At 39.2% G+C, this 576,716-nt stretch overlaps 6 protein-coding genes, 1 long non-coding RNA gene and 2 other non-coding genes across 20 annotated transcripts; 5 read left to right on the top strand and 4 right to left on the bottom strand.

Moving 5' to 3' along the window:
• Nucleotides 1–810: 810 nt before the first annotated feature.
• On the bottom strand, nt 811–132,094 carry KCNK10 (potassium two pore domain channel subfamily K member 10). 6 transcript variants are annotated; one of them, XM_006190879.3, is made up of 7 exons: nt 131,963–132,094; nt 71,589–71,923; nt 49,640–49,757; nt 39,565–39,725; nt 12,445–12,631; nt 8,656–8,798; nt 811–6,815 (listed from the first exon to the last, which is right to left on the bottom strand). In XM_006190879.3, exons 1-7 carry the CDS (start codon nt 132,003–132,005, stop codon nt 6,195–6,197), a joined length of 1,608 nt encoding a protein of 535 aa, XP_006190941.1. In that variant the 5' UTR covers nt 132,006–132,094; the 3' UTR covers nt 811–6,194. The 6 variants fall into 6 exon arrangements, with proteins under 6 accessions (XP_006190941.1, XP_032338365.1, XP_032338364.1 ...); XM_032482474.1 differs by lacking the exon at nt 131,963–132,094 and adding an exon at nt 130,903–131,028; XM_032482473.1 differs by lacking the exon at nt 131,963–132,094 and adding an exon at nt 129,273–130,863.
• An 11,381-nt stretch (nt 132,095–143,475) lies between these two features.
• Nucleotides 143,476–153,106, top strand: LOC116664375. The gene is made up of 4 exons (XR_004320888.1): nt 143,476–143,787; nt 148,475–148,555; nt 151,145–151,227; nt 152,357–153,106. It is a non-coding gene; the product is annotated as an uncharacterized LOC116664375 (long non-coding RNA).
• Nucleotides 153,107–161,796: 8,690 nt separating this feature from the next.
• On the top strand, nt 161,797–194,420 carry SPATA7 (spermatogenesis associated 7). Of its 2 annotated transcripts, XM_006192855.3 has the most exons (12): nt 161,797–161,992; nt 165,909–165,983; nt 167,897–167,992; nt 171,405–171,452; nt 176,939–177,072; nt 183,694–184,169; nt 185,287–185,353; nt 187,013–187,128; nt 189,315–189,368; nt 190,667–190,744; nt 193,494–193,551; nt 193,807–194,420. In XM_006192855.3, exons 1-12 carry the CDS (start codon nt 161,974–161,976, stop codon nt 194,365–194,367), a joined length of 1,782 nt encoding a protein of 593 aa, XP_006192917.2. In that variant the 5' UTR covers nt 161,797–161,973; the 3' UTR covers nt 194,368–194,420. The 2 variants fall into 2 exon arrangements, with proteins under 2 accessions (XP_006192917.2, XP_032338363.1); XM_032482472.1 differs by lacking the exon at nt 167,897–167,992.
• LOC116664590 lies at nt 187,308–187,441 on the top strand. The gene has a single exon (XR_004321111.1). It is a non-coding gene; the product is annotated as a small nucleolar RNA SNORA43 (small nucleolar RNA).
• A 10,787-nt stretch (nt 194,421–205,207) lies between the features above and the next one.
• Nucleotides 205,208–269,045, bottom strand: PTPN21 (protein tyrosine phosphatase non-receptor type 21). The gene is made up of 19 exons (XM_032482477.1): nt 268,458–269,045; nt 264,147–264,524; nt 243,023–243,192; nt 239,275–239,372; nt 237,954–238,021; nt 237,081–237,151; nt 235,037–235,124; nt 234,546–234,634; nt 231,963–232,050; nt 231,217–231,296; nt 222,873–222,933; nt 222,155–222,239; nt 216,623–218,064; nt 212,465–212,602; nt 211,343–211,564; nt 208,934–209,062; nt 208,520–208,754; nt 207,944–208,104; nt 205,208–207,711 (listed from the first exon to the last, which is right to left on the bottom strand). Exons 2-19 carry the CDS (start codon nt 264,324–264,326, stop codon nt 207,583–207,585), a joined length of 3,534 nt encoding a protein of 1,177 aa, XP_032338368.1. The 5' UTR covers nt 264,327–264,524; nt 268,458–269,045; the 3' UTR covers nt 205,208–207,582.
• Nucleotides 269,046–275,719: 6,674 nt separating this feature from the next.
• On the top strand, nt 275,720–312,818 carry ZC3H14 (zinc finger CCCH-type containing 14). 5 transcript variants are annotated; one of them, XM_032482481.1, is made up of 17 exons: nt 275,720–275,913; nt 276,349–276,391; nt 281,341–281,455; nt 283,597–283,637; nt 284,114–284,309; nt 284,659–285,088; nt 285,789–285,949; nt 286,339–286,439; nt 288,131–288,286; nt 300,516–300,590; nt 305,179–305,338; nt 306,082–306,314; nt 309,575–309,695; nt 310,571–310,707; nt 311,007–311,098; nt 311,898–312,004; nt 312,530–312,805. In XM_032482481.1, exons 1-17 carry the CDS (start codon nt 275,878–275,880, stop codon nt 312,534–312,536), a joined length of 2,211 nt encoding a protein of 736 aa, XP_032338372.1. In that variant the 5' UTR covers nt 275,720–275,877; the 3' UTR covers nt 312,537–312,805. The 5 variants fall into 5 exon arrangements, with proteins under 5 accessions (XP_032338372.1, XP_032338376.1, XP_032338373.1 ...); XM_032482482.1 differs by having other exon boundaries at nt 275,840–275,913; nt 311,010–311,098; nt 312,530–312,818; XM_032482485.1 differs by lacking the exon at nt 281,341–281,455 and having other exon boundaries at nt 275,724–275,913.
• A 3,216-nt stretch (nt 312,819–316,034) lies between these two features.
• On the bottom strand, nt 316,035–446,676 carry EML5 (EMAP like 5). 2 transcript variants are annotated; one of them, XM_032482478.1, is made up of 44 exons: nt 446,345–446,676; nt 424,286–424,445; nt 417,494–417,592; nt 415,652–415,720; nt 414,149–414,334; nt 412,003–412,138; nt 410,438–410,639; nt 399,169–399,306; nt 392,599–392,855; nt 391,271–391,483; nt 384,919–385,086; nt 384,139–384,245; nt 383,438–383,556; nt 382,004–382,190; nt 377,783–377,888; nt 376,303–376,396; nt 375,228–375,328; nt 370,331–370,533; nt 369,589–369,700; nt 368,416–368,543; nt 363,046–363,187; nt 352,553–352,705; nt 351,718–351,849; nt 350,534–350,622; nt 349,478–349,654; nt 347,104–347,305; nt 346,277–346,403; nt 343,788–343,802; nt 342,056–342,064; nt 340,572–340,650; nt 339,298–339,427; nt 337,043–337,141; nt 336,055–336,075; nt 327,480–327,653; nt 326,545–326,753; nt 324,646–324,803; nt 323,177–323,291; nt 320,852–321,040; nt 320,513–320,685; nt 319,188–319,350; nt 318,733–318,836; nt 317,804–317,957; nt 316,860–316,960; nt 316,035–316,577 (listed from the first exon to the last, which is right to left on the bottom strand). In XM_032482478.1, exons 1-44 carry the CDS (start codon nt 446,539–446,541, stop codon nt 316,541–316,543), a joined length of 5,934 nt encoding a protein of 1,977 aa, XP_032338369.1. In that variant the 5' UTR covers nt 446,542–446,676; the 3' UTR covers nt 316,035–316,540. The 2 variants fall into 2 exon arrangements, with proteins under 2 accessions (XP_032338369.1, XP_032338370.1); XM_032482479.1 differs by lacking the exons at nt 342,056–342,064; nt 343,788–343,802.
• A 12,955-nt stretch (nt 446,677–459,631) lies between these two features.
• LOC116664625 lies at nt 459,632–459,734 on the bottom strand. The gene has a single exon (XR_004321143.1). It is a non-coding gene; the product is annotated as a U6 spliceosomal RNA (small nuclear RNA).
• Nucleotides 459,735–476,338: 16,604 nt separating this feature from the next.
• TTC8 (tetratricopeptide repeat domain 8) lies at nt 476,339–522,584 on the top strand. Its single transcript, XM_032482486.1, has 14 exons — nt 476,339–476,534; nt 489,735–489,855; nt 490,995–491,058; nt 491,175–491,334; nt 491,549–491,638; nt 493,753–493,797; nt 499,945–500,030; nt 505,188–505,275; nt 507,274–507,384; nt 515,078–515,217; nt 516,745–516,919; nt 517,230–517,352; nt 519,986–520,069; nt 521,966–522,584. The coding sequence occupies exons 1-14, from the start codon at nt 476,421–476,423 to the stop codon at nt 522,080–522,082; spliced, it is 1,518 nt and encodes a 505-aa protein (XP_032338377.1). The 5' UTR covers nt 476,339–476,420; the 3' UTR covers nt 522,083–522,584.
• Nucleotides 522,585–576,716: the final 54,132 nt, after the last annotated feature.

The raw sequence follows: 576,716 nt of genomic DNA on the forward strand, positions 1-576,716 counted from the left end.
AGGGTTAGCCTGGGTGAAGTTCTTGGCTTTGGCTACTGTGTAGGCCATTTGGCCTTGCTCAGTCTGGCAGCCAGGGACTCACCTTTCTGAACTTATGGCACGCCTCTCTCACAAGTAGGGTGGGAGACACAGGGCAGATAAGTCAGAAAGGACCACATCACCTTTACTGGGAAAGTGCTCAAAGCACATGTCCCAGGCAGCTGTGTGATCTGCTGAAAGAAACTCAGGTTTGGAGCTGACTCACTTGGGTTGGAAGTTTCTTATTCTCTCTGAGCCTCAATGCCTTCATCTACAAAATGAAGAAACCCAACTTGTTCCACTGTTTGTAAACAGCCTGGCAGATCACCTGCTACTCGGTAAGTGCTCAAAAATGGTCGGCATTTTGTCTCTGCCCTTATGACAAGCTGGTGGATGTGTAGTAAGGGCAAAACCAAATACAGTTTGAAATGTTGGCACCCGAGGAGTTGCCTATTTCATATTAGCGGACTTGTCACAATGTCCAAATTCAGTGTTTCTCCTAGAAACTATGACCTGCTCTCCAACCTCTAGCAGCATGTGATCAGGATCAGATAAAAATAGGGAGGTGAAAGTAAATGTGCAGTAATTATACTGGGTTAAGATGCCTCTTCTTGGGTTGCTGTGGGCTCCTCCACGTGCAAGACAGTGAGTTTCCATCAGCTCTGCCCTGACGAATGCTTGCGAGTGACGCCTGTCCCCAGAAGACCTGTGGTCCTGAGCGTAGCTCCCAACCCAGCCACTGTGAACCATGTTGGGCCCCACAGAAGAAAAGAAAACAGGAGAGACATTGGACTGGATCTTCCAGAAGGTCTTTGTTGCAATTTTCTCCAACATTGAAAAAAAATTACATCATCAAATAAAGACAATAGCAGCACAGCTACTGAAATGTTACAAGCAAAGTTGCTTTTGTACTTTTCCTAAGAACATTACGAAGTTCCCTCCTCCCCCACCCCGCATTATTTTCTGTAAAATGCCTTTTTTTTTTTTTTAAAGCACCATGAAATCCTACAGAGAGAAAAATAGGTAAAACACCTCCACACATGGGTTTATCGTCGTCACGGGGCCCCCTGCCTGGGATTCTGGGACAGGGAAGGGGCCGGAGGCTGGCACGTGGGTCGGTTTGCATATCGCTTCTAGGCACCCCTGCACTGTCTCCCTTCAAACTCAGCGACCTGATGGCAAAGGGGAGGCTTCCCAGTTATCCTCGGCAGCACAGGACTGCTGTAGAGATGGAGTGGGAATGCTCTCAAGGATTTTTTTTTTTTTTAATGCACAGGGAACTATTTGAGATTTTTTGCTTAAGACCAAGAACAGAAAGATTCCAAATCTCTTAGGCACCTGTGAACACGATCACTTTCGGTCAAATCAGAGACACCTCTTATTTCTCTTCATTGCCACGGTGCTGATGTCACATGACCCAGGGACCGCCAGGGGAGGGCAGAGGTTTCCATGGACTGTGGGCGGGCTGGTGAAGCACAATGCAGCTGGTTCCTCGAGCAAGGACAGAGGGCGGGACTTTATTCACAGCCATGGAATCAGCCTGCTGTTCCAAAGTCTCCACACGCAGAAGTCACAGCCATCCACAACGTCAAATCAAAGTCACCTTTGTTTCAGAAAGTTGCCATTTTTATTTTTTAAGGCCATGACTAACTAGCTCTCACACTGCACCACCGAGAGCTCGCCCTGCTCACACAGCCACTGTCTTTGCACACAACTGCATCATAACCGTGAGAAAGAATAACCCCCACTTGAAACATTAAAGGGATGCGGGAAGCAGAGACATGAAATGTAATACTGGCTTTTTTAAATCTTTCAAATCTTTTTTTTTTTCATTTCGGAGTCTCTGCATGTTGGTTTTCCTATGCTTCTCTTATGGTTCAGAAACCATAGTACATATTGAAGGGTCTACATTCTTACCCAATATAGTGAGTTAAAACCTGCCCTAACCAAATTCTGGCCACATTCTCACTAAGCCCCCAAAACCAAGCATACCGATATATGGGCAGTGTCGACTCAGCCAGGAAGTGATATCATCTCGGAGGGAGGCAGGGGTGCTCTGTTAACGTCTAACTCAACTAAGACGTTCAACACGGAATGGTCCCCAGAGGACTCAGAGCAGCCACTTCTGTGTGTGTGTGTGTGTGTCTGTCTGTCTGTCTGAGCAATATCTATATTATATGAATCCATAAAGTAATCAAATGGAATCTTTACTACAAATGACTCCAAATAGCAACAACTTAAAATTCTTTAAATAGTCTTGACACCATGCAAGAATTGCCCGCATAGCCTGATTTCCAGGTGACAGTGCGCTGTAAAGGAGAACAGCGTGAGTTTACACAGGGCATGGTCCTAATTTGGACACCAGGCTCCCAAATACATCTGGTCTCCATCAGTCACCCAGAACAAAAAATCCCCAAGGGCAGGAGACAACGCTCTCATCTTCACCTAAAAGAAGTGGGTCCCATTAGTCAGTATTTGAAAATCCAGCTATCAATAGTCTTAGTAAATTTAATTAACTCATGGACCAGGGAATGTTTGGTCAGAAAACTGCAGAACTAAAAGGGACCTTGACGACTGTGTGTTCAACTGCCTTGATGTGCCGATGAGGTAACAGAGAGATACAGGCAAGGGGTCTGAGGTACCCAAGACCACAGGCTGGGACTGCAGAGCACAGACAAATAGTCCCAGTCCCCTTAGCTGTAGGTCAGGGACACCTCTACCTACGCACACATTAAGGCCCTTTCCCAAAAGTGATAACGTCCTAGAGTCGCTACAGGGTTAAAACTGGGCATCGAGCTGAATTCTCTCCCAATTGTCTCTTGGCTCTCACCATATCTGCTGTGGAGGAAAAATTCAATCCCCAGCCACCAGGAGGAATGATGGACACCACCCACTGACAAGCCACACCTGTGCCCTTCCCGTGTGCAAAACCAAAACATTTTCTGCAGGTGTATGGGGGGCAGGTGGAGAATGGAGCTTGGAAGGGTGGGGCTGTGCGTGTCCTGACTCTAATGCAGCTCTGCCTTAGCCATGTGAATTCTACGTGTTATTTGGCCCCCTTTTACAAAGGGGGCTTTCAAGCAGCTCCAAAACAACTAGCCTCCCCTCAAATCTTAGCTCGTCCGCAGGAAGTGGGGTCCAGACTCTCAGGCCCCCTCAGCTGCTCCTCTGGAGAGAACATCATAGTTTGTCAAACACTTTGCCCACATATTCAGTGGATCAGTCTCCATGAAGGGAGGGCTCTTCTTTGATCTTATATATCAGGGCCTTAGCCCCATCAGTACTCGGGAACTCCCAGCTGATCCTTCCTCCACATTACCGTGGCTTGGCTTGTTGGGGCCAGTGCCTTGCACACACCAACACCTGTTCTGTTTGGTAGAGCGTGCAGCTTAGTGCTTTGAGCTGTTTGATTCCAGCTGTACGCCGAGTTCCCGCAAGGTAAGCAAGTAAAGTGCAAAAGCGTGCTTTCAAAGGGCATTTTTAACAATACAGAAGGGGCCCCCCCATACAGCGTTCCCAACACTGAGACCAAAAGAATGTACCGTAAGCGTCTGCAAGCGCAACCCATTAGGCCCTGTTTACACAAAGCCCTTAGACCCTCTTGATAGTAAAGACCTTCTCCCATATCTGTATGCTGTGTCCATGAAACTAGAAAGACACACACGCATGCACAGACACACACACTCACACTCACAAAGGTGCACAGCATGGACACCATAGAAAGGGGAAAGCAGACTTTGGTCAGACAGACTTCGAATACCAGCTCTAGTCCCTTCTTGCTGTGTGCTCTTCCCTGAGCCTCCGTGTCATCATCTGCATAATGGGTTTGCAAACCCTTCCTGCGGAGTCTCGCTGTGAGGCTTCAGTGAGCCCACGGCCGTAAAGTGCCTCATCTAGTGCCTGGTCCACAGAAGCCACTGGATGTACGATAGGGAAGCCTTTCCGCCAGACTTGGCTCTAGGGTCTAGAACTTCAGCCCACTACTATAAAAGTTCCAAGTAACAGTGGGTGGAAACTCAAATGAATGAGATCCTTGGGGAGTTTAATCACGAAGCTTTTAACTTGTCAGAAGAAGAAAGTCCCACTTACCTACCAATTTCTTAAAACACATTTTGACAGGCTGGAACAATGGCAGTGAGAACCAACGCCCACCCTGCACATGCACTGTTCCCAGGTGCCTGTGTATCACTGTGTGGACACAGGGTGTCGCCAGTGAGCCACGGCTCCAGCCCCATGGAGGCCTTCCCCCAAACCTGCCTTGGACAGGAAGGACCTCAGCAAACTTGATTCTTACTTGGCTCCTTCCCCAAAGTAATGCCAGAACTTTAACTAGAGCCTAAAATTTGGCGGGGGGCGGGGGGGACAAATGGGGGATGGAGAGGGGCTGTGTGCGCTCCATACAAGGGAGAGCTGTGCATTTTTGAAAACTGGACAGGAAGAGAGGTCTGCCGTGCTATCAGTAGTCAGGGATGTGGTGGGTATAATTTTCCCTGGAAGTCGGAAAGCACTATGGATTTCTGGAAGTCTTTGCTGGTCCTGCGACCTGATAAGTCCACTCTGTGGTATTAGTTATGTGACATCTCCAAACCAGCAACTTCCTGGTGTTACCAGGTCCAACTGCTTGAAGTGTGTGGCCCAAATAGCTAAGTTGGAACCAGCACAATGGCCAGCCAACTCTGGAAAAGACGGCGGCACACACAGGATGGTTGGTCTAGGACACATTTTTCCCTTTCTGATAAAAATCCACTTAGAATCTCCCTCTTCAAACCTATGACTTGCCACTCCCCCCACCCCCCGACTCTCCTTCACTGGATGTTCTATCGCGTGCTGGTACCTGTTTGCCTAGAAACAATCACAGTGGTTCAAATTTTAGTGGCTAGCAGGGGTGAGATTAAAAAACGAGCAAGGAAAAGAAGTGATGCTTTCAGAATAAAGGAACACCCGAACATGAAAGTGAAATCTTTCAAATACTTCTTTTTTTTTTTTTTTTTTTCAAAAACGGCAATAATGGCACTTAAGCGGCAAGCAATGAAAACAATTCAATCTTCCTGTACAAGGGTTGGTTGAGGGGTTAAGTTTCCTTTTGTTTGCAGACAGTAAGACTGGACCTCGGGTCACTATGTCTACCCTAAGACACCCAAAGGGACAAGAAGCCCTGAGATGGAATGATGCCATGGTCCTCCTTGGTATGTCTCAGACATGCAAGATGCCTATTTTTCATAAAAATTTAGGATCAGCTAGACAGAACAGCAAGCCACCAGCATCATGCAAGGCAATGATAGTTTTGGTATTTTTCCCCCTCTTACCAAAACAAATTGTAACATAAGTTCCACTAGAAAAGTGAACGTGAACATTTCAAAACCGGTTTATTTTCACCATTGCACCCACTGAGGAAAATGCATGATTTTTGCCTGTAACCATGCAGCGGCTGAGGGTGAGTTCTCACCAATGCTTGCAAGTTTGTTTGGACTACCCGCCCCCGTGAGAAAGACAAAATTCGGTAGGCTTCAGTCATTGGTTAAGGTAATATCCACAGTGTGATGTGTTTGTGACTTTTTTTATTTTTTTCTTCTGTAATGAGGAAAGCAATTGCACCTTTTAATACGTGTTCTCTGATCTGCTGCCAACACATTCCAGGTGCTCTCTCGGGTCCCAAGGACATTGATTTGGAGCTTAGAAAGACTAGGTACGCACTGAACGGTTTGTATCAAAATTGGAGCTCAGAACATGTCCGAAGTGCCCGCTCTAACCCTAGTTACAGGTGCCACTTCACCCCCTGAATCCTGTCCCCTTCTGTGTGTGCACATATCGCTAAGGGTAGGTCCATTTAAACGACACACGTGTTCCTTTCAGACGGCTGGTCTACAGAATAGCTGCCCTTTTGCTACCCGCCGTAGCGGGACGGCACTGCCCGGGGGCACAGCGTCGCCTCGGACGCGCTCGTGACCTCCTACGCGTGCGAAGGCTCCGTGGGTGTCCTGCGGCCCTGGCGGCAAGTCCTCGTCCTTCGATTCCTTTTGGCAGAGCAAGCTTTCTCAGTGGTTTATGGCACAGTGAGACAGAGTCTTCGATGCTATGTAACTTCGGACTAAGGAGAAGTCTTGTTTAAGGCACGTGTCTCAGGGTGAATATAAAAAAAACCCACAACGCTGGGTGCAGTCCAACGTCCTTACCTCTTAGTTTCTGTCTTCAAGTAACGCTTTGTTCTCTGGCTCCCTGTCTTTGGTGTCCGTGGGGACCACCCCGTCCTCCGCCCCGGCCTGCGGCTGGATGCAGTCAGTCAACAGGGCCGTGCTGGAGTGGTCCGAGTTGCACACCTTCTCCCCCTCCTCCTCCTTCCTCTCCTCGTCCAGGGAGTAATTCCGGAAGCTCTTGTAGATCTTCTGCACGTCCTCGGGCAAGGCCTTCTTGGTGTCCTTGTTTTTCCTCTTGGTGAGCCTGGAGGTGGACCCGAACTTGTTGACGATGTTGTCCTCGGACGCCCCCTGCCCGTGTTTGTTCAGCTGCTCCGAGCCCTGCAGGCGCAGGTTGTTGGGCCGGTTGTTGATGCTCTCCTGGGACGAGGCCTTGAAGCGGCCGGTGTCCAGCGCGGCGAGGACGGAGCGCTTCTCGGGCGAGAGCACGTCGAGCGAGTGGGCCCTCTGGTCCAGGCCCAGGCGCCGGCGCTCCATGCTGCGGAGGGTGGCCGCGCGCTGCAGCTTGTCGTGGATCTCCACGCTGAGCCGCCGCCGCGTCTCCCGGAACTCGGCCGTCACGTTGGCCTTCCACTCCGCCGCGTGGGCCTTGATTTCACCCACCTGGCGGGGACACGGGACAACAATTTCACGCGCGCTGAGAAATCCACCTCCGCCTCGGGGCCCTCCTCCCACCCAGCGCCCGCAGCCCTCGGGCGTCCCCCAGGGGAAGGAGGCCGGGTGCTGCTGGTGGCGCAAGCACCCAGCGGGAGGAGCGGGGTGCTACCCCAGTCCTTCCTGCTGCCTGGATAACTCATCTCAAATGGCTCAGGGGGGCGCACATGCTGGGGAACCCAACGGAAGCCTGAGATCTGGAGACGGGAACTGTCTCCAGATGGCATTCTAAGGGAGAGGTCAGTATTTGGAGATGGAAGGCGGGGGGGCCGGCTGTTTCTATCCTTTTTAAAAATTATCTGGCCTGTTCCTCCAGCATAACTCTGGGCTCACAGAGTTTTTCATGTTTCATGAGATAACGATGCACCGAGCTGGGTCCTGGGCACAAAGCAGATGCTCTCAGCAGGTCCTATGCCCTTCCTTGTCCCTCCAAGTAGCTCACTCTGGGTAGCGTGACCAACTTCGCCCAGTTAGCCTGGGAAAGTCCTGAGTCCTAGGTACCACGTCAGTCCTGGGCAAACTGGTAGAGGTGGTCGCCCCGTTCCTGGGCCACGCTATGGCCTTGTGCTACCCAGCTTTCCTGCTATACAAAGATCCCCCGGGGCACCTGGTAACCGAATTTCCCCAGTCTGGGTGCAGGAAGGGGGCATGCTCTGCCAAAGCCTGCAGAACACACTGCCTTAGAGTGAAGCTTCACAGGAGGATCAGTACCAAGACTCTGGGCTCTGACTCAGCAAGGGTAACAGTACAAGTCTCATGCTTTCCTGTACAGATGAGTGACTCAGATTTCTGAATTAAGGAATGTCAATATTTATGTTGTTGCTTTCTCTTTCATTATAGCTGATTTCCGGCAGGTCAGCTGTCTGGGGAATCAGACCGGAGACTGCACTGATACTGTTTGTGCAAGCCAGAAAAATTAAGCCATTGGGCCCAAGTATGATAAGGGAGATGTCTCCGTTCCACAACGCTCTCCCAGGGGCTTCCACACAGAATGACCATATTCTGGGATGGGAACAGTCACCCTTAAAGAGGCTGTCCCTCTTTCTGTTTCTTTGGGTTTTATCTCCTCTCCTTTCTTTAGCACTTTCTTTCCCTTTACCTTGCCCTCCTCCTTTCTTACCTCTTTTCATCTGTTACCAGAAGAACAACTTGGGCATTTTTTTTTTTTTCATTTAAAAGAAAAAAAAAAAACTCTACCTTTCCTCCTTATGAGTTCCTTCTCTTGCCTCTGGGTAGGTTTCCATGCACATTTATATGAGGGAGTAGGGTCTGTGTGCCCCTGGCCACAGAGCTGTATTTGTTTCTACGAATCTGACAACCCTCAGGGGACGTAAGTGTAAGGGACCCCTTGAGTTCACTTCCCCATGGCTGGCCATGGCTCAGTGACTTCAGTATCATACAGAACTGAGAAAAAGTTGACATACTTGCTGATCAGGGGCAACTGCACACCTCCCTCAACTGTAATCCACCTCTGCTGACTATGTCTGGTGTTTTGTTTTGTTTTTTTCTTTTTTTTTCATTTTTAAAGATAAGTTGTTGTTTACTAGTCCTTCCAGGATCTGTGGGCTGGTGAGTCACCAGATTTTCTCACCTGCCAAAAAAGGGATCCAGAAATAACTGCTATTCCATTTACCTTGGAGTTTAAACTGATTCAAGAATTCAAAACAAGGAAACCTACGAGCCCTCCGTGTAGTAGAAAACAGTCCAGCCCATAGAATAGAGACACATAATTCTTGACACGAGCTAATCTGATCTCAGGAACATTCATAGAATCTGGAAGGAAGCCTACCTCTTCTTTTGTCTTTTTGGACAGAACCCGTAGCCAATCTCCGATCATACTGAGGACAGCTGCAAAGTAGGCAAGGCCAACAAGGATCCAAAACCACACTAGGGGCTTATACCACTCCCGGTAATTGATGCCAGCGTTTCCCCCTGAAAACAACCAAACGTTACTTTAACCAGGATCTAGCATGCGGTCTTTCCAGAGCAAACATGTCCCAGTCCGTGCAGCAGAGATGTCGCCCCATCACCAGAACACACAGCTACTAGGCCCTGCTGTATACAAGATGTGACATGGCTGAAAGGGCAAGGAAAAGACGTGTCCCTTCTTCCCTAAAGGAGCCTGACCTGTGGCTTAACTTCCTTTGAATCTTGACCACTAAACCGTTAACACTTGGAACAAAAGGATGTCAGAGGCCAACTTGATCCACCTACTTTAAACTTGAGCTGGACAGTGAATGACTTGAATTAGAGGGACAACAAATCGGGAGCAGTTGTCAATTTTTTCTTAAACTGCCTTAAATTTAATAAACATAAAATATCATTAAGTAATCCCAAATGGTTTGGAACTCTTGGAACCATTTCCTCCTTAAGCACACATGCATTTACCAAGAGATGGCGAGATGTGTGGGAGTAAAATTAGACTTAATGGTATTTCTGTGACTTTGACCCAAGCAATGGTGATTTAACGTTAACTGAGGGATGGTGTTTACATGATGCTACTCCAAGGGGTCAATTAGACTGAGTAATTAGAATCACTGTGCTAGAACAAAAAGGGGCCTTCAAGGCCAGCTAGCCCAAGCCTTTTATTTTATGAATTGAGATTACAGTAAAAATCCATCAGGCCAATTGGCTAGTTGCCTGATTGCATTGACTAGCTGTTCCACTGAATGGATCAGTCATTTATTCCAAGTAATTAGCCTTCTTATTCTAGCCCTCCTATAGGCACTGCCAAAGGGAGCCATGCAAAACAGATTCCAAGCCCAGCCCCCCGTCCTAAAGAAGTGAGGAAGCGCCATGAAAAAGCTAATGTCAGCCTTGTTCTCATTCTGTGAGGTGTCACCCAGGGAAGCAGGCCAGTGGCCATCTCTAAGACAAGCGACATTGGCCAGGGATGAGTAATTATGGTGCTTCATGGTGAGTGAGCATGGAGTTTTCCCGCTAGGTCATGGTTGTAACCTCATCTGAATCCAGACTGAGCTCTGATGGCATCTGTAATACCTCCCAAAGGCAGCTGGCCAGGCACTGTGGCTTGTGGCTCTTCTCAAAGTGACCGAACTAACTTTGCAGTGCAGCCCACAAGGTCTCCCTTGCTACCACCACTTCTTAGAATTAGAGTTTCAAACTTTGCTAAAGGGCTCTGTGGCACACACCCCCTCGGTTTGGTTTAGCTGCCTGGTTTTCCCCTTTCGGGCAGCCCTCCCCCTCCGCCTGCTCTAGGATACTGTCGGAGTTCCTGCAAAGTTATGCAGTTTTTGAGGTGAATTTCCTCTCTGCACTAGGCCAGAGAACTCTGCAGCTTTCTCCTTGGAGCTCGCTAAAAGTTTTTACCTTAATGAGTCAGCATTGCCCAAAAAAGGTTGTCACTAGCGGGCGCTAGCGAGCAAGCCAGTAACCACCCTTCTGCCTGTTCCCTTCTCAGCTGCTGGCCTGGAATTCAGAACTCTGTGCGCTCTCAGTCAGGGTAGCAAAACGCTACCGGCTCAAAGTGAGTCAGCTACAAAAGAAACCAGCACTGTATCCTGCATGGTGATCGATGTTCTGATCATATTTCTGAGCCAATGCCTAGTCAAACCACGGCAACCATCAGCTCTGGTTAATGGATCTTTTTAAATGATGGGCATCCGTCCCTGTCGCCCATAGAGTATTGCCAAAAGGTTGCAACACACTTACAGCGTTCTAAGGCACGCATTCTTCAGATTGGCCCGTGTAAGCTCTGGAAACTGGCACTTAGCAGGGCCTGGTCCAATGGCGGTCAGCACTGTGGATTGTAAAAGACCCAGGGCTGTGCAGACGTCAGGACAAAGGAAATCACGGCTCTGCAGTCAGCGGTAAGTAAGGGAGTTAAAGCAGTGCCCTGCCTGTGACTGTGGAGGTCGCACCGTGACCAGTTAAGGAAGCATAAGATGGAGTGCTGGTGTGAGCTACATGTATGGTGGCTCACAGTCCCTGATGGCCAATAAGAATAAATAATAAATTTAAATCTTACATGATTTTTTAACTCCCACATTCCGAAGGTTGTGCTATTTGTGTCCCAGATTAACAGATTAACAGATTGAACTGAGTGACTGGTGAGAGAGCGGGACTCCTGCAAGTGCCCTCCAGCAGACAGTCCTGTAGACAGCCCAGTGTTAGCACAGAGGGCTCCACCGCACAACAGAGTGCAAATTACACTCTGGGGGAACTTAACGATGGCGGTGGAACAGCTCTGAAGTCCAGCTGCCGTTACCTGTATATACCTAGGATTGGAACCTCAGCTGAGTGTTCCCACAGGGCAGCTACGGATGATGCAAAGGAATTAACCGGACAGTCTTTCCCCTTACTCCCCTCATTTCTCCATGTGGCTTCTTTCCAGAGCTTCAGGCCTCTAATCAAATGGCACCCAGGGACCACTTGCCCAAGCTGAGATGCAGCGCAGTGGATGAGCACTGTGCACAAGGAGAGACGGGTGGGGTCCCACGCCTTCCTCAGGCTCTTTGTAAACAATTTTTAATCACTTTGACTTTGCAATTGTTGATCCTTAGCCAATGAAAAGGAAGGAAAAATTAAAACTGCTACTTCTGCAAACTAGACTTCAGTCTTCATCTTCCCAGTTGGAATAGCTACAAAATCACCCTGCCAGTTCTCTGGATCACAGAATTAACGTGGCGACGCCCACTCGCCTGTTGGCCAGCCTTCAACCTCCTCTCCAGAATTTGCTGTTTTCCACATTCGAGGAGAGGAGATCCCTGCCCTCCATAAATGTGTAAGTTACGATAGAGCTGCTTCATCAGAGCGTTCACTTCTTGGAGTAGAAAACGATCAACTGTCTGACCACCTAGAATTACTCCATTAGGAAAGGGAAGGATGGCCTCCTCCTTCTAGTCCTGCCTTCCTACCACACCCTGGGAAAGCACTGCATCTAAGAAGCCAGATCTCATTTCAATTTTCAAGCTTCCTGTTCCTAGATGAATTTGATGGTGGTTTTCTTTTCTTCCTTAAGCACAGCGCATTGGCATTTATTTTTACAATGAAGGCCATTGCTTCTGTGCACATTCACACAGAACCCACTGTGGTATCACATTCCCTTGGGGCAGTTCTCAGCTCCTAGTAGTCACCTGAGCCTTAAGTCTTGCCCTGGGACATGCTCAGGACAACGTCTGCGGGGACAGTGGCGCTCACCTTAGCATAAGGTAGCTCAGTCTGCAGGTCACTGCAGGCTACACTCTGTGCCAATCCCTCCAGAGTTTCCTATTTGCCACTTGCTGATATAGCTTTTATCAATTGATTCAAGGAGTCTTAATACAACTCAGAAGTCCAAACTCCAATGAGAAATTCATTTCACTCATGCATAATTCATATGATGATAAGCAATCTGCATCCTGGGGAGGGAGAGGCCGGCTTCCGCTCGAGGCATCAGTCTGATGCTGTTTACATCGCCTAGGACCACAGGTTTGGAACAAGCCTGCGCACAGCAGCCGAGACGCTGAGCCGTTTTCAGTTGCCTCTCCCACATCTTCCCTCGTGGTTTCAAAAAGCACTGCCAACAGAATATTTTCCCCACCAGGGCCCCAGCGACTGGGGTGCCCAGGGTGCTTACCTGCCACAAAGTCACCAAAGCCAACCGTGGTGAGAGTGACCACCACAAAGTAAATGGACTCCAGAGCCGTCCACCCTTCGATGTATTTGAAAATGACGGCGGGGATCGTCACAAACACAACACAGCCGGCCAAGATGAACAGGATGGTTGAGATGACCCGGATCTTGGTCTGACTCACTTGCTTTTTCTGAAGAACAGCAAAGGGGAAAGACAGGCAAGTTAGCTCCGTCACCCTGGATTCGGAAGACAGCGGTAGGGAAAGCAGGGCAGTGGCTTTCCACCTTGCTTTTGGTCATGGGCAGCTTTGTGAAAATCTGATGAAAGCTGTGGACCCTCTCCTAGAAAAATGCACATACGGAGTGGTCGAGGTGGTCCTCAGGTCCTAGGAAGCCTGGGGGTGCATGGATCCCAGGTCAAGAAACCCCACTTAGCTCATGTCTTGAATATCCTTTGCGTGGTTCCCTGACCACAGCCCATATGCCGATTGTAACTTCCTAGCTCGTGCAAACATAACTATTTCCCAAGAAGGGCTTGCTGCCGTTTCTTGTGGGGCGCCACTGACCCTCCACTGGGAGGGCAAAGGTTTGGGGTTCTTTCCACAGTGGTGGTGATGGATTTGCACCCAGTTTCCCTTGTGTCAAAGGGAATGTGCTGGAAAAATAAGGCTCCCGAGGCAAGCCAGAAGCTTTGGGTGAAAAGAAAGATGCAGCCACCCCATCCTCCTTTTTGACAGACTCCAGCCAAGTATCTCTGTGATTCTTCACCCTCCTGCCCGCTGCTGAGGTTGCGCATTTATAACACACTTTTCTCTTAAAAACACACGTGTTTGAGCCGGTACCATGGTCATCATGTTTGTTAGCCGTATTTCCAATAAGGGACGGGACAGGAGTCCAAGTTGAGTGACAAGGTCACTGTCTAAAATGGGTAGTAAGGACTTCATCTCATGTCAGCTTCTGAAGGAGTCAAGTAGTTAAGTAGTAAAGAGATGAAAATGCATTTAGAATGGGAATCACAGTGATACTGGGGCAAGAGAATCATGTCCACAGAGTCCAGAGGTAGCCTGGAGGCACACTGGGTGTCCCCTTGAATGCACCCAAGACAACACTGGCATTGCCTCTAAACTGAGTAATCCTTTAAGGTCTTCTCAACACTCCTAGATTTGCCATTGGAGACTGTCATCAGGGGACCCTAGCACCATAAGCCCACGAAAACCATATACTATCATAAATACATGTTTAACACCTGAGTGCCTGGACCTCTGTACATTGCCCAGAGTTTCTGCAAAAGTGCACATTTAGGGCAATAGACATGAGAAATCCTTCCCACATGATCTATTTTCTAGTCATTGCCTTCTGGTGAATTAGAGGGTAGAGAACCTCCCAAAACAGAGAGAACTCTGCATTCATGCACTCATTTTACAGATGCAAAAACAAGCCAAAAGGGGTGAGGAATTTGCATAAAATGCTGCTAATTAGGAGCAGAGCCAAGATGAGAATTCTGATGTGATTAACTGTCGGTCCAGCGCGCAAGGATGGGAACCAGTTTTCAAGTTAACAATTCACCAGTTGAAAGCTGCCAGAGTTCTCCCCTAATGAAGGAAACCAGACTAACCTCCTCTGGGAAAGGAGACTGCGAATAAAAACTTTTCACTGGGAGATCTTGTCACTGTGCAGGAATTCCTAAGCTTTTACCATAGCAGGGACATCTCAGCCAGGTGTCCCAGGAAAAAAAAATGGTCAAGAGAGATGCTTCAAAGATCAGCCACTTGGCTTAACCAGGAAACGCTAGCCAAGGAAAGGACTAGGTCTCTGAGATAGAAAGGTTGATTATGGTTCTGTTTCCTTTCCTCCCATCTTCCTCTTCCTCCCCAACTTGTGGAGACAAACATCAGTGCCGCCTCTTCCCTGGAAAATGCCAAGGGGCAAGAGAGCTGGGGAATGGGGAGAAAGGCTGCTCCCCTCTGTAGTCATGCCTCAAAACCATCAATCCCACCTAACTGGGGTCCTGAGTCCGTATGTTCAATACGGCAGCTGGGAGTGGGCAGTTAATGACGAAGAATAGCCGTAGTGGAGAACACTTGTTTGCACAAATCTAAATCAGCACTATTTACACTCGAGTTCCTGGATCAATACATTCCCTAAATATTCATGGGAAAAGCTAAAGAAATACAATCATTTATAAAAAGGAGTCAAGTACCCTGTAACTCCTAAGAGGGGTATGTAGAGTGGAAACAGGAAAAAATTAATTGATCCATGCTTTTATACAGTCCCCTCCCCATCTCCTCAGAAAAGCCACCTAATAAAAGATAATTTATTGATATTTTTGAAACTGAATGTGGAAATACCATTTTTTCCACAAACGAAAGTACTGTGACAAGATATATTACCTGAGAACCGTAAGGAAGGTTTTACCCATTTCATGGATTTCTACATTGGCTAGTATAAGACTTCGAGGGGGCAGTCGAAGTCCCCCTGAGAATCCAGGAACTTAGTTATTACTAGCCTAGTTTTGTTTGTAGACATGAGCAAAAACCCAAAGCGCAAAAGGAGATTTTACCACAGATTATTAACCTAATCTAATTGCTGGCAATGGGCAGATTATCTCCCCCCTCTATAAATCATCCTTCTCAAAGGCATAATGAAATTAAAGTGAATTAAATGTTTGTGAGACACTTGTTAAGTCATAAATTAGGATGCGAATGCAGTTGTAATCCAAATGAGGTTGAGGTTGGCAAAGGAGAGCAGCAAGTAGGTAGGAAGCTGGAGAGATTCCCGGGCTCCAGGAGGTGGGCAGAAGGGAAGATGGCCCCGGACGGCATTTGTTTGGTAGCGGAGAGCGAGGTGTGTAACAAAGGCTAGATTGTGGAGTCTTAATTGCATTATCTGCTAGAGAGTTTATCCGCAAGGTAGACATTTCACCACTGTTCACTGCCCAAATCAACCAGCGTGTCCCTGGGCTGCTCCCTCCAGACATTCTAGGGTGATGCTCAAAAAACGCATGGAGAATTTAATCATGGGGGTATTTTAGGGACTTAAGAAATCAAGGGTCTTGCATGTGTGTATGTCTGTGTGTCTGTGTGTGTGTGGGGGGGGTGAAATTGTGTATACCCATACATCACTATAAAAGGAAGAGGTATGGGCATAAAGTTTTGGCAATGTCTGTTATTCCAGAGACCCATGTTTTTTCTGCCCTCTGGATGCTTTAAAAAAAATGAACATTTTAAACTGTAGCTTTCAAGATGGAACCACGAACTATCATACACATCATCCAGTGATCTTTGGGCTTTTCATCCCCATCAGATCTGCAACCATTCACCACTACTGTAAACTGGTGTTTAAGGACTTGGAGTCTAGGGGCAGGCTGCCTGAGTCACATCCCTTCCCCGCTGCTAAATGGCTGAGTAACCTCAGGCAAGTTTCTCAATTTCTCTGTGCATTGGTTCCTTCCTCTAAAAATGAAGAATAAAAGAACGCACCTCATAAGATTGTTTGGAAGATTAAATAAGTGTGTACAAACTTAGCACAGTGCCTGCTAAGTGCTCAAGGATTGTTACTGATGTAAAAGTTCGAATCTTTCCTTAGATGTGGACAGTCCCAGATTCAATGCTGCCTTTTGCTATTGGGGAATGTTCCCTCACATTTGGCTTAAGATAACCTTTGTTTAGCTTCAGGTGGTCACTGCTGGTTGTCCCTTCCTGGATACATTACCTCATATAATTACCTCCTTTTTAATAAAAAAAAAAAATCTTCATTCTCCCTTGGTTCTTTGGTGCTGATTCTGGATTGAGCTCTCAGACAGTCTCAGCTCACAATCTTGGAACCTTTCTTATCTGCCTTTCAATTAATTTCCCCCTAGTTTTTCATCATTCTTCTGAAACTGCCAAGAATTGCAGATAATGTTTGCAGTATCAGGAACCAGCTGCAGAGGGACCCTGAGAGGCACGGACCTTGTGTTTCTTACCACCCCCAGCCCCCCCACCCCCTCCCTTCCCGCCAACTATCACCACCACCTCCCCCACCACTTACAGAGTCAAGCTGTGTTTCCATGGTGGGGTTGCTAGGCAAAATCCCATTGCTTATTTACCAGTAAGCAGAGCAGCTAGCAAAAAGCTTTGTGAGCGCCCAGATCTGACAGAGCTAATGTGTTCTTAGGCTAACAAAATTGCTATCTGGGAAGAGATAGTTTGATACAATATTTGGGCAGAAGTGAGAGAATAGTTGTGTATATCTGTCCAAATCTTGTTTTCACACTTTGTTGATTAGATGATGTGTTCCTTCTCCTTATGCAAATGGCATTATGCAAAACTATTTCCCACGTCCGATTGGCACTATCTGCAGGAATTTTTGAGGAACTCAAAACCCACCTCCTGTAGAGTTCATTTAGTTGTCAAAATTATATGTGCAATTCTTCCAAAGAGCAAAATAAGCTTCCTAAACAGGAGGTGGGGGGCGGGGGGGGGCAGCTCTAAGAGCTCTCCTTCCAGAGGGGGACGTATGTGCTGACAATTCTGGAAGTGTTTATTTCTTTCCGACCTCAGAGAGCTAAGCCACACATCCAGTTCTCATTAAGCATAATGCCCAGCCCGTTTTTGGTTACTTCCACAATCTTATTTTTAGAGAGCAAATACATTCCTATTCATTTATGGGCTATTTCTTTTTTGATATTTACCCCTCTCTAGTAACTGTTCTTCTTTTTACTTTTGTGTGATTTCTTAGAATTCTGAGGTTAGCAATCCAGATTGTTGTGTCTGGCTGAGAAACTGTTTATTTGTTGTGGTTTTCAGCCAGGATGTTGGAGATTTTATTCAATAACAAAGATACTGCAATAAAAATCCTAGGATGGGAGCTCGACAGGCAGGGCTCTAGTTTATGGTTCGGTTTTGTTTTGTTGAAATGCGAACTCATCACCATGGTAATACAATTGAACTGAGAGTGATTTCTCAAAATGGAAAGATAATAGGAACTGCCTCACAAAAGAACTGACTTTATTTTCTGATATTATTATGTTTTCTGCAAAGATTTCTTTTGAAAAAGTCCCGTTCTAACTAATGGTCTCAATATCACAACAAAGAGCCATGTAGTACCAACAATTCTGTAAACTATGAAGAGAGTTTTTAAACACCATTTGCCTTTAATCTCCATGGCAGAGATACTGTAAACACAGATTAGTGAGAATCGTGCAGTAAAATCTCCACGGAGCCTACTGAAAATGTCATACTCAAAAGCTGAATACACAAATGGATAGTCTCTAGACCAAAAAAAAAAAAAAAAAAAAAAAGAGTTATATCTAGCATCTGAGTCTGAGCCATCCAACTGCATCCAACAGATTATTGGCTGGGTCAGTACTTTGCTGGTATCACCATGCAAAGTTTTTGAAAAAGCTCTTGGTATGTACAATTAAATTGTTTTTTATCGCTGAAATGGCAATATAGGTGCACCTGGGATGGAGAAAAATTAAAATCTAGAAAGAATAAAAATTCTCAGCTGTTTCACTCTGGGAACACCCTAATTAAAATCTTTGAAAGTTTTCTGTTCTAAAATTCAGTGGCTTTTAACATTTGAAGATAGTGCTCTATTAGAATGCAAAGCACTCAAAATTCAACCAGTTAATTCATTCAACACATAATTATTAAGAACCTGTTACATATCAGGAGATGTTCTAGTTGCAAAGGACCCAGCAGTTAAAAGGAGAGACGGGAAAAGTTCCTTCTTCACATACATACACAAAAGTCTATAGTTGGCTGGGGCAGGGTGGGAAATCTGAGCCTTTGGCTGAAAACAGTCTTTGTGGCGCTGTCCATGGTGCCCAGCCCTGGTCTGACTATTGAAGGCAAAGTTGTTACTTAATGGCATCCCAGTGATAAAAAAAAAAAATCACTTGGTAGAGAAGAAAGGAATATTCTTGCAGCTATCATATGTGGAATACAAAAGTGTGCCACCTGTGATCTTTGGATCTTTGTTAGCTAAGCATTCAGAAACCATGTTCCAGATCACACCAATAAAGGAAATACCCAACTGTAACCCTGGCTGAAGAAAGGTCCCTCTCTTTAGTTGAGGTATGAAAGGCAGGCCCATGGAAAGGAGAGGAGGATGGGGACACCTCCTGATGAGCGGCATCACAGAATAACTCCTGGCAAACCTTACAGATGCCACACCCAGCTGCCCACCTATCCAAATACCTAAACTTATTTCCCCAGATTTCAGCAGCACAGTGAACAATGTTTCTACCCTAAAATGCCCTCTCCACCATCAAACACACAAGCATGCAGTAATTATACTACAGTAACAGTGCTACAGACAGCTGAAAGGTAGATTCAGTCTTCTCCTTCCCTTGGCTAACAAGGGTTCAAGGTCCTGATTCATTGGCCAAGCAGTCCACAATAGTCAAGACACAAGATCTCCTGCACAGAAGAAATGTTCCTTCCCACCTCTGATGCTTTTTCCCTTGTGCATGGAGCTCCACACACTGTAACACACATGGCCTCTCTCCAGCCTCTCACTCTGATGGAGGAACCAAGAACTCAGCCTCTTCCTCTCCTCTTCCTTTTGGGAACAAGCTGCCCTCAAGAAATACCCATTGTGATCTCCTGTCTAATTCTCAGGTTGTATTAGGAAACCCATTTTTCCACAGATATAAGCCACATTCTCCAGTGTTGAGGGTACATACTAATATTAGGTTTCAAAGTGTCATCTCTTTTATTTCTCAGTTGGTTCCTACCTTGGGTGGGAAAGATAGGATGCTATTTATTTGGTTCCTTCAAAGACCCCAACCATCTCAACTCTCCTCCCCCAGTCCTCCTGGTACTATGATTTAAAATATATATACATATATTTAGCAATAGCCCAATAATTATCCCATTATGGAAGAGAGAAAGAAGTCAAACCATGTACTGTGGGGCAAGTTCTCCTCAATGGAATTGAGGTGAATTCCCTTCTTTAGATTGTGGCCCCTCACCAGGAAGGAACACATGTAACAAAAACAGAAAAGAAAGAGTGAGATTACACTGGGCCTCCTGCTGAGAGTGCTCTCCTAAAAGAACATGAGTAATTGAGCAGGTCGCTAAGGAAGACCAGTTCGGGCTGGAGCTGTCTAGAAGAGGCAAGAACCTTGCACAGGGGCTAGTGGGAAGGTTTGGTGGGGGTGGAATTGGGGAGCAATGGTCACAATGCAGCCACCTAACACACTACATAAGCAAAATGCTCACTTGCCCGACTTGTGGTTTAACAAGAAGCTCTTTCCTCTTTCTCCTCCTTCCTGGCATCTCTTAACCATGTCACTGTTGACTGGAACTAGCATCCAAGAGCACCCAAGAAGTATGGGAGAGAAGAAAGCCTTCAGATGCCCCCACCTTGCATACAAGTAGCCCAGAGAGAAGGCATTTGTGAGCTTTTTCTCTACTAAGTGATATTTTTTTATCACTGGGATGCGATTAAGTAACAACTTTGCCTTCAATAGTCAGACCAGGGCCGGGCACCATGGACAGCGACACAAAGACTGTTTTCAGCCAAAGGCTCAGATTTCCGACCCTGCCCCAGCCAACTAGACTTTTGTGTATGCATGTGAAAAAGGAACTTTTCCTGTCTCTCCTTGTAACTGCTGGGTCCTTTGCAACTAGAACATCTCCTGATATGTAACAGGTTCTTAATAATTATGTGTTGGATGAATTAACTGGTTGAATTTTGAGTGCTTTGCATTCTAATAGAGCACTATCTTCAAATGTTAAAAGCCACTGAATTTTAGAACACAGCCTCACAGAAAGTCACCCAGAAATAAATCTTAAACTGGGAAGCCCTGCATTGAGGGAACTTGACAGAAACATTCAGAACGAAGAAATTTTCTTTAGTAGAATATTTGCCAAGCTGTGAATGAAGTCGAATCCTATAACTTTTCTATTCTTTCATTCAATAAATATTTATCAAGAATTATTCTCCATCAGTTACAGAACTAAATTCATTTGTAAGCAAAACAGAATGGTCCCCAGCCTCACAGAGCTAGAGGGGGCAAGACAAACATGAAACAATCACCCAAGCAAATACATCATCCCAGCCTGAAAGAAGTGCTATGATGGGGAAAGAACCCACCGAGTGAGAGAGTAACAGGGAGACCTGATGACACTGTTTGCTCATCCTGTTCTCCCATATATGTTGCCCATACCTCACAATTCACCCATTATAGTCAAGGGAGCTATTGCAAATGATTCAAGACAGGAGACTGGTGCTAGAGAGAAACAACCCAAGGAGGTGCTAATGAATTCAGGCTTTATGTATATTGGTTGGTTTCTGCTACTGACAAAGTTTTCATTGACAGCCTCATGGCAGAGTCATCCGAGGTGGGCATCTTGACATCCTGATAGATTTGTTCTCTTTGTATCTTACTCAAGTTTTACACAAATGCCTCAAAGATGTTCCAGGTTCCAAATGTGTGTACATTATGGGCAAATATAATAATTCCATAATTCAGCTATGCTTATTCACCTATCATTCTTCCATGATTATTAAAGAGTAGCATTGTTCTTTAATTTGATTAAAATGGATTTCATTAGAATGTGGATTTGATTAGAAGGACCAGACATAAGCCTATTTGGATTACCAAGTGAATACACATAATAAACGTCCCCATTGTTACTTAATTGGCACATTTTTTTTTTCCTTTTAAGAGAACTAAGTTATATACAAACCCTTTAATGGAGCTTACTGTAATAACTAAAGTATACCTTCATCTTTCATGAAATGACTCTGCTGTTTAGCTATGCAAATGACAGATGTGGACATCAAGTGCTCCATAAGATAAAGTAGTAAACGCTTAGGTAGGGGTTGTGTCACTGCAGATAATATTTTCTTTAGAAAAGCATTCTCTTTACAGTTTTAGGTGACTTCGATCCCGCAAAGTGTTTAGCAGAAAGGTGCACGCTCTTATTTAAACAGTTCTCCACAGAGGATCAAAAATGGAGACCCCGAAGACAGTCAAATAAAAAGACATCCAGGCCTCCTGATGTTCTCCTTATGTTCAAAAATGCCTAGAAAATGGAACTGGACTGACCCTGGTGACACTCAGCCTGGAGTGTGCTGTTCATGACCATCATGATGTTGTTGAAGGCCAACGGACCACCCTATTCTCATGTTGTGATGGAATCGAGCAAATGAGATCTCCATACATGGCCCCTTAGAGGACACTGGTCACTCCTTTTGGTCTGCCCATCATCCAGACCCCCTTCTTTGGTTTGGTGAAAGATAGAGGCCTCCTCCCATCCAGAAGTTAAAGAACGCCAGCTACTCACTTTCTCAGTCTCCCCACTGCAAAAGCAGAAGCATGCCACCCAGGCTCCCCCAACCAGAGAGACAGACGTAAGTCAGACTTTGAACCAGGCACTAGTGAGTAGATGTGGTGGAGCCGATCATGAAGTGTTCATCTGAAGGTTTTCTGTGTTTTCCTCCCCCGTTTTTCTCTCTCTGGTATTCCAAAGGGCATTCCTAAGTGAGAGGTGAAGATTCTCAGGGGCATCTTACAGACCTCTTCTTCCTCTCCCAGAAACTAGGTAAGACTTGGCTAGGGATGGAGAGAGAGGGCAGAAGCACTGCTCGGCCTGGGGAGGAAGGAATTGTGGAAGGGACTGAGCCTTCCTAGGTCTTCCAAGCAGAACCCCCAGTGTGCAGAACCAGGGTCAGAGAGGAAGCAATTCCATACAGAGCTCTCCTCGGGGGTGGGCGCTAACTGCTTCACCACCTGTGCACAGCCCACCTCCCATGAGTCCTGGATCCTCTTAAGTCTCTTCAACAAAGACTGAGCGACTTGGACACTAAGTTGGGTAGAGATGTGATGGGAGAATCTTGGCCCTGATCAAGGTGGAGTTGACTAGCACCAGATGGGAGCTTCCATGGGAGTGGGGTCAGGGGGAGGGGGCAGGCAGCAGTGGACACACTACTGGTGTTACATAAAGAGGTGTGGACTGTGTGAATCCACTCTGGGACTCATGGCCCCAGTGGTGGTATTACATCCTGTTTTCAGGGGCAGTTACCAGGGTGGATCCAGTGGCAGCAGGGCCCAGAATCAATGGGATCAGCAGGGCAGCTGTTGTCTGGCAGGCAGACACAACAGTGGCTTCTTCCAGGACCAGTTCTGTGACGTGCTTTGGGTCACTGCTCTTGGCTGGGTGCCTTCCAAGTCTAGGTCTCCAACCATCTCAGGGATTTGGTAACTATACAATAGCCTTTAAATTGTTTTTTTTTTTTTTCTTTTTTGTTAAATTAGCCATAGTTGATTTCTCTTGATTCAGCTAAACTGCCACTCTTCGGGGTCAGGGTTAGCTGGCTTCAGCCACCTGAAAGCAGGGACATAGCTCCATGGGGTGCCCCGCCCTGGAATTCTGGACCCCAAGATCAGCCAGAAGACGAAGATCAAGATCAGCCAAGATAACTCATTGTGATTTAACCACTTTGGGTAATATCTCTGACATTCTTAAATCTTCAGAAAGGTCTTGTTAAAAATTACACCTAGTTTCAGCTGTGGTGTGGAAGGGGCTACAGCCATTCCTGGGATGAAGAGTTATAAGGACAGTGGTGCCAACCTCCTCCCCCAGGGCAAGAGCAACTACCAACCAAGGCAGAGGGGTCTGCCACTGGCAGGAGGGGACCAGGAGCATTACCAAGAGAGATCCATGGCTGGAGGAAAGATTGGGAATCCAGAGGAGCTGATGGGGAAGACACAGGCTGTGGTCAGGACAAACGTGGGCACACGTGTGTGTGTGAGACAACCCGTGCAAGTACCAGAAGGAAGGAGAGATGGGGCGGAGCCCACTGGGGTGCAGCGGGGCAGCAGGCATTTAGGCTACATATAGATGTGAAGAGAAAAGACTCCCAAGTGTAATTACTGAAGTGTTAATGGTGGCTCTCTTTGAATAACGAATTTTTTCCTCCTTTGTACTCTTCTGTGTTTCCAAAGTGTCCACAATGACCATGTATTCCTTTTGTAACCTTTTCAATGAAAAGAAAGAAGGAGAGGTGGAGAGAAGAGAGGGATAGGAGGGGGAAAGGGAAGGAGAAAGCGGCGAACAGCTCCCCAAAACTGCAGGGGTGCCCTAGAGAAACAACACAAAGCCCTTGAAAATCGGGCAGTTTCTCTTCCTTTCTTTTGGGAAGGCGGTGACAACCATGCCCTTGGGAGAAAACCAGAAAGAGAAGGAGGAGCTACTCGGCACGGCAAAGTAAGAACGATGGGCCTTGTCTGAGGCTTTAGAATCCCAGGGACAGTTGCCAGAGGTGGCAGTGAAAGCTGGGAGGACATGGCCTGGTTCCAAATCAGTAATTGCATCCTGCCTACTTCCCGGGCCACCGCCTCCTCCTCCTACAGAACGTGGCAACCCCCTTCCTGAGCAAAGCTGCCGGGGAGCCCCGCTGCTGGCAAGCACCTGCCACCTCTCTGCATCGTCTCTAACTTCAGTGATGTTTGCAGCTTACTCTCTAAAGGAACCAGATCATTTACTGGCACCTAAATACTGCACCATTCCAGGCTTCTGTGTCTTTTTAAAGATTGTTCCATCTGCTAGGATGTTCTTCCCCTTTTTATGCTCAAACCCCTCTTCGTTCCTCAAAACGCAATTTGACTTACCTCCTGCAGGGAGCCCTCTGCCTTCTGGTTAGTTACCGTGTCCACTTCCTGGCCATCTTTGTTCCTTGCACAGTCCCCATCTCCACCCCATCCCTGCACTGCTGTCTTCCTGCATGTGTGTCTCCTTAACCCTGCATCCCAGCTGCCCTGCGCTGGGAGTGTGTTTTTCTACACTTTCCTTCTCGTTCTTAGCACCTGGAGGAAACACGAGAGTAACTGCTTAGGGTAAACTATTCTATGAAGGAAACAAAATAAAACTACTCACCCGGCAAGAGATAAACAGTCAGGAGTTTGTACATAGGTCGCTAGTAAGAGTGTATATGCTACAGGCACAGGCAATGGGCATACACACACGTGCACACGGTGCATAGCTGCTGAACTGAATTATTAATAGCATGGGAACCGCATCAAGGTGGGGTCGACCATTTGAATGTGGCCATTTACACGAGACTGTAAATTATATATGCATATTCCTGAAAGTTATACAGGAGCTTTCTGAAGTTTTTTTTATAACCCCGTTTGGTTTATAGCACCCTAAAGGTGACTGGTGAGGGTGTTTGTGGTCGTTACTCCTGGCACACGGTGGGTGGGGGCAATAGCATTTAGACATCCTATAACACAAGAGTTAGAGTGTCACAAATCAGAGAATTACCCCAAATTAGTGTGAGTTTTGAACATCGCATGAGAAAAAATCATGTGTATAATTACCTGGGCTGAGAACTTAAGTCCCTTTTAGGTATAAACACCCACACACACACTTTTTTTTCCACAGTTTCAATATAGGGTGAATTTTATAAGAATATGACTCCAATGTAAACTGCTAGAAGGCTGAATTTTGAATAGTTGGAACCTTGCCAAGACCTGTTCTCCATCTTGGAAAACCTCATGATGGGCAGGAAAGTCCCCTGTGGCAGCTTGGTCACTGATTCCACACACCTGGACCACCTCTGTATTCTACATGTGGAAGTGAGAGTCCCGTCATTTCAGTACGTCTCCTAGAGTTTCATGACCAAGCACCCTGTTATGAAAATACTATTTTACTATAAATTACCTTCCTTTTTATTTCCCCTTCATAGTGTAGCTAGAAAATAGTATTGAATATTTCAAAAGTAGGGTGTAGGTAGGTTGCACTACCTATGAAATTTGTTTCAAGGGGCAGTAATATGTAGTTGCTCTAAAGTGGAGCGTTGGGTGTTACCGAGTTGAGAACCACTGAGAAGCTTAACTGTACGCTGTATCTGAGGTCGACTTGAGAAGTCTGGAAAGTCACACTTACAGGTATCTCCCGATGAGATAAAAGTACATGGGCAAAAAGTACTGTCAGGGGACAGCTCCCCCACTGGATGTCCCTTCCACGAAAATAATTGCATCCCCAAGGTTAAAACTGTTTGTTTGTGTTTTTTTTCCATTGACATTTACTTGCATGCGATACTACTTTTGATTTCAAGTCATTTTCTCTATTGAAATGGACGCGGTCATGCCTAGCAATGCTCACCATGCATCCCTTCACCGGGCGCGGGTGCCCACCCTGCGCTGCACACTGCGCTAAGGCGCAGACACACCTGTCCTCGTAGGGCTGATGGGGGCAGCAAGAATCCAGCACAAAACTCAGATTCAAGGAGATGAATGTTAGGTGCTAATGAACTCCTGTAGGAGTCAGAAAACCCTCCCTGAAGAGCTGACCTTTATGCTGAGAGCAGGAGGAAGATGGGACAGCGTCTGAAGTGCCACAAACACCACATGCGAAAATCTGGAGATGAAAGAGGCTGGCACTTGGGTGCAAACACACAGGCCCTGTGAATTGCCCCTGTGGACACAGATTTCTCCCCAAACATGATCATCAAAATCTTCCTCCAAGAAAGAATGTTAACTCTGAAAAGCTTAAAAAAAATTTTTAAGTAATTTTTTGAAGTATATAGTTGACTTACAACACTAGATTGGTTCCAGGTACACAACATAGCAATTCATCATCTCTATACACCACAAAATGATCACCACGGTAATTCTGGTTACCATCTGTCACCACACAAAGATGTTACAATATTATCGACCATATTCCCCGTGCTGGACATTTCAACCCTGTGATTCATTTATTTTGTAACTAGAAGTTTGAACCTCTTAATCTCCCTCACTTATTTCACTCATCTTTTAAAAATTTGACCAGTATGAACTTTTCTTAAGAATCTGGTTGGAGTTCATGTTTTGTTGTTTCCCTAATAATAGGAGAGAATTTGGATTCAAGACATTTCTAGAAATATTATTAAAACTAAAGGTATTAGGTGATCATTTTCTTAAAAGGCAAGGCGATCATTTTGGAAAGAGATGGAAATCCACGTGCCCGTTTTCAGGCAGGGGGCAACCTCATCAGCCCTCAAACTACGCCAGCAGAGGCTCCCAGAAGCAGGTGGCACATGTTTATCCGGCCATCTGGACGGGTCTTCTTCCTCCTCTTCCCCGGAGAAAAGGTTGACAAGCCTCCAAAGGGGAGGTAGGGGAGAGAGAGGCATTTACCAGAAATACAGACTCAAAGGGCTAAAAACAATTGAGTTTTTTTTAAAGAGCAGCAGAGGCAAGAAGCAAACAGCGATGTCAGAAAATGGATGAAAACCAAAAAGAAAGTGGTACTAACACTTCCAGGAGCACCATATGGCACTTGGATGCTATGCATTTCATCGTAAATGTTGATGTTTGCTTTCTTGTTAGTTTTGGTGCCAACTCTGTTATCGTCCCTGATAAAATTCATTTTTTAAAAAATCACACAGAAGCTTTCTGTGCTCTATCCTTAAAACCATACATACATGCCCTTGCATTTTTTTTCACTGCATGCTCTAGGTCCCCGTTTCTAATTGTTCGAATCAGAAGAGAAAGTCCTGGGAACTGACAGGAGATGCCATCCCCTTTGTTTGTGCCTATTCAGCAGTAAGAGGGAGGCAGCGGGTGTGGTGTGGGTGGGGAGACAGCCAAATATTAAGAATAATCATCTAACAGGAGCCTTTTCAACCGTTGCCCAGGCTCAGGTAGAAATGTTGATGTTGTTTACAGTAAAATTCATTTCTGCCAAGGAATGGAAAAAATGAACCCAAGGGACACTGCTCAGTCTAAGTGGAGCCAAGGTGGCAAGACGGCGGTATCTAAACACCAGCACAGCAAAACGCATCTTCCCAGGGCCCCTTACTGATATTGGAGGAGCCAGGTATCTTGGGGAAGAAGAGTCTTAGAACTCTTTAATACTTTATAAAAATATGAACTGGCCCCTGTGTTCAAGGTCTAGTAAGAGCACAGGCAAGCTGAGAGACATCTAGCATGGAGCACAAATAAATTCTTTTTCATTCTTTGATTTTTCATTCACCAGCATCAGTCTGTGGCGGAATATCACAGACATATCCGCGTATGCAGTGGTCGCCCGCGAGGTGCCGCCGAGGATACAGAGCACAACCTCTCCCCTCGCTCAGACGGAACAGCAGGGGCACACTCAGACCTTCCGGATCCTTCCTTTGCTGAGTCATGGCCAGGGCCTCTTTTCCTCCCAGCGCAATGACTGATGACTGGAGCTCTGTCCCAGGCACAAGCCTTCCTGCCCATCTAATTCCCTGGGTCTGTTACTGCCCTTTATGCTGATCCTCCACTCCTCCGGCTGCACGCACCTCCACATCCATTCCGGGAAGGGCATCTCTTCTTCGGTCGGGTTTGTTGGGGACGCTGCTTAGCCTACACACCCTGGGTGTGTGGAAAGGAACCTGGCTCATTTCTCTTTCCTCGCCAATCAATTTACAGTCAATACGTGTTTACTGAATGCCTCTAAAGCACTTAGCACTGAGCAGGTGCCGCGGGGGCACAGGAAAAGAAAGGCGGGGTACCCCTTAGCGCCAAGGTCCTTATGTTTTACTTAAAGAGAACAACCCATTAGCTACAGAAGACAGGTGTATCCCTGAAGATGTGTGTGGCGTCAGGTAGACAAGCTAGAATTCACAAGTCCCTGCTCTGCGATCCGGAAGCTAACAAGGTGCTTATATCATGACAGTGAATAACATGTCTTGAGCGCTAAGTGGACACCAGGCACTGCTCTCCTGCATCAACAAAGTGCCAAAAGAGGTAGCTGCTATTTTAGAACCACTTTTCAAATAAGGAAACTGAGACACAGCCTGGGGTCACATGGCTGGTAAGCAGTAGATCAGAGCTTACGCACTGAGGCCATGTGACTTCAGAGGCCATCTGCCCCAGCCCTGGTCTCATTATGGACACTAGTCTTCATACCTGTCTGTTTTCTCCTTAAGAGGGGACTGTCTCTTGTTTATTGCCCCGTAACCCACAGGGCTGAGATCACAGAAGGCGTTACTGGATAATTGCTTATGAAACAGACCTGGGGAGAGGTATGAAGGAGCAGCCACCATGGGGAGCTGGAGACTGAATCATCATGAGGTGAAGAAAAAGATTTCAGAGCAGCACAAAGGCCAGGTGGAACCCGGACGTCACCAGCATGCAGAGGCCCAAGTTGGCCTGGCGGTGAGCCACCCTCCCAGCGGCTCTGTTGCAGGGTCAGAGCTGAGGAAGCAGGATGGGAATTCTTTAAGCCCAAGGACACAGCTGGAGGGGAGGGTGGAAGGGAGGCAGGGGCAAGAAGGAGGCGAGACCCAGGGCACAGCCTCTCTACTTTGCCCCCCATGTAACAGAATGACAGCCTTGGAGCAGCCCAGATTTAAGAGGCAATCAGATAGCAAATTACCAAATGCTGTCATTGTGATCTATAAAAGTTAAAAACAAAAAACAAAAAACAAAATAACAAGTGCTGGTGAGGATGTGGAGAAATTGGAACCCTCGTGCACTGCTGATGGGAATGTAAACTAGTGCAGCCGATGTAGAAAACAATATGGCAGGTCCTCCAAAAACAGAGCATAGAATTACCATACGACCCAGCCATCCCATTCCTGGGTATGTACCCAAAGGACTTAAAAGCAGGGACTCCAACAGATACTTGTGCATCCATATCCGTGCGGCATTATTCACAGCTGCCAAAAATTAAAGCAATGCAAGGGCCCATCGACAGATGAATGGATAATCAAAATGAGCTCTATATATACAGTGGGATAGATTCAGCCTTCAAAAGGAGGGAAATTCTGACACATGCCACAACATGCCTGAATCCTTAAAGACTTTATGTTAAGTGAAATAAACCAGTCAGGAAAGGATGAATGCTGGCTAATTCCATTTATACAAGGTACCTAGAGCTGTCAAATCCATGGAGGCAGAAACTAGAATAGAGAGGTTGCCCTGAGTTAGTTGTTGTTCTTGTTTTTTGTTTTTTTAATCTATTTTTATTGAAGTAGAGTCAGTTTACAATGTTGTGTCAATTTCTGGTGTACAGCACAATGCTTCAGTCATGTAGGAACATACATATATTTGTTTTCATATTCTTTCTAACCATATGTTACTACAAGATATTGAATACAGTTCCCTGTGCTGTACAGTATGAACTTGGTGTTTATCTATTTTATAAATAGTAGTTAGTATCTGCAAATCTCAAATTCTCAATTTATCCCTTCCCACCTCCTTCCCCCTTCCCCGTAACCATGTTTGTTTTCTATGTCTGTGAGTGTGTTTCTGTTTTATAAATAAGTTTGTTTGTCTTTTTTCTTAAGATTTCACATATAAGTGATATCATATGGTATTTTTCTTTCTCTTTCTGGCTTACTTCACTTAGAATGATGTGGTTTATTACTTGCTTGAAAAAAGTAGCATGAGGCCAAATGTAAAAGAAAAAAGTGTGTTTTTTTTAATGTTGATAAATGTAATATAAAATAAAGGCAAAGGGTTCTATAAAAGGGTAAAGGATTATTATTCTCTTATATCAGAGCCCTGCAGAGGACACAAACTAGCCTGTGAAATCAGTGATAAAGGGTGAACATGGGAAATCATCCACCTATTAAGTTGGTTTTATGACCCTAATAAAAATGTGAGAACTAATAAAATTCTTGTGTTAAATTCATAACTCAAAAGTACCTGGAAGTTTCAAAAACAGGTTACCATACATACAAAGCATCACTGGATGCTCAGTGGTTCCAAAACGCAAAGATATGAAATGGTTTAATTAATAAACTCCCTGGATTCTAGGAAGTGACCATCTCCTCCGTGGGCAGGTGAGGAGCACCCATAGAAATGTTCCGGAGACCTCTCTTGATTGCACGGTGGTTTAGGAGGCACTTCTTCCACAACTTTCCTTGAGTTTAGGGCTGAATTAAATCCCCAGTGAGAGCTAAAATCTTGATGTTGAAGCCCCCAAACTCCAGGTTCTCAAGACCATCGAGGCAATCTGATGAATCCGGAGAAAGGAGAATGCTTTTGGAAGGCGAGACCGACTGCCTCAGCTCACCAAGAAGCTTAGCTTTGGGCCACGTGGCCCTCTTATTGTCAACATCGAGTGAGTTGCACAAAGTGGAGAAATGAACAGAAGGGTGGAGAACACGGTCTGCCTGGCAACGCCCCTGGTGGAGGTAAGCACAAACCAGTCACCCGTCAGGACCATACAAGCTCCTCTTTTACAAGCCCACCTTCACACTTGTCACACAGAAGGCACAATTAAGGCTGGCATTTAAGGCCTCAGTTACTCTCCAAGAAGAGGACACCAAGAAAGAGATGTTTGCCAATAAGGAGCCAGATTAAGGAAATAGAGCAGAAGCGAAGAGAAGAATCCTGAGGCAATGGTCCAATTCAAAGTATCAATAGATGAGATTGAGCTGGAAGATTAAAACCATTTGAGAGCAGATGAAGACAGGGCCAATATAGCATTTTCTCAACTGGTCAACTTTATCTGTGCCCAGTCTTATCAAACCTTTCCTCAAGACTCTTCTGAACCATTGTAAGCTATCCCTAGCTTACAAGAGAAAGAAGGAAGGAAGGATAGTGGGAAAACGAAGTCCACAGCGTGCACCCTGGGGCAGGGAGATCTGGTTTGGAATCTTTGCTGTCACTTATGGGCTAGATGACCTTGGACAGTCCACAGAACCAGTCCAAGCATTCCAATCTCATAAAATTAAGAAGGTTCTTTGAGAGGGTTGTTGTACAACTTACTCTTAGTAAAACCCACAACCCGGTGTCTGGCAAATAACTAATTCTTAAAACAGATAAACAATTTATCTCTAGACTTCTGTAGTATTCACTCTGCCTCAACCAAATCCCATTGGACAGGTGACAAACCCAAGTCTTCCTACAGAGGTGCCCTATATACAGAGGTTTACAAGTGACCGCCCACCCTAAAGTAACAGTCAGAGTCCCAGAAGTTACCTGCGATCAAAGTTTGCCAGACAGAAAAAGAGAGACTCTGTTAAAAGTACTTTTAAAATATTTAAACATTAAACACTATGCAGGCAGTATTTTAAGCAGTTATACTTCAGGCTGAAATGATCACTTTGCTGTTTATAGGAAGTAATGAGGATGCATTTTAAAGGCCATTAGATCCTCCTATAGTGATCTCAGATGGCAACAGGAAACACCAAAGGGACACTGGCCAGTTATCAAAGATAAGCCAAGAAAGAGGGAACATCGTCCACTAAATTAGTTCCTGGTGGATCAGCCAAGGGTTGTGCTGAGATGGTCTGCTTGCTAAAGAATAACAGAACAAACCTGCGTATATCATCAGAATCAGGTCCCCAGGCAATGAGAAATGATCTTATTCCCCAAATATAAAATGTCCAAAGTCCTCTCTAGGGACGCATCTGAGAGAAGAGAATTCTGAGTGGGAATGGCACTGACACTGAAGAACTAGACAAGACACCAGAGCTCATGTGGAAGGAAGATTCAGCCAAGGGACCAGGACATGCCCCTTGGGACCTGTGAGGCAGTTGATCCCTTACATCCCAGCAGAGTCAGAGTTCTCAACTGGGACAATTTCGCCCTCGAGGGGACATTTAATAACCTCTGGAGACTTTTTTTGGCTGTCATACCTGGGGGCACTGATGGTAACTGGCAGCTAGTGAATAGAGGCCAGGGATGCTGCTAAACACCCTACAAGGCACAGAGCAGGTCCCAGGACAATTATCCAGCCCAGAACTTCCCTAGTGCTGAGGCTGAGCAAGCCTGCATCTGAGGGAGGGAAAAAAGAAGGGACCATCATGGACAAACTGTGTCTCGGCCATCATTAAGTGATGCCGTGCAGTCTGTTCTGTGGATGTCACTTACATAGTTTGTCCCCAGTGCACATCTGGGACAATATCCTTAAATTAATTAATCCAGGACAGACCTGGTTGAGAAAGTTTTAAAAATATCTGCCTTTTTTGCATTTTAAAACAATTACTTCCCACCCTCTTCTAGCCCCTTAGGGAAAGTTAGAAAGCAGTTGTTCACATTAAAACCAGGTCTTTTCTCCAATCCAAATAAACTCACATTATCCATGTGATATTAGTCCTATGGTTTATTTCTCAGGAATGTTTCATACGATATGTGCTAGTGTGGGCATGTCATAGAGACAGACAGACACACACACACACACACTCACACACACAAGCCCTTGGGCACTCTCAGCCCACCACCTAGCCCTCCCCCACCCCCGGGTATTTAAGCAAGATGCTGGTGTGCGTGAGTGGTCCCCCAGTGAACTTCTCCACTAATAACGGGAATTAGAAATTATAGTTGAACCCACAGAGATGAAAATAACACCCAGTTTCCAAAAGAGGGGCTTTTATCCCCTTGAAATAATAATTTTGTTAACCCTACTGCTGCTGGGAGCTAGCTCACAGACACCCTATGAGAAACAGAAGACTCCTGCCAAGGGTGTTCTTCCCGACCTTTCCTTGACTCAGGCCAGGCGCGTGGCAGAGGCCTCCAGGAGTCCGTGGCTTCCACCACCAGCCCCTTCCTGCATCCATAGTGACTGATAAGCCCACTAACTGAACATCATTACCAGACCGAGATTGTCATCACCCTGTCTTAAGCATTTGGCCGATTCTGAAGTCCCCGAGCTATCACAGCACCGAGAAGCCTAGGGTTACGTGTTATTTGTCAGCTACACCCAGGCTCCTTGCGCTCCAGACGCAAATCAGCATTTCTGCTGTATCCTTGAGGGGGAAAGGCCAAAGAGGAAAAAAGAGTGCCACTTGGTTTTAGAGGTAATTTCAGAAAGCCTGCTAATCAGCCAGATAAAAAGAGGCAGCTGCTTCCTACCAGGGTCCAAAGTCCAGGTCAGGGCAAGAAAATGAGACCCAGTCCCAAATCTGACCAGTTTTCCTACAGTATCCTATCAAGGGACAGGGGGCCTGGCCCAGCAAAGGCGCCAGCCCACAGCAGGGGAAGGAGAGGCTGCCCACTTCCAAAATCTGCCTAGAACCCGAGATCAGCCCTGCTTAATCCCAAGTAATCACCCTTTCTTGCTAACTGCACAGATTTCCCGCTGGAAACCTGGGAAGAATTATTTTTATTTTATGTTACATAAATACTTATAAATCATCCCAAGTCCAGGCTAGGCCCTCCACTCAGCGTTAAGTCCCTTAACAAATCACGGGCTCCATTTTTGCTGGATGCGAGATGAGTTTCACTAGAGTAGCGGTCCCCAGAGTGACCCGTGGGCCAGCGGTGTCTGAATCCCAGGGATGCTTGTCATCCGAGAGTGGGGCCAACGGGAGGCCCAGGGAACACACACATGACTTTACAGGTGCCCACCAACTTCCCCTCCCCTCCCTTTCCTGGAGGTCAAACACTGCATTCCAGGCCCTCTTTGCAGGTGGCTGAGGCAGTATGACAAGTTCAGGCCAGCGGGCTGTGACCGGAGGCCAAAGTTCTGAAGAGCCATACCTGGCTCTCCTCCGCTAAAACACCCTGAAGTCTGGCGAGTTGCCCAGGCAGCAGCAGACCTGGCGGGGGTGGGAGTAAGCTGGTGTCGTTTGTAACCACCACGCAAGTTAGCCTCCTCTGACTGAGTCAAGGAGCCCAAAGGCCACCAGATTTACACAAGTGGGAGGGAGGGCAGCGTCACTGAGTGGTCTGTGTGGTGGCAGTTGGCTGACAGCTGTGGCAGATGCTGTCATTTGTGACCCCAACTTCCTCTTTGCTACCAGAATTCTAAGTTGTTTGTTCATCACAGCAATGTGGGCAGCCCCCAGGGGATGAAACATGATTCGTTCGTGCCTGGGGGGTTCTGAAACTTTAGCAGGCATCAGAATCACCTGGAAAGCTTGGTAGACACGAATTGCTGGGCCCCAACTTCTCCAAGAATTTCCATTTCTAGCAAATTCCCAGAGGACGCTGATGCGGCTGGTCCAGGGACTACACGTTGAGAACCACTGGGCTAGGTCGAGCCACCCCACTCTCCTTTGTCACATATTCACTTTCCTAACCTCCCTCGCAGGTCATAAGAGCCAGTTCTGGTCAATGAGACAGAAGAGGAAGTCTGCAGGGTAACTCCTAGGGAAAACTTTTCTCCCATGAAAGGAGACCTTTTTGTCTTGCTTTAAATGAGGTTGAGTGATCAGAGAAAGACAAGTACAGTATGATATCACTTATCTGTGGAATCTAAAAAATACAACCAACTAGTGAAATAACAAAAACGAAACAGACTCACAGATATAGAGAACAAACTAGTGGGTACCAGTGGGGAGAGGGAGGAGGGGAGGGGCAAGATAGGAGTAGAGGATTAAGAGGTACCAACTGCCATGTGTAAAGTAAGCTCCAAGGACATATTGCACAACACAGGGAAGAGAGCCCATGTTTTGTAACAACTCTAAGTGGAGTAGAACCTTTAAAAATTGTGAATCACTATACTGTGCACCTGCAACTTATATAGCATTATACATCAACTATACCTCAATAAAAATAAATAAATAAATAAATAAATAAATAAATAAATACAATTTTTCAAAATGTGGTTGAGTGAAAACAAGCCATTTGGTCCTGAGGCAGTCATCTTTCAAACCACATGATGACAAGCCTGAGCATGAAAAGCTAACGTGTCAAGGAGAGCAGAGCAGAAAAAGAACAAACCTGGGTCTATGTGTATGACACTGTGATCGAGAATAAGAAATATGTATTTGGTACTGGTCCATTCCTGGCACAGGGCTCCCAAAGCCTTTGGAATTTCCTGTGATGAGAGCCATGAAGGTGTCTTTTGTTATGTCAATGAGGTAAATTTGGGCTCACCTAAGGATGGGGGCTGGTTGCCAGGGAAACCAGCCAGGAATAGAGGGTTGGAATTTTCAGTTCCACCCCCACCCCACCCCATCCCACCCTCAAACCCCAGTTTCCAGGTAGGGGAGAGGGGTTAGGAGTTGACTCAATCACCAATGGCCAATGATTGAATCAGCCATGCCCATGTAATGAAGCCCCCATAAAAACCCAACAGGGAGGGGACTCAGAGAGCTTCCAGGTTGGTGAACACTCCACATGTCACCACGCTAGGCCCCATCTTCCATGAGGACAGAAGCTCCACTCTTTTGGACCTCGCCCTACATATTTCTTCATCTCACTTTTGGTTCATATCCTTAAATAGCCTTTGTGATAAACCAGTAATCTTGTGAGAAAACTGGTTTCCTTAGTTCTGTGAACTGCTCTAAGAAACTAACTGAGCCCAAGGAAGGTGTTGTGGGAACCTCTGATTTATCCTCATTCATTAGAAACGCAGGTAGCCACCTGGACTTGTAACTGGCATCTAAGGTGGACAGCAGGCTCGTGGGACTGAGCCCTTAGCTGTGGGATCTGATGCTGTCTCCAGGGTGATGGTGTCAGAATTGAACTGAACTGTAGGACACCCAGCTGGCGTCAGAGAATTACTTGGTGGTGTGGGAAGGAATCTGCACGTTGAAAATGGTGCCAGAATCCTCAACTTGTCATTGGGAAACTGATGCACCAAACTTGAAACAACCTTCCTTGGGGCTTCTTGCTTTGCGAGAAACGTATCCAATTCTTAACCCACTGTAAATTGGCCCTGGGGGCAATGTCTGTTTTCCTGGCCTCCTGTTCCCTGTGGAAGGACTCCAGCTAGCGTAACAACACTCCAAGCCTCTCACCCCCACTGCTCAGCCACACAGTGACTTACTGGTGGACTCGGCAGGAGGGACTGAGCTCCCTCGGCTCAGCCCCTTTCTTCTCTTGTTTGAAACCAGTCTGTTGCAGAGAGGTGCACTCTGTTTTGCTCTCTATGATGTAGCAAGGTCGGGGAGTTGACCCTGCCCTGCCTGAGAGGAGGCCTGTGCTACCAATGACCAAGATGGTGTGGGAGGCAGATTTTCTAAAATGACCCAAGAAGATGCTCAACTCTCATCCCCAGGACCTGTGATATGATGTCTGATCATTCCCGTGACTCTCTTCTGTTCTGTTCACAGTTGACCTGAAAACAGGGAGATTATCCACGTGGGCCTGAGCTAATCACACGAGTCTTTAAAAGCTTGATACTGTCTTCAGCTGATGGCAGAGGGGAAGTCAGAGAGATACAGGAAGGATTCCATGCTGGCTTTGAAGATGAAGATGCCCTGTGCCAAGGAAAGCAGGCAACCTCTCGAAGGTGAGAATGGCCCCCACCTGGCAGCCAGCGAGGAAACAGGACTCTCAGTCCTACAACCACAGGGGACTATTCTTTGCCAAGATCTGAATGGCTGTAGAAATAGGTTCTTCCCCAGATCCAGAGCCCAGCCTGGCCGACACCTTGATTTTAGCCTTGTGTTATCCTGATCATGAAACCCTCGCCAAGCCTGCCCAGACTTCTTACCTACACAACTGAGACATAATACACCAGTGTGGTTTTAAGCGTCTACATTTGAATTAATTTGTTACACCAGATAGAAAGCTAATACAGCAGGGAAATCCTTCTAATTCAGGGTGAAGTCGTCGGCAAGTCCTTCCTGTGTCAGAGCTAAAGCGACATGCTCTGACGAGCTTCTCAGCAATAAAGCTGACCGATTGCTGATCTGACTCTGGTGTCTACTTCTCAATTATTTCCAAACTTCAGAGGGAAAAAAAAAAGAGTTTTCATTTATTATACCTCACAAAAACCTCAACAGTCAAGTATTTAAGAATGCCAAAAGCACTCTTAAATAATACACTGATTCCCAGCAATTCTTTAAAATGAGGCTCAAAAAAATGAAAAATAAAAAAAAAATAAATAAAACGAGGCTCAGATCTGGAATTCAAAAGAAGAACCCAAATCATGTCACCTCATGTGTGTAATAGAGAAGCTTATTAAAATGTATATTTTATCTTTACCCCGCTAAAAATCCCCTCTTCCCGAGAGTTGAGAGAAAACACACCAGATGAAGGAAAAGGCTTACTCACTGAGCAAGCAGGTGAAAAAAAAAAAGAACCTTCTCACGGGAGCTAAAAGTTCACACCCCCAGGCTTTGTTGGTTTATACAATTTTCAGTTCTCAAATAATCACCTAAGAGTAACTGGCCTTTTAGATATAGTTCATGTGAATAGCAAAGAGCTTTCAGATTTTCTACCAAAATGACACACAGCAAGCAAACTAATGCAGAATCCATTGTCCATGTATTCAGGAAGTGTGCTCAGAATTGTCCTGGAGCTCAGACATCCCTTCCAACAGCACCCTCCAACATTCTGCACACACAAGCATCCTGAGCTGCCAATTTGATAATATCCTGCTGGCTCCTTCCTGAAGGACTCCCAGTATTGGACGGCACTGCAAGGAAGTGAGGGGACCTTCAGCAGAAAAATGAAACGTGAGATGTTGAAGGCTTTGTCTCAGAGTCCTGTGAATCGTCCATTGGAGAGGACAGAACAGTCCTTTCTACCTGCAGTCAGAAATTCATTAGGGGAACGAAGACCCCAAATTTGGTAGCAGATACAAAATGATTGCAACCTCTTCCCTCAGCTAAACTATCATAACTGAAATTTTATTTTTGCTGAAGGGAGATTTCAAAAGCTTTTAGTCTAATCCTTTCTTTCTACAAATAAACTCAGATCTAGAGAAGCTATAGAAAAATAAAAATGCCAGATCAGTCATTTCTCCACTTGAATCCTAGTCTTCTGAGTGTTCAATCCACCAGATTCATTTTTCTCTAAGTTGGAAGCCATGAGGCCATGGCTAAAAGGGGACCTCTGAGAAGTTCAAAACAGCTCTTGGAGACAGAGTTGCCATGTCTAGTTTAGGGAGACCTGAGCATCTGAGAAGCAGACACTCTGAGCACTGACGGTTTCCATGGTGACCACGGAGCCCAGGTGCATCGGGGTAAAGGTTGTGGGACATTCCAGGAAAACCAGCATGCCACCAAGCAACTCACGAAATTCGAGTGGGTAGCTAGCCTGCCATCAAGTGCTTCTTTCAGAAGACAGACGTGCAGCAGCACTGAACTCTGCGTCTGGCCCTGTGCCCAGCTCTTTTCTGTACATTATTTCATTTAATCATTACCAAGACCTTTTAAAGTCAATTTGAATTCCATCCCCTTTTGCCAATGAGTAAACTGAGGCAGCTCAGCCAAGAGGACTGAGCTTATAGAAGGTGATTCTCAGCCAGATCTGGTGCTTTATTCCTTCACTTCACTCTAACAGAATTTCTGAAACTGCTCGACAGGCAAGCTCCCTTGCATTCTTCTAAAGAGAGCTTTATGTCATGATTTCTTGTCTCACAGGGGGAAACAAGCACAGCCTTAGAACTTACCACTGATCGCTAGATTCTGAAAAAGATCTCAAATTGTCATTTTTAAATATGAGGCCATCATAAGAAATAATTCCCTGAAGAAGGTTTGAAAGACATGAGAATTAGGTCAACAAAGAGAAAGAGAACAGAAACGACCTTACACCTAAGCAAGACTAGTGTTCTGTTAAATGGGCGTGAGCTAACGGGTAATGGGAACTCCAGACCAGTCACACAGACTCCACGTGCCTGTCACTGATGCCAGGAACACCATCTTGAGTAAATAAATTCCTTGAGTTGAGACTTTTGTCCCTTGTTTAAAGGCAAGCATTCTCAAGAGAAAAGACTCACTAAGACAATAGCAATCATCAACACCATAGTATGAATGAGTATATTAGTGTACTACTGCTGAGGGAGAACTCAGCAGTGGAAAGAGAGAGAGGGTGAGGCCATGAGGAGACAGACATGAAGCACAAAGCAATGCGTGGAAAACCTAGGCTTCTGGAAGAGGTTTTAGAAGCCGGGATCAGCCTGAAGACACTGCTTGGAAATAAAATGGAGTGAAGCAGTTCCAGGAACAAAATGGGTGGATTTATAATTCTCTACTTTATTGCAAACACACTAAGGAGTCGATCTTCTATCTTTAATAAGAAACTGCGTATGCCTCACCTCTTCAGAAAATCTGTGTTGGCAAATCCATACTTAACCCCCTCGTGGTATGAGTCCACGAAAACCAACCATCCTAAAGGAGGAAATTACTCACGAGAAGAGAGTTTAGGCACACTACTATGACTACCATTGGCCAAGATAAAAAGTACAACCGTAACACTTAAACTATTCCGTTAGAAGTGACAATGACGTAATAATACCCTGGTAATTCCTTCTGGATCCTATCAGGCTAAAGCCAAGTGGATCACAAAGGTTAGAGCTTAAACAGATGCAGTACTCACTCGAAAGACCTTCTCCACTCTTGCAATGCTTTTCCCAAAGATGGTTCCAAGTTGGTCTCCAATTCCAGCCAATAAGAAACCAAAGAGTGGAATTCCAAAGATGGCATATAAAATACAAAAGATTTTGCCTCCTTCAGTGCTTGGAGCAATATTCCCATACCCTGGTGAGAAATGTTAAAAAGAGAGAGGGAGAGTGGTGAGGCAGCAGAGAAATGAGAAGACTGAACCAAAGAATCCACAAACCTCTTAAAGGGTCTCTCCATCCCCCCCACCTCATGAGTTTCAGGGAGAACTTCATTTCAAAGGCCGTATAAAATTCAGAACATTGTTCCACTGCTTCTCATCCTTCTCTCCCTAAAATAGTTTCAAAGGCATCCACATTTCCAGGATCTTAATGTTTTTAGTTAGATGACATTTTAGGAAATTTATGTCACCCAGAATTGCATTTCTAATGGAAAATGATGCCATCCATTTCAGAAACAGCACAAATCTTGGACATGTCTGGTTAAGGGACCCCAAACACCCTGAGAAGGGGTCACTGTTGTCTTTTTTAGATTTGAAAAGAGCTTCTCCTTTACAGCCTCATCCCATGGGCATCCCCTCCACCTGACAGACTGTGGTTGTCTTCAGCATTTGCCTTCTTGGGGTGATGAGTGCCCCGCATTAAGGAGGATGTGTGGTCAAGTACAAACTGAGATCGGATCCATGCATCAAACAGCCCTGCCCTGGAGCACCTGAAAACAGTAAAGAGCGGGGGAGAGAAGCATTTGTGCCTCTTTTCACACTGATAGTGATGATCAGCTCTGCGTGGTTTTCTTTTATTCTTTACTAGGAAACGCCACATCATCTGAGTCCCATCCCTCCTCCCACCCACTTCTTGCACCAAGGGTCACCAGGTGCTAAATAAATGTTTGTTGGTGGAATGGATGTTTAACTACAAAAGAATCCTTTTATAGCCAGACCTATTAATATGTTATTTCAAATAGTGCTTTGAAAACACCCACATCTGCATTCTCAAGAGTTCTGCAATCACGTAAGTAACTTACGTCTAGTGAGGACTTGGCTCACTCTGTGTGATGGGACTAAAGAAAGTAGCACTGGGAGAAAAAGGCTTATAGCATTAGCACAAATTACAGAGATGAGACTCTAAATTACTCGTTACGAACTTTCACACCAGTCAGTGCTGCAGTGCTGCACTAAGTCCAGCTATCACCTAACTATTCTCCCGTACATGGCAACTCGAGTGGAGCCCATTTCTAAATCCACGCAGCTGGTAAGTTATTGGGCTTGTGGCCGTTGGCGTGTTGGGGATGCAACACAGTAAAGATAATGTTGATGGTTGTCCATCATTCATCTTCCTATGGGCCTGGAGAACTCACTGTTCTCTGCCTTTGGGCAATGAGTCACCTGATTATTTTCCTTTTCAATTTTCCAGTCAGAATCATTCAAATCTCTTATCACAAATTATCTAAATTATAGCTTCCATTTCTTAAATGACTGTTCAGGCAAGCCTTCCTAATCTTGCATTTCTTTTACTCACCATGATTTTTATTTACTTGTGAAAAGGAAAAAAAAAAAAAAAAAAGAAAGGCTCTCAGAATTTTTTCAGGTGTTTTCAGGAACTTGGACAAAATCATTTTTTAAGCATTTCCCTCTAGAATAATCCGATTTACATTAACATAGTCCTATTGGAAAAGGAATAAATGTGCCTATGCTCAGGATTATGGGGACTCTTGGAAATATGCTGATAACTTGTGGAAACATTTACGACTCTTGCTTGACTGTCTCCTAACTGCCTAATTACTGTCAAAGGATATAGGTTTTCTTTTAGTCTGAATATCTCAGAAACACACTGCAGACACAGGCAAGCGAAGTGAGGCTCCGAACCTCCTGAATAGGCATCATTATTAGCCCGAACGAGGGCCGCACCCTCTCCTCCAGCTTCTAGAGAGGATCTGCCCTGCCGCCTGGGGAAGGACTGTGCTCAGGGAACGTTCCAGCGTCATGCAAGGAGCATGAGAAGGAAGTGAGAGGCTGCGGCTCCAATCCAGCCCTACCTCCTTTGACCCTGTTGTCCTTGGACTCACAAACCCTCTCCAAATCCTAGTGCGGAGGGGTTCAGGGGAGACGTGGGGAAAATCATGAACGGTAAAGCACTGTACCAGTGCAAGTGATATTACCGTTGGCTCCTTATTGCGTCAGTGTTTCACAGGCTAGAACACTATCGTAAAATGAGAGCAGAGTTCTTGGGTAAGGGCGTTAGCGAAGTGACATTCAAAGATGTCTTTAAATACATTTAAGGTCATCACATCATATCAGACATAAAGGAACTGCCATTCTGGAGTAATGCTACGTTTTGTGCATGGGTGTGTGTGTGTGTGTGTTGTGTTTCCTGCCTCTGATGAACTACATGGAGAGACTGTTTTCCAGTTTGACCCTCAACTCTCACTCTGAGAAAATTCCAGAAGTTACATTTTGGAGCTTTGCTCTGAGGCACCAGGAAAACCACACTCCTGGATTCTTGCCTCCAGTGGTACCGGGGCTGTTAGACTTCCCCGCCCATCCTTGCAGAAAGGCTTGGTACAACTTTGAAGTGAGTTGTAACAGTTGTATGTGGCTCTAGAAGCAGAGATGCGGGGACCTCTGCTCTGCTCCTTCCACTTACTAACCCTCAGGTCCTGGGACATTTGCCCTTCTGCCTCGCTTTCCTTGTCTGGATGGCGGGGCTGTGAGTAGCAGCCACCTGAGAGCTTAAAGAGCTACGGTGAAGCCTGAGTAACCCGTGGAGATTAAACACATACGAAGCATGACACAGAGTAAGCACTCGGTCAGTGTCAGCAATTACCACCCTGCCCTCGGCTTTTCTGTGGGAAGGAATCACTCCAGAGCAATATGTCTCCAGGAAAGCTGAGCCCCGAGAGAAAACAGATGGCTGGTTCCTATTTTCCTTCTAGAAAACAGTGGAGTTTCCTCCACTGTTCTCTCACAACACCAGGACCAGGCTGGGCTGGCTCAGTGGCGCGGGTGGGCCCCCAGCTGGAGTTGGGGTGTGGGTATCCCAGGGGCAGCAGAGGCCCCGGAGGGAGACGGGGTCGGTCAGGCAGAACTAGCCCGGAACATGAGAACTGCGTTTCTCAAAGCGGAGGTCCCGAGAGCTCCTCCACCAGCGGGCTTCTGGTGACTTTTGGCAGGAGATGACCAGCCCGGCAAGAACATTCTGTTGTGAAAGAGAAGGGACTAACTGCAGCGCTTAGCTCATGTCACCCCTGGCTAGAAAACAGCCCTGCCCTTTCAGAAGAGAAAGCTGGTGTTTAAAGAGGACTCAGCCCTGAGCAGCGCACGTGGAACACTTCCATTTGCTATCTTCATGCCAAGGTCAAATCCTGGCCAAACCATGTGCTGTTCAGCTCTGGTATCTGGTTTAGAGTCTCTGTCCTCAAACCAGACTGTCAGTGCATTTATGGGTGTGCAGTGGGCCCCATGCTTGGTCAGATGCTCTGCTGGTGCCATTTTGATGTTCTTAATCTTTTTTTTAGAAAGAGACTGCATTTCCATTTTGCACTGAGCCTCATGCCTTATGTGGCTGGTCCTGGTGAATAAAACTAGGCTCTGTGGCTTACTAACCTTGAGATATTAAACAAGTTACTTAACATCTCTGGGCCTCAGTCTTCTCATTGGTAAAATGAGACACATAGGAGTCCCTCCCTCATGTGGTCAGTGTGAAACTAAGTGAGATAATGTATGTGGAGCAGAGTTCCTGGCACCGAGCAAGCATTCAGTCAGTGTTAGCCGCAATGACCGCTAATTTCCAAACCATAGGCTAAGCAACCAATCCACTCGCTGGTTAAGTAGAAATAGTTGCCTCAGTACCATGGCAGGTACAATTCTTCACGGAGGCCACCAGGCAAGTGACACGGTCACTGGCTACCACCTGGGACCTGACCGGGGGCCCCGTCTGATGTGGGTAGAGTCAGGTGACTGAATCCAAACCTGCCTCAAAGACAAAATCTAACTGTGCTCCATAGCAGCTGGTAGGAACGCAATCATTTGCGGTCCTTCCACAAGGGATGTTTGTGGGCAAGAATCTGCACACAGAGTATCACTCGTCCAGCTTAGAAAAGCCAGTTGTTATCAGCAGAGTCAGCAATTGAGGTGGTGGGACTTCCCCCCATCAGAATTCGTTACTGAGGGAAGGAACAGGGTGCAGAGTGACCTCGACAAAGACAGCAGTCTAGCCTTCCTCCTGCCATGGCCCCTGGTTTGGAGAAGAGCCTGAATGTAGTCCCTTCAGCCACACTCTGGTAGATCTTTCTGTCTATCTGAGCACAGGAAAAACCCTTGTTAAAAACAAGAAGTGTTTTGATATCTCCAGACAAAAGGGACCTCTGATACTGACCAGTATCACTGCTCTTCAGAAAAGACTATTATTCCTAAGCTCTCTCAATCCACATTCTAAATAATGAACACATCTTTCGTGTCTCAATAGTACATAACCTCACGCGGCTCAGGAGAGTCTTTCTAGAAAGCAATCTGGCAAGCCTTTAAAAGGTCCAGACCCTTAGACACAGCAGTCCCTGGGGGGCCTTTCCAAGGAAACAACCAGAGGCAAAGATCATGGGTGCGTGCACAAAGGTCTTTATCACGATGTCACACTACCGCAAAAGCAAAACCCTCTTAAGCTTCCAACAACATGTGGTTACAGCGTTGATAGTAGATCCAACAAGACTCCATCAAAGACTGTGTTTTTCAAAGAACCTCAGTAATATGGGGAAATGTTTGCAGAGTCGTGTCGCACATTATAGGAACTCAAGCAAGCAGGCTAACGTTGGCGTATTCCACCAATAATGCAAAAGCTCCTCCGCTGCAGCTGCTCTACTGCGTGAGTCCTAAATAACAGGAAATTTCTCAGGAAGACGGGAAGAATTAGCAGGCTCTAAGCTCTCTTATAAACCTCACTAAGACTTGTGATGAATGAATTTACCACTAAATAATTGAGGGGGGAAAAAACATTATTTCCTCACTCATTATTCTAGTAACTAACATTGTACTAATGTTTTTCTTCAGAAATCTCTAATTGTATGACTTTCTAAAGACCCTCCACCCTGGAGTTAAAATTTAGCCAGCTAAATGGTGTTCAACTCATGACACGTTATTTTTCAATTAAGACAGAGCGTGAGAGAGAAAACTGCACTTTTTTGTTGAATAGAAGAGGACCCCATCTCTAACACTAACACTGAGCCACGATGCTGAAGTGGACTTGGGGTTTGGGTTGGGTTTTGTTTTTGTTTGTTTTTGCTTTGTGTTTGTTTTGTAGTAGTTTCCTGTTCAGCTTCCACCTGCCTTCAGATTTTGGGAAAGGTCCCCATTCTGTGCCTCGATATGACACAGTGTCCTGCCTCCCACTACAGAGGCAACAGCATCCCAGGTTGCCAGGACACCAGCACACGATCCCTGAGGCTCATCGAATAGGAAGCTATGTCTAAGACTTTAAACCAAGAAGCAAGTAGCCCAAAGGAGATGGGAAGCAGCAGCAGCAGCCAGCAGGGTCAGGCACTGGCTAGGGAGGTCAGAGGATGCTTACTGGTTCTCTGTGATCTCTGACCCGTAAGTGTGTATCGGTTAGGATTTTTCAGTCTTAGGCGAGAGAAAACCCAATGCAGACTCGTGTCGGTGAAAAAGGAAATGTATAGACCCCAGAAATAGCAGGAGATATAATATTTCTTTCTTAACTATCCACGGGTAGCTTCATCCCAAGCTCAAAGGATGTAAGCTGAACCCCAATTATCACCCCTCTTTTCATACTCTGCTTCTTTACTGTTAGCTGAATTCCCGGCAAATCAACCTACTGAGGGAAGAAAATGAATGGCAGGGTCCTGGGGGGCCTGGGCTTATGTTTTTCCAGATTTACCTCCAGTAAGAAAGAGAACTCACTTCCTCCAAATCTCAAGCAAAAGCCCAGGAAATGACTTGCTCATTGGCCTAGTCCAGATCTCACGTCCGTCTCTGAACTCAGGACTGTGGCCACGCACACACAAGATACTGGATTTCTTAGTTTAGACAAGGTGATTCTTCCCCTGAGGCCTGGGGGCCAAATACGGGAAAGGATACCATTGGGAAATGGTTATTAGGACAAGAGTGAGTAAGTGAAAGGATGTCATTTGTACAAACTCAAAGATTCCAATGTAAGCATGCTTAAAAGGGCAGAAAATGTTATATATCGAATATATATATATATATACATCCCTCCTTAGGCAGATGGAACCACCATTTCTCAGTTGCATAATGTCATGTGGGTCAATGAACACAGTAGTTCAATACCCCAAGCCCTTGGGATCCTAACAAGTTAACACAATGAATCAGCAAACATCGCAATGTAGCTCTAGTGTTTTTCCATGCATCATACAGACCATTGATATAGCCATTTTATAAAAATAAGAATATTAGAATTTTCTTTTTTCTGTCTTCTTTAATATACACTACTGTCTCATGGATCCAATACTGGGTACTGGAGTACATTTTCCAAAGTGTACTTCTTGAAGTCACCTAGACTCTCTCAATTTTAATTATTTTACTGTAAATCCCCCTAAAGCACATGACACATTTCCCCATCTCAGTAACCAGACCGTTGAACACCATTTAACCTGACACTGGTTGTCTCTGATCTACTGCAGTGATGCTCTCAGGTGATGTTGAGGTGCATAGCACTTTTTGCCCTTTCATCAAATGGTGGCACATCACCCTGCTTCCTTTGTTGGGTGCTGTGGGATTGAGGACTAATATGACCTAATCCTGTCTGGAGTGTAAGCCCCAGACTCACCAGTGTAATGCAGACCTCTAATACTTGTAATAATTGATCTTAACATTTTCGCAGATTTGCAAGTATGAACCTAGTACGTTATATAATTAGATTAAGAGGCTTTCTAAAAAAAGAATGACAACCCCCTTTCATTCCAAATGTTCTTATAACTTTTTATAGGTTAATTTAAACTTTCTCATAACTTTCTTGATTGTATCAATATAGAAAGAACACAGGTCCTAAAGATTAGGTCTATAACCAAAAACAAAAACCTGTGCCTCTAAAACAACCCTTAGCCTCTGAAACATGCACCAATAGGAAGTCAATCATCAAAGATGTGCATCTCCCCCTAAAAAAAGGCATACTCTCTAAAACCCACTTAATGTGTGGTTATGAAAAGTAGGGAGAGGAAAAGGCCTCCCATAGCTGGGCCTCAGAGAACAAAAGATGAGGGATTTCCTCCCAAAGAGAATAAATAATTGTTAACAAAGGAATCCTCCTACTTAGAGTGCATAAAGGCTTCCCACTGTCTGTCCATCTTTACTATGAACTGGTGACTGCTGTGTGTCTCCATTCTTCTGAATGAGAATTTTTATTGTAGTGTGACTTCAATACTGTATGGAGCAGATAATTCTCAAACTCATTTTCAGCAGAGCTGGGAGAGGTATTTAATCTATGGATTCCAACATAAATGTCAGGATTACCAAAAGAAGCTGAGATTAGACAGAAGCAACATGGGAAAAAATAAAAAGAAGAAGCACAGAGAATGATGAAAGGGTCCATCAGTGGCAAATCTCCAAAAGTTGTAGCAAAAATCCAATTAATGAAAGTGAAGGTTTCACCTTGAACACCAAAAGAGATACTCCTGTTTGCACCAAGGGTAGAATATAGGGTGAAGAGATAGCAGAAGAAGACTCCCTGAGCTTGATCTGGTCCAGAAAAACAGAAGCAGAACTATGCAGAGAATAACACAGATGGGCCATATTTTCAGGAAGCACTCTGTTTCTTTGGCAGCAGGAAAGAGGAGACTCTTGGGATGTGCCTGAAAGATTACCTGTTCTTCCTGCTCTCCTCTCCCCAGCCCTACGGAAACATTCAGCAGATAGCTGATCTAGAAATATCCAGTTTGTTTGGCATCACGTATTTTAAAAAGAAACTGACCCAGCATAAGTATAAAGCTTCCATTTTTAAAAAGTGTGAAAGAGCAGCAAAACTTACCAGTGAATGAAAGACACTCAGCAGAAAAACACTGCCCCAACCAGACAAAAGTTGTAAACAACTATGAAGTAATCACTGCTAAGAATCATCACAGAGAAACCACAAAGATACAAGAAATCAAGGAGGAAATGGTGAGATAACAAGTGTAGATGAAATGTGAGCTGAGCTAATGGAATTCAGGAAAAAAAATAGGAAAGAAAAAAGTCCCCTAATGATCACAAAAATGAAAATAAAATTGGAAGAAGCACATGGCTGAGTAGGCACTGTGAAAAAAACACATACAAAACAAAAGGAGAAGAAAAGATAAAATCAACAAATTAAAAACCAAATTTTAAGGGTTAGAAAGGAGTAAAAGAAAAACACTAGACACAGAAGATGGGCAAAAAAGTGATGATAGATGTATAATCGGAATGCCCAAAGAGCACAATCAAAACTATACAGCAGAGAAAATGTTTAAAGATAACAATCAGGAAAGTTTTCCTGAAATAAAAGGGACAAAACCTGGTAGTAGTATCAGATGAAAGATAAAGACATAATCTTTTGAGTAGCTGAGCAAAAAGATCAAAGCACTTACAAATGGGGAAAAAATTGGGCTGGCATCAGGTTTCCCCATAGCAACAGCAACATAACACTGAGAGAAAGTCGGAGTAACACCAACAAGATCCTTAAAAAAGAACATGTTGGTCAAGGATTTCATTTCCATCCAACTGCCCTTCAAGTATAAGGCTACCATTTTGAACAACATGAGAACCCAGGGAATATGGCTCCCATGAGCCACTCTTAAGGCAACTACTTGAAGATGGTTTCAGTCAAGCAAGTGATGATGACAAAAACCATGATGAAAACCATGACTTAGAGATGAACACTGATGATATTTAATATAGAACTATGACTAAAATAGTTTCGAGTATCCAGGTAATAGAATAAAATGTAAAATATATACCCTGATGTTACAGAATGATACAGTAAGTAATCATTGATAGCGGAAGAGGAAAAGAAGTTGAGATGCTGAGTAAGTTCCCTGATTGCATCATATGAAATAGCTGAGAGCCAAGATTCTTTATTTGAAGCGGGCAAATCATCTAATAGAAACATAAGCATATTTAACAATGTAAAAGCAAACATTAAAAGGATGGTGTCAACAAAAATTGTGTGGTGGAGGGAAAGAAGAGATGTCATCACCCATAACAGGGAACTAATAGATACTGCTTAAAGAATAGAACACTAAGAGTATTAAGTATGATTATAATTATAAAGTTAACCCTATGACAACAATGCAAAACTCCTCAAATATCAGAAAAAAAGACACACACAAATACAAGACAAACATTGGTGCAGGGAAAAGTAATCATAGATCATCTTATGATCAATTGTGAAGAGCATTTACCTAGCAAAATAATGCAAACATTCACTTTTGATCTAATTGAACTATCTTGGGAAGATGAGAGGACAGGAAGAGAGCCCTTCTACAGTGCGGCAAGGAAGAAGAAAGAGAATTAATTCCTCATCTTCCACAATGGGAAGTCAAGAAATCATCTCTAAAACAAAACTCAGAAAGTGCAATACAAATGTGATATTGGAAGACATGAAGTTGAGTATCAAAATAATCAAGGAGAAGAGATGAAAGCAGTTGCCCCAGGGGAGGTGAAAAAGTAGGGAGAAGGACACAGACCATTGTTCTTCATAACACGACTTTGTAGAACAGTTTGGTCCTTTTATGTATAACTTTAATAAAAAGTAGTTTTTTAAGAAGGAATCTGAGCTTAACTGAGCATCTGAGTTCAACTGATCAATTCAGAGGTTGATCTTTTACTCTAACCTTTCCATGAGGTTCTTTCAAACTAAAGGTTCCCTGGTCTTTCATTCTGAAAAATGAAATCCTTCATTCTGCTTTGCCTTTTATTGAAAGCCACCACACAACTACTGCATTAATGTGACAGTGTTTCATAAGCCTCGTTTGAACCTCCAGCCGCCATGTACTCTATGAGGACAAAGTATTGATTTTAGTGCCATTACTCAGGAGGGCCTCCAGAGGAAAATATTCTAGCAAATGGGGGATACCTATGGTGGTGATGACAGTTCCAGCAAAGAAAAAGGCACTTCCAAGGTCCCAGTGACTGCTGTTGTTGGAAGAGTTTCCTATTGGACTTACTCCTGCATTGTCAGCATCAAGGGCATGCTGCAAAGAAAGTGAGAAAACAGAAGACTCAGTTAAAAAGTTCTTTAAAGAAAAGATTTCCTTACAAATACCACTCTTACAAATTCCACTTAGATGTGGAATCTAAAATATGACACAAATGAACTTATTTACACAACAGAAACAGACTCACAGACGTAGAAAACAAACTCGTGGTTACCAGAGGGGAAGTGGGGAAGGGATACATTAAGACTTTGGGTTAGCAGATACAAACTACTGCATATAAAACAGATAAACAACAAAGCCCTACTGTATAGCATAGGGAAATATATTCAATATCCTGTAATAAACCATAATGGAAAAGAATATATATATACATATATATGTATATGTATAACTGAATCATTATGCTGTACATCAGCTAATACAGCATTGTAAATCATATATACTTCAATTTTAAAATTTTTTTAATTTAAAAAGATAAATTAAAAAGAAAAAGATTTTCTTGCTCAAGAACCAGCAATGATCTATAGAAGACTGGTTATGTGGATGAGCGTACAGTCATAAAGTAAAATACTGTTGTTAAAGAGAAAAGCACAGGCCTAAATGGCACCATTTGTGCTAAAGCCCATGGTGAAAAAAAAAAAAAAAAAAAAAAAAAATCTGGACTTAATACCTGACTTTACTACAGTTTTGAAATGTAATCTTTTAAAAAAATATTTAGTCTTTTTTAAATTGAAGTATAGTCAATTTACTATGTGTTAAGTTCTGGTGTACAGCACAGTGATTCAGTTTTATATATATATATATACTCTTTTTCATATTCTTTTTCATTAGAGGCTATTACAAGATACTGAATACAGTTCCCTGTGCTATATAGTAAAAACTTGTTGTTTATCTATTTTATGTGTAACAGTTAGTATCTGCAAATCCCAGACCCCAAATTTATCCCTTCCTCAGGAGTGGGATTGCTGGATCATATGGTAAATCTATTTTTATTTTTATAAGGAATCTTCGTACTGTTTTCCATAATGGCTGCACCAAACTACATTCCCATCAACAGCACAGAAGTGTTCCCTTTTCTCCGCACCCTCTCCAGCATTAAATATTTATTCTTTTCTTTCAGTAAACTATAGTTGATTTACCATACTGTGTCGGTTTCAGTTGTACTGCAAAGTGATTCACTTATTTCTTTCAGATTATATTCCATTATAGGTTATTACAAGATACTGAATGCAATCTCCTGTACTATACAGTAAATCCTTGTGCTTATCTATTTTATGCATAGTAGTTTGTATGTGTTAATCCCATACTCCTGACTTGTTCCTTCTGCTCTTCCTCCTTCTCCTCTTTGGTAATCATAAGTTTGTTTTCTGTGTCTGTGAGTCTGTTTCTGTTTTGTATATAGATTCATTTGTACAATTTTTAGATTCCACATATAAGTGATATTATGTAGTATTTGTCTTTCTCTGTCTGAGTTACTTTGCTAAATATAGTATCTTCTAGGTGCATCCAGAAATGTAATCTTAATCCAGCAGTCCAGCATTTTCTGGTCAGCACCAATGAGGTAATCTGTCTCATGGGCCCTGCTCCATCCCGCAGAGGAAGAAGAGGCAATCTGTGTGATAAAACCCCTGCTATTCCTTCCCCTACAAAAGTAGGCATCCTGACCTAAAAATAATCCTTTCTTCCCTTTTGCTGAAAACCTTCCATTTTGCACAACCCCTCGGAGCACCCCTCCAGCAGCTGGTTGAGATGCTGCCCGAGTCATAAACCATTGAATAAAGCCAATGAGATCTTTAAATCCACTCAGTTGAATTTTGTTTTTTAACACTATGTTTACTTAATAAAATCAGAAGATTAGTTTTAAATGGGAAAAAACTAGATATATAGTATGTTGTCATTTATGTAAAATTTGCAGGCACAGAATTTATTGCAATCCTGCCACAGGTTACACAAAACGCATCCATCTTGTTGTGCACATACATAGAAAGATGCCTAAGAGGACTGGCACCCACAGTGGTCACTCTTGGAAGGCAGGACGTCCGTTCCTTCTCACTCTTCTCCTTTCTGTTTTGTTAGAATGTTTTACACTGAGCTTGTTTCAGGAGTTAGGAGCTTGGGCTCCTGGTCACTGTCATGGCTCTGCCCATCATTCACCTCACAACCTTGGGCTAGTTATTATAACCTCTCTGAGCCCAGGCTCCCTCATTTGCAAACTGAGGATAATAATACCTTCCCCCACAGAGTTGTTGTGAGGACTGAATGAGATGACCTACGTGATGCATTTAGCCCAACGCCAGCCCCGGGCCAGGGCTGAGCAAATAGTAGCCAAATTCGTGACTGGCATTTCAGCACATGAACACACACACACACACACACACACACACACACACACACACACACACACACTGCTCCTTTTTAAAACAAGTGACAGTGACTCCTCACTGGCTACTGGATTTGAAATTCCATACACCTTAAAATTCCCAATAATCTGGCCACATTGGTGATCCAGCCTCGTCCCACACTACTGAAAAAGCCTCCAGCCCCGGGCAGGACGCTCTACATTCTGTAAGACATCCCCTCACACTTCCGGACCTTGGCTTTGCCCTCCCACCAGTGTGCTCCTCCTTCAGGGTCTAATCTGGGTCCCGCTTCTTCCAGGAGGTTCAATGTGTGCATCGCAGCCCCTACAGAGGCCCCCACCCCAAGGCCTGGACTTCTGCACCACGTATATTTAACTGGCTTCTGATCACACACTCCCCTGCTGAAAATCCTTCCCCGGTCTCAGCGTGCACAGAATGAGGTGGAAAATTCCTCAGCGGCCCTTCCTGAGCTAGCCCCTGCCAACCTCTTTCAGGCCAGGGAAGACGGCAGGAAGAGATTTCCACCAGGTGACCTATGGAGAAGTGACAGGTGGGGGCTTCAGAGGGAGGTGACAGAAATACGAACTACCTCTAAAACAACAAACAGAGACTCCATTCTGTGGACAAAACTGTAATAACCTCATGTGGATATCACCAGACACAATTAAATATTGAAATGAGATTATGTTTATCCGAAATAATGCCCATTAAGCTTTGTTAAGACAGGCAGGCAGTGGTTGCCACAAATGAGATTATAACTTAAAAAATCAATCAGTGTTAGTTACATTTTGCCTTCATTAATCTGAGAGACTTCAAATTCTTTAGACCAAGGATCGGGAACCATTTCCATAAAAGGCTGGATAGTAAATATTTTAGGCTTTGTGGGTCACATATGGTTTCTGTTGTGTATTTTTCCTTTCTTTCCTTTTCACAACCCTTTAAATATGCAAAACCATTCTTAGCACGAGGGCTGTACAAAACCAAGCTATTGGCTAGATTTGGCAAAACCCTGAGACAACTGACTGGACAACAGAAAAAAAAATCTCTTTTAAGTCTTTTGTTTATTCTTTCCTGCCTCTAAGATCATGAAACATTACACTGGCCAGTTTCTAACATAAGCCCTGGCACCCCAGGATTTAAAATCCAGCCACATGGGATGTGTCTTGCCGCCCTAATTGACAACAATCACTTATCCAGTGGGGGACAATGCTCTCCTGCTTTACAGAGAAGACAGATGGCAGGTCCTTTCTGCTGGTAAAATATCCATTTTCACTATGCTCTGAGTGCCCTCAGACCAAACCACAGGACTTGACTGGTGTTCTTACCCTCATTATCTATTCAGCTCTGATGGGCCCACCTGGAAATGATCCCTCAGGGACAGCTCTAGTCCCAGTCTCTTAGGTGGCCTCAAATCACAACACCAATATCTAATATTTACAACTTCCGTGAAGCTGCCAAAAGATTTTGGTTTCAATCAACCCCCGCTGTGCTGAGAATTACACATAAACATCCTTAGGAGACCCAGGGTTGCATATAAACATACAGATTTGCAACAAAGACAAGCAGGGATAATTATTTGCTTCATCAAAAAAATCCAAAGTGAGGTTCCTTTTCAAGTTTTTTTTAATTACGCAATTTTTAAATATTTAATGTTTACATATGTAACTCTCAAGGAAAGTGCCTATCATTTGAAGGGATAGGAAAGTAACGTTTGTTGAGAGTCTGCATTAAGGCAGGTGCTTTAGAAGTGTTATTCCACTTTATCCCACCCACAATTTGTGTGTCATTCAATCTTATCCTTTCTACAGCTTGCAAGAAAGTAATAATATCATCCCCACTTTACAGAAAAGGAAACAGGCTCAGGAAAGTTTAGTAACTTGCCCAAGGTCACACAGCCAGGAAGTGGTGAAGCCAAAATTCAAGCCCTGATTGGCCTAAAGCCACATTTACGACCTTTCCTCTGCACAGGGTACCCAGAATGCACCCATCCTCCCCCACCTCCATGCTTACCTCCAGACAGAGATGAAGGAGGAAGACTGTCAGTATCCAAGAATCTAACCTCACAGGGAGTTACTTCTAACTAGACTATTTCCTTGAAAATGTAAATGGAAGCAGCAAACTTTATTTGGCTGCTGGATCTGGTGAGAACTTGACAGTTTGGCATTAAAACTTTAATTAAAAAATAAATAAATAATTGGGGAAAGGTTGATTTTACACCCTGAGAGAGAAATACCAGAGAAAAGAGAGAGAAATCCCTGAAAAAAGAAGAGACGGAAGCAAATGAGAAAAGGAAGTCTCAGTTGAACTTACTTGCAACAAAAGCCCAGGACTTTTGAAAAGTAGGTCCGTCCAGTATCTAACCTTAACTTGCTTCATGTCCGTGATGTAAATCTTTCTCTCATTCCCCTAAACCTTCAGGGAAGTGGGCTATATCAGCAAATGCCTTGGGGAAGTGGTTTTAAATGTGAGACTTGTTATGGGCACAAAGGGCCAGAACGTGATTTAGAACCAGAAGTAAGAAAGGAGAAAAATAAGGCGTCTGGCGCCTAAGTCTCCAAGCTCTTGGCAAGGCTTTGAAGGATCAACAGTCCTAGGAGTGAGGTCTGAGTCTATCTAGATCTTATAGGTCAGAAAGACTCCAGCAAACAACCAGAATTAAAATGAATTAGCAAACTCGGGTTACATACCCACCGGGGAAGCCCAGTATAAAAGGACTGTTGTCACTTGAATCAATGGCATCATTTTTAACTCAATAAGAATATTTGACTGAGTTCATACTTCTAACTTTATTAATTTGCTAAAGTATTTTCTAATGATCTTAATTGTTTGAACTCGAGTAAGGCCTTTTAAAATTAAATGCATTTGCTTTTTAAGTGGTTTTTTTTTTTTTCCTCTGCATTCAGGTTGCAAAAGTGAAGGTAAGCCAGCCCATTAGAAAGGTCTGCACACGCAGATAATGAAATGACGAACCTGAGCCGTGTACCGTCTGGCTTAAATGATCAGTTATAGATTCAGCCAGCATCAGCATCATTTTCGGCCACAATTGCAGACTTAATGAGCATCGTGCATTTGCTTAATGAGAAGTTCAACCACTGCCAAGGTCAGAGAGGCCTTATGAGGCTCAAGAAGAAAAAATTATTCTAGATGTGATGTGAAAGTTTCAATCTTCAGGGACAGCATACTATAGATAAGACGGTATCGCTTTACAATTTAACTCCACCCCTTTTTAAATTTCCTTTTTAGCCTGTAAGTTAGAATTTCCAGTACCCACCCAGTAAACGATTCATAAATGAATGTTTCAATCAATAAATGAATGGACAAACTAAAGTAATAAATTTAGGCACAAGATCTTCCCAGAGGTGTGAGAGGAAAGCAATTCATTTCTTCGTAACACAGAAAAACATAAGAAAATAACTCAACATGCAAAAAATATATAATGATCAAAAAAAAAAAAAAAAAAAGAAGGAGGAGGAGGTGGTGGCGGTGGTGGTGTGCTGACTTGAAGGAGCCAAGATCTAAAAGAATCTGTTTCTCGTAGAGTAGAATGGTGGTTGCCAGGGGCTGGGGATAGGGGAATGGGATGATGTCAGTCAAGGGTACAAACTTCCAGTTGTAAGCTGAAGACACTCTCAGGATCTAACGTACAGCATGGTGATTATAGTTAACAACACTGTGTTATATACTTGAAGGTTATGAGAGAATAAATCTTAAATGTTCTCACTGCAAAAAAAGAAATGAGAGTTATATGACATGGTGGAGGTGTTGGCTAATGCCACAGGGGTCATCATTTTGTAATATGTGCGTATCAAATCAATACGTTGTGCACCTTAAACTTCCACAGTGTCTTATGTCAATGATATCTCAATAAAACTGGAAAATAAGTAAATAAAAGAATCTCTTTCCCTCCTGCCTCCTCCATCTTCCCACCCCCCAGGCATTAGGACCACCAGGAAGGCATAGCAGAGAAACCACAGCCGCTCACAAAGTGAGGCAGGTCTGGTGTGGATGTGGAGAAGTGGGGAGGTAAAGCGCACTCGGAGGTCCCCCCACCAGGATCCCCCGGTGCTGTCACCCCACGAAGCAATGCGAGGCTGCACAAATCACTGCTCCTGATGGCAGGAAAGACCATCGTGAGTGTGAGCGCTCCACTGGGATGAGTGATGGCCCACAGGGGACCACTAACTGTCTGTGGCTTTTCTCCTATGATCTGTGTACTCAGTGAGATAATCTGTTTTTCCTGTTTCCTTATGTGGCACCAAAAAGCCCGACAAACAAGGATGGAGCAGCAATCACTGAGGTTTGTCTGAGATTAAAGAAGGCAACCAATTGTTGCCACATGCATGGACACTAATAACCATGGTGATGGTTCGATTTACTGTCCAAACCAGGACACTTGCGGAGTGAAAGGGGGCTTTGTTCATCATTACACTTGGACTGCAGGACGGCGTAACCCAGGATGCATGGGCATTTCACTGACAGCTTATACCACTGGGACAAAAGGAAAGGACCTCGTCTAAGGGCACAGAAGTAGTTCTAGGTCTACAACGTTCTTAATCTCAAGAGGGCACAGTCGGCAAAGGGGTTTAGGAAAGAGGTTGAGGCAGGGAGAGAGGGGTCGGGGTGGAAAGTGGCTTCCTAAATGTATTCCAAATGGGCATGCTTTCAGCCGTTCATGGACAGAAGGAAAGCCACAACCCTGGGGAGACAGAGGAAGGCAACTGGCAGACTGTGTCCATTACAGCTCAAAAGTGCCCCTAACGACTCCAAACCCCAACAGCAGCGTGGCAGCATCCTTCCACCTCCTCACACACCTGCGGCAGAAGGGCCTCAGGTGAGAAGTGGAAGTGTGATATTAATGTGTCCGCCACAGTTGCTTTTTATTTTTCCTGCTTCAGAAGCATTTCACATATAAATATTTCATGGCCGCAGAAGTGAACACGCTGGGGCTGGGAGACAGGCTATTTCACGTCCAAGAGCAAAGCCACCTCATAAGACATGCTTCAAACAATAGTGGGAGGGTACCCAAGAGGAAACCTGGAGCCACCCCCAGCAAGGCGCTTCTTGTCTCCAAGAAGTCTTCACTTCAGGACAGAAAGAGAGGGTATAAGCACCTCACCTTTCCCTCTTGCAAAGGAGAAAGGTCATGGATAAAGTGTGCATGCCTAGCCTGGGGAGGGTACTCAGCTTCTCTGAGCCTCAGTTTTCTCATCGATGAAATGAGACACCCTTCCTTGCAGGGTTGTTGCCCCAATTTTTTTAATGTCAATATGACCTCAGGCAGTGTGCCTTGTTACTTCATATGTGATGACATTAATAGTAACAGGTACTTACCAGGACATAGATTAACTCAGCTGACCTCATGGTGACCTGGGAGATGGGCATCCCCATGGGACACATGAGACTTAGATCAGTGAGCACCTTGCCCGTGGCCACACATCTAGTGCCCAGCAAAGCTAGCAAGTGGATACTCAGGATTGTCAACAAGAAGATCATTGTCCTAAATGCTGGAAAGGCAGCTCCTCTCCACCCTTCGTGTTCTTCTTTCTCCCCATCTCAGACCCTCTCACCCCAGCTCCCTGCCTCTGGAAAGAAGGCTGGCTCCCACCCAGACACTCGTAGTGTCTATGCGAGGTCAGGGGAGAGGGGGACTGATGTGCACCTGTCTTCACCTCCCACCCCGGCAGATGCCGGTGTGGCAGTCAGGCCTGTGCTGGCCTGAGTGGACCAGCCATCCTAACGGACTTAACCATCTCACAGTCTCCCACAAATAACCGCTCACAAAAACCAGCCCAGGCCATAAAAAGGCAAAGAGAGAAGCACTTTCAGAGCCACGATGGATATGGTGATAGTGTTTATTTTCCTGCTGTCCTAAGTATCCAGTTATGTGCAAATATTAGCCTTTCCTCGGGCCCCCAGGGGATCCAGGAAGCAGGCTCTCATCGGAGCTTTACAGCCTGGTTATAAATGCAAAGTGAAAGCCACCTGCCAACTGGACGCACGAGTAGGGAATTCATTTGTAGAATAAGAGAGAGAAACCCAAGATGAGCAGGACGGCACATCCAGAGTCTACGGTCTGAGCCAGCCAGCCTTCCTTGTTACCACTAGTTAATTCTTTGGGAGAAAATGGTCTAAAATTTAATTCCCTAGGTCCTAGGGATACCCTAATGACTGGCCTATCCAAACATTGCCACATGGGATCAAGCCGTATTGGGAGGAGCCCTTTTACCTTCCAAATTGTGCCTTACAATGTAGACTTAATTTTCTCTCGATCTTTGACTACATGGAAGGATGAAATAAGAGAAATTTTAAAGCATCTAGTCCACTAAGGAAGCAGAGATATATGTGCATGCTTGGATAAGATCAATAAGCTTTCAGACTAACTAACTGTCAGCCTTTCATCTCAGTTTGGACTCAGCCTCTACAGGCTGAATAACAAATTTGCCAAGTGATGTTGAAAAATCACCCTGGTCCTGAGGAGAATATTTGATGTAGGCTCCGCTCTCTCTGCACTTGAGATGATTCCTATCAAAGATGAGTCTATCCAATTTCTGGGAATTTTTTTTTTAACTGGGCTGCAGAAGCAGCTGCCGGAATTCTGATTCATTGCAGTGTGAGATAAATCCAAGATGATGATTCCTTCCATTGCCACTGCATTGGAGAGAGCTTGAAATTTACCAAATGATTAATAACATCATGTAAGATGCTTCTGCTACCTTGTTTTCCTTGCAGCTGTTTACTTGGATTCTTTCTTACTCTTGAGTGCTCAATATTAATCCCAAATTAATATTTCATTTCCTGTGCCCCCTTAGAAAGTGTGTCAACACCTACTACCAGCACTTCCCTCTGATGAGCACAGGCTGATGTGGAGGCAGACAAGGAAGTAAAGATGATCCCAGAGCCTTCAAGGAAAGCTCTAGACACTGATAAAAAGATTCTTAGGAGCCAGCATTTGAAGCATGCCTTCCTTTCTCACTTAACTCTCACAAAAGCCCTGTAATAATAAACCCTATTATTATTCCCATTTTATAAGCAAAACAACAGAAAAAAAAAAAAAACTAAAAGTTAGTAAGTGACAGAGATGGGACGGGTTAAAAGTCCAGCCCTTAACTCTGGCCTTCTCCAAGCTCCTACAAACAACTCTCTATCCAGCTTGCAAGCCTTTTTCCACAGCTTATCTGTTAACACCACCTCCTTCCACCTGAAAACGGACAACAGAGAAGTAGGAGTTTATCCTTTTGATCCTCATTTTTCAAAGAACGGGAGGTTAAGCCCTTCCTGACTCAGTAAGGCTAACCTCATCAAGCTTTCCATCTCTTCTGCCCATTTCTACCAAGAACGAAGGCGAAATACATGTTCTCAATAGAGACAGGCAAGTGACTCCTACCTGCAGACTGAATGACAAATCATATACTTCGGTTTTAAATAGAATATACTGGCGCAACTCAACACCTTATGTGAAGATGTAAAGCTGTGTCCCTCAGGAGCACAACCAACAGATAATCATTACTCGCTGTGGTCCTCTCGCAGGTGGATGGAGGTCCTTCTGGGGATCCCACAGGTTGAGTCAGAGACTCCTGGCTCTGTGAATAGGGGCCTGAGTGTTTCCTTATCTTCTGGCACCAATCATTCCGGACTCCAGCTAACTACCCAAGCCACATCGGTCTCCCCCAGCTGGACCAGAGCATTGTGGTGAAAAAGCACACGTCTGGAGCCAGACTGCCTGTGTCCGAATCCCAGTGCTGCCTGTCAATTAAGCTTGGGCATATTATCTACCTTCTCTGTTCCTCCATTGCTTACCCCTACCTCAAAGGATCACTGTAAAGATTAAATGCCTTAATAAACATAAAGCATTTAGAGCAGTGCGTGGCCACAGTAAACACCGTGTGAATGAACTAGTGAAACAATGAATATTGGAGTGGAAGCTTCTGGAGGACAGGAAGTAGGCATCACACATCCTTTTTTTATGTGATTTTTCTAATCATCGGAGCCTAACGCAGCACCTGCTTCATGACAGCCCTCCAGTAAATATTAGTTATTTAAACGAATACCTTTGATTATGAGTAATGAAAAGAGCTGTACGAGCTGCACACCATCCAAACCGCATTAAATGAGATTCTTGCTTCACTTTAAACAAGGAGCAAACACATGCACACTTGTATATAAATGTGGACACCAAAGCATTCATTTCTGGGTTTTTGCTTTATTCTCATGGAAATTTTTTTGGAATACTGACTTCTCATTTGCAAATTCATTTTCCTAGTGGCCTGCCAATTGCCATTAGCTCTTTAATTTCTGGCTTAAAAGCTTTAGATCTTCTTCACTGAACAGTGACGGAATCAACAACCCCCCAGGGATAAAAACAATAGTAATAATGAAGTGGGAGCCTGTGGAGACAGGCCGGGGGCTGCAGGCCCAATCTTGCACACACTGAGCAATCTTCTGCGTGACCGCCTCACTGCAGAAAGGGCAGTGCCTCTGGCTTCAGGGCAACAGCCCAGAGAGAGTCGCTTCAACTCGCCAGGTCTGTGTCTTTGGGCACAAAGAACCCAACCCTGCCCTCCCCAGAGGTCATCTGCTGCCTCGGCTGTGACCCAAGTCCCCTGCACAGAAGTATGCTGGAAGAAGCGACAGTCCAGGGCAGGGAAGGAGAAGGCTCATCTGGCTCAGCATTCCTCCCCCAGCGAGGATTTCCACAGGCTGCTGAATGCACGTCTCAGGTGTCCTCCTTTCCTTAACATCATTACGTTCCTAAATACGTAAAGCTTTGGGGCTGCAGACACCAAGGGAATCTGCTCATGCGTGAAGAAGACAGAAGCAGTGCTCTTGAAAACCAGACCAAAAAGAAAGGTCTTCCAATGCACAGAAATAAAATCACTCTCTGCTGTGCTTCTGAGAAGGTTCTAAGTGAAGGTCTCCTGGTCTCCAAAACAGATATACAAGCACCATTCATTCGTTGCTTAATCTGCAAGATCTTCTACGGGTCGGCCCCTGGGCTGGGCAGGAGGGATGTACGGATAAAAGAAACAGATCCAACCTCAAAAAGCTCAGTCCTGGGTGAGATGCAGGTGAGTAGATGGTGATTAGCCAATACAGCCCAATAAGCATAGAGGCAAATGTGAGTCGTGATCCTGGACCAAGTAGGCACCACTCCCCCGGGAGGGTCCACGAAGGCTTCTTCCAGGACCTGAGTTCTGGCACCTCCGAGGATAAGTCAGTTCAGGAATCCAGAGCAGAACACTTAGCAAGGTGCCATGGTTGGCACAGCATAAAGGTTTAGCTGATGAATGAATGCACGACGTCAACCCAGCTCATAACTACCACTGCTGCGATTTGGGTTTTATCGGAGGGACTGAAATGGCAGCGTACTGACTGATCAGCTCATGTCACCCCGCTGCTTGGAACAGCCGCCGCTTCACAGTGCTCTTAGGGTAAAATCCAACATCGGGCCCTGCAGGGCTTCACCCTTGCCTGCCTCCAGCCTAAATGCCTACAGATTTCCCTTTGCTAACAAACCTCCAGCCACTGAGGCTCCCGTCTCTCAAGTCCTCAGGCATCCCGGCTTCCTTCCAACACGGGAGCTTGACCCCTAGCTCCTTCTGCCCTGAGTTCCCGTCCTACTCGTCCTGGTCAGTTCTGCTCACGTGCCTCACAGCTCCATCTCCCTCGCCTTTGTAGCTTTCATCTGATTTTATTTACACTTATTTGTGTGATTATATGCATAAGGTTTGCCTCTCCCACTATCTGCCAGTAGAGTGACCATCTAATTTATCTTTCAAACCAGGACACTTTTGAGAGGAAAAGGGGTGCTGGTAACAGCTACCCCAGAACCACAAAAGCTGGCATGTTTGGCCATCCTAACTATAAGCTCCAAGAGGCTGGGGACCAGGTCTGACTTTTATTCATCATTATGTCCCCGGTACTTAGCACTGAGTCTGGCACACAGCAGGTAATCCATAAATTTGTCGAATGAATAATTAAGTGAGTGAGTGAGTGATTTGGGGCTTGTCAGGTGAAGAGACTGGCCAAATGCCACAGCCTGGGACATGTTCATGGATTATGCAAATTAACCAACATCTCTTGCTTGGGGGAAGCAGGTTTGGCAACTCACCACGTCTGGCCTTCCCCTTATCTGCAGAACAGCAGCATTGGTCACCATGACAACATCAAAGATCCCTGCCCAGGACTGTACCCAGGCCTCCCCTGCAGCTGCCTGTATCTCAAATCAACTCCTCCTTGACCAGCGAAATGAGTCACTATGCCAGAGACTCACAGTCCAGCACCAGGCCTAGACGTGGATGCTCGCTGTCCACTGGGAGGGTTATAAGTCTAGGGGAGAAGGAGGCGGGGGCTCTGTGTTAGAAAGCAAGCACTGACACTCACGAAGGAGCTTCCCCATCATGTGGTTTGGGTGGATTTTCCCTTAGGCGGGAGGAATTTATCCTGCTACAATTGCACGCTCTCCAGCCCCACTGTGTCAAGCCAGGATAGAGCCGGAGGATGAGAGTGCAGGCTCTGGAGTCACGGAATTCAAATTCCAGGCCCACTTTTGCCACCAGCTGGCTGCAAGGACATAGCCAGGGCACCTGGCCCCTGTCAACGGGGGTGGTCACAGCAGCAGGGCCTTGGGGTAATGGGGAGAGAAACGAGGCTCAGAAATATGAGTAAACTGCCTGGACTCGAGCCTGCACATAGTGCTCAAAGTGTTAAATAGTACTCATCAAATACAGTTTGAGGCCCCAGTACTGAGCAAAGGATCTAAGACTCGAATCATTTATCAGTAAAGATAAAAATCCCTAAGAGATTGTCAAGTGAAAACCGGTGGGAAAGATCCTCCTCACCAAAGTAAAATGTCACTGAACCAGTCGAGGAGGGGGGGACACAGCAGGATGAGAAGGGACCCCACCCCAAAGGTTCCCACTTCCAGGAAATTCCAGACCCAGCCCATGCCAGGCAGAGGAAAGCTTCAGGCTTTCTTAAGACAGAGACGCCAACATGAACAGAAGGTGCCCGTTTGGAGGTCACGAGGGCTCTGAGAAGTGAAGTAACTTGCCGAGATGAGGAGTGAAGTGTGCCCGGGGCAAAAGTCAACCTTCCAGACAGCGAGGTAACCTGCTCACCCCGGGTGGGGGCAGATTACACAAGCTGCCCCCCAGGACACTCTCCAGTGAGAAAGGAGTCCTGGTTATTTGTGCTACAACTGGAAAAAACCCATGTCCTTCCTCGCGGGCACCTCATCCAACACTAAACCCACTCCCGTGAAACATCCCTGCCCTCAGCGTGTCAGTTACCAGGAGAAAACACAGCCATGTGACCAGTGAGCTGCAGTGAAGATATTTAAAGGCTTTAAACGTCTATGAATCCACAACCTGAACAGTAACCACTACGGATCCTCATCCTCGCAGGCAGAAGCATTCTTCCCTCCCCTGTCAGTCAGGGAAGCCGCCTCGTGATTTTGTTTCTTGAGGATTACAGAGGATGAAGAGTTTATTGCTTTCTCCAAGACTAGTCACAACCCAGGTTTCTAAAACAATCGTACTGGGGACAAGGGAATAAGCCATAGTGGCTCGTGGGAGCATCGAGAATAAAGAAACAAGTTCCTACTGCACAGCACAGGGAGCTATATTCATACCTTGCAATGGCCCCCAATGAAAAAGAATAGGGAAAGGAGTATGTGTGTGTATATATATGTAACTGAATCACTATGCTGTACACCAGATATTAACACAACATTGTAAATCAATCATACTTCAATTTTTAAAAATAACTTTAAAATGAAATAAATTTTTAAAAAGACGTTCTTGGGACGGAGTCTAATCAAGTTTGTGGGAACTGCAACTTCAAAAAGCTATTCAGTTTAGCGTATTCCACTGCCAAAGCAATGCCAGCACTCCAGATGCGCCTATCAAAGTCTGTTCAGGTCCGTTCCCTGCACTAGCTTTGGAGAAGAAAGCTGGAACAGGGGAAGGAAATAGTGCCTCCCAAATGCCCACTCTCAGCTGGGCACTGTGGTAGGCACTTTATGTGGGTTCTCTCAGTCACTCTTCTCAATATTCCGAATGAAGAGGGACGGCTCCATCCCCACAATGGTAAAAGTAGCCTTTGGTTTAATGGGGTTGGGAGCCAAGTCCACCTGACCCCAATGCCCATGTCCCTTCCCCTCCCTGACACCCCCTTCTTTGAACACACAACAGTCCACCTTCGGAGTGCAATAGTACTGTGTCAGACCGCCCATGTTTCCCTAAAAATTTCCTCTTCTCCCTCCAGTCTTTTCCTTGGTGTAAAAGGTTTGAGAAAAGGTTCAGATGTAGTATAGGGGATACTGACCATTGACCTGAGTGAGCAGTCTAGCCCAGCGTACACATGTCTGGACTCTGGAGTCCAGCATCCCAAGGCTCAAATCCCAATTTAACCACCTATGGGCTTTGTGGCCTTGGGCAAGTTACTTAACTTCTTAGAATGTATTTGCTCTTCCATAAAACTGAATGATGATGACAGGTCCAACCTATAGGTTTGTTGCAAGGGTTAAATGAGTTAAAGGACTGAAGCACTTAGAACGTGCCTAGAGGAAAGTAAACAGCCAGTAACTGCTGGCTATTTTTTACTATTACAATAGCTCAGTGGGAAATCTCCCTCTTACTGTCATCTGCAGGCGCTCTGACGGAGTCTCAAGGGTAAGATTCTAGAGATAGATGGGTCTTCCGTGTCCTGTGTGGGCTGAACTTCTGAGACCCAGCTCAGGGTAAGCACTTGCCCCAGGGCACCAAACTAGAAGATGGATGTGCCTCACTGGGGGATAGGCAGCAACGAGCCCCAGAGGACACAGGCCCTCCCACTCAGTCACACTCTGGAGTCAGTGGTCATTCCATTGCTCAGGTGACCTGCCTGAGCTTTCTGGGTCCCTCAGGTCCTCTGACAAGTGTCTCAAACCACACAGAGGAACAGTCAGGAGGAACAGAGACCACGGAACCAGCCCCAGTGTCTCCTTAATCAATCTGAGGCCAAGTGTCCCCACCAACACTTGGTGAAAGATGATTATCCAGGTGGCGGGGTAAGCCCTCTAAATGAAATAGAAAGAGGCTAGGTTGCTTCCCTGAACTCAAGCCGCAATGAATGGCACTGGGAGTAACTTCCGTGAAGGGGGCTTTACACCTGAACACTCGAAGCAAATTAAGAACATTTATCCATCAGAAAATGTAGGCTTTGAAGCCCCAAAGGGTATTTCAGGAGCTTTTCCCTTAGCAGCACCCCAGGACGTATATAATTTACAGGATTTCTGGTTTGGTTTGGTTTTGTTTTTTCTGCCTTCCCTAACAAATAAATAGTAGTAATCACAGCAGCTAAAAGAAATCAAGCTTTTTGTTTAATCCTCAGCCCTCCCTAACAGGTGCACACTATTATCACAGTCTCCGTGTTGCAAAAGGGAAGCTGAGGCCTGGCGTAACACACCCCCTTGCTCGCCCAAGTCATGGCCCGTGAGCAGGAAAAAGATTTAACATGGGAAGCTTAACTCGAGTCTGGGTGCTGATCACCAGGCTCCACTACCCACGTGGCCTCTACTGGAACAGACAGGGATGTGGAGCCAAGGGCAGGCACTCCAGAAATCTTTGCTGAATGGGGAATGAGTCATGTTCAAGCCTTCTTTGTCAGACTCTCATCAATGTAGCCCCTTCACCATGTCTCAGCATCGCTCCCCTGTGATGCCCCAATGTCCTTCCAAACTGGTCTTCTTCCTCCAGTTTCTCCTTTCTCCAGCCCTCCTTCCTCCTTCCTAAAAGTTACCTTTCTAACAGAAAATTCTCCTCTTGTCACTGCCTCCTTACATCTCTCCATGACTCCCGATTTCCCACAGCATAAAGCCCAAACCCTTCAGCAAGGCTCCCTGGGCACCTGTCAAATCCAGCCCCCGCCCCCATCCTAATCTCACCTCCCACCAGCTCCCCCACACTCTCATCTCAAGACACACTGACCCCCTGCAGCTCCCTCAACGGGCCCAATCGCTGGTGAGATGCCCTTCCCTTCACTGTGGGTACTGAGAACGCCTCCCATATTCCACATTTTTGTTCCAATGTGTGGTGTTTAAGAAGAGAATGGGATATGTTGTCAGACTGCCCAGGAGTAAATCCAAGATCCTCCACTCACTAACCAGGTGTCCCTGAGCAGGTAACTTCACCTCCTGCTGCCTCAGTTTCCTCCTCTGTAGGAGGCACAAAAGACTATCCTCATAGAATAGTTGTAAGGATTAAAGGAGATAAATAAACACTTTAAAATCTTCCCTGACCTCTGTCTGCCTCACTGGGGCTCCCATTTTTCACAGACTTCAAATAGCTCCATTCCAGGAATCATCAAAAAGACAAGAAATAGCAAACGCTGGCAAGAATGTGGAGAAAAGGGAACCCTTGCAGACTATTGGTGGGATTGTCAACTGGTACAGCCGCTACAGAAAACAGTATGAAGTTTCCTCAAAACATTAAAAATAGAACTACCATATGATCCAGCAACTCCACTTCTGGGAACATAGCCAAAAAAATTGAAATCAGGATCTCAAAGAGATATCTGCACTCCCATGTTCACTGCAGCCTCGTTCACAACAGCCAAGACACAGAAGCAACTTACATGTCCACTGATGGATGAATGGATAAAGAAGTTGTGATTATATATATATAATATGTATATATATGTATGTATTTATATATATATATTTATATTTTATATATATATATTATTTTTATATATTTTTATATATATATCACAATGGAATATTATTCAGCCATAAAAATGAGGAAACCTTGCCTTTTGCAAAAACATGGGTGGACCTGAGAAAAATATGCTAAGCAAAATAAGACAGACAAAGACAAATGCTGTATGCTCTCACTTACATGTGGAATCTTTTTTTTAATTGAAGTACCATCAGTTATAATGTGTTCACTTTTTGTGTACAGCACAATGTCCCAGTCATGCATATACATATATATACATTCATTTTCATATTTTTTTCTTTAAAGGTTATTACAAAATATTGAATATAGTTCCCTGTGTTATACAGCAGAAACTTTTTAAAAATCTATTTTTATATATAGTTGCTAACATTTGTAAATCTCAAACTCCCAAATTTATCCCTTCCCACCCACTTTCTCTAGTAACCATAAGATTCTTTACTGTATATGTGATTCTGTCTCTGTTTTTTAAGATGAGTTCATAGTGTCCCTTTTTTTTCTTTTTCTTTTTAGATTCCACATATAAGTGATATCATGTGGTAATTTTCTTTCTCTTTCTGGCTTACTTCACTTAGAATGACAATCTCTAGGCCCACCCCTGTTGCTGCAAATGGCATTATTTTATTCTTTTTATGGCTGAATAGTATTCCACTGTATAAATACACCACAACTTCTTTATCCGGTCATCTGTCGAAGGACATTTAGGTTGCTTCCATGTGTTGGCTATTGTATATAGTGCTGCTTTGAACATTGGGGTGCATGTATCTTTTTGAATTAGAGTTCCCTATATGTGGAATCTTAAGAAAAAACACTCATAGATAAAAAGGTCAGAGATGGGAGGTGGGGGGAGGGGAGTTGGAGGAAGGTGATGGAAAGGTACAAACTTCCAGTTGTGAGATAAGTAAGTAGTAGGGCTGTAAGGTACATTATGACTATAGTTAACACTGCCATATGGTATGTATGAAAGTTGGTAAGAGAGCAAATCTAAGAGTTCTCACCACAAGAAGAAAAAAAAAAAAGGTTTTTCTCTTTATGGTATCTATATGAGACGATGGATGCTAACTCAACTTATTGCAGTAACCATGTCCCAACACATGTTCAAACTGTTATGCTGTACACTTTAAACTTATACAGTCATGTATGTCAATTGTACCTCAATAAAACTGGGAAAAAATAGCTCCACTCCAATGAATTCTAATTATTGGTCTACATGCCTCTTCCTCCAGGGTTTCTCAACCTATTGTGTGTTCGACTGGATAACTCTCTGTGATGAGTGACTATGCTGTGCCTTGGTGGGTATTTACCAGCACCCTTACTCTCTAGATGTCTGTAGCATCTCTCCAGTTCTGACAATCGAAAATGTCTCCAGACATCACCAGATGCCCTCTGGAAACAAACTCCATCCCCATTAAGAAAGCCTACTTGAAATTCTGGGCTCCTTGAATAATACTTTAAACAGCAGTGGCAACCACAGTTATCTTTTTTGTATGTGCTCACCATGGGCCAAGCACAGTTCAAAGCCCTTCTCATGAATTATAGAATTTAATCCTCTCCAGGCCCTAAGGGTGAGGGATTTTAGGCAGGTTTTATTGATAACGAAATGGAATCACAGAGAGGTTAGCAACCTGCTTAAGGTACATTTTATTCTCATCCTTTCTGTCCCTAACACCTAGCATGTTACTTGATGTAACAGAAGCTCAATAGCAAGTTAAAGAATGCATAGGTGAATTAATTAATGAGATCGTCTCCTCCAGAACAGCAGCTGGGTCAGGGGTGGTGACCCCTCTGTCTCCTCCAGAGTCCCATGGTACCCCCTAAAAGTGCTTCAAGTCTTTGGAAAACCCCTCCCCAGCTTTGGCTTTTTAAAGCTATCCAGGCATTTCATGGGGGATTATGCTGTTCCAGGTACTCAGTTTTTGTTATTAATAAGATGAATTACACCTTTCAGATTAGTTTTATGAGAAGTTCACTCAACCCAGCCAAGAGACTTGACATTATTAGATAAACACCATCAATCTAATTTTTTACCTATTAGTCAGGTACAATAATAATAATAATATCAGTGAGATACAATATACTGTTTTTCCAGCTTAGAACACATCACACTGAAAACTCTCCCAAATACTCTGTTTCTTGTGAACACTACACACATTGCTGCTCAGATGTGTAGAGTGAGAGGGTGCTCCATGGTCCAAAAGTGTGGACACTTTCATTCTGTAAAGGAATTAGTGGACCGAAGGGTAAACCATAATGATTCGATTTTTGATTGACACAGGTTCAGCGTTTTAACTTAATCGACAAAACCTCTAGACAAACACAAGCATAAATCCTTACATCATAGTAGAGGGAGCTCTTAAGGCACCCTAAGCCCCAGGAGTGGTAGTCAGTAGGTATAGGAGGAAGAAATAGAGAAAGGCTTTATGTTAAAGAGCAAGGAACACCCGTGTTTTTTGATTCTGCTAAGATCCTAGAAAGTGTCAAACAACTGTTAAAGAGAGAGTTGAGCTTATGATAAAGCAAGAACTATTTAAAGAGTTGTAGATTCATTGGGCGAGGCAGGATAGAGTCAGGCAGACATCACTGAATCCAGCTCTGTCAGTTTGGTGGTTGGAAAGTTACTCAACCTGTTTTAGCATCGGTTTCCTTACCTATAAAATGAGTATAATAATACCAATTTAGAAGAGATTGTTGTCGGAGAGATTAAATGAGATGATGGGTGGAAGGAGCCTAGCTCATGACAGGTGCACAATAAAGGGTAGATTTTTTAATTGTTATAAAAATGATCTCAAGGGCACACATGCGTACACACACACACACACACACACCTAATTTCACAGAGAAACCTTTGAAGTCAAAGGATAGGTCTCAATGGCAGCACCAGAATTAGAATCTCTACCCTCCGCCATCCTGTCCTTCATTCTGGCCTCTGAACTCTATCACAAGGAGAAGGCCAAAGAAAGGGCAATACAGAAATACTGACTCAATAAACAAACGCACGAATAAGATCAGATATCTCCTGCATCACCAACATTATAGATTTAGTTTGATATCTCATTCCAAAAGTGTTTCTCTATTGGGCAATAATTAGATGCAAAGCCATGCAGAGGCTACACATGGATGCTAAGATAATAAGAAGCGATCCCTTTCCTCAGGCTCTCACTAAGGAAGGAAAATTCAGGCATGACTGTGGATTCAATTCAGACCACCCTTTAGGTTATCATAGGTATTGCAACTAAATAAAAAGGATCTCACCACAAATCACCACAACATGTATAATTCCTTACTTAAAATTACTCCAGAATTGTTTCCTCCATTCTCTGTGGCATTCTGAGCCTTAATCTAGCACAGACTAGCACAACACATTCATCACCACAAGATTGAAAGGAGAAAAAAAAAAAAGGCCATGTAAGAAAGAGTAATAGGAAACACTGGCCTTAGCTTTTACCATTTTAAAGTTTTATTTTTTAATAAAAATTATAGGACATCGGTATGAAATCATATTTACACCCCGGGGGGGGTGGGGGGAATGTGTATTTCTATTTACCAAAGAGCCAAGTCAGATTATCGAAAATAATTGAAAAGAATACAACTATCATGAAGGGGCCACATCCTTAGTAGCCTCTGAATCCCCCTACCCCTTCAGCGCGGCCGGAAATAGTTAAATAAATAAGCCAGCCCAGACTCGCGAATCCTACAGAATCCTGGATTGTGGCAGCCGTTAGAATTTGATGCTGACATCCCAGAGCCAGAAGAAATTGTGAAAGCCATCTTTTCCACCATCTGCCTTCCAAACTTTAGAATCCCCAGAAAGATGGGACTCTTCCTTGCCTCCACAAATGTCACCACCTTCCACCACTACTCTTTGTGCTTCAGGAGGGTGTGCAGGAGTGGAACTCAAACATCAGCCTTGGAGGCAGCCAACTCCCCTCGCCTCCAAGGTGAAGCCCTCCAACTGGGCTCCCAACCATTTCCCTTTCCTAGGACTCGGTCCTCTCCGCCTTCCACGCACTGCTTAAGCCTCCTGTTTCACTTCCTCCCATCGTACCACCTTAGATGACTCCCTGTCTCCCACATCCCTTCCTAGCCACACTTCACCCCTGCCAAGGCCACTCCCCACCCCGGTTCCTCTGTCTTTCTTCTGTAGGTGGCAGCCCTAAGTTCTTGGCCCTTATGGATGATTTTTCCTTAATATCTAAGGTAGGAAAAGGTCCTAGCACAGTGCCTGACACACAGTAAGTATTCGAAAACAGCACCCTTGATTATTACTATTACTCCTATCCTTATTATTTCATCCCCACAAATTCACCAGAGCCTCTTTCAAGTCACTAGCGGCCTCCCCGTCCCACATCAGTGGCCTTTTCTCTGCTTCATTTTCATTGACCTTAGACAGGTTAATACATCCCTGCCTATTTAAAATTCTTTCTTTCTTTCTTTGGCCACCCGAGGCACCCTTATACCCCAGGATCTTACACTGACTAAAAAGGTAATCAGCATACATACGTGGACCTGAATTTGAAAATCCAAAGCCCTCTGCCTGCTGCTGCCTCTGGACACCACATCCAAAAGCAGGTGATGCAGAACACAGCCTGCTCCCACATCGGTGCCATTGCAGGTGTGGTCCCTCTTCCTCCACATTGTCACAGGTCTCCACTCAAATGTCACCTCCTGGAGAGGACCTCCATGACTATCAGGAGCTTCTCAACCAAAGGGAAAGCTCAGTGAGCCAGAAAGACACAATCGATGCTGCCCTCTCCCCCACAGGTTGTTCTGTGCTTGGCTCACTCCCTGCTCACCTGGATCAATGTCTCCAGCTCCTGTGGGCTCACACAGATATGATCCCGCAGGAATTCTGCCTTCTCCAAGGCAATGGTGTTCTTTTGGCTGCTCTCAAAGGGCTGCTCCAATGCCCGGAAGACGAGACCGCCAGTGACGAGGTAGACCACCACGACTACGAAGATAGCAACCACTGTTTTCCACTTCATGACGGTCTGCAGGCCCCCCTGGGAGGCACCTTCCATTCTGGCTACCACTGTGGCTCGGGAGGAGATGGAGAGGCGTGGGGCCGCGTAGTGCCCGTTAGTGGCGCCCTTGGGCTGGCACACCGGGGGTGCTGCTGCAGGAACGGCCACTGAGAAACAGGGTGGGAGGAAGGGGAAAAGAGAGTTTGTTTACAAATACAAAACCCAAAACTTGTCAGAAACAAAGCACAGATAGCTTTCTCAAGTCAGTTTTTAAAGGTGAGATTAAAAATTGGTTCACCAAGCCCGCAGCGAGGGAATTCAATCAGTTGCTAGATGTCTGTTTGAGTTCTAAAGTAACGAGCACAGGAGTTCTAGTTTAAAAGTAAAAATTAATAATAATAATAATAATAATAATAATAATAATAATAATAATTGAGTCCACCTCTCCCACCAAAGTCACTGTCAAATGCAGACTGTATAATGATGCTTTGACATAAGGAGTAACAGGTAACTGTTTCACCTAATTTCATAAAGACAGAGAAAGACAAGAAAAATGAGAAGACAGAGAAATTTGTCTCCATTGAAAGAGCAAGAGAAAACTCCTGGAAAAACAACTAATGAAACCAAATAAACAATTTACCAAATAAAGAATTCAAAGCATTAGCAATAAGAATGCTAACTGAATTAGGGGAAAGAATAGATGAACACAGTGAGAATTTTAACTAGGAACTAGAAAATGCGAAAAATAACCAGTCAGAACCAAAGAATACATTAACTGAAACGAAAAACACACCAGAAGGAATTCATAGCAGACTAGGTGATACAGAAGAATACATAAGGGACCCGGAAGATAGAATAACAGAAGTCACCCAATCAGAACAGCAAAAAGGAAAATAAATTTTAAAATGAGAAGAGTTTAAGAGATCTCCAGGATAACATTAAGCATACCAACATTTGCATTATAGGGGTCCCAGAAAGAGAAGAGAGAGACAGAGGAGGTTGAAAAATATTTTATGAAATTATGGCTGAAAATTTCCCAAGCCTGAAGAAGGAAACAGATATCCAGGTACAGGAAGAACAGAGGGTCCCAAACAAGATGACCCCAAACAGACCCACATCAAGATATGTCACAATTTAAATGACAAAACTTAAAGAGAGAATTCTAAAGGCAGCAAGAGAAAAACAAAGAGTCATTTACATTCTTCTGCAGGCCAGAGAAGAGTGTCATGCTATATTTAAAGTGCTAAAAAGGGGAAAACCTGCAACCTAAGATACTCTACCCAGCAAGATTATCATTTAGAATAGATGGAGAGATAAAGAACTTCTCAGACAAGAAAAAACTCAAAGAATTCATCAATACTAAACCAATCTTATAAGAAATCTTGAAAGGTCTTCTCTAAATGGGAAAATAAAAGGCTACAATAAGAAGTAAGTATCTATAGAAAAGGAGGAATCCCCCATAGTAAAGGCAAATATATAGTAACAGCTGAGGTTCAGCCACTTAAATAAGCTAGTACAAAGATTAAAACAAAAAAAAATTGTAAAATCAAGTAAAACTACAATAATCAGTACAGGGGATAAATATGAAGATGTAAAATATTACATCAAAAACAAAAAAAAATTGGAGAAAGAAGAAAAAAATGTCACTCTTTTAGAATATGTTTGAACTTGAAGGACTACCTATTTAAAACAAATAGATACAGTTATAGGTCAACATATATGAACCCCATGGTAACACAAGACAAAGCATACAATAGATAAACAAACAAGAGAGGAAAAAACACAAGCATACCACCAAAGGAAATCATGAAACCACAAGTAAAGAAACCTAAAGAAGAAAATAACAGGGAAGAACTATAAAAAATTAAGAAGAAAACAGATAATGAAATGGCACTAAGGACATATCAATCAATAATTACTTTAAATGTCAATGGACTAAATGCTTCAATCAAAAGACATTGGGTGGCTAACTGGATAAAAAAAAAAAGACTCATCTATATGCTGCTTACAAGAGACTTGCTTCAGAACTAAAGACACACACAGACTCAAAGAGAGGGCATGGAAAAAGATATCTCATGCGAATGGCAATGACAAGAAAGAGGAGGTAGCAATATATGTATCAGAAATACACTTTAAAACAAAGTCTATAAGAAAAGACAAAGAATGGTGCTGTATAATGATAAAGGAATAATACAAGAAGGAGATATTATACTTATTAACATATATGCACCCAATTCAGGAGCATAAATATATAAAACAAATATTAACAGACATACAGGGAGAAATTGACAACAATACAATAATAGTAGGGGACTTTAACACCCTACTTACATCAATATACAGATCATCCAGATAAGGATGGCAAAATCAATAAGGCAATAGTGGTTTTAAATAACACCATAAGCCAGTTAGATTTAATAGATACATACAGAATATTCCATCCAAAAACAGCAGAATATATATTCTTTTCAAAAGCATGGCATTCTCCAGGATAGGTCACATCCTAGGCCACAAAACAAGTCTCAACAAATTTAAGAGGATAGAAATTATATCAAGCATTTTTTCCAACCACAAACGTATGAAACTAAAAATCAATTATAGGAAGAAAAATGGGGAGAGTACATGGAGACTAAACAACATGCTATTAAAAAAAAAACAATAGGTCAATAAGGAAAACAGAAAAATACCTTAAAACAAATGAAAATGGTATGTTCATATATGACTAAAGCATTATGCTGTCCACCAGAAATTGACACAAATTGTAATCTGACTGTACTTCAATAAATATATATACATACTTTAAAAAAGGAAAATGGAAGCACGACTTTTCAAAAAAATTTATGGGATGCAGCAAAAGCAGTTCTAGGATGGAAGTTTATAGCAATACAGACCTCAAGAAACAAGAAAAATCTCAAATAAACAACCTAATCTTCCAAATAAAGAAATTAGAAAAAGAAGACCAAAGTGCAAAATCAGCAGAAGGAAGGAAATAATAAAGATCAGAGAGGAAATAAATTAAATAGAGACCAAAAAAAATAATAATAATAATAAAGATAAGTGAAACCAAGAGTTGGTGTTCTGAAAAAATAAACAAAATTGATAAGCCTTTAGCTACACTCATTAGGAAGAAAAGAGAGAAGACTCAAACAAACAAAATAAGAAATGAAAGAGGAGAACTAACAACCAATACCACAGAGACATACACACAAAATACTATGAACAGTTACATGCTAAAAAATTGGACAACCTAGAAGCAATGGACAAATTTCTAGGCACATATAGCCTACTATTTAATATAACATTGGAAGTTCTAGTCACAGATATCAGACAAGAAAAAGAAATAAAAGGTACTCAAATTGGAAGGGAAGAGGTAAAACTGTCACTATTTGCAGATAACAAGATACTCTACATAGAGAATCCTAAAGTCTCCAATGAAAGACTACTAAAACTAATAAATGAATTCAGCAAGGTTGCGGGATACAAGATTAATATACAGAAGTCTGTTGAGTTTCTATACACTAATATTGAAATATCAGAAAGAGAAAGTTTAAAAAAAGTCTCATTTAAAATTGCATTTAATCCAGAGAGAACTCTATTTCATAAAGATACATGCACCCCAATGTTGATAGCAGCACTACATCCAATAGGCAACACAAGGAAACAACCTAAATATCCATCAACAGATGACTGGATAAAGAAGTTATAGTATATATACACAATGGAATACTACTCAGACATAAAAAGAATAAAACAATGCCATTTACAGCAATATGGATGGACCTAGAGATTGTCATTCTAAGTGAAGTAAGCCAGAAAGAGAAAGAAAAATATCATAGGATATTGGTTTTATGTGGAATATAAAAAAAAAAAAAAAAGACATACATGAACTCACTTATAAAACAGAAATAGACTCACAGACATAGAAAACAAACTTACGGTTACCAGGGGAAAAGGGTGTGGAAATGGATAAACTGGGAGTTCAAGATTTTAAGATATTAGCTACTATATATAAAATAAACAAGTTTATACTATATAGCACGGGGAGCTATATTTAATATCTTATCACCCATAATGAAAAAGAATGTGAAAAGGAATATATGTATGTATATGTATGACTAAAACATGTTGTACACGAGAAATTGATGCAACATTGTAAACTGACTATACTTCAATTTTTAAAAGTATATGTTTACAACAATAAATTAATTAATTAAAGTGTATTTTTAAAAATACCTAGGAATAAACTTAACTGAGGAGGTGAAAGATCTATACCCTGAAAACTATAAAACAGTAATGAAGGAAACTGAAGATGATTCAAAGAAATAGAAAGATATCTCATGCTCTTGGACTGGAAGAATTAATATCATTAAAATTTTCATATTACCCAAAGCAATCTACAGATTTAATGCAATCCCTATCAAAATACCCATGATATTTTTCACAGAAATAGAACAAATAATCCTAAAATGTATACAGAATTACAAAAGACCTCAAGTTGACAAAGCACTCTTGAGGGGAAAAAAAAAAAGCTGAACATGTCATGCTCCCTGGCTTCAGACTATACTACAAAACTACAGTCATCAAAACAGCATGGTACTGGCACAAAAACAGACACATAGATCACTGGAATAGATAGAGAGCCTAGAAACAAACCCATGCACTTATGGTTAATTAATCTATGACAAAGGAGGTAAGAATATACAATGGAGAAAAGATAGTCTCTTCAATAAGTGGGCAGCTACATGTAAAAGATTGAGACTAGAACATTTCCTCACATTATATACAAAAATAAACTCAAAATGGATTTAAGACCAAAACGTAAGATTTAAAACCATAAAACTCCTAGAAGAGAACATAGGCAGAACACTCTTTGACTTAAACTGCAGCAATATTTTTTGGCTGTCTCCTAAGGTAAAGGAATAAAAGCAAAACTTATTTAAATGGGACCTAATTAAACTTAAAAGCTTTTGCACAGCAAAGGAAACTATTGACAAAACAAAAAGGCTACCTACTGAATGGGAAAAAATATTTGCAAATGATATGACCAATAGGGGGGTAATGTCCCCTAAAAATATATAAACAGCTCATACAATTCAATATCAAAAACAACCAACCCAATTTAAAAATAGACAGAAGACCTAAATAGACATTCTTCCAATGAAGATATGCAGATGGCCATTGGGCACATTAAAAAAATGCTCAGTATCGCTAATCATCAGAGAAATGCAAATCAAGACCACAATGAGATATTACCTCACACCTGTCAAAATGGCTATCATCAAAAAGTCTTCAAGTAACAAACACTGGCAAGGATGTGGAGAAAAGGGAACCCTAGTGCACTGTTGGTCCACAGTGCCACTATGGAAAACAGTATGGAAGCTCCTTAAAAAACTAAAAATAGAACTACCATATGATCCAGTAATCCCACTGCTGGGTATATATCTGAAGAAAATTAAAACACTATTTTGAAAAGACACATGCACCACAATGTTCATAGCAGCATTATTTACAATAGACAAGATATGGAAGCAACCTAAGTGTCCGTCAACAGATAGATAAAGATGTGGTATATATACACTGGAATACTATTCAGCCATAAAGAAGAAAGAAATCTACCATTTACAGCAACATGGATAGACTTGGAGGGTATTATGCTAAGTGAAATAAGTCAAAGAAAGACAAATACAAATATGATGTCACTTATATGTGGAACCTAAAAAGTACAACAAACTAGTGAATATAACAAAACAGAAACAGACTCACAGATACAGAGAACAAACTAGTGGTTACCAATGAGGAGAGGGAAAGGGGGAGGGGAAAAACAAGAGTAGGGGATTAAGAGGTACAAACTACTATGTATAAAATAAATAAGCTACAATAATATACTGTACAGCACAGGGAACATAGCTGATATTCTATAATAACTATAAATGGAGTATAAACTTTAAAAATTGTGAATCATTATGTTGTACACCTAAAACCTATATAATACTGTAAATCAACTATACCTTAATTTTTAAAAATTTCATTGGCTTAATATAATAAACAAACAAATAAATAAATAAGCAAGCAACAAGGATATATTGTACAGCCCAGGGAAATATACCCATTATTCTGTAACAACCTTAAGTAGAGTATAACTCATTAAAATATTGAATCAGTATGTTTGACACCTGAAACTAATATGATATTGTAAATCAATTATACTTCAGTTGAAAAATCAGAGTAGAGAAAGTTTGGGTTTCTGACGACAATTAACAGGGCAGAAAAAATACGGTGGCCATAATGAGGGAAGGAATCAAAGAGCGATGCTTTATGCCAATTAAATCGGTTTCCTGAAAAAAAAAAAAAGAACAACAAAACAGACTCTAAATGTATTTCTCAAAGGAAAATGTGATGACCTAGATGCAATCATTCCTGATCTATTAGTGATAAAATTTTTCTTCTATTTTCCTCAAATAAATCATTGGAAAAGAAATGTCCCCTGGTCTTCAGAACACATCGAATTCTCAAAGGTCCCTGTTCTCTGTAAGGGCAAGGTCATGACCTTGGAGATAAATGTTAAGCTGGGGGCTTTTCTAGAGTGGCAGGAATTTCAGGGTAGCGTCGCACACAAAATGTATCATGTATTTCAGAACCCTGCCTCGTGCACCATGAACAGCCATTTCCCTTCGATTTTGTTCTCCCTTTATTATATTAATGCTTATTATGGCTTCTGTCTTGGTGCAGCTTGGCTGTTGTGTAAATAAAGTATTAGGAGATGACAAACCTAATTACCTAAGGGAGACAAACAGTCCCGTTCATGAGCGCTAAACTGCTCAGGCTCTGCCTTGGGGAACCCAAGGTAAATAAAAGTGCAGGAATGTCACTCCTTGCTCAAAATACCAAGGACCCTGACAACACCTGGCCAGCAGGTGGCCACCCAGAAGAATCTAGGTTTGTAAAATCTGCCTTTCCTCCTAGAACCTCAAAATCAGCTTTTCTCTTTGGAAACTAAGCTGAATATCAGCTTTTTAGTGTGCATTTTTCTATCAAACAAATCAGTAAATGTTACATTTCCTTCTGCCCCACATGAACACAAAACTCTTGGGAATCTCTGACTGAAAGACTTAAGAATTAGAATCAGCACCCTGGGTATTACGTTCTTGCTAACCTTCCCTAAAGACATCATTTCCAGGTTCCTGCTTGCCCTTGTTGATACAGAGAAGTCGAACCTTGTCCAGGGCTGCTTTCTGTCAACCTTGCTCTCATTTCCCATTCATTCGATCTCCTCACTGTATCTCAATTCCTTGTGTCTCTCACCATCGCCATGGCTACCAGCCTCATGCAGGCCACCAGCACATCTTGCCTGGACCAGTCCAACAGCCTCGTATGTGATCTCCTTGCTTCCACTTTTCACCCCCCTTCTGACCCACAAGTCTGGGGTTAAACACCACTCCTGGAAGCACCTCTTCCCCTTGTCCCCTGCTGTCTCTGTGGTCAGCAGAATAATAGCCCCCAAAGATGTCCATATCCTCATCCCTGGGACTTATGAATGTGTTACTTTATGTGGCAAAAGGCACTTTGCAGATATGATTAAGTTCTTGAGATGAGAGGTTACCCCGGATTATCCAGGTGAGCCCAGTGTAATCACAAATGCCCTTATAAGAGGGAGGCAGGAGGAAAGAAACAGATGTAAGGACAGAAGTAGGGGTCACAGTGATACAGCCACAAGACAAGGGATGCAGTCAGCCCCTAGAAGCCAAAAAAGACAAGGAACAGAATCTCCCCTAGAGCCCCCAGAAGGATCCACCTCTGCCTACACCTTAATTTCAGCCCACTGAGACAGATTTTGAACTTCTGACCTTCAGAACCATAAAAGAATGCATTGTGTTGTTTTAAGCTGCTACATTTGTGGCAACTTGTTACAGCAGCCACAGGAACCTAATACACTCCCACTAAGTTAGGTGTCCCTTGGCCCGCACTCACTCCACTACGCTGCTAACAGGGCCTGTGTGCGCATCATTCGACTTAGAGCTCCAGGAGGACAGGCACCATGTCCACCCTGTCACCTCTGTACCCCCGGGTCCTGCACAGTGCCTGGCACACGGTGGAAGGCCTATCAACGATAGCTGATTAAAAGAACCTTCTAATGAAAAATGGAAGTCAGGAAGAAATATCCAGACCCACACACACAATGTGGATGGGCAGCATCATATGGAAAACAACTTGACATTCCAGCACCACTGAGCAGCAGGTCCTCCAACATAGCTGTGCTCTGTTCGCACCTCTACACCTTCACGAATGTCCCCTCTGCAGTAGCTCCCTCCCCATCCTCATCTGCCTGGGAAACTGTCTTTCTCAGTCTCAGCTCAAAGCTGCCTCCTCCGTGAAGCCTCCCTGGACTCTCCAGGCAGACTCAGCGTGCCTGTCTCCCACAAGCCTACAAACTCCCTAGAGTCAGAAAGCTTGTCTTTTCATCAGTGGATCACCGTTCTTGGCACAGTGCCTGGCATAGAGCAAATGTTTGTTTTCTGTTGTTATTTTTGATGGTGGTGATAATGATGACTCCTTCAGACTATAAACAAAAGCCCCATCAAAATCGCTACCACCCTCAAGAGGAAGCATTTATTTAGCACCAAATGGGGCTGTGCTGTGCTGGGGATAAGGCACGGTCCCTCCCAGCTTGAGGGGTTGACAGCCTACTCAGGGAACACACTCCACAGCATCAGGTAACAAACATCAGGATGAAGCCTCACTGGGTGACAAAGGATGGTCTTGCTTGAGCGCGGAGACCAGTTCCCTTCACTGACCTGCACCGTGGTTGAGTCCAGAGCTTCTAGCATCTTAGAGGCTGGACAGAATTGGGCTTAAGGAAGGTCTTTCCAGGCCAGTTCCTGGTGCCAGTTTGCTAAGAGACTGTCCTTGGGAGCAGAGTTTGAACAGAACCCACCAATCCCTGAGTTTCTAAAGCACCAGGAGCAAAAACCAGAGTTTCAATGCCAGACTCACCAGGGTCTGGGTGACCTTGAACCCTCCACTTAGTCTCTCTGTTTCCTTATCTACGAAATGTGAATAATTATGGCCACTTTTTTTTAACCCCTACAAGTTTCTTGGGAACAGCAAATGAGACACCCAGATTTATTTATTGGAGTATATTTGCAGCTATCAGGAGTACTGGCAGGAACCTCAGAACATAACAAAACCTTCTGCGCATTTGAGGAAACAGGGACTTGGTGGCTATCGCAAAGATGACTGCACATTTCGATGGCTGGGAAAGGATTTGGTTTGTGTCTTTTCCTTAACTTGGATAAGTTTACAAAGGGTAGTTTAACTAATTCATTTCTTCTCCTCAGAAACCATAGTTGCTCTCACTCTAATACAAAGTTGCCTTGTGACCTGCGATGTGCCACTGGAGCTCTCTGTGCCCGGAACCACCAAAGAGGGGAAACTGGCCAGATGTTGATGTCAGTGGTGTTGGCAGTGGTGGTACACGTAATAGGAGATCCTACCACTTACTGAGCACTTACTTTGTGCCCGTCACTCTGACAAACACTGCTCACATGGTTGCTTTTGGTCCTCACCACCAGATATTATCACTCTGTGTGAGTCCAGGTCTTCCCAGAAGCAGATGCCAAGCGGGGATTAAACACGCATGGATTTTATTAAGGGAAATTCATGTGTGAGAAAAAATGGGACTCAGTCAGGAGGAGGTGAGGACAGCGAGCAGACACATTAAGAGTCTGACCCGGACTGAAGAAGAGAGGGAAGGAAGGATGGGCGTGAGAGTCCCAGACCACCTGCAGCCCAGGGGAGGGTCAGCACGGCCGCCAAGGGGTTCTTGAGCCAGAGTCAGCCGTCTGAGGAGTCCTGTGTCTCCGAGGAGATCTGCTGTAGGCTCCTGCTGTCCCCGGCTCCTGGCTGGCCACAGCCCACCGGGAAATGGGACCACAGCGATTTCAGAGCAGCAGCCAGGGCTCTTGTTCGTTACACTCCCTCCCGTGGGAGGCCTGCATGGTGCAGGCCTGCACGTGGACACCACACGTGCCCACTTCACAGACAAAGGAACTGAGACCCAGACAGCTTAAATGACTAAGGCCAGGTCAGGTGGCCAGAAAGTGGTGGAGCCAGGAATCAAACTAGAATAACCTGCCCTCAAAGTCAGTTCTCCTCTGATGCACAGGAACAGAAAACTAGGGGAAAAAAAGAAATTCCAGGTGGAAAGAGCCCTTGCCTCTAAAATGTGCCAGTCAACAACATTGTAAACTGACTATACTTCAGTTTTTTTAAAAAATGGTTATTAAATAAATAAATAAATAAATAAATAAATAAATAAATAAAATGTATCAATTAAAGGGGGAGGGTGTAGCTCAGTGTTGGAGCACATGCTTAGCATGCACAAGGTCCCAGGTTCAATCCCTGGTACCCTCATTAAAAAATAAACTAAAGTGTTTCAATAATAGATGAGTCATATAAAGTAATGGCGCCTCACACATCACAGCTCCAACAGAAGAGGATTTGGCAGCAAAAGTGTTGCCAAGACTTGACGAGAAAGAAAACGTTGGAAGACAATATCCCTTCAGTTCATTTTCATTTAAAAATGCTTCCTCGCAAACGTTAGCCCATTTCATTTTTTTACCTAAATGTGTGGATATGGGGGCATGTGTGGAAATCTTTATTTTTCTTGTGGGAACAAGTTCCTTGGTCATTTCATATTATTCAGCCTTTCCCAAGCCCCGTACATTTTACATATTCAGGCATTCAATCAACAAACATGTGAGTTTGCTAGGCACCACGCTTGGCACTCGGGATGTGTAAATGAATAAGACACATCCCTGCCTTTAGAGGTAGTGAGAGAGTTAACAAAGATCTGATGCATGCGTGAACCTAGTTTATCTTCACAGAAACTTCTGTGGCAGGCAGTGGTCATTATCTATCCCCCCTGGACAGGTGAGAAGCTGAGGCCATGAGGGTGACATGACTAGCCTGTCACAAGCTAGTAAGAAGTGGTGTCCTTGGATCCATCTTCAGACCTCTAACCCCACGTGCCTCCACTCCTCCTCAGCACCTGAGCAGATGGCACCCAGGGATTCAGGGTCTCTCGGGGACATGAAAGGAAACCACCTCAGAGGTGCCACTGTCACTTAGCAACATGACTCTGCCTATCGACCCAGGCAAAGTACGACCCTGATTGCAACACGCAGGCAAGAGGCAGAGAACACCCGCCTCCCCTCCCCAACACCCACCTCCTCCAGGTCTGGAATTGTTCCAGGGCCATCTGCACAGGCAGCTCAACGCTTCCAAAGAGCCCCAGGTGAAAGCTGAGCCTGGAACCCCCAAAAGGCTTCCCCAGCAGGAGCAGAGTGTGGGTGGGTGTTGAGAAGAGGGAAGGAGAGACGGGAGCAGACCATTCCAGCCCCATCAGCCCGCGGTTGTCACAGCAGCTGGTTTCAGCCGTCATCTGCCTCTACCAGGAGCCAAGAGAATGCGTGTGCTCCCTCTGATGCCAGATACCCGACAGCCAAACTTGCTCTTCCTCTTTCTGTGAGACAGATTCACCTCCAAAGTGACCAAGCTGGTCCTGGTAAGAATGCAGTGACACTCCGTCTGCACACACTCAATGCCCAAGCCATGTCCCCAGAACACTACCACAGACAAGGCTCTCCCTTTAGGTTTAATCATCGCCCTCTCCTGCCAGCCCTCTTTAAAAACTTCAGGCTTTGTTTCCAGATGGAAGAGACCAAGGTATCATGAAATTTCTGGACCTTTAGAGACAGACAGCCAAGATAAGAGGAAACAGGTCTGAAAGGGGAGGAAGAAGGAGGTAAGAATGTGCTGGAACTTTGCCCCAGCTCTGTCCTCACCTCTCTCCTTGGTCCAGATCCCCGCCTTCTCACTTGAATCGCTGGGACAGCCTCCAGTCCTGCCCCTGTTAAATTTATCCTCCACGTCACAGCCAGGTGGCGCTCTCTGGGGTGTGGGTCTGATCACATCCACCACATACTTAAGCTCCTCTCAGGGCACCACGAGGGAGCTTCAGAAGAACATGCAGCTCCATAGTTTGCAGCAAGTCTCCCTTCCAGGACCTGGCACCTGCCTGTCTCCCCAGCCTCACCAGCTGCCACACCCCCACACACGACCTTTGCCCAAGCCAAATCCGGCAGCACCCAGGCCCCTGCTTGCCAAGCCCAGAGGACTGGGTCTTGTTTCCTGGATTCCATTCTCTTCCCCACTCTTTATCTGGCCAACTGCTCCTCATACTTCAAAACTCACTTCATGCATCACCACCTCCAAGAAGTCCTCCCTGACTGCCCATCCCCAGTAAGATCAGATGCCCTTGCTCTTGAGACTTTCTCTATCTCAATGTGGAGCTGAGCACAGAGCCTACAACAGGAAGGCTCCTAGTTACAATTTGCTCATTCCTGAATTCACTCGTCCATCCATCCATAAATTTGCCTTTTGCCAGCATTTATGATATCAAGTTCCCACACATGCCCAAAAGAAAGTTTGACTGCAGAGTTCATTGAATCTGGTACTACTGGTTGTTGTTTTCCCACAGACAGATATCCTGAGTTAAGGTGTAAATTCTCAGGAATCCAACAGTCCTAGGAGAGCTCTTCGTGGCTTGTTCAACTGCTAGGGAGGACTAGAACGGAAACAGAGAAGTAATTCACCTCATTGTGCTCCAAATGCTCAGTTCTGAGCTTTCTTATTCTCTTCACAAAGGGCTAGAAGCTTCTCTTTTACTCATGGGTGCAAAATATTTGTTGGGTTAAAAAAAAAAAACTATTGAATGGCAGGAATCACCCCTGTGGAGTCACCTCTCTGGTACCAGGCAGGCAGAATTTCCCTCCATTCTGCCTTCCTGCTGTTCCTCTGAGCAGGATCAAACAGCAGAAATTTGGATCTGAGGACCCAAAGGCTGAAGCCCTGCTCCATTGTGTACTCCCAGCCTGAGGAGAGTACAAAGGTGGCTGGATTCATCTGGGGCTCAAAGGACCTTCTCAGGACTAGTAAGCAAATGCTTCCTCCTGATCTTCCCCAAATCTCTTGTTGCGTGTCTAAGCCAAGGCCTGGCACAAAGCCAGTGGCTGTCACCAGCAGACCGGGCTTAGAGCATGAGGCTGTTAGCACTGAGGCCTCAACTCAGGCAGTAGCAGAAGGGATGGAGAGGAGGGGGGCAGAGACAAGAGGTGTTAAGGAAGTAAAATCTATGAGCCCTGGTGATTGACAGGGAGTGAGAAGCGTGGAGAGGGTGGGGCCCAGAGATGACACCCAAGTATCTGGTTGTAAGAGCAGGGTGTCCTCCAGGACAGAAGAGGGAGGAGGCCTCCGTTGGCAGCTCCTGGAGCATATCTACTACTGGACGTGTCCAGTAAACATCAGGCCTAAAGGACTGGAACTCACGGGCAAAATCTAGCTGGAACCCTAGGTTTGAGAGTGATGAGAATGTTCAGTGGTACTGAAGCCAAAGGACTGGATGAAATGGTCCAGAGAAAGATGTAGAATGAGAAGAGAGTAAAAGGTAGTGCTCAAGGGAGCAACATTTAAGAGACTGCAGAGGAGGGAAATGTACAAAGGAGAACTAGAGAGAATGAGGGAGGAAAGGGGGAGCGCCAAGGCGTGGCTTCTCGGGCATCAGAGATGGTAAATCTCACTCCACGCTCTTCCCAGCATCATTTCCCAAGGCCTGGCCTGCGAGACGTCTCGGTGTGTGTTTGATGAACAGACTACTGCCACGTAGGATTATTCTGCTGCTCACTAATGGCCTTCTCATAGACCACTGCCTCTCCCTGGCGTCCAGGAAACTCTCTTCAACAGAACAGCTGTTCCAGAATCCCTGGGCGTTACAGGTGGCTCCGGGCAGCAGGCGGGATGCCTTTCCTGCTGCAGTGAGAAGTCTCGCTCCCCCACACCAGCACAGAGCCCAGGGACAGAGTTACTTCTTGTACGTGCTGAGCTGATCAAAACAGCCCTGGTGTCTCCCACAGGACTGCTCATCTTTCAGGATCCAGAGCTGCTACCTTGTGCTTCTCCCAACAGACCCCAGACTCTGCCATGCTGGCGAGGTGCACTCATCCGTCTTGGCTCCAAGGTCCAGAAAGGCACATAGCCACAGCTGGGGTTCTTTTGTTCCAAAATCCTTCATGAATAACATACTTTGTCTCCTGCCCTAAGTTTTCCCTCCACAATTAAATTAGCTAGAGCACTTTTAGAAGGAAAGATATTTTTCCCTCCCTTTGAGGTTAAAAATAATATAAGCAGCTGCAGTTCCCAAAATATCTCCATCACCCCAGGGCCAAGTGTTTTAAATCCTATCGTCAGGGCCCATTCCTTCGAGGTTTGCCTTTCCCAGGTGTCATGTCAGAAGCAGTTACCTCTCCTGCAGCTCTACACAGGGGACCCCTCCCAACCAGGCTGGAGCCAGGTAAACCTTCTAAAATTCCAATCTAGCTCCTGCTTACAACCCTGCAGTCACAATCCCATGACTCCATACGTGACCTCCAATGTCCCATGTTACTTCGCCAGCCCTACCTCACCGTCCACACGCTGTCCTCCAACCCCTACAAACTCCCCAGTATCAGCGGTCACAACACATAGATCATTAAGTAGTTGTATCCCCTAACCAATTCTTTTTACAGATCCACAGTAGAAAGCAAACCATTAGGGAGAAGGGTCCTCTGACTTAAGCCCATGACCCATGTCACTACCTAATTCTCTAAACTGAGGAAACCTGTGCACCTCATTCCACCCAAAGTTGGGGACAGAGGTAGCTAGAGATACTTCAATAAATTTCATAATTATCAGAGCATAAAAGACATCGAAGTGATAAGTGCACCCGAGTTTTACAATGATGAAGAAGGAAGGGGCATGTAGAATGTGCCGCTCATTCACTTACTCAGCCAACACATGCCAGCGGTGTGTTGGGTACAGTACCAAGCTCCACACTCAGTGTCCAGGCTGCCAAGCCACGATCCATGGGGAGGCTGAAGGGATCAATTCTTTTGAGAAGCCTCCCTGTAGCTTTCATCTTCTTCCATGTAGCTTTGATCTCTCTTCTACTCTCTGCTTCTTCTGCTCCGATCCAACCTTCCCTTCCTCTCCCATTCCAAATCTTTCCAAAGATACCTCAGGAACCCCTGCTGAAGATCTCCCCTAATTCCTCAGCCTCTTCAGGGAGCTTTCCTCCACGTTCTTCCCCAACACTTAGGCCTCCCCTGAAGACACCACTCTCTGAGGGTGGCATTCAGGTAAAGGCTGCTCAATCTCCCTCACCTACAACATCAGGGCCAGGCTGTCCCAGAAAACCAATACACCATACTCCTGTCAAAGCCCCTGTTCCTTTGCGACCCAAGCCCTCTGGCTCGCCCACTTCCTATTCCTCTTCATGGGTGTCAGTAGTAGACTTGACTTCTCCCCCTGATTTCCTGAAGCCTTCCCTCATCCAGGTCCTCTTTGCTCCTGAGTGATTTCAGTGTCCCACAGAGAACCCACCCCACACTTACGCTCCGTTTCCTGGATGTCAGCACCATTACCATCTCCATTCCACTTCAACCACTGACTTAGGTCAGGTTCTCCAGAAGCAGATCCCAAGATGAAGATGGGTTTGCAAGCAGTTTATATAAGCAGTGCTTCCAGGAGAGCCCATAAGCGAGTGAGGGAGCCGGGAAGTGCCGGGCAAGACCAAGCAAGGGAGGATTCCAGGTGAAGCCCACTGCTTACCCAGCCCTGCCCCAGCGTCTCTCCTGGAGCCCCTGAGCTCCACAGCATAAATTCCATCCCTGTGCTTATCCAGCCTTGAGGCAAGGGAGCTAGGTTTTTCATTCCTGTGCCCAGTCAGTCACTGGCTAGAGAAAACCCCTGGGGGGAGATAAACACCCATGAGTCTCTTGAAAAGAGGCCCCAGTAAATTAAGGAAAGTCCTCTGAGAAAGGCTGTGGGCACACACTGCAAGGGCGAAGCACACAGACTCTGAAGGACCAGTGCGCAGGGCCCGGACCAGCGCACAGGGCCGGAAAAACGCTCTGGGAGAGCCGGCGAAGCACCAGCAGCTCCCACTGCTACCGCCGCCTCCTGTGGCCACATCCTGAACCTCGTAGTTGTGAGAAACATCCCTGTGTCAGAAATACTCAATCAAGGAAACCCATTGCTGACTCGAGCATCCCATCCTTCGGGCTCTCTCCCTTAATTACTCCCCGATCACATCCTGCCTCTACACTCCCGCCCTCTCGTGCCCTCCCCACATTCCCCTTCTTCCTTCCCCACTCAGCTTAGACTCCAGGTTTTAATACTACTCTCCCCAGCTAACAGACTCCACTCCCTCTCCTTCTGTCCCTTCCTGAAGCTACCTGGAAATACCCACTTCTGCATTATTCCTTTTCTCTGCACAGGGTTCACACCTAGGCTTCTGGATGCTGCTAGGGAAATCAAACAGCTTTGGGGACTGCTGCCCTTCTAAATCCAGAAATTCCTTCTTCACCTGGCCTCAATGCCACATGGCAACTGCCTGGTTTCCCTGCTCAGAGACGGCAGTCAGGATACCCGTTATGAAGATATTAACATGCATTTTACTATAAACAAACCTGAAATGGCATATGAAAATCCCTCTGCAAGACAGAGATTTACTTTCCAAAAGGATTTTCTGCGGAAAGCATTTAAAACATAAGTTCTGTGTGCCTCTAAAATGGGCATTGATTTACGGTTGTATATTTTAAGAACAGACGGTTTATGTAGAATGAGATATGCAGTCACTTTGCCCTTCTCCCAGAGTCCCTGAGATGGAGTCTCACTGCCCCAGTACATTCTGCTTTGCAAGCAGCCTCAGCCATCTTCACTCGCCAATGTAGCTGCTCAGTGCTCCTGGCTTGTTTCACAATCACTAAAACCTCCTACGAAAAAAATTTACATGAAAAAAAATTTTTCTTCAGATGGTTCTTCTTTCGCTGTACCTACTAAGTCGCAAAAATGAATGAGATCTGTCAAAGGGAGAAAACGGTTTCTACAGAACACCCTACAAGATGGCTCTGCATTTCAGCATCAGACCCTGGATCATTTCCTCTAAAGCAGCTCCTCTAATGTGGTGTCAGTGCTGCTGACATCAGCAACACTGCGGTGATTTACTGCAAATGCAGCTCTCAGAGCAAGGGCGAGAGGAAGAGAGAAACCCGAAAGGGAGAAGAACTAGTCCTCAAGAGGCTGGGGAGACAGCAACCCAAAAAAACATACCAATCCAGTTCTCTGAAAAAGTGTTTTGAGTGGAGCGGACATAGTTCAGCAGTAGAGCACATGCTTAGCATGCGTGAGGTCCTGGGTTCAATCCCTAGTACTTCCGTTAAAAAAGACAGAGGGAGTAAAGCAACTATTTTAAAAAGACTTCATTTAAAAAAAGAAGTGTTTTGAAATATTATAACTAACTCTAATTAGTGAAGTCTTCAAGGAACCAGCAGACTTACTGAAAAACCGGGGGAGGAGATCTTAAAAAGTAGGGGAGGGAATCTTCAATGAACCTAGCAACACCTAGGTTTGGGGGGACAAAACGGGGTCTGATGAAGCCAAGAGTCAGTGCTGCCAGGGAAATCCTAGGGCTAAACCAGCCTCCGGGGGAATTTTGCACATGAGAGAGCTGCTAAACATAGGCTGGACCTTCCAGCAGGACCAACACCTCACTGCACCCCCAAAATATCTGGAGGGTAAATTCCTCCAGACGCCCCTTGAACATGGACCCTTCTGTCTCTGAATCATCCATGGTCCTGAGCCCAGTGCACTGCATACAGTAAGGGCCCAATTCATGTTCATGGAACGGACTCAACAAATGTCCGTCAAAGCCTGCTGTGCTGCAGACTCCGGAGAGCACCAGGTGATGGAGCAGAACTCTGCTGTCTAGGAGCTACCAGAGATGAACGGAAGGATGAACAGGGGGAGGAGGGGTCACCCTCACCTCCACCCCCGCATCGTTCAGAGAAGGCCCAGCACTCAAGGTTCTAGAGAAGGCATCCAAAATCTCAGAGAGCAAACATCCTCATACAAATCACACAGAAATCTACCCAACTTATCTGTAAGCTGCCCCACAAGAAGCAGGTCATAAAGCAAGGACGTACAGAGTTTGCCTCGGCATCATTTTCAAAGGTTAAATCCCTCTTCCATACAAGCACCTTCTTATAGACACTCAGACCCAAATCTGCCACCCAGGCAAACTCTCTACATGATGAGTTAGTCACAATTAAGCAGCCCCTATAAACATATTTCCTTTCAAGGAAATGTCCAGTCATAAGAACCATAGGACATTATTCAAAATCCTCTGGCCACAGACATGGAAGCAACCTAAATGTCCATCGACAGATGACTGGATAAAGAAGCTGTGGTATATTTATACAATGGAATACTACTCAGCCACAAAAAAAGAATAGAATAATGCCATTTGCAGCAACATGGATGAAACTGGAGATCATCATACTAAGTGAACTATGCCAGAAGGAGAAAGAAAAATACCATAGGATATCACTTTTAGGAGGAATCTAAAAAATGACTCAAATGAAGTTTGTTACAAAACAGAAACAGACTCACAGACATAGAAAACAAACTTATGGTAACCGGGGAGAAAGGGGGTGGGGAGGGATAAATTGGGAATTCAGGATTTGCATATACTAACTACCATATATAAAATAGATAAACAACAAGGCCCTACTGTGTAGGACAGGGAATTATATTCAATGGCTTGTAATAACCTATAATGAAAAAGAATATGAAAAGGTATATATATGTATAACTGAATCACTATGCTGCACACCAGAAATAAACACAACACTGCAAACTGACTACACTTCAAAAAAAAATTGTATGATATTAGGAAAAAAATCCTGTGGCCAAACACAAATTAGATATTGAATACTGGCACACAGCAGGCCCTCAATAACTTAGTGTAGAATGAAAGAACTGCATTCAGTTTGCCATGTAAACAAATGTTAACTGTAGATGCAAGGTCCTCATAAATGGTAAGGCTTGAGGGAAACCACAAGAGGGAAAAAACATTTTCATACCTGGTTACATCTAACCTTTGGGTTCTCAGGTTTTAACCAAGGAATAGAATCTTCATAGAAAATCCTAGCTGATGCTTAATTCGTCATACACTTTAGGTTCAATCTGTACTTAATTGCTTTGAAATTGCCTCTGAAGAGGTCATTCAAAATACAGGCTTGTGGTTATATCTCCTCCACCTCACTGAAGGAGAAATCAAGGCATAGAAATTGGTCTGACTGATTAAAAGAGCAAATGGCTCAGCCCGGCTGTCTTGGAATTTGTGGGCATTTCCAAGAGTTCCCTGCCATTTAAAGATTTGTAATGGCCCCTCAGAAGCCAGATGCATTTCAGCTGCTCTAACTGCGAGGGACTGACCTCAGCAAAGCCACATGCTCCACAGCCACAGGGCTAAAAATGACTTGTTGTGAAGTACTCGGTTCCTCATGCACAGCCAAGTTCATTGAGAATTTCCACGTGAAGACCATTCCACAGCATTCTCTAAGTAGTACCACAAGTACAGGGGTAGATTCTTTCCATTCAAATATCATTTCCCAAACAGCACATCATGCAGTTTTCTCTCAAGCCCCCAGCATTTGATGAGTGCCTACTAGGTGCAGTACACAACCTGCACAGCTGTATGTGGCAGCCCCGCCTCCCAAGGTCTGCTTCAGCTGTCAAGCTTGAGATTTCCTTACAATTTGGACAGCGGCTAGGAATGTTCTTGTGCCAGAAATTTCACATTCCTTTCATCGCAAGTGAAATGATTGCTGGATGCATCTACCAGACTCTGCAATCTGCTGAAGGAGAGAGTGATCATCACACTTTAAGGTTATTTCTTCAATCACTTTCCATCAGGAAAACCCAATATGAAAAAGTACACTGGAAACAAAGATCACAATATGACCACTCTTTCTGGGACATATTTACACACTAAATCAGTCAAGATAACCTAACAGTCATAGGATCTTAATCAAACTGAACTTTTAAAAAATGAAATGAACTCTTTCTCCCTTTTCTGACTTTCAGTTTTATGGACTTATGCTTCCATGGACACTTTAAAGGTTATTTTCTACAGCAGATGGTAATGCAGATTTTGCCGGCAGAAGAGACTTCAGCTAGTGACTGAGTTTTGAGCCTGAAGTTGGAATAATGACAGGGACTACGCTTACAGACCAAATCTTTAAACCAAAAATATCCAAGAGCGGTATGGACTAGATCAGATGTGTTCAAACTTTTAGAACAAAACTTCCTGCAAAGGATTTTGTTCTAAAAGTTTGAATTTTAAGTGGAAATTCAGTTGCCTTGTATGGAATTTAAGCTTTAAGTGGAAATTACAGATACAGTTATAAAATTCCATTTGAAGGAAGGAGACAGTCAGAGAAACCTAACAGACATGAGATGCAAACCAAACTGAACTTTCCTGTAAACGGAAAGGTTTTCTTCTGAAAGTTTGAACTTTAAGCAGAAACTCAATTGAATTGAATAAAATTCTAACTTTAAGTGTAAATAGATACTCATATAGATGCAAAATTCCATTTAAAAAAAGAATCTTATTCTGAAGGTCTGAACACCTCTGATGTATTTCACAGTGATCTTGGATACCGTATAGTGTGTTACATGCTGCAAACATAATGCACTGAATGTTAAATATGCAAATATATCATTACATATTGCTCTATGTAATAAAATATAATACAATATAATATTATATAATTATCTCAAAGCAGGCTGCACAGTTGGATTTTAGGGACCAACAGTCATACAAGCTTTACTTCCCCCTCAATCCCTGCACTGGGTCCCCGGGCCTCCTTGGGACCCGGAAGATTCATGGAATACTGTTGGATATCACGAATCTGGAGGAAAGAAGCTGGGGAAATGGGACCAAAGAGAATGTCCAGAACTTGGGTTCCAGTCCCAGCTTTGCACCTATCAGTCCTGTCACCGTCAGTATGTACTATGGGAGCAGAAGACCTGGTTATAAATGCCAGCCTGCGTCACTTAAACTTTCTCTCCCTTATCTATAAAGGGATATAGTACAGTAGTCTGAGTCATTGGGTTACCGCAGCAAATTAAATGATATTATATGCATAGGGTGCTTAGTATATTGAATGGCTATAGTAAGTATTTGATAATTGCTGGTTGTGATAATAATTAATTAACAGATAAGGTCTACAGAAGAGGAAATGTGTTCCTGAACCCTGAATGCACTGAGAACTGAATACATTGGCATTAAACTCAGTTTGTGTCTTGCTTTGACTAGTTTTATTGTGACTATCTTTAGGGATTATCACTTCTTCCTCTCCAGGGGCCAGTTAATTGAAAGCCAGCGGTATTTGTCTTCACCTTTTAGCTAGCTGGCCTCCTGTGGTGCCTCGAGCTGCCCCCACAGCGGTTAGCACAGGGTCTCACACAAAGTCAGCAGTGCATCAGCGTTTCTTAAATGAAGCAGGGTTTACCAGCCCTAACAAGTCAATCTTTGAATTCCCACACAACTTAGGTCAAGAGCAGTCAAATCCTTTAGTAAATAAAAGAGACTCTGACTTCAGGGCATGTCCAAAATTTAGAAGTGTATTGGATCCTTTAAGCCAATCTGTCTCATAATTGGCCTCTTGGTTAAGCCTCAAGGCAGAGTGTATTTTTTCAAAACTGGCCACATTTCCCATCCTGCATGCCCATCTCACTATGTGACTTGGCTATTCCCTCCTTGTGAAGGTGGAATCTCTGCTCCCTCTCCTGGAATCTGGACAGGCTTGTGACTAAGGCAGAAGTGACACTGTGACCTCCAAAGCTGTCATAAACGACCGCACCACTTCCTCCTGCTTCTCATGGGACACTCACTCTTGGAACCCAGTTGCCATGCTGTGAGGAAGCCCAAACTAGGCCAAGTGGAGAGACCACATGGAGTGGTCCTCTGTAGGCATTCCAGCTAACAGCCAAGCTGAAATCCCAGCTGAGAGTCAGCATCAGCTGCCACTCACATGAGGAAGATGCCTCCGGTTGATTCCAGCCCCCGCCACCAACCCCTGGCCGTCAACACTCACAGCCTTCGAGTCTTCCCAGGTGAGGCCCCAGACATCAAGGACAAGCCATCCCCACTAAGTCCTGCCTGATTTCCCAAACCACAGAGTCTATGAACACAATAAAATGCTTGTTTTGTGCCAGTAAGTTAGGGTGGTTTGCTATGCGGAAACAGTAACAGAAACTGGCTGTAATCTGTATTGTAGCAGAAGAATTCCCCATAAAAGTGAACCATGGCAAAAGCCACGAACATAATCCAAGCATCCCATACAATGACTAATAAGCAAGTTGAAACAAGATTCTAAAACAATATTCTTATTATACAAAACACACCTTATTCTTCCTCTGTTGACGTGTACCGTACAGAGCAAATAGTAACATTAAAACTGTAATCAGTAACAATAAAATTCACTGAGTGGGTATTATGCACCAAGCACTACTCCAGATACATCACACATATTAACCCATTTAAATATCAAAATAACTCTATGAAGTAAGTACTAGTATGACCCCATTTTACAAATGAGCAAACAAAGCACAGTAAGAGGCAGGGCCGGGATTTGAATCTAGCAATCTGGTTCCAGAGTGGGTAATTTTATGCAGAGCACTTAGGGGTGCTTCTCAAGCCTGATGCCCTGTGACAAATAATACATGGGAAGCAGCCAGCACCATGTCTGGCACGGAGTCAACACTCAGTGAACACTGCCTCCTTCCTTCCTCAGCAATGACATAATCTAGGTCACCACGCTTTCTAAAGCAAAGATGATACCCCTCTTAAGTCAAATGGAAACCTCTCACATTTTGTCTCACTCCTTGTTTATCTGACTGATGATTTTGACATCTTCATCCCCGGCCCTGACCTTTACCCAGAACTTGTGGATTTGACTGTCTATTGAATCCAGCCAATTCTTCCTTCCAAGTGTATCCTGATTTCCACCACTTCTCCCCACCCCGACCCCACCACTCAAACCAGGCTGCACAACAGCACCCTAACCAGCCAGCCTCTTCCACTGCTGACCCTGCTCCCGCCCACTCACCGTGCAGCAGCCAGGGAGAATCCTTTCTAAAATGCAAATTCAACCCCGCCAAGCCTTTGCTTAGAACCCTCTGGAGGATCCGCATTAGACTTCAAAGAGCACCCGCCTCCCTCCCTGCCTCTCTCTCCAGCCTCCTCTCCTGTATCAACATCCTCCAGCCTCGCTGGTCTTCCAGTTCTTTCCAACTTATCTCTCACCTCTGGGACTGACTTCCCAGTTGCCGGGCCCTCAGGCTGAAACATGCTTGCCCCGATCCTTGCAGGGTAGCTCCTTCTCAATGCTCCGGGCCCTGCTCCATGCTACCTCCTCAGGGAAGCCTTCCCATCTCACCTACCCTGCCCCCACCGCCATTGCAGACAGGCCGCTCTCCCCTCTCTGGATCAGTCCCTCTCTAGCCCACTGCCTGACCCTCTCTTCTTCATAGCTGAAGTTGTATCCTGAAGCTGGAATTGTATTCTGTACCTATTTGCTTGGTTATTCTGTGCCTCCCCCATTGCAGTGTGAACTTCCCACCCAGAGTGCTAGACCGGGTCCAGTGGGATCCCAGCACTTAGGTTAGTGCCCGCTACACCACAGGTGTTCAGTAAATATCTGTTGGAGAAAATGAACAAATCCCTTTACTGGACTACAAACCCCTCGCAGTCAGGAAATAGTCATTGTTCATCTTTGTATCCCAAGCTCTGAATCCAATGTCTATCCCCTAGTGCAAAGCGAAAGAAGGAAAGACAGGGTGTGCGAAGACACGGAGAGAAAGTGGAAGAGACAGAGCGAGAGAAGAAGGAAAGACAGCCACAATATGCCACTGAGTTTTTCTGATTTGTGATTTCATACACATAATGTCTTACAAATATCCAAAACTTGAGTCCCACGGAGTGTGCATTTAATTATCATTATTGAAAAATAATTACTCGAAATCGAAACTGTCTTAAAAAGCCAGAATATATGGATGCCCTCACTATCTGCCATAATTTAACAAGCATTTTTTTTCCTATTAGCCAATCTGGGAACGTGTCTAGAATGTAACACCCCCTAAGCTCCAGGGTGTAGCCAAAGGGGTAGAGAAAGAGAAGGTGTCTCAGGAGGGAAACAAGAAAGCGGAAATCCAAATCCCACCCCGCGGAGCCTGCCCACCTGCTGGAAGGAATCCAGCGCCGCTCACATGTGGCGCCGCCCCGGTCAGAGCAGGGGAGGCGGCAACACTTTCTGCTTTCACTTCATCCGCTCATCCCAGACTCTGGGTACGGCCCTCGGCCCTCCTAACCTTCTCTTTTGTCTCCCTGCCTGGTCAGCGTCTCACATTCCCCGAGTGAGCTGACACCGGTCAAGCCAGCAGCTGGGCTGGTGTTCTGGCCCCACTCAATCTAGAGGCCAGACTTCCCCTGTGCCCTTCATGTAGAATTTCTATTTCCACTGAAGGAAGCTCTGGCAAAGATCAAGAATAGAATGGCCTTTCGTATTGAAGTATTTCCCTCCAGATCCTTCTTTTCGCCCTTTGAAATCACCAGGTGGTTCCTATTAATCACGAAAGAGGAATTTCACTGGGCTCTTCTTTTTCTATTCAGACACTTCCTCGGGTGGAAGCAGGACCCCATGAGCGCGATGTTAAATGACCTTGGGGAGGGACCAGTTCAGTGATTAACACGGGCTATTAGAGTCTTCTGAAGACAAGGCAAGATTTGCCCAAAGGTCAGGGCCATGAACTTTCAGCTTTCGATCACAGTGGGGATGGGAGAGATACAGCACTGGCCTCCCCTGGGAGCTCGGCCTGCTGGCCACGAACCACAGCCACTTGTGCGATCCGCTCTCGTGCAGCTGGTCAACCTTGATTTACATGCGCTGCTAAGAAGAGAGCCCGAGGTACACCCATCCATCCTTCCAGGGGTGCACGTAGTGCAGTAATTAATTGTACGTGCTTAGAATCAGACAGAACAGGGCTTATGTTATTAGCTCTTGGACAATTTGCTAATCGCTATTCGCTGTTAGTGGCTTTTAGAAAAAGTACTTAAACTCTCTACACCTTCTTATCCTTAAAATGGGAATAGTTCCTTTAATGCTATGATGAGACTTCAGCAAGATAATTCACTTAAAGTGCCTAGCATAATACCTAGCATACAGTAAATACTCAATAAATGTCAACTAGTATGATCATCACTAATGTCACCATCACCACCATCTATCTATCCTGGCATAAACGTTGTATCTTACTCATATTTTATGCCCAGCGCTAAGCAGAGCATCTGGCAGACTGTAGATACTTAGAAGATAAATGTTTAAATAATCTATGGGGGAGGCAGAAAATAACCCCCTAAAGATGTCCTGGAACCTGTGAATATTTACCTTAACGTGACAAGGAGATTTGGCAGGTGTGATTAAGTTAAGGATAGTGATATGAGGAGATTATCCTGCTTATCTGCATGCGCCCAGTGTGACCACAAGCTCGTTATAAGAAGGGGATGGAGGAGAGGCACAGAGACTATGTGAGAATAAAAGCAAAGGTCAGAGTGATGCAGCCACGAGCCAAGGGATGTGGGCAGCCTCGGGAGGCTGGGAAAGGCGAGCAAAGGATTCTCCCCTAGAGCCTCCAGAAGGAGCACAGGCCTGCTGGCAACTTGATTTCAGCCCCATATATGCCATCTTGGAAGTCTGACATGCAGAATGATATGGTAATAAATGTATGTAGTTTCAAACCATCCAGCTTGTGGTCATCTGTTACAGCAGGAACGAGTGCCTTCGGTGACGTGTACTGGTGACGTGTACTGGCTGCTTGCTCTGGGCCAGGGGCTGTGTGTGCCTCTTGGAAGCGCTCATCAAGCCTCGCACCAGTCCGGGATGGAGGAGCCACTCTGCTACGAGCAAAGGGCAAAGCCCCCACACAGAATGCCTTCACCGAACACGAGTGCTGACTCGCCTACAGGGCACGAAGCCCTAAGCTGCCCGGGCACAAGAAAAACACAAAATCAGTGCTGCAGGTCATGCAGTTGCTACTTTCAGGGGCAGCACCAGGATGATTCCCACACAATGGGCACATGTGGTTGTTTTCACCGAAAAGTCATGAGCGGGTCAAACACTGCGGAACCGTGACGAGTAGGAAACCCTGTGTGGTGGACACCAAGCCTGGCTCTCCAGGCACAATGGTTTTCACTGCACACAGGAGCCAGCCTTGAGTGCCCCACCCTCTTCCCTACGGCTCCCCACGTGCACCACATCTGTCTGCGCTATGTACTGGACGTCCCTGCAAGGCTTTATTTGAATAAAAGGTTTCTCTGCCACAAAGTAATGTTAGGTGAGGCCTTTCCTGTTGACTCAGGGTTTATACCAAGGCCCCAAGCATTTCTCTATGCAGAAATTGCTAAGATGAAGTCAAGCTAGTTTAGAAACCACGTGCCACCTGCAACCCATTTAAAAGAGTTCTTTGAAGAAAAGGCATTTCTTAGAAATAAAAACACAGTGTTGGGGAGCACTGGGGCAAAGGGGCAGCAAAGGAACTGCTCAGAGAGATCCAGGTGGTTGGCAGAGGAGGATCCTGGCATCTTGGCCCCCAGCTGGGTGCCTGATGAGCTGCAAACATCATAAGTCTGCCTGGCACTGTTCCAGTAAGAGTATAAGACATTTGTGAGAATCCGGTGCTGTTATATGAATTGCACAACCCCCGAATACACATGATGGCACCCCTGGGGGTGTGCGATGAGATAGCCCTGAGAAAATCAGACCCGAGTTCCCAAAGTCAAGTCTATAAAGGCTGGTTGAGGGGAGAGGGCAGCAGTGGAATGGCTTGTTCCTCCCAAGTTTGGAGCACACATATGCACATGGCTTCTCAGGGGCCAAGTGGGATGGGGTGGGAGGGTGGCTAGCTTAGGGCCTTCATGAAAGCCTTCCCCAAGAAGTCTATCCACCTGAGGGAAAAAAAATCCAGAGTGTACTCAGGGGGTGGGAATGGCGGGGAGGCCATGGTGGGAAGGAGTCTGGACAAGGAGAGAAAGAGAACAAACAGGGCCATTCTTTTCTACAGCCGGTTTGTGGCATCTCAAGTCGGGCCTGACCTGTAAGAAAAAGAGGGCTTTGAAATGAACGAGAGATTGATGTTTGGGTTTATATTAAACTGAACTTTTGAAGACCTGAAAATAATTATTCTTATTTCTATTTTTATTCTATTTTATTTTAAAAGTGCCTGGAAAATCTGTGGCATATTTCTAGGATATCATCCAGGACTGGCCTAACAGGACAGATGAATAAAGCCATTTCCTCTTTGTCCTCCCGACAAGTCCAGCCCACTTAATAAAAAAATTACACAACTTAAAAAACACAGTTAAAACTCCTGTAGCCATTCCTTTCCTTTTACAGATTCATATGTCCATTAATTTCCATTTCCAGCCCTACCGTCTAAATTCCAGATTCCTATCTCCAACTGCCTAGTTGAAATTTCCACTCAAATATCAGACAGGCTTTTCAAATCCCACAGAGCCAAAATAGCACAGTTGATTAAAAATTAATAACAACAAAATAAAAGAAAAGCCCCCAAGTCTTCCTAGTTCAAGAAAATGGTACCACTGATCTCCCAGGTCGCTCTGTCCACAAACCTGGGAGTCATGTTTAAGTTGTCTGTTTCTTACCACATTCAACACATACTCCATCAGCAAATTCTATGGATTTCCTCTCCAAAGTATAACTCAAATCTGTTCTATCCCTCTCCATCTCAAGCTACCGTGATTCCTTGCCTGGACTTCCTCCCCACCTCTTCCCTTCTCTCAGCATCCATGACCACCCATGTCCTGGCAAAAGCATCCTGATTTTTTTTTTTTTTAAGGCAGCCACTCCAGCCCAACTCTCAGCCCTTGTGGTGGGCTTTGCTGAGCTTCACTCTGAGCCACCGAGATTGAAGCACATGACCTAAGCTAAGCCAATCAGCACATTTGGTCCCTGACCACCCCCCCACCATGATTGGTTAAAAGATAACTATCTGACCCTACACAGGCCAATCAGGACCAAGAAAATTCAATGGCAAGCCTTTTGATTGAGCCTTAGAGAATTTAGCTTTCTGTTTCCTGAAGGATATGAATCTGGAAAGATAAAGCCCGGGAGCCAGTGGCAGCCATCTTAGAACCACCAGGAATGAACTTGCCCAAGAACAGAGCAATGCAAAGAAGACAAGTCAAGAAATGAAGGAGGAAGAGGGTACAGCTCAGTGGTAAACTGCATGCTTAGCATGCACGGGATCCTGGGTTCAAGCCTCAGGACCTCCATTAAAAAAATGCTTTTAATAAATAAATATATAAACAAACAAACCAATTACCTTCCCTTCCTCCAAAAAAACAAACAACAAACAAAAAAGAAAGGAAGAAATACTCAGTCATGGATGCATTCAGTCCTGAGCCCTAGACTGAGTTCTGCCCGGGCTATTCAGTTGTAAGCCTCAGTAATCCCCTTTTGGGCTGGATCCCATTTGCGCCACCTTCTCTGTTGTCTGTAGTACAAATTATCTAACTGATACACTGGTTTTCCCAGCGGCTGTGTTAATATCTATGAAACTCAGGTCTCAGTCTTAACAAACATATGACCTCCTACCCGCCAGATGGGCAAAGCCCACCAGAGATTCTGACTGGTCTTCGGAGTACCAATTCCAGCAACAGCATTGCCACTCGCATCAAATGCTTCCCTGAAAAATGACTGGCCTTTTCTTTCTCCACCTGAACTTAATAAAACAACTTCAAGGATACTGTCCCAACTTTCCCCTCTTAGTGTATTAATAAAGCTGCCTTCTCCCCTTGGAAAACATTTAAATACAGTCACCTATGACCCTGTACAGTTATAAATTTCTCCTTCTGCATTCATTAATATTCAAATTCAGAATATACTAATTCTCTTTGATGTATTTTTATATGTGTTTGCTCTTATATTGGAAACTCTAAAAGACAAGAGGCAAGCCTCTTGGTGGGACACCTTGCACAAGGCAAAGAGTAGTTAGGCATTTAATAAATGCTTACAGATGACAAAGACGGTGGTGACAACAGTGACATTGGCTGTGTTACCTGCAATATTAGAAAGTTGATTGTTCTGACCACTCAGTGGAGATAGTTCCTCTATATTAATAACTATCTATTTTGTTCTGTCACACTTGTGAGAATATATCAGAAACAGGCTTAGAGAACAACTTAGAATTCTTCCCAGTTCCCAGATTTGAATAGTTACTCTTGGCATCTGAAAGATCAGACTCCTTCTTATAATACGTAAAATTCTTCTTGACTATTCAATAGCTCTCAGCAAAATAACATAATGATTTTAAATAATGAACCAAAACATTTTAAATATCCTTGAGATCAACATGAGATCAAAATCTAAAAAGAACCCAATGATAGCAAGACTGCGCCACAAATATTAGAAACATAATTAAAATTGTTAATCAGCCCCCAGCTATGGACTGTGAGCTCATCCCAAGCAAGCCTCTCTTGGGATCACAGGCTTTATTAAAATACCCATCACTGAGTTCTGGAATCTTAGCTACAATAGCACTTTTGTTCTTTGCGAGTTTGTTTAGAGTAAAGTAACAAATTCTTGAACCTCAGCGCTGAACTCATCAAGCTACCAGGTACTTCTCTGGGCCTGCTGGGCTTCTGTCCCCTCCCAGTCTGGTCCAGTCCGTGCACCTGGGCTACAGGGTGCACACAGGGAAGTTACTCGAGACATCGGTAGAATTCTGCTCAGTGGCCCTAATTTTGAATTCTGACGCTACTAAATGTCACTGTCCATGTGCTGCTCTGACCCTGGTCGGCCTCTGGGACATAAATTCACTGGATCTTCTGAGACTTTGGATGCCACACAGCATGATAAAGTGGAGTAGACTTGAATGCTCCACAGATCAAAGCCTGACTCTCGGTTCTACCACTTACTAACTGTATGATGCTGGGCATGTGACTCGCCCTCCCTAAGCCTCAGGTTCACACAGGAAACAAGCATAACAATGATGCACGATGAACACCTATCTTACAGGACTGTTATTTTTTAAATAGTGTATTTGATTCAAAGTCACAATGCAATATCACCTCACGCTGTTAGGATGTCTATCATCAAGAAGACAAGAGATAACAAATACTGCCAAGGATATGGAGAAAGGGGAACCCTTCTGCACTGTTGGCGGGAATGTAAATTGGTGCAGCCACTATGGAAACCAGCATGGAAGTTCCATGAAAAATTAAAACTAGAACTATCATATGAGCCAGCAATCCCACTTTTGGTATACAATCCAAAGGAAATGGAATCACCCTCCTGAAGAGGTATCTGTATTCCCATGTTCACTGCAGCCTTGTTCACCGTAGCCAAGGTACAGAAACAAGTGCCTGTCAATGGATAAATGGATAAATGAAAATGTGATATACAGATACACTATTCAGCCTTTAAAAAGAGAAATATCCTGCCATTTGCAACAACATATATGAACCTAGAGGACATTAAGCTAAGTGAAATAAGTCAGACAGGGAAAGGTACTGCATGGTATCACTTATAGAGGGAATTAAAAAAAAAAAAAAACCTCCCAACAGCATAGAATGGACGTTGCCAGCAGGTGGGGGAAATACTAAGAGGCTATCAAAAGAGCATAAGAATATAAGATAAATAAGGTTTGATCTAATCTACAACATGGTGATAATATTTGATAATACTGTATTATGTAATTGAAATTTGCTAAGAAATATGAAAACGAATATATGTATGTATATGCATGACTGTGACATTGTGCTGTACACCAAGAATTGATGCATTGTAATTGATTGTACTTCATTTTTTTAAAAAAAGAAATTTGCTAAGAAAGTAGTACTTTAATGTTCTCACATAAAAAAAAGGTAAGTATGTGAGCTAAAGGATGTCTTCATTAACTCAATGGTGGGAATCCCTTCCCAATGTATATGTGCATCAAACCATCACTTTGTACACTTTAAATATATTACAATTTTATTTGTCAATTATATCTCAGTAAAACTGAAAAACAGTGCCTTTGAAATGGGCAATAACAGGACACTCGGTAAATGGATGTTGCTGTTACACTTGTAACTCCCTTGTTCACTTGACTACCATCAGGTACACACACTGACCCCAGCCTCTCCCGGTGCAAGTTCCCATCTCCCACATTAGAGCTCTAAGTGCCGTTCCTCCTACCGTGTTCTGTCTGGCAGAGTCATGCGGCACTGGATTCAGGCAGCAGACCAGAAGAGGGGAGAAGATGCAAAGAGACGAGGCACTGGAGAATTTCTCTCCATCCTGCTGTTACTGCCTCTGCAGTTTGAACCCCTAGCTCTCCATAAACCTTCTGACTCCTCCCTCTTGGACATCTGGGCATCTGAGTTCTGGCACCCAGGAACCAACGTCAATGCTGAAAACTAAGGCTTAGCATTAGTAGTGAACTCCAAATGGGGCCATAATATTGGTCAAAGCACGGTATCAACAATAGTATTGTGTAAATATCTCCTATCACATCTAATATGCCATCAATTACAAAATGCATCATTATTTCGTGCACTTCTGAAAAATTAATATCGCCAGTAAACGAATACATACCTTTCGTAGTTAAGACACATTCTGATTTCAGGTATGTTATACAATGAAAATAATGCATCTTAGAATTAATGTAATACGACAGAGCATTTCTCTTGGAGAAACATTAAAAAGTACAAAACATGGGTCTTGTCCTTATTTTCAAGAGTCCTGCACAGAGCGTGGCAGGCAGTAAATAAATATTTGTTAAATGAATAAATATATGCATAAGTGAATGCATTTCCTAAAGCTTCATTATAATGAGGTTCTATCATTTAGAAAGAAAATTTGATGCAATAGGAAAATCGTGCTAAAAATTAAATACATCATTTCACCAAACCTTCCACTTACATTCATTGAAAAAAATAAACAAACTTCACTCTGAACAGTTTGTTGCCCCTTCAGTGAAATGGAGACCTAGATCCAGTAATAGATTCCAAAAGTTTAGTGTCTAGTTAATAGCTAATTTTAAGGTAGACACTATTTTTAAGTGTGCAGTATCTGGGACCATAAAACATACAGCCTATTCAGAAACATCTGGCACCATCCTCAGGGCACACTTTGGGTTCCTATTAGTCAGGAGACAGTGTTGGCATCTTTGATAACTGGGAATACAGATCCACTTAATAGCGCCTTTCCTTTCCTTTGTACCACTAAATTGGCTATAGACTTCCTGGCACTCAACCAGTCCCTGCCTGGTGATGGGGATGAGGGCAAGTAAGTCAGGGTCCCTAAGCAGTTTCCATTAGAAGAATTCAGCCTCCACTTCCTGTCCAGAGAGGCTCACAAGGTTGCTTTGTCCTATTCATTGCCATTAAAATTGGTGCATTTTATCCCGGATGCTGCAGGGATAGGCATTATATGAAACAGATAAAAGAACAGGAACAATAAAAGCAGAGATTCAATGAAAGTAGATGGCTTTTGGAGATTCATAAACTTAGAAGGTTCTCTGGGAAATTTTCTGGTGGCAGGTGCCACCAGCATCAGGGATCTACCCTTCTCTTGCTCTGCAGTGGAATATCAAATTCCAGACCCTGCTCTTGTGAAGCCTTGATCTGCTGCTTGCTTATGCATATTCACATTAAATTCCTCTCTGTGTAGAGGCAGAATGGCAACCACTGCCACTGGACATCAGGTCCTTTTCAGGTGGAAAACAAGGAACTGGAAGAGAAGAATCCTGTCATGTAAATTTCCCTAAATATAGGGAGATTGCAGGGGAAATTACTGTATAGATAAATGCAAGTCACTCAAGCAACTTATCACAGAAGATGGTGGGCAGGCTTCCCAGATTGCGTTACCCATGTACAAGCCAAGAGCAATAATATCAGTGTTGACCTAAATGCCTCTAGAATCCACTCCGAAATTATACAGCTATTTATTCTTCTGTATATTTAAAGACGAAATGAAAGGAATGAACAGAGCCTGGATTGCTTCTGTTCTTTCACAGCAAAGTGTTATCTGGAGGACGCAGCCGTCCCCTCACCCATTCGTACTAGACGTGCAATCATTCCTTCTTTCCCCTACATACAATCAACGCTCCCCAATATCCCATACTTTGTGGATGATACCACTCACCTTGTAATTTAAGAGAAATGATTGACTCTGCAATACCAATGGTCAGTCGATCCCCGGACCTCTGTACTGACCCTCTACTTAGACCTTTTAATTCCCCACTAATCCCTCTAGTCCAGACCCCTGTCACAGTGACCATTCAGGACCTCATCATTTCTCACCCAGATTACTGTAGTTTCCTCCTAATAGTCTCCGCCTTGCCGTTACTCCTCCCTCCAGTTCAGATTTACTTTTTTCATAAGGTGCAACTTGTCATGTGTCATAGCCACATGTCATAGGCTCCTGATCACCCACAGAGACGAATCATGCTCAGCCCAGCATCTAAGGGGCCCTAACCTGCTCTTCCACCATCATCTCTCTATGTTCCCACAAAACAGCTGGAGACTTGCCCTTCTCCCAAACCAATGTCTCAGTTTTCCTCTCTGGTGCCTTGTTGAGGCCCCTCCTTCTCCCAGACCCCCTCCATCACTGCCTTTTACATCATCTGATCCTCCAAAGTCCATCTGAAATGCCATGCCTTCTAAAAAGTTTCTCCTGTTCTGCAAAGCTGTGCTAAACTCTTCCTCTCATAAGCCCTGACTCTCATTGTATCTTTCTTATGGTCCTCACTCCACTCTGCCTCCCACTTCATCCTTTGGTTGCTGGTCTATCCCTCCCTAAAACACTGTTCTCGCTTCCATATTTGCAAAAGCATCATGTAGTCTGGAAAATACTTGCTGGAGTGAAATGGATTTGAGGAGCGCTTACCCAGTCCTGGTTCCCTGGTATTGCCCAGTCGACAGAGCTGATATCAGATATCAGCTTAATTAAAAGCTTTTCCACGCAGAGATTGGGTTCATCAAGCCTACACCTCACCTTCTTATTGGTATGCCATTGTCTCCCCACTTCCCTCCAAATCCATAAGAGCAGAGACTGCAGGTAATTTATATTTTCATCTCCTCCAGCCAGCAGTTTGTACACAGTAAGTATTTAATAAATGTAGGCTAAACTCCATTTATTCAATCCCATCATGTCACCACTGGAGGCTGTAACACCCTGAGTGTTCCCAAAAGCACAGCACACGAACCATTGGTGGTGCACAAGATGACTTTTAGTGACACACAGAAGAAACCCTTTTAATGGCTATGGGTTTACTTTAATGTGCACTAGTAAAAATACAACTAGCACAGAATATCTATGATTTCATAGGTAATACTGCTTGGGGTAAGGCTAAAGGTATTTAATTTTTAAATGGAGTTGTCAATTTTAAGAAAAATATTAAGGGGAGAGGGTATAGCTCAATGGTAGAGTGTGTGCTTAGCATGCACGAGGTCCTGGGTTCACTCCCCAGTACTCCATTTAAATCAATCAATCAATCAATCCTAATTACCTTCCACCCACCAGTTAAAAAAAGAAAGAAAAATATTAACTAAACAGTGGTAGATACTACTGCTTAAGGCAAAGCTAAATTTATTTAAGTTTTAAAAGTAAAATCTACTTATATAAAAATATTAAGTAAATAGTGGTACAGATATTTAAATGTGGGGGAAGAATTAAAAAGTAAAGGTGGCAAAGAAAGGCTAAAGTTAAGAAATCTAGCCCAAACTCGTATTTCCAGTTTGAATCTGGTTTGTTCCCAAATGTTCCACACCCACTGCAAGATTAATCCCTTACAAATATTCCTTCATGTCACATCAGGTCTCAGGAACCCCAAGTAGCTCCCCATGACCAGCCACATCCCACCTCCTCTGTTGACAGTTCTCATTTCTCTAACCCTCTCTTCCAAATCCCCCTCTGATCCCTCTGCAGGGAGACTCCGCCCACTCTGCCCCTTGGGCAAATGTTGCAAATATGCACCATTTTGCCTGTGCTTAGAACATTCTCCCTCCTCTTTCCTCTCCACCAATCCACGTGCATCCCTTCTCCCTAAATAATGGAAGTTCAAAATCATCTGCTTCTTCCATTTCTTATTCCAATCCATCTTGTACCGCACATTCTTCTCCCATTACAGTAACGGTTTTCACCTGTGACTCTGCATTCATCCACATGTATGTTTCATCACCCCGATTAGACTGTTAACTCAGCCATGGCCAAGACTATGTCCTTAATGTTGTGTGAAATTTCAGTTAGTCTACAACAGTGCTCAGCAAACCACAAGTACTCAGTACAGGTATCATAATAGAATAAAACAAAAACCAACACATCCAGAAAGTGTGTAACACTTGGTACTCTACTACCTTGTCAAGCATGAACTTGGTTTAGAATGTTCTTACCTATAGCATCATCCAAGTGGGGTTCTTACAGCTCTCATCCCAAAGTCTGAATTTTAAAAGTTCCCTGCACAATAAATTTATCATTAGAATATATCTTCAGGGTGTTTTAATAAGTAAATCACTCTGTGGAGCAAAGGGAACCCTCATACACTGTTGGTAGGAATGTATGGAGGTTTCTCAAAAAAACTAAAAATAGAACTACCATATTACCCAGTAATTCCACTTCTGGGTATATATCCAAAAAAATAAAAACACTAATTCAAAAAGATACATGCACCCCAATGTTAATAGCAGCATTATTTGTTTGCCAAGATATAGAAACAACCTAAGTGTCCATCAATGGATGAATAGATAAAGAAGATGTCGTATACATATATACACAATGGAATACTACTCAGCCATAAAAAGAGATATTTTGCCATTTGCAGCAATACGGATGGACTTGGAGGTTACTATGCTACGTGAAATAAATCAGACAGAGAAAAACAAATACTGTATGATATCACTTGTATATGGAGTCTGAAAACTTCAACAAATTAGTGAATATAATTTAAAAAAAGAAGCAGACTCACAGGTAATAGAGAACAAACCAGTGGTTACCAGTGGGGAGAAGGAAGACGGTAGGGGCAAGACAGGAGTAGGGGATTAAGAGGTACAAACTATTATGTATAAAATAAGCTATAAGGACATAGTGTACAACACAGGGAATAGAGTCAATGTTTTATAGTAACTATAAATGGAGTATAACTTTCAAAAATTGTGAATCACTATAGGATACACCTATAACATACATAATATTGTACGTCAACTACACTTCAATAAAAATACAGAAATCACCCAATCTAGGTTTATCGCTAACATTTTTTCAAAACTCAATTATTGCTTCAAAAGAATTGGATGAAATAATAATTAAATAAACAAACCTAATTTCCTCCCTTGTCTAAAAAATAAAATAAAATAAAATAGAGCAGGGCTCAGCAAATGTTAAAAAAAAATAATTTTTTTAAAACATTATAAAAAAGAATTGGATGGAGTTCAAAATTCAGAAGGCTTTTGACCTGAAAATTAATTTTACTTATCATGTTTTTAAAATAAATAAGAAATCATCTATCCTGTATTATACCTCTCTTTCTCAATCTGTTAAGGGGTATTTCAGTATTTCAGTCAGGGTCTGAGGAAATACAGTCCAGTGATTATAAACGGGGACTCTTTCACTCAGATCTAGGTTAGACTGTCACCTTGACCATTTGGAGCTCAAGGACCTTGGATAAATTCACTTACTCACACAGCAAATATTAATTAAAAACTACTGTGTGCCAAGCACTGTGACTGACCTCCTTAGCCTCCATGCTCTCCTCTGTAAAATGGGAGTGATAGCTTTGCCTGAAATAGAAACATTGTCAGGATTAAATAAGATAATATATGCAAAATGCCTGGCACTCTGCCAGGTAACAGTAGTAACAATAAATGTTAGTTGTTACTGTCATTAGCATTATCATCATCATCACCACCTAATATCTTCAGTCTTTGTAGAGCATTTAACACCGTTCGTTAAGTTTCCCTTCTTAACATTCTTTCTCCCTTGATTTTATGGAGATATAATTTTAGTGTTTTTAGTTTATTAATGTTTAGTTTTCACTTATTAAATTAATAAATGGAAAGGAAAACTTTCAGTGAGCGAGAGGCATAATGCAGAGAATGATAAGTGTGCTGTGACACAGGGCAACCTGCCCAAGTTAGAAAAGCACCTCTGAGGAGAGGAGGTGGCCTGTGGGCTGATTTCAGAAGAGGAGCCAGTCCCATGAAGATCCAGTGGGAGAGAATTCAGGAGGAGAAAATGGGTCCTACAGAAGCCCTCTGATAGGGAGGCACTTGGTTTATTCAAGGAACAGAAGTAAGTCCACAGAGAACTAGGCTTCAGATGAGCTTTGGAGCGGAAGTCAGCAACAACCATCACACGGGGCTTTACAGGCCAGCTTCAGAAGCTCGGACTTAAGGCCAAGTAGAAAGAGACACTATTCAAGAATTTTAAGCTGTGGGCATGAGAAGATCTGATTGACATTTTTAAGAGATCACGTTGGCTGCTCTGTGGGGAATGGATTCTAGAGAGCAGGAGTGGACGTAGAGAAACCAATGAAAAGCCTGCGTCAGCCATCCCACTGCAGGTGCTTCGAAGCAGCGAGGTGGGAGCAGAAAGAGACAGAGACAAACAGATCCTGGATATATTTTAGAGGTCCCCGTTGACCTGACTTGCTGATAAATGGAGTGCAAAATGAGAGGCGGGAAAGAAAGAACTCATTCATCATGCCTAGATTTCTGTTCAAGCAACTGTACAGATGGCCGTGACATTTATCAGGATGAGGACATATCACGGAGGTACAGGCTTGGGGCGGGAAGCCCATAGTCCTGTTCCAGTCTTCGGAGTTGAAGGCATGTGAGTGGGAACATCAGGAAGCAGGTGGATGTGCAAATCTGGCGGTGCTCCCTTGGGGGGCACTAAGGGCTGCTGACATCACCTGGGGAGAACCAGGGACGGAGACGAGAAGGCCCTCAAGTCCGAGTGCTTGGGCGTTCAGTCATTTAGAGGGACAGCACCAGAAAAGGGGACAACGGGAAGCCAAGGAGTGGCCACCACTGTGAAAATGGTGTCCCAAAGCAAGCGACAGAAGCAAAGTGCTTCCAGAAGAGCGGAAAGAGTCGAATGTCCGAATGGCCTTGAGGTGTCAAGGAAGACGTGGCAGATGCGGCTGGGTGCTTCCACATTAGCCCCTCCCCCTCCCCTGCTAACAGACCCAGTTTTACTGAAATGTTGGTTAAATGGCAACATGTTCAAAAAAGGTGGGCCCCAGTCACAGTGTTACTACATCACATCTTATTTATTTTAGCAAATCAGTATATTTTCTGTATTTGATTATAAAATGTTAACTTAGTTTTTGAAATTTCTTTGCAAATACACTTTTTCCATTTGGCACCTATGGTTTGTTGCCTGCTTAGCTGAATATTTAATGTCAGCTTATCCTAAGGCTGTCCATGTACTTTACTGAATTATTCATTTTAAGTAAAGCGCTCACTGTGTATAGGAATTTGTATTTTGGAGGTACCTGATCTATCTACAAAGAAAAATTAGGAATCACTTTATTATAAAATGCTCCTAGAAGTCTTAATTATGTTTATTTAAAAAAAAAACTTGTAATGTTAGACTTGTGTGCATGGAAGTAATTAAGGTACATCATTATTGTAGTTTAAAAGTTGTACCTGATAAGACATATTTTGGTTTTACTTTATGTTTTTATTGAATGATCTATTCCCCACCCCAAGGCAAGCATGAATAAAATTAGGTTAAATGCAGCATGTGGCATCGCAGTCTCTTAGAATTTGTTTCATCTATTTTATTTTATTGAGTACCGTCTGTATCTTTGGTTATCCTGTTTGAAGAAAAAAAAGTTACAGGGTCATTATTGGTCCAAGCCAATAATGATAAAGGATTGGTTTAGGGGTTGATGTAAGGAGGAGGCTGTGGGGTACCTAGGGGGAAAATCTTCCATGTTAAAAAGAGCAATACAAGGAAAAAGCCACTCTGCTTCCCACCCTGTGTTTGGACAACCCCTCTCACCACCATCAAGGAGCCTTTGCCAACGTGATGAGGGAGGCAGGGCAAGAAAGTGGACAAGCCCGGTTTCTGAGCAGTTTTATAGAGAAGCTGAGCCAACCCCCTGTAAAGGGAGGGGTTGGCCTTAGATAGAAGTGGACAAACTTCAACCAGAGAGGGATAAAGGCAGGATGGAGGTAGAGATGCCGGTAGTCTGGCAGACTTGGAGGGAGAAAATGAGGTGACCAATTGCTTCCTTTTTTTTTTTTCCAATGATGTAGAAAATGCTCAAAATGTGAAATGTCTCTTCAGATCTATCTAAAACTCTCCCTCCACCGTGCCACCCATCCTGACCTGTGTTCTCAAATCCCTCCTCTGCACTCCCATGGAACTGTTTGTCTCTCTTCTGGAGTGTGTACCCTGTCTTACATCATAGTTTTAATTCCCTGAGCCACCAGAATGGAGACTCCTGAAGGGCCGGGAGCATCTCTTAACATCTCAGGGTCTATCACAGAGCCTGGCCCACACGTTTAAGAGAAATATACTGAATATAAATGGAGTCTTAATGCACTGGGGTAAAAAAGAAAGTCACCCATATTATTCACAGATTCTGCATTTGCAAATTCTCCTACTTACTCAAATTTATTTGTAAGCCCCAAATCAATACTCAGGGCACTTCTGTAGTCGTTCATGGACATGGGCAGTGTAGCAAAAACTTGAGTCGTGCAACACGCATGATCCCAGCTGAGGCTGAAAACGCAATGCCTTCTTTATGGTCAGTTCTCCTACTGTAAGCAGGCGTCCTTTTTGTGGTCTATTTAGTCCCACGTTTTTCACCTTCTTGTGCTTTTTGTTGGTCATTTCATTGTTTAAAATTGCACTCAAGCATAGTGCTAAGTGCTGGCCAGTGTTCCTAAGTGCAAGGCTGGGATTGCCCTCACACAGAAAATATGTGTGTCGGATAAGCTTCCATCAGGCATGAGTTAACAGTGCCGCTGGCCACGAGTTCAGTGTTAATGAGTCAATGATGTATGTTCACTAAGGTGTCTTTAAACAGGAAGACACATAAAATAAGGTTACATATTGACTAGTCGATGAAAGTGTGGGCACCAGAGGCTTGCAGGAACCTAACCCTAGATTTCCCCTAGAAGCAATGGTTCAGTAGTCACTAATTCAGTACTCCCAGCGACTTTATAGAACATAGTTACTGAAAACAACGAGAATCAACTGTATTTCATTTTGCCATCTTCCGAGAAGGGAAATTGTGGAAACAGAATGGTTTGATGAGGCTGAGATGAGCCATCAAGCCTTAGCTCTCTCTTCACGCTTCCTGGATTACTCACCAGCACCAGGATTTGTGCGGAGAGAAAGCTGCTGATTAGCAGTGAACAGCATCCCCTGAGAGCCACTAGCCTTCCTGAGAAGCATCTTGGGGGCCTGTACCCTAGGCTCTCACTCCAAGCCAGCTGGCTGGGGGATGAGGCAGAAAAGCAAGAGAGGGTAAAACGCTACCATATGTCTTAACGTTGGGTTCCCGCAGAAGCTGATCCTCAGACAAAGACCTGAGTGCAGTAGCTGTTTGGGAGGTGAAGAAAGCCCCATAGGGAAGTGGAGAAGAGAGACAGGGATGGAAGGCAGCTAAGAAAACCAACAGAAAGTGCAGTGTCAGCTAGCTGTCCCTGTGGAAGAATGGAATTCTTCCCACTGTAAAACATATTCCTGGTTTCTCCCACCCAGGCCTGAAGGAACTGGGGTATTTGGAAACCAGGTCCCATCAGTCACAGGTTGAGGGCTGCTCTTGGGCTGCTCTTATGCCCCTGCACGTTCTGCCTCCCACAGGAGCAGCAAAGGAGGCTCAGTTAAGGAAAAAGGCAAATAAAAACCTGCAACAATTGCCTGTCAAAGTGAGCCAGCTTGCACTGAAGTGGTGAGAGGGAAGGGGTAGGGATGGGCACAGGCATGTCTGCGACCTCACACGAGGCTCGCAGTCTCACGCACACTGAGACCAGGAACGGGGCCACTTCCTTGAGAAATCTACAGAACAAGCACGCAACCACTACCCGAGTCCTGGGGTCTTCGTGTGCTTCCCCCAAATTAGCTAATTTGGAGAACAAGTCCCACTAGTTTTAAGTCAAAATAAGGTTTCATGGTGTTTCTTTTTTCTTTTTTTAGAGAACAGTTTGATTCTCAAAGATTCTTTTTTTTTTTTATTGAAGTATGGTTACTTTACAATGTTGTGTTAGTTTCTGGTGTACAGGATAGTGATGTAGTGGTACGTGTGTGTGTGTATATAGATATATACACATTCTTTTTCATTATAGGTTACTACAAGCTATTGAATATAGTTCCCTGTGCTGTACAGTAGGACCTTGTTGTTTATCTATTCTGTATACAGGAATTTGTATCTGCTAATCCCAAACTCCTAATTTACCTTTCCCTGTCCTTTCCCCTTTGGTAACCATAGGTTTGTTTTCTATGTCTGTGAGTCTGTTTCTGTCTTATAAGTAAGTCCATTTGTCTCAATTTTTTAGATTCCACACATAAGTGATATCATATGGTATTTTTCTTTCTCTTTCTGGCTTACTTCACTTAATTATGATAATCTCTAGATCCATCCATGATACTGCAAATGGCATTTTTCATTCTTTTTTATGGCTGAGTGGTATTCATACATATATATATATACACACACCACAGTTTCTTTATCCAGTCACCTGTTGATGGACATTTAGGTTGCTTCCATGTCTTGGCTATTGTAAATAGTGCTGCTACGAACATTGGGGTGCATGTATCTGATGCTGAATTGTACCTTAGATGGGTAATTTTTATATTATGTAAATTATATTTTAATAAAACTAGTATTTAAAAAAAAAACAATCTGGAGTCCTCACTATGCGCAAGTTCTTTGGAAGACCTGAGCATCCAGTTGACTGGCTAAATATTAGGATATTAACTGAAAGAACAAGCAAAGTAACTCTGGCTGCTGTGAAGAGTACATTACATCTTGTGTGTTACACCCTGAGCACTGCACCTGACACAGACCCTCAGTAGAGGGGTGCTACCAGTAACAACATGATTATCATTTATTAGGTGCCTCCTGTGTGCCTGGCACTGTGTGTCATCCTTATGCACATCATCTCATTTAAGTCTTACAACCCTGGGGGCTGGGTGCTGTGATCACTTTTGGTTCTCAGGTGGGGAAACAGGCACAGACAGGTAAGGGGGCACCAAAGACCAGCAGCCTGGGAGTGGCAGAGCTGGGGGTGCAAATCTGAGCTCCTGCACACCTTCTCATCACACACTTCTCACCTCCTGCAGCAGCATGACCATTGTTACCATAACTGGGCATCACCAGGCTGAGTTCCCACAGTCGCAAGAGTTGGTTTAAAATAGAGCAGAGCAGAAACCTCCATTAGGTGCCGGCAGGATGGCTCCCACGGGTCTCTCCCAGCAACTCAGCTGAGGATCCCGGCAGTTAGAGTGCAGCTTCACTCCAGCCCAACCCTAAACTCTAGGTAAGGCTCCCACAGCCCCCTGGGTGTAGGGTGGACACCTCAGCCAGTCCAACCAGATGCTGCCTCCTTGAGCCCTCATGACTCAGGTTGGCATCCTTGACTGCTGGTCTCAGTCTGCCCCAGCATCCCAGATGTAGCCAAGAGACTACCAGACTCATAACAAATCAACCCGAGCCCCAATTTCCCCCTATTCAGAAGACATGTAAATTTAGACACTTTGGAAATCACGTGTAGCAAAAAGCTCCCATCTGGCAGAGAGAAAAAGAGAGAGTATTTAAGTACCTAACATTTCAGCCTCTTGCAATTCCTCTGAGATTAATGTACATGTCATCTTGTGGGAGACTCAAACTCCCATCAGGTCCCAGTGATACACGCACAAGCCAACGAGTCCTAATTAACAAAGGATCTTAATAAAATTTCAATACAAACTCGGCAGTTCTGAGGCCTTCTTTGAAACCACTGCTTTTTCTAACAGAATGTTGCTGCCTTCAGCGGGATCAACACTCATTCCCCCATTAAATAAACAAACTAAACATTTTTTCAAAGAGCAATGTAACATCAGAAGGGCCTCGTTTTCACCCTTAGTATAAAATTTTTCAAGCCCCTTTGCTTGTCCAATGTGTGCCTGAGAGAAATTTCCGAAATTCAGAGGAGGTTGACCTGAGAGTCTGTAAGAGGCTGAGAGCTCCAGCCAAGTGGTAAATTTCAGGAGGTCGGGGAACCTGTGTTGTTCATCTCCAACTTCCAAGCCTGGGATAGTGCCAAGCACAAGGAAGGCACTCGGTAAACAGTCACTGAATAAACGGATGGACGTCTTCTCCAAGAGGCTGAATGTACACCCACATCCGTATTGTTATAGACGTACAGAGAACTCAGTTTGGAATCTTAGGACCAATATGCTCCAGGCTCCAGCAGAGCTATGGCTCTTCATTAATTCTTCTCCCCGAAGGAAGATGAAGAAGAGCAAAGCCCCTCCCCTACTGGCATTACCACGAGAGGCAGTGTTGCCCAGCGGAGGTCAGATAAGGATGCCGATACATGCTTGGTCCCCTCTTTGCTGTCTGCGCAGGTCACTTGACCTCTCTAGACTTCAGTGTCTTCCTTTGAGAAGCCAAGGAGGGTTTAGATGTCTCAAAAGTCCCTTCCAATTTCTGAAGTGAGTTTAATGTGAACTGGACATTGACACCATCCCATGCCCTCATCTCTCCTCACCGCACCTTCTGCCCTCTGCTTGGACCTGTGGCATCTCTATCCCCCCCGACCCATCGCACCACCCTGTCAGTGACCAGTCTGTCCCCTACAAGGCTCAGCCCCAAAGCCTGTCTTCCACACTCCTGACTTTTCCCTTCCTCACTTTACCCCAACCCAGCAATATGTTTCCTTTTATGTTCCACTCCCTTTGGGCCCAGGTCTGTCATAGAAGCTTGACTAACTTGGCTGTACCATTGCATAATTGAGAGTTCCCGGTGTTATCCAGAGGAAATATATTTGCATTTTAGCAAGATGTGCTCTGGAGATGAGGTTTTAATCCATATCTCTATAAAAATGCATTGATCATAGGATATCATAAAACATGATTATGCACCTGTCTCTATGGCTAGACTGTGACTCTTCTGGGTATAAAACCTCAGGTCTTTTTCATCTGTCTCTGTCTAGTACCTAGCCCCATTTCTGCAGTCACTCACACACCAAATGTTTATGGAATAACCCCAAGGATGGATGAAAGGCTGCGGATGAACAGAGTAACTGATGGATTTTAGGCAATCTGATAGTCACAGCAAGGAGTGTTGTGGGTCAGCTGCAGACAGGGACGTATAAGGCTCCTCAAGTCCCACCCCCTATGGCTGTCGGCTCCCCTTCTCTTGAGAACTGAGTCTGAAGGCAGAGATTACTGCCTGACGAGCAGGCATTCATGCTCCTACAGAAGCTGTGTTCTCACCCCGCCAGAGAAAGGGACCAGCACATCACAGCCTCTCATTAATTCAGGCTCTGGGAAGGCCTCCCGAGCTGAGGCCACAAGAACTCGGCAAGCAGGGGGTCCCATTATAGTCAAAGGAGAAATATCCCAATGTCACAGCACCTCCCGACACTCCAGGAACAAAGTGACAGCGGGCACGGAGGAGGCTCTGGCATTATTTATGAGGCCCATTGTGCTACACGGAGAGCTGAATGCTTCCAAAAGGTGTCTGGGGTACAAAACATTGGAGGCACCGTAGTTTTTGGTTTATTGATTCACTGACTCCAGATATGTAAACTGTCACCGAATCAAGGGCCATATGACAAAGCTAGAGAAAAGACTGAAGAGATTACATTAATGAACAGAGAGTGAAAGATACACCTCCGAGTGCAGCCAGAAGTTTGGAATTGGTTACTGAAAACCAAAGACATCAAGAAGAGGCTTTTTTTTCCCACCTACATATTTTTCAAAAATTCCTGGGATTCCTATAAGAAGACACAGAGCTCCCCAGGTGAGTCCCACACCCAGAACCATGCCTGGCACACAGTAAGTATCCTCCATAAACATTTGCTGAACCAGTCCTTCCATTTATAAGTGGTTTAGATAATCTTTAAAATACAAATCTTATAGTGTCATCCCTCCTGCCTCAAACAGTTCTGTACTTTCCCATTATTTTCAGGAAAGAAAAAAATACTACTTCATATGACCTACTATGCTCTGGATCAACTGGCCACCACCCACCTTCCCACCCTTGTGCCACCATGAGGCCACATGTCACGTTCTAGACAAGACCACAGTCCCAGTTTCCTGGCCAGAGACCAGTGGTCTCTTTATTGTGCCTCCTGGCTTTCTCTGTTCTTTTATAACACATCCCCCCAAAATCTAAGATCTAAGCCAGACGGTAAGTGCACAAAGCTTATTCAAAACAATGAGTGCTGGGAGCCACCACCATTATGCACAAGTACAATTTAATCTAGAGGACGTACACTCCGTGACTAGGGCCAATTTCTCATAATAAAAATGGAAACATGAGGACATGATGTGTATGTGGCTTAGCCTGGGTCATAATGAGTTCGTTGTAGGTCCAGGAATTGAAGATGGGGCCTGAGGAAGTGAAGAAATCAGTCAGAAGTTAAAATGACCAGTATAGAATCACCCTGAGAGTCAGTCACTGTTTGGGGTGAGGATGGGGGGTCGAGGCAGAGGGTGGAGGTAGTTCCTGGAGGAAGGACTAGAGGGGAAAACAGAACCGGAGGGTGGGTACAATGGCATATCTGCATCTTGGAATTTTTCAGCCCAGTGGTTGCTATGGTTACAGATGCCATGAGAGTTGGCTCTGGAATGTGACAGGCCCTCAGGCAGCCTCATTCAACCCATTCAACCCACTCTCACCCTGTCCTAGGGCCTCTATTTGCCATTTTGTGGGGGAAGCGACATAATCCACAAAGCCCATGGTGGCACTCAAAAGACACTGTGTTCACTCTCCTCTGCCCAGGACACAGAAGCTCCAGAACCGTCCTCACACTATACAATCACCTCAGGAATAGTCCAGGCATGCAGTGTTTGGAAATGTGGGAACCTCCCAGAATTCAAATGCATCTTGCTTCCTGGAAATCATTTTCTCTTCAAGAATGTTCAGGAAAAGTAACAAAGTGGTAATATATATATGTTGACTCCAATTTTGACAGAGAGAAGCTTCTTCCTGTGAGCCGGGCCATCACCTCAGGCACATGTCCCTGCCATCTTGGCTACATTCTGTCTTGTGCGTCCCTCACACCATACAGACACCCATTCCCTGACACTCCCACTGCCCAGCCTACTGGATGACCTGCTCTTCTGGCTTTATCTAAGGAGGCTGGCTTTCAGTCCCGGAACCTGTAAAGGAAGTGGGTTGTCAAAGAAGGGCCATCTGTAAAAAAAAAAAGTGGGTCCTGGAGTTGTCAACCTCTGGTTTCACAGTGAGAAGAAATAGGGTATACGGTGCAGTCCTTTTTTTTTTTTTTTTTTTTTTTTTTTGGTTAAAGGTGGTAGTTAAGTTTATTTATTCTTAGAGGAGGTACTGGGGATTGAACCCAGAACCTTATGCATGCTAAGTTTGCCCTCTACCACTTAAGTTATAGCCACCCCGCCTCGTGCAGTCATTTTTTTTGGTGAATTCTTTATAGATCTACACATAGCTTAGTGCCCACCCAAGACAGGTTCAATAGATGCTTTTTGTATTTGAACAACTGTGTAGACTGGTTGGTTTACTAGGATGTAGTATAAGACTATATATTCATATTGTATATAAATCATCATCATACACACTGTCTTTCTAAAACACCAGTTCAAGCAGTGGATGGTAAGAGGGGTAAGTGGAGTTCAATGGCTCACGTTCTGTGGGTAAGTGGGAAACAAAAATCAACCTGGTTTCTGCACTGCAGGATTATCAGGGGAGGTATACAACGTAGAGGTGAGAGCTCCAGCATTAACGGCCCCCGGCGTCAAGTCACAGAGCTCCGAGGTAACTTTGGGCAAGTTGCTCAAGCTCTGTGGTCCTCAGCCTCCTCACTAAATCATTTCACCTGTCTCTTTGAACTATTAAGAGGACTATATAAGATTACGACTCTAAAGCACTTTGCACTGTGCCTACCACTTAGTACACAGTCAAAAAGCGATAGGGGGAAATGCTTATGGTGATTTTAAATATGTCCTCAAATTCTTTGACATCCCCCCTTCCAAAGTAAGCTTAATTACCTCTCCTCCCCAAATGTGGACTAAATTTAGTGACTCCCATCTAATGAAAAGAATGAGGTAACAAGTCCATTTGCAACAACATGGATGGAACTTGAGGACATTGTGCTAAGTGAAATAAGTCAGAGAAAGACAAATACTGGGTGATCTCACATATATATGGGATCTAAAAAAACCAAACTCATAGAAACAGAGAACAGATTGGGGATTACCACAGGCAGGGGCTGGGGAGTGGGCAAAATGAGTAAAGGTGACCAAAAGATACAAACTTCCAGCCATAAGACAAGTAAGTCCCAGGGGTGAAATGTACAGCCTGGTGACTGTAGTTAACAACACTGTATTGTGTATTTGAAAGTTACTAAGAGAGTAGATCTTAAAAGTTCTCATCATTTAAAAAAATTGTAACTATGTGAAGTGATGGATGTTGACTAAACTTATTACAGTAATCATTTGACAATAGATAAAGTTATCAAATCATTATGTTGTACATCCAAAATTAATACAGTGTTTTATGCCAATTATAACTCAACAAAACTGGAAGGAAAAAAAAACAAATAATGTGGTGGTAGTAACAATATATGATTTCTGAGGTTAGGTCATAAAAGGCTTTCAATTCCACCTTGCTCTCTCTTGAAGGGCTTACTCTGGAGGGAGCCAGCCATGTTATGAGAACACTCAAGCAGCCCGCACAGAGGTTCACACTGGCAGGAAATGAGGTCTCTCCCCAACAAACAGCAACAATTTGCAAGTCACAGGAGCAAGCCATCTCAGAAGCAGATCCCCGCAGTCCCAATCAAGCTCTCCAATGACAGCAGCCCCAGTCAACATATGACCACAACCTCTGAGTGACTCTTAGTCAGACCACCAAGATAATCTGTTCCTGAATTCCTAGTCCATAGAAACTGTGAGATAATAAACATTTAGCATTGGTTCAAGTCACCAAATGTTGGGGATATTTGTTACACAGCAATACTGACTCTCCAGGAAGGAAAGCACACATCATTCTGTAATCTGACATGACCATGAAACCATTTTTTTTTCACAGAGCATCTGATGAGACTAGTTTGTATCTCATGAAACACATTTTGGGAAATGCTGGTCTAGAACCTAAGTTTATAAAGCTTGTTCACATTTTCTATCTCATTTGATCATCTCAGCAAATGTGAAGTAGGTGTGACTGCGCTCTTTATTTCACCCAGGAGAAAACTAAGGCTCCAAAAGGTTAAGTGACTTGCCCCAGTTCACACAGCTAATAAAATTGGTAGAACAATAACTCAGACTCAAGTATTATGATTCCAAACTATGTTTTTCCTCTGTTCTTTTCTCTGGTTTGACCAGAACAGCCCAGGTTTTTTAAACCTGGCATAAGAATATGGGGAGCCTAAAAGAGCCCCAGGAAGGAGGGGGCTCGGGAATAGGCCACCCTCCCAAATGATGCGGACAGCAGACCAGTTGCTTCTGAAGAGGCTGGGAGCTGGAGCCTTCCCTGACTTCTGCAGAACAGGGCCCCTGCACCCGTGATAACATGACACAGGTACCACTCAGGGGGCCCTTATGACGCGACAGCACTCTTCTGAGAGCTTTGTATATGTCACTTCATTTAATCTACAAGACAAACCAAGGATGTAGAGGCTGTCATCATCTCTGCCTTACAGATGAGGAGACCAGTTCTCAAAGAAACGAAGCAACTTGCCCAAATCAGCCACTAGGCAGTGATGTAGCTCAAACTGGGACCCAGGTGATCTAAGACTATCAGGCATGAAGGGACCTTAGCGATGAACATCCCAGCTCTCTCCTTTTCCATAAGAGTGGCAGAGCTGGCACTGGAACCTACATCCCCCTACCCTAGGCCCCTATGATGTACAGAGGGTGGCAGCCAGCCCAGAGGCTAGGTTAAATGAACATAACATGCATATATGCCTGTCAAGCTCTTTTAAGGAGGTATATGCTGAAGCAGATCTACTATAACTACTTCCCATGTGGCCTCAGATTCCACCATGAGAAATGAATGCCTTTGGCCTTAGAGCAACATTCTCAACTGGTGGCGTGAAGGTTCAATTGCCCAATAGCACATGGTACTGAGAATCTCTGTTCAGCCTGTCAGGCTCACGTCACGTTAAATTTGGTAAGGTACACTATTTGTCTTTATCCTGCTAACATATTTGATGTGTTATTTTGACAACCCACAGGACTGCTTACATATTAGAATCTCATTTCCTGGTAGTAAAACTGTTGCTAGTTCATATGTCAGAATTACCAATATTGGCATCTTAGCCCATTCTGCAGAGGTCACCGTGATTTTCAGATTCTCCTCCATCACTTGAGCAAATCTTGCAATGAGTATCCGTTTTTAAACTGTAGACAGAACCACCACCCCAACATTGGGCAGTTGAATGAAAACAGGATCCTTTGCATAAGAGACAGCAATTGAAATCAGAGCTCTGTAGAAATCAGGGAGGAACAGCGGTGGAGTGGGGAGAATGAAGGGAGGAAGGAAAAAAGGAAGGGAGGGAGGCATAAGGAAGTTTCCTGTGATCACGTGATTTGTGTGTGGCAGTGGTTGACTCTACAAATCCTATGCTTCGTCAGATTCTACTCTGCTTCAAAGTTCCCTCCATGGAAAAAGAAAGTACAGTTATTGGTGGAACAGAAACTGGAATCCCCTGAAATCCTGCCCACCTACCCCTCCATACAACATCTTATACCCACCACTCCCTGTTTCCCGGCTCTGGGAATCGTGTAAAAAGAGAAAGCATTTCCCCTCATGACCACGCCCTCTCCTGTCGATGGTTCTGGCCCTCAGTACACCCCACCCCAACCCTAAATAGAGGATTGGAACATCAGATTTCATTTTCAATTCATAGTACCCAACCCAGACACTTATGAGGGAAAAAAAAATCTCAAACTGTGTCTGCAAACCACAAATAAATGTTCTAGGAAGTAAATATGAGGTTCTTGTTTCTCCATCCTCAGTAACAGTAATGAGCCTGACACAGTAAAGTCTCCTCTGAGAGTACCACGAGGACCAGAGCCCGGAAGTGGACAGTCCGTCTGACCTCTGTAAGAAACCTGCCAGGTGGGTGTAACCAACGTGGTGCTGGTGCCACGCTGAGGGAGATTCCATAACCAAGTCATGCAGAGTGGAGCCCCTCACCAACTCTAACCTGACAGGATCGGATCGTCCAGTAAGTGCCCTTTATAACAGATTCTGAGGACAGCAGAGATGGTCACTTGCCACTTCAGCCAAGTTTCGTCCAAACTGAAACTTCTTAATCAGCTTTCAGCAAAATGGCTTCATTCTACTTCTTCATTAAACTCTCTAACTCCTCGTGGACTAAAAGTAAAATGAATCCACTACCTCGAAAACCTTTTCTCTTGCCAACAGTGGGCCCCTAGCACGATGCCTGTATTAAATACCATATCTCAGTTGTGGGTAAAATTTCCCAATTTGGGGCAAGATGGGAATTGGTTTTTAAATGCATCTGATTTAAGAAGATGCTCTTTTAGAGCCTGCTATGGATTCAATTATGTCCCGTCCCCCTTCCCCCCCCCCAAAATTCATACATTGAAACCTTAAATTGGAGATAGGGGCTTTCGGAGGTAATTAAGGTTAATTGAGGTCATAAGGGTGGAGCTCCAATTCAAGAGGGCTGGCGCCCTTTAAGAAGAAGAGACAACAGTGCACTCTCACCACCATGGGAAGGTATGGCAAGAAGGCAGCCATTTGCAACCCAAGAAGAGAACTCTCACCAGACACCAACGCTGCTAGCATCTTGGTTTTGGACTTCCAGTCTTCAAAACTGTGAGAAAATGAACTTCTGTTGTTCAAGCCGCTTGTTCTATAGTATTTTGTTATGACAGCCTGAGCAGACTCACCCAGAGCCAAAGTACAGGTGTTTTAGAACAGCAAAGTCAACCTGCCCAGTGTTCATTCTACTCAATGATCACGGGGATTGGCAAAAGGGTGATGCAGTTCCCCCAGGCACTGCTGGAAAAGAACCCTGAACCAAGTCTTGGCCCAGACAGTCTTTGGAACATCTTTCCTCTTTACTTTCTAGGATAATTGTGGTGACTTTGGCACATTATTAATCCCTTTTGGAAAGCTGATCTCCTGAAAGTTGGATATTAAATCAAAATAGATGATTTTCTTTCCAGAAGAGCTAAGCTATACAATTGTGTGTTTGAAAACACATTAATAAAGATAGCACGCAAGTGACCTTACAAATTGAGCGTGGCTCATATTCATAAGAGACAAGAAATCTCTTTTCAGCCAGAGGAGCAAAAGCGGGATCCCAGGGTCTTCAGCTGAACTCATGGGGTAAAGTGTAAGGACGACCTGCGGAAAACAGCATCGACGAAGGACTCACTGATCAACCGAGAGCCTTTTTCCTCTAAATCTCTCAGAGAAACCTCTGAATACCCTTTTGGATAGGAAGGAATGGGAGAGTCTGGAATGAACGAAAATCCTGGAAAGGAGGAAAACTGCCCTGGATGTAAGCATCAGAAGGCCTGGGTTGGTTCCAGCTCTGCCTGTTAGTGGCCTTGGGCCCCCAGATAAGTCATTTACTTGTTCTGTTCCCATTTGTAAATCTACGACTCCAATACTGACAAAAATACGGTTGTTTAAAGAACAAATGAGGTAATTTGTAAAAAGCGTCCTGTAAACTGAAGGGTGATATACACATACAATACAGGCCTCTCTGGAATTTTGCATTAAAATGTGCTTTGAAAATGCAGCTTTAAAAAAAAAAAAAAATCCAGCTCCAGCTCTAAGGCTTTGCTTCTTTCTTAAGTGGAATACCTAAAAAGAGCTACACACCATTGACCAATGAGAGCCAAATGATTAATTGGACACCAACATGTCTTTGTCAGGCTCCACCTGCCCACCCACTTGCCCCCACCTCCCCGGCTCCTGGTGAAGGGAGAGCAGAAGGAAAACAGTCTATTGGAGGCTCTGGAGAGCTGGGACCTTGCAAGGATATCCCATTATTTAGGGGTATTCTTATCCTATTCTTATGTGTACTTTGCCATTTCTAGCTTCAAAGAGTGCTGGAATTTCCATCATGCCCAAAGCCTTAGAGATCCTGTCTGATCCATCCCTACATCCCTACAAACATTTAGAAAAAAAGTTATTGAGCCTCCGCTAGGTGCCAGGCACCACCCAGGGCATTGCAAATAGGACAGTGAACAAGGCAGGGAAACTCCTTGTTAGTCTGTCCTAGCAGCGAGGGAGGCTGGCATCAAATGTGACCCATGAGCAAGTAAGATGGTTTCAGATCATGACAAGTACCAGAAAGACAACTGAGCAGGTGACATAATAGAAAGTGACAGAGCTGGGGAATGAGGCAAGGTCTTCAGATGGGACAAGGAAGCCCTTGCTAACAAGGTGATATTTGAACTGAGATGGAAAGGATGGAAAGGAGCCATCCATGCCAACATACATTTATAAGTAATGGAAAATTTAAGTGCAAAGGCCCTGAGACAGGAACACATCTGATCTATTTGAGGAACAACAGGAAGCCAAGTGGTCCAAAGGTCAGATCAAGGGGGATGTTGAAAAGACAGGGTCAAAGATGCCATGTCAATGGCCTCCTTGAACATGGGAGGAAAGTGAAGCTCAGAGAGGCTAAGTGAGCAGCCCAAAGTCACACAGCTCATTACTGCTACAGCTCATTTTAGAAACTAATTCTTTTGCCCCCAAATTCAGAGTGTTTTATGCCCTATTGATCTGCTTGCCTCAATCTGTGGAGGTACTGTTTGCTGATCTGATTAATTTTTAAAGCCCTTAACATACATAAAAGCAGCTAGCCAATCCCAATTTTCAGCAGGAAATCATCAACAAGTGATCACAGTGATTTAAAATGCACATAAGTTCTGCTCTGAAAGCCAAGACTACTTTTGTGTGGTCCTCCACAAACAGCCACTGTGTTTAAAGGCTTAGCTTTACAAATATGAAAGAAGGCCATCGCTCACCAGAGAATAATCAATTTACCCTTAGGTCTTATTTTTGCACCTAAACCTCTTAACAGCACTTTGCCTAATTCACCCAAGTGCAATCAAAAACAATCTGTTCTCCAACCACCTTCATTTTGTGCTATTAAATGGCAGGTAGTGGGGCTGCAAGCAAAACATCGTAATTACAACTTCCTTCCAAAATCTGTGAGCACAGCCGCCTGAAGGTACAAGTCTGTTAACAAACCCAAATCCTAAGAAACTGTCCCTCCTCTTTTCTGTTATAACGCTAAGGTTCCCCTTCATCTTTCCCTTACCAAACATATTTGATCTATGTAAACTCAAACTTCCAAAGAACAGACCCAGTGTCTGTCCGGTGGCCAGTAACTGGCACCCTCCACCTTTAGCCCACCCAGAGGTTGGAGAGCCGCTGTTTGGCTAGATGGGTTCATGGAGAAAGAAATGAGTGAGAAAGACTGATTCACTGCCTCACTCTTCTCCACCCCTCCCCCTTCTCCTCCTCCTCCTCTCTCTTACTCTCTTCCTCCTAGAAACAACCTTCTCCAGTCCCTGAGCTCTGAGAGCCTCACCAGGCAGCAGCCAGAGGCCCCAGGAGACAGACTGGAAGAGTGTCAAAGGGCCCATATTCTAGTCTAACCCCACCACCTACTAGCTGTGTGACCTTGGATAATTTACTCAACTTCTCTGTTTCCCAATTCCCTCACCTATAAAATTAGGATCATATCTTCCTTCTAAGATTAAATCAAGATTAAATAAATTAATCTTTTGGTTAAATAATAATGAATAATTAAATGAATAATTTAATCAATTCATTAATATATGTGAGGCACTAGACACTGCCTGGCACAGAATTCTATACCAGTGTGAGATCTGGCACCCTGACGTCCCATTCTCCTCCTGCCTCCAGCCCCTGTCTATGAAAGACTGTTGTCACCCCTCCAACTCCAGGAACAACTGTGCCTGAAGTCAGAGCACATTACTGGAAGGCAGCTCAGTGGCGTCCTTATGGCAGTCAAGTGTCAAATGGGGACAATGACAGATAACTATTGTGAAAATAACTGTATGAAATTATATACATAAAACACCTGGCAGGCAATGATTGCTCATTGAATGCTGGGGGTTTTATTGGGGTTTTTTTTTTTTTTTCATTTTTAGCACCATTGGTTGTGACTCAAGATACTGCTTGTATGCTTCTTCACTGTTTCAGGCTGTAAAATATGGGATTTATCTGTATTTATCACTGTGACATAAATAGATAGAATGATGATTATATAGAAATGTATTTGAAAAGCCAAGGCAAGCTTCACAAAATCAGATCCACAGCCCTCCCTAGCAGAGCTCCTTGGAGATACTAAGCTGACTCTAGACAACTGCCCACTTGACCATCCTCTTCAATGTCTCAGGGACGTCTCCCACTCGACAAGTCCTGGGATGAACTCCTGAGTTTTCCCTTAACACCAGTCCTGCCCTGGCTGCCTTCCCAGTCATTCCAAATACTCCACCTCCAGCCTTTATTCACACAAAGCCTATAGATTTTGTACTCTCCCTAGCTCCCTTCTCCATCCATTTCTCCATCCCTGCAGCCACCACCCTGGTCCACACCACTATTGTATCTGGTCCCTCACATCTACAAGAGGGCCACATAGCACTTGTTTTGAAACTTAGTTGAGATCATGTCACTCCTCAGCTTGAAACACTTCAATGGCTTAAGATAAAGACTACTCTGCAATCCCCCAATCCACAACCCCACCTTACCAGCAGCAACACAAAGCTCTGGGATCTGACCCCGTGGATTCACCAGCCACATCTCAAAACCTCTTGCTCTTTGCTCCAGATATGGAAACTTCCTTTCCGTTTCAAATACACATGTTCCCTCTGCCTCAGGGCCTTTGCACTTGCTGTTTCCTCTTCTGCCAGTCCCCTCTTCATTACCCAGTTAGTCCCTACATCTCCTCCAGTTCTCAGGACAAAAGACTATCTTCCCTGACTGCCCATCTCCCCTGGTTTTCATCAATCTCTTCTATCAGACACTTTCTTGAAACCTTGATGCTCTTTTTTGGAACATATATAAACTTGTAATTATAAACTTCTCTGGGCAATGATTGATTTAGGTCTGTCTCTCTGACTATAAACTCCAAGAAGGCAGTTTTTGTCTGTACTATTCTGACTGTATTTCCTGTGCCTGAGGCAGCATTTGATTTGTAGTAGATGTTCGATAAATATGTATTGCAGGGATTCCTCCCCCCCCCCAAAAAAAGCAAACAAACAGAAAAAAAAAAAAGGCACGCTTCCATATTTCCAGAGATTTAGAGGCAAAATAGAAGGTCTAGGTTCTATTTAAGGTAGAACAGCTTCAGTGTTGAGAATAGGCAACATCTCTTCACTGTCTTCAGTACCCAATTTCCAAGACATTTACTCAACGAATGACTGGTTTCCCCTTTTCCAGTTTGGAGAAAAGAAGAAATACACTCATAGAGAACACTAAACACACACATCAAATAAAGAAGTTCAACCCCAAGTCGCTCAGAAGCTTTGCCTTGCCCAACTCAGCCTTCAGATGAGCTAAGAGAAATGCTTGTCAAAAGCATAACAAAAGCAAAAGCATTCTTGTCAAAACTGGACACGAGGTTTCAACTTGTTCTTCTCCCACACTGATCACTCAAGAGGAGTAACATCTGTATGCTAATTACAGGCAGTGGCCAATGCCAGGCACACAAACCTGTCTAAATCGCTCCCTTTTGCGCTGAGTGAACACTGTCCAACAGTCCTAAGAGCTTGTAAACGACACTGTTAACTCCGGCGGGCACACTCCCGCCTCCCCAGCCCTTACCAGCCCCACCCTTCTCGAAAACCACTCCCCCCTCCCGCTTCTACTCCGATCTGAGCCAAACTAGCTGCCTGGTTTGGTAATAAGATTGCACGAAGATTCAGAAGGCCCCGTGGGCTTCATTATTCCGCATGCCCTAGAGAAGGGCCACCTCCAGGGACTGTTGCTGCAGAGCTGAGTCCCACTTGCTGCCAGGAAACCTTTCCCACTGAGGACACCCTGGGCAGGAGGTGCATCTCCAGGTCCAAGGGGAGGCACCCCACCCATTTGCCAGAGACAAAGATCACCAGAAACAAAGGACACACACACAAACATACACACACACACATACACACACACTCGAACACACAAAGTCAGAAGCAAATACCGACACTTGGTGCAATTTCAAGCCAAACACCAAGCTTGGTGTATCTTTAAATAGGTTTTAAAACAAAACCAGGAGGGACAATGATTATGTGATAATGACAGGCACTATCCAGGTTTGGAACCCACGCTGCCTCCGCCCTCCTCCCACCGGCACCGCAGTTCCCAGGCGCATTTTCCAGCCTCAGGACACACGCTGCCAGGAGCTTCCACTCATGGAGGCGCGCACACGCGGGAGATGGAGGCAGGGTGAGGGCGGTCAAAAGTAGGAAATACCAACCTTTAGGATCCCAGTTCACCTGTTTTCTTGGAGTCTCGATTGGAAATTTCATTGCTCCGTTGCCCAGAAGGGGAGGAAATGAAAAGAATCACAATAATAATAAAGTCCTCAAGCTTTACACGCCTCGGTACAGCAGTCCAACAAAACAATTTCCAAGGATGGGGGAGCCTTGGACTGGCTCGTGGAAGAACCCCAGAGAAAGACAGTGGAAAATATTTGGCTTAGGAGAGCACTGGAGACTGTTTGGGTGTTTGCACCGGTTGAGGGGTGAGGGCAGCAGCCCGCTGGGTAAAAGGAAAAGTAAGACCGGCGAGGGCTGGATGCAGAGGGAGGCTCGGGAAGATGAAAGACCCAGGCAGCTTCCCAAACGCGGTGCTGGCAGGTTGGGGACTGAGGAGCAGGAGGGACGGCGCGAGGGAGAAGCCCACTGCAGTGTCACTCCAGCCCCCGAAGGCGTGTGCTCACACACTCCGGCACACACACACTCGCACACACTCGCCCGGGCGCGCGCTTGGGCGGGCACTTCGGCTTCGCTCGGCCGCGCTGAGCGCACAAGCCCCACCCCGGCCGCGGCTCCTCGCCCCCGGGCGACGCCCCCCGCTCCCCACCCCCCGAAAGCCATTGGACGTAGGGGTGGCGCGGCACCCGGGGAGCGCGCGGCGAGGGCGACCCTCCCCGCCGCGCGCCGCTGAAGCCGCGCCGCGCGGGAGGGCGCGCAGTGGGTGGAGGCGCCTGACGGGAGAGGCGCGCTCGGCCCCCTGCGCCCAGCCTGGGGCAGCGGCCGCCTGCAGACTTGCCCGCGCAGCGGCGGGAGGTGTTGTGGGTGCGGCGGCCCGGAAGCCGCGGTGAGGCGGGGACCGGGAGGCAGGCGCGCCGCTACTTACTGGCTCTGCCGGCCGGCGGGCGGGCGCGGAGGCGGCCGCGGCGCGCTCCGTGGGGTTGCAGCCGGAGACACGCTTGGCTGGCCTGGAAGGCGCTGCAGGAGGCGGAGGAAGGGCCGCGGCGGCCCCTCTGCAGACCTCTGCCCCTGGGATGACCTCCTGGCACCGCTCCCACCCTGGGTGCACCCCCACCTTCTTTTCTCACTTCATGGTTTCACTCCAGTTCCCTCCCGCGCTTGGTCTCCCGCCTGCGCCCCGAACCCACGTCCCCAGCGCGCTCGGAGGAGGCCGGTGCCAGCCATGAGCCTTTTGTTCTGGGACCGCTCCGCGTCGGCCGCGCTCTCCTCGCCCGGGCAAGCTCGCTCCCCAGGCGCCGCCCGGTCCCTTCTCCAGCTACCGACAGCCCGGCTGGGGCCGCAGCCCGGAGGCCCGGGAGGGGGCTGGAGCCAGGCGTCGCGGTCCCTGTGGAAAGGGGAGTTGCCAAGACCTGGCGGCCCCGGGAGCCCGAGGGCCCGGCAGGGGCAGGTGCAAAGGAACCCCAGACATGTTCTCGGAAAGAAGCTAAACCTGGCTCGTTCCCGGTTCCCTGACTCTCTCTGCCCTCCGCCCCCGCCCCGAAGCAGCACAGGGGCTCCCTGCGGTGGGACCTCAGTCTCCCGAAGAACCTGGTGGTGTCGAGATGCTCTTCAATAGGTTACTCGAAGTACCAGTATAAATAATGTTTACAAATTACTTCGGATGCCTAGCAACGGAGACTTGCGCATAGTAGATGCTCAAGAAATACTTGCTAAATGAAGGCATGAACGGCAGGAAGCAGTGTTGGACAGGAAGTAGTTTATGTTACTGTCCACTCACTGTCCATTTTACATATATCTTGAACCCTATCTATGTGCAATCACTGTGCTAGGTGCTGGAGATCTGGCAGAGAACAAGACTGAGATGGACCTTGCCTTCATGAGGCTTACTAACCCCATGAGGTGGGGTTAGATCATCGTTGCCTTTACTTAAGAAAGTGACCGTCAACCTTATTCCCAAGACTGCCTGCTCTGCTATGGCCCTAATTGCCTACACGAGCAGTTGCTCTCAGAATGCATGCCGCTCTAGGGCACCTTGAGGCTTCTGGGGGACCCTGTGTCAGCAGCATCCCCCACTATCACATCCATGTCTCTGAGATCCAGGGCAAGATCCATGGAGATCCACTGTGATCTACGAAAAGAGTTGGCAAGTGCTTTGTCACTGACCCTACAGGCTGACCGGGAGTTATCTGCAGACTCTGTTTAGGCAAAACTGGTACCAATCTAATGGTGCTATTCTGACCTCTCAAAGCTTTAGGCAGGTGCAAGTTTCCCAGGTGCTTCAGAGCCACCTTCTCTGGAACTCCATTTCCACACATTGTTTCCCCTTACTAAAAGGCTGAGAAGATGTATGAGACATGGAAATAAGACAAAGAATTACTGCTTTTCCAGCCATGCCCCCAGAGACACCAGTGGGTATGTAAATTCTGCTCCAGAACCCAAAGGGAGCTGCTTCTAAGTTCCTGCGAGAGCCTTCAGAGCCTCACTCTGTCCTCTCCTCCTCCACTGCTCAGCGGCGGAAGGGTGCCAGCCCAGCAACTGCAATGCAATGTTATTACCTGCATCAGAGTCGGAGAGACGTCTCCACAACGAAAAATACCCTCTCTCCTGAATCCTCTGAGGATGGGAAGGCAAGACTGATGTTTATCAACTGCCCCTTCACTTTCTCGTATTTCTCTCCATTCATCTTCCTGACATCATGTGGAAGAAGCTCTAGCCTCGTGTTGCAGATGAGAAGATCAAGGCTCAGAGAGGTAAAGGAACACACCCAAGGTCACAACACGGAGATTCACACCCAAGTCTGGTCCCTGGACCCATGAGTCTGACCCTGAAGCTGTCATATGGATCCTTTTGGGTAATGAAGATCTGAGTACTGTATTTCTAAGACTCTAGCCCCACCTCCCTTGCAAAGTGAATTGGACTAAACTGGTTCACTGGGGTCTACATCAGGGAATTAGTTCACTGTCCAAGGCAAATTCCCATGGCACAAAATGCAGCCTTAGGGTACATCATTCAGCCAATCAACAAACATTTATTGAGCATCTCTTGTGTACAAGACAGTTTGCAGGGTTTTTGTCAGAAGTTATTTTGGCCCCTGGAGAACCTCCCCCAGAAAAGCATCAATTTTGGGGGGAGCTGGGCGGTTTGGGATGGACCTATTGGGATGAGGGAGTAGGATCAGGGGTCTGGAGTTCCTGATGCGAGTTAAAGACTTGCACTAATCATTGGCCCTTAGGATCATCTCTCTGCTAAATCACTCCCCCTCCCCCCTCCCCAACCTTTGGGGCTTCTCTCACTTCCAATTTCGTTTTTCCTTCCAAGAATGTGGACAAAGACAAGTTTGTGGAGGGGGAATCCCCCAAAATTAATTAATCAGTTAATTAGTCAATCCCAGCACCCCCTCCCCTAACATGCCTAAAATCAAGCTCTACTCCTAAACTGCGTATTTGGATAGACTGTGGGGCGGCGGGAGGTGGGGGTTCGGAAAGGAAGACGGCAGGGAGGGGAGCCCCCTCCCAAGTAAAACAACTTAGCACATTAACCCTTTGTGCTACTGCAGTCCCCTTCCATCAGCCTTAAATTCTGTTCCTTCATTATTACAGACTAGATTCCACTTACCCCAGGAAGGAGGAAAGAAGCGGTCTGTGGAGAGAAGAAACATCCAGTAACGATGCCGCGCCAAGTGGTTCCCTCTCCTGTGTCGCCGCAACTTCCATGGCTATTGCTGCGGGCCGGTTAAGTCTAGAGGAAAGAGACCGTCTCGGGTTCCTGCGGCAGGAAAACAAAGCATCGTGGCGCTCAGTCTCTGCACCCGCCGAGCCCCCCAGCAGCCCCGGGCTGGCGGCCGCGGCGTCCTGGGCGCATGCAGCGGTAAAGGGCACCGTTCCTTGCCGGGGATGTGTTGCTGCGGGCGGCCCGAGTCTCTGCAGTTCAGACCCTGCGATAGTTGCGGCACCACTTTACTGAATGCCGTGTGGCCCCGCGCGAAAGGGCTGGGGAAGCCCGAAAACCCCAGGCATCCTCCCTCGAGGAAGTTTCCCGCGAGTTGGTGGCTCCTTTACCCTCCTGCCAACGCCGCAGCCCGGGATGGGTGTGAGGGCAGAGGGGTGCTGCCTGCCGCGTGGGGAGCCAGCCTCTCCGAGTGGCTGGCAAAGAACAGCTTCTCCAGAGAAGAGTTGAACACGGATTCCGGGGTGAGGCAGGAGAAAGTCCGGGACAGCGAATCGCAGGGAGTGATGGAGCAGCCTGGGGAATCCTGCTTAGAGCTGGTTCGGCGAACAGAAGGGGGAGGACAGAGCTGATTCGAATCTACTTTGAATCATGAATATCAGAATGAGTCCATTAATCTGCCTTGGATTTTCTTCCGTTTGGTTTCATCATTCCTCCCTGAGGTCCTGAAGAAATCACAGTCTTCCGTGATCTTCCTCACTCCCAAGATACCTCCAAGTCCGCTTCTCAAAAGAACTGCAGAGAAACTTCCAGGTCATTTTGTGAGGGTATCTCTACACACATAGACACACACACACACACACACACACACACACAGACAGACAGACACACACACACACACACACACACACACACACACACAATGTATACCTACTCAGTGGTAAAACTGAGTTTTATGCATCAGTGTTGACTTAAACTTCTCCAACCAGAAATGTTTTCTTTCCCCAGCGAAGTTTCCACTTCGTTCGCAGCATTTAATCATTCCTACATTTGTCTTCATGTCCCAACCAGCATCTGCAAAACACACCCTTAAATATATGTTGCTCTAATCTTAGGCTCTGCTTTTGGCTTGGAAAAGCTGGAGACACATCAGCAACTACAGGGCAAGTGGGTGTCACATGTCATACTGCTCAGTCACAAACGCTCTGTGGGTAAATCCTACAGATTTATTTAGGTGACTGCAGCCCCTGATTGGGGATAAATGAAGACAACACACTAAGAACTCCAAAGAAGTTGTAATTAAGGCACCAGGCTGATGAACATGTTTCATAACCAGGAACTGCATCTACTTCCCTTGTAAGTTTCTCTGCTTTTAAACATTTTTATTGAGCTATAATTGACATGTAACATTATATTAGTCAAGTGTACAACATAATGATTCTATATTGATATATATTGTGAAATGATTAGTACAATAAGCCTAGTTAACATCCATCACCACATATAGTTACAGGTTTTTTTCTTGTGATGAGAACTTTTAAGATCACCTCTCTTAGCAGCTTTTAAATATACAGTACAGTACCATTGACTATAGTCACCATGCTTTATATTACATCCCCAGGACTATTTTAAATTTTAAGAAAACATTATTTGAGGTCCCATAAGGCATTGTGCCAAACATTTTACCAAAGATGTACAGACCTGTAATCTTGCTTGTTATAAAACAAGTTTGAAGGTGATTCCCTCTCTCTGAGTTACCACCAAAACATAATCCCAGATGACTTTTTAAAGAGATGGAGCTGGACATTTTTTGGTTTTTCCTTCAACTTTTTTATTTTGAAAATTTTCAAACATGCAGAAAAGTTATAGTTGTCTGATAAAAACCAGAATATAATCAAAGATTTCTTGGGTTGTTATTTCTACTTAGTGTATTTTATTCTAGAAAAATCCTTCCATCTTTTTTTTATGACATTGATTTTTTTTTTCAGTCCAAATTCATTTGCTTTCTGGTAATGTTTAATGGATGATGTAGCTAAAGATAAGTTGAGTCAAAGGGGAAAACAAATGATTTCCTGACCACAGGAGGTCATTAAAATAACTCAACACTTTCTAGTTGAATTCAGTATCTCTGCCAAAGTCATGGAATAGAAGGTAATTGTATCCCCACTCACTCAAGTTTCTCCCCTAGACTTAGCCCTAGCCTCAGTTGAAGAAGTTATATTTGCTTTTTATGTCCCAATAGGCTGTGTTTCAGGGATGAATGAGCATTTTCACACATCCACACCAAGTTGACAGGCACATATTGTATTTTACTAGATTTAAAAACAAGACCTCAGCAAGGTTACACACGATAATGAATGATTTTCATGTCATTCTAGGAAGGTTTTAATGTGAATCAAAATTTGAAGGCATGTGGAAGGCATGCATGCTTTCAAATAACTTACTTATTTATGGGCAATTCTTATTCCTAGAGCCTTTAAGTTTGGCAAAGGATTGAAAATTCTTTAGAAGGATGTACTGTCTCCGAACATTGACAGATGCTTCTCCCCAGCAGCCAATGAAAGGCTTGGGATAGTCTGACCAAAAGAATGAGTTTTGCTCAGTAGGAGGTGAGACATAGTTTCAGTGTCCAATGGGAATGTTTGAAATATATTTACTTCATTTTTGCTGCTTCTTTAAGCAAATATTTGTTTGGTTGAAAAAGGTTGGAACAAATGTAGTGTTAGAAATTTCCTCTACTACCACTAAGGCATCTAAATGTTTGCTGACTCATAGAGACAGATTTGAAAGAGGTCATTTCAAGACACTTTTGGTTCACTTTTCCACCTCTGAATATGATTCCAGTTTACATGACCATCCAAGATTTCTAATATAGCTAGTGAAGGCGAGTCCAAATTCTATATTGATAGGCTTCCTCCAAATTTAAGAAAACTTTGGTGAGGTCAAATCGTTTCTACTTCCAGAATAAATCTCTTCCTTCCTCAAGTCTTCTAATACTTCAGATGAAGAGCAAAAAGACCCTTACAATAACCTTTATCTATTAGAGATTAAACTGTGCAACAACCTCTTCTTCATGTCAAGTAATTCTTTTTACCCCTTTACAAGAAGTACAAGCATTTGGCCAATTCATACTTTTCTTTCACTATGAGTTTCAGAAAAGAAAATCAAAATCCCTCTACACCTTACTGAGTTTCTCCATCTATAAAATAAGGACAAATAATGAGAACAAAGTATCGTGCCAACTCTCACCCATCCTCTTCAGTAGGAAGTACGACCAAGCAAGTGAATTGAGCCAAGCTTCCTTCAGTTTCTTCATCTGTAAAATGGGACACTGAATATCTGGCTAGTTTCACCCACAGGGTCACTTAAGGGAAAAATAGACGTGAAAGTGCTTTGTAAGAGATGCAGGGATTTACAGATCTAGGGGATCATTGCTATGATCTACTTGCTCCATAATTTCTTTCTTACTATGTGCTAGGCACATAGCAAGCACTTTTTAAGATTACACTATTTATTTCTCACAACAATCATAGAAGATGGGTACTATTAACATCATGATTTCATTTAAAACAATACCTGACATGTATTAAGCACTTAAACATTTGTTGAGGAGGAAACCGGAGCTTGGAGAGGCTAGTGGCTTGTCCAAGTAAACATGGCTAGCTAGAGATGGAAGTAGAAATCAAACCAAGACCCCACTCATCTCTAAGTCAAAGCACCACTCCTTATGCAGAGCTGATTACATAAAATTATTTGCATCTCTGGAGTAGAGTCAGTTCTACCTGAAATTGCAGCTGAGATGGTCTTTATCTTTTTCCATCTCCTTGGGTCTTTTTCCATCTCTTTCTTTTTCCATCCCTCTCTGTCTTTTTCCATCTCCCTCCTGTCTTTTTCCATCTCCTCATCTTCTGGGCCCCTTACATTCTTCCCTCCCCATCAAAGTGTGCTCTTTTTTCTCTCTAAATGAACTAATGAATGTTTTCCCCATCCCCAGAAGTATTTGCATTTTAACCGCAAGTGAACCTTTAAGCCAGAGTAGTGAATATGGCCATCAGACATCATCAAACAAATAAATGAAGTGTTGGGGAAGCAGCGAGCAGGGAGGGAGGAGCGAAAGCCTTTGTTATGTCCCTGAAACCACACCAAATTACACCAAATATGTGGCCACCTTGAAGTGTGTAGTCAGATAAGCAGCCTATCTTACCCAGTTCTCCACGACCACATGATGTTACCAGGCATACTTGACTGTTTCAGTGGTCAAGTAATAATGCTGACTATAGGAAACAGAACTCTTTCCAGTTTATGCAATACTCCTATATTTAAATTCTGATAGTATGTTGTTTAAAATAGCCCTCTAACTGTTACTGACACACTTTGAAAATATTGACCCACTCGGACCTGTGAAATAATTAATGATCTGCACCACTCTTTCCGTCAAGAATCAAAGTTAAGCTGACAACTAATTTCTTATTGTATCTCTTATGGGAAATAATTCTTTTTCATTTATTTCCAAATATGGGACATTATTTTTCAAGTAGAGGTTCCAAAGAACTGTATCCTCTGGTTCCAAAAAGTTGTAAGTGACCATAACCTTTTGTTTTTAGAAAACCAGCGTTTTTAGAAAAACGTCATCAACTGTTGCTCCACTATCCATCATATGATAGGAAAATCTTGGCTCATCAGAGCTTACCAAGTTAAATCTGCCACCAGTAACATCCTGGAAGAGTCAAATATTACATTTTCTAGTATATAAACAAGGTCACTGCAAGTCTAGATGGGCACGCTATCCTATATGATGAATTAGCCTATATAAACTGGGCGCTTCTATCTGTATGATAATTATCCTATATAAACTAAGTCCTTACCAGGCAGCTAGAGAGAGGCACTCCCTCCAGTGGAAAAAGCACTGTGGCACTGGCTTGATTTGCAGACAGTGCTTTTGTTCAAAGCAGAAGACATTCCTTAGGGGTATAGGGTGGGGACTGGGGAGAACATACTGATAGCAGGAAGCCCAGTAGTATGTCCAGAACTTGGAATTGGACACATTGGATATAGAGTTTTTTCTGGCAAATAGGAATTTACAAACTGACATCAGAGAGCTCGTCTATTAAATTTTATATTCAAAAGGGGATAAGCTGGGGTCAGTGCACTCATCTATTCTTCTGCTCTTTCCCCATAGAAAGCTATAGAAGTTCACAGTGTATATGGTATTCACAGTGAGCCCAGTCCCTCAGACAGAGATGCAGTTGCTTTAGGAATGTTGAGCTTGTTCCAGTGAGAAAGCAAAATCATGGAATGTAATCATTAGTGGAAGGGACGTTAGAGATCACAGTAGTGAGAGCTTTCCAGCTTTCCAGGTGACACGAAGCAGATTCCATATTCCAACGGCTTCTTCTGGAGATCACGTTTCAGTGGGTCTAAGACCTGGGGATTTATTTCTTTACTAAGAGCCCCCTTGTGACTCTTTCATGCAAAATCTGGGAATCTCTGATGTCCTTTTTACAGATATGATGGTGAAGTCCTAAGAGGTAAGGTGACTGTCCTGAGGCCAAACAGCTGGTCCATGACAGAGTCAGGACAGGAACAGAAATACCCTGAGGGGCCTCAGGTCTTCATAAATGGACTAACAGTATTTCAAAAAGACTTCAACCATGGTGGGAGTTGGTGGTTGTGGAAAAAAAACAAAGTGACACAATCAGAAATTTTATTTATTCAAAACTCCTCATTTCAGAAGCACTCAAGTCAATCAAGCACTTATGACACCCTTGTCCTTTATTTGCTGAACACATTTCACCCACTGTTTCTTTGATTGGCTCCAAATCCTTTCATATGATTTATGGGACTCCCTTCATTTGGGCAACTTTGGACATATCATCGTTTCTGTCTTTATGCCTATTAGCCAATACTCTCCTCCTTAAAGCTTTTATTAAACCAGGCATATCTCCCTTCCCATTCCATTCACTTTATCATCCTTTTCTTTTATTGCCCAGTTTCTCTGGTTTTCTGTGTCTAACCCTAGGGCATACTTTATTTAAATGCTAAGTATTTTACATGAGACAGCTGTCACAGAGTAGAAAGGCCACCACGATAGAGATCAGAACCACTAACTCCTAGTTCAAGCTCTTTCATTATTAAGCTGTGTGCCCTTGAGCAAGTTACTTAGACTTTCTGAGCTTCTGTTCAATGAAAGGGTTAAATCTGAGCTTCTGAGTCCTTTCTTTCTAATTGTCTGCTTCATCTCTTTAAGAAAGGAAGGACTCAACTTTTCTCAATTTATTTTTTTCTCTGCACTGAGCCTATTTCATAAAGCTACCTAAAGTGCTCAGTCACTCAATAAACGCTGCTACTTCCTTCCTTGGTCTAGTATGACTTTCCTTCTCCATGCATGAGCCATGTATCTGACCATAGCTGACCAGTGTTTTTGGTAAAGACTAGATTTTTTTAATAGTACAAACTATGTGTCTTTCCAGTTTCACCATTCCTTCCCATGAAATGACACATTCTGTTCCTTGGCCCGCCACATTTTCCGTTAAAACGAAACATTATTTCCACATGTCCCTTGAATCTTAACATGTTTTTTTAAAAGTCACCTGGAGTTCAAAATAATACACAAGATTGTAGAACAAAAATATGTGAGCTTTCAGGACCTTGGACAGTTTAAAAGTACTCTTGCTGTAATGCTTGGCATCACCACATCAGCAAATTTGTGGTATACTGGGAAATTTACAGGATCCTATCAGACATGGTACCTTGAAATAATCTGATCATATTTTTTCCAGAGATGCAACATAAAAGAGCCTGTCCAAAAGTAATATAGAGAGTGGGTGCCTGTATCACATCATCTTTCCTTGTGCTTTTCCCTGACCTTCTTTCTAAAATTGATATAACAGGAAAAAGTATTATCGAATATTCTGATGCATAAAGTTACTTGAACTCCAAGCTGAAACCTAAAGATGATCAAAGCCTCAGACAGTGTCCAAATTGTTAGGCCTCATTCTGAAACTTAAATTCTAAATCTGTAATTTCCTCTTTATTTCCTCATACGTATTTTCAGAAAACACAAGCAGCAAGCTTTTAAAACTGATCATGGATCATCTTTTATGACTCACATCTCACAAGAAGAAAATAAAGTCTTCCCTGATTAGGGCTACACGAGAGTGAACAGCTTCAAGGCACTGATAGAACTCTACACCTGGGAGTTGCTGTATGCAGTGGTAATCGTAAGTTTGTATTCTGTGTCTGTGAGTCTGTTTCTGTTTTGTAGATAAATTCATTTATATCTGTTTTTTAAGATTCCACATATAAGTGATATCATATGGTTTTTTTCTTTCTCTTTCTGGCTTACTTCACTTAGAATGACAAGCTCTGGGTCCATCCATGTTGCTGCAAATGGCATTATTTTATTCTTTTTTATAGCTGAGTAATATTCCATTGTGTATATATACCACTTCTTTATCTAGTCATCTGTTGATGGACATTTAGGTTATTTCCATGTCTTGGCTACTGTAAACAGTGCTGCTATGAACATTGGGGTGCATGTATCTTTTCAAATTAGAGTTTTGGATATATGCCCGGGAGTGGGATTGCTGGATCATATGGTAAGTATTTTTAGATTTTTTTTAAAGAATCTCCATAATGTTTAGAAAAATCTGATTCTTTAAAAATAATATTACTATAAAGTCTCTCTTCTCTCCCCCATCTCTGCCTCAGCAATCTTCAATCTTTTAGCAGTTATGTTTCTCTAACGGCCAGTCTGCATCTCTCTCTCTCTCCTTTCTCTAAGTTTTCTCTTCTGCCCAGTTTCTTCCCTTGCTGGTTCAGAATTTCAGGAAGAATATACAAAGGAGGCAGTGCCAGTATCAGTGAGAAAGTCCTGTAATAAAGCACTGGTTCCCCAGTCTTGACACTTGTTTAAAAATATAGATTCTAGGCACCATCCTATGTTTAGTGATGCAGATCTCCAGGGGTTGAGTCCCAAAATGTGTATTTGTAACAAACCCCCCAAGGAATTCTGATAGAACAGGTCTAAGGACAGGTGTCTGGGAAGCATTCTCATGAAGCACAATGATTTTTCATGACCATAGAAAGGGGCACAAATTTCTCTTTTCCCATCTCCCCCCACCAAATGAACCCCAACCAAACATTATCACTATAATAAGATTTATAACTCCACACACAAGCCCTATAAGAAATTTAAAATCCTGGTACCTGAATTTTAAAATGATTATTTAAAACAGTACTTCCATAGAGAAGGCTTTGCTTAAAACCATATTATTAACTTACTTTGTATATCACATGTAAAGTTGAAAACCCTCTTTGAGCCAGATATTTGCATCAGCTAAGGTTCTATAGGTTTCAAATGTAAGACGAACCAATTCATCTTAAGCAGACAAGGAATTTACCAGATCATATTACTGAAAAGCCTAGGTGTTATTGGCTTCAGTTTTGGCTTGATCCAAAAGGCTCAAAATGTCATTGCAATTCCATTTCTCTGTCTATCGCTCAGCTTCACTTCTTCTGCGCTGGCTCTGTTTTCAGCAGAATCTCCTTTCAAGATTGCAAGGTGGTCACAGAGGTTCCACCTCACATCCTCCTAAAGTCCAGTCCCAGTGTGGAAGAGGATTCTTTCCCTCTAAAGTTCCAGCACCAGTCTTGTTACCTGTCATTGGTTCTGATAGGTCACATGGCCATCCCTGAACCAATGACTGTCCCAAGGAATGTGGTGCTTATTGGCTAGGTCAGAGTCAGTGGCACCTGACCTCTGCTGAAGCTGATGGTGGAGTCAACACATGTGGACCAACTGTGATCAGAGTGGCTCTCTGAAAAAATACAGGGTACTATTACCAAAAGGAGGATACTGGACAGCCAAAAATGACAAATGTCCTCCTCAATATATGATGATCTCAATCAAGGCTGTTTTGAAGAGTGTACGTTGTAAAACTAAATGCCAAAGCAGGACTTTTTAATCTTTTTATGAACTTTCACCATTAATATTTCCCCAAATAAGAAACTTATGATCAATTTTAACAAGCTCAAAGCAAGATTATTATCCCCTCATGTTTTGGGGTGGATTTTTTTTGTTCTTCTTATCTTCATATTCAATTTTAAGCAATGAGTCAAACACTATGAAAAAACTGAAAAGGCAAAACAAAACAAAACAAAATAGATCACAAGTGTAAGATGTCATTAGATAATAATGATGGATTCTATGGCAGCTGACTGTATATAGATCTTTCAATTCTGTTATAAGGTTACTTTTTCTACCTAACTGTAGAAGCTTTCCAAACCTGAATATACAGTGATCTAGGATTGACAGTAAACAGAATACCTGAAAACATTAAAAAAAAAAAATACCAAGCATAAATCTGAATTACATCGTACATAAGAAAATCAAGAAACTATCCAATATATATTAAGAACTCCTACAAATCAATAAGAAAAAGACATCCAACAGAATATTGGACTAAAAATCCTGAACAGACATTTCACAAAAGGAGCTATCTAAATGACCAATACACATGTGAAAGAGTGCTCAACTTTTTAGTCATCAAGGAAATGCAAATTCTCATCCACTACTGCTGAGAGTATAAATTGGTGCAAACATCTGGAAAACTGTTTGGAAGTACCTATCAATGTGGACACGTGCTTATCCTATGACATAGCAATTTCACCCTTAAACATATACTCAAAATACATGATCAAGAATGTTCATTAGAAATGAATATATGTATGTATATGCATGACTGGGATAGTGTGCTGTATACCAGAAATTGACATATTATAACTGACTGTACTTCAATTTAAAAAAAAAACCTATATAAGCAGCTCATACAACTCAATAAGAAAAAAACAAACAACCCCATCCAAAAATGGGCAAAAGACCTAAATAAGCAATTCTCCAAGGAAGAAATACAAATGATCAATAGGCACATGAAAAAATGCTCAATATCACTAATTATCAGAGAAATGTAAATCAAAACTACAATGAGGTATCACCTCACACCAGTCAGAATGGCCATCATTCAAAAGTCCACAAATGACAAATGCTGGAGAGGCTGTGGAGAAAAGGGAACCCTCCTACACTGCTGGTGGGAATGCAGTTTGGTGCAAGCCACTGTGGAAAACAGTATGGAGATTCCTCAAAAGACTAGAAACAGACTTACCATATGATCCAGGAATCCCGCTCCTGGGCATATATCCAGAAGGAACCCTACTTCAAAATGACACCTGCACCCCAATGTTCATAGCAGCACTATTTACAGTAGCCAAGGCATGGAAACAGCCTAAATGTCCATCAACAGATGACTAGATGAAGAAGAAGTGGTATATTTATACAATGGAGTACTATTTAGCCACAAAAACCAACAACATAACGCCATTTGCAGCAATACGGATGTTCCTGGAGAATGTCATTCTAAGTGAAGCCAGAAAGAGAAAGAAAAATACCATATGAGATCACTTATATGTGGATCTAAAAAAAACAAACAAAGCATAAATACAAAACAGAAATAGACTCACAGACATAGAATATAAACTTGTGGTTGCCAAGGGGGCAGAGGGTGGGAAGAGATAGACTGAGATTTCAAAATTGTAGAATAGATCAACAAGATTATACTGTATAGCATAGGGAACTATATACAAGATCTTATGGTAGCTCACAGTGAAAAAAAAATGTGACAATGAATATATATATGTCATGTATAACTGAAAAATTGTGTTCTACACTGGAATTTGACACATTATAAAATGACTATAGCTCAATAAAAAAAAATGTTAAAATAAATAAATAAATAAAAATTTTAAAGGGAATTAATTTTCAAAAAAAAGACCCAACTTAGATTGATAAAACCTGGGTTTTAGGGTACTTGCTGTCATATACTTGTATCCCATTGAGAAAAATCATTTAATTTCTGTTATCCACAGTTTTCTTCACAATAAAGTTGTAATGAGTCTTAAAAAAAAAAAAAACTAGTGTTCATTAGAAGCACAATTTTTAGCAATTAAAAACCAAAAACTACCAAAATGCCCAGCAACAATGGAATGGATCAGTAAACTGTCATATTGTTGCACAATTTAACACTCTGAAGCAGAATGAACAAATAACATGGATAAGTCTTACAGTGAAGTTAAATGAAAGAAACCAGCCACAAAAAAGTACATATTGTATCATTCCATTTGTATACAAGTTAAGACCATACTAAACTACTCTCTGCAATTAGAAGACAAGATACCAGGGACCAGAAGACAGTGACGGGAAGATTTAGGGGGTTTTGGTAATATTCTGTCTCTTGATGTGAGTGCTAGTTACACAAGTGTGTTAAGTTTGTGAAAATTCAGCTAGCTGACATTTATGTGCATTTCTCTGAATACATATTATACTTTAATGGTTAAAAATTTTTTAAAGAGGGAAAATCATTTAAGTCTCCAGCCTGTCATTTCTAGCCTATCATTTCCTTCCATTATCAAATCCTTTTATAAGTTGCCTCCCAGTGTTAAAATACTTGCTCTGTTTTAACAAGTGGTGGGTGGTTGATGTGATTTCCCTATGAATAGTTTGTGGAGTGGTTTTGGAAGTAGGTATAAATGTTAGTTTTAAGCATCTGGGGGTGTGCGCAGTATTTTTTCCTTGTAGAGGTCACATTATTAAGTCATAGTACTTTTACTCAGCTTTGTTTTATCTGTGCAGCACAGCACCCAGAAGCATTCATGATTTCCAGCTGCAGATTATACCACAATTGATTCCTATGCAGATCACAGCTATTAGAGACACCAAGGTGAGAATCAGATAAAGTCTTCATTATTGATCCTGAAACCTTTTTTGAAATAATGAATTCTGAGCAGATTTGCTGTCCTTCTTCATACAATTGCTATTTCCCAGTAGCAGTCTGTATCTAGTAGATATAGAGGAACAAATGGTCAGGTTTTAATAAAAATCATTTTGGAGCCCAAACTCCAGCTTCCTCTACAGGAGCCCACAAGTCTTTGCTCCAACCAGAGTTCTCAGTGTTGCAACTTCCTCTGTAAATAAAAGCAGAAGAGTTCTCCGTACATACAGACAGAGGCTGGATTAACATTGAGAATAGACAAATTATCCCTACGAGCAGCATTCTATTATTCAGAATAATGGAGTTCTGGGACTATGCAAAGCCAGGAAAAATCCAAAAGAATATAGAAACTTTTAAATTATGAAACGATGCGTTAATGTGTAGACATTTATCCAGCAAAACAAACAGACAAAACAGCAAGGGGGATGCATCAACAGTTAATCAGTTTCTTGTAAGTTATAACGAATAAGCAACGGAGAGGGGACTCACATCAGTGTTCCTTAAGGACAGATATCAGGAAAATCAAGGTAGAAGTGTTTCTAACCCATAATGTTAAAAATAATAATTCCAATCTTTTGGAAATTGCCATGCTTTGTTTTCATTGGTGTAATATGGAGAATCCAGTCTTCTAAAAACTTCTAACAGCACTATTGTTTTTAAACAGTGATTTACGTATCTTTTTTTTGAGGAGGAGGAAGTAATTAGGTTTTTTATTTCTTTATTTTTAGAGGAGACACTGGGGACTGAACCCAGGACCTCTTGTATGCTAAGCATGCTCTCTATCACTTGAGCTACACCCCAAATGGTATTGTCTTTTGAGGTTTCTCAGAACCATAGATTAACTTTTAAAATTGAATATAACATTAAAGTTTATCTTTTATGTATCTTTGATATGAGGATCAATGGTTCTCAAATTGTGCTCTAAGGAGCCCTGAGGGCTCCTACTTAATATGTCAACAGTGGCCAAGGATCGATTGGAGAAGGACCAGTAGACAAACACTCAAGACACTCCCAACCCTGGGCCAGCATTAACAAGTGGAACTCCACTTTTCTGGTTTTCACAATGGGCTACCATACGGATTTTATTTAAAGAAAGCATTCAACGATTTTAAAATAAGAAATAATAAAGATTTCCAATTAGACAACTCATCTGGTCCAAGCATCAACAAAACTGAAGAGTTTACACTTCAAGGAAATTGGGGCTCAAGCTGATGAAGTGATTTTCCCCAAATATCAGAGCCAACTAGGGGCAGGACTGGAACTGGAACTTTTGTTTACTGGTTCTGGTTTGGTTGGGCTTTCCAAACTACCAGGTGTCCATCAGAGAGCCTCTGCAGTTTCCAAAAAGAGGGGTTGGAAATCTTGAGGTGAAAATAGTATATGCTCATTTTTCCAGTCTTTATACATTCCTTTATTTTCAGTATTAAAGCTCTTGCTATAGAGACCATCTACATTTTTTTAAAATAATGCATATCATGCTACATGAAATAATATGGATAACAGAACCAAGAATAAACTATTAAGAGTTCACTGTTTGCTCCAAAGTGCTGTTTGCAAATGGAAAAAGAAATTAGCTGCTAAAAATGTTTAATTGGTTACAATCTAGAATCCGTCCAGAGTAAAGCTGCCATGGGAACTGACTAGCTGATTCTAAAGCTTAAAACAGGCCTTTTAAGTATATATCAGGGTTTTTTTTTTTTTTAATATCAAAGTGTTAGTTCAAAAATGCTACATAATTAGACACCAGCTTTCTCTCTGTCATGTCATTTTCTAAAGAGATTCTACCCAATTAATTTCTTTTTCCCTAGTTTGGTAGCCAAAGGGTTAATTAAAGATAGGGCCCTCTTTTTTTAGCTGTTACTATAGTCAGGCTCTCATTCAATCTAAAAATAGCCATGCCTTTACACCATTTTTAACCCTACAAAGCTGAGACTTATGTCTATCCAAATTAAGGATGGGCTTAAATAGCCCATCCTCAGTCAAAACCATGGCAACCAGTACACAGTACACATCCTGCATCTTGCCCGGTAGTCCTTAAAATTCTTTAATCACAAGACAGGAAATCTGTTTTGTTTGGTTGTTATTTAAGGACAGACTTACACTATACAGATTTACACTTACACTATGGTCAACCATCTGCTTTTATTTAGGGAAAAATGGATTTATGACAGTATGAGCTTTAAAATTAGGAAGAGACAGTCTTATTTATTTGTTCACTGCCTTATCTCAAAAAAAGGATCTATGGTAAGACTCAGAACTTCCAAAACAGGAGATGGAGAAAATGAGAAGAATGATTGGAGTGTGGACTTCCTACAGTCATAACCATGTAAACAACTGGTTGACAGTCAGGCTAAATAATAAAAATAAAACTGGACTCCCCTCGGTAACACTACCAAGTAGCACTGTTAAATTGTGAAACACAAAGGAATATTTATTTTTCTGACTTTTGTTTCAAATTGAAAATAGCTTTATGATTTTTTTCTGATAATAAAATCAATACGAGCTCAAGTAGACAATCCATGCATTTTAGAAAGGTATAAAGAAAACGATAAAAATCAGCCCAAGTCATCCAGAGGTAATTGTTTAAAATTGTGGTGACCCCCTCCAGCATCCCTCTATGCATAAATACATGCATACCTTAATAATTGCATATAAATGAAGTGGTATTCTACATGTTTTGTGACCTGCTCTCCTACTCTACTCACTGTGAAGATCTTTCCATTCTAATTAATATAGATTTGTTATATATTCTTCCACACAGATGTACCAAAATTAATTTAACTATCCCCTAGTTAAGAATATTAGAAGTGTGTCCAGCATTTTTCTATTATGAATAACACTACAATCAAGACTTTTTACATACAGATCTTTGTGCAATTGGTCAATTATGTCAACAGGATAAATTTCCAGATGTGAATTTGCTAAGTCAAAATGTATGTATACATATGTATATTTAAATTTGGTCCATGTCATCAGGACTGCACCTTGGAAAAGTTGAGCCAATGTATACATAAACAAGGCATGAGTGTAAAGTTTCTCTACACCCTCACCAATATTAAATATCTCATTCTTTTCTTTTCCTACCTAATAGTCAAGATGTCATTATGTTTTAATGGTAGCAGCTCTTCTCCCATCAATTCATAACTCTAAGAAAAGGAGAACTATAATTAAATTCAATGAGATAATTGAACTAAATGATTTTAAAAGGCTCTTCCAGTTTTAACATTCTGCAGTTCTACAAAATGTCCTCAATTCATTTCTCTACCATGCATCCATTATAAGCAAGATCCCAGGGGGAGAGAAGCTAACCTTGGGCGTCTAATGCGTGTATGAAAACAACTTTTTGAGATCATCGTTTTAATGCTCATTTTATGGAGGAAAAATATGGGGGTTCCATAAGGGGTTAAATAAGAACAGAATCAGAGAAAGTTATCTGACTAGAAAGTTGAGGGGTTTTTTTCTGATATCATCTGTATCTCATTGGGTTTCCTGTTCTTCAGGAATATACAGTCTACTCTGAGGCAGGGGTGGGAGTTGCAGGAGAGACCATACTCACATAAATACAATCTAAGTCACACTTTCTAATTCCTAAGTCAAGCCCTTGTCCTCCTCCACCCACCCTTATCACCACTTTGTGTCATCCCCTTAGCATTCAAAGTGGAGCTTTATGTAGAGTAGATGCTCAATAAATATTGTCCATGCTCTTCCCTATCCACCTGACTACTTGTCTAAGAGGATTCAAATTTTCTCATTGTGGATGGGGTGGTCCTGCTCACTGTACCATATGATAGTGGCTTGGCAGCTAGAAAGCTCTTAGTCTCAGATTGTTTGTAGCATTTAACTGGTAGCCCCAGTTCCCTACCCAGCCTGACCAGGCTTGGAGCTGTGAGCCCAGAGAAACAGACTGAGATCCAGAGACAGAACAGCATTCAGCTCCAGGGCACAAGCGAGGCATGTTGTCCTCTCTCAAAGTCCTGCCTTTACCTTTCTATATAATCTGATTAAATTAGTATATCTTATACTTCTGACATTTCCTCCCTAGTCCTTTGACATTTTTAGAGTGTCTTTAGGCTTTATCAAGATTATTATAATTATCATTATTGCTATCAATCGCTAGCCATGGGTAACTCAAATTTTCTATGGTTCAGTGTTTAAATGGCTCATCTCAACTCCCACTATCCTAGCTTCCCAGTTACTTGTTCTGAGAGCTGATATACAGTACCAGCAATGGCTCAGGACCAAAAAGTTACTGAATTCTGATTGGTTACCTTTTCCTGTGGTCAACAGGTCCAGATGTGGCTGGTGTGCATTCACAAAGGTCTAGGAGCCAGACTCTTCACTACCATTCTTGCAAAGAAATCACATAATGCATGTTTCGTATTTCACATAGTACAAAACAGCTTTTTGGTTTGTTTTGTGTAAATATGTGACAAGCTGCAATTCAATGGTTTTTGCGGATTAAATATCCTCCAAAAACAGCAGGAAAAAGACATGCACATTTCCAATGTAAAGTTCGCCTAACCCTCACCTAGTGTATAAAGCTGGGCCATATTTCCAAGCAATGACTAAGTATTCCATGTGCTTTGGTTAAGCTGAGGAAATGCTGATTTTGGTCAATGCCTATATTTTTCTCCAGGCTCTTGGATGTGACAAGCCTTCAGTGGTGGCCTACCTCACTGTGAGATTAGCCTCTTGATAGCAGAGCGAGCTGCTGAGGGTAAGGACACTTGGGCTGCAATGACACCTACTCCCAGGGAAAAAAAATGTGCCCATTGCATTTGCTGCAATAGACTCATCATGCTCTCCTTTCTAATTTGCCATCTTTTCCCCCCAAACAAATGTGTTATTATTCAACAATAAAGGGTCTAGCAAAACACCACAGAGCTCCTACTACAGAGCTACATAAAAGCAGGACATGGTGGTGAATGTTAAGTGCATTCTGGCTTGATTTGGTTTAAAGAGATCACTCCCAAGAAACACTTGGGATCAGCACTTGCAGTATTAGAGATGTGTCCTGACAGCTGGGGTTCGTTGGAACAAGGGTGGCTTTGTCCTCTTTTATGTCCGTTTATGCCCAGGCGATTGTTGTCATCACTGCTCATGGGGAGGGCAAAGCAGAAGATGACCCAGCAGAGCAACAGCTAGGAGGTGAGAGATTCTCTGACTAATGCTGAGGAGGAGTGATGGGCTGTCATGCGTTCTGTTTTTAGTCGTTGCTGTTATGATAATTTCTGGAAGTTCAACCTGTCCCTACAAATGACTTCCTGTTTAGACATCAATATGCATGTGTAGAACCAAACCCATAATCTCTCCTTCCTGTGCACATACTTAGACACTCTGCTGCCCAGCCTCCCTTGAGAACAGAGCTAATGGAATATGAGCAGAAGTGACGTGGGCCACTTATGGACCTGGCCCATAAAAATTTCCAGGGGTAATTCTCCTCTCTCTTCTCTCATCTGCCAGTTGGAGAGCCATGCCCAAGTAGCCATGAAGTCATGTTGAAAGAAAGACGGAGCCTCTGTAAGCCAGATCCTTGAATGATTGTTTGAAGATCAGCTGACTAAGACCAATACCCCTGTCAACTGGCACTTACAAAAAAAGAAAATATCAGGCCCCTGAAACGTGGGTGGGAAGGGGAGGCTTTTGTCACAGAAGTTATCCTGTTTGACTAATGCAGCACGCAAGAGCCCAGGGAGAAGTAGACAGTGCTCACTCTGAATGTGCCTGCTTTGACCTCTTTTCTGGTCACCTTTTCTTTGACTTCCCCCTCTGCTTGCTCTCTAATAACAGACCCTGAGCTGGGGAATGTTGGGGAGAAACATGCTGGGTTGTTACACACTAGCATGTTAATACGACTTTGGAAAGATGCTATGAAGAACATGCGTTCCTGAGGAGAGAAATGTTATCCTAACCAACAAATGTGTGTCAGACACGTTCCCTACAGGAGTCATTCTGCTAGGTGCTGGGAATACGAAGGCATCAAACCTCATCTCTACCTTGGAATTAAAACAGAAACAAAAAAAGATACAGTCTTATCTCTTAACGAGCTTACAAACTATTTGGGAAAATGTGACTTCAAAGATAGTTGGCTAATGAAAGAAGACAGGCTTTAGAGTTGGACAGAAATGATTTGCTATTCCAGATATACAACTTATTAGATTTATGGAAAATGAATCAATCTGTGCCTCAGTATACTCATCTTTAAACTAGGATAATACCTGATAAACATGGTTAAGTTTTTAAAAACTTTTTACTTTGAAATAATTTTGAACTTAAAAGTTGCCAAGAGTTCCCATCTACCCTCCATCCAACTTCCCTTAATGTCAACATTCATATAATTGCCAAAACTAGGAAATTAACACTGGGACAGCACAAATAGCTAAACAACAGACTTTATTAGGATTTCTCCAATTTTTCCATGACGGTAGTTATTGTAGTGTAAAGAATTTAGAGCAGCATATTCCCCACTGCTTTCAACCCTAAGCACGTGAGAATCGAATCACCAGAGGAGATGTGAAAAAAAAAAACCAATGCCCAAGCCCAACCCAAATTGAATTAAATCAGAATAACTCTGGGGGAGGTCCAGGCATCATTATTTTTCCAAAGCTCCCCAGGAGATTGTTAATAAGTAGCCAGGTTTGGCCACCAGCTCTTAAAGATCATGGGTTACCTATTGGTGCTCATGTGTGATGTGCAGCCTGGGGATGTGTTTGATTATGTTTGCTGTTGAAAAGGGAAAATACCTGGTCTGTGGTTACACCTGGCAGCCGTATCATTGACCAAGCACCTATTGTCCTCATATATTTATGACAACTGCCCACTTCCTGGAGGCTTTTGTGATCTCTGGTTTAGATTGTAACCACTAACTACTAATGGACACTGAATTATAAGAAATGTGTAAAAACATATTTAACATAAGCATGTAAAAGAAAGCAATTTCGTCTAGGTTCAACATAAGATGCCTCTCTCCAATCAGCTAAGAAGACACCAGGCAGAATGATTTACTTCCTCACTCTGAAACTCCTCAATTTTTATAAAATGGTAGTGTCAACAATCTGGGTTTTGAACGTGATTTAAGACCATGAATAATTTTCTAAGAACAAAATATCAGTGAAATCACTGACACTAAATCTGCCATCTTCCATAAGCCTCTTGATAGCATGGGTCCTAAAATAAATCCAAAGTTTGAGAGATTTGGTCTTTGTCAGAACACTAGGAAAAGGGTACCTTTAAAAAAATACCCACTTTTTCATAGAATAGGGACTGGAAGCAACATTCATTGCATTTTAACTCTTTTATTTTAAAGATCAAGAAATTGAAGCTCGGAGAGGTGTCTTGTTCAAGTTCACACAACTAGTTAAGACCATGCAGCACAAGGATTCCGATCTCGTAAGTCTTCACTCTGTAATGTTTCCACGCTATCATAAGCCAAATCTTTAGAGTTGTTAAAACAATTATTCTGGTTAATGCCAAGAACAGAGAATATAGTGGGGAAAAGGCAATCTTTTATATAAAATTTTGTTATGGGTTTGGTTTCTTTCAAGTCAGTTCTCAAATTTTTCCTATTAGAATAATGAAAATATCCACATATAACAGTAAAAATATTGTTATAATTTCAGTCTAATCCATATAGGCATTTTGAATTGATTGACGATTCCAAGTGGTCAATAAATTTACTTTCTAGGAGATTCCATTTCCATAGTGTAGTTTGAAGTCTACAAAAATTCTAATTATGTTTGGCTAGGATTATGTATAATAGTGAGCAATAGAAAACCCAGAAGTTTTTCTTTTATGAGAGTCTGCCTCCAGGACTGGAGTCTACTGGATCTATTCCAGGATTGGTATGAAACTCCATGGTGTCAGGGACTCATGCTCCTTCTAGCTTGTTACCATGCTGAGCATTGCCTTAGCTCCCAGGACCATTTCATAGTCTGAGATGGCTGCTCTAGGTCCTGCCATCACATCTACATTCTAGCCAGTAAAAAAGAAAAAGAAAGGCACATTGTCTGCTTTAAGAACACTTCTCTAATGTTGCATACACCTCTCTTATTTTACACATTAACCAGAATTTTGTCATGTGTAAATCCTCCTCACAGAGGAGGATGATAAATGTAGTTTGATTCCATAAGGCCTAACTAAAAATTGGAAGTGCTGTTATTAGAAAAGAGAAAATAGATATTGGATCGTCTTCTCTTATACTATCTGTGTGGTCTCTCTCTGCCTCCCTCCTATAAGGACACTTGTGATTGTATTTAGGGACCACTTTGATAATCCAAAATAATCTCCTCATCTCAAGATCTTTAATTTAACCCTCTCTGCAAAGACCCTTTTTCCTTACAAAATAACACTTATAGAATCCAGGGATTAGGACCTGATATCTTTGAGTGATCAGCATTCAGCATACTATACCCACCGACAGGAAAATATGAGGCTGATTGGAGAAAAAAGAAGTCGCCTTTAGGTGAAGGGCATTTCTCTGATGGAGAAGTTATTTCCTGCCTCTCTTCTTTGTCATCAGGAAAAGGAAAGCTGTCTCCCCCCTGCCCCGCACTCCTGGAAACTGAGGGAAGCAAATGCCAAGAGAATCACTGATTGGTGGATTCATGGGTGCCTATGGAAAGGGGTATTCTGATTCCACTCTCTGAATAAATGTCTCTGCTAGCCAGTGGATCTGCTCACCTGCTGCCATGATCCAGGCAGAGGGGAATGAATTAAGGAGACAAGGCAGGATGGAGGATAGTCAGACAGAGAGGGGCATGCACCCCTCCCATAGTTCTAGTTCCCTCAAAATACAAAAGAGGATCCCACACATACCTGCAAATCCATGAGTCTGAGGTCTACAGTCTGGCTGGGATTGCTAAAGCAGGGGCCGAACAGGCAGGTGCCTTGAAGCAGGGGGCAGTGATGTTTGGAGTCAGATATTGCAACATATTACCAACATCTGAGGAAGTTGCTTGGGACTGAGATGCCATCAGAAGGACATGTTGGAGCAGCTACTCCTTCGTGTTGAGCTCCTAGACAAAGAGCTAGAAGGACAGGGTCAACCATGCAGGCAGAGATAAAGACAGACTTCAAGTCAAATAAGAAGTTAGGTCTGTCTTCTTTTTCCCTCTCCCCTCAGCATCAAAGGAGCCAGTGCAAGGACGGAGGGAGAGGGGAGTGTAAAGAAGCTGAAATGCCACCTCCATTACCAACCCCTGGAGCCCCCTAGTCTCGCCCGTGCTGTGGGAGAGAAAGAGAAGAGCCTTAGATCCAACAAAAGGTTACAATTTTTTAAAAAACAGAACTGAGTCTTAAAAAATGAAGGTGCTTTTAATTATGAAAAAAGACAAAAAGCTAAAGAATCAGGTTGAAGTACCTTTAAGAGCCCCTGCAACCCAGTGGAGAAAGGACTTCATTTAAGCACAGGTAGAAAGAATGGGAAAAATAAGTCTTCTGTGTTTTTACCCCCAAATGAACTGAAACTCCCCAGTAATCCAATTGTGTCCTTTAATCCAAATCACATCAGAGAATCAGCCTAGGCAAATCTGAATGAATCCTTGTTTATCTAGTTTTTCTTTTTTCCCTGTGGAAGAGGGGATGTACTATAATAAGCAAATGATTCCCCAACTTCTGTCTTCTAAATGCCACTTACATGACTTTTGCCATATTGTTACACCATTGTACTATTGTTTACTTTACAGTTTTCCTGTGAGTTTACTCACTTTTTAAATTAAACATTTTTAAAGAAAACTACACCTCAATGGTAATTGGAGGAATTAGTAAGTGCCATAAATAAGCAGAACAAAGACAAAAACAGATACCCTCAAATGCTATGGCCTGAGCTTGGGCTTCAATCTTTGTTAGAAAGGGAGATTAGCGAAGGTGACAGGTGCTAAAAGCACACTAGTCTCAGCTGACACCTTTTCCCTGATGGCCTTAGGAATGAAATAACTTTCTCACGGGCCAACTCAAAGTTATTTAATGCTGTGACTGAGCAATAACACATGAAATGCCAAAACCTCAAATGAGAGAAAGATATTCTGGAATATAAAGATACAGTCAGTACACACCTGCCTCCAACATCTGACTAAGCAGCTTTCACAACTACTTGAGAATTTACACTTGAAGGTGATGTATTAAAAGATAAGTCCTGCTAAACAAGCAATTCTCCAAGGAAGAAATACAAATGATCAATAGGCACATGAAAAAATGCTCAATATCACTAGTTATCAGAAAAATGCAAATCAAAACTACAATGAGGTATCACCTCACACCAGTCAGAATGGCCGTCATTCAAAAGTCCACAAATGACAAACGCTGAAGAGGCTGTGGAGAAAAGGGAACCCTCCTACACTGCTGGTGGGAATGCAGTTTGGTGCAGCCACTGTGGAAAACAGTATGGAGATTCCTCAAAAGACTAGGAATAGACTTACCATATGACCCAGGAATCCTGCTCCTGGGCATATATCCAGAAGGAACCCTACTTCAGGATGACACCTGCACCCCAATGTTCATAGCAGCACTATTTACAATAGCCAAGACATGGAAACAGCCTAAATGTCCATCAACAGATGACTGGATGAAGAAGAAGTGGTATATTTATACAATGGAATACTATTCAGCCATAAAAACCGACAATATAACGCCATTTGCAGCAACATGGATGTCCCTGGAGAATGTCATTCTAAGTGAAGTAAGCCAGAAAGAGAAAGAAAAATACCATATGAGATCGCTCATATGTGGAATCTAAAAAAAAAAAACCAAACAAAGCATAAATACAAAACAGGAATAGACTCACAGACATAGAATATAATACTTGCGGTTGCCAAGGGGGCGGAGGGTGGGAAGAGATAGACTGGAATTTCAAAAGTGTAGAATAGATCAACAAGATTATACTGTATAGCACAGGGAAATATATAAAAGATCTTATTGTAGCTCGCAGAGAAAAAAATGTGACAATGAATATATCCATATTCATGTATAACTGAAAAATTGTGCTCTACACTGGAATTTGACACAACATTGTAAAATGATTATAAATCAATAAAAAAATGTTAAAAAAAAAGATAAGTCCTGGTATTTTAGAGCATGAAATTCTACAAATATGTATTAAATGCTCCATTAGGACTCACGCATTGCAAGTGAAAGCAAGTAATTTATTGGCTCATATAACTGGGAGACCCAGTTCAAATACTTCAACCAGAGTTGTATTTGGGCGCTCAAATAATGTCTTCACACTTTCCCCACCCCCCCCACCCCCTCCTCTCCTTCTCTGTTGGACATACATTTTCCAAAGGAAACAACATGGCTGTCAGCAACCCAGAACTCCATCTCCCAGCTTCACAGACCCAGCAGAAAGAATCAATACCAAAAGCTGTAGCAGCTAAGTCCCAGCCCAGACACTGACAGGATACTGACCAGGGCTCTGCACCCACCTTTGAATCAATCCCTGAAGCTAGCTGGCTGGACATATTCCGGCCAGGCCAGGGTCACGTCCCCCCTTCCTGTGATAACGAGGGGCAGGAGAGAAGATCAAGACCGTATTACCCAAAGGATAATGGATGTATCTCCCACAGGAAGAAAAGGGAAATGATGCTGTGCAGACAAAAATAATAGGTGTTCTTAACAAATGCCTTCTTTGTGCTGTGCATATTTAATCTGAAAAGAACATAATAAGTCAATAATAATAACATTTAAAAATACAAAGAGTGTGCGTTGAATGGCTACTGGCAGTATCCAGCTCCTGCCACTTTCTGGCCCTAACTGCAACAGTCAGCACCTGCACCCTAATGCCTAGAGCTCTCTCTGAACACTGAAACCCCACTTTACCTGGCCATGGGGAATTAACCAGCTACCCCCAGTAGCCCTTAGACAAAGACTGACAGTAGGTGGTCGATAAATACCCCAGCTCCCCCACTTTTGGGGAGGATAACTCTGAGGTGTTCTGTACTGTTTCCCAGAGTTCCCTGGAGGGATTGAGCTCCAGTTGTCCACTTGCTTGATAGCATCTTTTTATGGCTTCCTTCCCTTCTCAGTCATGTACCCACTCCCCTACCCCCACCACTGGTCTTTACTGGATGACCTCCTAAATAAACCACTTGTACTTGAATACCTGCCTCAGGGTCTGCTTCTGGGGAAACCTAGATTACGGCAGCCAGGCACTGTGGGAAGCTATTCCATTACCTCTCACAACAATCACATGAAGCAGACACTATTATTGTTAATATTTTTCAGATGAAAAATGCAGTCCTTGACCAAGGTCACAGAGATAAGGAAGAACAGAGCCACGATTCAAAGGTAAGTAGATTCCGACACACACTGAATGACTTTACAACATTCCTGTAGACGTCCAGCTTTCAGGGATTCTATTCAAAGCAGGTAAAACCCAGAGGATCATTGAAGGGGTTGTGAAAGAACTAGAGAAGTTCAGGCTGTGTCCTGCAGGCTCTGAGGAAGAAATGTGAGCTCAACAGTTTGGGCCTTGCGTATTTTAGGTGCTCATTAATATTAGTTGAAATAACACGTGGCAGTTTTTAGTTTACAAGGAGTCATGAATGTTGTTCTTTTCTGCCATCCTTGAAAAAGAGATGCCCTTTCTAAGCGGTAATTCTCCAGTGAAAAATGTCCCCAAACTCAATGTGGAAGATTACTTGGATTATGGTAAAGTAATCATCTCTAGGGTAGGAAAAACACTGGACTCAACTGGTGTCACTTTCATTTTGGAAGAAGAATATATGTTGGTCTTTTAGAAAAATTTATGACTTTAAAATATACACATTTGTTTTTATCTCAGACAGCTTAAATACAGGTTTGCCTAAGACAAAGGACTTAAGCAAATTCTCATTTACCTTTTCCATTGTATGTGTTCATGATTGCACATTCAAATAATTTTTTCATTATTTCAGGTAGTATATGCATAAGAGAGCAAACATACATAATGAAATGTCACTGAGATAATTGTCTCACTGCCTGTTTCCTGACTTAGTGGAATGAGCACTAAATCAAGAATCAGAAAGCTAAACTGTATGGACTAATTACGCGCTCCAGGCTCCAGTAGTCTTTTCTGCAAGGTGAGGGTTTTGGTTTAGTGATCACCGGCATTCTTCTAGACCCCAAATTCTCTGATGTACAAGGGAAAATATTTGCTTACTGCCAGCCTTGTTAAAAAGTAAATTAAGGAGGCTCAGAGCATAATTTATTCTACCTTTTTTGTCTGTTTATCTTACATAAGCATCTACTCCGCATGTTATAAAGGACACAGAGGAAGTCTTTCTGTGCCCAGCCCACGACCAGAGCTTCTAGACTGTGCCTTCACTGTGGGAGAGGTCACCTGTATTCACCTCTTGACTCGCACTATTCTTCTTTAGTCCAAAGTTGCCTATGGGTATAAACTTCAGTGGACACTTAATGTTACATAATGAGAAGCTGTTTTCATTATACATTTTCATACTGTTGGACAATTTGGATTTTGTTTAAAAACATGAAAAACAATGAACACTGAACAATTGTTTGCAGGCAAGAAAATGGAAAGGCTCCAAGAAGGGAAGAGAAAATATATTTCAGCCAAGTCAAGTCAGAAACTGAGCATGTCTGAGGGGTCAGCAACCCGTCCCCACCTCCATTGTCTAAGCTTATTTGCTCAAATATTATAAATAATTAATGCAGTCTAAAAGTAATATTCCCTAGTGTCCTTCATTTTTGTCCTTCGTTTTGTCTGGAGTGGAGATTGAGTCCCTTAGAAAAACTAGGTAGGGCATTAGCAAAAGACGGTTTTCATTGGTGGCTTATAAACTCAGTTGTTGTTTTTTTCATTGATTTTATGTGGTCATTTGTGATTCATAGATGCACATATAGGCGAAGCGCTTTATTGCAACTTCCCGGAAATCCACAATTGTTAAAACTCCAGATTCTATTTTTTTAAGTGAAAAGAATATTACCAGAATAAACTAATAGCTTGGTTATGTTTTTTGCTTTGCTGTCTTTTGAATGGTGAAGCCATTTGTAAACAGAGGATGCATTAGGTGGAGATTATCAAACCTTTAGGCCGAGCATCATCCCTGATGCATTGTGGCAACTGACTGGCAGGGGAAAAAAAGACAAAACGCTTTTCTTAAACTATAGGGAAAGGTTATCTAGTAACCACAGAATGATTAAGTTCTGTTCACAGAGACTTGTTCTTTTAATTGGGCGAAAAGATTTAAGGAACACAGCTAGGGGGGAAACTGGAGAGAAAGAGGCCTAGGACAGTTACTGCAATTCAGGCAGCCTTTCTAAAGGGTCACTGTATGAGTGATTCTTTTCTTAGTAACAGAAAAACAACTAAGCTACCTCCAGGAGCATAATTTTGTGCTCTTTTAAACTGTGGGAAAAATGAAAATGAAGTGTGGAATGGAGCATATTAAAAAGTATAGTGAACTCTGTGTGGTGTTACAACCCTGAGGATGATATTTGCATTCAGATATCAGAGTTCTTTTTCTTACAAGAATTCAAAATGGTCATTTGGGATCAGTTTATCCTATTATCATGCTCTTTGTCTGTCTGTATTCTTTTTCCATCTGCTAGGCAGGCACTTGTTGCTTTATAGAGAATTATGGTCATTACTGTTCTCTCCAGTCTTAATAATAAAATTAGGAAAAGTCAGGGGAGGGTATAGCTCAGTGGTGGAGTATGTGCTTAGCATGCACGAAGTCCTGGATTCACTCCCTGGTACCTCAACTAAAAATAACAAATAAATAAACCTAAGTACCTCTCCTCCCAAAAATAAATTAATAAAACAATAATACATTTAAAAAAAATCAAATTATAGGCTGACAATGATGAAGGTTTTTATTCATGAAGGGCCTCTAGCTAATACAATAATTTCTTCCTGTGTTCGAGAAAGAACTCAGGTGTATACATCACCAACTATAATTGGAGAAGCTCTACCTTGGATTCACTTTTCAAAATGCTTTTCACTCCTTACACTCCTCGAGTAAGATTTATAAGTTAATATTACCTCAGCGGGGCAGTCTTGTTCACAGAGATGCAGCTTAAAACTTTCCTAAAGCCCCCTCTAGTGACAAACAGCAAATTAATCCATTATTTCATAACATGCTCATACCATCAAGCTCTAAAGTTCCATTTTCTCATTTACTTATCAGATGCACAAATAGCTACAGTATTTTGACTGGAGAAGGACTAAGAAATAGTCAATAGCTCAAATTTCCAAGCATTTTTCAATCATCAAAACCTACGGGATTTGGGAGAGGGTATAGTTCAGTGGTAGAGTACATGCTTAGCATGCACGAGGTCCTGGGTTCAATCCCCAGTACTTTTGTTAAAAATAAATAAACAAACAAACAAATATATCAATCAATCTATCTATCTATCTATCTAATTACTCCCCCAAAAAATTAAAATTAAAAAAAATAAAATACAACATTAAAAACAAAAACCTAAGGAATTTTGTTTGAGACTGGGGACAACACATAGGGCAAATGAATCATTTAATTCAGTTTCTTTCATTCTTCTGTGCCAGGTATACCTTAAAAATATTTCCTAATTGTCCTTCAGAGGCTTTAAAGATGAAAATATGTTCATAATCAGCCATTGAATCGGAAAAGATTATCTTGGCCTTTACCTCCTGGTGCTTTTACTGCATTTACTAGATAATTTTCTTTGATGGTGTGAGCATGTCCAAGCAGACAAATATAAATTCCAGGAATCACCTGAATTATGAAACTAAGGGTAACCTATAAAGATATAGGTTAAGTGTATATGTAATAATATAATGTTTTAAAATAATATATGATCAAGTACAATAAATAAACTACATATTGTATTATCAAGCTATATATTATGATATGTATAATATATAGTTTATTTGTATCTCCATTTCCAAAGGGCTTCGAGCTCATCTAATAAAAAATAGGTTCAATTAAACCATTCAATAAGAGCAGAAGAATAAAAGCCACCTGCCTAATAAAGGGAATTAAAGAGATAAATAGAAAAATAGACTATGAATAGTTACTGCAACTCAGCACAAATCTTAGTTTTGATCTGACAAGCTAAGACAAAAAGAGAAGCCCAATAAGAAAAGTAAACATACCAATTCATTAAAGGAGAAATTTTTTTCTTTCTAAAATCCAGATATACAAGTTTCTAGTTATCAATAACAAAAATATACCACTGGAATAATTTCTTAACAATGAAAAATTTATGTTTAAAAATTCAACAAAAGGTCTTCAGGAATGTCTACTCCCCAAGGTCACTGCAGTTGGTGGGTGTTCCTGGTGCTAATTCTACAATCAGCCCATACTAGCTGCATCCACCTGCCTGTGATCATGGTTTATCTCCTGGGAAGAGCAATGAGAAACCATCTGTCTCTTGTTTATACACGTGGAGTGAAGGTCAAAGACAAATTAAATTGCACTATGATAATATTTATTGCTAAAACCAGAGGAAAAAATAACCCTATTGGGCACTTCCTGAAAGAATTGGAACAAAATATTCAGGAGAGAAATAATGAAATGAGGATGGCCTCTGTTGAAGTTGGATACCAAGCAGTGTTGTCCTCTCCCGATCATGGTGCCCCTTTCCTATTTCAAAGTAAAATTCCCCAAATCTACCTTCATAAGAGGAGCTGGTATCACCTTTGTGTGAATCAAGTCACTGCATTGCCTTTCCCAAGGGTGTCTGCCCTTTATGCTTTAGTTCTAATTCAGTTTAACAAATGTTTACTGGAGGTCTATTATATGCAAGGTATTTTCCAGGTGCTAGTAGTGGAATAAAAGGTTTCATGTTCTTAGGGATTTCAAGCATTAGTGAGTAGGTAGGCAAGAGAGTTTTTGTTCTCCGGGTAACATCTGATTCTGCCGCTGTATCCTTCTAAATGACCTTTGTTGGGGGGAGGGGGTCACAGAGTCATCACATACAGTCCCACATTCCTTAAATTTTTAATCTAACTTCCTCCTTTCCCTAGAGTCTTAGAGAATCAGAAGTTCAAGTGTTACAATAGCCAGATTTCTGGCTTATTCCCCTTTCCTCTTCATAGGGGTCCTGGCTTATTCCCTTATACCTGAATTCCCTGATACCCCAGTTCTTCTGAGAACTAAGTCTTAGAAGAGAGAAAACTACTATTTGCTGAATATCTTGTTTTGCCAGGCACTGTACATGTTAAGCCCTGCAACTACAAAGTTAGTAGCATCTTTTACATCTTAGAAAAGAGGGACCTGAGTCTCAAAGTTTTAGAAACTAATTCAAGAAGTTTAGGTAACAATTGTCGCAGAAAACTCACGATTAAGTTCCACATATCTGACTCCAAAGCCAGTACTTCTTCCATTACAGCTAGGGGGTGGAGGTTGATTTTGCCTCTCAGGGGACATTTAGCAACATCTGGAGACATTTTTGTCACAACCAGAGGTGGAATGGGTGAGTTGTTACTGGCATCTAGTAGGCAGAGGCCAGGGATGATGCTAAACATCCTACAATGCACACGACAGCCTCCTCACAACAAAGAATTATGAATCCAGCCCAAAATGTTAATGGAGCGTCTGATTTATTCTGATCTCATCTCCAAGAATTCACAGGCAACTGATTATTGGCACTAAGAATTAAGATATAAATATGTACACGTTCTCCATCCCCAGAATGTTCACTAATCCAAATGTTCACAGACTGCTTTGAAATTTAATTATTTTTCTGAAACTGGTTAAATATTACGCTGACCTCAACCAACATTTGCGTTTGACTTTTTTCCGGGAGCCAGGTGACATGGATGCCAGATGAGACCGCCATCTCTCCCCGCTCTTCCTTAGCGACAAATCCTGCCAGTTGCCGGTGACTAGACTCCTGACAAGACTCTGGAAGACTGGTCCCAGATGCACAAGGGCCTTCCCCGCCGCCTTCCTCCACACTCCCATCCTCAACTGCCCTCCTCCCATCTCCGGGTACCCACGGGGGCGGGGCCGCGGAAGCACACGTCCCTGCGTCATGACGTCATAATCCAGGCGCCGTGGAACCCGCCCTTAGCAACCGGCCCTGCTACAGCATCCAGCCGCTGCCGCCCCCCGCCGGCTCCTCTTCGCCAAACCTCTGCTGCGGGGGCTGGCCCGGCCCGGGAAGGACCGAAGGGGACCTAGCGTGCCCTCACGGCGGCTGCAAGAAGATCTAAGCATGGATGGCAGACGGAGAGGTAAAGGGCAGCTGTCGCGAGCGACCGCCATCGCGCGCTGGTCTGGCGTCCGGGTCCGGGCAGCGCGAGTCCAGGCCGCGCGCTGGGCACTCCCGGTCCCCTGCTTAGTCGCCGGTGTTGGCACGAGTGTTGCCCCGAGCTGCGCAGGTCTCTCGCACAGGAGGAAGCCCTGCTTGCGGATTTCACTGAATTCTGCCTCCTGCTCAGAATTTGTTGCCCTGACTCCAGGAGGCCCTGTCCCCTGAATTTGGGGTCAGTGACAGAGGAACCGAGATTTTTCTTTGGAGTCAGACTTCCCTGGGTTTCAAATCAAGCCGCGCCAAACTCCTCAAATGTGACCCTCAGTTTCCTCATCTCTTGAACGTGGTGGTTAAAACACCCATGTCCTGGCGTTCTTGAGGATTAAATGCAGATAATACATACAAAGTCCCTGGCACATTATAAGTACTCAGTAAATACAAAATCCTCCATACTGTAACTCCGTCCTCTCCTCCAAAACTAGTGAGTAACCCAGGGATTCTCTTAACTTTAATGTCAATAGGAATCCCCTAGGAATCGGGTTAAAATGCAGGCTGTGATTCAGTAGGTGTGAGGGGGGGCTGAGATTTTGCATTTCTAATAAGCTTCCAAACGATGAAGCGTTGCTGGCTACAGTTTTAGTAGCAAAGGATTAATCCATAATAACTATGTATACCTGCTCTTGACTGAATACTCTGGGTTAAAGTGGACATCACTTTGGAACATTTAGAGCCGTAGAACTGTAAATCTCTCAGAGTCAGCCCAATCCAAATAAGTTGCACCTTTATACTTTCTGAGCAAGGCAGACATGGCGATCTCCAGACCTCTTCTCCCAGTTCAGTGTATTTTTTTAAATGTATTTTAACCTGTACCTTTAAACCAAGCTGCTAGATGTTTCCTTGCGATAAGTCTTGCTTTGAATACGAGTGTGCCTTTACTGTTTAATCACTGGTCAAAATAAATGCTATTCTCAGTGTAGGAGATAACTGTTTGTTGATCAGCAAACTGTATATTCTGACACTTTACCAACCTAAGTTCGAGAAAAAGCAAACCAACATGCTTTTATGGTTCTAAGAAATTTTACCACATAAACTAACATTATTACTCTTGCTGTGTACCAGAAACTAGTCCCAGGTTATCTTGTGATTTAATCCACAAAACATCTTGTAGATAGGTACTATTCTTACTTCACAGTGGATAAACTAAAAGATCATGAGTAACTTGCCAAGGTCGCAGTAATTGGCACAGCAGGCTTTAAATCTAGGTGGTGAATGTGAAACCCTAGCACCATTGTTTTTGCTTACTATCCCATGGTGAAAGGATATGTGTAAAATTTAGAGCATGACAGACTTACTAAGACTTAGTCTCAGCATCTGTCAAATTATTTTTAAAAATTAAGTTCACATCAGAATGTCAAAAGATTTATATTTTCATAACTTACCCAATTTAATTAGCTTCACCTTTTGGACATTATGTAATATATAGTATCAAACATTGTTTTGATTTTCAGTTTTTAAGAAAAATGTAATATTCAGCAAATATCTGGGGTAGTCACTTCTCCTATACCATGATTATTAATAGGAAACCATAAGTAATTATAGCTAAAATTCTTAAGCTAAAATACTTAATTTTAATTGAAAACATTGTACTTTCTAAATTTCTTAGATTTCATTAAGAGGTTACCTTGGATGATTTCAAGAGCACAAAATCTGAAGGCATCTAAAGTTAAAATTCATCCTCTCTTTTGTCATTTACTCTGACTTTGTGTTCTCTAACTTCTCTAGATACACCTGCTTTCCCTTTTTCTGTGAACTGTAGGGAAACACATAAATTAGAAAGGACTTTGAAGGGAATAAACTATATACTTTGCAGCCTGTTTCATATAATAGCTTCGAGCATGGTTTAAGTACTAAGCAATTTATATTGATCAAGATAGTGTAATGGCTAAGACTCAGGAGCCAGACTACCTGAGCTCAGATCTGAAATCTGTCAGACAGTAGTTATGTGATCCTGGGCAAATTACATGCTTTACCTCTTTGTGCTTCATGTATAAAGTGGGGATAATGATAGTACCTATCTCATACGATTGTTGTAAGGATTAAGTGAATTTATAGCTACAAAGTGCTTAGAATAGTACCTGGCACAGTTAGCAATAATCAGTAAGTTAGCGTTTGACTGCAAGTGAAGAAACCCAACTCAAACTTGCTTAAGCTAAAATGGGAATTTTTCAACTCGTGTAGAGAACAGTCTAGGGAAGTAGGGCTTCAAACATGGTTAGATCCCGGGATGTTACCAGGGATCTCTTTCTGTCTTGCTTCTGCTTTCCTCTGTATAGACTTTATTCTCAGACAGGTTCCCATTGTGTGGTACAAGATGGCCACCTAGGTAGTGGCAGGCTTATTGATGTTCTAGGAATTTCCTAATAGTTCCAGTAAATGTCCCAGGATTGTGTCTCATTGGCCAGACTTGAGTCACATAGTCATTCCGATTTAGTTGACCAGTTTGGGGCAATAATGCCCACTTCTGAGCAGTGCGACCCGCTTAACCCAACTGGGCTAAGAGAGGGGAGGAGTGGTTTCCCAAGCAAGATGAAGTCCTATTTCCAGATAAAGGGGCACTGGATTCTGGGCAGGCAAAAAGTCAACACCTTTTTTCCTCTGGAGAAATAAAGTTTGCTTGAGAGTTTGTTGGTTAGTTTGCTTTTTTTTTTTTTTTTTTTATGTTTACTCTGTCTTTCCTGGTGGGAACTATGCTAATTTCATGACTGTCTTCATTACCAACTCAAATGGAATCACCTTGACTTCTCTTGTCCTAAATAAGTTGATTTTTTCCTTCTTGCTCTCTGGCTTGTGATGTAGAAGAAGCTTCTTATGTATTCTGATCTCAAAATTGTTTTATTTTAGTCTATTCTAGTAGGATTTGTTCTCTGATCCTGTATTTTAGTTCTGTCTATTTTCAAATATCCATTTTTCTTCCAGACTTTGTCTGTGTCCTCCCCACACCTTTATAGCTTGTAAAAGCCTACCTGATAGCAGACTGGCCATTTTACCCACTTAAAACGTGTCTTGGGATACACTATTTATATTTTGCGTGTTAAATTCTATTAAACTCTGTAACTCAGCCTTCCTATCTTGGAGGTTATCCCTAAAAACACAATCACTTTTGGGGGAGAGAAGTATATATCTAGTATTTTGTGATGAAATATATATCTAGTTTTCTGGTAGCCCATTTAATCTAAAAGATAAGACACTGACTTTAGGGGAGATAGTGAGTTTTCCATTACTAGAAGTGCTTTTAAATTTAAGATGTGTAGATAGGATCCAAGCAAGAGGGTAAGTGGGTTGAACTAGATGAATCTTAAGACATCTTTTAATCATTAAGTTCTGATTCTGACACTTTTATATACTTGTACATAATAACATGATATGACTTATAATTTATTAAATTTCTTTGTGAGAGGATTATTTTCTTTAAATCATTTTTAGGAACAGACTAGTCAATGGTTCAGTGAAATAATACATTTGTATTAACTCAAAATATTAGTTGTATTCTATCTCAAAATCATTTAAAAACCCAGTAGGTAAGTTTACAGAATAAAGTCAGTATATATCAAATAACAATTGATGTATTTATCATTTTATTCAGTGAAACTTAAATCTTAAGGCAAAACTATTTTGAAAATAACTTATTTTCTTAAAAAAGAACGCCCTTTATCTTTGGCAGCAGAATTTTCATCTGATATATCATTGCTGGTTAGTAATATGATCGAACACAATTTTAAACAATTCTGGTAGTGAAAGGTAGCTTGTAATAAATTCTATTATTTTTTCATATGTTCAATTTGGTCTTTGTGAAAGTTGGGTTTCATTTATCCTAATTCATGTTTTTTTGTTAAAAGTCAGAGCAACTTCTGTCCTTCCCAGATATGGTCCACCATGCCTATTTAAAGGACAGTTGAGCACCAAAAGTAATGGTAAGTAAGGTACTTAAAATGATAAAAGATTGTTAAAAGATTGACTGTGTTTCCTTTATTTGTAAATTATATAATGTAATGAAAAAATACTTAATTTAATCAATATTTGAACTTCATATTATTAATTATAATTAAGTAATATAGGAATTCTTGAGATTAGAGAATTTAGGAGCCTGTCATGCCCTGGGTTGGACCTGGCCACCTCCTACTCTCTGCTGCAGCTCCAGCCCAGCCCTACTCTTTGCTGGCCGACTTCCCTGGCTGAAGGCATGCCTTTCTTGTTAAAACGGTGATTAGCAGCTTGTTAAAGACACAGCACTGAAAAGGAAAAGATATGTAGAGAAAAAGAGCACTTGAAAAACACATTTGGGTATCGGGAGTAAATGCTTAATCCAATTGGGACTCTAATTGGATTTTTAGATCCTATGAAAGATGAATCAGTATTTTTCTAGATGTTTTCAAATTTTAAAGCCTTCAGAGTGAATTTTAATGTACTTTTAAAGTATTTTTATAATTATAACTTAAAAATTTTAAGCCTAGGGTTTTAGGCAAAATGATTGAAGGTCTTATTTTCCTTATTTACATGAAAAATCTTTGCTACTAATCCTCTGAATGTGAAAGAAGAATCATACTTTCAGTTACCTCTCATATTTCTTTGTAATAAAGTATATATACACATAGAGCCAGAATCATGAACTTTGAAAAATAATTTTTAACTAAAAATTTTGAACTAGTTTTAAAAGATACATAGAAGAGCAGAATGAAGAACAATATGTAGTTTGCTAGTATTTCTTTTTTAAGAATATACTTGCAGGGCTGGTATAGGTATGGTGGTTAAGTATGAGGCTGCCTTGGTTCGCATCTAAAGTGCATCCTTTTATCACCTGTGTGACCCTGAAGACCTTATATCTCTGTGCCTCAGTTTCCACATCTGTGTAATAGTGGTAATGATGACTAAATGAGTTTTTACATGTAAAGAACTTAGAACAATGCATACATGGTACCTATTCAATAAATGTTTTTAGTGTACTTATGATAGTCATATTAAGTGTATCATTATTGTATATGCTGTTGTTACGCATAGAATTTCCGTGGAAGAATATATTAAAAAAGTAGCAGAGTGCAATTCTGGGAGAAGAGCAAGGGGTCAGGGCAGGAAATTCACTCATTTTTCAATCTCTATTGCCATTTTAACTGTTATTTTAAACTCATGCATGTATTACTTCTCAAAAACCTTTTAATATTTTAAAAAGTTATGCCTAGGATTTACATTTACATTTTATATGTTTATACTTGTATATGCACGCTTAATTACTTCTCAGATTTCTTTTAAACAGTTTAGGTGAGGTCAAGAAGTTTAATGTCATTAAATTTCTTTGTGATTGTACTTGTCTTAAGATAGTCCTAATACTTCAAAAAGAATGCAGTAAACTGATTTGTTGGTCTTGTTTTCAGGTGTAAAATTAGAAGTTTGCATCTCAGAATAGAATCTCTGCCTGGAGTTTTGGAGTTTGTGATTTGTTTGATTCCCCAAATTCCTGTTTTCAAGTATTAACAATGGTAACATTATTTTATCATCAGGTGAATAGCTAAACATTTTTAGTTACAAGGTTAAAAGATATTAATAAGAAATAGTTTTGTAAATATAATAGTAGATTATATTTCAGAATCTCTTTCCAAAACTCTCAGGCTTCTAAAATTTATTCCTAGAAAGGTTTGAACCCAAAGTAGTCGGTAGCTAACGAGATTAGGGCTGGGACATATTCAGCATCACAAATATGATGTCAGTATCTCTCTGGTTAAATTTCAGAACATTATAAAAATTAGCTTAAATGATCAGTAACTTGCTTATCTCATGGTGATTTTTATGTTAATTTTAAATATATAATGATTAAATATGTTTTAATTTTTAGCTTTTTGCACTGACTCTTCCTCTCTCAGACTAAGTACTCTCCACCTGGTCAAGAATCACATGGCTGTTCACTATAATAAAATCCTTTCAGCCAAAGGTAAAAATGTGCAAATGTGAACTTTTTGTACCCAACTTAAACCCTCCTCAACTTCACTTCTAATTAGTGTATATCTGTAGCAAAAATGAATACATCATATATAAGTGGATTTGTGTTTGGTGTAGTAATGTATCAACTACTGACTTTATATGACTGAATATAAAGTTAAAATGCCACTTTTATTAACTAGCTTTGAAATCTGTATAATGCCTATGTTACTTCATTTTACCTGTGTTATTCCTAATATACTTTTGTGGTTAGATACTGATCTTAATATAGCAAAAGTTTATAATCTGCTCTTTTGTTTTCATATCTGAAAAAGTGCAAAGAAGATGGTAGCTACAATTTTTTTCTTTTTGTCAGCTTTATGGAGATGTAACTCACATACAATAAAATGCACTAATTTCAAGTGTACAGTTGAGTATTTTGAAAAATATGTACATTTTTATGATCACCACTACAATCACACTATAAAAGAGACGTCAGCTAACTACAGCTTGCAGACCAAATCCTACTGCCACTTATTTTTATACAGCTTGTGAACTAAGAATGGTATTTATATTTTTAAATGGTTAGAAAAACTCAAAAGAACAATATTTTGTAACATGAACATCACATAAAATTCGAATTTCATTGTCTGTAAATAAACACAACCACATTCTTTTTTTACATATTGTCTATGGTGGCTTTTGCACTAAAAGGCAGAGTTGACTCGTTGTGACAAAGGCCATATCACCCTGCAAAGCCTGAAGAATTTACTCTCTGTTCCTTTACAGGAAAAGTTCACTGACTCCTGACATAGAACATTTTCATCATCCCAAAAAGTTCTCCCTAGTCCTTTGCAATCACTTCTCCCAAGTAACTGGCAACCACTGAGCTCCTTTCCATCACTATAGTTTTGCCTTTTCTAGAATATCATATAAGTAGAATTATACCATATGTATTATTTTGGGTCTGGCTCCTTTCAATTAGTTAACACTTTTGTAACTAATCCATATTCAGTATTTCTTTATTGCTGAGTAGTATTCTATTTAATGAATATACCATAGTTTCGTTTATCAGTTCAACAGTTGGTGGACATTTGGATTGTACTGACTCACTTTGACTATTAGGAATAAAGCTGCTATAAACATTCACGTAGAATCTTTGAACATATGTTTCCATTTCACTTGGATAAATTCATTTACTAGGAGTGGAATTGTGGGGTAATATGGTAAGTGTATGTCTAACTTTATAGAAAACTGCCAAACTGTTTTCCAGAGTGACTGTCATTTTCCATTTCCATCACTTCCACACCCTCACCAATACTTCCTATCGGCAGTCCTTTTTTAGCCATTCTAGTGGATAGGTAATAGTATCTCATGGGGTTTTAATTTATATTTCCCTAAGGCCTGATGATGTTGAGCAACTTTTTTTCCCTTTTTTTTTTTAACTGAGATATAGTTGACATATAATACTATGTTAGTTTCAGGTGTACTACATAGTAATTTATCATTTGCATGCATTATGAAATGACCATCTATCACCATAAAATGTTATTACAGTATTATCAGTTATACTCCTTATGCGATATTTTGCTTATCTGTGACTTACATATTTTATAACTGAGGTTTGTACCTCTTACTCCCCTCACCTACTTTGCCCCATACCCCTAGCCCCCTAGCCCTCTCTTTCCTGGTAACCACTCATTTGTTCTCTGTATCAGTCTGTTTTCATTTTGTTTGTTTTTTCAGATTCCACATATAAGTGAGATCATACAGTATTTGTCTTTTTTTGTTTGACTTATTTCACTTTGCATAATACCCTCTAGAACTACTCATGCTGTAGCAAGTGGCAATATTTCATTTTTTATGGTTGAGTAATATTATATATGTGTGTGTGTGTGTGTGTGTGTATACCCCACATCATCTTTATTCATTCATTTTATCTATAGACACTTAGGTTGCTTCCATATCTTGGCTATTGTAAATAATGCTGCAGTGAATTTGGGGGTACATATAGCTTTTTGAATTAATGTTTTTATTTCCTTCGGGTAAATTCCAGAAGTAAGTTTCCGAAGAACCTCCATACTGTTTTCCATAGTGGTTGCACCAATTTACACCAACAGTGCACAAGTTTCCCTATTCAGTGAGCAACTTTTCTTAAGCTCATTCTCCATCTATATATCTTCTTTGGTGAAATATCTCTTTAAATTTTTGCCCATTTTTAAAAATGGATTGTTTATCTTCTTAGCGTTAAGTTGTGAGAGTTCTTTTTATATAAGTATGTGTCCTGTGTCGGATACATATTTTCAGATATTTTCTCCTAATGTACGACTTGTCTTTTCGTTTTCTTTTTTTTAATTTTTATTATGAAATAATATTAGATTTATAGAAAAGTTGCAAAAATAGTACAGAATGTCACAGAAACCCTTCACCCAGCTTTCCCTCATGTTAAAATCTTATGTAACTATAGTACAATTATTAAAATTAGAAATTAATATTGATACAATACTGTTAACTACAGGCCTTAGTTGAATTTCTCCAGTTTTTGTCTTTAAAAATTTTTTATTTTCTCATTTGAAGAGTAAAAGTTTTTAAATTTTAGTTGATGTTTTATGAAGTTTATATTTTAAATGATTAAAAATTGAAACAAAAATAATATTTGGTTACATGTGAAATCAAGTTCTTGTAATAGTTTATGCTTTTCATATCCTGTGTAAGAAACCCTTGTCTAATTTTAGGTCACTAAGATTTTCTTATGTGTTTTCTTCTAGAAGTATAAGTTTTAGCTCCTACATTTAAGTTTGTGATCTATTTTGAGGTAGTTTTTATATATGGTATGATACAAGGATCAGTTTTTGCCTACGGATATCTAAATATTCCCAGTACCATTCATTGAAGAGACTGTCCTTTCCTTATGGAACTGCCTTGGCACTTTTTGAAAAACAGCTGACCATTTGTAAGGGTCTGTTTCTGGACTCACTCTTCGGTTTTGTTGATCTGTATGTCTACTACAATACCACACTCTCTAATCACTATAGCATTATAGTAAGTCTTAAAATCAGATAATGTGGGAGCTCCATTTTGCCCTTTCATTTTCTCGAGCTTCTTTTGGGACTCCAGTACAAGGTAGGTTAGGTCAGTGATGCTCTGTGCATTTATTTTTCAGTCTTTCTTTACTCTGTTTCATCTTGGATAGTTTATATTGCTATATTTTCAAATTCACCGATATTTCCTTCTGTAGTATCCACTGAGCTGTTAATCCCGACCAGTGTATTTCTTATCAAGGATATTTTTCACCTCTAGAAGTAGCATAAAAATCAAAACAAGAAACAGCGAGTTCTGGAACTTTTTGTGCCTTTTACATTTGATATTTGTTGTCATTTATAAATATTAAAAATATTATTGAACAACTGATTTTTCTCTTTCAGCTGCAGTTGACTGCTCAGTTCCACTAAGCATGAGTACCAGCATCAAGTGTAAGTAATTTCTGATATATTGCCTTTTTTTAAAAAAATATGGTAAACTGTATATAAACAAATTTACCATCTCAAATTTATCATTTTTAAGACTACAGTTCAGTGATGTTAAGTACATTCATACTGTAGTACAACCATCACCACTATCCATTTCCAGAATTCTTTTTATTTTGCAAAACTGGATCTGTATCCATTAAACAGTAACTTCCCCATTCACACCCTTCAACCATCATTATGTTTTCTGTCTCTTTGTTTTTGACTTCCCTAGGTACCTCATGTAAGTGGAATTATCCAGTGTTTTTCCTTTTGTGATTGACTTACTTAGAATAAAGTTCATCCATGTTATAACATGTGTCAGACATCTAATGAACATCTCCTTGCTTTTTAAGGTTAAATAATACTCCATTGTATGTATATACCATATTTTGTTTATACATTCATAAGTCAATGGATAGTTGGGTTTGTTCCACCTTTTGGCAATGGTGAATAATTCTTCTGTAGACATGGATGTACAAATATCTCTTTGAGACTCTGCTTTCTGTTTTTCTGGGTAGGTACCCAGAAGTAGAATTGTTGCCTCGAATGATAATTCTGTTTTTAATTTTACATTTCCAATTTGAGGGTTCTGTTTTTCCACATCACACCCCAACTCTTGTTATTTTCTATTTTTTGGATAGTAGCCATCCTAATGAGTATTGGCATTGCCTTTTGAGGAAGCATTTTCTAACTTTTAAAAATTATCCATTAAAGAAACTTGTGTTGTATTTCTAAGTTCAGAAACTTCCTTACTTGAGCCCAGGCTTTGCCACTAAATTGCTGTGTAACTCTGGATAAATTATTTAACTTCTCTGGGTTTTATTTTTCCTACATATAAAAATTTGAGTAGTACTAAAGTGGCTTGCCAAGGTTTAAGTTCTAGAATTCCGTGATTCTCACTGCCTTTGGCTTGTTAAGATTACTGAATTACTCATTAAAAATACCATAACTGGCACTTGTCTCCAGGTAAATATTATTTACTATTTGTATTCTAATTGCTTGATAAATATTATATGTTCAGTGTTGAGTATATATTTTTAAAGATCAGTTTCACCATAGTATACAAGTTAAATGAGCAAGTCATTTTATGTCTTGCCCTCCTCTTCTGTAAAATGAAAGATAATTAGATAATCCCTAAGGTCCCTTCTAGATTTTTAATTTCAATGCTTTATGTTTCTTCTGTCATATTAGTAACTTTTTTAGAGACAAAAAACTGTTTCAGTAGGCTTTAGAAATCAATCATTTGAATGAAGGTGGTTTTACCCAATTGACATTAGATTGGATAATCCTCTTTAACTAGAATCTAAGTGGAAAAGTTTTGCTAAACTTCCATGAACAATTTCCTGAACAGAAGATATATAAAATAAGGTTATCTCTCTTTTTTTAGGTTGTGTAGTTAAAAAGCCTGAATGTCTGTATTAATCCTCTTTCTGAACCAAACTGTTGGATTTAAATTCCAAATTTACCAATTAAAAGTTATCAAGCATTTTGCATACATTTTGTTTAGTTCAGTAGAGTTTATTTAGTGATTAATTCAGCAAATATTTATTGAGCACCTATTATGATAGGTTAGATACAATTCTAAGGGCTGGAGTTAAAAAGGTGAACAGAACAAAGTACCTGCTTTTATAGCGCTTATAAACTAGTTAAAGGAAACAATAAGCAGATACAAAGAAATAAGTAAATACAGACCAAATCAGATGGTGATAAGTACAATGAAAAAGAATGAAGCAGGATAAGGGAGATTGGGACTTTGGAGGAGAAGGCTTCACTGATAAGGTGAGTGGAGACCTGAAACTTTTCAGGAAGAAACAAGTGGGTAAGTGGAAGAATAATCAAGACAGAGGAAACAGTAGGTACAAAAGCCTTTACATGGCATTGTGATCAGTGTATTCGAGGGAACAGCAAGAAGAGCTGAATGGCTGGTGTGAAATAAGCCAGCTGAAGAGTGACAGGAGATGAGCTCGTTGAGATGGGGCAAAGGGATGAAGACCACGTAGGGCTGTGGCCATTTGCAAGCACTTTGGCTTTCATTCTAAATGAAATCAGAAGCCATGGGAGGGTCTTGAGTAGAAGACAGGAATAGAGCTAGTTTAACTTTAAAAGCATCTCTCCAGCTGGTGAGTTGAGAGCAGTCTTTAAGGGGCAATGGTATAAGCAGAATGACTAGTTAGGAGACAGTAATTCAGATGAGAAATAATGGTGACTTGTTATGAAAAGGAATTTATATGTAGATAACTGAATCACTATGCTGTATACCAGAAATAAACATTGTAAACCAACTATACTTCAATTAAAAAAATACAATAATAAAGAATGGTGACTTGGACCAAAGTGCTTGCAGTAAAGAGAGTGTGAAGTGGGTGGATTCTGGAAACATTTCAAATGTGTGTCAACAGTATTTACTGATGGATTGGATGTAGATAGAATAAAAAGAGGAGTGGGTCAAAGATGACTCTCAACACTTAGAATCTGTCAACTAAAATGACAGAGTTATAATTTACTGAAGTTAGGAATATGTTTAGAGGAGGGAGTGAATAAAGTGAATCAAGATTTCGGTCTCGATCATTATAATAGAAATCCAAGTGGAGATTCTGAGGAGGCAGTTGGAATACAAAGTCTGGAGTTCAAGAGAGTTCCAGGATGGAGGTAAAAATACAGAAAATGACGGCATATAGGTTGTATTTAAATAATTGCTCCTATTTTTTGTTTTTAGAATTTAGATTTAGCTAGTGCTTATTTATCCCATGATATTTTCTGTTTTCAGTAAGTTGAGACGGAAGTTTTTCTTTTTTAAGCATGTGAATGAAGAAAATTGTGATGGCTAGAAGGATTGCAAAGACTGTATAATCACCAAACAAATTAATTAATAATCATTATTACTTTGTGTGTTACAGAGCTGATGCTCATTATAATCAGTATGAACTAAGAAACATGTTTTATAGACATTTAAAAAAAGAAATCTCTGGTTTTGAGTCATCTCTGTTTTTATCAAATATACTTTTTCATAGCAGACAACTCATCAGATGATTTCAATCTTTATCTAAACTAGGATATCTAAACTAGAATATCTCTTTGTTGAATTGTTTAAATAATGCCATATTCTAATTCATTAGAAAGGCTTTACTTTTTATAGTAGTTTTTTTTGGCAAATAATTTTCATACCATAAAATTCACTGATTTTTATTGTATACACAGTTGTGCAATCATCACTACAAGTCAATTTTAGAATATTTTCATCACCTTAAGATTCCCCACAAAATAGTAGCTTTGCAGCTGCTCCCTCATCCCACTCCCAGCCTTGGAAGCTACTAATCTGCTTTCTTTCTTTATATATTTGCCTTTTCTGGACATTTCATATAAATGGAATCATTTATGTGTTTTATTACATTATACTTTTCACTTACAATGTTTTGAAGTTCATCTGTTGTAACCTATGTAAGTCCTTCATTTCTTTTTAGTTATTAAATAGTATTTCATTGATGGGTAATACCACATTTTGTCTGTTCCTCCGTTGATTGATATTTGCACCGTTCCTGTTTTTCTTTTAACTATTATGAATAGTGCTGCTATGAACATTCATGTACAAGTCTTTTGTGGGGATATATGTTTTCATTGCTCTTGGGTATATACCTGAGAGTGGAATTGCTAGGGCATATAGTAAAATTAGAAAGAAAACGGCCAAACTGTTTTCTAAAGTGGCTGTCCCATTTTACATCCTCACTTCCAACATATTAGGACTTTAGTTGCACCATATCCTGCTAACACTTATTGTTGACTCCCTTTTTGATTATAGCCATTCTAGTGGGTACGAAGTGGTATCTCATTGTGATTTTAAAATTTGCATTTCCCTCATGATTAATGATGAGAGCATTTTTTCATATGCTTATTGGCCATTTGTATATGTTAGTAAATGCCTATTCAAATCTTTTGCCCATTTTCTAATTGGGTTATTTGTCTCCTTATTATTGAGTTAAATGTTATTTATATATTTTGGATACAAGTCTGTTATTAGATGTATGAATTTACAAGTATTTTCCCCCATCTGTAGCTTCCCTATTTATTTTCTTAAAATTTTCCCATTTTATTTTCTTCCTCTTTTATTTATTTTATTTCTTATGTTATTTATTTTCTTAAGTGTGTCTTTTGAAAAAGCATAAAAGTTTTTCATTTTAATTGTCTAATTTACATATATACATATGGGTACTTTTTAGCTTATGCTTTTGATATTGTATGTAAGAAATTTGGAGGTTTACTCCTATGTTTCTTCTAAGAGTTTTATAGTTTAAGCTCTTACATTTATGCCTGTGATCCTTTTAGAGTTGATTTTTGGTACAATGCGAGGAAGCTTTACGTAAATGAATAGGTTGGACAGATATGGTAATATGGAATTTAATTTTATATTTAATGATAGTATCTGAGGATTCTGACTTTATCATATTTTTTTACTTGCTTATTTTACCTGTAAGTAGGATGATAGATCTAACTGAAAAAGTTTAGTTTACTTTGCAAACATCATCTGCCATAATTTAGTTAATACATTCATTAAGTAAGTATTTGAGGATAGAATAAGCTTTTAAGTAATATTTCAGTATATGTTTTAACTGATAGATATATTTACTTTAATATGCTTATAATTTTCTTAATCATTTTAGTTGAAATTTTAAATATACATATAGTTTTACAAGCTTGTAGAAATTTTTATAAATTCTAATTCAAATCAGGATGATTTGAAACTTGAAATTATCTTGTCCATTAAGTTGAGTTAGATTCCAATAAAAAAAGTATATGTTAAATTTTAAATTTTATATAAAAATACAAGTCCTTTTATGTATTGTTAACCTTTTTAACTCTGAAATTTGACTAGCTTTCATTTTGCCATTTTCCGTCTTTGATAATGCTCAGTAACTGACTTAAAAGCATACTAAAATGTGAAACCACTTTTCGTTTGCATTTTCAAATGAATAGCAGTTAAGAAAAATGGTAATTAATTATCCTGATTGAAAATAATGTTTTAATATTTGGTGTGATTTTTTGAGTCATATAAAACTTAAATTTTTATAGTTTATGATGATATTGACAATAATATTTCATTTGGGGGAGAGTGTATGAACTAATTCAAGCTCTGCATTTGGTGATTACAGTCACAGACTACGCGGTCAGGCATTTCTAACCTTCATATCTCTGTATCTGCTAGGAGTTGCTCCCTTGGGCCCTTAGGCTAACCAGTTTGTCACATCTTTAAATAGTTAATCCATTTGAAGTTTCTATAAATTAAATATTTGTTATCTTAGCTGCTCTTTATACAGAAAAGAATGTGGATTTTTATTTACATGTCAGTAGTGTAAACATCTTTAGCAAGAAACAATGTGCCCTTTATTAGTTTTCTAGGACCAAAAAATTAATTTTTCTATTTTATTCTGTATTTCAAAAGATTTTTTCCCCCTCAGATGCAGACCAGCAACGAAGAGAGAAACTCAAAAAGGAATTAGCACGACGTGAAAGAGAGTTGAAATTAGCTAAAACTACAGTGCAAGCCAATTCTAAAAGTAATTCCAAATCATTATTTAACACTCTACAAAAGGTAAGATAGTATTTTTACCTTTTAAAAGTGATTATTTCTAAGGTACTTCATTGGTGGTATATCCTGACTTTTAGATAACGTTTACAATAGGTCAGAGTTGGTAAACTTACCTGTAAACAGCCAAGTAGTAAATATTTTAGGCTTTTTAGGTCATACAGTCTCTGTCATAGCTATTGAGCCACTGAAAAGCAGCCATAGACAGTATATAAATGAGTATGTGTAGCTTTGTTCCAGTAAAACTATGTTAACAAAAAGGACAGTGGGAACACATGAAAAAATGCTCAATATCGCTAACTATCAGAGAAATGCAAATCAAAACTACAATGAGATAACACCTCACACCAGTCAGAATGCCCATCATTATACAGTCCACAAACAATAAATGCTAGAGAGGGAACCCTCCTATACTGTTGTTGGGAATGTAGCTTGGTGCAGCCACCATGGAAAACAGTATGGAGATTCCTAAAAAACTAAAAATAAGACTTACCATATGATCCAGCAATCCCACTCCTGGGCATATATCTGGAGGAAACTAATTCAAAAACATACATGCATCCCAGTGTTCATAGCATCACTATTTACAACTGCCAAGACATGGAAGCAACCTAAATATCCATCAACAGATGACTGGATAAAGAAGTTGTGGTATATATATATGTGTGTGTACACATATACACACACACACATATACACAAAATGAAATACTACTCAGCCATAAAAAAGAATTAAAATAATGCTATTTGCAACAACATGGTTGGACCTGGAGATTGTCATACTAGGTGAAGTAAACCAGAAAGAGAAAAATACCATCTGCTATCACTTATATGTGTAATCTAAAAAGATGACACAAATGAACTTATTTACAAAACAGAAACAGATTCACAGACGTAGAAAACAAACTTATGGTTACCAGAGGAAAGAGGGGAGGGTGGAGGGACAAATTGAGAGTTCAGGATTTGCAGATACCCACTACTATATATAAATAGATAAACAATAGGGTCTTACTGGATAGCACAGGGAACTATACTCAGTATCTTATAATAGCCTATAATGAAAAGGAATATATACATATGTATATATAACTGAATCACTTACTGTGCTGTACACCAGAAATTAACACAACATTGTAAACTGACTATGCTTCAATTAAAAAAAATGAAAAAGATGACAACAGTGGGCCAGACTGGACCTGTAGTCTCTAGTTTGGTGACCCCTGCCATAGGTTTTTTGTGATACGCTTTATCATCTGAGTAAGGAAGTTCTCTTCTGTTCCTAGTTTGCTAAGAGGATTTTTTTCCTTTCTTATGAGCACATGTTAATTTTATCAAATTAGTTAGGTCCTAAAGTTTTAGGTGGATCAGATTATTCCCTCTGATAATCTTTGCCCTTTAAGTTGAACATTTAGTGTGTTTTTATTTCTACCTTCTTATCTTGTACTTTCTATTTAACCCACAGTGGTAGGCAGAATTCTAAGCCCCACAATGACCCACACCCTTAAATAATCCCCCCGAGTGCAGACAGGACCTGCACCTTGCTTCTAACCAACAGAATGTGGCAAAGGTGATGAGGTATCACTTTTGCAGTTATGTTATACGCAAAGTAAAGGGAATTTCCCCCGTGCGTGGAGAAAGAGAGGGAAAATAGGCCTGGGAAGAATTTCTGCAGTGTTTGCTTCCCCTAGCCACACCAAGGAATCAGGGAAGGGAGAGATTTTCTCAGGAATCTTCCTGCGTTTCCCTGAGAGCTCTTGGTGGGGTCCCCAGAGAAAAAGCTTGCAAGAGGGTACAAACTCCCCAAGTCTCGAAAGCTTCATACTCTGGTGCTACTCTGCACTCAGTCTTAGCAATTAGCTAAAAACTTCTAGCAGTAATCTTCTTACCAGTTTATATGGCATTCTGTGACATCTGTCCTAAGTAAGCAAATGCTCAGGTCCTGTTTCTCCCTGCAGGTGCCTGTCTCACTCCAAATTTCAGGTTAGTTGTTGCTTCGTGACCTTAGTTCTATCATTAGTTCAAGAAAAATCATTAATTTGCAGTTTGCCCAGGTTTTTTCTTGTTGTAATGGAGAGAACTATGCTCTTTCCATCTCTCTCCATCTCTTGGCTGAAACTGGGAGTCTGTGTGTGTGTGTGTGATGGTCTGTTTTTTAAACTTTTTAATTCTGAAAATTATAGCATCTATAAAAGTAGAGTAGTATAATAAACTCATATGTTCTTGTCCTCCAGGTGCAACAATGATCAATTAATGGGCAGACTTACTTCACATATATCCTCACTCACTACCCAGTCCCAAATTATTTTGATGCAAATATCAGATATCATATAATTTTATCTATAAATATTTCTGTATGTATCTAAAAGACCATAATACCATTTTGTTATGCCTTAAAAATTAATAATTCCTTAATATCATCAAATATCCACTGTTTAGATTTCCCCATTATCTTTTTTTTTTTTAGTTTGTTAGAATTGGGATATAAATAATTTCAACTAATTGATAAATTTCTTTTAATCTAAATTTCTCCTTCTCCCACCTTTTTATCCCCTACAATTTGTGTATTAGGAAAAAACGAGTGCTTTTTCTTGGCTTAAAGTTTTTATGGACCACTTGTGTAATGCAAATTTAGTCTGCAAGCTTGTGTGGAGGCAGCATATGATTTCAGATTATCAAAGGCCAGTGTTCCCTCAGTGCCAGTATTCAAGATGGGCAGGTTTCTTTGCAGGTCACCTAATTGGGGTATAGCCATTGAGAGGATCTCAGATTCATGAGCATGGTCTTCTAGACTGACTGTCCAGATGAGTCCCTGAGCTTTGTTTCCTGTCCCCTGGCACCTGTGTTGTGGAAGAACTATTGCTTGATAGTAAAAGCCAGTTTCACCGCTCTACTTACTAGGTACCAAGTGCCATATGTTTGACTCCACCTCTTTCTATTATACATGAAGGTGTGACATATCAGTAGGCAGAAGGAGAAGAAGTAGACCCCCCAGGACTTGGTCACTGTTTGGATGATGTGAAGAGCAAAAGACAGGAATTCAAGAGGGTCCCAGGTTTCTGGCTTGGGCAACTGGGAGGATGGTGATCATTCACTGAAATAATGATAACAGGACAAAGAGCAGTTTTTTTCTTTGGGGGCAGGTAATGTAATGCATGAGTTTACTTGTTTGGACATACTTGATTTGAGGCGCCTCTGGAGTGTCTACTATATTCCGTAAAGAGTTGGATATAAGCATCTATGTCAGGAAAGAGGTCTACGCTGAAAATAGATTTGGGAGTCATCACGAAAGCTGTCAGTATATTGTTTAGAGTCCCCAAGGCTGTTATGCAGATAAAAGGACCAAGAATAGAGCTGCTTCCTTTAGAATAAATCTGCTATACACTGTACCACACTTCACCATCTGGGAATCTATTCTTCAGTATTTGACTCACGTGTGTATTTTCATTTTTAGGGATTGTACTTTTTAACTGAAAATTTAAAATAGTTTTCTGTTATCTAGCACTAATAATTGTATTTTAAGATAAGAATGGAATTTGTTGAAAATAAAGTCTGTAAATGTAAGATATTTTCCATTCATTTTTCCTTTTGTCACTGAAACCCTGTAACTTTTTGCCTCTAAGTATAGTTCATTTATGCTTTTATATAAGTATGTTTTTTACTCTATTTAGAATTCACAGTAACTTACAGTTTGCTTACACTTTTTATAAACCTTAATGATAAATATTTAGACACTTTCAAATTAAAATTATTTGGGACCTAAAATTTTGATCATTGGAATGGGTTTAATAAATAACAGATATCTGTTGTAGTTATAATCTGTATATACTGAAAATTTTTCCTCAATTAAAGAGAAAATGCTAACTTTAGCCTGTGGACATACTAGCTCTATATGTATGAGATCATGTAATCAGAAACTTTTTCTCCTAATACGGGCTACTTTTTTCTCTCACATTGAGACTCACATGCTGTCACCCCAGGACCTTTCAAGTCTACACCCTATACCCCACAGACAGTTACTCATTATTCACTCACATCACTAGTATAGCACATACTGTGTGCTATTAAGATAAATTGAATATGTGAATGTAATCCATGTTTCTAAATAAATCTATTTTAAAAACAATGAAAATCAGAAGCTGTCAGTTTCTTTTATAAAGTATACTTTGAAGCTTTTTGCAAAATAAATGTTAATCAAACTTTTAAATAAATTCTATACTTGAATTGATTCCTCAACTGTTTTAAGACCTGACAGTTGGAAAATCTTTGTATACCTTTTCTTCTGATATTATTCCTGAAAAAGATTAAAACTCAGTTGTTCTGCATTGAATATTGCATATTGGATAGATACTCTTGACATGAAAACATGCATATGTTAACTGCGCAATGATTATCACTTTACATAAATTCTTAAATCACAGAAACTGTTTACAATAAATTGTATTAAACTATAAGGATGATATAAGAAAGTGAAAGTGGTCAGATTACCACCAGAATTTTTATTCCACTGACATAAAATTAACCCTTTTCTGATTTTAGAACTTTGCAGTGATCTTCTATTTTAACTTTAGTGAATTTACCAATGTGATACAGATTTTCTGTGAAAATTATATCCATCCAAGCTTTCTGATATTCATAGCTAAAGGAAACAATTATATAATCTCAAAAAAGCAGATTGGTACAGTTGATTTTACACTGTGTTCTGTTGGTTTCCAAGGAAAGAAAAAGTAGGATACAAGGTTGGGATTACAAAACATGAAGAAACAGAAAAGTTTCATGCCTTCAATTAATTCAAAAACAATTTTCCCACTCATTTCAGGCAAATGAGCTCTTTTTTTTTTGCCTTTAAAGACCTTCTTTGGTGTTTAATTTTGCTTATTAAAAATTCATCATTACTGATAAGAATTTTCTCATAGGTAGTCTAATGCCTTATGCATTTTTGCCTATTCTGATCTCAGTTTGTACTGTTGTTCCCCTAAGTGTAAATAATTCCTGTGATTACTGTTTAATAGCTTTAAAGTATTTTTCAGATCATACTTAGAAATTGCTTCCCGGGGAGCCAGACTCCTCTTGTATGTAAGCTGCAGTGTGAGTCTAGTTTGGGAGCACTTTTTACACCTAATGTGGTAAAGTTATTAACCAGACAGTACCCCAGTGACTCACAATTTAATGCCAAAATACTTTGTTGCTTTGAGGTTTGCCTTATATTTGGGAAAGGGTTAGAAAGCACTTAAAAAGGAAATAGGTGACTTGACCTATTTTAGACAGTAGTTACAATATCCAGTTAATCTGCAATTTCCTTACTGCAGTACTTAGATACTTAAGTACTGAGATAAATCAGTACTTAAGTTAGGTGACTTGTTCACTACCAGGAAAGGAGTTAAAATCAGTTTTAGATTCCTGGTGGTGTAAAAAAAATCTAAAAATGTATAATTTTCAAATGTGTCTGTAAAATAGATAATATAATGCAATAGGAAGAGCATAGGCTCACCTGGATTCAAATCTATGAGTACCTGCACCTCAGTTTCTTCATCTATAAAACAGAGATAATATTTGTACCACCACCCAGAAGTTGACGTGATGATTAAATGAGTTGTATCTGTAAATTAATTAGAACAGTACCTTGCACATAGTATGTACTCCATACATATCAGTAACAGTGATAGAAGTTCTTATTATTCTTCTTTTATTCCACTCATTGGCAATAACAGTACCTTTTCCACAGAAAGCTCCTTTCTTACTCAACTTGTTTATTTTCCTCTTGTTTTCCTCCCCATGAGCTTGTAGGGCAGATATAACTGGCTAAATCAGCCTTTTTCACCTCAGTTTTTTAAACTTCTATGTAACTTCCCCTCTACTGTTTAATACAGTGCCTTAGAGTTCTGTAAAGGATACGCAGGTGTCCACAAAGTCTGGAATCATGGACAAGACTTGGGCATCTAGTCTGTAAAAGAATAAAATATTGTCTATGCTCTTAAACCTTATGAAATAAAGCTCTTAAACCCTGTAGAAATAAAGTTAAACCAAAAAGAAACACAGCAGGCCAAAACACCTTCCCTTTCAGAGCTTTCCCCACTCATGATAAGTTGAGAAGGAAACATATATGAACTTTTTGCGGAATAAATCTTTCTTAATTATATTTAAAGTATCATTTACTTACATCAGGGCTCCATACATTGTGAAGAGAGGTTCCTTTTCATTTCTTCAGGCCTTTAAGTCACAGAGGAATCGCTGGCGCTGAAGATTGCCGCAACAAGAAGACAGGAGGGGGCGGATGCTGCCACCAGCAGTGGTGGAGGAGATCAGTGCTCACAATTGATTTGGAAACTCAGAACTGAGCTCTGCCTCAGTACACAAGTTCAAGACCATGAATATGGATATATGTTATTAATCATTTTTTTAGTTTCAGAAAGAAAAATGATTACTCTTGCTTATATTTAAAATTATATTTTTATATATTAATAATTCAAAACCTTGAATATAACTTCATATACAATGCTCACATCTTCAGGAACCTATGTGTTAGCTTTGTAGAGCCCTGAAGCAGCCATTTTTTAATATATAATCTGGAGATCCCCAATTAAATGAATTTGTAAATGTAATTGATGACTGTCAAATCAAATTTTCTTAGCCTTCAGGAGAACCACAAGATGAAGATGGTATGTTAATTGAAGAAGTGAGTGGATTTCAATCCTTTACAAGATCACCGGTAACTTCTTCAGAGAGACTGCACCTAAGTCTACCCAAATCCGATAAAGTCCTCACAAATGGTGCTGAGAAGAACTCCAGTTCCTCCCTGTCCAGCATGGATAACGCTGCCTCTGGGCCCAGGAAATCATGCTCTGGAACCTCCTACGGCAAAGGGCCCAGAGGCACATTCCCAAATTCCCACCGGTTTCAGTTAGTTATTTCAAAAGCACCTAGTGGGGACCTCTTGGATAAACATTCTGAACTCTTTTCTAACAGACATTTGCCATTCACCCCACGCACTTTAAAAACAGAAGCAAAATCTTTCCTGTCACAGTATCGATATTATACACCTGCCAAAAGAAAAAAGGATTTTTCAGATCAGCGGTTAGAAGCTGAAACCCAGACTGAATTAAGCAGGTAATTAATGCACAACAGTCAAGAGTAAATCCTTCAGGATGTGGTAGAAACTAAATAATATTCCTTATTTTATATCATGTACCTTATGTGCCAGACTTCAGGTCTGGTGGTGCCCTTTTGATCGGAATGAGATTAATGTGACTTTCCCTTCTGCACACATCACTAGAACTATCAGAAATTGTTGAAAAAATAGCTATTAAACTTGTCAAGTACCTTATAAACATGAATGGTACGTCTTTAAACTTTTTGTTTCAAACATGCTACTAGAACTTGTGTATGTTTTTAAATATACTTTCAGAGAATCTTTAAAATATGTCATCAGACAGCATTTCTGTATGTCTATTGATTTATGTTAGAAATGGCAAAACAGTGGACTGTAGAAAGGGAGGAAAAGCAATTATTTGTCTGACTACTTATGTGCTCCCTTCCCTGCAAATATTCAGCAGCGTCTCCCCAGGTATAATATAGACAATTGGGGTGATTTCTGGAAATTGAGTATAATTTGCCTCACTATTCTGTATACACTAGTACCTGGCACATAATGAATTTTCATTAAAGGTTGCCAAATGATTGAAGAAAGAAACAAATCTCATAAAGTACTGAGGGTTAGCAAATTTGTGATTGTTTTTCCTTGTGTCATAGAAACAGATATTTATCTGGTACTAGGTTTTAATTATTTTAAAAAGTAAAAAAGCAATTTATGTCCAGCGTTCTTTTCTCTGGGTATAGTAAGATCAGTCTATATACATTTAATCAAAGAATTAAGGAATTGAATCTAATGGTAGAACTTTTCAAGTGAGGAAGAAATAAGGAAAGCAAGTATAACATATAATTTTCTGATTAGATTTATGACAGCTTTTTGAAGAAAATAGTTACCATTTCCCTAGTCCCATTTTATCCAACTGAAATCTAGCTGTTACTCAAAAAAAAAAAAGGAAAAAGCATATATAATCCAAGTTGTATCTATTTCCTGATTATATAGTTAAAAATCACATTTTATAAGAATAGATGAATTCCATCTCTCATGTTTGAGTTTATTTTTTCTAGACAGTTAAGTTCATTATCACAGTGTTTATATTTTGAAGGTTTAACAATAATTTCTTTTAAAATATTACAGCTTTAAATGTGATTTTGAGACAGTTGAAATTAAGAACTTCACAGATTCAGAAGTGAACATAAAGCAGGTAATAAACATGAGATCTCTTTGTGTTCCACGTTAGAATTATAGCTGCTTTAACTTAATATGGTATATATAGCTGTTTGGACTGAAGAATAAAATTTTGTGTATGATCTGGCCAGTGCACAGAAGCATTGCCTGTTGACGAGTGGTGATAGCTCTCTGTGGGTGGCCCGATAGACCCTGCCCAATCTGAAAAACTACTTGTTGTTAGCATCTCTTCTAGATGGTTGGTTGGCTGGATGGATGGATGGGTGGATGAATAAAATACCTTACGTGTTCTTTTCAGAGATGCATACTGGGATCACTAAAGGAGCCAGAGAAGTTGTATAGAAGTTATTTTCACTTCTATGCCTGTAATTCTTTTTAAAGAATTGCCAGTGATTATATTATTAGAAATTACACATTTTATAAGAATAGGTGGATATCATTCTCTTATGCTTGCTTTTACTTTTTTCTAAGAGCATAAAGCTCCTTTTTAGTGTTTGTATTTTGAATATTTAGCAATCATTTCTTTTAAAATATTACAGACTTTGTGATAAACTGATTATTTTTATTTGGGGGGTATTACTCATATATACCTGCATCCTAGTTTAAATTTATTGTTTGTGAAAATGATTGTCTATTAAAATGTCAAGCAGAGTCAGAGATAGAAGAATAAAATATAAGCACACTCAACTTCCCTCTCCCCTTCTGGAAATGGGTAGAGGATCGTAGGTTGCCATCTCAGCCATTAATAGCTATTAACATAGGATTCTGCCCTTTAAGGCCCAAGGACAAATCAGTTTCTCTGAGAGCTGACTTTCCACATCTGTAAACACTGTACTTAATATGCAGGGTCATTGGAAGGAATGAACGTTGTAGGTAAAGTACTTGGTCTCACCCGGGCTTCATAAATGATACTTAGGACTAGCTAGAGATTTAGGAAGAGGGTTAGCTCTAACTAAACTAAAGCAGAAGTCCACTTTTATTGTGCCCCAAATGTTTATCCATAACCCTGTAAGAAAACAGTGTGTCCCCTTATTCTGTAATCAGTATCACCAGCAGTCTACTGAGGAAGCTAGTAGATTATTAGCTGCAGTAGATAGGCCAGCATTTTCACAGCATTTTTAAAATTAAAACACTACACATAAATTAGCATTGTAAAGATTAAATCTGATGGTGCAAGTAAATGCTTGGCATAGTTATGTGGCCCCTTGTAAGGGTTCTATAAAAGTAAGCTGCCATTACTTTTGTTTGTTAATGTTATTGTTCAGACTGCCGTAGCTACCATTGCTTTTACATATTTGATAGGTTGGCATTTGAACAGATGGACTATTTGAATTTCTGAATAATAGGGTATTTTCTCTCCAGTTTACTTAAATCTTAACAAATTTGCTTCATTTTCTCTTTACATGTTTATTTGTGGTAATTCTTAAATGTCATTTAATATGTTCCTCAATAAAATATTAGAAATTGTTTTATTTTAAATTAAGAAAAAAGTATTGATTGTATGGAAATATATTCTAAAACATGCTTTGTTCTAATATGCCAGTCACTTTAATCTACTAAGTATCTGTACTCTCTTTCCTTGACTATTTTTAGAAATTTTTGCTCTTTTGCTTTATTTCTGCTTTCATGATTTTTGAAGCAACATAAAGATTTATTCTTCTCATTGCATCCCCAGGCATCTAGTTGCATGACATATGATACCAAAGGAAGAATAACCCCTTTACCTTTACAAGGGCATGAATTACCCTGGGACGAGGTTAAAGATGGTGCTCTTCAGTGCTCCGCATCAAGGTATTTCAGCTGTCCACATCGAACTGTCCTGTGTAACAGACATTCAGACTTTGCAGCACACGTACTGTTTTAATAGCGTGCTCTCATCTACTTAGGTGTTTGGTAGTGGCCTTGTTAGTTTTACTAAGGACTTTTTACAAAGTAAGTAGTCAAAAGTTTAAATGAACTGCTGCCCCACAGATGGCGGACCTGCCAGCACCACGGATGCAGCTGCCCTGCTGCACCCGTGACGTCGGGGCACAGAGGAAGCGGCTGTTTCTACGCTCAGTGCTCAGAACAGTGGGCACTAAGAATGGTTTGTAGCCGGACAGTACGATTTTCTTCTTCCATAGAGGAAGGCTCGTTGTGAGGATTAAATGAGATATATGAGCACGTGGCAAGCTTCGGGCACAGTGGGATTGACTCAGAGAGGGTCTCCTTCAGTCATTCAGTAGGTCTATCTGGGGGAGACTTTGTAGAAGAAAGAGTTGGGCAGGTGTGACCTGCTTCCCTGCCTGAGAGCCACTGAGCCGGTATCAGTGGCCTGTGTCCTGTCCAGACCCATTACTTCCTGTGCGGGGTCTGGAGCCACCTGGTCCATGAGCACTTGTGCTGTGAAGACCCTTGACAAGGAGCAAGAGACGGTTTGGTCATTCTGGAAGGAGCGCCAAAGGGTCACGCCTGGCATTTGCCCTGTGGGTGAGGCAGAGGTCAGGCCCCTGTGTGGAGCCCGTCGATGGACCAACCATAACCCTATAAATGATCATCCAGACCAGGGCCCTGGGGGGCGGAGGGGGCCGTGGCCCCCTGTCAGGTGGAGGGCTCAGTTTGCTGTTGAGGGTCGAACAAAAGCTATAGGTGACTGGCTCTCAACCAGCGTGTCCCTCCCAGGGTGTGTGGCAGTGGGCAGGAGGGAAGGGGGTCCCCGTGCTGGCAGGGCTGAGGTTGACAAACCTGCTGTAGAAAAACATGGTTTAGGGGGATTCACTGATGAGATTCCATGTCTCAGAAAAAAAAAGAAAAGTTTAAATGAATTCATTTTGTCAATTCATTAATAAAGGGAAAAGGGGCACTGGCTTTGTATTATTTATCATCACTACTCGTATATGAGAAAGGATTTCTCCCTAGACAGATCATCCAGCAGTGATGCAAACCAGTTTACATGGCACACGTCGTACTGAAGAACCTTACCATTGGAGATTCCATCATTTGTGATTTTGAACATCCATCACATGCTAGTGCTTTATCTATACATGCTTTGTAGAGGAGGCACTTTTTTTTAATGATTCATCATGTTTAGTAATTATGGTGCACTGCACCTAAATAAAAGTGATAGTTTAGCAGGTAGTATAGAACCTAAAAAATGCCTTTGATAGCTTCAGCTGTCAAATGCATTTCCAGTGTCAGCACTTGCATGTGAGATGAAGGAGGTGGAAGGAAAAAACGACTAAAGAGGGCAAGAATGAGGCATGCTACAGCAGGCCAGAAGGCAAGCATGCACGTTCCCTCAGGAACTACATCTGCCCTCGGGCCTGGCCTTACGGAGATCTCACCTGCCTGGCAGAACTTTGGGGGGAAGGAGGGTGTTGGGGGAGTGGTTCGTTGCTAACTACTCTGTCTTGAAATTCACGATGCTTTAGTGCTCATAACTTCAGAGGCTCTCCTGAGCTGGTGGAGCCAGTGCGCAGTGAACATAGAGAACGATGGAAAGAAGGGATGTTTATCTTCCCTGGTAGTTTCTACCTCAAAGACGCAAAGTGTTGTAACTGAATATACCTGAATAGAAAGCTTGGCATTAACGAGTGATGACGTAACTGTGTAATGACAGAATTTATCATAATGACTAGCTTAAAATTTTTTCCATAGGGAAGTATGTTTCCAACATCATTTATGTTTTTATCTTAGTCAAATTGATAATTGTTTCTACAAGGTAAGTTTCATAGTACAGTTTTAAAAAAGGACTGTGAATTTATAATTAGAAGACTAATTTAAAAATCTGTCTTTGCTACTTACTGACACATGACCTTGGCAAGTTACTTAGCCTTTCTGCCCCTTGGTGAACTGTTTAGTAAGTGGGAAAAATAATACCTACCTAGTGTATCTGACAGGGTTGTTCTGAAGATCAGATCAGATCATCAAGATAATCTTAAACGCTTATTGTATGCCAATCATTGTTTTGTTAAAATATTCTAATTCTCCCTTTCCAGGGCAGTATGTCAATATTCCCTGCAGCCTCCTTCAGAGAGAAAAATCTATTCTGAGTAAGTTCTTTTTGACCTCTTCATTTTGCTTAGTGGAAATCAGCAATTAAGAATCACACAAATTATTATTAAATAAGTTAGGATTGAACACTAATCTCTTTACAACCAGCTTTTGGGTTCAATCATGTAATACATACTAAATTTGAGAAAATGACCAGAATTTTCTGAAATAATTATTAATAACTTCATTTTTATGTCCAGTGGAACTTTCGTCCCTAAGTTAATAATCTGCTTTTTTATAATTAGTACTCATCATTTTGATTTTTATAAATAAAAATAATAAAAACTAATAAAGATGAGTTTGAGAGAAATGCAGGCTTTTGGTAGTTCAGGATACCCTTCCTGGAGCTTTCTAACCTCACCAGTGTTCTGCAAATACTATACTTCTAGGTTTTAATGTTGTTTTAGTTAAGCTGCAGTTGTTTTTTAGGGAAAATAATCTATTGTTATAGTTTCATTTATTCTCAAAGTTGCTGCCTGTGAATCTGCTTGAAAGCATAATTTTATGCAACCTTTTAATATTCTATTTGATTTGCTAATTAACTCTTCCCCTTATATTTATTTATTCAGTAATTGAGTAATTGCTTGCTATTTATATTTTCTGTCAATTTACTGATTTTAGCTAATTAAAATCAAACTTATAATAGTATCCTAATTTTCTTATAATGGCTACTAAAATACAGTTATCTCATAAAATAGTATAACAGAGAAATATGTCCAAGTAATTAAAAATTGTCACTATATTAATGCACACAGGTTTTTCTATTAGAATATTTTTGCTCATCTCCAAACATTTTGAGAAAAAAATTTTTTTTTCTGCTCAATAAATTTCCCAATCTTAAAATAAAATGCTCTCCTTAGGATCAGTAGAGGATTTCACAAATGAAGTTCCTGCTTCTCTGAATGACTTTACTCTTTCCCTTCCTGCAAGAACCATGCAGAGAGGTTCACACCCCTGTTGCAGGACATGGTTAGGAGCCAGAGTACATTTAAAATGCTTGTTGGGAACAGGTGCCCCCAGGGGATCACACTTATTTGGCCTCTTGCCCCAGGTGCTTTCTGTTTTGTTTAACCCCTGCTTATCCTTTACTGCTTGATGCATGTTGTAGATATCTATGAAATTTTATTCTAATAGGGAATATGTTCTCATCTTTAATAACTATCCTTGCATGCTTCAAGACTATAGACATGTTTATTTTATAATACCCCACTATTTCTAATTATGTACTCCTGTTCCCTATAGTTTTTAGAGTAAGTAAGCAATAATTTTTATGCTGTATATTGCTTTTCCTTCACAGTGAAGAAGAACTGTTGTATCTAAGTTTCATTGAAGATGTAACAGAAGAAATTTTGAAACTTGGTTTATTTTCAAACAGGTTAGATTTTTTAAAATTATATTATAGTGGTTGAACAATACATTGAATACTCTTCATTTGATGTTAATTTTTTTGTTTTGTTTTGTGTGGTTTTTGTTTTTACATTTTTTTATTGAGTTATAGTCATTTTAAAATGTTGTGCCAACATTTGAGGTTAATTTTTTAAAGTTTTTTCACATGTCAGGAAATGAAAATTATATTGATTTCATAGGGGACCATTTTCTTATAATTGATAGTAAATTGTAAAGAATATGTAATTCATATTCTAAGGAGAGTTCACAGTTTGAGGGAGTTATAGAAAAGAATAGAGCTTCTGTTCATTTCCCTTAGATACAGAGAACAGATTGGTGGTTGCCAGAGGCAGGGGCTAGGAGGTGGGGGAAATGGTTGAAGGGAGTCAAAAGGTACAAACTTCCAGTTATAATATAAAGAAGTCATGGGGATATAATGTACAGCATGGTGACTACAGTTAACGCCGTATTACATATTTGAAAGTTGCTGAGAGAATAGATCTTAAAAGTTCTCGTTACAAGAAGAAATTTTCTTGTAACTATATATGGTGACAAATGTTAACTGGACTTACTATGATGAACATTCTGCAATATATAAATTCAAATCATTATGTTGTACACCTGAAACTAATATAATGTGGTTATATTACCTCAGTTTCAAAAACCTATCACAAAAAAAAAAAAGGTATTTGAAAGAAAAAAGTTAAATTGTCTTTATTCACAGATGACATTATCATCCATGTAAAAATCCCATACAGTCTACAAAGAAACAAGCCAAAAATATTAATATATTTCTTAGTTTATAAGACTAGGAAACTGAATTTTTGCTTCTTATTTGCAAAGATCCATCATCTGGTTTTCGTGTTTGAAACTCATGAGAATCCAAAGTAAGCTTGTTTGTTACAACTGTTAGTAGTAACAGGAGGACAAATTAAAGGTTAGGCTGGCACACTGTGAGTGAAAGGGGAAGTTTGGAAAACCAGGTTAGTATTGTATAACTTAAGGAAACTGTGTGGTCCTGAGCCAGCCTGAACATTTATTTGGCTAAAGTTTATTTAGATAACACTTTATGATAAGGATCATAGGACCCCATTATGTGTATCTTGCGTACTTTCCCTGTCATCATATGTCAAGTGCAGACATTTCTAATGAATTATTTCTGTTTCTATATGAAGCTTTTAAATTAAGGCAAACATTTTCATTATTAGTATAAAAAGCTACACCAAAAAGCCTAAATTTTTGATGGTAATTCTATTTACCCCTTTCATTTTAAAAAATTGGCTAAAAATGCATAATGGGTTGTAGTTTCAGATTTGCAAGATGAAAAATTTCTTTTGATCTGTTTCACAACAGTGTAAATATACGTAACACTACTGAACTGTAAATTTTATAATTAAAATGGTAAAGTTTTTGTTATTTTTTTACCACAAAAATAACAAAAATATTAAGATTCCAACTGTAAATCAAAAAAGGTTAGAAGCTGAAACAAAAACAAAAAAGTTCACATGAAAAACATGTATTTTTGTTTTAAAAAACTCACTTTTTTTTTTTAGATTACAAGGCTGTTTATTGTGGCATTTTTTATAGTACATCAAAAAATGGAATCAGGCTACAGATTGAATAGTAAAGATTTGGTTGAATAAATTGTAGAATATTTATAATACTAAGTTCTGTTCAGAGATTTAAAATGATGATGTAAAAGTGAATTTATTGATACATGGAGATGTTCAAAATATATAATTGATTAGAAAAAACAATACAGGTATCAAAACAGTATGTACTGTTTAATCCCAATTTTGGTAAAGAAATAAACATGCATAAAAAAATGCCTAGAAGCGAATAGTCTAAAACATCAATGATAGTTGTAAAATATAAAATATAGATTTCTTGGGCTTTTTAAAAATTGCAAAATAATTCAAAACAAAACAAAAAATCTAAGGTTGGCTCATAACTTCATTGATAATAATAAATGGTAACAAGTGAGTTGTTTTTCAAGAAACCAATTGGTAACACTCCTGTGATAGCTGGACAGGCGTGGTAGAGCTGAAAGAATGTGTCTGGAGGCAGGCTCGTCTGGGTTAAATTCCTTAATAGCTTGTGACCTTGGGGGAGGGGAAGCCATCATCTTAGGGATGTCGTTTCTCATCTTTAAAATGGATTTTATAACACTTTCTCTTTCAGTATTGGTCATGATTAGAGGTATAATGATTACCATGTGTCCAACACAAATGTCTAGCACTTAGTGGTACTTATAAGTGATAACTTTTAGGTTATGTGAATTTACCATCAGTGGAATTTTTTTTAAGTATAATTTAGGAAGCATTGTAAAGTAATTCTTTATAAGAGAATTGTTTGGTTTTAGAGGTGGTTTGTCTGTGAAAGAGAAAGGGAGGGAGAAAGGCTTTGGTGTTTGTGTACAAGTGAGAAAAAAAAGTTTCATGGTGTGTGCAGGGGGTTGGGGGAACTTTCTGTAAAATATTTTATTCACAGAAGTGTTAAGTAGCATGCGATCTTTCAGAAACACTGGCGTCTGTTACATAAATTACACATAGTGGCAGTCATACTAGCTTCCAAATCGGAGAACTTGACAGAACAGGGACAGTGCTCATCTTTAGAAAAGAAAAAGGTAATCTAAAACATATTTTCCAACCTTTAGTAGTTTAGTTATTGCATGGCTATTTTATATTCAGTTGATTTCCTGATATTGAGACATTAACATTTTTATTTATCATTTGTAGGTTTCTAGAACGACTATTTGAGAGACATATAAAGCAAAATAAACATCATTTGGAGGAGGTTTGTCTTTCTTTAGAACTTTATTATAAAAAATCTAATATCGAAAGAATTTAAAGTTTTACCATACTCTCAGAGAATACATTAAAAACAAGCACTTTTTTTCCCTTGCAATTTTCATGTGTATTGGCGGGGTGGGGGTGCAGGCACAGAGTGTGGAAGAAGTATTAATTCTTCTGAGACTTGGAGCACTGCGGACAAAAGTAATTCAGTTTCACTAGCTTAATTAATATAATTATTCACGTCTCTTTATTCTAGGCAAAAATGCGCCACCTGCTACACATCCTCAAGGTGGACTTAGGCTGTGTGTCCAAGGAAAACTCACTAAAGCTAGATGATGTTGATATGTTGCTTGATTTTGAAAAAACTGAGAATTCAGAACAAAATGAATGTAAAAATGAACAAGATTTAGCCATTAAACAGGAGCGTCAAGAATACCAAAAAGCTTTGAATATGTTATTGTCTGTACCAAAGGAAGAGAACGAGACAGTCTCCTCACCGGGTGAATTTTTCCTGCCCGTCTATAAATCAAAGTACTCAGAAGGGGTTATAATTCAACAGGTGAATGATGAAACAAATCTTGGAACTTCAATTTGGGGTGAAAAAAATGCAAGTATGTCAGACAGTTTACTAGACCAAGAAACCTCTGTGAATGTCATTGAAGGCGACAGTGACACTGAAAAGGTTGAGACGTCAAATGAATTGTGCTGTCTTAGCACAGCACTCTGCCCATCTATTCAGCTGTGCAGTATCGAAGATGATAATCAGGACATGGAAGCACCAACTCTTAAAATCATGGAAATGAGCATTGAGGACTAATCTTTGGATGTTTGATCGTCATTAATAAATATTCCAAATGGCCAATAATTCAATATTCCTTTTACTCTTTTTTTCTTTTATATATTAAGATTTCTATGTTCATTTTCTATCTTGTATAATAAATTTCTATAAACTTAGCAGCTTAAAACAACACACATGTATTACTTATCCCATGGTTTCTTTGAATCAGGAGTCTAAGCACAGGCTTAGCTGGGTCCTCCGTTCTTGGTCTCAGACGCCTACAAGCCGAATGTCAGTTGGTGCTATGGTCTCATCTGGAAGCTTGACTGGGGGTAGATTCTGCTTCCAAATTCTTTTCAGATTGTTGACAGAATTTCTTTCCTTGTAGCTATAGATTTGAGGGCTTTAGTTTCTTTCTGGCCATGGCTATTGGCTGCCCTCAGCAACTAGGGTCTGCCCACCATTCCCTGCCACTTGGCCCCCTCCACGGGCAGCTCACAGGAGAACGAGCGAGAGTCTGCTAGCAAGATGGAGTCTCATGAAACAACACAGTAACAGTAATGTGATCACAGGAATGACAGTAACGTAATGTGATCACAGGAATGACTTCCATCACCTTTGCTACATTCTCTTGGTTAAAAGCAAGTCACAGGTCCCGCCCACACTTAAGAGGTAGAATACAAGGGTGTGAATGCCAAAGGTGAGAATCACTGGGGCCTCCTTGGGATAAGATGGCCACAATTTCTAAAGTTACTTTTCAGGGGAACGTACTTTACCCAGACATCAGTGATTTTGTAGGCAGTGGGAAAGGGTCTATGATCTAGAGTGGATCTTGAAACAGTAAGCCTTCTCTACAGTACCTTTAACTTCTGTTTTCTCACTTTCCTGCAATACCTAAAACCTCAAGGCCTTTCTAGTTACCAGCTAGGATGGCCTGTCAGATACCTGAAACATCATCCCTTCCTGTGAAGGCACACATTCTACCAGGCTCAGTTTGACACCCTCCCCTTGCCCTTGTAGTCCATGAATGGGGTCCTTCATATTCAATCATGTCTCAGAATACTCTTCTGTACTTACATCTTTTTAACCACTCACAATAATGTAACAATATTTGAGTGCCTGTTACATGCAAAGTTTCACGCCTATCCGCCATGGAGGGTAAAAAGATGAAATGGAATAATGATGCTAACCCAAATGTTCATCTAAAAACTTAGTGATTGCTTCCAAGTATCCCACTTCTTAACTCAGGCTTTTATCATCCTTTGCCCACACAGGTGTTTCCCAAAAGGTGGTGCATACCCCTGGAGGTATTAGACCTGATTTCTGGTGGTAGTTGGATGACAGGTCCATCTCACTCATGGGAAGCTGACCATCACCAGTGTGTTCAGGATTCAGGCTCAAGGACAACCTGCAAAGTATAGCATGGTAGGGCTGGGTACCCAGCCCAGTTCTCCCCCAGCGTCTTACGCCGCAAGTCACCATGCTGTAGCCCTTTCTCGGCTCCACCTACCCTCAGTTCTCACCTCTGGGATTTTTACCTTACTCCCTAAGCAACCCTTCTTTTCCCCATCTTGCAGTCTTCTTCAACCACCTAAAACATCCTAACATTATTCTTGGCTCCCACCCTGGGTCTCCCCATCAGTCATCCTTCACCCCTCTACTTGCTTCTTGAACTCCATCCTTCTTTCAGGCCCAGCCTGAACTTGCACAAACCCTTCCCGCTATTATCCATATAAGTACCTTAGACTCACTGCTCTGGTTCAGATTTTCCTCCCTTTGCTGGAGCTGCCATCTTGCTTAAGGCCTTCTCAGTAACTCTCTTCCTGGTGCTTCTGCACCCTTTGGGTCCAGCTCCAGACTCCTTCTGCCTGCCCTGACGTGTCTGGTCTTCTCTATCCTCCAACTCTAGGTCCAGCTTTTTGTCTCTCAGGCTATGACCCATCCTAACTTTTGTAGCCCTTAGGGTGTTTTGTTATCCTCAGGTTTCCCTTTAAAATTTAAGTTTAAAAAGATGAGTTGGTTTAAAGAAATACTAAAAGTGGTTCTTGGACATGGCAAAAGCTGTGTAAAAGTAGGAAGTGAATGGTAAATTTGGGAAATACTGGCTTAGACTTGAAGCAGCACGTTAATGTGTATCTTTCCCTCCATTTTCTCCCAGAGCCCATTCTCAGCTCTGACTCACAGAGTTGTGATGAGTCAGCCTTTGGAGCCAAATTGCTCAGGTGTGATCCTTATGAGCTGCAACTTTAAGCTGGTTACTGAGCTTCCTTGTCCTTTCTCACATGTTGAACAGGAGTAATTACAGAGCCTTTGTCCCAAGGCTGTAAGAAATTAAACAGGCTGTGTGGGACTCACCAGAGGCTGTTATATTAAAACAGACCATGTCACCTCCTTCCCCCCCCAAAAATAAAACCCTTGAGAGTTTCCTCTTGCTAACAAGGTAAAGTACAGACCCCTCTGCATTTTTTATATTATAAAGTCGTGTCTCCTTCCCAGGTCATCTCTTGCCATGCTCTCCCCACCGCAGCCTAAGTGTCTTATCACATTTAATTGCTTGTTCCCTGAACCTCGAGGTCCTGCCCTCTCTCTGCACCTTTGTGCTTGCTTCCTGCTCAGAGCATCATTGCCCCTCTGTCGCCCCCTGGAGCCTTCCCTGACAGCCCAGATTGAATGTAACACTTGGGTGACTGCCCCTGTATCTGTCCCTCCTGCTTTGGATGAGATCTTTCCACATCTGCCAGAAGATTTATAACATTGTGTACGTACCCAGTTTGTCTACTGTCTAAAATGTGGGCTTCTCAAAATAAAGGACTTGTTCTCTTTGGATCCCCAGGTCATCGTCTGCTTGAGCATGAATGCATCTGTTCGTGGAGGGAGACAGTTTGACCTCGAGGGGAGGTTTAGCTCCAGACAAGGGAAAACAGGACAGATATTTCCTCCTCTCTTTAACTCAACGTGCAAATTCCCCATATAGAACAGGCAATGTAGGAAACTGGTAAATTACATGAAGATTTCCTTATATGCTCACATTTCAAATCGTACAAAATATAAATTAGTATGTATTTGAGAAGCCTTAAAAAGTCACATTTTTCCCCCCATGAAGCCAATTAGAAAAGATCAGAGTAGCTTTTATAGGGCAAGATAATTTGCCAAGTGGATGAACTAGCTGTGAGCTTCCTAATGAATTATTTTATCCTGGGCCTTCATTTCAAAGAGTAGATTAGATGACCCAAAGATTTCTTTTAGTTTCAATATGCCAAAGTTAGTCTTAGCTTAATTCTTAGGGTCTTTAGAAATTATATACGAAATCATTTACACCTAGAAGTGGAAACCCCTGCTCACCCTTCATGTGCTATTATAGTCCCAGAAAGCACTCTGCTGAACTGACTCACATTTCAGTGATAGAAGATGTCACCTAGCCAGTTACTTTTTCCAGACTTTTTAAAAGCAACAGATGGAGCCAGTAATGACATATCCCAAAGAACAAATCCGTATGTTTAATTCCAAGGTCAGGAAGAAGATGCTTTTGAATTGGGGTAAGGAAAGCTTTGCACTAAAGCCAAACTTACTGCCTTGAGAATTGTCTTGCACCAACATTCAAGTTTTGAGGTGAAAACACCTAGCAGTCCTGGATGCAAGGGTTCTGTACTCACCTAGTTCTTCTAAGATCTTAAAACAGATGAGTTGAGATAGGCCAAGAGGGCAGAATAGAATGATCCTGAGTTCACCTCCCAGGTGCATGAAAATTACAGCTATTTACAGAACGGCCATCCGTGAAAAAGACCGGAACCTACCAGAAAAGATCTTCTATAACTAAGATATAAAGAAGAAACCACAATGAGACAGGTAGGAGGGGCAGAGATGCAATACAGTCGAGTCCCACACCCCAGGGTCGGCGGCCCACAACTGGGAGAATAATTACAATTGCAGACATTATCCCCAAGGGGCAAGGGGTCTGAGCCCCACATCAGGCTCCCCAGCCCAGGGATCCCCAGTCCAGCAGGAGGACCCCTGGAAGCAATCCCAATTACAATTGCATCAAAAAGAACAAAATATCTAGAATAATCCTACTTAAGGAGGTAAAGGACTTGTACTCGGAAAGTTGTAAGACACTGATGAAAGAAATTTAAGATGTAAAGATATACTGTGTTTATCAATTGGAAGAACTAATATTGTTAAAATGACCATATTACCGAAGATAATCTATAGTTTCAATGCAATCTCTATCAAAATACCAATGGCATTTTTCACAGAACTAAAACAAATTGCTAAGTTTATATGGTAACTAAAAAGACACCAAATAGCTGAAACTATCTTGAAAAAGAACAGAGCTGGAGGTATCATGCTCCCTGACATCAGACTATACTACAAAGCTACAGTAATCAAAACAGTATGGTATTGGTACACACACAAAAGACACATAAATCAATTGAACAGCTATTGTAGAGCCCAGAAATAAATCCATACACTTATGGTCACTTAATCTATGACAAAGGAGGCAAGCATATATAATAGAGAAAAGACAGTCTCTTCAATAAGTGGTTCTGGGAAAACTAGATAGCTACCTGTAAAAGAATGAAATTAGAACATTCTTTAACACCATATACAAAAATAAACTCAAAATGGATTAAAGACCTAAATTAGGACTGGAGACTCCCAGAAGAAAACACAGTGAAACACTTTCACATAAATCATAGCGATATTTTTTTTGGACCTGCCTCCTATCGCAAAGGAGACAAAAGCAAAAATAAACAAATAAGACTGAATTAAAAACTTTTGCACAGCAAAGGAAATGATCAACAAAAGGAAAAGGCAACCTACTGAATTTGCCAATGACATATCCAATATGGGGTTAATATCCAAAATATATAACCAGTTCATAAAACTCAATATCAAAAAGCCAAACAACCCAATCATAAAATAGACAGAAGACCTGAATAGACATTTCTCCAGAGAAGACAGTGCATGAAAAGATACATGCACTCCAACATTCATAGCAGCATTATTTACAATTGCCAAGATATGGAAGCAACCTAAGTGTCCCATCAACAGACAAATGTGTAAAGAAGATGTGGGGGATATATATACAATGGCATACTACTCAGCCATAAAAAAGAGTGGACTCTTGCCATTTGCAGCAACATGAATGGACTTTGAGGATTTTATGCTTAGTGAAATAAGTCAGAGAAAGACAACTACTGCAAATTATGATATCACTTACATGTGGAATCTAAAAAATACAACAAACTAGTGAATATAACAAAAAAGAAACAGACTCACAGACACTGAGAACAAACTACTGGTTACCAGTGGAGAGAAGGAAGGAAGGAGAGGCAAGAAGGGGCAGGGGAGTAAGAGGTACGAACTACTATGTATGATCTACAAGGATATATTGTGCACACAGGGAATATAGCCAATATTTTGTAATAACTATATATTGAGTACAACCATTAAAAACTGAATCACTGTGTTGTACACCTGAAACTTATACAATATTGCAAATCACCTATACTTCAATTTAAAAAATTAAAATTGAAAAAAATTTTAAAAACAAGTGAGTTGACTGTTTTTCCTGTGAGAAATACTTCTATCGCTGCTGTGATGAGTTTAACAAACTTAGTGGCTTGTAAAAAAAATCCATATTTACCAACTTACAGTTCTAGAAGCCAGAAGTCATAAAATGAAGATGTTGCCAAGGCTGAATTCTTCTTGGAGGCTCTAGGGGAGAATCAGTTTCTTTTTCTGGCTTTTGGAGGCTGCCTGCATTCCTTCATTTGTGGGCCCTTCTTCCATCTTCAAGTCCAGCTGTGGAGCATCTTCAAATCTCTCTCTCACCGCTGCTTCCATCATCACATCTCTGCTCACTCTGGCCCTCCTGCCCCCCTCTTAGAAAGACTTTAGTGGTTACTTTGGGTGCACCTGGATAATCCAGAACAATCTTCCCCAATCAAGAAGCTTAATTTAATCACTTCTGTAGAGTCCCTTTTGCCATGTAAGATACTATTCACAACCTCAGAGGATTAGGAAGTGGACATCTTTGGGGGCCCATCAGCCTACTACAACTATAAATACCATTAACCTAATAAAAGTTGCCCAAGTAAAGCTTAGTGCCTATTAACTGTAGCTTGGTTATGTCATGAATCCCAAGTTGCGGTCTATATTGAACATCTGTGGCTTTTTAATTACTAAAGCAGCAGTGCTCCCACTTCAGTGGACATCAGAATCATCCAGAGAACTTGTTAAGGCAGATTCCTGGGCCCCACACCCATAGCTTCTGGTTTGGAATTTGCAGACCTGGGATGTGCTTCAAGAATTTGCATTTTAACAAGTTTCCAGTGTTGCTGTTGCTGGAACAGAAACAACCCCACTAAAACGTGAAGTGGACATTCAACTAGTAACAAATTCTACTATAGGGATGACGGTGTGAGGAGCTCTGCCAACCTGCTGGGACGTACATAAATATTTATTCTTCAAATAGATTAATTGTTCCACAAATTAATGAAGCTGGGTATTTTGGCAAGAAGCATTCTAACTCGTAAATGATTGATTACAATGGAGACGTGTGATGACGGATTGGGAACTACTGAAGGAAATATCTATTGTCTGTACATTATTTAAAATAACCCAGTGGGAAAATAGGACTAATTATATGCCTCTTTGCAATAAGATCCAGAATGAAAAAAAGAGGCAAAACAGCTTTAATTGCACTATTCACACACAAATCATATCTTGCTTCAATATTTATTTTTATGGCAAAAATAGACTGGTTCATATATATTACATTTATTCAAACTCCTTGCCCATTAAATGTACACACTTTTACCAACCAATGACAGTTTAGAAGATTTAAACTCTGCTGATTTTATGTTTTTACATTGTTGATCATCAGACAGTTGCATGTAAAATTGCTTTTTAAACTAGAAAATACTAGACAACTATGTATACTACCAGGTCGAATTCCCAGTGCGTTGCTTGAATGATAGGGAAACTTTCTAAGAAAATGTATTTCATAAAAATTTTCTCCACATGTTTAAGTTTGTTAGGCCTATTAAATCATATTAACCTCTGTTGTAATTTTTATTTAAACAGATTTATCTAGATACTCATTTTTACAGTAAACTTTGCTAAATTTACTATGGATAGGGCTTGGACTGCTTCAATTTTTAACAAAGAAAATGTACAACAAATTCTTTTTGTTGCAGTGTAATTCTTCATCTGAACTAAACAATATCCTTGTAATTCAGAATATCTCCCTCTGTGAAGGACAACAGAGTGAAAACATTGAGGTGTTTTCACATGAAAATATTTAACATTTGCATGATGAAAATCTAAGTGTTTTATATATTAATGTAAAAAAATTACTTGAAAATAGTAAAAAGCAAAAATATATTCCAATGGCCCAATGCTAGTCTTTTGAGTAACTGCATCCAAGTTTTTTAAAGATATTTAAAAATATTTTTATTCTTTCCTCTCATTTCCAATGTGTTGCTTAGAAATTGAATACACTGGTAATTGTGTAATAGCGCAATTCTACAACAAGAAATTAAGATGCTTACTTTTAATATGGAATTGAAAACATCTAATGTGGAGAGAATCTAAACAGATACTAACAGAAAATTTTCAAAAACATTAAGAATCATCCCTGTACAATAACTACTTCACTTCTCCATTGTGCCACAGAACCAGACTATGCGGATAAAACCCAGCAGGGCATTACTAATCCAAAAGTTGTCACAAATTATGGTATTTCTCCCTTCTGTGTTTTTCTTTCATCTTTTTGTTTTATGGGCTTTAAGTTCTGCATTATTTAATCTTGTTTTTATTAAGTCTGTTCTAGAAATAAGTTTGTCCCTTCTGGAGAATTTTTACTCTTTTTCAGGCTATTTGTTGGACTGAACCAGTATGGTGTTATTCCAGTAAAACTACAAAACCATTAGATCCTTTCAGGACACTTAACTCTAAGATTAAATGACAGTTCAATAAATATTACTATAAAATAAGGAACAAAAAATTTCTCTCATTCAATGGTCCATTAATTTCACATAATTTCTAACAAACTTCTGGGGATAAAAAGGTTTGGACAGTCTCTTAGCATTCATGACAGCAATCTGACCTGCGATATTTGCACTTATGAGAAATGAGTGACTGAGCTTGTATTTCCCATTTATTTATTCAGTTTTCTTCAGCGGATAAACCAGCAGATAGAGGTAGAAAGCCAGTTAGCATGAAATCTGTACTAGTCTCATCAATTTACTCAAATACATGAGGGCTGACAGATTCCTATTCTCGCTCATCCACATAATCCAACCTTCTGAATTTCTTGGTAGCACAGACCTGGTCCTAAGAGTGCATACTGTAGATCTTTTCTTCACCAAGCTTTTCGAGTGTGAATTTAAAGTATACATGCACACTTAAAATGTCGATAGTGACAACCAAAATAAAGTACTTGTTTTGGATACACAGTTTAAAAACCACCTACGAGTTTACTTTAAAACTGCAGATTTAGTACACTGGAAGCGTGCACTGCTATAGCCAGTGAGGGTACCTTACATTATAGATTCAAAACCAAAGTATCATAGAGATTTTAAGTGGTCCTTTTATACAACATATCACAGAGTCATTATTTGATGAAAGTTAAAGAATAATGATCAAAAGATCTACCTAATAAGTAATTTTCAAAAATTTGGAGCAGTATGTCACCCGCCCTGTTAGTTCTACAGGTAGTTTAAACAATTATTCCCTTCTTGTCATTCATCTGTAGTTATTTGTAATATTAAAGCATAATTTAAGTGTACAGGTACTATCTTTCTTAAGCCATCAACATATTGAACAAAGTTTAGATTTACTCCAGTTTTAAACTAAGTATTTTAATGTAAACATTTTTGGAAATATTAGTGCAGCCTGGCCCTAACTCACACCCATGTAATCTAGAGATACTCTTTACACGGGAGCATGCGCCTGGGAACCGCTGCTTCCTCAGCTGGGTGCTGCAGACCCGATCCATCCTTCTTGGCCCAGGCCCATCATCTGCTTCCCATTGCAGGCCAGTGACCATCCAGAGAGGCAGGAGAGGTAGGAGAGGTGGGGAGATGTACTGCCAATCTGTCCCCCTTCACCCGGCCCCACCTCACAGGCATTTTCACAGGCAGCATCAACGCTCATGTCACCATACAACCCATTCTGTTCCTTACCCTTCATACGCCACTCAAGTTTCTGAGACAAATGAGGGGACACTCACTTCTGTGTAATTCTCTCTTGAATCCCTGATAGATCTGAACTCCATTGTTTGCTGAGGCCCACTCCCCACTGCCAGGCAGACATAGATAGAATTTCTTCTCTGCTCTCACCGGCAGGGAGCAGCAGGGAGGAAAGTTGCCGTTATATTTTCCCCGGAGTACAGATGATGGAGGTTTGACTACCACTACCTAGCGCTCAGAGCCCCTGTGGCTTAAATTAGCTCCAGGAGGACAAGCTGAGAAAGTTAACACCAACATATGGTAATATTCCCCCTTGTAGGAGGGTAGGATATAGCTCAAGTGATAGAGTGCATGCCTAGCATGCACAAGGTCCTGGGTTCAATCCCCAGTACCTCCTCTAGAAAGAAAGAAAGAAAGAAACCTAATTACCTCCCTCCTCAAAAAAAAAAAAAAAAAAAAAAAACAAAATCCAAAACAAAACAGATATTCCCCCTTGTGAACAACATTCTCAGTCATTTAACATACACTTGGAACTTTTAGAGCATAGTTTTTATTTGGCAACTGCCTGTACTATAGAGAAAACCATGCCACTTTAACAATCCAAGGACCTCTTCAGGTATTTACTAAAATCCTCTATCCATCCACCCCCAACACATGCAAACCTTAAATCTCTAGACTTTCCGATTTTCCCTCATTTTCTAAAGTAATTATAGATACTTAGGGTAAATGGAGCCCTTGTCTACCAGAAAAATGTGAAAAACTCGTTCTTTCAAGAAATGTTTTTCCAGGCAAATTTCTAATGTGTCTATTCCTGTTTTTGAAATGTCTATCCCTCAGTTTAAAAGGAGAGCCCCCCCCCCAATTCAGATTATTTTAGTAAATTTTAAACTGGGAAGAGACGGTTTAGCTTGTTCCACAGAACTCGATGGAAAACAAATCCCCTAAGCTTATGTCCAAAAAAGTTCCTTTAAAAAGTCTGGTTTTTAAAATGATTTACAGTAAACAGTAATTCTTTGTATTGTAATATGTTCAAAGTTTTGTAAGACATATAATGTGGACATTTATATTTTCTTAATATGGTCAACATTGACTTACCTACCCATTTGAAATGACTGTTCTCTTCTGATGATGAAAGCTTCACAGAAAGGTTGTCCAGGCCGTGCTGCCATCACTTGGGCCTACACCCGCACACCCTCCTCTGGGTTTCTGCCTAGACCGCGCTCTTTCTGGAAATTTCTAAGGAAGTACAGCCTGTTTTAACCCTGCCAAAACGTTTTAAAGGCTACATTCTAGGGCTTTCTGTATGTTTCACAGTAGATGTTCCAGAAGAAAATAAGTAATAATGACTGCAATTAACATTCCAAATGATATTCTAAAATGAATACTTTCTGTTCTCAAAACAACTAGAATATTTTATCAAAAGATCCCACTCATCAGGAAAGCTGATGCCAAAGATGCCAAAATTGGTCAGTGGAAAACACTGGTTTATAACCTACTTTCTGTGAAAATGTACATTTTGGTAATTTTAATAAGAAATTAAGAGTATCAAGGAACTAAAGGACACTAAAATGCTGAAGCATAGTGGAACTTCAGCAGACAGACATGTCCTCAGTTCAGACACGGTGAGCCCGTGAGACCTCAGCGTTCTACCGTTCCCTCTTAAAAATCACATGACTTCAAAGTCCAGTAATGTAGATTCATTTTTATTCAGAAATACTTTCAAATTCACTAACTGTTAATTAAAAGTTTAAAAATTCGAAAGGGACACCAAAAATTACATGGGTTTTAGAAGCTATGTCAAACATGCGAGTTTTAAGAGTGACATTTATACAGTGTAACTTAGACCTCATAAGTAATTCTCTTATAATCAAATTATTACAACAGAAACACAAACATACCATATATTACTCTTTAGATTTTTGTTTTACAATATGTTCTTGTCAATGGGACACTTCAAAATGTTTCAATCTGACAGAAAAGCATTTTTAAAAAACATACCATGGAAGAAAAAAAGCCTCAGAAACACTCCTGTCCTTTATATGGTATGGAGGTGGGAAATATCAGAATAAAAAACTTATTCCCTTCTTCTGGGATGCTCTTTCTGAATATTTACACTTGGGTCTATTGTCCTTTATAAACAATTTTAGATTTAAAATGAATGCTTTGTTCCCAAGTGAGAAGCATGCCCACTTTCAATACTCATTTTCATTAACATCTTCTGAATTTTCCTCTTAAATGGCTGTGTCTGGATCAGAGCAAGCAGACATACACTGTTTAAAAGAAATCCTGTTCTCACAGCCAACAACACACACTTAACAGTGACAAGAATGAGTTAAACCACTTTAGGAGTTAACGTGGGAACCAGAATTGTCCCTAGGATACTGTGATCTGGGGAAATAGCCCTGAACTTGACATTTTGGAAGCTCTGCATTTTGGAGAAGCAGCCTCAAGAAGGAAGAGGAAAGAGAAAGCTCCTCAGCGAAACGGACCTGTAGGTCCTTCCTCGCCCCTGCAGTGACCACTGGGACAAGGCCACCCCAGCCTGGGCTCCAAGCGACACCCCCCTTTAATTCATCCTGGTCCTGCCCATGGGGATGGGCCTAAATGGGAGCAGCAAGGGGCTAAAACAGACCTGGGGGGAAGTCAGGGGATTAAGGAGCGAAAATTCCAGTACCTCTTGAATACCACAGCCATCTCTGGTGACCCCGCAAGTCTGGGCTGCGGTTCTGGGAGATGAGGTGAGCTATTACTAACTCTTCCCTTCTTTCAACCAAAAGAAAACAAAGCCTGGTCAAGGCTTCTTTTAATGATAATATAAACCTGATTTGTTAAATAAAAAAAAAAAAAAGAAGAAGAGAGGTGTAGATGGAAGAACTTCAAGGACACAGAGTGAGTCGTTGCCAGTGACGGGTCCTGAACTTCCCGGGAATACCTACCTCTGAGGGGGTCAGCCCCCAGACTCTTCCCAAGCCCCTACTCTCCATCCCAGCATCTCAGTCTGAGTATAGATAATACTGCATTTTTGTAAAGACGAAGGCAACTTGCATTTACCATCTTGCATTTGCACGGCACGTACTCCTGCCCGAGCCATCCTACATACACTTACTCATCTCTTCCAAGACACCTTCAACATGTCTGCTGTTACTGTTTCATCTATAAAGCAATATAACATTAAAAACTCAGGTTTGTTGTTTTCAACAAAAAAGTGCTTAAAACCATCTTATGCAATTATTTTTCACTTCATTTTCAACCAATAAAATCAAACTCATTTGGGTTTACGAGTAATACTGAAAAACAATAGTGAATCTGATTATTCTCATACATTTTAAATAATGTGCCTTCATTCCCAGCTTTAACTTACATTAACTGTCTCATTTCAGTACCTTAATAAGTTGAACTCTTATTTGGAAAATATAGAAGGTACAAATATATAGAATTTTTAGGATAAAAAAATTTTCTGAATATAAAAATGTTTTCTATGTTTCAAAATAACTTTTAGATTATTCTTATAGTTTTGGGTTTGGTAACTAAACTGTTATGTACCCAAGACTTTTTTCAAAACAATGAAATATAATAACATGGTTTTAAATACAAAGTTATATAGGAACCACTCATATCTGTGGATCATCACCACAGAAAGCTCAGTTTCTGGACAAGAAAACCCCAAATATTTTAGTCATAAAATAAAATTTCATTATCAAAAATTAGTTTATGATAGAAACCTATATGACTTAATGATTGCCAGAATTGCCCAGCGTAGCTTCTGTGAAATAAGAGAATTATCTAGAAAATACAATCGCCAAAAGTGTGCAAGTACTGCAGACTGGACAGACTGGAGCAGGCAATGCCCTCGAAACCAAGTCCTTCTTCTCCAGCTTCTTCCCCAGGTAAACCCCCTCCTCAGCCTCGCGCTCTGCAGACTTCCTTCTGCGCCGTCACTTACGTCCCGAGTAGCGCTCTGCGTGGGTTGAGTGTCGAGGAGAAAGCATGAGTTAGGCAAGCACTTTAGCTGTAAACGCTTCACATGATCAGGTCCCCCGGAGGAAGCTGTGGGAGCTTATATGAGCCTTGAGCTTTTCAGGAACTGAATGAGAACTCGGTAGACGAACGTGTACTGGCAGAGGGTCTGCACCATCATCATTCTCTGCTGCCTCAGTGTGTCCAGCACCCGTGGGATGTCCAGCACCTAAATCGAGAGAAGCAGCGATGAGAGCAGGGGGCTACCTGGAGAGAGAGGGGCGGGGAGCGGGTGTCCGAGCAGAAATCTGGCTGCAGACAGTCTCTTTTCTACCTCGGCATCTTCTATAACGAATCCCGAGGACATTTGTTCAGAAAGAGCCGTTAGGCCACTAGGTCCCTCTCTTTCCCAGCCAGGCGCCCCGCCCACCTCTCCCCTCACCCACAGAGGGAACAAGCACCTCGTTGTGCTCCAGACAGGCAATCATGATCTCCGACAAGATGACGACGCCGGTCCGCCCCACGCCAGCGCTGCAGTGGACCAGCAACGGAGGGTTGGGGCTTTTGGGCTCACTTGTACTATTTGTGTGGCGTCGAACAGACTGGATCTCCTCCAGGTATGCTGTGAGACATCAGTGAAATTGAAAAATACAGAGGGATTAAGGCCTATCAAATTAACAGTTTTCAGATTATCTCCACTGACTGGGGAGACTCCAGGTACAGAGCACTGGGTGCTGATTAACCAGCCCCAGATGTTAACTGACAGTGAGACCGCGGGCAAGTCTCTGACTGCCCGGGCTTCCCTTTCCTCGTCTACAAAACAAAACAGAGGAGAAAGCCCCTAAGAGTCAGTTACGGCACTCTGCTCACTACCAAGTCATACTTTAAAATCTCTTCTGTGAAGCATCCCTTAAACATTTAAAATTTTTATTTTAAAACAAGCCCAAAGCTTATGTGGGACAACAGAAAGGAAATGTTTCAGGAACCTAAGTCTTCCTCTCTGTGGCAGAGGCTGTGCTGGGAATGAAGATACTTACATAAAAATCCCTTGAGGTCCTCTGGACAGCCGTGCTCGGGCCAGTCTGTGTACTGGAGGTGCCAAACTGTCCTCTCCTGCCCCGTGAGAAGGTGCTTCATCTTCAGGCCCGTGGTGGCGTAGCAGCCGGAGTCTGTGCGGAACCGGGTGGTGATCTTAAACCTGCCGTAGGTGACGGTGTTGTGCCTGGATCCAAGGCGTGGCCAGTAGCGAAAGCTCTTCTCCCTCCCACCCTCCTGTGAAAGACAAGTCCAGTCAAAACACAAGATCCAGCAAAGGATGCCCTTTCACGGAGAGCATGTCTGAAATTCAGAGCCCTACTCTACTTTTTTCTCTAAAGGTCAGGATTCCACATGATCAATATTAACTGTCCTTCCGAGGCCGAGAAAATCAATTAAGAGAAATGAGTGCCTACCTCTTCTGCTGTCACCATTGCTATAATAGCAATTCCCTGTTCCCACACCATCTGCCAAAAATCCTGACAGGTGTTTTGTAATGGCCCCTGAGTGGCAATATAATCCCATTCAATTCCACTGACAGAGACCTGAAATTAGAAAAGGTGTAAAAAAAAAAAATTATTATGTGTATAATACACATATGTACATTTGTTCATGCTAATACTGAAAAAGAACTCAACTATTCAGCAGAAGAAAGACTTTTTATCTTATTCTTTTTCCATTACGGACACCTTTATATATGTGTGCACTATGAATTCACATCGTATCTATGTGACCTGGGGCCATCTCCTTACCCTCTCCAAACCTCAGTTCTCACCTATACAGTAAAAATACCACCTACCCTCAAGCTGTCTGGGTTGAGCGAGTCAATATGTGCGGTGCCTTGCACGTGGCAGGTCGTCAGTAAGTGGTGGTTATTTTTTTTTTATCTTATGCTTTCTGTTTTTTATTTTTTTTAACATTTTTTATTGATTTATAATCATTTTACAATGTTGTGTCAAATTCCAGTGTTCAGCACAATTTTTCAGTCATTCATGGACATACACACACTCATTGTCACATTTTTTTCTCTGTGAGTTATCATAACATTTTGTGTATATTTCCCTGTGCTATACAGTGTAATCTTGTTTATCTATTCTACAATTTTGAAATCCCAGTCAGTAAGTGGTTGTTATTGCTGTTAGGGTTCTTCTTCTTGCAAAAATAGTATCAACATCACTGTACCCCAAATTTCAAACACAATTGTCCCTCATGAAATACTAAACACACTAGATAAAGCATCAGCAACTTAGCCAAAACCTAAGTTAAATGTCGGATTTCTAGGGAAGAAAAGAAAAATCTTCCTGCCTAAGGTAGTCTCACCGCTGAACTGATGGTCAGGGTCATCCTCCATAACGATGCTAAGTTTCCACTTAAAATTTAACCTCCTTGAGAACAGTCCAGTGTAATAATTATAGGATGGGTCACCAGGGAATCTGGGTTAAATCTCGGCTCCCCTGCTAGTGAGTGACGACAGTAACCGCCCTGTGAGTGTAAACCCTGCTGCCCGTGCCCCCATGGAGGGCTGCAGCTTGAGTCCCCTCATCCTCCACTGGGCTCGCTGTGGGTGGTACCAGTTCCCCCCACAAACAGGAATCAGGGAGGAAGGGTCTGAGGGGGAGCCTAAGGGGGACATGTCGGAATTTCTTCATTTATTCAGAGATAAGTACACCGAGGTCCTATACTGGTAAGTGGTCAGTCCAGGAATTTGGAAGTCAGACTCCTTCCACTGCTCTCCAGGTTGCCTCTGAAGATGTGAAATAACACAACAGAACTGCATTATTCAACGCTTATCCACCCAGTCACGAGAGACGGGATAAGCTATGCCAAAGAAGTGCTCGGTTTTAAACAAATGATGTCCAGGTGCATAGACTCCTAAGGACCGTGAAGAGCTCGGCACTCACAGGCCGACAGCTGGCCCTCCAGTCTCAAGTGTAGAATGCTCTCAGTCAAACACCACTGGCAAACGAAGTAAAATGTGGGAAAGAAGAAAAATAACACCTGACCACAGACACTGACTCATTCACTATAAGGAAATATCCTCTTCCCAAAATAATGAACTGAATCTCCAGCCGGCATGAACAGAGAGTATGATGATGGAGAAGACAGAGCATCTGGCTTTGCTCACCTTCCTGCTGTGAACCATCACTTCTCCCATTTTAATGGATATAACAGTTACCACAGTTAAATTATACTGTTTCCAGGGGGAAGGCGGCACTGCTTCTTTGAAGAATAAATGATTTTTAAAAATGATTAAGAGTGTAAAGGGGGAGGGTACAGCTCAGTGGCAGAGTGTATGCTTACTTAGTATCTCCACTGAAAAAATAAAATAAAAAATAAATTAAAAAAAAAAGATTAAGAGACTATGCAAAGAACATAGATGGCACCATCGTAAGGAAAAGCTTTGGTGAACACCATCAGAAAACCCAGACACTTCTGTCACATAAAAATGCATGTAGGTATGCTGAAAAGGAAAAAGCAGCAATTCAGCTGCTCTTGAGAGCACTTAAGAGCTAGAAAGAGGTCTTCAGATTTAGAGGAACAAAGTTCTGAAGTCAGGCAAGTGGTCCTGGAGACCTGGTAACAATGCCGGGGTGGGGGAGGGGGGTTCACCACATGGAGGGACAAACGTGACCCCGGCTCTGTTGGCAAACACTTTCTATCCAGCCCTTGGCATGTGGATTTCCCAGCTTATAATATACATAGTTTGTCAAGATGGTTCAAAACCAGGGTGCTTTTAGAATACAGACATGAATACGATTCTTACCATTCTTGTAATCTAACTGGAAACTTCCCAGCCTGAGTACCACTCTAAACACTCCCCTCACCTTAATATGTGATGCGTTGATGTAGCCGGTATTGTTTTCTTTGGTTGGGACCAGCTCCACTCTGGCATCGTCATAGGGAAGGACATCTTGGAACCGATTTCTCTCTGCATTTTCAGGGAGTCGTGCTGTTGAGCACTCCCCATCAACTAGCCGTTTTTTAAGAATTCTTTCATATTCTGTGAATACCATCCCCTGTTCTAACCGCTGTTCCAGTATTTTACACTGAAAAACAGAATGTGGGAAATAATGTGAATATTGTCCCATGCCACAGCTGCATTTTGATTGTACATCTGAAATCTCATTTTCTGCTTCAAGTCTAACATTATCTAATATTGAAAATTCTAGATGAAACCACAGTTGAATTTAAAAAGCCAAAACAATAAAAGAATAAATGAAATAGCCTTATTGGTGAGAAATACAATGCAAAGTTCTGTTATAATTAGCCTAAAACAATTCGTTGAATTCATTTCCTCTAAATCTACAGTCAATTCTGTGACCCCTTAAGAACAAAAAATTCTCCTGGAGAACAGTAAGTCCTAGAGTAGTATAACCAATTTCAACCTCTATGAATAAATGCTTCAATTTTATAGTATGATATATAAAAAACTGAAAACAGTAGTCAATATTGGTACTATCTCCAGGGTCCAAGTGTAAGTTAATTTTTGCTTAGCATAATTCATGCCCATCTGATTTTGGTATAACAGAGTCTCATAGCAAATACATCTCGGTCACAAGGAAAGTTTTGAAAAATTCAGTAACTGTTCACTGTTGAGATAAGTTTTCTACATAATGCAAGGAGTCAATGTCTGCCTTCTCTCCTGTGTGTGTGTGTATACTCATCTGTTTGCAGATTTCCTCCAACTTTCAGGCCATCAAAAATCAAGCCCGCCACAGACGGTCAGAAGAAGGTCAAGAACAACATTCAGAAACAAACAGACAAAAGTCATCATTTAGTCTGAAATTATCTATGAAGATGTTAGCTAGAAATTCACCCCCACTCTGAAATCCAGATTACAAAAGTCCTGACACTCATCTGTGATTATCAAATGTGTCAGAAAATTCAGTAAAATCCCCAGAAGGCAGCTGTGCATCACTGCGCCCAGGCCTGGCTCTGGCACGTACCCTCTCATCGTTCGTGGCTCTGGCAGGCACATCCTTTCCTTCATCAGGCAGAGGCAGCCGGGACAGGGAGAGTCCATTTAGGGCAGCCAGCTTGAGAGGACCAACTTTTTTTGCATCTACTCGGCTCTTTTTCATTCCCTATAAAAATATTTATAGAGATAGATCAAATATACATAAACACAATCCGTTTGAAAAGAAATTTCAATCGACTCACGACGGGAAACAAAGAGAGGGAGGCCTCTCCTAAACCAGTCACCACAGGAGAGACACTCCTTCACACACACACATACACACGCACAGTTGTTTAATATTAGGAGGAAGACATTCCTTTCAAGGCCAAAGCCCTGATAAATCTTCCAGATACAAGGTTGTGAAATGCAACTGGTTTCAGGGCTCCGCTGTAATGAAGGGTGAGGCTCCCAGCAGACAGCGTTCTTTCATGGAACTCCCAAACATCAAACCACGACACACACAAAAGCATGAGCTGCAGTCCACAAAAAGGGTTTAAAAGTGGTCACCTGATAGTAAAAAGCTTTTATAATTTTTTAAAAATACAAATTATTTAAATCATTCTGAAAAAATTGTTTTCTGTGGTGGCTCTATTCCCTTGCAGACTTGTGTGACCTGGATTAGATCACCGCACCTCTCAGAACCACACATTTTCAAGTGAGGAAAACAGCAGGGCTGAAATCTCCATCATTACACCAGGAGGAGAGGGGATAAGACAGGGCACTGTCAGAACCCTGTCTCCGAAAACTGGTGTTTCCTAAGTTATTACTAAAGCCAATGATTTTCCCCTCTCAGGCAAACAAGCCCAAGAATGCCAAGTCTCCCTCCACAGTCTACACCTCCTTGGAAGCTATAATAATTATAATGACCTATTATAATTATAAGCATTTATAATAATTATAAATGGTTTTCTCAGTTCTGTCTCACAAATGAAATCAACTTTACTCCAGCTTTATCAGCCTGGGGGGGAGAGAGAGAGGCATAGAGACTAAAAGGTTCCTGCTGAGGCTTAAAATTTCGTGATTCTCATGTGTGCACAAAACTGGTGAATGTTTAACACTGGGCTTTGCGGTGGGGAGGCGAGGAGTTGTGTAAAGTTTGCCAGGTTCTGCAGTGCAAATAGTCTCACCACGGCTAACTTTCATCTGCCAGTTTATTATCAACCAGCTCATGAGACACTGAAAATTGAACAGTCAGCTCCTGCCAGCCAGTAGAGGTGGCCCAGCACTTCCTGGCCTAAAAATGGCTCACGATGCCCCAGCAAAGAAATGCTGGATGAAGCCAACTGGTTGTAAGGTCAGTTCTAAAGGTACTTAAAGAAAGGGGCATAGTGTCAAAACTCACTTCAAATACCCCTTATTTAGCCCTTAGCGTGCAAAGACATGGTCTTAAATGTACAACTCATACAATGATTTCTTCAGTGAGAACCACCACACAAGACTAAGGGTGAAACAAAAACACTTTATGTAGACAGACAAGCACTCAAACCAGTCCACCTTTTTCTGATAGCAATCAAACCCTGGAGGTGGAGATGGGTGGAGAATTCTCAAATGTTCCTGCTTATCTGTAATTTATTTCACTGTTTTTAGTATGAAACCTCTAAAACCATAATTCACATTAGTATAATTCGCTGGCTGTAACAATTAAAATAATGGCCTCCAAGTTACTCTGAAGGGGGCCAGAAGGTTTAGCATGGGGTTGGGCTCTTCATCTCTTAGGAAGTCAGTCAGCTAAATGTATGATGCAATCTCACAGTAATAAGTTAAACTTGACTGAGCACTTTCTACGTGCCAGGATCTCACTTGACTCCCCCAGCAACTCTCTTCGGTCATCTCATTTACAAATGAGACAACCAGTCAGAGAGTAAGCAGTTGGCCCAAAGTCACACAGCTGCCTCTTTATACACAGTAATCGGGGTTAAAACAATAAAAACTTTGCATTAAAATCAGTTATGCAGTATCACTAGAATTCAGAAAGCACCTTTTACGCCTGACCTTATGTGGGACCTAACACAGTGCCACAGCAGGCAGAGGAGGGGTGACCATCCCGTGGTACAGATGGAGAAGCTGAGGTTCTGGTGCGTGAAGGACCCAGTCCACTGGCAGGGAACGAATGGACGGCAGTGCTGAGACTCAGACCCAGGTTTCCCTAGGCCAGAGCCACCACTCACAGTCTTCAAGTAAGGAGATCCCTTATGCCAAAAGAGGGGCAGCAGCATGGTCCAATCACATAACCTCACTAATACTGTAGGTCTTAAAGGTCAATGAAGGAGACATTTTGTATTTTTAGAGAACCAGACTGATCAAAGTCCTCAGATCTAGCAGAACTTGCTAGGCCCATTCAAAACTACAGGGACAACAGGCTTGAACACTAAACTCTATTCAAAGCAAGTATCATCTGGGGAAGAGACCCAGGTCACATAAAAACGATGGACAGTTCTTGCTGTAATTAGAGAAGAGTGTTAACCATGAGAGGGCCCCGCCAGCTAGCTCAGGACAGAGTTACTTTGGAAGACACACCCACATCTTGTCCCCAGCCTGAATCATTGATTGTGAGCCCATCCCCTCCGCTGCAGCAGACCTGAGACATTGGCCTTCACTCTTCAGGCAGATGAGTAAGAGTGTATTCCCAAGAAAAATTAAAAATAAACTTGCAATTCAAATCCATTAGAAGAAAATACATTTAAATCCATGGCACTGCTGTACGTAGTTTTAGTCTACCTGTACTGATCTATTTCAGAAGCACTATGATACTATGTGACTTTTTCTCCTGCTTATGAAGATGTTTACAGCATCCTAGAGGAGCTACACTGGGCCAGAACCACACTTTCCATGGGCCCTCAAGTCTGGATATGCCGACCAGCAGAGATGGGGGAGGAGTCCTAGTTGCCGGGTCCCTGGGAGCAGCGCGGGACAGAATGGATAGGCTACTTAACCGCTTTCGCTTGGCCGGAGCCCAGAACACAGGGAATGGAGGCCTGGACAAGGAGGAGCCGGACTCCAGAGGGGTGCAGCAAGAGGACTCAGAGTGGGCACGGTGACATGGCAAGGCCCAAACGCCTGGGCAAAGCTGAGGCACCCAAAGTTCAAGGGCTTCCGTGGAAAGACACAACAGCAAAGCTCAGACAAGCAATTATTACTTAATAAAATATACCTTAATGTGGAACAGTATAGAAGACAGGAGAACAAGTTGCAGAGATAAATATGGGTTTAAAATTCCAGTTCAGTCACTCACTAGCTGTGTGACCTTGGAAAAGTTACTTACTATCTCAGAGTCTATTTCCTCATCCGTAGGAACAATAAGCCTGCTGTAAACTGTACATGGTAAAGCAGACGGCGTGCTCAGTAAACGCCCTGGGAATGGCAGCTAGAGATGATGCTAAGCTCTTCTACATTTTGCTTCAAGTAGGTAGGAAGTGCTTAAATCATGGTTATTTATCATGCTGAATGTTAAGGAGCTGCATTTTCTACAAGGGGCCTTCCCCGGGTTCTCAGTTCACTTAATCTCTCTTTTAAACAGACCTGCAGCTCTCGGGTTTTATGTCTTGGTGACGTGCTCCCTTCCCAGCTCAGAATCACAGCCCTCAGCGATCACAGCCGAGCATCCAGGCTGCACCCGCAGGGACTGCAACTAAGGAACACGCTAGGGACACTTCCGGCACGTGTCCCTCAGACCTCACAGGAGCAGCTGAGCAAGAGCAGCCCTGGGCCCTGCACCCCCACAGCAGGGTACTTCCACGAGTGGCTTACAAAGCAATCTCAGCTGAAATCATGAAATCTTAACTTCTTTTTCCCTAATGTTGCGTTATTAAAACATCCCATGCGCCCTTTCTGGTCCTTTCCACAGAGCCTCTTAGGTTTACCTTCTGCTTCATCTAAGTTATTCATTTCTAGCAAAACCACCAGAATCCGAATCAATCCCCATTATTTCCAGAGATAATCAAACTCAGTGTTCCAAAATAAGACAAAAATAGGGTAAAATGTGTATGGAGGGGGGTGGGACAAAGTTAAAAGAAAAAAAGCTGAAAAACATCAGAAGTGATGAGTCAAAGAAAAGACGGCTAAAGCGCAGAAGGCGGTGAGGCAAGCCAGGCATAAAGGGCAGTATTCTCGGTCGGGTGAGGGACCCCTGGCTCCTTGGATGGCTCACCCCTAACGGTGGAAGTCCTTCCACGATGTTCTTCTTTCCCGAGAGGAGATCTGACACCGGCCTTTTCTTCAGAGAGTCCCTCCTGGCGCGGTACCTCCCGGACGTGGTGAGGTCGGACTCGGACATGGACGGTGTCAGCAGCCCGTCCCTCCTGGGCCGCTGGGCCTCAGCCAGCATGTGAATCGGGCTGCCGTCCCTCCCCCTCTTCTCCGCCTCGGTGACGTGGGACTTGGGCTCGAGGATGTGCAGAGGGCCGGCCCCCGGGGAGACGGAGGCGCAGGGGCAGCCGAGCTGTGCTTCCTGGGAGTAGCTGCCCCGGGACTCCCGTGTGTGAGGAGAGAGCTGCGCCCCGGCTCCGGGTTCCTCTTCAAAGTCCTCCTCCTCCTCGCTGCTGTGTATCAGCATGGTGGCGTCTGAAAGAGACTTTTTGTGACCATATCTCAGGCTTTCCTGCTCGTCCGCCTCGTCTCGCTTCGTTCTCTCCAGGACGACGTTTGGCTGGGAGCCCGCCAACATAGCCCGCGGCGCCACATCCGCCGCCGACGCCGACATGGTCCTCTCCTTCAGCCTCATGCCTTCAAAGCTGTGGGTCAGCCCCGCGATCTCGATGCTGTTCCTCTTCTGCAGCTGGGCGTGCCGCGCCGCCGTGAGGGGCTCGCTGACCTCCTGCAGGGAATGGGCCACCGGCAGGCTGTCCTCCTGGAACGTCTGCACCGAGTGGTGGACGCGCCTGGTGATGAGATCCGGGTTGCTGCTGCTGATGTACAGGTGGCGGGACAGGTCGGGGGTGCTGTTGGCGGGCCTCGGGTAGGGGTAGGGGGGCGGCGGGCGGTACACCTGCGTTCTCATGATGTTCGGGGCTGGGTAATCCTGGGCCTGGAGCTGCACGTTGGTCAGCTCGGGCACGCTGACGGCGCCCACCACCGGCCGCCTCTCTGCGGGGTAGGGGTAGGGGCACTGGCTGTGGAAACTGTAATTGAGATTGAATGGGTAGTGGGCCGACTGGGGAGACATAAAGTGGGCGTGCTCCCGAATTTCAGGCTGGCTGTAGACCAGGGCATCGGGCCTGCTGTAGGCGTACGAGCTGCCGATGTTGAGGTTCCGTAGCGAGCGGCTGTGCCTCTCGGCAGGCGCCGCGCCCCGGTGCAGCTGCTTCATCACCGTCTCGTAGTCCGGGGTCGGGCGGTAGGACGGCGGGATCAAGGCGCTGTGCCGGTGCGACGGCACGTAGTCCGGCCTCATGACGTCGCTCCCGGTGATACTTGGGTTCGAGGACATGGGCGATGGCTGCAAGTAGGGCTGAGGGTTATTTAAGGAGCTGGTGCTGTGTGCGCTGTAGACGCTGCCATTCCGGATGCGACCACTAAGGTCAACCTGGGCGCGATCCAGACTTGTCTGAGAGTGGCAGTAGTACCCGTTCTGGTTGGTCACAAAGAGGTTGTCTGAGGGGGGAAACATTTAAAATGCATTTTAAAATGAGATTTGTTAAATGTATTAAATTGGACCAATTACTCTATAGACAAATACTGAGACAGGCCCCAGGCGCTGATGACATTCTTGACATAGCTGATGAAACTCCAAGCTGCAATGACTCGGCTTTACCTACACCACTCTGAGCAACCCTGGACACATCCTTTCCAGGGAACCCCGGCCTTCTTGTCTATAGAAGGGGATGGCTTTGCCTACGCTAAGGGCGGTGTTCAAGACTTGATACCCAGTAAAGATGAGTCAAATTTAAATCCAATATTAAGAGTACAATTGTACCACAAAATATTGTCTTTTCCTGAAAGTCAAAAACATGTGCTTCACTAGAGACACAAAGCAGACTTTCTGGAACAACAGGGAGCTACGGGCAGAGACACGTGTTTAACTGAATTGGGTCTCTGACTTGGCCTTCCCTCCCTCCTGGGGATGAGCTGGGCTGATGCTGAGCTAGTTCAAGCACCAACTGTCTGTATACATTTTCCTTAAATGAAACTCTAGGTTGGTTGTATAGGTTCTTCCAAATGAAGACAAAAGAGCGATAGTTCAGCTGGATTTGAGCCTATGCAGGCCCAGTAGGGTCACCAGTAGCTCTAGACCTCACCAGGGGCCAGGAGCCAAGAAGACATTGCTAAGACAGCCACGCCTGCTCCTGCTCCGGCCCCCACCCCTCAGTAAGACGGGGGGTCCACAGCTAGCAGAATCAGGAGTCTAATCTAATCCGCAGTGGTTGTGTGTGTGCCCTTGCTCGGGGCTGGAGGGAGGCACGTTTCTTCTGTCCAATCTGCAGTTCACCTGAAAAATTAATGAGGGTGATTTCTAACTCTTCAATGGAAAGTAGCCGTCAAGATCATCGGAGAATTGCTGTTGAAAAGCATTCTTTTTGTGATTCAAAAGCCCCAGGATGGTTTCAGTGACAACTGATTATCGAAGTTAATGTACCACAGTCTCATGTGTGGACTTCACTCTCGTGGCACACACCGCCACAAAGAGGGAGGCCTCCAGCGCATCACTGTGTTCCTCCTGTGGGGACACAATGCTTCCCTTGTCCCTGTCCATTTCTTGTGTCTGGAACACTCTGCAATCTCCGAGTCTATGGAGCCCCCTGTCCTCACTTCTGTCACAGCTCAGCCTTACTCAAGCCCGTCTTGACTAGCATTATACCTGCCTACCTGGCATCCCTGCCTCCAGGCTCCTCTGTGTGTCCCGCAGACCATCCATCTGTGAGCCTGCTTGTGTAAAAGACCATGCTGAGAACTAATGGAGGGTGGGGAGAAAGACTGGAATCCAGACAAATAAAAAGGGAAAGTTATGTACCCTAATACCATAATCCAAAGAAGCTTTTCCCACTGAAGGAGGTAAGTGTTACAGGAGTCCGGAGGAGGGAAGGATCACTTCCAGTTTGGGCTGAGCCGAGGGGGACAGGGAGGAGAAGACCAAGAACCACCTCGCAGAAGACAGGGCAACAGGGGGCCGTGAGGGGTGGTTGGGAGGGGCTCCATCGGCCAGCCGCCGGGCTCTCGGCCTCTGAGTGCACACTGGATATGCCTCCTCACCTCCGGAAGGCAGGCGCAGCCATGGGACTGGTAACAATCAAGGGAAAGTGAGCAGAGGTACAGAACTAATTTCTCTGCTCCCTTCTCCCTGCCACCCTGACCAACATTTCACATGGAAAGGGTCCCCAGCCCGAGCCCCTGAGGCAGGCTGAGGTGGAGCAGAGCCCTCCTGCCAGTACACAAAAGCAAGCTTCCCTGGGTAAGCCGCTGAGAGTTTAGAATTGTTTGTTCATGCAGCACAGCCTCGCCCATCCTGACTGGGCGGAAGCGTGTGGGCAGGAGAGTGCCTGGGTAAGCGCACCAGGGGTGACAGAGCTGTGCAGGCAAAGCCGGGAGACTCCACATAGAGGGTACACTCGGTCTGGCTAGAGGACCAGGTAGCTAGAGAGGAGTGCAGAACATCAGGGAATGAGACTGGAAAAGTAGCAGAGCGAACGTTGCTGAGAATGCTGACCACCAGACAAAGGAACACTCATCAAGGAGGTGGGATGAGATGAGACTGGCCACTGAATGGGGCACCAGGGAGAGTGGGGACTGAGGACATCAGCACCTGTGATGCAATAACTAATGAGAGGTTTAAAAAAAAAAAAAAAGAAGGAACTAGATAAGATCTGGAGCAGAGGGACAGGGAGAAGGGGATACAGAAGAGAGTTACATGAAATTAATTAGAGGCAATAGGATTTGTAACTGTCTGGGTGCTGAGGGCAAAAAGGAAGGAAGTTACATGTAGTTTGGAATCCAAGTAATCAGGAACAGTGTCTTCATTGTAAAGAAGCAAGGAACGTGGGAAAAGGGACTGGCTTCTGGAATAGTGATGAAGGCAAGTGCAGTATGCTAGTTTTCAGCAAGCTGTAGTAGCTGATAATATTCACTGAGTGCTTGCCACCCGGCCAGGTACCCGGCTGGCGGCTCACATGCAGTAGCTTCCTTAACTGCCCCGACAACCATCAGGGAGATGAAATGTGGGGCTGGAGCACAGGAGTGACGATGGGGTGAGAAATACAGAAGTGACAGTCATCCTCTGAAATCTGAGGCGTGGATGAGATGGCTGTGGAAGCCTGTAGAGGAAGGGGGGGCCACGGGCAGACCTTCAGAGATGGTGCAGGGGGAGGGAGAACCCCGTGCACTGAAGAGAGAGGTTTTTCAAAAGGGCAGAATGCTGGAATCCGATGGTAAGGAGTATGTGCAGGGCGCCGGGGATCTGTGAGAGGGCAGCTGGACCAGGGTAGCAAAGGCGGGAGGAGTAAACAGCTAACCAACAAACAGAAGCAGCACAAAGGTATGACTCTCAGAAGTGCGGTGAAAAATGAAAGGAAAAAATAACTCAAACTGCAGTCTGGAGAGAGAGGAGAGGAAAAAATATGAGGATGCTTGCAGATCAGGGGAAAGGGATAAACAGCAAGGAAACAGTAACAACACAGAGAGAAGAGCCTTTTCCCAGAAGTGGGAGGGGCTGGGGTTAAAAAATCAGACAGGGCAGCATGCAAGGAAGATGGTGAAGAAGGTAAAAAAAACATCCTGACATAGACATTCTTGGAATCCACACCCAAATCCACCCCCTCCTGCCCACCTCACTACACTGCATGGCGTGTCCCATCTTACACAGGAGGCCTGGCACCAACAGTGCATCATCACCCACCCTCTAGGTCCCTTCAGGCACCATGTCCTCCCAGTTCCCTGGGGGAGTGAGTCCAAACACCCTCTTCCTCGTTCTGTGCCGTGGCTTTCACTATCCCCCCAAAAAACCAGAAGCAGCAGTCCCAATCAGGGACCCGCTTCTCTCTCTACCTGTTGAAATGCACCCATCTTTTGAGATCCAAAAAGTCTTTCTCAATCTCTCAAATATGAGAGTCTTTCTTCCATTCAACGGCACAGGAATTGCTTGCTCTGTCTCATTACAACCATCGTGTTCTCTTTGTATTTAAGTTATTTGTGCACTTGTCTCATCCCCCACCACTAGATTCTAAGCTTCTTAAGATGTGGAATTACTTCTCTGCATAAATCTCCTCAGCCTTTATACCAGAGCTTTGTAGACAGAGAGTAAAGGTCTGTACTTTGGAGGCGATGTCTTAAATACAGCTCCCTATACTCATTATGTGAAAAATAAACAAAAATAAGTAAAAATAAAATGTTTAAATTTTACAGGTGGGAGAAAAACAAAATGAGCCTGGGACATCCTGTGCTGGAAAGCAAGGAAGCGCTCAAGGCTCCGGGGGCATGTTAACAAGACAAAGGAGCCAGCTTGAAGGAGCGCCCACGGGCCAAATCTGGGACCATCTGAGCGTCAGAATCTGATGCTGCGTGTTTTCTACCCATGTCCAAAAACTGACTTTAACAGCAGCTTCTTCTATGAATCTAGGACGGTTATAATCCTGGCCATAGTTTTGGATGTAACTTCAGCCAAAAATTAACCCCACTTCAAGATCTCCAAGTCTTTGTAATTTATTCAAATTATAATACTTCTGTAAGGCATTTCAGAAATAGTGTACTTTACCTTGGGAAGAAGTGTATGGTTCTGTATAATGTCCATTATAATGCAGCTGGGGTGGGGGAGGCATCACGTAGGGCTGGGGTTTAGGCTTTAAAGAAATGGAAAGTTGGAAATAGGGTTAAAACGCATTGCCTATGTAATACATCTAAAGTAATTCTCTGCTGGTTTCTTACTCTCCATTAAAACCCTTCTAAAGGAGCCAAACATATTATATACGAAAAATAAATCTGAACACCTCATAGCTCTTACCATATCTGTCTTTTCATTGTTTCCCAGAATGGCAATGCCAGGCCCTGTGCACTGATATCAGACATCAGACAGCACAAGAAAACAAGCTGTATCCAAAACGTTAAGAGCAAGAAGGAACAGACACAAATCCCCTGAATTCTTTTATAAACAACTGAATATAAGAAGCTTATACGTAGTATATTTAATCATCTAGTATTTTAAATATCTACTAACTTCTGACTACTCTTGGTTAATAGTCAACATTTTTAATATTAGGTTGGACCCAACATTTAAATATGTACAATATAATAAATATTATATATATTACATAAATATTAGGCTTAACCTATGGAAAATTCACCATGTCATTGGTCAAATATCAGCACACCTTTGTGGCTCAAACTAAAAATTAACACTGACAAAACCATACATTTTTAAGGAAGATGATGTCACTAAAAGAAAAAAAGCAATTGTATGTTTCCTTCTTTCTTACCAGAGACATCCTTGAAGAAGACCTCCTCCTAATCGGGTTCACTATGACGGTCTGAGTTTGCCTACAAAATAAGACATGTCTTTGAGAAGAGCATATATGTATATGCTCATATACACATAATTTTCTCATGCTATCAAAATAAGTTAGTAAGAAGGTAAAATGATAAATCTTCTCAAGCAAAAAAAGACAAACTAATCCAACTGTAAATTAGAGAAAAGAAAGGAGATCCCCTGTCCTTACTCGGGCCCCGGCCCCTTCCTGCTGCCCAGGTTCCTCTGACCGCATGCCAGGGTTTGAGCTCCTCAGGGAGCATCAGTCACCGAGACCACCAGAGGGTGGGCAGGAGTAACTTCCCCAGGTCCCCGCAGGTGGAACCTCTGGAGGGATCATAAGCAGAGGCCAGGCTAGAGGACCCACAAACACATCCCAAGGGCCTGGCTCAGCACTGACCTCCTCCATTAACAGTACTGAGGAGTGACCATCAGCCGCCAGCCTGAGCACCAGAAGCAACGGGAAGTGCCTTTAATTAAGAGCCTGCTAACCACAGACTACAAACACTAACGAAGAGATAAGTTTGTAACTTCAGAGACAACAATCTCTATTTCCTCAAAGGAACCAAGACAGGGAAAGTAAAACAGTAGAAAAATTGGTTCAGCGGGCCTGTGGTAAATCCATTTACCTTTCTTTACAAAAAACTTCTCTTTGGTTTTAAGTGTACTTTTTAAAAAGCAATGAGAATCTTAAGGAGTGTGGGCTGACATTTACCAGATAATCTGAGATTTTAAGCTATTCACAACAAGTTCCATCTTTGAATAAAAGTAGGTCAAAAACAAGAAACAAAAAAGTCCTTTTGTAATTCTATCTTTTTAAAACAGAGGCAGGCATTTTTTTTTGTTCTTGTGTGTGGTTAGTTTTATTGCAAATAAGATCTAGGAACCTAAACCCATAGGATTTTTGGCTTTGTTGGTGACATGATTTTGTCAAAACACTTTTTGTTTGTTGTTTGTTTGTACTGAGGGAGAGGTAATTAGGTTTATTTCTTTATTTATTTGTAATGGCAGTACTGGGGATTGAATCCAGGACTTCGTGCATGCTAAGCATATGCTCTACGACTGAACTATGTACCCTCCCCCAACCTGTCAAAGCATTCTTAAAAAAACCTTTTACCATCTGTTCCTGGCTCATGAGCTTATGTGACACGTGATTACTGATTACAAAAATATTTTATGATCCTTGGTTATAGTGTTGTAGGGACTAATTACTAGAAAATTCATAATCACAAAGTGAACACTTGCTCTATTTAATCAGTAAATTTGCCATAATATCAAATCTCATGTCTCATAAATTAACACTATTCTTAGCACTCTAACAACTAATTTTTTATATTCAAACTCTAAATGTTAGCTCATTTTTACAGATTTTTGAGATTAAAGAAAATTACTGCTTATTAGGAACTTATCAGGCAGCTACAATTGCTTTTGAGTTGACTTTTTTAAATTAAATGCTTTCTTTAACAATTTCTTTTTATTATCATTGGAATGTATTAAAATTGTTGATGAAGAAAAGATGTCTCTTTTCCAAAGGATGCTCATTCTGCCAGTAATTTTGTTACTCAACAATAATAAAATGGACGTTAATTCTATTAGATTGCAAAATACCTCTATCAATTGGTAAAGCATTATATTGGTAAAGGAGGAGGAGAACTCCTTAGAGAAGCAAATCAAGAGGGTGTGCCTGAGCCTTTTTTTTTTAAACACTCCTTAACTACTATATTAATACATTCCTATAATCAGTGTCCAGAATTTGAAGACACTGCATTTTGTAGCCTTGAAATTTACTTTCCCTTTGCTTAGACTCCATTGTCAGTGCTAGGTTTAGGCAAACTGGGTCCTTTGAGGTTTGTATTTAGTACAGAGACTCATGAAATTGACTGAAATTTTAAAGTACTATAAATTCAAAATTCAGAGACAGGGAGAAAGGTTGCTGATAGAATCCTCCAACAACATGCCCAGAGTTGCCCAGCCGGGAGCAAAAATAAACTTAAGTGTATTAAACACAGACTCCAAGGATGCAGAGCTTAGGAGCGTAGGTGGCAACTCCCACATGAGGGATCTATTTTGGCACCTTGCTGGTAGCACCCAGGATGGAGGTGACACTGCCCCCGCAAAAGCAGCTTCTGCTAAACACAAACTAGGATGTCTTCCTCCTGCCAAACTGTCTGATGTAGGCAGTCTCACCATCAGTTCTAATATTCTAACCTCCTCTTTCTTCTTGCCAACATTCTCGTAAATGCGGTTACTGTGAGATCAGCTATCCTAAACTTAGTACCCAAGACAGAATGGTGGAACTGTCGGTTGTGTTTTGGGGCAGTCACTGTGCTGATTGGTGCTGCTAAAAATGAGACAGCTGAAGAACTTAGGAAGAAAAAAAATTACTGGAATGTGTGTACTGGAGAAGCAAAATAAGAGAAGGCTACACGTGGTTACCTAATGGAATCCAAACTCCAGCCCCATGAGGGAGGCTGGTTATTATCCTGATTTTACAGATGAGGAAACATACTTAGATGAAGTAAATTGCTCCTGCTCACATGGCAAATAAGCAGCAGAACTGGCATTTGAATCAGGCAGTCTGTCAGAGTCCTGAGCACGTGCTCCTCACAGCTGATTATTCGTCTGACCCCTCTCCCCAACATCAAAAGCTCTGCAAGCTCCACAAAGGCAAGAGGACACACCTGGTACCACTGGTGCCTGGCACACAAGGAGCACGTCGACTGTTTGTTCAACAAATGAATGCAACAGTGACTGAGGCCTGAAGCTGATGCTCCCTGCTGAGCATCTAGCAGCCAAGTTCCTATTTCTAACAGCTGTCTGAACTTCGCTTTAGGAGCTTCCTTTCTTACATATTTATAGTTAGTGCAGAGGAGATTTTGTTGAACAGAAAGTTTGCTGGGTGGTGGAAATACCTAGAAAATGTTGGTCTCAATGACTTTCCTTTAATGGGACAGGGGTTGCTCCCTTCTTCCAGGCCTCCTAGTCTCTTCAGACACTGCAGTCAGCCTAGAAGAAGTGGGGTAACCCTATCTCCTTCCAGGCAGGGCCCACTCCAGTCTATCCCCCCCGACCACAGAAGTCTGCAGAACAGAGGCAGCCACTGGCCGCTGTGTTCACCGACAGCCCCAAACTGCGGGGAACGCGCGCCAACCCTCTGACTGTGCTCAGCAAGCGGCCGCTGGTGGCCGAGTCTAACGTCCCTTTTCAGAGAAAGTCTACTGAAACTTCTACCACATGCTTTTCAGGTTGGGGAATACCATCATCCCCTTCCCCTCTCCTTCCCCACAAAGAGGAGAGAGAAAAGCCTCCTATACCAACACCCTTCTCAAGACTCTCCCAGGCTTTCTCATTTAATTCAAGAGGCTGACTACAGTTCTGGGGCTCGGCCTTGGGGGAGGGGGAGGGGAGTCATTTGACCTAAGAAACTGACATCTCACTTAACTTCTACCCCAACCCTAAAGAAATGTTTAGGGCCCAGTATCATTTCTAACATTTTTCAGGCTTGGGTGACACAAAAAGATGATTCTGTCACCTAAAGTACTTTGAAAGCGGAGAGAGGGGGCAAGACTGAAGATGGGTAACGCCATCCTATAAATTCTAATAGTCATCTAGACCAAGGTTAGAGGAATCACGAAAGGCCATCCCAAACAGCATTAGACTAGGTATCAGGACTGAGGAGTGGGGAGGGGGACACTCAGGAGTAAAGTCCTCCTTTCTGCACAAGCAGAATCCATCTCCTGAACCACCGGTGGCTGCAGCCCGAACCCGACGCCCAGGATTCACCGTCCAGTCCCAGGCCTGCTGTGGGCTCCTTACATGCCCATCACACTTCAGTTTACCCATCTGGACCACGAGAACAAGTCTGCCAATAATTCAGAGTCATTATCGTCGTAAATGTGACTAAACATAGCCTAGGTTGAGAGCCTTAAAAGAAATGACCATAAAAATTAAAGTTATTTTCAGTTTTATTATCCATCAAAATATTAAAAGCTAAGAATTCATTTCCTTTACCTGAGGAACAAGTGGTATATTCACTTCCCATAGAATGAAGTGGGTACCTTCCATCATAAATATTACACGGGAATAATCCATAGAAATGGACTTCCATACTCACTAGATGTAGAGTTTTTTTTAATGTGGAAAAATAGCCATTTAAACATAATTATTTCACTTTAAAAACATTCATATTTTCCTTATACAGATACAATATACGCAACTTAAGACCTAATATAAATGTGGTTTTATTTATATTTGACAATAAATAGTAATATGACAAAAATGAGATTTCTAAGACGGAATCATTTACCACACACACACAAAAAACCCCCCAATGACTTATTTATTTTCCCTCTAAACTTTAAAACTATCACCAGGTGGCGATTTGCCAAAAAACCTTTTTTAAAAAAGTACTGACCACCACCAAGTAATGGATGTCTACTGGAAAGAGATATTTTATAGTTTATTCAAAATGACTGATTCTCCATCATTTTCCAGAAACAGAATGAGCTGAGGCAATGATGGCTTAATATCATGAACACTCTTAAACTTATGAAAGGCTTTGAATTTATGAAGAGGCCATGGTCCAATAGACTGCATATCTACTGCTCTATGCAGAACACACTTCTGCACAAAAAATAATGCCCCTCATGGCTGGGCAGCCAGGCCAGCCCAGAGGAGCCCCAAATGCAACTACCTTGGACTAGTGGCACTGAGTTTAGCCACCAGGGGAAACACTTTCATGTACAAATGCACCCAGAACTCCAAGCCAGGCAGCAAGCAGAGGCTTCCCACATTCACAAAGAAAGCAAGGTTGGTGCTCCCTGACAGCTAATGTTTTCCAAAACCCCATCAGCAGACCCGCAGTGGGACTCATACAGAAACACAGGGGTGGTGGGGACAGAGGGAGGAGAGGCGGAAAGGGGCTTCAGTGCTAATCGTTAGACTGTTCTCCTAAATAGAGTCTTTCCCTTCACAAGTCCCAGAGGAAGGCCTGCCTCTTTGCCTGTTGCTCTTGACTAGAGCTTTTCTCAGACCCTGGGTCCCTATAAAACAGAAAGCACCTCCATGGCATTTCCCCTTATTTCCCGGCCCTAAGGAACAAAATGTCCTTTCCCCTCTAATTCATAATCAGTAATAAAAGGAAATCGACCTGGAGCAAAAGGGCTCTTCTGCGCTCTGACTCTTGCTACTGTCTCGCCAAGGCCTTCGTCACTCACTAAGCCCTCTCACTCGGGGCGCCTTGCCAGACCCTGCCACCAAAGTGCACGAGGAGGCCCTGTTCTCATGCAGCTCCATCAGACAAGACAGACACATCCGGTCCCCGTCAAAGCAGCAGACCGGCACTACTCTGACGGTCCAGCGTGGTGACTATGGCCCAGGCTCTCATCACCCAGCTCCCAAAGACTCGCTGTATGGCAGGGGCATGACCCTTCACATCTCTAAGTCTCCATACCTTCATCTGTGAATGGGCAATAATAATTGTACCAAACAGGGAGAAAATTAGAGGACATAAATGCTCTCAGCATAATGCTTGACAGAGAAAGTATTTACTGAATTAGAATTACAGGTACAAAATGGTAGGGAAAAAACTACAACTTTGAATGTGGTGCTGAGGACTAAGCAAACTAAAAGCACGGCAGACCCCAGGGCAGCAGCACTGACACTGGATTTTGAAGAATGATGAAGAGTCCTCTAGACAAGAAGAGGAAGGGCATTCCAGCAAAGGCCTGGGGCTGTGAGAGCCATCAGCATGGTAGGACTGACGGGTTCCAGGAGCCAGGATCAAGGGTCAGCTGGGCAGATGGGTCCAGAGGAGATCACAGGAGTCTGCCCTTCATCCCACAGCTCCGGAAGGCCGGAGGAGAGGAGCCGGCCCAGACTGGCCCTGAGCTGTAACCGAGAGCAGTGCTACGTCTTTTGCTCCTGTATTCAGAAGACTGGCCAGAGCCGATGAGATGGGGAGGGTAGACCTGACGGGAAGCAGCCAGAACAGACCAGAGGAGAGAGAACAGCTTAAAGAAAGGGTGTGGGAATGGAGTGAAACCAGGCTTCAGTTTAGATGCCATTTTGCTGGGAAGCCTTTCCTAACGTGGTGGATCTGGGTTAGGAGCCCTTCTCCGAAGGGCTCCCACAGCACCACGGACATCCCAAATCAGAGCTCTTCACACTCACTCCTGTAGGCTCCTTCAACAAACTCATCAAGGCCAACTGTGGCAGCCCTTGCTCGGCGCTGGGAATACGGGGTAAACGGCACAGGGAGAGCGTCTGCGCTGTGCAGTGCAGTGGCGTTCACCTACTGGGAGGGGATAAAGACAACAAGCAAGTAAACAAGTAACACAAACTCAAGTGCTTAGTGCTATGAAGAAGAAAACCACAGGGTAAAGGCATAAAGGGAAACAGAGCAGATGGGGAGGGGGATACACAGGGTGGTCAGGAACAGCCCCTCTGACCAAGGGCACCTGTGAGGAGACCATGATGCAATGAGGGAGCCAGCACAGGAAGACGTGGGAGGAGAGGGATGCAGGCAGAGGGAGGAATGTGTTCGCAGCCCAGAAAGGATACTAGTGTGGCTGGAACAGTGGGAGCAAGGAGGAGGGTAAAGGGAGCAAGGCTGGAGCCAGGCAAGGACCAGATCGCACACAGCCTGGCACTCTGAAGCACGATGGAGTGTCAACGCAGGTCTTAAGAAGAGTGACAGGGTCTGACTGACGCTGCACTAAGACCATCCTGGCTGACTGTGGAACGTAAGCTACAGGCAGGGCAGGGGCAGACGTGGAGAGTCGGAGGGCTACGGCAGTATTCCAGGTGAGAATTATGGCAGCCGGCACTAAGTTATTAGCTGAAAGAGTAGTGAAAATGATCAAGTTCCAGATACATTTTGAAGGCAGTGCTGGCAGAGCGCGCTGATACACTGGACGTGGGGTGAAAGGGAAACAGGCATTAAGCAGGGCCTCCGGGTTTGTGGCCAGGACAACTGGGTGACTATGGTGTGCTGCCACCTGTCGAAAGAGTAGGAAGCGGCAGATTCTGGGGCACGAAGAGGAGGAGCAAATCAAGAGTCTGGTTTTACCCTTAGAACGTACAGCACCGAGAGTCAACCCTAATATCAACTGTGGACTTAGGGTCATAATCGTATATGAATATTGCCTATCAGCTGTAACAGATGTGCCCCACTTGCAAGATGTAACAATGGGGGATTAGGAGGAGGGGGAGATGTTGGGGTATATGGGGACTCTTGGTACGTTCTGCTCAATTTTCCTATAAACCCAAAACTACTAAAAAAAAAAATTTTTTTAAGTTTGGTTTTAGGCATACAAAATTTGAGAAGCCTGTGAGGTACTCAAGTGGAGATGTCAAGTAGATGGCAGGGTGTGAGAGTCAAGAGCTCAGGGAGACGACGGGGCTAGATAATGAAGTCGGATGCCCTTTCAGTATAAAGATGCTACCATGAAGCCTGAGTCAAGCTGAATCCCCTAGAGAACAAGTGTAGATGAGAAGAGGTCCGAGGACTACACCAGCAAAGGTGACTGAGAAGAAGCAGCCTAGAAAGAGGACAAACAGGAGAGGGGGAGTCCTGGCAGCCAAGGGGCGCAGGGTGCAGGGAGGAAGGCCTTCGTGATGGCCAGAGGTTAGGTGCTTCCCAGCAGTCAAGTACAAGAACTCCTGAAATGACCACCAGCTGAAGGTCACTGTCACTCTGGCAAGCGATGGTGGTGGTGTGGCAGCTTAGGGGAAACAGGGTGGAAGGAAGGAGAGAGAGCAAGATTATACAACTACTGAAGATATCTGTTATAAAAGAGAAAAGAGACATGATCCCATGGCTAGAGGGTATGTGGAATGAAGGGAAAGAATTTTAAGAGGTAAAATATTACAGCTTGTTTATATCCTGATGGGGATAATCCAGCAGGAAGAAGGAGATCCACATGGGCTGAGGAAAATGTACATTAGGAAGAAGGAGTATAAATTCTTGCAATGTCTTAAAAAGCTGATCTTTTATTACTCAAAATGCTGCTTTGAAAAATTCCCCTTTAGCTTTCAAGAATTAGAATAATTCTAGTAACTAGTTGAAAGAAATCTTAGAGGCATATCTGTGTAGTTACTAGAAGTTGGTCCAAAGGTGAAATTTTAAAAATTGAGAAAATTTTAACACGCAAAAGCAAAGATGTTACAAAAATGTTACGAAAATGGTATCTTTTTTAAAAAAATCTGCCTTCTAGATGATATACTGTAAGTCAAGGCAAAAAAGGGTCTAAATTCATCATTTCCTACAATTTCCACAAGTCGGACATACTTACAGGCTACACTGATTTAGTCTGTAAAATTTGTGTCGTGCGACACAGAGTCTCCACACATATTTTGCTGTTTCCATGTCTTCCTAGTAAATAAAATATGCATAAAGTAAATAAAAGCACGTCTACAACTTGATACAGAGCTTTTCTGAGAACATGACAGATTTGGGTGACATTATATCCAAGTCACTTTTAACAGACTGTGATTCTCATTTTCTAATACTGCACCCATTGTTCCAATGTTATAATTAGGATTTAAGTTATAAAGATAAAAAAAAAAACCTGCTCAAAGTGTGATTCTTGTATCAGTTTCAAAATGACTTAGAAATTTTAAAATTATGAAAATGTCAACTTTTATTATTGACAAAGAGCTACTCAAAGATATTTTAAACATTTGACTTAGAGACTCATAGCCTTTGTCAAGAGAACAGAAGTAACTATGAAATAGTATTTCTATAGAGCTATTCACTTTTCAGTGGAAATTAAGATTATTAGTGCTTACTTTCTCACCTACTTACAGTCCCTTAAATTTAATTCAAGATCATCAGATAGTATTCATCCAAAAACTCATTCATTCATTCAACATTATTTACTAAGCAACTACTTTTTGCCAAATTCTATTATGTGAAATGGTATATTATAAAATTTTATGCTTTATAAAACTATAATTTTAATGCTACCACCCAAACATGCACACAAAAATGTTAACTTCTAGGAAAAATATTCTATACCAGTTCCTAATGTTTACTCACAGTTTGAAACTGGATGGTCTCCTCTTTATTTGCCAGCTCTAGTGCAAAGAAGGACTTATTATGGGACATGTTAGCAATATCATGCCACCTAAAGAACGACAGACAGAAAAGGGCAACGTGAGTTCTCATGTTTTTACTGAGACAGAATATATGACCTTTCCTTCTTGAGCTTAACATATAAGCTAATGTTTTTTAATCATTTTAGAAAGAAAACAGTTGTTCTAATCAGCTAGCATGCATTTTCTAATTGAAGTGACCACAGCTAGTTGCAAAAAGTAAATGCATGTATACTAAATGAAGGCAGCGTATTTAAAAATGTAAAATCTATTTATCCTCATTTGCTGGACTACTTTGATCAAAGATCCCACTCTCAGCTGGTTGCCAATGCCTCCTTCATTCATTCAACAAACATTTTCAAGGGCACCAACTATGACGTATCAGAAATTGTGTTAGGTCCTAAGATACTAAGATGAGTAAGGAACAGTGCTTCCCCCAAAGGGGTATAGTTGGAGGGTGGGGCTGAGAGAGAGAATGTAGAAGCAAACAAATACTGTTAAATTCTGCAGGTATACAGGGCATAATAAGGCATAAAAGTAGAGGAGAGGTGCTCTGAAAGCTAGTGAAGCAGGGTGAAGATAAAGTTCAAATGCCAGGAACCCAAAGAGTGAACTATTCTGGGTGTGTTCACCAGGATTCAAACTCTGATCGCGAACTTTCTAACTGTATTTTACCATGTTCAGATTTTATATATCAGTATTTTATTATGTAACTATAATTTTATAAAAGGGAAAAATAGGTCTGGAAGAAAAAAATTTACCCCCTTTTTTGCTTCTCTATTATGTTAAGTTTTATTTAAATTTATTTAAATAAATAAAATTTATTTGTAGGAATTTGGTGTTTAATTGTTAAACCTAAAGATTATTAGCATCATATTAAAGAAGGCAATTTCAGAAATCCCTATCCAGCGAGATGAAGGAAGCCGGCAGGATGTCCCCAGTTTTCCTGTGGCCTTCTGAGCAATGCCAGGGCCCTGCCCTTCTGGTGCAGGCCAGAGCCATTTTCTGACCGCCCCCAACTCAGTATGCTGGGAAGACAATGAACAGCTTGGGGACATGAGGGCAATTGCCAAAAGGAAGCCACCTGACCCAGTGCAGGACAGTCTAAGCGTGGGGATCTGCTCCTCAAGTCAGGTACATGCTTCCGTGGTCATCATCACCATGGAGAATTCAGGGCCCAGAAGGTAGTAAAGCAAAGGAAGTGAAGGTAGAGATGTCAGCTTAGAGAAAAACAATCTGAAAAGGTAAAACTAGTTCTAAGGAAGAAATAGCAAAAATGGTTTAGAAAGTTTTAATAGTGGGGGGAAATTAAATTCCTCTTAATAAAAGAAGCTTTTAAGATGGTGATTAAGAGTCCAGCTTGAAGTGGAGAATCTGAGTCCTTGGTTATGCCAGTTCAGAACTGGGTGACGCTGGACAAGTCACAGCTTTTCTAAGCCTCAATTATCCCGTATGGAAAATGTGGTAATCCCCTCTGCTCGGAGTTGCTGTGAAGATTATCAGAGAAAACACACAGAAGGTATTCAGCATCGTACCTGGCTCATAATAATCAACCAGGAAATGGTAAACACAAAGGGACCAAAACACAAAAATGCTATGTTTTACCACTTAATGAAAAGAATATAAACTAAGTTTTTCATCAAGAGACAATAGAGTCAAAGTAGAGTAAAATTGGCAATATTTCCATGAAATGACACTTTGGATTTTCTAGACTATGGATTTTAAGGAATGAAAAGGCAGGGATTGAACAACATGGTCTAACTTACTATCTGTAAGATATAAATTGGGACACAGAATACTGAAAAGGAAATTAAATCACCTGCAATCTCACTGTTCAGAGTCGGCCACTGTCAGCACATTACTATATATTCTTTGTGTCCTTCTTACTAGATACATTCTAAGATTTCCGTAAACGAATAGCATCACATTTGTATAATCAAGAAAAAAAATGAACGTTATAAAAAGTAACTGAAGGGAGGAGGATATAGCTCAAGTGGTAGAGTGCATGTCTAGCACGCACAAGGTCCTGGGTTCAATCCCCAGGACCTTTTCTAAAAATAAATAAATAAACTTAATTACCTCCCCCCACCAAAAAAAAAAAAAAACAAAACCCCAAAAAAGTAATTGAAATTTGATTACATACTGGTATTTTAGGAATTTTTGTACAAACTAGAATCAGAAAAAGACCTAGATTTGCCCCAAGAAATAGCTCTAGAAACCAGAGCTCAAATGAAAAATTCACATCAAAACAAAGAATGGCCTCAGTATGGTAAGTAAAGTGTCACATATTTTTTAGCATTTCATAGGTACCCATCACTTTAAGCACTATTTTCTGCAACTTGGTTTTGAAGAATCTTATAAAAACCACCACGGCAGTGAGGTGGCATTTTATTCTAGGAAGGGCATGTTTCTATTTCCCAATCAGACCCGGGGGTGACTTACCTGTGAACGCTATAACTAGCATAGGTACTAAAAATACCACCAACAGGAACCACAGAAAGTCCACAGAAAGATGTCAGAAAAATACCTAAATATCACAGGAGGCCTTCCATTCTTATGTTTCACAAAGATGCCTTCGAGACACGCTCCGATGGATATGTCGCTGCCTTGGCTATCCTAAAAGGAGAAAGCACAACAGGAAACACTCAGGCGGCAGAAGCAAAGACCTACAACAGCTACATCTACTTCCCTCCCTGTGTTTCCCAGACATAGAATGTCCAGAAGACCTGCGTGAAGGGAAAAAGTCTGCAAGGTGTAAACGTGCCATCTTGTATATACGTATGAAAACAGAGTTGGGCTCCTTAAGGAACACTATTTCAAGAGCATTTCCAAGAACGAACTTCAAAACAGAAATGTGTTTTACTACAAAATTTGGTCACAAGGACCTCAGCTTTTAGGTTTGCAGACTTTTGCACATCTTCAGCCTTTGCACAGCAGGGCGCCCCTGGGCTTGCCCACTATTCGCTTAGAAATTATTCAGGTTACTTTTGGAGAGCCCAGTCCTTGTGCCAAGCTTACCTTCGCAGGGTAGCTCTCTTCGCCGTAGCCATCCATTCTCTCCACCTCCTGCATGTACAGCATTTCAGCATCAGGAGCAGTGAGCCCTCTGCAACCCAGAAGAGGTTAGCCAGATTATTCACAAAAACTAAAAAATTTAAAAAAAAACAACTATGCATCAATTTGGTGTAAAACATCATAAACATTTCAAGTTTCTAAGCATCTGTAGTTAGTTACATCAATCTATCAATATTTACTGAAAATCAACTACATGCAAAAGAACTGTTCTGAATCCCGAGGGTTAGTTATGTATGATCCTATCCCTTGTACTCCAGGCAGGCAAGGGGAAATGTAGGAAATAAAACAACTGCCTGAAAAACCTTCAGTGAAAGCTAGAATTCTTTCTAAACCACCGAAGTACCAGGCAATACTAAGCATTGTGAGCTAAATGCCAAATAGGTAAGTACTGGAAGTAAGGGTTAGAAGATGGAAATCCTTTTCAGCTCCAGTGACAGAATGACATGGGTGGGTGGGTACGAAGGCAGTGTGGGTAAGGACGGCACTCAGCTGCATGGACACCTGCCTCTCCAGCCTCATCGTCTGCTGCTCCCCTACACCACAAGGCACCCCACACTGTGACCAACCCAAATGGCACTTCTTTGAATAGCCCATATTCCCTCATGCCCCTAGGCTTTGCACATGCCAATCCCACTCCCCGGTATACCCCTCACCCACTTGTGCACCTGGTCAATCCTTAATATCCCTCAGGTCTCAGGCTTCTCTGTCACCTCCTGTGGTTGCCTGGAGCCTAAGTCAGATGCTCCAGCTCTGAGCAGATCCATCACATTCTGTGCACACCTCTCCCCTGCACTCATTATGAGCTGTAATTACTATTACAGTGGGCTGTCCTGCCTATCCCATAAGGCTCCAGAACAGGGAATATATTCTTTGATGGCAGGTCACTGTTCTATTTACCTTTGTGCCATAGCATCTGGCACTCTGCCTCATACAGAGTAACAGCACTAAACTATCTTTCAATGAGATGCACAAATGAATGAATGAAAATAACAAAAGACAGAGTGATGTGTGCCTGAGGGATTAACTATGCTGCAAGAAGAGGTTCATATGGACAGCAGAAGGTAAAGCTGGAATGGCAATATTTAACCAACTTGTGGGAAGTCTTTAATCCCCGGAGTAATGAACTCAGGCTAGCAGAAAGCAAGAAAAGACTTGTGACGTCTGAGGAGAAGAAGGGAAATAAGGTGAAAGGGATTATTTTAGAAAGATTAATCTTTTGTGAGTGACTGTATGGATTCGAGTGGAGACAGACTAAAGACAGAACGTTATTTTTAATGGGAGGAGATGAAAGACGGTTACAATTAGACAGACCTGGGTTCAAATCCCACCTCTACCACCTGTAACTTTGGGCAAGTTATTTAGTCTCTGTGAGCATGATTTTCCCAATCTGTAAGGAGATAATAACATTTACCTTAAAGAGTGGTTATAAGAATGTAATGATACATAAAGTCGTCGGAACTGCGTGGTACTCGGTTTAGACTAAGACCTAGCCTTCTCTAGGAGAGGGTTCTTCTTAAGGTCAATACACAGATTCCCAAAGAAAGTCATTGTCTACCCAGAGGCAGGGGTCAGAAAGCACCACAGTTCCCAGCACAGCTTATCCAGAGGGATGGAGGGGGGCAGGGGGTGCTGTACTTGCCACATCACGAACGAAAACAAGTCTCCCTAATCTTACATCAGCCTACACAGGGCGAGGTCACCACCAAAACTCTTCATACACGGCAGGAAGAACTGGCACACAGACTGGCTGCTTTCAACTTTCCCAGTTTCATCAATGATCAAACATGAACAATAAATGAGTTAACGTGGGTAAGAGCTCAGAGGAGCACAGAGTACACAGAGAGTGCTCTGCAAATGTTGGCTCCTCGGAACTAGCAGTGGTTGCAGCAGCAGCAGCAGCAGCAAAGCTCCAGGCTGAATGGTGTCAGCGCACGGTTCAAACTCAAACAGGCGTCAGTTCTACACTTCTTCCATTTCTCGGCGTTACCTGTATTTCTGATGCAGCAAGGCCACTTTTTGAGTAGCTTCTTCCAGTACTTTTTCATCTTGTAACCACCCCTGAAGAAAACACACTGCGGTGAGTATGTAAACAAGTCACCCAAATTTCCTAGAAGAATTCATGCTGTTACTGACTCTTGTCAACCAGCAGGCAAAACTAGGACTCTATTAATATGTGAAAGCTTTGCTTAAGTATGTAATTATAATCTAAGGAATTAAGTGGCTTCTGCTCAGGAGCCAAAACACTTGCCCTCTTCTCAATTCATCTCCGAGAAAGTTTCAGATGGTTTATTTCAGGTTGGTAACACATCCATCAGCCAGTGCCAAGCCCAGCACATAACAGCATCTTGTGTGTTCCCTGGCTGGCTGTGTGGACACTCAGGAGAAGCCTACCACCTCCTGTAGCTGTTCCAATGCACCGTTTTCCCCTCAGTTCCATCAGTAGGGACTTTAAAAACTAGAAGGTAGTGTCTTTCTTTCATCTACTCCTTAAATTGCTGACGAGAAACCAAATTCATTTCAGCACAACTTTATGAGGTTTTGAGCCTTCAGTTAAAAGCAAAACTTCTGTGTGGTTCCTCAGAAGCTGGAAATGAGTCCCTCTCTTTAAACTCACATCCAAACACAAAATGAGTTTCTCTGGCTGTGGCCCAGTGACCACAGATCCTTCAGTTTCTGTGGGTTTACAAGGACCAGAACACCACAACAGGGAAAGCCTCTGAGTTGCTGTTTATAAGAAGGAATTGATTTTTTAACTCTATTCCTGCCTAGTAAGTCTACCATATGGACTTCATTTCAGGGGTCATTAAGGGTATAGAAATAAACTGTTTATTAAAAGGCCCAATGTCAAAAGAATTCTTACCACAGGAAACAAGGCAAATTTCTGAAGGAAGTCCTGGGATTCATACTGATCAAAGTCACCAAAGTCAGCTATATAAAATGACAAATATTCACATGTCAATTATGTTTAATTGGAAGCAAATATGCACAACTAAATTCAATGTGCAGTAGGGCAGATGGTATGCTTATGATTTGGAAGTTTTCAGAAGTCAAATTTGCCTTACAGCTTATAAAGTATGTATTTTTAAAATATCTTTTTAAAAACATTAATTGGGTAAATTTATGTGTCTTGACTTAGAAAAAATGCCTTTAATAAAGTGAAAAAACAAGTCAAAATTACATACAAATGACTTCATTTTTTATCACTAAAAAATAAACAAAACCTACCCTATAATCACGTGTGCCTACTTATACCCAGAAAAATGTCAGGAAGAAACCAAACTGTTCATAGTAGTGATTGCCTCTAGGGGACAGAATTAGATCATCTAAACATGTTATAGGATGTATTTGTTTAGAAACTTTTAGTTGTTAAAAAAATTGACAGTTCAGCAAAAAACTTATGGAAAAATTAACTCTTAAAGCCAAAGACGACACTTAAGAAGATTCAAAGTACCTTGAAAAGGAATGTGGCTCCATATATACCAGGCATCTGTTTGTCTAGAAATGATACGTGTCTCCATGCCTGCTAGTATCTGAAGGGATTTTATTCATAATTCTTCTGATTAAATTTCAATTCCCAAGACTAAATGCCAGTTATCATTTGAAATAATGCCCATCGTAAGTCTTCCCAAACTATATTACATACACGTAAATATTTGTCACGTGAAAAATGACAATTAAACAACTCAAAAATACTTGTGAAATGCAAAACTATTTATTATGATTGATGCTCTATAATCTAGGACAACTATTTAAGAAACCAAACAAATGACGCATGCTTACAGTATAAGCAAACATGACCTCCTTGTTTGGTTGATCTTTCTTCCGAAAATACTAGCTAGCCGCAGACCCAGTCCTTGAACTAGAGGAACACAGCAGCATATTGAATGCTATGTGTGTGTGCGTGTGTGTGTATTTCCTCTCTACTTTTGGTCTGTTTGCTCGGTTGACATTTGATAACATGCTTAACGTTCCTGAAGGTTGAGGTAATCCACTGAGGTAACCCAAGCTCATTTTTCCCCACAAGGAAGCCCCTTAGATAACAGAGTAACATTTCACTAATGTAGAAAACTACTCTATAGTACTTTCTATAAAGTCAGTTACTTTAAGAATCCCTTGCTATTTCTGTTTGACACACATTTCAACCTGATAGATCTATTACATTATCAACTGCCGTTACTTACCTTGAACAGCTAAGCCTGCTAGCTGAATTGCTTGTTCTAATGTACAAGGAATGTTTCCTTCCAAGATATCTTTCTTCAGCTGTAGATAATACTGATACCTATTTTAAAAAAAAGGTCAGTTTTTAAATGTCAGTATCAGTATTATCCTCAATTAAGACACAATGCATTTTATCATAATTTCATAGAGGAGCATAAACTAGCCAAAATCTTAAGCTCAGATGGTTTCGAAGAATGACAGAAATGTCCCTGACTGTATCTATACCTGCAAACACATACACACACACACACACAATACAATCAAGTTATTGAGTCACTTATCCTTAACTGTATTTATTTCAAAGCTACAAACTACTATAATCTAGAAGACAGCTGGTCATCTGTCTGATACCCTGTAGTAAAACAGTCCCTGAGTTTTGTTCTTCTTAGACAGAGAAACAGAGAATCAATGGCCAATCTTTACTTTAAAAACTCTAATTAGTAACTTGGCGATGTAAGACTTTCCCAGCCCTGGAAAGTAAAGCCAGAAGGAACCAGTTCCTGATAATTCAGACCAGGCTTATATTAAAATACTCTTTGATGAAACACCAAACAGAATGGCTACTAAGATGCTTTCTTAATTCTCCTGTAATGGGGCTTTACTTCTGTTTATGCTTTCAACATATAGGGCACTAGTAACCAGCACAAGCTTTAGTCAGGCAGACCTAGATTAAATTCCAGATCTCCAACTTAGCATTTTGCCCGAACCTGGGCAAGTCATTATCTGTGGGTTTAAATTTTCACCAGGAAAATAGGGTACCATTACCCCTTCACAAGGCTGAACGTATCAAGGCATCTATGTAACAGTCTTAGCATGATACCGCTAACACATAGCTGGCGTTTAATAAACAGCTGTTGTCATTACTATCAGCAGTCATCTACTTTCAGCCAACCATCAATATTTCATCTGTCACTTCTCCATTGTGATAAAGGTCTACAGTGAAGATGTATTCTGCCTTCCTGTTATTTATTCACCTAGGTAATTACTAGGGCCTACTTTGCATCAAGCATTGTTCTAGATGCTGGGGATACGGTGTTCAATGAAGATCCACCGACCCTCTGCCAATACAGTCCACAGAACCATCTTGAATCCAGAATCTTGTCCAGGTTTGATGTCTGTTTATTGTCTACGAAGCACAACTCAGTTACAGTTCACAACTGAATTCCCGAGAGCCTGCGCGTCCTTACATCATCCTATTTTAGCTACCTCTGAGGTTTCCATTCTTTGTTTTGTCAGAACCTGACCAAAATACTACCCATTTTAATAAGAATCATTTAGATCCAACTTATCCCCTTCTACCTGCTTCGTAGCAGAATCTGTAGATTTCCCTCAATCGGCAAACAGAATGCTGGTAACTCTGAGATCTTGCCAAAGAGGAGACCTCGAAACTTTCTTCAGTGGCTCCTTTCAAACATCTACTTAAAGGCTGTATTTAAAGAAGTCTATCTATTGAGTATGCTGTCCACATATTCCACTCTCAGTATTCTTGGTTCTCTCCTTAAATCAAATCACTGGAAAGCAGCACATCTGGACCACATTAACTTAGCCTCTCACAGAATTTTTTTTCTTTTTTTGCCATACATTGTATTTTTGCTGTTATGAGAGTTGATTCCTCCACATTTTCTCATTGCTGGTTCAATGTCTTTTACATAAAATCCCCCCTGAAAATTTCCTTTTAAGTGATAATACTAGGAAAATCTGTCATGTTTGCAAACTGGGATGCTCTTTTTTATCAGATAATGAAGTTTGGGACTCATAATATTCCTTCTGTTGCCATGACTGCCGTGAAATGCACAGCTAAAATCCAGGCAGAGCCAGTCACTGACAACCCTCGTACTACCCTCCTGGCCACTTTCTCCACCATTTAACAGCCACCTTTTACTGATGAGGAGCTGGAGCTCAGAGATTATGTAAAACGCTCAAATCCACAGGGGAAGGCCCCACTGGGGTTTGAATCCAGGTCCAAATGACCCCAAAGCTCATGTTCTTAACTGCCACAAATCTCCAGTTAGAGATTTTTCTAGTATTTTCATCTTTATTTTTTAGAATTTTTATACTATAGTCCATAGAATACAATGGTTGAGAGCAAGGACTCAGGAGCTAGCCTGAGTTTAAATCTCAGGCCACTGCACACTATCAACATGGCCTTGGGCAAGGGAGTTATTAGCCTTTCCGTGTCTTGGTTTCCTCACCTACAAAACAGAGATAGTAACAGTACCTACCTCGTAGGATTTGTTGTGAGAATTAAATGAATTAACAAGTAGAAAGAGCTTGGGATAGTGCCAAACATACAGTAAAGAACAGAAGTGGTTGCTTTTATTATCTTTCCTTATATTATCCCACTGTCCCTAAAATCCTTTAATGGAAGCAACCAGGATATATATGTGTGTATGTGTGTGTGTGTGTGTGTGTGTGTGTATTACAGACCATATTATATCTTCAATAAATGTTTCAGTACATGAGTCAAAGTGGTCCGCTGCTGTTTTCTCCTTTTGGCTCTGCTTCTCTCTTCCATATTTGTATCTCAGATCTGTTCTACAGTCAAGGCATGCTCATCCCTACAACCTGATTCTGGATTTTTGGTTTTTTGCATCTTTTCCCAATAATCATCTGTGAACTCGGTACTTAAAAAGAATATTTCACAAACACAGGGCAGTACCAAATTCTTCCATCCGCTGGGCAGTGTGTTAAATATTGTTCGAAAGGCAAAGTTAAAGAAAATATGGGTTAAAAAAATGGGTTTAAAAATCTAAGAAAAAGATATGTATACAAATAACTATAATGAAAGGCTATGACAACTGCCATCTTGACATAAGTACAAGCAAATTCTAGGACGGAGCTCATTCCAGCCTGACGGGGGGAGAAGGGGAGGATGTCACAGAAGCTTTATCAAGGAGGGTGCCTTTTGAACTAAAATTCAGATGAACAGGATTCCAGTACATAAATATAAAAGACAGGGGTAAGGCACAAAGGTGAAAAGGCATGCAGCATGTTCAGGACCCTGCAAGTAGTGAACTCAGCTTGGCTTGAAAGTAATGTTAAAAACAGGGTTAAAAAGATAAGGCAGTTGTGGATTTTGGAGAATGTGAAAGGCAGGCTCAAGAATGCAAATTTTATTCCTTGTTTTTTTTTCTCTTTATCTTCAAGGGGAAAAAAAAAAAAAAAGACCATTCAGTTCCTCTATGCCATTCCCTCATACATTCTTCCCCTTCTGCCTTTGTCCCGTCTAAGTGCACTAACTGGCCAAAACCCCCTGACCTCCAACACCCCTCTGTCTCCCCACTGACCTCCCCCATCTGTGCATACACGGTTACTGGGGTCAGAACTGGAAGGGCCCTTCTTCCACACATTTCCTTGATGAGTAAATACAGATTTTGTGTCTAATTGTTTTTTTAAATCTCTCTCATTTCACTGTTACAAAGATCAGAAACAAATCAACAAAAACATGACAGACGACATCACAATAAGAAGAGTTCACAGCCAGGATGAAAACATCATTCTGTCCTTTAATCATTCCCTTGTGCCTAGTGAACCCATAACTCGTGCAACATGCAGTAAAGCACATACCACATACCAGAACCTCCATGTAATACTGTGGCTAAAAATGTGGGGCGAGAGGGCAAAGTTTGGCCTTATCTCCTGACTTCAACCTTAGTTTCACTTTTTAATCCCACTAGATTTCCTAAAAACAAACAGCACATTATTTCTTACCTGGTAATCTCCTGCTGCAGCTGGGAAACAGAAGGCACATAAAACACCACTCCAAGGTAGACAGTAGGTTCCAATGCATATTTATCCAGCTGCTTCTTTAGAGGTTTTTCCAAATCTACCCACCGGCGCTGATTTTGCTTGTTGTAGTACCAGAGGCTGAAGTAAGTGATCTGGAAAGAGGGAAAGTCACTGAAGGAGGCAGAAACGCCCAAAAGAATTGCTCTAAACCATGACCTGGGATCAAGTGACCACAATCTCCTACTGCTTCTCTTCTCAGAAAGGGACCACAGCAAAACCTGAAGGGGGAGAAAAGGCCAGAGCTACCCGTATCTAGATACTCATTCAGGAAATAGAAGCGAAAAGTCAATTATCCTTACAGACAATTTCTTGAACCCTGCACAGAAAAACGCCTAGACATCAGAATGCAGCAGGTGCTATACAATCTTACATAAGTTCAACAAAAAACATACTGAAAAAAAGTTTAGTTTTTAAATTATCAAGATACCAAATATATAATAATTAATATTTTTTAATAAACATAACTGGGGTTCTACCTAGTTGAATTCTGACTAGATTAGTGTTCATCCAACTTATCACTACACTCAATTTTGGCTTCTATAAATAAATAATTTCACGTAAATATTACAAATTCTAGTAATAAAGATGCAATTGCAACACTTTTTTGTCCCTCAAAGTTCATTAGATACAAATTTAAAGCAACTATAATGCTGTAGGTAAATACACATACAGACAGATACAGTTACACACACACACACACACACACACACACACACACACACACACAGAAAAGCTATACCTAAAGCAGTAAAATAACTTAAGTGTCTTACCCAGAGGTTTACAAAAAATACCCAGATATTAGCATTCAGATCTAGGGGAAGGGTATACAGCTCAAGAGGTCCTGGGTTCAATCCCTAGTACCTCCACTAAAAATAAATAAATAAGTAAATCTAATTACCACCCAACCAACCCCCCCAAAAAACATCTCCGATCTCAGCTGATGTGTAACGAAACTGTTCAGGTAAACCAGTCCTAACCCTGGGCTTGGTCATCACCTTAAAGGGTGCTAATGCACTTAGGGGTTGAAATGACAGCCTTGGGTCCCTGCTAATATTCGCCTCAAAATCAATTTACAGACCAAGGCAACTGGAAAAATCACTGCTTTGTTCTAGACTCAGGAGCAACAGTGTCGAATAGAACTTACTATGATGATGGGACTGTTCTGGATCTGCACTCTCCAATGTAACAGCCACGAGCTACATGTGCCTATCAAGCACATGAAATATGGCCAGTGCAGCTGAAGAACTAAATTTTTAATGTTACTTAACTTTAATTTACTTAAATAGCTGCAAACATCTAGTGGCATTGTACTGGATAATACAGCTTTGGAGTAACAACAAATAAAACGAGAAATAATAATACTCAAGCTACTTCTTTAACCTGTAATCCTCAAAAAAAAGTTTTCAACTTACAGAGAAAAAGAGTAATTATATGAACATGTCCTCTATATTAATTTCATCTTATAATTTTCTACAAGGAAAGAAAGACCTGTCAATAGAAAATGTTGCTTAAAGTCTGAAGTCCTGTTTAATTTCTAACACTTGCTAGCTGTGAAGTGGAAAGAATCAGTCCAACTGAGTTTTCTCAGGTGTAGAATAAGGTAATACCTCCCTCATAATTCCATCATGAGACCTAAATGCAAAACATATGAATGCATTTTGTCACTAGAAAACCGCTATTTTTTTTTGTTTAGTTTTACCTACTCTGCTAAACACCAACAAAAACCAATTAAAAGACCCTGCAAAAAAAAAAAAACCCTCTTCTAATTACATTTATTTAGATTGATTACAACATAATACATTTCTGTTCATTTTATTTGTGTTTTGTGTTCTTAGAACTGGACTGCATGTATCATGTTAGGTCTATAACACATACCACTGCTATGCATTTAATTCTACAAATATTTATTTTTTGCCATAAACACAAAAGACAAGTGGTACAGTGCATGCCTAGCATGCACGAGGTCCTGGGTTCAATCCCCAGTACCTCCTACAAAAATAAATAAATAAGCCTAATTACAACTCCCCCACAAAAAGTTAAAAAAAAAATGCAAAAGACTAGGCTTTCTTTAGGATCTAAAATTGTTTTGGTCATAATGGTATTTCACTTTTAACCAAAATTGAAAGGTCTTAAAAATACTGTTTATATACATTATTTTTTCCTTTAAATCTAGTTGGACTTGAATGCTCCAAACACAAAATTTTAAATAGAATTATAAAACTACAGGTTTATTATATAATTTGTGGTTGCCCCTTTTGCGAGCTGATCATGACATAATTATAAGAAAATACCTGAATAATCTACTAACATTCCAAATAAAGCACATTCTGAAAGAAATAAACTCTTAAAATATGTTAAGTGTATTTATTTTAGCAATGCATTTATTACTCATGTTACATATGGATAGAAAGTCAAAAAGAAATAGATTTGTGAAATTCCATAGTTTTTCACAGATTATATACCTATAAAGAAGTAGAACTTTAATTGTGCAAATAGCTGAATATAGATTTAGCAAATTATTTGCTGATTAGCTATTTTAGATATAGGAGAGTATAAGATTTTAGACATTTGAACATTAACCCATTTTATGTTGCAGTAAAGTATCTGCTTTGGTACTTGTCACTGTGTTCAAGTTCTATCTTAAGCAGTAGTTAAGGTTAGCCAAACTAAAGTTCATGTCTTGTAAAATACTCCCAAGGAGGTATTATATTTCTAAAATTGCTGCTAGAAATGTTTATAAATGTATGAGTAACTAAAATCTCATAACACTACAATCCTTGGATTCAATGCTTTCTTAGAATTTCTACACATACAAAATAAAATAACAACACCTGATTCCACAAGATTTTTTAACTGTAATATGGTTTGTTTCTAAGACAGGCATGTAGAGTTTGAGCAACAAAATACTGTGATTAAATTTTCATCAGGCATAGAATTGTTTGTGTAAGTCCATTTGGGGGGATTTGTTTTGGATGATAATCTTGAGAAGCTGGGTAATTAACTTTTCAAAATAATTTAAAACCCATCCATAAAGCAAACAAAGGGCGGGAAAAAAATCAGAGACAAGTAGAGAACATTTCCTTCCTCATTCTATAGGCCAGCATTATCCTGATATCAAAGCCAGATCAACGACACCACCAGGAAAGACAACTATAGAGCAATATCCCTCATAACCATAGATGTGTAGATCCGCAACAAAATACTAGCAAACTGAATTCAACAGCACACTAAAAGGATTATACACCATGACCAAGTGGGATTCAACCCAGGAGTGCAAAAGTGGTTCACACAAAAACCAATCAATGTGATACATTACCGATATGAAGGGAAAAACACAATCAACAAAATTGACACAGAAAAAGCATTTGACAAAACCTAATGCCATTTCATGATAAAAATACTTAGAAACCTAGGAATACAAGAGAACTTCTCAACTTCAAGAGCATTTATGAAAAACCCACAGGGAACATGACACTAAATGGTAAAAGAGTGAAAGACTTTCCCCTAAGATTAGGAACAAGACAAGTATGCCCATGCTAGTCAACGGTGCACTAGAAATTCTAGCCAAAGCTCCAAGGCTAACTATAAAAGGTCAAAGAGTGGGCAATGGCCAACTTCCTGGGAATCCCAGCCCTTTTCCCAAGGTAGTTAAAATGGTCCTCCCACTTGTTAGCATATGAAGCTACCAAGCCCATAAAAACTGGCAACACGAGCCTCGTGGCCACTTCTCTTGCTCCCTCCTCTTTGGAGACGGCCTGCACTCTTGCCTGTGGAGTGTGTACCTAATTCTACTTTAACCTGAGCACCTAACCCCCACACCTTGTGGCCTTTCTTTAAAAAAAAAAAAAGTCCCTATCAAAAGACCAAAAACTAACAACGACAAAAAAACTCCTCAAGCCAATAAACTCAGCAAAGTTCAAGGATTCAAGATCAACTTGCAAAACTCAGTATGGATTCTGTACACCAGCAACGTAAAATTCAAAAGAGAAATTAAGAAAACAATTAACTTATAATAGCATCCAAAAGAATAAAACATTTAAAAATAAACTTAAACCAAAGAGGTGAAAAGATGTGTATGGTAAACAATACAAAACATGGCTGAAAGAAATTAAACGGAAAAGTTCTCAAATGGAACACTTAGTATTGTTAAGATGGCAACACTATCCAAAGTGACCTACAGATTCAAATGCAATCCCTACCAAAATTTCAACAGCTTTTTTCACAGAAATGGAAAAACCAATCCTCAAATTTATGTGAATTGCAAGGGACTCCAAATAGGCAAAACAATATAAAAAAAGAATAAAGTTGGGAGATCCACACTTTCTAATTTTAAAACTTACTGCTAAGCTACCATAATCAAAACAGTGAGGTACTGGTATAAGGAGAGACATTTAGACCAATGATACTGAATTGAGTCCAGAAATAAACCCATGCTTTTATAGTCAATTGATTTTCAACAAGAGTGCAAAGACTATTCAGTGGAGAAAAATAGTCTCTTCAACAAATGGTTCTGGATCAACTGAAGACCCACAATTAAAAGAATAAAAATTAGACCCTGACCTCACACCATATACAAAAAATTAACTTAAACTGGATCAATGTCCTAAATATAAGAACTAAATCATAAAACTCTTTGGAAGAAAACATAGGAGTAAACCTTCACAACTTCATGAATTTGGAAATAAGATTCTTGAAGTGCCAAAAGCATGAGCAACAAAAGGAAAAAACAGATAAATTTGACTTCAACAAAATTAAAAACTGCATGCATCAAAGGACCAAATCAAGAAAGCAAAAAGACAACCTACAGAATGGGAGAAAATATTTGCAAATCATATATTTGATAAGAGTCTGGTATCTAGAATATGTAAAGAACTCACACAACAACATCAAAAGAACAAACAACCCAATTTTAAAAATAGGCAAAGGAGTTGAATAGATATTTCTCCAAAAAATATATATAAATGGCCAAGAAACATGAAAAAATGCTCAACCACCCCATCTTTAGTGAAATGCAACTCAGAACCACAATGAGATACCACTCCACACCCATTAGGTTGGATATAACTTGAAACAGAAAGTAAGTGTTGCTGAGGAAGTAGAGAAATTAGAACCCTTATACACTGCTGGTAGGAATATAAAATGGTTCAGCTGCTATGGAAAACAGTTTGGCAGCTCCTCAAAAAATAAAACATATAATTACCATATGACACAGCAATTCCACTCCTATATATTCCCCTCAAAGAACTAAAAATAGGTGCTCAAATAAATATGTGTACACACATGTTTATAGCAGGGCTATGTGCAATAGCTAAAAGATGGAAATAACCCAAGTGTCCATAAATAGATGAAAAGATAATCAAATTATAGAATATACATACAATGAAGCATTATTCAATAATTAAAAATAAAGTAGGGGGTGAGTATAGCTCAGCAGTAGAGCACACGTGCTTAGCATCCATGAGATCCTGGGTTCAATCCCCAATACCTCCATTAGCAAAAAAAATTTAAATTTTTTGAAAGTTAAATAAATTAATTAATTAAATAGCTGCTCTATTGAAAAAAAAGTAGATGTACGCTACAACATGGATAGACCTCAAAAATATCATGCTAAGTGAAAGAAGACAGACATAAAAAGTCACATTCTGCATTATTCCATTTAAAGGAAAGATCTAGAATAGAAAAATCCATAGAGACAGAAGGTAGACTGGTGGTTGTTGAGGGGTGAGAGTATGGAGGAATGGGGACTAACTGCTTATTGGGTAGAGGATTTCCTTCTAGGGCAATAAAAAAGCTTTGGAACTAGATAGAGGTAAGTAATATGAATGTACTAAATGACATCACATTATTTACTTTAAAATGGTTAACTTTCTGTCATGTGAATTTCATGTTTGTGAATTTCATCCCAAAAAAGGTAAGATCAGAACTACTCATAATTAAAATCAAATAAAGAATTTAAAAACTTTCCAAAAAAATACATCAAATTCAGTTTATTTGAAAAAGTCTAAAGGAAAAAAAATGAACCAGAAATAGATGAACCTAGTCATGGGTTAATTATATTTCCTAATATCTATACTTAGGTCAAGATTTTGTACAGTATGACAAGTGCCTGGCAAACTCAACTATCTGAACACTGAATAGGCAAAAATGTTTTTGAGTAATTAAAAAAAATTTGTCAAAATCTAAGTTGCAAAATACATCCCCTTGACAAAGAAGAAATTTCTCCTTCTCTTTTACCCAACTTTTTTTTTTCTAATTATACACACAGTTGTTAATGAGTTGAGTGATTTGGCTATCTAATTAAAAGCAGATTAAAAGAGGACAAATTAAAAGGAAAAGACTCGTTAAACAGCATGTTGGCAGGAGCAGGAAGTGATGGGTAATACTCTTTCACCAAGAAAGGACACATACAAACAAAAATCCTTTCAAAAGAAGTTATAAAGAAATACAAAGGCACAGTAGTCCGCAGTTATTTTTCAAAGGAACAAATAAGTAAACATTACTTAGTGTTGTGTTTAACAACAACCACTGTTGCTAATGATTAGTCAGTGTCCTTTTGTTTAAGATGGGTAGAGAGGTTTATAAAGTTTTCTAAGTACTGTCCTTAAAAATAGTTTGGATAAAAGAGTACTCCTTGGTTATTAGGCAAAGTTAATAATGAAAGTTGTTTCATTTCCAAAATATGGTTAGAAAAACAACTTATTTTATATACAGCTTTACAGAACTTGAGCCAACTGAGGTTTCATTACTTCACTTGTAAGTTCAACCATATTCTCCAAAGCTATGAAAGATACTTCAATTTTGGCTGTTTGGGGAACTGCTGTTACTTCTATTTCCTGTAGGGGGCTATGCCTGTAATTCCAATAGCTGCCAAGTGCACAGACTGGTGGTCCGAAGACTTGGCTTCTGAATCCTGGTTCCACCATTCACCAGCTCTTAAGCAAATCACTTCCTCACTGAGTCTCAGTTCATCCATAGGGAAAATAACACATACCTTACCTTCCTCAAAAAGTTATGGTGAAGTAATTTGTTAAGTTATAACTGTGCTGATAAAAGCACTCATAATATTTGCTATGAGTATATAAGTTTAGCAGATAGGATCTCTTCAGGTGTGTCTGAGAAAATAGAACAAAACTTGAGTCAAGCATGCTTCCTCCTTGAAGATATACCTGTCCAGTAAATCAACTACACTTCAATTAAAAATTTTTTAAAAATTTACCTGTCCAAATAATCATCAAACTAACATCTTCTTTTATTTAAAAGTTACCGGGACCTTTCACTTTTTTTTTAAAAACACAAAAACTTTGACACAGACAGGCCCCCTGTGTACCTGAAATTTCAACTATTACCAGTCAATACTTGGTCTACAATAGTTTCTCAAAACCATGTGTTTTTCTCTTCCTTGAGTCCAAATTTTTGGGGCTATGCATGTCCTGTATTGTTTATGGGCTTGGTTGAATTGTAATAAAAATTTCCCCATAAACCACCCTTTTGGTCCATGCCTCCCATCACTCCTTATCTAACTTCCCAGTCCCCTTCCCAATAAGAAATTTGACCTCCACTTAGCTTCTCTTTCTCCACAGCTCCATCTACTCCCACTGGTGACCAAAGCAAGTTGACTTGGCCTGTGGGAACCTCATTCCAATAGAAGCCTCTAAATATCTGAAGCTTCTAGCTTCCTCTAGATCAAGCCTCAGTTATCACTGAATAATTTTTGTGAAACTTTTGCATTGTTGTATGTTTACATTCACCCTTTCCTATTTTGTTCTGAACAAACACATCAGCAGTTTTCATAAAGTTATTCAATGATTTCTTCATAGTGATTTAAGTGTTCAAGCTACTCCCCTAAAATTATACAGATAACTGTTCCTGCTATGCAAACTACAGTAAAAACAAGTTACACGGTTACAAAATCTGCCTTCTTCCCAGACACAACACTTTCTTTAAGTAAACTAACATTTACTCTGACAACAAGGTGATTTTGATAATTCAGCTTTCTGTCCAGAGGAAAAGATAGTTTACAAATTTTAGAGCTTGGGTAAAATGTGCAGTGCCCAGATCACAGTCTTTTAAAGAGACGCCGGCTATTAAAAGCAGGTCCAAATCCTGTCAGAATGCAAACCCTTACCTAATTCAAGTCATTTCTTGTCTAATTATTTTAAGAGTCTTTTTAGTTGCACTATTTTTAAAGCAGAGTAGAGGGACATACAAATTAGCCAGAGGGTTTTTTCAAGCCACCGATGCACTGAGTTTGATAAAAGTTAATCCCATATAAAACTGCAACTATACTTTTACCCTGATGCTTTTCTTAGACAAGGCAGAAGTCAGAAGACTTTTCATCAGGAGAGAGATGAGAGGAGATGGCACTAGATAAAGTCTATCCCAGGCGAGATCATCTAACAAGGGTAGTTAACAAGTATTAACCTGATTCAAGTCTCCAGCCTACCTCTACACCATGCGTGCTAGAAATAATGAAGCTCTCTGCTTCTTCCTTCTGACAGTGTGGTGGTCACAAGGCCTCTAAGCAGACAGTATGTTTTTCTTTTCTGTTTAATTTCAATCCATTTTCTTCTATCGTTGGTCAAATAATATACTATCTATTTTACAGTCAAGGTTATAATATATAATATCACTGTACTCTACACATAGGAAGAATCAAGAAAATAACAAAAGTACATCTTAGTCTTGAAATTATACTGAAACTTATTAAACTGAAGCCCAAGTAACTGAAGTCCTCAGATGACCAGATTTTGTTGTTGTTGTTGTAGCGTTTAACTTTCAGGGAAAGAGTAAAATGATACGCCAGTTTCTTGAAAGAAGGTCCAGGGCATGAATTGGGATTGCTATCTACATACAGGTCTGCTCATATCTTTCCTATTTACCGTCCTGGACAATAAGATGCTATGAAGAAACGATCCTGAAACACAGTAAGATGATTCTTCAAAAAAATATACTGTAGTTTCTAAGAAAAATGGACTAATGTCTTAGAAAGAGTCACGTATTCATTCACTGAATATTGACTGAAAGCCTGCTATGTGTCAAACCCCGCTCTGGGTGGTGGGGACACAGCACTGAACAAAAGGACATAATTCCTGCCCTCACGTAACTTACATTCCAGTGGGAAGAGAAAGACAAGCAAAATTACATGGTAAGTCAGATACTGATAAGTACTATGAAGAGAGATATTCCATTATAAGATTAAAACAACATCAACCACGTTTTTAAAAATGTAAGCTAGAATTAAATGGGAAATTTTAGTAGGTACAGCATTTTACTACACAAAAATGATAGAAATAACTGGAATGTGAGTGCACATACTTCCAACATCGAAGGCTGATGGCCTCTACTTTGCACCGCCACATAGAAGGCCCCCTTGTTTAGGGCCACACGACTGAGGGTAAGCCACAGCCTCCCGTTCTTCAATCATTTTAGTGAACTAGTTTATCATAGTACAGGACCATTTCTTACATCCTAAGAAAGGAATTAGATCAGTTTCTCTTTACCCAGATCTCCCAAATTTGGGCCTTTGGCGGCTTGCTTATTAGTTTAATTCACAAATGCCTATGTTTTAGGGCAATGGATAGATAGCAGCGTTCTTGGGGAGGAGGGTACAGCTCAGTGGTAGGGTGCATTCTTAGCATGCATGAGGTCCTGGGTTCAATCCATCAAAATAAACAAGTAAATAAATAAATCTAATTACCTTCTTCCAAATCCATATATATATATATATGTAAATAATAATACATATGTAAATAAAATATTTTTTAAAATAGTAGCTGTTCTCTTTTTATTGAGAAGACAGATAACCTCAGTCTAATTTGGCCTATATTCCAGTTTTTAGATTTCAATTAAGTCACAGGAAAAAAAACTTTTTTCATATTTTCTTGAACTCAAGTCTTAGTTATTCCTTCTATCTTGTCTTACCATAGATAGTGGTATGAGCAATATTTTTAGAAGCTGTAAACACACAACGTAAAAATGAAAAGAAGGGCTGAAATCTGTATATTTGGGAATAGCTGCTTGTTCTTCTGACATTCACTTGTCAGGTTAAAATGATAGCTGTTTCATGTTATATAGAAATAATTATGATGTCAGAGGAGGAGGGCCATAGAAAGATAAAGGGAATTAGGAGGAGAATGTTAGAACTATAAGGGAATGTGGGCCTTAATATACTTTGAGAAAGGATCTAAAGTTAATACCTATTGCTTAAAGATTACCCAACATATCTTCCATTGCCTTAAAAAAAATTACAGCAGCTCCACTGTTCTTAAATTAGTATTACCATAAAAGAGTTGAGGATTATAAAATCAAGGAAATCACTTTTATGGTTAAAATCCTAAACAGATACAAACAAAGAAAACTCAGACTTCTGTTACCAAAAGCTATACTTGTTTTCCTCATTAATCAGTTTGCAAATCATGGTTTCATCATACAAGAAATAACTCCCCCCCCATATAGTTATAAGGTGACTTTCTACTTACAGCAACTACTTCTTTCATATATACAAATACTCCAAGAAAAGGGTAGAACTGTTTCCCTTTTTAGTAAAAAAGCTATTTTTCCTTTTTTATTAATAATATAAAGTTCTGTTTAATAAAGGCCACACTTAAGGTTCTGATAGATTTCCTTTTAAACTGTGCTCCTCACTGAGGATCAAGGCCCCGGAGGTAGGGGTGGGTGGGGGGAGGGGCATACACAACTCAGAAACACACACTCAATATTTCTTAATTATTTAAGTACTATAATGCAAGTTACATTTTATTCCAGGAAGTGCTGCTTAAAAATACATAAGGTATTTTCACTATACTTAAAAGCAGCAGAGGATGAACCAGCCATTAGTATGTATGTGCTATGAAGGATAATAGGAATTATCCTCAATTACCCTATATCCAACTACCCTATATATATTCAAGGAATATAATGATAAAAGCCTCAATGAAAAAAACAGACATAAAGGTTAAATGATAGAATCATGACCTGCAGAAGAGGAATTCAAAACATATTAGCAATTTACAGCTGCTCTATCCTCATGCCTCAAATTCACAGATTGTCAAACAGAAACACTTCTGTGGTGTGAACCGCTGTAACAGGTGGAAACACACCTGTGTGCACAGCAGATAAGTCACAGTGATCCAGCTCCACCGACAAAGGCAGCAAGCACTTCAGTGCGTTCACTGGCCTGGCACTTTTTCTTGTCTGGATGCAGATTCTGACTCTAGAAGCCCCCAAGTTCATCCAACAGCAGTGCAACCAGATCTTGCTTCAGAAAACGTCTCAGGAGAGAACTCTCCTGGGTATATCTCATCAGCCTAATCCTTCCAGCTCTGCCAGAGAACAAGGTCATGAATGGCTTCTTATCAAACAGCTTGGCCCTCGGCACTTCAGACATTCCCAGCCGGGTCCCAAGGCCTTATCATGATTCATGTTCCTGCTCAGGCTCATCCTTCTCTGCCTTGACGTGACTTCAGAAACATATTTTAAGCAAAATAAATCGTAGTAATTAAAACAAAAGATAACAAATCTCAAGAATACTTAAAACAACCTCCATCAGATTTGAGAGGCTGTACTGTGCTAAACTGTCCTTAAGGGCACGAGCTTCGTGGCAGGTCGCCTGTCACTGGCCCTAGGTCACACACTGGGAGGAAGGATGCTGATCCAGGAGCCAGAAGAACCAGTCCCGTTGTGATTCCTGCCACAGACCCGCGAGCGAGTTACTTCACACCTCTGTGTCCCGGTTCACCCAACTATAAAATGCCTCACTCACAGGATGGCTGGGTTTTAAATATTTAAACACTTGGAAGAGTGTCTCACACACAATAAGCTCTCAAGTAATACTAGCTCTTATCTTCAGAGTTTAAGTTCCCTTAAACAGTATAAAATTTCAATTTACAGCGGCTTTCATATAAAATTCTACACTTAAATGCTTCCTTCACTAACAGGGTTTTCTCTTTGGCAACTTTTCCTTTTTTTTTTTCTTTCCTTTTAAAATAAACTATCAGAAAATACCAGCACTTGGATTGCTTCTCTTTAAGAAAATGGCAATGGTTCGAAGGAAGAGCAGTGTGTTGTTGAGGGAAAAGTGCTAAACCTGGAGCTGGAAGGCCTGAATTCTAGGCAGGGGCTGTCACTTACTAGCTGTCCCAGCCAGGCACTGGGGGTCCTGGAGTGTACAGTGAAGTTTGCACTCTAGGGATGGGTGACAGGTATTGTACAAGAACATGTAATTTTAGATCTATTCTTCATTATTAAACATGCTTCATTTTTCTTTCTGTTATATACTGTAATACAGAATTTAGAACTATTCTCTTCCTTAAGTCACCATTCATGCATAAATCTGACTTCAAAATATATGCCATTAATAAAAATGCAAACAAGTCAAATATACACTTGTCTAAATATTATCTGTAAAGACAAAATATGGGAGAATGAGAATTAAGGTTATTTTCTAGATACTTCACTCCAAACTCTGGTATCTCAGTGGTACAGCTCTCGAACTTAACTGGCTGGCTTAATGATAACACTTTGAGTCATCCTTCTCCAATCCATTTTTCTCAGTAAATTATCCCAACTGGTGAACAAATTTACATGGTAAAAAAGAAAATGGAAAAAGCTAAAGAAAAATAACTCTACACTAAAAAACAGAGTTGTCAGTTAACAGATGTCCTGTGTCAGGACCTCCCTGGTCTGGACACTGTCCATCTTTGGTCCACTCCATCTGAGATGGTGGGAGGAGGGAGGAAGTCAATTACACTCATGGTTAAATTAAATATATGTAAAGTGTCTGCTACAGTGCTAGGCATACTGTCAGTACCCAATAAAAAGCTACTGTTGCTACCACATGCAAACATACCACATGTGAAAGAAACACAATCCAGAGAAGTTAAGTTTGTTTCCTTGGGCCACACAAGTAGTGTGCAGGGATTTGAACCCACGTTCATCTGGTACCAAACTCCACCTTGTTGCCTACAAAACTTCACTTTGAGCTAACTACAGTTGAATTTGATGGTCCAAGATTCAATCTACTAAATATTTACTTGACACTGAAATTTACATCAAGTCCAAGTCTTGGCCATCCAAATAATTGTAACATGACTGAGCAAAGACAAATTGCTTTTATATTCACAGAGAAATGAGCTGCTGTTACCCAGCATGAAATTACTTGTATATTTTCTTAGCCTGCTCAGTTAAAGCTTGTTCAAAATAACATAATTACTCTTGAACTATTTATAAATCTAAACACTGTACACCTTTCAGCTATCTCATTTGGCTAATCCATATAAAGTTGCACAAACCCTTGACAGAAAAGTTATTTCTACAACATCCTGCTACTACTTCTCATATACGACTTGTGACATGCATGTTTCTTCTAGTGAAATTGGTATCTTAAAAATTTTAATTGCCATCGTAAAATTTTAAACTGCCTCTGGATATCCTGTCAGTTTATCGAAAGATAAATCTAAGTGACATTTACTCTTATGAACAAACCGTTTGGAGAACCAAATAGGAAAATATTTGCTAGACCAGCATATTGTTAAGATAGTGATATGAGCAAAAGCTTTGTTAATGGAAAAGAAAAAGCCATGGTCAGGTAGGGTGTGTACCTGACAAGAAGAATGAAGTACAGGGCTCAACAACTGGGGCATTTGGTTAATGCATCAAGGAAGTATGAGTCATCCATTCATTCATTCAGTGGATAACCTAGGCGGGCACAAAGGTACTGTCTGGTTAAGATGGACATGGATCTTCCATCAGAGGGGCAATGACGACACTACCATGCACAACCTCCTCCCTTTTAAGATTAAGGAGATCTTTCCTTAGTAGTAAGTTGTCTGAGTGAGGAAATGAATACCCCAAATGGCCTTTCTTGAGATCTGAAGATAAAGATCATTAAAAACGGGCATTGGAAGGGGAAGTAGGGGAGGAGTGATAACTTTAGAGGCAAATTTTCTTAAAAATATGAAGGTCTTAAATTTTTCACAAATATTCCATCCTACCACCACCTTCACTCTGGAGAAAGAAAGATTAGAGAAGAAAGACCCTGTTAAGCTGAGAGAAGGAAAAAGATTGACTCATCCAACAGGCTTCTATGTCCACAGCCTGAGCTCATACATGGATTGAAAGAGGGTGGTGTATCCAAGACTCACCTGAAATTGTATGCAAAATTCTGCATTTTGATTAGATTCCCAAAGGGGTCCATGACACAACTTTAAAAGCCAAAGGTCTAGCAGAAGTCTGATGGATACAAACTCAAGTTTGTATCATCCATAAATCTGACTTTAAAATATACGCCAGTAATAAAAATGCACGTGAGTCAAATACACACTTGATACAAACTTGAGTTCTGGCTCTTTAGCTTATTAGCTGTGTGATCGCCCAGATTAGCACAGCAAATCACCCAATTTTTCAGAACTTCGGTTTCTTCCACTTTAAAATGGAAAAGATAGTACCCAGCTCATTGTGAGGATTAAATGAGTTAAGGCAAGTTAAGCTTCCAGCACAGCAATGTTCATCCACTCACGAGGAGGACAGCAGAAAACTGTCAGAGCTTCTAGTGAGGAATGAAATCTGAAACCATATACATCAAACACAATGACAGAACTTAGAGGCCTAAAGCATGGTCGGTTCCCCACGTTTCCCATTCTATAACAACTCACACACCTCCCCATACGAGCAAATTCATGCTTAATTCCTTATGGTCATGAGACTACACTGTTGTGGAAGATTGTTGGTGAGAGATTCAAGAACATCTCTAATGTCTCTTAGGTGAAAAATTCAGTACTGGGAGAAAAAACATCTCTAACTATTAGCCCTTAAACTTATTAGAAATTAAGTGAAGGTTGAATACCCTATTCCTTTAAGTAAACAAGCGCCCACATTCTGTAATAATCTGTGTGATGATATATTTGAAAATGCATAACATCTTCATGTTTGTATGTATAATCTCTCTACTTATTTATGACTAGTTAATTATCTAGACCAACTAAGAAAAGTAATAGAAAACCTAAAAATCAAGAAAAATCCTTCCTCATTTATAATCAGGTTTGGACACTGGAATACTTTCTTTATCTGGCTAGAGAACCAATCTAAGATTTATATTTGCTTCAGATGGTCCAATAGATCTAACTACAGTATTTACTGATCCTTGTCTATACGTCAATCTTACCTGTTTTATAACATACATACTTGAAATGAATAACTACTCAGCCCAAAGGTTAAAAAGTTTGTAGGTATTATACTCTTACCTTACGCATATTTCAGCTATTTTTAAAGTTCAAATGAAAACAGCTAGTACAGAAGGAAATGCGCATGAAATTCTTGAGGTCTACTCAGATAACAGTCAAGATAAGGTCAGTGGATATTTGGAATACCTAAGACACTAATCTAAAATAAAACACTCTGATGGCCAAGAACACTTTCTAAAGTTGTTCTTCAGAGTAATGGTTTGTATTAAATGCTTGATTTCTCTCTATTCCAACAAATCCCTTAGACAAAAAATTTCCCCATCAGCCAGAAAAACACTGTGAGAAGAATCTGTTCAAAATTCAGCAAAGTAGTTGACACTCCCTTGATACAGCAATCTTACCTCAGAGAATGGCCTGGCTAAAACACATTTTCTAAGAATTTCAGCAGAAGGCCCAAAATGAAAAAGAAAGAAAAGTCAAAAGAAAGAAGGTTCTTTTCTACCCCTGTTCAAAGTTTTGTAAATGTTCAACTCTCTCCAGGAAATAAAATCATACAGTAAATAAAGGCTGACTTAACTGAACTGTGGTCTGTGCTTATCAATCTCAATTCAAAACAAGAACCTTAATTTTTAAACTAAGTAGATATTTATTCAGTAACCATGTACTGTAGAGCACAAGGCACTATTCCAGACACTGATGACACAACAGTCCTACTCTGATGAAGCTCATGTTCCAAAGGACAAAACTTGACCTGTGTGATGTACTTCAAACATAATTGAAAAAACATTTTCTGAAGATCTGTGATAAACCACAACAGAATAACCAAATATCAAAGCCTACAATTATAATTTTAAAATGAGAAGCCACAGTAAGAACTTCTAAGTTTTGCTAGACTTTCCACCTTTTTCAACAAATGCTTTGGTGGTAACCTGAAGGGTGGCTTAGTATTGACCTCAACTTCAAAACTGCTATTTGAAAATGTTCCGTGTGTACACCATGTATGTCGACGACAGTGAGGATCCTCCTTCCCTTCTGCACACACAGAGCAATCAGAAGTAGCTGAAAGAAGACTGCCCTCTAAAACTTAAGCTATAAAACTAACACATAATGTATCATAGCCAAAACAGGAAAAAGCTATCTTCCAAAGGCTCCCAAGATTTTATAACTTCCTGTTTCCTAACTGGAAATTTAAAAATTTATAATAAAAACTCCAAACAGATGTAAATTTAAGCTGAACAAGGACATTAAGATAAAAGAAGAAGCCCTATATAAGAAATAATAGTTTGCGATGCATCTAATTAAAACCCATGAGAGCATGACAAAAATGTAATATCAAATGTAATGTAAGATTTAAAAAAGATTCTTGAAAAAGACACACTCGAAAGAAAAAACATAAATCTTTAATCCAAAATTTCATAAAACTTTTTTTTTTAACCCTAGGGTTAGTTTGAGGGCAAGAGGGAAGAAACAGAGACATAATACCTAAGAGAAGTAAAAAGCTCCTGAAGCTCTGAGGACAATGAGGCAGTGACATTGTACAAATTAATTTCAGCTGGCGTGAAAATAGAGGTTCAAATATGTCTGCTTGGGGAGGGTATAGCTCAGTGGTAGAGTGCGTGTCTAGCTCGCACTAGGTCCTGGATTCAATCCCCAGTACCTCCATTAATAAATAAATAAGCAAACCTAATTACCTTCCCCCCAAATAAGACTGCTAAATTACAATGGTATACTAAAGAAAGTTTAGTAATATAAGAAGTACAATTACCAGCAGCAACTACTTATTTGTACTATAAAAACATTTCATAAAACAAGCATGTGTTCTGTTAGTAAAAGGAAGAAACAACGATATTTACAAAATAAAGAAAAGAGTGAATTTGAAGCCGTCAGCACAACATGGAAATGGGAGTCACAAACAATAACAGTGCTGAAGATGACACTTACTCAGTTTCCTAAATCCCAGGTCCTCTGCTAAGCGTTTTCACTTAAGATTGAATCCTCACAGCCACTGTCAAATAGATATCATTATAATCCCCGATCTACAGATGAAAAACGACTGGACTTTGGAAATTAAAGTCATTTGCCCAAGGTCACACAACTAGTAAGTGGCAGGGCTGGGACCCAAACCCAGGTGTTTCTAACCCAGAGGGCGAATGTCTTACCCACTTCTCAAAAGGCAATGCCCACCCTAGCACTGCCTAGAAAGGGCACCTAGACTCGGAGGAACTTGTCTGGTCCTGGAGATGGCACTACTCCCCCGTGAAGATATGTAAGGTTTTCTCGACAGCCTCCCTTCTGATTCCATGCTCAACAAGCAACTTCTGGTTTGCTCTGGGTCCCACACAGCCTGCCTACAAGGAGATCATGGTCTGGCCCCAGGGCACACACACTTGGGGCCCATGGTGGTTCCTTATCTCATCATAAACTACTAAGCTCGCATCCTGGTTTGACATATTCTCCAAGAGCTGGGATAATGCAGGTCTTACTCTCTGAAACCTCTAGATTTTTAAGCCTGACCATCTCATTGTAGATTGTGATATCCTTTCAGGGACACACTGCCCCATGGGAGTGGTCGTGCCCAGCTGACACACTCTGGTCTCACCACCTCCATCGAGCCTCTGCAACATGCTTTCAAAATTAGAGAGAAAGTTTTCTAATTCTCCTTAACTCTATAAAGATTTCCATAGCCTCTCTTGGAAAAAGGGTTATGAAACTCAATGAATGAGAAATAAGGAATTTCAACAACTGAGAGGCTGTTGCTGTAAAGAACAGCAATGTTTACCTACAGCAGTAATTTTTTTTTCCATTTTCAAAAGTCACTTTCCATAGTTCAAATGTAGTGGATTTAGAAAAAAGTTAACAATCTAAGTTAACTATATTGGCTATAAATATGTTAACCTTTTTGTTTTTGGTTCCTTAATGCATTATAAAATGTCTCACACAGTCAAAAAACTATAAACACTAACAAACAAACATCATTTACTCACACATTCAGCTTAAAAAAAAAATACTATACATATAGTTGAAGATGCTGGATATAGCATTATAACAGTATTACTGTATAACCCTTAAAATTGTCCTTATACAAGTGAAATGGTATTCACCTAAGCAAGGAAATTGAAGATTTCCCTGCCAACTTAAATTTGGGCAGTAGCAATACTTATCAGCCAAATCTACATCCCTTGATAATTCTAAGTTTTCTTGATGAGAGAATAGTGCAAAATAACATACCAATATCTCTTGATATGAATCTCATAGGTGATGTATGGACACAAACTAAGAACAGTTGTTGCCCTGACTCAGAGGATTTCTGAACAATCATTGGGTAAGATTAAGCCTGGGCCTAAGCCATCTGTTTACACGCTACAGAGCAGGGCTTCTGGAGCTTCGAAAAGTTTGCTATACAAACTAACTTTCTAACCCTAACTGTAGTTAAATGTTGGAAATGGTGGGACAGCTGGGCAAGACGGGGTAAGACATTTTCTAGGGTTAATACCTGTTCTCACTTAAAGCACTCTACCTTTCTGTTAAAAATCAGTCTCACTGTATACCCACAGCGATATGAAGGTGCTTATTCCTGAGTCTGATAACCTACCTCAAACAAGGGATGGCAACTTTTCTGGGCTTCCTGACCAACAGAGAAGCAAAGTAATGCTTCAGTTCAACCTGTATTTATTAAGCACATTCCATGCCTACTACTTTGGGTACAAAAATAAATTAACCACAGATCCTCAAGAAGTTGACTCTAGTGGTTGTAGGCAGACTTGGTGGATGAGGAAGAAATCACAAAAAAAAAGAAAAAAAAAAGAAACCAAAATAGGAAAAATGGGTGAAGAAAGCAAAAAAGATGAAATAAACGCAGGTAGGCAGGACCAGTCACTAAAGTCGGCTCTCCTGGTTTAATTTCTCCTTCTTGGGCTGTTCCATTTCAGTTTCCTTCAAAGGCTCTCCCTCCTCTATTCAACCCAGAGGGGTCTGCTACATCCTCCTCTTCTCTCCTGGACAGCCTCATACCCTCTTCCAGGTTAACTGACCCAGACTGATGATGCCCAAATCTCTTCCCCCGAGCCTGGATCTCTTCCCTGAGCTCCCACCTGCACGTGCTCTGCCTGCTAAGCAGCTCCAGTTGGCACCTCAAATTCAATGCTTCCAGAATTGAACTCACCACACCCGCCCTTACTCCCCTCAAACCTGTTCTTCCTTTTGTGTTTCCTCCCTCAGTTACAGTCCCCATCATTTCCTGGAAACCTGAGTATCAACCTGGACGCCGGCTAGTCCTTCCTGGACACTTGAGAAATAGGTCCTGAATATCTCCAGACTCCACCCACCTCTCTCCATCCCAATCCAAATCCAAGTGACTACCATCTGCACCACAACTACTCCTTTCTAAGCCTTCTCCAGGGGGTTCACTCCTTATAAAAACAATCACACCACACCCCTGCTTAAAAACCCTTCACAAACTTCTCTACTTTCAGGACAAGCCTAAACCCTTTAACAAAAACCTCTCACTGTGTGGCCCCTGCTCCAGACACTTCCCTCTCCCAACTTCAGGCTCCAGGTAGATTATCTGACTCATGTCTTTAGCCATGTCTTCTGATGGAACAGTATCTTCCCACCCTTGACAGAACCACCTGCCTCATCCTTCAGGTCCCAGCTAGACATCACTTGCCCCGGGAAGCCTTCCCTTTGCTGCCTCTCTACTGTCTATAGCACACTCTGTTTCCTCTATCATCACCTGCATCATGCCTGTTTTCTTACTGGTACCAAAACTAGGGTGAGCTCCTAACAGGCACTTAACAGGTCTTTAATACTGACTGATCAAATGACTGGACAATCACCAGAGGCACCGTTTACTGCCAGCTTTTTATGAACTACAACATTAGCTGGATTTCCAGTCAAGACTACAACATAAACATTTAAGTGAAATAACCAGTTTCTCCATCTTTCTCTTACCTCAGAACCAGGCAGCCAAAGACTGGAAAGGTCCTAGGTTTAACTGGAGCCTCTTCACAGGCCTTCCTTACATAGCGTTTTAAACATAAGATACTGTATGGATACTTGAGGACTCCATAACTTCCTACTGACTGGATTTGGGGTTTTCCTGGGCAAACCTCCCTATGACTACTGTAACAGACTAGTTATTAGAACTATGGCTTCATATGCATATTAAACCACACAATCACTCTGAGCCTTAGGCATCATTGTTATCCCCACGGTTCAGCTGAAGGAATTGGAGCTCTGACAGGTCACATAACTCACGTAAGGCTAAACAACTACTTGATTAAGAAACCAGAACTCAAGTTCAATACGTCCCTAGAATTTTGGCTTGGCCTATACCAAACATTCAATGAATGAAGTCAGTAAACTGTCCTCAATCAGGATGGCCCATTTGAGATTTTACTATAAAACCAGAACTTGGATAGTTCATTCTTTTTTTTTTTTTTTCAAGTGGGTTAAAACAACCATTATATTTTGCTCACAATTCTGTGGATCAGGAATTTGGGGAGAACTTGGCTAAATGCCATCTGGGTGACTGGGGCCTGGAAGGATCCAATTCCAAGACGGCTTCTTCACTCAGATGCCAAAATGCATTCCTATTCCATTTTGGATTACATTCTGGGAGAACATACAAACATTTTCAAAACTCAGGCACTGTTAATCCTCTTATGGAGCACACCCAAAGAAAGACCTCTTGCTCTGTATCAAATCCTTCCTCATGGGGGGTGGGGAGGGTTGGTTCAGGGGCAACTGATAGCATGGCCAGGAGGGGCATACTTTGAGAACACACGCAGCCAGCGTGCAATTATAATAGCTGGGAAGTAAGGAGCAAAGCCAGGCCAGAGAAGCCTGCAGCCCTTTGGGGGGCTTACCTCCCGCAGCTCCAGTCTTTGGGCCACAGCCTCTAGGCTCTCCTGGCCAGTGCTCTCCACAGACAGCGTGAACTCCACAAACTCGTTGTTGAGCAGCTGGATCCGGGCAACCAGGCAGCTCTTGCTGGATACCGTGTAGCGCCGGGTGCGTTTTAGTTTCAATCCAAATGGTAGTGGCATCTTCTTCTCCCTTCAAGAGTGGAGGGGTAAAAAGGGAAAAGCACCGCCACCAATCCAGTGGTGGCGATGGCGAGAGAAAGCGATCCTGTCCCGACGGGAGTACTGTACCGTCTCCGGCTGCTCACCCAGCAGCTGCTGCCGCCATCAAAAAGCAACCGAGTCTCCAAAGACCAGGTGATGGGAGCACCCACGCCAGTGCTGGGGAAAAAGGAACACTGGTTACTCCCGGCTTTGTTTTTAAAAATAAAAACCAATAAAGCTGTATCTAAGGAATTAGCTTTCCCTCGCCTCTGGAAAAATAAGGCATTAGCAGGATCTGGGAGGCAGTGAGGAAGTTTATCATCAGAGCTGCGTTATGCCCTGGGTCAGACTCCACCCCTCACTCAATCCCACAAATAGTGGTGACAATGTGTGGCTACCTTCAGGATTAAATGAGATAATGGTTGGCATTACTATAAACCCAAATTTAGTAGCTAGCATTAGTGGTCCTCTTTCTATTTTAAATAAAGTTTTGTTTTTTTCATAGTTAACTTTTTGGCTCCTCGATACTCCGAATGTCGGAGCTCTTTAGTCCTTAAGTGAGATAATTGCAAAAAACAAAAAACAAAAAAACTCCAAAAGAGCTAAATTCAAGTCTCAGTCCCAATTAGGCAAATTAACCCTGAACCCGAATGGAACAATCTCCTATAACATGTAGCAGCTGTGAGGTTCAAACAAGGTGAACATTTAACAAGCATTTATTAAATAAACCTTTTCTGATTTATAAATATTTACGTCACCAGATTGATTTATTTATAAACGAATTATAAAAGAGCCAACAAATGCTTGTTATCGGATTACCACCGCGAGTGTGTTTAAGTTCTGAAAAGCGTGGCCCTGGGCCCTCTTCGGGTGGGGACGCCTAAAGAGGCGGTGAGCCTTCACCTAAGCGGGGCCGTGGCCCAAAAGAGGAGGTGGGCGAGGCCTTAAACGCCATCCTGAGTTAACTACGGGCCGACGGAGCTCAGCAAGCCCATGAGGCCGCGAGGACTGCGGAGAGCTCGGGCTTGGACTCGTCCCGCGTCCTCCCCCCGGAAGACCAGGTGGCGTTGCCGGGACAACGCGCAGCCTCGGAGGCCCCGGAACCCTCCGCCTGCGGCCCCGTTTCCGGACGGACGCGCTAGGTTAGGACGGGCCCCCGCCGACGCCGGAGGGAACATTTAAAGAACCCAGCACCAGCGCCACAGGCGAAGGCGATGTTTGGGCGGGGTCCATTTGATTCCCGATTTGGAGCCTCAGGACCCCCGAAATACCAACTTAACAACTTTTAAAAACACACCTGTTGGTGGTAACGCCTGGGCTGAAGCAAACTGGGCATTAACGGCAGCAGGGAAATTTTATTTTGGCTGGGTTTTTTCCCCTAAATGAGTCTACAAAATCGCGGATATTTGCAAAATCCCGGAACGGTACCCACCCTCCGTTATCTTCTGAACAGAGGCTGACCCCCCCAGGATGAATCGTACAGCGAGGCTCGGCCGTGGCTGGCTACACTGAACTTGGGCAGGGACCCGCGCAGAGGGGCAGAGTCAGCCCCCAACCCTCTCATCTGGCGGATACAGAACCGAGGCCTCGAGAGAAGCAGCTTTCTCAGCTCCACACTAGGACAGGCTGAGCTGGGAACCGATCCCTGATTCCTCACTCCCCGTACCTTGCTCTTTTCCGCTTTTCTGACTGCGTCTCAGCCCCAGAGGTGATGGGCACTCAGGGCTAGGGGGTGGGAGATCTAGAGATACAGTTTAGTTATTACACTAGGCTTTGCCAAGCTTAACATTTTATAATTACATTCCAAATAAGTGTAATACGTCTCTTAGTAGTGGGCCTTTAGAGACACCTAAGACGAATCATAAGCCGTCGCTGCTCTTAAGGAGATTACACGCATGCTATAATTACATACATGGCTGTATCTCTAATTAGGACCCAACCACGGTTTTCTGTTGTTTTCGTTCTTTGAGTTTGGATTTTGTTTTGCTTTTTGGGCTCTGGTTATCCCCGGATGGCTGGAAAAATAAAAGCTAAAAACAAGAAATAAAAGAAGGCCAGAGGGAAAAAGAAAACTAGAACTACCTAAAGCACCGTGTTAATTAACAGCATTTGCTGAGTGCTGTCGGAAGGTAAAAACACCATACTAAAGGGGAATAGAAAATAAATATTATAAAAAGATATGGGCTCTACTTGGAGTTTTCAATGCTCTTTGCTATGTCAGGGTATAAACCAAACAGACAGTTGAGGCAAAATGGAAAAAAAAATCGAGAGATGAGTGCCTTAAAAAATAAGCTTTCAATTAGAAAATTGCCTGCTGAGCCATGAGTTTGTATAATTTTAAAAAGATTATATAGACATATCATATACACTAAGTACCCTTTCAAGAGATGAGGGGTGAATTTCAATATTATATACAAATTATGGTAACTTGTAACAGGACAGATTAAATCATATAAATGAAGAGACAAGATATTGTGTATATTAAGAGAAAAAATGAATATTTGTCTTGGGGTATTCAAATATGGTATTCTCTTTACTACAAATACAGAACTATGCCTTGAAGGCAGTAGATACTACACTATACAACTTAATCATTAACTTATGCTCTGATGAAGCAAACAGAGTAAAACTTTTCCATTGTCCCTGAGATTTGAAATGTTTTACAGCATCAGGGATTAAAAAAAGCCAATGTTTTCTCTTTATTTTGGCAGCTGTTATAATGTAATTGAAACAGCTGGGGGGGGTGTATCAGATGCATTTTTGCCTTAGATCCATAAGAATAGCTTGCTTTTTGGTTATTTATATAAAACCTGTATTAAAATAATTTCTGCCTAATAATTTACAAAATTATCAATGATTTATGCCTCTTAATTTTCAGTTATGTACAGCTTTTGCTACCAAATGTTATAAAATTATGAATGTCTGAATGGGTAAGCAGAAATTTGAGATGGTTTTGGGGGGTCTGTTTCAGGTGTAAAATAACTAAGTAATTTGAAAAGTAGCTGGGTCTGGAATTATAACTTATCTAACTACTAAACAGATAATTCATAATTAGCTATTGAAGGAAAATACTAGGAGATATTTTGCTTTTCTACAAAAATAACTTTGTTTTGAAATAAAAAACAGGTACATACTAAATTCTGTTCAGGTTTTCAAAAGGCAGTCTGAGATTTGTGAATTCATTTTAATGTTTTCACATCCTTTCTCAGAAGTTTCTTATACACTTTAATTCTGAATCCTATGGTTTCCCCCTTGTTGCATAAAGTCCTCACCACATGTAATTTTGCCAATGATGCTTTGAAATAAAACAATCACTAAAACAGTATATGACACTTTTAGAATAATATGTAGATCTATAGGATTAAAGGAAACGCATGTTTCTCCTGAACATTTATGCGTAGAACTCGAATATAAAATGTCCTAGAAACAAAACAGACAACTATTTTCGGAGTAAAATTTCTATCATGTCCTAAACTTAAAAAATCTGTCAGCAACCATCAGGCATACAGCAGTTGTCACTTGGAGCACACGGAGTGTTTCAAACGTGTTTGCGAGCACACGCTATTATTATAAGGCCTTCTCAGCAAAAAAGAAAATAAGACGAGCATGCCAAGAGCGGCCAATCTCATCAGGATTTGCAGAAATCACAAGTCGGAATTTGCAGACCCAAGAATTCTTTTTTCCAGAGTAAACACTCTATACTCCAAAAACAAAACAAGTCATCACCACCAAACAGTCCTTCCCTACTCGCCTTCTCGCCAAAGTTATCTGGCAAGTCTTGCACTTTATATGCCGAGAGGCACAAACATGCCTAAGACTTTTAAAACCCTGATCCAGGAATTAAGCCGCTACAATCAGCCGAGGATTTCAGAAGAGAAGTTCAGGACCCGCTTTAGAAATTATTACTCGAGTAGATCGATGAAAACCTGGAAAAGGAAGACTTTTCTTTTTGTTACGCTCCTGCCTTGGGTCTGGTAGCCGGGACCCATCCTCGGGACTCCGGGGTCCCGACTCGCGGACACACCCCAGCGCTCGGCCTCGCGCCCGCCCTCCGCCCTCCGCCCTCCGCCCTCCGCCCTCCGCCCGCTGGCCTGGCCCCCGCGCCCTCACCTGCTCCCGCTCCCGCATCCTCGGGGCCGCGCAGCCCCGCTCAGCGGCCCGCCTCCCGGGGCCCCGCTGCGCGGCCGCCGCAGCCGCGCCTGCACGCTAGCCCGCGCCGCGGCGCGCTCATGGGGCTCGCACGCCTCACTTCCTGTCTCCCCAAACTCGGCCCGCAGACCATTCCCCCGCGCAGAGTCCCGCGGCGGCCGCGGCGAGGGGAGAGGCCCGGAGGGGGACCGGCCGGCCAGCAGCGCCGCACAAAGAAGCCGGGCGGGGGCCGGAGCGGCAGGAAGACAGACGGACGGACGGGCACGGGACGCGCGGCCGGAGCAGCGGAGCGGCCGGGGCCGGGCGTCCCTCCCCCTGGGCCGGGAGGAGGCGGCGGCGGCGGCGGCGGCGGGCCGTGACCTCAGAGAGTTGGAATGCGGGCGGGGGAGGCGCGGACAGCTGCGCCCGGCCGCCGGGGAGGGGGCGCGCCGCGGCTTTTTTTAATCATATGACCACTTATTTTAAGAGTTTCCAAATAAAGCGAGGCTTTTAATAAAAATGAGGGGAGGGGGATATTATATCGGTGCCAGGGAAAGGGTTTTATTCCCGTGTTGTTACTAGACGGTCTGTAAAGTACTATTACTGCTGGAGTTCGTTTACTACATTTGTGAAAACAAATATGCTATTTCTTCCCCCCGTGCTTTCATCTGAGGATATAACCCATAAAAAGAAAAACAGAAAGAAAGAAAAAAAAACATTGGTATAGAGTGGCTAAGTCCCCTTCCCCTAAGAAAGGTTGATAACTTGTAGGTCTTCAAAAAAGCCGTATGTACATGCAATACAAAGTAGAGGTCTTAAGGATGGGAACTGCAGGGCCGAGTTTTATGGGTTCAAATCTCAGAGCCAACACTTACCAGTTGGGTGACCTTGTGCGAATAACCTTTCTGTGCCTGCTCCTCTCCTATAAAATGGTAATACTAGTAATCACTTTCCAGTAACTTGTGTAATGTATGTGAAGTGTTTCATTTCATTCTAGGGTCTATCAGCAATTTCATTATTGCATGGTATTGTTACATTGCATTATTATTATTATTACTGCACTGCAACTTAAGCCAAGGAATAAAACTGTGTGGCCCTAAATCCATTACAGTAGGGTGTTTCATCTTTACTTGGCATGTAAAGTGATTGGACCAGAGAAACTTTATTTATGCAAATTTTAATTTAAATGATTGTTTCAATGCTTTCCTTTCTGGAAAGCTTTTTTATGTTACTTTTCATTTACATCTCCTTTTCTTCAACAGACGCTTGTTGAGTACTTACTCATGGTCCCTGCACACAGAGGGCTTCTGGTCTAGTGGGTGATGAACCTACACACCACACATTCACAGGACAAACAAGGCTAGAGTGTAAGCACCACCCTAGAGGTATGAGCCCTATGCAGGAACAAACCACAGGCAGGATTTGGGCTGGGTATTGGAGCTCAAGACAAATAAGGTTTCATGTGTTTCTAATTGGAAAAAATTAATTAATTCTGCTTGTAACTGATATTTCAACTGGACACTATGGGGGGGGTCAGTTTGTGTGTGAGGAAAGAAAAGAGAAAATAAGCTACTCTTCTGGTCACTCAAACTAGAAAAATTGAAATTATCTAAGTCTTCTCCCTTTCCTTCTCCAGCCAATCACCAAGACATGATAGTTCCTCCTTTGAAATGTCTCACGCTTTCTTTCCTTCCTCTTTGTTCCTCAACACTCCACCACCACCACCATTCCAATGGAAACCTTCATCCCCCATCATTTTACCTCTGGATTATTGCAACAAGGGTGGCCTCCTTGCCTCTGGTTTCTGTTCTCTCTTCTTTCCATGCTAATAATACCAGGCTTATCTCTCCCTGGGGTTCATGGCTCCCCATGAACCCCCAAGGCTAAGCTTTTGTGCCTGACCTTTAGGGCCTTTCTAAACTGGGCTCAGCCTCTCTGACCATCCTGTGTCTCTCTTCCCTCCTAATGCCTCCATCAAGCTGTCTCTCCTGGCCCAGAGAACCTCCTGCCCTGCTTCCATTTCTCTTCAAGCCTCAAGTCAAGGCTCTGCTTCCAAGACAACTTGTGAGCCACCCCATTCCACAGTAATCCCCAGACTTGGCAAGAACTTTAAAAACTATTTCATGAAGGCTTCTTTTGTATCTCCTAGAATTCCTGGGACACTACTGAGCAGAGAGTAGGCACTAAATAAAAACTTGTTAATTGAATCGGGAAGAAAATAAAAGAATTTTAAAAATAGAAAATGATCGTAAAACCCAAGCAATGTTAGACAAATGAGTTGAACTTCCTCCCTCACAGTCCACAAGTGCCATTTGCTGACTAAGTACTTAAGCTCTATTTTCCCACAACCATGTTAATTTGACAGTAACAGCCCCATGACAAGCCACTTGAACAATGCCTTCAAAGTGTTCGGCATCAAGTTATTGGCTTATGTTTGTATGGAAGGAAGTGAAGCAATTTATATGGTTTAACCCTAAAAGGTAGAAAATGATATAAGTGAAAAGTCTCCTTCCTATCCTGTCTGCTCTCCTTCTGGGGTAACTGGTGTGACCACAATCCTATGTATCCATCTGGAGATATTATGTGGATAAATAATCAATTACATATCTATATCTTTATTTTCTTTTGTTACTCAGAAGTGGCATATAATACATTTTTCTTCATATAGAGGTAATGCTTATGAAAATAAAGTTTAAAATATTTTTAATTTCTACACAAACAGATGCTCAACAAAAGGGAAGGAAACTATGGTTTTGGTGGTACATTGACATCTTTTCTTAGGAGTTAAGAAATTAATCTGCTTTGATAGCTTGGTGAGTACCCACTATCCCTCACTATGTAAATTACCATCCTCTGCAAGAATCTAAATTGAATGGAATACAACTCACCCATAAAAAAGGATATTTTGCCCTTTGCAGCCCTTCATTCACTTTTTTTTTCACTTCAAAACCAGAATTTTATAATGGGCAGAGACATTTCCATTACATGAAAAACAACAAAATGCCTAGAAATAAACCCAACCAAGGAGGTTACCTATACTCCGAAAACTGAAATGACACAAAGAAATGGGAAGATTTCTTGTGCTCTTGGATTGGAAGAATCTGCACTATCAAAATGGCCACACTACCCAAAGCAATCCACAGATCCAACCCAAACCCTGTCAAGATACTCATGACATTCCTCACAGAACTGGAACAAAAGACCCCAAACCAGCCAAAGCAATCTTTTGTAGGACTCTTTTTTCTTTCTCTCTCTTTCTTCTTTTTGTTCTCTTTTCTTATGGTTTGACAACTAGAGAAGTTCCTTGAACATTTGTTGTAAAGCTGGTTTGGTGGTGCTGAAATCTTTTCGCTTTTGTTTATCTGTGAAGCTGTTGATTTCTCCATCAAGTCCAAATGACAGCCTTGCTGGACAGAGTATTCTTGGTTGTAAGTTTCCCCTTTGCATCACTTTAACTGGAGAATATATCGTGTCACTCCCTTCTGGCCTGTAGAGTTTGTGCTGAAACATCAGCTGGTAACCTTATGGGAGTTCCCTTGTATGTTATTTGTTGCTTTTCTCTTGCTAATTTTAATATTTTCTCCTTACTCTTAATTGTGTGGTACTCTCTGTGCTTCTAGGACTTGGGTGACTATTTCCTTTCCCAAGTTGGGGAAGTTTTCAGTTATTACCTTTCCAAACATTTTCTCAGGTCTTTCCTCTCTCTCTTCTCTTTCTGGGACCCCTATAATGCAAATATTAGAGCGCTCGAGTCTCTGCATTTTCAACACTCACAATCCGAAAGCCAAGAACATCATTTCTATCTCTACCCACCATTTCAGAACTAAGGATGCAAACCCATGTTTTGCCATTACTGGGTACAAAATCCTTAGTCAGTATTTAGATAAGACTGATAGAACATTTTTGGAAAAATAGAGAATGTTTTCATTAAAATGTATTTGGACTAGTGAAACTTTTATTAAAATGTATTCAAGAAAGAGTTAACTTTCAAGACAATCCATTGAAAATTATGCAGGAAGAGACTTGCAGGCTGCTTAAGAACTCGCATATTCAGATCGCTGGAGTGTGTAGTGTGTCCCGATCACAGAGTTGGTAACCCTACCAAACCCATGGTGTTCCGTGGTCCAACACTGTTCCAGGTGCTCCCCTGTAAGATGCAGCTTTGTAATCTATTATCTCCATTATCTATTCAACTACTGATGTGCACTTAGGACGCTTCCATATCTTGAAAATTACAATGTTGCTGTTCATAACAGAGTGTATGTATCTTTTTGAGTTAATTCTTATTTTGTGGTTGGCTTTATTCCTTTGATAACTATGTATGTTTAAAAAGCTAAAGCTCTAAACGTTCTTAGAAACAATGAACAGTACATATATGTAAATTAAAAAATATATGTACAGTTAAAAAGAAAATCTATCAAGCCATGAAAGACATAGAAGAAACTCAAAAGACATATTACTAAATGAAAGAAGCCAGTCTGAAAAGGCTACAAACTGTATGATTCTAACCAAATGACATTCTGGAAAAGGCACAGCTACAGAAACAATAAAAAGATTGTGGTTTCCAGGGGTTTGGAGAGAGGGAGGGAGGAATGAATAGATGGAGCACAAGGGATTTCTAGGGCAATGAAGTTATTCTGTATGATACTATAATGGTGGCTACATGTCATTATGCATTTGTCAAAACCCATAGAATGTACAACATCAAGAGTAAACCCTAATGTAAACTATGGACTTCGGTTGATAATAATGTGTCCATGTTGGTTCATCGATTGTACCAAATAGGCCACGCTGATGAGGAATATTGAGGATAGGTGAGTATATATGTGTGGGTGGGGAGGGCTATGTGGGAACTCTGTATTTTCTGCTCAATTCTGCTGTAAACCTGAAACTGCTCTAAAAAAAAGTCTATCAAAAAAAAAAAAAAAAAAAAGAAAATGTGGAGACTGGGTCTTGCTCATCCTTGTGCTCTGGATCCTAGCACAGCATCTGTCTCAGGGTAGACATTTAATTTTTAACCAGCAAACAGTACTGCAATGGGCACAGTTTGAAATACTTCTCAACTATTAACTTACTTCATCCTCATAGTAACTCTATGAAGGAGAAACTGGTATTATACTTATGTCACAGATGAGGAAACTAAGGCACAGAGGAGATAAGCAACTTGCCTAAGGAGTCAGAGGGAGTAGTAGAGCTGGGATTCCAACCCAGACAGTCTGGCTCCTGTGTCCTTGTTCTCAGTCACTCTGCTCTGCTGCCTCTTATCAACGTTGAATGAGTGCACGATCACTGGATTTATCTGTGAGAAATGCTTTTGTAATTTAGATCATGAATTTATTTTATCCTACAAATATTTAGTAAGTGCTTACTATGTGTCTGGCACCCCAAAAGAAATTTTGGAGAAATACAGACCTACAGGGAGTTTATAATTTTGTTAGAGAGGACAAACAGACACACATACACACTCACACACACAAATGAAATAAACATCACAGAAAGGATATTATGTTATACTAGTAGCTCCCACAAACATGCTGTGGGAACTCAGAAGGAAAAAAGGAATATATGAGATGAAGGGCCGTGTGGCAGACAGACCGTAGGTGGCCAGCCCTAAGATTCCTGCCCCTGCTGTTCACACCTTTTGTAATCCCCTCCCCTTGTATGTAGGCAGCACGTGACTTGCTTGCAGCTAATGGATGTGGCAAAGGTTAGGGATTTTGCCGATGTAACTAAGACCCTAAATCAGTTGATTTCGGGGTCAGACCTAGGTGGCCCTGACTTAATCAAATGAAAGTCCTTAAAAAAGAAGGACTGGACCTTCCCTGAGCTGACACTCTTCTCCAGGGCTTGATTTATTGAGCAGCCCTATTGGAGAAGCCCCTGGCAAGGAACTGTGGGCAACATCTATGACCTGAGAGTGGTCTCCAGACAATAGCCAGGAAAAAAGGTAGGGATCTCACTCAGCAAGCATCAGGGAGATTAATTCTGCTTAAAATCTAAATGAGCTTGAGAAGGGGAGGGTATAGCTCAGTGGTAGAGTGTGTGCTTAGCGTGCAGGAGGTCCTGGGTTCAATTCCCAGTACCTCCACTAAAAAATAATAAATAAATAAACCTAATTACCTCCCTCCAAAACAAAACAAACAAACCAAAAAAAACCAACCTGAATGAGCTTGAAAGTGGCTTCTTCCTCAGACAAGCCTCCAGATGAGAACACAGCCTGCCTGACACCTCAACTGCAGCCTTATGAGACCCTGAGCAGAGGACCTAGCTAATCTGTGCGCTCAGATTCCTGATCCACAGAAACCACAAGTTGACGTATGTGTGTGTTTTAAGTTGCTAAGTGTGTGGTCATTTGTTATGCAGTAATTAATAACCAATGAAGAGTACTTCAGGAATTAGCAGATATGGGGAGAGGGGAGATCTTTCTCTATGCTTACTCTGATTCTAAGGATTTATGATCAGAGATAGGGAGAATTAAGGTGCCATTGATAGAAACGAGGACGTCAGGAGCAGAAACCAATTTGAGTGGCGGAGGGGGAAGACGATAAAGACTTCAGTTTTGATGTACTGAATTTGGAGAAAATACAAATGCCTGTAGTTATCTGGAATTTGGGAATGGGGTTTAGGTGAGAATTCAGGGCTGATGGAAAATTCAGTTACTTTCATGGAGGTGAGAGTTGAAGTCCTGAGAATGAAAGAGTTCTCCAAAGGAGAGAGAGAGGAGCAGGAGGATGAGGATTAGATTCTGGTTAAAGGTCACGGATGGGCCTGGGAGAAGGGAGGTAGAACCAGTCACAGGAGAACCAGGGTAGTTGAAGAGTCAAGGAAATGACTAAGATGGATCGGTTCTGCTGCACCGGATAGTCCATTTTCCCTCCAAGTGCAATTATAATGCAACCGCTAGGAGGCAGCCTCTACTTTACAGATAAGAAAACTGAATACTTTGGGTATCTAGACCAATATCCCACTAAGTGAAGGTTCGATCAGAATTCAGATCTCACATCAAAGCCAGGGATCTTTTAGCTGCACATTTAATTCATATTTATTCTCCATAGGAGAGTGTGGGCGAGGAAAGCGAAGAATGAACGGCTCCCCAGGTGCCTGTAGAGGCGAAGAAAAGCCGAGGTCGTCCGCACGCCGCTGCTCTCCTCGCCGCCAGCAGAGGTCGCTAGAGCGCAGGCTCCGCGAGCCCAAGTGCGCGCAGGCGCAGGCGCAGGCGCAGGCGCAAGCGCGCTGGACTTGGCTCGCCCCGGCACGCCGGGCCGGTGGGGGCGGGTCACGCAGAGCGCGCGGCCGGGAGCGGCGGTGGCGGTGGCGGCGAGGCTGCGGGCTGGGAGCCGGCGTCCGGCTACCAGTAAGCGGAACGCTGCGCAGTGCTGAGCCGGCCGCCCGCCCCGGAGCCATGGAGATCGGCACCGAGATCAGCCGCAAGATCCGGGTGAGGCCAGCGTCGGGCGGGGGCGGGAAGCCGGGCCTCGGCGGGCGGGCGGGCGCGCGGTTGTCAGGAGTAACGGGGGTGGTGGGCCCGGCCTGGACACCGCGGCCTGCTGGTCGCCGGGCGCTCTTGAAGGGCCGCGGGGCCGGCGAGCGGGGCCTCCTACGCCAGGCCGCCTCGGGCCTGGGCGCAGTCGCGGCTGAGGAAGGAGCGGCCGGGAAACGGAGGGAGGCGTGGGGGTCCGGGCGAGAGCCGCGCGGCGAGCTGGAGGGGGCGCCGCGGGTGAGGGGCCCGGGGAGGGGGCCGCGGAGCCTCCCCGCCCCCACCCGAGCGCCGAGGGGCCGGAGGTGCGCGCACTCGCGAAGTTGCCTCTGCGCTGCAGTCGGTCTGTTTTCCAAGGGCCGCCTTTCTCATGCACGTTTGTCTTTTTTCCCTCAGAGTGCCATTAAGGGGAAATTGCAAGAATTAGGAGCTTATGTGGGTAAGTTTTTTGTTGTTAGCCTAATGGACTTTAGAGTTTGCAGCGAACGGAATGTTAGTGAATGCATTTTTTCCCATCGTACCTTTGACTTGGGAGAGACGCCCTTCTGCATTCAAATCTGATAACTCCCAGGTTACTTCTTTTCTTTCCGTCTTCAGTGAAAGCTTTGTATTTTTTCCCCCCGAAACCCCATTCTAATAGGGTGTTTTGAAATTGTTTAGCTTTTTTGAGGCTTTATCATATTTTCCTTAACATTTGTCTGATTTTTTTCTTTTTTTTCCTATTCCCTTTCCTTCTTGATCTTCATTTTTTAGAATTAGTATTTTGCATATGAATGTTTGATGCATTGTGGCATTTGCCTCTGTCATGGTTCAGTGAGTTTTGTTTTCAGATCTCTGTCTGTCTCTCTCTTTTTTTTTTTTTCTGTCCCTTTCTTATCTCCGGGCAGTAATGTGTCCTTTTTCTTCTTATTCTCTTATGATTTATAATTTGAATGTTTCTTCTGGGCCAGGCACTGTTCTTCACTGTTGTGTATACATTGGTTATGCTAATCCCGAGTAGTCCACTGGAAGAAGGTAAGTGGTAGTGTGCCCCAGTTGTACAGGAAAGGAAACCGAGGCTTTGAATAATTGACTTGAGCAAGGTTTTACGGATTGAGACCTGGGTCTGTTTGGCTCCAAAGCTGGTGCCTCTTACAAAAATAATAGCTACCACTTAATGATAGTGATTCTCCAGGTGTGGGAGACCCCAAGGTTCTCTGAAGTCGAAACCATTTTCATATTAATACTGACAGATATTTGCCATCTTCACTGTGCTGACGTTTGGATTGTGCCAAAGTAATGGTGGGTGAAAACCTGAATCAATACCTCACACCAAAGTTTACAAGAAATTATCATATTCACCACCCTTCCACTTGCAGTTAAAAAAAAAAAGAGAGGCCAGTTTCACTTACAAATGTAATTCATAAATTGAAATATTTTTTAACCCCTGGCCCTGATTACAGTTTTTTAATATGTTACGTGAGGAAATAGGAACTACTCATAAAGTACTTCTGCCATACTGAATGTGATGGGTTGTCTTAAGGAAGAGGATTCATGTGATTGAGTTGAAAACTGAACTAGCCATCTTTTTCATGGAACTTTTTTAAAGTTGAGGTTTGGTTGATTTATGGTATTGCGTTAGTTTTAGGCATACACAAAATGATTTGAGTTACATATACGTGTACTTTTTTCAGATTATATTCTGTTGGAGGTTATTATAAGATACTGAATATAATTCCCTGTGCTGTACAGTAAATCCTTATTGCCTATTTTATTTATAGTAGTTTGTATCTCTTAATCCCATTTCTTTCTAATTTATCCTCCCCCGTCTCACCTTTGGAACTTCATTTTTAACTTCTAAGATGGGCTGCCAAGCTAGTTGTATACATTTGGGTATTTGGCAGACATTTCCTGGAAGTGAGCAAAGGAACTGAGACTTTTTTTGCCAGTGACAGAGGTTGAACTTTCAAATGAAAATTAGAATTTTGGAAAATTTTTGTCTTCCCTCGTAAACTTGACAGCGTTACAATACTTCAGGATTTCTGATGAAGTCAGTGGTGATATCAGCAAATGATTCTTCTGTATTGCATAACAAAATGTTATGTGGTTTGTCAGTGGTTTGTATAGCTCAGTGAACCAGTGTTTTTCAAATGACCAATGCATGATTTTGTAAAATTGTACAAGGATAAAATATCCATTAAAAGTTTCTGCAGGATGGATCAATGGATTTTTCATGTAGCAGAGTACAAAAAGGTCATTGATACATTTTTAGTTTCTGTATTGTTGCTAATCTTTAAGAAACTCCCACTTGTTGAGTTTTTGATACAGAAGAATAGCCACATTATCTGAAAATGCTATTAAAATACTCCTTTTCCAGTTACGTACCTGAGGTCAGATTTTCTTCACGTTCTTCATTGAGAACAATAGCACGACAGATTAAATGCAGAAGTAGAAACTGGAATTCAGCTGTTTTCTTTTAAACCAAATATTAAAGAGATTTACAAAAATATAACATTTTTGCACTTATTTTATTTTGGAAAACAAGATTTTTTCCATAAAAATAATCTTATGTTAACATAGATTTATTGTTAACATGATAGGTATATCATTTTAAATGAGTCTAAAAATGCTTAGTTTTAATTTCTAGTATGGCAAGTATGAATAGGTTTGGGATCATCAGTAATTTTCAGTAGTGTAAAGGGGGCCTGAGATGAAATTGTTTGAGAATTGCTAATTTACCACATACTGAGTACATTTTATAAATTACTTGTCAGAATTGTAAGATTTAAATGGATAAGAAAATTGAGGCTCAGAAGTTAAAGATGAAGCTGAACCAGGATTGATTTATTCTTTAATTAATTCAACACTTCATGGATGCCTGTTTTGTGCCAAGAACTTGTTTTGGGTCAAAGAAATGCAGAGAAAACCTACCATGAGAACTTTCTTAATTCTAGCACATGAAAGCATGAACACATATTAATTGAGTTTAAATTAAATCTTATTGATGATTCCTATCAATTATCAAAAATCTCAAACCAAGAATTTTGAGCCTATTAAAAACCTGGTTGTAAGTAGTCCAGTGTGAAATGTAATTGTACTAAAGGTACCATGTATTTTATAATTTTCAAAATATTTTTGTATAGTCTGTTTGTTCCTGAATACAATGCTAGAGTGGGGATGGCAGGTACTTTACTCCTTTTACAAGTGAAGAAGTGAAGTTTGGGGAGGGCTAGCTAAGTAGATCAGGTCAGCAGCAGGTTTAAGATGCAGAAACTCAGGTCTTCTGGGTCCTTGGTGTTTCTGTTACGGTAACTTCATAATACAAAGTTGATGAGCTAACAAAAGGATAGGAGTCACTTCTCTAGAACTTAGTGTCCCAGCTGTTAACGTCTTAGCACAGCTGCTCAGCTTGTTTGTCTCTGCTTTACGACTGGAAATTTCTCAAGGGCAGAGACTTCATATTGGTTGTGTCTGAGTGGCCCAGCTGAAAACTTAATTTTTTTTTTATAAATTTAGATTAAGCGGTTAAATAGGGGTCACCACTAGACTCTATTTGAAATGAAAGTATATATTGTTTACAATTAGCTACCAAATTATTTGTGTATGTATATATACATCATTGTCCTTCTGAAAAGAGTGACTTTCTAATCCCTTTCCTTGTGCTGGAAAGAGTCCTGGAAACCTTTAAGGTTATGGAAGTAATCCTTTAGTAAATATTTGAATATCTATTTTCAGGACATTGGGTGAGATTCAAAGGTGAACAACTTTTTGTTGAGTTGATAAGGTTTCATTTGTGTGTTTAAATGGAGTACTTTAGTGAAATGATAGATATAATTCAGAACAGTCTTTCATTCACGTTCTAGAAGTATGAGTTTGCAGAAACCTTCAACATCTTTACTATTTTTTCAGTACATAGATTTTAGATGAACTTGAGAACTATAAGAATTCTGTAGGAGTGTATCATGAACACATTAATTTTTTATTAGATTATTTCTCATTTTGTATCTACTGAGAGAACAATGTATGAATTTCTAACAGCTTTGTTGAAATATAATTGGTATACATTAAACTCCACCTGAAGTGTACAGTTTGCTGTGTCTTGATATGTATACACCATAATCAAGCTAAGGAATTATCCCTCACTCCGCAAAGTTTCCCTTTGGGTTTTCCTGGGGTTCCTTTGTATCCCTTCCCTTCCTTTCCCTGTCCCTATCCTGTACCAGAACAACCACCGATCTTGTAAAATTTTAGAAAATACAAACTAATACATAGTGTCAGAAAGCGCAGCCTGTTCTCGTGATTGACAGACATTATGAGGGAGAAAAACTATCAAAACTGCCAAAGTGCTCCAACTTTGTTTCCCTTTCTTGGATTACCAGTGGCAGCCCATAGTAGGAACACTTTACATAAAGAAGCTACCAGGCTTATTTACTTAAATTGCCAGAAAGCAGTGGGAGCCTTTTGATACTTGACAAAGAAAATAAATGGCTGGCTACTTGTCCTTGCTTTTATCTCCTCACATTGGATTGCGTGCTTCCATCAAATATTCTGATTTCTCTTATTTCCATTTATAGATTGGGCTTTTACAATGTATTTGTGTTTTTCTTGAACTGGATTTTTGATATTTCTTGAAACAAATGTCTGACAGTACTTCCGAAATGAACTTTTTTGCCTTCATAGAAATGTTATGAGTATTTACAGTATAAAAGGATCTAAAGGAATTTTTTGGTAGAAATTAGAATTCATGGTAAATGACTTTCCTTTTTTGTATTTTTCTTGTGGAGAGTTTTGTTTTTGTTGTTTTTGGTTGTTGACCTCACCCTCATTCACTGTGTTATGAGGATATAAGAATGAAACAGTGATTTGATTAGAAATTATTTAATCTTAAGATCAAGTTTTCAAAATGATACAGACTTTTTGGGTGGTGTTAATTTGTTTGATGTTGCTGCAGGTTTGTTACCCTGAGTAATTGAAATCTGCCTTTACTATGAATAAAGATGTTCCTTGGGAAATGAGTATCACTTTGAAAACAGACACACAAAACTAAACAAAATTCAGTTATTATTTTTGGGAAACGTCTGTTGTGCTTTCTGGAAGAAGCTTCTCTGAAATTATTGACCAATATTAAAAAGGTTAAAGGAAGTGAATACATTCTCAGGTGTGGTACTGTAATTTAGAGAATTTAGTTGTGTAAATATTCATTAGTTCTTCCTAATTCCCATCCTTCTAATAATTGAAATACCTATGAAATAAAGAGAAAGAAAATTTTACTTTTTGTCCAACCAAGTTCCAGTAGAGCTGAGATATTCTTACAGCTACATCTATACTTTCTAGCACGTCAGCTTTTAAGTAGAAGAAAATGTTAAGGAAAGCTTAAAAAGTTTTTTATATACTTTTCCTTTTAAATAGATGAAGAACTTCCTGATTACATTATGGTGATGGTGGCCAACAAGAAAAGTCAGGACCAAATGACAGAGGACCTGTCCCTGTTTCTAGGGAACAACACAATTCGATTCACCGTATGGTATGTTTCTGAATATCTACCCCTCAGACCAAAGTTTGGCACAAATCAAGAGTAGGTGTTCTGTCGGAAAAGAGGTTCCTGGCAGGAGAGTCAGATTCAGTGTTGTGAGCATTGAGAGCACAGCCTCTGGAGCCAGACTGCCAAGGTTGAATCCTGGATCTGCCTCTTTCCTTGGTTTCTTTAAAATGGGAATAGTGAATCACCTTTATAGAGTGGTCGTGAGAATTAAATGAGTGTAATACGCTTATAGCTGTGCCTGGCCCATAGCACGTCCTTAGTATGTGTTGATTGTAGTTAATATGTTTCTTTTTTAAACTTCAGCATCTTTTTCCTTTCTCTCCACCAAAACCAGTTACAGATGTTTTTTTGGACTGGGTTAACTTCCTGAATTGCTTTCTCCAGTGAGTTAACTTAGGGAGCAAGTTTTTTTGACAAAATTTCAAATCATTTTTTTTAACGTTTGGAACTTTTCAAAGTTTGGAATTTTAAAATAGACAACTTTGTGTTCAAACATAAATTAATACAATTTGCAATGACTTTTTTCAAACCTCACACGCCTTTAGTTGAGAATACTGACTAAAAGCGTAAGATTCAGTTTGAGAAGGCAGGCTGGATTCTGGTACCAGGTATGAGGCAGAGTGAAGGCTGGAGGAGGGTAATGATGTGGCTGAGAATAGAGCAGGAAGTACTCATATAAGGGTCCTCACTGGGAACCACCAATTACAGCACAAGTTGATGATGGAGCAACTATGTCCTTTACAACTCTTGTGAAGCTTTCTTGAAATTCCACACAGCTCTAGGCTTATATTACGCAGCTTTGAGGAACATTGAGTGCAGCGGTTGTTTCTTAAATGTTTTGGTACATATGCTCCTGCAGCGTGGGTGACCTAACCCACCTGTTACACTTTGTCCCTGGAATTTACCAAAAAAGATCATGATGCTTTTGACTGGGGAAATTACCATTATCATGAGTACTCCCTTTTTCTTTTCTTTTTTTTTGTTTTAAATAAAGCCTTCAGCAGTCCAGGTACTTGTTTTGTTTCATGCACATTTTTTATGTCTGGACTTCTGGGTCAACTTTGAGTCCCACTAATATAATATGGGAGATTGAGCTAGTAGGTCCTTTCTCAGATAAGTTGACAAATTTTTTTATATAAACAGATTACTAAATGGTTTTGCATTTAAAATCAGATTAATTCAACTCTCTCATCTTGCCATAAATTCAGTTCTTTGACATGTACTGATGCGAGTGATGGTGTCTGTTTTGGCACTTCCCTTTCCTAAGTGTTCATTGACATCTGTCAGCCACAGACTATTCTGATTCTTTGGAGGCCTGCAATAATTGTGTCCTGGGGACAGTGTCATGTGACTGGGTCCTGGGTGAAGCATTATTATGAGATATTTCTTGTGTCTTCAGGAGGCATGGCCTTCTGGAAGGATTATAAGGCAAATCTGCCTGGCACGTAACTACTGAAATAGGTTACATTGTAAGCAAAGTTGCGACCTGTACTTGTTTACAGAATTAGTTTTGAAAGTAATAGTGAAGTGATATAGTATATTTTGAGATTATTTTGAAGTTTTCTCACCTCTCACAGTTAAGTTGTTCCAGAAACTATATAAATAGATTAAAAGTAAATTTAAACTGTGCATAAAGCAATTGTAATAATGTTATATTATAAATTTGTGCTATTTTGTTCTTTTATCATAAACTGCGTTGAATCTTTAGTCCTTATGAAACAAAATGATATTTTTTGTGGATCAAGGCTGTATGGTCAGATGATAGCCTTACCCTTATTTTTTGCAGAGGCTAGATGTTGAAAATAATGATGAAAAATGTGATTTTTGATTGGCTTCTACAGTATTCATCTAAAGCCTTTTTTTAAAATGTGGAACTTAAGTTTAATACCATTTATCCATTAAATATTATTTGGTACTATATATCAATATTTATCTGAAGATTCGGTCTATAATGCCATCAAATTTAGAGGGACGATTGAAATTAAATCTTTTTTTTGGGTAAAGTTTAGGAAAGTTTAATAGTTACACTGCTATAGGCAACAGCAGGCCACACAGGCAAGAGGTGCTTGCCTGAGCCGAAATTAAATCTTGATTATCTTTAACTTTTTTTTTTTTTTTTTTAGGCTTCATGGTGTATTAGATAAACTTCGTTCTGTAACAACTGGTAAGTTTCATGAAATCATGTCTGGGTTTTTATTTTTTATTTTGCTCTAGCATATGATTGTGTTTCTAAAGCCATTTATACTGCTTTGAGGAAAAAACCCATAAATTTGAAAACAGTAGTTCATTTGAACTTTTTAAGGAAGCAACTAATTTTTGTGAAATTAAGAGCAACGAATTTAATATAATTCAAAGATAATTTAACCAAAGGAAGGGAAACCATGCAGTTTATCCTAAGAAAATAATTACAGATGTGTGTAATAATAGAGCTTCAAGGATGTTTCAGTATTTTACAACTGAAAATTACTTAAAAAGTCCAGTAACAGTAAGTTGGATAAAATACTATATCACTATGTGTGAAATAATCATTTAGGCATTAAAAATGTGGAAGAACACTTACTGCTTTTAAACTGGTGAGGAGGCAGTGGAGGTTTAGAGTAATAAAAAAAGATTAAGAAGATCATGTATTTTTCTTTCTAGATTCCTCCAGTCTAAAGTCTTCTGATACCAACATCTTTGAGAGTAACGTGCCTTCAAGCAAGAGTGGTTTCAGTCGGGGAGATGAGAGAAGGCACGAAGCTGCGGTGCCACCTCTTGCAGTTTCCAGCACTAGACCTGAAAAAAGAGATTCTAGAGTTTCTACAAGTTCACAGGAGCAGAAGGCCACTAATGTCAGGTAAGAGTCCTGTGTGGACTCCTGTAGGTAGATGGGTATGTATATGTGGCATTTATACTAGTTAATGTATCTTTAAATTACTGTTTTCAGAATCTTTTGGAAACAGTGAGTTGGTCTTGAGCAATTTTTTGGATTAAAACAATGAATGGATAAGACCAAAGTATGATTATCTTTTATCTAAAATGTAGTCAAAGCTTAAAAAAAAGAGTACAATTTCAGAGAAGTTTTTAATAGAAATCTAAAAGGATTATCCACACTTTTTTATTAAGATTATGTAAATATTCTTGGAAGAGTTTAAGGTATTGCTCTAAATTGATAACACATCCTTTTTGTTTTCATTTTTTAATAGACAAACTTACGATGATGGAGCTGCAACCCGACTAATGTCGACAGTGAAACCTTTGAGGGAGCCAGCACCATCTGAAGATGTGATTGATATTAAGCCAGAACCAGATGATCTCATTGATGAAGACCTCAATTTTGTGCAGGAGAATCCCTTATCTCAGAAAAAACCTACAGTGACACTTACATATGGCTCTTCTCGCCCTTCTATTGAAATTTATCGACCACCTGCAAGTCGAAATGCAGAAAGTAGTGCTCATTTAAACAGGTTGCAATTTCAACAACAGCAAAACAGTATTCATGCTGCCAAGCAACTTGATATGCAGAATAGCCGGGTATATGAAACAGGACGTTTGTGTGAACCAGAAGTGCTTAACAACTTGGAGGAGACTTACAGTCCCTTCTTCAGAAACAACTCAGAAAAGATGAGTATTGAGGTTTGTATATACTTTTAAATTCTGGCTTGCTAAGCTGAAAATTGGCAGTTCTTAATACTGAATTGTATATGGAATAAGTAAACACATTGCAAATTTATTTTAAACTGATTTCTCTGCTATTCAACATAATATACCAGTCAGTTTTTCCTCTCCACAACTGGCTTTTACAGATAGTTTACATCTTGTTTACTTTCCTCGGAAGTTAACATTTGAGATATCTTTAACCTTACCTTAAAATTTTGGGAAGGTTTTAAATCAGTTTTAGATCCTTCATGGCAGTTGCTAGTGAACAATTGAGTAACTATTTTATTGGTTTCCTTAGCAGTGCAATATGCTACTGTTTATAAATGAGTGTAAAGCACTAGTTTTTGTTTTAGATAAGGGTTGGCTATTAGGGATATTAGTTGTATTTTGATAAGAAACTAGGGAAATAGCCCATAAATTCTTAATATGCCTGGCTTTTTCTTTAAAAGAAAGAATGTCATAGCTCACAGCGAAAAAGAATGTGACAATGAATATATGTATGTTCATGTATAACTTAAAAATTGTGCTCTACACTGGAAATTGACACATCATTGTAAACTGACTATAATTCAATAAAAAAAATGTTAAAAAAATAAGTAAATAAAAGAAAGGATATTCTGTGAAAGAACTTTGTTATTTTTTGAAACTAAGTAAGTGTAAATTTATATTATTTCAGGAAGAAAACTTCCGGAAGAGAAAGTTGCCTGTGGTAAGTTCAGTTGTTAAAGTAAAAAAACTCAATCATGATGGAGAAGAGGAGGAGGAAGATGATGATTGTGGGTCCCGTACAGGAAGCATCTCCAGCAGTGTGTCTGTGCCAGCAAAACCTGAACGGAGGTACCTGAATATGTTTGTAAATTGATCTTTTATTGCCTGGTGGAGTCTTCTGGGTTTCTTGAAGAAGATACCATGAAAATATAAACTTAATCACATACAAGACTTTTCCATCAGTTTTTCAGAAACACTTAACATTAATGAAAGAGAAATTGCCTAAAATTGGAGAAGATTGCAAATACTAGAAATTGTAATGTGAGTGGGAGGAAGGTTGATCCAAATTCATTTTTTAAAAAAAAGTTATAAGGTTCCAATCCAGTTGGCATTTCCTAAAAACTACAGCTAGTCTGTTCCAAACCTAGAGAAGGATACAACGAAGGTATAAATGGATGGCTAGCTTGTAAAGAACTCAAATCTAAAATTTATCAAAATACTTTTCTTAATTTTTTTAGACCTTCACTTCCACCTTCTAAACAAGCTAACAAGAATCTAATTTTGAAGGCTATATCTGAAGCTCAAGAATCTGTCACAAAAACAACTAACTATTCTACAGGTAATTTAAATGTATTATGTTGACATTAAGAGATTTCTACAACTCTTAAGTAAGTTAGAGATGATTGCTCCACAAAGTGTTGTAAAAATAAAGATGCCTGCCAAACGTCAGGACCAAGGTGAGGCTCAGAGAAGAAGAATTAAAGAGAGATTTGAGGGAACTATATTCAATATCTTGCTGTAACCTGTAGTGAAAAAGACTGAAAATGAATATATGTATGACTGAAATATTATACTGTACACCAGAAATTGACACAACATTATAAACTGACTATATATATACTTCAATTAAATAAATGGAAACAAAATACTAAGGAGCCTAATTCTCTCCATATTGTTTTTAAAGGCTTGAAAATTACTGAATTTCTTTTTTTTTGTTTGAATATTACTGAATTTCAAATTATCTTTGTAAATAAATCCTTTTGTTTGTTTAAAAAAAAGATTTGACCAGTTTGAGAAACTTTCCCAACTGTCAGTGGAACTTAGTTCTTTGAGGAATTGTAATGCCTTTTACTCTTTTGTAGTGTGTGAAATATGGAAATTTTAAAGGGAGTTTTGATAAATATGAGACTTTCATATTTATAGTATTAGAGTCAACATTAGATATGAATTTATATTGTATAAAAGGGAGTAAAATTAGAAGATATTAAAAGGCTGAAATTAGAAAAATTTGTCTAGTATAGAAATAGATTGGTTTCTTTCCTTCTGATAGAACTCATTAGTGGAATATGATGAAGAATTGACTCATTTGTGATGTTCCTGTCCCAATGCTAGTGGAAGTACTGTTATTTTATGAAAGAATATAAAGGTATTAACACGTTTTTAAAACAAGGAGAAGAGTCAGCTGTAATCTGATCTTCCATAAAGCTCATTCTGAAATGCAAACCAAATCATGGGTGCTACATTGCCGTTAAATTCTGTCCTCTATGCCCCATGCGCTGTAGCAAGTGTTCAGAACTTTCTATTAATAAGCTCTGATGGTTACCCACTCTAAATTTTTAAATTTTATTTTTATTATGGATTTGATGACTGTTCTTATAGCATTGTTCTGCTTTTCTGTTCTCTTCTGCATCTCTTATGTGACCCCTTCCTTAAGTGAAGTAAACTGCTCGCAACTTTTGAGCCTAATAGTCATCTGTCCCCTTTCTTCTCATCCCTAATTTAACCTTGAACGTAAACAGATTTTGGCATATAGGGTAAGGGTTATCAGGCAAAGGCTAACAACTTGACATAATAATTTCCTCTATTTACATTCCCTTGTTTGGTCCGTCAGCAATATTGAATGTTTAGAGTAGTGAGAAATTTAGACATTTACTGTGATCTTGAAATTTCCTGCTTTTACAGTTGTGAGAAATAACGTTCAGATTCTTTCTTTACCTAGGTTGTCTGAATTACAATTTGAAATTGTTATAGAATCATGAAGCAGAACCCAAACTGCATTCGGTTAAAAATGAATACACGTGTGCTACAATGTTTTAATGCCATGTAGTTTAAAATCCATAGATGTTTACATATGTATGGGTAACTATGTCAGGGAATAGTGTAAGGAAAAATGAGGTATTTGTGAACTGTTTCTAACTCCTTTTATGTTCTAAACCCAAGGGGGCATTTATATTTAATATGACACTCGCTGTTGAGTTTTGATATATTACTGCATTTGGATTTTCATCTTTTTTGCTTTTTATATAAAAGTCTCACAGAAACAGACACTTCCAGTTGCTCCCAGAACTCGAACTTCTCAAGAAGAATTGCTTGCAGAAATGGTCCAGGGGCAAAGCAGGACCCCCAGAATAAATTCACCTATTAAAGAAGAGGAAACAAAAGGAGATAACACAGAGAAAAGTCAAGGTAATAATTTAAATGATATTTCATCCTTACACTGTTTTCATTCGGCATTAAATATTTTCCAATGAGTATTTATGAAATGTTAGTTATACTATGAGAAAAGTGCTCAGTAGACCCCAAAATAGAAAAAGGGACCATAAGGGAAATCTATACCTACACTTTTCAGAATTAAAAAAATCTTATTATTAGGGAAATTTTTAATGTTCTCAAAAATGGAAAGAACAGTGCAATGAATTCCCATGGACCCAGTCACTCAGCTTTAATAATTATCAGTATTTTGCCAGTCTTTGGAAAGCTACTCAAAGATGCATAGATACCTACATTCATCCTTTCGCTATTCCTTCATTCTCTTGAACTTAGTCTTATCTTTAAATCTACCCTCTCTGAGTATCCTGTCTTTGACCTGCCAGATCTTCCTTATTGTCCCAGTGGTACTGCTCTGTCGCCTTGTACCTGACATACTTCCAGCTGATCTTTCTGCTTCCTTTCTCTCAGAGACCCCACCCCCCACCCCCTGCACAGACTCTTCCTGGCTAAAGTGTGACTCTGATCATGTGACTCTTTGTGAGATGAGAACCTTTATAGTGTCTCCCCTGCTATGCATTGCCCAGGACTGATGCCATCAGCCTGGCCTTTAGGCAGCTCCATTATCTGGCCCCAGCCCTTCTCTACTGCCCTCCGGCCTGTTCTTTTTATTCACATCAGGAAAGCTTCTAGTTTGTTCTTTTCCTCTTCTGTTGAGATCTGGTTAAAAAAAAAAAAAAAACCTACCAAAACTGTATTTAATACTTTCCTAATGCTGGAGTGTATTTTTTCATTCCTCAGCTGTATCCTTTAAGTTATTCCAGGGTCATCTCAGATTTACTTATTTCACAAAGCCTTATGATTCCATCCTACATTTGTCTCTTCATTCTCTCTTTTTTTTTTTTTTTAAAAAAAAGCCTTTGACTGTAGTGTGCAATTTGCCATGTCAGTGTTATGTGCAATTCCAATAAATGATGGACCTGAGAACAGGAAAACCCTCAAAACAGCCAGTAGGTACTAACGGAAAGTTAAGTGGACCAGTTTCTGAAAAGCAGTTGGAAACTGGATTTGAGCTTCAGCAAGGGTAAGAATTTGCAATAGATTAAACCCCATCAAACTGGCTTGAATCTATGATTTCATGATGATATTTTTAAAAAGTAAACCCTTAATTGGTCCTTTTGGAGGATAATAGATATTAATTCATTGTTTTGAAAACCAGAGAAATAGTTATTGAGCATTTATGCTTTCTTCTGGGATGGTGCCACTGGGGAACAAAATAGGACAAGAGTTAGTCCCTGTTGTTGTAAATGGAGTTTTACTGGAACCAAGCCATGCCTGTTCATTTATATATTGAGTGTGCCTGCTTTTGTACTACAACCGCAGAATTGAGTAGTTGCAACAGACCATAAAGCCCACACAACTTGAAATAGAAAATGTTTGTCACCTGTTGTGGTATAGTAGATGAAAGAAGCATCTCTTAAAATTCTAGGTAATACGTAATAACAAGATGATAGAGTAGATCCCCCCAACTTAACAGTAAATTAATGAATCTAGGAAATAGTCATTAATGGCTCCTAAAACTTTCTTTTTTTTAAGTAAAAATCAGCCATTTGTTCCTCCTCTATGAAAGAATAAAACACTGTCTTAGTCTTGCCAAAGGATTTGAATGGGATTGATCAAGCCTCTGATCCAGCAGTCAGCTTGCAGGAAGTGCAGAGGCCAGAGGAGCCTGTTGGTTGCTGCGCATGACTATGCAACATGCAGAGCGTGGTGTCTGGGGCACTATGTAGGTCAGCCTGAGAATTCTAGATTAAAAGAATAAAAGGGGTGAGGTTAAGCTTTAATGTCTAGTACATACACTGTGTGATAAGACCACAGACTAGATTTACTATAAAAGGCATGCAGTGGTTACTTTTGGAAAGGACCGACTAGGATGGAGCACATGGAGGGAGTCTTGTCAGGTGGCTGACATTGTGCTAGTTTCTTGACCTGGTTGGTAGTTGTAAGGATGTTTTGCCTTATAAACACTCATTAAGCTGTTGCTTTTGTGTGGTTTTCTATATCATTGTTTTGTTTTAAAGTAAAAGGTTAAAAAAAATTGAGAAGGTACCAAGTGCCCGTACTGATGAGGACTGCTAGTACTCTTACTGGTTTCATTTGTTCGCAAGTGCGAAGTGACCCCACGGTCATTGATCAGTGTGCTTGCTCACTGTTTTATAGCTTTGTGACAAATTTTTAAAAATCTAAATATGCACGTGAATTGGCATGAGTTGTTGCTAGTGTTTTCTCATCTTCCTGGTCTCTGCATTTTTACTAGGCTAGCCACCTCACAGTATTTTGCTTTTTCTCTTTTTGTCTTGGAATAATCTGTCACCAGGAGACACCAGTCTTTTCCAAGTTTTTTCAAAGACTTACCACAACAATAATTCTTGCTTTATTGATTATCTTTTTAATGTGTTTTCTATTTCATGGATTTCTGCTCTTATTTTTAATAGATCCATTTATATTTTTTCTTACTTATTTTAGCCTTTTTTTAACATTTGTAAATATTTAAGCTATACATTTCTCTTGACATGCCGTTTTTGCTGCATGTCACAAGGTTTGATGTGTAATTTTTTCATTATCATTCTAATTGTCTTTAATTCCCATTATGATTTCGTCTTTGACCCATAAGTTATTTGAAAATGCTTTTAATTTATAGTATAGGAAGTTTTGTTTTTTTGTCTTTAAATCTTTTTAAGTTATATGCTGTGTGAGGAGGGTATAGCTCAGTGGTATCAAGGTCCTAGGTTCAATCCCCAGTACCTCCATTAAAATAAATAAATAAACCTATTACTGCCCCACCCCCCATGTTTAAATTGTATACTGTGGACTTAGTTGCATTGTGGTCAGATAATGGATCTATATAATACATATTTGAAAATGGTTGAGGCTTAAGATGATCATTTTTTACCTCTTCCACGTGTGTTTTGGAAGAAAGTGGACTCTAATTGTTGAATTGAGAATTTTGCATTTAGTAGGTAAAATTCTACAGTTAATGTTGTTCATATCTTGACCTTGCTGAGTTTTTGGTCTGCTTGACTTAGTAATTGAGAGAGTTTTGAAATTGCCTATCAGGATGACAAATTTGTCTTAATTTCTCTGTACTTCTGTTAGATTTTGTTTCGTTTATTAACCTAGGTGCGTATATATTTAAATTGAATCAGGAAGGTACATTTTTCTGATGAGTTGAACCTTTCATTTTTATCATTCTCTCTACTAAATGATGCATTTATATTAAACTCAGTTTTGTCTGATATTAATATAGCTATTTAGTTAGTATTTGCCTTATATGTCTTCAGTCTTCTCTGTCCTTATGCTCAAGGCATGTATATCTCTTAACTATCATAAAGCTAGATTATTGTTTTTAAATTCAATCTGAGCTTGCCTTTTATTGGAGAGTTTAAGCCATTCACATTTATGAGAATTATTGATGGAGTAGTTTCTGTCACCTTTGATTTGTATTTGCTTGCTTTCATTTTTTGCCTTTTTAAAGATTTTTTTTATTACTGTTGTAATTGTTGGTTGCCCAACTTTTTTTTTTTTTTTTTGTAATTACTTTAAACTCTTTCTGTTTTGGTTTTTTTTTTTTTTTTTCCTACTGGTTACCACTGAAATTTTACCACACAAATTTAATTGAACATTCCAAAAGTTAATACTCTAACCTCATTCACATACTGTAAATGGACTTTAGAATACCTTAGCTCCAGTCTTTATTCTCTCTGACTTTACATTGTTTCCAGAGTTTCATTTTGGTCTTTTTTTTAATGCATAACTTGGGCGCCATTATTATTATTGTTATTTTTTGGCACCATTATTATTTTTGTTGTTGTTATTTAGTTTTTTTGTGTGTGAGAGCTGGTTGAATTGACTATTATTATTTTATCCAGGCAGTATTTGCTCAGATTTACGTCCGTGTTTATTTTTTTGTTCTCAGATTTCTTGAATATTATTTGGGAATGATCATTTTCCAGTATTTTTAAGTATTTTTGGAAACTTCTTTAGAACAAGTCTATTGGTGGTAAATTTCCCAAGAGGCTGTTTACCCACAGGCACATTTTTTCTTTTGTTCAATTGCAGTAGTTTTGCTGCAAACCCAAATCTAGGTTAACGACAGTTGTTTCCTCTCCACACCCTGTTTGTATTATTCCATTGTCTTCTGTCTTCTAGTGTTGAGTGAACTTCTGTTTTTCTAATTGTCTACTGTTCCTTTGTAGGTGATCTGTCCTTTTTCTGGCTGCTTTCAAGATCTTCCCTTTGTCTTTGGTGTTCTGGAGTTCTGCTACGATGTGTCTAGGCGTGGATTTCCTTTTATTTTTTTCTATTTGGTATATGTTGAATAAAATCTTATATTTAAAGTAGAATATTTTACAGTATGGAATATATGCTCCCAGTAGAAAATTTGGAAAAACAGAACAGATCATTCTTTGCTTCATTATTTTCCATACTGGTTCTTGCAGAGGCCACCACTTTTAAATGCTTCTGTTTATGATTTTCTTTTATTGTCTCCATGTCTGTAATAATATGCTTACACCATTGTTTTTTAATTCACCAACTATAGATGGTATCTTTTGACTTCTTGCTGTGATAAATCAGGATCTAACACACTTTTCCTTGCCTCTAAACCCGTGTAATAAAATCACTATTTTTTACTTCATCTATTGATTATTTTGTAATTTTAAGTAATACACCTAAATACCTATTTCTTATTTGATTAGCTATATCTCAGTATATTTTGACTACCCAAATATAAGGATATTTATGTCCTTTCATTCTTAGATATCTTTTCTCATCTACCCACCTTCTAAATTGTGTCATTTTTACTTTTATATTGCTGAAGAAGATTGAATTTACATTTTGTTCTGTTTATCTAGTTATGATTACCGTGCTTTGTAGGTTGACTGTAAAATTTGAGAACCAATATGCAGCATTTACATCATTAAGACTCTATAAACATTTCTCAGGGCTGAGTTTACAGCTTCTACAGTTCTTCATTTAGGAGTTCCCTAGAGTTTTTTTTTTTCCCCTTGTATACAGCGTTTTGTTTTTCTTAGATTCTTCTTTTTCCCCCCTGTTCTTCTTGCATTGCCTACCTGTATTATAGTGTGAAGGACTGTCATTTTATACTGTTAAATCTTTGGGTTTCCCTTTTTTCTTAGGTGCCTTCTTGCTAGAGCCTCTGTCCTCTTCTGCTCATCTGACTGATTGCTCTCTAGGTCTGCTTCAAGGCTGTCATTCCAGAATTTACTCCTCCCTGAGTTTGCTCTGCATTTCCTGGATCCCACTTTATCTTTTCAATATAGTCTTCCATTTTGTCATCATGTCATAAAGAAACTTAAGAATAAATCTGGGAGATAAATTTTCTGAGTGCTTAGAAATGTAAAGTATTTGATTGATACTTTGACTTGGTACAGAATTCTAATCCTCAAAAGGTTGAAGGTGTGACTTTGGTATCTTGAGGCTTCTAATGTTCATGCTAAGAAGTTAGTTCTTATTCCATTATAAATACGAGGGTTTTTTCCTCTGGAAGTATTTAGGATTTTTCTCTAGGTTGTTCATGTCTCTATAGAACATTGTTTTCAGTTTTCATTGTTCTCTTTTGAAAATTCTGTTAGTTGGATGATAAACTTCCTGCTTTGATTTTCAGTCTTTTATTTTATCTGTCCTCATTTTTGACCCTTACTGGTTGGTTTCCTTCAGAGTCAGTTTTTGTTTGCTTTTTTGCCCTTTCACTTGCAGGCTCTTTTCAACAAGTCTGTGGACACCTGGCACCTAGTGTAGGAAATGGCAGTACAAAGACTTACCTAGAGTCGTGGCGTGGGCTGTGAGCTTTCAGTGGGTTTTGTTTTAAATACAGCAGACAAGGAGCTGTAATTGGCCTTGAAATTGCAGATGCATTTCCCTGGGGGGAGCTTATACTCCCACTAGCTGCCTAGTCTCCCTGGATAATTTACTGAGTTTCTATAGAAAAGAATCTTTTTAAAAAAATTAAAAATTACATCTTGTAAATGTCTGTGGCTATACCACTTGCAAAATCTTGCTTTCTGTTTCACACCCTTCGCAGTCTTTGCTTATTGCTCCAGCTGCTCACAGTTGCTTGCCCCCTTGTTCTCTTCATCCAGATTAAATCTCTCAATTTCTTCGCACTATTAGCTCCCAGATTTGTATCTCTATCCTGGACCTTGTGCCAGAATTCCTAATTCCTGTCCAACTGCTTATTCTACATTTCTTCTGGATATGTAATAAATCCTTTTAAACTTGTCTAAAACCTAACTGCTAACAGTCCTGTCCTCCGATCTGCTCTCCCTGCAGTCTCACTTCATTTTAGTTAATGGCAGCTCCACCTTTCCAGTTGCTCAGGCCAGAAACCTAGTGATACTGTTCTTTTTTTCAAACTTACTGCCATTTTTTTCTTTCCTCTCTCTCTCCTTTTCTCCTTCTCTCTCTCAGCCTCTGTCCCTCCTTCCTCCTCTAGCAAATCCTGTCAGCCTCAACCTTTGGAAGCTATTAAAATTCACCACCTCTTTTCACTTTTGCCACTTTTACCCTAGTCTAAGCCGTCATCTGTGACTTTACTTGATTATTACAATTGTGTCCTTACTGATCTGCTTTCAAACTTCCCCTTCTGCAGTCTTTTCCACATAGCAGCAGAATGATCCTTTTAAGCCATAACTGAGATCACAGCACTCCCCTATTCAGAACCCTCTGACGGCTCCCTGTTATAATCCAGGTTAAAAAAAAAGCCCTTCCTGATTTCTTCACCTACCACCACTCCCTGCCTCCAGTTTGTTCTCCTTGCTTGTCCCGACATACTTGGTGTTTCTCCTTCGGAGCTCAAGGAAGAGCGTGTCTGAGCTACTTTTGCCCTTTCCCTGGAATGTTTTCTTCCAGCTTTCCACATAGCTTGCTCATCTCTGTGAGGCCTTTCCCAGCCCCCACCCCACTTCCCTAACCCACTTTACTGAGGCTTTATTTTTCTCCATAGATCTTATTACTATCTAATAATATTTCATATTTTCATAGTTTAGATATTTTTATCTGGACTCAGGGCTTTAAATATTTTCAATGTAAAATGCGGTTTTGTTTTGAGATTTATCTCCTTACCCTCATCAGCAGAATACAAGCTCTGACCAGGGTTTCGTGTGTGTGTGTTGTTAATTGCTGTGATTGAGTACCCAGAACAGTGCCTGGCATACAGTAGGAGCTTAGTGAATATCTGTTGTCTTAATGAACGTGTCACTCCCACCTTGCATCTCACTTGCAGTTTTCCCAGTGTCTTTTTTGTCTTTTCTGCTTGGCTTCAGCCAGTATTTGTGCATATATTTTCTGTTTTGTAGAGGTGGTTTAAATCTGCAATGATCCCTTCCTTAACCCCCACTCGCTAAGTCAGGAATCTCTGTATTTCTAACCATGGAGTTATTTTGTATACCAAAATCAATTTGGAGTGTGTGCACTCAGTGTATAGTTTTTGTTTACATACACACAGAATGTGTAACAACAGAACTATAGGGAGTGTGATATTTCCTTCCACCTTAGTGGAGGAAGTGGATTATTATCTTAGAAACCCAGTTTGTAATCCACTACTATGTATTGTTAAGGGTTTGTACCCTTTTTAAGTTCTCTACTGCATTATCATGAATGCTCCAGAAGGAGATGCTATGAATACATAAACTTAATGTATCATTTTGGACTGGAAGCATTTTGAAAGACTCTTAGTAAAGAGAAGTTTTTATATTCAGAGAAAACAAGGAAAATCCCCCCTTTATTCCGCCCACTGCCTTCCTCAGAGGTAAGCACTGCACTTGCAGATTGGTGTATGTCTGTCATCCTTGGCATTTAAAAAAATATGTATGTGCATGTCCATTCTTTCTGTACAAAGTAGAATTGTATATGTATTTATATGCACAGACGTATGTATATGTAAAAAAGGACTTACTCTGCATGGATTTCTCTGACATGTTTTGTTCCATGTAATGTGTCATAGAGAGATACTTAACGTAGTGATTATGAATTTGGGCTCAGGGAGCCAGGCTGCTTGGGTGTTAAACAAGGCTTTGCCACTTACTAGCTGACCTTAACCTTTCTGTGCTCTGGTTTCCTAAGAATATGTAAACTTTCTCTGCTGGTGGATATTTATGTTGGAATCTGTGGTAGGGTATTTGCTTATTTTGCGTTCTAAAGTTGGGCAGGGCATAATGGGTGAATGACAGGGAGTCTCAGATGGGCTCTTTTTAGGCATCTTGTTTCTTGTGACTGGCTCATCCTGTCAGACCACTTTCCCTGCTTTTCTCATTTAAGTTGTGTTTGCTGCCCTCTAGTGAACCAGTTGGTTTGCACGTGGTTCATGTCTGAGAATGTGTTGCACTTCCTGTCTGCTGTATCTGTCTTCTGTCAGGTCAGCTAGTACTCTTAAAAACTTCCATGTGAATCCAAAGCCTTGTAAGTTATGAAAATTATTTTCTGTCTAAAGATTTTGAACATTAGATTAATTTTATAGATACAGTGAAGAAGTGAATAAAGATTCTTATATAAAGTTCAGCACTTTTTCTTTATCCTGTTACTATGAATGACACCTATTTAACTGGGAAGCCAAAGGCTACAATTCTTTGTAAGAATTCTTTTGGAGAGGCTGTGGGGAGTTGTGTCTACCACCTTGCATCCTTACATTTTGCGCACCTTATTTGTTGCTCAGTGAGTAAACCAAGGTAAAAACGACGTTTCTCAAATTAAAGCTCTGGAGGGACATTCTGTGTTCTTGAATTGGAAGACTTTAATATTGTTAAGATGGTGATAACTCCCCAAATAGGACTTTGAATTCAACTCAATCTCTCTTAATATTTCTGCTGGCTTTTTTGCAAATTGGCAAGCTGATTGTTAAATTCACATAGAAATTAAAAAGACTTGGAATAGCCGAAACTGTTGAAAAATAATAAAGTTGGAGGACTTATATTTTGCAATTTCAAAACTTAACTGCAGAGCTAATCAAGACTGGCACTGGCATATAGACCAGTGGAGTCAAATTGAGAATCTAGAAGTTAACCAATATGCTTTTGATCAGTTGATTTTCAGCAAAGATTCAAAGACAATTCATTGGGGAAAGAATAGTCTTTTCAACAAATGTTGCCAGACAACTGGATATCCATATGCAAAAGTATGAAGTTGGACCCTTACCTTACACCATATATAAAAATTAGCTCAAAATGGATTAAAGACCTAAATGTAAGAACTAGAATTACAAAACTTTTAAGAGAAAAAATAGGTGTAACTCTAAATGAGCTTGGATTAGGCAATGGTTTCTTACATACGGCACCAAAAGTCCGAACAGCCGAAGAAAAAGATAAATTGGACTTTATCAAAGTTAAAAACTTTTATGTTTCAAAGGATACTATCTAGAAAATGAAAAGACGGCCCACAGAATGGGAGAAGATCACCTATTTAATAATGATCTAGTATCAAACCAAGGCCAGGTCCTCCTTTTCCTGATCTTTAAATTCTCACTATATCTTACGTCAGTACAGTTGAATTCCGTTGTTACTACATAAATTTTTAAAGAGGTTTGTCTGTGATCATGGGTCTAGTTACCCTCCCTGCCTTCTCCCTACAAAGAAAATTGACAAATACTGTCCTGTTACTATTTTCAAAGGGAAATGAAACTCAAGATACTAGATAAAACAATTTTAAAATAATCTGAAGCTTGAAAATTATGGGTAACTGAAAGGGGCAAAAGTACATTAAGTTCACATTATATTCAAGTATAAAAAGTACTTCATGTTAAGTTGTTTAATTTATGCTTCACATCTTCTGTGCTCCTTCCCATATGAAGTAAATAATAGAAGATTGTGTGTCATGTCTGCTTCCAGCCAATCAGAAGCCAGATTCTGAGTGTAATAATAGGGTTTATTGTTCAGAGAGGAGCTATATAAGGAGGACTTGACAGGACACAGGGAGCTGCGTGTTAGGGTTTCTTAGTTGTAAGCAAAGAAAATGTTGGTCTGGTTTGTTTAGCATTTTCAGATTTACTTTTGAGTTCTGACTCCAGAAATGTACAATCCTATCTTTTCAGTTATAGGTTTTAAAATGTTATTTACTCTTAATACTTCTTAAACTAACAGCCTTGATAACTGCTTTTGCTTTTGATGAAACAATTTAATGGGCTGTGAGAGAACAATTACCAAATATTAAGAGGGAGAGAGAATTTTATGAAAATGTCTTCAAGGTTTCCATCACCATCTTTACCGACTTTCTTTTCACCTGGGCCAGTTGACTTAGGTTCTGTAACAAGTTCCTCTTGTTCACTGAACGAGCTAGACAATATTTCCCGTCTTTTACGGAAAATATCAACTGATATCAATGAAATAAAAGGAATGAAAGCAGCAATTTTAACAATGGAAGCAAATGTTTTTGATTTGAATGTTAGAGTGCTACAGAATGAAGCAAAAATTTCATCTTTGGAGGTTAAAATGAATGAATATTCAGCATTAGCATCTGAATGCAACAGACAGTTTGAAGGTCTTCAAGAGGAAGATTTTGAATCACAGTCAAGGACTACTGATGTAAAAATAATTGGCTTCCTTAGAAACATTGAGAAAGGTAAAATCTGAGTATGTGGTATCATGTAACTCGACTGAGTTTTCATATGGAGGCAGCAAGTCACAAAGAACTTGAATTTTTCATGAACACTTAATGACAAAGTCAGACTCTTCTACATGATTTAACTTAGAAGCCTAAAACTTAGAATTCCATACTTTTTAGTATAACTCTGTAAAATGATGTTTTGGAAAGAGATGAGTATAGAGAGATGAAACAGTTCTAGATGTGAGAGAATGGTCCTCTTTCGTGTATCTGTCTTGTGAAAATACTTTAAAATGTATGATTCTTTCATTGTTCACTGTTTATATGTTAGAGACCTGTTAGTATTTCAGTTGGAAGAGCGTACTTCCTGTAACCTGATGACATGTCAGTTTCCCAAGCTGTCCTGCAGAAATACTACTGGACCAGATGACACCTGTGTTTCTGGTCAGCTCTTCTGGATTTATTGTGTTTTTACTGTGATAATTTTGGAAGGAATTAAGTTTCTATGTTTTGGTTTTTGTTTTTGTTTTTGTTTTTTTGGCATACCATGAAAGAGTAATGTAATATAACTTCTATTCTAAAAGAAAATAGCTGATAAAAATTTGAACTGATCATAGCTTTTAAAATTAAAAAGACTTTTTAAATGAAACATGGTAGTTGGTAAGCAGTTGCCAACTCACATGTTTGCACTGAGTGAGCAGACTCTCCTTATGAAACTGCCGGTAATAGATACACTTAAAAACTAGCATTACTGATTTTTCAATATTTGAAACCCGATCAGTCACATCCCTCTTTACACTGCACTGTAACACATCTGTTTTAAATCAGCAAGTGAACACTTAATACCTAGGTGAGCACTGGGCTGGGGAGGCTCAGAGAAGTGTGACATCCTGCCATCAGACTGAAAGTAGACAAATCAATGATATGTCACTGTTTTGTTCTGCGGCTTAACTCTGAGGGAAGTACGCACCTGTTTAAGAAATTACACACACTCCAGCTGAGCGTCGTTTCTTGCAGGAGATACCAGTGATTGTTTCCGTGCTTTGCTGGGGTAGGAACTGGACAGCAGAGCTTGAGCATCTGCTTACTTTTTCATTTATTCTCCTTGTATCCATTCCAGGCCCATAGTTTGCCTTTTGAGAACTGTGTCCAGCAACTCGGGTGTTACTTTGCAGTTCTGCGGGTAGAAGACTGACTTGTCATAGTGAGAGCCCAGGTGATAGAGGGAGATACTTCTTATGTTGACCGTGCTGTTGGCCATCGCTTGTCTCCCAGGGCACGTGCTAAGGGTCCATGCAGTACCTCCCGTCAGCTTTTGCACTTTTTACCTTTATCACCAGGCTTTACCTCCAAGAAAACGAGCTTCCAGACTGGGAAAACCACTGCCACTTTTGGTTTAACCTGAGTATACAGGTTTTTGTCTTACAGACCTTTGGTCTATAATTATTATTAAATTGTATTGTTGAAGCTTTAAACTATTTTTAAGACTTTCAATTAGGAACCTAGAAAGATTATTTTAGGCTTAATTTCTGAGAAGCACACATGCTGACATTATTTGTTTTTTAAGCTTAGTGAAGTTTTTAAATTTATATTCCAGGAACTCAACAGAAGCAGTTGTTATCTCGACTGCAGATTGACCCAGTAATGGCAGAAACTCTGCAGATCAGTCAAGGTTGGTAATAATCTTAAATTTTCATTGTAATGTAGCATTTTTCAGTTGCTATTTCCATTCCTTACACCTCATTTAATGTATCATGTATCTCTTAGATCCTGCCCTAAGATGCTATATTTAGATCTGAAAATATTTTAGGGCCAGGAGACAAGATGTGCATTTTCTTCATGCTATATGGTGTTTGTGTTTTTCACCTCATTCAGAAACTTTCTTCCTTTGATGCCATTTCACCCAGGTCCCTGGAAACTGTTGGCTGCTCATTCCCCTGCTCCAGGGACCACGTGAGTCCCTCCCCTACTCTCCATCTGAATTTCGCATTGCCCTGAGCTGCTTTAGTGTCCTCCAGCCTGTTCAGCCTTATCCTCACTTCCACTTCTCTTCAGGATCTCATGGCCAGAGCTATCCCTAGAGCTTTCTGCTCTTAGAGCCACTGTAACTTACTGTTTACCTGTCTCCCCCACCCTCAGCACACACAGACACACACACCGCAGGCTACCTCAGAACAGGGGCAAGTGCCAGTGTTTTCCCTGTGTTCTCAGTGCCTGGTCCCTGCCAGCTGCATGTTCAGTGCCTCGTAACTGTCTGCTGATGGAGGGAGCCGTTGGATCCCAGCAGGCTTAAAATTCAGATCTTTCTTTCTCCTGCATCCTTCTGTCTCCCCTAAACCTGCCCAGTGTCAGAAACTCTGGTTCCTTGACCCCTCCATATTGGCTCCTAACTGAATTTTCTTCACCCACGTTCAGGATTCACAGTCAGCAACTGTGTTCCCTGACCCTCCCTGGCCCTCTGTCTCAGAAGGGTGAACTTAATCTGTCTCAGGGCTACCTTCTACCCAGATACCAGACCCTGCCCCGCTGATGGACGTTCTGGTGTTGCTACGCTCCTTTGCTTCAGTCTCTGCCTCTCTTCTGGCTTCTCCCTTCTGTCTGTTAAAGTGCTTGAGATATTCTCCACCCTTGATTTGCCCTCTCGTCTGCCAGCATTTCATCCTGCTTTCTACATAAGAGTATCTTCTTTCAGGGTGTTTGACAGCTAAGGTCTGTGTGTATTGTATTTGTACATTCTTTTTGTTTCCTTTAGTCATCTTTATCCATGGTGCACATACAGTTTGAAGCGTCAAGTATTTCTCTGAGGTTTATGAATGAGTATATCCTTTGCTTACCTCCTGTCATGTTTTTTATTTCTCTGAGCCCTTTTATTACCTTTATTTCCTAACATACTGATCTTGTTTCATATATACAGTACTTCCTTTTATTTTTCTGAAGATATTAAAAGTAGTTTTGGACATTTCCCCCCTGTCCCTCCTTGGTCTTGTTTTCTCCAAGCTGTTTGGAAAAACTGTCTTTCATGACAGTGGTTTCCCTCCGACGTCTGGGCAGCCTTGGCTAACTTACGTCTAAGAGTGGGGCACTTAAAAAGCTGATTGGCCTCCTGGGTTTACTGGTTGGGGTAAGGTGAGGGGCTTTTGATTCTTATTTGCATGTGGATCCTGCAGTGGCAAGTGATTTGTGTTGCCTGTCTAGTCTGGGGGCACCATGATGTCTTTGGGTTTTTCCTCTTAGGCTGGTTAGCTTCTCCAAAGAAAGATCTTTCAAGAAATGGATTGGTTGCCAGGGTTCTGGGAGCTAAGTGGGGACAAAGGGCTGAGCAGAGAGCCTCAGCGTTAATTACTGTGTAATGTTTACTTAACACCCTCCTCCCACCTGTGTTCAGAATGGTACTTCTTTCAACATGGCTGGCATCTGTTAGTCCAGAAACCCTCTGTTTTTACCTTTTCAAGAGTCTAAAGCTCCATTTCTCTCCAAGGGAGAAAATGGTCAAAGGTTATCAGGAAATGTAACTGCTTTTTAAAGTTTTCATAGTGTACAGTTGGCTTATTTTATTCCAACACGTTTCCATCAGAGACCGTGATGCTTCGTCCGTAAGCCTCTCCAGCACTGACCAGCAGGAAAGCACATCTCCACTTGTTCCAAACATGCCTCAGTACAGAGGTGGGGGAAGGGTGTGCGTCAGAATAGAGGGAAACAGATGGAGGTTAGGAGGAACTAACTGCTTCTGAAATGGATGCTTGACCCCACTTTTGTGTCCTTTCTCCCCAACCTCTTCCCAGGGGTCCCCGATCCACGCGACATTGCTTCATTGTTGGCTTAAGACTCAGCTTTTGGAGATCTAAGTTAGTTTTCCACTTTCAAAATGTGGTTCTCTTTTTTACAATGATTTTCTTCGGGAGATTTTTAAACAATTAATCCTTTATTGACATTTTATTGGAGTTTCAGGAGGAAACAGTACGTGGGTTCAGCCTGTGGTCTTTACCTAGAAGATGTCACTAACTCTCCCATCTGTCTGCTTCTCCTTGACCTAGGCTGCTAACAAGAGTCTTGCAGAGGTGACCAGGCTCGTGTGGAGTGTGAAGCTCTGTTTTCCGCGCACACATCTCAGAATTCTGTGGTGTGTGACACTTGCATTCCAGTGTTTTCTTCCTTCTTTGGTCCTTTGGCTTCCAGGACTTCATTCTCTATTTTTCTACTAATTCCTTTTCATTCTCCTTCAACTCCCTTCTTCCTCTGCTACGCCTTAAACTGTTTACTTTACCCTGTGACCTGCCCTCATGCATGGACTTTCTTCTCTTCTGTATTCTCCTAAGATGCACAGTAGTAGAAGTGCTTTGCCTCGAAAAGTACAGGGTGGTGAGGAGGGGCAGCAGCCCTCGGACTATACTCAGGACCCTGCCTTTGCCAGCTGTGAGAACTCAGTAAATCAATTAAGAACGCTGAACTGCATCTCGGTTATCTGTGACATGGAGGAAAGTCTGCTTCCTGGGCTCCCTGTGAGGATTCAGTGAGAAGACGGCAGCACTGAATATGTACAGATTATTAAATGTTCTCATTTCACCTTCCAGTTTTGACTCTGCTTCTCTTATTTCTCTCTCCCTCCTAATGATCAAATCTGAATTTTCAACTTCTTCCTAAACATCCGAGAGCCTCACAAAGACCTCAAAACAAATAAATCTAAAATTGGAATTTATCTTTGTCCCCTTTTAAACCTGTTCTTTCTGTTGTCCTGAGTCAGGTTTCTCCTCTTCCTCTGTCTTTACCATTCGTCCTGCCCTTGCAGGGGAAGGCAGGTCTGCCTCCTGTCTGGTCTGTAGTCGAAAATGAACCTGATCTTTCTGCTAGTGCTGATGTGAGTGTGGAATGTGTCTCCCTCCTGCGTGTGTGAGAAGAGGACAGGGGGTGAGAATCTTGTATCTCAGAGTCTCACCATCTCTCCTGGGCAGCAGCCTCAACTGAGATCTGGGACTCCAGTCCATTCTTACCACCATCTGTTTTTCTAAAAACCAGTTTGCTCGTTCGTGTCACTTCCCTACTTAGAAACCTCTCTTGATTACTTTTTACTTCTAGACCAGAATCCAAACTCATTGACAAATACAAGATCCTTTAGGCTTCCTCCTTCTCGTCACTTACCACCTCAGCCCGCCACACACCCCTCCAGCGGCACCACGTGTCTCTCTGTCTTCAGTTCCTTGTGCCTTAGGAAGCCCCTCCTGTCTCCATTGCCTCTGCCTGAAAAATGCTCTGTTTATTCTCCTGCTCTCCCTCCTAGTTTATTCCTGCTCATTCCTTTAATACCTGTTTCAGATGCTCATCCTCTGTAAGCTTTTCCTTGATTCCCAGCTGGAGTAGGTTGCTTTGTATTCATGCCTTTTTTGGATCACCTTTTGGGGCATGTTCTTTTGAAATTGTGTATACATCTGTTTCGCTATTTTTTTTCTTTGTGTACTTAGCACAGTGCTCTCAAGTGTTCAGTTTGTTCAGTGAATGAACATGAATAAATATCCTGTGAATTTTGGTCTCTGTTATTTGCCTGTTAATTTTAAGAGAAGTACACTCATTAACTTTAGCCAGCAGATTGCCTGTAGATAGGTTAGCCATCTCCATCCTGGGCTCCAGGTCTCAGTGTATTCTGTGAAGTAGTTGAGCTTAAGAACCATATTGTAGATGGTGTGATCTGTGGCTGCTTGCATTAAAGATCAGAGTTTTCCTTGCTGTGTTTTTACCAGAGCCCATTCATCTTAAAATTCCCTTTAAAAGTAGTCATTCTACAGCTAGGCAGAACGTTCGCCAGTGGAGTTCTTTTCATCAGGATGTGTTTCCTCTGTAAATGGTACTGTGCAGAATGAACAGAACAGGTTTCAGACAGATTTTTTAAAGCAGTCTTTATATCATAATTCTAGGGCACATTAGGACTCTTCGTTCTTTGTTTTTAGAAAATATTGTTGGACTTAAAGTGAGTTTATATTGTTAATAATATCCGCGATTAGATGCCTCATGGAAGATTCTTTTATACTGTAGGCAGGAAGCATTCACTAGAATCCCTTGGTAATGTGTTGTATGAGGAGAGGAATACTTGACTTCTTTGAAAAGATGTTTGGCAGCAAATTGTAGCCTTATTCCTGAGTAGAACCATTGTAATTTTTCTTTGAAAATAATTACAAATATATAAGATTGACATTCTTCTCACGTGTGTTGTGTTGGGAATGCAAGCTATATTCAACAGTAAACATTTGTGGCCAATTTTTTTGGCTCAGATTACTATGACATGGAATCCATGGTCCATGCAGACACAAGATCATTTATTCTGAAGAAGCCAAAGCTGTCTGAGGAGATAGTAGTGGCACCAAACCAAGAGTCGGGGATGAAGACCGCAGATACCCTTCGGGTACTGACAGGACACCTTATGCAGACACGGTAGATGGTTTCTTTTTCTTGCGTAGCTAACTCGTGTTGACTAGATCGTGGAGGTTAACCGCTAGTTCCCAGCCCCCCCATCCTAGCCCCCAGTGTAGAGTGCTTTATTGATTCAGTGGTTAGGCCCTGAATCATAAGGCAAATCCAGTTTTCAAAAATTCCAGTTCATCTTTCTTGTTCAGATATGCATTATCCTACAGATAAGTCAGTATATGATTTAATTCTATTAATAAGATTCTTTATGCACATCCAAGAAATTTTAAAAGCCAGGTGATCAAAATCAGAAAATCTCACCAGAGCTAGCAGATTGGATTGGGGTGATTATTGCCTTGGATAATGGACTAAATGTTCTGTAAAGGAACAAACATACAGATAATGAAATTAGTATAAGTATAGAACTGCTGGCTGTCGTGTTCTGAGCATAGGTAGATGCCGACTTTTGAGTTTATTTCCTCCATGTGACCCTCTAAGGGTCAGCTGGATGCCAGGGGTCAGGGTTGAGGGGAGATTGCCCCTAGAGCAGCCTGAAGGGTCGCTGGCGTTGGGCTGCAGTGCTCGGCTGTAGCCCTGGTGTGTAGCAGGAATCCTCCAGTGCTGTACCTGGAAGTCCTACCAAGTCGTCTTGGTTAATGAACAAACTGCAAAGCAAGTAAGGGAGCAATAGTTCTGTTGAAGGGCATGTTAGGAGGCTCAGCTTTTTGTGCGTTTCCCTAATTCTATGGTATTTTCTATCTGTCTGGCAGAGATCTTGTACAACCAGATAAACCTGCAAGTCCCAAGTTTATAGTGACGCTGGATGGTGTCCCCAGCCCCCCAGGATACATGTCAGATCAAGAGGAGGACATGAGCTTTGAAGGAATGAGACCCGCACACCACAGCGCAGCCTCACACGAGGGACTCGCGGGGCTCCTCCACCCGCAGCAGTGGCGCTTGCTGAGCAGGCAGCTTGAGGACCCAGATGGTAGCTTTCCAAACGGTGTGTGGGGAGCTCAGACTTGCCTTCTCAGGGTGCTGTCACTGTGGAGGACGTCTCTGACATCCTTGGATGAATGTTGGTTGGAGGCCTTGCTTTTATTTGTTTGTAACTTAGTAGTGGCCTTTTTCTATTTTCAGACAAAATGACCAGTTAAGTCTGAGACTGTCCCTCCGTGTATGTTTCGTAGGCAGGCTGTTACTCCAGGACTAAGATGGAGCTCAGCCGTGGGAGCCAGAAAACACCTCTGCAGGGCGCTTGTTGCAGGACGAGCCATCGTTCTTCAGGCCTTGTTGACCTTTTCCCCCTTTGGAAACTATACTTGCTGCTCTCCCCTCATAGCAGCAGCTGTCTCTCTTGTAATTTACATGACAGGAAATCCACTTGGATTTTGATGCTGTTTCTACTTTAGTGAAACTCTCTTGAAAGGAGTTTCTCACCTAATCTGTCAAAATACATCTTGAAAGCTTAGAGAAGAAGTTATGTTTAAATTAATTAATATTGAGACATAGTAGTTAGTGGAAATCAGATGAATTCAGTTCAGATAGCAGCATATTTTTAGGCAGATGAACATTTCTCATCTCTCACTGGTTATTTTCATTCATGATACAGAATGATAATCGTGCTCCTCATAGCTTATAAAAATTTAAGAAACATTTGTTGGCAGGGGAGACAATTACTGAATCTTAAAATGAGCAGTGTCAAAAAAAAAGCAGTAATGGGTTTTGAAATTTTTCCAAAGTAATCCTCCTCTTGGCAGAGATGAAAAGGTATTGAATACTTTTTCAGGAACTAGAAATATAATAGCCTTTAGGGAGGGATTGTGAGTGATGGAGACACCGCTGTTGTCTTGAACAAGTGCCTTTTCTGCTGAGTCTGTGGTGCAGTGTCATGGTTTTGCCTGGTGGGGGGAGTTGAACATCTGACCCTATCGAAGAAAAATTTTAAGTGATAACTGAGGTGGTCAGAACGGCAGTGATCAGGCAGTGCAGGTTCCTTGCCTGGTGTTTTTGTCTAAAACAAGAGAAGGTTCTAGTGTTTTCGTTTCTTTGTTTTTCAATTTAGCGGTTTAATTTTTGATATGGTATCATTCATTTAAATGTAGACGTCCAAGTTAGGCATCATTGGTATGTGTGTCACAGCCGTGGGTGGCACTCTAAGCAACGTGTTAGTAAGCGTTTTTGCCTGGGTGACACCGGTGCCCTGGCTGTTACGGAGACGGCTGACGAGCGGTGAACCCTTACTGCTGTTTTGAGCTGGGACTGTGTGTTCCACTGCTGCTCGGAGGTGAAGCTTCTTAGTAGGATGGAAGTGAGGCTGGAGAGACTCCACAAAGGGGCTCTGGCCTCTCCTGCTCTCCCCCTCCAAACAGGGAGTTTGAAACTTTGTAATTGCTTTTGATGGCTTTTTGTCCAGTGTTTCAAGGATGTTACCAACAGCAGCATCCATTTTAAGCCCCTCCCAGGAAGGCAGCACACATTTTATAGCTTGCAAAAAAAAGTGAACTTGCCTCTCTAAAGGAAGAATTTTAATAGCATATGAAGTAAATGTTGGGGAAAACCAGAGTTGTGACCTTCGAATGTGTGACTTAATCTTTCCATCAGAGCAGGTTTCCTTGAACAGTGTTAACTCCTTTCATCTTGCTCATGAGATGAGGTTTTCCTCCCTTTTCTAGCCACCTCGCTCTTGGGTGTTCTGTTAGCTTCTTCACTTGGTCTGGGTTCTTAAGTATATACCAGAGTCTAAAGTAAGTCCTTTTTTTGTTGGTTTTTTTTAAAGTAAGTTCTTTAGGAGGAGAGGGTAAGACATGTTTCTCAGCAGGAATGACACAAAAAACATTTAAAATTGGGGAGAACTGCTCCTTCCAGCCCTGTCACATTTTGAGGTTTATATATATGTCTGTATCCTGGGCTGAGTAATGACTTGTACTGTTTTTAAAGTAGCATGGAGCTTTGTGCCAGGCGTGGTCCCAGTGGCGCTTTGATGATGCTCCTGTCTGGGCCTTAGGGCTGGATTTGTGTGCCTTGTTCTTCATCGTGAACACTGAGGTGGGGGTCACTGAAACGATAAGAACTCCTAATACTGGCTGTTGCAGTGTTTGGTTTTGATTGGTTGCTTTCTTGTTTCCATTGAACCATGAGACCCTAGGGAAGACGTTATTTTCTCTTTGTGTAGATGAGGAAGCAGAAGTTCAGGGATGTTAGTTAGCTGACACTCACCTGAAGTGTCCAGCTCAGCCAGTAAGTGAGAGAGCAGATTTGAACTGCCTGACCTCAGGCGAGAGGACTGCAGGGATGTGGTTGAAGTGATACTTGCTTTCATAAACATGAGTATGAACTGTAATGTGTAACGCCTGTGGTGGGTGTCTTGGACCAGAAGTTGGCAGCCTTCATTATAGCCTGCAGGTGTAATTTTGTTTCATTTAAAGTAAACGTGTTTTAAATTTCAGTTAACTGGCCGGTGTTTAAAATTTAGATGTCATATAAAAAGGTTTTTGGCTTTCTGAATTGGGAGACTGCCTTGCAGCACGAGTCACTCTCCTATGTCATAGTTGTTGACATTGGCCTTGTGAATGGAGTGGCCTGAGCACGCTGGGTGGGACACAAGCTTGCTCTCCAGTTTGCTCCTCCTCACCTTTGTTTCTTCCACGAGGCTTTCTGCCTTTTGATCACCTCACCCTCAGTCTGCCTCGCTCTGTTAGCTGATCTGCTGGGCCTCTGTAGGTAATGGCATTTGTGACTTTAGGCAAAAATCTTTTCCTTCTTTTGTAGACATTGATGTGACTGTCTCCCAGACTCTCAAAACAGCTTGTACCTCAGTGAGTGGGAGCACTTTTGTGTCTGGACACTCATCGTCTTGCCTGAATGTGAGAATTTTAGTTCACATTTTTAATCACCCGATGTTCTCAGTTCACAGTTCATCTTACTGGCTTCCTACTTCACATTCTTTCCTCTCTTTTATATTTAATTCAGGTGAAATGGTTTTGGGAATTGGAATTTCTTTGGTGAGAACTTTGGCTGTAGTTCAGCGTCACTGTCCACGTGACCCTTCACAGTGAGGATGGCAGTCCGCTTCCTCGTCGTCTCTTATGGGATTCTAATGTCTGTGTTAGTCATGTTATTTGAACTCATTTATTTTGTGTAACTATAGACATAGAAGAACGTAAGATTGTAAGACTGGGTTTTGCAGGAAATTTATTAAAGGTGCCATGTCCTGAATTGATCATAATTAATGAGGTGCATTTAATTCCTTTCCCTTCGTAGCTGAGATGAGTGAACTGAGTGTGGCGCAGAAACCAGAAAAACTTCTGGAGCGCTGCAAGTACTGGCCTGCCTGTAAGAACGGGGACGAGTGTGCCTACCATCACCCCATCTCACCGTGCAAGTGAGTAGCAGTGGACAGGTTCTGGTTTTCAGGTTAATTGCTAGATACAGCTCACTTGGTTTTTTCTTTTCTGTGGACAAGTTTTAATAGCTAAATGCATCAGGGGCACTCACTGTGGCCCCTGCAAGACAGCACACTTGTGTGTGAGTGAGAGATTGGGTGCGGGAGGTGGGAGGAGGCTGCTTTGTGCCTCAGTCCTATGAGGTACTGAAATTTTGGGGTCTCCTTAAGGATTCTGTGCATTTAAGGAGTTGAGTATATAATATCGTCCCCAGTTTGTATGTATTGTGTTCACACACAGATTTTAAGGCATTGGGGGAAAATTAGTTATAATGAGAAAACATTTTAGACTTGAGTACAGTTTTTCCTTGCCTGCTGGCTGGTCCATTGGAATGAGCTTTGAGGAATGGCTTTTAGATATTATTTTCATCCTATAGGTGGAATCTCTGCATGTTTTAACTTCTTTAAGGAAATTCTGATGTGAGAATTATGTGGATGTGCAGACAGGGAGACCATGGGATGAGTCTCTTTTTTTTTTGTAGTATGGTGCCTTGCCAACATGTATTGTGCTCACTATATTGAGTTTACTCCATAAAATATTACAAACATAGACCTTGATTATAGAGTAAGTGGTGTTCCTTATCACCAAAATCCCTTCTAACTTTTGAGCTGAAAATCTGTTACTACCCCAGGCTTTGGAATAGACAGGTGTGTCCTATTTTGGTATCTGGCCTCATTTAAAAATGGAATTTCCTATTTTTCCTATTCTGTTTCTCAAAACAAGGAGTGATGAAATAGTATGAAGGACACTCTACAAAAAAAGTGGATACTGCACTGAGAAGATTGAATGTGAATAATGTTTTTTTGTTTTATAGAGCCTTCCCCAATTGTAAATTTGCTGAAAAATGTTTGTTTGTTCATCCAAATTGTAAATATGATGCAAAATGTACTAAACCAGATTGTCCCTTCACTCACATGAGTAGAAGAATTCCAGTACTGTCTCCAAAACCAGGTTAGTGACTTTTTGTATTACTGCGATTGGGTAAAAAAATGGAAAATGATGTTTTTTGACTATAAACTGAAATAAAAGAAAAACAAGGAATAGTTGTAGAAATCACTGTGCCAGAATCAGTTAATCCAGCCCATCTTGAAAGAGGTGTGCCCATCCTGTAGTATTATAAACTGTTTTATCTTGACTGACTATGCAAACCTCCTCATTGTATTTTAAAGTGGTTCCCATTAAAACATCAGCAGATTGCATTAAAAATCATATTCCTAAATAAATTTGATCTTTGTCCTTATTTTTGTCAGCAGTTACACCACCAGCACCACCTTCTAGTAGTCAGCTCTGCCGTTACTTCCCTGCTTGTAAGAAGATGGAGTGTCCCTTCTATCATCCAAAAGTAAGAACTTTGATTTTCAAAAAATTGAATTTAGTGATAATTTCTCAATTCTGAGACTTGTAAAGATCACTAGCAAACTAAATGTCTTCCTCCCCTGTCCCACCCCCTAGCTTAACTTTTTTTTTGGTTAGAGTTAACTTTATGGTCTTTAAGACCTTTAAATTCCTCCTTAATTGTCCCTGAGCCCAGGTCTGGGCCCCTCAGGCCAAGTGTTTTGAAACGAAGTATGAGCAGTCTAACCTCTTCCAGGCGCTGCGCTCCTTTGCCAGTCAGTTTCCCTTCTTTGGCCCAAAGCATGGGCCCCTCCCCCCCTTCATGCGGGAACTGAGATGATGAAATTGAGCAGTACTTAATGATACCACTCATACTTTGCTGATGGGTTTAACTGTGTACTAAAGATGGATGGATTTCCAGCCATTTAGCTGCTCAGCATGAATCTCTGTCTGAAATAACAGCCTGAAGACCACGCGAGAGGCCTTCCCTCCCCTGCTGCGGCGGGGCACAGATGAGGGTGCACAGTGCTGATGTGTGGGACAGTGGACAGGCTGCGCCGGCTGGTTTTTAGAAGTTTGTATTACATGCTGAAGTTCCTTTTGAAATATAGCCTGCTGTTGCTCTTTGATGAGGATTTTGTGTCTTGGTGGGGGCTCCTTTTTTAAGGCTTCAGTGGTATTAAAGTGAATGTTACAGGCCATCTGTTACCCCATTAATGTTAGGGTGGGCTGGTTATTGTCATCTCATGTTGCTGTGTTTATTTGTATTAGCTTTGCTGATGTTACTGAAACTATTCTGTCTTTAGCACTGTAGATTTAATACTCAGTGTACAAGACCTGACTGCACATTTTATCATCCCACCATTACTGTACCACCACGACATGCCTTGAAATGGATTCGACCTCAAACCAGGTAAAGGCTAAAATTAGTTTTTCTAATGTCATTTCAAGTCTTTTTCTGATATGTAGCTTCTTAAATTTCTAAGCATGCATATTTGAGGGAAACTTACTGCTTTGATTTTTCTCTGCTCTTCAGTTTACTACATAATTTACTACATAAGCCAAGTTTTGTTTCATCCAGTGATTGCTTATTTACCTAGACCATCTCCAGATCAGATTTTTCTTTTTAACTTCTGAACATACTTGTGAATGTAAACTAAGGCCTTCAAGAGTTACACCACTTAACAAATCTCACATCAGTTTTCTTAGACGTTAGTAATTGTAATACACTGAAAGGAAGTTTGAAAGTATTTTTAGTGTGGCCTATAAATTTAAATACATTATCTTTTTTGCATCTTATATAATTACTTTTTTCACAAGTCATATTTACACTGTAATCTGTAAAACATTTTGTCTTTATTGTCTAAAAATACTCAGCTTCTTAACTGAAGTTAATTAAAGCAGTTAATTGAAAAAATTTTTGGTTTTATTTATTCAGTGAATGACACCCAGTCCTACCTGGCAGAAGATTATGGAGTTTGAAAGTTTCCATCTACTGATGAGAAAGACATTCTACAGAATTTGTCAAATCTTTGAAACTTGGAATATATTGCTTTCATAATATGAAGTTTATTGCCTATCTGAAGTGTCTAATTTTTCAAGTTTGTAAGTTTATTAAGTGATTTTAACATTGGGTGTTTTTTGTTTTGTTTTGATTATGAAAAGTTTAAGGAAAAGCTGAATTCTATTAAAACATTTGAGGCATGTTTGTACACTGCTGTTCTCAAGTATCAGCTTTTATAGCGTGATGTCCTTGCCAGTACTGATAACCCAGCTGGCGCCCCAGTGTTGTGTCTGTACAGAGGAGCGTCTGATGTCAGACGTTGGATTGCCACGCTCACGTTTCCACTCTGAAAACAGGAACGGCCTGAAGTGCTGAGGTGGCTTAAAATAGTTACTCAATCCTACTTTTTAACTTTAAGCAAATTTAGTTTGAAAAGCATGATAGCACAAGCTTCTTGGGTTGAGTGCCACTTTGGTAAATGGTTCCCAAATATCTAGTCCCTCGCCTTCTGGGAAAGTGTGAGTGAGCTGGGGCAGGTAGGGTGAAAACAGTTGGAATGGCAAGGGCAGAAAATATGAACAATTCCTTAAAACGCTTTCATTTACTGTTAACATACGCTTTTTAAATATTTTGGGGATCTACATTATCACAAAATAATACAAAATTTTTTACAAGTATATGCATAAGGTATCAGAACAAACTTTAAACTCACAAGATTATAGCTTTACATATATTCTCACATTCTGAAAAATAACATTCTTAGAAATAACCACAGAAAATAGTTATTACTAAAGATAATTTTTTAAATGTAAAAATTAGATTTAAAAAGTATATTTTAAATGACAGACTATAATTACAGAGATCAGATGGGTTAACTGCAAAATATAACTAAACTTTTGGACTACTGAATGAAAATACATAATTTTGTGTATAGTTTTAAAGTTATTAAGGCAAGAAGTGTCAGATGCTTTAGAATTAACGGATCACTGATTTTAGAGACTTGATATATAGTGTTTTTTAAAGTAAAGCTAAAAGTTGGTTAGGAAGGAGCTAATGCAAAAGGGACAGTAAAGACTCAAAACATTCTGAGGACCAAATTAACTATATTGAAAAAAAGTACATTGATTTGCTTCGTCATATACCCAAGGGAAAATAAAACGACATGTGTAAAAGTCCACATTTAAGAGCCTAAAACCAGCAGTTGGGTTCTTTTGTGGCCACTGCTTTTCTGTTGGGAGAAGAAAGAATTAGCCAGTTATTAAGCCATTTTTTTAAGTTGCACTTTGTTGTGCTCATAATACTCAGAACATCAGAAAAAGAAAGACAAAGCACACAAGAGCACACGTAAAGCTACCGTGTAGTTAGGCTTGGGTGAAATGACAGTTCCACTTCATTCTAAAAAAGTTTTACTCCTTTGAGTTTAAGGCATTTGTTCATTCCAGTGTTACCTTGAGATGCTTTGCATCTCTGCAGAAGAAATTAGTTTTAAACTGTATTTCCAGAAGTTTAAACACTTTTAGTATCACTATTTCTAAGTGGAGTGTAGTTGCATTCTCATAATTCCACCATAAAGAACATAAATGGGAAGCAAGGGTTTAAGTGGTTTAGTTCGGCCATTTTGCAAGGAAGTAACATGCTAAAATCAATTTTTTTTTTTTTTTTTTTTTTTTTTGCTATTTAACAGACACAGCCTGGAGACTACATTTAAGAGTTTTATCATCTTTCATATCTATGGTTGACTCAGAAATATTTGTTGGATAACTTGGTCCAAAATGAACCACTATCAAAATAGATCACAAAAAAGGAAGGGAACAAATGTGGCTAGCAGTTCACAGTGAGTGGCACCAGGGTGCACAGTGTGCTTTGGCACGCATTTACATACAGAAACAGGGCTAATGGTGCCAGGAGAAATCTCAGGTTACAAATTTGGGAGCTTAGTCAAATACTGCACACAAAAATAATTCTCTGGGTTAAAAAAATAAACATAGGGCAGCATCTACATGGCCTGTCATGGCTCTTCCCCCTCCCTTAGTTGATGGCTGGTAACAAGCAAGGTGGTTGTGGGATGACTACTTAGAATTAATGTGACCTTTAGTTGTGAAACTGACAACAGTGATTAAGGCTGGCTTATCAGGTGGCCACTTGGAAGAATAGAAATGCAAGGGAAACAGTTTTGTCCTGTATTGTTTACTAGTTAAGGTTATAGTTAAGAGTGTTTATCTGCACTGTAACGGAACCGGAGTTTCTCTTCAGCCAAAGGCAGGTGAATCTGACTCAGAAGGAAAACTTGAAACTGCAGCAGCCTCAAAAATGGAGGGGGAGTGGTTCAGGGGAATTTTTTGCTTTAATTTATTGATGGCTTCTTTATAATATCCATGAATAGAAATTTAATACTAGTGTATTCTAAAGTTGGGCTTAATTTAGGAGAATAATTATGTGAAAAATGAAAAAAAAAACCAAACTGATGTTTTAAGTTTCTTAATAAACACCCCAATCAGCCCTTCAGACGCAGCTATTGAGAGCTCTAAACTGACCAGGTTCAATCACTAGGCTTCTGTGATGCAATTCAGCCATTTCTCTTTAATATTTACAAGGTGTTGCACATAGAAAACAGATTTCCAGAAACCTGCAGGGGTCTATTATGCTACAAGATAATTAACACGTTAAAATAAAAATTCATAGGACCAATAGAGCATCTTAAACTTCTTGGTACTTAGAAAAATAGATTTTTTAAATAGCAGTCTACATGATTTCCAGTCTTCCGGAAACTATAGATAAGCTAAACAGCAAATTCCTGAATGGCAGGTACTGATCTTTGGCAGCATTTAAAGTGAACAGGAATAAAGAGCTAAAATTTCAGCCCCAATCCACCAAAAAGGAGTTTTTACAAGTGGACCTATCTATATTTATTCGTTTGAAAGTCAGCCTATGAAGTGGCATATCTCTAATTAAATAAATTTTTCCAATAGAAAAAAGAAAAGGCTATAAAAGTTTTGAGTTACTAAATTGTGTAACTCTGTAAATGTGAACTTCACGCTTTAGTTTACATGTTAAACGTTTCTGTTAGACTGTCTTTTGAGTTCTCAGTCTTCTCTCCCAGTTACATACTATTGCTGTCGAAAACCTTAATGGTGCACCGCTGGAGACGATCGTTCATCATGCTACCTTGTCACTAGTGAGGCTATAATGTTTTAATGTTTCAGTTACAGAGATAACTTCTGAACATAAAAAGACTGACAGCTCAAAAATGAAAATGTAGCAATCATATACTACTAACTTTGGATTTGTTCCTGAATTTAAAACTGCCAGGAGAAAAACGTCCTTTATAAACAGTACTTTATTAATGCTTCAGAAGCATTATATTCTCCAGTAATGCTTGTGTGTGTTTCCTTAGGGAAAATGTTTACCTTTTAAAAACTGTGATCCTTTACGGTGGTGATGTATTTCCTTATGTAAACACAAGGATAAAATATTTTATTAAAGCATGAACGTTTGAAAATAAGATATAAATTGTAAAAGGAAAAAGTTTTGCTAAGAAGAGGATGAAAATTATCCAAGTTGGGTTTTTTAAGGTTTTAGTTCATTTTTTGAGGCGCGCTGTCTCCTGAACCTCCCAGCAGATCTGCCAAATCTGCATACTCCCCAGAATGGGAGTTGGCTGTCATCATCAAGTATCTATTCAGTCCTTCCTTGAAGTGTAATTATCTGGCAGTGTATGGATTATGGACAGTTACCCAGTGCATATGACAAATATTTTGAATTTATCAATCTTGTACTATTTTGACAAGTTTGGGCATTTATCCCTGTTACAATCTTAAGTTAGCACCACTTGACCATGCAGGGTTTGATTCTGTTTTTTGTTTTGTTTGTTTTTGTTTTTTCCTTCTTTTGTAGTTCTGGTTTCTCAAGGCTGTTAGTTTAGAGTCTTCCCAGCATCCGTATCTTTCAATGAGGCATATGTACACATTTCCAGACAAATAAACTGCAATCAGAGAAAAAACTGCAGTGAGTTCATTATATTTCTAGGTTTTCAGAGCAGTTTATAATGTTTTTCAGTTAAGCTTTCAAATCATACATGTATAAACATTTTCCTCTTGAAGTCTTACTCTGTATTTACATAGTGTGCGACTCCAAGGAGCCGTCTGGCTACGCTGCCTCACGAGATGTTAAACTAGCCGAGTCCATAACGGAAGCTGTTGGAGAGAGGATATTAAGTCTCAACCAGTGAAAGTCTGCTTTTTCTTGGGCTGAGAAAGTTACCCACCTGCAGTCATCACCTCCAGCACTAATAACATGTCGATCACCACTGGTAAATCGAATATTTGTCACATGGGGTGAATGACCCAGGAACCTCTTGTGCTTCGCCTAAAAAACAATGAAAAACAAAGCTCAGGCTGTGTGATGAATACAAAAGTCAAACCTTAATGTCAGGAACCATAATCTCCATCACAAGGGCTGTGGAGAGGGTAAAGCACTTGGGACCACAGCCAATGATTAATGCTTTTTCAGATTTAATAATGGCTCTGCACTGAAAAAATCAGAAATTTGGTAGTAGATGGATTAAAGGTTTCACAGAAGGTGAATCACAGCTTTATTAGGATAGTTTGGAAGATGGTGCTACCTGGGGGCAACGGGAGATAATTTCTAACGGCTTTTATTTCAGAGTAATGGATTTAGGAAGTTTGGGGGAAAAAGTTTTTTTCTATCTCTTGCCCTGCACTTCAATGAAATAAAAATACAAATATTTTATATTAAGTGGAATTTTGCACTCTTGTGTAAAATTAATGTCTTCCAGTACTGTATTTTTAAATATTAGGTGATTATAGTGCAGTTTAGTTTTTTTAAACTAAAGATACTTGTAAACACATAAAAATTAAGGCTCTCTTTAAAAATCTTAGTGTACCACAGTGTATTTCAGATTTTGTTTAGCTATCTTGATTGTGGTGGTGGTTTCATGGGTATATACATCTGTCAGAATTTGTCAGGTTGTACATCTGAAATATGTACAGTTCACAGGAACCACACCACAATAAAGGTGTTAAAAAAAATCAGATATCTAAGGTAGCCTCTGGAAAAAGTTTTAGAACCACAAACGTAAAAGTATGTTCAATTCAGGAACAGTAACTTCATGCGGGAAAAAGTACTCATGAGGAGGAGTCTAAATCAGGAGTAAAACCTCATAAAATACTAAATTCAAAGTAAACTTACAAATTTTTCAGGACATGGGAAGTCAAATAACTTAACCATGCCAAAGTCATCTCCTGTTACAAGGCTGATTCCCGAATGAGAGACGCAGGCACAGTTGACATCGGCTTTCTCAGCATGTCTGGACCAGATGCCCATAACTTCATCTCCCAGGATACTAGAGAGAAGTAAAAAAAGCCACCATAGTGAACACGGACAGGCTTCGCATACTGAGCGTTTCCTGGTGATCTCTACGTATCTAACCAGGCCATTTAGAATACAGGAAGTAAATTAGGATAAGGGGTTACCTGGAGGCCTGAATTTCACTTGGATGTCCCTCCTCTGCCCCACCACCTTTTTTAAATGAAGTTTTATCATTTTAAGAGTTTATAGATTAAGTAATCCTTTAAAAATTCAATTAATAGTTTATGATAGCTGATAGAACTATTTTAAAAACAAAGTGTTTGTGCTACAGGAATTTGATGGCATTTTTCATTTTCATTGATGGTTATACATGGTTATTTGTTCTACAGCCAGCAAATTTAAACACATTTATAAGGTTTCATTTCTAACAGTCGCCATCAATAGCATTCTTACAGAGAAATAATAACAATTTCCTAACAGTACCCAATACATGTTTTTATTGTTTTTTTTAATTAAGCCTATTATGTTAAGGAAATATCAGGGCATTTTTAAAGTCACAACTTTGATTTTCTTTAATTAAAAGAACTGATAAAGCATAGCAGTATTCGATCAAAAGGGGTCCCAGCATCAGTAATCATTCTCTTCTTAGGAAGAAATCAAGATGGTAACAAAAGCTTAAAACTCTTAATTAAAAAGCTAAAATTCCTATTCCCCTGCGGAATGGCTCTAACTGTTCAGAAACAGGATTTTCCAATTTTCCTAACTGGACCTTCCGTCAGTTCTTCCTTCTGAATAAATGAAATATTTACCTAGTCCATGTAGCCCAAGTAATTCTATCAATGGCAGCCTGATCCATAAGATGTTTTCCTGAAGGCACTTCATAGACATGCCGTTTATAGCAACCAGTAGAGACCTTTCATAACAAAATGGAGTAAGAATTCCATTATGTGAGAGGCAAAATCCAGAAGCAGTTACAGCATACTAGCAAAGTGCTATTTGATTTACATTTCTAACATTAAGAATGTAAAAGATGACTACAAAAATGTTATGAAGAATGGAAAAATGAAGAAAGGACTGACAGTAAAGAATTTATGCAGAGACAGTGAATAGTAGTAAATAAAGGCAAGAGTTCAGAAGCTCTGGAACTGAGTTTTAAATGCTTCACTAACAAAATGTAAAAGCAGGACTTTTTTTTTTATTTTCAATTTTTCTTTACTTATTTTTTTATTGACTGGACTATTCTTGTAGAGTACGGGTACTGTACCTGGAGATGTCTGCTGTCCGCGGAGAAGTCCATTTGAATGACAAAGCTCGGAATGTCTTTGCAGTAGCTGATCCTGTTAAGGGTGGGGCCCAGTGTTAGGTCATAAAAATCCACTGAGTTCTCACTAGAACCCACTGCCAGAAACCGGGAATCAGGACTAAATCTGAACATGGAACAAAAGATGTGAAAGATGCATTAGACCACATGAAACAGTTTAAACATTTAAGACCAGGGACTTCCTTTTTAGCCCCCCAAACAGTATTCGAGGTAAGTACGTGACACAGCCTCAGACAAATTCACCTGATGGGCACAAGTGATTCTGTGCACTGACACTGCACACTTGCCTGTGTTACATCAAACAGAAAGCTTTGTATTTTACTTCAATGTTAAGTGGTTCCTGAATTTTCATCTCCTAATTTCTTAAAAAAATCTGTTTTTAGGAAGCCACGAACAATTACATAACTTAAGTCAAGATCCTTTCATCTGGAAAGATGTCTCAATAGCTAACAACCCAGACTAACTTAACTCATGTCAGGTTATTAGATGAAGTGACACTACTTGAAGCTTGGAAGAAGTTATTTTTTTTAAATAAAATACTATTTGCCATATAAATAAATACAAATAAAATACTACTTGCCTAGTGATCACAGGAAGCAGTATGCAACAGTTTGGTTTTTTGAAAATGTTCCATGAATATTGCTGACGTACCCTCAGGACACCAGAAGGTTAGGGAAGCCACGGTTAATGTTTTATATACTGAAGTTCTGAGGACAATTTCATTTGTAAAAAAGGGGCTCTACTAGGGAAAAAAGTGCAAGGGTTTGACAGACCTGGATTAAACAACCATCTTGACCACTTAACTTCTAAGTGCTCAGTAAAAGGTAGCCACTGTTAAAATCAGCTTAAGCACTAAAAAATAAAGGCTCAAAAGTTTAAATTAATTCAGATTCTAGGGCAGAAGATGTTCAATGAATTAAATGAATGAACTATATATTCAGTTGAGATTAAGTAGGAGAGGTTTGGGGTTATAACTAATTTTCCAGGCTTCTGAAGGGCAGATGGAAGAGAATTCCTGGCAGGATGAACGTGTCCAGTGTCCTCAGTTTTCAGCAGTCCCCAAGTACTAGCTGTTACTACAGGGCACTGTGGTCGGTGCCCAGTGGACTCAGTTTAGCAAGGAGAAATAAGTATGCGTACAAGCAGCCACATTTCATCATCCAACCTGTGATGTGGCAAAAAGCTCCAGGGACTAAGGACCTTTTTTCCAAATGCAAGCTGGGTCATTTTAGAGCATCCTAGACATACGATTCCATTTGTTGACTAACCTGATATCATGGATTGAACATCGTCTATCTCTCTTCTTTCCCCATATTTTTAGAGAGCTCACCAGTAAAATAATAAATTCTCCATTTTTCATTCCAATAGCCACCATGTCCCCTTCAGGGCTATAACACACAGTACGAGCAGCATGTCCCAAATTCACTTTGTTCAACATCTTCTGCATAAGAACCAAAAAAGTCGTGGAGAACTACATTAATTGGGTACTTAAGTAAACCAATTTCTCCCCCAAATTCTCAGCACAGTTCTGAGATAATTTTCTTTAAGTGCTAGCAATTTAAGACTTTGCTTAGAAATTTTAACATCTCTTAGAAAGTTGTACCTACTTTATCAGCAATATCCCAGAGTCTCACTGTCCCATCTTCAGCAGCAGAAAGGAAAAAGTCCCTGGACGGATGTGTCGCCAGTCCCCATATAGGTCCATCCACATGACCATTAACTAAAATATTACACGCTGCATTTTTCTCTCCGACTTCAATTATTTCAGCATTCCTTGTCCCTACTAATATCTTGCCCTGAAACACAAGTGGGACCAATATATTTAATGGACTATAGCAGCTGCTCTTCTTAATAAAGAATGACCCTACTGACCTATGTGATACTGTGACTTATAAGAAATATGCAGATCTTTCTTGACTTACAAAAGGGTTGCATCCGATAAGCCCATTGTTAAGTTGAAAATGTAAGTCAAAAGTGCATTTATACCAAACGTGACAGCTTACCCTGGCCTACCTTAAACATGCTCAGGGCACTTACCTGAGCCTACAGTTGGGCAAAATCATCTAAGAAGCCTATTTTATCATAAAGTGTTGAATATCTCATGTCATTTATTGGATACCGTACTGAAAAGTGAAAAACAGGATGGGTGCCTGGGTACAGACAGAGTGGCTCTAAGTGAATGATTGTTGACCTTGGTGATGGCTGGCTGGCTGGAAGCTGAGGCTCGCTGTGCTGCCCAGCATCTCAAAGGATCGAACCACCTATCGCTAGCCAGGGAAAGATCAAAATTCAAAGTATGGTTTCTACTGAATGTGTATCACTTTTGCAACATCTTAAAATTGAAAAATGGTAAGTTGGGGATGGTCTATATATTTGGTCTTGTCCCCAGTTACTGGCATGAGGTTCCTAAAACCCTTGGAATTTCCTAAGTGATAAACAAAAGAGGGGTGTCTTTTGGACTCCACCCAAGGATGGGGGCTGGTTGCCAGAAGACCCAACCATATGATTAGGGTGTTGTAGCTGGCAGTTTCTTCCCCCTCACCTCTCACCTCTAGGGATGGAAGAGGGGCTAGAAGTTCAACCAATTATCAACAGTCAATAATTCAGTCATGACTACATAATGAGGCCTCCATAACAACCCACAGGCCAGCGTCTGGAGAGCTTTAGGTTGGTAAATACGTGGAGATGCAGGCAGAGTGGCCTGGGGAGGGCATGGAAGCCCCACACCCCTTTCCACACACTGCCCTGTGCAGCTCTGTATCTGGCTGTTCCTGAGTTATATTCTTTTACAATAAACTTGTGATCTAGTAAGTAACATGTTTCTCTGAGTTCTATGAGCTACTCTAGCAAATTAACTGAACCCGAGGAGGGGTCATGGAACCCTCTGATTTACAGCCAGTGGGTCAGAAGGACAGGTAACCAACTAGTGTCTGAAGTCTAAGAAGTAGTTGCTGGAACCTCTAATCTATCAGCCAGTCAGAAGGACAGGTAACAGCCTGGGCTTACAGCTGGCACCCAGAGTGGTGGTGGTGGTGGGGGGCAGTCCTGTAGGACTGAACATTTAACCTGTGGGACTGGTGCTTTCTGCAGCACATGGTGTCAGAACTCAGTTGGTTTTTTGGACATGCTGCTGGTGCTGGAGAACTGCTTGGTGGTGGGCTGGGAAGCGCCTGTGTCCCCCCTCCCAACATACACACATTGGATTTAGGTCCAAAACCAAAATAACCTGCTTTCAGAGGACTCTTTGCTCTAAGCGAGCCAGATTAGCTCGTGCAGTTTCTATGACTAGAGGGCCAACTGCAGGAGTACTGTCGGGCCGCATGTGAGAGTCCACACTAAAGATAATACACCTGGCTTCTCTATTCCATCAGAGCTTTCTTTACCTTTGACTAAGATATTTTAGTCTGAAGATCCCCAAATAGATGTAAGTGCATTGGGATATAGGAAAAAGTACTGGATTTTAGTTATAAGTAACTATAAATAAAAGCAAGCTTATCTAATATTTAATACACAGGCTGATGCTAATACATGTATGTAATTTATAAATACACTTATTGTAAGTGCATGCAAGCTCAGTCTTTTTATAGCAATGTATATTTTTTAAACGGAGACAGCTGCTTTAATCAAAATGAGTCAACTGGCAAAGAAATTCAACTGTCTGCCATAGCTGAATTAGCAGATGCAAGAAAATGTGCAAGTCTAAATGCAGTGCTTAGGGGAACAGTGTCCTGTGCTCCACACCGCCCTGGTGCAGACTGCATGTGTGCCAACAGTGGGGCTGCAAAGAAAGCAGCAGAGAGGAGGCAGAGTAAAAACCAGCAAGCAAGTGCATCTGTAAGTTACTATTCATCAAATTGCAAAGGGGGTGAGAACCACAGGAATAACTTTTTTCTACTTTCTGCTGCAATGTAATGGCTCAAGGAGCATCTTACTTTGCCTCTGCACACAGAACGAACACAATCTGTGACTTGTCCTGTCTCGAGCCTGAAGGCACGGCATCGCCTCAGCTCCTGATCCCACAGTTTGACTGCTCCTCCTTCTTTTGACCTAAGAAAATAACAACCCAAACCAAAGTAAAAAAATTTGGCCATTACAAATAATTTTTATTATAAACAAACACTAAATTATAAGTAGAATACCAGAAAAGGACCCAATCTTAATATTCCTCTAAACTTTCTACAGCAATTTTAAGATACACAATTTTAAACATTCAGTATAAGCAAATTTTATGAAAACTGATTTTTCTGACATGGGCACTAATTTTATGTAGCCCCCCCCCCCATATATGTATCCTCTCGCATAATATTTCTTGATTGAGGAAATGTACAAAATGATTCTTAATGGTAAGAGGATAATGAAAGTGCAAGAGTGGGTAACAGGATGACAGACGCTATGCTACAGAACGTGTTTTCAGGGCCAAGAGAGCAGCACATTTCTTCCCAACCATTACTATTAAATAGCCTACTGGAACAGCACAGTCACTGGTGAGTAGGGGGTGTGTGAGACTAGGTGACGTGTGGGAAGCACAAGTGTCAGTCACGTGCAAGAGACGAAATGGAGCCCATTTGTGGTTTTCCTCTTGGAAGAACTGAAAAAGATACTCCTTTATTTTCTGCTAGATGAACTGCTTGTCTTAGAGAAAAGCCATGCTCTCGCAGCATAACACAGTCTTCCTTCACGTGAAAGGCAAGAGCCACCGCCTTCATGTGGGTTCCTTCGATCCTGCATAGGAACGTACTTAACTTCTTAGTAACGTACACATTCCATTTTAACATGGGTATGAAAATGTTGGTAGAAAATCATAAGTATCTGATTTCCACTGGAAGATCTGAAAATCACTCAGAAAAGGCCTCTCCTCAGACTTACGTTTTGAGCTCTTGTCTTAATTTTATCTAACAAGTTTGCTTCGAGCAAAGGCCAACAAAGCAAAGTTTGTTTCTAACATCCTCTCACCCTTTTCTAACACAGCGGTATGAATTTTAACCCTTAGTAACCAGGCTGAATGAAAAAAAAGAAAGCAGGCAGTCAAGGTGCATCCTGAGGCCAATGGCACAGACTCCCCTATGGGTCACTGCCGACTGCTCAGCAAATACTTATTCAGGCAGAGAGACACTGAGAAAATCAATTCCTAACCTGCAGGATAGCTACCTATCCATACCTCGGAAAAATGATCACTCTGGTTGTTGGAATTTAGGTTTATCTACAATGTGAAAAAAATTAGAAGCTATTTAAGACCAGAAATAAGAATCAACAAGAAGTCATATAAAAGGTAATAAAGGAGAAGCATACGAGGAGGAAGTTCAGAGAGGATAATACGTATAGCACAGAAATCACCAACCACAAACTACAGGCAACACAGCACGTGAAGATTCAGGAAGGCGGGTAAAGAAAGGGGACTCACGGCCTTTCCTTGCCACCAGTGACAATAAGTCCATCTCGAAGGGTGGTGTACATGGCAAACACAGGCCCGTTGTGAGCTCTGGCCACGATTCTACACAATACGTGATCTTTCCACACACAGACATCTCCACTGATGGTACCTGTAAACGTCAAGTTATTCTGAAAAGGAGTGGGGAAGGGGGAGATAAACTCATCAAAAGTTCAAATAGAGTTCAAGCAGCAACTCTCTATGTAAGTGTGAGCCTATCTCACCTTCTTGATACAAGGAGCATGGATGGCGGGGCAAACAGCAGGCTCAAGAGTCAGAAAACCTGACCTTGAGGCTTAGCTTTGTCAGGGCCTTTTCCTTTCCAGGTCTGTTGCTTATTAGCTAGAATCACCTTGGTCAAGACTTTGAACCTCTCTGAGTATCAAGTTTTTCATATATAAAATGAGGGAGTTCAGTCTCTAAGATCCCTTCCAATTCTAAAATACTGTAATTCTAGTTTACAATGTCCCTTTGATTGCCTTCCTCTAGCTGCCCAAGAATTATAGGTAACTGAGAGTGAAAAAAGAATAGGAAGAGAAAACAAAAATAACATTGTATTTGATATAGTATTTTGTCATGGAAAGTAAAACTATTATCTGTAGCAAAATTGTAGTTTTTCAAAAGTTATATATGAAAATTAACATTAGCCATGATTTATTAAAGTTGAAATAGCAAAAGTTAATGCATTTCTGCAGTGAATCCAAAATTAGATAAATTTGTTAAGGTACCAAAAGTTTAAGAATGGTTTAGATCATTTTCAGAACTGCAATCCTGATACAGTTCATTTATGCAAAAACTGGAGAAATCAAATCCTGCATCATGTGCTATTTTCATCTCGTTTTAGCTTCACTTTTAGCTTCATATAACATCCTTCACCAAAAACAATATGGAAAGAACCAGTAGGAAAATAAGATTCTGGATTACATCAAAAACAAACAGATTTTCTTTAATCTTTCTGAAAATACCAGATAGTTTTTATGTTTAACTTCCCTATAACAATTTAAAATACTACTTCAAATTCCTCAGCATTTACGCTTATTCTCTGTCTCTCATATTTGGAAAACAACGATTATACGTGTCATGCAAGAACATCTTAAGTTCATGCCTTGTCTGCGACTGGAACGTGAAAACAAATACTTTACATCCCCGGTTCTTTTCATACCCCCGAGCACGTGAATTTTCTTCCTTCAAGTATTACATACCCACATAAACACTTTACTGAAAAAATTGATTTAGTTTTTTGATGTACCAAAGGCTCTAAAAAGCCAGGCCAGGGCAAGGTATTACAGGAAAGGGATGTGGATGGAAAACCCCCAAGACCAGGTGCAGCAGGGGCGGGGCTGGGGGACTGGCTCTTGAACGCTTTCTAGTAAGACCAGGAACTGGGCTCTTCCTCTTCCCCTGAGTGGGAGACACTGGCCCAGAGTCTTTCCAACTGCATGATAAGCAGTGAGTTAAGATGACAGGAAGCAAAGGAAATCCTAAACCAAGTACCACCTTAAACACTGGAAAGTCACATTTCATGATTTATCTTTCTTTTATTCTGACAAATTATTAGGACCTGGGAAATTTCAGGTGACAGTTAAAAAATTAATGAAGGCTTTTGAGAATGGCAGTGGCCAAACAAGTGCTCAAATGTTTCATTATAACCCTCCTCCCTCACTAACTTTCTTTCCCACTCCCTGACTTCTCAGAGTATCAAAATTTGAAAGGTGCAATACATGCATGACCAGGACCTACACAGTGATTAGTGGGTTACAGTGCCGTATAAACAACGTTAGTGTGGCTTATCTATCTTAACGCAAGAAAATTAAAAATAGTCCAATCTGTGTAATCAAAGCTACACTATCACACGCATTTTCAGAGACATACTGCACCAAATGCAACAGCAAGCATGGTCTGCATCCGGGCATCTTCCAGGGTGCTCAGTAGCCCTTTTTTGCTAAGAAGAGCTCTTCCTGCCAGTGTCCAGAACTTCACATGTTTTACTCCCACAGAGACAAACTGGGAATCTGAGTCTGGTCGGAATTCTGCCACAAAAATACGCTGGCTGTGACCAGCTCTGCTGGCAACTTTGGCACCTGATTAAAAAAAGATACAACAAAATGATCTAGGCCACTGTAAGAGTTAAGCTAATTTTTACAGGATCAAACAGTTACTCAAGGTATGTAGTTCAAAAAACAAATGCTTATAAAAAGAGAGGGCATGTCCCTTGCACTGCTTCCTAGAAATCACACGATATAAAATTCCTAGTACAGGGTCCTTTTTACATATTTTTGTAAGTGATGTGTGTGTATTTATGGAGAGCTTCATTATCACTTAAAGGGCATTTTACATTTTAGAAACTATATCTTATTACTTTTCTTTGTAGCTCTATTAATTTCACTTTTTATAATAGCTATGTAACTGAAAAGTTTTGTCCGGAGTGTGTTAAAGTAATAGTACCCTACTGATCTTCCATGATCACTTACAATATACTTCATTTCCATTCTGGATTAAGATTCTCCATAACCAACCAAATACTAATTAGCAAAGACACTTACATGCATAGTTTCTTACTGAAAGGAAAGAGCTGTCAATCATTTACAGTATTAATAACTTTCATTAATTTATGTTTCATGTTTGCAATTTCACTGGGTTTTCAAAGTGGACTACACCTACAATAACACCATCTGTGTAAGTGTATTATTGTACAGGGCTGTAGTGAATCATGGTTTCAATCACCAAGTTAAGGCAAATATCAAAGAGAGAATTCATATCACCCCAATATTCTTATTTTTAAAAATCACAAAGAAAAAAAATCCTACCTTCCTGCCATCTCCAAATGGTAATAGTATGTTCTGAGTCTAGTCCCACAGACAGCAAGAGTTTACCAGTAGCACTGAAACTGACTGAACACACTCCCTTTGAATGGTAGCATCTCAGTATAGACAAGGTCTGCTTGTTCATTGCATCCCAGATGTGGATAGAAGGAGCTGTAGCTAAAACAAGATAAAATCCACAAGGTGTAACACACCTATTACAAATGCTTCCATTTCTAAGGCTGATGCATATGTGTCTCTGACGCATGGAAAAACACGTACCAAAGAAAGACTGTGTACTTCATAAAAAGTAGCTCAGAACTAAGACTAAAAAGACAGAAAGAAAAGGGAAGAGAAAGGAAAGGGAGAAAATTACAGACTACTTCTCCAGGATATAGTCCAAATTGCACTTTTGAGAAAATGGCATTTATAGATAATCAGACAAGCAAATTAGGCGATCACAACTTTAAACAACTTTTCCAAAAAATGTATGTTTTAGACACACATTAAATCTTTATATAATTATGTGGAGAAATATGCAATCATCACACACCAATAAAATGCCAGGGTATATTATAAATACTTATGTTATATGAAGAAGAGATGAAAAGTGAACCCAAATTGAGAAAGGCCAAAAGGTAGGAAACCACCTGAATAGATCTCAAAAGAAATTTTCACCTGGACAGACATACATCGGGTAAAAAGCTAAGTTCATATCACTTTATAAGACAATTTAAAAAAAAAACAACCCAAACTGCTAATCTTTTAAACAAATTTTATTTGTTGTTTGTTCATCTTGTGTAGCCCCTTTCTACTACTTAAAAAGTTTTCCCCATTCTCTGCATTTTCTAGGTCTAAAAACCATAGCTTTGTACTGTTGTTTTTTCAAGACGTGCATCTGACAAAAATGAATAGATAAGTTAATTCAGCAGCTAATTCAGTTGCAGAACGTAAGTACTTATAGTAAAATAATCAAAATACTAAAGAGTATTTACTACAAATTATTAATCTGCTATAAATACTGCAAAAATAGAGAAATATTAAATAAAGACAAACTGCCTTAAAATCATTTGATGCAGAAAGAAATTTTGGTCTCTAAATATTCTGGTAAATTTAGGCTACATTGTACACCATCTACAATTTATAGTACAATGATAAATTAAATCTGATAGTTCTTCAAACAAAGTTGTTACAATATATTAACCCAGGGAATTAAATTGAGTATCATTAAGTAAAAACTGTTCAAAGATTTATGCAACTGTAAAAAAAAAATCAAAACTAAATGGAAATAGACATAAAAGTTTACCATATAATAAACAGAGTATTTACGTCTGAAAAATTGACCACAATAATTTAAGTACTGTACTAAAATTAAAATATTCCTCATTCAATAAAAGTCAAAGGATATGAGGGACTAGTAAAATTAATTCAATAAGAAATGTTAGGTGGTTTAAGTTTAAAATGTAAATATACACTGGTACATCATTCTATAATTTTTTTGCCAGAGATGAATATTATATAGGTCTTCTGTAATACAGAAACATTTTTATAAATGTACAAAAAGCACCTCTGGGCAACCCATGAACTATATTCGTCTAAATGCGACATAGATAATGGATTTTCAAGAAACATCACTCAGTTATTTCTGCCTCCAAATTTAGTATGCCACAAATTACAAAGAATTACATTTATCTAAAATTTAAATAGCAACTAATTTTAAGTTAATTGAGTTACTGAGCTTTTCAAACTTCTGTAAAAAATGAGACAGTAAGAAGCTCATACTAGGAATTTATGTCTTAAAACATACAGGTATGACTATGTTATGAGAGTGTTACACATTTAGACTGTTCTAAATTTACATAAGTAACAACATTTAAGATTTAAATTACTGGAAATTCTCAAGGCCTAATTTACTAAAGAAAGATTAAATTATGTTCATTATGTATATTTTATTTCTCCTGTAATTTGAAAATGGTCATTCGTGATGCTAGAGTAATGCAGATACTACTCTTACGTCTCCCCTTCCTGTGGGCCAGCAGACAGGCGTGCCTCTCGTGGGCCAGGCACGCCACCTGGGACATCTCGTACTTTCTAATCCCTATTTCTGGGCAGCTATGTTTTCCTATGAACTCAGGCTCAGAGAAGTTAAGTGACTTGTCACAGGTCACACACAACTCAGAGCTGGCAGAGTTCAATACGTAGGTTCCATTCTTGCTCTTTCCACACCAAGCTGTCTCTGGAAAATCAATTCCACCAACTTTTTATAACCATTCTTGACTTTTAGTCTCCAGTATAGAGATGCCATAAGGGTCTCTTAAAATTACTAAGTGGATCTCATAAGAACAGAAGTTCTAAAGGACATTCTTTCTCATTCTCTAGTTTGCCTTTGATGCAGCATAGTTAAAACTGTATTTAAAAACAAAATTTTAATACGGACTGTATTCTGCCCTTTAGTTTCTGCAGTGGACAACTCTTTGCAGTACACCCAGCATCCATTCCCTCTTTCCTTTCTAACAAAGCTCTGATTTTATTCAGGAATCCACTCTTCCCTCAGGCAGTGCAAGTGACTCAGGGGAAAGACACTGCACTCAGCTGATTAGTCTGAGCCCACTGTGATAATACTTCCTCACTCCCCCACCGCTAACATCAGTGATTCAGTTCAGTAACCCAGATTCAAGCCAATCAGCACACGGTATCCCCCAATGTCTTCTTAGTACAGGGTCTGGCTCATGTCTTAAAATGACTCAATCAGGCTAAAAAGGAGGCACGTTTAGGTCATGGTTTTGAAAGAGGTTTTTATCCTCTTTCCCACTTGATGGAAAAGAAGGAAGCATATAACTCCAACTGCTACTGGCAGTCCTTTTATAACACAAGTACAGCCAGCCTTATGGGTGAAGCCAGTGCTGTGGATGGCAGAGCGGAAGAGATGGGAAGCACTTGACTCAGCAAACTCAGACCACCCTCCTCTTCACTCCTGTGTGATAATACATTTCCTTACCTTCTGTTATTAGGGGGCACACAGAGGACCACTAAAGCCATCTAATGCACAGCTGCCTACTGGGACAAACAGTAACCAAGAGCAGGGGGTCAAAACGTCTTAAGGATCAAAATGTCAAATTCTTACCTCCTGACACAGTGTCTTAGGTGGGCTGAAAAGACCTTTGTCAGCGACAAAGGATGTTCCCTTAGTGTCTACTCAAAACACACCTATTGTATTGAAAAGGTGATTATACCATATCTTTTCTAATACATGTATTTACTCTCTCACCATCTAAAGTGACAATTTCAAAATGTTTCCCCCACCTACTTCACCACCTCCTTACTCTCAGCTGATGAAATAAAAGCCATCAAGAGAGGAGCTTCCTTATTTTCCTGCCTCCAAACCTACCAGTTTTCTTGCATTTGAACCCACACTCCCTTCATTTCTTATGACTGTAAATCATTTCTCCCTGCCCAGCTATTTCTTCCCAAGTATTCCACTATTTCATTTAGCCAGTTGCTCAAGCAAAAAATTAAGTTAGTCTTGATTCCTCACTTTCCATCAAGCCACCACATCCAATTCATCAGAAGGAACTGCTGGATTTATCACCAAAACATATTCCATTATTTGTCTAGTTCTCTGCATTTTCATTTCCACCACCCTAGTTTAAAATGTCTTTTGCTTGGACTACTATGATAGCCTCCTAACTTTCCTAGGGGTTCTTTCCCCTCTATATTTTTCAATAGCACAGAGAGTGATTTCCTGAAAGTATAAATTAGATTACATCACTCCCTTGCTTGAAACTCTCCAATGATTGGGGGAGGGTAGAGCTCAGTGGTAAAGCGCATGGTTAGCATGCACGAGGTCCTGGGTTCAATCCCCAGTCCCTCCATTAAACATAAATAAATAAACTTAATTACCTCCCCTCACTAAAAACAAAACAAAAAAACCTCTCCAATGATGGACTGTGCACTTAGCATGTATCCAAACTCCTCTCCATGATGTGCAAAGCCCTATGTGACTGATCTTACCCCTCTCTACATTCATCTCAGAGGCCTTACTCCAGTCACACTGACCTTCCTGTTTCTTGATTGATCTTTAGTGTCTTCACAGGAAAGAGTTAATATAAACAGACCTGAGGTTATTATCATTAGAAGCGCCTACTTGCTAGTGTGTAAAAACTTAACTTTTGAAATTTTCCCTATTTTGATAAGGCTGTTTTCTCTACCCGGGGCACTGAATACCTGCTTTCTTCTGGGAGTATGCTATTTCAGTAGTTAGGGCTTTGTGCCTATGTAACCAGCCCCCAATAAAAGCCCTGGACTCTGAGTCTTAAGTGGGCTTCCCTGGGCAGAAACACCGCATGTGTGCTGACGCCCCCGGCTGCTGGTAGAAGCAGCAGGTTCTGTGTGACCCCTGGAGGAGTGTGCTGGGAGAGACACAGAAAACCTGTGCCTGGGTCCTCTAGACTCTACTTTATGTGTATTCCCCCTGCTGATCACTTTTATAAGCCACAGTCCTAATTATCTCTGGGGCCTGTGATTCCTCCTAGTGAATCACTGAATGTGTGGGAGGTCTTGGGCTCCCAAACCAGGCCTCAGCCTGGAGCCCCCAGATCACCCTTCAGCTATCATTGTTTTATATCATTCCTGGCCTAGCTAAATCTTATCAGCTCTGAAAACACAAGTACTGTGCTTATTGCCATCACTCTGTTTGTTGTTTTTATCACATTTGTCACCATCTTAGATCACATTATTTTAAAAAGTTTACTTATTTATTTTTATTGCCTGTCTCCCTCTAGGCAGGAGTCAGCAAACTTTTACTATAAAGGGTCAGATAAGAGACAAAAATTGAAGATATTATGCAGGTACTAGTATAATAAAAGAAAATAAATTTCAACAAAATTTTTGATGAAATTCACTGAGTGAAAATTTTTATAATATAGATCTACTAATGATAGTGAAATTCCTTTTTAGGGATAATAATTCAGTTAAGTGGGGTTCAAAGTCAGAGTTCTTTATTATCAAAATCAATTGCAAATGTTCATCTGTTAATGATAATCTGTAATAGTTTGAGGCATTTCAACTCTGAAAATGTCTCACATAGATAGGTACTGTCAAACACAAATATCAATCCAAAAGTATATGATTTTAACTGAGCATACTAATCACTTGGAAGGCATTGAGAAAATTCTATTAGAGTTTTGTCTTGATATCTGCTTTCTAGCATGCATTACACTGCAAAACAGTAACTTTAAATTGAATGTTAGGTGGAAGTTCCTCAATTGTACAGTTAAACAGATTTTGAAATATGGAAATTTTCTTTACACTTGCATCAAGATCTAAAAAATGCTGCTGGAACTCTAATTTGAGCCCAGAAAATGTATTTGCTGCAAATTTGTGTGGGAATGGGAATCTCGCTTGTCTTAACTTTTGATACCATGAGAAATAGATAATGCTGTTTGATGTTACTTGTAATTCAAACATTAGTTGCCATCAAATGACTTTCCTGCAGTATAAGTTTCATATATAAGCAATGTAATTATAATTTCAGGTTGTAATTGTAATGTCCCTGTAATTTCAGGTTGAATCATTAAGCAACATTATCAAGTCTGCAGCAAAAACTAACTTCCAAAGCCATTCAGTTTTCCATAATAGAGATTTAAGGCAGTTCTTCTCATTCAGAAAAATTTCAGTCCTGGCTCTGAGCTCCAAAAAAATGTTACCACCACTAAACCACTGAATCACTGTGGGGTAGGGCAAGTCAGGACATTCACCTTCTATTTCTAACATAAAGTAAAGGGACTGATGATGGTTAAGTCTATGAGAACAAACAAAATTAACTGTTGATTCTCAATAACAAAATCCTGCTGTTCAATTACACATGATAGATTGAAAGTTTTTCCACAAACCACCTGCTGATGAATAACACAATGAATAACCATAAGCTTCAAATGTCTTAAATTTTTACAAGCTTTGTAAATTTAACCAAACCTTTTCTGCTCTAGCTCCACACATATTTTACTACCATCAATTGCAATACATCTTAGCAGATTCTACTTCAGGTTGTACTGAATTAATGCTTCTTAACTTACTTGAAAATACTATCTTTTGTAACTGTTCCATGGAGACCATTCATAGAAACAAATTCTTCAGTCACTTAAAAATCAGCACTGATTCCTCAAATAAACAACTGGCAACATTTGTTGCCCATCAAGAGCCAAGGGAAACTATTCAAAATCATCTGCCCTTTTTTTTTTTGTCTTTGTTTTTAATGACGGTTGATATTGTTCCCGATGTCCTCAATTCTTTTAGTGACAGTTTTTGCCAAAAAGTTAATAGTCTTAAATAAGTTTATTTTCTCTGGACACATGCTTGCTGCAATCAAACATGATTCAATTAGCTCACAGTCATAAATAGCTTTTCTTGACTGGCTAATAAATAAGTAATTCATAACCTTAAGTTGTAGCCTCATTTTATTTTTACTTTTGGGAAGAAATTCTGTTATAATAATATATTCTTTTTAAAATTTTCCATTTTTTCTGATATTTGCTTTCCTGTGAACTGGGAATATTGTGATAAAGTTTACTGTGAAAATACTGACATATATTGTATTCTTGCAGCCCAGCTACAGTATCATTGCATAATAAACACAATGTTTTACCATCTAATTTGATAACAATGTAATTCACACTTCACTGGGCCTTTGGAGTTTGACATTCAAAGTCTACTTTCCTTCTCCTTGCCTTGTTTTGACATGATAGATATACACTGGTTAAAAAACAAAAAAACTGGCAGCAATGTGGATGGACCCAGAGAATATTATACTTAGTGAAATAAGTCAGACAAAAAGAAAGACAAATACTGTATGATATCACCTATATGTAGAATCTAAAAAACAATACAAATGAATGTATATGCAATTTAGAAACAGGCTCAGAGATACAGAAAACAAACTAGTGGTTACCTAGGGGGAGAGGCACAAGGGGCAAATTAGGGGTATGGGATTAAGAGATACTAACTACTATGTATGAAATAGATAAGTGACAAGGATATGCTGTACAGCACAGGGAATTATAGCCATTATTTTGTAATAACTTTTAGTGGAGTATTATCTGTTAAAAAAAAGAATCACAATGCTGTATATATGAAACTATGTAATGCTATACAACAACTACACTTCAGAAAAATGTAGAAAAGCAATATGCATAGCACTCAAAACCTGTCAAGCTATAAAACAGAATCACTGCAATTTGTAGTGTGCCAAGCAGCAGTGCAAAGCAATGAGAATGTTATAAACAATCTCTGTTGAAACTACTCAGCTCTGCCGTTGTAGCACAAAAGCTACTCAGTTAATATGTAACTGACTGAGTGTGGTTGCATCCAATAAAACTTTATCTATGGATACTGAAATCCAAAGTTCATATACTTTTCATGCTTGGTGAAATTTTACTCATCTTTTGATATTTTCCAACTATTTAAACTAGTAAAAACTATACTTCGTCATGAGCTGTACAAAAACAGGTGTTGGGCCAGATTCGGCCCAAGGGTTGTAGTTTGCTAACCTCTGCTGCTGAGTGTAATTCAAGAGAGCAAGAATCTTGCCTGTTGTGCTGGATAAATTTGTAGCTGAACAGTCAAATCACAGAATCATGCCTTACCCTAGAGGATGGGAGGGAAATGGATAAAAGTCACTGAGAAATGTTTTCTTATCAAACAGCTAATTCTTTTTTCTAAAAACTGAAGTATAGTTGGCTTACAATGGTGTGTTAATTTCTGGTATACAGCACAGTGATTCAGTTATACATATATGTATTCCTTTTCATATTCTTTTTCATTATAGGCTATTACAAGGCATTGAATATAGTTCCCCGTGCTATATAGTAGGACCTTGCTGTCTATTTTATATATAGTAGTTAGTATCTGCGAATCCTGAGCTCCCAATTTATCCCTCCACACCCACTTTCCCCCTTGATAACCGTAAGTTTGTTTTCTATGTTTGTAAGTCTGTCAAACTGATAATTTGTCCTATACTACGTAAGCTGAAAATGAGTTGAAAAAGCCTAGTTGTTATAATATCTAAAAACAACAGACATGTATTGTTTATCAGTTTTTTAAATTCACAAAGCCATGGTCAAAATCAATACTAGAAAGTTATTTTCAAATCTTTGAATGCTCTGTTGATCTAATATGTGTAATAATTAAGATGGTTACATGAAATAATAAAATTTTAAAACATCTTATTTTTATGCAAGTCAAAAATTGACTCACATTTAAGACCAAGTTTTAATCCCACCTTTACTCTTACCAGCTATATGATACTGGCAAGTTAATATCTCCTATAAAGAAGTCTTGTGACGACTAAATAGATAATACAAGTAAAGTGCTTCCAACAGTGCTTGGCACACTAAAAAGGTCAAAATATATTAGTTTTTCAAAAAAACTTATTATTGCAGATTGGACTCAGTACCATGAGATTAAACTAATGTATTCTTAATGAAAAAAAAATCAAAATAGGTTTAAGTATATTATTACTCTATAAAAATTTGCACTATCGTGACTTAAAAATGTGACTAAAACAGAAAATGATTAATTTCCTTACCTGACATGTCTGCTGAATCACCTACAATGAAAAAGTAGCAGAAAAAGTTACCCATGAATAACATAAATACTGTAAGAAAAATTTGTAAAAACTATATTATCATAAAATAATAATTTTAAATAATTACTAACTGTCATATACAAAATTAATTTTATTATGTAAAGCTGAGTATACTGTAAGTGAAGCCACTAACATATGTTGTACACCTGAAACTAACATAATATTATGTTAATTACATCTCAATTTAAAAAAGGAAAGAAGTGGAGAAGAGAGTGAAATTTCTTGAAAGATTAACTTGTGACCATGACATTTCTTCAAAAGAGAAAACTACAGCACTAATATGTTAAACAAAGTTGCTCAACAAAGAGAGAAAAAGTAGTCGTCATAGTGATCACTGACTGTAGAGATGTCCATCCTCTCATCATTTTGCTTGTGGAGTTAGGGCCTTCGTTTAAGTTTTCTATAGAGTTGAAAGAAGACAGCGAGATAGGGGATTTCAAAAACAGTTGGCAAATTCGGTGAATGCCAAAGAGAAGGGCAGAAAGGCTTCACTACTGTGGACAGACTTCCCTTCTCTCTTCTTCCTGGCTTAATGCCTGCTGCGGCAGGTGCTCTGCCTCTGTCAGTCTAGTTACTTCTCAGTTCCTCTTATTTATCCTTTCCTCCTCAAATTCTTCTTTTCTTCTTGACACACTATTAAATTAAAAGTTTCTGGTGACTAGAAATGTCTGCTAAAAGACTAAAGTCAACTATGTCAACCATCATAAAACAACTTACTCTTCATTCGGAACCGTCTGAACCAACTCAGATAACCAAAGTGAGAGAAAGGTACCTGGAGGCTAATAATCTGGTAAAACTGGGTGTGTGCTTTATGTACAAATGCATTTCGAACAATATCCGAATATACTTTAGTTTTTTCCCTAGCATACTGAGTTAATTTGAGCAAGACAATTACTTAAAACTTTCTTTTTAAAATACAGAAACATACCTACTTGGCCAGTTGCCACTATGTTGATAAATTTGGGGTGCTGATTTACAGTGAGGCACAGAATATCATCATTATGTTCCTGATAAAAACTCTGAGTCCCTATAAAAAGAGAATTTGAGAATTGAATTAGAAAACTTAAGGTAAAATAGTCAAACGTACTTATTCAGAGTAATAAACTGCTCTGTTTAACTTACTTGCTTATTTAACACCCATTTTTTGAGCACTTAATAAATACATTCATCCTAAGGATGGAAAAATGACTGAGAAATCTTTAAAGTAACAGAACCCTGAAAGGCATAAACCATGTAATACAAGGTTGAAGACATAAAATGCCACAAGAGAATTAAAGATCAAAATGCTATGGGAGTTCGTAGCAGAAATAATTCTCATGAGCAGATGGCACTCCTGGACCAACATGACAGATTCTGTAAACATGAAGGTGGGTGGGGAAGGGCATTCCAGGGAGAGGAATACTTTAAACAAAGGTACAAAAGCAGGAAAGTATTAGGTATGCATATAAATGGCTCATTTGGCTGAAGTGCAGGTTAACAAAGAAGAAGAGTGAGAAATACGGCTGGGAAGGCAAATCGGAACCAGAATTACAGAGGATTTTGGAAATCAGCCTGTTACTAAATTTCATATTTATTCTGTAGTCAGTAGGGAGGTACCAAATAATTCTGATCAAAGAAGTAATGTGATTCATCTAGTAGTAGTGACAGTGAAGAGATCTTAGCAGACTATGACCATGAAGGAGGTAATAAAGGTAGGCTTGTCCAAGTCAAGCAAAGAGGTGGGCAGTGAGGTCAGGACTGTAGATTGGGTCCAGATTATATAGAGGACAGTCAACAATAGGTCCTCCAAAAAGCAAAACCAAACAAAAAAATTTAATAATGACATTTAACATATCTAACATATAGACATGTTAAAGTAACATATCTTTACTTAAAAACCTCTTGAAGTGAAATGTGCTTCATATTTTCCAGGTCTGAGAGTTCAGTTAAAGGAACTAACAAGCAATTATATGTGCTGTTGGCTAAGTGAGTATATCTGCCAATAGAGCAAGACTTCTCAGACTGTAAACATAGCAGTGTATCCCCAAAATGGTGAGAGGCCAAAAAATCAGAACTGGAGCAGGTGCCTAGTCTTTCCTCTGCCCCTCTCAACACACCCCATCATTAGAAAGGCAGCTAATTAAAAATCAGAAAATTACAAGCATAAACATGAACGTGTATTTACACATTCATCCTATGTAGCTTCTCTTTTCTTATTCTTCTCTATTCCTTTGAAGGATATGTGAAGCCTCAATTAAAGAGGATTTTCTCTCTAAGAAGTTTTTTTTTTTTTAATGACCTAAACTATTAAATGGAAAATTGCCACTGATTTGTGTAATCTTGGTGAACTTTTTCTTTAGGAAATGAAAACAGAAATATCATATATAATGATTAATACTGACCAGGATTGTGTGTGGAGGGGTGGGGATTACAACTCACATAATTCACTCCACCTGTTCAGAATGAGGCTACCAGAGGAAAAAGTCAGAAATATTTGGACTAGGTAATCCCTGTTTTTACATACAACTTCCAGAATTTGTGAAGTTTACCACTATATGTACAAAAACAGAATTCAAAATTAATACTGAGTATTACTAGTAGGATTATCACATCATTGGTCATCAAATGATGCTAAGAGAATTTTATTTGCCTTTCAATAATATAACTGGTTAAATAAATATCAAGAAATGTTTTCTCATATTCTTGAATCTACCAAGGTATCATCAGTCAAGCCACAGGCAAGCAGCTTTCTTAGCTAACTTTCTTGGCTTTCCAAGGCCTCAGTAAGAACACCGCTACCCCCCACCCCCAACCCCCAGCAATCACTCACCCAACATGCTACTTTCAATTACTAACTATCAAAGACAACCATCCAAACCATCCACTTTTCATGTTTAGGTTATGGAGAAATAGAATAAAGTTACAAACGGTTTCCCTATAAAACATGGTTTCAACATACAGTAATCCTTCACTTCTAACAGGCACCTATGAGCACTTTGCATTACAAAATCCTTTTCTGCTGTTACACTCTCTTAAGACTTAAAATTTTTTACTTGAAATATTACTAAAAAGTTCTACAATATGAAATATTTATTCTGGATTCATGCATTTTTATCTATATTTTTAACAATGAATTTTAAGATGCTAAATAAAGATTCCTAAATTAAAAAAAAAAATGAGGAATGGAGAATCAGGGTTTCCTACCTGTAGCAACATTGTGCAGAATTCCAACAGATGCAGTGTGATAAATTATATCATCACCATCATTTAAATAGTGAACATTATTTCTACAGTCTCTGCCTCGATAGCCAAAAACAAGCTCCAACACAAGGTCCTATAACAATGACAAAACCATTATACAGTTCTTCATGTGTAAATGTTCATTATTTTGCTGTATACAGTACTGGTGTCTTCAGTCGAAATGGAGGATGCATTTTTGATGTTTTGCAAACTTCAGATACAAAATTAAAGTAGACATACCTCTCTATATAATGTGTTTTGGGCAGCTGAAACACATGTTTCATAGTTTTCTATATAAAGTTATAAAAATGAAAAGGGAATCACAAGGTCATCTGATTCCAAGAATTTCAGTTCTTTAGATTTCATGTGTTAAACATTGAGATACCTCTTGGGCTCAAAAGGAGAATATATTGATTTGTGTTAATTGTTAGTAAAAATATCTGATCTGCATATATAACTCAGGATAAACTATGTCCAAGTGATGTACTTTTAAGGATCCAAACAGTACATCAGTATTGGTGCACAAAACTAAGCACGCTATCTCTGATAACTCATGCTGAAGTTCTAGCAGGCAATTCTGCTATTCAAAGTGTCCGTTTTCACTGATTCTGTGAGGCTGAGTAGGAGAGGACATACAACAATCACTCTTCCCACAGCTTTATGCCTTGTTTTTGACCTCATTTAGCACAGTCTGCTTGTTGCTGCTGATACTGGGATTATGAAATGCCTGAGAGAACTTCCCTTTTTTGTTCAATTATTAGTGGAAGATTTCTTTGCTTAGAAGCAGAGCCTCCATTGAACCCTACAGTGAATACACCGCATGGGGTAAAAGTTCCTGACTTGGTGTAAATATTAAATCTTTAACTTACAAGTTCAAACCACTAAGTATAAGATGCTGCCAAAGGTGCCTATGCTTCTATAACCACAGATCATTCCATACATTTACATTTAGAAGTTCTCTGAGATACACAGTTCAATTCAGGGTATTATTCAAGGAAAACTAAAAAAAAAAAAAAGACTAATTAAAAAAAAAGGAACAGAGGATATCAATCCAAGACTCACACTTGACAGTTAAGCAACCACAACCAATTTTCACGACCAAATGAAAAAGAGTATTCAATGCATTTAATTTCATAAAAAATAATGACAAGATTTGGGTGTTTTACAAAAAGGAAACAAAATAAACCCTGGATACCTTTTAAAGTACAAGTTAACACCAGGGAGTGGGTTTTCCTCACCTCTATGGGTCTCTTTTTCTTGCCGACATTGTTGGTCTGAAGTTTCTCTGGCTGTGGTGGGGCCCTGCTCACGGGAGGCCTGAAACAGGGAAGTGAGAAAGAGGAAAGGAATCCCATCACTGGGTGCCTTCTCTGAGCTTCTCCCACCCGGCTTCCAGAGAGAGATGTCTGACACATTTCACAAAAATGAACCCAATCTGTGTTTCTCACTAGACTCTGCCTTCTATATCTTGATTATCTTCTAAAGCAGGAAGGTGGAAAGAAAATGTTAGACCTTCTATTCATTTTTCTTTTAATTTCTTTGCTGTATGTTTCATAAATGTAACTAACAGCACAAGAACAGACTGATTACAAAAATATACAAATGTTAGTTTTACACACTCAAAACCTTCTCAGTGGGGTGCATTATCAACAAAGCCTGGATTATTGCTCTAAAGTAGCTATCACAGTATCTTGCACACGGCAGGTATTCAATACATTCTTCTAGAACTGAATTTTGAAAACATGTCTCTAAACTTTCTATACTGTTGGCAACATAAATCATGTATGAGTTCAAATTTGTACTCATGACCTGCTCTTCTGTGCCTTTTCTCTTCTCTTCCTCCTGAAGTCCTCAGTATGGTTATCACATCACCATCAGTTTGTCAAAGCAAGACATTTTGCAGTTACAAAGCGTTGTAAACCATACAACACTCTGTAAAAGGTTATTTATTACTGTTGCCTCTAACTCCTTCTCTTCCCTTATTCTCACTATTACATATTTATCAACTTTACCTACATAGTAGCTATCAAACCTAGCCCTCTCCTTCTCTGTTTCCACCACTAGTTCAGGATCTATCTACGTATATATGGCATATAGAGTATCTATTTTGAATCATTTAATTCAAAGGGAAGGCTCTATCCTAAAACCCTTTAATTAAAAAAAAATCCACATCATTCAGTTTAGCTTTAACTCAGATAACCATTATTCAAATGTTTAATAAGCTGGACAATGAATCAAAATTAGTGTTACATCAACTTCCTTCTCTAAATTTTATTAATTTTGTAACAACTAAATCAGAAAATGACACAAGTTAACTTTGTAGTGGAAAAATTCCAACATTAATGAAGTAAATCCATACAATTAAAGGCATAACAATATACTTGCATTCTAAAATGATTTTCCAGTTATACATCTATAAAAAGTAAATGAAGTGTTATGTCCTGAATATGTACAAAAGAAATGTGCATTTTCAGGGGTAACATGAAGCAGAACGTAGAAGTATAAAAGCACGACTGATGGGACATAAAAGTTAGATGCACTTGCAACACTTTTATATATAGAACTTTTCAAATTATCATAAAAAAAATCTGTTTTTAAACCTTTTTTGGAAACCGGGAGTAGAGGTAAAGAACACCAAGTAACAGCTCACTAACGGTAAATAAAAAAGATAATATAAACACGAAATGAGGCCTCATAGAGCATAACATAGAGAGATGATTACCTGGAACCTCTTTCCAGCAGCAGATTAAAAAAGGAAAAGATTACAACACAAATTTGAATTTAAAATAGTAGTAAAATATTTCCTGTAATAAAATATTTTTATAAGTTTAATGCAGATAAACTATACTGCATACAGTAAAGGCCTATTGTTTTTATTTGCTGCTGTTTATAATAGTAATTATAAGGAAAGGCTTAAGTTACCCCATTAATGTCAGGGAAATCAGAAAAAAGAAGATGAAAAAGGAAAACAAATTAGAATTCAACATGTTCTATGTTGTAAACATTAAAGCTTGCCATTCCTATTTTTCCACAATGCAATCTGAATTTCAAAGAAAATATTTAAGCTTATCTAATGGTAAATAACTTAAAAGGCTGGTAGCACTGGTGTAGCAATTAAGAAAATTGTCTAAGGAGACTAAGCTCCCCCTAATCTGACCCAAGGAGGACCCCCAGTCTGCCAGTCTAACCAAGCAGGCAGAGTGAGTCTCGGGACAATGCTGGATTTGGGACTTTGCTAGCAAAAGAGGACACTTAAAAAAAAAAAAAATTCCTTAATAACATAATGACCAAACAGAACTGGAAGTGATAGCAGAAGTTAATCTCATCCATCCTCCCACTGAAACCAGGACTCTTTTTTACATATCTAGAACATTCCTTCACAGCACTGACAACAAGTGGTCATTTACTAAACTCTGCATGAACACTGCTTGTGACAGGGAGGTCACTTGTACAGAACGTCATTCATATCCAAGACAGTAATTATATTTCCACTTCGTTTTCTTTTTTTTTTTTTGAAACCAGGGATTCCCAAAACAATGAATTATTCTTTTTGTGAAGTGACCTCCCAACCTTCCTTTACCCTGTGCTTCCTCTAGACGACTGTAAACTGTCAATGTCCCTTTAAAAATAAAGAGAACAGTCCTGAACAAGTTATTCCAGATCTGACGCTAGGTCTGAATGTTTTATTTCTGTTAAAATAGTGTAAGATTATGTGGGCCTGTTTAGAAGTCACAACACATTCTATCCTATCTTTGCACATATTACCTCCTGCTTAAAACAGATAACGAATTCCTGCTGTTTGCAAAATAAATTAAGGAGTGCCTAATATTTGAGGTTCTGCACAATCTGGTCTCAAATCTACTTTTTCATCCTATCTGCCAGCATTTTCCTAATGGTACCTCTTTTATTTCTAAAATAGACTAGGTTTTTCCACACTGTTGTGTTTCAGAAACTGAAGACATTTTCGTTTCATTAAAGGTAGCTACAAAAGCACCCCAAAGACTCCTTTCTTGTACATACTTTATTAAACATGCAAAAACTAGTACTACCCTATGTTAATGTTTTAAAATTAATATATTAAACATGCATTAAATGAAGCTAATAGGTTTGCTATAAACTGAAAAAGTTTTCACTGATAAATACGTGTAATTGTTTTTACGAGTCTTTGAAATTTAAGGAAAAACTAAAACTATCTTGAGTATAGGAGTTTGTGAAGCATTTGTAAAAACACTGATCATAATGAAGACCCTCACAACAACACCCACATGTTGTATCTATAAATGTAACTCTTTTGTAGGATTTGTCCTATTTTATTTTCTGATTTCTTTCTCAAAAAATGTAGTTCAATGTTTTATGGGGGAAAAAAATCAATACCTTAAAATACCATATACTATAAAAACTGAAACAGAAGAGTAAATTTTTGAGTAAAATACTTTCTTTAATAAAATACTTACCTTACTACTCCCTGCCTTCAAAAGGAGCAAGAAAAAAGTAAGGAGACATATATGAAAATTGATGATGAATAAAATATCATAGTTTAGTAAACAGAATAAAGGTAATATGTCAACAGAATTCTAAGGAAATATGAAAACGCCTAAATTTTGTCACATTGTTTTGAATGTTTTTATTCAAAAATATTGGAAATTTGATTGACAGTTACACAATTACCTTAAAAACATATGATCTGCTATAAAATATTTATAGAAAAAGAAAAATATAAAATTATTAAAATTGTTTAGGAAAAAAGACTCCACGAAAGCATCAAGTTGTTAAAATAAATAAAGTTGTCAAAGTTGTTCATCAGAAATATTTTCCTTTTAAGCAGATATTTGACAAGCATTTGTTTTAACTGTTTAAAAAGTGTTTTGTTTGATAATATATTTTATTTAAAACACGAAAACAATTATGTCTACAGACCATTTTATCTCCTTCCAAAAATTCAAAGTTGGTTCATTTTTATCTCCTTTGATTCTTTCATTATATTGAAATGAATCCAATAATGAAACTCCAAACTATGAATCACAGTAACAACTTCTGACTTGGCATTTTCAGCATAACTTAGTAGAATTGAATTGTGAAATACTTCGAGAGCAAAATGCACAATAAATCAAAAATAATTTTGAAAAAGTTAGCTGTAAAAAATACAAACTAATAGCAAAGATTACAATTATGACAGTGTCAGCAATTCTTTGTGAGTAATACAATGTTTCCATCTGTCCCAACCTGGATCACTTCAGCAATGAAGAGGGAAATTTAAGTGTTTTACCATAAGAGATGGCCTACAGATTAAAATTAGGCCATATTTTCTGACATACCAAATTTATTGGATAAATGATATTTTTCTTTAAAAAATCAATATAATAAATGAAAAAATTAATGGGCATGTCTAGAGTTCCTTCTTCCCTATACATTTTTTTACTACCTGCGAGATATAATTTCTTTTAGGTAATATTAAGCACCATACTGCAAATATCCTAGTTTACAAACATCTGTATTTGTGTGCTGACTGTTCTCTAATTAGTAAATACATATGTAGTGTTCATTACTTTGTGGTTATTTAATTTCAGAAAGTGTGACAGTATTAACCAGGTATTTCCTTACGTTACTTTGTATTTCCAAGGAAGGGGTGGTGAAGACTTACTACCTAAATTCTTTATATACACTATTTTATTTCATGCAACACCCCATAAATTGGGGATTATAATGCTCATTTTACCTCTGAGGAAACTGAGACTCAGAGAGAATGAATAGTTTTTCAAGGTCATACAACTGGCAAATGATAAAAATGAATATTTTAACCAATTTACCTGACTTCAAAAACTGCACCCTTTGCATTGTATGATACTGCCTTCTACCAAGTTGTTTCAACTTGGAATACTGTACAAGTATTTAAATGATGGTATGCTCAGTTTTCTTAAAATACATCTTTAATTTAATACTTTACCTCTTTCTATGTGAGGACAAAATGGATAATCACCCTCTACCCTGCTTCTGCAAGGTGACCCCCCACTGTGCTTTTATCTGAGGTATAACATCAGCAAACGGGGCACCTGGTAGAGGAGCTGTGGAGGCATCACGATCTCAACATTCCACCTAGAGCTTCAGGGCTTCTTAGTCTGACAGAATCTCTAGTTCTCCTCTTCTCTACAGTAACATGTATCTCACCCAACTTCAGGCTTTTTCCTTTAAAATCTACAGGTGCAAACTCAAATCCCTCTGCCTACGCTTTCCTATAGTAGCATTTCCACCTAGCTGAGCTCCAATGGTCTTTAGCACTATCCTAACTATATATTCATTTGAATTTTCCACAAATTCTCTTCAATGTGAATCAATTCCCTTTCATTTTTAACTTTTCCCTCAAATATTAACTTCTCATAATAAAAGTTTTCCTCATCACAGCTTTCTAAAGGAGAGGTAATGCTGTTTCTACTTTCCATTCCTTCTTTGTCATAGCCTTATTTTTGACTTGCTGATTCTAGACAAGAACCAATAATTCCCATTAGAGACAAGCTATACTTCAACTTGCTTTTCTGGAAATTTAAAAATAATGAGTTTCCATCCTTGATTAAAGACACATGGATAGAAAGGCCTTCTCACACAATTTAATCATTTCTCTGCTCTTGTGCTTCCTAAAATATAGAGGTATTGAATTCAATTATTACTTCTTGAAACCCTGTCACATACATTTATAAAAGTTAGTAAATAAGATTCCTTTAATCATACAGACTTTATATGTAGCATCATTCCCTAAACTACTTGCAAAAGACAGCGTCATCACCAAAAAGTATTTAAGGACAAACACTTTCTAAGAGGTGCTGGGAACTATAAAATGCAAGAGTACCACTGTTACTTAGTTTTTGCAAAAATTCATTCAGTTTAACAATTAATTCAATTTTTAATACCAATATCTTTTTATTTATCTAGTTTTGAATTTGATTGTTACCTCTCATCAGTTGAGGGTTCTTTTTGTTGCAAATGAGGCTTGATTCCAAACATTGGGCGAATATTTGTTGATAAGGCTCTGATGGTGTAACTGATTTCATTCTCCCTTGTAACATCACTGTCATAGCCTACCATCAAAATATAAGAATTATTCTCTATGATATAACTGAGGAGCTCAATTATAGTCTTAAAAATTGGATGTTCAACAATATGAAGTAAATTAAATAAATTGGGTTATAGTCCAATTATGAAATAACATACAGCCAGTAAAAATGATGTAAAAGAATATTTAATGATAATGTTCTCAAAATAATGCTAAGTGATAATAGCAAGCTACAAAAAATAAACTCAGTAAGACATCATTTCTGTTAAAAAATATAATGTATATAAATGCACATACCCCTATGGATATACCCAAAATGTTAACAGAGGTTACCTCTGAGTGGTCAAATTACGAATGCTGTGTTTATTTTTTATTGCAAAACGTACATTCTAATTTTTCTATAATGAGCTGGTATCACTGGTATATTATAAAACAAATCAAAATTATTTTAAAATATGAGATTCAATACTATAGATTTATTTTAACAGTACTTATTTAAAGTATGATTATCATACATTGGTAAAGGAAGAATGTCTAAGTCATCAATATATGGCAGTCCATTGCTTTTCAATCCTAAAACCAATTTTGGTATTAAAAAGACAAAAAAAACCCAAATGAAGTATTATTCAAACATTATTATTATTTAATTAACTTCTGCAGTTTAAATCGGTTGTGCTAAATTTTTCTATGTTTTTGTTAAAAAGAAATATTTTAAAATGACATACCCCCATCTTCTTCAGAATCTATATCAGACTCTTCACTATCACAAGGCCTTTTTTCTCGATAGCCCTCCATTTCATTTGTCCAAACCATTAAGGACATATCTGTACCTCCTAAGGTTACCAACATGCTGTCATCATAAGTCCAGCGAACATTTGTGACATGTGTACTATGGGCCACATACCTCTTAAACTTTCCAAATTTTCCCTAAAGATGAAAAAAAAAATCCAAACAGCCTGAGAAATTTTATTGCTTGAAAACTGTTAACATTTTGAATTTCTTTCTTAATATATGACTGGAAATTAATCATTTACAAAGGCATCTTATAAAAAAAATAAGAAAATACTGAAACTCAATAGAACAAAAAAATAACAATTCCTAAACTTGGATAAAACTCCCAGACTAGGATAAAACTAGTAGTTGTGCACATTGCTAGCACCATGGGCATAACGTTTTTGGAAATCAGCTTGATATTCTACATTAAAAGTATGAAAATGTTGACCTTTGACTCACCAATCCCTCTTTAAGAGATCTACCCTAAGAAGACATAATCGGTGCAAAAAATATTTGCCACGATATTTACTTATAGCACTGAAAAATTTTAAACACCTTAAATGTTCAACAGAGTAACAGTTAATTATAGTGGGCATCTTTGGAATAGTACAAATCTGTTAAAAACAATGGCTAGGCACACATATTATTGTTGGAAATAGATACAATAACTGAGAAAGTCAGGATATAAATGCTCATGTACATATAGCATGGCCATATTAACAAAAAGTAATTGGCAAATATTTTGGCATATACTCATGTAAATATCTTTCATCTTAATTCATTAGTGTTTTTGTTTATAAGTAGATATTACACATAAAATGTGTTTTTATATGAAGAAAAAGCCAAGTTATAGATACTGGCAACTTTTAAACCTAGAACACCAGCATTACCAAGTTACATAAGTAAATTTTAGATCAACGTATCAGAAGCAGGTTTTAGATGGACATCTTTTCAAGGGTGTTAAATAAGAAATGTCTTAAATAAACAAAACATGGTAATAGCTAAATCAGTGAATTCTTTGGAAATCAAGACAATAAAAATCAGCTGAAATAGGAGGGGAATCTGTCATCAAAACACTGCAAGAAGGTAGTTTCCCTAATACTTTGTGGTTCTTATTACAGTAAGGTGAAGAAGGAATCTGCAGGCCAATACCTTAGAACATACTCTTAAGGCTTCTATATCATCTAGATTATTCAGAGTGAAGTTTCTGACTAATACATGTTTTATTGGAGCACATTTTTATCAACTAAGGTGTTACTACTTAAGAGTATCTAAAATAAAGGATTTGTGAAATATTTTCTTGGGTGCTTAAGTTCTCTACAGGAATTTTTAAACTTCTATTTTCATTTCAATGCTGAGCTAAAAATATTGATAGGAGCAGTTACTTAAGACCACCATGCACTGAAAATCATGGTTTCAGTGCCCTATTTCAAATTTATGTTTATAAAAAGTTCATGTCAGTGCTAGATTATAATTTATATCTGAATTTGTGACTATTAATGAATAAATTCATCTGGACTTGATACATGAATTCTATTTTTGGGCTAAGTGAAAGCCTAATGTCTCCAGTAGTTTGAACAGAGGGAAGCAACAGAAGAACTGAGTCATCACACGGTACACGGCAGCATGGGCATGTACACTCCAAAGAAGCTCTACAGTTTAGCTTTAGGAAAATAACATTACTCATCACATTAAACCAGTGTTACTTATTTTGATTTTACAGGCATTGTATTTATAGTACTTTGTATTTAACTGGTTAAAACATTTTAAACTTTATTTTTATTTTTTAAATTAATTAATTTATTTTTTGGTGCGGGGAGGTAATTAGGTTTATTTACTATTTATTTATTGTTGGAGGAGGTAGTGGGGATTGAACCCAGGACTTCATGCATGCTAAGCATGCGCTCTACCACTTGAGCTATACCCTTCCCACAAAACATTTTAAACTTTAAAGTTGTAAATATAAAGAATTTATATTTACTGTTAATGGTATATATTTAATCAAAAGAATCCTAAAATTATTTAAGTTAATATTAGGGATAAAAAGAATGTTTCTTCTAAAAGGGATACTTATATTACCCAACATTGAGAAACTGCAATGTAACATACAACTTAAAGCATGGAATCATAAATTATAATACTACTACTAGATAAAAGCTATAAATATGATGTCAAGAATAGGAAACATTAATTCTGAACCTTTCATACTACATTATACATTACATATGTAATATTCATATTTTAACAATGAAATGCTATAAAAGGGCATTGCCATAACCGTTTTTTATAATTATGATCACTGGAGAATTAAAGAAAAACACATACTTTAGCAGGATATCTAAATAACTTCACGAATCCTAAATCATCCCCAGTAGCTAGGATCATTTTGTCACTAGTGAGGCAAGCGGCAGTTACGTCTGTGACTTCTCCAATTACCGGCCAAATTCCCTCACAGCATAAACCAAGCACACTTGTCCATGATGCCCAACCAATTTTTTCTACCTAAAAGGAAAAAATTGCTGTAAGTTGTCATATCTCAACCTAAAAAATTAACAAAAAAAATCTGAATATTTTTCTTTGTAATTATATATGTCACAAGTAGAATTAAAATTTTAATAAAATCAGTTAAATAAATTATTAGTTGTCTTGGTTTTATAGCTTCCCAAGTCCACTACTTCCTGTAGAAAAAATTTAACATAATATTATTCAACACGTATTTATTATGAATCCACTGTGTTTTCTGGATACTGAACACAGAATGATAATAAATAAGACTGTTTGTGCATTTAAAATAATCAAGAAACTTATTCTTACACTTCATGTCTAAACTTCTACTATTACTTTACAAGCATGTTTTCCAATTACTCATTACTGGAAATTAAGACGTTTACTTACAGTTCCTTTCCTTATTAAGCTGCTTTCATGTTAAATTTGTTTAGCTTCTCTTCCTTGGCCATGTCCAAATATTTTGCTAATACTGTCAATCACAAAACTAAACATATTTTTTTCTTTCTTTTTTCCTTAAACAGGAATTTGCCAATAAGCATCTTAGACACATGGGTTCCAAAAGATTTGACAGACATGCAATACTCCAGCCTTAGATGGCATGTCTTCTACGTGCTATTACATGCTTCCTATCCTTTGAGGAATGTAATTAGAACACAGCTACACATACAAGGAAGTAATTTATTCCTTTTCTTAATACAGCATCTCTTCCTTTACCCATCTTTTTAGTCCCAATAAAATAAACTTGCAAAGAATATCCATAATATGAACAATTTGAGAACAGTATTCATATGTAACTAAATGAAGGAAGGCAGGTATCAGCTTTCTAACCACTTAGTCATGTCAACAACATTATAAGCACCACTATCTTCCTACCTCTGCACTAGGGATGGTTTGTTTTTTCCCTCTTGGAGCTTCAAAGAATAGCTGTTCTTTAGCACCAGTGTTGACCTGTAAAAGCTTTCCTTAAAAAAATTTAAAAAATACATACATATATAAAATATAAACACATATACAGTTAGTACATATACAGTTAGTATAATGATTAACTTTCATGGGAAAAATTAAGATTAAACATAAAAACCATTTTTCTCTGGAGCCATATATATATAATAAAGTAATTAAATTCATAAATGGCATCGTGTGTGTATATATATGTAAGCTATTTCCGCTGTTATGCATATAAAAACCCTAGAAATAAAATTTGAAACATTTTTTAATAGTAAGTATTTTGTTTAACTATATTTGCAAAAACTTTAATTTACAATGCTAGATTTATACAGATGAATTATCTGAAACAAAAATCCCTAAAACTGGAGCATTTAAAATATTTAGCGTCTATCCAAATTATTACAGACTGCCATCTGCCATGCATTCTGCTAAAAAACAAAGATACTTATCAACTTCTGTATGCTATACAACTATGACAATTTTAGGGAATGTATTTTATTGAATGCTGAGGAAATGACATTAAAATCTTCATCAATAAAACAACTTTCCAAAATTTCAGTTACTATTTACATCAAGCTTTTCTGACAAAAACCAGGACAAATGACTAAAAAAAATTTGTATAAGCTTTAAATTACTTTACAAATTTATCACTTACTGTCCTTTCATGTGAATTACATCAGAAGTATGGAAAAACTCATAGCATTCATCTTCAGATATGAAATAAAGTAGTGGAAAATCATTCTGAAAAATAATGCTTTTTTTTTTTTTTTTTAAGTGAAAGTAAGTTTCTTTAAAGAGATACAGACTCCGTGAACAGAGTGCGGTCTGTCTCACTCAGGAGGGAAAACGGCTTAGGAGATACACACTCCATAGGCAGAATGTGAGCCATCTCACAAAGGTGAGAGGGAGAGAACCCGAGAGGTGTGGGGTGTTTAAGGTAAAAGTAAGAGTGTGGGCCACATCAGAAGGTGAGCGCAACAAGAGTGAGAGTGACCAGCTTGTTTTTCACAATGCTTTTGAACTCATCTGCTGAATTACTTGTTTCTCTAAAACAGCTATACTATATCAAATGAAACTTTTATCAAACAGTAGGTTATTTAAATTCTTACCTCTAATATCCCAATCAATATGAGTGATGTAACTGGTAGCGCCTTTGCATATTCCTACTCGTTTACTACTCATGACATTGTATATATCTATAAAGCTGTCATGGGATGCTACGGCAAGGTATTTCCCAGAACCTGTAACAGAAATGTATTTTCTTGACGTTTTCTCGTGTTAGAAGTATTTTTTACACTCTACAACCAGAGTTAATATTCTTAATTTTTTTGAGGGAACTCTTAGGTGTTTTGTAAGTTATAACAAGTGTCAAATTTTTCAAGTATATTATAATTAACACAATGAAATAAATTTCTTAGTGTAGTGAGGTAGTTTGGTGTAAACCAAATGTCAAAAATCTATGCAAACTAATTTTGATATTCCTTGTATTTGACCAAAAAAAATCCTCTAAATTCAGAAAAAAATGGAAGTAAACCAACATAAGTGAATTTTGTCTTGACATTATTAATCCTATGTTATAGTAGATTTTGTCACAGGTAATGAATACATGGAAAATGATGAAGCAAAATTAATATAATTTAAAAAGTGTTAAGAATATAATGAAAACAGTCATCCAGTCCCTTTTATGTTACAAATGAGGAAAACGAATCTCAAAGAAATGTCTTCGCCCAAGTCACACAGAAAATTTAGTGGCACAGCTGGCACTAAGCCAGATATTTTGCCCCCGATCTAATACAGGGCTTTTACCTCTCATTATACTACCTCTTCTGGTCAAAATAGTAAAATTCTGAGATAGAATAACAGTTACAAAAAATTACACATTGATATATTTACTCATTGCCAGACCCAAGCTAATAATCAAATATGATTTCAATGAAATCTTACCTGGTGAAAATCGAATATCTGAAATAATATCTCTTCTGTGGTGAAAAGACACAAGATCCTCCAGAGTATCTGCGTTTGCCATTAAGAAACTTCCATCATTGAGACCTACAGCTAAAGCTTTACCATCAGGAGAAAAACAGCAACATCTCCCACCTAAAAGAGAAAGAAAGCTTCTATCAGGTGATTTTCTTCAATTAAAAAAAAAAGTATGTGCTTAAGGCATACCTTCAAAGAGGTTTCCTATACTCATTATGGCCTCTAGTCAATATTAGAAAGGAATTAAGATTCAAATAATAAAGTTTTCTATTGAAATCAGTGGTGTGGAATTCCAAGCAATAATAATACAAACCATTTCCTTTTCTGAATGTAACAAAAGTGAGTACTGATATTTACGTCAAAAGAAATTAAGCTGATGAAGAGACAGAGATTTTAACTAACATAAAAGTCAATAACGTATGTGGAATTTTTTTTTTTCTTGTTGGGAAGGGGTTGCTATCTTTGTAATTTCTATCCAACAAATCAGAAATTTAAGAAATAAGGCCATCTTTATAAAAATGCTTTCAAATTTTAAAAAAAACTTAAAATAGGCAATTATTAGTTTAAGCTAGGAAGATCCAAACATGTTTCAAAACTACACATGAAGATATAATTATGTTAATATTATTAATTAAAAAAAATAAGGGTTAATGCTGCATTGGCAAACACAAAAAAATGGGCTTACCCTGACAGCAAGGGATGCAGCAGGCATATTCAAAGCCCTAAGGCTTTTGGTGTCTTGCATAAAATTTGGAGAGGGAGGGATAGGCTACAGCTGTCATAGAATGAAAAGTTATAAAATGAATTGAGAATAAGCAGTCATTTAATTACCAAGCATACATGAGAAATCTAGGATGTGATTTCTGCTATTTAAGAGTCAAGAGATGATGGTGACCTGGAGCAGGGCAGCAGCAGTGGAGGTAATGAGAAACGGTAGGATTTGTTTATATTTTGAAGAAAGATCTGGCAGGACTTTGATCAACTGGGAGTACAGTAGGAGAAAGAGAGAAAAGTCGAGGCTATGTTTTTGTTTGAAAGATGTGTCATTTACTGAGATGGGAAGAACCAGGGGAGGTAGAAGCGTTTGGTTTTGTACCTGTTTAGGATGCTTATGAGAAAGTCAAATGAAGACATCAAGGAACCAGTTTGATACATTAATATTCCGAAGTTCAGGGAAAACAGACTAGAAGTATACATATGGGAGGCAGCAGCACACAGATAGAAATTACAGCCATAAATCTGGATAACAGCTTGTTATTAACTCATTGTCTCTCAGCTCCAAATCCCCCCATCTTTTTTCAACTGTATGATTACTGGAGCTGGAGCCCATATTTTGCCTTTGTCAGTACACTTGGTTTTGGCCAGTAGAGGGGGCTACAGGGTCCCTGCAGGCCAAAGAAGAAGGAAGGGATTTTTCTTGCTTCTGGTGTGCTGGAACCAGTGGGTCAATGAGGGGAAAGGGGTTTCTCCGCCACCATAGCAGAAGACCTCCTAGATCAGCTCTTTGAGAAGTTTCTTTTCCATTGGCAGGCTGTGTCTTCCTGAGGCACCTACACCCTCTCTAAAGAGATCTGAATCTCAGCCTGGGGGAAGTGGGGAAGGATCCAACCTCCAAGTTCATTCCTTGGTCACTGTCCACTGGCCCTGTGGGTGGTGGCTGCTTTCTGCAGTTGCTCCTTCTACACCCCTTAGAATCCTCTTTCATATTTTTTAGTAGTTAAATCACCTTTCATTAGTTAACACTCCAGATTAAACTTTTCCCTGTTCAAATTTCGGGGGTGGTTTCTGCCTCTGATTTATATAAAATTGGTACTGAAGTGGTCACAGCAGACAGGGCATTAAAGATGGGATTTTTGGAATTGGTTTAGGCATGTCTTTGGGCTTGTGCATAGTGCTGAACCCTTGTCAATGGGAAATGGGATGCTAGCCATCCAAGGTACGCACTGGCATAACAATTAATTAAGCTATCTCCTGTGGCTGATTGTGAAGTATCCGCTAAAGTAAGTGTCCTGGGCATCCAAGAGGCCACAGCCCTTGACCATTATAAAAATAATGACTACAAGGACTGCGAAGATTCCACTGAGTGCATGAAGCATTTACAGAAAGAAATAACAAGCCAGGTCCTTTAAACTCTCAGCACTAGTCTTGGTCTGAGTAGAGAGAGCTCCAATGACAAACCTAAAAGAATCTCTGACAGGGCTGATATTGCTGAAAATTTATGTCAACTGATCTCACAGATTTGCCAAGTTTCTTATGTGAAAATTAGGGCATTGATTGGGAAGGAAGAGAACCCTTAACCTTGGAATGGGAACATCTGGTTGGACTCAGACAAAACTGAGAATCTTTAACTTCTGAGTTACCTGGAGTCTCACTGACCAGTGCAAATAGCTTGCTCTCCCGTGTCTGTGAAGACTCACCTTATTAAATAGACGCCTTGCAGGGGATGCTTAACTTTCTGAAGAACCATCACAATTACCGCTTTGCTGTCACTAGGCCCCTACCTTGGATCAAATCTCAGCATGCTCTAAGGCAAAGGTTGGCAGACTTCTTAAAGGACCAGAGAGCAAATATTTTCAGCTTTACAGGCAATATGGTCTCTGTCATAGCTATTCAACTGTTATTGCAGTGCAAAAGCAGACCTAGATAACACATAAAAAAATGGTCATGGCTTTGTTTTGATAAAACTTGATTTACAAAGTCAAGAGGCAGGCTGGAGTTCATCCATGGGCTGACTCCTGATATAAAGGAAGGAATCCAAAAGCTTAGGGAGGTAAGAATGTTGGAGATTTTTCATATGCAACCTGCACACTTGCCCAGCAACTACATCCCCTGAAAAAGTCTAGGAAATAGTCCCTTGACATGAAAGCACTGAGAAATAAACATTAATTAAGGGCAGTATCTGAATCACTGAAGAGCTCTGTCCTTCCACGTAGGTCAGGAATGGGAAACGTTGCCATTAATATGAGCTCCCTGATCCAATGGACAATTCTGGAGAAGCAGAGGCCAAGGAGCAGCCCTTAAACCTGACAAAAACAAGACAGATTCTTTTACCAAAAAGGGCAGCAGGGGTGTACTAATAATCAGAAAAATCTGACCTGTGGAGATTTCTCCTGGTGGCTAATTATAGTATTTCCAGGAATGAAATAAATGAGTGGGTTACCAGATTAGAGTTCACTGTATATAACAGAAAAAACTCCGGATCTGGTGGCTAAAAAATCTGACTTAAATCACCACAATGGAGAGTCACAGATTCTCAAACAGTTTTCAGACCTAAGCCTATTCATACACTCAGAGCCCCTGGATTGAAGGGAAGGCCAGGTCCCACTGAGGAAGAACCCTGCAGCACAGTCACAAGTACACAACACACATCTTCCTCCATTGATCTGTGCCCATTCAGCAGAATGACTGTGAACTGAAGAAAAGGAAAGATCCAAACTTTCAGAAATTAGGAGAGACGGGCACTGAATAGACACTAATTCTTAAGAACACAAAATGCTGCTCTTGTACAGCAAAGTGGGGCCTTCTGTTAATCATGTGATAGATGGAATCTAAGTCCAATTTTGAATCATAGTGGAACTCAAGTGGTCTGTGGACTGCACCCTGTTCCTAAGCTGGAACAGATATACTTGGCAATTTGCAGAATGCTCTACACTGACTCTGTGATCCATGGGGTAAGAGTCACTATAACAGGAAAAACTAAATGAAAACCTTCGGAAATTCCTCTCTCTACAGAGACAATAAACCAAAAACAACATTGCAACCCTGAGAACTGCAAAAATCAGTGACATTACCAAACACATGAAGTAGGGATAAAAATACCTAACACACCATCATTAAAACTTGCTTGTTTGGTCTGTGCTGAAATAAAAGATTTTAACTAATAACTATGGATAATAAATTTAATCACATGGTGATTTCAACTGGAGCTACTCTTCCAGATCTTTACTAAAACAAATGAACACAGTCCCTAGCATCCTGCATGCAGCTATCGCCCTGGTTAATGCTTTTATCGCCATACCAATTTGTAAAGACCACCAGAAGCAGTTTGCTTTTACCTGGCTGGTATCTGTGGACACCTTCAAATCCTTGCCTCAGGGCTATTTCAACTCTCCTGTTCTTTGCCATAATACAGTCCACAGAGATCCTTATCATCTTGACATTCGACAAAACATTTCAATGGTCCACTACATTGATGACATTATGCTGAATGGATCTGGGGAGCAGGAAGCAACAAGTACTTTAGATGCCCTGGTAAGACATAAGTGAATCAAGAGAGTGGCAGATAATTCCCACAAAAATTCAAGTACCCTGCCACCTCAGTGAAGTTCCTAGGGATCCAATGATCTAGAGTATATCAAGACAGTCCCTCCAACGTGAAAGACAAGTTGCTATACCTCCCATCATCTACCATGAACACAAGGAGTAAAATGCTTGGTAGGTCTTTTGGGAAGCAACATATACCATATTTGAATGAGCTGCTTCTATCCATCTATCAAATCACTTACAAGCTTTCAGTGGGGATCAGAACAAGAGAAGGCAAACTCATCTTCCACTTGGGCCTTATGATCTACCAGATTCAATGATACTCAAAAGTGTCTGTAGTAAATAGGGATGCTGTATGGAGCCTATGAAAAGCTACCAAAGAACTCCATGCCCTCCTTGACAGATAATTATTTTCCTTCTGAGAAGTAGCTTCTGCATTGCTACTAGGCCTTATTTAGACAGTAAGTAAATGCCTAACTATGGCACATCAGGTGACTATGTGTCCTGAGCTCCGTATCATGAACCGAAAATTACATGACCAACCTAGCCACTGATTGGGTGTGCACAACAGCAATCTATTATCAACTGAACACAGTATAGAAAAGACCAGGCTTGGAGAGGCCTGGAAGTTACAAGTAATTTGTATGTACAGGTGGCTCAGAATCCTGCAGCAATTAATTCCTACTGCTATGCCTCTTCTATGTCTCATCTATACCTATGGCCTCACAGGTGTTCATTATGATCAGTTGACTGATGAAGAAACAATTTGAGCTGGATGTTTCTATACAATATGGTGGTATCCACCTGAAAGCATTATAACCCCACTCAGGGGTGAGTGACCATGAAGGACAGTAGTAAAACCTCTCGGTGGGCAGTACTTTGAGCAGTACATCTGGTTTACCACTTTTGTAGTGAGATATGACTAGATAGACAGATTTACACTGATTCATTAGCAATTGCTACTATTTGGATAAACAGTTAGGGACTGGAAGAAACAGGACTGGAAGATTAGAGACAAGGAAATCTGAAAAATAGATGTGTAAGTAAAACTCTCAGAAAGGGCATAGGCTGTGAAGTTTTTGTGTTCTAGGGAATGCCCAACAAGGGTATCCACTGCCGAGGAGGCTCTCAAAAATCAGATGGACAAAATAATATGCTCTGTGAATAATATGCTCAGGCAGCCTCTTTTCCTAGCCAGCTAATGCTTGCTTCGTGGGCCCATGTTGGCAAGGACCCAGGAGTCTATACTTGGGTTCAAAAACATGCATTTCTCTTTACCAAGACTGATTTTGCTACCACTGCTGCTAAGTGCCCAATCTTCTAACAGTAGAGACCAACTGAACCTCTGATATGGCACCATTTCCCAGAGAAACCAGCCAGACACCAGTGGCAGGCTGATTACACTGGACCTCTTCCACTATGGAGGGGACAAAGAGTCATCCTCATTGGAATAGACATGAATTTTGGATTTGCTTTCCCTATCCATAGTGCTTCTCTAAAACTACCACCTGTGGACACACAGGATGCCTTAACCACCGTCACCGAATTTCACACTTCTGATCAGGGAACTCATTTCATAGCAAAGGATATGCAGCATTAGGCTCATACCAATGGAATTAACTGGTTTTATCACATATTCTCATCACTCACAGAAAGAGACTAACAGAATGGTGGAATGGCTTACTGAAAACTAATTTATGGTACCTTTTGGGAAACAATATCCTGAAAGACCAGGATTTTGTCTTTGCAAGTGGTATATGCTTCAAATCAAAGACCATTATATGGTGCTACCTCACAGCCAGAATACATGGGTTTGTAAATCAAGAGGTAGAGGTGGAGTGGCTCTTCTCACTATTGTATCTAATCATGTCAGGTACTTTTGCTGCAAGCTGTTTTGCTGTAGACATTCTGCTGCAAGTATTTTTGCTGCAAACATTTTTACTGCATAACAAATTGGTTATGATGCAATTTTGCCATAAAAGATAAAATAACTAGTTGACAGTTTGGTTTGATACACACAATACAAAAAAAAAAGAATGATGATGATTTGGTATTTTGAAACACACTACATTAGAGGAGAAAGAGGTTGAGGACCTAGAAAGTGCCGAGTTGAACCCACAATTCCCATGGAACTTTAGAATGTCTATCAACAGACATGTAACAATCTATGCTCATGGACTAGTAAAATGTCTACACTACTCAAAGCTATCTAGAGACTCAATGTAATTCCCATCAAAATTCCAATAGCATTTATCACAGAAATAGAACAAATTATCCTAAAATTTGTATGGCACCACGAAAGATCTCTAGTAACCAAAGCAACCTTGAGAAAGGAGAAGAAAATTGGAGGCATCACATGCCCTGATTTCAAATTATACTACAAAGCTGTAGTAATCAAAACAGCATGATATTGGCTCAAAACAGACACACAGATCAATGGAACAGAATAGAGAGCCCAGAAATAAATCCATGCATACATGGTCAATTAATTTACAAAAGAAGTCAAGAATGTATAATGGGGAAAGGACAGTTTCTTCACTAAGTTGTGTTGGGAAAATAGAACAGCCACGTGCAAAAGAATGAAACTGGACCACAATCCTACACCAGACACAAAAGGTAACTCAATATGAACTAAAGACCTGAATATAAGATACGGAACCATAAAACTCCTAGAAGAAAACATAGGTGGTAAGCTCCTTGACATAGATCTTGGTGATTTTTTGACTCTGACACCAAAAGCAAAACCTTTGTTGGTTTTTGTTAAACAAAAATAAATAAGTGGGACTACATCAAACTATAAAGCTTCTGCATAGGAAAGAAAACCATCAGCAAAATGAAAAAGCAACATACTGAATGGGAAAAATAATTGCAAATCATGTATCTGATAAGAGGCTAATACCCGAAATGAACAAAGAACTCATAAAACTCAATAGCAAAAAAACAAACACTCTGATTTTAAAATAGGCCCAAGATCTGAATTAACATTTTTCCAAAGAAGACTTACAGATGGCCAACAGGTATGCGAAATGATGCAGAGAACAGATTAGTGGTTGCAAGAGGCAGGGGATGGTCAGATGGGGGAAGGAAGGTGGAGGAAAAAAATTCAAGTTTGATTATAATTAAAAGCTAAAGTCATAGATGCAAGTTTTTAACAGGAACTTTCCAATACATCATTACACAGAAAAGTGCAAAGGCTGGCAAATATTTAGAAAATATTTACTTTGCAGACATTAAGAATATAGACATTAACTTATGCTGCATATTTATACTTCTGGTTATTCTGTAACTAGTTAATATAAAATTGAATTACTTGTTTGGTAAAATTCTCAGAGGATAGTTTATAAAATGTTATTTTATTTATAAAATGTTAAGTAAGCCTCAGGACCATAATACTTGCATATTCATTTTCTGAAGAAAACAGCATTTCTTACTGAATGTTTGAAAGAGATAACTGTGTTTTATAATATTTAAGCCATTATGACTTCAGTAACTTTGTTATAAAGTCAACCAGCATAAAACCATACATGTTCTTTCAAAAGATTATGAAAATCCACTTGTTTTCCTCTTGAGTCAATGATGATGAAATAAAAATAAAAGTGATTATAGGAGAATATTTCAAAACAAAAACACAGAATCCTGAATCATGACTTTTCTCTACAAAATCTACTCCTAGAAGGAGCCAGTAATACTGGCAGACAATTTTTCAGGTCTGATATAAGATACAAATCCGAAGATTCAGGAAGCAAAACAAATTCTAAATAGAATAAAGACATAATAAACCACATACACATACAATGTTAATAAATCTCAGCTGCAGACAAAGTAAAAGAGAACAATGGAAACCAGAGGAAAAACAACTGAATCAAGAACTCTAGAAGTAGTTAAGTTAGCATTCAAGAATAAGAGTAAAAAAATCAAAACATGTTCAGATTACTAGTATAACAAGGGCAGGGCAGTGGGAACAGTTCACCTTGAGTGGTAATATACTGCTTAACAAAAATTTTAAAACAATAATAGTAAAATTGAATAGAAATCAATTTGCTCTTTAAGAATTGCAATGTCAGTGATAAAATATTTCTGCTGTCAGAACAGACCACTCCTACTGCCCTGTTCTTATATGCCACTGTTCATCCAAAGGAAGATAAGAGAATTTCCAACAAATCTTTATTATGGAAACTAAAACTATATTTTAGAAGAAAATGATAAAAGAAAAAGTTTGAGATATAAGAAGAAAAGGTGAACAAAGAAATGTATAAGGATAGATAAACCTAAGTAAACAATGATTGACTGCATGATACAATAATAATGTCCAATTTTGAAGGGAGGTTAAAAAAAAACCAGAGATCCTCAAAAACCAAAAAAACCCAGAACTACCATATGATCCAGCAATTACACTTCTGGGTATTTATCTGAAGAAAACAAAAACACTAACTGAAAAGATATGTCAACCCCCATGTTCACTGCAGCATCATTTATAATAGTCAAGATATAGAAACAACCTAAGTGCCCACGAATGGGTAGATGCACAAAGAAAACGTGGTATAGATAGGTCTGTATGTATATATACACACACACTAGATTATTCACTCTTAAAAAAGAATGAACTCTTGCCATTTGCAACAATATGGATGGGCCTTGAGGGCATGATGCTAAGTGAAATAAGTCAGACAGAGAAGGACAAATATTATATGATCCCACTTACATATGGAAACTAAAAAAAAAAAAAAGCTCAAAGATATAGAGAATAGATTGGTGGTCGCCAGTGATGGGGGGTGGAGGGTGAAGGAAATCAAAAGGTACACACTTTCAGCTATAAAATAAATAAGTCACGGGGATGTAATGTACATTGGTGACTACAGTTAATAATACTGTATTGTAATCTGGAAACTGCTGAGAGAGTAGATCTTAAAAGTTCTCATCACAATAAAAAATTTTATAAGTATGTGTGGTGATGTTACCATAGTGATCATTTCACAATATTTACAAATACTGGATCAATATGTTGTACATCTGAAATGAATGTAAAGTTCTATGTCAATTATATCTCAATTTTAAAAATCTGATAGGTATTAAAACCAAGTATATTCCAAATTTGACTTGTCAAGACTTTCAGTGGACTTGTGAAGGAAAAAAATTTTTGGTACAGTGGTTTCCTGTACCAAAGAGGTGTGCTTGTGGTTTTAGAATCTTACTATAATCCTTCACATTGAAAGTTCAAGTACAAAACCACTGGTAATTCTCTCTAGTTTTCGAGAATAAAGGAATATAAAGCGCACACACACACCCACACACACACACCCACCAGAGAATGAAAATGCTGGATATCAATAACTTGTAAAAAAAAAAAAAAAAAAAAAAAAGGGAAGGGCAGTGACTGGAGTTCAAGTATTCTAGAGATTGTGATTAACTTCAGATTTTTAGTTAAGTACATGTGTTAAATATTTAATAATAACCCAAGAAGAAGAAAACAGACTCTACTTTCAGGTCAACAAAAGGAAGTAAAAGTAAAGCAACTGACTAAATTACAACATGTTACATAACTTCAGCTTGGCCCTCACAGCACTAGGCAATTCTTTCCTTCATCATGGCTTATTCTATCACGTTTCTTACAGTCACAATTCCCAACTTTTTCAACCAGAGCTCCTCCTACAATATTCCCATGCTATAAAATAACATTCCCTACCACTTTACTAAGAAATATGAAGCTATCTACATATCCTCATCTGGCCTAAGTTAATAGTAACAGCTTTGCTCCAACAACTGAACCCCTTGTTGCTCTATATTGATAGGGTAACCTCATTTGCCTCCTACAAATGTACTCAGTTCTGTTTCAACCTAAAATATCCTCCCCTCAACGCTGCTACCCCTTTTAAAGTCAAGTCCTTCTTAGTTTCTGATTCTGAATTATACATAATTCATAGTCATAAAGGGTAGAAAACTTAGCTTCTGTTTTCTTACTAGATTTGTCTTTCCAAAATGATATTGGAAACTGGCTCAGGATAGGCATGATCACAGGAGGTCCCATAAAGCAAAGACTGCATATATAATTAGTTTTCTTTATATAGCATCGTGAGCAAGTGGGCATAGAATAAATACTTAGTCTTTTTTTATATACCTACCATTGCTTTCTTACATTTGTGAGGGTTAGAAAATTGTGACAATTTAATCTATGCTCAAGTCTGAGAACCACTTACCCTTTTTCAGTTTCCGGACAGCCAACATACAATGACTAGGAGAGAGATCCCATATTCTTAAGGTTTTATCGTCACTTACAGTAGCACAGATGGGCAGATAAGGATGTGTAGCCAAACCCCACACCTCTCCTTCCATGTGTCCCTATAAAGAAAACACAGTTAAGATCAATGTAACCTAATGATATTTGTATTTAGAAGAAAATTAAATACAACAATCAATAATACATGATAATGATAGGATAGTAAATGATAGATAAATCTAATAAAACTTTTCTCTTTATCTTAGGAATGTACCTTAAAATACCTTCATAACAACTTTATCTCCACAGTTGCAATGTAATCAAGTTACTATTAAAATCAGCTTCAAAATCCTACAACATTCACTGGGTGAAGAAAATAGGAATGGGCTGCCCTGCAATGTTAATAATTGCCATACAGGAGGGACCTCCTGCATGACAGAGTAAGGAGCGCTGAAGACCTGCTCATCAGTGAAACGGGTGGAAATTATTTAAAAGAAAATTAAGTCTCTGGAAATGGTTTCAAGGAGATAAAACAAATGAAGAAACATTTACTCAAGAAAATCTGCTAAAATTCAGTAAGACAGCGAGAGTTTACTGTATTTGAACCAAGACCCACTCGTTTTCTCCCTCTTCGCAACTCACGGACATGAAAACTCCATACCAGATTGATGTAACCAAGAATATGGGCTGTCTCTCTCCCCAGCCATTAGTTGGGAAGCTTTCTTCCCAGAAGGTGTGGGTGTCAGCATCTTCCACCCAGCTCCCAGTTACCTGCTATTGAGGCTAATTCTTGTAACTACCGCTGAGAGGTGGGAGCTCCTTTTTTTCTACCCACCTCCTATTCTGAGATGGAAGCTCTATCTTAGATGCAGTGTCACTGAGGCCTCAACATCAGTCCAAGAAGATCTGAGGCTACTGCTCCGTCCCCACCAACTGAGCATTCAGATCTAAAGCAAGGGACGCTCAGGAACAAAGAAGCATTCCATTGTTTTCATGCTCAAATCCAGAACCTTGAATAAGAAAATTTTCCTGGAGGGAGAAGCAAGCCATAAAACTGTTCCTAGCCTCTTCTCAAAGGAACTGATTTCATTTACTACAGTGCCGGAAAGCTGAAGCCTAAAGGTGTTCTCAAAAACAGTGGAGGTTGTGATGAAAGATTAATTGGGAGGCAACTGATAAACTCAATGGACATGAAGGCTAAATTGAAGATCAGCTAGCTTGTCTAGGAGAAACAGGAAAATCTCATAGATTAGCTGGGAGGAGATGCTTAAATTCAGAACAAACCTCAAACATTTAATCTAGGGAAATATCCCTTTTAGGAAGCCTAAATTTGATTGGTTTAGTCTGTGGAGCAATTTATGCTTCAGGGAAATGCTGAAAACAATAATCAGTGATCAATTAATAGAGCTTAACAGCTGGACATGGTTACAGAAAGACACCATTAAAGAGGAGAGAACACTTCCTAAATCATTTTATGGAGCCAACATTATCCTGATACCAAAACTATACAGACATCACACACAAAAAAACTACAAACCAATATCCCTTATAAATATGGATCCTAAAAATCCTCAACAAAGTATGAGCAAACTGATTTCAACAACATACAAAAAGAATTATATACCATGACAAAATGGGATCAATCCCAGGAATGCAAGGTTGGCTTAATACACAAGAACCAATTAATGCAATATACCACTTGCTTTTGATAAGTGATTCTGACAAATTACACAATCTTTTATAATAAAAACATGCAGCAAACTAGGAATAAAAGAGTCATTCCTCAATTTGATAAAGGACATCTATGAAAAATCCATGGTTAACACAATTCTTACAGGTAAAAGACTAGGAGCTTCCTCCCTAAAACTAGAAACAAGACAAGGATGTTTATTCTTATTACTTCTATTCAACACAGCACTAGCAGCTCCAGGCAGCATACTTAGGTAAGAAAAATAAGTAACAGATATCCAGATTGGAGAGGGAGAAGTAAAACTATCTCTGTTTGCAGATGACATGATCTTGTACAGCATATAGAAAATCCTAAAAAATCCACCAAAAAACTATTAGAACTAACAAATGAGGTAAGTTATTTTAACAAAATAACTACAAGACATGTACACTGAAAACTATAAAACATTGTTGAAAAAGTTAAAGAAAATCTAAATAAACAGAGATATCTCATGTTCATGGATATGAAGACTTAATATTGTTAAGAGGCACTAGTTCTCGAACTTATCCATAGACTATTGCTGCTACAGTATTGTACATGTTTTCTGGGTATACACATGAGTGCACCTCTGTTGTGTACAAACATTCCCACACTTTTAATTACTGTAATTTTATATTATCTTTATTTCTAGCATGGAGATTTTCTTTCTTTTTCTAAATTTTTATTTTATTTTATTGAGTTATAGTCAGTTTACAATGTTGTGTCAGCTTCCAATGTAGAGCACAATTCTTCAGTCATACATGAACATATATATATTCATTGCCACATTCTTTTTCACTGTGAGCTACCACAAGAACTTGTATATATTTCCCTGTGCTATACAGTATAAACTTGTTTATGTATTCTATATATACCTGTCAGTATCTACAAATTTCGAACTCCCAGTCTGTCCCTTCCCACCCCCTTCCCCACTGGCAACCACAAGTTTGTATTCTATGCCTATGAGTCTGTTTCTGTTTTATATTTAAGTTCATTTGTCTTCTTTTTTTTTTTACATTCCACATTTGAGCGATGTCGTATGGTATTTTTTTTTTCTCTTTCTGGCTTACTTTACTTAGAATGACATTCTCCAGGGACATCCATGTTGCTGCAAATGGCATTATGTTGTCATTTTTTATGGCTGAACAGTATTCCGTTGTATAAATGTACCACAACTTCTTTTTTAGCATTTTTTTATTGAGTTATAGTCATTTTACAATGTTGTGTCAAAGTCCAGTGTACCACAACTTCTTTATCCAGTCATCTGCTGATGGACACTTAGGCTGTTTCCATGTCTTGGCTATTGCAAATGGTGCTGCTATGAATATTGGGGTGCAGGTGTCATTTTGAAGTAGGATTCCTTCTGGATATATGCCCAGGAGTGGGATTGCTGGGTCATATGGTAAGCCTATTCCTAGTTTTTGAGGAATGCTCATACTGTTTTCCACAATGGCTGCACCAAACTGCATTCCCACCAGCAGTGTAGGAGGGTTCCATTTTCTCCATAGCTTCTCCAGCATTTATCACTTGTGGACTTTTGAATGATGGCCATTCTGACTGGTGTGAGGTGATACCTCATTATAGTTTTGATTTGCATTTCTCTGATTATGGCATGGAGATTTTCTGAAAAATTTCTTGACTATATTTGAATATTTTCTCTTCTAGGTGATTTTAAAAAATCTTTCCAGAAATTGTGAAAAATCTCATTAGGATTTGGATTATGATCATACTGAATTTTTTATTTGCTTAGGTTTTTAAAAATGTCTTTAGTAAAATTTTATAGTTTCCTTAATACAGGTCTTACAAATTTGGGGCCATTTTTAGCCCTAGTTACTATATAGTTTTCTCTGCTCACATGTAGAAATACTATTGACTTTTATATGTTGACTTTTCATATATGCACTTTATAGGACTCCTTAAATAGTTCTAATAATTTTTTAGTTTATTCTCCTGAATAGTCAAGGCATAGGGTTATAATCTACTCAGTGTCATCCATCTGTTTCCAACCAACACTTACACCTTTTATTGTTCTGTTTTATTTTACTGGATTGGCTAAGACCTCATATGCAATGTTGGACAATAATAGTGAGATCCAGTATCCTTGTCTTGTTCCTGATATTTAGGAAACAGTAGATATTTAAAATCTTAAACTCAGTAATAAATATATAAAAAAGAATGCCATTCATGACTTCTAAAAATCTTTTCTTACAATTATGAAATTGTTTGTGTTTTTGAGGAGTTCTATCTATGGATTCATCTGTAATATTTTCCAAAAGATCACAAACATGTTAAACACCATGACTCCATCATCTTTTTACTTCAAAGGAGTATGTGACTGAAATTAAATAAGACATGAAAGCTTGACAGTTAATTTAATATAAAATGTTTTGTTATTTGCTTACAAATTCTCCTTGTTGCCACAGGATATTATATTAACATTAAAGTATGTGCAGTGTTCTCATCTACATGTGCTGTCTGGTGTCTTAACAGTAGTGAAGTGGGGGTTGGAAAAGAAATCAGAAGTTAGATTGATGAGACTATTACATGGAGAAGTAATTTACATGTATGAGATAAAAAGGCGTTTTGCAGATACGTTATGGGCTTACTTTAAACCATTTAACTTATGTTCCAAAGTAACTGTAATTTAATGTTGGTAGTATAGCAAATTATGATGAATAGCTTTGACTGTATGTTTAAAGTCATATGTTCACAAGCTTAAATCTGGATATCAGAATTTAAGCAATTCTTGAAATGTATTAATGTCTCCTTAATATACTGATTACAAAACAGAAAGAGAGAGAGAGAAAGAAAAGAAAAGAAAAGAAAAGAAAAGAAAAGAAAAGAAAAGAAAAGAAAAGGAGAAAAAGAAAGAAAGAAAGAAAGGAAGGAAGGAAGGAAGGAAGGAAGGAAGGAAGAAAGGGAGGAAGAAAATAATTCTTTTCCAGGGTAAAAGACAAACCCAAAACGTATTACTATACAGAGTTGCATGAGAACAATTTTTCATTAGGGTAGATCCTACCTCACCTGCTATGTTTTACAGTAATGAAAAACATAATATATATAAGAAATGTACAGGATATTAATATAGCATTCCTGATGGAAATGTTAAGGATTAGCTAATCCTGCTGATTCATTTTATATTTTTAACACCCAAATTTTCGTACTTCTGGATTTTTAAAATTATTAACGTATTTTCACTGATAAATGTTTTCAGCAATAAATTTAAGCATACATTCATTTTTTACTTTTCCAAGTTAGCAACTTGAGAGAAAATGAAGACTGTCATAGAAAAACAACTGCCTTAGGTTCAACAAATATACTTAAAAGAAATAAATTAAATATGAAATAAATGGACTGGGTTAAATTAATTGTGAGTGGCTTTTCTTTATATCAGCTTCTCGTTCTGTGATAAGAAATTAATGAAAATATCTGCAATTATTCTTACACGATAATGAGCATATTTATTTACTGATATCTACTCATTTAGCTATAATTACATTAAAATTTTTTGTCAATATTAACCTTAACGAGTATTTCCCTAATTAATTTAACATTATTTTTTTACCATTGCCAACTTTTGGCTCTTATGTATTGAATCAATTGTATACAAAAGGGAAAAAAGCATATTAACATTAAAATTACCTGGACCAGAAGTGTTATTGGGCCACTTTTATCCACTTCTAGTATCTCACCGTTCTTTGTGCCAACTAAAATATGACCATGTCCTAATGATATGGCACGTATAGATGGGTTATCTTCCAAGAGAAGACCTAAAATGTTAAATGGAGATGTTCTTCTAGGTATGAAGTTACTACAATACAAGGATGTATATACTGCCAGTGATGCTATTTTGACAATGCAAATCATGTTATAAGGTTGCTTCCTCCCATATTTTAAGTATTCTAATAAATGTACCACATTTTTCACAATCATTCAATTTACTAATCTCAAGAGTAAGTAACATTTATATACTACAGTTCATGATTCTATATTATCCCAGATCCCCTACAACTGGTCTAACAACTGTTTCTTTTCTTTTCATATTTGCCCCTCATCCACCTCGTGACACTCTTAGGGCACATACAATATTCTGGTCAGTAATTTTAATTCAATTCAACCCAAGATCAATTCATTTATGTTTACTGTGCCCTAAGCAGGCCTCAGAGATATACTAGTAAACATGATGGAGCCAAACTCCTGCCCTCATGGAGCATACAATGAGGAGAACAGACCCTATGTGCAGAGCATACTGAAAAAGGAACATAAGGGAATTTAACCATTTTTGAGGGGGTGGGGGATGAGAGTGAATTTGACAAATGAGTATATAGTCAGATAATTGGAAGAAGAAGGAAAGAGGAGAAACGGGAAATTCTAGGCAAAATTGACAGCATATAGAAAGGCCTGGAGGTCAGAGACACTGTGATGTAGCTCCTTAATGCATTGAGAGAATGAACGGGCAAAGGAAGAAGGGCCTGCAAGGCTAGAGAGGGAGGGCCAACGAAATATCAAGGGGAGACAAAACGCCAAGCGTGAAAGCAAATCTCTGACTGGTGGTAAATGTGACTCACATGGCAATTTTCTTTGAAAAATTTAAAATGTTAAAAATTAACCTTAATAATCTTGTACTTATTTATATTTTTACTATATGTATCACTGAAAATTGATTTTGAAAGGACAACAATGATTCTGGTATCCAGTTAAGTGGCTTCTCTGCCCACCTAGAAAAGCACCCATGTGCTCCTCCTCAGTGACCACCCACCCACATTAATGAGCAATTAATCTTTTTCCTAAAAAGCAGATTAAATCTCAAGTCACCTTTAGATCCTGGGGCCAAAGCAGCTCTTTTTATAGCATAGGTCTTGAGACATCTTTCAAAGGAGTCATCCCAGAGAGCTACTACCCCATCTTTTCCCCCAGTCACAAATCCCTAAGAAAGTGAAAAGTTTCAGTTAACAAAATCTAAATATTTAAAAAATAATAACCTTCTTTATACTGAAAAACTCTAAAGGAAAGAATATTTATAGCCAAACGTTACAGCTTATAGAAAACACAAATTAGCATAAGAATCCATTATGTTTTTTTAAACATCAACATGGAATCTGCAAAACTATTTACAGTGACACTAAACATTCTACTTTTCGGATAGGACTTTAAAAACACAGTTTGCAGTTTGGAGCCATAAGGTAACTCCACCCCTTTCAGCAGGTTACATATATTCTCCCGGAGGCTTCATAATCTCATATTCTAAAAAGAAAGGATAAAAACAGTTGCTACCTCACAGAATATGGTGATTAAATATATAAAGTACTTAAACAATTTTTGATACATAGTAAGTTATTAATAAATATTAAGTTAAAAATTTTTTTAACAGCAGACCTATTCTACTCTGTGTTCAGCAGTTTGAAAAGAAGAATAACATATGGCCAGGAAGAGTCTAGCTCACAAATTATTATTGGGTAGCTCAGCTAAGCACAAAGGTAATGCGCTTTACTTGTGAAAATGTTCTGTACTCCATGATCAAATTGTGTTTAACTTAAAATACCTTTAGGTTACTTACTTTTTCCAATGCATGCATACTGAACACTGGCCCATCATGTGCTTTAACTGTTTTTACAAGAAAGATGTCTCTCCAAATACACACGTCTCCTGTGGATGTTCCAGAAAAAGCCATCTCTTCAGTCCATCCATACACTGCACACATCATAGTGTCATTTTTCCCCAGTGTGCCTACGTAGCCTTTTCTTCCAATCAATCCTCCCCCTGGTTCATAAAAAATATTATGAAAGTACCACTTTCAACTCTATGAAGTATAAGCAGTAAAATTCTCTTCTACTGTTGCTGTTCTTATTTAAAGAGAAAGACATGTAACAGTAAGGAGAGTTAAAAAGTAAAACATAGGTCTCTCAATCAGTGGCTTGTGCAACAACCTGCTTTGCTGAGCCTTACACATGGCTGCTTTTAGCACATAGCTTTTTGGATGAAAAAAAATACACTAAGTCAGTTTTAGCCAGTCTTTTGATTATATTTTTCAAAAATTTTATTATGACATATTTAATACAAAAGTAATAAAAATACAATAAATTCTTCTATATCCATTATCGATTTACATAAAATTACTAAAACAACCAAAATGTATACGAACCACATCTCCCTTCTTCACCCCCTGCTATTCTGAATGTGATGTTGATCATCCTCACCCACTCCCTTATACATATTCTACTACTTATTCATGAATTCTTAGGTAGTATGTCATATTATTTTTCATGTTTTAAAATTCTCTATACATACCATCCTGTATGTATTCTTTTGCAACTTATTTTTTTCACCAACATTTGTTGCGGAGTTTTATACATGTTTCACCTCTAGAAAACTCATTTTCATATTTATATAACATTCCATTACATAAACATAACATTTTCCTATTAATTGGACTTAATAAAGTTGCTTCCAAGATTTTGTTATTGCAAATAAAGCTGCTTTAAACATTCCTGCAAGAGCCTCTTCTATAAAAGTTGAAGAGATTCTCTAGGAATGCCTGGGAATGGCCACAGGGTATGTGAAAAAGGAACAGCATATAGATGAGAGGTATCATTTGTTGCCAAACTGTTCTCCAAAGCTGACACACCAAGGTAGCCTCCCACTAACAGTGAAAGGAGTTCCTGTCCTTACCCACCTCTGAGGAACACTTACTATTGTCAGACTTGGGGGATGTGAAATATCATCTGAATTTTACTGTGGTTTTAATTTGTATTTCTCTGATTATTAATGAGCTTTATCATCTTTTCCTATCTTTACTGGTCATTCATTACCTATTGATATCTTTTGCCTATTTTTTCAAGCAAACTTATTCATTCATTCAAGATATATACTGGACACTATTCAAGGCAGTGGGAGCAGAGTTATGAACAAAACAGGCAAGAACAAAACACAAAATTCCCTGCTTTCATGGAGCTTCCTGGTGAGAAACAGTCAATAAATACGACAAATTAGCAAAATACGTAGTATATTAGATGATGATGAGTCCTATGGAGAAAACGAAAGCATAGAAGGGAGGTAAGAAATGGGAGGGGTCCTTTTTAAGAAGGGTAGTTAAGAAAGGCCTCACTGAGAAAGTGGTATCTGCATGAAGACCTGAAGGAGGCAGCAAGAACAAGCTACGACAAAAGAGTCTTCAAGACAGAGGGATCAGCAAACGCAGAGGCCCCAGTGCAGGAACACGACAAGAATCTTCAAAGAACAACTAGGGAGGCCAGTATGGAGTAGCAAAGAAAGTAAGGCAGTAACAGGAGACAGGGTCAGAGAGGTCAAAGGCAGCATTACAAGCCATTGTGAGGATTTAATTTTTACTCTACATGACATGGAAAACATTTGGGTAGCGGAGTGACAAGATTTGGCATATCATTTATTACCAGGTTCATTCTGATTTCTGGGTTGAGAGTAATTTGAATGGCAACAAAAATGAAAAGAGTTATCATCTGGGCAAGTGATAAGGGTGGCAAGGGCCTGGTGGTAGCATGGAAGACGATGAAAAGTAGTCATATTCCAAATGTATTTGGAAGACTGTCTTTTCTTACATAGCAGCCACAGTTGTTAGTGAACTTGCAAGGGCAGTTAAGTCAAGTGGTGAGGGGGAAAACAGATTAGACTTCTCTCAAAGGAGGAAGATAAATCGCAAATTTAAAGTGTAAATAACTGTTTGGACATCTTTTAGTGCATAGGGGAGAACAGAAATTAATTAGCAATGGGAGGGTCGAGCTGAAAGAGGGTTTTTGTTTGGTTTTACTTAGGGTGGAGAAATAACACACTGGTATGCTGAAAGGGAAGAGTCAGTAGAAGGGAAAACTGATGATACAGGAGAGAAAGGGAAGAAGAGTTGGAGTGATGTCATTGAATAGGTGAGAGAAGGGATCTAGTGCACAAGTGGAGGGACTAGCTCTCACCAGAGCACTGATTATCCATCCAGAGCAGGGTCAGCACACTACCAGCTGTTGGCCAAATCCTGCTACCACTTATTTTTAGACGGTACCCACTGGAACAGAGTCACAGTGGTAATGTCGATTTCGTTCTCTGCTCCCAGAGCCTGCCGCCTTGACTTTTGGCTGCCTGAGCTGGTCACCATCTACAAGATGAGGACTTTGCTAATGGCCGCTGCTGGGCACCTAGCAGTGAAATCACAGTCCAGGAGTTGCCTTGCTTCTGGATGTCTGACCAAGTTGAGAAGACAGGGCTCTCCAGGAGAAGACACAGTAGGAGCTATGTGTCATTAGGGCAGAGTGAGGCTGACCATTGTGCCCCCAGCCCAACCTGCCAGCCCTGTTCACCACAGCAGGCTGATCTTGGAGGGAATATCTGTAGGTAACAGCAACTGGGTGCAGATTGGGTAAGGCAGGGCAGGAGTTTTCTCTCTTGTTCTATAGGTACCTACATAATATTCTTGATTTTGTCCCTGGATCTGGAAAGTCTAAAATATTTACTATTTGGCCATTTACAGAATTTTCCACTTCTGGTTTAGGCAATCATTACTGGGTTTTCTGGATACACACAGCATAACATATTCCTATCGTACAAGGTCATGTCATTATTGCATTTAAAAACTTTCAGTGGCTCCCTGCTCCACCAGCCATGGAATAGAATTCAAATTCCTTAGAGGAGAGACTAATAATTCATAATTTGGAGTTCTCAAAGCCCAGATCTGGGATAGGAGGTAAGAAGCTTCCTTTTAGCCTCAGTCCTAAGTCATCTTTAACTTAGTTTACATAAAGCTATGCAATTAGAGGGTTCGACAGATGGCATTTATTCAGATTAATAAAGTGGTTACTTATTTCCCAGTGGATGAGTGAACTCTGGATCAGAGCCCCAAAGTGAGAAAAGATGAAATGCACCAAAATCTTAACATTTATCCTTTTACGGTTCAGTTTCAGGTCTACTATATGTCTAATCAAACTTGAGGAAAAAATTTACTCAGTTGCAAATCTTTTCATCTTAAGGCTATTTTCTTTCTTTAATTCTCTTATTTCAAATTTATAGTTTTTAAAAAATACTGTAATAATAATAAGCAATAATAAGCATTATTTGCTGAGTATTTGCAATTCCAAGTGACTAAGATACTCAAAAGTTTTGTTTAAATGTATGGGAATGAAAAGTACAAATGAGAAGATACTTCTTTTTAACTTTGTAAATGTGTATACACCATGATCTGATGAGTTTGTGATGAAGTATTAAATCCAAGTCTGAAAATCGATTCGTGTCCTAAGTAGTTTATGATCTAAAAGTTAATTCAGCTTGGAAAATAGCTTCACAAAGCCTGTTCTTTTCTGACCTATGTTTCATTTCTCTCGATACCTATGTATTTTATCTGAAAGGTTTAAGTGTACTGAGACTTTGATGTCAAATTGCTTTAATGTATAAGTATACTATTCTATTCAGAAAAGAGATTTTTTTTTTTACTTTCAAATGTGAACTTCTTCCACAGCCATTAATTTACTAAATGACTAAAGTAATAGAACATTCCATTTCTGTATCATTTTATAGCACTTACAGAATTCTGACACAACTTTTCATTATCAGTTTAGACTAAAAAACATGTCTAACAGAAGAAGGAAGTCTGGACATCACTTGATTAATCTCATAAGTTAAATCCTTTTGTAAATATGAATACTATACCAATGAGCCAGTAAAAGATAAAATAAATCTAAATATTTTTAAACACTTTTTAATTGAGTTATAGTAATTTTATAATGTGTCAAATTCCACTGCAGAGCACAATTTTTCAGTTATACATGAACATACATATATTCATTGTCACATTTTGTTTCGCTGTGAGCTACCAAAAGATCTTGTATATAGTTCCCTGTGCTATACAGTATAATCTTGTTTATCTATTCTGTATTTTGAAATCACAGTCTGTCCCTTCCCACTCCCCGCCCCCTTGGCAACCATAAGTTTGTATTCTATGTCTATGAGTCTGTTTCTGTTTTGTATTTATGTTTTTTTTGTTTGTTTGTTTTTTGTATTTTTTTTAGATTCCACATATGAGTGATCTAATATGGTATTTTTCTTTCTCTTTCTGCCTTACTAAATATTTATTTAAAATGTATCAAGACAACTGTGAAATATTCTTTTTAAAGTAAACTTTTCATTTTGGATAATTTTACATTTTCATAAAAGATGTAAAGATAACAGAGTGTTCTCATATACTCCTTGCCCATTCAGTTTCCCAAAATGCTAACATCTTACAATACTATAGACTACTCGTCAAAACTAAAAAAATAGTATGTTTAATACATTACTATTAACTGAACTCCAGACTTCATTCAGATTTCACCTGTTTTTCAACTAATGTCTCTTTTCTGTTCTAGGATCCAATCTAGGAAACCACATTGCACTTAGCCAAATCACTTTTAAAAGTAATAGTTTCTTAAATTTCAAAGGAGTAAAAAGAAGCACTTCCTTACCTGCTCTACGCCAAAATTTCATGTGTTTAATTCCAGCTGTAATTAATTTATCAGGCACGTACGGGTTCATCTTTACAACAAAAATCTTATCTTTACTTCCTCTGAAATAAATATCAAAATGTTTTAACTCTGAAGATAAATCTCTCCTATAATAATCTTTTGCCTAATCCATAACCTATCTTGATTACCCTGTTGCTAAATGCTTGGCCCACTTGTCTCTCAGGTTTGGGCTATGTAATCATGCATTTGTATGTTTAAAATTTTGTCATTAATTTATTAACTCTTCTCAACAGAATCTTAAAAGGTAGGAACAGTGAGAATTGAACTTTTGGGTAAGCCCCTACTATAGTCCTGTGCACAGAGAATGCCATTTGTGGCATGAAGGAGTTAAAGAAAACACTTTTTTTTATAGTACTCTGCTATAGCTTAATATAGCCTTTCTAAATACAAAATCCTTCTTAAACTATCTTTTATTTGGGTACTGTCTGAAAAAAGCATTTATCTATATTTTAAAATGTTTTACATCTCACTTTAAGGAATAGGAAGTTAAAAAAACCGACACTTAATTATTTCCTCCCTGAAAGCAATTGTTAATATTTATATTATTATAGGAATAATAATGCTCATTGTAGAAAATTTACAAAATGAAAAACATAATGGAGAAAATAAAAATAATCTGTAGCTTCTTTGTGATACATGTGTGTATGTATCTTCTTTCACTTAAATTTATAATAGGAGCATTCTATAATGTTTTCAATGACTACAGAATAGCTTATCTTACAGAGAATTATAGGTAGAATTCACTCAACCTATAAATGGAGATTTTAGATAGTACCTACCTCCAATCTTATACTATAGTTACATTAAAAAGTAGGTTCACAAGGGATAAACCTACAAATGAATCCTGAATCCCTTGTCTTTTTTGTCATGATTATACTATTTACTCAATGGTAATAAAGATAGCAGTGATAAAAAAAGTTATGTTTGCCTGATTTCAAAACTATTATAATTAAAAAAACCTGAAAGTCCAAGAAATTTCAGCATCTCGTCAATGCAGTATCAATTTTTCCCCTACCTTGCTATTGACAGCTTCTCTCCTTTCTTCCAGTCCCACAGCACAATAGTGTGGCTATCATCTATTCCGACTGAAGCCAAACGTTTCCCATCCGCTACGAAAAGTAATCAGAGAGGTAGACTGTCCATTAATATTCATATGATAAAAAACATTCAGCACATATTCTGATACCACAGCACTGTATTTAAAATTTTATAAAATAATATTAAATGTTAGGCATGCATACAGCTATAGGGAAAAAAACCCAGAATTTATAAGGAGGGGGAAGAATCGTTTCTCAATGTATCTTAACCTAACTGCTAACATTTTCTCTGACCTCATTTACCTTATCTATCTACCAGTTTGAGGAGGGGAAAGAATGAAGATAAGTAGAAAAAAGAGATTTTAAAGGAGAGAAGGAAAGGAAAAACAAGGAAGGAAAAAATGAATCACGCTGATGAAATTCACCAGTAAGAACTCTCCAGTGACATAAGAAGTCAGAGGGATTATGAAAAATTAATCAAATGAAAAAGACCACATATTGCTGTTAATATGACTGTTTTTGGTGAAGGTCAATTATTTTAGTTGTTTCTACTATCAAGCAACAAGTAATGACTATCTGACAAATGACTGAGCCAAGTCAGTCATACTGGCAGGCGTGCATATGTTTACAGGTTGCAAAGGCTCGATCTGTAAGAAAACATTTGCCACTCTGCCACACTTTCTGCAAGCCTCAATTAGTTCATTATCACTACCGGTGTTATTTTTCTTGTTGACTCCCTTAGTTTCGCAGTTTCTTAACCTTTTGCAGATTTCTGAATATATATATGCATTTTCCCCACAAACTCTACTATGAATAATTCACTATCACTTCAGACAGAGCAGCAGAAAGCACAAATTTATGGTCTCTAAATATAAAATTCTCTATTAATGGTATTTCCCCCTCTTCTGAATCCACACCCTAGCTTTTATTATAGATCTGTCTGTAGTCGTTAAACTTTTAAATATGTAGCAAAGAGCTAACATGATCTAAAACTATTTCGATAAGATAGCTCAGAATTGTCACTTCATAAAAATGTTATAAAACAAACATTTTAGTTGTCACCTCTTTCTTAGCTTTCAATTTAAACATTTTCAAAGTTTATTCTGTGGCTGCAAAACATTAAGTGAGATCAGGGTTTGCCCAAAGCAGGAGATACATACCACTAGTGGTAACTGAGATGGTTTCAGAGGTTATGTATGCAAACATTTTTTATTTTAATGGAAACAACTTCACATTAGTGGGTACTAAAAATTATACTCATTAAATTATAATTATAAACCAGCTAGCAAACCCATACTTTCATAGCCTTGATTGACTTGGAAAACAGTACGCACAGTGGATAAAAATTATGGAGGTCACTGCTAAATGACAAGTTTAGGCAATGCTCATTTAGACTAAACTGCTATGTATTGCCTCTGCATTTTGATCACTCTTACTGAGACAGAAAAATTGCCTTACCTGAGAAATCAACAGCACAGACACCATATTGGTGGTAGCCCTTTAATACTGACAATGGTTTAATGGTCTCTGTGTCCCATATGTGAATTGAGGGATCTCTGCCTACCTAAAATAGAAAGCATTACAAAAGTCATTTTATATAATTAAACCATTTATTTTCATATACATAAAAAGAAATAAAACAGAGTTTACAGCCTTTGTCTTATCTGCTACATTTATCAAATAAAAAATATAAAGCAGACTGTATATGTGACCAACATTTTTGTCCTTACATTTGTTGAAAAGCTAATGAGACTAGGCTCAGTGTTTCTTGGAATGTTCTAGAACCATGTGGTTCCTCAATCTTATCTGATACTTCATGAATAAAGATACTGCTTACTAAGCACCAATTATTGGCAGTGTAACTATGCTAGGTACAATGAACACTAAGACATTTAGATAAATTTGTAAACTTATTGGGAAAACAAGATATTGTCAGTTAATAAGAACGTCTGGTAATATATGCTTCACGAGGAGGAAAAGGTTGTAGAGAAAATCTTCATGGAAGAGATGATACTTGACCTGGGCCTTTAGAAAGTGTAGGTCTTGGATTGAAAAAAGCAAGCAAGTAGGATAGGCTAGGATAATGGTGTAAATAAAGATAGACAGGGATGAAAGCAAGAAGCAGGTTAAGAAGACTTAATTTTTAATTATTTCTTTAGACTCAAGTAATCACTTTCTTTTACTATACAGATTAAGAGACATAATAACTTTGCCTATAAAGGCAACTCCTGAAATAACTAATATAGCTGCTAATTATCATTATTTTTGAAATTGTTTTTATATAAAGACATAAATAATAATACTGCAATCAGTATTTCACTAAATTATTAACTGTTTTCCTTTGTCCTGTCAATTCTCTACAGATTTGCTGTTTTCTATATAAGCTGGAATTCTAAACCACCATTTTGAGTTACTTTTGGTTTAGGTTTCTCGCAGGTGATATGTGCTGCACCTGTTAACAAATGGTTTTTCTCTTGTTAATCTGTCTTTTTGTTAGAGTCCCAGCTAAAAACCTAGGACAGCAAAAGGTCAAGTTTTGCCTCCCCTACACTTGGTATCCAGAGATGTTCTGTGGGCATACTGACTTTTAATTTAATCTGGCCTGAATTCCCTAAGATTCCAGACTTATAGTAGTAAATGACCGGTTTTTACACTGTCTTCATTCCAGTAGGACCATAGTAATGTCCAAACTGCTTGTCACAGCACAATAGGTCCATAATTGTGTTTTAAGAGGAACCATTTATATAAACTAAAGGTGAAGGCAAATGGTGACCCTGAGGCCCCCATTTAATTAGTTCTTCCACTAATGTCCATCATGCACTCTATGATTTGAATACCATTGAGCTACTCACAGTTCTTTAAAGAAGCTGTGTTTTATTTTTAGTTTTGCCCACTGTTACACATGATATAACCCACTTAGAACACTTTTCCCAACCTCCCCACGGTCAGGTAAACTACTTAACTCAAATGTCATCATCTCTATGAGGGCTTCCCTGATTCTATTAGGCACAATCAATAAGTCCTTTATTACATTCCAGGAGGATTTTATACATATCTCTACATTAGTGTTTCTCAGCAGGGGGGGCGGGTTACCTCCCAGGCAACATCTGACACTGTCTGGAGACATTTTTACTTGTCACAAGTGAAGTGGGTGGTGTTACTGGTACCTAATGCACAGAGGCCAGAGACGCTGCTAAACATCCTACAATGCACAGTATTGTACACAAAATGTGTACATTGTACACAAAAATGCAATGATCCTCACAACAAAGAATTATCTGTCCCAAAATCTCAATAGTGCCGAGGTAAGAAGCCCTGATCTATATGTATGACTTTGTACCACAATTTTCTGGCATGTTCATCTTCCCCCAGAGTATGAATGTTTCACTATGGCAAGAAGATGTTTTATTTATATTCCCAGCATATTTCCTGGTACACAGCAATGCTCTATGAATGTTTCTGAGTGAATGGAAGAAAGGAGGGAAGGAAAAGGAAGGAGAGAAAGAAAGATTGAGGGAGGCACAAACAAAGAGAGGAAATATGGGAGAAAGAAAAAGGGAAAAATTTTCTCTCCTTTCAGGGAAGCTAACATGCAAGCTGCCTACCCTCTGCCCCCAACATATGCTAGGTGGTATATTTACACAGTTTAAAGCCAGACAGACTAAGGTCTTTAGGCTTTACCACTTATTAGCTGAGAGATCTTTAAGAAAATTATCTAATTTCTCTAAACCTAAACTTCCTCACTTATAAACTGGGAGAAATGGTTTCACTCTCATAGAGGTGACGTGAGAATAAAATAAATACACATTAAGAAACTAGTAAAGAGCTTACAAACAGTGAGAATTCATAAACATCACCCCTTCCCTTCCTTCTCTAAGAATATCCACATAGAGAGGTATTATTTAAGACTTTTCTCAGTGTTCTCTATTTCATTATTCTGCTTTTTACCTTGGTAAACCTGCATATGTTACTATCATGATTGTAAAATAAAAACATAGTCATCCTGTTTGTCACAGAAAATCTGATAGATAACTTATTTTAAATAATTTTTAAAAACCAGATTCTAGTCTTTATGTTTTTTATATTTATGCAAAATTTTTTTTAAATTAATATTATCCTGACAGAAAGAAGTTAAGCCAGAGCTCTTAGATCCAAATTCAAGTTATAATAATAATAATTAAAGCAGTAAAATTCTAAGGAAAATTATAGGAAAAAAGTTAGGGTAAATTTTATTTGCACTAATAGGTAGAACACTCCCTGGCATAAATCACAGCAATATTTTTTTCAACCTATTTCCTAAAGTAATGGAAATAAAAGCAAAAATAAGTAAATGGGACCTGATTAAATGTAAAAGCTTTTGCACAGCAAAGGAAACCATAAACAAAAGGGAAAGATAACCTACAGAATGGGAGAGAATATTTACAAACAATGAGACCAACAAGGGATTAACTGCCAAATATACAAACAGCTCATATAGCTTAATATCAAAAAAACCCCAACCCGATTAAAAATTGGGCAGAAGACCTAAATAGACATTCCTCCAAAGAAGACATACAGATGGCCAAAAGGCACATGAAAAATGATCAATATCACTAATGATTAGAGAAATGCAATTAAAAACTACAATGAGGTATCACCTCACACCAGTTAGAATGGCCATCATTAAAAAGCCCACAAATAATAAATGGAAAGGGTGTGGAGAAAAAGGAACCCTCCTACACTGTTGGTGGGAATGTAAACTGGTGCAGCCACTAGGAGAACAGTATGGAGATGCCTTAATAAACTAAAAACAGAGTTACCATATGATCCAGTAATCCCATTTCTGGGCATATATCTGAATAAGACTATAACTTGAAAAGACACATGCACCCCAATGTTCACAACAGCACTATTTACAATAGCCAAGACATAGAAGCAACCTTAAATATCTACCAAGAGATGAATGGATAAAGATGATGTGAGGCATATATATATATAATACACACACAAACACACACACACACACACACACACACACACACACACACACACACACACACACTGGAATATTACTCAGCCATAAAAAGAATGAAATAATGCCATTTGCAGCAACATGGATAGACCTAGAGATTATCATATTAAGTGAAGGAAGTCAGAGAAAGACAAATATAATATGATATCACTTATATGTGGAATCTAAGGGGAAAAAAAGACACAAATGAACTTAATTAGAAACCAGAAATAGACTCACAAACATAGAAAACAAACTATTTTACCAAAGTGGAAAGACGTGGTGGGAAGGGATAAATCAGGAGTTTGGGATTAACATATACACACTATTATATATAAAATAAATAAACAACAAGGACCTACTGTACAGCACAAGGAACTATATTCAACACCTTGTAATGGCCTATAATGGAAAAGAATCTGAAAAAGAATACACACACACACACACACACACACGTATACATATAACTGAATCACTTTGTTGTACACCTGAAACTAGCACAACGTTGTAAGTCAACTATACTTCAATAAAAATTTTTATTTGTAATATGAAAATAAAATCCTATTCCAAAGAATTCTTGATTTCCTAGAATACAAAAGATGAAGAAAAAAGTGGACTAACCTAACTTGAAACCCAAACAAAGGTCTAACCTATCTGGTCTGTTTCATACAGGTTTTCAAAGAACCTACCTGGCCTGTTGCCACATAGTCTTTCAAAGGATGAATAGTCAGGCAGAGAATATCATCATCATGACCCAAGTAAAAGCGTTGTGTGTTCTGCTGTCGATTATAAATGACACCCACTGCTGCCACATGGTACACAATTTCACCAATTTGAGTATAAAACAGATTACTTCGACAGTCATAACCTCTGTAACTAAATGTAGGAAAACAAATCATGTAACATCAACTTTGGTGTTTTACTAGTGGAGACTATGCAGAGGACATTCAATTTGCAGTTCTGCAAGATACTGAACAATTAAAACAAAATACAAATATCTCAGATCGCATAAACTTTTATGAATGCTTTGATTACAAAAAGCTAAATCCAAGGTATAATACTGAGTGAAAAAAGTTAGGTGCAGAAAAGTGTATATAGTATACTACTATTTGCATAATAAGTATGTACAAAATTTGTATATTATAAAACAAAAAGTTGCTTTTTTTAACAAGTGAAAGGGTATAGAAAATAATATATGTTTGTACATACATAAATATTTCTAAAACTAAGTAACAGTGATTACCCTTGGAGGAGGAGAAATGATGGCTGGGAGGGTAGACATGGGAAGATTTTTAAAGTGTACCCTTTTATACACATTGTTGAAGCCTGAGAATATAATATATATATATAACATATATATATATTTCAAAAATAAGTTTAACCAGCAATTTTAAAATTATACATTTCCAGAAAAAAGTAGCCAAATCCTTTAAAAAATGGCCAATACAGTTCTATTTATAGCAAATTTCTTTGCACTTCAAAGAAACCCAATTCATAAAACATGAGTATATAGAAATTTAGTCCCTATTTTAACACTGGAGAAAAAATAGTGTTAATTGTTACTAAATAAGTCCATTTTCGTAGTCTTGAAAACATTATCAGTCAGGTAAGAAGATGATTACTAGATGAGGGGAAAGAAAGAATTGGATTGGAGACTCTTGTTCCAGGATGAAATACGAGACCTATATTGCCAGATGTTCAAAGAGAATCCACAAACTGTATTTTATTGAAATTAAAATATTAAGGTCAAAATGCTTAAGCCAAAACAAGCCACAATATCATTCCAAATTAGACATATTTAGGGGAGATGATAATCTCTTACATTTCATTTATTTTAAGACAAGAGATCCATTTATATAAATGCTAAATTTTTGTAAGACAAGTTAATTTTTATTTAATAAACACTTATATAGTGCTTATTATGTGCCAGACAACATTCTAAGTCATCACAAGCCCTAGCTTATTTACTCCTCACCAGAACCCTGTGAAGTGAGTACTGTTATTTCCATTGTACAGATGGGGAAATAGAAGCACAGGGAGGTTAAGTGACTTGCTCAAAGTCACAGAGCTAGTAAATGTGAACCACAATTCAAATACAAAGATGAAAAATAGTAATTTTATACCCATGAACAAAGTGTAATCGGATACTATTTCCTGGAGCCCACTCTCTTCTCTTCGAAGTACCAATCTTTTGTTTCTCCTTGTACTGTTCTTTAAGCTGAGTTAGATCTTCTTTGTAAACCTTTAAATAATGTACAGAAGTAGAAATTTTCTTAGAATATATATTAATAAAGGAGTTACAGATTCCTTTATAGACACTGTGGTTATTATGATCACTAAAGTTTTAACAACTGTCAAATTGGAAGGTTCTTTATGAAACTTACTTCCTTATAAAGACAAACTGATTTACATTTTCTATGTATCACACTGACAAAGACATATTTGGTTTCCATGAAATTTTTATACTTTGTAAGAGATCATCTGAAAGGAAATAAATAGAAGTGTACTGTGACAGAAAACACATATAAAATAAATTACAGGCACAGTATATCAAGCACTTAATATAAAGAACATTTTATCATGTATAGCTGAAAAATTGTGCTCTACAATGGAATTTGATACATTGTAAAATGATTATAAATCAATAAAAAATGTTAAAAAAAGAACATTTTACACAAGTACTTTAACTCTTAAAGGGGGAAGTAGCCACATATTTCCTGGAAAATTAAAAACCACAAAAGATAACAACAGATAAACAACAGGAAGCAAGATAAAGAGGAAATCAGACTTTTTTAGGGAAAACTCATGTGATAATAAAAATTACCTGCCGACGGTAGGTGAGCTGTGTCTCTTGTTCAATTTCAGAATCCAGTTCTGGAACATCAGACAGATCTGAGTCTGATTCATCACTATTAGAGTCAGCCAGACTTTCTGCAGTTTAAAAAGACAATACATTACTTATTTAAAGAAGATTCATTTTTCAAAACAGCACGATAAAATTAATGATTAAGGGCTGACTGTGCCAACTGACATGGAGACAAGCCAGAAAACAATCAAACAAAATTACCTATTCAAGTGACACAGATGTCAGTAAACTGTACTACAGATTATCTTCCTCTCCACTCACTGCAAACTCAACAGTTCCTTTAAATCCCTTCACTGGCTCCCCAATAACCGCTACATCAAATTTAAATGTCTGTGCAAATATAAGTGAATATAACCTATAATTAACATGAAAAATAGCTAGAAAATACTATATGCAACAGATTAACTGACATTAGATAATTTTTCTCTGTCAAAAAACACTTATATAAAACCTAGATACCCATCTCCCAGAGAATGCATTAAATGTTTGTCTTCCTAATGTGTTTTTCACTCATCATTTGATAGATTAAAATGTAACCGAAAGTACTAGGTATTCCATGCTTTGTGACATCTGACTTTAAACATACAGACCTAATATTTTAATTTAAAATTTCCACTAATAATAATCTATACTGTTAACATATGAGGGTAGTGTATATTTCAATAGTAAAATTGTTATTTGGGGGTTACTGAAGAACTACTTGACAGAGAAATTGTTTAGGCAGTGTGTACTACTCACCTTGAGGTGCTATGTGAAGAGCATCTTTCAGTTTTCTTTCAGGAATAAATTTCCACTGAAAGACAGAGTGATCTGCTCCACCAATAGAAATAACCCACTGATAATCATGTGACCATCTGACATTAGTTACATGAGCTGAATGGCCAATATACTTTTTAAACTTGGCTCCTATAATAAAAATATACCTTTAAATTGGTAAACAAACAATTTCTACACCTGAACCAATACATCCTACTTCTATTCTCTTAACTATAATCAAAGAGCGAAAATGTTAACTCAAAAATCTGATGAATGAACAAATGTATGAGTCTATAACAAGATATGCAAATCTTTGCTCTACTGATTCACAATATAATTTGGTAGGAACCACAAGGGCTGTGAGGCATTCTTACTGGTCTGAGAAAAGCCTGTAGCCATGATTGCTTTCATATTAAGATACTTGAATGTTTTAGCCTGAGGCCCTTCGTCTTAAGTGACATTGACCAGTCTACTCCTCCGCCACTATTCTCAGCCCTAGCAGCCAGAAGATCCTTTTAAATCTTAAGTCATCAGCAAAGTACTAGCAACATATAAAAAGGACCACACAACATGACCAAATGGGATGTATGCCAAGAGTGCAAGATTGGTTCAACATCCAATACTGTTGAATACAGCATACTGTATTAATCAAAACAAAATATGTCCAGTTGTTCCAACAACAGGCTTTTACAGACATTTTAAAAGCCTATATATTTTATATAATGTGCTTCAGTGTGGGTTGGTCTGATGTTTCTTCATAATTAGATTCAGATTTTTTTTGCACAGGCAATGTTGTGTCCTTTTGGATACATCATTTCAAGGAGCACAGTTCTATCACAAGTGATGTTATTAAGTCAGCAGCATTTGGTTAAGGTGTTATACACTAGATTTCTCCAACTGCAAAGTTTTGTTTTCTAACTTTGTTAAGGAGTTGTTTGTAAAGGAGTTATTTAATTTTTAAAAATCTTTGTGATGACAGGAACCATTTTGTGGTTACCTAATAGACATAATACATTTCCTGTATCCTGCTTAGATAAACCTGATATGTGGCAACACGTACATATCCCTGTTAAAGTACACTAACACAGTAATGCTCAGCTTCATTTTGATAATGTTTTAAAAGTTTTATATGAAGTTATATAAGGCCTGCATGTCAGGATGGCAAAGCTCCATCAAACTGGAGAAAAACTTTCACCTTGGCCATGAATTTAGGGATAGCCATCTTAAAGCATAAAGGATTTGACCAAAACTATATAAATTACAATTTACTGCTGCTTAATAGTAATGCTATTATTTTAGGAATCAATTTTTTTATGTAACTTAATAGAAGTCAGTAACTTTCTAGATGGGTAACTTGCCACAATACACTCAGCAAAGTCCTACAAGGTCAGATTTAGTTCCATCTTCCTCATAAGAGAATGCATTATTTGCCTGTCAAGAGGACTTTGGCTGCTACTTCCTTTGATGGGGCTCTTTACATACTCTTAGGCACCTAAAAGGCAGAGCCAGAGATTCTAGCAAATAAAATTCCAAGATTTTAAGATGTACTAATTTTGTTATGTTTAGAGCAAATGAAGAAGAGTTATCTGAGCACCCATTCTAATTGATTATACTGGGTGATAGCTCTAAGAAAGGTGTAAATAATCCTATAAAATTATTTTCTCTGTGACTTTTCAATGATCAGCTCCTCTGGAAGAACCAAGGCAGTTCAACAAGAAAGTTGTGGAATAAGTCTAAAGGAAGCCAATTATTCCTAATCAAAGGGACTTCATTAACAATTATTTAATAATTAGCACTGTTTATCTAACTGTGTTCAACAGTCATCTTAAAAGTGAACCTAGATGTCATATCTTTTAAGAAGTGATCCTGACTCACCAAGACCAACCATATCCTCCTATATGCTTCCAGAATTCCCAGTGATCACCCTATGTGATTATATTTATGACACTAAAATGTAATAGTCTATTTACTTGTTAACTCCTCTAATAAATTATAAGCCCCTTGAGGAACAGAGATGGTATCTTGTTTACTATATATCCCTAATGTTAAATACACAGTAATCATTCACTGGATATTTCAAGAGAAAGAAAGGGAAAGAAAAAGAAAAATCGTATTTTCCTTTATTCTGCCTGTACTCTTGAGATGGAATGCTAGATTGTAGGGCAGGGAAGAAGAGTAGTGAAGGAGAAAGGAGAGGGCATGACCTCCAACCCTTATGATTCATAAAGGGGACAAAACTTCTGATATAAAGTATATTAGAGTTGAAATCAAAAGACTGGAATTTGAGTGTCAGCTTGATTACTTAATAGTATAGAAGCAGGAGCACATCCTTTACCCTCTTTTAGACTCTATTTCTATTTTAGTACAAATTGGATTATAAGCTCTCAAAGTCCCTTCATTTTTAAAAACTGACCTATTATAGGAAGTGATAAAAAGAACAGCGAAGGCCTAAACAGCATGTCATCAATTAGGACTAATACCTCAGAGAAAATATTTATCGAATCAAGCTACAATGGCCACAGAAGCTTTCCTTTTAATTTAAATTTAATTTAATTTAAATTAAATTTTAATTTTAATTTAATTTAAATGAAAAGAGAATGATAATTCTTGACAAGGATAAGGTAATATACTGAAATATTTGTTTCAATGATCCCATTTCTTTTCTAATTTGTTTTAGGGTATATTTAAACACAAAGTTCATATTAGCTAAATCTCTTCAATAAATCATAACAATATGACAAAAAAAATTTTTCCCATTTAACAATATTTGATTACCTTAAAACTTCTAGATACAAAATATATGAGAATATCTTTTTGACTCTAGTAAAAGTATACTTCCTTAGTACATAAAACAGCACTGTTCAGAAAAAAAAAGAGAAACTTACCTGACTACATTGAAATTAAAAATTAGTCAACAAAAGACATTATTAAGAAAAAAAAGCCAAGCCACAAACTGGGAAAAGACTTTGCAATTCATAAAAATTACAAATCATTCATATCTAGAGTATATAAAATTACTTCAGTAAAACAATAAAAGAAACAACTCCACAGAAAAACAGGTGAAAGATACGAGCCTGTGTTTTGACAGAAGAGGAAATGCAGAAAATAAAAATATACTGAAAAAAGATGGTCAAATTCATTAGCAGTTAGACAAATATAAATTAAGACAATGTGACAACATTTACACTAACTAGATTTACAAAAATTAAAAGTATGTCAACACCAACTGCTGAAGAGGATGTAGATCAACAGGGTTTGTAAAATGGTATAACTATTTCAGAAAACAATTTGACATTTTCTTACAAATTCTCTATGACCCAGCGATTTCACTCCTAGGTATACATCTTTGAGAAAGCTGCGTATAACAGCAAAAGACTGAAAAGAACCCAAATGTCCACTGACAGAAGAATAAACACATGTACTGTATTATATATTCAGAACAGTATTTTACACCATGAAAAACAAATACACTAGAGCTACATGCAATAGTATGGATGAATCTTAGAAAAGTGGCGCTAATTCCCATCATAAGTTTGTTTCATTGTTTGATATTTGTTTTGTTTTTCCAATGAATTTTCTCCTGGAATCTAAAAAAATATTTTTACCAAATGTAAGTTTTCTTTGTCAATAAGTACAGAAGGAGTTTGGCAATTATTAACAGTGATGAAGGTGTTAGACTAAAGCAATCTGTCCCTCAACCTCTCCATCCTCCCCTACCTCCACATCCTCCCCTACCTCCACATCCTCACCCTCCACCATTAGCACAGCCTCTGTGCTGCTGCCTGGAAAGAGTCTGATTATTTGAGAGAGACCACGGTCAAGAGCTGGATAATCTAGGGAGGAAGAGGATAATAATATACAACAACAACAAAAAGAAGAGTAATGCTTTGGGCTGGGATCTGAGGGGACTAAATGCAGAAGAAATCATTCTCTTTGAGCTAACCTCATACATTTTCTCTTTCAATTACAATGATTCTACAACATAAGCTACTTCTATTATTTAACTTCCTTCCACATCCTATGAAAGCTTCACTTATTAGAATGTAATGGATATTACCTAAGTGGATATCTAAAATATATTAATACATCAAACACAATCTTTTCCCAAACAACTTAAGTTAGGTCAATAGTATAACTTAATGTATGAAATAATGTACAACACTTCAAAACTAATCTAAAAGACAAAGAATTTTTCTAGTAATACTGCTAGCTCTATGCAAGTATGTAAATTCAATAAACATAGAATCTTAAAATACTTCTACTAATCCTTTAAATATGCAGTAGTTACATCCTGTTTTCCTCTCTCCCATTTACCTACTTATAGTCTCAAGCTGACTCATAAGTGTCTAGAAATAAAAACCCTTACCATAAAATAAATTTCTAACAAAAATCTAAAAAAAAGAGAAAATAAGAAAAACAACTTATACTTATATTCTTATTCCTATGCATATATTCTTATATTATTCAGCAATAACCAAACAACACTAATTTTTCTTAAAGACTTTGGTAAAATATTCCTATAGCAATTCAGAAGACACATTTTATAAGTGAAATAAAATTACCAACCAATTAAAAAAAAACTGTCTTCGTTGTTGTAAAAGATAAAAAGTATGAGTAAATCCCATTCATTTGACTAAGAAAACTCAGAAAATTAAAAGTATTTTTTTCTTCATAGAGGCCAGCATATAAAAATGAGTAGAAACAACATTAAGATTAATATCATCATGATTAATCTTACTGAATCTCACACCTTCTAACAAGGTATCATTTTGAGTCACAATAAAATTTGTTGTGCCTGGTGACTCTCATGTTCTGGCTATGTGGTAGGATCCAGAGATAGGGTACTTTAATTGCTGGAGATTTAGCTAGCTTTTAACACGCTTAGTATTACTTGTGGAGGCATTTTCACGTGCACCCAGGAAGCTGACACCTCGCAGGTGGGAAATGACAACGTGGCATAGCTAGCAGGATCTGAACTCACCGATTTACTGCAGAGGCGTGACAAATACCAGCCTAGACTTCTGGGAAAATTGGGCCCTTAAGTTTAACATCAATGGACTACCTAAACATTAGAATAACACTATTTCAACTGTTCCCCAAATCATCTTTTACTAAATTGCATTTTAACATGTGCCCAACACCTTTTATTAACAACCGAGTGAAAATCATTACTGCATTTGCTATAGATGCTGATGCTCTAAGAATACACTCACTGCACCTAATATAAAGCCATATACTAAAGGAGAGAGTTCTTTGAAAATTAAATCTCAGAAGAAACTTTGCTTTCCCTGAGTAGTAAGTATGCTTTTTTATAAAAAGCTACGAAGAAAATTATTTTGTGCCCTGCTTTACTTTATTTTTGGTTTCCAGGAAGCTCAGATCCAATTTTGGTGTTTGACTACTGTCATTTTCTTTATCTGATTTTAATATGGTATTTCTAATTATATTTTCCCTGCTATGAATTCCTTACTCATACAATTGTTTTAGTACTTATGGACTTGGTATAAGCTGACTCAATGCTTTACAGAACAAGTCATGGAACAAATAAATGACTAATAGAGCATTTCATTTAATTATCCTCAGGTCTATGAACAGAATGATTAATAATATCATTTTAAAAGAGATCCAAGAAAAAGGTGATACATAAAATATACAGAAAATAACCAGTGATAATCCTTATTTTTCTTACACCCTTCAGTTATGAAAATAAAGAAGTGTCAAAACAACATATGTTAAGGATTTAATAAGCAAAAACACTTTCAGATAAAAACCAACAAGCCAACAGGTTCCAAACTGTGACCTAAACTTGTACAGCTGACTACTTTATCAGAATTCTTGAAAAAAAGACATAAGAAAAGTGTCTCCTAATAGTCAAATAAACTGGACCTTTTCACTCAATCAAAAAAAAAAAAGTGTCTCCTAAAAGATAGATGTTCAACAAGTTAAATGATTAAAGATAATAAGCCATAAGAAAAGTGTAACTATCACTGTATAGTCTGACTGTATGAAGCAATTCTGGAAGTGGAAAGAAAATGATTGTTTAAAAACAAAGAGGTAAAGTGTTAGTCCATTCGTAATATATTAATTCAAAAATAATTTTCTAATAAAAATTTCATGTTCAAAAATAAATGTAACATATGACCATAATTTCTGATTTAGCAAAATAAACAGTAGCAATTCTGTTCATTTTCATGAAACCCTTCACCAAATAATCAGCACACATATTTTAAAAAGTATAAGCCCTCTTATTTATCTTAAGACTAATCTTCTGCAAGAACTCTAAAGTCTTTTATAGAGAGAAATGAATTAATAATATTTTGAAAGAAAGGATTACCTTTTCTTAAACAAGGGTATCGAAATAACTTTACAGTTCCATAGTCATCAGCTGTAACTAAAACTTGGCCAATATAGTTTCCATCTACTGAGTTTATATCATTGATATCTGAATACTTGGGCCAAATTCCATTTACTTCAAGGCCTGAAACACATGTCCATGAAGCCCAATGAACACCTTTTATTTCTTCTTTATTTGTCACTTCTTTTCCTCCTAAAAATGAATCAGAGTCTTAATTTATGAAGTTATTTCTTTTGATTTTCACTCAAGCATATACTGTACTAATAACATGGTAAACTCCAAAATTTTAGTATCTTCCCTTTCCAGTTAAAGGAGAATACATGAACAGGCAGGTGAGTATGATAAGGAGAAAATTCAGTGCAAGACATTTTTTAAAAGCCACTACAAAAATCACACTGATTCAGAGAGACACACAGACTTGATGATGGTGTAGCTTAGCAGGTTCACCCATGTGGACAATAAAACTGAACCCTATTAAAATCATGCTCCAGATTAGTCACATCAGGGTAAGTTAGAAGGAAAAGTAAATGCTATAAGAAAATGGCAAATCAGGTATTAAAAAATAAACCTAAAAAGATACACAGTTGAGAAAAAGAACTGAAAAGGACCACAAAGGAAGAATGAATGAGTGGTGAGTAATACACTTATAGGTAACAGGACTTTAAGATTCAGTCAATCTTTATTACATACAGATTGTTAATAAAAACTTTGGGGAGATATATTAATTATGCAGCTAGCCTTATTAAATAAGTTACTGTAAAATTGTTACTAATTCATTAAGCATCATACTAAACAAAGCACTGAGATGATATTTGATGATTCTATTCTGATGATTCCATGTTTATTCTTTTTTTAAATCTTTGATGGAAACTGTTTTCCAAAATTAATTTGTTATCTACATTATTAATATTTGCAAAGTTGATTTGCAGTAACCACAAAATCCCCAAATAATTTATGGTCAAACATTTGTATCAATTATATTTAGTTAATTAGTTGTACCCATTAAAAATAGTATTTTGATTTTCTAATATACACTAGGACTTTACCGTATACTAACTCATATGGCATGGAATTCAACATAAAATGGGTCTTAGATCTTCTGAGCAAAGAAGTTTTAATTAAGAACCAAAAGGATTTCAAATGATAAGGCAGCCTTGTAGAAAAGATCACAGTGCCTGAAGTATTAGCTCAGATCTTTGATTTCCTATAATTAAATGTAACTTACACTATGCTTCTAGTGAAATTCTAAGATATTTTAAAGGAACTAAAAATCTACAAATTATATATAATTTATAGGAAATTTTTACCTGGCATCCTATAAAAAAGTCTTTTACCATTCCCATCATTTGTCTGTAAATATCTACTGTCTGAGGACCAGTCCAGATGAGTGATGAAACTAAGTGAACCAACACATTCTCCAAATTTTTTATAACGCTGAGCAACTCCATAAATATCAACTGAGCTGTCATTGCACCCAACAGCAAGGTAAGTTCCATCTGGTGAATATTTTAACTCATGAATTGCCTCCTTACGATCTTTAATATGTACAACTTCTGTCATATCTCTGTAAAGAAAAAAAAATAAGACCATATTAAAAGAAGTCACTACAGAATTAATTCAGTTTTCAAATGTGTCTAAAATGACTATGAGGCTTTATCAAGTATTTATAAACCATAAAACAAATGTAAATGAGACAAGTAGCATTAATTCAAGAATAATTTTGCTGACCAAAAATATATGAGGACAATAAATGCTGGAAGTTCAGAAAAATGATAAATTTCAGTTCCTAAATTACTTAATTTTAAGTAGTTTAGATTTATACTAAATTTCTGCAGTCATACAATAAATAAAGTCACAGATTTTTATGATGAAGTTTCTTATAAATACTAAGTTTATGAAAAATGCTTAATTATAAACACCATGATTTTCAAATAAATTTTTGTAATGAACCAAATGTACAAAATTACATCTAGGAAATAAAGAAAGGAGAAATTGATTTGTATTATTTCCATAATATGTTCAAATGCGTATCTTTACATAGCTACCACTAGTTATTTTTATTTCAATCTCTTTTACCTTTTTAAACAGAACATAAACTTTTCCCAATTAGCAATCATGTCAATTAGTGAAGTTAAACATTTTTTTCAATGATGCCATACAAATGAGTTTCCAAAATAACACAGGTATTGGTAATAGCCATAAAAATGAATAAACATTTAGTTTAACACCACTGAGTTCCCAAACATGGGGAGATGGTGGAGAGATGGAGAAGAGGGAGGCAGCAAGGGGGAAGGGTCAGGAGGAAGTGAGAATTAGTGACAGGGACTTTTTTCCAAATAAATTTTGCATTACTCATCTGAAATGCTCCCAACAAATAATTTCAAGAACAGAAGTTTAAATGGATATTTCCCAATTTTCATAGTTTCTAAATGGATAATTTAAAGCAATCAAACTCACATTTCTTTCAGTAACACTTATTAAATTCTTAACTTTGTTTTAGGTACATGGGACATAAAAATCAACTCATCTTCTATGAGAGATGGATATAAAGTAATTATACTTTATATTGATAAAGTGTGGTGAATATAAGAAATACTGAAAAAGGGTAAAGACTAAAGGCAGAAAGAAACCAAGGAAGAGTGACACCTATTTTCACCATAAAACCTGAGGGGTTGGCTAAATATAAGAGAGGAGGAAAGGTTTTCCAGAAAGAAGACACAGCATGAGCAATGCAAGTACATGGCACATTTGAAGAATAGTAGATAGTATAACATGAATACAAGATTAAGTGGGAAAAGTAGTGACTGATGGGGTTAAAGAGATTAATTGAGGACAGTGTGTGACAGATCTGATATGTTGCCAAGAAGTCTGGGCTTTACCCTGGTCTTAATTATATAAGAAAGAGATGAAAATTATCTCTCTATAAAAGGGAATCAAAAACAAAACAAAACAAACGAAGGAAAAATGTACTTTTTAAAAAAGTTTTCCTGGTCAACATTTCTTTTGCCTTAGACCCTGCAACTTGCAAGGTCCTCTTCCTAAGCACAGACCAATGTAGCTACCTCTACCTTTCCCAGTGACTCCTTCAAGTTTTAATTAAATCCATGCACCTTATTTCCTTTTTCTCCATATACATTCATCCACCCACCCATCCACCCATCCATCTATTCATCTATATCTATATGGAGCAAGATTTTTACGAAAATATCTAAGGCACTACTTGATAGCTTTTACTTTTATGCCTTCTTTATTAAAGATATAATCATTCTAATATCAATCACAAACATTAGTAAAGTGCTCGTGGAGAATTCTTCAGAATTATCTTGGTATTCTTCATAGCTTTCTTGTTTTAGAGACTTAACTACTCCCAGTTAACAAGAAAAATAACTGTGGGTATCTCAGGTTGTCTCTTGCTTTCTACCACTGTGCCCCTCCCCTGCCCACCAACAGACAGAGACACAGGCGCACGCACACACACACAAGAAACAGTGATGTAAAAAGTGATTCTGATTGACTGACTGGTTTTATATTATGTTATTACATCAACATTAGAAATTGTGCCTATCTTCGCTGATGAAGATGTTTCTTTGACAAATTTACAGGAAAGAAGACTATTATTAGATGAAAATGTATTGATTTCTGTAAGTTCTAAATTAAGTCTTCTGGGAAACTGATACGCGAAGTCTAAATTTCTTTAAGAAGCAGGGAGAAGCCAAAGCCTGGGAATATCCATACATTAGTTAGCAGTTTGAAACACATCAAGAAGTAAAAATACACAATACTGATAGAGCATGTAACAGAATTGTTCCTAGGTTGGAGGAGTTAGAAGAGACAGACCAAAGGAAGTAGAGTTTAAACTTCATTCTGAGGAATTAATGGGACTTAGCTCAGTAGAAGATAGGAGCTGGGAGGAAAAAGGCCCACATCCAGCAGAGATAACAGTATGTGAAAGAGTTGGTGGCAAGACAAAGTATTCAAGTTTATTTTTAAAAAGTCAGTGTAGTGGTACTCACATAAGCAAAGGGGGCTTTGGTGAGAGCTGAGTCTGATGAGGGAGGCTAAGGTAAAATCATAAACGGCCTCATTGATCATAGGAAACTTGGCCTCAATTTGTAAACTTGAGCTAGGGTGGGGTGAATCAATCAGATCACTAATCTGGTTTGACAGTAAAAACAAATTGAAGGACTATAAAGACAGCATCAAGACCAGTTAGAAGACTACTACAGATGGTGCTTGCTCAAACTTCAGAAAGAAGTGAAATGATATAAAATATGCAGTATTACATATTATAATCCACACTATTATAGCATATATGTTAAAGATATTATAATTCTAATCTTATTCACCAACCTTAATTAAAATGTTCCTAGAAAATTCACCAGGCAACTAAAATCAACAGGATGTGGTGATGGATTAGAAATGGTGGTTGGAGACAGCGAAGTATCAATGATAACGCCTAGGTTTTTGGCTTATACAAAATCATGGACAGTGGTGCCATTCACTTGAAAGGGCTCTCAGACAGAAGATCAGTTTGGGAGGTGCGATCCTGGGTTCAGCTTTGGAAATGCTGAACTGCAGATGCCTTTGAGATACACAAGTGATGTTAAATAAGCAACTGGATATGCATGGCTGGAGTTTAAATGAGATCAGGGCTAGAGCTATGCATCTGGGATCATCAGGCTATGGGTAGTAACTGAAGCCAGAGGCAGGATGAGATTACACAGTAAGAAAACACAGAGTGAAAATAGCAGAAAGCCTAGATCTGAGTTCTGAGGCACTCCAGTAATTTACTAGGCAGATGATAATTAGTCTATAAGAAAATGGAGCCAAAGAAGTAGGCTGAAAAGAGAAAGAAAATTAACATCCAAAGCCAGGGAAGAGAATGTTTTGAGAAGGAGGAAGTGGTTAAGGGGTCAAATACTACTGAGAATCAATTTAAATGAGAACTGAAAAAAGGTGTCCTGGCTTTAGTCACAGGGTACTATTAATGAGGGGTTTTTTTAAATGTAAAGATGAAGGCAAAAACTATGTTGGAATGGAGGGAGAAAGTTGACAAGTTAACTGGAAGAAAAGAGTAAAACAGGCAGTTTTTTTTTTTTTTTGAGAATTTCTCTGTGAAAGAGAAGAGAGTAAAGATGTGATATAACTAAAGATGGACTTAGGTTCAAGGTAGGAATTTTAGGATAAGATATATTTGACTGTATTTTAATAGTGCTCTTGGTGGGGGAAGAGAGATAAAAAAAAAACTTTGATATGAAAAGATAATGGACATATACAAATAATTACTTTTTTAAAGCCAGGAAATAACTTTTGGAACTTATTTCTCCCATAAAATGGAGCAGACAAAATTTAAATAGGGTGAAAAAACTTTTAAATGAATGCATGATTAGTCAGGGAAAAACTGTCTTAATCCTTCTCAAGTTGATGTAACTCAGCAGCTATGCTGTCAGAAAAGACAAACAGCCTGTCCCTTCCCACCCCGTGCCAGACCGGGATTTCAAAATTTGTAGATGCTGACAGGCAAATGTAGAGTAGATAAACAAGATTATACTGTATAGCACAGGAAATATATACAAGATCTTGTGGTAGCTCACAGCGAGAAAAAAAAAATGTGACAATGAATATATGTATGTTCCTGTATAACTGAAAAATTGTGCTCTACACTGGAATTTGACACAACATTGTAAAATGACTATAACTCAATAAAAAATGTTAAAAAAAATAAAGAAGCCTAGGGTAAACTGTAAAATAAATAAATAAACAAACAAACAAACAAACAAATAAATAAATGCTTTTAAAATGGAAAAGAAAAGACAAACAGCTAAGTGACTGTTAGACTCTAAAATGGCAATGTTAATGTTTTTACAACTAACGTCTACCCCATGCCCTATAGGAGACCTTACTTGGTTTTCAGCATGATTTATTAACCATGCTCATCAAGCCCCTCCACTGAAGTCTCCCTACATAGTTCTAAGAATGAGTTAGTGTCTCTAAGGCGTTTGATGTTGATAACACCATGTAGCGTACTATGAGTCAAAGTTTTAATAGGTCCTACTGTACATCACAGGGAACTAAATCCAATAGCTTGTAATAACCTACAATGAAAAATATGAAAAAGAATATATATAAAGACATACACTGGAATCACTATGCTGTACATCAGAAACCAACACAACATTGTAAATCAACTACATGTTTATAAAAAAATTAAACAAAAAGAATTAGTATACTAGATTCTAATCCCTGCTATGTTTTTCTAATCATAACATAACCACCCCTGTATGGATACTCTACTACTCCTATACTTATGAATTCTGCTCTATGATATAGAGAATAGACACAGCAAATCAAGAAGAAACAGTGACCAGGTAAATTAAGAAGGATTAAGAGTATTTTTGAGTTAGAATTTTGTGGTTATACTACAAAGGCATTTAATAGTAACTATTCCAATGGTCCTGCCAGCAATGTTGGACTCAATTGCTAAAATACTATCTTATTAGAGATAAGAACTTATTCACCCAGTTTCTTGCAAACAATAATTGAAAGGACAAGTTAAATGTACAAATGAAAAAATAACAATCACTTTTTTTTTAATGCACGTCAACTATCTGATAGAAATTCTTAGATGTTTTACATGCATCTTAAATTCTTGGTTGTAAAACAATGCAAATGTACTTAATGCCACTAAATTTTATACTTGAAAAGGTTAAAATGGTAAATTTTATATTATGTATACTTTATCACAATAAAAAATTATCTTAAGAGGAAAATCCCACCATATCTCACTATAAAAACCTGTCCCAGAAAGAAGACTCATATATGTAGAAGCTCAAAAGTATTAACAGAATATGATATACTTGAAGAAGCAAAAGATGTTATATACATGTTAAAAGAAAGAGATTGGAGTAGAAAGAAATAGGCTAGAGAGATGGGCAATATAGGCTATGTTAAGAATTGTGAACTTCATCCTAAGGATAGTGCAATACTTTTATCATACTTTAGAAAGAGGAATGATGCAAACAAATGTGTTTTAAAAGGCATCACTATAACTGTAGAGTGAATAAAGGACTTGAGGACGCAAAATAAGAGATAAAGAGACCAGCTGAGATGCTATTCCAGTGATCCAGTGAGGAGATGACAGAAGCCTATATAATGAGTACAATGTGAGAATGGAAGGAAGTAGATTAATTTGAGAGCTATTTAAGAAGTAGGTTGTCCAGAATTCTATGACTAACTAGACACAAGAGACAAAAGAGGCAAATGAATCAGTGGTTTCTGGACTGGGCAACTGGGTGGACAGTCCTATCATTTACTAAGCTAGAGATGAAAGATTTCATACATATTTATCCTTGTGAACACATGTGGATCTACAGTAAATTTTTAAATGGCTATATAGGATTCAATTGAATGCACCATATCTATCATTCAACAAAAGAATATAACTGCATTAGGAAATTCTTTAAACTCTTCTAACTACCCAAACAAAGGAAGAGGTGTGGGCATTTTTTTCAAAGCATGAAGCTGTAAATAACAACAACAACAAATATTTTTAAGTTTCAAAGTCCCCTTCTCCCCCTTCAAAGGGAGAGGATCATTACTGAAAATCAATACTACCAAGAAATGGAAAACAAGATCCAAATTTAACTCAAAATTTTAGTTATTAATCTACTAAGCATTCTTATTCCCCCACATGAAGGTTTTTTGAGTTAATTTTCTGACAAAGCCATTTTTAGAAATATATTTTTTATATTTTGAAACTAACATATGAAAATATATACATTAATAAGAAGGGGGGAAGGAAATGGGTAAAAATAGTAAGTATTACACATTCTATTCACTTAAAAATTTACTATTTCTATTTCTAACCTAATACATACCTCACTCTAAGTACAGTGAATGAACCATCCTTCATTCCAAGGGCAAGATGGATCCCATCTACATTTACAGCTGCACAACGAATTGGTTCTTCCATATTACACCTTGCTATTAGCGCATGATCAACTAGGCTCCATATCCTGTAATATTTAATTAAAATAAAAGAATAGTTAACGAATGTATGCTTAAAAATGATAGACTATGAAAAATGTTGGTTAAAATAATAATTTCATTTTAAGGAAGTAAGATAAATCTAGATTTTTAACTGTATGTTTTGTGGCAAAGAAGTCTTATCTATGAAAACAATATATTGTTAATGCTTAAAATGCCATGGGTTGATAGAACCTTTTAGTATTAAGACACTATGATGACATTAATTTTTTCCAATCACTCTTTTTAGGTAGATGATTTCTAGCCTGACCAAAGGGGAGATACATACATAGTATAGTGGCAGACAGTCTTTTAATTTAATAACACTTAAGATTATGCAAATTTAGAATCTTTTCTATACTGTTAGAAAACTGTAATAAGTACTAAAATGGTATATACATCTATCAAAATTCATCAAATTGTATGTTTGAAATATGTGTAGTGTACTGTACAGGAACCATACCATAATAAATGTGTTAAAAAAAAAAACTAAAAAATACTCATTGTTTGAAAGTAAAGAATTACATTTCCAAATAATATAAAGGATAAAGACAAAATTCTAATGGAAATTAGTAACATTTTGAAGTAAGGTTACAACAGAAGTATTTCAAGTCAAAACTTGTGGGATATAGCTGAAATAGTACTTAGGAGGAAATTTAAATGCAGATATTATCAAAACAAAGGCTACAACTTAATGAACCAGTATCTACCCCAAAAGGTTAGGAAAAGATCAGCAAAACTAAGTATATTTTAAAATGTTTTTTTTATAGCAGTAACTTCTTTTAAAAAAAATTCTGTTTCTTGCTATTTTATAGGAAAAATGATTTTATATATTATTTTTATATCCAGGAAATTTGCTAAATTCTTTTTAATTCCAATAATTACTCTGTATTTTCCTTTCAGTTTTCTACAGATACCATTATAACACCTGCAAATGACAGCTGTTTCTTCCTCTGCAATCAAAATGTCTCTATGTATATATCTATAAAAAAACATATAAATACATATATATAATTTGGCTTCACTGTTTTGACAAACACTTCTAGTCTACAGATGAATATAATGGTGAAAAATAGTGAAAGTGAGCATGATTGTCTTCTTCCTAATGTCAAGGGAAAACTTTAAATGTTTCAACATTAAACATGGTATTACCTGATGATTTTCTAAGCTCTATCACACACTGTGGGCCAAACTGGGCCCACGTCTGTTTCCGTACAGTCTACAAGTTAAAAATGGGTGCTGCATTTTTTAAGAAATTGAATTATAGCCAATTTACAATATGATATTAGTGTCAGGTATACAGCATAGTGATTCATTAATTTTTTGCAGATTATATTCCATTGTAGGTTATTTCAAGATATTAAATATAATTCCCTGAGCAAAACAGTAAATCTTTGTTGCTTGTCCATTTTAAGTGTAGTGGTTTGTATCTGTTAATCCCATACTACTAACTTGTCCCCCGTTCCCTCTGGTGACCGTCAGTTTGTCATCTATGTCTGTGAGCCACTTTGTTTTGTATATAGAATCATTTGTATTATTTTTTTTAGGTTTCACATATAAATGATACTATATAGTATTTGTCTTTCTCTGTCTGACTTACTGCACTAAGTCCATGCCTGTTCTCCAAATGGCAATATTTCATTCTTTTTTACAGTTGAGTAATATTCCATTGTGTGTGTGTATGTGTGTGTGTGTATACACATCTTCTTAAGTCAATCATCTTGTCTTGGCTATCATAAGCAGTGCTGCTGTGACCACTGGAGTGCATGTATCTTTTCAAATGAGAGTTTTTGTTTTTTCCAGATATATATCCAGGAGTGAAATTGCTGGATCACACGGTACCTCTATTTTTAGTTTTTTAAGGACTCTCCACACTGTTTTCCATACTGGCTGCACCAACTTAAATTTCCTCCTACAGTATAGGAGGGTTCCCTTTTCTCCACACCCTCTCCAGCATTGATTATTTGGAGACTTTTTGATAACAGTCATTCTGACCATTGTGAGGTGGTATCTCATTGTGGTTGATTTGCATTTCTCTAATAATTACCAGTGTTGAGCATCTTTTCATGGGCCTGTTGGCCATCTGTATGTCTTCTTGGGAGAAATGTCTATTTAGGTCTTCTGCCCATTTTATGATTAGGTTGCTTGTTTTTTTGATATTGAGTTGTATGAGCCGTTTGTATATTTTGGATATTAACCCTTTGTCACGACTCTCATTGTTTGCAGTCCACATGTGTCTTTTCTCATTGTTGATGGTTTCCTTTGCTGTGCAAAAACTTTTAAGTTTGATTAGGTGTCACTTGTATATTTTTGCTTTTATTTCTTTTGCCTTGGTAGACTGCCCTAGGAGATCACTGCCATGATTTGTATCAGAGAATTCTTTGCTCATGTTCTCTTCTAGGAGTTTTACAGTATTGTGTCTTACATACAGGTCTTTAAACCATTTTGAGTTTATTTTGGTATATGTTGTCAGGGAATATTTTAATTTCACTGATGTTCATGTAGCTGTCCAGCTTTTCCAGCACTACTTGTTGAAGAGGCTGTCTTTTCTCCATTGTATATTCTTGTCTCCTTTGTCGTAGATTAATTGACCATAGGTGTGTTGGTTTACTTCTGGGTTTTTTATTCTGTTTTATTGATCTATACGTCTCTTTTTGTGCCATTATCATACTGTTTTGATTACTGTAGCTTTGTAGTATAGTTGAAGTCTGAAAGGATTATACCTCCAACTTTGTTCTTTTTTGTCAGGATTGCTTTGGCAATTCGAGGTCTCTTGTGGTTCCATATAAATATTAGGATTATTTGTTCTAGTTCTGCGAAAAATGTCCTTGGTATTTTGATAGAGATTGCATTAACTATAGATTGCTTTGGGTACTATGAACATTTTTGACAATATTAATTCTTCCAATCTAAGAGCATGGAATATCTTTCCATTTCTTTGAATCATTTTCAATTTCTTTCATCCATGTTTTATAAGTTTCACTGTATAGGTCTTTCACTTCCTTGGTTAACTTTATTCCTAGATATTTTTTAATGTGATTTTTTAAAATCACATCAATTTTTTGATCACATCACATTTTTTATGTAGTTTTTTTTCATTTAAAAAATTATTATTTTTTAGTTTTTTTTGGGGGGGGAGGTAATTAGATTTATTTACTTGTTTATTTTTTTAGAGGAGGTACTGGGGATTGAACCCAGGACCTTGTGCATGCTAAGCATACACTCTAGCACTTTGAGCCTTACTCTTTGATATGATTTTAAACAGAACTTTTTTTGTATTTTCTCTTTCTGACATTTCCTTATTAGTGTAAAGAAACGTATCAGATTTTTGTATATTAATCTTGTATCCTGCTCCCATGATGAATTCACCTGCTTGTTCTAACAGTTTTTGTTTGGAGAGTTTGGGGTTCTCTGTATTTATAGAGTATTATGCCATCTGCAAGTAGTGACAGTTTTACCACTTTCCTTCTAATTTGGTTATCTTTTTTTTCTTTTTCTTGTCTGACTGTTGTGGCTAGGACTTCCAATACTATGTTGAACAGAAGTGGTGAGAGTGGGTATCTTTGTCCTGCTGCTAAATTTAACAGGAAGGCATTTAGCTTTTCACCACTGAGTATTATGTTGGTTGTGGGTTGTCATAAATGGCTTTTATCATGCTGAGATATGTTCCCTGTATACTCACTTTGGTAAGAGTTTTATCATGAATGGATATTGAATTTTTTCAAATGCTTTTTCTGCATCTATTGAGTTGATAATGTGGCTTTCCTCTTTCCTTTTTTTAATGTAGTGTATCATACTGATTAATTTGTGTATGTTGTACCATCCTTGTGACCCTGGAATCCAACTTGATCATGGTAATTAATCCTTTTAATGTATTATTGGATTTGGTTTACTAATATTTTGTTGAGGATTTTTGCATTTATATTCATCAAAGATATTGGCTTGTAATTTTCCTTCTTTCCTTCTTTCTTTCCTCCTTCTCTCTCTTTTTCTCTCTTTCTTTTATTCTTTCTTTCTTTCTTATGTCTTTGTCTGGTCTTGGTATCAGGGTGATGGTTGCCTCATAGAATTAATCTGGGAGTGTTCCCTCATCTTCAATTTTTTGGAATAGTTTGAGAAGGACAGCAAGTTCTTTGTATGTTTGGTAGAATTTCCAATGAAGCTGTCTGGTCCTGGACTTTTGTTTGCAGGAATTTTTTAAAATGACAGATTCTATTTCACTTCTAGTGATTACTCTGTTCAAATGATTTGTTTCTACACATTATTATATATAAAACAGATAAACAACAAGGACCTACTGTATAGCACAGGAAACTGTATTCAATTTCTTATAATAACATATAATGGAAAAGAATCTGAAGAAAAAATATATGTATGGTTACATATAACTGAATTGCTTTGCTGTACACCTGAAATTAACATTGTAAATCAACTACACTTCAATAAAAAATAAAAATTTTTTTTAAAAAACAAAGACAAATTATCTGTTTCTTCATGACTCAATCTTGGCAGACTGAATGTTTCTAGAAACATGTCCATTTCTTCCAGGTTGTCTAATTTGTTGGCATATAACTGTTCATAGTACATGCTTATGATTTTCTTGTATTTCTGTGATACCAGTTGTTATTTCTCCTCTTTCATTTCTTATTTTATTTGGGTCCTCTCTCTTTTCTTCTTGGTGAGCCTGGCTAGAGGTTTGCTGATTTTGTTTATCTTTTCAAAAACCAGCTCTTGGTTTTATTGATCTTTTCTATTGTTTTTTGACCTCTTTTATTTATTTCCTCTCTGGTCTTTATTTCCTTCATTCTGCTGACTTTGGGTTTTGTTTGGTTTTTTCCTAATTCATTTAGGTGGTAGGTTAGGTTGTTTGAGATTTTTCTTGTTTCCTGAGGAAGGCCTGCATCACTATGAACTTTCCTCCCAGAACTGCTTTTGCTGTATACCAAAGATTTTGTAAAGTTGCACTTTCATTTTGTTTGTTGCTAGGTATTTTATGATTTCTTCTTTGATTTCACCACTGACCCACTGGTTTTTTAGTAGCACGTTTTTTAGTCTCCACCTGGCTGTTCTTTTCCCTTTTTTCTTTCTGTGGTTGATTGCTAGTTTCCTACTCTTGTGGTCAGAAAATTTGCTTGTAATAATTTTGATCCTCTTAAATTTGCTGAGGCTTGTTTTATGAGCTAGTATGTGGTATATCCTAGAGAACATTTCATGTGTGCTTGAAAAGAAAGTGTATTGTGTCTTTTTTGGAGGGATGTAGTGTCCTGTAGGTATCAGGACTTATTGGATAAGTCCAACTGATTTACTGTGTCATTTAGGACCTCTGTTGCCTTATTCATTTTCTGTCTGGATAATCCGTTCACTGATGTCAGTAGGGTGTTAAAGTCTCCTACTATTATTGTATTATTGTCAATTTCTTTATGTCAGTATTTGTTTTATATATTTAGGTGCTCCTGTATTGGGTGCATTTATGTTAACCAGTGTAATATCCTCCTCTTCTATTGATCCCTTTATCATTATATAATACTCTTTTCTTTACCTTTCTTTTTTAAAAATTTTTTATTGATTTATAATCATTTTACAATGTTGTGTCAAATTCCAGTGTAGAGCACAATTTTTCAGTCATAAATGAACATATATATATTCATTGTCACATTTTTTTCTCTGTAAGCTACCATAAGATCTTGTGTATATTTCCCTGTGCTTATACAGTATAATCTTGTTTATCTATTCTACAATTTTGAAATCCCGTCTATACCTTCCCACCCTCTGCCCCCTTGGCAACCACAAGTTTGCATTCTATGAGTCTATTTCTGTTTTGTATTTATGCTTTGTTTTTTTGTTTTTGTTTTAGATTCCACATATAAGTGATCTCATATGGTATCTTTCTTTCTCTTTCTGGCTTACTTCACTTAGAATGACATTCTCCAGGTGCATCCATGTTGCTGCAAATGGCATTATGTTGTCGGTTTTTCATGGCTGAGTAGTATTCCATTGTATAAATATACAACATCTTCTTTATCCAGTCATCCATTAATGGATATTTAGGCTGTCTCCATGTCTTGGCTATTGTAAATAGTGCTGCTATGAACATTGGGGTGCAGGTGTCATCCTGAAGTAGGATTCCTTCTGGATATATGCCCAGGAGCGGGATTCTTGGGTCATACGGTAAGTCTATTCCTATTCTTTTGAGGAATCTCCATACTGTTTTCCACAGTGGCTGCACCAAACTACATTCCCACCAGCAGTGTAGGAGGTTCATCTTTCTTTATAGCCTTGGTTTTAAAGTCTATTTCATCTGATATGAGTATTGCCATCCCCACTTTCTTGTTTTTTCTATTTGCATGAAATATATTTTTCCACCTTCTTACTTTCAGTTTGTGTGTGTCACTCTGAATGAGTCTCCTATAGGCAGCATATTGCAGGTTTTTGTTTTTAATCCAATCTGCCACTCTCTGTCTTTTGATTGGAGCACTAAGTCCACTGACATTTAAAGTGATTATTAATAGGTATGTACTTACTGCCATTATAACCCTTGTTTCCCAGTTGTTTTTGTTCTTTCTTTCTTCCTTTTTTTTTAATTTAAAATTTTTATCTTTATTTCAGAATGACCTATAAGACCTTATTTCTTATTGTTGTTTGTCCTTTTGTGGTTTGATAATTTTCTTTTGTAGTATCCTTGAGTTCCTTTCTTTTTGGTTTCTGTGAATCTACTGTATGTTTTTGATTTGTGGTTACCATGGAGTTCAAGTATGTTGGCCCATAACTATATCTACTTGCTTTAAATTGATAGTCATTCAAGTTCAGACACATTCTAAAAAAATCTACATTTTAATACTCCCGTCCCCCATATTTTGTGATTTTGATGTCCTATGTTACATCTTCATGCTTATCCTTTTACTGTTTATTGTAGCCATGATTGCTTGTACATTTTTTTTACTGTATTTTAATTTACATAGTGGCTTATTTAAGTGATCTTCAATCCTTACTATATATATTTGCCTTTCCTATTATGATTTTCCCTTTCCTACAGATTTATGCTGCTTTTCTATTTAGAAAAGATCCTTCAATATTTCTTACAGGGTAGGTTTAGTATTGCTGAAATATTTTAGTTTTTGCTTCCCTGAGAAATTCTTTATGTCTCCTTCTATTCTAAATGATAATCTCGCTGGGTAGAGTACCCTACGTTGTATCATGCCATTCCATTCTGGCATGCAAAGTTTCTGCAGAGAAGTCAGCTGTTAGTCTTATGGGAGTTCCCTTGTAAATGACTCTTTTTATCTTGCTGCCTTTAGAATCCTCATCTTTAATGTTTACCATTTTAATTATGATGTGTCTTGGTCTGTTTGGACTCATCTTATTTGGGACTACCTGTGTTTCCTGGACCAGGATATCTGTCTCCTTCTTTAGGTTTGGGAAGTTTTCAGCTACAATTTCTTCAAGTACATTTTAGATCCCCTTCTCTCTCTACTCCTTCTGGAATCCTTATCATGCATAGGCTGGCACATTTTATATCATCCCATAGATCTACAATGTTGCTTTCTTTTTTTTTTTTTTTATTTGTCTTTCAGTCTGCTGTTCTGATTAGGTGATGTCCATTATTCTATCTTCCCGATCACTTACTCATTGTTCTGTGTCATTTAGTCGGCTATTCATTGCTTTTAGACTTCTTCTCACCTCAGGAATTGTGTTGTCTATTTTGAATTGTCTATTTTTGATAGTTCCTTGTTACAGTGATTTGCATTTTTATCAGTAATCTTTCTTAATTCAGTTAGCATCTTTATTACCACCTGTCTGAACTTGACTGATGGTAGACTGAACTCTGTTTCATTACTTTCAGGGAATTTCTCTTATTCTTTTAACTGGGAGTACTTCCTCTGACTTTTCCTTAACTTAACTTTCTCTGTCTCTATGAATTTAGGAGAAAGTTATCTACTGTAGTCTTACAGGAATGTTTTCATGTGGGAGCATCCCTGTGTAGACTGTGTTTGTCCTAAATCTTTGGTGTGAACATCAGCCATGTCTTTCCTCAGGGTACTCTGGTCGTCAGCCCCTTGATAGGGTCTGTAGTTGGTGTTGGAGGATCTAAAGCTTGTGCAGGATGTGAGGCAGGGCTTCCTCTTTGCTCCTTAGCTATCCTCACACTGTCAGGGATGGGGTCTGCTCCTCAGTTGTTGGAGTAGAAACCCTAAGGGCCAGGGCTAATCAGGCTTCACTGTCCTTGAGTGTGTGCCCTGCCCTAAAGGAGGTGACTGTATGTGGTTTTTGGTTTGGGTTTTTTTTTTTTTTTTTTTTTTTGGAGGAGGGGAGGTAATTAATTATTTACTTATTTATTATTACTTTTTAATGGAGGTACTGGGGATTGAACCCAGGACCTTGTGTATGCTAAGCACGTGCTCCACCAATGAGCTATACCCCCTCCCCGGAGGTGACTGCTGAAGCATGTAAGGCATTTGCTCTCATAGAGGACCTATGAGCTGCCTGTGTAGGCATCAGTGGCTCCACTCAGAAGCAGCCCAAGATTGCATCCTTTCCTCTGTTATGTTTGTCGCAGATCTAGTGCAAGGCTGTGTTTTGGAGTGGGCTGGGTCTGAGGGTCAGAATATTGTGGCTGCAGGAATTGAGGAAGCTGCACTGTTGCCAGAGATCTGGGCTACCTCTGCAGCAGTCTTCTCCCACAACTTGTCTGCACCAGATCTAGTACTAATCTGTGGGGTGGAGTGGGCAGGGCTTGGGCAATGTCGCTGAGAGAAGAACTGCTGCATGCTTCTGTGCGTGCTGACTATGGTCACCTACGCCCCAGCTGGGCCACACCCTAGGCCCCACAGTCTGTCTCTGCATCTCTTCCCAGGGCCTGGTTGACCCAGATCTCACACCAGACTATGGTGTGGAGTGAGCAGAGCCCCCGTGTTTGCCCCATTTGAATAGGGGAGTGCAGCAAGGTGGCAGCCACCAGTGCAAGGGTCTTTCTGCCCAGGTGGCAAGCCAGCATGCATGCACTCCTCTCAAGTAGAGTCTAGGATTTTCCAGCCCTTATGTCTTTCCCAGTGGTTATCCCAGCAGGCAAGGGGGCTTATCTCCACTATGTAGGCTCCCAGGACTAGGATGCCCAGATTGTGGCTCGACCTGCTCGCTCTCCAGGGCAAGGGACCTCCCATGCAGACCTTCTCTTCCTTTCAGATCCCTCCCAGAGGCACAGGTCCCAACCCAATGCCTTTTTTTCCCATCCTACTCAGTTACATGAAGATCTTTCTTGCAGCTTCGGTTGTATAGGAGTTCTTCCGCCAGTTTCCAGTTAGTTTTCCATAAGAATTGTTCCATATATAGATGCATTTTTGATGTGTTTGTCGGGGGAGATGAGCTCCATGTCTTCCTACTCTGCCATCTTGATCCCCCTCCTTGTTTTTACATTTTTAGATGGTTGAAAAAAACTTTCAAAGAATAATATTTTGAGACATGAGAAAATCATATGAAATTCAAATTTCAGTGTCCACAAATCAAGTTTTATGGGAACACAGCCACAATGGTTTGTCTTCATATTGTCATGGCTGCTTTCACACTAAAGAAGCAGCGATGAGTCCTTGTAAAACAGACAGTAGATGGTATGTGACACACATCACTCTGCACTGCTCCTTTTAAGCGCTACAAACCGCAGTGACACAAATACAGCCTGAGAGAAATTCTGCTTTGTATATTGTCTATTATTATATCATGACATCTTACTCTTTTTTATTTCCAGTACATACCCATATGTCAAAACAAGAAAAAAAAAAAAAGAACAGTGAACTTTGAATGTTATGTTTTTAAGGCACTGGAGTATGGATTACACTGTTATTGAATTAGATGGTAAAGTGTTGTTTATGATGCAATGACACTATAGTTGTTCTAAAAGAATACAAATGTACATCAACATTACCAGACTAAGCACTCATCACAATATTTTCAACTCCCAGTAAAGTAATGGTCAGAAAAACTAGAAAATTAAAAAAAAAAAACTCACTGCAGCAGAATTTCTTTACAAATTTAAAAATTAAAATGCATTTTACTTACAAAAGCAACTTTCTGAATGGCTCATTTGTTAGATAAGCAAAGAAAGCTGTTTATTGGTAATGGATCATCTAAATTACTTTAGATTGCAGCAGCTGAAGAAATGTGTCCAGAAGAAAATAAACCTGTTTAAGACTATCAGCCTTTTGGCGAGAACAGTTGCTTACAGAGTTGAGGGTGTTGGGAACAACACTAACAGTTAATTAAAAACAAGGCAAATAATTGTGAGTGTTTTTCCTTGAGTCTTGGTGAGTCAACAGATGTTACCAATACTATTCAGTTGGTTATTTGAGGAGTCAATGCCAAGTTTGAAGTGATAAAGAATTAGCATCTTTGTGGAACAGCTACAGGCTAGAATATTTTCAAACATGTTACTGAGAAAGCAGTACACAAGTACAACGTAAAGTGAAATTACATTGGGGTAAAAATATGTATGGGAAAAAAACATACTCAAGACCCCTCAATATGAGAGAAAAGCATATTTTCAAAACATAACAAAATACTATTTTTCACCTTTTGGGGTAATAATTGGTGCTGGCAAGGGTGTGGGAAGAGAGGTACTGTTACACACTGCTGATAGGTATGTAAATTGTTATTGCTTCTATGTAAGGTATTATCTATTAAAATTTAAAATGCATATATCTTTTGAACACTGCTAAGAATTTACTACAGAAATATTCATATTTACATGTGTACAAAGTGACATAGGTATAAAGATATTCACTACAAACAATGTATTTAATACCACAGAACTAGAAGAACCTAAACTTCCATCAATGATGGATTAATTGAATAAATTACAGTATACCTACACAGTGGAATATTGCATGGCTGTTAAAAAGCAGAGATAGTTCTGTACATTCTGATATGGAACAGACTCCACATAGGTTTTATAAGAGAAAAGCCCAAATCTTATAAATAGTTATTATCTCTATGAATTTTAAGCACCTATTAATTATGTTCATTTGTTATACCATAAGCTGAAGTTTAAGTCTAAGTATTTTTTTAAAAGTTTTTCTTATGTTTACCTAAGGACAAATTCCAGCTTATGCAATTACTTTATGATCTGCTTACCTGACTGAACGATCATCACTTCCAGTCACAGCCAAAGGTTTAGTAGGATGGATGGCAAGTGCCCAAAGTTCACCTTCACAATGCCCTTGCATAATTAGGAAAGGTTTGTTTCTTTCATGCACCACAATTTCAAAAATTTCACTGTCCTGGGTTCCAACCAGAATGTGGTCACCTTGCCAACAAACACTCCTTACAGATAAACCTAGTCAAAATTGAATTGTATTTAAGATCAAGGCTATAATAACAGAATGCCAATCTTCCTAAACCGCTACTAATTTTTCTACCTTTTATACCTTAGATGTAAAATAAAAGGAATCTGCAAGTCTTGGATCAACACGTTTTCTTTACTTATCCATACTGTTTTCTACATGGAATATTTCTGTTTTTATATACCCCAATTTCTGCCAATCCTTCAGGACAGACACTTCTCTTCCTTATTAGACAACATCAGTCACAGTCTGACCACTTCCTCAGCCAAAGCCTTATAACACAGTTTGCATCATCCAAAAAGTAATTATTCAGTAACTACCTTCATAGAATTGTGTTATTTTTCTCTTATAATAATCTGACTTTTTACATGTCTGTATTTCATTTCTTCATTGTGCTCATAAAATCACTGAGAAGAGAAACTTCTACTTTTTCTGCATACAATCCCTCTGTAATCTCAGAAAAGCTAGTGTTTCCCCTAGTTTTCTTATCTATATAGTATGGCCAACAAAAAGTTGCTGTGTAACTTACAATGTTGTTGTGAGGATCAAATAAGAAAAAGTATCAAATTATTCTTTAAACTGTAAAGGACAGTAACACTAAACAAAACTAATGAAAACAGTATAACAGTTAACATTTACTGGATGATTATTACGTGCCAGATACTCTTCTAAGTATTTTACATATATTAGCTAATTTAATCCTCTTACTATTATTTCACAGTTATTCTTGTTCTCATTTTACAGATGACGTATGCAGCCCAAGGTCACACATCTAATAAGTGACTGAAACATGGCTTAAACATAGACTTGTGTAATTTCTAATCCTACTCTTACAATACCACACAAGGGGATAATATGTTTACTTTGATAGTGAAAAATTCTGTTTTATTACATTAATTTTTAAAAATTCCCCAAAGAAAAAAATGTCTCTTGATTGCTGATAAATTTAGATGAAAGAAAAACACATCTACATGCATTTAAGTCATACTGAACAAAAGTTCCCCTAACCCTTAACACACTTTATTTTCAACAGTTTATTTGCTAAACAGTTACATTTTGCATTCTAATGGTAAAATATTTTCAAAATTTAAGGTTGCCAAAGTAAGTACCTATCACATTTCTCTGTAGGTCCCATTATAATAGGCATTAGACATAAATCTTTCAGTAAACTCAGACAGTCTTTAGGCAAAATTTCTCTTCAGCAGAAGGATTTTAATTAACTGTATACAGTATGAAGGTACAAATATAAGTCTCATTTATATTTATAAAACATACTTTAAAGCTTGCTGAAAGAAAGAGACAATCCTTGGTACATTTAAAATTTGCCTAGTAATTAAATATTTATTTTGTTGTTACCTTTGTATCCCTGGTCTGTTTCCCTGAGATCAATCACAGTAATTGGTTTAAAAGTTAAATCCCAAAGACGAATACAGCCATCTCTGCCACCAGTAGCAAAGCCTTCTTCACAAGCATTCATGCTAAAAATTCCTGCCTAGAAGAGGGAATAAAATAATTTAACAATACATACTTCTTTTTTAATGTAAAGTAGAATGTGTTCAAAACAAAAATAGGACTGTTTTTCCATTTCAGTTGTTGTTCACCATGGAAGTGTAAAATTATAGAATGTGACTCTACAGGTTGAATTAAGATTTACAGTGAACACATACCGCAGAGGAAATACACTCGTAAGTTCTGCTTCAACTTATTCATGGAAAATATTTCATGACTCAGTTATCGTGCATTTCAGAAAGGAACTGTAATCAAATTTACCATAAATCAAACTCTTGTAATTGTTAACAATACTTACTTCTTAAGAAAATCTATTATATATGAAGGTAGAAATCTACTTTTAAAAATTTTTATATGACACAGGAATAAATAAATGCATCAGAAAACACAAATGAAAATCTAGAAATAAATCTATGTATATATAGAAACTTAATGTATGACCAAGGTGGTATTTAATGATATGAGCATAACATAAGAGAAAGTTAAACCTTACACCATATATAAAAATGAATTCTAGATGGACAAAATTCTAAATTTAAAAAATAAAACAAATATGTTAGAAAAGAGTCAGATGAACACTCCTGTAACTTTGGGCTGTGAGAGCATTTTTTATGCTTGGCAGATTACCCACAAGGTAATACCCACCCATAAAAGAAAAATTTTCAACTTTTCACATGAGAAAAGATATAAGTAAAAACAGACTGGGGGGAATATCTGCAATATGTATGACTGTCAAAAGGTTAATATCCCTAACATACAAATGAATAAAGGAAAGAAAATACAACAACAACAATAACAAAAAAAGGGCAAAGGATAAGAAAAGCCAATGACTAGAACACGAAATTCAAGTACAGATGACCCTTAAACAATGCAGGGGTTGGGGGTGCTGACCCTCTGTGCAGCTGAAAATTCTGGCATAACTTAAGAGTTGGCTCTCCACATCCAAGGTACCTCCAAATCTGCAGTTCCACGGTATTCATGGATTCAGCCAACCACGAACTGTGTAGTACTGAAGTATACTACTAAAAACAATCCATACACAATGGACCCTTGCAGTTCAAACCCATGTTGTTCAAGGGTTAACCGTAGTCAAATATATGAAATTTCATAAGTAGATAGGAAAGAAAATTAAGAAGTTACTATTTTTAACCAGAGTACAAGCAAAAATTTACAATAGTGGTCATATCCTGTGCTGATGGTTATGAGAAAGAAATTGGTATTTTTATATACTGATGGTAAAAATGTGAATTGCCACAACCTTTGCTGGAATCTGCTGTTTCTGGTCTTCAGGTATTTTTGCTTAAAGCAAGGCCTGCTCTAAGTAGTTCTTTAATATACTTAATATGTAATATATATTTAATAGTGATTCATATTAATAAATTTAATAGCTTTTCTACTGGAGATCTTACTGCTAGCAAAATGGTTGCTCTATGCTCTAGCTCTCTTTACTGTGTGAGGGACCCAACTGCTAAAAAGCCCAAATCAAAGATCACAAAGGTTTTAACAACAGATGGTTTCACCTGATTTGATAAGTTATTTATATGAAAATCTCATGAAGTACAAAAATTAAATTCCTTTGCCACTCACTTAATGAGTTAATGATATAAAAATAAAGAAGTTAATTTTATTCCAGAACTATCCCCAATTTTCCCACTGGTAAATTAGCTACAAGAATACTACTTGTATTCTAATGTGGTTAATATAGAATAACTTTAGGTTACATTTTATAAATTTTTTTCAACACTGAAAGACACCATACTAAGCAATGGTTTGAACAAAATACTAGTTATGCTAATTTAATTGTATAATGTTTCTTCACTGAAATCTTGAAAACAAATAGACAAATTAATTCAATTGTAATAGTACTTTGCAAGTAACTGAACTGATTAGAAATTCTGCTATATTATAGAACCTTTTGTTCCCAGACAAGAAGGTAAGTAGTTAGGTAAGTAGTTAATATCTAAAAGTGTTTAAGATATTTAAACATACTTACCGTATGAGCGCCTTGTATTGTTCGTATTAGATTGATTCCTTTCCAAACATATATATCCCCATTGAGTGCACCAGAATATGTTAATTCATCCCTTGCACAGGCCAGGCACAATATTGTCTGAAGGTCACCAGTCTTACCAAAGACCCCTCGTTTTGGAGTCAGAGCATTTCCACATAAACTCCAGAACTAAAAGATATGTAGTATAATCAAATTACCAAAGAATGCTTATAATATAATGTAAAATATTTCCAATACTTTGATGCTGTATTAGAGCAGCAGACTAGAAATTACCTACGAAATTCCCTTATTATACAATAGCATTCAGTGTTCACATCCTCATCTGAGTGTTGCCATTAGCTATATTATAGCAGATAAATCACTGTTTTCAATCCTTACTGTAAGAATAAGGGGGGGTTGAACTAGATTACTTTTAAAATATGCTATGTTTCCCTTAGGTTTCTGGAAAAAAAGACAGGTAAAAAGTTGCGAATGGATTAGCAATGAAAATGAAGCTAATATTCATTTCTTCAATCACACTGGCAGTCACATTTCAAATGCTCAAGAGCCACAAGTATCTAGTGGTTACTCCGTGGGACAGCGCTGATCTGGATTCTCAAATAATGGTTCCTAACTCCTGCTAAGCATCAAAATCATTGGGATACCAGAGCTTCACTCTCCAGAGATTCTGGCTCAATTTTTCTCAGTGGGAGCTCAGGTTATACTGTTTTTAATTTCCCCCAGGTGATTTAATATGCAGACAAAGCTGAGAATCACTGATTTGGAAGAAAATAATAGATTGAAATTGGGACTTACTGAAAGGAAGAGAACCAGCTATACTTACACACAGAAATCACAGAGCTTTTACATTTAAAAATTATAAAGTTTCATTGATTAAAGTATTCATTAGCTATTTGAATGGATAAGTCATAATTTTTCATTCTTTGAGGCTTCAGACTTTAAACCTAGATCTTTAGGTCTTAAAATAAGATCCTGAGGATCATGGAACATCGTTAAGTATATAATATTAATGAATTATCTTAAGTGGTAATTTACTTTTTATAAAGTAGAACTTATTCTCTGGGCCTAATTTCTTTACGCAGAACTATTTAATGTGTACATCCCTGCCCTGTTCCATATTTTCTTCTTTAATTCTATCTGCAAACATTAAAATTTACCTGAGTCCACATAAAAGAATAAAAACCCTGACCCTGGTCATGAAGGCTTATGTTTGACTTCCCTATTTTCTTCCAAAAATGGACAAATCATTCTAAATGTGTATCTCTCGTATTTTTAAGCTTTACAAAGTAAAGGAACTACTCAGCTTTGAAAACATCAGAGAGCAACACAGTAATCTTTTTTTTATCCACCCCCTTTCCCTCTCCCTCTTTCTCTCCCTTTCTTTCCTCTCTCTCTCTTTCCATATATATCTGATATTGTAGTATGATAAGGGCTTAGTGGCAGAGAAGCAAACATGACTATTACAAAACAAGACCCTTCTAGTACCTTGATATGTTTAACGCCACAGCTGACAAGTTTATTTGGCTGGTACAAATCCCAAGAAATATCAAATATCTGTAAACAAATCAGATTCATGGTTAAAATACTTATTTTCAGAATCATTTAAGAACTCTGTCCAAAAAAGAACAAACAGCCCCAAATCCTACCTATCATTAAACAATATTCCTCAATAAATAATAATCAGAATCCTATACTGCAAAATCTTATGAGAAATAAATATGTAAATGATAAGGAACAAAAACTATTTGTTAGTTTCTATGAATCACATGAGGTGACTAGTGGAGTGAAAATTAACACTTCTATTCTTAACTTTTTTAAAAAATTGGTCTATAAATAACAAGAATGATTCAACAGAAATAGGGCATGAGGCAGGTACCTGCATAATTTCTACAGAGGAAAGATAATGAATACAACATACACTTAACACTTATATAGCTAGAAACTGGCAATATTTTTATAGCTTTCTATCATACAGAACTATTTACATAAAGGATCCAAAAATTTATTTCACAGTAAAAATTCTGCTTCTAGTTTTCAGTTTTCTTTATTGTTTATGAGTCAAACAAAATAAACTTAAATTTTAGCGATTCCCTGGGCTTCATTTTCTCCCAAGATTCCATTAATAATTTTTGTTTCAGAATCAAACAAGAAAAACACGTGAAATAAAATATGCATTAGAAACACAAACTTTAATAATAACTGAAAGAAAATTAATATTTGAAAAATAATTTGGTAACCAAAAAAAAAAAATCTGCTATCTGGGAGTCTTCACCATTTTCTTTGACAACTGCTTTATAATCACCACGGATGTGTACTACCTCTAAAAATTTACAAAATAATACTCTTTAGTGATAATGCAGAAAGAATACATCTTATAAATTAATGTAAAACATATTGATACACCTTTAAAATACTAAGCACAAAAACACTTTAAAAATTCCAATGACAGTATCATTTTTCATGATAATCAGTCTATGTACTAAATCCAAATATGTGAAATGCTTTGATCTAAGTAAGTCAGAGCATAATAATAAAATGTACCTAACGTTTTAATAATTATCTCAACTGTGTTTGTGTATAACAGGCTCCTCTGAGAATCTGCTAAAAACAGATTATTTTCCAAAATGCAAATCATACAAAATTTTTTATATAATTTTTATAGATTTATAGATTCCCCCAAAATAGAATCAATGATTATACCTCCTGTGCTGGTTCAGGTTAGGATTTTACTCCACACAAAAAAATCAGGCATTTTAAGAGTTTATGATAAAATTTTCGATATATTTTTATAAAAGTAGCATAATATTTAATTAAAAAGGTGACTACAAAGTATTTGTTATATTAATTTTATACAACTTGGAATAGGAATATATTTTTAACAAGTTTCCAAAGTACAAAATGTTAGGTCTCTAAAAAATTTAATACTAGTAAATAATTTTATATTCACACATGTAGTTATTTACCTTAACTATGATATATATGTAATAAATTAGTGATAAACCAAACTAAATAATAAATAGAGCTTAAGTATGAACCATTCAATTTTTAAATTTAGGTTTGACTACCTTAAAATTCATCATTTTTACTGAAACAAACACTGGGTTAAAGGTTTTATGCTAACACTCTACATATCAAGTCATGTTTTTCAGTACTATAATACAAATATGCATTCTAAGACTTTATGAGTATTTATAATTGCACTTAAAATTTTTAATTACACATGAACTATCTGTCAATAAGAAAACACAGAAACATAAAATTCCCCCAACTCTTCTCTGGCCTTTCCTCACCTGGTACCCACTAGAAACTCCAAAGGAGAATACTTACTCTGTCAGTGTGACCAGGAGCCATAGATAACATTTTCCCCCTTTTCCAATCCCAAACACAAACTGCATTCTTTGAATCAAGTCCAACTGAAACCAAGCGCTGAATTATGTCCAAGAAGTCCAGGGGGGAATAAAAAAGGCAAACAAAAAAGGAACCAAATTATAAATGGCAAACTCTAATCATGCATAACATAAACATCAAAACTTACACATTTATATTCTATAGACATCATAGAGAAAGGCTGGATGTATTTCATCTTAATATTATGCTAATATTTATACATATGTGTAGTTCTTCATATGAAGAAACAAAAGAAATATGTCCATTTCTAACAGTAGGAGTGACAAAATACCCTAAACATCTCTCCTGCCAGAAACTAAAAATGCTAGATAAAATGTAAAAATATCTTTTTAAATGCACTGTTGAGCTGTCAAGGAATTAAGGAATCAGAGAACAAAAACAAAGTGATTTCCTATGGGAATCCTGGAAGGTAAGAGAGCTCCTACACCCACTTTATTCTAAAAGTATCAGTCAGCTTCTGGTAAGCCTGATTTTTGTTCTGCAGGCTGAACAGAAATAGGAGGTAGAGTTTAGGTTCTGCCCAAGGTAGGAATTTGAATTGAAGACCTCTGACTAAAGCAGTGAACTCCTTAGAAAAAGAGAGACCAAGAAACCATCCCTTTTTAAAGAAGGGGCAGCAATGCATGAAGGGGGAGAAAAAGTCCCTGAAAATTTGTAGCCACAAGCAACCTTCACATGATTGCAGGGCCTAAATCCACATTAATCATGAATCCTTCAACTGAAAAATTTCATTCAGAATGGTCCTAAGGGTTGCAGAGTTTTCAAGCATCAACAATGCGGCACAGGAAAATATAAACCCTGTGTGGGAAAGATACTTCAGTCTATCCCTGAAAGAATTCCTATAGACAGCAATTCAATAAACATAAACTTAAAAATAAACAAACCCCCACATCCAATAACTATAAGAAATAAGGGACCATGAGTGAGAATCATCAAGTTACCACAAACAGCAAAACCCATCTTATAAAGCATCAGACATTGGAATTATCAGATAATATAAAATAAGCTTTATGTCAGTAGAGAAATTGTCAAGGCTTCAAAATATCTTCATATGAGAAAAGAACAGGAGACTAAAAAAAGTATCCCAAGCAAATTTAAGGACGCAAACTGAATTTCTAGAAATGAAAAAATAAAATAAATGAAATTTAAAACTCAGTGGAAGAGTTAATAGGAGATCAGAGGGAAATGAAGAGACAGTCGAAAAGAGAAGACAGTGAAATGGGAAGTATGAGAGAGGTTAAAAATCATGAAAGATGGCCTACTGGCCATGAAGGAGTATCAGGGTCTGAACTTGTCCCCCGGCCATAAATAACTAGAACTGAACAAAATATGTAAAACAAATGTTTCCAGAAAGTGAAGCACTCTAAACCTTAAATGAGGGGGAAGCAAACATGTTAAGTCCTGCAACTGCCCCAGCCTTCATCTAGAAGGCAATTTCCAGACTACAGCATAGAAAGGTGGAATTCAAATAGAGCCCAGAAGGCTTGCTAATTTGAGAAGACAGAGCCTGGAGTTCAGAGAGGCCAACACGGCTAGAATTTGCAGAGCAGAGAAAGAACTCTAGAAAACCTGTTTACAGTTCCCCTTAAGAACACCAATCTCTGTAGGGTGAAATACATGAGGCTATTAAAAAAAGAACAAACTGAAAAAAGAACAATTACTGGGAAACTAAAGCCAAATAATTTCCAGAGCTCACAAAGGGTCAGGATCACTCAAATTCCCAAAAGCAAGAATGAAGACATATCTTTGAACACACTGGGTAATCAGTAGAGATTCTAGGAGGGTCACACCTTAGTGAAGTTAAACCAGAAGTCCTAGAGGAAAAGCTACCCTAGCTCCACCCCAAAAAAGCTTAAAAGCAAGCTTTCCAAAAGTATCAAACTGATCCAGAAGAAACTTAACTACTTACAATAACAATGTCCAAAATGCTTTAAAGGGATACAACAAAATCCAGCATTTAGAATGTAATACACACAATGTCCAGCATCCAATTAAAAAAATTACTGGACATGTTAAAAAGGAGGAAAATGTGACCAATAACTAGGAGAAAAATCTATTAATAGAAAAAGACCCAGGAATCTCATAGATGATTAAAATTAGGAGACACTGGCTGTTAAAATGGAAACATTCAAGAACTATTTTTATTTTTTTATTTTGATTTTTTAGGTATTATCACCTTCAGTCTTTAAATTATTTTTTCAAGAACTATTTTTAAACAAACATATAAAGAATAAAAAGAAGGGAAGATATAAAAGAAAAACACGTTGAACTTGTAAAAATACATGTTAAATTAGCTAAAATGAAAAGTCACTCCAAAGGATTAACAACAGCTTAAACAATGAAGAAAAGAGAAATGAACTTGAAGATATAGCAACAGAAACTATCAAAAATAAAGCACAGAAAGAAAAAGGAAAAAAATTAACAGAGCCTTGGTTACCTTTAGAAAAATATCAAGTGGTCTATTATACAGGAAATTGTGATTTCAAAGGAGAAAAAAGATGGAAGAAAAGAAAAACAAAACAAAACTGAAGAAATAATGGCCAAAATTTTCTCAATCTGATAAAACATAAACCCACAAATCTAAGATGTTCAATAAACTTCAAGCAGGACAGTCACACAAACAGAAATAACTCATCAATACACATGGCAATCAAACCGCTGAAAGGAGTGCTAAAGAGAAAAATCCTAAAAGCAGCTAACATTTGCAGCAACATGGATGGACCTGGAGATCATCATACTAAGTGAAGTAAGCCAGAAAGAAAAAGAAAAATATCATATGATATCACTTATACGTGGAACCCAAAAAAAAAAAGGGGGGGGGGGGGGACACAAATGTAGAAATGTACTTATTTACAAAACATAGACTGACAGACATAGAAAACAAACTTATGATTACTAGGGGGGAAAGGAGGTGAGGAGGGATATATTGGGAGCTCAGGATTTGCAGATACTAACTACTATATATAAAATAGATAAACAACAAGGTTCTACTGTACAGCACAGGGAACTATATTCAATATCTTGTAACGGCCTATAATGAAAAAGAATATGAAAAGAAATATGTATATAAATATATATAAAAGAATCACTATGCTGTACATCAGAAATTAACACAACATTGTAAATCGACTATAAGTCAATTTAAAAAAAAAAGACACTTCGGGTGTGTAGGAACAAAGACTAAAAAATTATCCTACACTTCTCATCTGAAGTTATGCATAACAGATGACAACGAATAACCTCTTTAAAGTGCTAAGGGGGAAAAAAGTCAACATAGAATTGTACACCTACCAAAAACATTTTTTGGAAATTGGGTCAAAATAAAGTCTTTTTCAAGTAAACAAAACGTGAGAAAAATTCATCATCAACAAACCTGCAGTATAAGACATGATAACGAAAGATTCTTCTGGCAGAAGGAAAAATGATACCAGAGGAGACTTAATTTACACATACGAATGAACTGTACCCAAACAGTAAATATGTAAATAAGACTTTTCTTATTTTTCATTTTCTTTTAAAACTGTTCAAGGTCAAAATGACAATAGTTAGTATGGGGTTTACAAAGTGTGTAAAATGAATGAAAATGAAAGAAGTAAAATGAATGACAACAGTAGCACAAGGAACAGAAGGAGAAAAAGAAACAGCAAAATACAAAATTTTTTCCATACTCTTTCAAAGTATACAGGAAACTTCATGAAGAGGCAGACTATAAATTATATGCAAATTAACTCCTACACTGTTCAAAAGTCAACTGTATTTATTACAAAGTTCGAGCACACTAAATACTCAAATGAGAAAAGTATCTTAATAGACACAACTAGACACATCCCATGAGTTCCTGCAATTGTGAAACATTCAAATAATGGACAATTAAACTTAAAAGATTCTAGCATGGGGGAGAAGTCCTTGTGATATCAGTGCTCATTACATATGGACTAGTTGTTACAAATGTTACAAAGTAAAAATCAAAATTTGCAAAATACCTAGAACTTAATAGATTAAATATTGGTCAAATCATACATAAAGCCATTAGAAATTAGGATCTGGCAGAGCAATAGAAGAAAACTCAAGAATAATACAATACGCACTTGAGATATGTCTAGATATCAAGAGATTACTAAAAGGCCCTTGGAAAAAATCAGTGAACTCTAATATTTTTGCAAAAACGACCCTTTTCATAATCATGTACCAAAAATCAAAGGTAAACTAAAGCATTTTATACCAGCATATAACTGACAAAATTTGGTTAAAAATTACACTTTATTCTTAGTTCATTCTATAAATGAGCAGAGTTGTAACTATAACTTGGCTTTTATTAAATATGGGAATGTGTATTTTATAAATTATGGTTGTCTTTTCAAGATAAAATACCAAATTCCTCTCTCCTACCCCCTCTCTCCCATTTACTATAAAATTTTAGTCCCTGTCTGATGTAGATGTATATAACCTTTTCATGCCCTAATTATTCTCAATAAGGAAGACTTTCAGTATTAGCATGAATAATCAATCTACTCAGAAGAAATCCTCTAAGAGTTGGGTATAGCTCAGTGGTAAAGTGCATGCTTAGCAAGCTACGAGGTCCTGGGTTCAATCCCCAGTACCTCTGTTAAAAATAAATAAATAAACCTAATTACCTATCCCCCCAAAAATGTAATAAAGTAAAAAAAAAATTTAAAAAAAAGAAGAAATCCTCCAGAAAAAGAAAACTCAGCATACTACCAACAGGGAGACTCACTGGATAAATATTAATTGATCACTTACAGTTTCAAATCTAACAGAAAATGCAAAAGTTATACAATATTTCCTAGTTGGTATTCCATAAACAATTTATAGAAATTAGTGAATAGATAGATAAATTCTCAAATATATTTTTAACTAAACCATTTTCTCATTAACATAATTTCCGAAATACTCTTCTTAACTTAATCTTCAAGTGGCAGCAATTCCTTACAAGTTTTAACTGTACTTAAGATGGATGAATTCCTTCTGAATTATAAATAACTACCTCCTAAATTCCATGTTTGGGAAGCAGTAGAGCACTGTGGTTAAAAACATGAGCTTTGGAGTGTGACTGACCTGGGTTTCCGCTCTGGCTCCATTTACTAGCTGTGTAACCTGGGGCAAGTTATTTAACCTCTCTAAGTCTCAGTTTCTTTATCTGTAAAATAGAGATAATAGTAATATCTATTTCATAGGGTTGTTGTGAGGATTAAATGAGATAATGTAGGCTTAGCACAATGCCTGGCAATTAATATGTGCTCAATTAACTTTTAGCTATTATGTTTTCTATAAGCTTATATTTTTACGTAACACGTTCTCATGAAGATCTCTGATAATAAAAAGTCATGTACCCAAGACTTTTCTTATAAGTTACTTAAAATAAGCAAAATTAAAAGCTTTCAACTAGTAAAAGCTATGGGCATATTTCTCTTTGTATACATAAGAGAAATTCCTCAGCAATGCAATACATTACATTTAGAAAGGGCAATTTTAAAATTAAGAAGAAAACATCTATAGTTAAGGTATACAGACATTTATAGTTAAAACATCTTGGATATCTTAATACCTCTGGTAAATAACTTAAAAACAAGTTTGTCAGCTAGTTTCATAACATAATCTCCAGTGAAGTAAGTAAAGAGTACTATTCTCTTCCTTTAAGAAAAGAAAATGAAAGTCTGATATGAGGACATTAAGGGATTTGAAAAACAATAGCAAAAATTAAGGTTCTGGAATTGCCAATCACTGCTACACAGTGATTCTAAACCAAGAAGCACATTTTTCCCCAAATGAGATGTTCTAGTTAAATCTTTATAGATCTCTTACCAGACTCTTATCATAAAGTCATATTAATCTATGCTGCTCAAAGAAGCTATTCCTCAGAGTTATAAATAAAACATCTACTGGCTATCATTTTCAAGTGACTAGAACAAAATGTAATCTGTTTCTATAAAATATAATCTACAAAATTAATTTTAAGAATTGAAAAGCAGATAATTAAAATTTTTCTAAAAGTTAAAATGATGTTTAAAAGTCTAATTTTAATGTAAAACTTTTGAAGATCATAAATTAATCACATCTGCAAAATCCAACTTCTTAAATATGTTTTAGGTATAACAAGTTCCATAAAAGCATCACAAAAGAGCTCAATTTTTTAAAAAAAATCAATGACCACAAGTAAATAATAATTTGGGAAATGATTAGTAAGTAGAATGATGATTATATCTTTTATCAATAACTTTGATTTTGTAAAAAGAAAGGCTCATATTGTAAGAAATGCCTTATTATTTTGAATTAAAAATGTAATTTTAATAGAAACCTTTACAATAACTGAAAACTAAAATGTATATAGGTCTATTTAGAGAAACTTAATTTTCATAAGATATCTTCCAACTTTCCTATCAACATACACTACCTGGAAAAAGAGTTTTATGCAAAATTTTCCATAACAACCAGGTAATGTTCCACTGAGTCAGAATCACTTTGGCTCTCATAGCAGTAATTAATTCAACTGAAAAGTTCTTGAAACAATGAAATAAAGACTTATTATTATTTTTCTTGTATACATCCATCACCCATCCCATCTACCCACCTCCACCTTGAACAAATGTGTTTCATCAACTGCATTCCAATTTAATATTTACAGATTTATAACTTCTTATAGTACACATTTTAAAAACATAGTTTAGAAAAGGAGAAAAACTTATCACATACCTGCCCATCTAAGTCGAATGCTAAGCAAGCTATACCATGTGTATGAACATCCTTTAGAACTGATATGGTCTGCACAGTGTATGAATCCCAAATACAGATATAAGGCTCTTTTCCAACTTGTCCTGTTGCTACCAATACTCGTTCAGGATGCAATGCAAGGCTGCAAAATAAATAAATAAACAAATAAACAGATTTTAAATTGCCTACAGAGCTTTTATATCAATGTGAAAATTAGACTTTAAGTATTTATCCATTTAAAATAATTTGGATTTAAAATAACTTCCATAAAAAAATCCACGCTAAGAGTTACCACTTCATAAACATATGTGATAAACAGTTGATGACAGACTTCATAATCCCTGTGATATGATATAGTGTGTGACAACTTCTCAGAAAAAGAAATTTCACAAGAGGCCAACCTACCCACAGCAACAAATTAGTAGCAATCCTACCACATGCCATTTTCTCATTAGGTATTCATCTGTTTTTAAGCCCTCTTTCCATTTACTCTTTTATTGAATAAAAATTTAGACCAAATTTTAGTGTCCACAAATAGCATTTAGTAGCACTTCAAGAATAACATTAAATTATAAATCCCATTTTAAAAAACAGAAAAGTCACCCATAATTCACAGAAAGTAGTCTATGAGTCTTTAAAAACAAGACAAAAGATGAAACAGTTGGTAATGGTTTATGTACATCAGCAGAAGGCAAGGAATGAATATAAAATTTTCATTGATAAATTTTTCTACAAGTCTATTTAGATGATCATATTCTCCTTTGGGAGGAAAAAAAAATCACTCCTGGCATCAGGGTGGAGGATGAAATGAAAGAGGGAAAAATTAGGAGGGTATTAAAATAGAATTAACTAATTGGATGCAGGGAGTAAGGGAAAAAGGAAGGGGCTAAGATGACTCGGGTTTCTGGCTTGGGCATCTGGATGGCTTGGCGTGCTATTCATCAAGTCAGCGAATACTAAGTGAGAAACTAGTGAGAGGGAAGGTAAGTGGGAATGGACATTTGGTTCAACATATTAAATACAACCTATGTATATGCATATTATATTAATAAAGAACCCAAAAAACCCACATATGTTCATCTCAATAGATGCAGAAAAAGCATTTGACAAAAATCCAACCACTTTCATAATGAAAACACACAACAAATTAGGAACTGAAGAGAATCTCCTCAACCTGATAAAGGGCATCTGTGAAAATGCATAGCTAATATCACATTTAATGGTGAAAGCCTGAAAGTTCCCCTACAAGTATAGGAACAAGACAAGGATGTCAGCTTTTGCCATTTCCATTCAACATGATACTGGATATTTTAGCCAGGACAATTAGGCAAGACAAAAATAAAAGGGAGAAGTAAAACTATCTCTACTTGCAAATTACATGATCTCATATATAGAAAATTCTAAGGAATCCACCAAAAACAAAATAAAAATGAGTTCAGCAAGGTTGAAGGATATAAAACCAATATAAAAATATGAATTGTATTTCTATACACTAGCAAGAATCTGAAAACTAAATCAAGGAAACAATTACACTTATAATAGCATCAAAAAGAATAAAACACTTAGGAATAAATTTAGAACAAAAAGTATAAGACATACACTAAAAACTACAAAACACCATTTTAAAGATCTAAGTAAAGGGAAAATGTCTACTCTAGGCTGGCAAGATTGTTAAGATGGCATTACTTCTTAAATTGATCTACAGAGTCAACACAATCCCTGCCAAAATACTAGTTGCTTTTCTTGAAGAAATTGACATGCTGATTCTAAAATTCAGAACAGTCAAAATAATCCCAAGAAAGAACAAAATTAGAAGACTTACACTTCCTAATTTTAAAACTTACTTTAAAATGACAGTAATCAAAACAGTAATCAAGACAGTATGGCCCTGGCATAAAAACAGACACACTGATCAATGAAACAGAATTGAGAGTACAGAAATAAACTGATACATTTATGGTCAACTACCTTTCCATTAAAAAGAAAACTCTTTTCAATAGATGGTGCTAGACATCTCTATAACCACATGCAAAAGAATTAATTTGGATTCATACTCAAACCATACACAAAAAATCAACTCAAAATATAAGAGCTAAAATTATAAAATGCTTAGAAAAAACATAGGCATAAATCTTATTTAACTTGGATGAAACAGTGGTATCCTTTGATATGACATCAAAAGCAGAAGTGACAAAAGAAAAAACAGATAATGTGGACTTCATTAAAATTAAAAGATCTGTGCTTCAAAGGACAACCATCAAGAAGATAAAAACACAACCCACAGAATGGGAGAAAATATTTACAGAGCGCATATCTCATACAGTATGCATCCAGAGTATTAAAAAACTCTTTCAACTCAACAACACAACAAATAACCCAATTTTTTTAAATGGACAAAGAATTTAAATAAACACCCCCAAGGAAGAATATACAAAAGGTTCATGGAAAGATGCTTAAGATCATTAGTCAATAGAGAAATGCAAATCAAAATCACAATGATATCCCACTTCTGTGATTAAAAAGACTATTATATTATAGATGCATTTTATATTATTACACCAAGTATTAGCAAGGATATGGAGAAATCATAACCCTCATATATTACTTGTGGGATTGTAAAATAATGCAGCCACTTTGGAAAACAGTTGGCAGTTCCTCAAAAAGCTACACAGAGTTACCATATGATCTAACAATTTTACTCCTAGATAAATTGTCAAAAGAAAATATATATCCATTCAAAACTTGTACATATATTCATAGTGGCATTATTCATAACAGCAAAAAAGAGGAAACAATCTAAATGTTCCTGAACTGAAGAATGTGGTATATCCATGCAAATGGAATATTATTGGGCAATAGAAAGAAATGAAGTACTGATACACACTACAACATGAATAAACCTTGAAAGCACTACATTAAATGAAAGCTGACAGATATATAAGGGCCAAATATTGTATGAATCCACTTTTATTAAATGTCCAGGATAACCAAATCCATAAAAACAGAAAGTAGGTTAGTGGTTGTCAGAAACTGGAGGTAGAGGAGACTTGGGAAGGACTGCTAATGGCAATTGGATTTTTTTAGGAGTGATGAAAATGTTCTGGAACTAAGATAGCAGTGACAGTAGTTACCTTTATGACTATACTAAACATTGAATTGTGCACCTAAATGTAAATTTTATGTTATATGATTTATATCTTATTAATAAAATAGTTTTTTTAAAAAGGCATTATAGTTGTATATATTCTTAAGTATGACAGTTTATGCAAAATACCATAACTTTTGAAATCAGACAAATCTAGGTTCAAAATTTTGGCTCTGCTTTTCAAAGGCTTCTGAGTAAATTACTTATCTTACCTTTATTTTCTCATCTATAAAAAGGCAATATTTTAAACTCTATATAATGTGAGGGCAATTTCTCCAAACTTGGAAACCAGGGAGGAAAAACACAAAGGTCTTCACAGTTTAACTATGAAACATACATACAACAGATCAGAGATACTCAAAGTATCTTACTGGGATTATGACTAGGATTGAATTAAATCTATAGATCAATTTGAGGAGAAATGACACCTAAACTATATTCAGTAATCCTCCAATCCATAAACAAGATGTATCCCTCCATTATTTCGATCTTTGCTCTTTTTTAAGTTTCATTTCATGGTTTTTAGTATACAGATCCTGCATAGATTTTGTTAAATTTATACAAGGTTTTTTTGAGTTTGTAAATGTATTATTATTTTAAACTTCAGTTTCTAGTTGTTCATTGCTGGTATGTGCAAATACAACCGATTTATGTATGCTGACCTTGTATCCTATGATCTTGCTAAATTCACTTACTAGTTTCAAGAGTTGTGTGTGTGTGTCTTGTAGATTATTTGAAATTTTCTATGTATGGAATCATGTTATCTGGAAATAGACCCTCCTTTCCTCTAAGCATTTTATTTCTACTTCTTCCCTTATTGCACTGGCCAGAGCTTCCAGTACAATGTTGAATTAGGAGTGATAAGAGAGGATATTCTTGCCTTTTTCCTAGTCTTATAAGGGTAATACTGTTTCTCACCATTAAACATGATGTTAGCTGTAGGTTTTTCATAGATGCTTTTATAGTTAAGGGAGTGGCTCTCTATTCTTAGTTTGCTAAGCATTTTAAAAAACATGAAAAGGTGCTGAATTTTGTCAAATTCTTTTCCTGCATCTACTGAGGTGATCATGTTGTTTTCCTTCTTCAATCTGTCAATATAGTGAATTACACTGATTAATTTTCTAATATTGAAATGGCCTTGTATTCCTGGACTAAACCTCACTTGATTATGATATATTATTCTGTTGATGGATTTTATTTGCCTATTAGCTCACTTTGTTGTGAAATTTTCATATTTATGTTAATAAGGGATAGTGGTCTGTAAATTTCCTTTTTTCCTAATGTTTTTGTTTGGATTTTGTATTAGAGTAATGCTAGCCTCATAAAATAAGTTGAGAAATATTCCCTCCTCTCCTATTTTCTGTAAGAGATTATGTAGAATTTGTATTATTCTTTAAATATTTGGCAAAATGACCAGGGAAACCATCTGGAGTTTTTTCTGTTTTGGAACGTTTTAAACTACAAATCCAATTACTTTAATAAATATAGAGTTTTTTTGTGTTACCTATTTCTTCTTGGTGAATTTTGATAGCTTGTATCTTTCAAGGAAATAGTCCATTCCATCCAAATTGCCAAATGTACATGCAGACTTGTTCACAGTATTCCTTTATTATCCTTTTGATTATCTTTGGGTCTGCAGTGACAGCCTGACGAATACTGGCAATTTCTGTCTTCTTTTTGTTCTTGATAATTTCACCTAGAAATTTATCAATTTAATCTTTTCAAAGAACTAATTTTTGGTCTGATCTTTCCCTATTGTTTTGCTATTTTCATTGATTTCTGCTCTTTATTATTTCCTTCTTTCTGTTTGTTTTTGGGTTTAATTTGCTCTTCTTTTTCTAGTTCTTAAGGTGAAATCTTAGATTACTAACTTGAGATTCTTTTCTCTTTTCAAATATATGCATTTAATGCTATAAATTTCCCTTGAAATAATGCTTTAGCTGAATCTCACAACTTAGAATATGTTGTATTTTCATTTTCTTCCAGTTCAAAATATTTTCTGATTTTCCTTCTGTTTAAGTTAATAATTTTTATTTTGATTTCATTATGTTTAGAGAACATACTTTGTAGTATTTCAATTCACTTAAATTTGTTGAAAGTTTGCTTTATAGGATATGACCTATATTGGTAAATACTCCAAAGGTATTTGAAAAAAATATATATTCTGTTTTTATTGACTCATGCTGTTTGCTATGCCATGAGTAATAAAGTCCTTTATCTCTGATCCAGGAATTTCATGTCTTTGCCAACATCCAAGGAACAGTAAAAGTCTAACTTATTAGTTTGTAAAAGGGTAAAAATATATTCCAGACTCTGTTAGTTTTCTATGCTTCTGTGAGAAATTAACACAAATTTCATATCTTAACACAACATAAATTTATCTTCTTGCAGTTCTGCAGGGCAGAAATCCAGTTACAGTGTGGTTCAGTTGAGTCCTCAGCTGAGTCTCACGAGGCCAAAATCAAGGTGTCAATATAGCTTCATCCCTTTCTGGAGTCTTAGAGAATGAATCAGATTCCAAGTTCACTCAGAATGTAAGCTGAATTCATTTTCCTGTGGCAAATCAACTGAGGCTTTTGTTTTCCTGCTGGCTGTCAGCTGGGAACTTCTCACTTCCCTAAGGCCACATGCATTTTTCATGACATTGCCACCTCCATGTTCAAACCAGCAATGGCACACTGAGTCTTTCCCAAGTTTTGCATCTTTCTGACTTCTGCTGCATCTTTTCTGACTCCAGCTGAGGAAAGGTCTGTTTTCAAGGGCCCACCTGATTAGACTGGGCCCATCTGGATCTAAGATATTCTCTTAAGGTTGATACCCTAATTATATTTTCAAAGTCACTTTTGTCATGTAACAACATATTCACAAATTCCAGACCTGAATACACATTTTTCCAAAGAGGACATTCAGATGACCAACAGACATGTGAAAAGATGCTCAACATTGTTAATCATCAAAGAAGTGAAAATAAAAAACCACAATGACATATCACCTCACACTGGTCAGAATGGCTATCATCAAAAAGAACAAAATAGCAAATGATGGCAAGGATGTGGAGAAAAAGGAACATTTGTTCACTGCTGGTGGGAATGTAAGTTGGCGTAGCCACTGCAGAAAACAGTATGAAGGTTTCTCAAAAAACTAAAAATAGGACTATCATATGACCCGACAATTCCACTCCTCGGTATATATTAAAAAAAATAATAATAATTCGAAAGATACATGCACCCCAATGTTCACATAGCAGTATTATTTCCAATTGCCAAAATATGAAGCAATCTGAGTGCCCACCAACAGATGAATGGATAAAGCAGATGTGGTATATATATACCATGGAATACTACTGAGCCATCAAAAAGAATGAAATTTTGTCATTTGCAGCAACATGGATTGACTTGGAGGGCATTATGCTAATAGAAATAAGTCAGATAGAAGAAGACAAATACTGTATATGACTTATATGTGGAATCTAAAAAAAACTAGTAACTATAACAAAAAGGAAACAGACTCACAGATATAGAGAACAAACTAGTGGTTGCTCTCTTCATGTCTCTGTGTCACATTTTGGTAATTCTCACAATATAACTGGATTACAGCATTATATACAGGGTTTTTTTTTGTATCTATCTTTACAGTATCCAGTCAAGACACTGTTTTCAGTGTTTTTAAGTTAAGCTGCTCCCTCAAAAGCCCAGCAGTGGAGAGAAGAAAGCTTGTGAAATTGTAGTTGGAATTTATTTTTCTCTTTTTACTTATAGTTATTTCATAGTTTTGGTATTCTCTGTTTAAATAATGGTAAGACTAGGATTTTGTATAGAAACATCAGAGTTGTGAAATGAATTCTGCATTTAGTTAAGGGAAGCGATTCTGTGAGGTTTCTACGTACCTGCCTCTATCTTCAGTTACCTGGAAGTTTGAAAACTTTTAAGTTTAATGAGACTCAATTTATAATTTTCCTTTTATAAGTATGCTTTTTATGTCCTATTTCCTACACTATTTCCTAGAAATAACTATAATGTTAGCTTTTACATTTAAGATATATGACCCAATGTGAGTTAAATTTTATATATAGTGAAATATAGTTGAGGTTCACTTTGTTCCCCATATGGATATTCAGTTGTTTTTAACATAATTTGTTGAAAAGACTATCATTTGAGCATATTTTATATGCTCACAGAAATCATCCAGTAGAAGAATCATCAAAAAGACTGATATAGGAGAAAGGGAGAGTATCTGGAATAGGAAAAGAAGGGTGGGATCTTGTGCACAAGTGGAGGGTTTAATATAAGAAAGGAGCCTGATGTATTGCAGATGGGTGGGTGGAATCTGAAAGTTCTCTTCTGATAGCTCCAATTTTTTTGTTTTATATATTTATTTATTGGGGGAATTACATTTATTCATTAATTAATTTATTTTAATGGCGATACTGGGGATTGAACCTGGCACCTCGTGTATGCCAAGCACATATTCTAACATTGAGCTATATCCTCCCACCTCTGATAGCTCCAGTTTTCTTAATGAGTAAGAAAGCATGAGTTTTTTTCTTATATTTTGAAGTCAACTTAATGTCTTATAGTTAAGTTTTATCCCATATATTGCTGAACATATAGGAGAACTCAACAACACTTACAGATCGATTTGGGAGAAAGATAACAGAATTAACTACTTCAAGGTGTATTCCTATCCTAAAACATTTAACAAGGTGACTACCCATCCACATTGTGACACCATCATTTGAAATACATCAAAACAACAGATTCTTTTAAACTTAAGCTCCTTTTCCTATTACCATTCCTGAATATTGGGAATTAATTAGGTAAGAGCACTGTGATTAAGTCCTGCAATTACATGTTGTTATTTTAAACATTTAATCTCTAAATTTATCATAACTATAAAGTAGTAAACACATTAAACAAGCATAAAGGGGGCTGTCTTCTTAAAGGTAGTTAGCTTCATATATTTCCCTTCCCTTCTTTCACACTAATTTATATCTCCAGCCAAGAGTAATGTATGTGTTATGGGCAACTCATATTTAACATCAGTGTTTCTTTCAATTTATCCTCACAAATCTCAAATGAGCATTTTTACACTATCACACAATCCTTTAAAAAACTTAGCTGATAAATTTTGCATTCTTTCTCTCAACTTCCAAAGTCCCTCATGACCACAGTCCCCCACCTCCTCCTTGAAGTTGATAAGCCTGCCCTGTACCCAATGAATAATACAGATGGACTTAGAGAAGACATTTGCCCCCAACAAATTCACTAACCAAACTGCAACTGTTACAGCTGACTTTGACTTTCCTTTCGTAAAATGGATGAAATGTCTCTATTTCATGAACTCTTCACTTGTGCTCTGGACCCCATCCCCCTTATTTTCAAGCACTTTATTTCTACGACTGTGTTTTCTAGAATTATTGCTTCCTCACTCCTGAGTCATTCCCATTAGTATTCAAATATACTTACTGAAAAAAACTCCCTTAACCCCTCACCTATCACTCTATTTTCTCTGCTCTTTACAGCAAAATCCCTCAAAAGAGCTGTCTCAACTTTTTCACTCCCTTTACTTTCTCAATATATTCCAATTAGGCTTCTACCCCTAATTTTCAATGTCACATGTGACCCTGTCAAATCTAATGGTCAATTACATGTCCTTATTTTCCAATGGTATTTGACACAGTGACCAATCCTTCTTTTTTTGAAACACTTTCCTCTCTAGGCTTTCCTGACTCTATAATCTATTAACCCATCCGTCTCTGTCTCCTTTGTTGGGCCCTATCTCCCACACCGAACCTCTCAATGTTAAAGTGTCCGAGGACTTTGTCTTGGCTGTCTTTCCTTCCTTTCCTAGATGATTTCATCCAATCCCATGTCTTTAAGGGCAAATATACAGCGATAACACCCTAATTTATATTTCCAGCCAAGAGTAATGTATGTGTTATGGGAAACTCATATTTAACGTATCCAGAATTTTTTCCTTCCATAATTATCCCCAAATTTGCTCCTCATCTTAGTAAATGGCATCCCTATCCACTCAATTGCTAAGACCAAGAATCTAAATTTAATCCTTACCACTTCTCTCTTCCTATCCACCACACACATTGCATTAGCCTGTCCTATTAGCTCTATCATCACCCCCATCATCATCATGTAGGGCTGCTACAGCCCTAATCTGAGCCACCTACCCTTCTTCCTTTATTGCTCTCTTTAGGGCTTTCTTAACATAGCAGAGTAATCTTTTAAAACAATATAAATTTCACCTACTTAAAATCCTCCAACAGTTTCCTATTATAAACAAAGTAAAATCCAAACTACCTAGTATGACACTTACAAGGCTCTACAAGATATATCCTTTCCTACTTCTCAAACCTCAACTTGTACTATTTTCCCTTTTGTTCAGCACACTCCAGCCACATTGCCCTTTCTGTCCTTTGAAGAGGCCAAACTCATTACGCTCGCAAAGTCTTTTGTCTAGAATGATCTCCCAAATCTTGCTTCACTCATATCATTCATGCTTCAGGTCAAATGTAAGTAACTTGCTTAGAGAAACCTTCCTAGTCATCCTAACATAAATACCCCATTCTACCCCTTTACTGTATTTAATTTGTAGTAGTTATCACTATCTAAAATTACGATTGTGCATTTATTACCTTACTCTCCTCCACTAGGATGTGTACTTCATTTGAACAGAGGCTTCCCCTTTTTGGTCGTATTATACCCTGAGCACCTAGAACAATGATGAGCACACAGCAGGTATTCAGTCAATATTTGTTAACTGAATTTTCAAATAAGCTGGTAGTGTTAAAAGAATTTTTTAAATGAAATAATCCTCAATACAGAAAAATCCTTATGTATAGTTTTTTTTTTTTTTTTTTGGTCCCTGCATCATTACTTACAACAGTAAAACCTTGAAAACCACCTAAATCTCCAATATTTAAGAAATTGTTAAATATTTATGGTACACTAACAGGATGGACTCTCATGTAGTCATTAAAAACATGTTTGGGGATCTTTCACAATACTGGAGAAAAGTTACACTATAATGTTAAATAAAAAGCACAGAATTCAAGATTTTATATATAGTATAACCTTAATTACTTAAGAATACATGTATCAGATATAATCTGCCAAAAGTCACACATCAATTTTGACTATTTGAATAGGCCTATATCTATTAAATAAATTGAATCAATAATTAATAAACTTCCAAACAGAAAGCATCAGGCCAAGATGGGTTCACTCGTAAATTCTACCAAATAGGTAAGGAAAAAATTATACCAATTCTCTATAATCTCTTTCAGAGGACAGATGCAGAGAGAATGCTTCCTAACTCATTTTATGTGGCCAGCATTACCCTAATACTAAAACCATCAAGACAACTACACATCATTGTCTCTCATAAACATAGATACGAAAATTTTCAACAAAATATTGGCAAATTGAATATAAAAAAAGTATAAAAAGAATTATACACCACAACTATGTGGAATTTATCCTAGGTATGGTTAAAAAATCAATTGATGTGATCCATCATATCAATGGACTGAAAAAGAAAAATCACATGATCATATCAACAGATGCAGAAAAGGCATCTGACAAATGCCAACACTTATTCATAATAAAATTCTCAGGAAACTATGAATACAGGAAAACTTTATGTCAACCTAAAAAGGAGTATCTACAAAAATCCCACAGCAAACATCATACTTCATGGTGAAAAACTCTAAGTTTTCCCACAAAGATCAGGAACAAGTTATGAATGTTCCCTTTCATCACTCCCTTTCAGCACTGTACTGGAAGGCCTCACAAATGCAATAATGCAAGAAAGGGAAACAAAAGGTATACATACTGGGAAGGAAGACATAAAACTGTCTGTTCATAGATGACACGATCATTTATGTAGAAAATCCAAAAGAATCAGCACAAAAATTCCTAAGCAACTATAGCAAGGTCTCAGGATACAAAGTTAATTGCTCTCCTATACACTGACAGTGAACAAGTGGAATTTGAAATTAAATGCAATACCATTTCATTAGCACCCCAAAATTTAAATACTTAGGTATAAATCTAACAAAACAGACACAAAGTTTATATGAGGAAAATCACAAGACTCTGACCAATGAAATCAAAGAAGAACTAAATAAATGAAGAGATATTCTACGTTCCTGGATAGAAAAAGAGATCAGATTTGTGGTTACCAGAGGTGGGGGCTATGGTGGGGAATTGAATGAAGGTGATCAAAATGTATAAACTTCCACTTATAAGATACATAAAACTCAATAAAATTGGAAGAAAAAAAAAGATAGTATGGTATTTGCAATAGAGTAGACAAATATATCAATGGAACAGAATATAGAGCCCAGAAATAGACCCCTATAAATATAATCAACTGATCCTTTACAAAGGAGCAAAGGTAATACAATGGAGCAAAGATAGTTTCTTCAACAAATAATGCTGGAACAACTGGACATCTACATGTAAAAAGTGGATCTAGACACAGACCTTACAACCTTCACAAAAATTAACTCAAAATGAATCATAGGCCTAAATGTAAAACTATAAAATTCCTGGAAGACAACACAGGAGAAAACATAGATGACCTTGGGTATGGTGATGTCTTTTTAGATAGAACATCAAACACAGGATACATGAAAGAAACAACTGATAAGCTGAACTTTATTAAAATAAAAAACTTCTTCCCTGTGAAAGACAATGTTAAGAATGTTAAAAGACAAGTCACAGACAAGGAGAAAACATTTGTAAAAGACACATCTGATAAAGTATCCCTATCCAATATATACAAAGAACTCTAAAAACTCAACAATAAGAAAACAAACAACCCAATTAAAAATTAGGACAAAGACCTTAACAGAATCCTCACCAAAGAAGGTAGACAAATGTCAAACAGTGTATGAAAAGATGCTCCATATCATATGTCATTAGGGAAATGTAAATAAAAACTATGAGGTTCCACTACATGCTTATTAGAATGGCCATATCTTGAACATTGACAACACCAAATGCTGACAAGGATGTGGAGTAACAGGAGCTCTCACGCACTGTGAAAATGCAAAAACAGTAAAACCGCTATGAAAGACAGTTTGGTGGCTTCCTACAAAATTAAACATACCCTTACCATACAATCCAGCAATTCTACTCCTTGGTATTTATCCAAAGGAGTGAAAACGATGTCCACAAAAAAACCTGCACATGAAAAAAATATAGCAGTTTTATTCACTAATGCCAAAACCTGGAAGCAACCAAGATGTCCTTTACTAGGTGAATGGATAAATAAACTTGGTATATCCAGACAGCAGAATATTATTCAGCACTAAAAATGAATGAGCTATCAAACCATGAAATGACATGGAGGAACCATAAATACCTATTACTAAGCGAAAGAAGTCCCTCTGAAAAGGCTACAAACTGTATGATTCCAACCGTATGACATTCTGGAAAAGGCACAATTACGGAGTCAGTAAAAAATATCAGTGTTTGAAGGGAGGGACAGTAAGTGAAAAGGCAGAGCACAGAGAATTTTTAAAGGGTGTGAAAAAAAAACTCTGAATGATATGATAATGATGGATATATGTCAGCAAACATTTGGTCAAACCCACACAATGCATAACACCAAGGGTGAACCCTAACAGTGACTGTGATGTGTCAATGTAGGTTCTCCTTGTTAAAAATGAACCATTCTATTCGGGGAATGATGTTTATAATAGTGGAAGCTATGCATGTGTAGGGGACAGGAATATACAGGAAATCTGTATCTTCCTTTCAATTTTGGTACAAACCTAAAACTGTTCTTAAAAAATAGTCTTAAAGTCTTATGAACCATGTAACATAAAGGCTTAAAAGGAAATAATCTAAAACACAATAGTAATATCTCTAGGTTACAAGACTGTGGGTAACTATTTTTCTACTTTTTTTTTATCCCTTTCAATTTTGTATTATAAATACGTATTAATAATTTTAAAAATATAATAACCACCCTTTAAGAGGGGGCCTACCAAACCTCTCATACTCCCTTTTATGTCAACTTCAGACTCCTACAGTCTCTTTGTGTGTTGCAAAAATTGCCTTTTGCAAGTGCATGTCAACTTGCAGTCTGAATCATGCACTGTGAAAAGCCAGGTTCCAGGTAAAATTTCTTACCACATTACTAATGCCACCTTCTATAGTGTTTTATGTGTTAAATACATTGTCTACGGGTTAACTAATAATTAAAAAAGTCACAATGCAACCAAGTAATGATGACCAGTGTGTGGATTCTGACCAGTCTGTGGAGTCTGTAGTTAATCACCTATGTTCCAAGACTTGTAATAGCCTTCTACTTTCCACTCCCAGTGGGAATTATACCCTGCTCCCTGATCAGCCTTAATATCTGTAAAGATATGGACACTAAGGTGGTTAGACTTGACTACATCATTATCTTGGGGCTAATTTAAATAATACCATAAGCAACATCATACGAAGTAAAATTGCAGAATGTTTAGAGGTGACTGCCTGTGGCAATTGTCATTATGCTCCACAGACTGAAATGAATATGTACAATGTGAGTTTCCACACCAGAGTCAGTAGTATCTAGTACTATATTCCTGACCAGGAAAGAAATTCACTCATAGTAATGAAAAAAGATAGAGAATGAATGTCCTCTTTGTTTGGAAGGTGAAATCGGTACATTTCCCAGGAACAGAAAGAGCAGAAGGATTTCCTCAACAAGGAGACCTATGGCAACTGTGCATCTCAGTTCTTCTAAATGATTTGGGGAACAGGCTATGTACACTTCTCTTACCATCAATTTATTTCTGCACCTTTAATTTCAATTAGGTGCTCCTGTTCTGCCACATATTCTAATACCCATGTTTCCAGAACCCATGACTATGACCTCTCCCTTTCTCAGGCTCCAATAAGAGGTTGAACTACCCATCCCTTGGCAATGATACAATCCAGAATTCTCATTTCACATCCAACCTCTCTGCTTTATCCCTATACTCCGCAGCCTCTGGATTAAAGTAAAATCAGGTATCTCTCCCTGATTGTGAAGAACAAGGAAACTTTTAGAATGAAATCTGAGTTAACACCTCCTACAATCACAACCTCTTGTTTGCCAGTCCAGTATTATGAGCCGCCCATCCCAAAAGAAACAAAATTAAGAATTTTTTGGTGTTAATGATGAATTAAGCCTGCTTATGGCCTCCAAAATAGCTATCCAGAGTTCAGTTTCCATCTTCAGTCCCATGACTATCCCCTCATTCCAAGAATTTTTCAGTATTTCCCTCCTGTGCTTACTAACTCAGATGGATATGTGTGCCAGTGTTGGGTGGGCACTATAGTTCACACGATCTTTTAACAATCCAATCCATTTTTAAATTACATTACCCATCAGAAGGTAAGACTGTAGACAGGAAATTCAGGAGCTCTTAAGGCTTTTGTACACTTTCTTGCTGTCTTTGGCCAATTTGGTGATGTGTGCCACCTTATAACTAGAATAGATACCACTGCAGCCCAGGTAGCTAGGTGTAACCCCTTGCCAGTCCTGTGCTGTCTCAGAATACTGATCCATACTGAAGACATAATGGAGGATCCTTGCTGGCCTAAAGAGAAGTCAGTCAGTTGTTTGTTAGTGGCTGCTTCATGCTTGGTTACTGGCAACATAGGGCCTCAAGCTTTATAAAACGCAATATCCCAGCTACTTTGCTCTGACTGGACATGAATCCAGGGTGCTGTTTCAGCTGTCCATGTGGATTATGCCCACTTTAGAACTTCATAGGTTGGAGATGTCTTTCCTTCTGCGGGGCATTTATATGCCTCTTCAAATATTAACATACTGGATATTTGGTCTATTTCTGACTTCAGATTCTGGCTCCAAAATGGAAATTTATTAATGGACAATCCTGGGCTTTCCATGTTCCAAATCATTTAGCCAAACCCACTGCAAGTGTTCCATGAGTCTGCTGAAATCATCACCTGGGACACTGGGTTATACTTCAATTGATACCATCAAGGATGCATATAATTTTGCCCATTAAGTGAAACTTCCAGGTCCCCAGTGAGTAAGCATTTTTTGGATTGACAATGCAAGATATTTGTCTTTTCGTGTTTTCAGCCACAGGACAGATTCAGCAATGGAAAACCATACTCAGGGTTGCTTGTTTTGGTAAAAAAAAAAAGTCTCCAAATGGGAGGACTTTAGGCAATAGGCCCAAACTTTTTAAAAGGGTCTCAATACTTGGCAAATCATCAATATTGTGATATAATGCATATAACAGTAAATGAATAAATCTGGGTAGGCCTGGAGTTTTTTTGAGTTTGACGTCCTAGCGTACTACCATGGATAATACTATATCTAGAACAGTGGTTTTCAACCCTGGCTCTATATTGGAATCATCTGGGAAGTTTAAAAACAGAAGTAAACAACAAAGAAACTATACCTGTGACCCACCATAAATAAATTAAATCAGAATTTCATTTTATTATGTTTGCTTTAATTCTCCACTTGATTCTAATATGCAGCCAATGTTGAAAAATCAAGACTCCAGAGCAACAATTTTTAAACTTTAAACTACATCAATATCACATGAAGGTGAATAAAATGGATTGCTGGGCCCCATATCTAGAATTTCTGATTAGGTCTGGGGTGAAGCTCGAGAATGTGTATTTCTAAGAAGTGTCCAGGTGATTGTAATGCTGATGGTTAGAGGACCACACTTCAAATACCACTGATCTACAGCATGCTTTTCAAGCTTTAATATCAAAACCCACAACTTTAATATTTCAAACCCACAACATTACCTGAGAATGCTGTTAAAATTCAGTCTAATTCAGTAGGTCTGGGGTGGGGTTTGAGGTCTGCATTTCGAACAAGCTCCCAGATGATGCTGAAGCTGCTGTGGTCTAAAGCTCACACCTTTGAACAGCAAGGATCTAGAGCTGCCAGTCATGTGCGATTTTTTAAATAACCAAGCAAACTAGAAGCTGCTGGAACAAATCTTGAAGGAGGCCCATATACTAATAACAACATGACTCATCTTGATGACTTCTTTCTGCTCCCTCTGTTCCCCTGATCACCTGAATATATAGTCTCCTGGAGAGACTTGTGATTACAACGTAATTATTGCAAAACAGCCAACAACTCCACTAAGGTGAAGCACTACTCACCTTACCTGATAAAGCTTATCACTTCTTTCACCCTGAAACACTCTTTTTACTTGATAAAATGACCACTATTGCTAATTATCAGAGAAATGCAAATCAAAACTACAATGAGATATCACCTCACATCAGGCAGAATAGCCATCATTAAAAAGTCCACAAATGATAAATGCTGGATAGAGTGTGGAAAAAAGGGAACCTTCCTACACTGTTGGGGGGAATGCAGTTTGGTGCAGCCACTATGGAAGACAGTATGGAGATTCCTTAAAAAACTAAAAATAGATTTACCATATGATCCAGCAATCCCACTCCTGGGCATATATCCAGAAGAAAGTCTAATTCGAAAAGACACATGCACCTTAATGTTCATAGCAGCACTATTTACAATAGCCAAGATATGGAAGCAACCTAAATGTCCACCAGCAGATGACTGGATAAAGAAGTTGTGGTATATACATACAATGGAGTATCACTCAGCCATAAAAAATAAAATAATGCCATTTGCAGCAACATGGATGGACCTGGAGACTGTCATACTAAGTGAAGTAAGCCAGAAAGAGAAAGAAAGGTATCATATTTTTATGTCGAATCTTAAAAAAAAAAGACACAAATGAACTTATTTACAGAACAGAAACAGACCCACAGACACAGAAAACAAACATGGTTACCAGGGGGGGAAAAGGATGGGAGGGATCAATCAGGAACTCAGGATTTGCAGATACCAACTACTATATATAAAATTGATAAATAAGGTCCTACCGTATAGCACAAGTAACTATATTCAACACCTTGTAATGGCCTATAATGAAAAAGAACATGAAAAGGAATATATATATATAGATATGCACACACAACTGAATCACTATGCTGTGCAACAGAAATTCAATACTATATACTTCAATCAAAAAAAAGATATGTATATGTACATACTATATACATAATTTATTTATGTAAATAAATATGAAATTTATCTTGTTTATTGTCCCTCCTCCCCTCCACCTCCTGTAGATGTAAGTTCTATGAAAGTTGGAAATTTTACCCGTTTAGTTCACCGCTGAAACACTAGTGCTAAAAATAATCCCTGATAAATACTAATAGGTACTCATTCAATATTCGCTAAAAGAATAAGTAAACCAAGAAATACCTGTTTCTACACTAAGATGTGTCCCAGATGTCACTTAAGAAAGTGTCTTAAGAAGGTGGGAGTAACCAACCGTGGCAAATGATGGTGATAAATCAAGTAAGATTAGAATAGAAAATTGACCACTGACTATGGCAATGTGGAGGTCATTGGTGACCATGACAATAGCTCCTATGGTGAAACAGAACGGAGGAGAAAAAACTGAAGATAGTGAGTACAAACACTCTTTCAAATATTTCCTCTTAATACAAGACCAGTGCACATGATGTTAACCTCTTCCCAGAATGCTTTACCTTCACTCACTTTTCTGATGACTATTTCTCCCTGCTTTCCTTAGAGACCCAGCTTAGGTATTATATTCACTAGGAAACATCATTGTAAACTGTGTCTCCACGTACATACCATCACAGATACACTAACACCATTCTTAGTACACATGGTATTCTAAATGATTCTTTACTTGACTGATTGTCTTTAAACTCCTAATACCTTAAGGGTGGGACCCTTACACAAAGCAAGTGCTCAATAATATTTCTTTCATAAGTGAAAAGGTCTTGGACAGTAAGTTAATATTTTCTAAGTATTCTTATTTAATAGTTTCTAAAAATGTATTTATTTTTCATATGTTTTCCTTAATTTATAACCTAAAATATTTTATTACTTATCTGCATGTTAGACATGAGACATTATAAAATTATAGGGAAAAATAGTTATTATAATACAAATCTAAAATTTGTCTTTTCCCTAAATAAATAGTCAAGATACATTTAATGTACATTTATGGCAATTTGAACTATTAGTCTACATAATTCCAACCTTTGCCTGAAAACCCCTATTAGTATTCTCCCTTAAACTATGCAGTATTTGGAAAAACAAATAATCATAAATATTTTGATATCCAAATACATAAAATGAAATGTTACAGAATAGAATTATTACATAGTCTGTGAAAGTTAAGGTCACCTATCTTAGTTACTTAAACATAGGGACATTTTACTAAATCTGTATGGAGTCTAATACTTTCTGAAGTACTACTTCTAGACATTACACAATACTTAAGAAAATTCTGGTATCGGGTTTGAGGCAAAGGTTTATACCCATTTCTCAAACTGCTTATTTAAGAATTCTGTGCATGCTTGTTTTGGGATATAGATTGGCAATACATTTCCTAAACAGAACCATCTGGGGCACTTTTTGAAAAATTTCTGGGATCCAGCTCTAGAGGATTCTGACTTAGCACATTTCATGAAAAGGCTAGAAATTGGCAAAAAGCTTCTGAAATGACTCTGATGATCAGCCAGGTTTGGGAAATACTGACCATATATCTGGAAATATTAAGTAGACAACAAGTAGGTTTGCAGTAATTCCTGCCAGACCTTAAAAAGTTGCTGCCCTCAACCCATAAACACAAAAAATACTAATCCACCATGGAAACAGCATACATTCTGAAATGATTTTTCAAATGGAATTTTGACTTGTGTTGAATAAATGAAGTTTCCATATTATAAATACACAGCTGTTAAAAATCGCGTTTACTAGATTATGGTGAGGCTTGATCAGTTTTCTTTCTTAAGAACACTACCTACCACAATTGAAGAGCTACTACTACACCTTTCATTTTGTTTAAAGAAAAAACAAGCATACCACAGCAAAAGTGTTAAAAAAAAAAAAGGTAGTAACAAAATGCACCAAACTAACTACATTCATCAATGGTCTTTGCTGGTGATATATGATTGATTTGAAAACTATCACTATAACAATATCCACTACTTCAAGAATAAGCATCAAAATTGTGTGGATGACTAGTAACTAGAAACAAATTTTAAAATCCTTTGGAAAGACAGCTGGCAAAAGTTTAAAAATACAGACCAACTTACAGATGTCATATTATACTAAAACTGGTAGTAGTCTATTGCATAACTTAATCTTTAATCTGTAATAAACACTTAATAACTAGAGAATTTTATCAATATAACTTGGGACACAGGAAAAAAATTAAGAAAGAAAAAGTAACTAAAATTCCAGTGTTATTTCTGACACTGAAACTAATTTCTATATAAATCAGTAAAACTGAAAAAAATATAACTAAAGGACAAATTACTAGAGAAGTATACATACATATATATGGCAAAAAAAAAGTAAGACAACTACATGTAACAGACAAAAAGATAAAGCCATGTGGCACCACCACTGGCAAAGTAGATGTAGTAGATGTAAAATGATAAAACTAGTAAAAAATAATGATGGACTGGTCGTTATTCAGCCTTTCAATCAATATAGCACTTACATTTTCAAAACCTAAGGACAATGACTTGCTCATCTGAACAGTCTTAGCCTTAGACTAAGTTATACCTATCCAATAAGTTTTACCTAAGTTTCAAGCAAATATGGAAACAAAACAGATGATAAAAACAGTGACTTTTTATTACAAAGGCTACCATTACAGCAGCACTGTTTTCCACCATGCCATGAAATTTATGAATACTACATTTTCTGCTGTGACATAACAAAAATTACTGGAGTAGTTTCTATGCTTAAATTTCAGACACTGAACTGAAAAAAACTGAAAGCTTTGAACACTTGCCTGATCTATTTCACAAACAAGAATGATATAGTCTACCATTATTGTCTGAAACAAAATTTCCACAGTCCTTTGACTGACTTTTAAGTTATAGTCTTGGTAATACATTAAATTTGTGCCACAAATTCAACATGCTATATATTCAGATTTTACTATCCCATTGCAATTTTCAATAAAACTTTTTACTGTTATAAATTATTTTAAGGATGAATCATTTGCATAAAGTCATAAGCAAGTATCCAATTATGGCAAAATTAAAGTAATCCATCATTTTGAGATATTCTGAGGTACTATATATATGGTTGTGCAACTGTGTATACCAAGGGAATACACAGTTTACTGAAACACAGTTATAAAAATTCAAGCTGTGTGACATATATCTTCAAATTACTGCTGGAAGAATAAACAAAACATCACTTGCTCCATCAATAAATCAATAAATATCTACTTTCAGAAGGTCTTCATAGCATATTGCTCTCAACTACCAAGGAGTAAAAACAACAGAAGTGCATGGCGAGAAGACCTCACCATCCTTCACACCTACCCCTCTTTCTGAATTCAACCTAATGGACTGAATATCCATTATTATGTAGGAGGGCTTCAGACAAGCTGCTTCAACTAGGTAAGGCTACTATCCCCTGTACTGTGTGGGAGACCTTACACATGGAAAAGAAGACAGAAACTGGAAAGGATCAGAGAAAAAGACAACTGGGGTAAATACTACTCTTGGGGAGAATAACAACAAACAAATGAACCCAGAACATTGTCTCATTTTCTATTCCACAATCTCAGTTTCTGCTCTCCTTATCTTTACTCCATCTTGCCCTACCTTTTGTTTGTCTTAGGCCTCGTTTTCCCTGCTACAGAGCATAAACATACAGACATGCAAAATAGAAGATCTTCCTTATTTATAGAATTCAAGTACCAGAGCTTTTTGCCTACAAGACGTTAAACCACGATGCTGGATTTGAAATATCCAATTTAAATCCTGTGGAACATAAATATGGGAATATAACTGAGGAACCAAATCCAATCATAGGTTCTCTTTAAGAAAAAAACAGAAGAAGCACACACACACAGTCACAGATGTTTTAAAAATACATTCTCCTTCTATTAACGACAACTAAGCTGTGCTTGAAGCAATAATCAATGGCCCAGAATAATTTCTGCAGCTTTTAACTTTGTCACACAAGTTCTGTTCAGACACTGACTTAAACATTACATTTCAAATATACTGCTCACTAAAGAAATGAAAATAAGCACTGGGACCAACCTTAAGATAACGCCCAAAGAATTAAAATGGAGGAAAATTGTGCTTTAAGTAAAAAATACAAAAGTAAACTTATTTAGGAGTACTCTATTGAAGGGGAAACAAGAGAACTGGAAATCAGAATTCTTTTTAGCATCTTCTTCAGATCAAACATACCCCCAAACTGCCTTTAGGTGTGCAAATTTTAAAGTCCAACGAATTGCCTGAAGGCTGCCGCGGTTTCTTTTCTATCTGCTGATAATAGCAGGCAGTGAAACCTGAACTAATTATCATGGCCAAGAGATGAGTGCCCTCCAGGACGCCACCCTGGGCGCGCTCCCCAGGACCGGCCTACAGCTTACTCTACTTTCATCAGTTCTCATTAAGGCAAAGGACTCCCCCGGCGCTTTAAGAGTTCGTCTAACAAGAGATCTCCGACGGAATTTAAAAGAGTAAAATGCTACCAAAATAACCTTTTTGCAGGTTCCATAAATTTGATGGAGGCAGACAGGTACAAAGTCATAAAACCGAGCGCCCTGTGGATCCGCGGACTCGGTGTCACCGCACCGACCCGAGGGAGAGAACACGAAGACGGGGAAGGCGTTTATCCAGTGTTAACAGGGCGGATTCGGGACCAGACGGTGGTGGGTTTCTCTCTGGGGCGATGCGCCCTGCAGGAGCGGGTCACGGGCGCCCAGAAGGACGGGCAAGTGCAAACTCCGCGCGCGGGTCGCAGGGGGGACGGCGGCCGCCCCCGCCCCTCCGTACCTGATGATGTCGTCGCTGTGGCCCCGGTAGAACTTCTGCCGGTGCTCCCGCGGGCTGTACACCACGCCGACGCCCGCCACGAAGTACACGATCTCCCTGGCCGCCGTGTAGTAGAGGTTGTTGCGGCACTGGTGGCCCCGGTAGCCGTACACCCACTCGAGCCGCAGGTGGCAGCTCGGGGCGCTCCGGGCCGCCATGTCGAGGCGCCCACCCCGCCGCCCGACTCGGGCCCGCGGCAGCGGCGGGAGGCGGGAGGCGGCGGCGGCCGGGCGAAGAAAGCCCTCCCGCGGGCGGCCGGGACTCGCCGTCCTCTAAGCTGCGCCTGGCAGGTGCATGTCGCTTCTTGTGGTCGCCGCTGCCGCTGCCGCTGCCGCTGCCGCCGCCGCCGCCGCCTCAGCCCACGGGCGGGAGGGAAACCCTCGCCTCGAGGAACATGCTGAGGGCCGCGGGCGCCGCCGGCCGTCAAGGGGTTGCCGCGCGCCCTTCCCCTGCTTCAGCTCGCCGTGTCTCCTCAGCCCGCAGCGCCCAAGCCCTGAGCACAGCCGAGCGAGGACCCGCCTCCCGCCTCCACGCCTCAGCCGCCGCCGGCGCACCCGGCTACTCGCCCGGGTCACCTGCGGCGTTCGCGTCCCGCCGCGGCCTCGTCCCACAGCCCCGCGGACCCGCGCCTCGCGTCCTCGAGCCCAGGAAAGCGGCGAGCGCGCGGCCTCGCGCGGCCCCGCCCCCTCGCCGCCGTCGCCGCCGCCGCTCGCGCTCGCTCCGCCCCGTCTCGTCCTTCCCAGCGCGGGACCGCTGAAGCCGGGGGAGCTCTTGGGTACCAGCTACGTCTCGCTGTTCCTGCGCCTTCGCTCTCCTCTAATGTCTGTAGTCCCGCCACCCTCGGCCAGGACGAGCGACCCCAGCCACTCTGACCGCATCCTGCCCGCGCGCGAGGCCCTGAGCCATCACAAAGCCTCCCAGGCCCCGGGCGGACTCTCGGCTACTCCTTGTCCTCTGCTACTGACAGTTCGCGCCAGGGAAGCGCCTGTCGGTCTCGCCTGGCCCTGTACCTGGCCGGACTACTCTTATACCTGGAAGAATCAACACCAGGATGTTAACTTCATTTCTTTGCCCTGGTACTGTGTGTGTGTGTGTGTGTTTTCTGGCTGCTCACACTGTGTGTGTGTGTTCTGGCTGCTCACACTGTACCAGACATTGAGTGGGGATAAACCTGACTTCCTAAGTGCACATTTTCTTATTTGTATATGTGACCTCAAAGTTAAGAGTGGATTTGAGATCGCAAAATGACGCGCCAAAACAGATTTCTTAATAAATAGCAATGGTACCTGAATCTTAATTTTAATTAGTATTTTGAACACCGATAAACTCTTGATACTTTCTGCATTGTGATGATGGAGAAGTAAGATGGCTTGAGTCTTACGATCCTGGAAAATGAGTCTTGAAACACAAGTACGGGGAGCAGTGAACTCCTGTGTCAGTTCCCCCCTACTCAGTTTTCTAAGTGCCTCTTTTCTCACAGGAATACAGCCAAGACTTACCAACCTGTAAAAATAATGTGAAGTCCATATTTTTAAAAGTTTTAAATGCAGAATAGTAGCGACAAGGTTTACAACAAGAATACTAACTATGAACCATCTATGTCTTTAAAAAATATCACTATTTTGATTTCCCTAGGAAATATCAAAACTTGCAAATCTGACAAAAGCTAGAATAACCTAGCATCCTTTTAAGAAACAGTGACTGCACAGAGATGATGATTCCTAGATTACCCATACCTTGGAAAAGATGCCACCTAATCTCTACTTCCTCAAAGATGCAAACTACCAATTTAAAACAAGAGGATACATTTTCAGTTTTGGTTATGACTTTTAGTCTCCTTGCGGGGAGGAAGGGCTATCTCAGAAGAAGGAATTTGCATAAATATCATGAAAAATAAACTGTGAAGGAGTGAGCAGATTTGGTGAACTCTACCAGGAAGGCTGAAAGTAGAAATCGAATCAGTGTAGTTTGCAATAAATTATCTAACACTGAGGAATTATGATGTAGGAAAAACTGATTATAAGAACTTCTAAAAATTTTTTTCCAAGCTTTCAGGCGTTTTAAAGTTTATTATTTTTGCTATTCCCAGAGTGACTAGCTATAAAACTGTTGATGGAAATAATTAATAAACCAATCTGTAATAGAAATAGAAAAGAGTTTTATTTGAGCCAAATGGACGACTGTAGCCTGGGAGAAACAGATTCAAGAAGCAGCACTCGAATTGTGCTTCTCCAGACTGCAAAATGGGGGAGGCTTATATAGGCAAAAACAGCAAAATTACATAAGTTGTTTGTCAAGAATTAAGAAGAAGCTGGCAAGAAGTAATGGTGCTTGTTAAGCATGGGTTGGTTGGGGTCCGAAATGATTGTATAGTTACAAAGGGGAATTTGGAGACCATATGGTTGTGGCTGGAAGCTGCTAGCAGATATTGTTTTGAGAATGGCTCGTAGGGTCCTTGAGAGTGATACAGTTCAGAAAAGTCAAGTTCTCTGTGATGCAGGAACATACCTGATACCACATCCACAATAGCCACCTGCCTCTGATTTGGATGCCTGGACCACAGTTACTCCATTTTGATTTTTAAATGCATTCTCTTCTTTTACAGTTAAAGCAGATATATAATGCATGGTTTCTTCATGTTAATGATGCTTCTTGTTTTATTTTCCCCAGTACTCTTTTTTAAATGCAGATTTTATGTGTACATTTTCATAAATGTTGATATGTTTGTTCCACCCTAAATAAAACATGAAATATTCTCATCATCCCAGAGAGTTCTCTCAAACTACTTTCCAGTCAAAACCACCCAACCAGAGGTAACCACTGCTCAGATTTCTTTTGCCATAAATTAGTTTTGCTGTTCTAAAACTTCATATAGATGGTCTCATATAGTAAGTACTTTTTTTGTTTCTGGCTTTTTTCACTCAACATACTATTTATAAAATTAATTCTTATTGTTCTGTGTATTGGTACTTCTTTCCTTTTCATTACTGTGTAGTATTTCATTGCACAAATGTACAACAGTATTTATTCTTTCACCTATTGATGGACATTTGGTTCGTTTCTAAGCTATGAATAAAGCTGCCATGAACACCAATCTTTTGGTAGATATCAGTTTCATTTCTCCTGGGTAAACACCTAAAACCTGAGTGACTGGTTGTGGGGTACAGTGTGTACAATGCATGTTTAATTGTCCACAAAACAGGCTGTTCTGATTAGCATAAGGTTTAAGTTAAATCCCATATGAGCCAGAATGACTTCCCCGTACCTCAGTATGTGAAAACTTCTCCCATTAAAACTCTTGTAATGAGGGCAACCAAAAATTAGAAGAGGTGGTGAGCAAGACTGGGGAAAATGTGCCACACTCAACAGCTCATCTTTGGCTTGAGATAATAAAAATCTCAGCAGAAAGAGAAGAGGAATGCAGATTAAGTTTCTGGCATCTGCCGGAAAGAAAATAAAAGAACTTGGGTTTGAGAAGTGGCTCTGAAGCCATGGAAAAGCCTGTGTGAATTTCCCTGGACAAAGACACGTGACAAAGAGAAATTGTATGTGTCTTTGTTTTTTTATTTTTCAATAAGAATATATTTGCTAACTCACTACTGAATTCCTCAAAAACCCCTGGTTAAAAAAAAGAAAATGTTGTTGATTATTTAAATTTAAACAGTGAACTCAGAAAAGATGAATTTTTTTTTTGCTATACAATTGTGGTACATTAATTGTTGGTTACATTTAATTTTCATGAGATAAAGGATGGTGAAGAATAAGGAATACTTTTCTCTATGTTTCAGATTTTTCAGTACACTTTCTTAAGGGTCCCATGATATATATTTAAGTAATCATATTAATAACAGATTTAAATAATTTATTTTTCCATTATCATACTTTGCATTACACTAAGGGTGGAGTGTGAAGCAAAAACATTCTTAATTAAACCATCCTCAACTGAAAACTCAAGACCAAAGGAGACAGCAGAGGCACAAGAGTGGCTAAAAAATAAAACATTCATGAATATTAGAGGGACAAAACAAACCTGATTAGTTCTTACCCTACAACTTTATATATAATCTGTTATTACTAAAGTCACATCAGAAAACTTAATCAAGCTTTTATTGCTAGATGTGATTTCACCATCTGTACTTTTTGAAAATAATACAAATAAAGGTGCAGAAGAAAGACCCTCAAATTCTACATGTCAACAGGTGGGCATTTGTTAGGCATTTTAAATATAAGCTACAATACCCTTTGGTAATCTATATCCTGAAGCTTGAGTTCCTAGTATGGAGTTTTATATTCTAAACATTTGAAATATTAAGATTCAAGCAAATAAAATTTTTGCTGGCTACCAATTTTAGCTACCCTCAGGTCTACAAAAGAAATAAAAGGCAAAGTATACAAAGCATAAAAGCCAAAATTCATGCTATTAATCCTAGCTAGCTAATTCAGCCAACTTTTGAATTATAATGATTTTTTAATATGTTGTCCATAAAATATTTCTGGAACCATAACTTTAATTAACCTGATTTATGTACAGAGCCTAACATAGCGCCTGGCAGTACAGAGATGTTCTATATACATTTTCAGCCATTAAATATAAATTAGAATACTCGCATAGTCACAATAGGATTCCTCTTAGTTTTATCTCAAATAGTTGAAACTTTCGAAAACTTGAACCCTTTTCTGATATACAATATTGTGTTAGTCAGGACTTTTTAGTTGTACCTGATAGAAACCCACTCAAAATGGCTTAAGATTAAAATAGAATTTTAAAGGCAAAAAGGACTAAAACTAGAACTGGCATCAATGCACTTGTATTCTAGGGCTCAAGAGATGCCGTCAGAACCAAGTCATCAGAATGAATTCAGTTCTGCTTTCCTTTGGGTTGACCCCATTGGCAGACAAGCAACGTGGCTGACAATGGCTCCAACTCTACATCACATTCTCTTAGCAATCCTTGTGGGAAGAATGTTTTTTATGTTTTTATGATCTTCCCCAGGAAAACTGAAATGGTATCACCAGAATGAGAGAGCACGGATGCCAGTAGTAGCTATCTAGGGCTGGCTTGGAACATTCAGTGTTCTCCTGTCTCCATTTCCATAACTAAATACACATGCAATCTAAATCAAAACAAAAACCAAAACAGGCGTTTGCTAAATAAACGCAGCTTTAAGACAAAACTTCTAACCAGGTTGCTACCCCAATAAAAAAAAAAAAATTCTAAAGCTTCCTCTGAAAAAAAATTCTAAAGCTAGCCCCAAATTTCAGGCAGGCAAAAATAACAGGTGTTTCCCAACAGTAGCCATATTTCCAAATGCCTATTAGATTCCACTTAAAGCTGTTAAAAATAGGTATATAATTCAAGAGGGAAAGAAAAGGTCTCAAACCAGATTATCCTCTTCCACACATCTGCCCACCTTGCCATCTTCTTTTTCTGTGTTAGCAGCACCAGAATTCCCCCAGTTAGGCAGGTTGGAAAACTAGGCAGGCAGTTTTCTTTGGTTCCTCAACTGTTTTTCACCTCGCATAACCAGTTACTAAGTCCTTTGGACTCGATTTTAGAAACATCCCTAAACTCCATCCTCACCCCCGTATCCACACCCTCCCAATCGCCATTGCCATAGTTCAGTTCAACTTTTAATTATCTTTTCCTTAGATTCCGCACCCTGAGTTATCTGTAAAAATGTATCTAATCATGCCACTACTGTTTCAAGCAACTTTCCTGGAAGCAATTTAGGCATCTTGAGCATTGAAATGTTCCTATCCTTTGACTCACTAATTTCTCATCTAGTTATCTGTCATTGTGTAATAATAAAAAAAAACGCAGATCAAGATTCATGTACCAAAATATTTATCATGGCATAATTTAGAACAATTAAAAAATCAGGAAACCTAACTGTCCAGCCACAGGAAAAACTTTAAGTAAATTGATTCAGCCCATGTGAAATATTATAAAACCATGGGAAATTAGCTTTTCAAATAAATTTTAGCAACATTGGAAATTTCCCATAATGGAATATACATTTAAAAAAAATCCAGTTACAAAAAATGTATGTACAAAATGAGCACAGTTATGAAATATACTAAAGACTGGAACAAAAGATACCGAGTATTAACAGTTTTATAATATAATGGGTAATTATTACACTTCTGTTGGTCTGTTTTCTAAGTTCTTTAAAAATATACATGTAATGAGATGAGAAAATTTTATTTCTCAGAATTCCTCATAGGAAGAGAATTATATTTGTTTGGAAAAAAATGCCCAACTGGGTGCTTGGCATGGAAAATGAGATCCCAAAGGAGTTAAATGTAGGCAGAACTGTTCCCACATGAGGAATAAGACATTATTTGTTGCTCTAGGAAGATGAGGGAGGAATGAAGTCAAAGAGGTGGCAAAGCTGAAAGATTTGGGTGCAACCCTCTCCGAAGTCTCTCAGATCTTAAAGTTTCTAAACACATGAAATGTTAGGTGGTTTTTCAAAACACAGAAACTAGACTAATGGGGTTTCTTATCTAGATTGATGTAATAGGAAGCAAAACCCCATTAAGAGAATTATAAAGATGCTAGACAGGGAACAGGGGAAGCCCAGGATTCTAACAGGTGGTAAACTTGGGGTTCAAGCCACGTGAAAGCGTCCCAGTGGTAGGGAAGTCCCAGCTGACGTGTCAGTTACACATACCTATTGCTTCTAGGAAGAAATAACAAAAGTAATCTTTAACAAACATTGGGTAGCTTCCAAAGGACTACAGAATAAAGGACCATCTCCTCACCGTGACACATGAAGCCTCTAACCTATTTTGCCTCCGTGATTTCCAGTCAGTTCCTCCCTGCCTTGAGCTAGTCCTGCTGTCCAGTCACACTCGATTCTGGTCTTTACTAAATTTGTCTGGACATTTCCAGAACTCCATACACACATGTATCATTCATGATGTGCATAATCTCAGCTTTCCACTGTCAACCTGGCAGACTCCTACCGATCCTTTGAGGTCCAGGTCAAATGGACCAATGAAGCAATGATTAAGGCACAGTTCTTTCAGTTGGGAAGGGCAAACCTAGGGCAGTGAGGTTGAGGAAAAGGAAGGGAGGCAAGAAAAGCTGTGACACAATGTGAAGTGACATTACTGCCTGGTTGCCACAGTAGAAGAAGACTTCAAAGGGCAGAGCAGGCCACCAGGCAGGTGCATCCTCCAGGCACACAGGATTTTCCTTAATGGGCAGCAAGGGCAAACTGTAGCCTGGAGTATTCTAGGGGAAGGGGAAGGAGTAGGAATTTATTTGCCCAGCTCCCTCCTAGCTCCTCTTTCCCATTGGTTAAAGTTTACCCCTTGGGGACCTGGAGTTAACACCCACACTTCCATGTTGCACCATCCAACTTCTTCTGTGATCTCTGGGCCACTAGCTCCCTAAGCCCCAATTCCTACAGGGTAACAGAGGGAGGGCCAGATGGTAACTACACAGAGTGATTTTCATTACAGGAGAGGAATTTCAACCAATGTCAGGGAACCTAAATCTTTTATAATGGGCAGTAAGCCTGTTTGACCCTTGCCCTGAAGGGAAACATTATCCTTATTATACTGGACAATAAATAAACCTGCCCTTGGCTCCAAAGGGAGACACCAGCTTTATCTTTCAAGGTTGTTCACTACACCAACATTCTTGAGAAGACATTCTGGAACAAAGGTAGTTAGTGCCTCTGTAAACAAGATGTGCAAAAACACAGGAGACACATGGAGCACTGTCGTCTAACACAGATCCAGCCTGCAGCTGCCCAGTGCTTATTTCCTGAGTGGAAATGCTACCAAATTGTGATCGACATGTAAAACATATTTCTGCAGCAACTGCAGGTAATGCAAAATAATATTGTCAGAGACAAAGCTGTGAGGACAGATTTTATCCGGGAATACTATCACAATAGGAAAGAGGGTCCAATGTGAACTGAACTGAACTTCCCTGAAACAAAGGGCTGGAGACTTTGAAAAGCTGGGCATGTTTAGGGAAAAGCACTGTGGGGGTTGATAAGGGGCGTTAGTCTATGTGACTAGGACACCTGTATTTGCTAATTGGAGTTTATCTGGAGGAGAAATAAACTTCTACCTTTATGCAGGAGTGCAAGTCGAAGCAAGGCAGCCACTGAAGTTAGACCCTTAACCTCCACTTATCATTTATCACATTAAATTTTAGGAAATTTTCTTTTAGTTGTTTCCCTGGATGTTTACATTTCATAGAGACAGCTGGCAAGTCCTTAGGGAAAAGTTTTGGGTGGTAGACTTATTATCTCAAAGGGCCAAGTAAGGATTTATAATTGCAAGCATTCTAAAGTAAGTGTTCTAAGAGGGAGTTCAGGGGTCTATCAACAGGTTTTGGCTGAAACAAGGGGTAAATTCTCCCGGCAGCATTGAGCTTTCTCAGGCAAGCGTTTTAAGAAGGGCTGGAGTCCTTCTAGACCAATAGCTGCAAGAGATATGCCAGAGTTTCTTATTGCACAGATTCGGACGGAGTTGTTAGATGTCAAGAGTTCTGCAGTTTGCAGGATACCGGTTATATAACTCGCTACCAGTAAGAAGTGAGAAGTGTATCTTGACATCAATCTAATAATAGAAAACATGAGGATTTTGTTGTTCAATGAACTTTGAACGGAACACCTTTGGGACCATAAATAATTTTACTCAAACAGTGAAGTAACTGTAGATGCTTGCACAGATGCTGGAAGACATTTTTATCTACTGTAGTAGCAATTATTCTGTAATTATTGTTGACTTGTTTCAAGTTGCTTCATGTTTCTAATGCCTTCAAAAATATCACCAAAAATTCTACGATTCAAAAGCATTCTACAGAAAGAAAAAAGTTAAGGACCACCATCGTAATCATTCCTGAACATAAATTGAGCATCCATGTGTGAATCACTCAGCTTGGAACTATGGAGAAGTTATCCAGGAAAATGCACTCACAGTCTGTGCTCTGAAGAATTTATGTTTGAAAGAGGAAAACAAGATAAAGTCGTAAGTACCTTTAAAAACAAGTGAAAACATATATAAACAAGTGACTTATACATACATATTTTAACTACTAAATATTATCTCTAAAAAAACTACAAAAGGGTTATAGAATAAACATACTCTTATCATAAGAGACTTTATTGAATTCCACTGATCATTAACACCTACTACATTTTTTCCTTTCCTTTTCTTTCTTTTCTCTCATTGAAGTATAGTCAGTTTACAATGTTGTGTCAATTGCTGGTGTACAGAATAATGTTTTGGTCATACATATGCATACATGTATTCCTTTTCATATTCTTTTTCATTATCATTTACTATAAGATATTGACTATAGTTCCCAATGCTAACACCTACTACATTTAAAAATTGGATGTAGGAAAGATAGGAAACAAAAGTAGATCTACCATGGGTTGTGCAAAAAAGTAAACTTAGGGGCAATGTATTTATGAAAAGACAGATCTTAAGGTAATTTTGACTTAGCAGGACATTTTCTGGAGAGGCAAATATAGTCTGGTTGTCGATGGGACAGTTCTAGAAAAAGGAGATATGATAATTGGAGCTAAAAAAAGACAAAGCTGGGACATAGGAAAGACAGGATAGTAGTAAAATGCCATATATACAGTTACAGACTTTACTGGGAAAGTATTTTAGTCAACAAATGAAACACTATCTCTAAGAAATATCTGTATATTTTGTAATATTTGTTATTATTTTAATCTATGAATCCTATGACTATTCAATAAATGCTTGATTTACATCTTTTGTAACCCTTTTAAACTAAATATACTTGTAACAAATGTTTCTGAATAGAGTTGCTCATAATTTATTTTGCAATATAATACCAAATGACTAAATAAATTAATTTAAAATTGCTTCTGAGTGACAACTTGTATCCATTTAATAGGGTGTGGAGAGATAAGTTGCCTGTGCCATTCTATAACCCAATACAAAATATCAGCATATCACGGAGTAGTTCAGGTGTTATTTACTCTTATTTGTGATCCCTTCTAGCACATCCTGGTTTGTCTTCAACAATTCTAAGGCTTTAATATATAAAATACAAACACTGTAGGACCTGAACTATATACTGCTTAAACTTTTTTTTTCCAAATCTAATTATAATTATTCCCCCTACCATCACTAACCCTAACTTGAAAATCTCCGAAGGTTTCTCACTGCTTAAAATAAAGACCAAAATCCTCAGCAAGACTAACAGGCCCAGCAGGGTCCTATCTTTCCACTTTTATTTCCTACCCTCTTCCCGCCCACTTGGCCCTCCTGCCATCCTGGTCTTGGTTTCTTCTGGGTCCTAGAACATGCCACATGACCCTGCCAGAGGGACTTTTTATGGGTTTATCCTCAGCTGCTGGGAATGGTCTCCATCTCTAGACCCTTCATCTGGCTGACTGGTACTCAGCCATCACACCTGAGGCAGTCCTCCCTGAAGAGGTCACTCCTCCGCTTAGATACTTTCCGGTTCTGGTTCTTCTTTCTTAATACTTATCAAAGTTGTACATTTCTATTTCCTTGTATATTTAGTTAATGTCGGTCTCCCCCACCAGCTATAAGCTTCTTGAGGGCTTTCATGAGAAAGAAATCAGAGCTGGGAGGTGGAGCAGGAAAATGGAGAGAGGCTCCCTTAGTGGTACAGGCTGCTAAATGAGGATCAGCTGCTTCTTGGGGACGGGCAGAAGACTGCTTACTTCCCTGCACCCAAGGACCTCAGACAAAGATCCACTGTTGTAGGGGAGGGGTAGTTATAAATTGTCAGCATGGAGGGAGAGGCAAGAAATCCTCTTGCGCCCAGGAATACAATACAATTACCAACAGCAAGCGGAGATCCGCTACTGCTAGGGGAGGAGCAGAAAACTCTGGGCAGAAACAAGACCACACAGAAATAGGTGGTAGCATTCAACTGTCACGAGAAGAGGGCAGGAGTGCTAAGAAAGCCCCACTCCCAGGTCCAGGCTCACTGACAGGCTGGACAAAAAGAACCAAGAACATCCTCCTGCCCCCACTACAAGCTTCTCATGAGTAACAAGCACCAGCGTCTACTGCTGAGTCAAGAGCAAGGATAGAGTGAGAGACAGAGACTCCTCTCTGCGGTACAGTCCTGCAGGGACTACTGAGAACAAACGGTGGAGCAGAAGCACTGAGCACAATCCTGAAGCACTGTTGCCGAAATATCGGCCCCTGTCTCTGATGAGCCAAATAACTCAGAGACCGAGTCTTGGAGCTTAGAAGAAAAGAGCCAGTTTTATTACTTTGCTGGGCAAAGGGGACTCACAGCAGGCTAGGGCCTTCAAAACTCTGACTCCACCTTGGGGATGGCACAGGGTGACTATATAGCCATAGCTCAAACAATAAAAAAATCAGTAGATTCATAAGACTTAGAATGGTGTCACGATGCCTCCAGGTGACTGATTCTATAGAAGCTACCTGTTGTCACTTTTTCGATCTCTTTATCTCATAAGTGCAAAAACTTCCGAAGGAAAAAAAATTACATACAAAGGAACAAAGATCCTAAAGCTTCTATCCAAAAAAGCTACCAGAGCTAATAAGTGAGATTAAAAAGTTCATATAAATAAGACCAATACATTAAAAAATTTATTTACTAATGGTTATTGTAATTCAAAAACAGTTTGTTATACTTTTTTGATTAATAACAGCATTAAAAGCAATGTACAAGCAAATAGTCAACTCTGCAAAGGCATAATTTCTCTAAGACTCTACAAAAGTTTTAGTTACTCTAATTTGGGTAACAATAACAAATGATTTAAAGCAATATTTCTCATTCTAGGACTTCCAGATCGTAAGAAGTCGGTGAAAGTAACAAATCTTTCAAATATAGAAATTCAGTTGTATACTTGCCAGCGTAAGCTAAAATATCAACTTGTTTTGGACTGGATCTTACCTTGGATACAAAGCTTACTTAATTTCAATAAGAAATCTTTGTGCTCTAATTTTTAATTTTAACTTTGAAATAATTTCAGACTGATAGAAATGATAAAAAGAATTCCTGTATATTTAAATTTTTATCCATATTCCTGATCCTTGAATATGAGCATTTATTATATTTCTTTTACCATTCTTCTCTGTCTCCAAACACATGTGTGTATGGAAATATGCATATATACACATAGTTATGTACGTACATATGTGTGTATGTATACATGCACATATATATTATGATGTGTACATGTGTGTAAATCCTTTCAGAGTAATTTGTAGACAAAATTCCCCCTTTTGAGTGTGTAGTTTTTGTTTTAAAAAACGACATTCTTTTATGTAATTACAGAATAATTGTCAAAATCATTAACAATACATTACTATTATTTAATCCATAAATCATATTTAAATTTTGCCTATTGTCCAATTAATGGCCTTCATAGGAAAAATTTTAATATCTGATCTGAGATTTTATCCATAAGTTGCATTTAATTTCCATGTCTCTTTTAATGTGGAAAAGTTTTCTGAGTCTTTATCTTCCATCATCTTGACGTTTTGAAAAATACAGATCATTTATTTTGCAGGATGTTACTCAGCTGGATTTATCTGATGTTTCCTCATTACTAGATCCAAGTTATACATTTTTGGCAGTAATACAAAAAGCAGTGTTGTAAGCATCTCAGTTCATCATATCCAGAGGGAAAAGATATCTATTTGTTCCATTACTGGTTACATTAACTTTATTTGTCACTTGGTTAGTGGCACCTGCCTGGTTTCTCCTCTATAAAGTTACAATTAATTAATTAGTATCTTATGGGGAATTAATTTAAAAATTTAATATAAATTTTTGATTCATAAATATTGGAAAATAAATAGATAATTAATAATTACACTTTGGTACACAAAGTTTTTCAAGGCATGCTATTCATGAGGAGTTTTTGATGGGTAATGAAAAGATTATAAACCTCTGATTTAGAATATCATTATTTTAATCTCTGAGTGATAAAAATGCATGTGACAGTACCTTTAGTCTGTTCACGATGTTTATTATATTTTGTAGAGATTTCTCCATGAATGCCCAGAATAAAAATTTCACTCTTCTAGAAATTAACTTTGTTCAAAGGACAATTAACTTTATTATAGCTTGAAAAAAAATTTTGAAAGGTCACAGTGAAGCATTTTGAACATTTTAAAGCTACACTTTAAAACAATACTTTCCTGCAAATTATTCTTGTTGCTGAGCTTTTATCCTTTTCTATTAATTTGTAAATATTTTTCAGCTTTATGCTGCTGCTTTTTTAAATTAAAAATATGGAACTCTTCACATACTTGCATGTCATCCTTGCACAGGGGCCATGCTAGTCTTCTCTGTATTGTTCCAATTTTGGTATATGTGCTGCCAAAGCAAGAACTCTTTTCATTTTTAAAGATCAGATAATACACAGGACTATAAATCAAAATTTGGTTATAAAAAGTCAACCATTACAAATATCTGATAATTTATATTCACCTGTATTTCAATAGGGTTCACACAGTGACACTGATAGAACCACAGGATTCTTGGAAGACTACACGATAAAAAGGCCCATTTGACTCATTATTCAATGAGTTATTTGAGCTATTTCCTATTCTTTCCTGAGCAAGACTGTGAAAAAAATTAAAATTATAACTTGAACAATTTTGAAAAGTAATTGAGAGCGTTAGCCTAAAAGTGGAGAAACAGGCAGAAGTTGGAGTAGATGACTAGAAGGAAACATGAAAACTCAATGTTGAAATTAGGTATTAAAATGTTTATATAAGAAAAGCAGTTTTAAAATTATAACATTCCTGCAGGAAGTAACTAATAAATTAAGAAGCCACATATGCAATATAGCCATTTCAAAAAACAGTTGTGAAATATTCCAAACGGAAGGAATGATTTGGCTAATTAATTATCCTTATCCTCTATGATTTCAAACTATATTACAAAGCTATATTAATTAAAACTATATGCTTTTGGCATAAAAACAGACACATAGATCAATGCAACAAAATGAAGAATCCAGAAATAAACCCATACATATATGGTCAACTAATTTATGACAAAAGGGGCAAGAATATACAGTGGGGAAAGGACAGTCTCTTCAATAACTGGTGTTGGAAAAACTGGACAGCCACATTCAAAAGAATGAAAGGTAGACCACTGTCTTACATCATACACAAAAATTAACTCAATATGGATTAAAGACTTGAATGCAAGATCTAAACCATAAAACTCCTAGAAGAAAACATATGTAGTAAGCTACTTGACATCAGTCCTGGTAATCAATTTCTCGCTCTGACTCCAAAAGCAAAGGCAGCAAAAGGAAACATAAACAACTGGAACTACATTAAATTAGAAAGCTTCTGCACAGCAAAGGAAGCCATCAATGAAATGAAAAGGCAATCTACTGAATGGGAGAAAATATTAGCAAATTGTATATCTGATAAGGGGTTAATAACCAAATTTATCAAGAATGCATAAAACTCAATAGCACAAATCAAACAGTCTGATTAAAAACTGGGCAGAGAATTTGAATAGACAGTTTTCCGAAGAATATTTACAGATGGCTAACAGGCACATGGAAAGATGCTCAACATCACTAACCATCAGAGATATGCAAAACAAAACCACAGTGAGATATCATCTCAGATCTGTTAGAGTGGTTATTATCAAAAAGACATGAGATAACAAGTGTTGGTGAGCATGGAGAGAAAAGGGGATCCTCATGCACTGCTGGTGGTAATTTAAATTGGAAAACAGTGAGGAGTTTCCTCAAAAAATTTAAAACTAAAACTACCATATGATCCAACAATTCCACTTCTGGGTATTTATCTGAAGAAAACAAAACAAAATACACAACTAATTAAAAAAGATATATGCACCTCCATGATCATAGTAGCATTATTCACAATATCCAGGATATGGAAACAAGCAAAGTGTCCACAGATGGATGAATGGATAAAGAAAATTTGATGTATACACTATGGAATACTACTTGGGCATAAAGAAGAATGAAATCTTGTCCATTCGTGGCAATCTGGATGAACCTTAAGGGAATTATGCTAAATGAAATAAGTCAAATAGAGAAAGACAGATACCATATGATTTCACTTATATGTAGAATCTCAAAAACAAAGCAAAGGAACAAATAACACAAAACAAAAATCATAGATACAGAGAAAAGAATCATGGTTGCCAGAGGAAGTGGGGGTGGGGAGAAGACAAGATGGGTGAAGGGGATCAAGAGGAACAAATTTCTGGTTATAGAATAAATAAGTCATGGAGATGTAATGTACAGCATGGTGACTATAGTCAATAATATTGTAGAGCATACTTGAAAGTTGCCAAGAGAGTAAATCCTAAAAGTTAACTTTGTATTGTCACAGATGGTAACTAGACTTGTGGTGATTATTCCACAACATAATACAAATATCTAATCTGAAACAAATATAATGTTATACTTTAATTATACCTCAATAAAAAAATGTAAAGACAATCCTTATCAAAACAGGCATTAAACAGAATAAACAATTGAATTAAAATAATTCAGAGGCATTCGTTGCTCCTAATTTGTTAGGCTTTACATGAACTTGACTTGGGTTCCAGTGAACTTGCAGATGAAAAAGCAGGACAGCATCACAAAAAGAATTATATAATACTTATTGCTGTTATAGTGTTGTTATTATTTATCAGAGATGAAGAGTAAAGATTTTTTTCTAAGCAACATCACATACAGGGACTGGTAATACACCTAGGTGAAAATCTGTGCCATAGAATGAAAGTCTGAATTGGTTATATATGATCATGGGATTTACCTTCTGGAATAGAGATAACAAACATTAAAAATGCAATGGGTTAAGTTTGGATTTCAGAAAAAAATGTCAGAAATCACTTTAAAAAAATAGTCTACCATAGTAGGAAGGGAACACAGGATGATTTTCAACTACATAATTATAAATTGAGGGGTTTGTATCTTTGAACAAAATGCACCTTTAAGAAAAGTTTAGGAAGTATACTGTTGAATCACTGACACTATCTGATGCAATTTTTGAACAATCCTTAATTTTTCTAATAGTTATTGCTTCTTATCTTGTGAAATATTGTTTAGATATGTCATAAAAGAGGTTGAAACAGCATAGTCATTGAGAGTGTCTTATTGTATGTAATAGAAACATAAAATGATTTAAACACTAGTAAAACTAGTTGTCTTCCTTTCATGTCAGTGGCTTAATGTACAATTAGTAAAGTGACAGTAAAATAAAATACATGTTACGTTTGAACCTTTTCCTAGAAAGCAAGAAATTTAATGACTAGTCATTTCCATTCTTAAATAACTCATACTTCTAATCTTATTTTTCTTTCTAAATTTAGACCTACATGCTTTTCTTTCAAAACCTACAAACATGTATTTTGACTGAATATTCATTCGTTCAAAAAATGTATATTGAGTGTTTATCATGTATCAGGCTCTGTTCTAAATCCTGGGGTCATTATAGAGAGTAAAACAGACAAAATCCATGACTTCACGGGGCTTACATCCTAGGGCGGAAAAAACGATAATAAACACATAAATATACGTCTCTCTGAAGGAAAATACAGGAGAATAATGAGATAAGGAATGGGGGCATGAAGTGCTTCTTTATGTGACATTGTCAGTGAGGCTAGCTTCAGGGATATGTGAGTTGTATGGTTGCAATGGTCCCCGTGCTTAGAAGAGTCCCATGCTTGGTTTGATGTTCCATTGCTGCTGTCTTGAAACTCTTGATAACAAGGGGTCCTGAATTTTCATTTTGCACTGAGTCCTGTAAATTAGGTAGCTAGTCCTGGTGGTCAGGGATGACAACTCTACTAAGGTAACATTTGATGTGAGGCATGAGGGAAAGGAGGAAGATACTCATGTGGACATCTGGGGAAAGAGCATTCTTGGTAGAGGAAACAGTAAGTACACATAACCTGAGATGGGACCAAGTTTGATCAATTCAAGGAATCGCATAGTCTTGGGTACCATATGCCAATGTAAAGTGGCATTAGATAAGGTCAGAGAGATGGGTGCATGAGCAAATAGACTGTGTAGGGCCTTATGAGCTAGTGTAAGAATTCTGGCTTTCAATCTGAGTGAGATAGCCAGTACTTGTTGGGGCAACATGGTTGGGGTAGAGTTGGATTCTAGATCTATTTTGGAGGTAGAACCAACAAGATTTGCTGATGAATTTGGATGGATGTGTTAGAGAAAGAGGGGACAAATATATATGTAAAGTTTTCAGCATGGACAACTGGAAGGGTAGGTGTGCCATTTTCTGAAACTGGAAAGACATCAGAAAGAACAGATTGAGTACCGCAGGGAAGAAATCAAAGGTTCATTCTGGATGTATCAAGCTTGAGATGCCTGTTTTTCTCAAGTGTAGATGTTCATTAGTTCTTACATATAAGTCTGGAGTACAGGGGAAATGTCTGGGGGGAAAACATAACCAACAAACAGATGATATTTAAAGCCAGGAGACTGGATCTGGGGATAAATACTGGTACAGAAATGAGATCAACAAACTGAATGCTGACGTTCTCTGGCTTTTAGGCCTGAATGATTGAAAAAACAGTGAAGGACACAGAAATAGCCAGTGAGGAAGTAGAATCCCAGAAGAAGAGGGTTTAAGGATGAAAGCATAGTCAAGAGGGTCAAATTCTGCTGAAAGATCAGCTTATGATTGGCCAGTGGATTTGGCAAAGTGGAAGAGGGCAGTCAACAAATAATTTTTTATTGAACATCTAGTGTCGTGGTTGCCAACCCTGACTACACCTTAGAATCACTTAGGGAACTTTCAGAAATTCCTAATGCCATGGATTCAGTTTCAGAGATTCAGACTTAATTGGATTTGAGTGAGGCTTAAGCATTTGAATTTTTTGAAAGCCACCCAGGTAATTCTAATGGGCAACCAAAGTTGAGAACCTCAGGTCTAGGTGTATTCAGCAGGTGTCTATAGTAGTTAGGGGGAAACACTAACATAGTTTTTAAAAAGTGCTAAAACAAAAACCATGTTAAATTTGGGGTATAAAAAATAAATACAGTATAAGGTAGGCCCACAAGTGTACTCTGCAGGAATAAGTAAAACTGAGAGAGTAGAAGTAATTTAAGCTGGGTCTAAAATTTGGTAAGTGGATAACTTGTAAGGGAGAAAGGAGGACACTACTGGAGTGTGCAAAGCTATTGAAAAGAATGAGGGTGCATATGGGGTGGAGGTGAAAAGAGTTATATTAACATTTTTATTTTACATTAGAAAAGTAATGTATAGATTTTCAATATAAAAATGAAAGAAATACTAAAAGCATACTTTCCCCCCTAAATGGAAAGCTAAATTTCCAAAAGTGAGATCAAAGGGTTTTTGCATTTTAAACTTTAGATTATTTTCTTAAAAGGTTGTCGGAATTCCCAATAATCCTATGGTGGACGAAAGGAGCTTTTTCTCCATATTCTTGCCAATACAATTTTTACCTTTCTGACTTTTCCTAATCTGCTAAATGAAAAATGTGCTGTTTTAATTTCTCTTTCTCTGATTAATAAGGATGTGGATCAACTCCTCATATGGTTATATTTTATCTGTCATGGGTTTTACAATTTTTTAAAACTTTTTTCTTGATTTGCTTTACAGGAGTTTAAAATGTGTTATGCAGTCAAGTAAGTCAGTCTTTTCAATGATGGATTTTGGGTCTTTGTGCCTCTTTGGTAAAGCCTTCTCCTGCTCAAGATTTTTAAAAATAAGTGAATAAATAAAAGCTTCCTAACTTTTCTTCTTTTACTTTTGTCATTTGTTTTAACCAGGAGATCTTTATTTTTGTATACTGGTGAGTTGACTCATTCTTTTCCCCAAACGGAAAGCTAACTATCCCCTACACAATCTGTTGGAAAGGCTATCTTTTCCTTACTGTTTTGAAATACCATGTTCGTCATATGTTAAACTGTCACATGTCTGCAGCCCTTTCTGGCTTCTCTATTCTATTCCATTGGTCTATTTGTGAACCTGTTCCAGTACCACCTTGTTTTGATTACTATGGCTTTAGTGTAGGTTTTTGATGTCTTGTAAGGCAAATCTGCCCTTATTATCATTCTTCTCAATTTTGGGGGGAAGGCTGTTCTTTCTGATGATTGTCAGATTCAACTATTCTAGTTGTTGAAAATACACTGAATTTATAGGGTAATTTGAAGAGAACAGAAACTTATTACTGTATGATCTTTCTATGTAGGAACATATTTATTCATGTTTCTTTTTATATGGCCTTTAGTAAAATTTAGTAGTGTGCTTCACATGGGAGTTAGCTATATCTTGCTAATTTTGTATAAATTGATGTTAGAATTTTAATAATGGGAGAAAAAAATGAGTATGAATGTATAAGTGTTCATTAGCTTTGCTCAATAACAAATGACCCAGACATCTCAGGATCTTAGGATCACATTCCTTTCCTGTTCACATTGCATGTTGGCAGTTGTGGGTCATCTGCAGTGCTGTGGCTTGGTTGTCCTTAGCTCCATCTGTCTTCTCATTCTAGAACTCAGGCTGAAGAAGCAGAGGGAAAGAGCAAAAGCCAACCATGCAAAGGTTCTTAAAGATTCTGGTAGGACATAGAGTTTATTTTTTCTGCTCATAACCCATTGACCAGAGCAAGGCACATGGCCGACTCCATTGTCTCTGGGGACACAAAAGTCACATGGCAATGGGGGCAGATGTTTACTCTTCTTGTAAGGAAGGGATGAATGAATAACTGGGGACAATAATCCAATTTGCTACAGTATCGTAAGGAAAAGGAGTTATGTGTAATGGAATTCAAAGCCCTATAAATGCTTAAAACTTTGGAACTTCTAGAGTAAAGTGGAAAATTTTTCAGAATATGAGGGAGGGAAGGGGAATGCCAGTAAGTGTAAGTATGAGATTTTCATAAGAAGACAAAAATATGTTCCACCATGCCGTGAAATGTTAACTCTAACCACACCGCCTCTTCTCAGGTGCCAGTGGGGGTTCAGGGATGTGTGGTCAGGATAGAAATGAGAGTAGGCAGTCTGCCAGGCAGAGGATTCTTCTGGATTCCCTCCCTCTTTGTCATTTCTCTCCTAAATCTCTCTAGTAATGACTACCATAAGGGTAGCACTCTGTTACTGATTCTGAGAACAAAGAGAGGGCCAAGGCCAGGCATTGAAAAGAGGATGGACTAAAGATGCAGAGTTTCTTGAGATGAGTTTTCTGTTTGGTTTGATGAGAAAGTATAGGTATTATGTTCAATTACATAATCCACTACACTATAAAGTCTCAGTCAAGATGCTAATTAATAGTTGGATCTTTAAACTCAAATGGTGATCCTGGAATTTGTATTATTAAGTATAATATTATAGGAAAGAAAGCCATTTATTTAGCAAATTTTTTTTGAGCACATAATTATGCACCAAACACTCTTCTAGGCGCTGGGGATGCAGCAAAATGTCTATACTTGGTGCTTGTGTTCTGGGGAAGAGTGGATAAGGGTAGAGATAGATGGTAAATACGTACATGCATACATATGAAATATATCAAGTAGTCGCAGGTACTGTGAAGAAAAATGTGGCACGGAAATGAGGTGGGAATGGTTTGCAGGGAGGACCTCTTTAAAAAAGTGACGTTTCAGTGGGGAGCTTTATGAAGTGGCAGAGTAAAATAGGTGGTTATCTGGGGCAAGAGTGTAGCTGTCAGCAAATAGCAAGCACAAAATTGCCCTGCTAAGTAAGCTCAGTCAAGGACTAGCAAAGAGGCCAGTGTCGCTTGAGTGGAATGAGCAAGTCAGAGGAAGTGGAGAGACAGTCAGAGAAGTAGCCAAGAGCTGGGACCTGTAGCATCTTTAGACCTTGGTAGGGAGTTTGGATGGTGGTGTCAGAGCCTCCAGAACTTAGTTTCTTAAAAAAGAGCAGCACTCTAGCCAAACCAAAGACACTTTCTTACTCACTGCTTTCCTGTCATAGACGTATGTAAGCTTCCTTGTGGAGGATCAGAGTAGCAGGCAGGGATGTAAGGCTGTAGTGTATATTGCATTTTAAAAACCGGTACCTTTATTCTACATTTTAAATATTCATACCAGGATTCCCTGTATATAAATGCCACATGATAGGTAGATTTTGGTTTGATCAAAGTGTCATTATTTTAGTTGAAAAGATCTAAGTCTATTTTTCTTTTTTAAAATAATTTTAAAAGGATCTGCCTGACCCCTTACCAATGAATAGAAATAAGGTACTCTTTCATATCATGTCCAGTTGAATGAGGATGAGATGGAGACAGAAGTGGTTGTCACATAAATAGAATTTATACCAACAGAGTTCTAAGAGTACTTCAACTGTTGAAAATTAATTCATTCTCAGACTTCAGAATCTGATTTTCAGAGTACAATAAGCTTGATGGAAAAAGCCACTGAATGTAATCAGCCTCTCTTTCTGTGCTTAGTTTAAAACTGTTTAGCCTGTCATATGTGATATGAATCAGAGAGACTTGATAAATACTCCTAAGAACAGCTAGATGTTCACCTTAGAGGATGTGTAATTGTCTGTGAAATTCAGACTGAAACAAGGGAATGTTTAATAAGTGTATTTTCACATTTTTAAGACCTATACCAAAATCGCAGGTGATGACTTCATTGGAGAGCCACAGGAAGGAAAAGGATCTTGGCGGATGGTGAGTAATTTGAGGTTAATGTAACACAGCGCACGTACAGAAATTGAGAAGCATTTTATTTATTTTCAAGGTAGTCACTAGTTTTAGAGTGCTTCTCAGTTTGGAAATTACAATGCCAGTAGTAGAGTAGGAAGGAGACTATTTCCCACCAGGTTAGGAAAAAATTATTGTTCAAGTACTTGCAGTGCCGGTAATACTGGATTGTGACTAACTTAATAGCATAGAATCATTTTTCTATGAATAAAGGCTTACGTAAGTTTGAGGACTTGAGAAAATGTGAATATTTGTAAATAGAGCTACAGTAATGAAAGCTGTATTATACTCTCATAGATTTGACCTTCATATCAGTGGCCTTGAATAGACAATCCAGAAACAGCATTCATTCTATACTAGAAATTAGCATATAATGAAGGTAGCATTCCAAATCACTGAATCAGAGCACCCAATAAATTACAGAATACAAAATAAGTATTTTTTAAAAAGAACTTTCTTGCATAACAGAATTTCCTAGAAAGACAATCATCTGCAACTGGCAAATAATAGAAACTTTGGCTCTGCCTTTCCAATGGTCAAACGTCTTATTCTGTTCATTGCAATGACTATAATTTTATGAACAATATTGAATAATAGTAGTGCTAGCATGTCTTATCCCAGATTTTACTAGGAATGCTTCTAAGGTTGTACCTTTGAGTGCAATTTAAGGTAGGTATACTTTAACCTGCTAAGGAAATGTCCTTATATTCCTCATTTACCAATAACTATAATTTCCTCTCCTGTCCATGAGAGGAGAGAGCTTTTGCTCTAGTCTTTACTTAAAAATTCCCATAATTTATAATAAACTGCCTGGTGCATTTTGGTATTCAGAAAATGCCTGATGAATGAATAAGAAATTATTAAGAGGACTGTATTGAGAAGACATGTGAAGTGTCAATAAAATTATCAGAAAAAAATCTAAGACCTTAAGAATAATTTATCTAAGAATATTAGAAAAGTTGTATTAGAAAAAATATATCATTAGTTTAAAATAAATGAGTTTTCTGATAGTTTGCACAACAATTAAGGCATCTTTAAAAATTGCAAAATGATCTTTAAACTGGTCCCTGTAAAAAATAAAGACCAAAAACTGGTTTGACTGACTTTTACCTTCTTCAAGTGAAAAGGAATTGTAAAATGACTTTAGGTAGACTGTCCTTACATAGACTAATCTTCAAAGGCTTTGACATTTTAATGAAAAAGTTATACTGCACTAAGTTTTGAAATGGTTAAAATTAGTTTAAATAGATGTCAAAGTGCATATTCAAACATTAAATTATTTATTTCAAAATATGACAGTTTTGCATTTAGCAGAAAAGTATAGTATTTATTGAACTTCATTTAGGTATTCATTCAACAAACATCCCTAATATGCCTATTACTATGTATTATGTGCTGGTCTTTTGGAAAAGGGTTGATTGACCCTTAAAGTCTACTAGGGTAATAGGCATTACAATATAGCACAGTAAGTTTTATAAGAGGAGTACTGAAAGTATCTTGCAGATAGATCTTTGGAGAATGAGAGTTCAAAGGAGAGTTGAAATTTGGCTTGGATCTATACCAACCAGACAAGAGGCACGGGAGAAGGAGGTAAGGACACTGCAGGTATGGGACGGTATGCGCAAAGGCACTAAATCCTGAAAGCACACGGAGAGTAGAGAGAATAGGGAGAAATTCAGTGTGACTAGAGTATCCTGCACGTTTGAAAAGTAAAGTTGCACATTTGGTTGAGGATGTAGGATCTTGACTCAAATTCTGATTCTGCCACTCACTAGCTGGATGACTTTGAGCAAATAACTAAATCCAAGTCTTGTTTTCCTCTATAAGATGGTAGTACCAGCTTACAGGGTTAGTAGGAAGATTTGAGAGCAAGTATAGAACCTAATGTTGTGTCTAACCCACCTAGAGTAAGAGCTCAATAAATGTCAGTCATCATTATATTGGTATATAAATAAATCTGTTAGTGACTCCTTCTTTAAGTAATAACAAGTAGTGAGTTGTTTATATATTGCTGAGAATTATTCATCTTATAGCTTTTTTTTAACTTAAAAAGCAGAATAAATCCCATACTAGTGTTAATAATGAGCTCACTTTTCCATACAGAGCCCAAGAGTATAAAAGCATCACTTTTTCCTGAGCAGAAAGACTGTAAACCTGTTACTTCAGATTGTATACATTTTAGAGAAAAATTTCTACCCCAGAATCACTGGTTTATGCAACTGCCAGTCATAGAACTCTATAGCTTTAAAATTCAGAGAGAACATCTATTATATGGTAAACAGCCGTAAAGTATAACACTTCTATTAATTCATACATATGCATGTGGCTTTGCCAGTATTTTAAAATCATTTGCATGAGTGACTGTCCCTTGAAACAGTCAGCTGTATTTATACATCTATTTCTCTAGGTCTGTCTCTTGCTTCAGCCTATTGCACTTAGATTTCTGTGACTTTCTCTGACAAATATTGTAAATGGATGACTAATGACCAAATCCAGTGTTTTTTGTTTTGTTTTGTTTTTTTAGTTTTTAGTTTCCATCATCTCTCTTCAGAATTTAACATGGTTGAACTGCCTCTGCTTTTTTGAAATTCTCTCTGTACTTTGGCTTCAAGAAGCTACACTCAGCTGGTTTTATTACATCTGCTTTCTTATTACATCTCTGACCGTTTCTTCTTGGCATGTTTTATCTTTCCTCTTTTCAGTACTTGCCTCTAAATGTTGGAGGCCTGCAGGGCTCTGCCTTTGGCTCTCCTATAATCCTCTTCATTGCCTTCCATGAGCAGATGTATAGTTATATGAGTCTCAAATTTTATCTCTATCCCTGACCTCTTTCTATGACATGTATCTGTCTCCGGTTATGAAGAGAACATCTCCATCTTGTTGTCCCAGAGATACTTAAAATCATTACGCCCCATTTGAGTTAATCTCTTTTCTCCTCAACTTATTCTTTCTCCTTCATTCTGATCTTGGTGACTGCCTCCGCCCCCGCCCCAAGCTGGAAACCTGTGAGCTAGCCTAGATTTCTCTCTTTCCTTAGCCAAGTGCCCTCCACGTATCCAATCAAGTGTCCAAGTCCTATGGATTCTGCTTCTTTAACATTGTTTGGCCTCTTCTGTCCATTCTCATTGCTCCTAGCTTCTCACACTTTGACTCTTGCAGTAGTATCCGAAGTGATCTCCCAGCCTTCATTCTTATTCAGTCAAGTTTTCATTCCCTGGTAAAACTTCACTGGTGACTTTTTATTGAATATGCAAACTTCACTGCATCATGTTTCACATTCAGCCTACCTTTGCCTCTTCTTTCCTTCCACACCTCCTTTCCTGGTCACATGGTTTCATACTTTGGTGAAGCTCTTCCTGAGCTGCTGACTGCAGAGCCTTTACCAACCATGTGTGCAGAAGTAGAATTGCCCAGTTCTGCGCCTTCACTTGGGCCCGTTCCCCTGGTAGGTTTTATTGAACTTATTTGTTCACATGTAATATCACTCTGTATCCCTGGCATCTCATAGTCCGCACTTAAGACCGTTTTTTTTTTTTTGCATCAATATCAATAACAATAGATATTTATGAAGCACTTCCTCAAGGAACTGGGAAAATGCGAACTACCTTCAGTGTCTTTGGTATTGTCTCAAAGTGCTCTATCTCTAGCACGGAATAAATCTTGACTGACTGAAAATTGAGGTGACCCCTAGTTGCATGCATTCTTGGTCTCCACCCCAATGTGTTTGTATGTTCTTTGAAAAGACAATGTAATTATGCCTTACCTGAATTAAATTGATTTGATCTCTACAACCATCCCATAAAATAGTTACTATCAGCATCATCATTGTCATCATAGTCGTCATCATTATCAACAGCATCATTCACATTTTATACATAATGGGGAAGTGCTATGGAGGCCTCTAAGTATACAATGTGTCAGGCTGTCCCAGAGATCCTGAAACTGAAATACTCATAAACCAAATTAAGATGCTCAAATCATTCAGTCTGTTAAATCAATTTAAAACATATAGTGAGAAGCAGGGAGAAAGAGATTAGATAGGTTAAGACATTTAGTGCAAGCAGGTAGAATGACCACACTACCTGTGGGTCACTCGAGGTTCCTATATCCTGACTCTCCCTTTGCCTTATCTGCCTCCATTACTGATGGTGTGGTTATAAGGACCAAAGTTGAGGACAGGGAAGAGAGTTCATGGATGGAAGTTTCATGGTCTCAATATGCTTGTTCTACTGGAGAGATGAAAAGGCAAGTATGATAGCAAGACTATTTACAATAGCCAAGACATGGAAACAGCCTAAATGTCCATCAACAGATGACTGGATAAAGAAGATGTGCTATATTTATACAATGGAATACTATTCAGCCATAAAAACCGACAACATAACGCCATTTGCAGCAACATGGATGTTCATAGAGAATGTCATTCTAAGTGAAGTAAGCCAGAAAGAGAAAAATACCATATGAGATTGCTCATATGTGGAATCTAAAAAAATTAAAAAACTCCACAAAACTTAAATATAAAACAGAAACAGACTCATAGACATAGAATACAAACTTGTGGTTGCCAAGGTGAGGGGGTGGGAAGGGATAGACTGGGAGTTCAAAATTTCTAGACACTGACAGGCATATATGTAGAATAGATAAACAAGATTATACTGTATAGCACAGGGAAATATATACAAGATCTTGTGGTAGCTCACAGCGAAAAAAAAATGTGACAATGAATGTATGTTCATGTATAACTGAAAAATTGTGCCTCTACACTGGAATTTGACACAATATTGTAAAATGACTATAACTCAATAAAAAATGTTTAAAAAAAAAAAAGAAAGAAAAGGCAAGTATGCATGGCCTTAGCTATTGCTCAGTGATAACTTGGTGAGCAGCAGTTCATGCTTTAAGCACAGCACAAGTGGGCTAGAATGGGTGATCCCAATGGACAGCTGATTTGAAGTAGATAAGGTGACCCATGCTTTATGTATATTTAAGATGTATTTTGCTTTCCAGCTCTTTCTGTCCACAAGTTAACACTCTCATTTGTTTCATCAATTTCATCTACATATAACACATAAATATCTATTTATTCTATGTTTAACATGTCCTATAGGTTAAAGATGTACTTATTATCTACTCTTAATATTTCTTATGAGTTTAATCCATCCCATTTGTTTTCTTGTTCTTTAAAGCAGAATCCAAAATTCTTAAAGCATACAACAAATACATTTCATTAAGGATGAAGCACATTTATGAGGCACAGGACCATTAAACCATTTGCCTAAGATCCTCACATTTAGTGCATGACAGAGACAGGGGTTCTAATTTAGTAAGTCTAGCTCCAGAGCCTACTTTTTAATCATCATCCTATATTGATTCCCAATTTGCCTGAGAAAACACAGCTACCAAGTTCGACCTCAGGTTTGATGCTTTTTCCAGTACAACTCTTCACATATAAGTACCTTTGGGGGCAGATCTGTCTTTTTCTTTTTTGAGTTCTTATCACGAAGCATAGGGCCTGAACAAATACTTGTTGATCAAAAGAATATCCCATTTTAAACTTCTGCTTTTGTTTTGGGTTAAGTTTAAATGCTTAAGTGATTCCAGTTTAACATTTAAAAAATTTAACATTTTGCATTTAAAGTTATACTGTCTTCAGTATTTGATTTTAAATGAAATTAACCTAAAGAGGTATCCAGTTGCTAGAGAGCAAAAGATAAGGACACATGAACTGAGATCTAGCTCTGATTGTGAAACTGACTCTTTCAAAGAGATTAAGTTGTTTCTCTTCGCTTCATTTTCTCCAGTAGGAAAATGGCCCTAGCAATTCTAATCTATCTCCCCTTCACCAGGAACTGTTACATCTACTATTCTTTCTATATTAGCATGTCATTAAACACTGGCTTCTGCATTATGGATTAGAAATTACTAAAAATGTAACAAAATATGTCTATACATTCATAAAATTAACTATACTCAATTTACAAAATTAAAAAAACAAAATTTTATAACCTTTTAAAGGCACATTTTGTGCTACATTTGGATATGCTTAAAATCTGGCAATTTGTTAAACATTCTACAATTTTTCTCATCCATTTGACTTTTCTGAAAGAAAAAAGTTAACAGCCTTCTGAAAGGCGCTAAGATGAATTATATGCTCTCTCTCTCTCTCCCTTTCTCTCTCTCTCTATATATATCCTGCTTACGAAAGTCTTTTTCTATCTAAGAAGTTGGCAATAATCATAATGTATACAAAACCATTTAGAGCTCAACACAATGGTTGTTCAAACTTAGCTGCCAATTAGAATTACATGGGAAACTTAAAAAAATACTGATGCCTCAGCCCTTCATCAAACCATTTAAGTCAGAATCTCTAGGAATGGAATGTGGGCACCTGTGTTTTTAAAAGCTCCCTAGACATTCACTCTTCAAAACTGTCAAGTCATCATAAACAAGGAAAGTCTGAGAAACTATCACGGACTAGAGGACGCAAAGGAGACAGGATGACTAAATGTAAATGGTATCCAGAGTGGGATCCTGGAATAGAAAAAGGATGTTAGGGGAAAACTACTGAAATCTAAATATATTGTGGAGTTAGTGATATACTAATATAGGTTCCTTCGTTGTAGCATATGTGCCTTGTAATGTTGTTAACAAGGAAGGAAACTGGGTGAAGAGTACATGGGAACTCTCTGAATTGTCTTTGTAACTTTTCTGTAAATTTAAATATATTATAAAATAGTTTATTTTAAAAAATCTGTCTAATATGGAGCCAGGGTGAGAAGCACTTAAATAGGAACCACTTACCTTGTACCAGAAAGCAAAAAGACCCTGTGAAATATTGAGCTCAACTGCCAATTCCAGCATATATTGTCCTAAAAACCTGACCCCTAGAAACAATGGGCTGCTGCGTTAGAAGAGATTACATTTCTAGAGGCACCTCCAGGGAAACACATGGACTAACTGCAATAAACATAACTGGGATAATCACAATCCTGATAATTAGTTGCTCCCAAGATACAAAAATTCAAGAAAGACTTCTTAGTAAAGGAAAAAAAAAAAAACCTACTCACAATCCATTTCTTACTGTAGAAAGGTAGGGGTTTTTTTTGATATATATGAAAGGTATATATATATATATATATATATATATATATATATATACACTCAATATAATGTCTGCATTATGGTATCCTAGTGGTTTGAGAACACTACTAGTGGTTTATCTTTGCTAAGAGCTGTTGTCAGTTCATTTCTTATCTCTAAAGGAGATTTAGACCTGATCAGAATGTTCTTCAATACTGAGTTATCTTTTCCTCTTCATCCTCTCCCACTGAGGTAGGAAGAAGGCAAGGAAAACGATCCCCTAGTCTTCTATAATGAAGCCTACCTGGATTTAGATTGGTCACACTTCTCTTTTCCTACCCATTAAAGGTATTTGTCTCTGTAAATCTCTAGAGGGAAGTCAGGATTGTACCAAAGAAATCACTCTGCACAAGTAAACATCTGACAGATAAAAAGGGCTTGGAGATGATGTTTCAAAAAACTCCTTTAAAAATTTTTTTGTACATTATTTTGTTTGGTAAAAATGTCACCGGTTTATAACCCAGAACCCCTAGGCATCGTCGCATTAACGAACGGTGTTAACAGTTTGTAGACATCCAGATTACAGTCCAGCTCCCTACCTCCACGTGACACTAGGTAAATAACTTCTCTGAGGTAATCTCAGTTTCTCATCTGTAAAATAGATGGATTGTACTAAGCAATCTTCAATGCACTTTTCAATTAGGACGCTGAGATTCAGTGAGTACTTCGAGAAACAGACTAGAGAGTTTTACAATTTAGGACTTTGGGTCTGTTGGGGGGGATGGTATTGAAGAAACTGTTCTCATGTTTGTGTTTCTATAGTCGGAGGGGCAAGCGATAGGGGTAAGAATGCCTGAAGGGAGAGTATGACAGTGACCTATCGGAGGGTCAGCTCCCGGGACTTTTCTGGGACTGGCAGAGCAAGCAGAGCGTTTGGTTGCTAGGTAACTATTCCTCCTCTGGGTGGGTGGAGGACCCCAGTTGAAGGTGTCTAAGTCACTGCCTCTCAATTTAGCCACTATGCCTTCTTCTCGAAATTAATTAAATATGTGGCCTTTAAAAGTATACACTAAAAAAAAAATACACGGTTTGGCAAGCCCTATTGTTGAGTTCTCCTCGCGGTGGGTTTTCCTTTTCTTTTCTCAGGCGCAATGCGGGGCGCCTCTCTGGAAAGGCCCTTGCCGCCCTGCGTTGCCGGGCAGAGCTGGACGCCGCCTGCTTGCCTCCCCCGCCCTGCCTGGGCCCGGCCCTGGTCCTTCGCGGCCGGCCCTCGGCAGCCATGGCCCCGGAGATGGAGCCTCTGCTCCTGGCCTGGAGCTATTTTAGGCGCAGGAAGTTCCAGCTCTGCGCCGATCTGTGCACGCAGATGCTGGAGAAGTCCCCATATGACCAGGTACCGGCCAGACCCCGTCAGCCTTGTGGATCCCGCCGACAAGACTGAGAGGCTCTGGGGCGGGGGTGGGGGGGGTGGAGGTGGTCCCCAGGTCCCCGGGAGGGGGCTTCAGGGAGGAAGGTCCAGGGCGAGATTGACCGTGTGGTCAGCCCAGCCACCTGGAGCGAGACTCACCCCTCCCCCAGCCATGACTGGCGGGTCTATTCCCGCGGCGTCCCTGAGACCCTCTGGGACCCACGTGTGCTGTGCCATGAGTGCCTCCTCCTCAAACTTCAACAGTCCCTTTTCTTTAAATGTCCCTTAAAGGAGCACTTTGGTGAGGAACTTTGTCCATTTATACTTGCATATGGATGCGCTCTTAAGCTCGCTGCATGTGCGTTGTTAATTTCTAAAACAATTGTGTATAAACATAAATATCTGTAACTTCCACCCACCCCTGTTCAAATAGCTGCGTTTTTTTCTTTCGGATCAAACTTCTGATCCTTCCATTTCATCATAAGACTGTTGTCCAAAAGAGGGAGCCTTGGATTCTAGGGCTTGAGTGCAACTTGAGGCAAATAATTCAAGTTAGAGAGATGAGAATCCAGGAGAGGAAAAGATACATTTATTATCAGGAGGGAGGGATGGGGGAAAAAGTACCCCCAAAGAAGGAGTGATGGCATTGATTGTAGTAGTTGTTTTAGGTTCTCTTAAATCAAGTATAATATTAAACAAAGGAGTGGAAAAGATCTCATGCTATGTGTATAAAGTTATGACTGTGGTGGGCAGGTAGTTCCTGGAAGAGGCAGAAGAAGGAGGAAAAGGGAGAAGAGGAGCAGAGCTGTGACAGTTTGTTAGTACTTCTAGTAAATGCAGAATGTACTTTTGAAGTTACACTTTCCAGCTTTTTCTCTAGCGGTGTTGCCTTGGAGATGTTAGAAAAAAAGGAAAATTGAGGGGAGTTACATAACAGAGGTGTGAAAACGGTTACTGGGTTCTGCCTTAGCTCCCAGCAAATGGATGGAGGATAACTTGTTAAGGTGAATATTTTGGGCTTTAGATAGATAGTACATCTCACGTAGAACAATCTTTGTTAGTGCGAATGCTAAACTAGGTTCTGTCTGTGTTAGTTCACATTCATTAACAGGACTGCATTTCTGTAGACAAGTGTTTTTCCAAGTGTGTTTCTTGGCACAGTAGTACACAAATGCTGCTGTAAAACAAAACAAAACATCAAATATATTTGGGAACCATGACAAAATATTGACCTCTTTACAGCTGTACAAGCCAAGTTTGATACAAACCAGTGATGGACCAGACATTGTTCTGTTTTTCCGTTGAATTAGGGTAGTTTCCATTTTGTTTTCCACAGAACAATAGTCCCAAGAGTTCTCAGTAGAGAACCTACCTAGAGATTCAAGATGCATAGTAAAAGCTCTGAGAAGTTCTGTAGAAAGAAACTTAATTTTGCCTAATTTTGATGAATAGTTCTGAAACTTATTTGATCTCTGATTCCTTTTTTGGCAGTGGGCAAAGGTCAGATATCTTTGTTGTTATCACCCTAAGGAGATGTCACATTGGGAAATGTGTTACAGGCAAACCAGCAGTGTTCTTATTAATGGTTAAGACCTTATAATCTTAATGGCATAGTCATAGTGATAATCCAGTGACCTTTAATTGAGTGCTTACTACTTGCCAGGCATAAATTCTATGTATTCTTTGCCTAGAATAATGTTGCAAAGTAGGTAACAAAAATAATAGTTTATTGAGTATCTACTCTGTTACACTTGGTTCAGAGGGTTTTATGTGTTATCTCATTTAATCCTCAGCTATTTTAGGAAGTCGATACGATTTCCTCCATTTTGCAAGACTGAGTGCACTGAGGCACAGGGTGAAGTAATTTGTCCTAAGTTACAAAGCTGGTAAACCCATTCCCTTTGTCTATACTGTGTGGCTTCTTTGGTGCTTAGGTAGCCTAATTTTTCAGAACTCTGTGTTTCCGAACTTTTCCCAGTATGTTTTCCCATCTACTGTGCCTTTTTCAAAGTTTTAGCTAAATGGTAAAGAACTTGACATATCTGTGTACTTGGATCAAAGGCTCTGAGAAGTCTTGAAGGAAGGAAACCAGCCTAATTTTGAGTAAGACAGTATTCTGAAACTTATTTGACCCTTGACTGCTTCCTTTTTTAGGGACAGAGGTACATACTTATCCTTTGGGAAATGCATAGGCAAAGCAGCAGTGCTTTATTAATGGTTAAGAAGGGTCTGTGGTTAAGAGGAGATCTTGACTCCTTTCCTTGTACCTGGGAAGAATAGGATGAACAAATTAAGTACTTGGTTAAAAATCTCCCAAATTAGCAGCTAAATAAGGTAAGAAGTTGCATCTTTTATTTAGCCTCTTACACAGTTCCCTTTAGGCCTTGCTGGTCCTCCTGGAAGATTAAGACTTGTTACAAGGTATGTATGTTTAGTGGATCTGATTTTGGTAATGCTACTGAAGGAAGAAAGACAGGCTTATACTGGGAAATACTGCTGCTGTCACTGGTTAACCATTGACGTGGTTAAGATCATTATGGCAATAGCTCCTGTTGTGTCCTGGCCTATTCTACCATCCTGTTTGTTGTGGATTTGAAATAATACTTCATGATATGATACATAATTAATTTTAATATCCTAGATATTTTAAATGTTATTTTTTGTTACTGTTTTATTATTACAAGCAGGGCTTGATATATTCAGCTCCTACAAATATCAGCAAAGGCCTAGGAGTAATCTGTACCAGATCTGGAAGAAATTTATGATATTCTTTTCCTTTCTAATTCTTTTTGTTTGTTATGCTGAGGTAGTTTATTTGAAGAGGAACTGTTTATATTGTCAGAATGATGAGTAACACTTGACCAGAAACAGAAGTTTTAACTTGATGTTACTTTACCGAAATAGCCTTTGGATGCCTGGATAGGGCTTCTGAAAAGTTCACAAGTTCACTCCTGTTATTCTTTGATCCAACCTTTAAACATTGTGCTTTTTCACTGTGTGCTTTTCTTAGCACCAATTTGTATATTTTGTGTCCAATTGTTATTTCATTTTGGAAATATTTTCTAGTATGATTTCCCCAAGCTTAAAGAAATCTTGCCTTTTCCTTAATTAATTAAAAAGAATTTAAATATTTATATTAGAGGGTGGATGTATGTAATGAAGATCTTTAGGAAGCTTAAGGAAGTTCCTTTGAATAAGAGCTTGAAAATTTTCTTTCTTTGTCTTAGAATGTGAATCCAGGATGGCAGATCTGTGGAATGGCACAGAATCTGGTACCCAGGATCTTTCCTTATGTATTGGCTGAATGAGTGTGTCCACTGCATATGTGTTTGGATGATGTTTTTTATGTGTGCCAACTTCCCCTCTGTTTATGAAGATCACCCTAGTTGATCACCTGACGCTCTTTGCCTTTCCCTGCCCCCCCCCATCCTTAATTCATAGCACCGTAGGGTCTTAAATGTATTCATCTTTTCAAATAAATGTAATTGCATTATGGACATTCTTAATTCATTTTTTGTTTCGAGGGTCAGTTTCTTTTAAATCAATTGAGCAAATTCTTCCTGGATTTGCTCCAGGAGAGTGTTTCTGATAGTAATTATCATCATTGGCATTTCTTAGGATGCTCTTCTTGTTTCAGTTTAATGGAGAGACTAGTAATCTATGGAAAGCTAACAGAAATATGATCAGAGCAGAAGCAGATGGTCCTCATCCCCACAGTTAGCTTGTTTATCTTCATGGGCCCCTTTAGCCTCAAGGGCTGTTTTTTGAGGCTTCTACTAATTTAGAGTATTTTCCCGCTGCAGCCCCTTAAATTACCATTCCTGTGCCTCTAAACTGATTTTAGTACAAATGAGCAACTTTGAAGCAGTGTCTGGACACATGGAAGAGAAAGGAAATTAAAGTATTTCTTCTGAGTGCCTAACGGATTCAATTTTGCTCTTGCTTTTTTTTCCCCCCAGAACAAAAATAGCTTTTGTTTTTTATGTTAATTTTCACTTTTGGTTTTGTTTATTTTTTTTTTTTCCAGATGAGGAAAACCTCTCTAAAGTGATTTGTTATTTGCTAATCTTTTGATAAGCTGGTCCAGGGAGCTTCAAAAAGATAACATTTCAGTAGTCATATGTTAGTCTCTTGGAATGAAGCCTACCTCTAAGACTATTCCTTCTGCATTTTGTCCTCCTTTAAGAGATACCATTTTGGTATAGTATCATCAAAAATATTTAGTTAGTGCCTTGTACTTTCTGTTAGGACACGTGGATTTTATTTAGTTTTGATTCTTGCCAAAGCAAAGTAGTCACGTTGGCCAGAGAGCTATGATACACTATAACTAGCATGTTTCTTTAGAGTAAAACATTCTTATTTGGATACAGAAGGACTGAAGGGTAGATCGAAGATTTACGTAGTGTTTAGTAATGAGGAAGGGTTCCTGAAACAGATGGATTCTGAACTGCTTTTCCCAGGTGCAGAATGGTGAGAAACAGAGGGCGGGGTCTGTAAGCCTGAAAGACATTAAGATTCTGATCAGTTAAGAGTAAAGGATAACCGATTAATTTATCATCATTTCCCCGTTTGACAAAATACTGTAAGAATAAGCAATTCATAGAGAAGCATTGTCTTTTTTCAAAGTGTTCTCTAAATTGTGACCAATAAAAGTGGTTAAAGTTATAAGATATAAAAAAGTGAAATGCAAAATGGCCTTCCACACAGCCGTGTGACCTAGAGGGGATGCTTGCTTTTACGGCTCATGTCGGTCATCCTGATTAGTTGCTTAATCTGATTACTGTTCTTTGTGCTCCATATGTCAGATTCGTGGCTTTAAAACTAGCCTTGATTTTTTAGCTCCAGTATAATTAAACAGTTCATAAAACAGAGGCTTTTTAGGTAATGGGTTTTTTTTTTTTAAAGATAATACTTTTCTAAATGAGGGGAGATTTTTAAATTATTAAATTTAAAAATCAGTGATTCTGGGAGTGGGGAGGTTTAGCTGTTCATCAGAATGGGGGTTGTTCATCTTTTCCTCCCCATTCCCAATCTCTGCTTATAAGGAGAGATGTTGCAGAGAGGAGAGGATTATTACTGTAAATGGTTTGAAAGTTGAGAAAACGCTGAAAGCCACTGGTTTAGATAAAAGGTAGGGAAGCAGGGGTCCCCAGTAAGCTGTATGCTAGTAGTTGGCTGAGACAATGATCTGGTGAGCCAAGCCAAAAAAACAACTTTCTGTATGATTATCTAATTTATTTCCTCTTTGGGGCCATGGAGACTTAGAGCCAGACTGAACCTTTTGATTCTGCACTCTGTGGAGCAGTTCACTTTATGAATGTGTCTTCCTGCTGAATTTTACAGAATACTTTCCACTTGGCTCCTTCGTCACTAGATCTTTAATTTTCTGAAATCTATTCATTACTCTGTTCTCTTACATTCTTTTCCTTCCCATTTCTGCCAAATTCTGAATAGTGACTCTGTGGTTTAAGAGCAGATCTGGTAGACTCATTAGCCAGAATAAGTATTGGTGGCAATTAGGAAGTCGCATTCGGAATTAACTGGAGGCTTAATTCCCCTGAAGTAACAACAATAACCTAAGAGAAAGCTGTACCCCAGGGAGGAGGGAAGGAAGCAAACTGCTGTGAAGTGAAGTTTATGCTAATGAGTGTTTGCTGGTTCTAGGCAGTGCCACTGTCTTCTTACTCACTCACTTGGAAGGAGATTCAAAGGGAAGTTTTAATTTGATGTGCCGGAACCGGGAGTCAGTTCTGAGTTCCGAAAAAGGAAGTAATAGAGTCGAGTGCGCTCTGTTCACTTTATACACGTTTTCACAAAGGAATTCCGTGTGCTTGGCACTTCTTGTTCAAAGTGCGACCACCTCACACTTCATTAACTGAGGGAGTGTATGTAAAAGGACTCTGAAAATTATGAAATATTCTTCAAGATGAAAGGTTTTATTTTGAAAGTTATCCTCTAAAGTAGGCGCTATCGCTCTAATTTGAGAGGAGGTCAGGGGAATGGAGGTTGCATGATGTGTTCAAGGTCACACAGCTCAGTAGGTCCCTGAGGACCAAGGTCTTCTGAGTCTAGGGCAGGGCCTGGTTCTTTCTACTCAACTGTGTTGATACCCATGGAAATAATTTGCTGGACCAAGTGAACCTCACTTGCGGTTTTTTTATATGGGTGGATTATCTTAGATCATAAAACTACAGTTGAAAGAGACCCAAAGATGAAGGTCTCAGTGTTTTTGAAACAGTTTTACCCTATCTCTAGATGAGAACTTCCTGACTCTTCCCTCCATCGTCCTGCTGCCCCTGGGGGATCTCCAGACCAGCCGCACCTGGCCTTGGGCTTCCCACAGCCTGCAACCTGCTGTTCCAGCCTTGCTATGCCCCCACATAGAAAGCAGAGTGCATACTCTTGACTGAGAGTGTCTAGGTTCAAGTACTTACCTGTATGCTCTGACCTCAGAGTTTTCTCATCTGTAAAATGGGCATGATGATATACCTACCTCAAAGGGTTGTTGAGAGGGTTAAGTTCATTAATACACTGGTAAGCGATCAAAAAGTTTAGCAGGTTTGCCTCTGTATAGGCTAGAGATATTTGCATGGTAGGATTCTGTCATTTATATTTTCTGAAAGGATTGTTGGTAATCTGGAAAGGATCTATGAGGAAAGTGTCCAGTGAAATTGATGATAAAATGATGTTGAATATAGTTCAGAGATCATTGGCATGCAATGATTTCCAGAATAATCTCTTTCCCTTTTCTCTGACTTTCTTATCTCCCATGTGTTCTGCTTTTCTCTCCTCCATCTAAGTCATCTATAATTGGTCCATACTTGAGAATAGCACTTAACATGTTGTATTGTAATTTATTTAATTATGTGCCTTCCCCCATAGAATGTTTTTAGTGCCTATCCGGGTGCCAGGGGCACCAGGAGAATGTTGTGGAATTAATGTGTTCTCAGCCTCACTGGTGGTTAAGCCTTGCCTCCATCTTCATCCACACCACCTCACCTGTCTCTACACCTTCCCATCCTCTAGGCTGTCATTTTCTTCTCTGACCTTCTCATTTCACATCATTTCCCTACATGATTTTTACCTGCATGGTAACAAGGCATCCAGCATTTACTTCCTATCAGTGGCTCTGTCTCCTTTAACTCTTTTCTTTTCCTTTTCAAACGTTGCCTGCTATCAACTCTGGTAAACTTTTTTTTACCCCTTCTATATGGAACTTATCTTGTATCTGTCCTACACTTTCCCCTTCAGTCCTGCCTTATTATTTCCAACTCGTTTTTTTATCTCCAAGATGGACTGGCAAGAAAGAGCTCTGGCTTCTTTGTGTGACCTTGAGCAAATTACATCATGACATCTCTGAATGTGTTTCCTTATCTGTAAAATGGATAACAACACTTACCTGCCTCAGTGAGATGGTTATTATGAGACTCAGATGAGATAATGGATCATATAGACATGTATACAAATAAATGGAAGAAAGAATGGAAGGGGTTAGTTCTCCTGCCATCTCATTGCCTATATCAGTGTTTCTCTAAGTATGGGCTGTGGGATCTAGGATATCTGTTTTTCCAGATCTTTCTTATGCACACCGGCAGCGAAAGCCCGCAGTTGCTGTATCTTCTTAGCTGCTGTTTTGTGTTGGGTTCAGCTGATGTCAGATATTCTCTAATCCCACCCTGTAGAGACCTCACTGTCCAGCCTAGTCTAGCCTTCTCCTCTCATGTTGCTACAGTGTGTCAGGCTCCAGAAGTTGCTTGTCCTTACTTAGTGACCAGATGGCTTACACATTGCTTGCACACATCATATATTCTTAAAAAAATATTTAGGGTATTCTTTTTGGATTTTAGAGCTGTAGAAAGCAAAGAAAGCAAGGATCCTTTGTTCTTCTTTCCTTTTTCTGTTTCTTAGTAGCTTCTTCAGTAAAACATGCCCCAGATTGTGTTCAGAGGCTGCTGATTATAGACATTTAAGTGTAGATTTTTTCATAAATGAATTTGTTATAAATCTTTTTTTATCCAGTGGATTTCTATGTAATTTGGACAGAAAAAAATCTGAGTTTATCAGCACCTGGCACTGATACATACTACATAGTCTATTTACAAAAATTTCTCAGAGGACATTACAGTCAGAATTAATTTCTTATCAGCAGCCACTAATCCTATTATATTTATGTGAATAGAAGGGTTTATAGTATGTGGATTTTCCTTCTCCTCCCCAAGTGATTAAAGCCTGGATGTTTTAACCACTATGAACTTATTTTTAAATATAAAGAAATGTTTCCTTGGTATAGTTGTAAAATTATTTTTAATTCCTGAGATACTATGACTTCATTAAACAAGTAGTTAAGATATCCTCTCTGTTAGAGTAATTAGAATTTTCTAATCAGAGAAAATTTAACACTCTTCAGTGTGTATTAGTTTTACAGAACTCTTCAGAGCCCTTTTGATAAATATTAAGGTTAATGTTTGGGTTTTAGTTGAATGAGTTTGAGTCCACCTACAAATACTTGGTTAGTCATTAAGACTTTTTTATTTTAGTAATTGTATTTCTTGAAAATGTTTACTACCTTCTTAATGCTTTCCAGGAACCAGATCCTGAATTGCCAGTGTCTCAGGTAAAGGTTTTAGCTGCAACCTTTAGTTTAGAGAATAGTTTAATTACTTAGTTGTTGCTATAGATTAGCAAACTTGCTGCCTATTTACTTGTGCTGTTATAAAATTAGCCGTATCTACCAAGCATTCTATACCTGTATTATACATACAGGTATATATGTATAATATACCATTATGATGTACTATAACATAATAGTATAATATACTATTGTATTTCCAGTACTTTGTGTCTGTGGATGAATGGCCTTGTAGACCTAGTGCACTCTACTCATTAAGACTTGAAGCTTAAATAGGAATGACCAGTATTGACCCTGAAGGATGAGAAAAATAAAGGAGGAGGCGACAGAGGACCCTGGGGACAGGGAGCCAAGAAGTCAGCCTAGCCACGAGTGTCTGAAAAGACTGTGATGGGTAGGACTGTGTGTCCTGAGTAAAGAGTAGGCCGACTCTGTTTGGGAAGTTCTTGGTTTTAGAGAAAGGTGCCTGGCGTAGTGAGGAAGAAAGGAAGACACCATTCCCAAATTAACTTGGTTAGAAAGGGGAAGCGGCCAGAGAGACCTGCTAACTGGATAAGACACAGCAGATGAGTGGGGAGGGAGCCCAGGAAGAGGAGATCTGATTGGGGGACTCCTGGCTGGTGAAGCTTTTAGCCCAGAGGGTTTCCAGTAAGTCTGGGAATAAGAAGGGATGGGAGAGCTATAACTCAGAGAGCTTAAGTATTACCAGGTGTTTGCCCTGCCAAGCGAGAGAGAATTTTAGCAGTGGTTTTTAGGTAAATAAACAATTTGAGACTCATGGGGTTCATATACATAATCATCAGACCTCTTAGAAGAAAGCAACATAGGAAGTACTCTGATGGAGGCCTGGATAGTATTAAACAAACATAGTAAATAGGTTAAAATGTAGTACTCTGTTCTTTAAAAGGATGACGTTTGTCATTGGAATGTTCATAATCATGGTTTCCAAATTGATAGATGGTGCAAAACTGTATTTTTGCATAATATGTGTACAAATCATAAGAAGGACCTAAAGTATGAGTAGATTAATGTGCTTTTTAGTTTTCCATAATTTTGGAAGTTTTTTCCATTAAAATTAAATTAAAACATCAATAATTTGCACTGTTGGTATGGTTTTAAAACTTTAAATGGTATTTGAAAGTTTCAAACCAGCTCATGAAGGACCTGCATTTGATATTTCCTGTTCTAATGTCCTAAACTTAATCTCTCATTGGATAGTTATCAAAAGTGGTAAGAAAGGAGCAAGGCTGACTGGATTCTTTTACGTTCACTATTCACACTTTTTGCCTTTCTTTTCCGTGTTTTTATGACTTCAAAATAAATGAGGCTTTACAAAAACAATTCAGTATTCTGTGCCTAAGTTTTCCTTTTCGTAGAATAGGCCGAGTGTCACACGTTACTGAGTCTCATAATGTGTAAATCAGTTTAGACAGATTGTTCTTTTGGTAGCTTTATTCTAAGAATAACTTAGAAAAACTGTTTCTTACATGCCTTAAAAGGCCTTACATGGTCTTGCATTCTGTATTAAGAGGAAGAGAACAATTTAAACCTGTTTTGCTCGGTCAGTAGAGTTTTAACCTTTCCATATGTCTGTTTGAATCGCTAAAATTGGATTAACCTCACAGAAGGTAGTGCAAGTAACGCAATATTTTCCTGATGTTAGCTGGCAGGTACTTGCCTCAGGAGTAATGTCCTGTAGACTAACTCAGTGAATGAGATGCGATTATGTTTCACAGACAAAAAAGGAAATAATTGATATGATGATTACTCATCTAGATTGGGAGAATCTGTGCTTTTCCATTATAAAAAATTCCTAAGCATCTATTGTTTGGATTGATTTCACAGAACTTCCAATACATAAGTATTCAAATTTATTTACATAAACTGCATGACCCTGTCATTTACTAACAAGTTAAATATATCTGATAAAAACCTATTTATAGTTTTATTCAGATTCAGGGAGCAGTGTGGGATTACTTTGTTATGCATTTTATTTTAATTGCTGATTAGTTTTGAACTTCAAAAAAAATTTTAAACAGACAGGATTTTAGGGCTGTAAAACATACTTGGCTTGCCTCCAAAATAATATGTTTTCATTAAAATTCCAAGAATTGTTCATATTATCCAGAGCAGTTCTTTGAATACAATCTGATGTTTAATCAAGCAGTGGTATGTGACTTTCAAGGTCATTTTTTGTTGGATAGAAGGAAAGTCAGGAAAATTAATATTCTCAAATACTGATGATATTCAAAATTAAGTAATGGTTAAGTAGATTTTATTAAAGATCTTAAAATATCTAAATTCACATCATTGTTTCTACTTTTTAAGAGTGAGATTTTAGAAACTGAAACAAATATAGATCTATTTACCTTTTTTGAAAAAGTGAATTCTTATGGAATAAAATTTTTAAAAATATCTCCCTATTTGGCTTCTGAAGCATGTATTCCTTTGGTGGAGAGGGAAGGCTGGATTTACTTTCCTATGTTTTGCTTAGCCTGAATTAAAATATTTGAACCTCTTTAGTATTTGAGAGGTTAGTAGGAGGATGGAAGTCAAGAAGTGTGATGGGCTGGACTAGGAGATTACAGTATGGACATGAAAATAGGTAAAAAACAAAATGTGCATGGATAGTTAAAATCCAACTGTGTAAATGATACCATAATAATAAAAACTTGCTTTTGGAGAGTTGATTTCACTATGACTCCAAATCATACTTCTGAAGCTTCGTTTTTCATCATCAGGATGAAAATCCACATACCTCACGTTGGCCTACAGGGTCCCTCATCTGCCCCTGCCTTTTTCTCCAGCTTATTCTCAGCTGCTCCCTCAGCTGAACCTGATTCTTTTACAAAACACAACTCTTTTGTTTCCAAATGAGCCCTCAAGCTAGCCTGCCTTTGTCCTATTCACTTTACCTGACACACGCTCTCCTGTCTTGGCCACTGGGCCCAATTCTTCTCCATTACCCTTCCTTCCACCCCAAGGTAGCTGGGTGCCTTTCTCTGCCCTTCTATAGCATCCTGCAGATTTCTGTTATTACACTTTCCTCATAACACTGAAATTCTTAGGAGCTATAGCTTGGGCTGTGGCTTACTCATCTCTGTTCCCAGGACCTGGCCTGTAGTAGTGCTCCCTGGGAATATGGGAATGAACCAGTGAAGCCCACATTCTGCTTCAGTGTTTGCACAGAAAGTGCTGCAGTCCTTCCTCCTGCCCACCAGAGGGTGCTGAGCAAAGAATGTCCTTTTGAAAAATTAAAGCCACCAGCTACTTACAGGGCAGTATGAACTGTGAGGACTTTGCCTTGTCATTTAATCCAGTAGGTGATGTATTCAGGGAAATTAGGATCCATGTTTTAATCTACTCATTTCTCAGAACCTAGCCCAGTGCTGTATAATTAGGAAGTGCTCAATAAATGTGCGCTGATGATTGAATGCATCTCGAGGGCTTTACATGAGCACTCTTTGGACCTCTTGTAGCCTCCATCTTTTCCTCTCTCAGTCCCTTTGCCTTCATTCAGCGTGCTTCACAGCCAGATTCCTAGCTTGGTGAGGCCTGACCCCTTTCCACATTTCCCTTATTGCTACTTCCTCCAAACAACAGAGTCAGTCCTGTATTGCTGCTTCATGAGTTGCCTTCTCCCCAAATCTTCCTCAGGGCACCCAGCTTTGTTGCTCTCTGCTTCTGTTCTGTAGTGAAGCAGAAATTAAACTTTTCTGATAAAGCAGTTTTAAATGTTTAACAAAATATTTAATTGTGTACACCTTTACATCTAATTTCTCAAGCTAAAGCAAAGCTGGTAAGATATTTTCCAGATTCCTTAATGACCTTTTCCATTTTTTTCCCCCACTTTCTAGCAGGTTTTCTACCAGCTAGATCACAAAGCAACCAAGATTGTGATGACTAGTTATTGGGAAGTGGGAGAGATTGATCTTAATTCAAGTCAACATTTTTGGAATACCTACTGTGTACAAAAACCATAGGTGTTAGGGAAAATTAAAAAATGAATAAGGGAAAAAAGCTTGTGTTCTGGTGGAGAGAGGGCTAACGTATGTCCAAATAGTTATAGTGTTGGGCAAATATGGTTAGTACATAATAAAAGAAGTATATAAAAGAGACTGCTCTATAAGAGAGACAAGAGGGAAGTAAGTTTAGAGTTAAACCATCAGGGAAGTCTTCATGAAAGACTTGGCCCTGGAGGAGGAAGGTGGAAAGAACGCCATGGTTATAGATTTATTCATTTGTTTTCAAATTATTCTAGTAAAATTTTCTGTAAAGATCTTTCATTCATAAAAAGGCATGTCAGAAGACTACCCAGTAGTCTACTCCTTTTATTTCCTGGGTTATTAATACTAGGTTGTTTCTTGATTAGTAATGACCTTGCCTTCTTGTATTAGTTTGTCAACATAGCCCTTTAAATTAGTATCATGCATTAAGTGTGGTAAACACGTTTGATAAAAAAAGTTAGGTAATAATAAAGGATGGCTAGCTTCTATAGGCTCTCTACTACCTCTAATGCAATTTAATATATGCCTTATCTTATCCATGCTTTTTAGGCAGCCTGGATTTTAAAGGCACGCGCACTAACTGAAATGGTGTACATAGATGAAATTGATGTAGATCAGGAGGGAATTGCAGAAATGATACTGGATGAAAATGCTATTGCTCAAGTTCCACGTAAGTCTTGGTTTTTCAGTTAAGTAAATAAAATGCCATTAGGAGGAGCAATACTCTATTTTTTTTATATATGAATAAGGCATTATACACATGAAACACGTATATATGTGAAAAAATATTACCTTAAGTAAGTGGTCTCTTTTCTGCCTTATAGTACAAAGACACAATTTAGTTATATTATCTTAAACTTAAGGTGTGAAATTGATGTGTAACCATTTTTCAATAGAAGCTATTTTACGTACTTCAAAATATTATATAAAAATTCATTTTATCTGAACTGCTCATCTAATATATCAAAAGATTGTTTACCTAACAGTCTAAACACAGGAAGCATCCAAACAGCAGAAGTGTTCTAAAAGGATGTTTTAAAAAAATGGTAATTTGAAAACATTGCTTCATTATAATAACTGAAGATGATTTGCCCTAATGAATGATGTGAGGTGATGGAGTGGTATGCTGGGCTGTGAACGCCTATCAGGATTGTCACCAAAGCCTAGTCCCAGCTTGCAGATGTGCTGGTGCACATGATATTGAATGATTACCATGACATATAGTGGTCTTGCTGGTAACTGATTACTTGTGACAGTTATCAGTCATGTATACATGTTTGGAAGGTAATAACTGTTTTAATGCCTCAATGGAAATTAAGGGGAAAAATACATATGTTTCATGTTAAAACGTCTTTTTTTCCCCTATCATTTTGCTCTTTTTGAGTTAAAATATCTAAATCCTAGATATTGGGGGTAAATGGTCTTTTATTCGGGGAAGAAGTTTGTATGAAAAATAAACTGTGAGTTTAGAACCGATCATTTTGATGTGTTCGACCTTTGGAGCCTGCCTGTCTTGAGTTTGAATGCTGGCTCTACTAACAGGTTGACCTGTTTACTTAACTCTCTAAGCCTTTGCTAAGTGGGTTAATACTATTTACCTTACAAAATTGGTGTGAAGTTTAAATGTGGTAGCATAAGTAGCTTGAGAGGTACTCAATAAATATTAGTCTCAAACATGTTTCCCTAAGATACATTTCTTATTATTGTCTTTTTCACCAGGCCAGCACATTTGTGAAAATTGCGTTAGCTGACAGTTTTTATAGATTAATAAATAATACTATAAATTGAGTTCTCCATGTCGTCTCGTAGGTCCTGGAACATCTTTAAAACTCCCTGGAACTAATCAGATGGGAGGGCCTAGTCCAGCTGTCAGGTCTGTACAGTAGCTCCCTATTTCATACCCTCTGCCACTAAGGATTGACCAGACTGTATGAGAATCTTCCTTTATTGATCTTCTTTGTATTTTAACAATTTATAATCTTCACACAGGCCAATCACTCAAGCTGGAAGACCCATTACAGGTTTCCTTAGACCCAGCACACAAAGTGGAAGGCCAGGCACCATGGAACAGGCCATCAGAACACCCAGAACTGCCTACACAGCTCGGCCCATCACCAGCTCATCTGGGAGATTTGTCAGGCTGGGGACGGTAAATTTTCTCGCCTTTACCTGGCCTTGTATGACCAAAGAAATTTATGTTATGTTACATCATTTTTCTCTATTGTCATAGTAGAGAATTAGATGGAAGATTTTTGAAGATGATTCTGTTTACCTGTGTTGGCTTTATACTTTTATGCACGTTAAACTCAATTTATGTTTCAAGAGAAAGTTTCAGATTTCTTATTCTATCATTTTCCCCATAGGCTTCTATGCTTACAAGTCCTGATGGACCCTTTATAAATTTATCTAGACTGAATTTAACAAAATATGCCCAGAAACCTAAATTGGCAAAGGTAAGTACTTAAGATTATTCTATGTTGTGAAGTAATGTTGGAAGAATTATCATAATAATAACACTGCAGGAAATGGATTAAAATTTGTGAAGGAAAGACCTTGTCTTGATTGAAATGGAAATGTTTAATTACTCTAGTATGTAAAATTTCTCTTAGCACTGAGTTAGGGGGAGTCAATCAGAAATAAAGTATATATTCCATTATAATAGGAAATTATTTTTCTCCTAATAAAGAACAGTGATTTATACAAAGAAAGCAGATATGCAGTACTGTCTTTTGGTAATGATGCTTAGGAGGTCATCTGTATATGTGTGTATTTTTTTTTTTTATTTTTCAGTTTGGATTATTCTCAGAGAAATCATTTTCTATTCTTGTAGGATTTTAGGACTGTCAAAAAGAAGATAAAAAATATGTTCTCATTCTAATTAATGATTAATCAGGCATCTCAATAAGGATTACATAAGCCAGACAGTGGCAAGCCAACTACATTAATAATTCTAACTACTCAAAGATTAAATTGCTCCTTTAAATTGAAGAGGAAGTGAGAGTGAGAGAAAGAGAGAAGGAGGGAGGGGGGAGGGAGAGGGGGAGAGGGAGACGGAGAGAAAGGAGGGTGTCTGACCTTTCCAGTATAGAGAAATTTGGAGGTGGGCGTGGAATAATTCAGAGCCAGGAGCAGTTATTTTGTGGAAACTGGTGTAAACCTAGCTCAGGTTTTTAGCTGCAATCTCTCTGAATTCTGTGCGTGAGTGCTGAGCTCATTCATATTATCGGTTCTACTGGCATTTAACGTATTTACTAAATATAAAACACTCTAGGGAAAATGAAAAGGGACACTAGCCATACAGACTTGAAATTTAAATCAGAAAAAGAAATGCCAGTTGGTAAACAGGGAATCAGAGTATAATAATACAGATAGTGCTTTTTCTTAATTTCTTTTTTGACAGCATTCCAGTCAGCTTCATTGAGCAGAATCATGCAGCTTTACTTATTTCTCTTTCCCTTATGAGGAATATCTGGCTCCCGACTTTTTTAGGCCATTTACTGGAGGTGGCTGAATGGCAGCTTGATACCAGTGCTCTTTTCTAGCCAGGGAGTACAGTCAATGGAGGCATTTCCCTCAATTGAACTAAGACGCTTCCAGGACAGAAATGGCCTATGTTACAAGATTTAGACTGAACTGTATTTTGCGCTTACTTAGTGTGTTGTAGAAATAGTGCCAGGTTTCTCTACCTTTGATCCCCAACGTGCCTCGACTTACTAGGACTCGTTTCTGATGCTGGCATATTGCTTGAAGTACCTGTGGTGACTGCTTGACGCTGTCTTGGGTGTTGTAACATCCTTTTCATGGCAGTCGTAGCACTGACTTTGCTCTTAACTTTTTTTCTTTATAAGAGCAAATGGAGGTTTAGGAGTACTTTTTAAAAGAGAGCCTTATCCTGATTTCTTTTTCCTTTTGTTTGGTTGCCTCCAAGTCTTCTCAGTTAATAACCTTGATATCTTCCGGGGGTGCTATCCTCTTTGCAAGCGTAAAATAATGGTGTTATGGACGAATGTAGTACCACCAAGAGGTAGTCCAGAAAGTGCTTATTTAAATATCTAGATGAGTTGGGTGAAGTATTAGAATAATGGTTCTCAGCCCTGGCTGAGCATAGAGGCATCTCCACATTAAGTAAAAAACACCCCACTTTGCAGTTAAACTCTACTTTGTTTCAGAAGGAACTTCCTGATTTTCCCATATGTAAAGTGTCATTATTAATATCTTAACCACTGTATAATGCATACAGTTTTATGACAGTCCTAAAGTTAGTCTTTTCATTTGTCTCTTTCTAATGAAATAGTATGTGTAGTATGAAAAAAATTGTTGAATTATTTGAGCTTTCCAGTTTGTGTTCTGTAAAAACAGGGATCAGTTATAAGTAACCTTATTTTAAAATGAGAGACTGTAACAAATGATGGATAGACCCTTTGCTTATAAATTCCAGGCACTTTAGAATACTGTGTTATTTTGGTTCAATCCAACTGATGTCAAAATGACCTTTGAGTTTTGATAATAACAATCGAGTGCCTTTGTTAAAATCTAACGGTTTTTTGGTCATTTTTTTTCTTCACAGGCTTTGTTTGAGTATATCTTTCATCATGAAAATGATATTAAGACTGTAAGTTTTGAATTTGTGCTATTTTTTCTTGTTATTTTTCTGACTTTGGGGATTTAGATTCTCAAATATTCTATTTCTTACCTTATAAACAGATGAAATTGTTAAAGACTGGAGAATTACTAATACTTTCAAATCCACTGTCGTTTCGATAGGAAAATTTATATAACTATAGGAGTGGTAAGACTGCTGCCTGATCCATAGAGTAGATCGCCCTTAAAGAGCAGGATACAGATAACGGAGAATGCTGCATAACATATTTGTGTTAAAGCTCATTTTTTATACTAGTAGTTGGCATTGTTGATCTGTTTTTTCCTTTGGTCCACACAGTGGTGATAGGGTTCCCGATACATGTATTTCTGGTTTCTTTGTAGTGTGCCCCGTCTCTCCCTTTAACATTTTATGATAGAAAATTCCAAACATGTGCAAGTAGAGAATATAAATCGCCTGTATCACCATCACCCAGCTTCAACAATAACCAGTGATCCATCATCTTGGTAGCCTCTTAACAGAGAATTTTAAGGTTATATGCATATGACTTCTTCATCTGTTTCAATTTTTGCATGCTAATAGGCACATGAGCAGGAACTTCACAAATTTTGTCAAATTGAATGTAGTAAATTCTGCAGTGTCTAATGATAGTGTTTTCTGTCATTTTTCCCTTTCAAGGAAAAAGCTTTATACCCATAATTGAGTATGCAAAAAGACAAAAAACATTTTCATCAATTGTATTTCCTATATGTTAACCACTATGCTATATACTAGGAAAACAGTATAGCAATACGGTGTTTTTTCCTGCTTCTACAAGCCATGTGATCTGGCTGAGGAAATAAAATTGATATAATGAAACAATTGAAAAGGTAATTGCCAAACTGTGAAATTGATTTTTTTCCCCTATTATTATTTGGTAACAGAGGGGTTAATATTAGTAAAGATCCATAAAATCAGTGGGATTTTTTTTTTGGAAAGGGAGGAAAAAAATTTAAAAGAAGGGTAAAAACATAAGCAGGGTATGGAATGAGAAATAAATAGGTCACATCCTCAAAAATGGGAGCGTCAGAGAGCCATTTTAATAAAGAAAACAGTGACCAAACTTGATGCTAGATTTAGTCTGGATGACAGAGGAGAGACACAGGTCAAATCTGCCTCCTAAAGGTGCTATAAGAATGTTTTACTAACAGAAATGAGATAATTAGGGAAGGAAGTCAGTTTGTAAAGAAGCAGAATAATTCACTGGAAGGCATTCTGAGTTTGAAATTGTGCACGGTTGTCCCGGTGGAGATGCCCTTGCATGTACTGAAGCTGTGGCACTAAAATGGGAGAGCCTGGGCCAGATACGCCGAGTACAGGAGTTACCTGTAGTGACTGGTAGTGGATGTGGTGACATAGAGAAAAAAGCAAACTAGGGCTGGGGCAACTGAGAACCGTGCACATTTCTGTCAATAAAAGTCAATACATGCCATTTTCACTAAATATAAAGTTGGTCAGAGGCTGTCAGCGTGATACATAAAATCATATAGTTGTACTGTCATTGAAAAGAAACCTTCAAATACCATCCTATTTCATACCTGAGTACATGTTTGTAATTACTAGAGTATCATAAAGCTGTAGCTTGAGTTTTGGAAGATTAATTCACTCACTGCAGAGACATTTATTCTTTCATCCAACATATTTTGAGCCACTGCAATGTGCTAGGCACTCTCCTAGGCCCTGAGATTACAGAGTGAGTCAAACAGACAAAATCTCTGCTCTTTTGGAGATTTTGGTTGGGCAACGAATAGAGAAAATTAACAAATTTAAAGATATATAAAATGTCATGGGATAAGTAGTATAAATATAAAGCAGAATATTTCACAGAGTTGGTTGGATTTATGAAGCAATCACAAAGGAAAAAAGACTCACTGGTTCATATGTATCTCTATACAGAGGCAGAAACAAAACCACAGGTGAAAGGCCAGTAAAAGGGTTAAATATGTAGCTCAAGTATGATTTTTAAAATATTAGTGTTTCTCAAATATTAAAAAGCTTATTTGAATTTGATAGAAAAATTTTTATAGAAATGGAAACCCAAATAACAAGCAATTTGCATTAGAGAAAATACTAGTAAACAAGCACATAAAAGATGTACTTTCTCACTGACAACAAAAATGTAAGTTAAGGAAATTTTGGACCTACAATTTTACATTTATGGAATTTGAAAAAAACTGCTGGGGAAGAATGGAATAAATTGTTATATCTAATAGATGATATTTTAAATGATATAATAATTTGGAAAATGATATGATGATATATAGCAAGTATCTGTAAAGATATTTATTCAATTTATTTCTGTAATTCACTTCTCAGGTAATTTCACTAAAAATTAATGTGTTATATTTGCAAAGATGTTGATTGTCACGTTAGTTGTAGTAGCAAAAAAACCTGAAAAACAATCTAAATGTTCCGTGACAGAAGATGAGTTTAGTAAATTATAATAAATTACATGATGGAATTTTATGCAGCCATTAAAATCATAATTAATAAAAAGTAGGCAGAAACATTAAAAGTGTTTATTTTATAATGTTAAACCAACAAAGTATACCACTTAGTGTGATAAATAGTATTATAGCTCTAAAAAGATGTATTTATGACAGATACTAGAAGGTATCACCTAAAAATGAAAATAATAGTGTTATGAAGTTAGGATGTATTCATTCTACAAATATTTGTTCAATGCCTATGTTGTGCTGACAGCTTGGATTATAACAGTGAATCAAAAAGCTTTACCTCGTTAGCACTAATGGCGATGATCTAATTTTACCTTTTTTTCTCCTCACATTTTCAATAATAATGTTATACAACTTTTCTTTTATAAACTTAGCTATAAATTAGGAGCAATAATAATAAACTAAAATGTTTGTAATTATATGCTCCTTGTTATTTTCATCTGCTTACCCTCAATAAATATACACTATTTTATAGAACCTAAAATTAAGCAAAGTGTTTTGTTTTTAGTTAGTAGAAAGCATGAACTGTTGGTTCCTCTGATTTCCCTTTTTCTTCATTGATTGATTGATTGATTGATCATTTGATTGTATTATTCTTTAAACAAATAATTATTGAGTGCCTATGTACTGGCACTCTGATGTGTGCTATGTATACTGAGTGGGATAGATGCCCTGTGTCTGTTTTCTTTCTCTGTTATAGGCTTGCCATGTTACCCTTCTTTAATGGATCAGATCGTTCCATTAAAATGTCCCTTTAGACTTTACCACAAACATTATTTTCTGAATAGAAGGATTTAGATAATGATCACAAAGCATGTATTTTTATACCTTTCATATGCTTTAAAACTTAAGCTGGAAAAAGAAAAAAGGAATTCTGTGTTTTAACCTGACGAAGAAATCAGAAGTGCTTTTATGCTAGTAACTTTGGGTGGCCTCCAAATTTCCTTGTAAACAAACTGTTCTATGCAAATAGACTATTAGAGACAAACAGAGCATATTGTGAAGTAAATTAAATATTAAGAAAGAATAAAATTGATCTTCCATGGAAAACTGTATTTCTCTCTCTGAGTTAATACTTTTCACTTGTTGTAGGGCAGTATTGTTACAACTAAAGTGGCTGGTAGGTTGGTGGTTCATGTTTGTTTGCAGACAAATATGGAGGCTCCTGTACATCTTATATATAGGATAACTACAGGGAATCTTCTGAAGTGGTATTTAAATGTTAAGAAAAAGTAAAGTTCGTCTATGGAAAACTGTATTTCTGCCTTTGAGTTCTTAATAACTCCTTCCCTTCCTCTCCCTTTTTGGGGCAGTATTGGCAGTTAGTTGTTGACAAAACTGAAGTGGCATGTAGGTTGGTGATTCGGGAATCTTTATTTCTATATGCTCTTTAATTTCATCATCCTGAAGTTGTCGCTACTACAACAATAGTGAAGGGATGACTGTTTTTTTAAACTTGAGTGGTTTGGAGCACTGTTACTTAGGAAAGTCATTGGGGATATTCACAAATATAATATTGTCTAGATCTGCCAAAGTTCTCTGTTCTTACGGACTTTTATAAACTTATGCCTTTTATTTATGACATTCTAGGTCTTTATTAATATCTAGATATTAGATTGATTAAATTATTCAAAGATCCTTAAATATAAGTATATAGTCATTAATTTTAAAAATGCTGGGAAAGACTAAAGAAACATTTTCTATCACCACAAAATTTTTCAAATGTTAATAGCTTTAATTATGAATCTTAATACTCTGACAGTTTTGTGTAGTTCTTAAGTTATTTTCAACATAAATCAGAAATAAAGAATAGAATTAATTCAGTAAACAAATAATTCTTGAGGGCCTCTTAACAGCAGAGCAACATTCCTGAACAACAGAGATGTGTAGGAGATGGGTGCCTGTCCTCAGGGAACTTCGGGTGCATTTGAAATAGTCACACATGATTTTGTTTAGTGTAGCCTCAGTCTTCAGATAAACAGTGATCATTAAGAATATGTGCTTTTTTAAACCATTTTTATTCTACATCAATAATTCATATTAATTTCCTTAATTGGTATAGCATAGACATATGGGTTCTACATAAGAACCAAATCTGAAAGCAAAATCAGTAGCCTATAAGAAGCACTAAATCTAATCTTGGAAAATTAGAATATATTAAGAAAAATTTAGAATGGTATTTTCCTGAAAAATAGAGAACTGTTACATTGAACATGAGAGTGAATATGATCTGTTTGCGGGAACAGCCCTTTTAAAAGATTAAGTTAAAATGAATATATTCAGATATCTGCAACGAACTCCTAAACTGAGCTGCTAGGTTTTCTAGCATTTCCAGAGATAATGATAATTGAAATTATACTTTTTTCTCCATCTTTTGCTTCTATTTTTTACTTCTGGCTTGGAGAAAAAAAGAAAAATAAGCATGTGAATGTAGTATGTGGCTTGTTTTTAATTTCCATAGCTTTCAAATAGAGGTGATGTTGATTTTTCAAGTCCATTAGAACCTCAGCATGGCAACACCATCCCTTTATGAATAGTTTGCATATTTAGAGTCTCCCCTGGAGCGAGGGAAGATGGGGAACACAAGGGAAGTTATTAATTTTGCAGTAGGAGATTCAAGAAGCTCTTCTGGCATTCATTTCAGAAAAGAGTTAATTTTAAGAAATGAACAGTAATATGGGATTCGTTCTGAGATAACGAACTGAAAATCTAAGTTGCTTAAACTGAACTGTTGGATATCACGATTATATTAACACTGACTAAAGAATAAAAGTTTTTCAACCTTAAGAGAAAGAATAATAAGTATTATAAAAATGAGAATTCTTTTTTAACTAACAACCTGAGTCTTCATTCACCAAATCTTTATGTGAGCTTCAGATTTCTGTGAGCTTTAAATTTGTGTAAAGATTGATTTGCTTTCCTCTTTGTCCAAATAGTTTCCACTTTTTTTAATATAGAATCCTAATTCCTGATTAGCTGTCTCTTGTCTGATCTTAAATAAACACTGGGAGGAACAAACTAGAAGACATTAGAGAGAGAGATAAATGCATGTAAAATATGAAAGCAAATTGAGACGATCTTTTTTCATTCTCAAGCAAAGGAAAATCTGACCTTTAAGAATTACTGGAATGTAAGATGATGTCAGAATAACGATGGTTGTTGAAGATAGTGGTTACCAAGTACCCCAGCTTCTTTCACTCTTCTTCATGATCCTGTTTTCAAACCTTTTTGTCTCTCCACACTTGATCTTTCTCTGTCTCTCTACATCTGTCTTTAAAGTGGGGCCTGCAGTTGGGCCTGCTTTACACAACAAAGGTTTGACTGCTGCTGATTTTGGGGGCATTTTGGTGGGGAGAGTCTAAAAACTTAAAGATTTTTTAGTATCAATTTTATACCTTGCATATTAAAATTGTATTCAAATAGACCGTACGTCTGCTTCCCTTTGATCAATGTTTACTTCTCATCTGCTGTCAGCCCTCTGGTCTGGAACTGATTATTCAGGGAAAATTGGTGGGGCCATCTGGAAACATGAGCAACTTGAATTTCTGTCTGACTTCTAATGCGTGTTTTGATTGATGCTGATTACATGGTTTATTTCATTATTTATTGTTTCTGTTTACTGTTAGAAAAGACAGTCCTAATCTAAAATGAATTGTTTTCAAAGGCTTTGGATTTGGCTGCCCTTTCCACAGAGCATTCTCAGTACAAGGACTGGTGGTGGAAAGTGCAGATTGGAAAATGTTACTACAGGTACAATTTTGATTATTTGTAAACAGCAACATATTTTAGAGTCTCAAATGTGGTAACCTTTTTGCGGGGGGGATAGATTCTTCCTGAAGAAATGAGGACTGTGTCTTTCGCTTACTTGAGAAAGCATTTACTTAGCAATCACAGGATAGCACTAAGAACTGACACCTTTAGAATAATAAAATTTTAGAGCTGGGAACGGGAAACTTTGAGACCATCAGGTCCAACACTCCTTTTCAGACGAGGAAGTTGAGGCCAGAGAGAGGCTGTGACTTGCATCAGGAATCGGTTAGTAACAGACATGGGACTAGAATCGAGTCTGTTGGTTCTCACTCCACTCCTCTTGTACTTTACAGTTAAGAGGGAGTTTGTCCACACATTATATTATCTCACTTAAATCTCACAGGACTTAGGAGGTGGTTGCTATTAGTAGCCCTTTGTCCAGATGAGAAACCTTGAACATCAGAAAAATAAAGTGACTTGCCCCAAATCATATAGCTAGTATGTATGTGGCAGAACAGGAACTGGAGCTCAGCTTTCTGATGCCAGTTCCTTTATTATTTGCACAGTTCTATAGTGTTTCTCTAGGATCTGAATATTCTTACACTAATTCACTTAATGTTTAAACACACTTTTAAAGCAAATTAATTAAGGGATCAAAAAAGTTGTAATTTATTTTATAAATATTACACACCACTAGTAAATAAGATCTGAGACTGTTGCCTGATACTGAAATACACTTGAAACATTTGAAAAATAGAGATAAATGAGTAATTATAGTTTATAAAGATAAATATGTCTTTTATTATGCAAAAACAAAGTAGACCAGTTACTGTGAGCATCCTTCAATAGTTATAATCTTTAGTTGTTAAACACTGTTTGGAAACATAAATAGAATACAAATGATGCTTATTTCTCTACTATTGAAATTCAGACTACTTTCCATTTAGATATTTCACAAAGAACTCTTAAGTATTTTTTCCTGCTGTTAGATTGAGGAAGTATTTTCTGCTGAAAGGTAATTCTGGATCATTATAACATCAGACTCTTATGAATATAATTTCTGAAGATAAGCTTGAAATCTTGAGCTCTTAAGCAAAGCTCTCAGAAATCTTTAATAATTTTAAAAAAGCACAACTTGGATTCTGTCTGTCATCCATATAGCATGGCATTTAAGTGAATGTATTTTGTTGTATTATTGTTCTCTTTTGTTTCTTAATAGCTTCTCATTTTTATTATTCAGCATTCATTCACTCACAGTAAAGTATTTAATGAGCAGCTACTCTGCCAAGTGGAGAAGGAGGGAGTTTACAGATATTTATTGGATAGTCCCTTCCTTCAGATGGTTTATAGTTGAATGGAGGAGCGAGAACAGGAAACAATTATAAATGTGTTTTCCATTATGATACAAGCAAGTGCAGGGTGAAGTGGGAGAGAAAGGGCTTCTGACTCCAACTGGAGAGGTCAGGATGGATAACCAGAGGAGGGAGCCCCAGATTGACTTCTGTCTCTTTGCTCCTGATGGTTAAGTTCTACTGGTTCTTCCTTTGCAGCAGCCCTTACAGTTGCTCCCTTACTACCTATTCCCACTCCAGTGCCCTAATCCTGGCTTTTAGTGTCATTTGTTTGAATTGCTACATTAACTTCTTGTCTGGGTTTTCTGCCTCCATTTTCTTGCCCCATCAATCCTTCCTATATACTACAGTCAGAGTAGCTGTTGCAAAAAAACAAGCAAACAAAACAAAACAAAACCCCAAAACAGCTCTTGTTGGAGTCTGGTTAATCTCCATGAACTCTAAAATGAAGCCTGGATTATAAGTGTGGCATCCATGATTTTTGTCTCAGTCTACAGCTTTGCCCGTGTTTCTCACTTCTCCTGGTCCTTACTGTGTTTTCCTTTCCATTTAAACTGAACAACTCAGCATTCTGCTGATGAGCTGTGTACTCTCCTGCTTGTGTGCTTATGCCGATGCTTTGCCTCACCCCCACCCCACCCTTCCTAGCTGTCAAAATCTTGCCTGTTACTTCCTCCCTGAAACTGTCTTGGTTTGCTCCTCCTCTGTGCTCTCAAAGCACTTTTTCCCCCCATTGGACATAATACAATTAAATTTATTTGTAAACATGCTTTGTTTCAGTCTTTGCTGGTGCCTTCAGGACATGGTTGTTATCTTCATTTTTGCAACTCCTTACCATCATTAAATGTGCATGCAGTTGGTGCTTGACAAGGTTTATTGAATTAGATTAAAGAGAAAAGTTGGCAGTTGGTGGAAATTATCTCTGGACTCTGACTCTTTGATATTGGCCTGTGTTTATGAACTTTACTGATGTTTTCATTATTCCTAGACTTTCTTTATACGTGGTGCCCACTCCATTTCCTTTGCACAAGAACCCTGTGTGGTAAATTCCTTTTTGATAGAACTAGAAGAAATTGTCTCTTAAGGGTGCAGTAATAGAATACATATGACCCATCCTTCTTTCCTTTCTTTGGTTTCCAGGTAGTTTAATAGTTCTGATTGCTTTTCTGTCTGTTTTTAATTTGTTTATTCTTCTACCTCCATTATGTTTTAAAGATCTATTTGTTTTCATATTCTTATTTTATATGCATCTTTTTATTGTACTCCCTCTTAAATCATTTTTCGAAGGAGACAATTTATTAGTTAAAAATATACAGACTCTCATGGATAAATAGGTGTTCATATAATTCAGTGACTGAACTTCAACTATGTGTTTAAGACGAATGTTCAGTTGAAGCTTTGTATATAAATATGGTATTGTTCAGAACTTAAGAGTTCTCTCATAACATTTTATGAATACTCCTTATAAAAGATGTGGGACCTTTGAAGAGGTAGGGGCTTGTGCCATATCACACATCCTCTAACTCTAGGCCAGATTTGGGGGTCAAGTGTTAACCTCTTTGTCCCACATCGTCCAACAGCTATTATAGCCACACCAGTGCTTGAGGCTTAGGTTTGGAAAAAAGAACAAAGTTATTCTTTCAAGCCTTTAAATCAAAGTAAAATAATGGGACATATTGTATATTGTTTTGACTTTCTTTCACAAAATAAAAGTGTTATCATAAAGTGCCTCAGTAGCTTGTAGATGTCCAGAGATGAGTAATTATGACAAAGCCCAGTGGATCTATTAAGGACAGACTGAAGTGTACTCTAATGATTGATTTAGTGGTAATAAAATATTCCCTGGGAAGAAGAAGTGGGTGTTGACATCAGGACACTTACATTTAGGCAGAGAACAAATCTCAGATTCATAGACTAGCACAATCAGTATAAGATACTAAAAAGGAAATAAAATGATTGTAGAATAATAAAATGATATAGCTGTATTACTCAAGTGGCAATTACTGTTTACCTCGAAATTGTTGAAGACTTTAAAAATTGGCTTTTGCAAAATCAAAAAATACCTAGAGACAAATGAAAGTGGAAATACAACATACCAAAACTTATGGGATGCAGCAAAAGCAGTTCTAAGAGGGAAGTTCATAGTGATAAATGCCTACTCAAGAAAACAAGAAAAATCTCAAACAACCTAACTTAACTAAACCTCAAGGAACTAGAAAAAGAACAAATGTAGCCCACAGTTAGTAGAAGGAGGGAAATAATAAAAATCAGAGCAGAAATAAATGAAAGAGAGACAAAAGAAGACAATAGAAAAGATCTGGAACTGAGAGCTGGTTCTTTGAGAAGATAAACAAAATTAACAGACTTTTAGCTAGACTCACCAAGAAAAAGAGTACTCAAATAAATAAAGTCAGAAATAAAGGAGGAGATGTTACAACTGACACCACAGAAATACAAAGGATCATAAAAGACTACTATGAACAATGGATAAATTCCTAGAAATATACAACCTTCCAAGACTGAATCATGAAGAAATAGAAAATCTGAACAGACCAATAACTAGTAAAGGGATTGAATCAGTAATTTATAAACTCCCTCCAAATGATATTTCAGGACCAGACAGCTTCACATATGTATTCTGCCAAACATTCAAAGGAGAATTGGTACTAATTTTTCTCAAACTCTTGACAAAAAATAGAAGAGGAGGGAACACTTTCAAATTCATTTTATGAGGCCAGCATTACCCTGATACCAAAACCAAAGATACCACAAGAAAAGAAAATTACAGGCCAGTATCACTGATGAACATAGATGTAAGCCAGGAAATGGAAACAACCTAAGTGATGAATGGATAAGGAAATATATAATGGGATATTATTCAGCCATGAAAAGAATGAAATCTTGCCACTTGTGATGGCATGGATGGACCTTGAGGGCATTATGCTAAGTGAAATAAGTCATATAGAGAGACAAATATCGTATGATCTCATTTGTATGAGGAATCTAAAAATAAAAACAAAGCTCATAGATAGAACAGATTGATGGTTGCCAGAGGCAAAGGGCAAGGGGTGGGCAAAATGAGTGAAGGGAGTTAAAAGGTACAAACTTTGAGTTATAAAATAAGTCATGGGGATGTAACATACAGCATGGTCATCATAGTTAACATATTGCATGTTTGAAAGTTGCAAAGAGAGTCAACCTTGAAAGTTCTCATCAAAAGAAAAAAATTCTGTTAACTATGCATGGTGATGGATATTAACTAGATTTATTGTGGTGATCATTTTGCAATATATATACAAATATTGATTTACTATTTTATACAGCTAAAACTAATATAGTGTGGTATGTCAATTATACCTCAATTTTAAAAAATGGGCTTTTGTCCCAGAGCAGACAGTGTTTTCAAAGAAATGTCATCTTCAGTTCTTCCGATAAAATGGTGACTCGAAGCATTTCTTCAGTCCATGTGACATAAGTCAGCTGATCATAAGCTCTTTGGATGGTGAACCGGTGTGACCTGGCTCACTGGTGTTTAGTGACTTAGTCCTGCTGTGAGTGGGGTGCAGACTACACACCATTTAAGGGTGAGACAGGCAGTGTATATGGGAAACAGGAAACTTTTTCCTAAACTATAGAAACACACATGTTAATATGTGTGTGTGTGTATGACATCACCTTCTTTGGTACATGCTTATTACTCTTATAGATGTAATTGGTCTTATTCATATCCTCAGGGTATGAATAAATGCTGTAGTACTTACATTTAAGTTGAATGTCTCTTTTTTTTTTTGATGGCTGTTCTTAGGTTAGGAATGTATCGTGAAGCAGAAAAGCAGTTTAAATCAGCCCTGAAGCAGCAGGAAATGGTAGATACATTTCTCTACTTGGCAAAAGTAAGTATTCTTAACCTGAGTGAAATGCATCTTCTCAGAATAGATGTTTAAATTCTGACTAGTGCGTGGGAGAGTTGCCAATTTCTTAAGGAATGTTTGACAAGTTAATGTGTTCAGACTTAACTTTTTGTTTTTGTTTTTAATAACAAGGGAAAAGGTGAGGATAACCATCTCAGGAGAAATTAATTGCCATAAATAATAGGAAAACCCCTTTGAAAGACTGCCCGTTAGAGCAGAAGAAAATGCCACAGGCTTACTAACCCCATGGATAGCAAGCCCCAGAGAGGCCCTCTTTTCTACAACACACTTGCCTCCCACCTAAGCAGACTGTAGAGAACAGGGGTTGTTGCTTTTATGTAGGTCCTTCAATTTCTTGGCACTGCCATGAAAACAAAAAATGGTATTTCCCCTTTATTGAGCACCTAACTCAGTATAAGGTATTGAATCAGGTCTGCTCCATATGCAATTTAACTCTCAAGGCAACGCCGCAAGGCAGATTCTAACATTTCCTTTGTACTTTTAAGGAAAAGGAGACTTAAACAGAATGAGTAAGATTTTCAGTCTCTCTTGGCTATTAAGAGCCAGCATTCAAATGCAGGACTTCCTGATTCCAGAGCAGACTCTGCCCATAGTGCCACCCATGGTCACAGCAGAAGTGAAGGGCGGCCTAGAATTTCCAGTCTTGGAATAAAGTTCCTTCTTGACACTCACCAGGGCTACTTTAAAAGAAACATTTACTGTATCTTTAAGAATTTTTTAAATTAAAGAAGTGTGGTAGAGGAGGTTGAAAAGAAGATGAGATATAAAAGGAAATGCTACTACTTTCTAAATATGGCATTAAAATTAGCATACTGAAGAGAAACAAAGTGAAACTTCTGCCAAACAACCTTACTGCGCTAATCTTAGTTTGTCTATAGTGCTTTTCAAAAATAGTTGAAACTATCTGGTATCTAAGCATCTTCTATACGTTATATGTTTAACTTAAATTCTTAAAGAGGTTTCTAAACATCACAGTTAGTTAACTTTTCTGACAGCTGGAAATTGTAACTCAGGTCACAGTATTTGATTATCATCTTCTTAACTGAGAATCACTTTCCACATGGTTTAAAAATGTACTTTTAATTTTAACTGTTGTTACACACATGGCTTGACTATTTTGTCCTAAATTAATTAGTTTAAATCCATGCCTACATGACCGTGTAGAGGTAAAATTTACTTATTTTCTTTAATATGTGAAGGAATTCTTGCTAGATAATAGAAATCAAGCAGTTTTAGGAACAACATTATTTTTAAAACTTTAGGTTATCAATTAAAAAATTATTAAATGTTTTATGTTATTTAGTGTATTGAATTATATTATTTATTTTATCTTAAATAAAGCAGTTTTTTGAAGACTATTATTCTATATTTTAGAAAATTTCTACTAAGTATTTGGTTTAGCCATGCTAATGTTCTGATTGCTAGTCCAGTGGAAACTATTAAGTGCTAACTCTCTCAGCTTCCTGACCCTGTGCCTTACAAATCTGTTTCCCCTCTATTTCCAAGGGCCCTTCTCCAATACCACCGTCTCTGGAGGCTTTTCCAGGCTGCTTTTTCTCAGACCTTCTTCCACGGGTCATCTCCTCTTTCTGCAGCATCTTCAGCATCAGCCCCATAATTGGTTCCTTAGTGCCAGCCTATAGATAACACTCATGTCTGTTCCATCCTAAAAAGATTTCCCTTTGATCCTTCCTTTTCTAGTTACCGCCGAGTCTCTGTGACAGTAGTAAGTCCACGATAATTGTTTGCTGAAGGAATAAGTGAATGAATGCTTCATATACAACATGTGGAGATAAAACTATAACATCAGTATTGGAAATTAATCCTACACATTTCTGAACATTTTTTACTTTAGTATCTAGGAGATAATTTGTTACTAAGCAATAATTATGAACTTGTCATAACAACTGCTATTATTTTAAGAACCAGTACTTTTATTGAAATGTATCTCGGTTTTAGGTTTACATCTCATTGGATCAACCTGTGACTGCTTTAAATCTTTTCAAACAAGGCTTAGATAAGTTTCCAGGAGAAGTAACCCTACTTTGTGGAATTGCCAGGATCTATGAGGTAAGGTTCGTATTTATTCAAAAAGTTGATGTAAAATTGAGGTTATATGCTACTTAAATAGGCTCATAGTCCCTTGGGATCCTTGCAAGGAAAACAGTTTATAAAATCATGACTGTTGGCCCGTGGTTTACCAGTAGAATAAGAGACTTTAGTGTATGCATTTAGTCAAAGTAAGTTTTTATTATGAAGTATTTCAGACATACAGAAGAGTGTAGGGATGGTGTGAGATTTTAAATGAGTTTTCCCCTTTATATAGCTAGTTGTCCCAGCACATTTACTGATTCTTTCCCAGGGTCTGTAATGTCAAATATCAGGTGTTTTTCTAAATACGGTATATATGTTTTGGCATTTCCTATTCTGTTCTATTGATCTGTTTGTCTATCCTTATACCAGTATTATACCATCTTAATTACTGTAGCTTTATAATACATACTATTTGGTAGGACACTTTGTTCATCTTCATCAGGAATGTCTTGGCCGTTTTGACCTTTTGCTTATTCTAATAAATTTTACAGTCATGTTGTCAAATTCCATGAAAAGTCTCATTGAGATATTCTCCCTGCTGCCTAATTACTGTAGCTTTATAATAATTCTTCATATCAGGCTGGGCAAATTCTACCACCTATTCTTCACAGTTGGTTATTCTTGGCTCTTTGCTCTTCCATATATTAAAAAAAAACCCTATAGGCATATAGATTAGAATTGCACTGAACATATGAATGATGGGGGCAGGGGGACTGCCTTTCTTCCCTCTCTTGATCATGTTTTAACTATTTACGTAGGTTTTCTTTTTTGTCCTTCATTGAATATTTCATAATTATCTCCATAAATGTTTTGTTGAGAATTCCCAAAACCACCTTGAAGTTTGATGGTTTATTAGAAGGGCTCAGGACTCAGCATACAGCTGTACTCATAGCCGTGATTCACTGCAGCAGAAGGATACAAAACAAAATCAGTACCGGGAAAAGCCACATGGGGCAAAGTTCAGAGGAAACCAGGCATCAGCTTCCAAGAGTCCTCCCCTACAGTGGAGTCACACAGGGCACGTTTCCAGCAAGTTGTGGCAGCGTGTGGGGACCATGGTCTATGAGGGAAGCTCATTACAGACCTGGAATCCATTACCAGGGGCTGGTCTTATAGGAACTGTCTGCCTATCACGTACCAGCATCCCAGACTCCAGGAAGTAAAGCAGGGTGTTCATGTACCACATCAGGTTTAGGCCTCACGTTGTTTGTATAGCTTAGAGGTAGTGAGCCACTCTTAACATTTGGGGAGAGTTTTATATCAGTGTAGGGCACTAGCCAAGTTCTGAGATGCCAGCCGAGGGCCAGCCTTGCAAAGTAGGCTTTTCTAAGAATAGCAGTCACAGGCCTGCAGTATTGACTCTTTTCTTCACAGAGAATGTATTCGTAGGTAAAATTGTGAATGGAATGCTTTTTTTTTTAATTGTCTTGTATTTTCTATGGTTATTTCTGGTGAGTAGGAAAGCACTGATTTTTTTAAAGTTGATTTGATTCTAGCAACTTGGCTAAATACTCTAAGTTTTAATACCTTATCTATACATTCTCTTAAATTTTCTAAGTAAATCATCATCATCTGCAAATACACTTTTCTCTTCATTTTAATTACTTTACTTAAAAAATAATTTATTGTTTGGGACTTTCAATGCAATATTGAAGAGAGAAGCGTCTCTGTTCTCTTTTAAATTTCTTGAATGCTAGGTATGGTCTTTTAAAATTATTTTGTTAGAAAAAATAGTGATATTAATAGTTGCTGTATCAGGTAGTAGTATATGAATGATTTTTATTTTCTTCTTGATATTTGCTGTGTTTTCCAGATTTTCTGTAATGAATATGTGCTACTTTTAATATGAAAAACAATAAACATCATCATCTTTAAATTGTCTAGAAATATTTTCTCCTTTTGAAATATAACTTTGATAAACATATAAATAGAAAACTTTGATCATTCAGTAAAAATTGTATGTCAGTATCTCTGCATCTGTACTTGCGTGACCCTAAGTTGAACATGAACCCTAAAATTTTGACCAAGAAGCTTAGAAAGAAAGGAAGTAAAATAGACTTGATTTTGAACCCTGTGAATTCACACATAGTGGGGACAATCTCAGTGCACTTGGAGCTCTTTGACCCATGGGCTCTGCCTTCTGCACATTTTGTTCTTTCTGCTCTTTTAGGCAGGAAGTGCTGGCAGAAAGAACTAGAGAACTGTGGCAGTCTTTAACGTGTGGCTGCTGGTTGGAAGAATTCCTTCCAAGCCTCTGTTACAGTCAGTGTTGCCATGGCTGGGATAGAGACTGGTTCTGGAGCGGATTCTTTAATCAGCTACCTTCTTCCTTCCCCTGCTCTGGGCTTGGCCAGGGCTTGGAGGAGCACATCCTTATAAGGGTATAGGGGAAGGCTTTGTGAGAAACAGTAGAATTGGAGTTTACACTGAAAGGAAGAAAGAAGTGGAGAGAACATTCAAGCTGTGAGGACAAGTTCATGTGCAAATAAGGTGACCAAGGACTAAGCACAGACTTGAAATAGTCAGATGCAGGATTTCCCCTTGAATTTTCATAGTTAATTTCCCTTACTGGCAAAGTTTGCCATACAAAGATTTCCACTGTATTCCTTTTCTTTTTATGTGACAGTGGATTGAGGGTTAATTAGTAAAGCTTGCTCCTTAGCTTTGCAGCCCACACAACATGTGTCCTTAGGGATCTTTGTATGTACATCATACTTTTCTCTAGAGGGATTCTTTTCCTTTATGTTCTTTTTATTTATTACTTTCATTTTGCTCTTATGTCTTTTAAATGTTTTCTGTTTTAAAATGAACACATTGTACTGCCTATTGTTCATTGCTTTCTCTATACAGAAACTTGTTGAAAATGATTTATCCTTGCTAAATTTGTTTGGTTGTGGTTTTAATTTTTCTTGGGGCCTTTTGTTTATTCACTTGAAAGGCAGGCCTTTATTTGAACTGTTCTTTGTTAAAAGGTAATTGAAATTAGAAACACTACCCTAGGAAATATTATGCTAGTGGTCCTTGAACTTTACTGTGTGTAAAAATGACTTTGGAATTTTGGGGGAGTCTGCCTACTGAATCAGATGTCCTGGGAGATGGGGCAGAGGTATATGTATGCTTAACAAGCCCACTTGGTGATTCTGATGTGTAAACAGAGTTTGAGAATCATTGCAACATTCACTTCCTTAAGTTATTTGCAGTTTTGTTTTAAATAACTGAAAATTTAATTACAGTTAGTATTCTGTAAATTGGTTCAAAAATAACCACTGTAAAAATCACTTAAATGATACCATGGTTGTTTATATACTTGAAGTGACATTTATATACTTGAAAATATTTTGAATCTCCACTAATAAAATTTATTCTAGAACTACTATAATTTAAACAATTCTGATGCAGGAATAGATTAAGGGACAAAAAATAGAATTTATATATGCTCATGCATATGAAAATTTACATGATAAAGATTGTCTATTAAACCATTTGGCTTACTGGATTAGTTAATAGTTTAAAAACAGAGCTGGATGAGTAATGATTTCTTATGCTGAAAGAATCCATTGCTACCAACTGACTCAAAGATTTAAAACCATGGAAGTTCCAGAAGAAAGTACAGATGAATTATTTGTATAAACTTAAAATGGGGAAGACCTTTCTAAGCATGATAGTAAGTCAGAAAGCCATCACAGAAAAGATGGATAAATTTCAGATTATAAGGTTAAAATTTCTATATAGTAAAAACAAAAATATAAATAAAATTGAACCCAAACTAAAAAGGTAAAAATATCAAGCAAGAAATGTATTTGCCAAACCTGGGACAAACAGAAGGCTTCTTTTAATTTCTCAGTCTATACATTGCTTAACAATGGCTGCGTTGCAGGTGGTTTACAGATCAGGTGGGAAAATTATTTACAGGCACACAAATGTGTACACAATTATAAATTCTCATTTTGGCAGGGAATGCAAACATGGAAACTAGGTGTTTCCTCAGGGCAGTTGTGGGACAAAATTGTGATGTGGCCCTTGGTGTCCCACCAGTCTACACAGTGGCTGTTGACCCTCTCCATGCAAATCAGTACCCCCAGAGACAAGACAACAGCCAAATTCCAGCTGCATTGTAGCTACACTCCTGCCCTTTTTGTAGTGGGGCTGGTACCACACATCTGGAAGAACTCAACCAAACCATCTTTGCTTTTCCTCTGAAGGTAATATTTGTAAACACGGGGCCTTCCTGGGTTCTGAACTGAAGTCAGCATCAGCACAGGCTCATTTCATCAGGAAGGAGAAAACAGAGCCAGTGCCTAGGTGTCCCCAAGCCACAGCTGTCTCCAGCTCTCCTGAGCCCCGGAGAGCAGTTTCCCACCCAAGCGCCTGATACATGCAAACCAATAATACAAGGACAAAAGACAGGATAAGAAAACTGTCAAAAGACATGAATTTACAATTCACAGAAATAGAAATCAGGTATCTGGTGTGTTGAATGTCTAACCTCAGGAATAATTAAAAAAATAAAATTAAAAACAATAATGTCATGTTTTTTACTTAATCACGTTAACCAGGATGAGTAAGTTCCATGGCATTTAAGGTTGTCAAGGGTGTGGAGGAACAGACATCACATATGATCGTTATTGCTGGGAGTCACGTTGGCACAACCCATTTGGAAGCTGTTTGCAGTTATGTACGAGATTTTTAATTGTGCATGCTCTTTGACCTAGCAATTTTACTTCTAGAAATTTTCCTTAAGAATGTTTTCACTAATTTTATAATCGATAAAAGCAGAATTGGAACAGGTGGCTCTAGTTTATGACCGAAACGACTTAATAGTGTTCTACCTCTGATTTAGACAGACTGATCCATCCTGTCACAGACATGACTGTACTCTACCCAGGAGAGCCTGCTCCACACAGCAGGGCAGGGAATGTGGACCTCCTGTAGGAAGGTTGACTTCCAGAGAGACCCAAAAGGGGCTGAGACAGTCGTACGCAGTTTGCCTCATGGGAATGAGGGAGTAGGAATGGGAAGAAAGGCCCCCCAAATCATCTAATTATCAACATTTCTCAAAGTGTGGTCCAGGGATTCTTGGCGGAATCCTTTCAAGGAGTCCATAAGGTCAAAACTATTTTCATGATACCAGTATTGATGAAATTGGTGATAATATTAACAGATGTAATTAAAAAAAATTGAGATATAGTTGATATGCAATATATGTTATATATATGTTACATATAAATAGATGAACAATTTTAAAGGTTGTACCCCGTTTATAGTTATTATAAAATATTGGCTGTATTCCCTGTGCTGTACAATATATCCTTGTGGCTTATTTATTTTATACATGATAGATTGTACCTCTTTATCCCCTAGCCATGTCCTGCCCCCATGTCCTTCCTCCTCCCCACTGGTAACCACTAGTTTGTTCTCTATGAGTCTGTTTCCTTTTTGCTGTAGTCACTAGTTTGTTTTATTTGTTAGATTCCACGTATAAGTGATATACAGTATGTCTTTCTCTGTCTGTCTTATGTCACTTAGCACAATACCCTCCAAGGCCATCCATGTTGTTGCAAATGGCAAAATTTTATTCTTTTTTATGGCTGAGTATTCTATTGTTTATTATACCACAGTTTCTTTATCCAGTCATCTATTGATGGACACTTAGGTTGCTTCTGTATCTTGGCAACTATAAATAATGCTACATGAACTTTTTGAATTAGTGTTTTCATTTTGTTTTGTTTTTCTTCATATACCCAGGAGTAGAATTGCTCTATCATGTGGTAGTTCTATTTTAGTTTTTTGAGAAACCTTCATACTGTTTTCCACAGTGGCTGCACCAGTTTACGTTCCTACCAACATATCCAAGGGTTCTGATTTCTCCACATCCTTGCCAACATTTGTTATTTGTGTTCTTTTTGATGATAGCCATTCTGGCAGGTGTGAGGTGACATCTTATTGTGGTTTTAATTTGCATTTCTTTGATGATTAATGATGTTGAGTATCTTTTCACATGTCTGTTGGCCATCTGAATGTCCTTTTTGGAAAAATGTCTAGTCAGGTCTTCTGCCCATTTTTTAATCAGCCTGTTTGTTTTTTTGATATTAAGCTGTATGAGCTGTTTGTGTATTTTGGAAATTAGTCCCTTATTGGTCATATCATTTGCAAATATTTTCTCCCATTCAGTAGGTTGTCTTTTTGTTTTGTTGATGGCTTCCTTTGCTGTGCAATAGCTTTTAAGCCTAATTAGGTCCCATTTGTGTATTTTTGCTTTTTTCCCTTTGCTATAGGAGACAGATTAAAAAAAAATTACTACGATTTATGTCAGAGTGTTTTGCCTATGTTTTCTTCTAGGAGTTTATATTTTCAGTCTTATATTTAAGTCTTTTTTTTTGAGTTTATTTTTGAATATGGTGTTAGGAATATTCTAATTTCATTCTTTCAGATGCAGCTGTCCAGTTTTCCCAGTACCACTTATTGAAGAGACTTTTCTGCATTGTACATTCTTGCCTCCTTTGTCACAGATTAATTGACCATAAGTCTGGATTTATTTCTGGGCTCTCTATTCTGTTCTATTGATCTATGTGTCTGTTTTTGTGCCAGTACCATACTATTTTGATGACCAGCTTTGTAGTATAGTCTGAAGTCAGGAAGCATGATTCCTCTGGCTCTGTTCTTTTTTTCTCCAGATTGTTTTAGCTATTCAGGGTCTTCTGTGTTTCCATTCCAATTTTAGAATTATTCATTCTAGTTTCTGTGAAAAATGTTGTTGGTATTTTGATAGGGATTGCATTGACTCTGTAGATTGCTTTATATAGTATGGTCATCTTAACAATATTAATTCTTCCAGTCCATGAACACAGTATATCTTTCCATCTGTTTGTATCATCTTCAGTTTCTTTCATCAGTGTCTTACAGTTTTTTGAGTATGGTTCTTTTACCTCCTTAGTAGGTTTATTCCTAGGTATTTTATTCGTTTTGATGCAGTGATAAATGGGATTGTTTCCTTAATTTCTCTAATAGTTCATTGTTAGTGTATAGAAATGCAACAGATTTTTGTATATTAATTTCATATCCTGCAGCTTTACTGGATTCATTGATGAGCTCTAGTAGTTTTACTTCTTCCTTTCCAATTTTGATTCCTTTTATTCCTTTTTCTTGTCTTACTGCCGTGGCTAGGACTTCCAATACTGTGTTGAATGAAAGTGGCGAGAGTGGGTATCCTTGTTTTTGTTCCTTAAAGGAAATGCAAAAAATCCTCAGGAAAATATTTGCAAGCCAAATCCAATAATACATTAAGTTTTCTAGTGGCATCTTCAGGATTTTCTATGTGTAGTATATCATCTGCTATGTAACTTTTAAGTACAGTGTAAATAATACATAAATATTTGCCAGTGTGCCAAATTCAAGTTTTGCTTTTTGCAACTTTCTTGAATTTTTTTCTGAATATTTTCAATCTGCAGTTGGTTGTATCTGCAGATGTGGAACCCGCAGGTATGGAGGGGTGACTGTAACTTTGTCTTTTTGTTCATATTGTATCCGCAGGGCCTAGAACAGAGTCTGACACATGGTAGGCTCTTAATAAGTATTTGATTGAATAAAATAGTGAAAACCACTCAGAATAAAAATGATTTATTGTCCTAATTTTCATACAGTATTGCTTTTTTGTCTTGATGGAGAATAGGAAATGAACAATATTTCATCAGCCACTGAATACTACAAAGAGGTTTTGAAACAGGACAGTACTCACGTGGAAGCCATTGCATGCATTGGAAGCAACCACTTTTACTCTGATCAACCAGAAATAGCTCTCCGGTTTTACAGGTGCGCTTTGCATTCAATTTGTAGATCTGCTTTCCTATGAAATATTGGTGAAACAATAATAATGATGGAATTAAAATACAGAGCAATGATGTATAGGCCATGTCTATATGAGAGTAGAAATTCAAGCTTCCAGATGTTTTATGAATATTAGAGCTGTATGTAATAATTTGGAAATGCATGAGTATTTGGCATCTTGCAGAAACACACCTGGATAACTGCCTGAGTTTTTAACACAGTGTCAGTCTATGAATTTGCCATCCTGTCATCAGTCAATAATAAGAGTTACTAGAAGCACTTCCCCATTACTGCCTCCGTTAATTCCACTGTACGTAATATAAAGACCCTGAGGGTAAAATAGTAATGTGATTTGTAAGGAGCAGTGGATCCCAGGCCCCCTGAGCCCCCATGAGGACCTTAAACAGGATCCCCATTTTGTGATGTATTGTCAATTCTTGTCCAGATATTTTTTTCAAAATCTAAATAAATTATGTTCACTAGTTCTCTTCTGAGCACATACTTATTTTATCCTATAGATGATTTTAAAATTACGATTTCCTCCTCAGCCCTTGGGTAATACACAGGGAGATAACTGGCAGCTGACAACAGTTCTTTCCAAATATACCCTGGAAGCATAAAACCTATAATATGAATGCTAGCCTGTGCACATACAGCTGACTCTACTCCTCCACCCCCAGCGTGGGTCATGGGTTCCTCAGGGCAGCTGGGGTGGATGTTCGTTTGCTTATTTGAACCCTCTTATCCTTTGGGATTAAAGATGCATGGAAGCAAAATGGGGTTCTTGGGCTGCAGCATGAGAGCTAAGTGGACAACATAGGGATCCACTGATGATCTTGTCTTCCTGGGTGGGAGCTCACGGGAGGTCACTAGATGCAGCTAAACCACAAAATACAAATAACCAAAAACAGGATCCAACTCAGCTGAAAACTTGGAGGTAAGTGCTAAACACAGCCCTCAAATTTGATTAGAAGTTCTTAGAAACTTACCTACGAGCCCCAAAGCTTTATGAGTCAAAAATGTGTGGGCTTTACTTTACATGATTATTTATTTATTATTTTGATTCTCTAGCAAAGCTTTTAGGGGAAAAAAATGTTACATAAGTTATTTCTGACCTTGCCTCTGAACGAATTTCCCGTGACCAGTACCATTACAAAAGACATGCTTTTGTATTTACTTTAAGTTTTTTTTCATTTGCTATAATACTTTATATTCTTCGGAGGGTATTAAAAATTCTAAAACGGTGGGGAGGGTATAGCTCAAGTGGTAGAGTGCGTGCTTAGCATGCACGAGGTCCTGGGTTCAAATCCCAGTACCTCCTCCAAATATAAATACATAAAGAAACCTAATTACCTCCCCCTCATAAAACAAAAACAAAACAAACAAACAAAAAGAAAAACGTGTGCTTTGATATGGTTCCAAAAATTCTAAAATGAATTCATTTCTAACTTTGTAAAAAAAAAATGTGTCTTAATATTTATAAAGTAAATGTGTGTGCTTTTTTTCCAAAAGGCGACTCCTGCAGATGGGTGTTTATAACTGCCAGCTTTTTAACAATCTGGGGCTTTGCTGCTTCTATGCCCAGCAGTACGATATGACTCTGAGCTCTTTTGAACGTGCCCTTTCTCTGGCTGAAAATGAAGAGGAGTCAGCTGATGTCTGGTACAACTTGGGGCATGTAGCTGTGGTACGTTGCTTCTCTAATATAATTTCTCTTCTAGAAAAGGTAGCCACACATCCGTTTGAAGAAATTTTCAGGTATTGGAAATCCAGGTTTGCTTACGGTCTTATGTCTCAATTTCGAGTTTCCTAGGAGTCACCCAACTCATTTTCTGTTCCCAGGTTAAACCCTCTGACACACAGTTCACACTTGACCCCTGTGGCAATGCTTTTTGCTTTTTCTATGGTAGCAGAGATTTCTGTGAGGAAAGGAGGATGGAGACGGCGGGAGGAAGTGAATGGATTTGCGTGTGCGAGTTTGTGCTTTTCTTCTGTAGGGAATAGGAGATACGAACCTGGCCCATCAGTGCTTCAGGCTGGCTCTGGTGAACAACAACAATCACGCTGAGGCCTACAACAACCTGGCCGTGCTGGAGATGCGCAGGGGCCACGTGGAACAGGTCGGCGAACTACCAGGGTACCTCAAAGGAAAGCTGTCACGCGCAGCTGTCTTTCCACGTTACAATTTAAAAATGAGCCCTAGAGTCTGACTGGCCTGTGTTTGAACCCCAGCTCTGTCACATATTAGTGATGGGACCTTGGGCAATTTACTTAACCATTCGGTATCCAAAATAGAGCACTTGAGTTTATTAGGACAAACCTGCACTCCCCAGTCTTCCCCATCTTCGTGATCTGTTCCACCATTCACAACCCCCTCATCCACCATCTAGCTGCTCCAGCCAAAATCCTAGGAGCCACCCCTGAAACCTCTCCTTCCTTGCCCCTGCCTGCCCCGTGCCTCCGTCATGTCCAGCGAGTCCCATCCGTTCTACTCCCACATCCTCAGTCTCCACTCCAACCCACCTTGTCCAGAACGCTCTCATCCCTTGTCCGGACGGCTGCAGGCTATTGTTTCCACTTACATCAGGAGGCTCCTGGCTATTGTTTCCACTTACATCAGCAAGTGAGCACACCCTGTAATACATCTTCTTCAGAATAGCCGAAAGGATTAAAAAAAAAAAAAGATTATTTTATTTCTGCTTTGCTTAGCATCCTCCAAAGGCATCTCCTTGGCCTTGGAATAAAATTTGGACTTCAGACCTTAGCCTTCAAGGACCCACATAATCTAGCCCCTGGGTCCCTCTCTGACCACATCTTCTGCCACTGCCCCTTCACCGCCACCTGGCAGGCGTGTCAGCAGACTGCTGCTGGGCAGCGCCCGTGCTCGCTGCAGGGCCTTTGGAATACACTTCGTGCAGGTCCTGCAGTGACTCTTCCTTTTATCATTCACGCCTTAGCTTAATTACCACCTCCTTACAAAGAGCTTCTTGAACATCAGTCTAAAGGAGCCCTCAGGTGCTACCACATCTCCTACTAATTTTTTCCTTCATAATACTTAGCATTGTATCGGATGTTTTCATCCTTCTGTGTAGAATGGAGAATGCTAGCTGCATGAAAGCAGGGACCTTCTCTGTCTTCCAACTGCTACATTTTCAGTGTCAAAAACATTACCTTGCACTTGGTAGGTACTCAGTCAGTGTTTGTGGAATGAACGGGTGATAAGTAAAATAGGGTAAAAACAGTACTGACCCGAAGGTGTTCATGTGACGATTAGCAGGTTGTGCATGTAAAGCACTTGGCATGGTAAAAGCATAGTACTGAGCACATGCTAAGTAATAAATTGTATTATTATTGTTATTATTTATGTAACAAGCTTGAAATGCTAAATATAGTCATACAATATTAATGGCAATCAAGATAGATATCATTACATTCTCTGCTTCAGAGATGAAGAAACAGAGACTGAAGAAGGTGAGTAATTACCCAAGGTCACAGACGTAGTCAGCGGTGTGCCAGGACGTTAACCTCCAACCTGGTCTCCTAAGCACGTTGACAGACTTAACAGAACAAGCAAAAAAACATCACTGGATGTTGCATTTGCTTCATAAAATTTTCCCAAAGTAAGAAAGATGGATTTGTATTTTATAAACAAAAACTAACTACTCTAAAATGGGAGCTTGTCTGTCACGGAACTTTGCCTGTGTCCAGATGAAGCAAGTGCTTTTTATGATTTTCCCTTTTTCCACGTCGGTGATTCTCTTTCCTTCCAACTTATTGTAGTTTCTCTAGTATATAATTCGATTTGAAATGTTTTATTGAAAGTTTTCATTATTATTAAAAATTATACCTCAATTTTTAAAAAAGAAAATAGAGATTCATAAAACAACAAAAAAAGACTATCCACCATCCTATATAAACTGCTATTCACTTTCCATTTAAAAAAGATATAAGAGGTTGTCCTCTGGGTCAGGCATAGAAGTTCAGCTACAAGTTGAAAGGCGGTCCAGCGGCTTGGAATGCTGAGTTTGTGGTCTGGACGGTGAGCATACAAGCATCTCAGTGTCACTCAGTGCTCTTTGCAGTGTATGATCCTTTGAGCCTATAGGGGACAAAAAAAAAAAAGAAAAAAAGATGTGATTTTTGTCTTTGGAGTACTTGAGAGAACAGAAAGCTTGTCATTTTCAGTTGCCTTCAGTTGTCATTTTCAGGTCAGCAGTATAATAAGTGCTTGTTTGCTGTCCTCCAGCACAAAACTTGAGCATTTGATTTTACAGTGATTTTTGGTGGGTTTTGTTGTTGCATTAGAGGACAGGTAATTAAATCAATCAACAGCAGCAAAAACTAGATTAATAAGATTTTTTTTTAGCATTGAGAGGATTATATTTTGAGTTGTATGTCATATTATGAAATATAAACTTTGTAAGAACAGTGGTTCTTATGTAACTTTAAATCTACTCTAAGTTTTCAATTGTATTATTTTCTCCACGTTTTGAAGCATTTTATTATTAATAGAACTTTGGCACAAAATAAGTAGTTACTCGTGTATCAGTAAATCGTATTTCATGAGGAATTAATTCATCTGTATTTATCACGGGGTCATGTTTATTATTCAAGTCCTATCCTGGGTAAAGGATTCTTTTACTTAAAAAACAAAAACAAAAACAAAAACAAAAAATAAACACAAATATAATGTTAATATATGCCCATATAACTTTGGTTTTTCCTTCCTTTCTTTTCTTTTTTTTCCATACAGGCAAGAGCACTGTTACAAACTGCGTCATCTTTAGCACCCCACATGTATGAGCCACATTTTAATTTTGCAACAATTTCTGATAAGGTATTCTCTTTCTTTACCAATTTATCATCTCATCTATTTGCTTTTCTTTCTTGGTTTTAAAAAATGTACAGATAAATAAGGAAATTCTAACCATAACTTCCTGAAAGAAATGAGCAATTATGTATACATGTCTTCACTTCAAGGGTTTAATATACTTTAAATGTATTTATCACTGAATATTACCTAAACTTAACACCATTCTAGATTGCAGAAGAATTATTTTATGTTTTAAAATATGACATTTAATCATTGAAAAGTGACTCATCAACTCCTGGTTTTAGTAATCGGCATTTACAGCAAAGAAATCCTGTATATTATTTGTAGATCATATTGCCACCAAGTCTGCCATGATTAGTAAAAGCTGTTTTAGCTACAAACAATATGGGGGAAATGCAACTATGGATACTATGTTACAAGTCAGTTAACATCCAAGAGCTAGAAAGAATCATGTGCCATTTTAAGAAGAGAACAAATAAAGGGTATCTAATAACGTTTACTCGGAAACCGTTCTTTAACATGGAAGGTGAGTTTTGAAGATAAGGAAAGGGCTAACAGTGTTTGCTGTTAAGACTCTTTCTTTATAGACCAAAAGACGTATAGAAATCATTTTTCATAGCATGAACGGGAAGCCATTCACCCTCTCATTTCTATTTTGAAGATAAAACAAGCTGTTATTTGTAAGTTGTCATTTCTGAGCACTTGTTAAGTGCTGGCCACTGTTCCAGGTGCTCGCCACATCTCTGATTCTCTCAACAACCCTTACCTTCCTTCCTTACTTTTCATACAACTGATGTGTCAGTTGTTGAGCATCTGCTGTATACCAGGCACTATTGTAGGTGCAGAGGATGTTAGCAATGAATAAAACAGACAGAAACCTCAATCTCATGCAGCTTACAGTCTAATGGAACCAGGGCTTGGAAGCTTAAAAGTCTTCCTTAGAGCCCCATGGCAGCGGCAGGTTCAGAATTCAGTACCCAGCTCCCGACAGTGCCCATGTATTTTCCATGGCACAGTGCTATGGCACTGAGACCACAGAGAAGCCTTGATTGCTTTCTTTCAGGACTATTATTACATTTTAATAATATATAATGCAAATGAAATATTTCTTTAAGCAAAAGGCTACACTTCCATTAGAGAATGTACTATGTTAAAAAGAAATGCTGTGATTTAAAAAAAGGAAACTTATGGTTTCAATACATATGCATGTTACCAAAAAACTACCAGGATTGAATGATGTAGATTTTTATTTTTAGTGTGCACACACTAAAGAGCTCTCTCTTTTTAGAAATGTGTATATGAATCAAGATACAGTCAGATGGATTCAGATACTGTGTATGTTTTTCTTTGGGACTGGACTTTTAACACAACATTTATTGAAAATCAGAGATACACTTTATAAACTTTTAAAACCAGGTATCTTCCCAACATCACCTTGTTGCTAACATAGTAGAAGATCCCAGAGCATGTTATTGTATCTTAAATACGATAGTTTTTACTTGAATTTTCTGTCTGAAAGATAATACCCTAATCAAAATATATCTTTGTCTGTGGTGCGTTACAAATAGTTTAGTACAAAGCTGGCTGTTTAGCATGCAGACTTCATTCTATTTTTATGATACTATCAGTGACAGGAAAAGAAAACACAGGTTTATGAATTCATAACTAGACAACTGTAATGGAGCAGGAATTACTTACGTAATTGGTTATTTTATTTTTCTCATATTTTTTTCAAGATTGAATTGTAATCTAGGTGAAAAATTTAAAAATCAAAGTGGCACAGCCGAGCAATTTACCTGTTAAAACCCTTGGGTTTCTACCTTATGTAGGTACTATGTCTTAAAAAAAAAGTTTTTTTCTTCTTCTCCTTCTGTGGTCTTATTCTGGTACTTCTTACAGATTGGAGATCTACAGAGAAGCTATGTTGCTGCTCAGAAGTCTGAAGCAGCATTTCCAGATCACGTGGATACTCAACACTTAATTAAGCAGTTAAGGCAGCATTTCGCTGTGCTCTGATTTTTCCTTAGACTAAATGTATTCTTATGCAAGGGCATTAGACAAGGGGAAAAGGAGGATGTATATATGTGTGTATAATACAAACCTGTGCTTGGTATTAGTGAAGGTGACGTACGGGAATTTAAACCAGAATGTGTAATGAAAACTTTATAATAATAAATTTATAAAATAGTATAGAAGATAAGTATTTGTAAGCAGATCATGAAATCTCCCACATCATACAGTAGATGTTTATAATATTTACAAAACATTTTCATGAATTTCCTCAAATTTTTATAAGTGCACATTTTTAATGTACTTTAGCTGGCCATTTGCTGTCATATCGCTTAAGAGGTCTTAAATCTGCCTTTAAAATTGCACTTTTATGGCTAAAAGTGTATATACTTATCCTAGGTGGAGGCTTTATTTAAAAATTGTATTTAAACTATTTTTTATCAAATGCTTTGTGAGACACTCTACATTTTCTTATATATTATGCTTTAAAATAAATAAGTATAAACCATTCTGTTATTTTTCATGAGTTTTTATTTCAGTCCTCTCAGTTAAAACAACTAGACTTTTCAGAAGTCTTGTAATCTTAGAAATCAAGTCATTATTCTAATTTTATTTGAAATGATGTACCATCAATTTTGCTCTTTCCTGAGAAGCTATTTATGGGATATCATATTGTTAACATAAGAATATCAGGATTAGAAATGGAGCCACGGGCCAGAAGTCCCGCCTGCGGTCAGCCCCGAGAAGGTTGGACTGGATCCCAGTACCGTGCATTGTAAAGCCCTCTCCAGTACTCAGTGGAACTTCCACTGAAGTGTTCATACAAGAAAATGTGTTAAAGGGACAGGGCCACTCAGATTCTTATTTTGGGCTTTGGGATCTGTCTATGTTCCTTTCCTTTTTTTTTTTTAACTTCATGAAAACTATTTTACAGGTACTTATTTGTTTCTGTTCACATTTATGTAAATAGTACCACTTAGTTGATGGAACACAAAAAATGAGAATTCAAGGAATAGATTGTTAGAGGCTGGAAGTAACTTCAGAGAATACGTGGATGTGGATAAATCTCTTCATGGGACAGAAGGCGGCCAGGCCCAGAATCACACTGCTGGTTGGTGTGACTGGAACCAAGATCTTGTTCCTACATTTCACTTCAGGCTTGAACTTTACCCACCACCCAGGCACCTCCCGCCGGTTCTCCATGATATGTTAGTGCTTGTTTAGCTTGTGAGAATTTCCTCAAGCACTATCAAATTTCCTAACACTGTATTCAGTATTTAGGTTCAAATTTTATATTGTGAACCATTTGCTGAGTTAATTTAAACTAAGAACTAATTATAATGGCTAGCATCTACTGAGGATGTATGTACCCAGCACAGTTATAAGCACTTCATACGGATTAATTCATTTAATTTCCATTGCAGTTCTATGAATTGCTGTTATTCCCATTTTACTTATGAAAAAAATGAGGCATGGAGCAGTCAAGTAACTTGCCCATGGTTATAAGGCTAGTAAGTGGCAGAGCTGGGATTCAAATACACATTCAACATAGTGGTTAAGAGCATATACCCAGGAGCCAAGTGCACATTGTTCATAAAGAAATGGATATGAGGATGACAGCAGATTTGCCTGTGGCCCTTGAGTATGTGTTCTTAACTAAAATGTCAAATTCCCTTTTAGTGTTTTCACCTGTAAATAAAGCTACTATTGTTTAAGAGGAATGTTATATGCAATAGTAAAGTCGAAAAAATAAGGGAATATTAACACAGCAAAAAATAAATGAGTCAGTATTCCTAAGATGTATGGAGAGATTTTTGTCTGGAATTTATATTAATTCAATGTGAAGACCAATGCAAAGAATGAGTCAGGATGGCTATGGGCAGAAGGATGACATAACATAACATAGTACATCAGGAAGCTACGTGCATCTTTGTAACAAGTTTATTCCTGGACTGCTTAACTTCTGGCCTCTGTGCCAACACTTCTAATAAGGAAGGTTAACGATTGTCTTCTACCATGGTTAAAAAAGTGTTCAACCCACATACAAATTGTTCAGCCAAAAGTAACATTAGTGAGCTTCCAACTGATGAAAATGAGATAGGGCAAGAAGGCTGCCTGCACTGAATAATTGCCAAGGTTAGACGTTCTTCCTTTCCAAATGTGTCATGTCTGAACCAGGTCCCTGTGGTACTTACTGTTCTGTTACATTTCTGAATAGTGTTTCCCAGAATCAGAGTACCCATCAGGATATAATTTATGGCCTAGAGAGAGAGAGAGAAAATTAATAAAGATAACACATTACTTACTGTACTTCTAATGTAGTTTCCACCACCAACTCTTTATTATTATGGTGAATTTCTATCAAGGGCTGTCAGCTGGGATTGTGTTTAAGCATTCAGAAAAACAACAAAGATTTTAGAAATACTCCAGGAAGGCTCAACCTTGGAAAATAATGAGCCCAGAAATTGAGTTTAGGTGAAAGGCCATTACTGGATAGTTTTAAATTCTAGGGAGTAGGTAAATTGGAATGTTCCATGGATACATTCCAGAGTTCCAGAAAGGTTATTTAGGCTCAGATACTGGGCGCGGGGTGGGGGTGGGGGGGAGTTATTTATCAATTTGAAAATAACTGCAGTTTTACATCCTTCAATAGACGACATTAGTCCTAGTTTAGCTGGCTTAGATTGTGACATTTTTGAGAGATGCTGTCATTTTACTTCCTTGATGGTAAAGCCAAATTCTTAAGATTAAAGAATAAGGATTAAGTAAAGATCACATTACAATCCTCAGGGAGTATATTTCTTGCAATATGATCCTTTCTCTTAACCTGAATCCTGACTAATAAAGAGTAAATTGTTGGTAAAATGTAAATGATGGGAACTTTTGGAGAAAACAACCACAGTATCTTAAGAAAAGGTCAGATCTAGACAGATAATTAGGAAGAAAGATTGTTCCTGTTTTAAATCATAGAAGGCAGACCTTCTTCCTGTGTTTGAAACTCGAGTTTCTATGGGCACCAGCACTTTTATTACTGTTCACCTGCCCCACGTCTGCTCTGATCTAATAGCTTCCATTTCTTCCTCTCTCCTGGATTGTCTTTTTAAAAAATCAGTCCCTTTAAACCTTCCCCTTTCTAGTACTAGCCTATCTCCTTTGTCACAACATCTTGAAAGGGTAGGTGATGTTTGATACTCATCATCTTCCACTTCTTTCTTGATGCTCTTCAATCTGGCTTCAACTCCTACCACTACTCAGCTGCTCTCACTAGGCCACTAATGATCCCAACAAGCAAATACAGAGGGTTTTTTTTTTTTTTAATATAACAGCTTTTTAAAGATACTATTTATATACCACGCAATTCTCACTTTTAAAGTGTACCATTTAATGGTTTTTAATATGTTCACAGTTAGGCAGCCATCACTATAATCAATTTTATTTACTTATTTATTTTTATTGAAGTTTAGTCAGTTACAATGTGTCAATTTCTGGTGAACAGCACAATGTCCCAGCCATACATCTATATACATATATTTGTTTTCATATTGTTTTTCATTAGAGGTTATTATAAGATACTGAATATAGAAGAAATTTGTTTTTTATCTATTTTTTATATAGTAGTTACTATTTGCAAATCTTGAACTCTCAAATTTATCCCTCCACCCCCTTACCCCCAGTAAGCATAAGATTGTTTACTATGTCTGCAAGTCTGTTTCTGTTTTGTAGATGAGTTCGTTAGTGTCTTCTTTCTTTTTTCTTTAGATTCCACATATGAGTGATACCATACGGTATTTTTCTAATATAATCAATTTAAAAATGCTTTTGCTATCCCCAATAGAAATGTCATACCCATTAGCAGAATTTGTTAAATCTGTAGATTGATTTGGGGACTGTTGCCATCTTAACAACATAAAGTCTGGTCCCTGAACATGGGATGTCTCAGTGGTTAGTTTTTAGTCTTTATCTCACTTGACCTCTCTCAGCATTTGTCCTGACCACATTCTTAAAACTCTTCTTTGACTTCTGTAGTGCCATCCCTTTTCTGAGTTCTCCTATTTTTTAGAGCACCCCTCAGTCTCATAAAAGTCTCCAAATTGCTCAATAGTTTTTCATGCCTTGTCTTTTGCTTGTCCTTTAAATCTTGTTCTTCAGGGTCCCATTCCCCACCCTTTAAATTTTTCACTTTTTGCTCTTCCTTAGAGTGCATTCTCTCAAAGTACATTCAACTACCACACATGCTAGTGATTCCAAGTCTATATTTTAGGTTCCATCCTCTCTTCTGACTCTAGATCCTTATTTCCAGCTTTCAGCTGGAATCTCCACTTGGATAGCTCAGAGCCACCTCAAATTCAAAGTAAAAGAAGTACTCATCAATAGCTTCTCCTAATCTATTTCTCTTCCTGTATATTCCATCTCAGGGATAAGGACTTTGTCCCTGAGGTGCTCAGAGTCTAGATGGGACATGAAAATATAGAAATTCTCCAAAATGAAACAGAGAAAACACTAAAAGAAATGAATAAAGCATAAGTGAGTTCAGGGACTACTCCAAGCAGGAGTCCCCAAAGGAGGGGAGGGGACAAAAAATATTTCAAGAAATCATGGGTGAAATATTTCCAAATCTGATGAAAATTACAAATCCACAAACCCAAGAAATGGGATGAACCCCATGAACAAGAAACATGAAGAAAATTACATTAAGGCACATCAAAATCAAATTGTTCAATACCACTGATAAAGAGTAAAAATCTTCAGCCCACACCAGGTTTGTAAGCATCTCAGTTGGGGGGTTGCCAGGGGTCCCCATCCCCCAGTGCCCACTTCCTGCTCTCTACAGCCATTGAGCAGAAGCAAGCAAAGAGAAATTTCCTAAGAACCTGGAGGATTCTCCACCCCCATCATCTTGGAGACCCTAGTCATGATGTGGATGGAGAGCCGCCTGCAAGATGGACACGAGCGACAAGCTACACTGTGAACCCGGGCACTCCATGCTGCTGCCACTAGCCCGTGGGTCTTTGAGGGGACCCTCCAATTGGACTGCCAAATTCCCCTGTTTGCCCTGGGATATTACAGAAAATTATTTGTACATTAATGAAAACAAAACACACCTCTCTCGCAAAAAAAAAAAAAAGTAAATCTTCAAAGCAGCTAGGGAAAAAAAGACACACTATTTATAAAGGAATGGATATAAAGCAGATTTCTTGTTGGAAACAGTGAAAGCAAGAAGACAGTGGAGAAACATCTCTAAAGAACTGAAAGTCAGCCTAGAATTCTACACCTAGTGATGACATCTTCAAGAATAAAAGCAAAATAAAGATTTTTGGACAGCATTATAAGGAAATAAACTTTTAAGAGAGAAGGAAAATAATCCCTCATAGAGATGAATCAACACACAGTAATGAAGAACACCAAAAATGGTAACTACATGATTGAAAATATAAGATATTTTATTATTTCTTATTCTTTAAATATTTTTTTCAAACAATCTACTATTTAAACAAAAATAATAACCATGTGGTATGGAGTTTGTAACTTATACGTAAGTAAAATGTATGATGACAATAGCACAGAAGCTAGGAGAGGAGGAATGGAAATATACAGTGTTAAGCTTTTTATACTATATATGAAGTGATTGAATAGCACTAGAGGACGGGCTGTACTAAGTTAAAGATGTATACTATAAAGCATTTGTTAAAATAACAAAGGAGTTGTAGCTAATAGGCAAACAAGGGAAACAAAATGGAATCATGAAAATACTTGATTAAAAGGAAGGTCAATATGAACATGGATGCAAAAATGTTCCACAGAATATTAGCAAATCAAATTCAACAGTACATTAAAAGAATCATACACCATGATCAAGCAGATTTATTTCAGGGAGGCAAGGTGGTTCAACACCTGCAAATCAGTCAATGTGATACAGCACATTAACAAAATGAATGATAAAAACCATACGATCATCTCAATTGATGCAGAAAAGCATTTGGCAAAATTCAAAATCCATTGATGATTAAAATACTCTCAATAAAGTATAGAGGGAATGTGCCTCAACATAATAAAGGCCATATATGACAAGTTCACAGCTCATATCATACTCAATAATGAAAAACTGAAAAATTTTGCTCTAAATGAGGAACAAGACAAGGATGTCCACTCTTACCACTTTCATTCAACATAGTATTGGAAGTCCTAATCAAAGAAGTTAGGCAAGATAAAGAAACAAAAAGCATCCAAGTCAGAAATGAACAAATATAATTGTCTCTATTTGCAGATAACATAATATTACATAGAAAAACCCTAAAGACTCCACAAAAAAAACTGTTTGAAATAATAAGTGAATTCAGTAAAGTTACAAGATATAGTCAATATACAAAAGCCAGTTGTGTTTCTATACACCAATCACGAACTTCAGAGAAATTAAGAAAACAATCCCATTTACAATTTCATTGCAAAGAATAAAGTATCTGGGAATAAATTTAACCACCAGGGTGAAAGACCTGTATAATGAAAACCATAAGACACTGATGAAAGCAATTGAAGACAACACAAATAAATGGAAAGATATTCCACACCTAAGGGTTGCAATAATTAATATTGTTAAAATTTCCATACTATTTAAAGCAAACTACAGATTCAGTGCAATTCCTGTCAAAATTCAAGTTACATTTTTCATAGAAATAGACAGGACAATACTATATGTATGGAACCACCAAAGACCCTGGAAAGCTAAAGCAATCTTGAGAAAAAAGAACAAAGCTGGATGCATCACACTTCCTGATTTCAAACTATATTACAAAGCTATATAAATCAAAATAGTATTGGCATAAAAACAGACACACAAATTAATGAAGCAGAATAGGGAGCCCAGAAGTAAACCTACACCTACAATTAATTTATGACAAAGGAGGAAAGTCTATACAATGGGAATGGATGGTTTCTTCAATAAATGGTGCTGGGAAAACTGAACAGCCACATGAAAAAGAAAGAAACTAGACCACTATCTTATACCATGCATAAAAATTAATTCAAAATGGATTAAAGACTTGAATGTTAAGACTTGAAACCATAAGACACTTGTAAGAAAATATAGGTGGTAAGATCCTTAATGTAAGTCTTGGCAATTATTTTTTTAATCTGACATGAAGGGCAGAAGCAACAGGAGCAAAAATAAAAAAAATGGAACTATATCAAACTAAAATGCTTCTGCACAGCAAAGGAAACCATCAACAAAATGAAAAGACGACCTACTGAATGGTAGAAAATAATGGCAAATCATATATCTGATAAAGGGTTAATATCCAAAACACATAAAGAATTCATACAACTCCAAAGCAGAAAACAAAACAAAACAAAACAAAAAAAACAAACAACCCCCCAACAAACCAAAACAATTTGATTGAAAAATGAGCAGGGGATCTGAATAGACATTTTTCTAAAAAAAAAAAAAAAGTACAGATAGCCAATGGTACATGAAAATGTGTTCAACATCACTACTAATCATCAGGAAAATGCAGCCCAAACCACAATGATCTACCACCTCACACCTGTTAGAGTGGCTATTATCAAAAAGACAAGACATAACAAGTGTTGGTGAGGATATAGAGAAAAGGGAACCCTCGTGGCACTATTGGTGGGAAGGCAAACTGGGGCAGCGCCTATGGAAAACAGTACGGAGGTTCCTCAAAATGTAAAAATAGAACTATCATATGTTCCAGTATTTCCACCTCTGGGTATTCATCCAAAGGAAATGAAAACACTAACTCAGAAAGGTATCTGTCCCACCTTGTTCACTGGAGCTTATGCACAATAGCCAAGATGTGGAAACATTGTGGCCAGTGATGAACTGATGGATCCAGAAGACATGAGATACATATATATATAATTCAGCCATAAAAAGAAGGAAATCCTGCCATTTTCAACAACATGGATGGACATTATGAGGGCATTATGCTAAGTGAAATAAGTCAGAAAGAGAAAGACAAATACCACATGATCCCACTTACATGTGGAATCTTAAAAGAAAAGAAAAGAAAGAAAAAAAGCTCATAGATACATAGTTACAGAGAACAGATTGATGGTTGCCAGAGCTGGAAGGTGGTGATGGAGGGTGAAATAGGTAGAGGAGGTCAAAAGGCACAAACTTCCAGTTACAGAATAATGAATCACAGGGATGTAATGTATAGCATGATGATCATAGTTACTACTGTATTGTATATTTGAATATTGCTACGGGAGTAGATCTTAAGAGTTCTCATCACAAGAAAAAGATGTAACTGTGAATGATGATGGATGTTACCTAGACTTACTGTGTTGATCATTTCATAATATATGCATATATTGAATTGTCATGTATACCTAAAACCAATATAATGTTATATGTCAGTTACATCTCAATTAAATTTTTTTAAAAAACTTTAATGGAAGTTTTATTGTTTTATATTATGTACTGATGATTTTTTTTTTTTTCTTTTTAAAAGGCTGTTCTACCAGATCAGAGCATTGCAATTTTTTCTTGTAGGAATTGCTTGGTCATTCTCACAAATCTTAGAGCTATCTACTTCACTGAATTTTTACTTACACTAATTTTTTCTTTTTTCAGGGGAAAATGGGTATAGATAAAACCCATGTGTAAGTAGTAATTCTGGGTGCTATTGGCAGAGTAAATAAAGGAAAAATTAGAGAAGTGCATTTTCTTCTGATGAAAAAACTCTGAAAATTATGTGTTGGCTGAGGAAGCTCTAGGCAAGTTATTAATTTCCACAAATTTCAAGAAATATAGGTAGTACTTAAAACAAAATGGAGTTTGTTGAAGTGATGTCTCAGGTATTTGAACCGCTCAGCATTCAGTTCAAACCTACTTCCAGTTCCACCCTTTACATGTCTTCCCTATAGGCCACCTGTGTGGCAGCCAAACATAATTATTAGTTCTCAGAAGGTTCAGCGCACTTTTGAGGTTTTGGGTGTGATTTTTCTGTCAGCCTTAAATACTTCTAACCTCAACCTCTGTATCTTGAAAACTTAGGACCCCTTCAGATCCAGCTTCCTCAGGAATTGCTCCCTAATTAGGTGAAATGAACGTCTCCTACTCTGAATTCCCACAACAATGTACCTGCACCTTCCTGTAGCCTCAAAACAAAAAACAGCAAACAAAGAAAAAACCAAAACAAACAAACAGAAAACAGAAAAGAAAGGCAGAAAAGAGGAAAAAAGAAACAAAGAAAAGATGGCACCCATTGAAAACAAATAGCATGGTAGATTTAAACCTAATTGCATTGGTAATTGTATTAAATGGGCTTAAACAACAGAAATTTATTTTCTCACAGTTCTGGAGGCTGGGAAGATCAAGATCAAGGTGAGAGCCTGTTTGGTTCCTGGTGAGAGCACTCTTCCTGGTTTGTAGATGGCTGCCTTCCTGCTGCGTCCTCACCTGGCAGAGTTTGGCGTGTCTTCCTCTTCTTATAAGGTCACCAGCTATTTTGAGTTAAGGCCCCACTCTCACTTAACCTGAATTAATTACTTAATTATCTTCTATAACTGCAAAGTTAGTCACATTGGAAAAATGAATATATCACAATTAACTGAAATACCATAAATTTTTTTTCTTTTACAGATACTTTAAGTGCTAAAAAGTTTAGGAGCTCTATGAAAGTTTTTTTAAAGAAGAAGGATTGAGAACATATGGGAGAAATCACTGGATGAAGGATCAGTAGTTTGCTGACAATCAGGGAGGAGAGATAGGCTATGGAAAGGCATTCCAGGCAAGGCTTTGGGGGCCACTGGGATACGAATTTGGCTGCATGGAAGTCAGGCAATAGCAGCAGGAGTGGGCTGGTCATGAGAGCTAAATCTGGAGGCTCAGGAAGGACTGGCATGTAGAAGGTTTTGAATCCCAGGTTAAAACCTTTAAGTTTTACCTGAGGGTTGAAAAGTAAGCAGGTAGTTTTGTAAGAATTGATCTGGACACAACGTTTAGGCTCAGTTAAAGAATATAGAGTTGGATATAGATTTTAAATCAAGTTTTCTAGGAAGAGTGAGAAAATGAATATATTTGCACTAGGTAATAGATAAAATTTTCTCAACTGCATGGCATATGCAACTGATCAGATAGTTCATGCCACACTTCTGCTTGGTTACACCCTTTTCTCTTTCCCATCTGTGCTAAAAAGCGTAAAAAATCACCTAGTCACAGCTCATGCAAAGAACACTGAATATCACAGATGGTGCTTCATTAATTATGGTTTGCAACAAATAGTTTTCTTAACAAGCTTTCTGTCTTTTCACAAATGCAGGGCTGGGAGTTATGTAATATTTTTATTTTTCATGAAACAGGAACTTTGGGGAAATGCAAAAACATTAATACTAACTATAGATTTCTATATTATAACTAGTGTCTTGGGGAAGTCTCTGGTGATGCTGATGTACCTGAAAGTTTGAGAACCACTTTGCTAGGAGGTTTCTTTTCTTTTTTTTTTTTTTGTTTTTAATTGTATTATTTAATTATTTTATTTTGGCAGAGGGGGATGTAAATTAAGTTTATTTATTCTTGGAGGAGATACTGGGGATCGAACCCAGGACCTTGTGCATGCTAAGCCTGCGCTCTACCACTTGAGCTATACCCTCCCTCTGCTAGGAGGTTTCTAAGAGCATTTTTTAATCTCGAAATTCCTTAAAAAACACACACTATGAAAGCTCTTTCAGGAAGAAACAGATAACCTAAACAGCCCTATATCTATTAAAGAGTCTACCTGTTCATACAACTTGAATGGGAAGTGTCCAATACAGTGCCAGTGGGAGGTGTCTCCGACCCCTTAAAAGAGAGAAAGATCTAGGCCAGCTTTTGAGACTCTCATAAAATACTTGTGAACAGAGGTGGGGAGAAAGGACATCATAATGATAAGTAATTATTATGTATGATGTGACCACTGCTTGCAATCTTTACAACTCTACACATTAACTATTATGATTCCACTTTTCCTGGTGATAACCTCAGAGAAGTTACATAACTTGCCCAAGTTTACTCGGATAGTAAAAGGCAGGAAATAGCTGGGTATCCTAGCATGCTGTCTTCTTTCAACCAGTGAAGAACAGATAAGCTGTAAGTTTTTTTTTTTTTGTGTGTGTGTCAATGAGGGATAAATTAGGAGTTTGGGATTAGCTGATACAAACTACTATATATAAAATAGATAAATAAGTTCCTAAAATATAGCAGAGGGAACTCCATTCAAAATCTTGTCATAATCTATAATGAAAAAAGAATATGAAAAAGAATGTATATGTATAATTTAATAAGCTGTACACCAGAAACTAACAAACACTGTAAATTAACTATAGTTCAATTTAAAAAAGAACAGATAAACTAGCAAAAATAGAAGACGAGGTGGTAGCTCCCCACAAGTTGGAGAAATGAGGTGTGACAGGGAGCGAATGGTTCACAGACAATGAGATGTCTCCCATTAGAATGGGTCCTGACATCTCCATGAATTCTGTGGGTCACAAAGTGCTTTCATGATCTTCGATCCCCTCAGCAACCCTCTGGGGCTAGCAGTCCAGCAATTCATATCCCCATCCTACAGATGGGAAAAACAAAATTCCGAGAGATAAAATGATCTGCCTACAGTCACACAGCTGGTAAGAGACAGATGAGGGATTTAACAACAGGTCTCCTATTCCCTGCTGCACCAAGCATTTCCACTCTCCCGACCACGCAGCCTGCTAGTAACATAGAGACAAACTGAAAGGCACAGCTGCATGTGTTAAACTTCCCAGGCAAAAGAGAGCTGTGATTAGAAACAGTTACCTGAAATAGTTCTGAGCATGTCTTTAGATACATTACACCGAGTAAGCATGGAAGATGTTCATTGGTCCCAAAGGAAGCAGCGGAAGATCCAAAATGGCTCTGCCAGAAACTAGCTGTGTTTCAAACCCTGCATTCTGAACTGTGCAAGCTTACAGTGGACTTATTTTGGTTTTATAGTCCCTGATAGGGTTTCAGTCAGAAAGAGAATGTCTCAAGAACTTTGACTGAAAAGCACCTGTGTTCTTAGTACTGTGTTATGCTCCGATACTGATTTTGTTACCAAGGTCAAGCTCACACCACTCGCCGCACGACAAGCCAATACATTGAGAGGGAAGATGTTGGGGCAGGGAATAACAACTTTATTTAGGAAGCTAGCAGACTTAGAAGATGTCCTGAAGCTGTAGGCAAATTTCTTAACTTGCAGCAAAAACAATATAATACAAATGTTACAATAAAAGAAACAGATCCAATTTGGAGTCATGTTTGCTCTTCCCTATTACAATTTCCCAGAACAAGTCTTCTTAGTTTCATATCCATGAAGCTCATTAGCAAGCAGCTTTTCCAGGTGTTACAGTGACACTCACTAGCAGGAAGGGAGGTGACCGAGCTGAGAAAATCTGAGTCCAGGTCACCGTCAAGAGGTCCATTTTAAGCATGACATTTGAAGTTGGAGCCTCCTGTGTTTTTTCTCTTTAAAATAGTCAGTCACCTGGATCTTGCAATTAACCCCAAAGCAAATCTGTATTTATTTTAATATAAAAATAGTATTTTCCTCACATCTTCACATAAAGCAGCTGTTCCAGGGCAAAGTTCTAAAATGTAGTCTGTGGTTTCCCCAGCAGTACCCACACTCTATACTTTCTATTTCTCAGCTCTTTGTAGAAGAATTAAGTGGTTGAAATTTGCCTTGTTTGGCACCTTCCTCTCCCCACCTCCCCCTCTGGCTCACCCAGCCTCCTTCCCCTGTGATCAGGGCTCAGGGTCCTGTCCTGCCCTGTCCAGCAGTGTCTCCTGTTCTGGACTTTTGTGGCCCTTCACCCATATTTGCCAGTTGTGTGTCTTCTTCCACCAAGATTGTGCCAAATCACTGTCTAATTGGACACTTTCATGTGTCTTTCCCTCCTAAATAAAATACTTGTAGTTTCACATGGGATTTCAAGCATCACAGTGGACTTACATGAGAGATATTTGGGGGCAAGAAGAGCTCTGAGGCATAGCTCAGCTCACACCCTGAAAGCAACTTTTACAGGAAAGAACAAATCTGACTTCATATTGAATCTCTTTTACTTTAACCCTTATTTTCTATCTCTTTTGCTACAAATTAAGCAATAAAGGGATGCTGCCTGTAGCTTGAAGTATACATAATGGCCCAACTCTGGGAACCCTGCCTCCCATGCCTGAGTGTTAAGCTAAAATACCTTTGTTCAGCTTACAGGAAACATCCTGACCAGGCTCACCTGTAAATGGCTGCAGGAAAGAGGAAATGAACACACCCCCTCCAGAGTCTGGCTGGAACCAGGAAACATTTGCAACAACTTATCACCTTTTTTACTTTACCTCCTCACCTCCCCCTCTTTGTTCTATAAAAGAAACTAGTATCCAAACCTGGGCAAGATGGTTCTTTGGAACACTAGTCCACCATCTTTTCCATCTGCTTGCTATTCCTTGCCCCGACAACTCATCTCTCTATTGGCCTGTCATATGAAGTGCAGTATGAGCTTGGAGTCAGTAGTAAAACCACCTTGGCAGGGACACTGCTCTTACACATCCCAAAACCATGGGAGCAGCTGATGAAATTATAGCAGAAAGCCAGAAAGTTTTACATCCTAGTCATTTAAATAGCTTTCCTGGGTTTTCACCATAGTATTGCTTGGAGTTGTACTTGGTGGCATTTAATTTTCGAATCTGATGGACGTATATGACAACAATGACAGTAGGATTCAAAGAAAGGTTAGTCCACACCCATCCTGGTTTCCAGATTCCCAGGGGACCAGGAAATGATGGTGGCACTTGTTTTATCCCTCGGGTAAACCATTGCTCATTGAGATTTGAGTCTGTTTCTAGAATGTCCTGTTAAAATTCTCAGGACCTACTCTCCTATGAGTAAAAGTGTTAATTACAGTTTCAAAGCTGTAAAAAGCAACGCAATGTTTTTGGAAAGCAGTGGGAGGATGAATAAGTGTTTGGACACACTTTCTGTGCTAGCTTCACTCACACATCCATTTCTGCCCACGTGGTGCCATGCAGATTACACCTTCGGGGTTCTGTGGGGTGGTTTCTTTGCACATCCATGTGTATGTGTGTGTATGTAGGTGTATATATGGTGGAGGACATCAGATTCTTTTTTTTTTTATTACAAGTTAATCTCATCCTGAGAGTTGAGATGTAGATGCCATTTGGGAAATCAAAATCTTCTATTTGCTTTTAATACAGAGACAATCTTTATAGTCATGGGAACTCAATAGGCATATTGTTATGGTGCCGTGATCCCTCTTGGAGGTATCTGCGCCCTATCCACAGACCCCTACCCCTCCTGCCACAGCTGGTGGGACCAGGAGTAGCAATTTCATTGGCTGGCTCTCTCGCATGGGGTGTGAACTAAAGGGCAGTGAAGAGTTAGGGTTGCCAAGGAGAAGAGTCAGAGAAAGTTCTCTGTAGCTTCCCTCTACTGATCTGGAAGTTTCATAATCTCTTTTTGTGTCTTTTTAGTAGTTATTCTTAATATTAAGAGGCATACTCAATTTAAGTCTATTTTAAATTTAATATTTCCACCCTTTGCCTGCATAATTCAAAACCCTCCAACCTTACATGGTAACATATTATAAGTACTTTAATCTCACCTTGTATCTATAACTCTCAAAAGAGTCATTTTTTACTATTATTGCTATTGCTTGTTTAGATATACCTATGTGATGATCAGTTTCTTTGTTCACAGTTCTTCTTGTAACTCCTGGCATCTGGTTATAAATTCTCAGGGAGACTTACTATACATTTGGTATGTTTTGCTTGGATGTAAAAATGTATATTCTCTGGGCAAGAGATGTCAGATTTTTTCTCTAAAATATAAATCTTTTTTCCTATTGATTTTATTATTCACGATATCTATGTCCTTACTGTTTTTTTATCTATTAAATTTGTCAGATTCTTGAAAGCATAGTAACTGATAAATTATTTCACAGGGTTTTGATTCGAGTATTAAATAAAATTGTGTATGTGTACACACCCAACATCTAACTCAGTGCTTTTCCACTGAGCCAGTGTGTGCTCAGTCTCTTTCCTTCTCTTTCTCCTCCTTTTATAACAGTCCAAGTTTTTGATGGCCTATGGTGTGATGGTACAAAATCTAGAACAATATTGTCTTACCCTAATATAATTTTATTTGGGGAATCTCACAGTGCTGGTAGCTGGAAGTTCAAGATCAAGTTCTCAGCAGGACTATCCTCCCTCTGAAGGCATGGCTAGGTGGCCAGCAGCCACTTTGGCTTGTCATTGCCATATTCCAGTCTCTGCCTCCCTGTGTGTATGTATACTTTCTCTCTTCTTAAAAGGACACCAGTGATTAGGTTTAGGGCCTGTTCTAATACAATATGACCTCATCTGAGCTAATTACATCTCCAAAGACTCTATTTCCAAATTTTTGAGATTCCAGGCGTCAATAATATTTGGAGGATGCTTTAACTTACCACTGGGAATGATGTATACGGGTATAGTGGTCTGATTCTCTGAATGAAGTCTGTTACTTCCAGTCACCTTTGCTGGGGCCATCCCTCCCTGAAAGAGGGTTTTAAGGTCACTTTGAGAGCAAAGGTCTCGGTAGATTGTACACGGTAGAATGCTACTGGGGCCTCCTGGGCCACGACCCGAAAGGTATTCTAATAAAAGAGAGACTGAAGTGCCCTTTTGCAAATTGGAAAAGTGCTGGCTGCACACCCTGCAGGATCTGGAAAAATGAACCTCCTCCTTACTCTTTTTTTCATAGTCTTGATAAAAAAGCTCTGACTCAAAGGAAGAAAACACTACCAGCGGGGGGCCGTGTTTATGATGAAGTCCACACGAGAGTAACAAAAGCCTGCTGGGAGGAATAAGGGCTATTATAGATGTGGCAGAATTAGTGTAGAACTGGGGCCACATCTTCGCGTTGAACACATGGGCTTAAATTCTAGGGCATGAAAGGCCAGTAAAGGAAGGGATGTTAGCAGGCAGTGGGGAAAGATTTATCTTGGGAAGAATATTTAGATGGCAGTTATTTATTCATTCAACAAACCCTTCCTGAAGGCCCACTATATGCCAGGCCCTGTATTAGATTAGGTTTCTCTTCTTCAATATAACTCAAATACCACATATAGACATATTTTCTTATGATTATTTACTCAAAAAATGTAGGAAAGCTCATCTGAGGATGATCTCGTGTTGTTTTAAGCACTGAGTTAACTAAAGCGTGGAGTGTTGATGTAAAATAACTAGGCACCGGGCTCAGAGTTAAATAGCAAATGTCAGGGTTTGTATGAGGCACAGAGATTCAGACAAGATCAGCACGAAGTACAGGGGAGATCATACTCAGATCTGCCAACCTAAGCTGATTCCTAAGCCAGGTCATATTAGATGTTGTATAAAGGTCAAGAGAAAAGAAACAGTAAGCCTTATCAGATATTCAGGAAAATGTGTTGCTTTTTGGATTTACGTAAAAAAGCAATTGCTAGAAGGAAAATGTTGAAACATCTTCCACTAAAACAGTTTTGCACATAAACCTCAGCCATTGTGGTATGATTTCTTTTATCTCAAAAGTGTGACTTTTGATAAAGTGTCCAGGAAGCTCAGAGAGACCAGAGGCTTTCTTTTCTCTCCATAGGCACCAATCCATGTGTTCATTCATTTAGTCACATTTTGGAAGGCCCACCAGGAGCTAGCCACTAGCTGGTCATGGAGTCACAGCAATCTGAAGCCAGAAGAACTTGTACAGAGTGTTTAATTCTTCCCCTTTATGTCTCAGATGAGGAAATTGCCTAGAATGTTGACCGGCCTGGCTTGAGGTTATCAATGGCCGGGGGAACCGGGTCTTCTGAGCCACATCAAATGCTCTTTCTGCAAGGCCATTGTTATGGACGGAATGTTTGTGTTCTCCCCAAATTCATATGCTGAAGCCCTAACTTCCAGTATGATGGTATTTGGAAGTAGGGCCTTAGGGAGGTAATTAGGTTTGGGTGAAATCATGAGGATGGAGCCCCCATTATGGGATTAGTGCCCTTGTAAGAAGAAGAAGGGAGACCAGATCTCTCTCTCTCTCCCCCATGTGAGGACACAGTGAGAAGGCAGCCCTGTGCAAGCTGTGAAGGGGGCCCTCACCAGGAGTGGAATCTGCTGGCACCTTGATCTTGGCCTTCTCAACTTCAAAAACTCTGAGAAATGCCTGTTCTTTAAGCCACTGGTCTATGATGTTTTACTATAGTAGCCCAAGCTAAGACAGTCTTATTATCCCTTAAAAAATGTGTTTGGTATTTTTTGTTTGTTTTTCGCCAAGGTCCTGGTATCAGCTTACTTTTCTATTATTTTAAACAACTTCCTTCATCTGACTCCATTTTCTAAAGCAAAACAAAACAAAACAAAAAAAACAAAATGGAGTTTGAAGAAGTCAAATCCAAATACTAAAAGGCAAAGAAATGACAAACAAATAAATAAAACCTGAATGACAAAGACATTTGAAGCCCTATGAACCTATTTCATTACAGTCAGCATGATAAAACTCTGGTACGACATAATTTGGGTAATTCTGAGAATCTGTAAATGTAAATAATAGTAGTGAAGGATCTCTTAGGTCTTTTTCAACCTGAAATTCTATGATCCTTTTTTTTTTTTTTTCTGTTTGAAACCCAGAATTTCATCTATAAGCTATAACTGACCTAAAAGGTTGTTCTTTTACAAGGGATAATTAGCAACAGATTTAGTTCCGTTCCAACAGTTAATTCAATTCCATTCATTTCTCTGCAGCCCAGTATAACCATATATGCCATGATTATACATCTTTGACACTAAAATGTGTATGTATATCCCCTTAAGGCAAAGTAACAGAAGTTTTCATAAAATCTATATTACTTTTTATTACAACCGGAGACTTGGAGATATAAAACCTATTTCTTATGCAATTTCAGCATCAAGTTAGGAGACAACTTTCCTTCCACATGAGAATGAGTGTCTTCTCCCCAAAAATCATTATTGCAAGGTTTCTGAAAGAGTGATGTCTGTTTTCAGAGGAGCCAGACAAGAATTAATTTATCTTTGTCTACCTGTGTGAATGTTGGATATTCAGGGGTTAGTGATTTTGTGTCAGTTATTCATTCATAAGCGTTCTAAGTATCCCTGCATAAGGGACTTGAAGATGGAAAAACAGGTCGCGTTTCTGGCCTAAGGTCACACACTTAAGTAGCAGACCCCACTGCAACCATGCTTTTCCACCCCCAGATCAGCTGGGACTCACTGGCGGGTACCGCACCCATGCTGTTGGAGCAGAACGTTACTCACAGGAACAGCTTTTGGAAGTCCTGGATTCCTTGCAGTGTGGTGTGAAGACCATACTAGAGAAAATCAGCTCAGGGAGAGGGTGCTTGTTAAGAACAGATTCCTGGACCTTCTGGCCATCCCTCCTGAATCAGATCCCGGGGACGAAATGTCCCCTGGAATAAATGTTTTAGACATGCTCTGTGGTTGATTTCGTAAGCTTACAAAGGAGGAGAACTGTTTTCAGAAGGGACATCGACTCATAGCCGAGTTATCACCATAGCAACCAAAGAACCCATCACCTGAACTGTACTCCACATGATTTCCTGTTTACTGTCTTCTACTTTAAATGATAGATAAGAGAGGAAAAAAAAAAAAAAAACCAAACCCACAAAGATCTGGTTGGCAAGTCATCATTTATTCATTAACACAACTCCAAGTCTCAGAAACAGCCTGACATGACAACTTTTCTATCTCGGTTATGGTCCCCTCCAGACAATAGAGTGACAGGGTCATGGATCCCTTTCAACAGCCCAGAGATGTGTTCACCCCAGGGTGGCCTCTTCAGGGACACACCGTCATTCTGCCAGCCTTGCCAACGTGTGACACGGGGGATGGCCCCCAGGGGATCTGCTGTGTGCTAATTCTATCCCAATCCCTCACCTCGTCAAGCACAAGGACTCATGAATCAGACGGCACATCAGAGAAAGAAATAAAAGGCACTCAGAATAATTCTAGGAGGAGAAGGGGTGGGTCACTTTTAGAACTCCAGTATCAAAACATGAGAAAGGAGGAGAAACAAAGAAAGAGAGACAGAATATGAATTTTCCATGTTCCATTTTTCTGAGATTGTCTGCAATTCACTCCTGATGAAGCAGTTTGGAATAAAGCTCAGGTGATGGGCCTCTGGTTGCCATGGCAATTACTCAGCTGTGTGCAGCGCCCAGTGCCTCTCTGATTTCCCTACAGAAGGGCACACAAGGTGAGCAGAGGACGCAGAGTGCCTGTCCCAGGCTCCTGGGGAGAAGTTGGTCTCTGCCTGGCACATGACCAAAATGTCTTTACAATTTATCCCATGCCTTAAAATATTAGTGCTTGTGTTGACATAAAATAAAATGAGGCAGGTTGGAGCTTTGGCATGCAGGAAATAGAATTTTAATTTCACATAACCCAACTTAGTTATGATTTCTACCTTTATCCCACTGGGATGGTGGGAAAATGCAATCAATCTTTTGGGACCACTATACTTTCTTAGGGTGGTATGAAGTTTTGGATGGAGGTTGGTTACATACTGTCAGGTTTGGGGAGGGGACAGCTGGGCACACAGGTTTTCACTGAGACCACCCTCTTTTCTGGCCACATGGCCATCTTCGGTCCTGTACCTCTCTCTGCTGTTCCACTTGCTCTTGGGTGTGCACCTCTCTGAGATACTGTTTTTGGTCCTCTCTGCGTGGATGCAGCGCCCAGGCATCCCCCTCATGGGTCTTGAGGCCTGAGTCCACAAGACGAGACATAGACTTCACTGTCCAGAACTCACCACGCTCTGCTCTCATCACTGTTTTCCAACCCCCTCAAATATTTTTCTAGTAAGTGGGCAGGGAGGAACACTTCTCCCTTCCAAGTTTCTTCTAAACATTTTGTCTGCACCCTATCCTTCCTGTCACTTGGAAGCTTCGAGTTTTAGAAACTCAGGACGACTTTCTCTATTTTCTGCCTGGCTATGCTTCTCCCTTGAGACATTCTTTCATTTATTCAATAAATATTTATTGAGCATCTACTAAATGCCAAGTACTGTTCTAGGCTATGGGGATCTAGTAATGGAAAAAAATGCAGAAAATCTTTGTGATTGTGGGGCTTATTTTTATGTTAAGAAGGGAAGACAGACAACAATCAAGAAATGGAACAAAAAGTATTAGGAGAGGACACATGTGAGGGAAAAAACAGAACGTGAGAAGGGATCAGGAGTGTGCAGGGGAGCAGCAGGTTGCAATTTTAAATAGAGAGGATGGGGTAGGTCTGGTGGGGAAGAGGACACCTGAGCACAGACTTAAGGAAGCCTGAGGGAGTCAGCTAAGTGGGTGGCTAAGGGAAGGGTGTTCTGGGCAGAGGAAACGGCTCCAGCAAAGGCCCTAAGGCGGGAACACGCTTGGTATTGTTCAAGGAGCAACAAACACATCAGTCTGGCTGGAGGTGAGTAAGCAGGAGAGTAGCACAAGGTGAGGTCACAAAGGTGTGTGTGTGTGGCTCTGTGTGTGTGTGTGGGGGGGGAGAAACTGACAGATCATTAGGGTCTTGTAAGCCATTGTAAGGACCTTGCTTTTCTTCTGAATGAGATAGGGAATCATTGGAAAGTTTGACTGGGAACATAATCTGACTTAGGTTTTGAAATGATCACTCTGGCTGCTGGGATGAGAAGAGACCACAAGGGATAAGAGTGAAAACAAGGAGACGTTAGGAAACCATTGCAGAAACCCCGGTGTGAGATGGACCAGGAGGTGATGAGACGATACAACCCTCTTCCACCTCCACCTTTACCTGCCTGTTTTTCTGTGTTTACTGAATTTCTTCTTTTCCTCCACTGCTCGGGGCGGCTGTCAAACCCACATTTTGTATGTAACACATGATAGGTTTTCCAGGAGCTTTGCTTCCTGACAAGCAGAACATCCTTCCGGGTTAATGCAGGCATCCACCGCGCTGCGGCACCTCCGGGTAACATGACTCATACTGAAAAACGCTTTTGCAAATGACCTCAGATTTGATTCACATCATCTAAAACTTTATTAAGTCCTGAAGATCATGTCCCATCACCTACTGTACCAATTAAGGCCCCCCTCCCCACCTTAAAAAAGAGAATTTAACTTTTATGTTCTGTAGCAATTTATCTCTTCCGACTGCTTTATAACAGCCCAGCTTTTATCTCTGGGGGCCTCCTGTGACTTGTGAATTAAACCTCAGCTATTTCCTGGGCATGTATGAGTGTTCACTCCACACAATTACTTGGATATTATTGCTCTGGTTTAAACTGCAGGAGTATACGGAGTACTGGAGAGGGATGGGCTGGCGGCTTATGACTATTCCAGCTGCTTTTTATTAACATTCATTCTGAATACAGGGATTTCTGCTCAGGAGCCATTTATCGTATAGATACAACTGCCATATACTTGGAAAAATGCTTCTCTCTTTATTTTCACTGCTTCAGATTCTTCAAGTAACAATCAAACGATCTCGGGTTTTGTTTTGTTCATTTTTTGGTTCTGGTCTCATTTTGTAAGTCACTTTCATGTATTAGGTGCTGGGCCAGTTGGGGTTCCTGGCTGCAGATAGAAGGAAGTCTGGTTAACTCGAGTGGAAAGTGAACATACCAGAAGGAGGTGAGATAGATCACAGAAATGGAGAGATGGCTGGAGAACCAGGCTCCAGGGACAAGCAGGAGCCAGGGGGAGGAAAGGGAGGGTCATGGCCAACGCAGTGGGCTGAATGCTTGTGTGCCCCCAAATTCATGTGATGAAATCCCAACGGTATTTGGAGGTGGGGACTTTGGAGGTAATTAGTTCATGAGGATGGAGCCCTCGTGAATTGAATTAGTTCCCTTATAGAAGAGACCCCAGTGTGTTCTCTAGCCTTCTTTCTGCCATGTAAGGATAAAATCAGAAGTCAGCAGTCTGCAGTCCGGAAGAGGGTTCTCACCAGAACCCAAGCATTTCCTTTGACTCCAACAGCCAGTCAGTTACCAAATCCTATGGATTCTTTAAAATGTCTCCTGGCTTCTCATTTGTCCTTGTTAATTATGCCATCTTTGTTTAGACCCCATGCATACTGTCTTGGATGTGCGTGACTCCTAATTAGTATAGACTCTAGCTTCTCTCTACCCCAGCATATCTTACACGGTGTTTTCCAAGCATTTGTAATGACCTGGCTTTCTAAGAATGCCTGTAGCAGATCCAACACAAGGACTTCAGCCTGATGTTAAGTACCCTCTTGTTCCATCATCTTAATCTCATGCTCCCATCTCAGTATATTTCCTTCTACCTTTGGTTAGAACCTTGCAATCACCCCTCACTCCCCCCAGGAAGGAGTTCCCACTCTTCAGCATGGCAGACAAGGCTTTCTTGACCTTTGCCTGCCTACATGTTTCCTCTTCCCCAAAGCGTCAAGCTGTTTTATTCCTCAGTGCTGACTACATATGTTCTTCTGTTCTCTCAGACTAGAATGTCTGTCCCTATCTTCTTTCTTTACAAACCTTTGTTTATCCTTTAAGATTTAACCCATTTGTTCAGTCCATAACTATTAAGCACCTCATGGTCTCAGATGAAGTGAGTTGGTCAGACAACATTCCTGCTCATGGTTTTTATGTTCCAGAAGGAAAAGACCAACAGTTAATTGGAAAAAAATAAATGAAGTAACTGCTGATAATAATAAGTACTCTTAAAGGAAAAAAACCCGAGATGTGTTACAGAGCAGAGGGAGAGGGTGGCCATGTACCCGCGTGTTGAGAGAAAGCCCTCTTGGAGAAAGTGACATTGGACCTGAGACCCAAATGAGAGAAGGAACAAGCTATGCAAAGATCAGGGGAGAAGGTCATTCTGGGGAGAGGGAACAGCAAGTACAAAGGCCCTGAGGTAGGAAAAGTTAGTGCAGTAGAGGAGCAGAGAGAAGCATGGAGAGGCTGAGGTATAGTGAATGAAGGGGAGAATAGCACAGATGAGGTCAGATAATGGATGTGGATACAGTAATGGGTAATGGCTATGGACCAGATCACACTATTTTTTATAGATGATGGGAAAGTGTTTGAATTTTTTGCTTCCTCTATTGAACCTTCCCTGACCTTATTTCTCTAATTCTTTAAGCACATTATTTGATCCTGAGTGACCCTACCACTGAGCACCCTTAGTTCATCACCTGCATTCTCATTGCAGCTTTCTTTGTACATCTCTGTTCCTGTATCCTTAGGAAATGAAACAAACTCTGTTTCTCTGTTTTAAAATGGCCGCAGATTAATGAGAAAATATAAATAAAAATTGAAAAGGCAATGAGGATTTGCACAGGAAACGTGTGATTCTCCGTGAACACATTATCCATATTTTCAAATCTGGGAATGCCAAAGATCTCCAGATATTGTCCTTCTGAATGTCAAAGGTCTGCTCCACTGGAATGCACCATCCTTAGTATCATCTAGTTGTCTATTTTTTGAATAAGTAGTTAACTCCTTCAAAGGTAAATTTTTTGTATGAAACTGCTTTTCTACATGAACAAACTTCCACAAAGTACTGAACACATTTTTGGTTTCATGAAATAGTAGCTGCTTATTAAGTCTCTAATTCCATTTTGAAGATCTTCGCGTACACTGACAGAGGGATTGTGTAAAGATGGTGTGTTGTAGACAATTATCAGGGTTTATGAGCATCCACATTTTGGGGGGAAAGTCCCATGATATGAATACTTCCCCCCACCAATTTACATAGAAGCCAGGCTTTCTTTCTCAGCCTCCCTTGCAGCTAAGTTGCAGATGTGTGATCTTGACCTCTCCAATCAGTCACCCACATCACACTTTAAACTGGAAGAAAGAAATATGGGGAATCAGCTGCTTGCCAGAATCTAGTTTTCAGATGACAGGGCAGCGAGGCATCCAGCTACCAAAAACAGAGGAGGGAGAGGGCTGGCATGCTGCACCTGGGCGTGGCGGTGGGGACCATGGGATCTGTATCCAGTGACAGTGCCGATGCCTTGGCTGGAGCTGCCCCACAGCATGTCTCACGTGTTCATGAACTCTCAGCCTGAATCTCCCTCCAGGAGTTTCTGTAAGAGACCTCATATCCTTGAATACATCCCGTTTTCTCTGTAAACGGCTAGGACGCCTTCTGCTTTTCTCACCTAAGAACCCCGACTGATGCAGGCAGGGTAGAGGAGGCAGGGAAACTGTCTATGAAATGTAGGGTTGAAAACGAATCAGGAATTAAAAACAAAACCTCTGTGAGTTATAATGTAAGCCAGTGGGGGAGGGTGATAGCTGATTTATAAAAATCCAGTTTGCTCACAACTGCTTGGCGAGCAAAACAATTGAATAACATTGCTGTAAAGCAGAAGGCAGGTATTTGGCAACTAGAAACTTGTAAAGACATTCTGACTATAAGATACCCCAGTGGGACACTGCATAGACATTTAAAATAAGGCCACTTCTCACTTACACAGCTACTGGCTCGCTGCTTGGTGGTATTATGTCCTTTCCCAATCTGAGCTGTTTTCCTTTCACCCTCAGACCCCAAGCATGTACAATGCCACAGGACTGTTTCTACATGGAATTCTTGGCAACTGAAGGGGAGCTTTTGAACTGCTTGGCAGAGCTAGTATTCTTGTAAACAATTCAGGTTTTCTTCACCCGGGCTGTTTTCACACCCTGTTCTTTATTTTAATGTAACCATACTACCAGGTATGATCTAATTCTGCCAGTTGAGTTTCAGGGGTCAATCTAACATCAACCTGAGGCTAAAGCCTGAGCTAGAATTAGTCCTCACTGAACTGTATTCATAACCCTATAAAGGAGGTATTATTTCTCCTGTTTTACAGATGATAAAACTGAGGCTCAGGAAACAGATATTACTTTTCCCAAGTACTTGAGTCTTGAAATCAATGTAGCAGATCACTGTCTTAGTCTGTTCAGGCTGCTAGAATAAATTAGGATAGACTGGGTGGCTTAAATAACAGAAATTTATTTCTCACAGTTCTGGAGGCTGGAAGTCTGAGATCAGGGTGCCTACATGTTTGGGTTCTGGTGAATGCTTCTTCTGGGCTGCAGATTGCTGACTTTTCACTATGTCCTCACACGGCAGAAAGAGAGCAATTAGGGAGCTCTCTGAGGGTGTCTCTTATAAGGGCACAAATCCCATTCATGAGGGCTCCATCCACATGACCTAACTACCTCCCAAAGGCCCCACCTACAAATACCATCACATTGGAGGTTAGGATTTCAACATATGAATTTGAGGGGAACATACACATTCGTCCATAACAGTTACCAGGAGCATCATAAAAACAAATAGAATAAATAGAAAAAAAGAATCAGGGTCTATTGTGCTTCTTAGGGGTCCTATTTCATGAAACTATAACTTTTGTTTTTTATATACATGCAGATGTAAGTACTGGGTAGTGATATAAAATAGTTTTTTTGTGTGTGAGTTTCAGTGAAAACTGTTTGAAAGCTAATGATTCTAGTCCAGTTGCTTCAAAGGAGAAGAGACTGAGTCATGGAAAGATTAGGTAAGGGGACCCAAATCACTCAGATGTTCAGAAAAAAAGACAGAACCTGCAGTGAAGTTCCTGTTAGTCTCTCTGTTTTTCTAACCCCTATAAAAATGGTCACAATGATCCTGTCTTCTCAACCTTACAGAATCGTTATAGAATTTAAATAATATCATTTGAAATACTTTAAAAACCATAAACCATTAAACAAATGGATGATACATATTTTTATCAGTCAGAAGACAGAAGCCACTCTAGGTCTTTAGGTGGGAAGATATTTAACATAGGAGTTGGGTGACAAAGTTATTGGAAGGGCTGGGGGAGCAGAAAGCAGAGAGAGATGATGTTCCCTAGGGTCCAGAAAATGCAGAAGTCGGCTGCTGCCCCAGCAGTGGCCTGGGTCCTGACATTCCCTCTGGTGAACCACTAATGGGGCCAGGAAAGGAATGGCGTTCACTTTCCTCCCCACTTCTCACCTTGGTGAGTGCGTCTGGTCAGCAGAACCTAACAGAATATGTCTGTTTTGCTGGGGAGAGCATACAGAGGTGGTTAGGACAATGTTTAATCCAAGTACAATGTTTAATCCAAGTTTTCCCCTCTATACCAGGGCCCTACTAACAAAACCAGTGTTTCTCTGGCTCGTGCCCCCTCCACAGTTTCGGGGTCTTCAGCTCTCTCTAAGATACCCTCCTGGTATTCCTGCGGGTCTCCTGATGTGTTTCTGCATGCTGGTAGACACTCTACTCTTGGGTACCATTTGTCAGCTGATGGGGTCTCATCTAGGGCTTCCTTCATGGGATCTGCCCCAGGGGGTTTTGAGGCTGGTGCTCCTCTGGCTTTCCTGTTGGCTTTGTCACTAAAGGGTCTGGCACCCACTAGACACAGGTGCTGCCGGCCACTGCTGCACCTGCCATCCAGGGTGCTGCTGCCACCGGCCACAGGAGCTATCAGTTCCAGCCTAATGTGCAGCAGAGGGCGATGGCATCAGCTATTAAGGCTGTCTGAGTCCCAGCTGTGCCCTTGCAGGGCACCGCCACCACCACCGCCACCACCACCACCACCACCACCGTCTACTGAGTCTGAATGCTGTCCTGATGCTAGGTCCCCACCCGGCCCTGCCAGTGTTGTTGGTTCCATCACCACATTCTGTTGCTGTCCAGAAGCAGCCTTGTGCCCACACCACACTCTGCTACCTTGTCCTGGAGATGGCTGTGTTCATTGCTCCAACTTATTACCGCATATAACTCTGCCCCCATATGACATAGAATTTTTGTTTGAAAAATGTGCTCTCTTGATATTCTTTCTTTTTTCCATTGACTACTCATCTTTCCCTAAAGACTAGACCAAGGGCACCTGGACACAGAACAATATGCCCATTCATTCACTCATTCCTTTGGGCAACAAATATTTATTGAGGCCTGGTATTGCCAGTCCTATTCTAGGCTCTGGAGATAAAGCAGCAAACAAACAAAAACAAACAGAATTTTGGCCCTTGTGGAGCTCAGAGTCAGGTTAGAGGCTGACAATAAAGGCAGATCACAAACAACTGTATATCGGGGGTGATGAATGTCATATTAGAATAGGGTATATGTATCAGATAGTGGTCAGTGTGAGTGTCTGTGTGTGATGTTTTAGCAGTGGTTAGGGAAGACCCCCATGATAAGGTGACATTTGCTCTCTGCCTTTGCTGTGGATGGAAGGTCTGTGCCCCGTGCCCCCACCCAGTTCATATATTGAAGCCCTAATCCTTAATGTGATGGTATGTGGAGGTGGGACCTCTGGGGGTTGATTAGGTCATAAAGATGGCACCCTCACAAGTGAGATTAGTGCCCTTATAAAAGAGATACCAGAGAGATAATCCCTTTCTCAGTCACATGAGGACACAGCGCAAAGGCAGCTGTCTGCAAAGCAGGAAGGGATTGCACTGGACACTGAATCTGCATCTTGATCTTGGACTTCCCAGCCTCCGGAACTGTGAGCGATAAACATTTGTGGTCTAAGCCCTGCAGTCGCCGGTAGCTTTATAATAGCAGCCTGAGCTGCCTGAGATGGCTTCTGTCCTTTGACTGTTGCCATCAATGCTGTTCCTGCCCACATCCTGTCACTCAGTGACCCTCCAGCAGCCGATCCTCAGGGATGCTGCTGGCACCTCATCCTGTTTGTAAGACAGAATGTTAGACAAGCGCAACAACCACAACCACAGCTCCAGCAGATCTTGAGCATCTCCTATATGCCAGGCACTGCTCTAAGCACTTTGCATATCGCATCTAATTTAATCCTTATCTTAGTTCTATGAGGATAGTACTATTATTATTTCTATTTCACGGTAGGAAAATGGAGATGTTAGAGAAACGGAGTTCCTAGTTGACATTCTACATCTGGATCTACCTTTAAGCGGGTCACCTTATGAAGACATTTCCCTCCGGTAGCACTGATACATCCTTACAGGCACGCTGATTCCCCTGAGTTGGCTGTCTTGGTTAATTCTGCTATTAAATACCAGTGGGGGAAACAAAACAAAACAAAACAAAACAAAACAAAAAAGAAAAAGAAAAAGGAAAAAAAAAAAAAGAAAAAAACCCAAACTGCAGTGAGAAAAAAGTGCTGCCTCAATTTAGGTGCCAACTCATTGAAAACTTGGCCCTTGTAGACTATAATTAGGAGAGAAAGAGCCCGAAATTGACCCAAATAGAATAAAGGAGCAGAGGAGTGATTTGAGGGCCAAGGGGCTGGGGAGGCTCCTCCATGGAGCCTATGCTTCCCGGAGGTGCCGCTTCTCCTTCTCTCCCAGCGTCTCAGCCAGGGCAGCCCCTGCTCCTCGGTAGCTGCCTCCATCTCTGTGGCCCCTTCGTTGAAGCCTCAGGTGCAGGGGGTTCGGGGAGAACCTAACACCCAGTGCTGGTGCGAGGGGGTGAGCCTGGGGCCCTGCTGATGCCAGAGGATATATCACAGTGGGACCCTCCCCACTCTCGCTCCCTCTCCACTCCCAGGACTTTGATCCAAAGCAAAAGAGGCTTTGCAGAATGTCAAGGTCAGCCTTCAGAGGAAACAGAAGAGGGAAGTGAAAAACAAGGGGACTGGAGGCAGGAGTCTCTTAGGGGGCCCTTCCCACTGCAATCCACAAGGCTACCCCTAGCCTCAGTCTCTGCCACACTTTCTCTGAAAGAAAGAAAACAGAGCTGAAGAGAAGCTTGTCCGGGGGCTGCCGTCCCCAGAGCTTCTGTCAAGTCCCCTGAATGACTTTTGCATCATCGTGTTTAATTCCCCACCCCCACCCCTAGTTCTCAGCAGAGGTGACCATCACTTTCAGAGTGTTCCCTTGATAGTTATGACCCACTAAGGATGGTTGTGAGATAGAAAAAGTAAGCCCGGCTTTTCCTTATCACCTCTGCACATTTGGGGTTTTCAATTTAATAGTCACAGACGAAATGAGTTCCACTGGTTTGACCCCAAACCAAAGGAAGCACACCTGCAGGCAAGCGAGTGTCAGGTGGGGTGGGGTGTGTGTGTGGGGGGGTGTTGGCTCGTGTCTCACTGTCTGCCTGATGTCTTTCCTGGCACTGGGGGGTCACTCCGTCTTAAGCCATGGAATGATGTTTTGAACCATTTCATGTCATTTGAACCAAGCAAATGATTCTCTGGCTACTTCTCCTGTATCTCCTCTCAGGAGGGGCCCCTCTCAGGAAGGGTCCCCCTCAGAGAATTGAAGGCAGATTTCCCAGGTCAGACTCCATAGCAGAAAACAAAGAGAAAGAAGCATCCGGGGCTGCAGAATGAGACTCCTCCAAACAAGTTCTCAGTGACGCCGGGCACCATGTCATCTCCCCACAATTTCTGCACCCAGTGGTGTGTTAGTAAATGTTTAACAACTGGCTCTCTGATTTGTCACATGTGCCAGGTGCTGCAGTGTAACTAATACCCCACCATGACCAGTCGCAAGCTTTACAACGTGAGATCACTGAATGAGAAGTTGGGAAATGTTCTCTGTTGGCGCCTGTGGGTTGTTGTGAGCTGGCCCCAACACATCATCAGTGTCCCATTGTCAGCAGTGTGAGGGTACGTGGACTTCATCTCTTGCTCTAGTTAAAGCTGTGGTGGGACCCAGAGAAGTAAGAGGTACAGGGACGCACACTTTGAAAAACTGGGCAGAGATAAATTTCTCTGCATAAAAACGAGGATCATTGGGGGAGATCTTTGTAGTGGGTGGTCAGGGAGAGAAAGATTTAGGAAGAAGCACATGAGATATTTTTGGGAATTTAGGGGTGGGAAGGAGGTAAAATCCTATTTGCCATTTATTACTTGTGTAATTGAAAAAGTAAAGAGAAAATTAATCTTAAATATTAAAATTTAACATTTTAATATTAAAAATATTGAAAAGTGTGCTATGTAATAGATACTTCCCTTTACCACCCTTTAAGAAATCTTCAGTAAAATCTTCAGATCAATTCTTTACTTAACAGTTATCTGAGTGGCTATACTTTGGGGAGATACAACTGTTGGGTTCTGTTGTGAGGTTGTCATAGGATAAAGTTAGAGTCCATTTATGGGAAAGCAGGCATGCCTACATCCATCGAATAAGGATCTCTTATTTTTTCAAATCAATAATCACTAGAAGGTCAGCTCCATGAGAGCAAGAATTTTCTCTGATTTGCTAATTTCTGTATTTCAGGGGCCTGGGAAATTGGTGCATGGAACGTGCTCATTATGTGCTGTCTGAGTATTGCCCAATGGCTCTCTGACATCTCGGTGATGCTCTAACACAGCAAAGTCCCATAGGACTTTCTATGGTGATGGAAATGTTCTCTCTGTGTGCTGTTCAATATGGCAGCCACTAGCCACATGGCCACTGAACACTTGAGATGTTACTACTGCAATTAACAAACTGGATTTCAAATTTTATTTAATTTAAATTAATATAAGTCTGAAGGGCCACATGTGGCCAGTGGCTACCGTAACAGACAGGGTAGAAAATAGCCTTTGACTCACATTATGGTATATGACCAGCAGCTTTGACATCACCGGGGAGCTTGTGAGAAATTCAGAATCTCAGGCTCCACTCCTGACCTACAATGAGAATCTGTACTCCATTCCCATGTTATTTGTTCTCGCATCAATTTCTGAGAAGCTCTGCTCTAACAAACACTAGCGCTTTAACATACTTTATTTCACTTGGTCCTCAAAAAAAAAAAAAATCTGCATCATGGTTATTACTCTCCCTATTTTAGAGATGAGGTAATGGAACCTCTGAAAGATTATGTGGTTTGCTCAAAACCACAATGGAAAGGAGAGACTGGGTCTCCAAGCACAGCATTTCTTGTATTACGTTCTCTGTACAGTTGGCACGGAAGCTGCAGGTGAGGTCCAGGCAGTTTCAGGGGACCACTGTTTCTTGCAGTTCTGTTTTTAAGTGGAATAAGATTGCAGCACTTCATTGCTGGATATGTGAGCTAGAGATGTAGGCGATAGTGGAGATGGGCTGTGGATGGGATAGAGTTGTAGGGGTGGGTAAGGAGTTAGCCGTTAGCTTCCAGTCTCTTCCTCAAGTACAACCCAGCAAAGAAGAATTAAGACACAACCAGGTACAATGTCAGGCTGGCTTTTAACCAGAAAAAAAGGGTCCTTTTGCTGCTCAGGATTTATTTCTACACGTAAAATGAGCTACAGCTCTCTGGTTTTCCTTTTTGTTCATTATTTCATCATGTGAAAGCACTGGAGAGATTTAAAAAAAAACAATTTGGAGATTAAATATTGATTGACTTGTTTAAAAATTTCCCTTGGGAGGTCCTAGGAGTCAGGGCGGGGGGACTTCCTCCAGAACAGCTGAAGGTGAGATAAAATGACAGAGAGAAATGAACAGTGGTTTCAAATATGAACCCCATATCAAAAGAAGGTCACAAGGACTGAGACTCTGTAAGACTTGTTTTGCTGTCTAGTAGCTCTCATGGAAGCATTTCTCTGTATGAAGCCCCAGGTTCATATTAAATAAACACATAAATGTGTTTAATGATGGTAAATGAGGGTCCTAAGCGAAGTTAAGAAGTCTGCAATATGTATGTGCTGGTCCATCATTGAATTGTCACTGGGGTCACTTTCTTCTTCCAAGCAACTCAGTCCCTGACCAGCCTACACTATTCCATTGGCCTTGTCTTTGTAGAACTCACAGCATCAAGGGCCTTGTTACAAAAAAATAGCTAAGGCTCGGTGTGTGTACTCCTGGTTTGCACACTGACAGTGAGAAATAATAAGCAAAGAAACGATTAAGTAAACAAATGAACAGGAAAAAAGTAAAATAATAATAAGATTCAGAGTTATCAACCAAAGCTTGAATGACGGGCATCACCTCCTCTTGGCCCACCTACCCCAGGACCTGCCTCTCCTCTGCTCCTTGGCCTAGAAAATGGTCCCTCCTACACCCAGACACTTGAGCTGGGAGCCCCGCAGTCAGTAAGGATTCCTCTTTGGAGGCATTCTTAACTCATCTGTCTCTTACCCTTCACATGTAATTGGTCATCAGATCTCATAAACTCTAGCTGTTCAGTAACTCCCTGATATCCTTTCTACTCTTGGTCATGGTTCAGGTCTTTATCATTTTACCTGGAATTCTACCTCCTACCCCCTCCCAACTCCATCTTTAATGTCTTCCCTTATCAACCTATGATTTCTGCAAAAATAGAAAGCAAATTCCCAAGGATAATTAAACAATCATCTATATTTCCATCATCCAGAATTGTCATATTTGCATCAAGTCTTTTCTAAAATTATGTCACTCTTCCAAATAACATCCTCTTTATTCACGAACTCCTTTTCTCACTCTTCTTCCTGCTCTTACAGAGGCAATCATCATTGTAAGTTTGGTGTGTATGGTAGATTGTGTTATTTTAATTTTTTTTCCCCACAATGCCTTCTCATTCTGTTGTTTTACCTGGAGGCAGGACATAACCTACCACAGCCCAACAGAGCCTGGCAGAGTTGAGCAGAGCCTGGCAAACCTGCAGCCCTCATGTAATGTGAGTAAAAATAAACATTTGTTACTGCAACCCACTAAGATACTGAGGTTATTTGTTACACAGCAAAAAAAGAAAAAAAAACCTGACTAATTCAAAATATTTATGCCCTTGAATGTTTACAAAATGAACACAAATGTATCTATTGTGTTCATTTTGTATATGTTGATATACATATATACGTATCCACATGCAATGCATGGTTCTTTTTTTTTTAAATGGAGGTACTGGGGATTGAACCCAGGACCTCGTGCATGCTAAGCATGCTCTCTACCCCTGAGCTATTACCACACCCCCCATATGGTTCTGTTTGGTATGTGTTCCAAGGTTTACACAAATGGCTACATTCTAGATACATTTTTCTACATCTTGATTTTTACACTCAAGATTTGTTTTGGTTATCTCTCCATATGCATGTGTACAGATCTAGATTATTCCCTGTAACAACTGTCAGAGAAATCTTTCTTAATCACAGATTTGGTGCTGTCACTTCTCTGCCATGAAGGGCTGACAGCTGAAGGCAGTCACCGTCAGCACTCTGAGCAGCTGGGCCACAAGCCCTTCCCGAAAGGGGACGTAGGTGATGTGTCACAGCAACCACCATAGGTCACTGTCTGTGCAATTGGATCCACTCATCATACACATTCTGGAAGCAGCACCTTCCACAGCTGCCTAGGCCTCTTTCCAGGGAGGAACGTAGAGGAGGAAGGCTAGTAAGACGAGCTGGAGTCCTGGCTGTTGCATCTGGTCTTAGAACCATGCTATTCATCATCTTTCTTGGCCATTCATTCCACCTTCCTGTCACCCCCAAGCGGCAGCTCTGTGGCTCTCGATGGCCTGGCAGTGTGACTCAGACTTGCCCCCCTGAGGGGTCTGTGCCCCTGGTCACCACGCCCTTCTCGGGTTGGGCTGGACTTGCTGCGCTCACGCACCTACGGTCAAACTGGTGCAGGTACCAAGAGGTGCTCCAGGGGGTCATCTGGGTGGGGCACCCAGTCCTCCTTGCTCCCAAGCTGTTTTTGCACAGAAAAAACAAGTGAAACCCAGGAGGCTAATACTAAACCATTTCTGACTCCACTCTCTGATAACTAGCCCATTAATCTGATTTCCTTTCCATTGATCAAACTAGGTTTATTTTCAAATTCTGGTTATAATTGTATATATATAAAATTATATGTGTTTACATGTGTCTGTGTATCTATATATATCAGGGGCTGTAGAAAAATATAAGGGATACCATGAAAATCACTCAGAATATCACCATCCAAAGGAAAATATTGCTACCCTTTTGATATCTTTCTTTGCAGTATCTTTCTCTATATATTTCTTTGATTTTTCTAAAATGAAAATCACATATGTGCATATATAAATTATTACCCTGTGTCCTTTTTTAAAAATGTGAATATTTTCCAACCCCTGTGTCTTTACACTGTATTCAAAAAGGGTGAAAGAATCAGGCTGATTGATTACCTCTCAAGAGCATTCTCAATGTAATTTTTATGACAAGAACTGGCTGACTTTGAAGAATTGAAAAAAAAAAGATTTCTCTTGAGCAAAAAGCAGCATACACAATACAGAGCATATATGATAATGACTAGCAGAATAATAAATGTATTATTTCATTTAACTCAACAGTCATATTATGAGCTCTTTGTGTATTATTACTATTACCACAGATGAGAAGACTGAGACACAGAGAGATTAAATTACTTGCAAGGGTTACAACAACTAAAGCCTCAACCCAGAGTTCAAATCTAGATATCCTGCCCTCAAGGCCCACACTCCTAACTACTAAAAGTGGTTAAGACAAGTTTGCTGTGGTGACAAAAGCCTGGGAGACACGGCTATGAGGGATGGAAGGAAGTCTGGCAGAGCCAGCGAATCATGGCACCCAGTGAAGACATGGGACAGGTGAGCATCCATTGATGTTAGGCGTCTGCTTTCGGAGGGCTCACCTGAGGTCCCAGGAACTCTGACCTGCAGCTGAGAGAAGGAGGATGTGGCATCATCTCAGTGCAGGAGTGGGAGCTCCAAGAAAGAGTCATGGGGAAGCACATCAGCAGGAAGGCAGCCACCAGCTGGGGTAGCAGAACCCCAAGTATGAGAGACGGGGCAGAGGAAGGTGGGTGGAGCCCCAGGTAGGAGAGACGGGGCGGAGGAAGCTGGCTGGGGAGGATGGAGGTGGAGGCTAGAAGTCAGGCAGTCAGGGTGCCCTTCCTTTCCCCTTCCCCACCCTCCCCCAACTCTGGTTACCCTGCCTCAGTGTGACAAGGGGAGGGAGGCTGGGTAGAAAAGCGGGGAGATGAAAGAGCTGTACGAAACAGGCTAGATTGTACACACTCACCAAAAGACACATACCAGAAGGTTCCTAGTAGCACTATTCCAAAATAGCCCAGACTGGAAACTATACAAATGTCCATTGCAATAGGACGCACTGAATAAATTGTGGCAGAATCAAGGTGTGGAATACTACACAGCCACGAGAGTGAACAAACCACAACTACACAAAGCATCCAAGTGGATGAATCCTGAAAACCCAACATTGAGTGAAAAAAGACACAGAATCATACATTCCATAATACTGCAATCATGTAAAGTATCAAAACAGTCCAAACTATTCTTTGTCCTTGGAAGTAAGGTCATAGCTTATAATAATGAATAAGAATGAAATGAAATGAAAAAGAATATATATATGTAGAACTGAATCACTATGCTGTACACCAGCAGTTAACACACACAACATTGTAAATCAACTATACTTTCTTTAATAAAAAAATATATATAAAAAAGTAAGGTCATGCTTGGGACATGGGGGTTAGTGACTAGAAGGTGTCATGACAGGGCTTCTAGGGGCTTGTAATATATATATTTTAAAATTTAGTTACAGGTTGTATTTGTTCATTCTAACAATTTTATCTGAAACTCAAACAGGGATTTTACTAGATTAGAAATAACAAAAGAAGTAGGAGAAAGAAATGAACAAGAGCAGCAATGACAACAGAATAACTGAAATCATTAAGATGAAAACATTTAATTTTGCTCGCCTTCCATCTATGGGTAGAAAATAGCACACTTTTGGCATCTGTTCCTATACAGTGACCCCCAAAAGTGTTCTAGCCAAGTGCTCATAAGAGTTGGCAAGGGAGAAGTTTCATGCTCTCAAATAATTTACAATTGTTCCAACCCACTTTGGAAGATTCAGAGCTGTGGGCTGCGGGGCATGGTTCCAACTCGCTTTGAAGTCCTATTGCATTATTTCTATGTAATGCAAATTGACAAGGTCTCCAAATTAGGCAACTAACTAGAAAATGAGGTCTGAATGCCAGTTTTATTAGTAGCCAAGAATCTGATCTGAAAGGTTTATCTGGTTGTGATCAGGGCATGGGTGGAGGAGGCGTACGTTTTCTACTTGGGAAATCAGGATGATAGAAGGAATGGGGTGGAGATGCCAGGGAATAGATCTGGGGTTTGAGCATTTTTCTGGGCTTTATTTAACAAATATTTATAGAGCGCTTTCTATGTGCTAAGTGCTCTCTGCTCACTCTGTGAATAAAGACTCGTTTAATCCCTACAACACACCTGTGAGGTGGGCGTTGTTATCAACACCCTCGTTTTAAAGTTGAGGAAGCCGGAGCACAGAGAGATTACACGCTAAGTGGAAGACCACACAGCTGCTGAGTAGCAGAGCCAGAATCCAAAGCCAGTTAGTTGGGTTCCCGAGTCCTTGTTCTTAGTTAGCACTGAACTATCGACTTCCCTGTGGGCAGATGCTGGTGGTGGACCGGGCACCCACCTGCATGCTGTGATTCAAAGATGGCTAGGAAGTCACTTCTGTCCTCCTGCCCCCTACCCCCAGGACGTCTTCCATATTGTACAATCGCAAGTGCCTGAACTTCCAGCGTTGAAGTTTACTCTTTGGAGTCAGCGCTCTGTCTTCCTGAGCGCTCCTCATAAAAGAGCAGCTACCCTGCCAGATGTCTGTGAGCCGAGATCTGAGTGTAAAACTTCACCTTTTCTGGGAAGGGGCACTTTTCTGGAATGAGGGCACTGAGCGTCTGGGTTGGGTAAGAAGATTTCCAAATCAAGTGGGGCCTGAAGGCCAGTTTCACTGAGCTCACTGTTCCATCTCAGCACAGTGGGTCAGTGGCTGCCCTGGGCACATCTCTTCATCCATCCAGTCATTCCCACATTTAATCCATAAAAAATGCAAGATCTCATCCTCAGTGGCGGGTGAGTTATAATGGCTTTACAATCCTCATTATCCCTTAAGTGTTAATCACATTTGAATTCAAAAACCCTTTTCATGTGATCCTCCAAGGTCACTATTATTATTGCCAATTCCCCATGAAGGAAGAGAGTGTCTGTGTGCTTCCCAGGGTCACGGGGTTTACAAGTAACAGCTCTGGAATCAGGACGAGAGCATCAATTCATCTCAGTGGAGTAGCTGAGGGGAAAAAGGGGGAATTACTCAACAAACACTTTTTTTTTCTTTTGGTCTGTTTGCTTTTACTGTGGTAAAATACCCATAACATAAAATTTAACATCTTAATCACTTTTCAGGGTACAGTTCAGTAGGGTTAAGGTACACTCACACTGCTGTGCAACCAATCTCCAGAACTCTTTTTATCTTGAAAAATGGAAACTCTGTACCATTAAACACCAGCTCCCCATTATCTTCCCCCCTCCACCCCTGGAAAGCACCAGTCCACTTTCTGTCTCTGTGAATTTGACTACTCTAGTATCTCATGTAAGTGGAACCATACAGTGTTTGTCTTTTCATGAGTGGCTTATTTCCCTTAGCAGAAAGTCCTCAAGGTTCATCCATGTTGCAGCATTTGACAGGACTTCCTTCCTTTTTAAGGCTAAATGATGCCCCGTTATATGCATGTATCACGTCTTGTTCCTTCTTTCATCTGTTGGTGAACACTCGAGTTGCTCTACCTGTTGACAATTTCAAATAATGCTGCTATGAGCATGGGTGTGCAAATCGCTGTTTGAGTCCCTACTTGCCGTTCTTTGGGATCAGCAAGTGTTTTTAAGATCCAGTATTAACATGAAGATTATTGAGCCTATAATGAGACCTTAGAGAAAGTGTTGTGAATGTGAGACTTTAGGGATCAGACTATGAGACTCTTGGGGAAGTGGCACCTTCCTTCTTTCTGGGCTGGTGACCCCACTTTCCAACAGTACAAGTCTCCACCCCTGGACTTTGTCCTTCTCATAGGATGGCTGGCCATGCCTCCAAGCTAGTTCAGTGCTCTCTGCTGTGAGCAGCTTGTCCATATGAAAATATGGTCAGGACCCCAGTTGTTTGCCCTGGCCTTCTTGGCTGCAGTCTAGTCCAGAGGACCAATCCTTGATCATCTGTTTTCAGCCTCAAGTGGCTGGTCCATCACATCCAGCCTGGCTTCAGCCATGGTACACAGTCTGGGTCGTGGTAGGTGATGTTCCCTCAGCAAAGACACTGCAGAGCTCAGGCCCCAGATGAGCTACGCCAAAGGGCCACCATCCAAGTGAACATTACAATGGGATAGAATGTTGGACAGAACTAGCCTTTGAAATTGCAAGAGGGAAAAAATAAAGTTTTTGTCTAACACTGCATTATCTGTAATGGGCCAACTCTAACACTCCCATTTGACCCATTGTGTCCCAAACACAAGCCGTTTATGGTATAAATGAACCAGAGTCACATTTCCCATTTCTACCTTGGCCACGTAGCTCGGCAGAGCAGAACCTGCCTTTTTCATTGTCACAGACTTAACAGAGAGGCTTGGCGTCAAGGAGCAGGCTGGCTATGGTCGGGATGGAGAGGGAGGAACATGGATGGCCCAGAAACTTGTGGAGAAAACTCCAAGTACACATCTTCCTGAGAGCCAGAGATGCCTCCATGACTCTACAAAATCTTCTCCTAATTGGCTTGGACCCATGAATGCGGCCCCGTTTGGGTGTGAGCTCACAGAAGGCAGGGAGCACACCTATTTGTCTTTTCTGTCTTGGGCAGATATTTTTCATCTTATCTCATGACAGGACCCAAGCTTTGTAGCATCTCTGTAGCATCTCAGCATGGCAAATGGCCCCAGAGAGGACAATCTATAGTGTGTTTCCGTTTCGGTTCAGAAGTTCCAGGCAGTCACTTTTAGCAGACGTCTTGATCAAGGCCTGGTCTTTGATGTACAAAGGCTGCAGAATTTAGACTGCTGCTCAACATTTCCTTTCCCTCCAGCTCTTCTGAGGCCTCAGAAGTGGATCATCCAGACCCCTCTGCAAGCAAAGGAAACCAGGAACCGGGGGTAGGTGGGGGAAATGTCTGGTTATGGATCAAAGGAGTGAGGGTCCAAGGCTCCATCCCTCATCAGAGGATTACACTTTGGGCTCTCAGCCCATCTCTTTGCCTGGTTGTTCTCTTATGTAGTGGAAATACAGTTCTTTGGAAACAGCAGATGAAATAATGGGCTGGAGAAACACGCTTCCAAGTGGCATCTGTGCTGTAGGAACCTGACGATGACCCCCACTCTGTGAAATCGCTGGGGCTGTTTCATAGCCGCCCCCCTCCCTGTGTCTGAAGCTCTCATTAGTCTTCTAATTGAATACTTGGAGGTGGCTCAGAGTCAGAGCCAGAACACGTGTTATCACCGTCTCTTCTTGAGTAAAACAAAAAGTAACATTCAGGTCAAAGGAAGATAGAACCTCTGTAGAAAGTGAGATTTAAATAAAAATCAGAATAGATCCTTTGAGAAAGGGCACTTTATTTTTAGAAAAGAAAAGGAATTAGGAGAAGATAATGGTTGCCATGGCAATGGCAAGGCTCTGCAGCATATGCTATAGACTTGGCTTTAAACAAGATGCGGGGAACAAAACGGATTCCCTGGCGACTTTCTGAGAAAATATGGATAGAAATAAAAAGGGCTGCCCGGAGACAGTATCTCACACTAGTTCAACCGCCATTTCACTGCCATTTTACAGGCCCTTTACTCCATAGCCCCTTATTAATGTAAAATCCCATTTTAACGTTTGGCACAAAATCCATGTTAAATGAGAGTCTCCATTTCTTTTCACTCCTCCACATCTAATTGTGCTTTAAAAATTGAACTGACAACAACAGACCCAAGAGCATGGCTTGGAAACTCGTGATTCTCAGCTTAAACGGGAGGATGATGTAGGCAGCACCTGCAAACCTTTAAATTGACCTAGGAGGACAAAACCGATTAGCTGCGGACATTTAAGCATCTGGAGATCGTTATACGTAAAGATGCAAATTTCTGTTCTCTCTTACAAATTTAGAAAAACTGACCATCCTGGATCTTCCTTTTCATGTGGTAAAAATCAGCTACAGTTCACTCAAGTCTCCACCACATTCCCTTCTGCCTATGACCCTTTCTAGCACTGCCTCATCCCTGTGGCGTTCGGGTTTGGCATTCCCACTTAGCTGCAGCCAAAGTCCTGCTTCCAGATCAGTGCTTCTCAAACTTTAGTGCACATCAGAATCTCCTGGAGGGCTTGTTAAAACATAATTTGCTGGATCCCACCCCCAAAGTTTCTGCTTCTAAGAATTTGGGGTTGTGACCAAGAATTTGCATTTCTTACAAGTTCCCGGGTGATGCCCTTGCTCCTTGTCTAGGGACCACACTTTGAGAACCACTGTCCTAGATGAAGGATTCCTATACTTCTGTTAGCAAAGATTCTTTTGCTTGCTTTTTTTCAATTGAAGTGTATTTGGTTTACAATGTTGTGTTAGTTTCAGGTGTATAGCTAAGTGATTCAGTTTATATATATATATATATATATATATCTCCATTATCTTGGACTTCCCAGCCTCCAGAACTGAGAAATACATGTTTGTTATTTATAAGCCACCCAGTCTATGATATTTTGTTGTGTCACCTGAACATACTAAGACAATATGAGTAAAAAATGTATAATTCATTTTGCCTATTTTTAATCATCAAAGACATGTCTGGCAAAGACTCTGAGGTCCTGCTCAGCATGAGTTAACACCTGGGCTGACTTAATTCCAGACAAAAGCAACAGCACCTGACCTTTTAGACAGTCTGTGCAGGTTTACACAGAGCAAACTCTTCATTGGTCTTTTCTTGAAATGCCAACGACAGCTCCTGGGACCTCATTATTTCCTCTGAAGATCTTTGAGGGCCTGGGGGCTCCTGGGAATGCCTCCTGGGCTGGCATGAAATCTAACACAGAAGGGGGTCCGGTAATAACGGGCCCTTGCAGCACCATGTAGGAGGCCTGGTAGAGGAATATTCAAATGACCATCTTACTTGATGTTTCCAATATGTTCTGTTATTATTGAGTATATACAATCACACATATGAAAGCATTATGTATACAGTAAAATGTTGTTTAAATATTTTATTGAGCACTTACTACCTGTCCAGTGCTTTATGAGCACTCTTTAATATTTGCAACAATCCTGAAAGATAAGCATTTTATCCCTATTTTACGAAAAGAAATTAGGCTCAGAGAGGTTTAGTCCAAAGATCATAGTAAATGGTAGGGCTGGGATTTGAACCTAGATCCGCTGAACTCCAAATTCCTGTTGTTTTCTTGTAACCACCCCCCCTGCTCCCTGCTTTTCACATGAAAAGGAGTGCCTTTTGTATTATTTCTACTGCCTTTGAGTGTGAAAAGCAATATTCTGGTTTGCTTATATTTGTTCAATGTCTGAAACCTCTTCCCTAGCTCCCTAAAAAGCATAAAAAAGAATTCTTCCTACTCTCCTTTGAATGGTAACCCTACATTTCTGAGCTGAAACCCTAAAAGAGGTCTTCTCTGAAATGGTGAGATTTGAAAACGACTGTTGGTCTCCAGGCCTCCTGTGATTTTTTTCAGCGAGCAGTTCCAACATTGCTTTGCAAGTAAAAAAAAGCTCCACTTGGCTCCCAGTGAATTTAATCTCTCAATTTTCCGCAGGCATTTGGACATGCTAGAATGAAATTCAGATGAGAGGCTATGATAATGACCCTTCTTTCGCTGGCCTCGCTCACAGCTGGGCTTCATTTACGTGCCCATAAAGCAGCTCCTCTTGGCCACACAAGAGTGACTATGAACCGGGAAACCGAGCTAAACCAAAAACAGCAGCAAAACCCTCTCGGTTCTGCTGTGCTCTGCTCTGGTTGCAATTTTGTTTGAAGAAAAGAGGAAAAAAGTCCATGTAGAGGGCAGCTGTTCATCTTGCCTCCAGGTAAAACACTGAGAAAGAGCTGAGGAGAACGCTGTCCTTTTGTTCTGGGATTTCCAAGGAGGAAGCTCTCCAGCATCGGACATTCTGTTAACCAGAGCTCCCAACTAACCAGAGCTGCAGCCTGCTTAAAACTACTTATAGATGCTTAGAACATTGATCCCGGGGACGATTTGGAAGTATTCTAATGGTCACTCACCTGGCTTCCTAGTCAACCGTCTCCTCCCATCCCACTCTCCATCTTAAGGTCATTCTCCACAGCCGCCAAAGTGATCTTTCTAGAATATGAATCTGAGCAAGTCATACCCTAGCTATAAGGTCTTTAATGACCGTATCCCTGCTGACTTTTCCATTCACATACTAACATGTCTTCCTGCTTCCGCATGCTTTGGAGAACCTACATTGGATCCTGTCACTCCCCTGCTCAGACCCTGCTTCCCACCCCGCCACCCTGCCCGCCTTGGCGTCTCATTGCATGTAGGAAGGAATCACAGGTCCTGACGTTAGTCCAGGAGAGCCTTTGAGATTAGCTCCTTGCTGTCTGTCGTCCCTTACTTTTCTGTCTCTCTCTCGTTCTACCAGCCATTCTGGCTTCTGCACTGTTTCAAGTCCACCTCAGGGCCTTTGCACTTCCTATTCCCTGGACCGGGAGTACTTTTCCCACCAATGTCCACATGGCTCCCTCCTTCAGCCTCTTCAGCTTGTGGGCCAAATGTCAGAGAGGCCTTCCGGAACCTGTCTTAATGAAAACAGCAAATCTTGTCACTCTTATCCTTTCACATACGCACATTCTAGCAAATGCAGAGCACTTGGAATAGCTGAGCGTGATAGGCAGAATATTGCCCCCTCCCCTCAAGATGTCCACGCCTCAGCCCCCAAAATACACATGGGATGCTCTTCTCACTCTGCTCCCCTCCGTGTCCCACCTCCCAGCCTGCCTCCCAGCCCATAAATGTTTTCTTCAACCACAGCACAGTACCCCCAAGGTCCATCCATATTGTTGTAAATAGCAGGCGTTCCTTCTTTTTCATGTTTGAAATATACACATGTGTATATGTGTGTGTGTGTTTCTTTATCCATTCATCCCTTGATGAGCACTTAGGTTGTTTCCGTGACTTGGTGTCTTAAACAATAACTGCAACGAACATGGGGGTGCAGATAGCTCTCCAAGACTGGTGATTTTGTTTCCTTGATAGTTAAATACGCTTATATTTGCCTTTAAAATGACTATTGCGTAGTATAAAAATGAATAGTAAAATTTATGCCAAAATCTCCAATTTTAATTTGTGTTTACTTAGAATCTGCCTATCAAATAAGAGACATCATGACAATTCAAGACAGAGGGAGCCACGGAGGGAAGGAAAAACTTTGTAATTTAGAACTATTAACGGTGCTTTCCCCTCCCCCCCATTTTTTGAAGAAGGAGCCCCACATATTTATTTTGTATGGGGCCCCACAAATCATGTAGCTGCTCTGCATGGAAGGAGAGGGGAGGGTGTGACCTCAGAGCTTTTAATAGGCAGCACATTCACTCGAGCTGACAAGTCACGCAACCCACTGTCTGAGCACAACCACCACAATAGCAGCACACATACACACACACACACCCCGAGTCTTCTGATTTGGGTAAAGTTTGGAAAGAACTCTGGCGTCCCCAGTGTCTGATGGGGAGATTTCTGTGGCACACAGTAAGTGTTCTCTCAGACGCGTCCCCATGAGGTGTGAAGGAGGGTCCCTTAATTTTCCATGTGTCTCCATTTAATGAGCAACCCTCCACCGAAAAGCAGAACCACCATTGCTCCCCTACGATAGGTAATCATTATATTGAGCTCCTACTCTGTGCCAAGCTTCGTGCTTCCGTTTTCCTGTAAAACTCACAACGGTCCTGAGAAGTAGCTGTTATAACTACAGACAAGTTATAACTCAAACACCTCTCTGTTCAAGAGACATGTTCCTGGTTTCCCAAGTACTTGCTCAAAACTCTTCTCCACGAGGACCTGCCCTGATCACTCTACTTAATATTGCGAAGTGCACCCCGACTGAATGGCCGCCTAACGTCTTTGCCCCACCCTTGCCCTGTCCTGCTTCTTTTTTCATAACATTTATCGCCTGATAGTACACTATGTAATTTATGAGTTTTATGTTTATTTTCTATTTATTTTTTCTTTCTAATGAGTATTTTGGTAGGTAAAATTATGTCTTGTGATTTTTCTTTTCTTTTTATTTCAGCACTATTGAGGTACGATTGACAAATAAAGATGTAAAATATTTAAAGTGTACGATGTGGTGATTTGATATACATTGTGAAAGGATTCCCCTCATTTAGTTAATGAATACATCCATCACCTCACATATTTATCTTTTTTTTTTTTTTTTTTTGGTGAGAACGTTTAAGGTCTACTCTCTAAGCAAATTTCAATTATATAATACAGTGTTATCAACAATGGTCACCAAAGAAGTTGTGGTATATTTATACAATGGAATACCACTCAGTTATAAAAAATAATATAATAATGCCATTTGCAGCAACATGGATGGACCTGGAGATTGTCGTTCTAAGTGAAATAAGCTAGAAAGAAAAAGAAAATTACCATATGATATCACTTATATGTGGAATCTAAAAAAAAGACAAATTAACTTATTTACAAAACAGAAACAGACTCTTAGGCATAGAGAGCAAACTTGTGGTTACCAGGGTGGGAGGGGGGTGAGAGGGGATAAATTGGGAGTTAGAGATTTGCCTATACTAACTGATATATATAAAATAAACAACAAGTTTGTGCTGTATAGCACAGGGAACTATATTCAATATCTTGTAGTAACTTATGGTAAAAAAGAACATGAATATGAATATATGTATGCTCGTGTATGACTGAAGCATTGTGCTGTACACCAGAAATTGACACAACATTGTAAAGTGACTATACTTCAATAAATATATATATATATATACAAAGGAAAGAAAGAAAGAAAGAAAGAGATCATCATGTTATGCATTATTAGATCCCCAGACCTTACTCCTCTCATAGCCGGAAGTCTGTACCCTTTTGCCAGCCTCTTCCTATCCCTATCCACCTCCCCAGCAACTAATTTTCTACTTTCTGTTTCTAGGAGTTTGATTTTTTTTTTCTTTTAGGATTTCACATATAAGTAGTACCATGCAGTATTTGTCTTTCTCTGACTTACTTCAATTAACATAATACCTTCAAGTTTCATCCAGGTTGTTGCAAATGGCAGGATTTCCTTCTCTCTCGTGTCTAAATAACATTGCATCATATACACCTCACATCTCCTTTATCCATTCACCCACGGATAGACTCTTAGGTTGTCGGTTTCCTATTTACGTTTGTTGCTAATACACTATCTAATTTACATGTGTTTTAGTTGGTTCTATAATTCTGCCAAATATAAGCACCTTTAGGGGAAGCACTTTCTCTGTTTTGTTCACTGATCTATCCCCACAAGGGGAGAAGAATGTCTGAAGGTAGATATTCAATACTTACTGAATGAATGACTGAGGATTGGTAAAACGCTCAACATCCCTTTACACAAACTCATTTTAGTTCTTAGCATGGCCCAGTAAGGGAGGTATTTATTGTCTCCACTTCACAGTTGAGACAACATGGTTCAGCAGCTTGCATGAAAGTCACAGAGTTAGCAAGAATCACAGATGAGGCTTAAACGCAGCGCCACCAGTATCTAGTTCTTACGTTCTCCTTGGTGCTGTGTTTGCTTTTTACTTGAAAGTCAAATTCTTTGTTCAGCTGCTGACCTGGCCAAATTCCCTGGTGCTTCTAGCAGGTCTGGGGACTCACCTCCTCAGGGGAGGGGAGGGGAGGCTCCTCAGCTTGGGGTGGCCAGACCTTGAGGTTAAAGGCTCCCCCTGGGGAAGCCCTGAAGGAACCCCAGCATCTCAGAATCCTTCCAGCCCATCCCTGCTCCCTGGCGCCTGAGGCAGCAAATCAGCATCAGCATTTTCCAAGAACAGCTGACTACATGCAGGAGCCAAAAAAGGAAAAGAAGACCCAATCCTCGCCCCAGGATCTCACATATAAAAATAGCTAATAGCACAAGGCGGCCTGGGCTGCGTGAGCACCGAAACCATTTATCCAGTCTTTTCCTCGGCAGTCAATGTCGGTCTCCTGAGGGTCTAGCAGACGGGTTGGTGCACTTATTCCGTAAAGGGCCAGATTGTGAAATGTTTCCTCCTTTGTGAACCAGATGGTCTCCATCACAACTAGTCACCTCTGTCCTTGTAGCACCAAAGAAGCCACAGACAGGAGTAGGGGGTGGGGGAGACAAGGCGAGGCTGGTATAAAGGTACAAACTTTCAGCTATAAGATGAATAAGGCCTGAGGATCTAAGGTATAATGTAATCTAATGTATAATGGTGACTATAGTTGATAACACTGTATGTATCATTGAAGTTTGCTAACAGTGGAACTTTAATGTTCTCACCAAATATATATACACATATACATAGTGATGGATGTATTAATTAACCAGATGGGAGAAATCCTTTCACGATGTATATTTATTTCAAATCATCGTGATGTACACTTTAAATATCATACAATTTTATCAATTTTACCTAGATAAAGCTGAAAACAATTTAAAGAAGCCACAGATAACTTATAAATGAGTGAGCATTGCTGTGTTCCAATAAAACTTTATTTATGGACACTGAAATTTGAGTTTTATGTCATTTTCATGTGTCATGAACTATTCTTTTTCTTTTGAATTCTCTCCACCCATTAAAAAATGTGAAAATCATCCTTAACTTGCAGGTCAATTAAAAATAGGAAGTGGATGGGATTAGGCCCATGGGCTGTAGTTTGCTGACCCCCAGCCTAGCTAGGGGCCAGACTCTGGGCTGGGCACAAGCATACAGCATTGACTGAGACCCGGTCCCTGTTGCCACAAGCTGACTGTCCAGTGGGGGAGCAGACAAACCAACAGGCTGTGATGGGTGCATGGGATGAGAAGGGGTGTGAGGAGGCGTACCAGCCACTCACCTCTGGAGGGGTCCTGGGAGGTCCGGGACAGCCAGCCACGGAGGGCTTCTCAGAAGAGGGAGGTAAGACCCAAAACAGTGGTGTCAGAAAAAGCCCCAGGGAGCTGCCTTCCCAGATTGGAGCTTGAAGGTGAGCTGTCTCCTACAGGGTGAGAAATTTCCACTTGAAAGCTCTCAGAGCCCCTGCAAGACCTCTCCTCCCTGGGGCATCTCCTGAGGCCAAGTCCCCAGCGAAAGAGCTATGGTGCTTGAGAGAGTGGTTTCTGGGCAGCCTCGTTCAGTTCTGCTCTGAGCAACAAGGATGGGGGAAGGCATGGAAAAAACGCTTTTGGATAAAGCCAAGCTAGTAGACTAGTCCTCTAGACAGGTGCAAGGAGATGCCAACAGCAAGAGCAGCACAGGCCAGCTCCGTGGGTCCCACTCTGTGCTTGGTAGGAGAGGGCTCCCTCCTTGTTATGGGTAGAGTTGTGTCCTCCACCCCCAACACAGCTCATATGTTGAAGTCCTAACCCCCAGTACCTCAGCATGTGATTTTATTCGGAAAGAAGGTCATTGCAGATGGAATTAGTTAAGATGAGGTCATGCTGGAGTAGGGTGGGCCCCTCCCCTAATCCAAAATGACTGGTGCCCTGATAAAAAAGGGAAATGTGGACACAGAGATAAAGAAACAGAGGGAATGTCACGTGAAGATCAGAGTTACGCAGCCACAAGCCAGGCAACACCAAAGACTGCCAGCAAACCACAGGAAGGACCTAGGGGAGAGGCCGGGAACAGATGCTCCCTCAGAGCCTCCAGAAGGAACTAACCTTCCTCACATCCTGATCTCAGACAGCTCACCTCTAGGACTACGAGGCGATGCGTTTCTGTTGTTTAAGCCTCCCTGACCATGGTTCTTTGTTACGGAAGCCAGAGGAGACTAACACGCTGACCCTGGCTGGGACCCACCCAGCAGTTCAGTCTGTGCCCAAAGGTCTTCAAACATCCACTGCAAGCGCCCCCTGCCCCTCGATTCCCACCACAAAAGCTGGAGCCATCACAGAGCGTTCCTCCCTGAGTAACCACACGCTCTGACCTGTATGTTTAATTTAGCAATCAACTTAGAGATTATTTTTCTAGTATGGAATTCTGTCTCATACTTGGTTTTTGACTCTGGTAGACACTTTCATACTTTGGAACTTATGGATTAAAAGGGGAGAGTATTCAGCTAACAAACAAAAGGAGTCATCGTAGTTGTGGTGATTGGAAGGGAAAGACTGGAGTGTGGTCATAAAGAAAACTAAGGGATGGACTTACCATATGACCCAGGAATCCCACTCCTGGGCTTATATCCAGAAGGAACCCTACTTCAGGATGACACCTGCACCCCAATGTTCATAGCAGCACTATTTACAATAGCCAAGACACGGAAACAGCCTAAATGTCCATCAACAGGTGACTGGATAAAGAAGATGTGGTATATTTATACAATGGAATACTACTCAGCCATAAAAACCGACAACGTAATGCCATTTGCAGCAACATGGATGCTTCTGGAGAATGTCATTCTAAGTGAAGTAAGCCAGAAAGAGAAAGAAAAATACCATATGAGATCAGCTCATATGTGGAATCTGAAAAAACAAAAACAACAACAAAAACCAAAGTGTAAATACAAAACAGAAATAGACTCATAGACATAGAATACAGACTTGTGGTTGCCAAGGGGGCAGGGGGTGGGAAGGAATGGATGGGATTTCAAAATTGTAGAATAGATAAACAAGATTATACTGTATAGCACAGGGAAATATACACAAGATCTTATGGTAGCTCAAAGAGAAAAAAATGTGACAATGAATATATATATGTTCATGTATAACTGAAAAATCGTGCTGAACACTGGAATTTGACACAGCATTGTAAAATGATTATAAATCAATAAAAAATGTTAAAAAAAAAAAAAAGAAAACTAAGGGAGAACAAAATACCTTTTTGACAAGCACGGTCAGTTCCGCGCTCTGATGTGTTCCTGCCTTGTCTGGCTCTGCGCTTACGCCTATTACCTCCAAGTTTTCTGACAGCCTTTCTCTGAAACTCTGAGCACCTGAGAGCAAGCACTATCACTAGCTCCTTGCGTGTTGCTAGACGCTCAGAATGCTCTGGGCGATGTTCACCGAATGGATTACAACAGATTCACTTAACTGTTAATTATTCAACACACTTTTATTGGACACTATATTTGTTTCCTACAGATGCTGCAATAAATTACTATGAACTTGGTGCCTTAAAACACCACCAATTTAGACTCATAGTTCTGGAGGCCAGAGGTCTGCAAAGGGTCTCATGGGGTCAAAATCAAGGTGTCAGCAGCCCTCTGGAGGCTCAGGGGTTACAGCTCGTGTTCCTTGGCCCATGGCATCTTCCTCGGCCCATGGCGTCTTCCTCTATCGTCCTGGCCAGCTGTGTACGTCTCTTCTTCTGACTTTGTTTCCCTCTGTTTCATCACATGATCTTCTAGTCTGTGTCAAATCTCCCTTGGCCTTCCTTTTATAAGGACACTTGTGATGGCATTGAGGGCCCAGGTGTTTAATCCAGGATAATCTCCCCATCTCGAGGTCTTTAATTCAGTCACATCTGCAAAGTCTCATTTAGTCCTATAAGGGCATTCACAGTTTCCAGGGACTGGGAGCTGGATATCTTTACAGGTCATTATTCTGCCTACCACCAGCTCCTGCAACAAGTGTGCCAGGTTTTCGTTTTTTTTAATTGAAGTATAGTTGATTCACAGTGTTGGGTTAGTTTCAGGTGTACAGCAAAGAGATTCGGTTATACAGATGTATGTATAATCTATATTCTTTTTTTCAATTCTTTCCATTATAGGTTATTATAAGAAAATAGCTCCCTGTGCTATTCAGTAAATCCCTGTTGTTTACCTATTTTATAGATAGTAGTGTGTATCTGTTAATTGTGTATTCCTGACTTATCTCTCCTCACTCCTCCATGACAGGCTTTGTTCTGAATACTTGAGAATCAGCAGTGAGCAAGGTCGACAAGATTTCCTACATTCAGAGGACCACACTCCAGGGGGGGTGATGGATCATAAACAGAGTAGCCCAGGTGGTCATAAGGGTTTTGAGGGAAATACAGGGGTTCTAGGGTGGAGGATAAAAACAGGGTGCCTGTACCAGACCCTGGGGGAGACAGAAGTTGAGAGCTGAAGAGGAGGAGCCAGCTGTGTGAAGAACTTGGGAGGGTGGTGGTCCTGACAGAAGGGACAGGAAGAACCAGGAAGGAAGAACAGGCTTGGCACGTTCCAGGTGCTCCAGGGAGGCCACTGTGGTTGGAACCCGGAGAGTGAGGGCGAGGGTGGACAGGTCGGACAGGAGCCGGAGGAAGCAGGCACTCCTGGAGGGAAAACAAATTCCTCACGTGGCAAAGAGCACAGAGGGGAAGCAAGTGCTCTCCTGGCTCTTACAAGGGCACTAATCCCACCATGAGGGCTCCACCCTCATGACCTCATCTAATCCTATTTACCTCTCAAGGCTCTTCCTCTGGAATACACCACATTGGGGTGTAGCGTTTCAATATGTATGAATTTGCGTGTGTGTGTGGAGGTGGGTGGGGGTTGGGGGCATACACAAACATTCAGTTCAAAGCAGTTGCCTTCAACCACCTCCTAGCTAGAGCCCCAGGCTTTTGGAAACCAAAGCCAGGAGGTGGTTCTTGGGTTGTTGTTACAACCCTCCTGGGATAGCCTGTCTGCTTGGATGAGAAGGGCAGTGAGAGAAAATATCAAGATAAAGACAGTTATTATTAAAACCAAATCACCCTGCCCCTCCCTCTCTCGGCTCATGGTAAGCTGTAAATGCACCTGCTCCTTTAGGTCACTCAGCCTTTTCACAGCAGGTCATAGTGTTAACTGTATTATCACTTGGACGCTATTATTTCAGTGACCTAAGATAAATTTAGAATATTAGGCAAAGCAATCTTTCATTCAGATAATAATTACTCACCCAATTATATTGCCTACAGGCTGCACTGCTTTGAGTTTATGATGAAATTAACAGGACTTGAATTCTCACTGGTTTTCAGCATTGAATAGGGATAGTGAATAGAACTCAGTGTTGTTTTTGTTGTTGCTGTCATTGTTTTTTGGAACATTAACCAATTTATTTATTTAACTTTAAAATATCCAATTTTATTTAAGTCAAATTTGATTTAAAATGTTTAAGCATAGACTCAGTGTTAATGTATCATGGGTTATAGTTAATTGAATTTACTTCTGTGTGCATGTGTGTATCTATCTGTGTTTTGTTATTTTTTCTTCTAGTTTTATAATTGACATACAGAACTGTATAAGTTTAAGGTGTGCGGCATAATGATGTGACTACATACATCATGAAGTGATTGCCACAATAAGTTTAGTGGACATCCATCAACTCATATAGATACAGAATAAAAGAAAAAGAAAAAATATTTTCTTTGTGATACGAACTCTTAGATTTACTCTCTTAACAACTTTCACATATAAAACAGAGCAGTGTTAAGTATATAATCATGTTGTACATTATCCCCCTAGTACTTATCTTTTAACTGAAAGTTTGTACCTTTTGGTTTCCTACCCACACCCGCCAGCTCTGGTAACCACAAATCTGATCTCTTTTTCTATAAGATTGTTTGTTTTGAAGTATAATTGACCTACAACACTATGTTAGTTCCTAGTGCACAACATAGTGATTCAGTATTTCTATACATTTCAAAATGACCACCCTAAGTCTAGCTGCCATCTGTCACCAAACAAAAATAATACATTATTATTGACTATATTCCCCACACTGTACATTTTATTCCTGTGACTCATTTACTTTGTAACTCGAAGTTTATACCTCTTATTCTCCCTCATCCATTTCACTCACCCCTCTACCCACTTTCTCTCTGGCAAACATTTGCTTGTTCTTTGTATCTTGGAATCTGTTTCTGTTTGTTTGTTCATTAGTTTGGTTTTTGAGTTTATACAGATAAGTGAAATCATATGGTATTTATCTTTCTTTATCTGACTTATTTCTCTTAATGGAATATCCCAAGGCCCATCCATGTTGTCATAGAAGGCAAGATTTCACTATTTTTTATGACTGAGTAATATTCTATTTTATATTTATGTGCACATGTATATATCACATCCTCTTTATCTATTCTTCTATCAATGGGCACATAGGCTGCTTCCATATCTTGGCTATTGTGAATACTACTGCAATGAACTTAGGAGTACATGTCTTTCTTTTAATTAGTGTTATTGTTTTCTTTAGAAAAATACCCAGGAATGGAATTACTGGATGGTATTGTAGTTCTATTTTTAATTTTTTGAGGAGTCTCCATACTATTTGTATAGTGGCTACACCAATTTACATTCCCAACGACAGTGTTTGAGGGTTCTGTTTTCTCCACATTCTCACTAACATTTATTATTTGTTGTCTCCTTGATAAAGGCCATTGTAACAAATGTGAGGTGGTACCTCATGGTTTTGATTCACACTGCCTTTATGGTGAGTGATGCTGAGCATCTTTTCATGTGCCCGTTGGTATCTGTACATCATCTTTGAAAAAATGCTTATTCAGGTTCTCTGCCCATTTTTCAATTGGGTTGTTGGATTTTTGTTTTTGAGTTGTGTGAGTTCTTTGTATATTTTGGATATTAATCCCTTATCAGGTATAATATTTGCATTTGTTTGTTTTTGCTTTTGTTTTCCTTGCCTAAGGAGACATATCCAAAAAAATATTGCTAAGACCAATGTCAAAGAGCATACTGCCTATGTTTTCTTCTAGGAGTTTTATTGTCTCAGGTCTTACATTTAAGCCTTTCATCTATTTTGAGTTTATTTGTGTATACGATGTGAGAAAGTAGTCCAGTTTGATTCTTTTGCATGTAGCTGTCCAGTATTCCCAACATCATTTATTGAAGAGGCTGTCTTTTCTCCATTGTATATTCTTGTCTTCTTGTTACCGATTAATTGACCATAAGTTTGTGGTTTTATTTCTGGGCTTTCTATCCTGTACAATTGACCTATGTGTCTGTTTTTGTGCCAGTACTATACTTTTTTAGATTACTGGAGCAAAATCCTCAACAAAATACTAACAAACCAAATTCAACAATACATTAACAGGATCATACACCATGATTAAGTGAGGTTTATTCCAGGGATACAAAGATGATTCAATATCCACAAATCAATGTGATGTACCACATCAAGAAACTGAGGAATAAAAATCAAATGAACATTGCAATAGGTGCAGAAAAAGTTTTGACAAAATTCAACATCTATTTATGATTTAAAAACACTCTCAACAAAGTGGGTATGGAGGGCCATATGACAAACCAACAGCCAACATCATACTTAATGGTGAAAAGCTGAAGGCATTTCCTCTAAGACCAGGAATAAGACAAGGATACTCACTCTTGCCACTTTTATTCAAAATAATGTTGGAAGTTCTAGCCACAGCAATCAGACAAGAAAAATAAATAAAAGGAATCCAAACTGAAAGAAGTAAAACTGTCATTGTTTGCAGATGACATGATAATGTATGTATAAAAGCTAAAGACATCACCCAAAACTATTAGAACTAATGAGTGATTTCAATAAAGTTGCAGTGTAAAAAATTAATATGCAGAAATCTCTTGCATTTCTGTACATTAACAACAAACTGTCAGAAAGAGAAATTAAGAAAACAATCTCATTTATAATTGCATCAAAAAGAATTAAATACCTAGGAATAAATCTAACTAAGGAAGTAAAAGACCTATACTTGGAAAACTATAGACACTGATGAAAGAAACTGATGATGACACAAACAAATGGAAAGATATACTATGCTTGTGGACTGGAAGAATTAATATTGTTAAAATGACCATATTTTCCAAGGCAATCTAAAGATTCAATGCAATCCCTATCAAAATGCGAATCACATTTTTCACAGAACCAGAACAAATAATTCTAAAATTTGTATGGAAACACAAAGGACCATGAGTAGCCAAAACTGGAGGTGTCATGCTGTGTGATTTCAAACTATACTACAAAGCAACAGCAATATGAACATCAATCTGTTTATTATGAAGATTAAAAAGTGTACCAAAATAAAACAAACCTTATAAGAAAAGAAGCTTATGTGAATTCTCTAGCACTATCTTCTTTTTTCTTTTTTTTTTATTGTGCTAAAATACAGATAACATAAAATTTACCATCTAAACCATTTTTAAGTGTTCAGTTGAGTGGTATTAAATACATCCACATTGTTACATAGTCATCATCACCATCCAGCTCCAACTCTTCATATTGTAAAGCTGAAATTCCAAACCTATTAAATAGTACCTCGCCAACTCCCCTCTCCACAGCAGCCCCCATTCTACTTTCTGTCTTTATGATTTTGACTAATCTAGGTGCTCATATAAGTGGAAAAATCGAGTATTTGTCTTTTTGTGATTAGCTTATTTCACTTAGCATAATGTCCACAAGTTTCTTCCATGTTGTAGCGTATCACAGAATTTCCTTCCTTTTTAAGGCTCAATAATATTCCATTGTATGTATATGCCACATTTTGCTTATTCATTCATGTGTTAATGGATACCTGGTTCACTTCCATGTTACAGTTTTTGTGAATAATGCTGCTGTGAACATGGGTGTACAAATATGTCTTTGAGACTCTGATTTCAACTATTTTGGGTATATACCCAGAAGTGGAATTGCTGGATCACTTGGGAATTTTTCTTTTTTTTTTTGTAGGAACCTCCATTCTGTTTTCCACAGCATCTGCACCATTTTACATTCCCACTAACAGTACACCAGAACTCCATTTGATTCAACAGAATTATGTTGCCCACCTACTATACAAAGGGATCTGGGCTAGACTTGGTGGGAGCCAGAGAGATGGGGAGGACACTG

Source organism: Camelus ferus, chromosome 6 (assembly GCF_009834535.1).
Source record: "Camelus ferus isolate YT-003-E chromosome 6, BCGSAC_Cfer_1.0, whole genome shotgun sequence".
Taxonomy (NCBI): domain Eukaryota; kingdom Metazoa; phylum Chordata; class Mammalia; order Artiodactyla; family Camelidae; genus Camelus; species Camelus ferus.

What these genes read in the sequence shown, in the direction of transcription:
- KCNK10 (XM_006190878.2), bottom strand. Translation starts at nt 128,440, where the DNA reads ATGAAATTTCCAATCGAGACTCCAAGAAAACAGGTGAACTGGGATCCT. An exon ending in GAGTGGAGAAGGTCTTTCGA is followed by an intron (nt 12,632 to 39,564) that starts GTGAGTACTGCA and finishes GCTGTTCTTCAG; the next exon opens with AAAAAGCAAGTGAGTCAGAC. An exon ending in CTTTGGTGACTTTGTGGCAG is followed by an intron (nt 8,799 to 12,444) that starts GTAAGCACCCTG and finishes GGTTGTTTTCAG; the next exon opens with GGGGAAACGCTGGCATCAAT.
- TTC8 (XM_032482486.1), top strand. Translation starts at nt 476,421, where the DNA reads ATGGCCCCGGAGATGGAGCCTCTGCTCCTGGCCTGGAGCTATTTTAGG. An exon ending in ATGAAAATGATATTAAGACT is followed by an intron (nt 493,798 to 499,944) that starts GTAAGTTTTGAA and finishes TTGTTTTCAAAG; the next exon opens with GCTTTGGATTTGGCTGCCCT. An exon ending in TTGCAACAATTTCTGATAAG is followed by an intron (nt 520,070 to 521,965) that starts GTATTCTCTTTC and finishes TACTTCTTACAG; the next exon opens with ATTGGAGATCTACAGAGAAG.
- ZC3H14 (XM_032482481.1), top strand. Translation starts at nt 275,878, where the DNA reads ATGGAGATCGGCACCGAGATCAGCCGCAAGATCCGG. An exon ending in ACTTCGTTCTGTAACAACTG is followed by an intron (nt 283,638 to 284,113) that starts GTAAGTTTCATG and finishes TTTTCTTTCTAG; the next exon opens with ATTCCTCCAGTCTAAAGTCT. An exon ending in GGACACCTTATGCAGACACG is followed by an intron (nt 305,339 to 306,081) that starts GTAGATGGTTTC and finishes TCTGTCTGGCAG; the next exon opens with AGATCTTGTACAACCAGATA.
- SPATA7 (XM_006192855.3), top strand. An exon ending in TATTTAACACTCTACAAAAG is followed by an intron (nt 177,073 to 183,693) that starts GTAAGATAGTAT and finishes AAATTTTCTTAG; the next exon opens with CCTTCAGGAGAACCACAAGA. An exon ending in GAGAGAAAAATCTATTCTGA is followed by an intron (nt 189,369 to 190,666) that starts GTAAGTTCTTTT and finishes TTTCCTTCACAG; the next exon opens with TGAAGAAGAACTGTTGTATC.
- PTPN21 (XM_032482477.1), bottom strand. Translation starts at nt 264,326, where the DNA reads ATGCCACTACCATTTGGATTGAAACTAAAACGCACCCGGCGCTACACG. An exon ending in AGACTAAATCAGTGTAGCCT is followed by an intron (nt 222,934 to 231,216) that starts GTAAGTATGTCC and finishes CTTATTTTGTAG; the next exon opens with GCAAACTCAGACCGTCATAG. An exon ending in CTTCTTCAAGGATGTCTCTG is followed by an intron (nt 222,240 to 222,872) that starts GTAAGAAAGAAG and finishes ATTTCTTTAAAG; the next exon opens with CCTAAACCCCAGCCCTACGT.
- EML5 (XM_032482478.1), bottom strand. Translation starts at nt 446,541, where the DNA reads ATGGCGGCCCGGAGCGCCCCGAGCTGCCACCTGCGGCTCGAGTGGGTG. An exon ending in TATTGATTGGGATATTAGAG is followed by an intron (nt 350,623 to 351,717) that starts GTAAGAATTTAA and finishes AATTTTTTTAAG; the next exon opens with GAAAGCTTTTACAGGTCAAC. An exon ending in TGATTCAGCAGACATGTCAG is followed by an intron (nt 327,654 to 336,054) that starts GTAAGGAAATTA and finishes ATCTTGTTTTAG; the next exon opens with CTACAGCTCCTTCTATCCAC.